The sequence below is a fragment of the Dicentrarchus labrax genome, unplaced genomic scaffold (genome assembly GCF_905237075.1).
Source record: "Dicentrarchus labrax unplaced genomic scaffold, dlabrax2021, whole genome shotgun sequence".
In the NCBI taxonomy this organism is placed as follows: Eukaryota; Metazoa; Chordata; class Actinopteri; family Moronidae; genus Dicentrarchus; species Dicentrarchus labrax.
Window position 1 is genome coordinate 10,058,055 of NW_026136720.1, and position 509,955 is coordinate 10,568,009.

The following is a 509,955-nucleotide window of genomic DNA, read 5'->3' on the forward strand; positions in this document are numbered from 1 at the left end:
CAGTTCAAAGTGCTTCACAGATGACCGACAAGCCAATAATAAGACAGAATGGAATAAAAACTAAATAAGATACATTTAAAAATAAAATAGAGATAAAAATTACAATAAACTACTTTTAACAAGTACAACAATAATGTTAAACATTGCTTTGCATGTAAAATCTTAATCTGCAGAGCCGCCATAGCTGTCAAATAAATACAAAGCAGAATACTTGTATATGAATTGTTGTAGTGCAGAAGTATAAAGTTGCTTAAAATGGAAATACAAGTACCTCAACTATGTACTTGACTACAAACTTTCCACCACTGCTGAAGGTGCTATAAAGGATTAATCTCTCCGAACCGCCTCTTGTTATTGGAACCAAAAATAACCTTTATTTTATTATCCTGCAAACTGTGTCTTCTTCCCTATGGCAACCGTTTAAGTGTCAGTGCTGAGTGTAGCATTCACCCAATGAACAATTTGGGTCAAAAGAAATAAACAAATCTCATTTTAGAGTAAGCCAATGTCAGCGCTGATGAACAATGTGTACACTACCTTTCCAATCTTCCTGGCAGATTAAGGCTCCTTCTTTTAGTGGCTGCAGATACAGACGAGAGGAGCATATAAAATGGATGTGGACTGGAGGGGAAAGGAACCATTTGACACAACAGCTAAGAGAAATTCAACATTTCCACATCTCTGCAGGATTTGTTTCTGTTTTCTGTCATAACAAATTGATATTTTTCATACAATATTAGTATGTTATGAAAGAAAGCATTTAGGCATTGGGTTGAAATTTTAATCACATAATGTTGACAATAAATTAATAATAGTACTAAGATCTTGGATGCAATAAAAGTAGTGACTAACCAAGTGTTGTGCAATAGAGATATAAGCACACCTCCAAACATTTGCAATTGTGCTGGTTTTTTCCAGAAGATACAGCTGTGAGGGTCAGTGGTTGTGATGGGGGAAAAATAAAATAAAAAGTCCCTCAATGTATTTTAATAACCATACTGCCACCTAGTGACATTTTAAAGAAATATCTCAGAAGACAAACTAATTCTGTACATTTGAATTAATAAACTGAAGACTTTAAAAGGTCCAGTGTGTATAATATTCATAGGTATGTTTTCATCAGTGTTTAATCACCTGAAAGTAAGAATTGTGTTTTTGTAACCTTAGAATATTTCTACAGTAGCCCAGAACGAACAAACCGAACACTGGCTCTAGATAGGGCCTTTTGTATTGTTCACCATCATTTCTCCTAGAGATCTCCGCTAGATACCAATCAACCCAACACACCGGCCTTTTAATGTATATGTAGTATATAGTTTTTTTCACACTGTGCAGAAATCTTATTAGTTTTTGATGAAAATAATACACAACAAACACTTTATGCATAATGTACCAGCTATTTCTGGTAAGACGTACCATACAGCTGCAAATTAGATAATAAATAAAAACTTTCCTGGTGCATTTGTTGACATATGAATACACTTATAATAAAATTAGTATCTCGCAATTAAATTGTAAATATATACAATTGATAACTTTCTTTATTGTTTATGGCAGTAAAATGTAACCATTCATTAACCATCACATCATTTTTACACAGTGTAGCAATACCATAAATTATACATATTTTTATTTTATATTTTTGTTGTTGTTCAGATTATTAAGCCCTCTATGGCAAATTCATTTTGTACTATATAGATAAAATGGACTTGACTTGTATCCAAAAACAAATAGCCAGAAACAAAAAATAAAATAAACAATAATTAGGCCACAATTAATTAAATAAGGAATAATACTGAAAATGCTATGTAGTTTCTCACTGTTTAGTCAGTTCTGATTCTTCTGTGGTTAATGTCAATTTCCTAATGATCCTTACTCCCTGAAGACAATGTACAAATATATTTATAAACACAGGGTGTTATTAAAACCTTTTTTGTACTGTAATTTAAGATTTTATGGCCAACACAGAGTACATTAAAAGAAAAGAAGCAATACAGCGTCTGTATCTGATCAGAAAACTGGATTCATATGACATAAACATTTTTTTCTAGAGGCTGATTATTTAAGTCTTATTGAAAGTGTTTTATCTTTTAATGTCAGGGACAAAAACAGACTGTGGAGAATTCACAAACACGACCAATAAGATTGTTAGGAAAGAGCAGAAACAACTGGGATGTGTCTACAAAAGGCAGGTGAGACAAAAAGCCAGACAAATTGTGTCTGATCCTGCTCATCCCCTGGTTTAATGCATTTATAAAACTGCCCTCTGGAAGGCGCTATAGAGCAATTACAGGAAACATACAACATTTATATATATAAAAAGTATTTCATAACAAATAAAATAACTTTGCTCACACGGGAACCTTATTGTCTGTACTGTGCATTATTTATTATTGTTTGTATTGTGATTTATAATAATGTGTTTTAATAAGCCTGTAAAGCCAAAGCCAGATTATTATTATTATTATTATTATTATTATTATTATTATTATTTTACCGGGCCTATTTCTTTAAATAAAACACACATTTGTGGATAAAAGATAAAGTACACCTGCACAGTTGAGTGCTGCTCTCTCGTCCTACAGCCTGTAAACAATCCCTCTCTCCGACGCTCTCCCTCCTCCGTGCGTCGTTACGTAACTCGCTTCAGGCCCCGCCCCCGCCGGCCTGGCTCTCGCGCACCAGTTACGTCTAACCGTAAAAAATAGAAACTTCCAAGATGGCCGAGGCCGTGGACTCCATGCATTTCGCAGCAAACAGCAAAACAAATTCTCCTAAACCCTTGATAGCTAAGCGGCCGCCGGAGAGCCGACCGCAGTCTTCCAGCGACATTTACCCGCCACCTCCTAAGAAGGTCCGGGTGGAGGAGCGGGGCCTGAAGCACAGGAAACTGAACGGAGAGGTGTGCGCAGGGGAAAAACACAACGGGAAGCAGAGTTGTGGGAGCCCAGCGAAATGGAGTTTCGGCCCGGCCAAGGCGAGCCACTCCACCGCCGCCGCGTCGGCGACAACCACCCCGGCTCGGAAAATCTTCAAAATCAGCAACTTCCTCGCCTCGCCGCCCAAAGTGAAGAAGGCGAGAGAGAAGCGACACAAGGAGAAGGAGAAGAGCGGCGAAGCGCAGCAGCAGCGGAGCTCCGCCGTCGGTGTGGAGAGAGTGAGCCCAGCTAGCTGCCATACAAAGACCGAGAACGGCGACATGAAAATGCTACAGAGCGGTAGGAGACACAGGACCCCACACACACACACACACACACACACACACACACACACACTAGGCTGCTATAAAAAAGACAAACAGTTTATACTCTCATTGTGAAGTAGTTAGTGGAGCAATGTTGTCTTTTAAAAATATATTTTTGTTAGATTATTACATAATTTTCTGTCTCTTTACCATAGGCCCCCTGTATTTATTAGGCCCAGATGTGGTGATATTACATACATTTATATATATATATAACACGTGGAGATGTTTGTTTCTCTCTCTCTCTCTCTCTGGTGGACTCACTGTGTGTGTGTGTGTGTGTGTGTGTGTGTCTCCTCTTCTGCTCCCTCTCTCCAGCAGATCACCGTGTGAAGGAGAAAGACAGGGAGAAGAAAAAGGAGAAGAATAAAGAGTGGAAAAATCACAAGTTGCCACCTGTGCATGACATTGCGAGAGAAAACGGGGAGGTGATTTCTCAACAGAAAGGTGGGGATTCACATCTAATGTCAGTCATTTGGGGTGAAAAAGGTGATTTTATTGGGTTAGTTTGGCAAGAAAATTTAATTGTGTTAAATGTGATTTGCATGGATTCAGTGTTAGAGGTGTAACTTTGCTTAAAGTCACTCAGAACTAATTGTATAGTAAGTCAACGTAATTTGATCTTTAATAATATGTCAAAAATTTGAATTAAATGTTCATTTTTAAGAGGATTAAATGCTGTAAATGTATAAAGTTTCTGTATATTACAAACAGTAAGTGTACATTGATTTACAGTCACATTAAAACATGACATAGTTGAACAAATATTCTTACTTTTACAAAGAAAAAAGTTGTCAGAGTTCAGTAGTCTTAAATATATAATGTTGTTTAATGAAATCCTAACTTCAGCTACACACTATAAGGCCTGAAATGATACAAACATAGTACTTAAAAACATCTTATCTTCTGTCACAGAGTCTACGGAGAAGCCCAAAGCTGGTTCAGACGAAGACCTCCTGTTGAAGAAACTCAAGAAAAAGAAGAAAAAGAAGCACAAAGATGGCGAGCGGGTGAAGGAGAGACACAGCCGGCCCAAAATGTATCACCGCTCATGCCAGACGGTGTGTTCGGGAGTGTCTCTGGCTCTGCCCGAGTTCCTCGGTCGAATCAACGGGAACAACAACAACAACAGCATCAACAACAGCAGTCTACTCCACTCCAACACATCACAACAGCACCACCAGGATCCTCTTGTTACTGCCGCTACCTCCACCTCCATCTCCTCCATGGTCAGGGACAGGCTCGGCTACAGCTCACCGCTCCACTGCACCCCGGCGCCGGGCCTGCCCGGTCTGGAGTTCGGGCACCTGATCCACATCGAACAGCAGGCCAACGGAGGGGCGTCTGTGGCGCACGCCTACAGCGAGCAGCTCTCCTCCCTGTCTCCGGCTGAGATGCAGCGCTTCGCCCAGGAGTTCGTCACCCTGTCGTTCAGCGAGGACGAGGCCCAGGCGGCGTGTTTTGTGATGGGAATCATACACGGAGCGGCGTCCTACCTCCCAGACTTCCTGGAGTACTTCTCCTACAAGTTCCCCAACGCGCCAGTGAAGATGGAGGTGCTCGGGAAGAAGGACATAGAGACGACGACCATGGTCAACTTCCACTCTCAGGTAAGATGATTGTTTCTGTTTTTTTTTTTTTGTGTCTCTTAGTGGCAGATGCAGGAAGAAGGCTGAGTGTAAGAGGAAGGCTGAACTGTCCACTTTGATACTGTGAAGTGTCAGTTTGTAGTCTGGAGGTGTGAGCAGCGCAGACTCAACTGCCACGAGCTGAAATAACACGTCACAGGTTGTTTTTGAAGTAATCTGTGTGTCAGTCTGTGTCCAGACTGTTGATGTGTAGAGCTTTTCACGCTCCCTCGAGCCGTCTTTACTCCAGTGTTCAAAGTGTTTCAGCGTCCAGGTGGAGCAGTGAGCCCCTGTGTGTGTGTGTGTGTGTGTGTGTGTGTGTGTGTGTGTGTGTGAGAGTGTGAGAGAGTGACGTTGTTTGTCACTGAACATAATGGTTTCTTGAAAAGCTCGTCTGTTCTTGATAGTGATTATATGGCACCTTCAGTTGGAGTTGTGGTATCGTCGTCAGCCTCTGAAGATACTGTAGAAGACAGTTTAATCGTCTATTGAGTTTAAAGTTATTGTGTGTAACTAGTTCTTTATCGTAGTCTTGGTTTGTGTTGATGATTTTGAGTTTGCTGGGGAGGCAAATCAGCTCAGTAGGCGTCAAAGTTAAAAGCGAATAAAATAAAAAAAACCTTCTTTTTATTAGTATTAATTTGGCGATAGGATAATGTATCATGACACGAGGGTTACAGTTCAACATACTGCGATAAATTGCAATACTGTAAGAATGGAGATATACTGCGATTTGTTTTTTAAAATAGTATAAAATATAGTATAGTCATAGTATAAAGAACACATAACACCATATGCATAAAATCTGTATGAATCCATGCAACCAGAGCGGTGAGATCTGTATTTGTATTTATCAAAGTCCCTGTAAAATCCAAATTCATAACCCTCAGTTTACATTTACAACACTACTACTCAGCTGTTGGCGGGTTTAACCACCAACATCACAAATCAAAATATTACAATACGATATCTTACACCCCCTTTAATTAATGGGTGGTTCATGTTCTTTTTATCTCTTCACTTCTCCACCAGTGCTTGTTAATCATAATCTTGTGGTGCTTTATTGTTTAGGAGTTTCTGATCACTTTGAATAGGTGTGAAATTATACTCTTTGACTTATTCTTTAAAGGATGTAGTGTTCTTTCCTAATGTAAAATCGTGTGATGTGAATTTATGTGACATAAAGATATAAATAGGATTTTGTCATAGATCAGAAAATACATTTTGAACACCAGTGCATGCTGCTCAGTCTAAGATTAATGTTTTCTTTATGAAGAAGTGACACTCTAAACAGTGTTTCCCTCCTGCATGTGTCAGAAATATATTAATGTCAACTCTTTTATAATAAGGTACAAATGTCTGAAGAAGTGCCCAGAATCTTCTCTTCAAATTATTTATTGATGATTAGAAAATATCTGTTTATATCTTCCATAAATTCAAGCATGATTAAGAAACCTGATGCACCTGAGACAGCAGTTTGTTAAATTATAGTTCCTAAATTATAATATGTCAGAAATTATCCTATGTGTCTATCCTAGTGTCATTTAACTTCCACACCTTGATGGAAAATCTGTAATTTTAGAGAACAGTTTTCCAGTCATGGAAACACCTAAAAATTGGTTAAAGTGACCCAATATCCTGGAAATGATCTATTTCGTCCTGTAAAATGTTCGATTTGTATTTTAGCCCCTCACTGAGATCGCCCACATGAACCTATTGGTGTGTGTTTTGTTTGAAACTTGACAATTGGTAGCTGTATGACACTTCAAAGCGGGTTAACCAGACGTAAAGCGGAACGGAAAAAATGTTTCATAAGCGCTCCCTTTTCCTTTTGGTCACGTCAGTCAACCTATCTGTTCACTCCAGGCGTGGAGTGGACTTGCAGCGATGTTTTTCGGTGTCATGATGAGACTTAAGCATGTCATAATTAAACAAAACCAGAGTTAAAGTCAATGCTAGGCCTACAGGTAAATTATTAAGTGCTGTCCTGAATTGTCGAGGAAAAACTCCTGGAAAATTATTTCTAAAAAAGAGTGGGAACGCTGTTTAAACATTTTTAGATATTGAGAGAAGAATCATAAGGTCAAGAAAACCTAAAATTACATGTATTCATGCCAGCGACCCCTCACAGGGAAGACATTTTTTTTCCCACAGGGTCTCTCTGTCTCTCCCTTGATCGCACTGATACTCTGCGTGCTTTGTAATCAGATATTGCTTCAGCTCGTCTGGCATCATGACTTCCTCTGCTACCAACACAGGGCAGATGGTGCATTTCATCCTGTTGCTGTTCTCAATAAAAACTAAACTCGGTAGAACTGTCATCATATTTTCTTATTTTAACTGCTTTGGGTGTTACATGATGGTATGGACTTTGTTTTCCATGCCAATAAACAGTGTTGAGATGGTGAAGCAACAGTTCTCAGGGCCCCTCGAGGTTGGGACTGATTGATTCATGACTGCGTTTGATGTTAGACTGACTTGATTTAAGCTTAAATGCAGGAGTAATGGATACAGGATTACATGTATTTTATTGCATAGCTTGACTCAAGAGGCTTAAAGATACAATATGTAAAGTTTCTGCATTAAAATGTCTATAAAAACTATGTTATATATTTGTTTGAGGTGTGAACTAACAGTAACTGTTTACAATAATGTTCAAACTCAGAGAAATCTGTAATTTTATTCAGGTAACGTTTCACTGGTCGCCTGTCAGTGGCGTCGTATCCTCTCTGCACATGCATTAGTGTTGTGGTTGTCTGCCAGAAGCTGTTAAATAGACTTTTTATCCAGTTCAAGCCCCATTTTTATGATACACTTTTTAGCTCATTTTGTCATTTTGAATTATCAGAGAAACAATCTAAGCTCTGGGACGTCCTTTGTTTGCAAGTCAGTGTTGGAGAAACACAGATTTTTAGAGGAAACTGCTTTATTCTGTGTTTTTCCTGGTTTTAATCACCTGTTTGTTTTGGAGAGGACGAGACCTTCTGCTTCCGGTAAAAAAACAACAACTCCTAAACAATGAACACTGAAGGAAACCGAGAGAAGCTGCCTTCAAATGATGGCATTTGTTATCGTTTTGATGGGAGAGAACCCCCTTTAAGCGGCAGAAATTATTGGATGTTTAAACATGTGCTTTTTAATAATACAGCACAGTTTTCTCAGTGTTTTGTTCCTCCGGGCGTTTGACCCCGGGGGGGTCTTTAGTTCTCACTTTGGGAATCATCCTGGCATCTTGTGCTGCTGCAGCATGTCTAGACTTTGTTTTCCTAAATTTATAAGCAGTTTTTATTGACTCAGTAAACGAGGTCGAGTACATAGAAAAGATTTACTATAAACAAAATTAAACAAAGGTAACAGGCTTTTTAATGAACAACTGTCTTTTCTTTAACACATTGGCAGTCGTTAAATATATATTTACAGGGCAATATCAATTTAGTCAGCTAGTGTCAAAATCTATCATCGTTTAAAAGCCAAAATCTAACTCGTATTCCTGCTTTTCAGACAATATTCTAGATTTATTTGCTTGTACATTATTTTTAACATTAGTCTGTACGTAGCGTAACACAATAACCGGTACCGTGTACTTTACATCGAGGATATTTTACTGTTGTGTTGTGTATGTAGAGGAAGCTTTAATGCCACACAGTCACAATTGCACACATGGCTTATTGATAAGTCAGTAATAATAAATAAAGAAAAGCAATAAACAACAATAGCAGTAAGTACAAAAAAAATACTGCAGTACACAACCTGTCATTGTTGTAATTCTCTAAAATAATCGAGCAGCAGTGAGAAGAGGAAACCAGAAACCCTGTCACATGTACAGCAAGTTACAGGCCAAATTACAGTTTGTTTAAAGAGCCGATAAATTATGGAAAAAACACCCCTTTAGTGGCGCCTCTAGAGAGGTAAATTGAGTAAAAACGCATTGTATAAAGCATGCTGTGAGTTCGGTAAGATGATATGAGCCTTTATGTGAGTATATTCACACACACTCAGTTTATATTTATTTTTTTCATATTGTAACACACCACAAACTAAAACTTCAAAATGATCAGCAGCCTGATTCCGACACATAATAAAGGTTTATGAGCTCTTCTGAGGCAGCAATGTGAACGCTTTTATGTTCAGCTGAGCCTTAGTGTCAATGTGGGACCAGTGTGAGCCTGTGGTCTGTTTTTTTATTTATTTTCTCTTCCCATTTTCTAGATTTGATAGTGTAATCCACAGTCCACTAATTTGTCTGTAGTCTTTTGTTCCTCAGAGTAACAATAGCTTTGCCTTTAATTGGTCCTGTGTTGACATTTTCCTCTCTTGATGACTGTAAAGTGTCTTAAAGCTCAACCTAAATCTTTGTATTTAAGCTCCTGTTAACAACAGAGCAGATGCTTGGTACTTTATTAAAGGCAGGTGCACGGGAAAGGTCACAGCACTTATGTTAAGAGCACACTGACAATGCCAGCCTCAATTGTTAGACAGACAAGTTGTCTATAAAGATGCTTATGATGTTTTTGAAAAGGTCTCAACTGGCAGTAAAGTACATGGCAGGTTTAGATGTGTCAAATTAGGATATTTTGATACTGATCCGTCTTCTCTGTGATCCCCCCCCCCCGCAGGTGAAGCGGACATATTCCCAGGGAACATACCGTGCCGGGGCCATGCGGCAGGTCAGTCTGGTCGGGGCTGTGGACGAAGAGGTTGGAGACTACTTCCCCGAGTTCATCAGCATGTTAGAGGAATCTCCCTTTCTGGAGGTTAGTGTGTTTGTTATGTGTTATGTAAACACCCTTACGGTCCGTAGACGTTTGTCTCACTTTTCTCTGTCTATCGCTACAAGTCATTATGTGACTCCAAGTTTCTCACCCTGTGTTTATGCAGCGGACACTGCCCTGGGGAACGTTCTCCAGTCTGCGTCTGCAGAGCCCCACTGAGAGCGACGACGGCCCCATCATGTGGGTCAGACCTGGAGAACAGATGATCCCCATGGCAGACATGCCAAAATCACCCTTCAAAAGGAAAAGGTGGGTTGACATATTGAGTCTGTAAATGTTTGTCGGAGCACAGGTTGTTATCATCTCACCAGCATCCTCATTAAAAAAATTTAATGAGTTTAAAGTAAAGCTGCAAAACCAGTGAAATGCTTTCAGCTTATCTTTCAACACCACATGCCATGTTACACATGTATTTAATCATGCCTTTAACATATCCTGACTCTTGTGAATAAATGTATTTCAGGTCCACCAATGAGATAAAGAACCTGCAGTATCTACCCAGAGCCAGTGAGCCCAGGGAGATGCTGTTTGAGGACCGGACGAGAGCCCACGCTGACCACATCGGTCAGGGGTTTGAGAGACAAACTACTGCTGCTGTAGGTGTGCTGAAGGCTGTGCGCTGCGGAGAGGAGTGAGTACACAGTGACATCTTCTTACCTTATCACACATAGTACTTATAAACCTTTGCATGAATACAACCTGACAGCTGTGTTGCCCAGATAACTTTTTATCTGCTGCTATAATATAGTTAAAATGGTAAAACAAAAACAATCACAGAAAAACAGAATACATGAAGTAATGAATTGAGTGGAACCATTCAGTCTAAGGGTATGTTATTGTATCGCTGACGACATCCACAGCATGTCACTGTACAGCTGTGATGTGTAAGAAGCACAGTTGGTGTTTATTTGTATTGGGATTATAACTTCGGATCAGTAAACAGGACTTTGCCTATTGCCTTACAGCAGCTACGCTCCTGCCCGGATCACCAAAGATGTTGTGTGTTTCCATGCTGGAGATTTCCCAGATGTTGTCATGAGGCTGCAGCTGGACCTCCACGAACCTCCGCTGTCTCAGGTGGGTCAGATTTATTAATTATGCCTGGTAGTATAAATAGCTATCTTATCTGCTTGTGAGATCATACGTATCCAACATCCTTTAAAGCTGCACTAATCAACATTTTTATACAAACAATAAATCAAATGACTGTGTAATATGAAAGAGGTTGCTTGTAGTGGTGAATCTACAGATCACTATCACCCTGCTCTGTAGTTCTCTCTGTAGTGGTTTTATGGCCAGAGCTTGGTTCACTCTCACCCTTCTTGTCAACCCTGCTTTCCAGCAGCAGGCAGCTGTTTTCAGTAAAAAGAAAAAGGCTATAAAAAACACTGTACGCTACCTTCTCAGTAGAGACTGAGTTAGCTGGTGGACACAGTGGAGCATTAGGCGCCAAAAGAGACAGATCAGACTTCTCAAGAGTGGGTGGAGACCAAAAACAGCGCTGAGAGAGTGAATGTTGGACTCAAAATAAATGACAATGTTGCTCCATGTCTGCTGGATGTGTAAATGAACAACTTTATGAGGTAGTAAAGAATATTGTCAAAGTTGTTTACAGCATTATCTCCAAGAGAGATGCACCAATTGCAATTTTCTTTTTTTTTTAAATTATAATTGACAGTATATAAGCCTATAAACATTTTTGTAACTATCTTTTAATGGAAAAATTCAATTCTCTTCATAATAAAACATTGACTATTAAATAAGTTTTTTTTTTTTTGAACAAACTCAAATTAAAACAGTGCTTCATGTAAGGCTACTGGACAGGGCTTCATAGAAAAAAAAAAAACCACCCCAAAAATCAATAACAGTTCCAGCTCCACATTATTTTAGTTTGGGATGTGCAATATGGATTTCTTTTTCCGGCCGATATGATAACCGATAATTATCTGTTTCTTGTGGCTGATAACAATAAGATAACTGATTATTTCACATTTCTGTATTTCAAAAAGAAGTTCGTAACCTGTAGTTTATGAACTTAACACCTGAGGATAAAACAGTAAATATGTAGTGAAGCAAAGATAAAAAACATTCCTCTTCTGTACTCTTCAAAAGTTGATAAAAAAAACATACTGAAGCTTTCATAGAGCATAAAGCCTAACAGTTGTTTTGCCTAAGATTTCAAAATAAACGTATAATTACAGACTGATAATTTATCAGCAGAAATTTAAATATCAGGATTTCCTATTATTGGCTGCTAATTATTGTGTATGCCTAATTTTAGTTTTTACTCTAGTTTTTACTACTTAAATTTGCTTGCCTTGCTTTTCCTTTCAGTTCTTCTTTTCCCCACAAACACACACACAGTCTCTTACCACACACACACACACACACACACACACACACACACACTTGTTCCGTCCTGCCTCTTTCTGCTTCTATGTCCCTGTGTCTGCTCTTCTGAATTTCCTCGTCAGCGTGTTTGAAAAAGTCGCTGAAAAAACAGAACTCATGTATTGGATTTTTTTGTAGTTGAGCTACGTGTGGAGGAGGCTGAACCATAGTGCAGCACAGCGTGTGTGTAAATTTGACCAGAATCGAATATTATGAGTCACATTATCAGTCACAGGTCATGGCCGATCGAGCTGAAAATTGGCCAATTCGGGTCACCAGCTGATCGATTGGTGCATCTCTACATAAGTCAAGTAATGCGGCTTTAAGTTTAATAAAAAGAGCCAAACACAGAGCCTTTAACATGCAACATTGTCTCTTGCTAATCAATTTAGAGGAGTCTGTGCAATACATGATCAGAATCAGTTCTTTTCTTTCTACCATGCAAGAATTAAAATATCTGCACATTTTCCTCATCATGTGTTCCTGTGACTTCCTCCGCAGTGTGTACAGTGGATCGATGATGCCAAGCTGAACCAGCTAAGGAGGGAGGGGATCCGATACGCCCGAATCCAACTCTACCACGATGACATCTACTTCATTCCCAGAGGAGTTGTCCACCAGTTCAAAACCGTGTCTGCTGTCTGCAGTCTGGCGTGGCATATTCGACTCAAACAGTATCACCAACACGAAGAGAAGGAGGAAGAGGAGGAGGAGGTGAAGGAAGAGGAGACATCTACACCTAGAGAAGTAACACTTCATATCAAAGAAGAAGAAGAAGAGGAGGAGGAAGACGACGAGGAGGTTGAGGGGAAGGAGTGTGACCCTGCTCTACAGATAGCGATGAAGCTGGAGGATGAAGAGGCTGAGGGAAGGGAGGGGCTGCCTTCACAAACTCCGACACAGATTTTCAAGGATGAAGAGCAAGAGAAGAGAGCCGAGATGAAGGAGTTGTCAACGACACAGTCTCTACCTTTTGTCAAGAGGGAGAGAGATGAAGGTGTACTCACTCACACACTAATAGAGCCTAAAGCTGAAGAAAATGAGAAAGAGGAGGGTAAAGCAGGAGGGGGGGAGGAAGATGCAGGCGCATGCCGGACACTGCAGAAGGGCCATGAGGAGGGTGGAGTGGACAGTGCATCCTTAAAGTCACTACAGCAGATTAGGAAGGAGAATGATGTGGAGGAAGAGAGGCAGCAAAAGACAACGGTACCAGGTCAAGGTCTAAAAGAGAAAACTAAAGATAGTATAACGAGCACTTACAACACACCGCAAATCAAAAAGGAGAAAGATAAAGGAAAAAGAGAGAGAGATGAAAAGGAGAGGGTTAAAGAGAAGGAGAAAAAGGACAAGGATAGGAGTAAAGAGAAGGAAAAGGATAAAAAAGAGAAGGGGAAAGACAGAGATAGAGAGAAGGACAGGGTGCGAGAGCAGGAGAAAGTTAAGGCCGAGGGAGGACGAGAGGGGAGTACATCGACGCAGCCGCTGCCACAGATGAGGAAAAAGGAGGACGAGGAGCGGACAAGAGAGGGCAGTAAAGCCTCTCAAACATCCCTTCCTGCACAGAGAGACGAGAAGTGGGCCAAGGAGTGGGACTCAAAGACACATCCCCACCTCAAGAGGGAGAAGGAGCACGATAAAGACAGGGGAGGCACACAAGGAGCGTCTCACTTAAGGCCAGACAGAGAGGAGGCTCGAGACGCCAGTTCTCATAAACACAAGTCTTCACACGGGAAGAAGGAGAAGAGCGGGCATAAGGAGGGCAACGTGGGGAGCACGCAGCAGGGGGTGCAGGCAAAGTCTGGGAGAGAGGACGGGAAGACGGGAATTCCCAAACCTGTGAACATTCAGGTAAAGAAAGAAGGAAAGAAAGATAAAGACATCAGCAGTAAGGAGGAGAGGAAGAAGTCTGCCTCTGCTCCTGCGCCACCAGAACACAAACAACCACGGACGCTCATCACCTTTGACCTCTTTAAGCCGATGGAGGCTCACCAAACTCTGGCCCTTTCCTTCACGGAGAGCAGGCCTAAGACCCACCATCACAGTGACTCTCGAGGCTCTTCCTCTAAGCCTGGATCTGACAGTCGGACAGTTGTGCCCTCTAAAGGACCAAAAGTAAAGGACACGGTGCAGGGAAAACCTGCCACGCCCCTACAGGACACTCGGCCACAGCAGCACTCATTAAAACAGCCCCTAAAAACACACACACCCCAAACACAGAAAGACTTCTTAATATGAATGTCTAGTCTTTTCTTTTTTCTTTTTTTTTTTTTACTGTACAACTTACGCCGAGGCTTTGTTGAAGTATTTGAAAATGCATCCTTCCTTCGGACATCAGCTGGTGTTTTCTAATTTGTAATATATGGGTTGGTTGCGTTCCACAGCCGCAGTAACTCCAGTGGCGTGGTGAAAAGAGGATGCACTCTCCAAGTATTTTATCAGCGCCTAAGAATGTAAGCTAAGTAGCTCACTTCACGTTTGTTAGCGAATGTATGTAGGCTCTATATAAAATGTTATGTGACCCATGTGTCAGTGCCTGTGCACTACTTAGCTTCGCTCTTAAAGCACCTATTTTAGGTACTGGACTAGCCAATCTGAAAACGACCATCCTTACTCCCTGCTATAGGAATTACTACGTTCACTGTTTGGGACACTTCGGCAAGTCACCGAGCTCTCTCGCTGAAACCCTCTTTTGCCATGTTGCTTTAGTCGATGGGGTTTGTTGTTTATAACACTCCAAAATCGGAGCAAGTAGTTTTCAGACTGGACGTTGTTTGACTCACACAGGGCTGTAAATGATACTGTATGTACCAAAACTGTACAGTATAGATGTTATTAGCACCAATGTGAGAAAATGTATACAGAAATTGCATATATTTTTTGTAAGACAAGTTTTATTTTCCATAGAACTTATTTATATCATTTACTGTCTGTTTTTATTTGAAACCAATGTATGTGAACATTTTGTTGTAAATACATTTTATTTCCTAAGATAAGACTTGGTAGTGTGATTTATACTCTGATCAGAACCTCTCAATAAATGGTTCAAAAATATTGACTTACCATTAATGTCTCTCCTGCATTTCATATCATAAAGGTCTCAATTTATTTGCATTTTTTTTAGCTACGTATGCGGCTTGGGTCCACGGATGAAGATGCTGGTCCGACACTGAAAACTATTGGATTGATTGCAATGATGTTTGGTGTCACAATAGTTGACAATGTACACTTGTTAGAATACCTCCCATATCTATCAAAAAGCTCCTGCTACTCTTGAGCTGCACTCACACTGCAAAAGGACATATTTTATAAATCCATATTGTTAGAAGAGGAGGAGACATCCTGGGATCGGTACGGACAGATACGGAAGCTGTGAGGTTTCTAACTACTCTGCAGAAATGCTCAGATAATATAAGTTTCAACAGTGATTTCACAAACACGTATAATATGGCTCAGAGGCACACACAGTGCATGCTAGTGCAGGCTGGATAATTTCAGTGTAACAAGGATCCCGCTTTAGTACAGTACTGCATTTGTGTGTAGACACGTGTGATCTCTCCGTAACACGTGGAAAAGGTGAATTGTAGTGTAGAAGGTTTTGGATGGTTTGTAAAAACCCAGTCTCACCTGGAACTATATCTGAGCTTTTACAAAGTATAAATCTTACTACCCTCTAGCCCCAGTTCACCCTTTCATTAACTCCTGCGGCCTAAAGATGAGCCAGAAGGCAGCAATGTGAATGCCAAAACAATGTGAAGGCTAAAGATGCCAAACTGTGGACTGTAAAATCATCCTTTTAACCTTTGATCCTAAAAAAGGTACCACACAGTTACTGTAGGTCGATGTTCCTTCAGATACACATTAGTGTTCTGATTCTTTCCTTCATATTTAAAAACCATGTAAAACCACACTGTGCAGAACTCACTGGGACCCCAACCCTGTCAATGAATCCACCACCGGCTGTGACTTCAATGTAACATATAGCAGACACAGTGAATTTTACAGTGACAACAAACCGACACCCGATCCAACCTGCATCCCGAGTGAGAGTGTAAAAAAAAGAGTCTTCCTCCCCTATATTACATTTCAAATCCATGTATTGTGGAGTCCTGTGGTTCAGTCCCTCCTGTAGTGGAAGACACTGTGTCCCAGCTCCACCAGCGCCCCACCCAGCAGCACCCACAGGGGGACACACACCACACTGATCAACATGTCGACGAGCCTCTCCAGGCGGGAGCACAGTGTCAGGCAGAAGGCCAGCTTCAGCAGCAGGGCTGTCAGGTACCACAACCTCCTCTTCAGGCTCTGCTCGCCATCTCTGGGGTCAAAGTCCGGCTTGCAGCGTCCTGCCATCTTCACTATCAGCATGAGGATGAGGATTGTGTCGAAGGTCCAGACAGGGAGGAAGATGAGAAACCAGTTCCAGTGGATCTTAGAGTCCAGCTTGAGGACCAGCATGATGAGGAAGATCAGGGCGAAGATCCAGGAGAGGAGCACTCGCTGGGCCAGAGACATCTTCATCTACAGGGGACTGGCACGGAGCCAGTATCCTCCACACCCACAGAGACTGAGCACCACAGCCGAGGAGACACACACACACACACAGAGAGGGATCTGAACACAAAGAAATAAAAACACACTGGGAATAAGAGTCAACTCTGGGTCAACACAAACAAACAAACACTCTTCCATAACCGTGTATCTGCTGGAGGGGCCATCACTTCCACTGGGACCACTCAGACCTGAAGCTCCCTGTAATGTTTGAGCCAACCCGCTCTCAAATAAAAACACAGTTCAAAGACAAAAAAAAGATGTCTTACCAACGCTGACCCGGAGAAGTCCGTCTTTTAGAAACGTTTTAGTTTTACCAGCAGAGCAGAGTCTAGTTAGCTGTTAGCTGTTAGCTGTGAGCTAGTTCAGGCGTCTGTTCCGCCAGCGGTGAGTTCGACGCTTCCGGCCAGTCGTTACAAAACAAAAGCATGTTTTTAACGCAAGTGATGTATCTTATTTTGATAGGTAATTGAAGGCTTCCGGTTTCGTTTTTCTTTTCAAAACAAAAGCATGCGTTTAATGAGCTGATTTATCCGAATCACTTTTACTCGCCATGTATGTGCACTTATACAGGTTTTTATGTTGATCTCGATGTATATACACAGAATAAGAATAAATAAACAAAACAATAAGCTCAACAAAGTATGTATTTTTAAAAATGTATTTATTTGAAAAACATATATTTTATTTTGATAGATTGCTGCTTGGATGTATTTATTGTTAGCATCCATATGATCCATATCCATTGATGATGCCTGTTTGTTACTTGAAGAAGCTTTATAAATAAAAGAAAAAAGATATATAACGTTAATAAAAGGCTTCCTGTACTCATTTTCAATATAAAAGCATGCGTTAATCAGGTGCTGTATTTTATTTTGATGAATAATAACTGCAGGGCTGTAGATTTTACTGAGGACACTGAGTTCACTGGACTTTTTCTTGATATTTGGGTGGTTTAAGAACCTGGTGGGGATTTAACAAAATAAATCTTAACTCAAGGTCCATTTAGCAGATTTATTCCCTATAACAACTGGATAAACTCCCACCTGCTGATAAAAGGACACAATATGTGTCTGAAAGAAATCTAGTAAGTGGACCTTGAGTTAAAGAGTAAATCTTAATCTGAAATATATCCTCATTCTTTATGGTGTCAGGTCAAAATTTCCTGGACTGAGGGAGGGGTGGGAGGTTCATTGGGGGGGGATTTGGACTCATGACCTCAGTATTTATAAAAGCCCTGATTATAGGTGGCTTAATGGAGCTTAACTAAACAGAAAAACTAAATCCAGCTGCGACTGTAGATCCTCCCCTCTCCTTAACGAACAACCAAATTAATGTGTGTGTGGGTATTCATACACAGGACAGATATTCTATTTATAATAAATCAACTGTTTACATAGAAGGAGATAAACCCATGTTTTTAAATACTATTCAAATTTATTTAAATTTTTACTGGGCTAGTATAACAAATTAATACAAAGTACAACTCCGTAGACATCATAGATTGTCAAAAAAAGTAAAGTACAAAACGCTTGAGGTAAAACATCGTTTGAAAAAGATTCAGTTAAAAAGCCCTTATTAAAATTTAAATTCATTTAAAGGTAAAAGCTCACTTTACACTATCTAGCTGTCCTAAAAACCAACAATGCACTTTTATTTACAAGGTAGTGGTGGTGCAAAATACAGTGTGTGAGACGACATTCAGTCAAAATGCTCATGTCTTTGTCAAATGTAAACAATAAACATCGTCATTATTCCTCAAACTCCCGCTGTACAGAGCTAACGCAGAAAGAGCAAATGCTGTCACACTGATGTTTGCTCCAAGAAGAGAATTTTGCATTAGACGTCTATGACAGCCGCTGGCAATAAAAACAATTCAACAGTCCACATTTTTATAAGATGTCATACAAAAGTGAGAGCAGAAGACGCCGTTAACTGTGTTACTCCCAAAAGGCAAGACAACAAAGCGTAAACAGAAAATATAAAACTGCCGTAAGGTTCAAAATACACATATACAAAACAAATCCATGATAAATATGTAAAGTTTCTGTACTTTTTTCGGTGTAAAATGGTGGTTCTCACAACCATTTCCACTGCGTGAAAACCTCATAAACTCCAATTTTGGTTATTTTTGTGATTTTAACTTCAGTTGAAGGTTTACATTCTCCTCTGTGGGTTAAGATATAGTGTTGATTATGTTGTATATTTGTGATATTGTCAACAAATCTCATGAAAAGTCTGAAAGTCATAAAATCTGAATGATATTTTGTATTTGTTGGGTGCTATTTTAAGCTGCGGATTAATACACATTTTCAGGCAGCAGGATGGTGTTTGTGAACTGAGAAGCATGTCAGTGCAGCTGTGTGGCTCACTGATGTTAGTGGCATCAATTCATGCAGATTTTGGTCTTTTTCATGGGATTTGTCGTCAATAAGAAAATATAGAACACCACCAGACTTATCTCTTAAGACCATTATCTGACTTGAGGATAAAAAAGCTTAGATGAAGTCGTAACTACAGCGTCCTGAAGTTGAAAACCTGGTAAAAGTCCTTAAATAACAGTTCCACTGCTGTGTGTTTTTGTTGGATAAAAGGTTTTCACTCACCAGCAGTGGTCTTGGAAAACTCATCGAACTACAGTCAAAAAGGAAGATGGTACCCATTTAATGAAATGTAGATTTCTTTAATCTTTCTCACAGATTTTTACCGTACACGCTGGGGTTGGGGGGTTTTGGGGGTGCTGCGTTCCTAACGGCAACCGCAGCTACACAGTGCTCTGCCTGCTCTCACGACCGTACCCCATAGCCTCTGAGGAGTGAGGTGGGAAATCAATAAATATCCCATCTGAGTCTGAGTCTGCAGACTCTAACACTTGTCCAATTATGGTTTCAGGGCTGGATGATTCGCTGGGCGGCGTGGAGGATGCACCTTTACTGAGATCAGTCATTGTGGTCGTGGCCTCGGTGCCGTGGAGAGCTCCTGAGGAATGAAGGGGAAGGATGGAAGGAGACAAAAGAGGCAAGTCCATGGCACTCGCTCCCGCTTGTACAATCCCTGTGAACGACAGGGTGCTGGATTAATATGGATTATGACTTTAAGATTATTGTTTTTTATGCATAATAACCAACAACCAATCTGTGTCATACCGTTGAACTGAGAGCCCACACACAGTCTGTGGGAGGAGGGGCCAGACAGTTCAGGTCCTGAGGCCAGGTCAGCGTAGGCCAGTCCTTGTTCCTCCAGGCATGATATAATCTCACAGGCCGAGTGGCGCCGGATTCCTCCACTGCCAACGGAGCTGGCATCTGGGTCATACTCAGCCACCGGAGTCAGCAGCAGAGGGATATTGTAGCTTTTCGATCGTACCACAGGGTTTTTAGACGGTTGATCCGCAGACTTGGGCCACGGTAAACACTTCTCTGAAAGACGAGAGGAAAAGTAGGGAAGGTGTGGATTAATTAATGTTCCTCGTCAGACACATGACATTATTGTTCTGTTTTTTTGGGTTCACGCCCCGCACTGTCTCACCCAGGACACAGCAGTGAGCCTCAGCGCCATCTCCAGAGTAAAGTCCGTGTGTGCCCAGGTAAGGCGAGACCACCTTTTGAACCAGAGACTCGAGCCTCAGGTAGTCGTCATTCACACCGCGTGACTCGTGGACCCCCTGAACGAAGAGACGGGCATCAAAGTGTGAATTTAAGCCTCCAAATACACCAAAATATTGTTTTTGTTGGGCTGAACTAAAGCTGCTTGTTGGTATAATAATAATAACAACAATAATAACAATAATAATAATAATAATACTATTTAACTACAATTTTGATAATGAATTCACAAAATAAGTCAGCGTCTCAAATGAGTGTAAATTGAATAACTTTGTTTCTTATGACTGTAGATCAGACACTAAGCAATAATAAATAATAATAACATACAATAAAACAATATTAGGAATAAACAATAACAAAAGGAGAATATTTGACATGTTATAGACAGTAATACTTAAAAAATAACAACAATTGACTGATTGATAGGGATGGGAATTGATATGATGTTATTTGATACCAATACCATTATTGATTCTGATTGTGGGTCCAATTCTTTGCCGATTCCCTTATTGATTCCTGATCAATAATCAGGTCTACACAGGTTTTCAGCCTACAGTGCAGCTGTTTTATTATCTAGTTAGTTGTAGTTTCTTCCTCTCCACTACGACTCTTATTCATACTCATATTTAGCAATGTGCGAGTGTCAGAAAAACATGCTGACATTAATTAAAAGGAATTAAAAAGCTCAGGGGTGATACGATTCTGATGGATCGGACAGTTTGGAACCGGTTCTCGATCCCCATCCCTACAGACTGATAATGAAAACAGAAGATTCAGACCTACTGGTCACTTTATTCTATTAGAAGTTAACCTAGTTTGGAAAAAAAAAAAAAGCTTCTCACAAATCTCAAAGATCAAAAACATGATCTGGAGCTGTTTTCTCTTGTTGGGAACAGAAAGAATAAGCAAACATTGAGTGAGGAAACAAGCTATTAGGTTTGCTTGGTGCCTGCAGGCCTACCTGTAGGATAAGCAGCATCTGTGTAACAGAGGGGGGCACTCGGGCCCGAGGTCGGGAGAGGGCGTCCTCTAACTTTACACTCAGGACTATCGTGTTCCTGAAGTGAAGCAGAGCTAGCTGTCGGACAGAGGGCTCCTTACCCTGCACACATCAAGGACACAGAAAGCGGCAGAACTGAGCACACATGATAAAGGTTGGATATTAAAGTTTGTGGAAAAACCAGCTGACTCTGAAGGTGTTTGTGTACCTGGACTGGATGGAAGATGGCCTGCAGCATCGAGAGAACATCACAGAAGAAGAAGTCCCACGTCTCTGCCAGAGAGTCGAGTAACTTCTGACCTGCATCAAAAATAAAAGACATTAAAGCTTAATTCGCCGGCACAGACTGCTGCAAAATGTATTCAGACCGTATATCATACCTTCGTAGAACCTTATTTTGTCCCGAAGGATGACCATGCCTTTTGTCAGCAACTGGTTCTGTGACATTAAGTGAAAAGATGTCATTAAATTCAAACATCATACCTGTCAACTGTCAACTACTGTAAAACATCTTCTGCTGCCATATATATATATATATATAAATAAATAATATGTCTATTACCTGAAGGTATTCTGTGAAGAAGGACCCCAGCTCAGTCTTCAGCAGATGCCTGAGGAAACATAAGATGGACAGTATTCAACCATTAATAGCTGTGCTCTCATTTCTGTGTGAATAACAACTGTTTACAACCTGGATTTAATTCCACGTGTGTGTAATTACATGAAACAGAACCACAGGATGTAAACAGATCTACTGAGCGCCCTGTTTTCCTGCATTATAAACAAGAGTTTCCTGCGTAGTTGAAGAAATGTGTCAACCTCCTCGTGGCTTTTCTGTAAATGGAAACGTAGGCTATAATGGAGGATGATGTGATAGAAGTGATGGGTCTGGTTCGGCAAGATAATGAGATATCTGGCAAGACCACATGACTCCCCAGGCCAACGTGCAGTACACTACGCACACAAACAAACTCATTCACAAGAAAACAAATGCAGGACAGACTGTAATTATTCTACTTATAGCACAAAATGACACAGACAGTCTAAAATAAGGATGTTTTTCTTTATATTTGTGTGTGTGTAGCTGTTTCTGTGCCTGTTGAAACCTACCGGACACCTTCATTGAGGGTGTAGAGTTCGTTATCTGCCAAACCTTTCTTCTGGAAGACTGCTATGACAGCGTTGTGGATGCTGCAACATAACACACACACACACACACACACACACACACACACACACACACACACACACACACACACACACACACACATTATTATTCAAAATGCATTTTCAGCCACTACCTCTTTTGCACCTTGTCTTTTGTGTACCTGTTCCAGGTGGCGTTTGCTCCTGCTCTCTTCTGCTTCTCCCCTCTGTCCTCTGGTGAACTTTTCTCACTCTTCCCCAGCTCGCTGAGGCTGGGAGAGCTCATCAACTTCAACCGGTGCAGAGTCCTCATGGGGGAGATATGGAGGAAGTGGAGAGAAACAGAGTATGCACTAAGTATCGGACAAGAGAGAAACAAGGTCAGGCTATGAGCCGACATACACAGAGACACAGAGAGGAAACACGAGGAGAGAGCTGGAGGGGAGGAGAGAACATAAGCAGAGTCTGAGAGAGAGATAGAGTACGCAGAGGGAAAAAAAAAAGGCACAATGACAATACAAAGAGCGGCCCGGTGACAGAGGAGGAGAGAAGTAGGACAGAATGATGCATGGTGAGAAAGGCGCAGCACGTTAAGAGCAGGATGGGTGGAGCCAAGCCGAGAGGTGGGCCACCGCACTGCCCCAGGTCTCAGAAGAGGAGAAAACAATAGCACATGCACTGATGGGGGCATACTCTTCCTCCCTCTCTGCCTCTCTTTCAGTACAATACAACCATTGATGCAAACAAATATTTATGCAGAGCACAGATGCCAGAGGAACTGCAGGGTAAGCAAACCGAAGCAATTGGGACTTTGTTGTGCTTGTCACTGTACAGCGAGGAGGAGGTGGAGGAGGAAGTCGTCCGGCTTATTGACAGCAACAACAGGGATAGGAAGCAGTGACACAATGCAGACAATAAAGAAGGTTTTCCTGCTCTCCCGTTTTCAGCACAGCTGGTGCAGGACAACAAAAGTCAAAAGTAGTGCAGTGTGTGAGACCAACAGATAGTTTGAAGCCGATACTGATATTTGAGAGTCTAAACATCCTGTTTTTATAGCCCCCTTAAATAACTTTAAGGTTGCAGAAATCATCTTTTTCTACCCTGTCTGACAGTATGATATATATATTGTGTATCAGCTTGTTTTTACGACTGCATTATTACAACAAAGGGAATTATTCTGGATGTTTTGTGCATCTTTGGACATTTTGGGGATCTCCATTAGAATTTAAAAAGACAATCTTGACCTGCAGGATTCAGGCTTCTGTTTGACTGTTATGTATTCACTTCCTTTGAGGGGTTAGATGAGAGGGTTGATACCACTCTGAACATCTGGGCATTAAATATGAAGCTACAACCAGAAGTTGATCTGCTCAGCTTAACATAAAGACTGTAAACAGGGGGAAACAGTTAGCCTGGCTCTGCTTAAAGGTTAAAAAAAGGGAGCTATGTATCATATCTCCATGAAAACTGCCAGGCAACTAGCAGACAATCCAGGGAGTCACTGCACCCGGCAAAGAAGTGCAGTCTTTGCATGGATTTAAAAAAAATAAAGATACAACATGTTAATGAGTGAGCTTTATATATACCTTTGGACAGAAGCAGGCTAACTGTTTCCCCCTGTTTGCAGTCTTTGTGCTAAGCTAAGCTAACTGGCTGTAGTTTCATATTTAATATTTTAGTCACATTTGATTCCCAGGAACTGACATAAGACCTTTATTTGTCCCAGAGGGGCAATTAGTTCTACCGCAGTAGCAATAAAAAACAACAACTAAACAATAACAACAACACAGGATGAGACATACAAATAAAAAACTCCACACATACACAGATATAGGAGGAAAAGGTCGAGTACACAAGTGCGTTATCAATCTGCTCTTCTAACTCTCGCCAAGAAAGCAAGAAACTATTACTTTAAAAAAAAGTCTGATAACAATATATCAGCCAGTATTGGTTGAGCACAAAATGTACATTTTGCAGTTGAAAAATAAACTTGTCAGCACTCTCTGGTGGACGAACTACGTAACAGAGACTCAAACGTATCTGTACAGACCTTTATATCATATATACTGAGGATATATCTGCTGTTATTATCAATACATTGGCCCCGTCGGTCGATATGAAACAATTTCCCCTCTAAGACACACGATTCTTTTAAATCCTAACTCACTGCAGGACCTTCACAATATTAAATTAATACAGTCCAGAAACTCTCTACTGACAACAGTAAACAACAGACCCCCCACCCCCCCCACACACACACCCACGTTCACACAGACACAGAAAACATCGAAGGCAAGTTTACAAACTGATGAGATGTACACACGAAGGAAGTGACTCAATCAAACATCCCGCCAGGAGATCATTATCATTAGGGTCAACATGTGTTCAGTCGAAGCTCAGCCGCCTAATGAAATCTTCTGGGAGCAGAGACGCTGGGATTTTTATGACTGCTAATTAATATTTCATGCATTTTCCAGGATGCTGTGAAATTTTAATTCCCAGGAAGTGAGCCTCACCTCCTGATTGGATGCTCACTGCTGCTGTCCATGTCTGGGCTCGGGGGAGGGGCCGAGAAGGTGCTGAAGTTGAGTGACAGCGGTCGGGAGGAGGGTCTGGAGGAGGGCCGGGAGGCGTGCCTCCGCCGGAGTCCATCAAGCATCTTCAACAGGAGAGGGGAGATAATGGAGAAATGGTTATTGAAGATATGTATTTATAAATATATACAAATAATTAGTTTGAAACAATGCGTGTGTATAGTTTGATTTCCACATTAAAATCCTTACAAAGGCAGCTACTCTATACCTTCGAGGATTTCACAGGGTTTCAGTGGGATCGTTTCGGCCTAAAATGGCAGATTTTACTGCAGCTTTTCTAAATAATTTTTATGCATGTTGCAGTGTTTTAAGGCATTTTTTGCAATTAAATTGCAGGAGAAAGTGAAAATTGCCAAAAAAAAGGTTGTGTTTTTTTGAGTAATTCAATAAAAATCAAAAGGAAACGCACTGTTAACGTCGCACATGTCTGTGTCTTCACAACTAGAAACAAGTACGTGAGCTTGGTGACGTATGGCTCATCGTTTTATGTAGGAAACTACAATAATTGGTCAAATAAAATTGTAAGGTCGTGCAGAATTCACTGGTTGAATTTTGTGTTAACTGCTGCGATCACAAACATTGCAGCCTCCTGGAGGGACTGACGTTTTCCTGCTGGACACAAGATGTCTCCTACACTCACTGTGAAGTTAGTGTTTGTGCACTGCTGGCTTTCAGTTTCTACATCACATCTGTTTAAGTTTCGTACTGGACCCGGATTGACCTCCAACCTATTTGTGATGTCACAAATCATGCTCGTAAGGCCCCGCCCCATTAAAAATCTGATTTTCGATGAGCTCAGAGAAACTTTCCACTTTCAGCAGACGAATGTAAAAACATCCTTCTAGTGTCAAACTCTGCTCATACATCAGTCTGCACAGTGAAGCTCAAACATCCGACTGTAGGAACAGGAATAAAAAACAAATATTATTGAGCAGAGGGGGACTTTAAGGTTTGACTGAAGGTAAACATGAAGCGAACAGGAGTGATCCAGCAGCTGTGTGAGGCATCAGTGAAACATGTCTGAGGCTCTGAAGGAGTCACAACAGCTCTGCTACCATTTAGAGACAATGAATGAAATGAAGAAACAATGAGACAAAACAAAATTTAAATCAAACTTACGGTCACACGGACGCAGGAGAAAATCAAGCCACACATGTGTGACCTCCTTAAAGGAGTTATAGTGTTAAATTAACTGTGTGCTTTCTGTTTCCTTCTGTTATTTCAACACATTGGAACAATGTTTTGCAATCAGAGCTCACCACCTACGCCCCAACCACACCACAAAAATCAAGAGAAGGGAAGAAAAGCCTGTGTGAGCACGTACAGTATGAGTGATTCCTGGAAAAGGCCACAAATCCGTGCATGAGCCTCTCTCTTGGAGTATGACAATACAGTATTATAAGCTATATTTGGGTGTCTCCCCATAGAAAACATTGCACATAGTAAAGCACCATCCCCTGGTCAAAGGGGGGAACAACAGTCTGGGGCTGTCACTCCTTAGACAAAGACACAACACAAGCCTCTTTTCACTGCCACCCTGCCATGCAAGTGATAAAATGGGTGCCTGGTGTGTCTTCAGAGGAGCTGGCCTGCAGTTTTTTTTATTACAGTAACATCTCAGGCAGAGGCACAGAGGAGGCAGACTGCACACTCCTGTCTGCCCGACGTGCCATGCCACGCCAGTCTGGGCATTTCTGCTTTTGTTCACCCCTCCTCCTTGTCTTTCAGGGGCGACTACAGTCAGATCGATGCCACTTTTAATTTCTATTAGTCTCCATTGCTTGTTTTTTTCCTGGCCTCGTTTCATATAATAATCGACACAAGGCAGCAAATCTATCTATCAATCAATCAATCGGCCCAGACACACAATCAACAGTCCACGTTTGTCCTACAGGGAGGAATGTACAGCCAGTCGTGCGTACGTGGAGGTTTTTCTATTTTTTTTCTACCTGTGTGGAGAGAATGAGGCAAAGTATTACAGTAAACAACGCAGCTGTGTTGTTCACATACACACACACACACACACACACACACACACCAGGGCTGCACCATGAAGTCCACCTATGGATGTAAACTGTATCATAAATGGCCACAAAGTTGCCGTATGTCATGCGCCTCTGCCCGCCCACTGTAAGCCCTGCACTCGCCGTACCTTATCCTGTCGTGTTGTTCCTGGAGGGATGAAACGATCATGTAGTACCGATTGGGATGTGGGTTTTTTACCGCCCGGGGCTCATCGGCGACGGCGGCGAGGCTCCTCTACTGTTCCCCGCCGGTCTGCGCACCCACTCGGGCATCAGGGTGCAGGCGGATGGAGGGTCTGACCTGCGGTGCGGTGGAGGGGGACTCATTCATGAAGCATGCACCGCTCTCTCTCTCTCTCTCTCTCTCTCTCTCTCTGGCTCGCCCCCGCTTTGTTTTGACGAGATGCAAAGAAGAAACCTGGTGCGCGGCCACGAGCAGCACGTGTACGCGCGTTGTGGTTATAGTTGTATGCAAAAGAGAAAGAGAGAGAGAGAGAGAGACAGAGAGAGAGAGGGAGGGAGAGGGAGGGAGAGGTGGTGGTGGTGGGGGCTGGCAGTCAAGAGAAAAACACAAAAGCATGAGTTTCATCATGCCCTGGACATGCCTGGATGTGTTTTTACTTTATCAATCAAGTATTCAAACACAAACTAAGAGACACATGTATCATCTTAACCTCCACCCTCCTCACATAAAGACCTATCGGTGTATTTGCACTGTATACGCAGGTGTGTGTGTGTGTGTGTGTGTGTGTGTGTGTCGGTGTGTGTGTGTGTGCAGACGCTGAGAAAGGCCCTCCTGTGTGCATGCATGTCTACATAAACAGAGTGGGAGGTAGTAAATGCATCATATCCAACACTGACCCCAATCTATGCGGGTGTCTCGCCATCTGTCAAAGCTAAGCAGGAGCTTTTTTTTTTTTTTTTTTGCTTTGTAGATAATCGTCCCACCCTGTTTCCACGCGAGTCTTCATGTAAATAACCGGGTCTCGTGAGAAACTTCACTGGTATATTAAAGAAATAGACGCAAGAAGAACATTTGCATACATGAGTTGCCTCCTGAGTGTGTCAGAATTACATGTTTTATTCGGTGGATAAATACAGATTTGCCAAATTATGACGATTTATTTAAGTAAAATGATAAATAAAGATGTGATCATTTATTTAATCTTATTACACGTGTTATTCAGAGTAAAAAAATATGTGAAAAGACAAAAGGGTGGGCAATAATGGGAGTCAGATAATAAAGTGGAGAAACATCTTTCTACATTTATTAATATAAAATAATATCAGAATTAACAGTGTTCAGTATTATGAGTTTACAATCACTCCCAGTAACAACAGAGGAGATAAATAAAGTCTATGTCAGCAGTGAACATCCTCTTCCTCCTCTTCCTCTTCCTCCTCTTCATCTTCCTCACTGAATTTTAATATCTGTTGATGAACGTAATGTTGACTTCAGGTCCGCCTCGGAAATTCCCAATTCTGGCACCTTCAGAGCGTTTAGGATGAATTTCTACATGAGACACATTTTGTGATTTGTCTCGTTTTAATTTGAGTCATTGGATTAAATTACACAGAAATATTAAAATGGAAAAATAAGAAAAATGTTTATGGAAAATAAACAAACTACTGTTGAACATAATTGTCATTAATATGGGCATTAAAACATCTCTATCAATCATTTATTGATGATCCTCGGTTATAAGCCCCAGTGACTGAATGGAGAGATTTGTTTTATTTTATTTCTTGTAAATATATTCTGTAATATATATTCTGAACACACACTACTTTCTCCTGAACTGGTGACTGCTTGGTGTGTTTGGTGTGAAGTGTTTGATATCTTGAAGAAATTTGGGATAACACACAAAATTGTATCTGATCAACAACTAATTTAACCATGGGAAAATTTCAGTTTCAATTAAATGAGTTTCATTGGTATGTTTATATTACCAAAGCAAAATTATATTAACACTTACAAAAGCAACAACAATAATAATAATAATAATAATAATAATAATAATAATAAGACATGTATAAATGAGTACATATTGTACAATCACAAACTCTTGTAAAAAGAACATTGTAACACAAATATGACATTAACAAAACAACAAAAGTAAATTTAAAAATTAAAAACAAGAAGCAGCATTTTAATTTAAACCTCAGCTTGTGAAGCAAGAGCTCAAATATTTAGCTGTACAGATGAGATCTACAAGCAATTATGTTTTTAACCTAATAGATATTCGTCCTATTATCTGCTTGGGATTCAAATTCTGTATATTTGTGGGGAGTTTTGGCGGAAGAATAACACTCAATAATAATTTCTAGAAACTGTGTCGCAGTGTAGCGTCTGGGTTTGTTAGTTTCCGACGGACCCTGAAGGCAGCACAAACTCCAGCTTCCGGGTTTCCGAGCGGGAAGTTCAGATGTTCTTGTTGTTCTTGTTGTTCTTGTTGTTGTTTGCTAAAAAAATGTAACAACGACTTAAATGCTCCGTTTACCTCGTTCAACACACAGATAAAAAACACCTTTAGAAGAAAGTTTAACTGGTGAGTTTGTATTTATAACCATTAACTAATCGGTGGCTTGCTTGAGACCTTTAACGTTAGCTTCACTTGTTGTTGTTGTTGTTGTTGTTGTTCTGCAGGTTAATAATGAAGTTACCATCATGTGTGTTTTACTTTACTGCCTTTAGAGCTCTGCAACCATGTCCAGTGACGCAGAGGAGAGGAGCAACTCTGCACCCAAAGGTTTCGGACAGGTAGGAGTACAGGAGTGCAGAGCCACGTCATAATAACCAGTGGCACCTGTTGTAGACGAAGTGGGGTTACGCTTTAAGTTGTGGCCCCCAGTTTTTATTTAGTTATTGGTTCAGTAGGGTTGCACAGTTAATTGGAATATTATTGTAACTGGGTGCAATATCCAAATCACAAGAAGCTGCAGTTTGTAGGATTAAAAAGGTAAAATGTGTGACAAACAACAGTTTAATGAAGTATAATGGAGTATAATAAAGTATAATGAAGTATAATGAAGTATAATGGAGTATAATAAAGTATGATGAAGTATAATGAAGTATAATAAAGTATAATGGAGTATAATAAAGTATAATAAAGTATAATAAAGTATAATGGTATAATAAAGTATAATGGAGTATAATGAAGTATAATGGAGTTAATAAAGTATAATAAAGTATAATAGGTATAATGATGTATAATAAAGTATAATGTATAAAGTATAATGAAGTATAATGAAGTTTAATGAAGTATAATGAGTATAATGAAGTATAATGATGTATAATAAAGTATAATGAAGTTCAATGAAGTATAATGAAGTATAATAAAGTATAATAAAGTATAATGGAGTATAATGAAGTATAATGGAGTATAATGAAGTATAATGAAGTATAATGAAGTATAATAAAGTATAATGGAGTATAATAAAGTATAATGGAGTATAATGAAGTATAATAAAGTATAATAAAGTATAATGAGGTATAATAAAGTATAATGGAGTATAATGAAGTATAATAAAGTATAATAAAGTATAATGGAGTATAATAAAGTATAATGAAGTATAATAAAGTATAATAAAGTATAATGGAGTATAATAAAGTATAATAAAGTATAATGATGTATAATGAAGTATAATAAAGTATAATGAAGTATAATGAAGTATAATGAAGTTTAATGAAGTATAATGAAGTATAATAAAGTATAATGGAGTATAATGAAGTATAATGGAGTATAATGAAGTATAATGGAGTATAATGAAGTATAATAAAGTATAATGGAGTATAATAAAGTATAATAAAGTATAATGGAGTATAATGAAGTATAATAAAGTATAATGAAGTATAATAAAGTATAATGGAGTATAATAAAGTATAATGGAGTATAATAAAGTATAATAAAGTATAATAAAGTATAATGAAGTATAATAAAGTATAATAAAGTATAATGATGTATAATAAAGTATAATGGAGTATAATGAAGTATAATGGAGTATAATAAAGTATAATAAAGTATAATGGAGTATAATAAAGTATAATGGAGTATAATAAAGTATAATGGAGTATAATAATAAGATAAGATGTTCCTTTATTGATCTCCAGTAGGAGAGACACATGAGCATAGGGGAATGTCGTGCAAAGAGTTCAATAAAGAATAAAAAAATAAGAATATTAGAAAATACAGGACTATAATGAAAAAAATATATATGCAATAAATCCTGACATTTTATATCACATATTCTTGGAAACTTTTGGATCAACACACAATTTTAAATAATGTTACTGAGGAGATTAAAACTATATATGTTTTATTTTTGAGAGCTTAGTGTAGTAAGAATATGAGGAGACAAAATGGGGGGAAAGTAACTAATAAATTAAACTCAGATCCTTTTTCCTTTCCTATACGTGGTAAAATGAAAGGAATATACACAGCAAGGTGCTCTACAGTGGACACAGTACACAATAGCACAGGGTCTCAGACCTCCTTTATCTTCAATATAAAACCTCAGTCTCTCCAGATGTAATGTGTCTGTGCAGCCACAGATCATATGTAGGTATATATTATCCATCCTTTTACTGTGTTGTGGTAAATGTGTTTGTTTTTGTTTTTATTGTGGTCAGTGTACCTACACAGCCGAGGAGTACCAGGCGGTGCACAACGCTCTGCAGAGGAAGCTGGGACCAGAGTACATCAGTACCAGAGTGGCTGGAGGAGGACAGAGGGCAAGTCTTTGTTTATGTCTCTATTGTTTTCTGTTGTCACGTTGCAAACAAGCGAATTCATGTGTGTCTGTCAGCTGGGTTAAAGTAAATTTATCATCATGATTATGCACAAATGTGTATTTTCTCCAAGTGGAAACAATATGGAAATCAGATAGCATAAGAAGCACTTATTATATATATAACCTTGCTTCTGCCTCTCTCTCTCTCTTTCTCTCTACCGTCCACCTGAACCGACTCTCTCCAGGTGTGCTACATCGAAGGCCATCGTGTAATCAGCTTGGCCAATGAGATGTTTGGATACAACGGGTGGTCTCACTCCATCTCTCAGCAGAACGTCGGTACGACTCACAGCTTCTCGTTGGCGGTAAAGTCGAGCCCGTTGCCACAAAGTCCGACTGACAAAACACTTTGTATCTTTACAGACTTCGTCGACCTCATCAACGGGAAGTTTTATGTTGGAGTCAGTGCGTTTATCAAAGTGCAGCTGAAGGTTTGTTTTACTGTATTGATTGTAACTTATATTTTGTTTCACGACCCTCTGTTGCTCGTGTTGTGGGAATTTATATATAACCAGATGTGGGAATAATCTAAGTATAAATACTGTATTTAAGGTATCCATTCTTTACTTTAGTATTTATTTTTCTGAATACTTTGTACTTATATAAATATCTGTACTTTCTTACCTTTTTTAAAAAAAGGCTTACTTTAGTTTGAATGCATTTGAGGGGAATTGTGGATTTTGATTTTGCCTCATTGCACGCCTTCCCAACATCCAAAGCTGTGCATGTGACGCATGACAGACAAGATGAAACAGACATGAGAGGGAGACTCGGCCATATTTGAAGTTTCAGCTTTGCACAGAAAACATCTGGTAGAAATGTCCTTCAGAGAAACCAACAGAGTACTTTTTAACTTTTATACTTTTTCACTTTTTCTTGAGTAAAGAAGTTGAATCCGTACTTCAACTTTTACCGGAGTGTTTTCTATTTTTGCCACCTCTGTCTGTAACTTGTGCTTTTTCCCTCCAGGACGGGTCGTTCCATGAGGATGTCGGGTACGGAGTCAGTGAAGGACTGAAGTCTAAAGCTCTGTCACTGGAAAAGGCGAGAAAGGAAGCTGTCACTGATGGCATGAAGAGAGCACTGAAGTACTGGGATTAAAATTTTTATGGCTTATCAGTCTGAAATATGAAGGAAAAACTCATTTAGAACATACAGTATTTCTAAAATATGTTTTATTCTAAGAGGTTTGTTTGTTTTGTGTTGTTAAGATGCTTCGGTAATGCCCTTGGAAACTGCATCCTGAATAAAGAATACCTCCTATCCATTAATAAAATCCCAAAACAGGTCAGATTCAGTATTTAAACTTTAAGCTTTTTTTTAATTTAATTTAAAATTTCTCTGGATGCTGAATCTTCTTCTCCCTCTACACAAAGCCTCCTCCTCCTCTAGACCCAGCGAAGACTAAGCGCTCTGAGGGTGAGCCATCAGTGGAGAAGGCCCGGTTCTCCAGTCTGGTCCGGGAGGAAAAGCTTCTATCTGCAGTGGGTCCTAGCAGGATGCCGCTGGAGCCCAGAGTCCTCAACCAGAACCAGAACTGTTCAGAAGTTCACACTCCTAATGTTGGTCCTGCTCCCAACAGGGAGAGTGAGAATGTCGGCTCCAGGTAAACAGCAAGTGGGTCTAGTTTCTGTTTTAATGGCACTCCTTCATCTCTTGTGCATCACCTGCAGTGTATTTCCTCCACTTCTTCCTCTTCTCCTAAGAACCATCGTGGGCTCGGGGGACATTGTTGGGTCTGAGGAGCACACAGACCCCAAACAGCTGAGAAAGCTCCGACAGCAGCAGCTTCAGCAGAAGTTCAGGGAAGAGATGGAGGCCAAGAGGCTGCAGCAGAAACAGGATCAAACAAAGTCTGAGGACACAGAAGTCGCTATTGGACCAGGAAGTAAGTCTTCACTCTGTTTAAAGGTCTGAAATTCAGTTTTTTTGTCAGTGTGGCTGCTGTGGAACGATGCTAGTGCTCCTCCTTTTTAAAGTTTTGGAAAGGTGGTGAGAAAGTTTCAGGCATCCTACTGTAAAGTTCCTCAGTCACCATTGTCTTTTCTAAATGTTAACACGTCTCTGATCTGATCTAAAACTGTTACCGGCCAGCGTTAAATATACATTATGTTATAATGTGTAGAATAATGCTGTTATATTACATCTTTTCTGACATACTGAATCACTCACTTCTGAAATCTACAGCATAAACCGATGTATCTTTCTGTTTCATTAATTAACAAAAGGTCCATCTAAAACAACATGTTACTGGCTACAATAACCAAATATATCAGATTGTAATGTGCGTAGAATAATGGAAATACACATTACTTGCCCTTGTTTTGATGGCAGCATTATATATCAGCCATCGGTCGCCCTGCTCTCTAAATATTGGCAACTGAAAAACCCATATCGGTCGACCACTGGATGGTTTTCCTGCAATAAATTTCTCCCTACTTACAGTAACACTGTGAGATTGTTCACCTGCAGAACAGCAGACAGAAGAGGAGGCTGTCACATTTAATGCCACAAAATAATTAAATGTCCTGTTAGTGTTATGCAACAAGGCACAGCTTGCCAGAGTCTGTTTTCATGCTCTGATTTTGAAGCTTTGCAAGTAAATTAAATGATTACTCTGACATTGTCTCACAGGCTGGGTTTGTCCTCCAGGTTTGAGACTGTTATTCTTAACTTTTAGGAGTATAAATGTGTTTTTTTTTTAATCTCTTCCTGCAGGTAATGAGGGTGTACCTGCGTTCAGTGAGAGCACCTCGGCTGGACACAGGAAGCCCAGCAGCAGGGACGAGTATTTAGCAGGTGCTGTAAGCCACCACCAGAGGGCTCAACATACATCTTTTCACCAGCTTCACTCAGTCTTTCACTGCTCTCTCTTTCTCTGCAGATGATCCTGAGCTCTGGGATTTCACTCTGGATGGGATTGAGGAGCTGAATGTCCCTGCAGGCGGCCCACCCTCCAGAGGGCTCAGGCCCAGCACGCCCAGAAATCACCAGATGCAGACGCGCAGCAAGACCCCTCAAAGAGCCCCGGGAAGGCCTCCAGAGGAGGCACCGTCGTACGGCAGGGGACAGGACTGGGCTCAGTCCAGACCTCAACATCAAAACCAGTATCAGGCGAGACCAGGTGAGGATTCATGAGAATAGTCACTGATCTGTTGGTGGCTGAAATTTGAGTTTTTAATCTACTTTTTCAACCTTACAGGTGAAATGTTGAGTCCGTACAGACAAGGACAGTACATGAAGAAACGCCGACTGGACACTTGAGAGTTAATGTTACTGTTGCACAGCTTCTTTAAATCCTTTAATGTTACGTTTGTTTCATATTTATTTCAATGTGAAGTTCATTTTGTAATGCTGCTATATCTGATATTTGGAGAAATGTTATCAGGTTTTGTAAAAAAAATAAAAACATGACCACAGAAGTCTGTCAGCTGTTTTATTATACATGTGTACATAAGTATGTATGTGTATATGAGACAATACTGTAATACAGGGGCCATGTTCAGCCCTCCGTCCGCCTCTCTGGCCTGCAGCATAATGTCAAAAAGTAATAAAATCTGGCCACAAGAAACGACCCCTTCATATACAATTTAAACAAAAACATTATTCTATTATTATAAAGTATTTAGTATTTAGTAAATAATGGCAAAGGTGCCCACAAATGAGAGCAGGTTTTGGGCTTTTTTTGTTATTTAATTGTGAGAGACAAAGATTATATAAAAAAATTATAGAAACTGCAGTTTGCATTTTCCTTAAGTAGGATGGTAACAATGGAAATATTACATAAAATTGCTCTTGTAGTATTTTAATGTTGAAGTGGCCCCAAGACAATTTGACTTTAAAATCCCTGCTGTAGTGTTTGAGACACAATATAAACATTATACTTTGATTATTAGCCATAAATATTGGATTGAGAGAGATGTATTTAGGATCTGAAACCAAGTTTTCACAGCCTAAAACGTGATGAAAAAACAATTAGTAAAGAAAAAGAGTAAATTAAAATAACAGTCTGGTTGCAATAAAAAAAGATTCAGACAAGCACTTTAATCGATATTATTTTTATTTGTTTTTACATTTTGTACAATGTGAAAAACATACACAAAACAGACACTGAATCACAGGAAGTCAGTAAGGAGGGATCAGAAATAAGAGCTCAACAGATATTACTGCGTGTCAGTAGCCTCAAACAGTACTGTACAGAAGTCTGTGATAATTACTGATAGTAGCATTGTAGCACATGGACCTTAAGCTTCATTGAGAGCTTGTGCTGTACAGTGGCCAGTTGTGAGTTGGTTGTCATTTGTAAGATTAAACATCAGTGAAGCCGGCATGCAGAAACCATATGCTGATAGTCTGATATTGAAGTTGTGCCTGTGATATTGGTGAATGGCAATTTAACAGATCAACACTAAAGTGATGAGTCCCAGAAAGGCAAATAATATAAAAAAAAAAACAACAAAGATCTCTAATATTCCAATATCAAAAACATTGAAGTCTGTAACAACCCTCATCAGCATGCAAATGTTTCCATTACCCCCTCAGTCCCTTTAAAACTTTTAAACATTGCATATTCTGCATTGCAGTAACTTATTTTTTCTCTAGAGAAGTTTTAACTATTCATCCAAATCTACGAGCAGGCGAAAGAGTCACGATGACAGCATGGCACTCGTGTGAGAGGTGGGTGAGACAAAAAGTTGAGCCGGCACGAGGGCGCGACAACTTTTAAACCTTTTATACACCGCTCACTCGCTGCCCTTAAACAAGTGCTTCTATTAAAACGGTTTAATGATAAATCCACAAAGAAATGAAAGAAAGAAATGTCAGCCTTTTTTTTTTATGAATGCATGAGCCAAATATAAATACAGTTGATTACACAACCAACACAAATGTATCTGTAGAGAGAAAAAGAAACGTTTTCCACCTTACTCAGTGTGCTCTTTGTTCTGCAGTCCTCTGTGTTTGTTTTTGTGTGTGTGTGTGTGTGTGTGTGTGTGTGTGTGTGTGTGTGTGTGTGTGTGTGTAGGTGTGTGTGTTTGTGTAGGTCTAGGTGTGTGTGTTATCCAGTTGCATGTTTTTGAGATGGCCGTGTGACGGTTATGGAGCCACGTATTTTTCTGCAGTACAGTCACAACTACAGGACTAGATGAGTCTGGAACTTGTCATTAGTGAGGATGCAAGGCACTAAAGTGTTCCTCATGTTTACAGGTTAGAGTGCATGTGCATGTAGAGTGGGGGTCACCACAAGCATACTCTAGTGACTGAGCATTAGGTGAAAGCATTTACCTCACATTAACATATATACAATTAAATAGAAAAGGGGGGCAGGGCAGTCATACGATAGAAGAGCTTAATAAACCACAGGATTACTCCCGCCTGGTGAGTAGCATACCAATAACAACCACCCTGCAATTGCACTTTTTATATTCCTTAACTACATGTTGTTTAACAACCTTTAATAATAATTACAGTGAAACAACATCAAAATCTGATGGCTGAATACAGGTCCATAAAGAACATTTGTTTTATTAAATATACGCATACAAAAACAGACCACAGAAAGAGAGAACCCCAGACACTTGTGATTTGAGAAGTGACAGCTAATTATGGTTATGTTATTTAATGTGAGATGACTTTACTAACAACCTGTTTTGTCTAAACAACTGGGAGAAGTTGGGAGGATGCGTCCGTTTTACACAAATAACTAATGCAATAAACCAAAACTATTTCATTTTGTATGATAAGTAGATTTTGAACGGTTCATAATCCATTGATAAGCACTAAGTGAAGTGGTTTCATGTGTCAACTTGGGATTCTAAACAAGATTTCATTCTTGCGTTTAAAAAAAAAAAAAAAAAAAAAAAAAACACACAAAACAAAAGTCGAACACCCTTCAAACACCCTCCTACTCAGATTGTGATTTACAGCAGCATCACCTCTTCAAGATCCAAACTCCAAATGGTGGTCAACACCAGGACAATGCTTTTTCTTTTTGTTTTTATATATATGGCAGATCCACTGGCTTACATGAAGAATAAATCAGTATGATAATAAATCTGTATAGACAACTCAAATCACAATGACACCAGACTCTCACAGGGACATAAATATGCTAAACATGGAATCATAACCCAGTGAAGAAGTGTCTATGTACAAAGTCAATGTTTAAATGTGTTTGGAGATTAAGGCCACAGTTACAAGGGACAGTATATCTACTCTTTTCCATTATTGCATTTTTCTTAATAGGTAGCCACTGGGATGTATTCATACTGCAACCCTATCCATTACACTCCAGCCTAACTTACTACGTCTTTCTTCTACCTCCAACAGTCTCACTTTCCCATCCGGGACAAACTGTCCCACTCTTATCTCCCACTTTCAAGTACACTCCCCCCCTCGCTCTCCGAGACAACTTAACCTTCCATCCCAAGTCACTCAACCAGATTAATATTTAGTCAGGTGTGCACACACGCACACACTTGTGTCTATGTGGTGAATTAGTTTTGTATCCCAGTTCGGCTTAAAGTCAGGACCAGTAAGTTTGTGAACCAGAGTGCTTCCTACCTTCTCCTCTTCAAAAGGAATGACAACATTTCAACGTCTGCTCTCAAAAGACTTCTTTGGCTGTTGTTGGTTATGCCTTTGGGTCATTAGATTACCAGACAAAACCAACCGGCTCGTCACAGCTCGATTCCACAGCTAATGGCAGGCGTGTGTGGATGTGTATTGCACTCTCCCTCCAATTGCCAGACAGAGTTCGTTCTGCCTGAGAGGACTTGAACCACACAGGTCAGCTCTTTTACAGAAAAAAAAAAAAAAAAAAAACCAAAAAAAAAAAAAAACACATAATAATAAAAGTTGAAATAAAAAATAAAAAGCACAATATCCAGCTAGCTAACCTGCAATCTGCCAAGAGAGCTATTGGTTCTTGTTCACAACTGTCTGCCCCTGTGTGGCCCTCTGTCTCAGCCTTGACCAGGGCTCTGACTGGGCTACGTAGGCCTTAGGTTGGGCCCTCCGGGGCTGATTGATTTCTGGGGGGCTGGTGCAGCTCCGATGTGAAAGCCTTGGTGCAGGGACACTGAGGCTGTCACCGGCGGCTGGTACTGTGTTAGTGGCTGTGCGGGGTTAAGCATGCTGACCTGGCATGTGCCTGTGGGTCCTGCCCACTGAGGAGCGCTGTACGAGGCCGAGGTGTATCCAAACCCTGGGGCAACTGGGCCCAGAGAGCCTTTACGAGGCCCCTGGGGGATGGAGGGATTGGCTGGGTTGGGGAGGTGAGTGGTGGTGGTGGTGGAGGACGTGGTGTTGGAAGGTGTGGGAAGCGTTGGGCAGAGGTACGCTGGAGCTGAGAATTTACGGCCCATGTTAACCGGAGGGATAATCTGCAACACAGAAATAAATGAGTGTTACTACTGAATCATAAAATGCTCCAATAACTAGGGATGCACCGATGCACATTTTTTCACTTCCGATCTGATCCCGATATCTGAATTTGGATATCTGCCGATACCGATACTATTCCGATACCAGAGCTCTGTTTGCTTTAATATTATTATCATTATTGTTGATTTTATATGAGGCTGAAATAAACTCCTGTCCCAAAAGGCAACTTGAGGTAAGTATAAGGTCAGAAAAGGAAGTCCTGTTAACAGGAAAAATCAGTTGCGTTCGTAGTGTTGTACGACGCGAGGGAGCTTCCGCCTCTCTGAATTACGGCTTTGCAAACATTGCATTTTGCTGTCTTGCTCTGCTGTGTTTCCAGTGGAAAGTATTTCCACACAGCGGACATGTTGGCTAGCCACAACGCTGCTCAATGCTAACCTGCAAGCTGGCTGCAAACTGTGGAATGGATTTCCTGAGCGGAGGCGTGTCTCGTAACTCTGTGTCTCATTGAGCCGCGCCTCCGTACCCGGAAATCCATTCCACAGTTTGCAGCCAGCTAGAAGACTGGCCGGCAGGAATCACTTGTGGAGTCATTTCAGCAGACAACGTTAAAGAGCAGACATGGCTCATGGATCGGAAATCTCTGCAGGTTGGATCGTAAATTTCCGATCCGTGAATTACGCTGGTATCGGTCTTGATACTAATACTGGATCGGATCGGCCCCATTCCTACCAATAACAAGACTTTTTATATTCAAACAAAGTATTGAATGCCTACATCATGTCCCAGTGCTGCCTGTGGGACAGTTTTAGGACCTCTCTTGCACTGGGAGAGGTTGATGGCGTCCCTGGCCCAGTTATCCACCAGTTGGTGCAGGTCATCAGTGAAGGTGCCCTTGCCCTTCTGGGTGTGAGATGCAGGAGTGGGTCCAGTCACCTGGGTCAGTGTAGCAGAGTGGTTCTGGTAGTGGCCTGAACCATTCGTGGAGCTGGTCCCACTTGATCCTGGGAAACAAGAAGGGAAATGAACTTGTGTGTGCTGGTGGGAATGTTGTAGCAAACTAAGGTTTTGGCTTTTTACTCGTTAAGATTTTATTGCACTTAATGAGTGTTGTTATCAAGTCGAGGTTATCTTGAGGTTCTGCTATCTGCTGAATGTATGTTTATGTGTGTGGAGAAGCTCAGCCAAATGTCTAGGACAAACTAGATTATTTCCAGGATATTTGCTCATTTTAATCAATTTCCAGGTGTTTCCATGACGCACAGGAATCTTAAAATAATTCAGTCGATGGAAATACGTCTGGAGACGGAGCTCTTGCACCCATGTGAACTAGAAAATAAATTCACGGAAATCAATTCAAGTAGCTCACTGTGGCACGATTATATGCCAGCACGTACCTGTGGAGCAACTACTGAGGCTAGGCATGGATGGAGAGGATCTGAGCTGCGGTATGGATGACCTGCTCACTGGTTGTGATGCCTCCGTTGCTGAGGGTGAACTTTGCTTTGGAGAGGACTCTGAACCATGAGCAGAGGCTGGGGATCCTAAACATACGAGCAGAATACACAACAAAGTGTAAACATTTACCCAGGAACGTACCATTTCAACAGCTTCAGTGATTAGAAAAGCGTGTACACAAAACACAAATTGTACTGCTGGCATCAGTGTGTACTATTGGGGTTTGTATTACATTTTCAGCCCAAAAAAAACCAGCTGAAAAGCCAGTTCACTGCCCTTACCTGAGTGCAAGGGGCTGGGCTGTCCACTACTGCGAGCAGATTTGTGGCTTTTGCGCCTACGTCGACCTCCAGCCATTGCCACAGCCGGGGAGAAGACAGAGTGGGGAGGAGGTTTTCCCATCCGTGTGAACAGAGACTCTATCTCCTCTTTCTGACGAGTCTGCAATGCCTGGATCTCCATCATATGTCTGGGAAAGGGAGAAGAAAGGAGAGAAAAAAAACCCCATACAAATCATGTTAAAATATTTCTATTAAACTGTGAAGTGAAGTGTGAAGTTGGACATGCAACCTACTTTTCTCTGAGACGGCTTATTTCTTTCTGCAAGGCTTCGTCTTCAGTCTCAGAGTCGTCGTCATTGTCACTACTGTAATGAGTATGTGTGTTAGGAGGATCCGAGGTTGAGGATGAGGGACCATTCTGCATACTGGAGCCATGTGAAGGACTGGAGCCTGCTGCTGGAGCTGGGGTCACTGAGGGAAATCAAACACATCAGGCCATTACTTCTTATTCTGTGCACAGGATGAAGAAAATCTGTGTTTTGTACAAATTTACTGACCAAATCCAACAATTGTTTTCTGTTACGGTTAAAACACAATGGGCTGTCAAGCTCAGTAGATAAGATATGTTTTACTGAACAGCAAATGCCATCAAAGCTTTAATTATTAATTCCCACCGCAGCCTCTGTCAATAGGATCCATTGGCAAAGCTGCCTCCACAGAGTGAACGACTATAAAGACCCCTCAGAGTGCATTATACTGCTTATACCACGGCCACTTATCAAAGGAAAAGTGTGGCTGTGATAAAATGGGCATCCATTTTTAAAAACACTTATAATGATTAATTTAGTCTTTTTAGCTACAGTGTCAGCAGTGAAATAACTGGCAAGATAGTGGGAAGCATCAGTTGTGTATGATACTCTGCATACCGTAGTATGACCCTGTGTGAGGAAAGCTTTATACTAGTTTAGCAAAGCTTGCAACTTTGCTGTGAATGTGCTACGCACCGGTGACAGAAAAACGTCCCACTTTAGAGCCAGTGGTTGGCGCAGATGTGGCATTGGGGCTCGTGGACACTTGGAAGCGCCCAATAGTGGTGGACTGACTGGCAGGATTGGCAGATAGAGACGAAGCTCCATTTACACTGTCAGTTTCACAAACTCCTTTGGCCAGAGAAGATGACCTGTGGAGTGTATTTTCTGGACTTGAGGGGGAGGAGGATGAGGAGGAGGAAGATGAAGAAGAGGAGGAGGATGAGGAGGAGGTAGAGGATGGCGTGAGGGACGAAGAGGAAACGATGCTGAAGGCATCTGGAACGTTGCTGGACACACCATCAGCAGCAACAGACACCTGAGAAAGAAAAGGAGGGAGACATTTTGAATCAACTTTAGCCAGAGGTTTAAGAGAATTAACCGGATACAGTTTAAGTTGTCACTAAAACTTACTTGGAAACGTCCCAGAGTGAAACCTGCTGCTGGGGGCTGGACCCTTTTACCTCCCTGAACAGTCTCTGGGCTCAGAGCCCTCCTCAACTCAGCATCCAAATTACCCAGGGGTTGCTGTGACTGTGGAGTCACACAAACAGGATATAAGGAGCAATCCATACATATATAGACCGACACTATTTCTTATAAACCTACGCACACAAAAACCCCACTTATTTGTGTTTTTTAAGTCTACTTTATTTTAAGTTGTTAATTATTAATATGAATTTTCTTCTTACTAGTCTGCATGTACATACATTTTTTGCTTTGGCAATATAAACATGTGTTTACCAATGAAGCCCTTTTGAATTTAATTGAAATAGTAGAGCACATAGTACACCTCACCTGATTTGGTCCAGGAAATGGAGGTACAAGGTCGGAGGGAGGCGTAGCAGCTTGATCAAAACCAGTAGGTAACGTCTAAAAAGTATAACAAAGAGGAAAGTAAATGTAAAACATTTTTTAAATCGCAGTGAACAGAATTTGGGATTTATTCTTGGTTACTGCGGTTTCCACTAACCTGTGCCCTGGGCTTTGTTGGAGGCGTCTGTGCATGTCCTGCTGGGGTGGTTGTGGAACCCAGGACACCTTGTACCCCTGACGTGAGAGAAAGGTTTGATGGGGGCACGAGGGCGGCTCCAGGTGGAGGGGAAGAAGTCCCAGTGGGAGGAGAGGATGTGCCTGTGTTCTGACTGGGATCCAGTGACGCAGACGAGGCAGAGCTCTGGTCTTTAAAAAGGGACCGTAGCTTCTTATCTAGAGCTTGGATATCATCTCTGCCAGCGGTCTTGGTCTGGAGCTCAGCTCCCTCCGTCTCCACTGGCTGTGGCTGCACCTGGCCCTGACTGGGTAATGAGGTGGGAGGAGCAGGCTGAGCGGAAATGGTGACAGGTTGACACTGGGAGGTTGCGTGCTGTGGTGCATGGATGGCCGAACTCATAGGCTGAGAAGACGTAACAGCACTATTAAAAGGCTGCTGGTCTAAAGCAGGGACTGCGCCAGTACTACTGGGTGTAACACTAGCAACAGAAGAGACAGAACTACTGCTCAGTTGAGGCCCAAGGACTGCTGGGACGGAGGTCTGCACTGATGGAGGAGTAATGGTGGAAGATGAGGGAGGGATGTTGGCAGCTGGTGGATGCTGTGAGGGGGCTGCTTCATGGGAAGACGGTGGGCTGGGATCACTGGTGACAGGAGCTGGAGTTTGGGACACCGTGGATATAGGAGGAGGGGAAACCCTCCCAGTAGAGGCAGGTGGTGAGGATGTTGCAGTAAATGAGAGAGACGCAGCAGGGAAAGTAGCGCTAGTGGTGGAAGTTACAGCTTCTGGAGGAGCCAGTATATTGTTAGAATTTGGGCCGAGTCCAGCTTCACTGGATGTGACAGTGCCTGGTTCTTGCTCAGCGGCATCGGGATCAAGTGTGCTGCTTCTCTCTACACGAGCCTGCCTCATTTTACTGAAAGCGTGCTGGAGAGTCCCAGATGGAGCAGACAGAGACAGGCCCAATGTCATAGAGGGAGCTAGAACAAAGTAAAAAGAGGAAGTCATCATATGAAAAATTTAAAACAGAAATTGACAAAAATATAAAATTTATATTTAGCGCATCAGTAAAAGCTTATGTGAACATTTACAGTTACTACATAGGGTAGAACTTCTGAAGGTTTCATATTTCTTTACACATTTGACTTTTTTTAATAGAAATTATTAATAGTTACTGCTAAATTATTGGGTTACATCTCTGATGATGCATCTCAGCTTCATTTTGTTTTCAGTCAGGTGATCAGGTTATAACACTTACAGGCCTATCAAATGCAGAACTTTAAGAAACCAAACAGTGGGGACAGTTCTACAGAGAATAAAACTAATGTTTCACTCACCTGGGGAAGGTTCATCTCCAAAGGAGGTATTAGCAGAAGGAGCGCCAAAGAACTGTTCTCTGAGACGGGACTCTGGCACTGGGCTGACTATGAACCTTCGTCCTGCTGAATGCACTACCTGGGCTGTAGTGCTGGGGGAAATGCCTGAGAGAAGGTCAAAAGAAAAAGGTCAGATGTGAGCCGGGAGCTGGACTTGATAAAAACCAATATCTTGACATTAAGTACTGTATTTTTGGATAAAGTTTGTTAACCTGGCAACATGGGAACAGACAGCTCAGGCTGTTGTTGGTGATCAATCATCTGCAAAAAGATAAAAATATAGGTGGTTACATCCTCAGGTTTAGCAGGTGAGGGTCAAAACTGTCAATATGTGTGAAGTTTACTGAGGAAATACCTGTGGAAAGCCTTCCTTCATGCCCTCTCCTTTCTCATCAGCCATTTCTATAACTTCACGGACCTGCTCGATGAAGGACTCCCACTCACTCTCCAAGATGAACTCACTCGCAACCTGAATCAGAAATCAAAAGAAATGAATCTACTGAAACTAAAACTACATGTACTGTAAGAGTGTGACTGTCATTGGTTGATGCAGCAGGTATTAATGAACAAAAAGGACAGCAACATTAGTTGTATGTGCCCTTTGGTCTTGTTTTTCAGATGCAATGGATTGTCAGTCAGTTGCCAATTCAACTCTATTAGTATATAGCATGTATAGAGAATATACTTATAACAAACAACCATTAGACAGTTAACATTTCCTAAATGTTTAGTGGAAGAAACTAGAGATCACTACTACCATGATTTCTGCAATCTCTTCCGGATTATCACCATCAAGGTCAAATTTGAAGGTCACCATCTTCCTGTTGTGCGTTTCTAGCTGGCACTCTGCTACTCTGTCCCCCACATTAGAGATCTGCAAAACATTCATTCAGGTTAAAACTGTTGAGTGACAAAGAGCTTGAGACAGCACATGAATGAACTCATCAGTACAAACGCTTACACTGAGAACATTTAGCTTGGCCCTTGCAGTCTTTTCGTGGCGGGAGCGGCTGCGGACGGATCTTCGCTGGTGGCGCTTCAGCGAGCGGCCCTCGTGGCGACCTCCTGATGTAGAACTTCCATCATTGCCGTCACTAAGACCTGAAGCTGTGTCTGACAGGCAGCTGAAAGAGAAATTGACCCATGAGAGAGAGATTGGATACATTGTGCGAATGCTTTTTTTAAAAATAACTTCCTTCTCACCTTTCTACAGATGGAGGCACCAGAGCAGTGGACCCTGCAGGCTGATCCACTGGTGTTGACTGAGGGAGACTCACAGCCTGAAACACAGAAAACGTTCACAATCAAGCAATTCATGTCAAAAGCAAATCTCAAAATGGAAAGTCCTATTGTTCGTGCGCTTTTGGAGTGATTTAGCACAGCAAACCAAAGATTATATATCATTTACTATTTATTTCATTCATTGAATCTTATTTTGGTCTTTTGTGTTGACCAACTATTACCAGAGATTAAGGATTTGAACCAGACCATCCACCAGGAGGAGCTAATTAACCTGATTCAAAGAGCTACGCCATTATTCAGCTCTAAGCCAGAGTGTAAATATTGCTGTGCAACAAAGTTTTTATTTAATTTACTGCAGAATGTGGCATTTTTTTCTCTGGTGTGCTTGTATGGATATAAGTTACATTTAATAGGTTACTGCTGTTCTATCAATTTCTAGTTCTAGTCCTGTGGGTGGTTACTGGTTTTTGTAACTGTATTAAAATATGTTTATTTATTACATGCACAGATTATATCTATTGGGGTACTGTTTTCATGGAGGATTTTAAGCTCCAAGTAAAACCCTTGACCCGTTAGATTTTCTAATTTTAAATGTGTGCCCTGGTATTCTTTCGAAGTATGAATGTACACACACTTTAAGGAACAGAAACCATGTAAGGAGGTGTGAATGAAATGCTTCACACCTGACGCACATAAAACCACACACACACACACACACAACTTGTTTTGTGCTCTGTAGAGTACCTGCAGAACAGAGAGGCATGAGGCCTGATAGAGGAAGTATAGATGTTCTGCGTTGAGTGGAGGAGACATGATAGGAGGACTTGGATCACTGGCCCAAGACTAAGAGTCATGCAGGAATATGCAGCATGCAAAAGGAAAAAGTGGGAAAAAGAAAGGGGGACAGCCATGGTAGTGTGTTCAGAGAAAGGAAAAGAAGATTAAGAAAAACTGCAAACATAAAAACTGAGAGCAAGAAATTGTAGTAGGGTCAAGCAAAACAGTGGGTTTAATGACTTAAATGCCTATATATGTCAGTGTATGTCTAAAAGCAAGATCAAATAATAAAAAATAAAATAAAATAATTAAATTTGATCTTGTTATGTGCGAGCAGGGGAGGTGTGTGTATCACCTGTAGCTGCTGAGCGCCCGTCTGTGTCTGTGGTAGAGTAGAGCTCTGAAGAGTACTGCTGCTCTCCGGCTGTTGCTGCTGTTGGGGGGGAGATGACTGAGAGGATGGGGGTATCATCACTTGCTGGGTGGGAATCTATAAGAACAGAAGGGATAAAGATGGATTAGCAGAAACAAGAATAAAATTAGGAAGGTAAATTGTTGAGGTAAAGACTGACGCACAGTCACAGTGGCATTTAGGCTACTTCCTGAAAACCTGGTTTCTTTCTAATCTAAATCTTTCAGAGATTCACTTTGGCCCTATTCCAAAGACACACGCACTTACCTGTTGGATAACATCACTGCATAAATCAGATAATTTACTCATATGACAGAATGGGCTTTCAAGGTATAGATACAGTACAATACAGTGTATTCTGGAGACATGTACATTGCACGTCAACCCACACTGCACCTGCAATTTTTTTTTCTGGATAACATATTTTCCATTTTTAAAAAGCTACTACAACTAAGTCAAAACTTGAAAATTGGCCACAAAGGCTGCTGTGCAGACCAATATAGACAATATGTTTCTTTAGTTTCCCAGAACATGTTATCCGAAAGTCTGTGGTTGTATTTAAAAGTGATAACAGGAAAATGGGACATTTTATCTACCTGAGGGGGAAGCGATGGTTGGTAGTAAACTCCGTACTATAAGAAACAAAACAGCACAGGGTAAGAGTAGGAAACTTAAACGAAGAGAGAAGAAAAGCAATCTAAGGAAAATTAACAGAAGAGACCTGAAAAACTCAGGATTCGGAACACTCAGCGGTTTTTAACACAACCGCCTGTAGTAAACAATATCGGCTTTAAAGGTTAACTTAACACCCTCTGAAAATCAGATTTTGCTGACCTTGACTGGCTGAAGTTCAGGTTTGCTGCAGTGATATAGACGTGTATTCAGGGTGTGTTCAGTACAACTAACATAACTACAACTGTGTTGCTGCCACAGATTTGAAACTTTGAACCAGAGGTCAGTGAAATAAATTGGTTAAATTGGTGTGAAGTTACTCTTTAAAGACATTAAGACATGCAGTACAACATATACCTGTGAAGGTGCCACTGGAACAGACTGGCTGCTTGGTGCAACAGGAACAACTTCTGGCTGGACACCTTGCATCTTGGGTTGAACCTTATGCACCACAGACAGAAAACAACAACATGGGTTAAAAATGAGACGAAGAAGACTTCTTTTAAATGTTTATTTCATTCTAAGGGGGGGAAACACACCATGGGGAAACCATTTGATTCTCTTCAACACGCAAGATTATGTCCTATTTTCAAACTTGACTCACCACTGACAACTGTTGCTGTTGCATTTGGTCATTTTGTGTCTGCGGGCAGGACACCTGGAGTTGAAGGTGCTGACTGGCAGGAGAACTGTAGGATATTCCAGACTGAGGAGGCTGGGCTTCAGGAAGGATGGAGGAACCAGACAGTCTGTCTCCCATGTGACTGACTGTAAGAGGGGGACAAGAAGGTTAATTTATGAAAAAATTACTCCAATCCATTCAAACCATTTTATTATCATACAGTGGACTGTAGTTCTGTTCGACTATAAATCGATTGTGTATGATACACACCTCCAGTGTGCTGTAGTTGTTTGTGTTGGTCAGTCTCAGGTTCCTCTGACTCTGGCTGGATTGTGGCCACACTCTGACCCTGAACTGAAACTGGGACTTGCCCTGTTGACTGAGGGACATAAGGGACCCCTTGTGCCAGGCTGGTCAGTTGGTTTGACTGAGGAGTGCTGTAGTTAGAGCTCTGAAGGCTCTGCTGAGATGCAGGTTGGGCAGACATCTGTGTGCTGTGTTGGTTTGGTTGTGGAGAGACATAAGAAGCAGGCTGTGGCACTGGCTGGGACTGAGGCACATCTGTGCCTGGCTGTGGACCTGGTTGCGGTACTGGCAGTAGCTGACTCTGCTGTTCTTCTTCTAGCCTTCTCTTCTCCTGATCTTCCCTGACCTACAAGACAGTCAGCAGCAAATCTATTAAAATCCCTCAAGAAAGCATTGATCGACAACATATCACAGCACAGGTGACTTCAGCAAATAGTATGCGTAAATAATGTTAGATACAATATGGTGAGCATGGACACACCTGCTGCCGCTGCGCTCTCTTGCGACTGATTAGAGACACCCTGTCCTTTATGGCCTTTGCAATGGTCTTGTGGTCACCGTCGCACACATAACCAGACTCAACCTACAGCACAAAGAAATGTCAATACAATCCAGCAGTAAAAACCATTAAAACTAACATTATTTATCTTACAGCCTTTAATTGTAACAGTATTGATGAAGTCCTGTATTTTTTTAAAACTGATGAATGCATTAAAAGTTAAATTCACCATTTCCTGAGCCACATCCTCTGGGACGTCTTTGTTGAGGTCAAAAGAAAACTCAATAGCTTCGTTGTCTTTGTACTTCCCCTTGAGTTTCTTTACATCCTCAATTCTCAGCCACAGCTTAATAGCTTCCATCTCTCCGTCGTCCTCTTCTGCCAACTCGACACGCACCCCTGTGTCCTCCTGGAAGAAGGCGTGGTTCAGAAGGTCCTTGATTGAATACCTAAACAGAGGGAGACAAGCAGTGAGCAAATACATTTCCTGGAGAGCTAGACTACCCTAAACCAATTAAATGTCAGTTAAAGTTAGAGACCTCTCGTCCTTGTTCTGGCGAATACATCCTTCGATGATCTCCTTCACTTCAGGAATGGCCACCTTGTCGAAGCTGCCCGGCTTCACCCCCTACAGGAAACACAGAACACTGAATGAGAATGATTCTTCTTCTCATTTGAGCTTTTCTTATTTTGGAGACTACCCCATACCGTGTTGTCTTTTTCAGCTCAGAGTAGAGTACATTAGTACCATGAAAATATTTGATAACTAAGATAATCACAGCCTTTAACTTACTCTTCTAATTCTGTTTTAGAATGAATCTCAAATGTCAAAGTATGAAGTGAAATTGGTTACTTCTAAGAAACTTAACCTCTACAGCAAACCATTCAAAAACTGTTAAACGGCTAGAATGCTTTCTACGTGGTGGCATTTAAAAATTGCAGAATGTCAAGTGATGGGTAAAGGAGGGCACAAGTCAGTAGAGGACGGCTAAAGAGAGGTGATGAATTGAGCGAATAGCAACAGGAAACTGCAATAACACTACAGGAAAATGGAGGACTGGCTGAGAGCTAAATGTCAGAATAGAAAGAACAACAGCACGTCTCCCAAAGGAATAGTAATGTAAAAACGGAGCATGTGACACCACCGAAATGTTCTGCAGTATGAGCTATTTGTGGCTCATAAAAAGAGAGCTTTAAGAACTACTTTAGAATACTTAACAGTGGGTAAATAAAAATCCTCTGTTGAAACATGTGGCAAAGACTTCAGTATTTGAACTTTGCAGTTAATGATAAACTGAGGATACTGGGATAGATTTCAAGACACGTTTTGTAGATAACACTCTAGGAACAAGTTTAACCTCTTTATCTATGACTCTTGTAATTGCACGAGTGTATGAATCATATCACTGCCTATGCATTTCAAAAGTAAGCCAGTATCAACTGTATGAATAAGAATAAAAATATGTGTTTTTTCAAAGACAGTTACTGCCCTTCTGGCGTCATCACAAGACAGAACCATTAAGCAGGACTGTGCTTGTTCAGCCTCTTATCAAATCACCCACGCCTCAGATCTACATGCTTAAGCAACATACACCATAATTCAGAAGGAAAGAGACAGTATGAGGTTAAGCAAAGGGATCTGTTGGTGTGGTCTTGTGGGTTCTTCAAACAAGGCAATAGGAGATCATTGGGGAGATACAGGAATACACTCAAGTTTGGGAGGTGAAATACAATAGTAGAAGATAGAAATGTAATATAAAAAGGTTTTTAAGAGGTGTCAGTGGGAATATAAAATCATTCCAGAATGGGACACTAGCCTTCTTGGTATATAGGAAGAGGTGAAGGCAGGGCAGAGGGGTGACATGGAGAGTTGAAAAGAAGACTTACGCTGGTAACTCTGCGGTAGATCTGTGCAGCATTCTGGCACTCTGAGTAAGGGTACTCTGAGGTGGCCATCTCCAGCATGCACATTCCAAAGGCATACACATCCACTGACTCGTCGTACTTCTCCTCATACATCTCAGGCGCCATGAACTCAGGGGTACCTTAAATCAAAACAACTATTCAGAACTCTCGAACTCCCTTACTGATTGAGTGGGCTTCTCACAACCCATTGCCCCTCCGCTCCTCTAACCCGTGAGGGGTTGAGGAAGAGGAGGATGAGAAGAGTGACCAGCCTGTTGACACCTCCTGGAGTTGAACCTGTGAGGTGAAAGTTGGAAGAGAGAGAGAAAAAAAGAAAAGGGGAAGGAAAGCAAAAAAAGAGACAGAAAACAAAAAAGGAAGGAAAAGCTGGGCTCAGTTAGACTGTAGAGAAGAAAGCACCTGTTTGTCTGTGTAAGACCTTCACATGTTGCGATATAAGAATATGACTGAGGTAGCCAATGTGCAGAACACACTTGTTAGCCAGAATTAATATTAATTTGCAATGTTCCAAAGCTTTAAAAATTAGGCACTTGAGAATAACTCCTAGGCCAGAATACAGTGTTATTTTTTTCTCTCGAAAGGACGCCAATGATCTCAGTAAGAGAAACATGACTAGCTATGGAAATAACTTTTGTCAACACCTTACCTTACAACCACAATAAACAGTCTTTTATAGTACACTCACCTTTCGAAGTCTGACTTACCATCTCTTCTTGACCTGCAGGAGGAAACTGTTACGGTTAAGGCTGAGAGAAGCAGATCCCATAGCTAGTTACTGTGCTCAGCAGTGTGTCTTTGCACATCAACCTTGTTCTATTAATTGAATCATTTTACATTCAATCTCAGGTCTTACACAGAAAAACTCATTTGGTAATTGAATGTAATTTGTTTTTGATATTGATGTGTGTTACAGCACACTGTCAGACTTACCAGGCCCATAAAAGATCATACTTACTCAATGACCAGCAGTACCCTATTCATTCCAAACAGCAGAATGGGGCACAGCTGAGGCTAGAGCCTACATTTTAAAAACATACCCAGGAATGTGAAAGTAAAAAAATAAAATAAAATAAAAATAAAACAAACAAAAAACAAAGGCAAAATGCTGACAGAGAGAAAGTGGGGAGAGCTCCCTGGACACAAAGATGGAGCAAAAAGATTCTGCGGTCCTGCAATATTTTAAAAGACAATAAGAGACAAACACTAGATAAAAAAAAAAAACCTGTTGAGGCAAACCCATAGAAAGAGACGTTAAACATTATTGGTATAACTGGCAAACAGACCACATATTTCCAAACCACAGAACAAAGACCAGTCTATGACAGAAGCAAAGGCCATACCTTTAGCCATGGCCAGGTTAGCCTGCAAGAAGGCATGACAACTATTATCATAATGATATTAATATTTAACAGTATGAGAAACGTTAGGCGCTACTTACATTCAGTAGGTGCCTGGAAAAAAAACCCTCTCTTTTTTTGGAGAAACATAGAACAGAAATATTCTGTACAATGACCAAACTGGATAGAGTTTCTGTGTGAGTGCAAAGAGAGAAAGCCTTGTGGTTATCTGCCTAAGATTACCACGGTATTTGGCCTCCATTTGAGCTGTGGTTTGAGAGACAGCTGAAACGCTGTGGTCTGTTTTTGAACCACACCGTCAGAAAAACCAAGTAAAAGAAAAATACCCTCTTTAAAACACCATCATTTTCAATACAAACATAAAATGACATCAGAACAGGTACTGCCCCACAACAGGACAGGGACCAGTAGGTAGAAATGACTTTGGGGTCATACCTATAACACTCTTGGCAAATGATGCGCGCTTGAGTGTAGCCAGTCCCAAGTCTCCAATCTTGACGGATCCTGTTGGGCCTGTGATGAAAATGTTGTCGCACTTAAGGTCCCTGTGGATAATGGGGGGAGCCCGAGTATGAAGGAAGTGGAGTCCCTTGAGGATTTGTCTACACCAGCTCCGCAGTACTTTAATTTTCATCACTTTGAACCGCTTCAGATATCTACAAGACAACAGATCATAATTTGGACATATTCTCTGAGAAGCACAAAACAAATCATGCAAGCAAATGTTTGTCTTTCCAAGTATATTTCTTAATAAAATCGACAAACGTTTATGGACATTTTTATATGATTTTAACAAATTACATTTACAATTTATACAGGGTTCAACAAATAATTGTTTTCTAAAATATGAATCAAATGTTGGTCAGAATATTTATAATAAACAGTCAGTCCTAGCGTATTTAGAATGTGTGAATTCTGCATCCATGTGTTAGCTCTGCTAAGTTTGAGACTCACGTTTTAAGTGTGCCAGAAGTCATGAGTTCAGTGACCAGTACAATGCACTTCCTGCCTTTGGAGGGTCCCTCCCAGGAGTCATAAAAGCGGACAATGTTGGGATGCTGTAGTCCCTTCAACATCCCCGCTTCCTCCTTAAAGCGCTGCCTCTCTGTCTTTGTCAGCTTACGATCCTGCGAGGGACAAAAAGACAATACTTAGAAGATTTGACACATCACTGAGAAGCATTTATAGATGTACACAGATTCATTTGTAGTAATACAATTTTAGACGATGCATTAACAGTTATAGCAACAGTAATTACAGCAAATATATGCTTGATGAAGATTAGCAACACCAATGCCAAGTTTTATTTCCCCTTGTTGCATCTGAATGTGTCCATCCATAAGAAAGAAACATTTTCTTCCATCGTCTACGGTCATCTTGACATTCCAGATTTTAATAGTGGAGAGCAACCTAATACTTCAACGGCTTACATTTCCTCCTGCACACACAAAATCACTCATATATTCCGAAACAAGTACACATATAGTTGGGGGCATAGGGATGTGGCCCTGTTTTCTCTGGCAAACACTGTGAACCAAATGGAATCTGTCTAGCTTTGTCCTAGATTCCAAGAAACCCAAAACCAGAAAAGAGCCACAATATGACTGAGAATTAGAGAAGATCAGTACAGAGTAGGCTTGTTACACCAAATCAAAATGGTCCCTTTTTACAAATCTTTTCACTATATAAAACTTATAACAATCTCAACAGGCACACAGCACTTTGAAATAGGTTTAAGCAACAGGGGGAAATAAATAATCATCATAACCTGAAGACAATATCAATATACATGTTATGCATTTAGATGTGGTAAACCACCTGTTATAGTGTTAAAACCATTGGTTAACACATTGTAATATGTGCAAATTGGAAAGATTTTGGCTTCATTCTTACTGTTAATTTAAACAAATCTGTGTATCATTATTCCTCAACAATGACAACAATGAATATTAATACTGATATATTTCTCCACTCTTCAGATACTAACTGTATGGTACGATATAAGACGAACATTGTGCTCACCAAAATCTGTATTCTGAACAAAGTTATGGATGATAAGAGTCAACAAATGTCTGGCTGCTGATGGGAATTACAGCAAGATATATGCAGAGCTAATGGCCATGTCTGCACAATGGGATTTAACATTTCATAAACTGACTGATGCATAAGTAAAGACTGGCAATAACCACTTCTGTAGGGTCTGTGTATATTAAAAAAAAATAAATCATCACCCTCCTCAAGTTTCCTGATTAATTCCTGACGTGACCTACATTTACAGCATGCATGACTATAAAGCAGCAAACCCATACTGTTTAGACAAGCCCAGTGAAACCATGCAGCCAAAAGACCTCCCTTGAAACCCCCAGAGACCTGGCCATATGCCAGGCTGTCCAGGAAATTCAGCCCATTGGTGATTGGAGAGTGAGCATTGGCCTTTGTGTGAGATAGAAAACTGTCCGGTGACTGACAATGTTTGAAGAAAAACACAACTGAGATTGCTACAGCTTTTGCTGGAGGTATTTTGGAGGTCTGAAGTCAAATGTTTTCTATGTCTGGGGCAATGAGAAGTTAAAGGGAAACATGTGTAAACTATTTGGAACAAGGGAGGACACTTAATCAGGGAGCAATGTCAGGAAATAGAGGGTGAGGGAAGATGGCAGAGTAATGGGGGCTCTACCATGCACTTGGACCAAGTGACCTACTTACCAGAGTATTTATCTAGTGGGGCAGTGGTTCCCCTTTCTCTTTCTGCACCATGTGAACAGTCATGCAAAACATCCACGACAGCATTCACAGCCTCAGAGCTTCTAGGCTTTGGGTGTGCAGCACCCCAACCCAGACAAATACCAAACTACTGTATCAATGACAGCATTTACAGTGTAGGCACAGAGCTACACAACTTATTTTAACCAGTTGAAAAACTGCCTTCACCTGCTTGTCTGACATCTACTTCTGCAAAGAAAACCCTTCACCAACTGGGCGTGTTAGACACTGCTGGAATTCTACTAAACTACTTACACAGCTCTCTTACCATTTAAAAGCATGCAAGACCCAGGGCCTGTAAAAACCCTCTAGGAATTTATGGTCTTCCAATCATAAGACACACTCCCTTTGATTGTCACTTGAAAGAATTATTTGGTCTGTGCCATGTCCAGCTCTTAGTGTCACTGGGATCAGTGCCTGGTAGTCTTTGGTACATCCACGAACGCTGATCGGAAAGACCAAATACCCCCTATTCACAAAACAATGGAAGTGAAACGAACAGAGCTGCTTTCTCTCATTACTACTAAGGCTACAGTACCTATCAAAGACAGACTATTGGCCTTTAAACAGTTTCTCTATGCCTCAACATTTAACATCACATCTTTATTTTGGAAACAAATTTGACAATTTCTGTTCCACAAGACAGATCCCAAGCTACTGAGATCCAAATATCAAGTATGGGTCTCTTTCTTTGACCAACAGTTTCACGTTCAGATTGCGGCCTCTGTGACCTTTGTTTGAGTTTGGCCACAGACCTTTGTTGCATATTATCTCTCTCTCTTTCTCCCCATGTTGACGGAGGTTGGTCACTATCAGCTTTCCAATAAAGGCAAAAGGTAAAAATAATGTTGGGCAGGTTTTCCTGACTGATAGGTGTCTCGACCTATCAGCTAAGGTTGCTGTGGCTTGTTTAATGCACCTCAGCTCCACTTACACCCCCTCATCCTAAACATAATTTAGATAGTCTGGCTTGAGAAACTCACAAAGATGGTCAGAATTTGTTAAACCCAACACTGAGCCTTAAAGCATGTATTTCAAAACCTACTAAGTGCTTTCACAGATTGTGTAAGATTATTTTTCTACAGTCGTTAGTACAATCACATTCTACATACCATTTTGAAGGAGAGGTTTTAAATGTCTATAAATTAGGAAACCTAACCTGGCAGGCACTTGGGAGGGCAACAGCAGCTGCAGTTGAATCACAGCAGCTCTATGTGACAGAGTGGGTATGAGTCAGCTCACTTAAGAGCTGTGTTGCCACCACTGCCTCTGCAATATCAACTCTCAGCTGTTACAATGCCTTGTGGAGTCTTTGAATTTTGTATGTAATAAAGTGAGAGAAACCCACAAATAGTAATATCTTCCAAGTCAGACAAGTCAACACTTTGTTCTTGACCATCTCTGCAGAGTCAGCACCACGCTTATCTGAAATCATAATACCATTGTTTCCATTTAGTGGCATTCCCCTCAACAAGCTACTGCACGGTTAGGCAGTTGAAGTGAAAGCTCAAGTTAGAAAAGAGGGAAAATTATGTAGTTGCTCAGTCTAAACAGAAATTCCCCAAGATCCACCAAAGAAGAAAAACAATAGACAAGTCAGTTACTATCTCTGGCAGAGCCTCATAGCCATGTATGGTTAGGCATATCTTGATTTTCGCTGTTAACGTTTTACTCATGCAAAAACAAAAACTGGAATTAACTCAACTGGTTGAACTAAGGCTACAACTCAACAACAAACTCAACTTTAAATGGTCCAACAATATAGGACAGGATATTAAGTAGGACCGGGCAGTAGTTCAATATGTTATTGTTTAGTTCAGCTCGAAATTATCCCAAACTTATAACACTTGCTACCATTTTCTCTGGTCTGTCTCTCCTCACTATTTTCCCTTTCCACAGTTGTGTAACTGTGACAATCAGCAAGATTTTTAAATCTACTTTGAGGAAAACTGAACACACCACCATATGCAGTTGGATCTGCATTTGTACTTATCATAGTCCCTGTAACATCCATCATCATAGCATAGTGTTTATAACACAGTGCAATTGTATTGATATCAATTTGAATCATAATATTGATTCCAACCATAATTGCCTAACCTCCCATCTACTGACCATACTAACAGCTTCATGACCTGAGGCGTTTACAGCCGACGTCAGTCACATCTAATACCAGTTAACTACAGTATCACCAAAGCAGCAGCAGAAATATACTGCTTCTAGGCAAAGGCCATCATAAATAACCCAACAACCCTAAAAATAGACAGAGTGAAAAAAGCCTGTGATCATGCCAAGGGCTGGCACTGTCAGGTCCCTGCTTTGAGGCTTGCTCTGAGGTTGACACTGAGGGCTACATGGAGCCCTCTGGGCAACATCGGTTGAGGTCTGGATAAAAGCGGATGGGCCTGAAAGCCAAGAAGCCATGTTTTACAGTTCCACCCTAAATGTTACCTTGCTATTGCATTAAGTGTAGTATGTCAGTGTGGACAGATTTTTCTTTGAGCGACACGTAGCAATGAGGTCAAAAATCACAAGTCAAACCGTCATAAACAGACACGATGACACAGCCAGGCCATTTTACATCTGCCTGTATGACTATTTATCTAAAACCCAATGGGGTAGAAAAGAAAGGTTTCCACTTTAAATACAGTAAAACAGGGGGTCCAAAAAGGCAAAAATCTAAATAAATATAAGTTAGACACTACACTTTCATTCTCAAAGTCTGCGCCAGTGATCTAAGACATTAAAGTTTAAAAGGCCGTAACCTTCCACACAGTTACAGTCAGAAAGAACCAGGACACAGTACAAAGCTAGACTGTTAATGGTGTCACTTTTGCTTTCTGGTCTATTTTGAGTGATGTGATGCACAAAGCTGGCATTCAACCCTGTGTTTTTTTTTCACCAATGTACCCCTCCTTTACTTATTGACATTTAAGTTCTTTCAGTGTGATAAACTGTAAAAGCCAATGAGACAAATGCTTTTAAACTTACAGCAATACAATTGTTGCAGGTCAAAAGCCGTTATTATTACTGCAATATCAGAGCTAGTGTATTAATCATGTTTTACAATATATTGCAGCACTGACTAATTTTCCATACACTAATAAAAGTATGGCTGCTTGAGAGTAACAGGTTAGCTAAGAGACTAAGGGTGGAAAAAAAGTATTGGTCCAACATTTTTACTACCTTGGTCAACACTAACAGACTTAAATGATAAACCAGTGTACGTCATGAGGTCGTCTACCCCATGGTTTCACTGAGGAATGCTTACAATGCGGTTAGGAATTTCACTTTACAATAGGTGACACTGCCTCCCAAATGTGTCACATTGAAATGTAAAAAAAAAAGAAAAAAGAAGCAGCTATTTTAAAACCTTACAGTTAAACTAAGAACTACCAATCACAAAGATTAATTACAGATGAGTCACTACGTTATACTACTTGAATATAGTATTTCATTGCCAACGGATGCCATCCACCAGCTGGACAGGCAACTCCCATAGCTTCTCTTCCTCATCTTTCAATGTTTGGCTTCAGCCAGTACTGGAGAGGAAGTGACTGGAAGATGACATGGTTGAAGATGGATGAGTGAGCAAGAAAGGGGAGGCTCCTAAATTTATTCTTCCCCCCACCCCCCCTTGACTTCCTCTCGGTGGTGACCTACTTATTGTTCAGACATGCCTGCAACATGAGAGCCGAAACAAATGTGTGGGTTCATGGGTGAGGTGAAAAAGGGTGGATGCCTAGAAATTCTTTTGACGATTGTGGACAGATGGCCTTCCAGACTGAATAAGCCAGAGCCATTTTATTCAAACTTTTACACTCAAATTTATTTCTAGCCATGATTGAGGAATTGCTTAAAGGCAAAAGCGTATTGGTTCATTTGTCCAGCGCAAAATATCTACTGAAGAACCAAATTTCCACTTGTCTAACACTTTATGACAAACTGAGAATATCTGAGATCTGAAAATAGCAAACAATTGCTGAAGGTTTTCTGGTATGTAATGAGCATTACAGCGTCACAGGACTACAAGAGCGGCTCTAGAATTTTTGCCATGTTTAAGGAAGATTAAAGGATCTTATGAGGGAAAACCTGTCAGACTTGTTTCATTAGCAAACAGGCATGGGTTCTGCTGTTGTTTCCAGCTGACAACAAATTCCCAGTGAACACAGAAGTGACTAGGCTGATTACTTTCAAATTAACCAGATGAGCACTACTCCTTTCTTGAATAGTTTTAAATTCCTTATGATGGAATTTGTTTGCTTTTTAAATAAAATAATTGCATTTTTCATGAACCAAAGAAGTTAAAAATTAACAATTGAAATGTAGCTGAAAAAGCATATGTACAATAATCTATGTTAACATTATATTCCACTTAATATGCCCTCAGGATATATGGAGAATGTAACACTAGCACTTGAGTGATCATGGGACAGCTTAAACAACCATGTGAGAGGGGATTTCGGCTTCTCATGTGTAGCTGAACAGTTTCTAGCACTGAAACTCTTGAGTTCACAGAGGAACAAAGGGGAATCAGAGTGTCGGGTTACATGTTATTTCAGAACAGACCATGTGCATACAGGCTGGCTCTCATTCAACTGTAAAAATGACTATAAATCACCCCCTTTGCAGTGGATCGGTCTCCAAGTACAAGTGGTAACTGAAAAAGACCCAACTACATCCAACTACACCAAGTGAGCCTCACAAGAGAGGCAGTTACTCCTTGTTCACTCGGGTGGATCATTTTCAATAAACCACGCAAACTAAGACAGGGCACAAGTTTGCATTTTGATTTTGATTTTTCCCTTGCCCTTTTAAACTGGTACTCAGGAAGTCACATGAGACCACAATAATGTGTTTCTGTCTGATAACATACTGATTAGTGCCCCAGTGTTCAGTTGATGAAACGAATGAAATTAAAGTGTATGGAGCTTTCTATAATTTCTGCAATAGCCGTTAAATAATAAATTGCTTTGAGGTCAAAGGAAAAACAGACAATATTGCAGAATAATGTTTAGACAATAATGACTAAAAATCTCCTAACTCATAATATCAACTAATGGAAGTAGGAAGACAGTTATATTTAGTTAGTTTTGCTTGAAAAGGTTTAAAGAAATAATTTAAAAAGGCAGCCTGATAGTTAAAAAGCAAGAAGCAGGCCTTGGCAGGCCGGCCTGCTTCACTTCACACAGGAGATTCCTCTATCAGGAATGTGACCCATTTTACATTCACACAAGCATTCAGAGCAGAAATGCACTGAGCATGCGCTTGATTCATCCTGTGTGAGGGGGGGGGAGGGGCACGTGTCTGTAATCTTCACATTGTTCTGAAACTAGAGTGCATGTGTAGCTATGGTTGTATGCGCTGCCGTGTGAGACCTACGACTCTCATAGCAGCACAGTAAAAGCAAACATTCATGTGGTGAATGAGGTCAAACTTCGCTATGGGCCATGTAGCTGATTTAACTGGATAGACAGCAGAACTCCAATTTTATTCACTAGCATTTCTGAGAAAAATCACTATTGGTCTGAAGCAGATTCAAAGCAAAGTGGATTATTAAATTATTAATTAATATAATTATAATTATATTACAGAAACTGTATTGTGGATATAATAATATTGATATAACACTGAAACTGGTTCAATAATTAACTCAAGTATATTAAGGCTCAAATAAATCATTAAAAAGGCAAGATAAAAGACATAGCCATGTTTTTAAAAAGGTCTAAGTCAACTATTACTACTGTTAACAAATGTAGCTCTGGAAACTGCAAATTATAATCACTCTAATGGTATTTTTACTCTAATGGAGTTTTATATATGGCATTGTAGATATGCTACATCTTCAAAATGTGTTATAACTTAAATAATCTTTCCTTTTGCTGGCAAGAATTTGATCAGTTCTACCTTTTAATTTGTTGTTATGGTAATTATGCAAGTCGGGAAGACCGCTGTCAGAATTTATTTTTAAATGGTATATAATATTTCACACTGGTAGGGTGTATAATATAGGAAATCATTATCAAGACTACATTAAATCTGCACACCACCAGTTCAATGAAAAAAAGTCTAAACTTGAATCTAGTCCAAGTTCATTTCCGGTTTCTAAGTGTATCCTGTAGCAGCTCAAAAAAAGCAAAATGGGGAAATGGTAAGAATTGGTATGCTTTGCTGACAAATGCAATGTGAAACAATCAAAAGGGAAATGCTAGCCATATCTGTGAGAGAGGAAATGACAGCGACTGTAGCTCAGGTAACACTGTGGAAGCAAATTGCTACTTTGTCTGACTCTGATAAAAGCAGCCTAAAGAAAAAGAGATGATGACACTTGCAGGAGAATGCAAAGAACATTAATATTTACATTAATAACTCATAGCAACTAATAGTAATAAAGGAAGTTAAGTAATAAGAACAATGATTATCCCAATTTCATACCTGCAGTTCACACCAAGCCACCTCAACCGTGGTCTCAGTGTCCAGGCCTTTGTAGACAGTCTTGAAGGAGCCACGTCCAATTTCTATATCGAACTTCAGGAAACGCCCATCTGGTGATGTTCCCACTGCTTTGGTCTCTGCCTCTTCGATGTCATCCTGTACTTTTTTCTCAGCTTCTCTCTGCTCTGCCTCTGCTCGTGCCTTGGCGTCCTTTTCCTCTTCCTCCCCCTCTTCTTCTTGATGTACCTTGGCCTCAGTGGTGCTTTCAGGTTCTGTTTGACTAGGCAATTCTGTTCCTAAGCATGGTGCGGAGTGGGCTTCTACCACCACCTCTCCATCACAGATATCTTGTACAATGGCAGGCTCCTGCTCTGAAGGCACTACATCCAACTTGGCTATTTCTATACCTTTTCCTTCTTCTCTTCCTCTTCCACTATCAGCAGAGTCCTCATTTTTAGCTAAACTTGGTTCAGGCCGTGGCAAATGAGCAACAGCAGCAGTCTGTTGCCGTTGGGGGACAGCTTCCCGCGGCGGAACCCGCTGAGGAGCGGGGATGGGGATCTTGCTGGGTAAAGGGAGGGCCAATGCGGTAGCATTGGAATCACTGATGACACTACGGCGCAAGAAACGGTGTTCAGGGTTACATCGGTCGCGCTCCATGGTGTGATGCCGGCGTCTCACTTCTGGCCGGCCTTCACTCACCATCGAATCTGAACCAGAACTGGGGCCATTTCCACTCTTCTGAGGGGGAGCCAGGAACTTCACCATTTTGTTGTCTGGCTTTTCCGACATCCCACCACCCACACTAAGAGTAAGGGGGTACAATAACTGAAAAATTAAAATAAGGACGCTTCCATCTCCGCCATAAAATAAGCTTATATAAAGCAGAATCAATCTGTGCTTTAAAAAGAAAAAAAGATAGAAAGTCTTCTAACTTCTATCTCCAGCTGTCTTTTTTTATTGCTTAAAGACGGTCTTTATATATATAGTGCAGAGATTGGAGGTGTAGGATGGGAGGTGTTCTCTTGTAAATAGTAAAAGAATGAACACCACAGCAGAAAACAGATTGCTGATGTAGATACACAAGTCTCTTTAAGTCCACACCATCCATTCTGTAAGACACAGGGTGCAGCTTCTATCAAGCATAAGGAATCACTGGTGAGGAACAAACATGCACAGCCTAAAACAGGCACCGAACATCCAACTGTAGGCAAAGGCAGGAGGGCCAGACACTCAAAAGCTCCAGTCCAGTTTCACTGCAAGAGAAAAAAAGAAAACAAAATCCACTTGTCATGCAACAGTAACAAACATTATGTCAAATGTCAACAAGATGTTTCAGACGCAGGCCAAAGTGTTCACAAGTAGAATTTACAGTACACATGAAGTTTAATAACACTACTTTCATGAGCAGCACATCTGACAAACACCACACATCTAGTACTTCAGAAATTACCTCTTGAAAGGGTAACTTATATTTCAACCTGGACCTTTTTTCCCCATGTTTTTGTGACTAATAAGGACAACATATTTTTAATTTGGTCTAGTCTAGTTTTGACTGCAAAACAGGCAACAACAAAATCCTTGTGGGCAACTGCACAATGTCAAATATATTAATTAAAAATGCTTGTTTTTTTTTCACTGACTGAATCAGATTTTTTTTATCTGTGTCTGACAACATGAACCTACAGATAAATTAAATGTTTTCTGTACCTTTCACTTGGTTCAGCCTGTGTAAAGTCTCGCACTCTTGTTCTAAAATCTCCTCTGTGGGCATAAAGTCACAGCACATACAGGACCACCACCAGTCTCCCTGCTTCACAGCCTTGCAGCCCCTCCTCTACCAGTACTTCTCTCCTCTCCTCCACTCTTGAATTCACATTTACATACTCTGGCTCAAAAGACTATGGGTGGCCATCCACATTATTGAAATTAGCTAAATATTAAGCTGTGACATCCGACAATGTGACAATTATTTTACATAAGACTAAGCTCCAACACAACAAACTTTCTGGCCAGCACTTCTACTGTACACTCAAATTTCCACTGTGGTGTTTCTGCAGCAAGTCACCCCGAGATTTCAGACCGAGAATTGTTCTTGGGCGAGACTTTGTTAAGACACACAGCGGATCAAGTGAAAGGTACAGAAAATACGTGTTGTCAATACTTACAATAATCTGAGCCGGTCAGTGGCAAAAACAAGAATTTCCTGCAAGGATCATGCTGTAGTCCGTTTTATGGCTGCAGGATATAGTGTACTCAGTCAATACTGGACCAAATTCAAAAGTTGTTGTCTCCATTAGTCAAACACACAAAAACAGAGGAAAATAAGGTCCAGGTTGAAAGAAAACAAAAAACAAAATGACCCTTTGAGTTCACTGCAATGTGCATTTACGTGTAATGTACTCAATCAACTTTACGGCAAAGCATTAAAGTACAAACTGACCAAAGATTTGGACACATCACAAGATCCAATTTGTGATTCACCTTTAATTAAAAAGGAAGGAGAAAATTATCTCTAAGGTTTCCCCACTCTAATAAGATTTGCTCTATTACTTCCCAAGGACATGTGATGTAGAACACATGCTTGCATTCACAATGGCTTAACTGCAGGTCCTAATAGGCTATTTTAATGTATTCTTCAGCTGTTCCCAATCGATATACCATTCACGTAATGTGTTTACCAAGCATTAAATCTCCAGCCATAGTTAATATGTAATACAGATAAGCATTTATAAGTATGTAATGTGACACAAATCCCAAAAGCATTCCACATCCCTTCAGACTGACACACTAACCTTTCAGTGCCTCACATTTGTTCAAGACTAGAAGTAACTAATTGAGCACAAGTGACAGCTGATTGTTCCTGTCTCTAGTATAAACAAGAAACCACACATACCGCTACTCATATTGCTGATGTTAGTGAATATTGTCTGAATAACCAATATTAAGCCTATTGTTGTAAGTTAAAGCTGCACAGAGCAATAAATCTACCAACATTTAAATCGCAGATGCAAAAAAAAAAAAAAAAGCAGAATTCCTATTCGTTTCGCAACGTGACACCTATCACGGTCTCCTAAGCATGCAGGCTTGCAATGACGATGACAATCTTATTGCTTATTAGTAATCTATACTCTGCCATGTTTGCAGCCATTACCAGCGTTAAGCAGCCACAATGTCAGAAGCAAACGGGGTAATGTTAGCAGCAATAACAGCCCCATAAATAAGAGAAACGACTACGCCAACGAACCAAATTAGTATTTTAAATTAAAATAAACATTCTCCTTTACATACCCACTCCTTCGCCGCCTTACAAGTGACACCACAGCCATTTGAAAACGGCGACAGCGAGCATACAAAGCAAAAGGAGGAGCGACGGCTCTTTGTTAGCCTGCTAGCGCGGAGCTAGCCCAGTTAGCTGACGTTAGCTGATCCTTAAACCAGTCAAACGTTAACCGACGGTGAATGATTCACGGCGGCGTCAGCGAGTGAGCTTAACGTGACATGGACTTCACGCAGCTTGCCAGTGTTGTTGCCGTAAACCACCCAATGTATCCGTCAGCATTCAACACCTGGCGTTTTTAACACACCGGATACGGTGCGACGCCGGTTGGGGAAGCTAACCAGGTAGCGACAAACGTTAGCTCGACGTTAGCTCGACGTTAGCTCGACGTGAGCTAGGCGGGTCTTGTTGCTCGGTGGCCTGGAAAGCTGGACCCACCTCCGGGCTGCTGTCCACATTTCAAAATTAACCGTATGTGAATTGTTAGTAACACACTTTATACCCCCTACCTACCACGTACACCGTTTTATATGACGTTTGTTTCGTATGCTAGCTGCTGTTGGTGCCGGGTGGCAGACGCAGCGACCTACCTCGGTATCGTATCCACAACTGGACCGGACCGGACCGCGGCGTTGAAACGGTGAACACGTCTTCGTACTTGAGGGAGGGAATATATATATATATATATGTGCGTTATCCTTAAGGTTTCAGGCAGATGCTGTTACCCGTGGTGGGTATCGGACCTGCGATGTGTGAGCTCACTGACAAAAAAAAAACACAAGCGGCGCAGTTGCTACATATTGACGAAGAAACGGGTTTTTCCGAGAGCGCCTGCGCCAGTGAGCGATGACCTCATAACATAACACATAAACATAATATATAAAAATAAAAATAAATATCACGTTGAAGCACCTTCGTTGTATCAGTGTTTGTTCCTCATTTATTTGGGACTTGTGGTATACTCACAGATATCACTTATTCTAAATGATATGAGTGATGAGGAGACCCAGAAATTAATAAAATAAAAATAATGAATAGGAGTAATTTACAGTTTTACCTTATCAGTTTGGTCAGATTGTGGGTGTGCCTTTTCTACATTGTGAACACACGTTAAAGCTGTTTGTATAATGTGTTTTTAAAATAAAATGATTTTATTGCAAGGTTGTAATTTGAATTTTTCCTGCAAGGCTTTACATATATTATGTATTATCTAAAAGTATTTGTATATATACAATACATGTTGTAATTTTATTTAAAAAAAACTTAACTCAAAACAAATTTGTAATATGCCTTTTGTGTTTTATTATTTAATTGTATTTATTTATGATTTTTGATCCTACCTCCCATTAACACTGTTAAACATGTTATTCTTACAGGTAATACAGGTTATTTTAAAACAGGTTTTGGCAAAACGTATTACTTTGATCACGCTGTTATTAGCTGAAGCCCTGTTACCAAATTATATAAGATATACTATATAAATAAATAAGATATGGTCTCATTAAACATACATCAGGATGAGTTATTCATAAGCCTAGAGATCAGATGCTTTTGTTCCAATTAATTTCTGATTACAAATCACCAGGGAAAAAAAAAATATTTTGTCATAATATACTACCTTGACATTCTGTTATAAATACACAGGACTCAATTTAATTTATTTAATATTGTGAAAAAGAAAATATGATTTTTTTTTTTTTTGGAGCAACCATTTGCAGATACAAATTTTCCTTTAAGTAAACACTGCCCCCTGCTGGTATTTGTTGACTAAACATGCCACATGTATATCTGATTTTATATCATTTCACACAAAATGTAAAGATCAATGCTGAACACAGTATATTCACAAAGTCTAACTAATATTTTATTGTTAATGTCAGACGTAAATATTCTAACTACATTAACCTGCTGTAACCTGTGAAATATTCCATATCAATTAAATGTTTTTTTTTAAAAAGCTGTATAAATTGTACACACAACTCTTATTCTCTTATTCTAGTTTCATTATATATTGTATTTTTCTATTCTTATGTTTACTTAATGTGTATTTTCTTATCTCTTGTGTTGTATCTGGAGTTGCTGTAGCATGCATTTCCCCAGTGTGGGATCAATAAAGTCTATCTTATCTTATCTTATTACTACATCAGTGTCTGCTTACTGAATTGACAGAATCAAAAATACTTTATTGATTATTAAATTTGTTTGTTACAGTTCTTCAAGGTGCGCACACAATGTTAAAGAATAGAAATAATCTGTATATTACAATATCTAACACAATATATATAGAATAGAAATGTATATATAAAGTAGGTATATACATATAAGTTAAAAATTGAAATAGAAATATAATAAGAGCATATGTACCTTACAGTAATAACATATATACAATATATGCTAATATATATATATAAAATATACAAAATTCACTGTATGACCCTGGAAGATGGCAAACATCCCACATGTAGGTCCATAACCCCACTGTGGGGAAATGCACCAGGAAAACTAAAAACCCATAGAGATTATCATCTCAAATAAGAAAATGTTTAAATATATAAAAGTATACAATTGTCCAGATACATGTATTTTTACATTCAAAATCAAACAAAACAGCATTAATTGATAGAAAATAAAAATCAAGAGGACGAGTTAGAAAATGTTAGGACCAACTTGCAGCACCAGGACCAACTCGACATCTAGCATTAAACTAAAGCAGGGTTGTCAAAAAGAAAATAATAAGTCATTTGTAAAAAAGCAAAACAGAAACATGAAGAACTTTCATTTGGTATTCCACAAGTTTTCATTTTAGTACACCTGCCACATTGCCTGTCCCAATGTGTGACTGACAGAAATTAATGTTTTTTTTAAACTTTTTATGTATCTCATCACACTTATTCTGAATGATATGAATGATAAGGATACCCAGAAATTAATTTAAAATAGAATAAGAGTAAAAAAATCTTCTTTTTTACAGTTGTTTACCCTACCAGTTTGGTCAGATTGTAGGTGTCCCTTTTCTACATTGTCAACACACGTTAAAGCTGTTTGTATAATATGTTTTTAAAATAAAATGATTTTATTGCATGGTTGTAATTAGATTTCTTTTTTTTTACATACACAAATATTTTTTTTTTCTGATTCCTGCAAGGCTCTATATATATTATGTATTATCTACAAGTATTTGTATATACACAATACATGTTGTAATTTTATTTTTATTACACAACTTTTTTTTATGAAATTATAACATGTATGTATATATACTAATTTATCATATTATATTATAATACTTTTAGGGAATACATAATATATGTAAAGCCTTGCAGGAATCAGAAAAAAGAGATGTTTGTGAATATAAATAAAAAAATCCTATTACAACCTTGCAATAAAATCATTTTATTTTTAAAAACATATTATACAAACAGCTTTAACGTGTGTTGACAATGTAGAAAAGGGACACCTACAATCTGACCAAACTAGTAAGGTAAAACAACAACTGTAACTGTAACTTATTAATTTCTAGTATCCTTATCCTTCATATAATTTAGAATAAGTGTGATGGGATACGTAAAAAGTTGTTATAATTGTGAACTGACCACAACTTTTTACGTATCCCATCATATTTATTCAAAGCTATGCATATATTATTATTTTTAAATCAAAATGTTGTTAAGTCTAGTCTCTATCATAACCCCCCACCACCACCACCATCTCGTGACCGCGCGTTTAAAATTCAAGCGTGGCGAGAAAGACTGTCGTGAACGCGCACAGGAGGCTTGACGTCACTGAGGCGCCCTGGCTCTCCTGAGCCGCTGGTACTGCTGGCATAAAAAAAAAAAAAAAAGAAAGAAAGAAAGCAAAAGATGGGAAAATCAGACAGACATCTAACCGAATAATTAACATACAATGACGGTTTTTTGCGGCTGATTAACACTTGACGGAGGATCCAGCATTGGCACCGGTTTGAGCTCCAGCAGACACCGAGAAAGGTTAGTTTGTTTGGGGAGAGAGAGAGAGAGAGAGAGGGTTTTTTTTTTTACCACCACCAACTGGCTTATTGTGTTTAGCGAGGAGAGAGAGAAAGAGAGAGAGGTTTGACCACATAAGATTGGATGCACTAGCCTCCATATGTCACGGCGAGGTAACGTTATATGTTGTGTTATACATATATAAGTTATATATATATATATTCCCTTTCACAGTCTCTCCGGATGAAGCTTGAAACGAGAGAGAAAAAGGAGGTGGAGGAAAATGGGTTTGATGTGGGTGTCTCCAAAGGCGAGATCCCTGTACGGTGTCGTTGTGCTTTAATTCAGGCTTAATGTGTTATATTATGACTAAAAACCCAAGCTCGGTGTCTCATGTGGATGTCTAGCTGTGTATTTGATAGTCAACAGTGTGTATTTAATGTTAAATCTTTACGTTTTTCTCTCCTACCATGGACAATCTCCCTCCTCCCTCCCTCCCTCCTCTCTCCCGGTTCCCTCCCTTGCTAGTGTTAATCCATAGCGTCAGCACATTAGAGACACACACAAATATAAGAAATTCAACATTTTTTTTTTTTCTTTTTATCCCGCAGAGTTTAATCTACCAAGCAGTTTTTAAACACACGTCTGAAGCTACAACAGTGAGAGGGGATAAAGCCGTTAACGGCAGTTGGAGGGAGAAATGTCAGCCGTTACTGTTAGCCGGTTAACGGTTAGCTTCCAGCAAGGCCACGCAGACGAGCCCACTTTAGTTAAATGGCTGGTTCAATTCAGTGTGAAGCTTTTAAAGAAAAAAAATACATATAAAACATAGCACGAAGCGGAGTAGTTGCATACATTTCCGTACACAAGTCTACTTTTAAGTCTTTATATATACCTTTATATATATATATATATATATAACAGTTTTAATGTTACAGCTCTTTGTAAAGGATAAAACCTAAAATCAGATCAGATATAATAGGTTTACTATTAGCAGGGACTTTGACCCCATCTGGGATGGATTTTTTTTTTTTGTTCTAAGACATGACTTTATACAGTTACATAACTGTCTTTTACTGCATGAGGAAATCCAGTCAAGACAAGCACATAGTGGACATCCCGACTCATTCCCAGTGTGTTAAATGTTTAAAAGTGGACCTAACATTAAATGTACGGTTCCCTTATGTTGTGGCTTGTTTGATGATGATTCTGTTGGGTTTTGATACTCGTTTGCTGGTTATTATTAATTGTAAACCTATGCTTTATGTATGTTATTTTCTCTCGGGAACGACTGTGTTGTTGTTGTTTTTTTACAGATTGGTGTCATAATTTGTACCACTGGGGAGCTCCTGTTGGAACAGGAAAGTCTGTCAGCAGTGTCTGTCCCTAGAAGTGGAGAGCATCAGACCTCTGTTTTATCATGAACATTGTGCCCACCATCTCCGGTTGAAGCAGGATCACCACCACACATTCACACAATTGGTGACAAGTCACAACCGTAAATTAAGCAGGGAGATATACAGACACTCGAGGTCGTACTTCAGTTTAGCTGTCAGCTGTATTCTTCTATTTAGCAGAAGATGTACGGTAGTGCCCGCTCTGTCGGCAGAGGGGATGCCAATCATAGTGGTGGAAGAGATGGCGGTGGTACTGGCAATCAGGGATCTGGCCGTTCCCCTCGACTTCCCCGATCTCCTCGGATGGGACACCGTCGCACCAACAGCACTGGAGGCAGTGGAGGGGGTCCTGGAGGAGCGGGAGGCAAGACGCTTTCTATGGAGAACATCCAGTCCCTCAACGCCGCGTACGCCACCTCAGGACCAATGTACCTGAGTGACAATGAGGTTGCCATGGCGGGGGACCACCTTCCCAAGAGTGGCGGGTCAGTGACAACCATGGGGAGACAGAGGGTGACGTATGGGTCGAGGGGCAGCAACAGTGGAGTTGTGGCTGCTAGCACCCCCAACATTTCCACCTCAGTGCCTGGGAATGCTGTGTTGCCAGCAGGCATGATGGCAGGTGATGCTCTAGCTTTTGGGGACCACCACATGGCCTCCACTGTGCCCCATTCTCTAAGGCAGGCCAGAGACAACACCATACTTGACCTTCAGGCCCAGCTGAAAGAGGTATTTTTTTCATTTTTCTCCCAATTTGCAGATTTTCTCTATCAAGGATGTAGAATTATTTTTGATAAATCATTTGACTTGCTAGGTTTGACAGGCCACCGATACTGTATTTATGTGCCACTCCTTTATCCTGCTTGCTCAGGTGCTGCGTGAGAATGAGATGCTGCGGCGAGAAGTGGAAGTGAAGGAGAGCAAGCTCAGTTCCTCCATGAATTCAATCAAGACCTTCTGGAGCCCAGAATTAAAAAAAGAGCGAGCTCTCAGGAAAGATGAAGTTTCTAAGATCACTGTCTGGAAGGAACAATACCGTGTGATTCAAGATGAAGCACAGGTGGGTGTTCCCTTTATATTTATTTGAATGGATAGAATTCGTGTTTTTGCCTCACAATTACTGTTTTTGTTGTCATCAGCAGTCTAAATAGACTCATCAATCTGCCTATGGTGAACATGTTTGACTGGATAAATGCGTTTCATCCAGTGTGTCAGCTTTAGTACTAGTGTGCTTCTCTATCGCGCTCTCTCTCTCTCTCTCTCTCTCCTTTCTCTGCATAGGTTAGAGGCAGTTTTTGAACATCTAGTTAATCCTCTTACATGCAGCTATATGCTCATGCTTAATAGATGAAAGAGGCCGTAAGTCTAATGGCAGCATTAGCATTTCTGTATGTTTTAGAAATTGCTGGATGTGGTGAACAGGATAGAAATGTGGAGACGGTGCAAATTTAAAACACTGTATGTACAGCGGAAAATATGAAACCAACTTAATAATGTCGTCACATGTAACATAAAGCACTTCTGATTTTAGTATTTTGGCTATGTGCCTTTTTCAAAATGAAAAGAAGCACTGAGAGCAGACTATAAGAAAATACACATGTCTATGTGTAGTGTTTGTAACTTGGTGTCGACTGCTTTGACTCATTTTATAAATGTTCCTTTCAAGATGTGAAACTTCTAGTATTTAGTCCTCACACCTCCCCCCTCTATTACGCACAGTCCAGTTAGGTGCCGAAACCCAACATTTTCACATGCCTTCCATTCTCCGTTACTGCTTTTGTGTCCATTTTCACTTGTTTTTCTCATCCTTGGCTTCTTGATCTTAAATATAGAGACACTGGCTTTGCAAAATTATAGGGCCAGTTCCTTCAGCACTCTGTGTCAGCCTGCACACATGTATACATACTGTATGTACACATTTAACAAATATAAATTTGATAACAGTAAGTGAATAAATACAAACGCATGGTCTATTTTTAAAACCTACGGTATATTGTGGCGATTGTACAAATTAAGTTTCATTAATGAAGAGAAATAGTCTTTGTTTCACTGTGATTCTTAATGGATGGGCAGATCTGTGTAATTTGCTGTTTTCACTCTGCTGACTCACAAAATCACGCTGTGGACTAATTCCCAGTAATGCCCGACTAGTGCAGGGCTAATCAGTGGGTGCTGTAATTTAAAGATGTCTGCTTTCATATGTCAGCCTCCTCCTCCCACGCTGGCATGCATACAACGGAAAGCATGGAGACACAGACACAGACACACACACACACTCAAAGGCATTTGAGTAATTACGGCTTTAGTTAAACTGCATGCCCTTATTAAATGTAGGCCCAACTGACCGTTAGTAAGTTTGCAATTGAATGTTTATATTTATGTTTATGCATATCATTTTGTTGAGTTTCTATGCTGATATGCGTGACGGCCACAGCCTTTCCAGAATCCTTACTACAAGGCGTATTTGCCTGTCATTCTCCGTGATAAGTGCCAACTATTACCTCGTCTATAGTAGTGTGAAATAGAACATCATCTTCCTTTTCCCATTTAGTAAAAGGTCAGATACTCACTAATAATGATCATTTATCTCCTTGCCACATGGATAAAATATCACCTTTTTATCGTAGGATGTTGCGAAATGCCAGTGATGTTTCATCAACTAATAAACAGTAGTACTGATGTTAGTGGAGCAGATATGAGCATCTTTAACATTTTGACTTTAACACAGTTGTGTCGAGTGCTGTGGATGATCTGAAGCAGAGGTTTGGTTGTAGGTGCACTGTGTTTGGGTCATTTTAGTTTAGACCATCATAGCTCCTATTCTTTATGCTCTCGCAAACACCTGACTGTTATCTCTGCTCGGGCACAGAGAGTGAGAATATGAGGGCTGAGGAAGGGAGAAGGTGTGTGTGTGTGTAGCTGCCTGTGTGTGCGTGGGGAGGGAGGGTGGATCGGTGCAGTCACAGCAGTGAGTCAGCCTTAGTCACGGGGTGGAGAGGGTGATGGAAAGGGAGGGTTAGTGAGAGGAGAGGTGAGAGTATTGGAGGGAAGAGATAGGGCAGGGCAGGCAAGGTAGATGAATAGTGTGTGCTGATGGAGAGAGAAGGAGAGAATGACAAAGGGAGGAAAGGGAGGGGGCTGGAGAAGGAGGAGGAGGAGGACAGAGAGAAACGAAGGCAGACACTGACTTCTCTCTTTGTTCTGTCGTCTGAAAACGCTTGCAGCTGGTTCAGACCAGAGTGTAACACAGCCTTGTGTTACTGTCTCACAGCAGCTCTGCCAAGTGTCCCCGGCGTCAGATGCCACAAACAATGCAATACTATACTGGGCTGATTGTATTTCGCCACTTGTATTTCTCTGTGCATGAAATGTAACACTGTCCACAATGCCTGGCTGTTGGGGGTGCATCTGTCACGGCTTTGCTTAATTTTCAGTCATGATTAGAGGTGGATTTTTAACAGGCTGTAACACAATATTCTTTCAGGACCCATTCCCATAAAGTAGGGTGGGAAACGCCCCAATAGTATTTAGATAATCAATAAATTTCCATCAACCCATATACACCTGTGACAGAAGTCCACAAACAGACAGAAGAAAGAAACAAACAAACGTATGTGTGTCTCTTATTTGTCTCTAGCATCTCCAGATGACTGTTCAGGCTCTTCAGGATGAGCTGAGGATCCAGAGGGATCTGAACCAGCTGCTCCAGCAAGACCCCGCCAGCCAAGGCCGGGACCTGGCCCTGACATCTGAACCTACGGAGGAGAACTACCGGCGGCTACAGGCCGAGCACGAGAGGCAGGCCAAAGAGCTCTTCCTCCTTAGAAAGACCCTGGAGGAGATGGAACTGAGGATTGACACACAGAAGCAAACTCTGGGAGCCAGAGACGAGTCCATCAAGAAACTTCTGGAGATGCTGCAAAGCAAAGGTTTGAGCCTCGGAAGAGTAGTGTTTACGGCTTATTGATCCTTACAAAGTATCAGTGAAGACTTGACTGTTTACAAGTGGCAAACACCTTGGCTGAATGTTGAAGCCAATGCAGAATTGTGCTACAGAGCAGTTCTTTTATTGGCCAATTGATTCTGATTATTTTACAAAATCAAAACAACAACATTAAAGTCAAACCAGCAAACTCTTTGAAATACTTCACAAACATTTCGGGTCTTAAAATGTTTCGGTCTCAGGCAATAACTTAAAGCTACGATGGTTCCCCATCAGCTCCACCCAAGCTCTCTCCCTGGTTGGCCAACTGTGGGTTTCTTTGCTGCATAAACTAACCACAATACATACTTTAAACCCAAGTACTGTATGATTCTGAGGCTAAGAACGTCCAAGGCTTCATGCAAAGACCTTTGCATAGGTGTCTCCCAGAATAATAAGTATTTTGTGTTCTTAAGACCATAACATAAAGAGACATCACACGTGACAAACCAGATGCAGGATACTAAAAAGAAACCTAAAACAGATTTAAACTCCTGAGAATATATTAAATAAATGAAATAATGGCAAATGAATTGAATGGTGTGTGCTTTAGCTGTTTGGTTATTTGCTTTTTTTTTTTCACATTGGCTCTGGAGTTGTGAATCCAGTGCTTTCAGATATCCTTCCCTGCTGAACAGATGAGCTTTTGTAGAGAGAAAGAATAAGTCTTAGCTCCTGTGTTAGCTTCTGCAAGTTAACCATAAGGCTTATGGTGCTCAGCTTGGCTGTTGCAAAGACTTTGAACTACATGACTGTCTTTCTACTGACTTCTTCGACTTGGTAACCGAGTTGTTATGTATTCTTGTCTCAGGGCCATCTGCCAAGGCATCAGAGGAGGACCAAGAGCGGACAAGGAGACTGGCTGATGCAGAGATGCACAGGCATCACCTTGAGAGTTTACTGGACCAGAGAGACAGAGAGATTACCGCACTAAGAGAGGTAATGTCCAGATAATTTCATTGGTCTAGCTATGTTGTGAAAGTGCACATAGATAATTTACACATGCATGCAATGTGTTCTTCATCTGAATCAGCAGGAGCTGCACCGTCGATACGAGGGAACCCCTGAATCCACCAAAACTAAGGCTCTACAGACTGTCATAGATATGAAGGTGAGGATTTAAATAGAGAAGTGTGTTACTATGTTTATGTTAATGTGCTGTGCTACATTCGTGAACTCCTCTTTATCAACTCCAGGATGCAAAAATCAATTCAATGGAGCGGGGCCTGAGAGACATGGAGGAGGAGTTACTAATGATGAAATCCAACGGACTCCTGAGCTGCGAGGAGCGTCAGGAGGAAATGAAGCAGATGGAGGTCTACCGCAGCCACACCAAGTTCATGAAGAACAAGGTCTAACGATACATGAAATGGAGTTCGGTTTGACCGGACTGCTGCATCTTACATTCAGGATGACTCAGACTTCAGTTTGCTAAGTTCATGTCCATCCCTCATCATTTTCTGTCCCCCTTGGTCTCATGTTTTTCAGATGGAACAAGTGAAGCAGGACCTCTCCAGGAAGGACACTGAGATGCTTGGTTTGCAGACCAAACTGGAGACGCTCACCAACCAGTTTTCAGACAGCAAGCAGCACATTGAAGTCCTCAAGGAGTCTCTCACTGCCAAGGAGCAGCGAGCTGCCATCTTACAGACAGAGGTACAGCAGATACATACTGCAGCTATACACCCGGAGGACTTTGGAATAAGTTTATGGCATGGGCGCTTTAAAGGGTACATATGTTGTGCAGTGAGGCGAGAGAATTGTTCTTCCAAAAGCACAGAAGTCACTGTATCTTAGGAAGTTGTCCTGTTGTTTTTGTTTTGAGCACTTTGAGCATGACACAGTTATGGTCAGTAATTGTTGTTGTACCTTTTCTGAACAGGTGGATGCCTTGCGCCTGCGCTTGGAGGAGAAGGAGACAACTCTGAATAAGAAGAGCAAGCAGATTCAAGAAATGTCAGAAGAGAAGGGTACACTCAACGGGGAGATCCACGACCTCAAGGACATGCTGGAGGTTAAGGAGCGCAAAGTTAATGTGCTACAGAAGAAGGTGATTTGGATTAAGACCTGTTTCAAAGCTCTTATGTTGTCTGAAACAACCACAAAGATGCATTCATCAATACTACAGTGTATGTCCTGTGGTTGATGTTAAATTTTGATGGTGCTCTGTAGATTGAGAACCTGCAGGAGCAGCTGAGGGACAAGGAGAAGCAGATGAGCAGCCTGAAGGAGAGAGTGAAGTCTTTGCAGGCAGACACTTCTAACACTGACACTGCTCTCACCACACTTGAGGAGTCTCTTGCAGAAAAGGTGAATTTATGTCTGCACATATCAAGTTACTTCTGACTACAAAATGTAGATTGTATTTATTTGTGCATGTTCATTTTTAGCAACACATGTGTTGGTTGTGTTTGTGAAGGCAGCATGAGTGATAGTTGTCTGTTCCTCCTCCTAGGAGCGCATCATTGAGCGTTTAAAGGAGCAGCGAGACAGAGACGACCGGGAGAAGACGGAGGAGCTCGACTGTAACAAGAAGGAACTGAAAGAGTTGAAGGAGAGAGTGAGTTTACTGCAGGGAGACCTGTCAGACAGAGAGGTGAGAAATGGGAACACAAGCTCACACAGACAAGGGAAACTTTTGTTTACTGTGATTCTATAAATAAAGTGAAACATTACTGTCAGATATGAGCATCAGTTTTTTTTTTTCCATTAGCCTCTTTTTCGATGAGTCATGGATACCGTTATTAGATCTAATGTATTTTCAGTCTTCTCAGTCCCATGCTGTTAGTTTGATAATCTGGAACAGGTTCATCTATGTGGTTCATCTATATTTGTGTGTACGTGGGTGTGTGTGTGTACGTGCAGACGTCGCTGTTGGACCTGAAGGAGCATGCATCATCTCTCGCCTCCTCAGGGCTGAAGAAAGATTCCAAACTCAAGAGTTTGGAGATCGCCTTGGAGCAGAAGAGGGAGGAATGCCTCAAAGTGGAGAACCAGCTTAAGAGAGTGAGATCCTCAAATAATGAAATCGGGCAGCTCGTGTGCCAGTTCAGCATCGACATGATGCTACTAAATGTTTACTTTAAATTGTTTAAGTCTGACGCTTTTCTAACCCCTAACTGCAGAGACTGAAGTGAGTTTAACTGCACTCTTCCTGTCCTTTTGTCAGGCTCAAAATGCAGCCCTGGAGGCTCAGGCCAACACCGAGCTGGCCGAGCGCATCAAGAACCTTGAGCAGGAAGTGGCCCGCCACAAAGAGGATTCTGGGAAGGCCCAGGCTGAGGTGGACCGCCTGCTGGAGATCCTTCGGGAAATGGAGAATGAGAAGAATGACAAGGACAAAAAGATCAATGAGCTGGAGAGGTGGGTGGAAACATGCATGTTGGTGATTTTGTGTTCAAGCTTTGCCCCAAACACTATACAGTAATGAATGAATGTTTATCAGTTTTATCAGTTTCTACTGTGTTAAATGTTGGATTTTAGTTTAAATTTGGCCATCTGCCATTTGGCATCTAAGCAGTATTGCTTTGAAAGCTGATGTGGTGAATGTTAATAGCAGACCTTTTTATAAAGCTGGTAGGTACGGCTGCGGTAATTGGCAATGGCAAGCCATCTTTCATATAATGTTTCTGTTTCGATTCTTGTCTTCTACTTGTACGTGTATGTTGTGAACCATGTGACACTAGAGTCAGAGACACCACATAATCCTAGCGCTTTCTCCTTTTTCTTCATATTGACTCATCTTCCTGGTCTGAGTCTGTTTTTCTCTTTACTGCTTTCTTGTCTTTACACCGGAAACCTCTCACCCCACCAGTTTCGCCTCCAGGTTAGTATTTGCTCTCTTTCTCTCTCCCACCAACATCCTTATTTTCCCTTTGTCCTTTTCTCACGTTTCTCTCCCTTGTTTCTCCGCACCTCTTACCTCTCAATAGTCTGCACTGCCGCAAGCAATTGCCTGGTCCTGACATATTGAACTCTTTGTCTTTCCTCATACTTCTACTCATGCTCATTTTTCCCCTTTCGCCTTCTTATTGTTCGGTCTTTCACCCCGAGTCAAATCTAAGATTCACTCTTTGCAGGGTTGTCTAAAATCTTGCCACAGCCAGTCTGTAAGGCTATGGTATCAACTGTTATGTCATTGTGTTTAAAAAGGATAGCTTTTCATAGGATCACATGTCTTTATGTCGTTGCCTTGGATTTGAAAATGCCTTTTATATAATGCCTGACCGTGTATTTACTTAGCATACATTGATAAGATGGCCACAATCATAACTGACTTATAAACATTTTATATAAATTATCATTGATATAATATGTGAGTCAACAAGCACATATATATGCTATTATTAGTAGATATTCTAAGCAACAAGTGCTTCTACTTGTCAACCAGATCCATATTTATTTAGTGCAGATCTCTTTCCCAGTTAACCATTTCTTTTTAATTGCAATGATAAATTACATTTACCTGTCAGGTGGGACCATAGTAGTCTATTTTTGTAACTTCTCCCATGTATCCCGTGGTGTCCCTGTAGGCAGATGAAGGACCAGTCGAAGAAGGTGGCGTCTCTGAAGCACAAGGAGCAGGTGGAGAAGAGTAGGAATGCTCGACTCGTGGAGGAGGCCAGGAAGAGGGAGGACAACCTGTCGGAGAACTCCCAACAGGTGAAGGTGAGGCATGTGTGCGGTTCACTTGGACTGTATGAACCTTTTGAACTTACTTACTAGGTCAGTGTCTAGCAAACCATAATTTGACCTTTTTCTACTCCTGCTCTGAAGGACAATCTGCGTCAGAAGGCGGAGCGCATTGAGGAGCTGGAGGAGGCCCTGAGAGAGAGCGTTCAGATCACTGCTGAGCGAGAGATGGTACTGGCACAGGAGGAGGCTGCCAGGTCACTCCAGGAGAAACAGGTACACTACCCTCCTAAACACACACACATAGACGACAAAGCAATATCAATCACACAAGGATCACATCTACAGTACATGCATAACACATCTACATACAGATAAAATAAAGACCTTCATATCCTGAGATTCTTTCTCCCTTACCTTTTTCCTACCATTGTGGTGTTTATCATCTTTTTCTTCACTTCCCCCTTCTCCTCTGGCCCTCCGTCTCTTTCTCAGTTCTATCATCCTTGCTTATGGTTTTCTCTTGTTTTCTCTCTGCTACACACTGCCTCTCAGAAGCACTCACTCAAACCAATGCATGAGTCCAACCTCGCCCACTTTAAGTGGTCTAAGGTATGAGCCCAGTACATGTGACCTCGATCGGTGAGCAACAACACTTACAGGGGTGGACAAAATAACAGCAATGCCTCTACAATCCATGCAATTCCACACAACAACCCTGCAATAAATATGTTTGTGAAGATTTTGGGGACTTTGAGGTTGATTTTCTCGATGGATTGCATTATTTTGTAAGGTGATGCTGTTTCCAGCCTGTGTAATTTTCATGTTATTTTGTTTACCTGCTGTTTGCTTATGAAACATTAATTGGCTGACTCATACACCAAGTAGCCGTCAAAACTGAGCCTATGGGGATGAATTACTCACTCTTCCATTCAGTCGATTGTAATTAAAGCATATGTTGATATGAAACAATGGTACTTTTGTGCCCTTTTTAAATAAATATCAGGTAAATGAAATTTAGTGCTGTAGTTTAATGGTATTTGTGTTATAGTTGCCCCCTAGTCCTTCCCAAAAGCCCACATGAATTCTGCTGCCCCTGCCTCTTATTAAAGCAGTTCATACTGGCAAATCTTTGGGGGGGTGGGGAGACCCTGTTTTCACTGATGGATTTAGATGTTCTGCTTTACTCTATTCATGACTGTGTGTGTGTGTGTTCCCAGATGGAGGAGCTGCTGGGGGCCATGGAGAAGGTGAAGCAGGAGCTGGAGTCCATGAGGGCCAAGCTGGCCTCCACCCAGCAGTCTCTGGGTGAGAAAGAGGCACACCTCTCAACCCTCCGAGCTGAGCGCAGGAAACACCTGGAGGAGGTGCTGGAGATGAAGTAAGACACACACACACACACACACACACACTGGCATACAGAGGAGGGTGGAGTAGACTGGAGTATCGATTGCTACCTTCATGTTGTAAAATGTCATCCAATCTTGGCCTTCCCCAGCTGGCAGGATGATTTTGCACAATGAATAATAAATGATAATTGAGCTGTTTACTTCTGTGGTCAAATGCCATGTTGTTTCATCCCCATCTTACAGGCAGGAGGCGCTGTTGGCTGCTATCAGTGAGAAGGATGCGAACATTGCCCTGCTGGAGTTGTCCTCCTCTAAGAAGAAGAAGACCCAGGATGAGGTGGCTCTGCTGAAGCGGGAGAAGGACAGACTGGTGCAACAGCTCAAACAGCAGGTGGGGAGGGGGCTGCTGCTATTCACGGAGGGGAATGCATTATTGAGGCGTTGAATACACACATTTATGTTATTTCCATTAATCTTTCCTACACGCCTCTCACACAGAATATGTTCAGCAGTAGGGAATAGAGCAGTATCACCAGACACCGGGTGTTATTGTGGCTCAGTCACAATAGTTTGTGTTATTTATCACCAGACAGACTGCATAGTTACATGCCAAATAACTTTTTCTACCCACACTATTTAAAGTGCCCCATTATATACACTCTCTCTCTCTCTCGCTCTCTAACCATGAGCCAATCAAAAAGTAAACTAAAACAATGGCTCCATATCAAACAGGCTCCTGACTGGTTCTCTGTGTGCTGGCTCCAAACAAAGGTTTTAAACTTACACAATCGTTTTTTCCTAAATCGTTGCTGGAAAATACATTAAATGTAAAAAAAAAAAAAAAATTCCATACACAAAATAGATTTGAAAACGGGCATAATTCTCTGAAACATATATGTTCAGTGTTTTTGATCAGCATCATTATTTATTTATAGCATTTAATCTCCTTGTTTAGCAGAAGTTAAGTTTTCGAACAATCTGGGGCAGCTTCCTATGCTTAAAACATTGTGATGTTGTGAACTGTAATACAAAAGTGTATTAGGTGTTTTAGGGTCCTGGTATTGTTATGCCTTAGATGCATTACATGCTTTTCTTACAGTGAGTCAAAACATCTACTGTGGAAAAGGCCTATATTCTGTCTCTTGCTGACTCGATTAGGATGTAGACTTGTCCCTCAGTCATTAAGCTATTTAATAAAATGTTGGCAAGGATTTTGTTTTCAATCACATCACTCTTTCTGTGTTGTTTTTATTTTTTATTCTTGATTATTTGATTTCCAGACTCAGAACAGAATGAAACTAATGGCAGACAACTATGAGGATGACCATCTGAAGACTGCCCCTGACCAGACAAATCACAAACCCTCTCCAGATCAGGTAGCTTATCCAACCATCCCTTAGTAATGTTTCCATTTCATCCTGGACAGCTTCTCTAAAATGTCTGCAATTGATTTGTTAACAACGTAAAGAAGGTTGAACTGATGCCTACTGTTTGAAGGGAACTAATATTTTAACTTTGTCTCTATACAAACTAACCAAATGTTCCTTTCTAATGCTGCGACTGGCTCTTGTGGCTAACAGGATGACGAGGAGGGTATTTGGGCGTAGCCAACCTTTTGCCCTCCCCCTCTCTCTCTCTCTTTATTCAGAAGGGTGAGCTCGTGTGTAAAGCCAAACCCGTCACACTTTTCTTCATCGTTATGCTCTATGGCATGTTTTACTCGTCTTCCATTCGTTGTGTTGTTTTTTTTTTTTTTTTGTCAAACTTCATTCCTCTCTTCTTCCCGTTGATGGTCATTGTCATCATTGTTTGGTCTTTTCTGTGAGAGCAGATCTTACCACTCATCCCGTGCTTTAACACTGTTCTATTCATATCTGTTTAGTGGCGTACGGGATAGGGATCAGTGCTGTGTTTGTTTGTGTGTTTGTGTGTTTGCATGCACAAGCTAAGAGGATGAGATGGATTTTGATCCCGGCTCCGGTCTCATCACCTCAGGCTAAATCATCTTAGCTCTGCATGCCGCTGCTCTGACACCGATGAGCTCCTCACATTTTGACCCACATAGACAGGTGTTGCATTGGATAACGGTTTTAACCTTTTAGCTTAATCAGTGGTTGAGTAAGTTGAGTAAGTTGGGTTGTAAGACACATTGTTGAGCTGCACATGCATAAATAATACCAAAAAAAAAAAAATATATATATATATATATATATTGTAATAATGTACTGGAGAGTGTTGGCTCTAATGTGAGATGGTGAGTTCATAAGCATGCATGCAGGTGTTTTTATTTTTTGTTTTCATGCAAGTGGGGTGTTGTGCTTCTTTCATCATGTTCAACCATTTGAAACTGGAGTTAAAATTCTGGTTTGTAGTTTGAATTATTTTTTCCTCCATATTTACATGTATCCCTTACCGCTCTTTTCCTTTGTTCTTCCGCACTCCGACCCTGCAGATGATTCCCCCTCTTCTAGCCTTGTCCCAGAACCGCAGTAAGCTCAAGCTTTACATCGCTCACCTGACAGACCTCTGCCACGACCGGGACCCCAGCATCCTCAGCCAGCTCACGCCACCCTCTCACTACCACCACAGCGACCCCGAAGACTGGGAGGAGGAGCTCCAGAAGATGAGTGTGGAACAGGTAGAGGAGGATCTCTCAGTCGCTCTCTGTTAATCATCTTTACATTACCAATTTGTAATATAAATAACAAGTATATTGGCATAAATAATTACAGAGAATTTAGTTTGCTTCTTGATTGAGGAAGGTTTAGTTATGCAGCACATTTAAAACACAATTAAGAAAATTAAATCAATCCAAGAACAATTTAAATTAAATTAGACACAAACAGAAAATAGTAGACAAGGAAATAAAAATACAGAAGGGAAAATCAATCAAATGTTTTTTTAAATTCTGATTTGAAAGCGGATAAATTTGGCTAAATTCACATTTAAAAAATCTGTTATTTTTGTCCTGTAAATGCGTGATTTTAATTTAATTTAAGTTTTTAACTTCAAACATTTCTAAGCATGCATTTTATTATTTGCAAAATTCATAACTTTGTTTCCGGTTGGATTGAAACTCTGAAATAAAACTAATTCATGCACTTTTCTCCACCCCAGTTGGAGCGGGAGCTGGAGGTGTGTGAGAAGGAGAGCGGAGAGCTGCAGGAGTATGCCAACTCCGTTCTCCAGCAGATAGCAGACTACTGCCCCGATATCCTGGAGCAGGTTGTCAACGCCCTGGAGGAGTCATGCTGACAACTCTGACCTCAGACACAACCCAGCTGACGCCTGGTCTTCACCTGTAGCTGAGCCCCTCCCCCTACCTCCACTCAACGAGGCTCCTGTAAGGATGAGAGAAAGCTGGGGCATTATCTCACCCCACTGAGCATTTCTTCCTCACTCCCCTCGTCCGCCCTGGAACAAACTTTCTTAACTTATAAGTGCTTTCCTGTCTCGTGTCTCTCTAATGTCAGGCCTGCAAAATTGAATTAGGGATGTTCACAAAGTCTGTGGAAGCGTTACCAAATATGGCACTTTGAGTAAATATCCGATTACTCTCTGGCTGTCCTGGTAGATGGCGGTGTCGCAGTGGAAAGAGAAGTTATAAGCTCAACCTTTTAAGCATTTGTGAACTCACCAAATTCAATTTTTGCTCGTAATATACTTTAATAATATAATTGTGCACCTGTACGTCAGGCACAGGTGCTTTGGGAGAGAAAGGATATCGGATGAAAGAAGCCAACTTCCGCACAAAGTCTTGGAGTTTTACTGCCAACCTTTACTCTCCCTAGACGTGTTCATTCACAGCCGGAAGCACAGATACCTCACTCACTTCTATCTCAGATTCCTCTCACAAATCTCTTTTTTAAAGGGAGTACATGTATTCCTCACAGGGGGCAGGAAAGCACTTGGTCTTAGAACTTAACTGGGGAGCTGCTACATCTAGAGGGGAGCAGAGAGGAGTTCAGTGGGTAAATCACGGAGCCATGTTAGACGCTTGTTTTGTATTTTAGTCGGTGTTCCCTAGCTAATAGGATGGAAACCAGTCACTAGTTAGAAATGCAGCGACTGGTGGCCGATCGTCTGAACACTTAGGAAATGCCACTTTTTAACCAAATAAATGCAGCATGTTCTCCAAATGTTTCCTCTCCCGGCTTTGAGCTGTGGATGTGTCGTCGTAGCCAGGACTAAACCGTAGGTACCTTTTTTTTTTTTTTACTGTGTCGTCTGTGGTCATCGACATAAGAGGGGGATCAAGGCCTGACCTTTTGACACAGATCCAAGGTCAGCTTTTAGTTACACAATGTTCTCAAATACGAGTGTCTGAGTAAGAGAGAGAGGAAACAAGAAAAAGCTTTTACTCTTGGTGACGTATTCAGTTTTTAGATGGTTTTGCACACAACGTCCACTTGTTTATGAGGTATGCAATGTTTCTTTTTGAGAACGTTCTAGTGGCCTTGGAGCATGCACAGAGATCAGTACTGGACCTAATGCAGGGATATTTATTTCTCTGTAATATTGGTGCTAAGGCATGATGTAAGAACTTTCGATCTGATCCACTGATCATTCAGTCTCATCCAAAGTTTCTATAGATGTTACTTAAAGCCCACCTGATCTTTAGTTTGTTGACTGAATCACTGAAGAATACAAGCGACACCCCCCACCACCACCACCACCTTTTTTTTCTTGTATTTTTCAGATCACTTACAAATGCAAGTGATGCCTCCTTTTATTGTATTTTTTGAAATCTTCAGGGCTGAGGTTTTTAATTACTAAGTGCATCTACATTTACAGGAAATGAAAGTCACTTTTCAGCAGATTTTGACTTTTTAGATGAGTTTGTAAATAACGTGATATTTAACACGTACAGTGACTGAATAAAGGTAATTAAGTGGAAGGTGTTGTGCATTCTTTAAAAAAAAATAATAATCTGAAAAGTTAAAAGCAGTGCAGTTGTCTTTTGTGTCTAATTTTGTCTTCAGGACAAAATGTGTGTGTGTGACAGTACTGCCATAACTTGCGGAAAGTCATGTTCTATAGAGATATATATAAATATAATACATATATATATATAAAAATGTTTACTGTATGGATATGCATTGAATGTTTGCACAGTATCTTGAAGAGCGAGCTGCTCTGAACAAAAACGGCCGTCGAGTTAGTGTCCTCAGCACAAACTGAGGAGAGAAGTGTCAAAAAAATCTTGTGTCAAAATAATGTGTGAACTACAAACGTTTTCAAAACCGTGACTGTGTGATGGGAGAGTACTTTTCTTGCATTCATTTCTAATTAATTCTTTTTATATATTTTCACCATAAGGTGATGTAAATGTATTATCCTGAGATTCCAGTGTTGTTTTTTTCTTATCTGTTACGTCAGTTGTTTTTTTTTCTTCTTCTTTCTGTTGGTTGATGTCAAAGGCAGACTGTGCCTGATGGATAAAAATGAGTCTCCAACCATCATGGCCCCTCCTGCTGTTATTAAAAAAAAAGAAATGTAACATGGGAGGAAAAAAACCACACACATTGCATCCAGAAGTTTTTCTAACAAACTTTAGATTTACAGATAACTTTAGGTGGGTGGATTTTACTGAAAACAAGACACACCCCCTCAGGTTTGGAGGATGTTAGTTGGATGCTTATTTTTGTACTTCTTGTCTGTCAAACCCTCTTGGAGTGGACTTTTTTTATTTTCTAACCCCCCCTCACTTTTCACCTCCGGGTTCGGAGAAAGAAGAAAGCATTGTTTAAGTGTTTCCCTTACTTTGGCCTGTGTGTCCCTGCCCTTGCCTTAATGTCTCGTCATCTCTTTTTCTCGACTCCTTATTGAGGAACACAGAGCTGATTAAGGGGCTTCTGTCAAAGTTCATGGTATTTGTTTTCCTTCTTTCTTTTGCATTTGTATAAGAAATGTACTGCCTTCTGTCTGTTCGTGTTAATCAAAACTGTGTAAAAAGAAAGCAAAACAGACATGTTTGTGAGTTATTTGGATTTTGTATGTATGTAAATAAATAAATTATAAGCCTTGGTTTCTTGTTTTTTATTCTTTAAACCAGTTTGAGCTCTCCAACTCGTTTCACATTTGCAGCTGCAGGTACTTTTACACTGTAGCCTATTATCCTCATTATTGGGAACCAAATTGTATGACTTTTAAGTGGAGTTAAAGTGTCAAAATAAAGTTTTTAAACCCACGTTTATCCTGTGCAAATATGTGCGCTCCTCCAGGAAGACTCATCAATAGCAGCAGAATTTAAAGTTACATTAATTGGCCACTGATTTGCCCATCGGCTGTGTTAAATTTATTATTTAACAACTCAAATAATGTCTCATCTTGCTTTCCCATTCAGAGGCCAGTGTCAGTCCCCTAGAGTTGATGTCCACACAGGTTTTAAACCTTTACAGACTTGGACATTATCTGTTCAGTGTTCAGAGTGCAAGAAGGTAAAAAAAAAACCTCTCAATCTCACCCCACATGGTCCATTTAGGGGCTCTTTGTGAGCTTTTAATATCACACAATCTTCCTAAACAGGTAGGAGTTGATCCAGTTGTAGTGGTTTGATTTCTGTTTTTTAAGGAGCAGCTCCAGAACAGGACAGCTGCCAAATGGACCTGAAAATGTGCTTTCTGCTGTTTTCCAGGGTCAAAAATACAAAACTTCTTATGGGACAACTAAACACTGTGCTCTCCATCATCATGTATAATCCCCACACATTTCAGAGCAGTGGATTGTGGGTTATTTCCTCAAACAAACTCTGTAGGAGACTGTAGGGTCATACTCAAAGATAGCTAAGCAGGGTAGTGAGCTGTTAAATGGGTCTTTGAGCTCTGCTGTGTATTATTTGAAATTTTCCCTAAAGTACCAACAAGATAACTGAACCACACTTAGTTCTCTGAGTGTAAATCTACAACAGACTCACATTATAATCCAAAGCTTAAATGTCAGATTAAGGCGTAAAAGGTGTGAATGGTATTAACCTGCTGTGAAATTATGATAATCTCTATTTTAATTACATAATTTACTGCAAACTTCATTTAGTGGCTGCCCTACTGAAATAGGAAAAGTAAGATATTAAAAGGCATTCTTCTAATTATCTTATAAATCAAATAGTTGATTAAATAAAACAAATTATAAACTCTAGTAAAACACACAGAACTGAAACATAATTGCCATCTTTATTCATAAATATCACTACTGTATGAATATAAAACAATCTTAAATTACTGCTTTTTTTAAACAAATACTCTATCGTTGGAAGCTCCTCAGGAGAAAAACCACTGATAAACAGTTTTAAAGTATTGCATATAGCCTTGGCAGCGGTTAATTACTACGCCTTACTGTAGTTGTGTTGATGAACCTTTGACAAGAGTAGCATACTGGAACATCTGATACATACTCATTTCCTCAGGAATATGAAAACATAGCCAACTATACATTAGGTAAACAAAAGACAGACAGGAGTGATCCACCCACTTCAATTTGAAGTACAATTTTGTCAACAACAGTCATTCAATACAAAAAAATATTGGTTACATAAGTAAAAACAACCAAAAAAAAAAAACATTCTATCAAAACTTCAATACAAGGTACTCCAGCCTTTCTGTTAAGAGTTAAAATGCCTAACTATTTATTCTGCAATGAGATTTTTTCTTTTATTAAAATATCAAAAATCTCCATTCGGTATACGAGTCACAAAAATATGCAATGTAATCTAGTATTAAGCGATAGTAGGCACTCCTGTGTTTTGATGGGTGAGGTAGCTAGAGAGTAAGAACTGTACACAGGCTGAGATTAAACAATGCACATCGAAAAGAGAGAGAGCGAGAGAGAGAGACACACTGAAACAAACATGTGAGTAAGAGTGGAGTATTGCAGCGGAGGTGAACAATATTCCAGTGATCAATACGGAGTCTCTCTCCTTGTTTTTAGTCACAGTATAGAAGGTAAAATTAAGAATTTGGACACAGGTAGTCCCCCTCTCAGTACAACAACTATACACAATGAAAGACATTTATACTAAACAGGAGAGAGCCTTCACCTCACTCTCTCACTCTCAGTCATCTGCCACAGTCCCAGGTTTAACACTTTAAGGCACGGGAGCTGCGTTATCCTCTCCAGACCCCTCTTGGTGATCTTAGTACAACCGTACAGATCGATCCCTGTCAGCTGGGTCAGGTGGTCCGCGATCAACTCCAACCCTTTGTCTGTGATCCTCACACACTGTCCAATGTTGAGGGTCTTGAGTTCGTGCATCTGGCGCACCATCCTGTTGATGCCATCATCACTGATATGACAGGAGCACAGGGAGAGGGACTTGAGCTGATACAGCCCCTGGGCGATGTACGCCAGGCTCTGGTCTCCAATCTTGTCACAGAAGGAGACATCAAGTCCAGACAGCCGGAGGGAGCCCATGGCCAGATGCATTATCCCCGTGTCACTGATGTTATCACACGACCGCAGGTTGAGGCTGCACAGGTGGGTCATGTGCGACAGGTGGATCATCCCTGCGTCTGATATCCCTCCGCAGAAGCTGAGGTTGAGCACTTTGAGCTTGTTTAGGCCCTTTGAGACGTGTTTGAGAGAAAGGTCGGTCAGCTTCTGGCAGTCCTGCAGAGTTAACTTCTCCAGGGACAGACAGCCCTCTGCGGCGCTGCGGGTCATACCGGACAGGTGACCGATGCCCACATCGGACACATGCCTGCAGCTGCGCAGGTTAAGGCTCTTGAGTCTGTGCAAGCCCCAGGCGATGAGCAACAAGCCCGTGTTTGTGATATTGCTGCACCCCCCGAGTTCAAGCACCTCCAGGTTTTTGAGGTACTGGGCAATCCTACCCAGGCTGGAGTCAGTGATCTGTTTACAAAGGCTGAGGTTCAGCACCCGCAGGGATGGGATGTCCTGCACAAAGGCATGTCCGAGTCCGTTGTCTGTGAGGTTGAAACACCCGCACAGGTTAAGGCTTTCGATGTGCGGCATCCCTTGAATCACGTAGCTCAGACTGCGCCTGAGGCTGAGGATCTGAACTTTCTTGATGCCCCTCGTCTGCAGACTGGGGAACAGAGACGGGTTAGCTCGCCGCAGATGGAGCTTGGCTTCAACCCCCCTCCACACCGACTTGTGGTAGGACGCGTCTCTCCAGGCCGCGCACACTTGGGCTACTCTTCCTTTGTCTTTCACGTCCAGATAACTGAAAATAATGGCCAGGATCTCCGGGAAAAGGCACGATATATGTGTCTCCATTTCAAACATGACTGCAGGCTGACTGCTTGCGGCAGCAGAGGCTGACTGTGAGCGACAATACTGTCGTGGTGAGCTCTCCGAAACTCTCCTGCAGAAGTTGCTGGCAACGTTTAGCTAATGTCAGCTAGCATACGTTACAGTTAGCCAGTTAGCTTCGCGTGTAGCGTAACGAAAAACCCTCCACCCATCTCGTAGGAGCGAGAAACTTGATGTTATATTTCATAAAACGATGGCACAGGTACGACCACCAGCGCCACAGTTCGTGTGTTGACGACGTGGACGCAGATGCGGGGAAAACTCCCGAAAGGCAGCCGTGATATTTACCTAGCCGGCTAGGCTAACGCGATAGCGGCTAACGTTAGCAGATGTCGGCGTTAGCGGTCGAAACTTGTGAGCTTCAAAAGCGGAACGACCTCCGCGTCCAGGCTGACCTCAGCGGCGTAATATTTACTGCAGCTCATCGCAAAGCGTCTCCGACAACTTTTCGACTGTAGAAACTTTCCTCCTTCACCGTCTGAGGCATTTCCAGCAGCGTCGGAGCATCCCGGATCTCCACAAATCAGATTATTAGCTCACAGCGAGTTCATCCTCCGAGCAGCGGCCTCTAGTGGCGGAGACCAGCATCGGCACTATTTTATTTACTGGGATTAATATTAATAATGCTGCGTTATTATTAATAATGCTGAATTAATATTAATAATGCAGCATTAATATTAATAATGCTGTATTATTATTAATAATGCTGAATTAATATTAATAATGCAGCATTAATATTAATAATGCTGTATTATTATTAATATGCTGTATTATTATTAATAATGCAGCATTATTAATAATAATGCTGCATTATTAATAATGCTGCATTATTAATAATGCAGCATTATTAATAATAATACAGCATTATTATTAATAATGCAGCATTATTAATAATGCTGCATTATTATTAATGCTGAATTATTATTAATAATGCTGTATTATTATTAATATGCTGTATTATTAATAATGCTGTTTATTATTAATAATGCTGTATTATTATTAATATGCTGTATTATTATTAATAATGCTGAATTATTATTAATAATGCTGTATTATTATTAATATGCTGTATTATTATTAATAATGCTGTATTATTATTAATAACGCTGAATTAATATTAATAATGCTGTATTATTAGTAATATGCTGTATTATTATTAATTATGCTGCGTTATTAATATTAATGCTGAATTATTATTAATAATAATACAGCATATTAATAATAATACAGCATTATTAATAATAATTCAGCATTATTAATATTAATAATGCTGCGTTATTATTAATATGCTGTATTATTATTAATATGCTGTATTATTATTAATAATGCTGAATTAATATTAATAATGCTGCATTATTAATATTAATTCAGCATTATTATTAATAATGCTGAATTAATATTAATAATGCTGCATTAAAGTCTTTTTATTTGAACCGTATGTTGTTTATTTATATCTACAATGTTTGTTTGTTTGTTTGTTTGTTTGTACTTTATACTCACTCTGAGAGCCAGATGCAGATATATTGTAGGTTTCTAACAACAGCACAAACAACCCAAAGAAAGAGTAAACAACAAAGTTAGACAGATTTTAGGTGCAAATAATGTAAAATAATAACAATGATATATTTTATTCATAGATCAACTTTTCTAGGAACTCAAAGACACTTCACATAAGTTACAAAAGAAAAGAATAAAGGTAATAAAATAACATATATATATAAATATATATACAAAATTAATGTAGACTTTAAATTCTGCTGCTATTGATGAGTCTTCCTGGAGGAGCGCAGGTATTTGCACAGGATAAACGTGGGTTTAAAAACTTTATTTTGACACTTTAACTCCACTTAAAAGTCACACAATTTGGTTCCCAATAATGAGGATAATAGGCTACAGTGTAAAAGTACCTGCAGCTGCAAATGTGAAACAAGTTGGAGAGCTCAAACTGGTTTTAAATTTGGTTAAAGAATGTATGTGTGTGTGTGTGTGTGTGTGTATATATATATATATATATATATATATATATACACAACACTCAACACTGAATCAAACATTAAGTTCTGAAAAAGTGGGATATATATTGCACAACAATGTTTGGAGAAACATATTTTAATTTAATTTCATAAAACATGTATTGTTAGAAAATGTCTTAATTAACATATATTCTGTCTTTAAGGTGCCACAATGTTCTCGGACCACATTATCAACATTTTTAAAATATTCTTATCCATTGTGCTTGAAATCAACACATTTGTCATCCTGTTGATCATAATTATTTTACCACATTAATCCCTCAATTTATCTTTTTTTTTTTTTTAAACAATGTTTTTGGAAATTATGAAAAACAACCAACAGCAACAAAACAAAGTTGCTTTGTGTATTTTACTGGTAATAAATGAATACATTTGGGGTGAAAATCCCGAAGGACTTCCTTTTCCACACTCCTAGATTGTGACAAATATATAAGTGTTGAGAATATTAACACATAATGTTACATTGACGTGGTTAAAATATATGATTTTGTTCAACAGTTGATACTTTATTGATTACCGTATATTTCTGTGCCCCTGATTCAGCCCAGTGTTGTTGTTTTTCTAGAATAATGTTGTGTAATGGAAGAGATGAGCAACATTAATATTTTAGTGCCGTCCATCTCTGGAGAAAACTCCTCCTCAATGTTTTGTCCAGTGGAGAAGACTGAAAACAGGACTCGTGTAACCATATTTTACTGTTATGGAAGCTTTTCAAGGACCAGTAGCAACCAGAGAGATGGCCTCATCCTCCAGATGCTGCTGGAAACAGTGTATATAAATCCTTACGCTACAGTATAACCTGTCACATTAGCCCCACATTCAGCTTCAACCCAAAGACAGATGCATTTTGTCCAGAGGACTCTGCGGTGTCACCTGCCTCCCTCCTGAGTGTTACATGGTGTAAATGTATTTGACCTGGCAGGAAGCCCAGAGTTACTGCAGCGAGGCGTTCACTGACCTGGTCACCTCTGGCAGCTGGGAGGACACACAGCGAGTGCTTTACAATGATTGTTAGTGGTTCAGTGCGTAAAGGACAAGAGAGGCTGGATGTATCGGAGGCGAACAGGGAAAGAAGAAGCATTTGACTTGTTTACACATTAACGGCCACATTAATATTTGATTTGACTCTTTTTGATGTGTACGAAAATCACATGTAAACCTGTAAAAGGTAAAATCAACTATAGCTCGAAATATAAAAGGAAATATGTGTTGTTTTGTTTATATCCTACCTCAGAAATAAAAAAAAATCTATAATTTGTGATTTGTAATTTGTTAATTTGATAAAGAAAACATGAGAACACATATTTTGTAGATTTTTGTCTGAGAAACATAGTCAAAAAGGCCTTTCTTTATATCTTCAAAGCAATATTTTGTCTTTTGAATCAACTTATTTTAATGATTTTCTTCATCTTTTATTGTTTAGTACACAGTTACATAATGTGTATGTACACTCATACATATTTTTTTTACATAAAGCCACTTTTTATTTCTTATCTGTGACAAAATTCTCCTTTTGTGAGTGTATTTTGTTTTTAATCTGCCATTCTCTCTTATCCTTAGTAACTCTTATGTCCTGTTTGTGTTGTATACTTGAATGTGTAAACTTTCATACTACGTGTCTGTCTAGCAGAACCCGAATTGAGTTACTGTAGTTCAAGTGAATCTGACCGTAGAATCACCTTTGACCTTCAGGGGCACTGCGAGAATCCTGCCCCCCCCGACAACAGCTCACTCGGGGCCATGAAACAATAAATATCTAAAATTCCCGGCATGTTTCAAGGCTCCTGTCTGGCTCTGGGCCCCTGAATCATTCAGGGTCTCTCCGCATTTGGTTCGAATAACCTTCACCAGACATCTCTAAAGCGTTTTATTTCAGAGAGTTCGAAAGGAGTCAAACAGACAAAAACTGCTCAAAACAAAGGTTATCAGAAATTACCAATTTTTTATAGAAGTTATTTAAAATATCTGAATTAATAATTTTGTATGAATGCAGAATGTTCAAGTGTATTGAAAGGAAGAAGAAGAAGGGGATAAAACAGAGCTTTATATAATATATATCAATGCTGTGAATTTATATGTTGTCCTTCAATTGCCAAACATATAGTATGGAAAACCTGTTGTCTTGGATTTATTTTGTTTAATGTGTTGAAAATGCACAATGATGTTGTGTCAGGCCTAAGTTACTTGATGCAAATGAGTGTGATTATAACTGCCTGCTGTGGGCAGAGGCCAAGCACTGATCTTAAATCTGATTGGACACCCTGTTATCCTTACCTCTTCCACTCGTCTTTCAGAGGCTGCAGAGTGAAGACGCTGATATCATATGAAACTAGATGATCTGACCTCAAGATATCTGAATGAAAAACAAGGTTGTTTTTTTTTTTGTTGTTGTATGTGGTATAAATGTGTTATTTTCATAGTGTATCTGAATGTTTCTGCATACTGAGGTCCATAAACAGTGTTGGAACTGCATAAATTAGGACTCGAAAGCTGAGACACATACTGCATAACTCAGTGCCCCCCGTCTGTGGCAAACACTAAATATCTGTCTTCTAATTTTAAAAATGATTCTGCCCCGTCCACTTAAATATTCTCAGTGCAACAGCTCTGACTGATACAGATACTCTACACACAGTGCATAGGAGACCGATCAGTCAAACCCAGTGTGGGTGGTCCGGGGCCTCAAAACTCAATCGTCTGTCTTTCCCCCGTGAACATGCAGAGACTTAATGGTCTGAGTTGAGAATTCAAAATGTAATTTTACAGGAAAGTACAACAGCGAATAGTCAACAGACCTCAAATCTATTTTCTTTTATTGTTACGTCAACATGAATGAGTGTGCGTGGATGAAGAAGTTGGTCTTTATATTTGATCTGTAAAGTCTGCAGAGACTCATCGGGTTTATGGATTATTGTTTTATGACAGTTAATAGTGGAGGTATTCAAGAATGGGTAAAGTATACAGAAAACAGTTTCTTCTGTTCTTTGTATGTGTGTTTTGTTTTTGTCTCCTTAAATAAATAAGAAGATATTTGTTATTTGTGGATACTATATTTGTTCCTAAATCTCCAATAAAATTACTTCTGAGAGAAAAAAAAGACTTAATTTTACAATTACATTCAGTAAAAATTTAAATTATTAGCAGGTTTACACTCATTTTTGGTGCTAGGTTAGGCTAACCCAACTTTATTTTCTAGGGTTACATTGTTCTGCTGTCTTATAGAATACATACAATATATCACATATAACATACATAAAAGTCATGTTATTAATATTTATTATTATTATTATTATTATTAATTTGAAAGTAATGGAAAATAATCAGGTTATGTTACTTTAAAATGATAAGTTACTGACTACATTTTCTAACATGTAATTGTAAATTGTATCGCATGACTTATTTAAAGCAGCCTAAGTTAGAAAACGAAGTTAGATATTTAATGGAAGGTCTACATTATCTGCAATCAGAATCAGTATCAGAATCAGAACTGGGTTTATTGCCAAGTAAGTTGTTACAGGTTCAAGGAATTTGTCTTGGTGCATTGGCGTATAAAAATCACACAAAAATAAAGTACTTTTTAAAATATAAATAAATAAAGATAAGCATAAAGATTGAAAGATCCAAAACAATTGTGATAATCATGATAAAGTAACATTATATTTATGCATATGCAGTGTTGTCTCATCAACTTAAAAAGCACAATTAATCTCTCTTTAGCAGAAGAAAATTAATCAGATATTTAACAAAAAGCAGACACTCTGAACAGGAAAGCAACTGGTCTCCTTTTGTAATCTCTGCTCAGTGCTGTGAGCTCAGGACCACATCTGGCCAGCAGAGGGCAGTGCTGATCTGACAAAAGATTTAAAAAAAAGAAAGAAAAGCTCTCTCCCTGATCACTCTATACCCAGTTAGATCATCACCACTTCAAACAGTCGTCTGCACAGGATCAGCATGTCAAACAAAGAATGGAAAAAAATGTTTTCACACATCTTGTGCTTTGAAAAGGGAAGAAATCTAGACAACAGGATCTGAGAAAATGTGACAGGAATGGGAACATCAAACAGACACGAAGACAGAGATGGAGATAAGGGAGGGTTTTGGTAGACAGGAAGGAAAAAGGAAACTAAAGACGGAGGGAGAGAAAGTGAGGGATGATGGTGATTCCCCTCTCGGCCTCCCCCGTGGCTGGACTTGTCTCTGCTAATGACCCTGTCTGCTGGCTCACACAGACAGATGGTGAATTAACTCCAATTAGCCCACTCTCACCAGATCTCCTGTGACAGCTCACCACACACACACAAACACACACACAGGCACACACACACACACACACCATGAGAAGTAATTTGGAAACCCTTCAGCTGATGACTTTTGTTTGTCTTATTCCAAATATATTTAACTTTTAAAACTGAACTGAATCTAAACTCACTTTTCATGTGATACATGTGTAATTTAAACATTACTGATTAGAAATATCTTGTTTTTATGTCTTTATAAGTAAAATCTTTGGGTTAAGAACAATAGAAACTGTTGAGTCACATATTGTGACATTGTGGTCAACATATGCACTGTTTCACACACTTTTTCAAGCACACACATATTGGAGACAGTGTGTGTGTGTGTGTGTGTGTGTGTGTGTGTGTGTGTGTGTGTGTGTGTGTGTGTGTGTGTGTGTGTGTGTGTGTGTGTGACCTCCTGCCTCTGTGTTCAGAGTTAGTGAAGTGTGACCGGTCATCATTCATACAATGCACATTCTCTGAGTGGCTGAACTCACATGACATGTCAAACAGAGCATAGTGTGTGTGTGTGTGTGTGTGTGTGTGTGTGTGTGTGTGTGTGTGCGTCACTTTAATTGTCACTCACGAGACACGTATGCTTTTCAATTTAGGAGAATATGTCTCTTACAGGACTGTGATGCTACACAGTCATGGTGTGTGTGTGTTTAACAGGTGTTGTCCCCGCTGCTAAAAGAGCTCCATCTGGGTAATGTGACAAGGAGGTCCCCGGTGACCTCTGACCTCTTCTGCACACGGGGTCAGCAGGTGCTGTGCGCAGGGCAAAGGTCAGGAGGTCAGCTACTTCATGGCCGGACACAATGACATTATCGGACACCGCTGCAAAATAAACTGCCATAATGCATGAACACGACAGTCAGCAAGCCTCTCTGTCTTTATGAAGTGTGCACATACACCAATGTGTGTTGTGTGTGTGTGTGTGTGTGTGTGTGTGTGTGTGTGTCTGTGTTTGCAGAGTGGGGTAATCCCTTTAAATCTCTTTAGCTGTTCTGATCCATACTTCAGAGCATTGGGACAGTATGGACAGCAGCTGTCTATGAAGGATGTGTGACCCTGGCTGCACAGAGGGCACAGAGGGAGTCGTAACACCTCTGCTGACCTCTGACCTCAGCTTAGAGGATGTCACACACACTGTTTACTAAAGAGCTAAAGTAGACCTCCTTTTTACTGTGTACAGACTCCAACTCTCTCTTGTGTTAGTGTTAGTGTGTGTGTGTGTTGTGTGTGTGTGTGTGTGTGTGTGTGTACTCCTCCTGTCAGTGTGACACTGAAGTGAAAAGACAAGTGTCACTGAATCATTATGTCAAGAGACAGCGAGCCAGAGAGGGAGAAAGAGAGAGGGAGGGAGATAGTTGTGAGAGAGACAAACGAGATAAGGAGTGATGAGCGAGATGTGGGTCGGGGTGTTGATGTGTGTGTGTGTGTGTGTGTAAGTTACAGAGCTAAAATAAAAAAAGGAGGGGGGGAGGTAGGGAAGATGAAGATGGAGGCACAATAGATTGAAGGATGGATTGGAGGGGTTGAATTAAAGAGTTATGCTGAAAGAAAGGAGACATCCTGAACTCTAAGGTCATCATTTCTGCGGGTGGTCACAACATTATACTCTCAAAGGGGTTCCCGGGATCAAGGCAGTAGGGTAAGACTGCCACAACAGCGTCTGATGGGGCACGAACAGCAGCAATTAGATCATTAGACAGGTTGTAAACAAGCCAAAAGGTTATTTAGATTACTTGAACCACTGCAGACCATTTACATGGTCAATATTTCACTCATAGCCTTTTAGCTGTAAAATATTATAATTATTATACACTGATCTAACAAACCATTAATGCAGGTGCTGGACTAATAAAAGACAGCTGTGAAAACATGAAAAATGGGTCTGCAGCACATTTTTACTCCCTTAAGTGCTGTTTCAAGCTAATGCTCTTCTTCAGACTTAGTTGTACATACAGAGACGCCATCTTTAATGCTCTGGTGACCTGATAGTCACATGATGACACAAGAGAAACATCAAACCAACATAAGAAAACAACCCACATATATACATATAATACATAAACATATATATCATCATATTAATCAAATCAATTAATCATATCAAAGTAATATGGAGCCCAGATAACCACAGCACTTCACCATAATGATCTGATCGAGTCACTTGTGTTAATTCCACATCACAAGGACGCTCTGTTATATTATATTAAAATCCTCATTCAGACCTCCTGCTGTGAAACTGCCCAGTGGGTATATGCTAAATTATTCTCTCCTCAGGAGCAGAGACTCCTCCTCCTCTAAGAGGACATTAAGTAGCCTCGATGCCGATGTTTGTGACAATGGCCATGTTGTATAAAGTGGACGGCTACTGGATTTAATATATCGTGAACGTGAGTGGCACTCCTGTGTTCAGGGAGAGCTTTCAGGGTCTAGATGATCAGATGGTCTTCTACAATTAATGAAGGATCTGTACCCAAGATGTACCAAATAGACTACTTATTGTTGCTGTGATTGATTCCACTAACAAGGAAATTACATCTTATTTTATATACAGAGGCACTTCTATCTGGATGTAACCATATGGAAGATATGAAGGCTACTGGTCACTCTTCTGTGCTATAGAAGGACCTTGTATACATTCTTATGTGGGTTTCTGGATCTATATCAGATGACAGATGTACATCTCTCTGTACTACTAAGTCTGAAGATTTAAATCACTTTATTTGAAATTAAAGCTGAAAACACCTGAACTGTTTTAATCTGTGAGCAAATCTACAGACTGCTTATGTTTCTTGTCCTGTCTGACTTCGTGTATCAAGAGCTCGACAATTAACTTGATAATTTACCCTTAAAATGGACAATATGTATTTTCTGCTGCTAGGGGGTCTCTCACATCAAAACAATAACGAAAAATGTTGCTGTCATTGCAATCAGATTCTTCCGGTTTAGGATTCTTTTAAGTGTTTGCTGTTCAGGAGGTTTCTACCAGGAATTATCCACAGAGGTCTCCTACTCTCCAAAACAAACCAACCAGTTTAACCCCATTAAAACCAGTAAAAACACTGAAAAAAGCAATTACACCTTAAAAATCTGTGTTTCGGGTCGGCCCTGATAGCTCACCTGGTAGAGCTGGCACCCCATGTACTTGCTGCAGTGGCCATTGGTTCACCTCCATTGGTTTGAAACTTCCCTGTGGCCCTTTACTGCATGTGTATCTTCAGCTGTCCTATCTAATAATGGGAGAAAGCCCCCCAATAAAATGCGTTATTGTTTGTTTGTATGTTTCCCTGATGCCATTTGGTGTACAAAGGACATTATGGAGCCGAGCTGCTGCTGTTTATTTCTCTTTATTATTAGTTTATTTTAACTTATTTTTCTGATAACTTAAGATTCAGACATCCGATGAATAAAATCCTTCCACTGGTTAAAACATCTAGATAAAAATGACCATGATTAAACAGGATAAAAAGTTAATTTATGAGAACTTCTGGCGACGACTGACGCATGCTCAAAGGGAATATGACGCCATAGAAATCTGTATTTAAAATATAGAATACAATATATAAAATACAGATTTCTCTGAGTTTAAACATTGTTGGAAACATTTGAGATAATGTAAGTACAAATCAACAAAATATATAACACAAGTCTAGTGTTTATTGACATTTTAATGCAGAAACGTTACATATTATATCTTTAAAACGCAAGCGCCTGTGTGTATTTGCGTATGTTTTTCGTAGATCAACACCTACAACTGGGGTCAGTGTTTCCCAGCATGCTGTGCATCAATGTGCACCGGTGGGACGGAGCGCTTCATTAAGTGCTTTTTTCATTTTGTGTTCTGCAGCTCAGTAATGTGCTGCTGTCATACCAACATACAGGAGAAAAAAAAAAAACGGGCCTGAAGACGTGCAGTGACACATATGCAAATACACAAACACACACTCCCAGTCATCATGTCTCCTTTTCTCTCCTCCCTCAGCGTGTTGCTCAGTGTGTGAACTCTCAGTTACAACACTGAGCCTTGTTTTTATGCTGCATAAATTGATGCGTTCTTGTCATTTTATTTTCAAATACTGTTCCACTTGTGTGTATTCTACCACTGCTGCACTGTTGTAGTTGTGTGCCTTATAAGTGCTAAGCTTTCCCCCCTCACCCCCACCCACCCACCCCTCTCCCTCCTCTTCATTTGCTTCCCTCCAGGGCTGATGTGATTTAAGGCTGTGCTTGAAGACTGAAGACTGGGCTGTTATCTGCCTGTTATTGATGCGCGCTGTAACTCTCACTGTCCACACTCTACAGGCAGACGGAAAGAGAGACAGAGGACCGATGCTCTAGAGGGATGGAAGAAAGGAAACAGTGGGGAGATAATGCCAGCAGATTGATGGCTTTCCCTGTAATGTGCAGACTTCAGGCTGTGTGTCATAGATTCATGCAAAAACAACAGTGTTCATGTTATAAAAATGTAGAGATTTGAGTTCTCTCAGTGTTTCCTCCAGCCTGCAGCTCTCCCCTCTCTCTTTTTCTCTCAACCCTCCATCCTTTTTCCTTCCTATTTCCTCTGTTTTCAACCCCCCAACACCCTCCTCTCTCTCTCTCTCTCTCTCTCTCTCTCTCTCCACTCCCCCCTCTCTCTCCATCTGTACATAATGTAGATGTCAATAATTTAGCACAAGATTCAAGAATTCAGTGCTTAACAACAGGTTACGATCTTTGCTATAAAAGCCATAAAATATGCGTTTGTGAATAAAATATGATTCTGTCTCTTTCAAAGCAGCTGAAACCTGTCAAGATTGCCATTTGTTTTCTGACAGTATCGCGTTGAAGTGACAGTTCAAAAGCGGGGGTTTGTCTTTATCTTGGCAGGTTTTCAATCTTTGCTCTATTTCTGCACACCGCAGAGCATTATTTTGTATCCATTGTTTTGTAGAACCGTCTTTCATCTCCAGGGCTTTGTTGTTTTTCTCACTCTCTCGCCGTCTCTTGCTCTCTCTCTCTCTCTCTCTCTCTCTCTCTCTCTCTCTCTCTCTCCCCCTCTTACATCGTGACTTCTTTTTTTCTCCTCCTTCTCTTTTACAGTTTCATCTTGTATTGTACAGTAACAGTAACACTAGGCTTGAAGCACATAAACAGCTAACACATCCCACTCTTACTGCCCCTTCCAACCTCTAATCACCTGCCTCATACAAACCCAGCTAAATGCACTGACACTCCTTTTTTTTCCTTCTCCTATTCCTCCTGCCATCCTTCCTCCCTTTTGCTTATTCTTCCCCTTTCCTCCCTCCTTCTCCTAAAACCCCTCTCCTCCCGCTCCCCCCTTTACCCCACAGGCCTGGAGATCGTTCCTTTGTTCCTGACATCTGTTTTGTTGGGTGATTAATTGAGATGAGCATGTGGGGTGAAGGCCTGTAGAGGGGGAGCTCAGACCCCCCAGGTAATGTGGCTGTGCGTGTGTGTGAAGGTGTGTGTGTGTGTTAGCAGTGGAGCTAGAATAATCCTTGATCTGAGTAGTTAGTGCAAACTGCCAGGGTGTCCCCAAGAGCTGTGGAATATATGTCACATCTGAATATCTGTTATCTTGATAAAATGTTTTAAAAAACTATAAAAAAAAAAAAGTTTTTTTTTTTCCTTCTCAGTCATTCCTCTGTGTTTTAGCAGTGTGAGATATTAAGTGACTGCTGACTGTGACAGCACCGGTTGCACACACCAGCACACCAGATATCCCAAAAGGCAGAGCTATAATTTGTAGATAATCATGATAAACTATAAGCACCACAATGCATCAGTCTAACACATCTGTCTAAAATTTACAGTAAATTAGTTACATGTTGATAAGAAGAGGGACATTCAAAGTGAATTCTCAGGAAGAGATGAATGTATATGTGTATATATATATACATATGTATAAATATATATATGGATGTAGTATGTATAATGATGACACACATTTTGGCACACGTAACACACCACCTGGCTGGTTACATACTGTGTTTACTTCTCTTTTCTTTATATTATAATAGTAACAGGAGTAGATATTTTCAACCACAGTGGTGATAAACCATTATTTAAAGCCATTATGAACAATTAAAAACACTGAGCAGTAACTCTCAGCTATCACATTGTAGGTGTGAACATGAATTTGAAGTCAGATGGGAGTTTACAATCTACCCTTTACACTTGTGTTCACTTTGTTTGCAACTAATGATTGTTGATTAATGTCATTGTTGATTAATATGATGATTATTTTCTCAATTAATCAATTAATTGTGAAATATTTTGTTGCAAACATGTTTTATTTGTGCAGCCCAAAATCCAATAATATTAAATTTATTATCATATAGGATAATAAAGAAAAACAACAAATCATCACATTTGAGGAACTGGTCTGTCTAACTTATTGATCAATAAACTCATCGCTGCAACCCTACATGACCGAAGTTCTTTTATTCAGAGAAGAAGGCCTTAGCATACAGTCAAAAGCTCTGGAAAAAAGCTTGTGAGTGAACCTTAACCCTTAAGGGTAGAATATTTTCAGCCAATATACAATGCTACAGTATTTGAATCACCTTTACCCTGATGGTTAAGTCTGATGTGACTTCAAAAATACCAAACATTAAATTCATCAAAAGCAAATGCTGCATATTTTGTAACAAGACAATGTGACTCCTTCCTAGATTGACATCAGTGTCATCTATTCTCCTCTCCCTCATATGTTACTGTGTGCCCCCAGTGAGTGTGAGATGTATTACAGTAAGTAAGTGCAAAATACCCTTTTCACAGCAGCCATTTTGACATGAGATAGTGTGTCAAATTAGGGTAAACACAGGTGTTACCAATGATACTAATTAAGGCTGTGCTCCAGTCAGGTCAAACAGAGTCAGGGTGCTGCTGTTGTGCATGTTGGCTCACTATAAAAGCTCAGCTACACTACATGGAACAGAACCTTAATTATTCTAATTGGTAACTGTGTTTACCCTACTACTTCATGTCTAAATGGCTACTGTGAAAAAGGTCTCTTGTAAAAACTGTTTCATGGGACATCACCACTCTACTGTAAGTCTGTAAAAATGTAGTAACTCACCTAAAACACCCTTCAAAACCTCATATTTGTGTCAGTAAATTGGCCAATGCCACCAAAATGAAAGGCTGTTTTGTGACTGTGAGAGCTTAATGGAACGGAGCCTTAATCAGTATCATTGGTAACACCCGTGTTTACCCTACTGTTTCATGTCAAACTGTGAAAAGGTCTATGTTGACTAACTCATTTAGAAAATACGAATGAAACAACAACAAACTGTTCTGGTGAAAATGTGTTGTGTTGTGTTGCTTACTGTACACAAATGTAGTGTTTGGCTGAATGCTATTGTGTGTTGCAATGAGCTTTTAGTTTCAGCTTTTAACAGTAGATTAAAAGTTTACTTTGAAAAGTCAATAGTGTACAAGGCTGTAGTACACAGAAAAATGATACATACAGTACATCTATATTTGTAGCAATGTGTTACATGTACTGTAAACAGAAAAATAACCTTTGACTATTTCATGTAACAATAAAAAAACCTGCAGTAGTTGTGTAAAAAACAACACATTGTACCTAGTCACATGCTGATTGTGGTTCCTAGTTCATTACGGTTACATAGCGGGTCATTTTCCAATTAAGCCAACATCCCAAACATCCAATGTCATAGATATTTATGGCACATGCATGTATACTGACAGATTTTGATCATTGAATGGATCATTTTGCATGTGATGGTTCAAACGGAGAACGAATGTTTAGACGTGAAGAGTATAACAATTTCACAGAGAAATAACTCTTTCAGCAAGCGATGTGAATTTTACTTTCTCTCTTGCACACATGTGACAAAACATGTACAATGAGCTTGAATGAATGAGGAATTCCAAATCTGATGCAACCAACAAACTCAAGAATATTTTTGAGTCAAAGTGAAGGAAAAAAAACTGAAATGAAATTTAATTTTGAAAGAGATTCTGATTAAATTTCATAACTTGGGTACATGAGATCTGAGCGAAAGGCCTGAGGCTCAGTCTGTGTCTGCCATGGTGATTTATGATCCTTTGAGGTCAGAAAACATTAGAAGGGACAGAAGCAGGTCTAGAGGTCACAGAGCCAGGTCAGAGGTCACCTCCGCTGTCAGGCCGGGGCAAGGAAATGCGATGAGAGAAGTTCAAAACTCTCCTGTCTCAGCTCTGGCTGTGGGAGGCGTGTGTTCCCCCGTGGATGGTGGCAAGGCGAAGGTGGGACCTGCTTGACCCGCAAGGGCTGCAAGATGGAAGGAGGATACGTACAGAGATAATCACTAGATATCACCATCTGGGTAGACAGAGCGGGGCCAAACAAAGGCACGCACCACAACACACACTCTCTCGCTCTCTCTCTCTCTCTCTCTCTCTCTCTCTCTCTCTCTCTCTCACACACACACACACACACACACACACACACACACACACACACACACACACACACTGAAGACCAATGTCACAGCAGCAGGCTAATTTCTCACTCAGTGTGTGTGTGTCTGTTATACTTGCAAATGGACAGATGGACAAGACAGATAGATAGATAGATAGATAGATAGATAGATAGATAGATAGATAGATAGATAGATAGATAGATAGATAGATAGATAGATAGATAGATAGGATCATTAGAATTTCAAAAACAACCTAATTAAAACTCAGTTCAGAAAAAAATACTCTTCATATAATTTAAAGCATTCAGTTGTACAAACCAGAGGACGTATTATGTAAATATTATGCAGCTCTACACTGATTATCGGCTATATGTGTATGTACACATATGCTGACATACATATGCAGCACTCCTTAATGTATATGCACATAAACACTAACAGAAACACTCACAAGACCGAATGTCACAGCAGCAGGCTAATTTCCCACTCAGTATGTGTGTCACTGTGCTCTGCTCATACTTGCAAACGGACAGATGGACACAGAGAGAGACAGAGAGAGAGAGAAAGGAGGGAGAGAGAGAGAAAGGGGGGAGCGAGAGAGAGGGAGAGAGAGAGAGAAAGTTTGAAGGGGTGGAGTGGTACAGTGAAGCCCTGTGGCTCAGGCCCATTAACAGTCTTGATTTATGCTGCTCTGCATGCTGTGGTGGGACAACGTCAGCCGAGTCTACTGTATGTGTGTGTGTGTGTGTGTGTGTGTGTGTGTGTGTGTGTGTGTGTGTGTGTGCTGATTCAGGGCTTCAGCAGGCCACACTCTGATAATACATATCTATGAGACCACGCATGAATGGCGTGTTTGAGATAGTTTCGTGGCCAGACAGGCACCAGACAGCCTGAGTCCAGAGTTTAGCTTGGGGGCTGAAATTAGTTTTTTTCTAGGGGGGGGAGGAGAGGGGGAGCGACCGGGGGGAAACACGGCATACTTCCCTGTGACTGACACCGTCACACAAATACAGTTATGCACCACGCAGACAAAGACACACAGACGAAAACCAATCTAAATCCACCGTAGCAATCCAAACCTCAGTAAGACTGCAGTTTAGGGTGTTATTACTGAGCGTCTGAGGCTGTGTCATAAGTTTGGAGGAGACAGTCCTGTGATTGCGCTGCCATTTTGGACCATTTGTAAGTGCTTCTTATAACAGACTAATGCTGATGGTGGTGGTGTGGTTTCGGTTTCATGTCCCAGCAATTTTTAACTTTTTTTTTCCCTCTCTCTCTCTCGAGGTCGCAGTGAACCCATCAGCATCCAATTAAATCCCTGATGGTAGGGAAGACACCGAGAGGCTGATGAAGAGAAGACGAGAAATGATGAGAAGGATTGGTTGAAAGAGGCGTCCTCGGATTTCTCTATACAATATGTGCATAATGACTTCCGTTGACAATTATCTTTGATCCAGCGCGAGCCACCCCCTACCCCTCCACCCTCAGCCATCACCTCATCTCCCCCATCACTTCCTCCTCCATCCTCAATTCACCATCCTTTAATCTTTTCTGTGGCTCTGCGATGACGCTCAGTTCTCTGTCGTCTGTTTAAACGTCTTTTCTGAAACTGCCAGAGAGTGACTTCAGGAATGACAAATATATTTACTGTTCATGTACACAGACACACACACAGACACAGACACACCCCCCACCACCCCACCACCTCTATGTGAGTGGATACAGAGTGACTGGGTAATGAGGCTCACTCACTCAGGGTCGGTGACCTCAGATGAGGAGGAGGGGAGGAGGAGGAGGTGTTTGGAGAGGGGGGGGCGTGTGTACTGAAAACAAGAGAGGGGAAGGGAAAGCAGGACTAATAGCAAGATGGAGGAGGGCTTTCTCTCTTTTTTTTCCCCTCATCATTTCTCTCCCTTTATTTGTCATCTTCTCTGTGTTCCTTGTCAGCAGTTAGAGTGCTGCATGGACGCAGGGGAGAGACGGGAGGTGGGGGTGGGGAGGGAGTAGCAAAGAGAGAGAAAATGTTTAAGTGCTGATGGCAGCCCCTTGTTGCTGCTGGGACCGGGGTGTCAGCTCTTATTCCACCACAGCATGCGTCTGACAGGCAAAGGATAGAGAAAGGGAGCGAGGGAGGAGAAGAGATGAGAAGGGGGGAGGGATAAGGAAAAGGAAGGGCTGTGTGATGGGTGAGGCTGGTGTTTTATTGACCCCCCCCACACACACACACAGTTCTCATCCTTTTCTTTTTTCCTGTGTTCGGTGATAGATTGAGTTATACTGCTCCCTCGGTGACAGGCATTCCCTCACGTTTCCACGGCGATGAGGTCAGAGGTGGACGCTCGTTATTGGCTGTTGTCTGTAATCATCACCGATCGTGCTGTGTGTTTGTTGGCCCTCCTCCTCCTCCTCCTCCTCTCTTGACCCCGACGACCCTGCTCCGTGCAGTGGAGCGCGACCTCCGGGGGCCACCGGGTCTCGACTGTCTCGACCCGGAGGTCAGGGGTGTTTACAGAGTGTTGGCGTTTGTGTGTGTGTGTGTGTGTGTGTGTATAAACTGCTTCGGCTGATCATACAGAAAAGAAGACAAATAATATGATCTGATTGAGAAGCAAAAATAGACAATGAAAACATATTTCTGACACCCTTCACCCCCACCCCCCCCACCCCACTCCCACCACCACCTCTCCATCCTCTTTGCTGTTTCCTACTATACTTTATCGCGTGTCTCCATTCTGCCCGCACTGTCAGTTTGTGGTTAGCTGATGTTTCACAACTTCTCCCACAGCTGTTGATCTGTCTGTGTGTCGAGTGTGCATGTATGTGCTTTACACCAGTGTGTGTATGTACTGTATCCAGCGTGTCCCGCAGCAGTCTCTCTTCATCGATTCAGCGGTGACAGACGGGGTTATAGATAGCTCTTTGAGACCCTCACGATCAATCTTATCACAGGCACACTTCCTCCTCACAGCTCACAGAGAGCAGGGAGAGAGGTAAAAGGGGAAGAAAAACATTAAGAAGAGGAGGGAATGGAGAAAATAAAGAGGAAATGGGAAGAGAAGGGTGAAGTAACTGAGAGTTCAATCTGAAAAACATGCCTGTGTCCATCGACATTCTTGAAAGTGTGTGTTAATGAAACAGACACTGTGAAGAGGCTATGTGGCTGCATGCACCGTGTGTGTGTGTGTGTGTGTGTGTGTGTGTGTGTGTGTGTGTGTGTGTGTGTGTGTGTGTGTGTATGTGTGTCTGTGTGTGTCTGTGTGTGAGGGAGGAAGTGACAGAGAGAAATGAGGGCTACTGTGAGGAAATGGAGGCAGTGATGGAGCGGCCAGGTTCCTCCGGGGCTGCCACAGACACACAGACAGAAACCACGAGCGCCAAAAAGACGCTCCAAAATGGCACCGTTGACTTCATACCACCAACGAGCAGAACACCACAGAACCACCTCAAATAATTGCCCCTAATGGCATATCATTCCCCCTGTGATGCAGCTTGGTTTGATGCTTTGTGTGTATATATGTGTGTGTGTGTGTGTGTGGGCAGTGGTTTCTGGCTCCAGCTCTAACATGGCTGTGATAGAATTGGGTCTCAGTGACAGTAGATGGGATGTCAGCTCGCCAAGAGTGGACAGTAATTGATGGAAAGCCCGGCTAACGTGATGTGTCAGACATATGAGGCCTGTCTAATCAATGGGAGCATGTGACCGGTTTTTGGGGGCTATGTGTATGTATGTGTGCGTCTGTGTGGATGATACAGTTATGCTGGGCACATCACAGTATGCACCAGCGTGTCTGCGATCCAAATCAGGCACGCGAGACTGTTGATTTTCAGGACTGGAGGCTGAAAAAGAGGAGAAGAAGAAAAGAGAGGAGGAGATCTGAATGAAGCAGATGCTTAAGGGCAGGTTTTAACCCCCCCTCCCTGTTACACACACACATTTCTTCCTCCCCTTCACTCTCCCTTCCTCTCTCTCTCCCATGATGAATCAGCTGTCACTCAGGCACCAGTCCAATCTACTGATAATGAGAACTGCATCAACACCCTCTCGCCTCTCTTCCTCCCTCTTTCTCTTTCTCTCAGTCTCTTTTTACTCACACACACGCACGCACCAACTAAATCATCCTTCCTCCTCTCTTCATATTTCACACACACACACAGACACACAGACACACACACACACACACACACACACACACACACACACACACACACACACACAGATACGTCTGCACGCCACACTCACATAAACTCATTCATCTCTCCCTCACTCATCCGTCTTATGATTCTCCTCCCCTCTTTTTTCCTTCCTCCCTCCCTCCTCCTTCCCTCCCCTTCCTCCTTCCCTCCCCCTCCTCCTCCTCCTCCTCCTCCTCCTCCTCCTCGGTGCTCGCTGAGCTGAGCAGTCAGTGGTGGGACTGAGGCAAAGGAGGGAGGATAAAGCAAGAATAGAGACAGAAAGGAGAACAGAGGCACAGAAAAACAGATCATTATACAGCAAACGAGCAAGAGGCCGCTGAATGAATAACAAGGAAGGGATTACAAAGCGCAGGACTAAAAAAAGGAGAGAATGCCGGCTGAAGACTCTCTCTCCCTCTACTCTCTCTTTCTCTGACTCCCTCCCTCCCCCTCCTCCTATCCTTCCTGTCACCCTCCCAACTCTCTCAGAGGCTCTCCCTCTCAGGCGATCTCCTCAGTAAAAGATGGCATGAGCCCACTGTCACCCATCCTCAGCTTGTGGAGCGTTTCGTTCGCCTCATTTTCTCTCTCTTTCTGTCACTTTCTGTCTGTCTCTTTCTCCTCTGATCCCTCCACCTCTTTGCTCCACACGGGTTCAGTGCAGAGGGTGAAGAGGAGGTAGACAGAAGCTGACCTCTCCCCTCTCCCCTCCCTCCTCGCACCCTCAAGGCCCAGAGAGAGAGAAAGAGAGAGAGCCGGAGCAGGGAGCTGTCTGATGACTTACTCCAACAACGAGCTCCTTAACCCGGCCAACCACAGCCCCGATACCCACCTGCCCACCACCCTCCCATCCTCCCATAACCCAGACTCTTCTACCCATGATCCAGGACCATGTTTGGATTAAAGACTCCACACTTCTACCTCCCAGGTAAGACCATTTTTATTCAGTAGTATTTAACTTTTCTGTGGAGTCTGTGCTGGTATTCCTTGTGCTTTCAGACTGTATCAAACATGGTCACATGGCTGCAGAGAGTGAATTTCCCTCTCATTCAATCATTCCTTTCAAGGCATAATTAAGAGCTTAAGTGATGTCACATTGATTTACTGTCTTCTGCAGGTAAGAAGAGATACCACATACTCACAGATAATGCAGCCACCGTGCTGAATACTGTTTTTGTTATTATATTGTTCATTTTTAAGTGGCAAGATTTCTCAACATTTGCTCACAGTGTTGGTTCGAAGACATATTGTATGCCTTTAGTTGTGTATTTTCTGTTTTCATGCTGTTGTGGAAGTTATATCTACAATTTGAATTTTTTCCATAACGTATAACGAGTATCTGTGTACATCTTTTATTATTCATTTCACAAGTTGTTGCTGTGTTGTTGATATGGATTTTTGTTGTTAATTTTAAGCTTGATTGAATGAATGTGTAGCTGATGCAGCGGACAAAAAAAACAACTTAAAATAAAATGAAACATTGCTGAAATGAATAGTCAGTCTATGTAAATTAACTGGCAACTACTTTGATTATCGAGTGTAATTCGTAATTTTTTTATTGTTTGGTTCCTCAAATGTAAATATTTGCTGGTTTTCTTAGTCTTCTATGATATTACTGTAAGCTGAATATCTTCAGACTTGTTGGTCCAACAAAACAATTGATACGAATACGTCATCCAGAGCTTTGGGAAAATGTTTTCTGAATAATCGACTATTTAATCAAAACAGTTCAGTTTAAAACAACCGGAGCTGATTAAAGTGGAATAGCGCAATAAGGAAATATCAAATATGTGCACAAATATTTGATGTTAATTAAGTTAGGTACAGCTCTTATCAGTTGCCATGATAAAGGTTGGTCTGTTTATTATCTCTCCTTTGCTCTGGAGCTTTTTCCTGTTTTTGCCAAGCAGCCTGGACATTCAGTGTGATAAACAAGAGCAGCCAGTGTCTGTGAGGAGACAGGTATGAGGTTACCTGAGAAAGGTGCTTAAACATGCCCGGTGGCAGGATGACAGAGAGACACTGAAAAGAGAAAGGAGTGGGGAGGAGTGGGGAGTGAAAAGGCAGTGTGAAGGAGAGGATTGAAAGGGCAAGGTGAGGAGGAAAGAAAAAGGTGTGTAAACTTGGATTTTGTTCATTTAAGCAGTTAAAGGAAATTATATGAATGATAACGTTGTTGAAAGAGAACACTTCTCGCAGACGTTCCCGACGTGTCTTTCACCTGACCCCTAACCCTGACCCCTGACCTTTTAGTTGTATGGGCCAGACTGTGGTCAATGATTAAAAACCCTGCTGTGGTAAAAGGTTAAAAGAGAGGGAGGGAGGGAGGGGTGATTCGAGAGAAGGAGAAGCAGCGAGGGAGGGATTGATGGGGGGTATTAAAGGGCGGAGGGCAGATTAAACAATGTTCTTTGCCTTGTGAATCTTTCATGCTGGTTTTTGAATTATACATCTGCTTTCATAAATGATTGAATTGAAGTGATTATGTGGTGCTTTGTCATTGTTTTCATATTTGTGTGTGTGCGTGTGTGTCCTATTTGCGCGTGCATGCGAGCAAGAGAGGAGGAAGAAGAAAAATCTCTCTTGGAAGCAACAACCCCCCCTCCACCACCAACAACCCCCTCCCTCCAATCTCGCTTTCATCCTCTTTTTTCAGTTTCCTAGGTCTCGTTTAATGTCTGTGTAGTGTGTATGTGTGTGTACGCTTGAACGTCTATGTGCATGCGTGTGTGTTCGTGTGTGTGTGTGTGTGTGTGTGTGTGAACTTGATGGTGTTTTTGTGTGTAAATGGGTTTTTGTCATAGCTGGCACCTTAATACGTGTGTGTGGTGTGTGTGTGTGCGTGTGTGGTTGTGGTTGTGGTTGTGTGCACCTGTCTGTTCTGTTTGTGTTTATGTAGGTGTGTGTGTGTATGTGTGTGTGTGTGTGTGTGTGTGTGTGTGTGTGTTCTCATCATTCACACACTGGAAGATGCCCCAGCCCCCCTCCTGGTCCTAACTGCCGTTGCTGTGGAGACAGTGTCAGCCACACGCTCTCTCCTCAATGATCATTTGACAATGTAGGGGGTGAGGGGTAAAGGATTTGTGTGTGTGTGTGTGTGTGTGTGTGTGTGTGTGTGTGTGTGTGTGTGTGTGTGTGTGTGTGTGTGTGTGTGTGCAATGTGGAGCGATTACTGTGTGATTAGTCAGGGTAGAAGGAGTAGAGCAGAGTAAGGATGAGACAGGAATGGAGATTAGAGGCAACAATAGAAAATCAGGTTAATGATACATATTATCTACATGAAAATCTTTTCAATAAAACCATCAACAGGAAAAAGAAAAGTGTGAGATAGGAGACATGACAGAAAGAGAGAGAGAGTGTGTGTGTGTGTGTGTGTGTGCGTGTTACATTCACGCGTTGTTACCCAGAGCACACCATGACCTTAACATGGTATCATAAGGAAAAGAAAGTGGCATTTTGCTATCTCCCACTCTCTGGACCCCCTGGTGATATGCACCACACACACACACACACACACACACACACACACACACACACACACACACACACACACACACACACACACACACACACACACACACACATAGCAGCAGTCTACTGTTTTGCCTCAGTGGTTTGTTGGTTGATGGCAATTCAAATATCTTTTCAAGAATTGGGTTTTCAGAAATCAGAATGTATTCCCAGGAGAAGGTGCATCCAGGCTGCTGGGAGTTTTTGCACATCATGAAATAAACAAAACCATCTTTTACTATGTTTAAAGGATAAGGCTGGAAATATTCTATATTTTTCTTGTTGGCAACGAGTCCCATGAAAAGACCAAAACCAACACTGCGGTAGTCTTAGTACTTTTCAACTCCCCTATCCTGTCTGTGGCCCTCTGATTTATGATGACTAATGAAGAGGTAAAATCTTTAAAAAATGGGTCACAATATGCTTCCTCATATTTCACTAACAGCTGGCCGCTGTAGTTAAAGGACCAGCGTCCTTCCTGAACACTACTCGCATCAGTATTTGATCACCTGAGAATGAAAACAGGCTGTGAAATGTGTGGAAGTAACAGCAAAACAAAAAAAAAAAAAATTGTGAAAACAGAGCCAGTGTTTGGTTTGTCTATTCTAGGTTACTGTAGAAACATCGCGGTTCAACATGGAAGACGTCTGTAGATAAAAACTGCTTATTCTAATTAACAAAAACACCACTTATTCCCATATTCATGTGATTATACACTAATGAAAATATACCTATAAATATTATATTAAATTTCTGCCAATAGAGCCTCCTGAATGTTACACACTGGAGATGCAGCTGCAGATGAGCTACTATAGTGAGTATTTACAGAAGCAGCTTGGTGTGTGTAGGATTCTTCATAATGAAGGTACACGTCACCCAGTGTACTGATGTTTAGTTTACAGGGGAGCTCATTGCATGAAGGAATAAGCTGTATCAGCCTGTAAAGGTCCAGTGTGTAACATTTAGGAGCATCTATTGGCAAAAATGAAATATAATATTCACAGTTATGTTTTTATTAGTTTATAATCACCTGAATATAAGAATTGTGTTTTTGTTACCTTAGCAGTTTTATATACAGAGGGAGCGGGTTGTGCCACTAAATCCTACACACTGGTCCTTTAACTACAGACAGTAATTGTTAGTGGGATGAATTCATTATTAGTTTCGGTCTTTGAAAGGGATTTGTTGACATCGCCAGCTTTATCCTTTCAAATTGTTTGATGCCCAGCAGACTGAGATAATTCATCTCCAGTTCTCACAATGTCACCAGGTCAAACACGCCTCAAATGTCTGCATGAAGAATGGACACCTACTCAGTGACATTTGTGTTTCTGTCCATGTATGCATTCACTCACGTGCGCACACACATTATCCGCGGCGAGTCAATAGGGCGAGAAAGTCGGGTTGTTGACGTGTGTATTAGCCTGCCATATTTATTGGCTGCTGTGGTATTTTCGGGGGTTGGGTAGCTCTGTTCGACTTGACCTCTGCATTGATTTCCATGATATGTGTTAGAGCTACAAGGACACTGTGGCTTGTGATTTATGGCAGATGTCACATGAAAACACACACACACACACCCAGAACAACACAGACACACACTTCTCACTCAGCCTCAGGCTGCGGTATCATGAGCTCTGCATTTGATAACTTCACTCTAAATATTTTCCCTGCATTGCACAGCAGCAGCAGTTCTACATACACAAATACATACTTATTTCTCAGGCAGCAGAAGAGTAATAACTTTAAGACTTGTGAACGTTGTGGTGATGAGAAAGACTGTCCTTCTGTCCAGGTATCATTAAGGGAGGAAAACAAAATAGAGTTCAGAATCGGATGAAATTGTTCATTAAAAACAAATAAAACAACTAAAGCTCAAGTTTGAGGCAAGCTTAAATGTCATTTTGTGCTGCAGACAGACTAAAACTAGTCCTGAGGGCCTGTAATGATAGATTGATAATGCCTTAGAATTTATTGGAGTAGTATACTCGGTGTGACTCTCTTGTTTCTCAATTTCTTTATTTCTCTGCTTTCCTCATTTCATTTTCTTCCCTCTTTGTTTTTCATTTTACGTTGGTTAAGATGCCAGGTGGGCTCTGCCACGTACGTGCTGTAGTGGAGCCAGAATTTAATCTATGAATTTAGTCTTTATTTTATGTAGAACACGAGGTATTGTGCATATATGTTTTTAGTGGGTGGAGAAGCCACTGGCACGCACACACGTTTGTGTGTGTGTTTGGCCATATTTCTATTCTGTATCTATGTGGAGAGAGTCTTTGTGTATTCATGCAGGAGGCTGAGATGGGTGCTGCCTCAAAGGAAGCTGCTGTCAGGCTCTCTTGTGCTGCTAATTGTGTGTGTATGTGTGTGTGTTTGCATCTTTGTGTGCAAGTGTATGCATGTTTGTGCTCACTAGTGTGTGCTGATGAAAACAGGGTCGCGATGCTCCACCTCAAGGGCGCTGTTATTAATGAGATGAATAAAAGACCATGACAACAGCTTGATAACACAGATGAGATAAAAAAAAAAACCCACACACACACACACACACACACACACACACACACACACACACACACACACACACACACACACACACACACACAAACATCATGTGGGAACTGGGCGACTTTCTCTTGCCAAAAAAAAAAAAAGAATAAAAGTGCAAAACAACCATAATCTATTTTTTATGTTTTCTTCCCTCCAGAGACGGTGAAAATAAACCCGGAGAAGGGGTGTAAAAGAAAAGGAATGAATAAAACAACGTGTTTTGGTAATGTCTCAACCAGAAAACAAACAAGTGAGCAAGTAAGCAAGCCACTCTAATTGGTCAAAGAGCTGGTGTCTGTGTCACTAATGAGCTCTTAATTAACAGAGGATTCACTTAAAGCACATGTACACCCAGCAACAGCAACACACACACACACACACACACGGGCAAACATGCCTGCTCTGTGATGTTTACATTCATTTAGAACAAGCCAAAAGCTTTGATGTGAGATCTCACATGCAAGCACACACACACACACACACACACACACACACACACACACACACACACACACACACACACACACACACACACACACACACACACACATAGATGCATACATGCAGTCTGCCTGCTCACTGAACTGGGGAGATTGGGATAAATGCCAGCAGATTTTGACCCGAGGTGATAACGACAACTCCTGGAAGCTCTCTCTCACACACACACACACACACACACACACACACACACACACACACACACACACACACACACACACACACACACACACACACACACACACACACACACACACCACATGCACATGCACATGCTCAAACTACACACATACACTAACATGCAGAGTAAAACTGTAATAAGCAGCACGGTGTATGATAACGAGCAGATGGCAGGAGGATTAGCCAAATGAAAATACAGCAGCTAAAATTTGCCAGCATTAATATCTTTTACAGGGAGGTGGATTACTCAACACACACACACACACACACGCACACACAGGCAAACATCTACAGGGTTGAGTTAAACAGGGAGAGAGAGAAAGAGAGACACTCAGTCCTCTGCCCCCGCTGGTCCTGCACCATCTGTATGTTCATGAACCATGTCAAAACATAATTGATTGAATGTGTCATTGTGCAGTATGTGTGTATGCAGGGAGTTTGTGTGTGTGTGTGTGTATGCAGGGAGTTTGTGTGTGTGTGTGTGTGTGTGTGTGTGTGTGTGTGTGTGTGTGTGTGTGTGTGTGTGTTTGTCATGTGTTTAGGGAGAGGCCTCTACAGAGAGCAGGTTAACAGCAGTTAGATGGCAGCTACCGTCAAACAGGGCAATGTGTGGTTCATAATGCAGATGTGTGTTTGCACATGCCTTCTTTGTGAGGAGCCACAGCGTTGTAGCCAGAAGGGATGTGGTTTTCTTACACACACACACACACACACACACACACACACACACACACACACACACACACACACACAATCAATAATGTCGCTTCACTGAAGAGCCTGTTGATTATGGGCATTGGCTCAGTCTGCCACCTGGTCGCACCGTGTTAGCAGGTTCTCAGTGAACCTGCTCCTGTGACTACACACACAAACATAGACAACATGCAGGGTTACTTCTCTAATTCTGTCTCAATATTTGGCCTGTGGGCAAAAATTGTAGTCTAACGTTAAAGGGTTAAAGGGTTAAAGGGTTAAAGGATTAAAGTTCACCTAAATCTCAAAAAGGTAACTTTTTATATTTACTGAGTTTTTGAGATATCCTTTCCTGAGAGTTTAGCTGTCCCTGTAATACAATGGAGGCAGAATTTGTAAACAACAACACTGAAAAATGATATTTGTAAAGCTCAACTACTTAATCCACAGATGTCACTTTTGAATATGCTAATACATTTAATTACAAAAATGGCTAATGTAACATCATGTAGGGGAAAGCTTGATGTGAATACTTTTCTTTGTTATAGCATACATGTGAACACGGGTCCTCTTTGAACTAACAAGGTGACTGTAAGAAAAGTGTTTATCAAAACTTGATCTGATGTGAGACAGATTGATCAATATCAATACTCAGACTTAGTGTTCAACCAGTTTTCCTGAAAGGGATAGACAGTTTTAATTAACTTTAATATCTTATTAGTATCTACAGTAACCATGACATAGTTTCCAATAATAATTTAATAATTTAACAACCATAAACAAGATTCCATTCACTTTGTATTAAGGTTGCAGGGGTTCATAAAACCAAAACTATACACAAATCCGGTGATAGGTTTGTCTGTTCCGCCATCAATTTGTGCCACCATTACTGCGCTGAGTGACAGCAGCGTGGGTAGTTTGATTGACGTCAGGATGTGGCCCCCAATTACTGATGAAGGTGCCTCATAGTGTTTACATATTAGTTAGACATTTGTTATGACATTAGCCAGAAATAGAGAAAAAACTGATCCCTTGACCATTAATAAATACACATTCCTGTTTCTTTATACTTCTTTAATCACCTGGCATGTGAACATGTTGGTCCTCTGCACACCTAGGGAATCTATATAAAGTGTATGTATAAAGGCTTGTGTGTTCAGTTTTTTACAAAGTCGAAGTTTGCCAGTACTGTTGGAGCAGCTGATAACGGTTCCTCCCAATTTCCTTGACATCCCTGTAAAAAGTCATGTTACATAGAACGTGAAGGGAAAAGTAGAAAAATGTACAGTAGAAAAAAAAAGAGGGGGGGACGTAAAGACCAAAAATGCATATGCATTAAAATGTGCACATATTGTTGGGAGACGCCACCACAGTAATGGCGACTTGTTTACTTCCGGTACTTCCCCGCATTCGTGTATAACATTCCTTTAATTCAGGCAAAATTCTGTCTTAGAATCAGTCAACCCTGATCCTATTAAGCACATGACAGCATACAGCTTATAAAAGTACATCTGCAGACCAGCTGGTGTCTGACATTCAGACATTTTATGGACAGCAAGTGGCATAAAGAAAAAAAAACATGCAATTAACAAATCAGGAAGCGGTCAAATATGTTCCCACATTCTGTTGCACACATATGTACCCTCTGACACACACACACACACACACACACACATACAGTTACAGGGCACGTGTTTGCTCATGTGCGATCTCTCGCCACCTTGTTCCACTTCTGACTGTATTTGCATAATCTGCATAATGATGCCGGCTTTAATTGCCCACGCCCAGGTAAGGGATCATGTGGTTAAGTGGGAGATCATAATTATGTAAATAATTGGCCTGACCACAGCAAGCTGCTACTCTCTGCCACCCATCTGGAGAGAGAGAGGAGAGATAGAGAGAGAGAAAAAGGAGGAAGAGGAACATTATGAGAGAGAGAGGATGTAAATGGAGAAGAAAGAGGTGTGAAAAGAGAGGGGAAAGAGAAGGATAAGAGGAGGAGTGAGAATAAAAGGAGGGATGAACGAATGAGGACAGGAGAGAACATCTGGGAGGAGTGATTGCTGACAGGGAAAAGTAAGAGGAGGAGATTTAGAAAAAAAAGAGGGGGGGACGTAAAGACGAAAAAAGGATAAAAGAAGAAATGCATGAATGTCTGTATTTTTTATCTGTTGAAGAGTTTACCCACAAGTTCCTGATCTCTTTTGTTTTAATGTAATGCTCGATTTAGTATCCTCTTTTGTAGCGTGTTCCCATGAGAACATTGCCTCTGCAGCTCTAGAAAACCACAAACCTTGCAAACATACGTACACACAGCAATTTAAAATATGAAGACGATTGTTTCTGCACCATAAGACACACAACTAAACTCATATTCTATGTTTCTCTTATGTCGAAACATAAAAAAACAACAAAAACAGCTTTCTGTCATAAATAAAGGTAGAAACTAATCCATTGTAGTATTTGTTCGAACTGTTCCATGAAAGTGGAAGTTGCACGCTTCATCATGATTACGTCTCATTGAGGAAAAGAAAATATGGAGGCTACAATATAGACAACAAATATATGTATAATCTACACTAGACCTTAAGGAAAATGACATTAAGTGAGAACGAGATAGAAAAGATTTATATTACATTCCAACAATTCTTCATACTTTTAAAAAAACTTTAAAATTTCATAAAGAGAAAAAACTCCACCTGCTGATGAAGATAATCAAAAGCTCCAGTATACAGTAGCTACTAAACGGATGTGAGATTCTTCTGTCACCAGCTGTTTCCAAGGTCAAGAAGAAAACATTTAAACATGAACAAACTCCAACATAACATACTATTTACGAAACTATAAATGTGAGGATTTCCAAACTCTTAAACATCACCTATAACCTTAAATCTTGCCCCTCAGTCTTAATGTCCCCGTAAAAGACATCAGATCCTGTGAAATGTCTTTATTTCTGAAGATTATACATCTATAGAAACACACGCAAGCACAAGCACAAGCACAAGCACAAGCACAAGCACAAGCACACACACACACGCGCCAGCCACTGTATCCGCTGCACAGATGGTAAAGGCAGCAGCCCCTTCACACAGACAAAGGGAAGGTAATTCTCTCTGCAGGACGTGAACAGAGCTGGAGCTGGAAAAGAGCAGCACACATCAACACTCCCCTCCCTGTTTCCTCGTCTCAGCCCCAGGCCAACAAACATCACAGTAAACTGACAATGTGTGAGCGTGTGTGTTTGTGTGTGTGTGTGCGTGTGTGTGTGTGTGTGTGTGTGTGTGTGTGTGTGTGTGTGTGTGTGTGTGTGTGTGTGTGTGTGTGTGTGTGTGTACGCTGCTGAAATAGGCTTGAGGAGGAGAGACAGAGAAAATAAGAAAAGAGGGGAGTGAGGGAGAAAATGAGAGAGAGATAAAATGAAAAAGAGAGGGAGAGTGTAGAGAGGGAGGAGGTAATAAACAGGATTAGTGCTTATCTTTACAGCACTCTGTGTGTGTGTGTGTGTGTGTGTGTGTGTGTGTGTGTGTGTGTGTGTGTGTCTGTTTTGCCTGAGGACAGAGTGACTGACTCCAGCATTACCTTTGCCAATGTGTCTCCATCCCCAGGTATCTCTACTCTCTGGACTCCCTCTGCTTTGTGTGTGCTGGTACACAGTGTACTTTATATATGTTGCGTGTGTGTCTATATTAAAACCCCAATTACTCCGGCTATAGTTTGTGTACTCTGAGGGTGTGAGTTTATGTGTGTGTGTGCAGAGGCGAAGGTAAACACATGTACTGTAGTGTTTGGTGATACAGTAGTGATTCTGTTCTGTGCTGTGTGTGCCTGAGGATAAAGAGTGTACTCACCTTCTTGTTGCCTTTGCAGGTTGCCTTCACTGTCTGAATTGCCAATGAATCTGGCAGTAGAGTGCGTGTATGCACGTGTGTGCGTGTGTAAATGCTTATAAGGAGGGTTTAGTTGCCATTATAACGCTTGTCCGGCCACGTAGCGCCATTGTATGTGACAGTGTTTCTGTTTGTAATCTCCTACCTGACCAGAGCTAACAGGCTGCTACAGCATCTCACTTTCACTGGATGGGGAAGGAGGAATACATTTAAATAATCAGCGGTTGGGTTCATGGCTGATATTATGCCTGGCTGCTTTTGTAAATGAGCATCTGTGTGCGTGCGTCTTCATGTGAGAGCAAGTGCATCTGTTTTTTAAAGACATCTGTGGATGTCTTGGTGGATTTTTCCGTGTAGCACTACACTCTTCTTCGCCAGAGATGAATAGACAGAGAACAAGAAAGCAGGAGACAAACTGTGCATGTGCTTGTGTGTGTTTGTGTGTGGCTGCATCTGCATATAAATGTGTGTATGCTTGCGTGTGTGATGGATAGAGGGCTTTATGAGAGAGGAATAGGCTAATGACCAGGTCTCCAGAGGCAATAAGATTCCTGGAGCTATTACTGCTGGAGTTCATAATGGCCTCTGTGCTTGGCCTCTTTTACACGCTGCTTAATGGGGGATCCTACAGTCCACCGCCAAGTATAACCCACCCGGAGAATACACACCGCTGTGCGCTTTGACCCCTTGCAACACTACACACAAACACACACAAACACACACACACACACACACACACAAAAATACACGCCGCAGCACATGTTCCATCAGGTTTATCTTCTCTTTCATCCACCTGCAGTAGTACACACACAAGCTCATGTGCACATTTTACAGTTTATCTTCCTTTCACATACACACACACACACACACACACACACACACACACACACACACACACACCCACACACACGCGCACACACACACACACACACACACACACACACACACACACACACACACACACACACACACACACACTATACAACCTGTATAGGTCACAAAGGATGGAGGTGAGACACCCACCTCAGAGAAAACTGAGAGTGTCTGCCTGCAGTGCACAGCCAAACCATAAATCATGTCAGGCTACACTAGTCTCTGCAGACACACACACACACACACACACACACACACACACACACACACACACAATACTCGCTCACTCCCCCTTCTTTTCTCTTGTGTAGGTTTGAGTACAAGAGAGAGGGATTTGGGGATTATAGGGGAGCCTCACTTTTTTCTTTTCTTTTTCGTTGCTTCCTCCCGTACTTGTTGTAAAGTAGGGAAGTAGGGGGCCGCTAATCTGCGTGCATGTGTGTATGTGTGTACAAATGTGTGTGTCTGTTAGGGTGCATGCATGCCAGCTTGTGTTTATGCATGCTTGTGTGTGTGTGTGTGTGTGTGTGTGTGTGTGTGTGTGTGTGTGTGTGTGTGCGACTTTCATCAGTGAATGGATCTCAGGGAAAGACTTGAAGGAGACAGTCTATTCATTGAGGAAAACATCAAGGCTGTTTGGTGTTACTGTGTGTCTGGCATCTTAGAAATGCATGAGGAAGAGAGGAAGAGAGGAGGAGAGGAGGAGAGGAGGAGAGGGAAGGGGATGGGGGGGTAAAAAGTGAGAGGGAGAAGGAGGATGGACAAGGTAGAAATCTGCACTCGGAAGCGCAAATCGATGCAAAACAGCTGTTAAATAGCTGCAAAGTGGAGCAGCTGCTCGGGAGACAAGGAGCGAGGGATGGGGGAGATGAAGGGATGAACGATCAGGACAGAAGAGAGAGAGAGAGAGAGAGAGAGAGAGAGAGAGAGACAGACAGACAGACAGAGAGGCCCAGGGGACATGTTGAAATATTAGACTAAATGAAGCAGGCTGAGTGAATTTATATCATATGATGGCAGATGAATGTTAATGAACGCTTATAACGTGATCCTTCATACAGTATGTTTAGTAAACATCATCAATTCATTAAAAAACATCAGCAAAATCATTACGACTATTTTCTCCTTATTACATAGTACATTTATTCATTCATTCATCATCCTGTGAGGTTATTTGAGACATTTTATTGTTATAAACGGAAGTTAAATAAGAAGAAATCACCAAAATACTTTATTTTCTTGTTAAATTAACTACAATTAAATTAAATTAAATTAAATACAGTTCCCTCAAGCTCCACTCACTGTGTTGGTTTTACAGTCGGCACCTTTGGTCTCACCGCTCTCATCAGTTTCGTTTCCAGCCGCAGCAGGGAGCTATTTTAAGTGAAAAAAAGCTCTGATAAATCCACCATACTCCACCTGCCCTGCACCAAACAGCAGACAGACGAGGTGAACAGAGAGGAAGCACATTTAACAGCCAACCAGACTTTTTGTTTGGTAAATACTGGATTTACATACCTCCGGTCGACAAAAACACAGCTCAAAATGACTTCTAATGTTGCTCAATTACACTCTTAATTACATTTTTTGCGAACAAGTTCACCATCACAACCTCATGAGGTGATAATATGTCAGCAGCAGCAGCAGCAGAAGAAGAAGAAGATAAATGGTATTATTATGATCAGTTAAAGAGCCAGTGTGTAGGATTTAGTGGCATCTAGCAGTGAAGTCTCAGATTGCAACTAACTGAACACTGCTCGCGTTTGTATTTGTATTTGATGACCTGGGAATGAGAACTAGAAACTAAAGTGGCCGTGAAAACATGGAAGGCTCCATGGAAAGAGACCCTGTAGATAAAAAAACCCCCCAGCTCATTTTAATTAACAAAAACACAACATATTCCCATATTCAGGTGATTATACACAAATAAAAACACACCTGTGAATATTATATCCCACTTCTGCTAATAGCTCCTCCTAAATGCTCCACACTGGAAGCTTTAAACTGAGCAGTAGCTCCTCCTTTGTACTGTGTGTACAGCGGAGCAGCAGGAGGAGCTGACTTGAACAGATCTGATTGTCTCCAGTGGACAGTAAACATGTCCAGGCTGTGAGGTATCAGCAGTCTGGGGCCACATCTTCCTTCTCTCCATCCCTCCATCTCTCCAGGGAGTATCAGTGGAGCAGGTGCTCGCCCTCCTCCTCCTCCTCCTCCTCCTCTTCCTCCCCTTCCCTCTCCTCTCATACCCCGCCCCCTCTCTCTCTCTCTCTCTCTCTCTCTCTCGCTCTCTCCCTGAGGACAGTTAACGTGTTGTCCTTCTTCTTACATCGGTGTGTGTTGTGGTGGTATCACACGGTATATCGCTGCACACAGAGCCTGTAGTTTATCCACTAAGGATGCGCAAAAACCGTGGATTCTCTTTTCTTTGGTGAGGCGGTGAGTTTGCTTTTCTGTTTTTTTTTTATCTTGTTTTTTTTTTCTTTTGGGGTACAAAAACGTCTGTTTGCTTATGTTGTGGTCTCTAAGGGGATAATAAGGTATTTAATTCATGCGCATTTTTAAAGTTAACATGGAGTTGAATTGTGGATTTATCCCTGGGTGTCGGTTGGATATCGTCTGTGAGTGAGTGGTGACTTTAATGACCTTATGGATGATCAAACATTTAAGGGGGAAAATGAGAATATTTTATTCCCACGGACTTTATTTTTTAGTGGTCAGACTCTTATCTACTTTATTCTGTTTTATTTTTTTTCTGTGTTATGGCAGCAGTTTCGCTTTTGGTAGCTTTGTGGGCAGTTGGATCCTCACTTTGAAATCATTTAGTCTTTTTTTTTTACTTCAGTGGAGGAAGTGAAATCCAGTTTTCAGTCGAGGCTATTTTTAGAAGATCTGCGGTGGACTATAACACTCAAAGTGTTCTGTGTATGTGTGATTTAATCAATCGCCAATATGTAATCAGACTGGTTCAGCTGGACGGACAGTGTGAGGACAGCAGGAGAGAAACTGCTTCTGGTTACCACTTTCAAAATAAAGCGTCATTAGCGTGCGTCAAAATGACCCAACGTGACCAAAGATAGCACACATATCGCGAGGATAAATGCACAAGCGAGACAGCACATTGTCCTTTTTTTAACACCCGCATTAGAATATCTCCATTTAAGAAAATCTTGCGTGCTCTTATTTTGAAGTTAGAATCCAGCGCTTCCTGTTTCGTGTTGTCAAAGTGCGTGTGTCTTGACGCAGCCGCAGAACGACGCTCGTCAAAGGTGTTTGCGGCTCTTTGTCATGTTATATCTTTCTTGTAAAACTTGTTGGTGATCAAACACCGCCCCTGTTTGCTCCTGATAAACTTAAGGGACAGGAAAGACAGCGTGTTTGTGTGTGTGTGTGTGTGTGTGTGTGTGTGTGTGTGTGTGTGTGTGTGTGTGAGATGGGTTGTCACACAGCCTCGATTGGGGGGGTGAGAGGAGTCGCTCTTTAATCCGGGACCTTTAACAGTGACTGTATTGTTTGGCTGAGATAGATGCCGCCGGGCGCATTAGCAGCAGTCAAGCGGATCACGTCGCTTTTTGTGTGTGTGTGTGTGTGTGTATACAGCCCGCAGGTGGAGTTCAACACACACACACACACACACACACACACACGGTCCATGCGCCATGTGCTGCTCCTGACCTGCCGTAGACCAGCTGCTCAGCAGGGGTTACTGAGTAAACCCTCAATCTCTTTAATTACCTCCCTCTCATATAGATACTGTAAACTCATACACTCCATTGTTTGGCTTCAGTTTTTTTTTACCTCCTAAAGTTTTTCTTTTTATTTCTTTAAATTAGAGCCTGGAAATTAAGGTAATTAAAGGCCTGTTATATTTATTGGCAAATTAATTGTTAAAAGTTTAAAAATTAATCAGCATAGAGTTTGTTTTTTGGTAGGTTGCTCAGTTGTGTTTATCTAATTACCTGATCCATGTTTTTATTTATCTTGGTTTTAATATCAGAGCTTTTGTACAGTCAGTTAATCAATTGTCATTAATAATAATAATAATAATAATTATTATAATAATTATAATAATGATAATAAGAAAACTTTTGTCAAGAAAAAGCTTTTTCTTGTTCCAGCTTGCTTTTCTTATATCATAAAATAAATATCATAAATGTAAATTAATATATTTTTAATGTATTTGTATTTTAGTTTAGTAGACCAAAGAGGATATTTAGTACCAGTTCTGGATCTGGAGCTTTACATCACAAAAGGCATATTGGTCCATTAGAAAATAATCATTAGCTACACCTTTAACTACAGTATTGTAATATTCTGGCCTAGATAGTATAGATAGAACCAAACTATTCTTCTTTTGTTGTGATATTTCCAATGTGATGTACTAAAACACATTCCTGGATGCTATAAATGTGTATACTGTAGTACAGAATGAATCAATACTGAACAGTCTTCATCTTCCGTAGACTGAAGAAAGAAATAAGACGGATGAGGTGGATGAGCAGTTCAGGCTCATGTTTCAGTCCCAAGAACTAACATGAAACAGCCAAAAGTCATGTGTACAAGGCTGCTTTTTCTCATGGCTCCTAATCTACACAGCGATAATACACAAGGAAATAATCCATCAGATCTGTACACTTAATCTCCTCAGAGACAACAGTATCACCCTCTCTCTGATTTGCTGACCAGCTCCTCAGCTGGAATGCACTTCAACACTAACATCATTGTTTACTACAGCGATAGTTGTTCTGCAGGTCTTCTTTCACTGCACACACCTCAGTTACGCCCTGCAGTTAACACACATCCAACAGCAGCCCATCAGGCCAGTCTAAGTGCATCTGTTAGTCTGTTTTGTCTTCGTACACCTTTGTGCAACAAGAGTGTGTGTCTGTGTGTGTTTACCCCCCACAACCTCGTGTTTGTTCAGATGGTTGCGGTGTAGCCACCGTGGTGTCGGCACCTGGTAAGCAGAGTCGGCCTCAGGCCAGAGGAGGAGGGGGAGGAGGGGGAGGAGGAGGAGGAGGAACTGTGGCTGTCAACTGTCTGCCACAACTGTCTTTATACGCTCCCACCACCGATGCTGAACACACACAAAAATCCTGTGGGCAAAAGAGTCAGACGCAGCCAGGCGCCCCGAAAACAAACTGAGACAGAGTAAGATTGGTTAAGCCTCAGATTGTTTTATCTTTTTGCATCATCTCCGTATCAGAGCGGCGAGACTGAGCCGCACGTGGCAGAAGAGATCGATGACACAGAGGGTAAAAACAACTGTAGCCGGGGCCGTGATGGGAGAGGCTGTCAAGTGAGTGGTAGGAGGCTGGAGAAGAGGTAGCGAGGAAGGAAATGACAAGGCAAAAGAAAACGATAACGCGGACAGATAAGAGAAAAGGCTCCCAATACGGCTGCTATTTATATCTTCTTTCTGTATCTGACAGACAGCGACAAGATGCTCGTAGACAAGTACACTGATTAGAGAAACGGAGAAGGGGGTCACTGAAAGAGGGAAAGCGCCCTGCAGCCAGGAGGCCCCAGGGTTCAATGGAGGAGAGAGGAGGAAGCTCCCCCCCCACACACACTTTGCTGACAGTCCACATTTCTGCTCTAAGCTGTGGCGGGGATAATTTATAGACCTTTCACTAACATCTCGACTCTGTTATGATTGCACAGTAAACATGGCTCCGCTCCGGCGGACACACTGTTTAATATGAAACAGAGTAATGACTGCTACACTTCCTATACTTTTCTCAGTTGTTTCTTTTCCTGCTGCGTGCTGCTAATTCTCTGCTCCAGCATCGTGTGTTTTTGGATGTTGCTTCCTGTTTGTTTAGTTTGGGTTTTTAGTTTTTTTTTTTTGCTGGAGGTGTTGGTTATTACAGTATGTGATTTTTCTGCTCCATTTATCCCAGAACCATAAATGCGTGCTGGCTGTTTCGTCCCTAGGGGGCCACATGCATACGTTTTGTGACGCACAATGTCTGATTCTTGAGTCAGCTAATTGTGTATGTGCCTTTGCATGTATTTACAAAGCCGGCTTGCATGTGTGTGTTTTTGCCTGATGTCATTGTTCTGTCTCGTGTCGTTTTTCCTGACGTTTATGTTTTTTTATGCGTGCCTATTTCTGTGTGTTCGTTCTCGTGAGTGAGATGCTGGAGTGGGAGAGCGTGTTCGTTGTTTATGGATTGTAAGGAAGTGTTAAGTGTTTCTGTGCGAGCTGCAGAGTGACTGGAGCTAGTAAAGCCATTTAGCAGCCCCTGGAGTAACCCTGGAGACTGCTGTGTTGACGCCACTCTGACTGCTATTACAGACAAGTTTAAGAGGCTGTAAAACATTTGGCTATCTCCTTTCCCTCTCTCTCTCTCTCTCTCTCTCTCTCTCTCTCTGCCTCTGTGTGTGTGCTTGTCAGAGGAATTTTAGGAAAGTCTGCCAGCTATTGTAACAACAACAGTAGCAATTACTATCAGCTGTAGGAGCCCAAATAATAATGTCTTAAAACTTAAATAGAGCATATTTTGTGTTAAGAGAACACAAGTGTGTGTGTGTGTGTGTGTGTGTGTGTGTGTGTGTGTGTGTGTGTGTGTTATTGGTCTAATGTTAGGTAACTGTTCGTAAACACAAATGAGTCAATTTAATGTCTAAGTGTTAACATAGTAGCCGCCACAAGAACACACACACACACACACACACACACACACACACACACACACACACACACACACACACACACACACACACTCAGACATGCCATGGGATGAGGGTTAATGAGTAGGTAGTGTGTTACAACCTCTTCCATCCTAATGACCCATCCCTGCTTACACACACACACACACACACACACACACACACACACACACAGACATTGTGCTTCTTTAATGAGCTGACGGGGCAGAGCAGGTCCCCCCCTGCTGTCCTCACAGTCCCCCTGTGTAGTGTGTAGTTTTGTGTGTGTGTGTGTGTGTGTGTGTGTGTGTGTGTGCGTGTGTGTGTGTGTTAGAGAAAGAGAGTGAAAGTGAAAGAGAGCGAGAGAGCAGAGACACAAAGAAAAAGGTGTCAGAGATACAGGCCTCAACATGTCCTATATCACACACATCATACTGATCAGAGTGCGATTGTGTGTGTGGGTGAGTGGAGTCACACCTGGGCGTAATTTCCATTTTTGGTAAAGCCGGGGGGACTTGTGTTATTTGTTTGTGGTGTATGTTAGAATATTTTTAACCACAGCCGGTTGGTGGCTTTAGGATGTCAGTAGGTTGAGGCACCAGTGGTCTAACACTTACATACCAAAAACTGGATGAAGTTCAAGCAAAACATGATCTGTTTCTTGAGGATGAATTCTGATATCTTTGGTGATCCCCTAACTTTTCATTTAGTGCCACCAGCAGGTGGGATTTTACACTTCCAGTTCCAACACGTTATCCCTGACAGGACACCTTAAAATTAATTAGCTTGTTAGTTGATCTTAAATTTCTCCTACGGGGGATCAATAAAGGTTAAAGCTTATCTTGTTTTTTGAGATTAACGCTAATATGCTGAAACTTAGTATGTGTGCAGCTGTGTTGCTTGTTAGCTTGTTTGTAACTTACCACATGCAGACGTGCTTGCGTTAGATGTTTAAATGTTGGTATCCTAACTGGATGTACATTAGCATGATGTTTGTCTACAGTCAGCTCAAAGCAAAGCTGAGGCTGTCAGTGGTGAGAGTTCGGATTTTTATGTGAAACTAGAAGTTTCACTTTCACAGTGGTTTTGCAGTCATGTTTATTTATCCCAAACAGGCAATGTACCAGCTCAGCTGTAGCTGTTAGTACAAATCCATTGTAGGTGTAACTTGAAAACAAAAAAACCTCCAAGTGTAACGTAACGGTAATTCAAGTTGGAATTCCAAGTTGAATACTTTGGGAAAGATCTGTCTAGCCCGAGTTTGCAGTGAACAGAAGCAGAAAGACCTTTGCCTGTTTGTGTTGCGAGCATGTGGTACTAGCCTACTTCTCTCGTCTCTTTTAAAGTGTGTTAATCTGTTGAATCGACTGTTCTAGTGGGTCTCTGCTTGTGCTACGTGACCCGCCATCGAACGTGATTGCCCACGCCTACTCTAGGTGTATAGTAACAGAAAATGTTGTAAAATCAAGTTACAGTGTTCACAGACAGAAACATGAATCTGTGGTAATAGATATACAGTAAATGCCTTTGCAGGTGAGAGACTTTCTAGACAAACATCAGTTTGCTGCAGGCGTCTATGTTTTCCAGAACTGATGCCCTGGGGTGAATTAAAATCAGAAGTTGGAACTATAGATCCCGACTGATACTGATTACCAAAATGAAAATATGAATGAATGTGAATTTTAGAGCTGGAATGAAAAAATTACTATGCAAAGGTTTTTTTTTCTGCCTTACATACCGAAAAAACATTAATTGACATATACGCAGATTCGATACCGATATGTCTGCAATAGGCCGATATATCGGTCAGGTTGGAACTATCGTCGTCCGACTTGCAAAGGGGAGCAGTGTTACACCCTGACCTTGTGTGAGCGAACTGAGGCTGTTTGTTCGACAGTGGATCAACAACAGTTCTTTCTGTTACTTTTCTTCAGACCGCTCTTGTTTTTCTTCTTGCCTTTGTTAGTTCATGAAGTCATTCAACCTCTACATAAACCAATTTGTTAGGACTTAGGAGTGTTAACCACAAACTCAAAAATACATATTTTTCCTCTGACCTGTATATGCATCTAGATTGTTTTGGGGTGAATTGCTGCGTAGCACTGCTGCAGGTAGAGAGTTCCTACATGAAACTGCCACCGATAATGTCTGTGGATTATCTTGGGTACCTGAGTCATGATTTATAGACTTTCCTACTTATGAAAGGTCTTTAGACATTTCATAAGTACGATAGATGTTTATATTTGTTATATCTTTTCTAAGATTGTATAAAGTTGGACTTTTTTTTCAGCCTGTGCTGAATGAGTCTAATCAATGGAGGGTTTTTAAGATAATGTGAGTCTGTTCAGTTTGATGAATACGCACCTGACGTGGATATGTTACTACTAATAAAGCTTTTTGCTCTATCCTGTGTGCTCCAGTATACTTTGGACTGTATTTGTTTGCCGCTTTGAGCACCACAAGAGTGCAATCTAGTTCCATTATATTTGAGAAAAGGCAGACATCTCTACGGCCGATATCTGCAAACCAAAACAACCCAGACAGATAAATAGCACTATAGTTTTGGTGTGAACTGTTCCTTTAACTTGTGCTTCACATCTGTCCATTTCACTTGTGTCTGTCTATTGAGTTTGTATTCTTCCTCTAAAACTTGCTTCATTCGATCTGAACACCTTTAGCTGTTGTTTGAGATGAATGCTAACTGTTGTCATTTTTGTAGCAACGTTATAACATATTTGTATGTAATAGTGTCAGTATTTTAGCTTGTTTGTAACATGATCATCATCTAACTAATGTGTGCTATGCAAACACTAGCAGTGAAGTCAGATATGCTATTTTTTGCCCCAATATTGACATGAATAACAAAGTTGTGTCTCCACTTTTAATCCCTCCAACTATTTTCTGTTGTGCAATGAGCATGGCAGCCTCGTGGGGCTGCTAGCATCGCCTTTTTTTCTGTGTTTATTCATTCAGTCATCACTTTTAAAAAAGATTCCTAAAGGGAGTTAAATGTCTTAATTTGTATTTAGGGCTGTTGAGTGCCTCACCCTGCAATCCCCTGCTGTCCAGGGCAGCAGAGGTCAGAGGTGAAGGGTGAAAGGTTACTGTCAGAAACCTTCGCTCCCCCACCTCACCACTGTCCCCAAAGCAGACAGAGCTGACTAGCAGAGAGACAGAGTGATGGATGGAGGGTTAAACACACACACACACACACACACACACACACACACACACACACACACACACAGCTCCAACCACACACCCAGCCTCCCCGTCATTGCCATTAACCCTCCTCCTCCTCCTCTTTCTACTCCCCCCCCTCCACTCCCCCCCAGCTCCCACCCCCCACCCTCTGTGGAGTGTGAGCCAAGAAGGAGGAGGGATGAAGAATGAAGAGAGAAAAGAAAACGACAGAGAGCACAGTTTGAGAGAGAGAGAAGGGACAGCTAAGGAGAGAAAATGGAAAGATAAAAAGAGTGACAGAGAAGGGAGAGGAGAGGAGGAGAAGGAGGAGGTAAGATGGAGAGGGTGATAGATGAAGAGGGAGGGGAAGGAGGGGGAGGGGGGAGGCGGTGGATGGAGAGGGGAAGAGGAGGGGGGAGTGGATAGAAAAGAGGTCACGTGACCACGTAGCAGCTGCAAGGCTGAGAGGGAGAGAGAGAAAGAGTCTCACAGAGGAGCAGAAAGACGACGAGCAGGGAGCGGGAGGGTGAGTGTGTCTGTTTGCATGTTTGAATTATGTGCACATGCATATGTTAGTATGTGTTTGTGTGTGTGAATGACATGGATAAATATCAGAGGAAATAGCCTGTGAGGAAAGATTGTAGGAAATAAAAGGAAGAAAGAAAGCAAGGAACAGAGAAGAGATTATGTGTGTTGGCTTTTGTTAAATAAGCTCCAGTATGCTGAGATAAACGAGAGACAGAGAGGGGAAGGAAAGAGTGAGTGAGTACTGAGGAGGGAGGAAGAGAAATAGTCGATAGAAACTGTCTTATCATCTCTCCCTTGACTGCTGGGCTCAGAGATATAGATCACACACACACACACACACACACACACACACACATTCACACACACATAGCCTGTCAGTATCAGAGCTTTTACTCCTCTTCATCTCTCGTTCCCTTTCTGCTTGTTTCAATTTCAATTTGCTTCATCGGCATGACATGTAAATACATTAAGTGTAGCCAAAGACATAAAGGAAAATAGTGGAAATGAAAGAAATTAGAAGTAATACTGGAAACGTGAACATTAAAGAAAAGCATACATCTTACGTGCCTCATTGTACGTGTCTGAAGCTGCGTGCGTGTTAATTGTATAGATTACATTCGACCTGTCAGAGCAGTTAGATGTAGGTTGATAGGTTATGTGTTATCTATCTGTTTCTTTGTGGGAGCTTGTGATAAACTGAGGGAAAAAGAGGCTTTTCATCAACTTGCAGGGGCACAAAAACCTGGAATAGCTTTTACAAAACTTTGTAGTGTTTAACTCTGATGGTAAATTTTCAAAACACGCAGAAGGAAAACGTCCTGGTTGTCTGACAGCCTACATGATTTCATATAGCAGCCTCCGTCAATCTCCACTTTCGTGTTCACTTACTTTGTAAGAGATTTGGCTCGTGTTCAGTGTCTCTCCCTCGCTCTCTCTTCCCCTTCATATATCTTCTTCTCTCACTGTTCATCGCTCTACAGCTTCCTGCTGCCTGTTTTTACTCACATGTGTGAAAGCTGGCAGGCAGAAGGCAGACATCTAATCTGACATCTGTGAATACGAGATTTACGTTACTTTCAGTGAACAAACTCCAGATCCGATCGCCCCCTTTATTCTTTCTTCACAATCATTTGCGCGTTGGTGCGTTGCACAGATAAATTTTTTATGAGTGTGTTTACTGCTCTGGTTGTTTGTTTGCTCTTCCTGTGGCATATGTGTGTGTGTGTGTGTTTGAAAGTGTGTGTTGTGGTGGTAATGAGGTCATTGCTGTAGCAGGCAGGGGGGGCTGTTGGCTAATTCCAGCTGTAATTAACATTAGTGGGTCAGTAAGAGGGTAGAGGGTGAAGACAAGGTTACTCTAACCATGTTTGCTCCACGTATGTCCACTGTTCAGCGGATCGATGGGTCTGCTCCTTATCTACGTGTGTGGCTGTGTGTGTGTGTGTGTTTATTGGTGTGTGTACGTGCTTGCATCTGTGTGCTGGAGTAAAACTGCAGTGATACTTAATAATGTTTGCGTGTAGACACTCCCGGCTTTCTTTAAGATGTGTTGGCTGGCTCCCTTGAGGAAATGGACATGTGTGCGCTCATGTGTGTGATTTGCTATTAGGGTCACCGCTCTATTTGACACAGCTCTACTCCCTCCACTCTGTCTCTAGTGGAGTTGACCCACGCGAATACACTCACTATGATGTCCAGACACAAAGGCAGACACACAAACACACACACACACACACACACACACACACACACACACACACACACAAACAGACACTTGTCTGTTTCCTTTGAGTAAATGTGTATGATGAGTCTCATTCAAGATAAATGAGTTTACCAGCTGTGTTCAAAAACCGATGCATTATCTTACAAAATGATTCAAAGCTATATGTTTTGTCTCCTCAGTTGACAAAAGAATCGCATACTTTTTCTAACTGGATTGTCTGTGTTTTATTTAGCATATGGCTGCAACTACTCTCTACTCTACTCTATTTTCATTATTGATGAGTCACAGTTGATCAAATCGATTAGTTGAATGTGAGGAATAATGTTGATTACTGTTTCCAGAAAGCCCAAGCTGATGTTCTCAAATGTCTTGTTTTGTCCACAACCCAAAGATATATTCAGTTTGCTGTCAAAAGAAACCAAAAAATATTCACATTTCACATTTGAGAAGCTAAAATCAGAGAATTTTGACCTTTTTTCTGACTCAAAATGATAAATCGATCATCAAAATACTTGGAAATTAATTTAATAGTCGACAACTAATCAATTAATCCTTGCAGCTCGAATTTAAAGATGGAATTTTTTTCCATATATAAAAGCTCCTCACACAATTCTTCCAACTCTTCTCCTCAGGTATGAACCATGACTCCAATAAATCACCATCATTAGGAATGATCTCCACGGCAACTCGCACCACGGCTACTGTCAGTCCCCTCAGCCCACTAACCAATGGGAACGCAGTTGCCCAATCTGCAAACTCCGGATTCGCTGCTGCTCTGCGTAAACTGGCCAAACAGGCCGAGGATCCCAGAGGTGAGCGGTGATCTAACTTCTTTTTAACACACACAGCTCCAGTGGCTCCGGGCCCCCCCGGGGATCTAACATGGTCCTGAACACACACACACACACACACACACGTACAGCAGACTCTTCTTTGTTGGTCACACCCAAAAACAACCTCCTCTACTGCGGCTGTCAGGTTTATTCAACATCCCTTACTGCATCTGCACAGTTTCATTGTCACCTCTGAACCATGACGCTGAGACGTGAAGGAGAAGGTCAGAATGAAAGGCTTATTTCCATTTCATATGGAGGAAAGGGAATAAACTGTAATTTTTCACTTGATTAAACAAACGAGTTATACCATGTTAATCAGTGAGATTGAGAGGTGTGGCCACGCTAGCTGTTTCCAGCCTTTATCCTAAGCTAACCAGCTGCCGGTAATAGCTACATATTTACAGCACCGACATGAGATCCAAAAACAAAATAAGCATATTTTTCCCCCAAACTATACATTTTTTAAAGATGTGACCAACGTATTTATAGAGAGTGTATTGCAACACGGCACCAGTGACTGTTGTAAAGTGTCGTTTCACAGACCAAGGTTGTGTTTTGTGGATTTATGAGAAACGTTTTGCTGCCTAGTATCTCTTTAGTTGTGTGTGTGTGTGTGTGTGTGTGTGTGTGTGTGTGTGTGTGTGTGTGTGTGTGTGTGTGTGTGTGTGTGTGTGTGTGTGTGTGTCCTCACTCATTGGCTCATTGGTGTCCTAATGAAGGTGTTGAATAAGAGCTGACCTATTCTGACCTCTCCCTCTCTGCCTCTTCCTTCATCCGTTTCCATTCATCTCCTAATAATGAGAATCTAATCACAGTCAATTATAACAAGCTCTCTCTCTCTCTCTCTCTCTCTTCCACTCTCTATCACCATCTCATTTTTCTCTCTCTCTCTCTCTCTCTCAGGCTTTCTCCCTGTAGCTCTTTCTCTACCTTAAGGCTCTTCATCTCATTATTATTTCCTCCTTCTTAGCGTCTCTGAATGTGTTTGTGTTTCCGTGTGTCTACTGATTAGAGAGTGTTAGAGTAATAGAGTGATGGTAGAGTTAATGTTACACACCATACACACATACTCTCTCTCTCTTTATTACATTTAACACCACCCCCTTCCCTCTGTCGCACCCCAGCCTCTTTTTCACACCTTCATTTATGACATCCTTCTTTCGTTCTCTGTATAACTGATTTTTGTCTTTTTTTGTCAGCGTCACACACAAACACACACACACATTTTCATCTTGTACCATTTTCCCATTTCTTCTACCTTATGTATCTTTTTTACAATTTCCTTTATTTCTGTCACATTTTGCCAGAATGCTTTTCATCAAAATGATTGAATCGCTGTTTACCTCGTTGCAGGCCAGCACACTGACAAAGAAAATTTAGTTTTCCTTTTTTCGTGTACCATCTGTATTATGTCACGGGGGGGACTGTTTGATCCTGAAATCTTTTTAATCTGATGAGCCGTCTGATAGTTGCAGTTTATTCCCCCCTCCCCCGCTGTCATTAACCCCGTCTCTCCCCTCCTCAGGTTCTGCCATCAGTGGTGAATCGTCTCCAGTCTCTTCCCCGGCCACCAGCCACAGTTCGCCGGTCACCACACCTAAGCGGGGCTCATTAGGGCCCCTCCTGGGCCAGACCAGGGGTCACGGTGTCCCCGGCACCCCTCCGGTAGTCACCATTGCCCCCACCAAGACCAGCAACGGCCTGTGGAGGGCCGACGGACGACAGGTAAGATGCGTCGTTTATCAAACCGCTGTACCTGCTGGCGTTCCAGACAAGTTTGAGAGAAGACATCTGCTGTTCTCGCTCTGTGCATCTGTACTTTCTGTTCCTCTGTCTTTCTTCTTTCTCTCTCTCTCTTGTTCTCTCTCTCAGCACAGATGAGTCGTCTACCTACTTTCTGTCTCTGTCCTGGTGAAGCTCCCTCCATTAAAGAAATAGTCCCAGTGCTTGTCACCATCAAACTATCAAAACCAGCCATCCCTCCATTTTTTTTCTTTTTCCCCCCTCACTCTGTTTTGTCTCATTCTTTCATTTTCATTCTTTCACCCCTTCGCCTCACCCCCTTCTGCCTCTCGCTAATCAGTCCATGTCTTTTTCAGCAACACATGAAGGGTTTGTAAAGAAACACTGGAGGCTGCAGAGACTGGCACCTATTGTGTTCAGCTTCCTGCAGTGTTTGTGTGTGTGTGTGTGCGCATATGTGTGTGTGTACTTGACCCTTCACCACAAAAGGCTTAGGATGTGAAGAGGGACCCTGTGTGTATGTATATGTGTGTGTGTGTGTGTGTGTGTGTGTGTGTGTGTGTGTGTGTGTGTGTGTGTGTGTGTGTGTGTGTGTGTGTGTGTGTGTGTGTTTGCTTGTGGGTGTGTGACTGAATTTAAGGTGGGGTGAGGAACCAGGCCCCTCACACAATGCAGGGGTTAGCCCCCACAGTAGCCACTTCCCCCTGGATCAGAGCTGCCTTTCTCCCCCTTCACAAAGACCACTCTGTGGCTCTGCCTGCCCGGGGCTCCCATTCAGACATTCAGAGAGAAAGAAGGGGAGGGAGGGAGGCAGGAAAATAGGATGTTAAGAAATGAGGGGAGGGAGCGTAAGAATGAGCAGGAGAGCAACAGAGAGAGGGAGAGAGAGAGAGAGAGAGAGAGCTCTAAAGCTTAATGTAGATTCAGTATTTGTCCTTACTGTGTGCAGCTTGTCCTAGAACAGAGAAAGACAGAGGAAAGGATGATTAAGGCAAAAGCAACAGACAGAGCATGTTTATTGCTGTTTATTGCTGCATCTGTACAGGCCATTGGCTGTCTGCGGGGTCAGAAGTCGAAGAATGTGATGGCTGCTCTCCAGACCCTCTGTGTATTCTTCATTTTGAAACACTGGAGATTGCTGAATGACACTGTATATGTACAATATATCTGTAATTCACCCCCAGCTCTGTGTGTATTTGTATATATACATATATATATATACAGAGAGAGAGAGAGAGAGAGAGAGAGAGAGAGAGAGAGAGAGAGGATTCATCTCTGGTTTGAATCTGCTTTCCATGAGTGCCACATTCAAAACTATTCAAACGCATTCAAAGCACAGATATTTTACTGCAGGTTAAGTGTTGTACCAAACTAAGGTAGCAGATCGGGTGTTGCTGGGAGAGGTCATTTGGTTGTGGTTTGTTTGTGGTCTGTTTGACCTCTGTTGCTGTAGCAACACGATTTGACATATTATAATGGAAATAGTATGTCTTCTTCTCATTAACACACTCCAGTCAAATATTTCCTGGTAGATATTTCTTCTTTATTGAGGGTCAACAAAGACTTTTCCCCTTATGTTATGTACAATATAATGCAATGTTGACTCGATGGTGGTCGATCCACCACTTCCTGACTAAAAAAACACAACTTTTGGATGAATTGTCATTAAATTTGTTATTCAAGATGCCCAGAGGAGGAATCGTAATGACTTTGGTGATCCCCTGACTTTTCATCTAACCCCACCATCAAGTCAAAATGTTATTTGGTCCCAAACTTTGGTTTATGACCAAATGCCTGCAAAACTACACACGGACACTATATGACATTCCCCTCAGTCTCAGCTCAGGTGTTCGCAGTGCTAAATAACAAATGTCAGCATGCTAACAAGCTAAACTAAGATGTTGAACATGATAAACATTACAATTGCTCAACACCAGCATGTTATTATTGTCACTGGCAGGTGTTAGCATTCTGATGTTATCATGTAGCTCAAAGCGCAGCCTAAGTAGCCTCACAGAGCTAATATGGCTGTTTGAAGATGATCTTTTTGCATTTAGATGAAATGTTTGGAGAGAGAGTGGAATAATGACACCCAACATGTTAAGCTCCAGAACACAGACACATGATATTCGTCCTCGACCAACTGTGTCACTATTTTACTGTAAATTCGTATCTAAGTTTGGGATCTTTTGTCATTTGTTTTTCCCCCCATAACTGCTTTTGTTACAGTGGTGATTTGAGGGTTAGAATTTTACTATAATTAATCAAGGATCAAATGCATCCTTGTGGCAAAAAAAATAATAAAAAATCCTCCGAGTGGAGAAGCTCTTGAGTGAGTGATGAAGGAGAGAGCAGTTGGCCAGATATTAGGATCATATTTCCACTTTGATCTTGACTTGTTATGACATATCAGACCCACTTCTCCACTCCGCTGAGCCTCTGGGTGCAGCTCAGGGGGGGTTTTACACAGTCGCATTTCCCTCTCCTCTTTTCTTGAACTTTTTTTTCTTGCTCAGTTTCAATCTAGCACACACTCAGACCCCATGGATATACATAGTGATGTCTGCTCTCACACTGCCTGGCTGTCTGTCTGTCTGTCTCCCTGTCAGGTAGAGCCGAGTGTTCAGGGACTCGGTAGGGAGCGGGTGGGTGCTGAGAACGCCCAGTCACAGCAGGATAAGAGGACCCCTCCCACCCATTCACCTCACCACCTGGCTCACCACTTTGGCCTCACCCCCAGCTCCGTCATGCAAGACCCCAGATTACAGAGCCTTAGGTAAGTGCAACACAAGACTCATAGCTGGTGAGCCAGTGTTTGTATAAGAGTAAACCTTTTGATTATAACCCCTAAAAATGGGCACAAATGTTCACTTGGACTTGAGGATTAATTTATTAGATTTTTGGTGGTCAGAGGTCACCGTGACCTCAAAATGACCTTGACAAACGCATTTTTTGTCATAACTCAAGGACTGATGCGGTAATTATGAGAAAATTTCACACAGATGTTTAATGGGCTACAACAATGACAGTTTTTACCCAAAAGGTCAAAGGTCCACAGCGTCATAATGTCCTTGAAAAACACATTTTTGGCCATTATTCAACACCATAACTCGGGAACAGAAGGGGAGGTTTTGACCTCGAAAACAGTTTTTAGCCACATTTTAAGAATGAATTGGGTGATTCATAGTTCGAGCTCTCATTTTTCCATCACATCCATTCTGCCTTTCACTTCCTGTCTCAATTTGAGTGTCATTGGAATCACGTGATAGCAAACAGCGTACTGGAGCACGCCTAGCTAATCATGATCCTGTGACTGAGTGAGTGACTTTGACCTTTGGCTCATAGGAAGGTTTCTAAAAATGCCTGAAGAAAACACTCTATAAGAATCCATCTTTACATAGTAATCAAGTACAAGTGTGTCTGTGTAGCCAATGCATCTATAATAATCATTATAGTTAATGTATCAATTAAGTTATAATAAATCAGGTCAAAAATTTATATTCCCTAAAATCAGGGTTAGAGATACATGGGAGCCAGTGGGAGCTAATGCATTTTTCAATGTAATGAGTATTACTTCTGGTAGTTAACTACTACTCCATTAGACTCTGTATTGACTGCTTGCTTGGATTTGGCTTGTAAAACGATGCACCCTCCCATTAGTGGGGCACTACATAGTGCACGTACTTTCATATGATACCAAAAAGGGCAGAATTGTGTTCTGCCTTTGAGTAATTACAATCTACTTGTTGTTGCAAGTAGTGGGCTGTTGTTGTAAAGGTTTTGGACGATGTAATAAGCAGTGAAGTCACCTGAAAGTCTTCACTACAGACAGTCTAGTATTTATTAAATGTCTGGACCGACATGGATGTATCACTGCAACTTGAACTGCAAGGCGGTAATTCCAGTTAGATTAATGTTGTGTGCACTCGTTTTGCAGTTTGCCTGGGCAGATGCACCCTGTTGTTCAGTCGGGCGCCGTCCCAGAGGAGTACCTGAGAGCGCTCCGGCCCTTCGCCACCTCAGATGACCTCCGACTGGCCTCTCTGCCCCTGAGTCTCGACCCTGCTGCCGCTGCCCACGCTGCAGCTGCTGCTGCTTACTATCATCCTGCCTACCTGCACCACCCGCTGTCCTTACCAAGGTAACATTACCATCTTAAACTCTTAATTCTTAACCTCAATTCAGATGTTATCTAGTCATCCACAGAATATCAATTTGAATTCTAATCAAGACCAGACATGAAGAGGTTTACATTTGATTGAATCTGATTAAGGGGACAACTAAGGGGTACTTTGGGAACATTGGGGTAAAGTTATAAACGTCTTTATACCTGATCTACACTTGGCCTGTGAAGATATAGTCTGACTGGTTTGTTTCTGTCTGTCTGTCACAGGATGGAGGAGTCTCTGTGTCTTTCTGCACTACGGTCGCAGTTCTATTCTGTGCCTGCAGGGGGCGCCTTCTCTCCTCTCCACCCCTCTGCCCTCCACTTGCACCTGCCTGGAGGTCGCTACCCTGGGGAACTAAACCACACAGCGTTGGCTGAGAGGTAACACACACACACACACACACACACACACACACACACACACAAACACACACACACACACACAAATGCATGCTTTTCTTTCTTTCTTTCTTTCTTTCTTTTTTCTTTCTTTCTTTCTTTCTCTCTCTTCCTTTCTCTCTCTCTCTCTCTCTCTCTCTCTCTCTCTTCTCTCTCTCTCTCTCCTCTGTCTGCAGCACTGTGTAATCTCTCTCTGCAGGGTAGGCACAGGTTGCTGAGTGTGTGATATTTTTAGCACACACCCCACCGTGCCTCCTATACACTCATCACACACACTGCCCTTCACACACACACACACACATGCATATGCAAGTCAGTTCACACACAAAATCTCACACACATGCACATTAGGAAGTCTTTCTTCACCCCCCCCTTTCTTTCACTGCATTTTCTTTCAGTACTTTGAGCTCCTTTCTCAGTTTCACAATACGCATTGTTTCCCTGTGGCATAATGCTCAGGGGAAATGTTTGTGTTTGAAATGGATGGTATTTATCGTCTAGTTCTGTAATGGCTTCTGCGTATCCTGTATGTTTGTTTGTGTGCTATTGATTGCTGGTGAATGCGTTGTGTGTGTGTGTGTGTGTGTGTGTGTGTGTGTGTGTGTGTGTGTGTGTGTGTTTGTGTGTGTGCGTCCTTTTCCTGTGGATACCTATTAAGTGTTCATCTGCTCTTGCTCAGTCATGCTGTGTATGGATTATTTTCCTCATGGTAAGTGGAGAGTGTGTGTGCATATTTGTGTGTGTTTCTGCGAGTGTGTGTATGTTTGAGCAGAAATGTTTGTGTGAGGTTCACCAGTGTGTGGTTAATATCTGCCTCATGTTGGGTGTTGCATCTCTCACCTTCTCCCCCTGTGGTGTGTGTGTGTGTGTGTGTGTGTGTGTGTGTGTGCATACTTGTCAACCTCCCCCACAGGCTACAGATGGAGAATGAGCTCCGCCAGCGAGAGAGACAGCAAGAGCGTGAACGAGAGAAAGAAAGGGAGCGCGAGGCAGGGCTGGAACGGGAGCGCGAGCGCGAGAGGGAGAGAGAGAGGGAGGAGGAGAGGGGGAGAGAGCGGGAGAGAGAGCTGGACAGACAGAAGGAGAGGCAGAGGGAGAGGCAGCAGCAGATGGTCAGAGCGGCAGAGAGCCACTACCTGGCTGAGCTGCAGGCTCGGAGGGCACCACCCGAGGACAGGGGCAGGCCAGGAGAGAGGCTGACCCCGAACAGACTGGGTACCTACACACGAACACACACCATGCATGTGCACTTGCGTATTATAGAACAGTTGAAGTAGTAATTCTTGGTTTTCCAAACTCTGTTTCTCCAGATAAAACCAAGGAATCAGAGCATCCAGGTTTCCAGGCACCCAAACCTCTCTCCCTGCAGCCTGGCCTTCACTCCTCCAGGGGGTCTATCCCACACGCAGTGCCCAGCCTGGTACCTTCTCACCTGGGGAAGCATTCTGCTGCTGCTGCTGGGGGGATCCATGGAGCTCTGGCGGCTGCCATGATGACACAGAGGGTGAACGAGGCAGCATGGTTGAGCCGGCAACGAGGGCAAGGGCAAGAGAGGGAGGGTCCGCTGGAGATGGGACTCAGGTCACCTGGGAAAGGGGTGGAGTCGAGGAGAGACATCCACAGGTGAAAATGCCAAAAGAGTTTTAAAAAAAAAAGATTTATACGTCTGCAGTGTCACTCAGTGTGGTAATATTTGATTTTTTCTTTCATTTTTCTTAAATAGAACCAATTCAGTCCATCACAACACAGGCAGCAAAGATGTACCTCCCTGCCTTGGGGCTCCACCTCCCCTTATCTCCCCTAAAGGACCCCATCATCCCCCTGCCCCTCCGACTACACTGTGGAACCCAGCCTCCCTTGTCGACACCCCTGTAGACTCCCGCAGGAAACTCAACCCTCCTACACCTCCAAGTCGGCCGCCTCCGGGACTGACCAGAGCCGACAGACCCCCCCTGAGCTGGGGGGAGAAGCTGGAAGATGGGGGCAGGAGGAGGGCAGAAGGCATAGAGAGGTACACCTCACTTAGGGGAGCTAGTTTACAAGAAGCAGGTTCGTGGAACAAGGCAGAACAGGACAGAGCCATCCAGAGCCTCTATCAGCGGCATCACATCAATAACCTCCACCAGAGATCTTGTGTGCCTCCGTCTACTCCCGGTGCCTGCACTGACCTCGAGGGGCAACGCCAGGCAGCCTCTCCGTCTCCAGTGAGGGAGCGACAGAGTCAGCCGCCCGACAGCATGTTGGTGTATGACGAGGTTCTCCAGCAGCACCGCCGGCTGCTCAGCAAACTCGATCTGGAGGAGAAGAGAAGGAAGGAGGCCAGAGAGGGAGGTTAGTCCAGAGCGAATTTATGAGCAGGAAAGGGAAGTGATAGCACGAAGAGATGACTACAGTGCAAATGGTTGCTTGTGCCATCAAGACTAACCCTTGCAATTTCTTGCCCTCCTCTTACCAGGTTATTACTATGACCTGGACGAGTCATATGATGAGAGCGACGAAGAGGAGGTGAAAGCCCATTTGAGGAGAGTGACAGAACAGCCCCCGCTCAAACTGGAAGCATCCTCCGAGGTACATGAACATAGACAGACTTTATATAAAAATAAAAGGTTTTTAAAAATGTTTTATGAGCGTGATGTTTACCTGCCCAAATTTCTCCCTCCAAAGAAAGTGGATTTTCTGCGTGTGTGTGGTCTGACCACACTGGCCCATCGTGATGGGCTTCTGGCACGGAAGAGGAGGAAGAGGAGGAGGATGATGAGAGAGCGCAGCCTCTCTCCTCCAGCCGTGCGGGGCAAGAGGAAGGCCTCTTCACCTTCAACACCTACAACTCCCTTAACTACCCCATACTCTGCCGAACAGATGGACAGCACCCCTGAGCTGGGGGAGAAAAAGGACTTCCTCCTTATGTTCAACCTTTCTCATGTCAGCCCACAGCAGAGGAGAGGTAACAACCTGTTTAGTATCTATACACACATCCTACGTGCTACTCTGCTCTCTTCGCAGTTGTTCTGGTGATTCCCAGTGGAAAAATACAACATGCAGTTGCTCTCTCTGTTTTATTATTTACCAAGGGTGTAGGAGGGGTGAGAAGAAAATAAAGTTGGGTGCATCTGGAGAGGAGGTTGTGGCAAGATTTTTTACTTTTTCCAGGAAGGGTAGATTTTAATCCACAGCTTGTCAAACTATAGTGTCAATTTAAAATGTATGAATTTCTTATAAAAAAGTTATTGAACTAATGTATTTCTAATATAAAACAGTAGATATTTAGATACATTTTGGAAGACATATGCATTTATACCTTATATACTGTTGGATAAACATAAAACATAAAATCTGGGAATTTGGCTGTATTTGTTTTGTTTATTTCATTCATTAAGAAACATGAAAATCTGATAAAAAAAGGTAACTCAAAAACAAGATTTTGTATTACCCTTTAACTAATAATTATACTACTATACTATATACTACTATACTACTAACTATACTATAAATATTATCTATAAATCAGAGCCACCCATCATAAGTGAATAGATACATATCATACATTAATTATATTTCACGGAAAGGCTGTCATTTTCCCACAAAGTCCAAAAATAATTATTATTTCTGGACTTGGACCAAGTGGAATGAGTACATTAAACCTAATGTGATTTATTTTTATAACATCTAACAGCTTGCTCTTTATTTATTTTTACTTTTCTTTTTTTTCTAAATTGAAAGCTTCCCGTGTTCAACTGTAAATAATTAAAGCTAATGTTCTGTGAGGGGATCTCTGGAAGAGCTAGGCTGTAAATTGGTTTTGTGCACAGTGTTATGTGAATCTACCTGCAAGTGGTACTGTGTACATTGATGAATGCTTTTCCAAGAAAAACAACAAACAAAATCAGCAGCTCATTCCCTTTCAGTTTTGTTAGTGGAAGGATTTTCTGATCAGCATCGCAAGAGGACCTAGTTTACTGTAAACCGTGGTAATCAGCTTTTGAATAAATAGGGACATCAGATCTGGATGAAAATCTGAATAAACCAATCTCTGATCTCTTGGTGAAATAACTGAAAATGAGCCTTTATTAAACTTCCGTTTTTGTGGCCACAATCTGTGATGGTGTTTTTCTGGACATTAACCTCAAGTCACACATTTCCTTGCCCCGGTCAGTATTTGAAATCCTCAAACATGAATGACAGGTGTTCTCATTCTGTCTTTTCCTCTGTAGATAAGGAGAGGACAGAGGAGCTGCTGAGGGCCATTCAGAGGAAGACCGTGACGTTAGACACACTCAGATATAATCCTTTACCTCCATGTAGCAGTCCTTCTGCTCCCTCAGCTGGTGAGACACACACAGACACTTGAGCAAATACATCCACACAGATATTTATATGCTGCTAAAACTGTAAAATTTTATTTTTAGGTGACTCCTCGTCAGCTCCTCTGCCGTGTCAATCAAACGGACATCTGTACCCAGACTCTCCAAGCCCCTCCCCGCCGTATGTACACAAACCTAAACATCTCCTCCATAATGACACATTCAAACCCTCCATGGACAGCCATGTGGCCCGCGTCCCTCCACCCTTGGCCGTTCATCATGAAAAGGCTGAATTCACGGAGCCAAACAGGAAGCACCAGGGCCTCCAGAATGGCGTTGTTGCTTCTCCCCAGAAAAAGGAGCCCAGTCCTGTGCAGAATGGATGGAATCGGCCCTTGGAGAGGTTCACGCCTGAGTCCTTTGCTCAGCACTTCCACCAGGCTGTGCTGCAGTCCACACACAACACGCTGCAGAACAAAGGTTAGCCACTCGCTCTCAAAGGTGCATGACCATTAGGCATGATTGAGACTTTTAAAATTACAAAGTTCTGCCACCTAGTGGTGTTAAAATGCAGTATCCTAGCAGTTAAAACATCTATTAGTAATCATATTGGCTGCTTATGAAGTGTTGTGCTAAAAATAGCTGCAGAGACTGACATTGCATTTTTGTCTCACTCTCTTCTTCTCAGGAGTCTCCAATTGCATCCCCGAGGCTGGCACGAAGGCCGACCGCTCGTTGTTTCACAGCATCTCTCAACAGAAGAGTTCAAACGTTAATCATGTCCCTCAGCAGGCACACATCAACGGCCATCACTTCCACCATTTCCCTGTAGGCAGCAGGGACACTCCAGGACCACGGGAAAACCTGTCTGATGAGGACGAGGAGGAGTCTGGACAGGAGGAGGAAGATGAGGAGGAGGAGGAGGAGGAGATGGAAGAAGCTCCAAAGAAGTGGCAGGGTATTGAAGCTATTTTTGAGGCCTACCAGGAGTATGCGGATGGTGAGTCAATGTTAAGTTTGTTTTATGCACGTAAACCAAAATTGCTTGTTTGTAAATTATTTGTTTTTATTTATTTTGAATTGTTTGAATTGTCATGTGTTTCTAACTGTACATATGACAATAAACCTCTTGAATCTTTTCTTTATTTTGATTGTACAATCAAAGTTCAGACATCCTCAAAGAGAAAATACTAGAAAAACCTGAGCTGAAAATACCTCATTAAAGTGTTATTATAGAAACAAAAAATGAGGCCTGACTGATATCGGATTGTTGAGGTTGATTCAATATTGATATTTAACAGTTAAAAGTAACAATATATAGGCCAGTATTTATTTTTTAACATAAATGCATACCAGAAATATCCCCTAAATGTGGTGAGCAATGAGTTGTGATGAAGATATCAACACAATTTAAAGTAGAAAAATACATCTGCAACTGGTCAATGGAAGGAAAACTACATAATGTAGTCACTGTTTCTAAATTACCTTCCTGTTACACTAGGGGTCGGCAATTAGGTTCAACTGTGGGCCCATTTTTTAAAGAATTGTTCACTGGGGGGTCCTTCTTAATTTTACGGCCGCTGTGGAGACAGACAATCCTGCATATTTGTTTCAAACAATTTTGTTTGTTAGAGTATTTATTTTTTTTAAGAATAACAAGACGTAGAGTTTATTTGGATTTTCTATTAAGTTAATACTCATTTGGCTAAAAAAAATATACTCATATACAGTAATCTATGTTCTGTGTCGCACTACAAGACTCAAAATGCAATTGCTTGGTTACGCACACTTGGTCGTTTTGAAACCGGGAGCGTTTACCCCCAGAGATCAATTTACTCCTCTTGGTTTGTTTGTAGGAAGCCAGTGTAAACAGGAACCACCTTCATTTATGGTTGAAATCCTGTTGTTGTTACCTTCTCCTCAATGCATCACTTGTGTAAAACTGTCACCTTTTTTTTGGGGGGGGGGACACAAATCATTCATAATTATAATGCAGCTTGTATTATATTGCTATCGACAGTAGATTTATAAAAAATCATGCACAGTAGAGGCTTTGATCGATAAAAGGGAAAACTTTTGTCAGAGGTCCAAATATTTTTGATGGAGGGCCAGATTTGGTCCACGGGCCACTATTGAGGTCATTTGTGTAAAAGAGGTATTGGAATAATCTTCCCTCATTTGTGGTTTCTGTGTGTTTCTATCTGTGCAGCGTGGAGTATAGAGCGGCAGGTTCTTCACAGTCAGTGTAAAAGACTTGAAGCACAAAATTACAACCTGACCAGAACTGCAGAGCAGCTTTCTCTCACTATGGGGGTAAGTACCTGAGACCATATCTGCATGCAGATTTGTGTGTTTTCATCTTTCAATGTCACTGTTCCCCTTTGCTGGTAGTACTCCTCTGTGTAAGCGATGTAGCATAATACAGAAAAGTCTTGGTTCTGTAATGAGAGTCGTATCCCTCTTTCATTTCCTCAGGACCTGGTGAGTCAGAGGCAGAAAGTGAGAGAGGAGAGGGAGAGACTGCAGGCCCAGCTCGAGCACTTCAGGAGGTGTTTGACACTACCTAACATTCACTGGGGCAGGAGGCAAGTCAACGGGCACACACCGAGGTGACCTCTGACACTGACTCTCTGGCAGATAATGCCTCTGACAGCGGAGGAACAGTAACAAGAACAAGACAGACTGGAGCCAGACCACTCTCTGCACTTGAAGCACTTGAAGGAGCCAGTCCTTGTCTTGTTACCCTTCTGGCCAGTCAGTTATGTTACCTGACTGGTTCCAGATTCAACTGATCACCTGCCATGTTCGCCGCGGTAACTGTACACCGCGGTGACCGTATAGTCTGGGCAAATTCCCACTCTCTGTCACTCTGCCCATGGATAATAACACTGTGTGGGTGAAACAGCGTCTTTGTCAGAGTAACACTAACCATTCCCACTAGTCCCTGAGATGGCTTTAAGGACTTTCCACCATTTAGCTCATATCATATGAATTTCTGCATAAACTGTATTTATCCAAGCTTGGTACAAATCCGTAGTCTCTGGACAGCGGTAAGAAGATACTTAAAGCGCGCAGTGGTCACTTGGTTAAAACTCAGAGAATGAAAATTGAGTCAAGGAATCAAAGCACACCTCAGGCCTTAAACTTGATAGGATGCACTTGAAATGGAATTGGGAGGAAATACTTGACTATCCTCTGTGTGGTATAATGTTGTAGCGTCTACTGGGCACCGTGTCTGACGGATGACACAGTTTGTGTGCTGGTGAAGAGGATAGGAAACATCTAAAAGATAGTATCTATATAATGGTATCAATGAAGTTTTTTGAGGTTTAATACACTTTTCCATTGGTGAAATCACTCGCGGTAGACGAAGAATTTTGTATGTTTTATCGTTTTAACCATTTGCTTGTGGGAAGCCATATGTTCTTGTTTTGAATTGCTGCTGGTCAGAATAAAAATGTTTAGAAAATTAAGGGTGTTAGGACAGTTGTATTTGAGGAAAATGTTATGTGATGTCAAAAATGTTTGAGGGGTTGGACCACTGGCGATGGATGACAATATGGCGAAACATCAGGTTTTTGTCTCGCAGCATTATCAAGTTGTCATGATTAGTTCAGAGGTTTATCCCCCAGAGTCGGTGCTCTAAGCCCTCCACACGCCTATAAATATATACAAAACTTGAATAGAAAAAAAAAAAAACTATCTACACATGTTCTTAAATAATTGGCATCATTTGAGTGACATGACTGAACTTTTAGGCATACTGTCCAACCTTACCACACCTTTCTGAAGGTGGTTTATTGTGGCGTTGTTTCGAAAAATTAAGTTTAACTGATTTTGTTGAGAAAACTAATAAGCCAAATTATTATACGGTTAAGTTTCAGGACTGTGTCAAGACTAATAAATTATTTCTTTAATTGTTGATGGGTGACATAAACATCAGAATTACACTATCCTTCTGCGAATAACAATACAACCACACCTTCTCTGGTCTTTTGATGAGATTTATTTCCATCCAGCCAGACAAAAATATATCACAAATTCATAATTTCTGCCTCCTTCCCCTTTTGAATGTTAAAATCCCAGGAGTCTGTTCGTACAAGCACAACGGTAGCAATGTCCCAAAATCATCTGACCTTCCTGTGTCACCTGTTCAGTCTCCTCTACCAACCTTCTGTGAAATCCTGCATATTTGTTTCAATCAGTTGTTATGTAATGTATTATTTGGGACGTATAATTGTGATGAATTATTTATTAACATATATTGCTGTAAAGTCTGATGGAAATTTACAATAAAATATTTGTAAAATGTCTTTTGTCTGTCATTGTCATGTGTCTGTTTCACTTCTGATAAGTCTCACAGCAGTCTTCACCTGACCAACAGTGTATTCAACACGTAGATGTATAATTAATTTAATGGTCTATGGTCATTTATTGTCAGCAGTAAAGAGCCAACAATATAATCCAAATGTTTATGTTTGATTTTAGATATTTGTAGACAGTTTACCTGCCATACGACGTAATAACCGGTTTGACCTGATATAAAACTAAGTTGTTTCCTTAATTAACTGATATTCTGAGTTTTTGACAAAAAGAAACAATGTCTGTCTTTGTTTGATTATAAAAGGAGCTATATGAAGAATACGTCATTTTATTGCATACATTACTGATAGAAATAACACCATATACAATAAGTGATTAAAGGAAATACCATCTTAATTCTATCGTAGACTGTCTAAACTCCTTCCAGAAAGTATTCCCCTCATTTGGTGACTTAATGATGGCAGCTGATGGTGCCGGCTGAGACTCTATGGGTATTTAATCGGGTTGAGATCAAGTGCCTGTGAAGGCCACACATACGATTAACACCATTTTCATACTCATCAAACCACTCTGTGACCTCTTGTGTCATCTGGATGGGGGAGGAAAGAGTCAAAGAGCCACTCTCACTAAGACAAGAAAAGTTTCATTGGATAAAAGCAGAGGTAGGAAGTAATCAAGTACATTTACTCAAGTACTGTACTTGAGTGCAATTTTGAGGTTTCCATACCTCATCTACTTTATACTTCACTACATTTAGAAGAGGAAAGAGAGGGAAACATTGCCTTTACAGTGAGCCAACAGGTGCAATAGCTGCAACCCTGACTCTGTTTGACCTGCATGGAACAGACGCTTAATTAGTATCATCGGTAACACCTGAGGTTACTCTGTTATTTCATGTCAAAATGGTCCATTCATTTGCAAATGAAAGGCTCTGCATACTCACACAGGTGTTTTCAATTAGCCTGGCTGATTAGATGTCTTGTGAGGCGTAAGTTGGGTGGAGTTGACCTGATTTCAACAATCTCTATACACTTGCAAGAAAAAGAAGAAGACAGGATATGCTACTTAATAAAGAGACCAGTAAGCTACAGAAATGCTTTAACATCCATTTTGTAGTAGACTCACAGGGGACAGAATAGAGTGAAACAAGGGGGAGCACAGAACTAATTACACATAAGTGAACACACTTGTGTACAGGGACCATGTTATAGATTAATACGACTTTATTTTCTGTTTATTAACAAACAGCAGTTAAAAACAGACAGACAGAAAATGGGTAAATACATGGAAGGTTTGGACATATTGCTTGATTTATCTTTTTTAAAATATTAAATAAAGATGGTTTATGATTGGAAAATTTATATTTATCAATACATGATTTAGCAAGCAGTAGGACTGATGATATAGTATTCTTTTGGTAGAAGAGCATGAAAAAAAAAAAAGCCAAACAATACATTATCATATGAAAGGGTAACTAAATTCTGAATCAATATATTGGGAAATAAAAGCACAAATATCTTTCCAAACAGAACAAGACCAAAATTAATGAAATAAATCTTCTGGAGCCAGTTGATAAAATTAGTGTGGAACATCAATGTCCTATTTATAGCTTTGTCAAAATAACATGGAGGGATAAAAACAATGAATTACTTTTACTTTAAAATCAAATATTTAGAAGGTAGACGTGATATTTTCTTCCAGTAGGAAACTACATTCAGAACAGAGACCATTTCTTTTAGAAATAAGGCACAAATATCACAGTTACTATTCTTTTTAGAGGAGAAACAGACAGTAGTAAAAAGTCAGTTCACATAATACTGAGTTTCATACTACAGAGCGACATAATGAGGGATGTGTGCAGTGCTTGGAGCAACATAACACAGTGGAAAAACATTCAACCACCATGTGACAAACCAAAGGTTGACTGTGTCCAGCAGCTATTCACGTAGCTTCTGGATGACTATCAGCAGATAGCCGTTCTCTAAAGAAAGAAGAGAAGACGGGGGAATAGAAATATAATAAAAACGGTAGAGTGATTCCTCTTCTGAGTTACAGCTGTTGACTTTAAATGTTTGTCATGATCAGTGTTTAAGGCATTACTAGTAATAACATTACTTTCCCCAGTAAACAGTAGTGTAACTAAATGGAGGAAACTAGCTTTAAAGTTGAAAACGCTTATATTCAGTGAAATATTCCCATTACTTTGATTTTAACAAACAAAACTGGATTTTATTTGTAATAAGTCTGAATTTTTGAGAGGAAGCTGCATAATTACCAATTTTGTGGAGAGTAGCAGAAAAGTAATATAACTACTAGTGTAAATAATACTTTCTGTAATACTGCAATCTTTAAAACTCACTATTACTCATTTCATTTCTGTCAGTCACATACTGTAGCATACATTTACAAGTCTATATTGTCATATTTAATATATATATATTTGTACTTATATATATACCTATATTTTCATTTTCTATATATTTTGTCTTAGATATTATAATATAATTAGTATTTCTATTCTTTAACATCGTGTAAGCACCTTAAATAACAAACAAAATTTGTCCCTAGGGATCAATGATAATTATTGTTGGCAGGGAGTAAAAAGTAAAGACTAATACATTTAATTGAGAAACTAGCCCAACACTGGTCATGATTAAGTTGCTGGGCGATATACCCGGATATATATATTGGATATAAACCGGATGAACCAGTATATATATATTTGTTTTTTTTACACTATTTTGCAGTTTGCACAATAATAATTATTTACATTATCAACTGTTTAATGCAGTCTGATTCATTCATAATATACTTTATTGTTTTGTGGAGCCAAAAAAAGCCCCATGAGTAATCACAGCCTACAGTATATAAGTTATGTGATGAAAATAAAATTACTTTTTTTGTACTCCTGACAGTAGAATAAGCCACTATACACCCATATACACCTGTGATACCAATAATCACATAACATGAAATACAACAATACCAATCTTACTCACCTGGTGTAACCATGATCTCATCTTTCTTGGTACGGATGCGGAGGAAGGTGAGGTCATTCTGAGGATCAATATCCCTCACTGTGCTCCTGGCCTGCATCGTGAGGTGATGAAGAAGTCCTGCGTACTGAGCCGCCGTGCAGTTATCTAAAGTGGTTCTGATGGGAATACCTGCAAAAATCAGACTGTATTGTAAACATGTTGTATCAGCGGGGGGGGAAAACAACAACCTGTTATTTACTGGATATTTTTTTGCATGTTGTCTTACCTTTTGCATTAACAACTATTGTTCCAATCACACCTTTATGGGCTTCGATCCTCTTCAGTGTTTCCTCAACTTCAGCCTGCAGGAGAGAATGAAATTAAAGGACATTAAATTCAACAAAAAAAAAGACGCATTTTATTAAACATAAACACGAATAACTTCATCTTAAGTAACAATAAGAAAATACAGAAAACACTTTCGACACAAATACGCAGTTAATCGATCCTCTCCCACCATTTCTTCGCCTGCTCGCGACAACTCTCCTCTCTGCGTCTCCCTGTTGCCAAGAGAAACGGAAGCGACGTCAGACGCAGGCGGAAGTGTAGCGTCGCCGTCATTGTGTGGAGGTGGGTTGCCGAGCTGCTCTTCTTTACTGCGAAAATGCCGGAGTTAGCGGTGGAAAACGTGGTCGTTCACCCCCTGGTGCTGCTCAGCGTGGTGGATCACTTTAACAGGTCGGTGGGTTTAGTACTTGCGTTCGCTGCTCGCAGGCGGAATGTCAGTAAAGCGTTACGTTGCTGCTGAGCTAAGCTAATGGTAGCCCTGCTGAGTCAGAGCGCCGTTAAGAATGAATGCAGACGGGCTAGTTAGCTCCGGGAGGGGGGGCTAGTGTTAGCGAGCAATAACGTGTTAAATAGTGTTATCTGGATGAGGGAGGCGGTAGGGTTGGTTAGTAGTTGAGCTCATTTATGTGTTCACTCTTGTGCTATGGTCTTGTCATTCGTTTATGTAGCAGTGGACGATATAAAGGGTTTATTAGACTGTGTTAGCTTAGCTTACAGTAGCGCCCTGGCTAAGTGACTCACTCAGTGCGTGTGAGTCGTATCGATCGATTCTCACTAAACTATAAACTAATAAGAGCATTTTGTTCTGTTTATTTGACTGTTTAATCCACAGGATAGGAAAGGTTGGCAATCAGAAGCGAGTGGTTGGTGTCCTTCTGGGGTCGTGGCATAAAAAAGTTCTCGATGTCTCGAACAGTTTTGCAGGTGAGTCTCATGTTGACAACATTTAGGCTTCCTGAGAGAAACAGACTCAGTGAAGAACAGTGGTAAGTATAAGTGGCTGAGATATAACGTACTAAGCTTTTATTCCTAGTATGATACAAGCTCTTTAAAAGACTTCCTATCATGATGCTATCTTTCATTTATTGCAGAATCCTACATTAAAAGTGAAAACAGGTTTTCTGTTGTAAAGTTTTAGACTTTGTAGACTCACACCTGTTTTTACAGACTGAGTAGTTAGCTGATCTATCTATCACTATCACTGGAGGGTCCTTTTTTTAAGATTAAATATGCATTAGATGACATTCATTGGGCACTCAATATGAAGCGAAAGTATTCTGAATGTCAGTGAATATTTTAAGACTGCCGCAGAGAGGTCACTTTCTTAATCCACTGTCAATGTTCCTTCCCAGTGCCGTTTGATGAGGATGACCGGGATGACTCAGTGTGGTTCCTGGATCATGACTACTTGGAGAACATGTACGGCATGTTCAAGAAAGTTAATGGTACGGCACTGCCCACATCTATATAATTCAGTTGTGTTTTACGTTGACTGTGTTGCCCTGATTTTATACTTGTGAATAACTGTCTTTCCTGGTTTTCAGCCAGAGAAAGAATAGTCGGATGGTACCACACAGGACCCAAGTTACATAAGAATGACATTGCCATCAATGAACTCGTCAAGCAGTACTGTACTAATTCGGTATGTACCTATTTTTCTCCACAGTTTCACCTTGTTTTACTCATATTCATTCCGGTATTGAACAACTCACTCATATATTTCTCTTTTATCCTACCAGGTGTTAGTCATTATAGATGTGAAGCCCAAGGATCTTGGTCTTCCCACAGAAGCATACATCTCTGTGGAGGAAATACACGATGTAAGAGAATCATAGATTGCATTGAAGCTCATAGAATACCAGATTTTTATTGAATTATGAATTGCATTATAAATACATTACTATTTTGTGGCCAGTCCAGCACAGACCAGAGTAACCTAACTGCCTCAAAAACCCCAATTACTAAAGTACTTTCTTGTGAATACAAACTTTGATTTAGAGTAGAGTTAGAATTATTTTCATTGAAAATCATTGTTTGTTTGATTTACTATTTTTAGGATGGCACTCCAACATCCAAGACATTTGAACACGTCACCAGTGAGATTGGAGCTGAGGAAGCAGAGGAAGTGGGTGTGGAGCATCTGCTCAGGTACAAAACAAACCTTTAATTTACACACTTTGCCACACTGTAAATAACCACAGTGAATAATTACGATACTACTTTACTGTAATCAACAAACGTGCAAAGAAATACTGAGTTATCAACTCAAATGTTTATATATTTATATAATGTCCATTAACTTCTCATCTGCTATTAACCTACAGAGATATCAAGGATACCACAGTCGGCACTCTGTCGCAACGCATCACAAATCAGGTTCATGGCCTGAAGGGACTCAACTCAAAGCTGCTGGAAATCCGCTCTTACCTGGAGAGAGTGACAGCCGGAAAACTTCCCATCAACCACCAGATCATCTACCAGCTGCAGGATGTCTTCAACTTGCTGCCAGATGTAAATCTACTGGTAAGTTGTTTGTGTTTGAGGTGTATTTAATTTGTATTTATTTACAATAATCATTGTAAGAAGGTTTGTTAAATTGTAGTGCAGCTAAATTTACTTGATTTTTGAGTGACACAAACATTTTTCTAGTTTAATTTTACTATCCTGCAGTGCCCTGGTAGCTCACCTGGTAGAGCTGGCCCATGTACCAAGGCTAAATCCTTGCTGCCCCCCCCATTACCCAAGGAGATAGATAATTATTATCATTTTGCATCGACCCAAAGAAACGTTAATTATTTTTTACGCATTTCGCTTTACTTATATTGTAACAGTGGAGATAGACAGTGCCCAGGGCTGGATTCGAACCTGCGCCACTGCAGTATAGATATGTGGTATGCGCTCTACCTTGTGAGCTTCTGTAACAGTAAAACAAAATCTACCCTTTTTTAGCTTCCATGTTTAACTGAACTTCTCATTTTCTCCACTGGAGGGCACACTGAGTCGGGTTTAGTGAGACACACAGCTCCATCACATTTGTGTTGATCAGTATGAACTGTAGTTCCTAACCAAGGAATGTGTCAATATTTATACTTGGGTTTAGACTTGGGTTTAGGTTTACTGTAATGATATTTTCCAAATAAAATTTTGTGATGAACTTATTAATTCCATAATTCTTAATAAATGTAATTCAGTTATCTAGAGTTGGTAATTTGTTTACAACCACCAAAATAATGTAAGATTAACCAGCATAGTGGTGGCATAAGCAAGACCTTAGAGACAAATACCTTCTTGTGTCATATCTTAATAAAGATCCCGCTCTGTTTGATCTGTGGCTCATCTTTTATTGTTTTGAATTCCCTTTCCACATTTTGGTCAAATAATTCATTCACATCATTCCATACGATATGAATTTGATGTGTGTTTTGTTTTAGGCACGGTTTTGGGATGCTGAATATCATGTATTTGTCTTTGCAGGAGTTCACAAAAGCCTTCTACCTTAAGACCAACGACCAGATGCTGGTGGTCTACCTGGCCTCGCTCATTCGCTCCGTGGTGGCTCTGCACAACCTCATCAACAACAAGATTTCCAACCGAGACGCAGAAAAGAAGGAAGGACAGGAAAAGGAGGAAGGCAAGAAAGAGAAGAAGGATGACAAGGAGAAAAAAGATGACAAAGACAAAGAGAAGGAGAAGGAGAAAGCAGATGGTGCCAAGAAAGATGAGAAGAAGAAGAAATAAGCGTACTTCTTTTAGGGTCTTCTTGTAAATCACACCATCTTCATCTGGATACTGATCTACTTTCTGCCCACAGTCACAGCTCTATGTGGGTCTCAGGCTAAAAGTAGGTGTCTATATGGGGAATAGTGTCATTTGAGATTTGGCCTCACCATCACAAGTGGCACTCATAAAGACTGTTATTATCGTACAGAGATGATGTTTGCGTCTTTGGTCTTCTGAACTATGAGAACACGCTCCTGGTGTGGTAAAACACCTGGTATTGCTTTTTTTGTAATATGGAAAAAAATGTTTTGTTTCTGTTTAACTCATTAAATCTGAATCATATTAAAAATGTGTGTTTTTTTTGCAGTTTTCACTGTTCCTATTTTATCTTTCTAACAGTCTCAGTAAAATGTTGCATAATGCCTGTAGGCAGATTGCCAAATTATACACTGAAATTAAAATGAGGATGAGTTATGTTGCTAAGAACCTGCTGTCAAAACCACCATACTACTATAAACTGTGGCGATATAACTTCATAACAGGTAAGAACAAGTTCAAATCTAACTCAGGTTTATAGTTGCTTTATTGGCGTGATGGTACAGGATTGTCAAAGCATGTTGTGCTTTGGAGTAACAAGGAGGTTCTAAGGAGTTCAATAACAAGTTGTCAAGCGTCTGCTGATCATGTGTTATGATTGAAAACTCCTGAACAATTACTAAATTGGGGCTAGATTCTATCAAACAAACTTCACAAGAGCCACTTTGAAATTAAATAGGGAAAACACAGGTGTTACCAATAATACTAATTAAGGCTCTCTTCCATTCTTGTCGAACAGAGCCTTAATTATTTTAATTGTAATTAAAATCATGGAAAACACCTGTGTTTAGGCTATTTTCTCATGTCAAAATTGCTCCTGTGTAAAAGGTCTATGTCGACAACTTCTATCAACACAATGTAGAAAATAAGAACAACAAATGGCCACTACATAGTATACCATGATGGAAGTAAATGAAAACATTTAATAAAGAAGAGATGAGCTGTAGTTTCACTGAATGCAGTCTAATAGTGAGGAGGTATCTCTGGGTATTTGTGCCACATGTGTCTATGAAGTTCATGTACAAGTACAGTTATAAACTCTACAGAGCACAGATTATAGCATTATAACCACACACGGGAGGAGGAGAGGTGTTAACTTTTTTTCCTTTATTGCTCATAATAAAGACAGGTTACAGTTTACAGTTTATATAAAAGAAAGGAGGAATACATAAAAAAGAAAAAGGCAAATAAAAATATAATGCTGGCAGGAAGAATTTATATAAACTTATATTCTATGTAATGGCCAGCAGGGGGAGCTCCATTCGCCATTACCATACACTCTAATAGAGAAATGATCCGACTTCTCATTTGATTTATTAGCTCAATAAACAGTTTCCTTATGAGTTTATGGTCTCAACTACTAGTTTCAAGTCTTCTTTCATACATTATGATGTTAATTTAGTAAATTATGGTCCAATTTAGGGTAAAACAGACAGATAAAGAGAGGTATGCTTTTTGGCGTGGCTACCTCAGGATTGACAGCTCATTCTCAGTGAGTCCGTCCAACGCACAGAAACTCAGATCAGTTACTGCGATGCCTATTTCTCACCTAAAATATAACACATTTTAGTGTAGATTAGCTGTAATACCACATTGTATGTATTGTATGTGTATTTATATCTGATTGATTGTTTCCGTCCAGGCCCGGTGGATCCATAGCGCTAAGAGGAGCCAGAGGAATCAGATTATCTGTCTCATCTACTGTCAGGATATAACGTTAGTGACAAATATCAGCAATAATGACAAAAAAAATATTTCTTATAAAACTTACCCACTGCAGCTTTAATCATGTTTTTTCTTCTGTACACCAAACAACACAATCTTCCAACTAATATGTTCAAGAATAAAATCACAGTTCATTCTTCACATAGTGGGAGGCACTGCCAAAATAAAAGCACGGCAGTTAGTGGACATCGGTCAGAGGCGTTAACTGCCAGCCGTTATATTTTTTTAAAACTGCGTCATCGAGCAGCTTCTTCTCTCCCAAACGCTCGCGCTACATCGCGTTGCCACAGTCACCAAAAACACTGCAGATTAGAAGTAGCAACGTTACTGGTAGCAGGTCACCGCCGCCGGTGCAGCGCATTTTGAGCTCAGGTTTGTTTTCGGGGCAAATCAGATTACCGGGAAGGTAAAACTGGATTCTGACGTAGGCGGGTTTTAAACCCCGGGGGCAGAGAGAAGCATCACTCGCTCGTGCTGCTCGCGCGCGCGCACCAGTGTCAGCGAGGAGGAGGAAAGCAGGCTCGTGCAGTCAACAAACCCTCCTCTCTCTCTCTCCCTGTCTGTCTCTCTGTCTGTCTCTCTCTCTCCCTCTCCCTCTCTCTCTCTCTCTCTCTTCTCTCTCTCTCTCTCTCTCTCAGGACCTGAGTATGACTCCTCAGACGTTTCACTGCGACTGAACAAGACGGACGACCGTTGGTAACATGGCTTCGTATTTGCAGGTGAGGCTGTCAACTGCTGTCTGTGTGTGTGTGTGTGTGTGTGTGTGTGTACCGTAGGCCTTTCCTACCACCAGTAGTCACAGTGTTTGTCCGTTTACCTTCCCGTGTGTGTGTGTGTGTGTGTGTGTGTGTGTGTGTGTGTGTGTGTGTGTGTGTGTGTGTGAGGAATAAACAGGTGGTTGAGAGGTATGGTGTTGCCAGGAGGGTTTATAATGGCTGTCACTGTTGTTATCTGTCAGTGCCAACCGTTGAAGAGATCTCCTTCTTCTTCTTTCAGATCGCTGACGATGAGAAGGGCCATGAGCTGGACCTTTTCTGTGTCCCCAGACATTATGAGAACGATTTGGACAAGGTGATCATCCCGCATGGACTCATCATGGACAGGTAAACCCAGCCAGCACCAGTACCTGGAAATTACCAGCTCATGTCACCTGACACACTCACTCTCTGGATCTTTCTATTTCACACACACACACACACACACACACACACATTCACACTGCTTTATGCTAGGATTACAGCAGTATAGTGTATTTGTTTGACAAATGGCTGCAGTCCACATTGGGAAGTGCATTTGAATGTGGCTTTGAGAGGTAGGGGTTTGAATGTCCAGTGCAGTGCTGTTTGCACTGTAAGCAATTATGTTTAAGTGCAATGTCATGTTCCCCTGCCCAGATTCATCAATACACTTTCCTTTTCCCCCCTTCCTCCCCTGTCTTTTGTGTGTGCCACCTCTCTCTTCTGGTCCAGGACGGAGCGTCTGGCCCGGGACATAATCCAAGACATGGGGGGACACCACATAGTAGCCCTGTGTGTGCTAAAAGGGGGCTACAAGTTCTTCGCAGACCTCCTGGACTACATCAAAGTGCTGAATCAGAACAGCGATAAATCAGTGCCGCTGACGGTGGATTTCATTAGGGTGAAGAGCTACTGTGTAAGCTGCCTTTTCTCGTTTCATTTCCAGGAAACCGCTTGTGCTGATGTGAGGTGTGTGTGTGTGATTTGGCGAAATACAAATGAGGTCATATTCAGTTAGAAATGGGCCACTGCAGTTGTTCAAAATGTGGAGACTGTGGGTGCAATGTATAGACACTTTTAAGAACTTTTAACTGTGGTTTGTGGTAATTTTTCTCTTGATTCTAGCAAAACTAATTGGACAAGGTTAATCCAAACTGTAAGCGCACTGAGACAGCTCATGTCGTCTCCTCTTTGTGTCCCCTAGAATGATAAGTCAACAAACAGTGTCAAAGTCATTGGAGGGGATGAGCTGTCCAATCTCTCAGGCAAGGTTCGTCTAGTGTTTGTCAGGCAGAAATACCGAAGTTACACAGTCATGTATAGCTGTATACTTCATCAGCTGTTCTTTCTTTTCTTTTCTGCAGAATGTTTTGATTGTAGAGGTAAGACTTTTATTTTATTCTGTATTGTGGTTAATATGGTCATCAATAATCATGCTGTTGTACATTTTCTGGAAATTCAATTGAGAAACTGTTTATAGATAACTGGTTTTGATAAATTCAGCTAATTAAACACCTGGCAAATCAAGTCAAATCCTCATTTCAGCCCAATCCAATATGACCATAGATCAATCCTGCTCACTGATTTGCAGTATTGATCACAATGATATAAATATTTTGGTATAAATAAAAATTCTCTGCACCAGTATTCATTCAGTTAGTTCATCTTTTTGAAATATCAGTCATCATTTGTACTACAAAACTAACTTAATATAATTTATTAGTTGTATAAATGTCATATTTTGAAGTAATATTTCTTTGTTTTGTTTCTGCTTTCACTTTAATGTGACCACTTCATGTTACCTGCCTTATAAAAAGGATATTGTGGAGACTGGAAGGACGATGCAGACGCTACTTTCTCTGCTGAGTGAATGTAATCCCAAGATGGTTAAAGTTGTAAGGTAGGCAGCACCAGACACCGTTTACAGTACAGGAAACTTAGTTATGGACCGCCACTATAACTGGCTGGTATGTCACCAGAGACGTTGCTTATTTACAGTGCTCTTAGCTAATGGATGCTCTCCTTTAGGAGTGTATTAGAGATGTAATGTGATGGAGGGAGGGAGCAGCTTAAGAGTTAATCTGCTGTTCTATTAACTGCCCTGTGGAGGCCTTTCCTCTGAAGTATTCCTGAAAGCTGTTTGAAACAGGAAATGTGTTGAAGCAGTAGTCGTCAGCAAGGTCTGAGATTATTCTGAGTATTGGTTATGGAAAGTGATATGTCTGTTGAGTTGTTTTGTATGTCCAGAAACAATACAATCCATCCATTAGACATAATCACTTATCCTTTAGAGCACTGGTTCTCAAATTATAGTACAACTGGTGGTATGCGAGCTGCCACTAGTGGTACACAGATAGCGGTACTATATAATACTATAAAAATACTTATGAGATTGCTGAAATGTGATTTGAATGTTTTGCATTTCCTGTAATATTGAGTTTCAATATCAGCCTGCTACGTAGTCACGTTCATGCATGGATCCATGATTAGTTATGAGCTAAAATGCGATGGCAAGATAATAAAGTAGAGGTAAAATAAATGGTTTAAAAACTCTGCAATCGTGGCTCCAAACAGGAAGTATTGGGAAGAGAAATGTGGACCAGGAGTAACCCTTTTCCACCAATCTGACTCTGGTCAACAACAAATACTGTTCTTATTGGGAATAAACCAGCCTCCTGCATGAACTGTCTGTAGCTGAATAGGCTCATAATGGTAGTATACTTGGAGAGTGTAATATTTTTTAAGGTGGTACTCAGTATAAAAAGTTTGAGTAACATTGCTGTAGAGGGTCGTACAGCTGAAATTGGTCAAGAGACCTTTCACAGTCACACCTACTGGCAATTTAGAGTCGCCAATTAACCTAACCTGCATGTCTGTGAAAAAAACTGGAGCCGAGTCGGGGGGAGGGTGACAACAGGCACCAGCTGGCTGACAGGTTCAAACTCAGAACCACCTTCTTACTGCATCACCAGAAACAATATGTTCCAATTATACAGATTAACCTCAGATCTTGCTAAACTTGTTTTCTTTGGTGAATTGAGCTTTCAGACAGGGAACCTCTACTCATTGGGAACACCTCTTCTAATATTGTGTCAATGCATTAACAATAAGATCCAAACAAAGAGGTTGATCTGGGGTTAAGGCACCAAGACACAATCAGTGCCATCAGTCAGAATGAAAAGTGAAAAGGTTGTGGTTATAGCAGTTCTTCTCTGAGGCATGTTAATGTCTCTCTTGTTTTATATATCCTGTATTTTCCTCCTTTGTCATTGCAGCCTTCTGGTGAAGAGGACCCCGAGGAGTTCAGGGTACAGACCAGACTGTAAGCACCTCTTTACTCACTTTACACTGAGACATGTTATCTATGTACGTTATATTAATGTATGGTAGTGCTCATTTATTGCCAATCCCTCATACATGTGTCCGGTTCTTTGAAGGGCTGGTGAGCTTTCATTTAATAAATCTGTCCTTTCCCGTGCAGGATTAACATTCATTTCAGGAATATCTACTCCAAATGTAGCCAAGCCTGGCACTTAGGGACTAACGCGTGCCTGCTAACCCCCCCGCTCACACTGTCTGTGATTATGTAATGCTTTTAGGTTTGAGTTGGATAATCTCTTTAAGATTGTCCCTCAGGCTGTTACTGTAAGCGTTTTGACTTTCCACTATATCGTACTTACATTTTAGTACAACCTAACACTGCAAAAGAGCAACATCTATTATTTCACTACAGCAAATGTTCCTGGATCTGCCCACAAGTCTTAAAAGTACTGTTTGCTTTTGCTTTTTATACAACTCACATTGTCGGTGTCTATATATTTATTTCAGACATTGGCTTTGAGGTGCCTGATGCCTTTCTGGTGGGTTACGCTTTGGACTACAACGAGTACTTCAGAGATCTCAGTGTAAGTATGAAAAGAATGAGGACAAACATGAAACAATAGCTGCGTTTTAATTGTGTACAGTGTATACAGTACTGACTGTCATATATATATATATATATATATATATATATATATATATATATATATATATATTACTGTTAGAATATCAATGTACTTTACTGCTTTGTACAAAAAGGAAATTATGAAATTCATGCATTAGGTACACCAATCAGTCATAATATTATGAGCACTGACAGGTGAAGGGAATAAACACTGATTATCTCGTTATCATGGCACCTGTCAGTGGGGGGGGGATATGTTAGGAGGCTGTGATGGCTAGACGGCTGGGTCAGAGCAGCTCCAAAACTGCAGCTCTTGTGGGGTGTTCCCGGTCTGCAGTGGTCAGTACCATCAAAAGTGGTCCAAGGAAGGAAAAGCAGTGAACCAGAGACAGGGTCATGGGTGGCCAAGGCTCACTGATGCGCTTGGGGAGTGAAGGCTGGCCCGTGTAGTCCGATCCAACACACGAGCTACTGTAGCTCAAACTGCTGATAAAGTTAATGCTGGTTCTGATAGAAAGGTGTCAGAACACACAGTGCATCACAGTTTGTTGTGTATGGGGCTGCTCAAACTATGAGCTTGAAACTGTCTGTTACACAAAAAGAAAGTAAAATGTTTTTCCAAATATTAAATTCTTTGTTTTCTAAAACCTTCCTCAATCAGTTTCACCACCATCTGCAGTTAGTTTTAATATTTTTCAGCTGTGACTAGTTTCCCTTTTTCCTTTTTGCATTGTGAAAGAATAATGTACAGTGAATACATTTTATATGCAAAAACCTGCTTACAATCTGTGTATAGTATAGAACTGGGACACGGCTCGGGTTTTGAAGCATTTACATTTGACAGGAAATTGATCTGGGATGATCTGTAGCTTACAAATAGGTATTAAATTACAGTCTGGGGAATGTTTGTGTTATTATACTCTTTTTTTTTTTTTTTTTTTTTTTTCTTCTGATTTTATTTATTCAATATTATATTTATGATAAATCATTTCTCCCTGTAAGATTATCTGAATGCTGGTTCAAAGCCTTCTCCACACCCGCATGATTATAATAGGCCTTTTTCACAGAAGACATTTTGACATGTGATAAGAAGGAAAAGCCCGGGTGAAAATAATGAAATTAATGATGGTTGAATTCAAAGCTGCTTTGGCTTCAGGGTCTTGATAGTTTGCATGCTGGTTCACCGTAAGACTGTCATGACTTATTGGAATAGAACAGAGTCATTGTTAATTTTATCAGTAACATTTGTGTTTTTACTGAGATCAGAGGACTGCTAAATCCTTCTTACTTTATTTAAAACCAATTACAGTTTTCCTAATTTAAACACTGAGTCAAAAGATTTGTCTCAAAATCCACCATTTGTGTGTAATTTCTATAATGTAAAGACCTCCTTAGGTTGTTAAACTGTCACATCTCCAGAAAACAATACGCACTAGAAAGAGCACGTCTTAGCTGCACAATACAGAGTTTCCTCCCAGTAATGGATCGTGGTGGATGATGAAAGAAGACTCGGTGATGTAGTTTAATCAAATTTACTCTTGTCCCCTGGGGGCTGGTATATCTTGTGTGCAACAGCGCAACATCTAGGGCGTGTATCTCTTCTGCTTATCACCGGAACCGGCATGTCTCACTATATTACACACTTAAGAAATTTTAATTCCTCAACAACAGAACTGATTAAACATGAGCCCTGTTTGTCTTCCACAGCACATCTGCATACTTAATGATCAAGCCAAGGAGAAGTACAAAGTGTGAGCAGAGGCGATGACTGAATCAATGAAGACTAGGACCACTGTGACGACCCTCCTTAGCTTTGCTGTGTTTGGAATCTTATTTATTTTTCTACATATGAATCCACAACATGTGACTTGTGGGTTGTAAATAACTTCAAGAACATTTCATTTCCCTCCCCCTTATTGAATACGTGGGATCAATTATTTATTTAATGAATATTTGGGTTGTTCAATTTTAATTTATTTATTCACTCATTGTGTATAGACTTTTCTTGTAAATTGCAGTTTTATCTTGAAGATATTTGTTTTGGCTCATCCAATCACATGTCTCAGGCTACTGCTTTATGTTCAGTGAGCTGTCAGTCACATTTAAGTAGCCTTTTGTACATGTTTCTGCATCGACTTAAAATACTGCATATATCCTCTCATTATGCCATAACATGACTGACTTGGAATGTACTGTATGTTTTATTTCATATCTTGTGTTTTCATCAAGGACCTGTTTACAGCAATACAAATCCCGTTGAAACCTTGAATTCTGTTTTTATTTTCTGATCCACTTTGTGTAGCTTCTTTGGCATATTTATAGAAAAATAGAAGAGAAGCAAACGCACAGTTGATAGAAGAGACTGCGGCCAAAACTTAAAGACATTTATCTCAACATATCAAGCTATAGACTAATGTGAGATTCAGAAATGAGACGATGAAAATAATGTTTTTAAATTATAATAAGCCGAGTTAAATGCACGTTTGATGACCCACCTTACTCTGCCTTTGATTGGCTCCTTGGTTAGGTTTAGGCGTGAGGAGTGGCGAGTTAGGGTTGGAAAAAGGCCCAAATCAGAAGCTAAGTAGGGGAGGGTCTTCTAATGATGTGAAGTTCGCTAAATGTATTGATTCACATTGAAAAATGTATAAAAACTACATTTTTATGTTCATAGATAACAAAGTAATATCAACATTTATGAAAAATTATGTTTTTAGCAGTGAGGGCAACACAATTCATAGTGTATCCTCCTTATTTATACTTAATAATTGCTAAAACACATTTAAATATTTATTTTTTCTAATTATTTAGTTTTCCTGTCATCTTTTGTTTGCACCCATTAAATTAATGATTAAAATGCATAGACGAGGTTATCTTTATGTCTTTGCTGCTTAGGTTTATGGTCTTCCTCAGCCACCATAGGTTGTGTCATGACGGGGGGGGGGCGTGGTTTACAGCAGCTATAACCGACGTCATCCCTGCAAAACAGTCGCCAAGCCGTCATGTAAACAGGAAGAACTCGTCAACATTAGAGTTAGAGGGACCTTAAAATACGGTTTTCTACTGTATACGACTATTTTTTCCACTTGTTGGCTTCCAGTTTAATTACTTTAAATGCTCGTGCAGTGCTCTGCTTTAATATTTACGATCAGCGGTGCAACCATGCACATTAAAGAGGAGACGATGGACATTTTAAAGCAGTTCGACATTGGAAACAAGTTCTCATTCGTCCCGGTGCTGCCCAAAGCCTCTGTGCTGATCCCACTGTTTGTGAAGAAAGGAGAGCTGCACACCTTGATGACCCTGCGCTCCAAACAGGTATCCGGTGAAATGTATATCAACTGGATGGAGGATGTAATAATGTTGTCTTTTGTTGAAGTTAACTTTTGAGTGACTGGTGTGTGACCGTAGCTGAGGTCCAGTGCTGGTGAGGTGTGTTTCCCCGGCGGGAAGAGGGACCCCAGTGACAGAGATGATGTGGACACAGCACTGAGAGAGGCACAGGAGGAGATAGGTCTACCACCAGAGGAGGTTCAGGTGGTCTGTAGACTCTTCCCCATCATCAGTAAGGTAGGACAGTAAACATATTCTTCCATCTCAAGGCACCATCTCTTCCTCATACTTCCAATCTTTATCTCTTTCAACAGGGTGGTTTGTTGGTGACCCCGGTTGTTGGATTCATAGAGGAGTCCTTCTGTCCCCATCCGAACCCAGCTGAGGTCAGCGCCGTGTTCCAAGTCCCTCTGGAGTTCTTCACCAGCGAGAAGGACCATTGTACTGCCCACGGGGCTGCTGGGATGGTGGGGCCGATGCACTCTTTTCACTTTGTGGACCCCGGTTCAGGAACCCAGTATCACATATGGGGACTGACTGCCATGTTGGCCATACTGGTTGCTGCCCTCGCTCTCAGGAAAAAGCCTGAGTTTGATGTTGGTTTTGACTCTGAGGATCCGTCGTCTTTCTTCCAACAGATTCTACATAGAAGAATTAGTAAACTATGACCAGTATTTACAATGTTAGTGACACATTTGTGCCAATACAAGACAGATTTGTTATATAATCAAATAGTATTGATTTACTGTATTAATTGTGGGGATTAAAGTGCAATGTGAAACCTTACTAATAACTTTTTTTTATAACTCCTGCATCTAAAAAATAAGCAGATCTAGACACTCAGGTTTTTATTAATTCATTTAATGTAGCAGCAGGATTACAGATATAAACAGAAGAGTATACAAATGTCCAGACCAAGGCAAATTACATGTTAATAATAGTTCAGATGTATGATAACACACTGGGGTTGACCTTTATCCCGACTGCAGGGTTTTAAGGCTAGATACTAAAGCTCAAGCTACACAGAACGGATACAACAGAACTGTTGGAGAATGTGAAATAGAAAGCGAACTAGGAAAAGTGAGCAAACTGATTACACACAAGATACAGCTCACACTATTGGCAATTTAACAGTTAATTTATCATGGTTGCTCCTTTTGATCAAGCATTTCACAGCAACAATAGTAATGTTGACAAGCACATCAACACAAGAAAGCTCTCCATAAAACAATCTCCACTGTCTCGTCCCTTTTACCTCACATGTACAAATCTCATGAGGCATGAAAAAAACAAAAAAAAAACATTTTCAACAGAAAATAACAATTTGACAATTCACTGGTGAAGCTGCACAATATTATGTTGTAGAGTACTTACTCTGATATCTTGTAATGGATTTCCAAGAGAAAAGGTTTATAAAATACATCAGTGTGGGCTATGGTTATGCTTGTGTTTATAAAATAAAAATTCAAATCATGAAAACTGTCCTGATGTTAAACAGTGAATAAAAAGGACATGGAGCCAAATAGCAGTGACACAAAAGGGACACCAGTAAACACAGCAGAGTAACAGTTAAGTTATCAAGGCACACAAAGTTCTGTTGAAAGCATCACAATTGAAATTCAAGATACCCCCTGCAGTATATTTCACATTTAAATATACATGGATATTCATTTACATGACTGAAGGACAAAACCGATATTGAGTAAAGATTTGTGTGCTATCTTCACCACCAATAAATTCATGTTTCACATGTTTTTTGTTTGTTTTTTTGTTTTTTTTAAGGTGGATGTGGCTATTTCACGAGTCAGACTGAGCATCCTGGATTGCTCAAAATAAAAAAAAAACGACTGGACGCGAGGACATGAAATTACACCACAGTCCAAGACAAAACAATATGACAAATGTATAGTGATACAAATGACATCTGGTGCCACCCCACCCATTCCCCTCTGCCTCAAAATATATGTTCTCTAAAACTGTAATTGGTCCGATGTTAGATGTAGAGCAAGCTCTATGTCCACACCATGAGGTAAAACTTACATTCATGAAACTGAAGTCACAGGTTGGCTTTCTGTGTTGGTATGGCTTTAAGAGGCATTACTGTTCCGCAACTTCTTCCACAAAACATCATGTGCTCTTAAACTCCCCTAACCCAGGAGGAATGGAATGCTTGGAAACATCACTACTGCGCTCTAACCTGACCTACAGTTAATGGATGAGTCAAAGTGCCATTTGAGATGCATGACATATATATATATATATATATATATATATATATATATGTGTGTATGTATATATATGTTAAAAAAAAAAGGAAGAACAAAAACACACAAGAAACCTAGCCCATGCATTACGTTATACAAGTTGGATAAACTCAATTTTAAAACGGTTGAATTACTTTCTAACATTATTTGCTTGATGTCCACTTAATTACATTTCTAAAGTTCAGTCATACACTTCACAATAAACCTGTGCCACGTGTCAGGAAAACATACCAGCAATGATATTCTGTGCTATGAGCATAAAACAAAACAAAACAAAAAAAAGTTTAGTTTTACAAAAATACTCTACATTTTGATACATGGATACAAAATTCTAAAAAAGATAAGTTACTTTAAAATGGATCACTAACAGCCGCAGGACAAAATAGTATGACTATGAAAATGTAAACAAATGCATATGAGCAATGCTATTCTAACATTTGAACTCTAAAAATTGGCTTTTTTGATAATGCCAAATTGGCTACTGTTGTAGATATGGAAAGTACAGCAGTGTTATTTTGCATCAAAAAATAGAGTAATTTTAATGAGAAATGTAAATATCAAATTGGTGGAAATGTTAATGAGAGTTTAACTGATCCATGAAACAAAGTACCTCTACATATCTTTTATAAATCTTGTACTTGAACAAAACATGCTGAATTGCTATCCATGTGAGAGCTGCATAATTTAAATGAGTAAACGTTATGAGGACATTTGCGAGGACAAACGTGAGACAAGGTGACGACGATTCACAACAGGAGCTTTGGTATGCCTGGGTGCACACTCCAGTCTGACCCCACAACAACAGCCAGCTCTCTAGACTCATCTCCGCTCCAAAACTAACAAATACCGTCAGTGCTGTTGATATTAAGTATAAACTGTTATGTTCTAACATCACATCAGAAGTGCCCATCACTCCAGTACGTAGCACCATCGATAGAATCAAAATGGTGCCCTCTATGTAACAGAGATTTCATTTACCAGTGAGCCCCTGTTCACAACACAAGGGACGGGTAACTGGATGCCAACTTCACATGGCGCCAGCCTGCACATGGTACCAACACTGAGACAAAAAAATTAAATATTTAAAACAACAGAAGGTAAAACAAGTGACAGATTGAACGGTAAATAGTACAAATAGCAACACGATGAAAATTCTTCATTTCAATGCACAAAACTAAATGAAATCAGTATTTTTAGTTTGTTTTGCCAGTGTGTAAAACACAAAGGCCCACTTACCACTCCAACACTGAAAAATGACAATGCTTTAGTGGGAATGGCTGTTGACAGACTTGACTGGACCACTGAGACTGAATACAAAGAGGAATTCAACAGTGAGCAGACGTTCTATACAAATTTGTCCTAGACCTAAAAAATATTCAGACATGACAAAATGTAAAAATGCTTGGTTAAGATGTATTTACCTTTACAAAGAAACTGCTTTATGTTTTTTTTTTTGTGTGTTTTTAACTGGACGTTTCTGAGTACAAATTCAGCTGGGTCAGTAGAGAGCTGTGGACGGATATAAGGATTAGCTAGAGGTTATAAAGTGCTTGAGATAAAATGTTTATAAAACCCACACGACACTCCTTTTTTCACGAGTGGAAAGTTTTTTCTCTATCCACGTTAAATTGGTAAGCGTTACCAACTTCTTCAAAACGAAACAAAACAAAAACAAAAGATACACACACTACATAGTCCAATGCTTCGTAAAATTTCACCAAGAATGCTTCTGCAAACCCGGCGATGAGGCCTGAACGTATGAAAACACTGGGGAGGTCCCAAGTCACATTATTCATCAGGTTGAATCTCATTTGCGAGTGTTTAAAAGTCCCTCAGTCCCTCCTCTTTCTGCACATGGGGGAATTCCCTACAATACCATAATGTATTGATATCCATTTTGGTGAGTGTTTATTTCATTTTTGGTGGAGTTGATATCTCCTCCGTCTGATAGTCTGCTCAGTTGCAGAGTCCAGCCATGCCAGCAAACATGATGAAGGCAAAACATTCTATCAAAGTACTTAATTAAATAGTTTACTCTTAGAGTAGATTTTAGTCAAATTGTTGACATATGAAACACAAGGTTTAATTAATTGCAAAAAATAAAAAAAAAGATCATATCATCCATTGTAAAAAGACGTTTAAATTGAGTGGTTGTGTCATTATTTCATCCCTGTTTCTATGCTAGATAAACCCCCTACCCTCTTCTGTTGCTTCACATGATGAACAGACGAAGACACATCTCATAGACGCTCTGAAGTGAAGGCTTGAAGTTTACACATACACACACACACACACAAACAAAGTGAGACCCAACCTATATCTGACACTTATGTGCAATCTGTTATTCACTCCATGGCTGGCTGTTTCGTCTACTCTGCCTGCTCTTACAGTCGCATCTCCATCACATTACTATTTCCCCTGTTGCTGACATTCTTTATCTCTTTCCAGTTTTTTTCCACCAAACCTGGTAGGCTTTTATCATCTCTTAGGCTCACATTTTTTAAAACAAACAAAACACTGCATTTCTGAGACTGATGGATAAAGCAGTTATTACAGGCCTCTCTGATCCTGCAAGAGGGGTAATAACAAAGGCGGATTCATCAATTCAAGGACAATGGATGTATGATGGCTATAATTGATTATAAATATTCCATAAAACAAGGAGTTACATGAGCTCATAATTTGTGTTTTAGGTAAAAGGGGCATTTAATTCTTAAATATTTAAATTTTTCTTAGTTTTGTGGAATTGGCACAAAACACCACGCACTGCCATTCTGTCTGTTGGTGTAAGGATGTATAACTTTCAGCTACATATTACTCACTCTCCTTAGTGCCCACATGGTCCAAACATTCATCACTGCTTCTGTAGACTTTCCAGCAGGTCCTCAATTTTATCCATGTTGGAGGATGAAGATATTGACGCCTGCAATTGATTCTGTAAGCTGCTCTGTATCTGTGTCTGTAGATTGGTCTGCATTGGAGTTGGCAGGCTTGTTTCTATGGTTGCCTGTAAACTGGATTGCAGAGGCGGTTGTGTGTTTGTCTGCATTGCGTTCTGTAGGCCGGTCTGCATGGCGTTCTCTAAACTCGACTGCATTTGTGCCTGAAGGGTGTTCTGTAAGCTGTTGTGCATGGTGGTCTGCATCGCAGGGGCAGCTTGGGCCATGGGCTGGTCCAACAGAGGCTGCATGTGACTGGAGTTCTGGTGTTGGCCCTGAGCTGGCAGGGTGGGTCCGGAGGAACTGAGCAGCTGGGGCGAATCTAGGAGGAAGAGAAAAATTTAAATAATCACTACAATCAAACAGTAGATAAAGGCAGTGGCGGTGGCACTGGAGTTATTCAGGAAGCATTTGGACATGAACAACTGAAGAAGACAGACCAAAATCATCTTACCATTTTGGATGCCAAACACAAACAGGTTGGCCTGTCCTTGTGGCGCCACATTCCCGCCCACAGTTGTCTGGAAAAGCTGCTCTGGGGGCTGCTGGCCAGGGTTGGCTACCACACCCACTCCACCCTGTACCACAAAGATGGTTGTGCCAGGGGCTGGAGCCTGGTTGTTCAGCTCCTGTGAGCCAATAGCACTCTGCAGGCTTGACAGAGATGTCTGTGGCAAAAAAAGCTCCACGGGTTGACTGCTTGGGATATTGCTGGAACTTGGGCCCACTTGCATTGGCTGCTGTTCCTGGAACAGGCTCTGCTGTTGGTTCTCAGTGGTTGTCGAGTTGCTGCCTGATAAGCTCTGGTCTTGGAAGGACATGGGCTCTGCTGGGTCTGGCTGGGAGATTCCAACGCTAATGCTCCCCATAGGGGAAGGGCCTTGGGTCTGGGTGCTGAAGAGAATAGTTGGGGGAATAGCCTGTGGGTTTAGATCCGTGGTGCAGAGGAGCAGACCTGTCTGCTGGGGTTGGGAAAGCTGGCTCTGAGTGACAGGGTTAGCTGGTGAGTGGTTTGGGATACTTTGGAACAAGGAGCCCTGCTGACCCATTGGAAGCTGTGGTGGCTGTTGTTGGTTCTGCTGTGGAGACTGCTGCTGTTCCATGGGGGTGCTCTGTTGCTGCATTTGGGAGAGCTGAGCTTGGGGTTGGTTCTGAAACATTGCAACAGACTGGGGCTGGTTGGATGTCTCCATGGAGGAGATGAATGCCAGCTGCGGCTGTTGCTGTTGTTGCGACTGAGGGTTTGGGGACAAGTATAGGGTTGACCCCGTTGACTGCCGCTCTGAGTTGAGACTGCCACTAGCCAGAACAGTCAGTGTATTCTGGAGCAGGGCAGCCTGGACCTGCTGTTGGGAGCCCTGGGTCTCAGCCAGGGGCCTGGGCGATTGGAAGAGTTGCTGTGGGGGAGATGTGTGGGATGGAGGCTGTGTTGGGAAGTTGGTCTGAATGGTGAGCAGTTCTCCAGCCTGTTGAAGGAGGGACACTGGCTGCTGTACTTGGGGGGAGGAGTGGATCTGGGGCTGAAGCAACTCAGCCTGGAGTTGCTGCTGTAAATTCTCCAACACCTGCTGCTCCTGCAGTTGTTGTTGCTGTTGTAAGTTGCTCAACGCTTGATTTTGCTGCTGTTGCTGCTGCTGTTGTAGCTGATGTTGTTGTAAATTGGTAAGTATTTGACTTTGTTGTTGCTGATCCTGAAGTTGGATGTTGTTAAGGACTTGCTGTTGCTGATTTTGTTGCAACTGTTGTTGCTGCTGTTGAATATTCTCCATGATTTGCTGCTGCTGCTGCAATTGCTGTTGGTCGTGGGGCTGTAATATAAGTTGCTGTTGGATCTGCATGTTGCCCAGAACTTGCTGCTGTTGCTGCTGTAAGTGTTGCTGTTGTTGATGCTGAAGGTTACCAAGGATTTGCTGCTGTTGATGCAGTTGTTGATGCTGTTGAAACTGTTGTATTTGTTGTTGTTGTTGTTGTTGCTGCTGCTGCTGCTGCTGCTGCTGTTGTATCTGCTGCTGCTGCTGCTGTTGTATCTGCTGCTGCTGTTGTATCTGCTGCTGTTGTTGTATCTGCTGCTGCTGCTGCTGCTGTTGTATCTGCTGTTGCTGTTGTATCTGTAGCTGTTGCTGTGTCGATAGAGAATTATCTGCAGTTCCTAATCTAAGGCTATTCATGTTCTCCTGGACGTGCTGCTGAAGGGAGTCTGCAGAAGGTGTGGGGCTGTACAGCACAGAGTTAAGCTGCTGTTGGGCTACAGCCGCCTCCAAAACCTGCTGGAGCGTGGTGTTACCTCCAGCTTGTAGCTCTCTTACTGCCCTCTCCAGCTGTGCCACCCCTTCCTGCGGGAACAGGGGAACCGGTGGCTGTTGTGTCTGGGGCTGAGAGGGAGTTGCTATCTGGGGCATGGCCACAACTACAACCCCACCACTATTATTAGAACTCTCAGGAGCCAAGCTATCCTGAGGGTCTCTGAGGAATTGCTGAGGGACTTCGGGTGTCACAGGAGGGATTGTAGTATCTCCCGACACTGGGAAGGAGGTTGTGGGGGCTATGTCTTGCTTCTGTATGGTGCTTAGAGACTCCAGGCTAGGGAAGACAGGGGGCGCCTGTGGAAGCTCCACGTCTTCAGGTTGTAGCGGCATTGGGCTCTGAAAGGACTCTCCACCTGGATGAGGACTAGAGCTGAGCTCCAGGGTCTGCTGCACTGAGACGAGAGGGTCAGGGGTGGGCTAGGAAAAGATAAGAAACAAAAATGTTACCAACTGCAATTCTGAAATAATTCTGATTCCTTTTTCTTCAGAATGAATGGTATCTTACCTTAAAGACGTCAGTGGGCGGTGGATTGCTCGACACTTCCATTGGTGTGTCCTCTTGTCGTTTGGAAGGCTGACTAGCACAGTCAGTTCTCTCAGAAGATAAAGATTTGATCTGGCCGTCAAATATACATGTCTTGACCAGGGAGGGTCCCTCTGTTTTTACTGTCCGGATATTTGAGTTATCAGCTGAGGGTAAAATTGGAAACACAGGATAAATGTTATAAGACTTAATGTTAAGTCTATACCTTGAGTGTATTGTGATTTAAGTTTATGTGATAAGTCATTAACGAATTCTGGATTATAGAAACATTGAAACCTTTCATTTAAATGCATCTGCTCTAACTGAAAACAGTGGATTTATACATTTGTTATAAATTGGCGCTATACAAATAATAATTTAATTAATTTTCATATAACATGGTCACAGTATGTTAAAATTGTGATTATAAGATTAGCCATAATCATAAAGCCCTAAATACACCTTTTACCGAATGAGAGCATCCTCTTGTGGGCTCAAAATTCTGAACTAGGTACCTGAGTCTGGAGTGTAGGTGAAGCTCTGGGTGTCATGTGATCTACCAGCATTGGTCATCACAAAGATTCCCACAGAAACGGGAGAAGTGATTGACTGGTTGTGGAACGGAGGGACTGTCACTATCAAATGGTTCTGTAAAACAGATTCACAACGGCAATCACATTGTTAGAAAAATCTCACGAAGAGATGCTCAATCAATGATTAATGACAGCAGGGAAGTTTGACACAGTAGCTTATATTATTAAAGGAGAAACAGAAGATTATAAACAACAGTTCAGTTGCATTTACCTGATGGAAAAGGTCCATGTCAATCTTTGCCTCAGCTTGCCAGGAATTATCATCTACAAATAAAACAACAAATATTTTGTTATTCTACTATCCATCAGAGGTTTACATACAGAAACCCATATCTGCACAAATTAGATACAAGGACAACACTGACACCACTGACAACATCAAGCTGGCTAAAGCACCTGCAATGTTCTCTTGAAAAATAACTTTGGTTCCTTTGAGGAAGTTCTTTCCAATTATGAAAACTTCATCTCCTCCTCTCACTGAGCAGCTGTGAAGACTCTTCTTCAGGATCTCTGGCACTCCTGCTGGCTGGGCTGGAGAATGACAGAAGTCAAAGAATCAAAACTCACATGACATCCGGGCTAGTGTTTACCAGAGGGCATGTGGAAGACTGAAACAAAAAGAGAGAAATTGCTATGGTCTGATGAAACTAAATCATCTATTGCCATCATACTAAATGCTTTATTTAACAAAAGCCAGGCACCACAAATCACTGGAAACACTATTCCCCAGCATTAAGCTTCATGATGCCTCGTGGTGCCTGTAGCTTAAAGGCTTAAATATACTCCCAAACGGATGCATAGACGGACAGCTGCGACACCAAGGCCATGCAGTAGTTCTGTTTATACTACTCTCTGCTTGGAGGTTATGTTCCACACAGGGCACAAGGATGTCTGCACAGAGCATACACGTACACCTTGGACAATATTGATCCTCGTGGACACATAAATCCTGCTTTAGATGTGAAATGTGACTGTTCTTCTTTCAGTTCAGGTTGTGCCTGAACTACTCACTGCAGAGGATGGGTGATGAAGGGACCTGTAGAGTAAGTACAGATCCATCAGGTTGGGGAATGCCGACTCTGAAGGCCAGTCTGGCGCGAGTGCTCTTCTTCTTGGACCCTGCCACACCTATACGGGCCTCCACATCTGCATTACGCAGCTTCAAAATTCCTACACAGTCCACCCTGTGTAAACAACACAGGATGGAGAATACATGACAAGCACAGTTAGTACTTCTTAAACATCACAGTGTGTAAAAATGTAACTGATCCCAAGTCATCCACAAAACGCCATAACCCCTTACGCAAGTGTCATGTCATTGCTGGGCTCCAGGGGGATCTCAATAACAGTGGTGCCCTCTATGTCCACTTCCTTGCAGGCAGTAGTGTTGCGTCCCGTCACTCTGCACGCCTGGTAGAAACCGTGAGGTTTGACTCTGCCTGCATCGTTCGCTACAAACACCTGTAGCACAACTGGTTCACTCACACCCTCCAACTGGGGACAAAAGAAGGAAAAAACTAAGATATTGTGTACAAATAACTTGACCTTTACTAAAAAATAGAAAACATAACACTATAAAGAATATTGTTGTTTTATGCCCAAAGCATACCAGTCATGGAGTAATTAAGAAATGCATAAAAAGTAAAGCTGCCACAAAAAAGAGCCTTATTACTGAATTAATGGCAGGTGCTATTTCCTCACTTCCCTGCCCAGAAGTATCAATAACAGGTAAGGATCCTTTATCTGTTTGCCCTGTTAAACTTGTAAAATAAAAAATAAAAGTTTGAAGCAGCTCATGTGCTCATGGGTATTAATGAGTGAATGCGTCAGATGCGTCTGAAATGGTATGAGTATTCGTATGTGGCACACAGTACTTAGAGCTTCTTTTTGCCTTATGCAGTCAATTTGAATTTAGGTGTATTTCCTGTGTCAAGAAGCAGTCAGTGGCTTTCTTTGTCCAACCTTGACAGTGGGGAATCCCTGCTGTGTGCGGTCTTTGACAGACCCTCTGCTGCCTTCTGTCAGATAGCGGGCTCTGTGCTGGGTCTCTGGCTGCACCAGGATCTTTAGCTCCTTCCCATCACTCCTCTGGGGGAACTGAGTAGACAGTGACCCACCTTTCACTGCAGTCCCTGACTCAAGAGAGCTGCTGGGCAACAAAAATCACATGATGACATTAATATGACTTCAAGAAATTCTATTACCCCAAAAACTAAATTAAAAGGCCTTTTCTGTATTCCTGGACAGATATTCTGTGAAACAGGATCACCCCACCTGGCTATGGGACTGGTCTTGTCTGTGCCCAGCTGGGATAGGACAAAGTGAGGGGCCTTGGCACTGTCAGCATCAAACACATCCATGCTGTCCTCCAGAGGAGCAGGCTTGGGGCCAGGCCGCTGACGAGGGGTGCGTTTTCTAGACTTGCGCGGCACCTCTGTGTTGTCGTTGTAGGAGATGGAGCTGATCAAGCTGAAGTTGGAGACGGAGTCATCAGCCCACATGCTGCTGCTATGCTCAGAGTCTGGACCTGGTGGACCAGCTACAGTAGGCTCCTCTTGGCAAGACATCTGGCTGTCATCAAATAGATCCTCAGGTGGCGGGGATATGCTCAACACAGGCCTCCGTTTTGATGGGGTGTTCTGAAGCTGCTGGACTCCCAGCCCTGACAACACTCCTGACCCTATGTCTCCTGTTGCAGTGTTTGCTCCACTGTTGCCTCTGCTGGGGGCAGATACAGCACCCTCCATACTTTGCATCTCTGAAGCTCCAGCTCCATCCCCTCCGGTGGAGTGGAGATGCTGGGGAACCTTGAGATGGTCTGAGGATGAGGTAGAGGAGCCAGTGGATGGGACTCCCATGGCCAGGGAGGAAGAGGCAGAGGGGCTGGAGGTGGAGGATGTGGCATCTGTAGTAGTATATACAGATAAATAAGTAAGTACAGATGTTCAGCACAGAGCAGGCTAGCAGTCCCATTCAAGCAGCTGAATTTGTGCATGATTTGTATTGATTTCCCCTCTTCCCAACTCTAATTTCAACAGACTATTGTGGGTTATGTGCTCTCACTGTGCATGCGAGAGCTGTCAAGCATTGATCAAATATTCTGAAGTTAAAGTTGAGAAGGGTACTATAGGTCCCACAATGTTTTGATTCCTACAAAACCTTTCTCAATTAAAATCAATGTGACAAAACTGACATGCTTTGTTTACAAAAACAAAAGCAAGCTACAAATTGTTACATACACATTGCCAGAAAGAAACATAACAAAATCTGGTCAAACTTTCTTGTACAGCCAAATTTGCAAGCTGGTAATGTGGCGCCAAATTAAATTTGCCAGGGTTACAGTACAGTTTGTGCAATGTGCATTCAGTAGTAAACAGTAGTTTGCGCATGCCAATTGGAAGATTTGGTTGGGACTGAGCGTAGCCATGGAGACAGAATAAACAAGCCTCTGACCTATGGAGCAGTGAACTGCAGACCATTTTATATGCAGACACTCCCTGCCTCAGAGGGAACTTCCTGCAATAAAAACGAGACAGCCAATGAGCAACAAGAGAGCTGATCATTCAAGATTCAACTTCTGTCAATCAGTAAATTGGATGAGTTAATACACTGAAGGAAGGAGTAACTTTTGAAGTTGATCATTTCTAGACACTTTGAAGCATGTGTATTTGGTTAATGATGATCTGAAGGACATTACAGTAGTCATGCTTTTGATCAGCACTGCTTAAGGCCAGCTGGGTCAGACAGGATAGTTAAAAGGTAGCATTAACAAAAGCGCTCTCTTCCAACATGACTGTTGATCAGTTAGTTTGCTGTCTAGATGAAACTCAAGACTAGAATCCTTCACAGTTTATTGGCTGCCCTGAACCATGATCCAAGATCAGACTATATTCCTTTGGTTTGCAAAATGATATTTAAAAAAAGACAGTCCAACCATTGTTAGGGGCAACTTCACTGTTTCATGAAGAGACAAAACCTTCCAAATTTCTGAGAATGTCGCTTTGAAAGTTGCTTTGAAACATGGGAGTAGATTAATCGTGTAGCCTACTGTTGTATGAGTATGTAAAAGAGTATGTTTCAGTGACAAATGTGCATAGGCTGTTTCTGCTTTAGGCACTTGTTAAGGCATTTAAAACGAAACGAAACGAAAGAAAGTAAGTGTTAACACACAGACACTGGAATGCCATATAATGTCATAACATGAGGGATGTCTGAGATGATTAGTTAAGCCAAAGGACAATAGTGGATCAGCAGCACTGGTTATGATGCATGGGTTTTTGCTGCATCTCTAAAGCTGGACCACTTAAATATATTTCTAACTGCCTAAAAAGCAGAGTGAAAAAAAAACACATTAAAGCACAAGCAGGGTAAAGTGCTGCTGAAAACAAAAATGAATGAAATGAGAAAGAACAAGCTATGTTAGCATGCTGTTAATGCAAACTCAACATTACTTTGAGCTGTTAGTCAGAGCTTTCCAGGAAAAGAGGACTGTGTATGACCTTTATTACATAGGCACTATTTCTGCCACTTGCATTGTATAGATTAGTTAGATATTAACTGAATTAGAAGCTGGTCTAAAACTACATTTTAAATACATCTGTTTTCAATCAATTAGTTGTATTAAGTGAAGAGCTGCAGGCACTTATTGCAGCTGCTGTGAATATCAAAAAGGCCCAACACACAAAGCCAAGGTAAGCAATGCCTCTTCCCATGCTGCTAGGATTATAAGAGAAGATGTTTGTCCCACAAACATCTAAAGTATTGAACAGGGAAAACTTACTGACACAATGACACATCAGGTATCCACTAATGGTGGTTACTTTAATACAGCACAATAATGGGAAATTTGAAAAACCATCCATTTGAGTCCATCTGTTAAAATCTGTTTTAACACTCCGCCCCCTACCCTCAGTTGGCACTACCATAGCCTTGTGGAACCAGCAAAGTCCCTGATATACCCGAGTGAAATCTAACATGACTGTGCCTCGTCTTGCCTGCAGTATTAAAATACCTTAGGAATCTCAAATATTAATTGTCTCATAAATTGGTGAAAGGGTGAAGTTGCCCCCAGACACTGATACAAGGCCATGTTAGTTTCTTCTCCCCTACTGTTTTGGGTAACAGTTTGGGCAAGGGGAAACTGATCCCAGATCATGGTTTTCATGGACTGAGCAGGTAGCTCACCTGAGGCCAAGGCTGCAGAGGGGGGAGGTCCCGCCTCTCCCCCACTCTTCTGGCTCATGGTGGCTGGGTCTGTCTGGGTGGACGACGGCTGGAGCTGGAGCTCTTTGGGGAGGAGGTCATATACCGACTCTGTCATAAAGGATGAGCAGGAGAAGATAAATTAGGTTCGGAAAAACATAAATCAAATGTATTGTTTGTTACAGCACCAAGTAACTAGAAAAAGGCTGTCCTCTTTTCACAAGTGGAAAGGTTCGAGTTCAGCAGTTCTGCCTTAAATCTGTTGGTGGAGCCAACTGAAATAAAAAAAACCTTTATGGTAAAATGACTCACCATAAAAGAGGTTAAAACAATATCTGCTTTTGCTGTCAGTTAACTTAAGATGGTTAACAAGTTGAACATCAAGCATACATTAATACGTACTCAAGGGTTCCATATCAGACAGACTGAAGCACAAGATTTGGTACCACTAATAACAGCAAGATGCTGGTTTAAAAAAAATATTCTAACTGTCCTGAACTAAATTCATTAAGACCCAACTTATCTTTTGAAATAGTCAATGTATTTTCATCACAAAAACTGTCAATAGTTGATTTCACTTGTTTTGAGGAAATCCTGTTGGTAATAGCAAAACTACTCCCCTCACCCACATATGTAAAAAGAAAAGAGACTGCCGTCAACACTGACACGACACAGGCTATCTTATGATAAACTAAATTAGCTTTCCATGGAGTTTAATGTAATAAGACCCACTGAGACATTCCTGTATATTTGGTGGTAAGAGGTTTCCTAGAAGACTATAAACCAACCACAGCAGCTACAGTGGAGTACATTTGATGGCAGATAAACACATTATTAGGTAGTCTGGTTGCTAAGAAACAGCGATCCATCAACACCCTGACATGGATATTTCAGCTGTGCATCGGCAGCTCCCAGCATGTGTAGTAGTCATCTGATACTCAGCTATGACTTGGCACCAGCAGAATGGTCAAACTGACAGGACACATGATCTCGCAGTTCTGTGACGTGAACAACGCTGTTGGGGGAGTGACAACACAAAGTCACCAGAGTTCACACAAAGATCTACACAGTGCTCTGGTACACAGACAGGCAAACATTAAAGCATTGAGATGGAGGCTATCTATTGCTTATCCAGAGTGAATCTCTCTTTATAGGATAGTTCCCTCAAAAATACAATAAAACTTGTTTATCCATCTAAAGGGCTTGAAGATGTAGCCTGCAGCAAATCCCATTACAGCAGAGCTGAGTGGCATTAGGTTTGTGGTGGCAAAGTAACAAAACATTACATTTGTCATGAGCAGCTTTCTTTCCAAATAGAGTTGTGATAATTCACAGATCTTGTTGTGAACAGTGTCCTGTGCAGACAGAAAAGTAAAAAGTGTCTCTCAGTGAAACAGTTCGCAGTGAGATCTGTAGACTATTGTCAGTAACAATGTCATTCTGAGAGAACTTTCACTTTAACAGTGTTTACACAACTTTGAAATAGGATACCAAACAAGAGATCTATATAAACCCAGATGAAAACAGCCCATATAATGACCTTTAATGTGCTCTTGAAGCAAACAGCAAAGTGTGCATAATCCTCACTAGAGCCCTCCATCTGTGTCTGTTGTGCTTTGTTCATGGTGTGAAAATAGAGTCTTTGTGCATGGCTGTATTACAGATTGACTGGCAACCCAACATGACCTCAGTCTTGACTATTGGCCCTTTCACAAAAGGAGATGTGTATATGATGCAAGTCTACTGAATGTGTGTTCAACCCCACTGGAACCCATTCATATGCAATGAACAGCATTCACATATGAACGAATGTCATCACCTTTCACACACTAACACGACATGTAGTGCAGTAGTGGGTCACTGCATACATATTTCTGATAGAAAATTGAAATATGTTACATAATGAAGACAACTGGGCATCTTCACAAGCCGGAGGGGAGGGGGGTGTCACAAAGCCAGGTTGGAAGACATGCATCATAATGCATGTCTGAATAGGATATAAGTTACTCACTCTCCCCGGTTACTTGCAGGTCACAGAGCAAAGCAGCACAAACAGAAATATACAGTTGAATTTTATTTTCAATACAATTCTGTAACACATTTTAACAGTCTGTAGTTTCTGCTTACACATATTTCCCTATGCTCTTAACAGGACCATTTTGTAAGAATTCACAGCTGAGCAGATTAATCTGAATTTTGCACCATATGAAAATATAACATTGACAAGGACAAGTCATACAGAAACAGGATATGCTCTCAAGTGGTGTAAAGCTCCATCGATCTGAATTGATGTATGGATTCAATGATCAATCTATAGATCATGTTAAAGAAAACATTACACCTTTACTTTCGAATTCCCTTGGCACGTCTCTGTCGCTGTGTCCATCCAAGCGCACCTCATTCCTAAACATTCAAACAGTAACTGTACAGCATGCTGCCATTGGTTATCACTGTTTTCATTTCATTTTTTATGAAGGATGTAACAACGCTTCCGGAGGTTTAACTCGTCGTCAGCTGAGTTTCCAACATGAGATTTTATCTCTGGTCTGGTTCCTGGTCCCACTGACTTGAACCAAATGAATGAACTGAATGAACCAAGAGGAGTAAACATGAAGTTACAGTTTTGATGATTGTCATCCTGCCTCATTAGCACCCATGTAGGAAAACTAAATTGTAATCACTAACAGAAGTTTATGTACCACTTTAAATGTTTTTTGGTGTCACAAAGATTATTTCATTATTAGTATGCAAATCAACTGCATGTTATGAAGAATGACGTACAGACAGGACTAAAAGTAGGCATAATTATTCAGGAATTATTACTGTGGGGTCGATCACACCAACCCAAACGAACTGCACTAATAAGGAAAATACACCAGGGTCCGTTTTAACCAAACAGGTTGTGTGTGAAAGAATCCTAAAAGAGTGCCTGTGACTAAAAGTGAGTATTCCTGACAGTAAAAAAAGACAGTTGTATACATGCTTACATCACTGTATTGTAGGCCTTAGTTAACTCTTAACTAGTCGCTCATAAGTCAAGAGTTTCTGGTATAAGTTATAACTTATGGTAGGGCTGTGCTGCTGCTAGGAGCGACCAAAAGTTAATCTTGGCCACAACAATACTCTGTTGTTAAGATATCCCAGCAGGTATTAACTGTGAGTCAGAAAAGGCATAATAACTTTATTGTTTGCCTTGTCTGAAGGGAGGTTGTGATCAACCAGGCAGTAAGGGTGAGAGATTTTTCTGTTTCACATAGACAACCCTGTTGGACTGCTGGGAACTGTCTGTTTTAACTCTTCTCTCCCCAACTATTGCCATTCAAACCGGTTACTGACTGCTCATATTTGTGACTTTCAAGACAGCAGTTACACTCAGCTGTCCCGGTTGTCATGTAACTGGTTATGTTAAATGGGCATACAATATCTACCATGTATTGTAGGCTTCTGAATTGAATTTGTATAGTGAGGTAAGCTAATAATCCAAAAAAGGATATTGTTTTAACATACTGACAGGACACATGCGCTAATTTATAAAGCCCTTCACGGGTAGCAAGGTTGCTTTTCAGTCTAGTAGTGTAGGAGGTTCTCCAACCTGAAAATCAGGGAAGTAACACTGAAAGCGTAACACTCCTAAAATGTACTACTTCATAGTTTTAGCTTGTTTAAAATATTCTCAGCAATCCCACTAATAGGAAACCTACCCAAATGGATCAATGTTACCAGATGAGGGGCATTTTATAGCGTCAGTATGGGGAGGAGGACCATTAAAGTCAATGACAGATTACTTTGATTGTCTGCCATCTGTCAGTGTGTTTGTTTACATGTGCACTGATAAGTTTAGTGTAGTCACATATTACATTTAGTCTAAATCTATTATACACATAAGGTTGATAATCAGTGCAAGCACAAATTGATTACCATGCATTGTTGCTCAATCATTCTGGGTTATTTGTGTATGTAAATGCATAGTCTGCATTTCACTCTGTGTTTTGAATTTACTTGCGCCAGACTCCCCAAGTACTGACAGGATGCAAAACCATATTTGTATACACAAACTGTGGCGTGGCTTGTGTGTGTGTGTGTGGGGGGGGAATTAAAGAAGATCAAATCAATACTTCTGGTAACACACCCTCCTGAGTATAAACAAATGTATGTTTTATTGTATTAATTGTTGTAAAACAGCTGTATACAGAATGGACAACAATCACAATAATACGCAGGACGAATCAGACGGGTTGGTGCTCACTTTTGGTACTTGATGGTTATTGATATTTCATTCTACCGTCACATTACGTTTGGGACTCAAACATTGTTGAGCTTTGATACAAAGCTCTATTCACCAACACTTAACACTATAAAAGTCCTTTTTCCCCCCCTTCTCTTATTTTATGGACAGAATATGGTGCTTTCTCTAGGGTACCACACGTCCTCGTAGTACACAACAGACTAAACACATTATATCATTTGTTTTAAGAGAAATAGAGAAATGGGCTTTCTGGGAACTGGTTTGATTGTCGGGGAAAAGATTCAGAAAGTTAGTTTACAAGAGAAAATAAAAGGTTAGTCTTGACTCAGGTAAATCTCGTTTGAAGTGTGTATCTTCCCACTGCCCCCAACAAGCACACTGGACACTGATAATGTTCAGGGAATGGCTTTTGATGTTGGGCTCCATTAGCTTTTATAGAAGTCAGATGACATCTGTACAAGTTTATGTGCACAGCTCTGCAAGCTTGTCGGAGCAGAGTATGCCCAAAAAAGTAGGCTGCAAAACTCTAGCCAGCCAGGGGGCGGACTGACTTTAACCTACACTTAGAACAATTAAATTACCTCATCTCATAGTTATGCATGGCTCACATTACACATGCCTCAAAAGGTTTTGCCAAATGGCAAGGCCACTAGTCCATTTTTATTCTTTGCAGCTGGCTTGGGGCTAAGATGGGGGATGACAGATGAATAGACAATTCACGAGGGCGATGTTTTTGTTGCAAATGAAAAAATATGCAGACCAAGAATGTATCTCAGTGCCCAATAATGGCTGCTTTAATTACACTCTTGAACACATAACGATATGCTCAAGCCAGTGTACAGACAAAGGAGCTACTCACTGCACTCAAACCACAAAGAATGCCATTTTTGGCTATTTATACCATCTCTGTTTACCTTGAAACTGAATTATACTGGCAAGAAATGGCTGGATACTCTATTTGAGTCTCCATGTGCCTGCTTATGTAGCCCGAGATGAATAAACCAGATGAGTGGTTTCAACATAAGATATAACCCAGTTACAACCATGTACTTTACATTTCCCCCAAGAGATACAGTTATTCATGACATATGTATTTTGACCTTTCTCACACAAGCTTTGTACAAGTCATCCTTGCCTAAATTAACCACTGGCTAGGTGCAGTGAATACACAATCACAAACATCCAGATGTGGATGTGTCAATAAAAATAAAAATTACGAGGCAGCTTTTAAAGCATCATTACCAAGGCGGACTTTCAATCCTTCTCATATGTCTCAGGTGACTGCAAACAGAGCCTAATGGATGCATGCAACTCCGTTCAAGCGCAATGAAATAGAACAGAACAAAAACAAATTCAGATTTCATGTTCACGATGATGAATTTGCAGGGTGGTTCTCATATTGTACAAACATTTATGACACACAACAAAAGGCTTGTTCTGGAGCTGAGAAAACAAGCCCTGGTTTCTCCTCATACAACGATTCACAAATATTTTCTTACATACCGCAAGAGGTATCTACCCAATGCGGATGGTGGCGGATGTAAGACGTTTTTCCTCTGCTGACTGAGACTTAACTTTTTGGATTATTTATCTATCTAAATGAAAACACTTTAAAGAGAGAGCAGGATAAGATAATCACATTACATTTAGGAAAGTAAAATATTAATGTTGTCCAACAGAAACCCTTACAGGTCCCGTATGAAACATTTAGGAGAATCTATTGGCAGAATGGGAATATACTATTCATAGGTATGTTTGCATTCATTTATAAACACCTGAAAATAAGATTTGTTGTGTTTTTATTACCTTAGAATGGGACGTGTTTCTACAGTAGCCCAGAATGGACAAACCAAACACTGGCAATAGATAGGATCTTTCATGTTTTTCATGGCCACTGTAGTTTCTCCTACACACAAGGTATTACAATCAAAACATGGGATGCAGTAGGAATATTTATGTAATAAAATCTGACACAATTAAATAATTTGCAACTGAGTCATGAGGTTCCCAGCCATAACGTCTTGTAGCCAGACTGAGTAGGTGTTTATAATTTCCTTTCAATGTATATTTTAAACACAATGCCATAAAAAGATCTGTCATGTGTGGCCATTCTGTAACTAATTACGTGGTGTGAACATTTCTTTTGTAATATATATGGCTGACGGTATTGCATTCAGACCCTTATTTACATTGACACATAGAAACATAGCATCAAATCATTAGTTTCAGTTACAGTGTTGGAAGATATACAAATCCTAGAGATGCTTTCTCATGCATCTGCTAAAAGATTAATAATTATAATAATTATTTATATTAATATTTATTTTCCACTTTAAAGAGAGTCCAATAGGTCACTACTGAGGGTTCACGTTTGGCTCATTTTGAGCCAAAAAAAACCATGACCAGCCAAACCCAACATGGCCAGCTGACCCCTCACTGACTTACAGTCTGATATACTGTAGGTGAGGTCAGCCACTATATCTTTGATGGGCATGTCTGCTAACTTGACCCCAATGTGAGCACACACACCAGAGATATAAATAAACAGTCACCATGTGATACAGTGACCATATGGCAGGCTCAACTGACAATTTCAGGGTCACAGAGCAACACTTTCTGCTAACTCATGAGCACCCTATACATATCAGCCAGTATGGGTGGCCAATCTGGACAAAAAAATAATAGCATTAACTATTTAAAGGCCCAGTGTGTAACTTTTATGAGGATCTAATGGAAGAATATGGAATATAATCTGAATAGGTTTTCATTCGCCAGTCTTACAGTAAAATGAAAATAAGAATTGTGTTTTCATTAATTTCGAATGAGCCGTTTTTAATCTACAAAGAGAGCGGGTCCTCTTCCATGTTGAACCGCCATGTTTCTATAGTTGATCCTTTAGTTGCAGTCACACTCTAAAATCCACGTTGCAATCTGTTTTCTCAACTTTGAAGCCACATGAATTAATTTGTTCAATGAGCACTGCCATCTAGTTGGCTGCATCGGATCCACTAGTCAATGAGGTTAAGTGACGTTTAGAAAAAACAGGTAAGAGGACATTAAAAACAGCAATCTCTGGGATTCGCCTGAAAAGCCAAATGTAGACACCTTAAATCAAATCAATCTAAAACCTTCAGATTGCCCACCCCAACGACAGATTGTATTGGGTATATGTGCTACCTATTAACCACTAAAGATCAAAAATATGGACTACATCTAAGAACAGGGGGTAAACTAACACAGGAAGCCCTGCTATCCATCAGTGCCCCAGCAAAATGCACAAACCCATGCATCTCAAATTACCCCTTTAAGAGCAGCACAAAACATACAGGACTTATGAATAAGCAATAGTCTGATAGCTGCTGCCAGTGTTGTGTGGCAGATTCACAGACATGTGAAGTTAATACAGTTGTTAACAGGGAGGAAATTAACCTGCAAAGTGCTGCACATTATGCACTAACGCAGCTGACCACAACTAAAGTTAAAAGCACAAACAACACCCCCCCCCTCAAATAATAACAACATAACAGCTGACTGACGTGTGTACAAAGCTTATTACAGACAGAATACATGATGGCACCAGTGGCCCTGGCCCCTGTGAAGCCTACAGGGAGTATGACATGACCAGAAGCTTGGAAGTGTCTGTAACTACAATCTTTATGTGTAATCGGATAATGTGAGGAGGACAACTCTGGCTCACATCCACCCATAGACCAAAACAACGCTCCAACACGGGGCTACTACACCAAAGTAAACCACAAAGAGGGTAAACAAAAACAACATGCGTGTACATTTTAGACTTCCTCTCGGGATATAAGCTAACACACACACACACACCCTCTCTCTCTCTCTCTCTCTGCAGAAAGACTTTTAAGTACGATAATCCACGGAACAATGTGGTGGCCGAAAAGCGACCTCACGATACTAGCCATCAGCCCGCTACATATAAACACACAAGGACAAATCCAATCACATCGATCCGATCAGACAAGCCACCTAACCTTATCGTGGTCGTCTACGCATGTGACATGGACAAGCTAACCAGCCAGGTAGTCGCCAATGCACAAGCCCAAACGCAGCTAACTTGAAGCTAGCAAGGCTGGCTAGCAGCAGAAAAGAAGCTAGCTGCTGCGAGCTAGCGGCTTAACGTGAGGCATTAAGACACTCGTGACAGATAGAAAACGGGTTAGTGTCGCCACAGGAGCTTTTATTTAGTAAAATCTTACCTTTTGAGTATAGAGATTTGGGGGAATTGAGGTCGAGATCCGAGCTAAGGAGGGATATAAAATCAGAGGGCATCGCAGCGCTTCATCGAGGGGAGGGGAAGCGGACACTCTTTGGAAGAAACGAAGTCGCTTTTTTGGGCCAATGAATATTTTTTTTTTTTTTTTTTAACAAGCGGAATGTTTTAATACACAGAGTATAACATCGAAACAGACTCAAGGCGACGAAAACAAAACTTCCAAATGCCAACAAAAAAAAAACCGTTAACTGGCACGTCTCACGTTAAGTGTGTGTGTGTCTTTGCTGAAGAGGGAGACACATTTCGTGGTGCTAAGTTGAGACGAACACACAACTACACACTTGCCTGTTAGTGGGCCCACCTCCTGGCCCCTCCCCTTTTTTATGTATGGGCATGCGCAGTGGGCCGCTGGAGCTCCAATGGTGTTGTCTGTGTTATTCACTTTATGGTTGTTTGTGTTTATATATATTTTTTTATTTTATATGTTATTTAGCCCCTTCAGACCCTGTGTCCTAGTGATGGGAATTCCGGCTCTTTTTAGAGAACCGGCTCCTTTGGCTCGGCTCACTAAAAAGAGTCGGCTCTTTCGGCTCCCAAGTGGCTCCTCATATTTTTTTTTTTACTTAAATTAATTTATTACCAAATTATGTGTAAAATGAATATCTAATGTAAATACATGCTTTATATCAAATGTTTAGTATTTATATGGATTTATTAATACACTCAACATGGAACAGTGCTACAATAATAAATTATAAAACACAAAAACAAAGACCCATCTTAATTAGACAAAAAGCCGCTTGATATGAAATGTTTAACTTTGCACAGTCTACACTCTGCCTTCGAACTATCACATTAAAATGTGTCCAAACTTTACTACGTTTCCTGTCACTCATTTTCCTCGCCCTTTCCAGTGTGTAGTCTCTGTCTATGTAGAGCCAAGGTCTCTCGCTCTCAGGTCTCCCTCCCACCTGTTCACGTGCTCCCTGTGCCGTGTGTGTCTGTAACCCCTCCCTCCCCCTCCTGCTCAGTGTAGATACACAGATGCCGCCACACATCTTGACCAATCACTCGGCTTTAACAGGAAAAAACGGGAAAATCTGGGAAAAAAATCCGGATCTGGCTCCCAATCAGGAGCCGGCTCTTAGAGCCGGATCGTTTGCGACCGACCCGTCACTACTGGGTCCATTACAATGGACGTCACTTGACAAGGGCTTCTTTTTTAGTTTTTGCAACATTTAACAGACAAAAAATAGGTATGATGTTGTCATATGATGTTGGTGTTTTAAGAATTGTTTGGACCCGATGTCCATTGAAATGGACATGAAAAATAACAATTAAAGGGTTTTGATTAAAAAAAAATGTTTTATTGATTCTCATTTCTGGTTGCATTAAGGATGGGAAAAAGTCATTATTATATTTTTCACAACCTTGGAACATAAGGCGGGTCTGAAGGGGCTAAGATAGACGCTCATCCTGTAGGAGTCTTTAGGGTTGTCTTGCCCTTTTATGGTTATATTCTGGTAAGGTAGACAGGTAGTATAGGCTATATATATATATCTCCTCATAGAAGGTTTCTGTGTTTTAGCCTTTATAAAAAAAACTGTACTGTACATTTGCTAAATCTACTCCAAGCCAAATACTGTATGTAAGTATTGACAGCATATAGGCCACTGGTGGAACAACTATTCACATATTTAACTTAAGTAAAAGCAGCAATTTAAAAATAAAAATATGCATTGAATATCTTACTTTGGTATAAATACAACAAGGTGACAAAGTAAAACTAGGCTACTGATTATGCAGCAGAATGGGCGATGTTACATTGCATAATGTTTTATTTTTTGATTATTACTGATTCTAATGTTATTACAGGTATGTGGAGCTAATATAAATTACACGTTTGTTTAAACTGTTTGTATTTGTATTTGTTTAAAATCTTTATCAGCAAAGTAACTCGTAAACATAGCTGTCAGATAAATGTAGTGGTGTAAAAAGTAAAACATTCCCTTCTGAAATGTTGTTGGAGTGCAAGTATAAAGTAACATAAAGCAACATAAAAGGGAAATACTGACTGTGTACAAGTACAAGTGCATCATACAGTACTTTACAGCTTTATGTTAACATTACAGAACATCTCCCATTGAGTGTGAGTGAGTCAATTCATGACCCTGAAAATGGTATTTAGTAAAAAATCAACAGTGCAAACTCCACTGGTGCAGCCGGACAATGTTGTAGTTTTCCTTTCACACATGTAGCCTAACGCTAAACCTTAGACACATGGGCGCTGTGGAAAAGCTCACTGATGGACACACCATAACAGCTGAATGTCACAACTCATAGTCAACGAGCGGCTGCAATGAGAACGAGCAAGAGCATAACAGTCAGAGCCATCATTGGCCTTCCCCTCTGTGTCCCAGATTGCCTCAGCAATGGTTGTCTGCTTGAGTGAGCAGTTTCTCTTATTTCTGTGAAGGACAGGGAGAGCGGTCTCTACTGTTTATATTTCACAGCTTCCAAGAAAACTTGAAATATGAGTCACTTGCATGCTTCTTCTATATGCTGACACTTGTTCAACAGGGCAACTGGTTTAGTAATCGACTGTGAAGACGCTTACTTTCATTTTGGTTATTGCAAACAGACTCTTCCTCCGGCTCCAGTTTCCCTGTCAGTGTGCAATGATGAGCATCTCGTAGCTACTCACTTCCTCCCCAAAACTGTGGAGCAGCGGTCAAGTGCTAATGCACTAAAACATTGGGAATCTTCTGTTATGTAAATCATCATCATGGCACTGTCACAAGAATGTAGGATGTTTCAGACGGTGCAAATTGTGCAGAGCTTAAAGCAGTGGTTGAATTACTACACAAGGAAAGAGGAGTGGCAGAAGTGGAACTCAAGAAAGTAGCCCAGAGTGCAGAGCAGCTACTCTCGGATTACGTAACAATGCTGCCACTCATTTGTGAGGATTTTTATTTATTTATTTATTTTTTATTTATTTATTTTGCACAGATTAGAATTACATTAAAACGACAAAGATAACAAATAATGTAAAATGCAGGGAGAGGCAGAAAACCCAGATGGGCTTATTTAAAGCCTCTACCTAAAATTTCATAATTATAAGTAACAGAAAATTGACATACAGAGAATATTATAACTACATAAAGTAAAAGGATGAGCGAGTAGAGACTGGATAAAGCTTCTTTGTATATGGTTATGTGGCCCTCACTGCTACAACTTTCTATTTTAAACTTATTTCTAAACTCCAAATCGAGATCAGATTTTCATGCCATTTGTAAGATATTGTGGGTATACATTTCTTTGGTTAGGGGTCATTAGTAGCAGGTAACATCAGAGGTTTATCAGGCTGATTAATAATGAAGTTCAATTTAATATAAAATACTTTATTCTTCCTTCTAGGAGTAATTTAAGGAACGCTGATTTGCAAATACATAAAGACACAAACAAACAAATGACAAACAAAAATAAAAAAAGTTGTGTCCAGAGGCAGCATCTGTTTATTTAGTTATCTTGGTGGTGTGTTAGTACCTGGTTCAGAGTGCCTTATGTCCTATACTATAGATTTAAAATATTAAAGTTTCTAAAGCAGTGGTTCACAACCTCTGTGTCGGTAGCTCCATTAGGGGTCGCCAAAGCATCATAGAGGGGTCGTGAGGCCTTCTTGATTTTAAGGGGTCAGCATATCTCAGCGTTTCATCTAATGCTGTGAAGAAAACTAGATTATTATTTTTTTTGCTGCTTAGATATGATTGTTAAAAAATAGAAAATATATTCAGAGAATTGTATAAAAAAAACCTCAAATCTGATGTGATATTTACAGGAAATAATCTGGTGGTTAATCCAAACCCTCAGTTATTGTGTTCACTATTGTACAGTTAATATATAATTATATTATAAGTACAGTTAATATATAATTATATTATAAGTACAATTAATATATAATAATATTATAAGTACAGTTAATATATAATAATATTATAAGTACAGTTAATATATAATTATATTATAAGTACAGTTAATATATAATAATATTATAAGTACAGTTAATATATAATAATATTATAAGTACAGTTATATATATTTTATTATAAGTACAGTTAATATATAATTATATTATAAGAGAATATATAATTTTATTATAAGTACAGTTAATATATAATTATATTATAAGTACAGTTAATATATAATAATATTATAAGTACAGTTAATATATAATTATATTATAAGTACAGTTAATATCCATAAAAACATGTCAGGGGTCGTCAGTTTACTCAATGATAGAAAAGGGTTTGTAAACAACTCCTATGAGGTATATATTTATTTTATTTAAACTTGTTTGACATTGATAATGCGTTTAAAATAACAACTGACACGGACGTTGCTATCGCAACCCGCCGAACGGTCCTTCAGACTCAATTTCCCAGAAGGCAGTTCGGCCCTCGTCACCATGTTGTCGCGGAAGTGCCGGGGAGCACTGTTGGTAATTCTTTACTCTGACAGCTGCATTCATCCTTCAGAGCAGATATTGTGTTTGTAGCGGCCACAGTTTACGTGAGAGAAACAACAACAACAACAACAACAACAACAACAACAACAACACACGAGTTATGGCAGCACTGAAATACGCAGGTATGGACGATACAGACAGTGACGATGAGTTACCTCCAGGATGGGAAGAGAGATCTACGAGAGACGGTTGGGTCTACTATGCAAAGTGAGTGAAAGCCCTTTAGTTAACAGTGGACACCAATATGTCTGTGTTCAGGAGTTTAGCTTGGGCCCCTTTCACATGTCTCGATGAGACTGTGACTGTGGTACAGTAACGTTGGCTGCAGTAGTATGCAGTGATGTTAGCTGCGGTGCTGTAGCTCAGAGGTTGTGAAATGAGAGTCTTCACTTCACTTTACTTTGAATATAAAATGTATGGAAATGTAAAAGTTTGGTTTGTTAGTGGAGAAACAGCAGTGCCAACATGGTGTGTGCTTATTTCATCTTGATCTTCACACCAATGTGTTTCATTGATATGTTAGAGGAGTAGACATAGAAGAGCTGGTTTGCATGCCTTAGCCCTATGTGATGGTTGTGTGTCTGCTTGTTTCCTTGTATAAATGTGTTTCTGGGTCCTAAGTGTGTGAACATTTTTATAGTCCTTTGAAATGATTGTGTGTGTGCCTTTTCTACAACAGCTTTTTATCAGGTTGTGTTTGAATTGTTCTGTATACTGTATGTCATTTAATTTCACTTTTAATGTGACATAAATCAACCAAGAAACTGCAGATGAAAACAAGCTTTTATGCTCTCTCTCTCTCTCTCTCTCTCTCTCTCTCTATATATATATATATATACATATACACATATATATACACACATATATATATATATATATATATATATATTATATATATATATATATATATATATATATATATATATATATGGAATAAGGCTGTGTGAATATTTCCAATCTTCTTTTGTCTCTGTGTACCAACAGCCATGATGAGATGAAGACACAGTGGGAACATCCCAAGACAGGAAAGAAAAAACGTTGTGCTGGAGGTTTGCTTTATTCACTTGTATTTGTATCCTTTCTATCTGCTTGAGGGTCACTCAAACTGGTTTTGCGTGATCTCTAATGTTGTTGTAACTTTAGCTTTACAACCATCACATTTCACAGTTTCCTTGCCTCACCTCTTGTTTTCAGGAGCTTTGTCTGTGAAAGTGCTAAATAAATTATGTTTAATTATTGTGGCTGTTAAAGGAAAATGATGCCTGTCTTTTCCCACAGATCTACCGTATGGTTGGGAGCAAGAAACTGATGAAAAAGGACAGATCGTTTATGTTGAGTAAGTAGAGTTGACCTCTGTTTGCTTAACAAATGAAACAAATGAGCTTATTTTGGCCTCGCAGGATACCGTATTCTGGACTGCACTAACGTCTCCATTATCCTATTTCCTCTGTTAATTTCAGTCACATTAACAAGCGGACTACGTATTTTGACCCGCGGCAGGCATTTACAGTAGAGGATGTGGTGGTGAAGCCGAAGCGGTACGATGGAAATACTGCTGCTCTAGAGATCCTGCAGGGTCGTGACCTCTCTGACAAGGTTGTCCTCATTACTGGAGGCAACTCTGGCATCGGTGAGTTTCATAAAAGCTTCATATTTTCTCCATTTCAATAATGGTTAAAGCTATGTTAGAAATCATCAGTACACTGTTAAGTGTGTTTCCATAACGATGCCACTAGGTGGTGATGTGGTATTACACTGAAGTGGAGGAGTGACAAGAGTGTCTCTGCTCCCCATCTCTCCACAGCCATGCATTCATCAACATTAGCCTCCAAAATGATACACTTAGACTCAACAAATCACTCCTTAATACCGAACATGATTGTATTGAAGTTCATTAGCTGGGCTGAATTGGATGTCATTGTTAACTGTAATGAATGGTGTCCATTTGTACCCAGCAAATGCATGGCTCACTATATAATGGTCTGGAAACAAATGTATTTCCTCTTTCCTTTAGTTTAAATTAGCACAAGTAGTGGCCATTTGTTCAGACTTGCTGCTTTGTTCGGGATAGATAATGACAGCATGAGGGAAATCAAATAAACATAAAATCGTTAATTGTCTTTATATTCAAATCCTTTGTCCCAAGGAAAGTCACAGCAGTGTAATTGCTGTGTGTGTATTACGAGATGCTGCACTGTAGTACATAAATTTACAGCAGCCTGGGGACATTCACTGAACAAAGAAGCTCGTGAACTTAAATGGCTTCCTGACCTTGATTCAATTTCATCTATCTGTCTCTTTATCGTTTTAAACGTATTCAAGGATAAATCATATAGAAACTAAACAAATCAGAATGTCATTGTCCTCGAAAAATTCTTCACATTATTCCACAAAACGGTCCATTAATATTATTAATGTTAACATCAGGATACAAACGCTAATATACAGTTTGTTCCTTGTTAACTTCTCAGCTGAACTAAAGATGATGGGGTTTTTTTTGGAGTGTAGAAATAGACAAATGAGACACGATCAGATCTATTTATTAGTTATCACTGTTATTGTTGTGATCATTCTGCGTGGGTATGAGGGGGACTGTGTGGGTATCAGTGGGAGTGGGTGGGTATGAGGGGGTGTATGAGTTATGGGTCAGAGGTATATGTGATTTGATGTGGATGGTTCCTGTGTGTTGTGTGTAAATGTATTTTTATGTGGACCCCAGGAAGAATAGTTGCTACCTTGGTAGCAGCTAATAGGCATCCAAATAAACAAATAAACAATCACAGCACAGCACAATCATGTAACATTTGTAAAGATTTACATTCATGTGTTGTTTTGACTAAGGATACATAAAATGACATTTCCAAAAGACAGTGTTTAAAACAGAAAGTGATAGAGTTACAAACAACCAAAATAAAAACGTAGCACTGGCCACGTGCAAAAATATCATTGCCACGTTAGATGGGAAGAAAGTCTTACAGATGAATCAATCTTGAACCTTGTGGTTGCACATGGAGAGTGTGTGTAGAGATGGCTGCATGAAAGGTTTAAAGTGCATAACCCCTACATCAGTTTGACTACCGCCATTCCTTCTGGCTTGAAGTTGTGTAAAAGAGAATAATGACCCAAAACATGCATCAAATCTCAGCAAGGCCTGTTTGAATTTTAAAATAAAAAGTGTGCTGACTTAAACGTCTTCTCTACCAGTCACCAGAACTCCATTATTTTCCTAAATAACTTTTGAGAAGGGAAAAGGTTAAAGGACAGTGTCAATATAACAAGACACTCTCTGAGGTGCTCTGAAAGATTGCTGGAATACTGTGAAATAAAACAAAATTATATGGCCTTTTGATTCAATGTGGTGAGCAATAATTATATAGGGAGAATGGAGAACACTGGAAATAGTTTTTACCACAAGAGGGCACAGGAGGTCCATGATGTTGTTGCTGTTGAGGTTTTTAAACGTTATGTTAACTGCTCCACATGTGCCTGTTTTTGCCTTAGTTAAAAAACTACATTCTGAAAAAGACAATCCACATTTAAGATTTGTTGCAAAGTATTAAGTAAATGAAAATGTGTTAATCTGAATTCTGCTCTTTGCAAAAAGAACGCATCAAATAGCTACAAGACACAGACATTTATTTGAGGCGTAATATGTGAATGCTTAATAAACCCACATTAACATAACCTTTGTTTTACTTTACCACATATTAAATATGCAGCACCCATAATTAACTATATTCTAATAGTAATTGCTACTACTCGTGTGCTCCTTTGACATTCCACTAGTGAAATGTGGTTATGCCAATTGGTTGGACCCACTTAGCATTTTAATGGCATCAATAGTGTTTTAATCCAAGTGTCAAGGCTATTTCCATTTTCTTCAGTGCTTATTTCCTCCACAGGAAATGTGACATTTTATTAGTAATGGTTGGATATTATTTAATTAGCAAATTTACATTTCAGCTCTTTGATTTAGTCCTTAATGCACATGAACATGAAAAGCACCTATATAAGTTTATTTATGCGTGAAATGTCATAGTATCTGGTTTTGTGACCAGCCTTAAAGCTCCATTGCAATAATGCCGGGAGGAGAGACAGTAATGCAGTTTGTCTTGCCGATGTGATCACTGCGCTTGGTTCAGAACATTAGTCTTCCTCTCTCTGCTTTCTTTTGTAAATTAAAAACCAGTACCAACCTGAATGGTGTTTTTAATTGTGATAATGGAAATGAATGATTGCAGTTTGTTTTCCCCCTATTTCTACTTCTCTCCCTCTCTTTCTCTCCCCTTTCTCTTTAAAGGTTTTCTTACTCTTATAGACCTGTGGTTGTACACCTGTACCTCTGCATTGATTCCTAAGCGGCTTTGACCCAGGCCTGAGCCTCCTATCCATCCCCATTACATACTCCTGCTCTGGCTCTAATTCCCCTCCTATCAACTAACTCTCAGGTTATTTACTGGCCAGGGGTCCATGGAACAGTTGTCCTTAAAGGGCCATTGTCGTTATATCTCTGGCACCCACTGGCTTCAGAGAAAAATACTTTCTTCCTTCATATAAAATAAGTGTTTTTAAAAATTAAAATGTCAGATTTTTATTGTTTTTCTTTCCACAGTAATCTTTCCTTAAAATATTTTTTATGTTGAGGCAGGACTATATTTGTCTTGTGCTCTCCTAGCACATGCAGTCCTCTCTGCCCTGTGACATCTCTTTTGGGACCTGTGTGTAACTACCCTTACCTGGAGAGCAGCGTCAGTCTCACAGGCTCTTACAGCAGGTGCCATGTTGTCAGCAGAATGTATGTTGAGTTGCGGTCAGAAATAACATATTGACCCTCTGTCTTACTTAAATGAAACAGTTAGGCACATCTGTCTTCCATGTGCTATTTTAATCACAGTATAGTAGAAATCCTATATTTAGGGGTGATTTCACCTATAATAATAATAACTGTTCTTCTATATCTAGACAAAACACTGCAACATGCAACATCTGAATTGCCAACTTTTTAAAGTTTATGTTCTTACAACTTATAGCATTCTACATTTGCAGAGTTTAATCCTTTTATGCCAACATGTTTAGAATTTTTACCTGAACTTCTGTACAGTGGCTTGTTGTGGAGCAATAACCGCAGTGGTAAAGCTCTACTCAATCTAAATGCATGCACTAAATTCCACATGGTATTGTTGTGTAGGTGCAGGGTCAATGCTGGAATAAGAAGCAGAAAAGACTCAGGCTGGCCAGACAGGGAATAGCAAGGATTTGGAAAAGGAGCGCCTCATAATGTTTTAGTATCTCTATGCATCGTCTCTGCAGTGTTTTAGGACTTTGAATGTTATTCTTATTCATGAAAGACTAACATTGTTCTATGTTTGTGTTGATCCCAGTGTTGTGTTGGGAGGATTAAGTGTCAGGCCGGTGCTCCCCTCTCTCTGGATGGAGAGATCCCTAAGCATATTCAGTGAGTCGCAGAGCTGGGGGAGCCTCTGTGTGCAGATTAAACCCATAGCCTAGCTTTGTGGCTGATCATTAGATTGAGGCAGATTTGTTAAGCATAACTGCCATTAAATTGGCTGCAAAGCTCTGGTATTTACTGCACTGCTGTTTATGAATAAGGACCCCCTTAAAGACCCGTGCAGCGATGCGTTAAACCCAAGCCTCGGTAAGGAGGGAGATGCATTATTCATAGTGGGAGGAATTAGATGGATAAAAAGATGTTCCTGGTGAGGGTGGCATGCGGTGCCTGTGTCTCAGTCTGTGTGTCTCTGAGCATCCCTGAGTGGCTGTGTGAGGTTTAGATGACATCCAGAGTGCATCTGTGTTTATATTCAGGAGTCTGATAGTATTTTGTGTGGTGTCCGCTGGGGGAGCGGCCGGCCCTTGTCCTGCTATGTCTCCTCTGTGTCAGCTTGTGAACTGAACCACTGAGGAAGTCGAAGGAGAGCTTTATTTTTTTTTTTCCAACAGGCATTTCATGTCCTCTATGATGAATGTGTTTATTGGCGACGTAATGAGAACCAGTTATGCTTGGTTAGTCAAATTATTTAACTTTATTAACCTTGGATGAAATTTGCTATGCAGACTCAAACTGGTGTATCATGCAAAGAGTATTATGCAGGAGGCCAGAAGGGTTCAATAATGATTACAGCTCTAATATAATACAGTAGAACTGAAGTGGTTAGAGAGAGAGGATGTAATACATATATGTGCTTAAAGGCTGTAGGTAAAATAAAATGAAAGGGTACTGGGTTATTGTGTGTAGTCAAGTAGTTTATAGACCTATCGAGTTTACAGTCTGCAGATGATGAGGGGATGAAAGTTACATGACGGGGGGGTATTTTGATGACAGTGATGAAAATAGCCCCAATGCTCAAGAGATATGTGTGCTTGAGCAGGTGTCTGGGGTCTGTGTTTATCCTTGTGCATGTGTGTGATTTGGTGTGTGTTTATCAAGTTTATTGGCCCGTGTGTGTGTGTGTGTGTGTGTGTGTGTGTGTGTGGGTGTGTGTGTGTGTGTGTGTGTGTGTGTGTGTGTGTGTGTGTGTGTGTGTGGTAGCCAGGTAAGGCTGGCTGCAGGAGGAGCAGGGGTGACCAGTGCAACGTGAGGCCATGATGAGAGATTGTGTAGGGAGTTGGAGGTTGACACAGAGGGTCAGAGGAAGAAAAGAGGGGGTTGGTGGGTGGGTACTAGATAGGGCTGCCTGGATGGTGAGACAGCAGTTCGGGGGGGTGAAAGGGACAGGGAGGGGTAATAGAACCACTCCAGTGCTCTCGCCTGGAACAGCTCAACCTTGGGCTGTAATTACTAACCATACATCCCACTTTTGGGGTGACATCTCCCTCCTCTTGGACTAATGGAGGGGAATTAGAGGGGATCTTAAAAGTCAGAAAGAGTGGGGGGGTTGTGCCGTTCCTCACTTCTTGGGACAAGAAATACACAGCAGCAGCAGCAGGAACAGGTGAACTCATCACTGAGCCAGTCAGGAGTTGCTCTGTTTGACCGTGTTCACTCATTTACTATTTTCTATATAACAGACACTCTAGTTTACTGTAGTGAGCTGTAAATATTTTAGACACTTATGAATCATCATCATTTTCCGTCATTACTGACAGGTGTCTATAAAATGTGGAAATGTTAGAAAGTAGAAGTAATACAAAGAAAAAAGAAGGGGAGCCGTCAAATGTATATTTATTACACTAATGCACAAATACAGGCACTGTGTGGCATGAATACCAAAAAAAAGTCTTGGATGTCATTATGTTAGATGTTCACACGCTCAATATTCTTTATCAGTAGTGTCATTCTTGTTTTGTATTCACAATACAAATTCATCACATCACTTCCTGCTTTTTATTTATATTTCTAGAGACACATCACGATTGACCTCTTGGTGCCTGAGACAGAGCGTAAAGCTTGAAACGTGTTGCGTTACAGAGTAGCTCCAGATCCAAGCCTTTTTCTTTTCTCTCATTTTCTCACTTTACTAATTTTTTACCCCTTGTACTATCACTGGCCCATTTAAGAAGCCACAGTTTATTGTGGATTCTGGGTTATAGCAAAAAAGTATAGTATGCATTCCACAGACACTACTTAATGAGGTGCATGCATTTCACACTCAGAATTACAGCAAATATAGTGCATTATATAGTAAATGGGGAGTTGGAATATAGGATAAGATATGATGTTGGGGTAAAAGGGTGGGCTTTAGGGAGTGACAGTGCAGTGGCATCATTGGACCAGATGCAGGGGGACTGCAGCTTGCGCATGATCCACACCACCCTCAATAAATCTGCACATTTATAAACACCAAAATAACCAGCGAATTTCGACACATAAATCAGGTTGACTGCACAAATTAAACCAGTCAGAGATACAGACATAAACAGTCTAATTAAAAGTCACATATTTATCATATTTATTCATTGCTTCAGAAATATAACACACAACATATTTTTATGTTGTTGGTTACAGTTAAAAAAGCCATATAACTCATTGGGGTGGGCTGATAGCTATGTAGTCTGTTCATGATCTGTGTTGCTCTTGTGTTTCTGCTCCGTCAAAAGGGGATTGTGGGAACTCGACATGTTTACCCACAGGTCTTGTAATGATCTGAATTGACTTCTGTTTGCCCAATTGTACTATGGAGCTTATTTTAGTTAAATGCCTCTTTGGATGCAGATCAAGAGAAGGAGCAGGCAGCTCCGTTTGCCAAATAAACACGTTTACTGACGAGGCTGGTAATGATCTCATTACATTGAGCCAATACACCTGTGTACGAGGGGGATCCAGAGAGGGGCGGCGGGCCAGGGAGGACAAACAAAGCGTGAAATCACTAAATCACACTCATTATTGGGGGATATCAGTAGGGCCAGGATCCTAATGTACCATGAAGAGCATTCACTGCTTAATGGACATTTTACACAATTTTCTATGCATTTTATACATTACAGTAAAACAAATTTTCAACAATAGCTGAGCCATTTACTGTATTTTTTGTTAAGTTGTGAAACCTCAGATTGAACAAGCACACAATCAGAGAATCGGCTTTAACTGGACTGATTTGTTATGTCTTCATCTCCTTCTTCTTCTGACCACGCACAGACTCTTCTTCATTTACATCTGTTTTTACCACGTTGTTGTCCGATTAGACAAAAGAACCTGAAAGATCATTACAGCCCAGCGTAATAGTCATGCCTCGTGTGTGTTGTAAAACAGCTTATGGCGTCTGTCGATCCACCAGAGCAAAAGAAACCCCTGTCTGACCTCTTGTCATGTTCCACCATCAGTGTACGATGCTGAAACAGGCTCTCTTTGTTGTACACCTGACCAGGAACTCATTTCAGTGCAGCCCTTTCTACTGGCAACATGGGTGAGAGGGCGGGGAGTCTCTGTTACAGCAACGCCACTCTCGTTATTTCACAATTAATGTCAAGCCCTTGTTATTTGTCATTGGAAATACATGGCTTCGGTGCTGCTGCTGTTGTTGCTGCCATATTCTAATTTGTTCTCCATTATGGAAAACACTGGTGTCGATTAATTTCACTTTCATGGTTTGTACACACAACAAGTGAGTGTGAGGTGTTGTTGTTTACCAGCAGTCAGTACTCTTGTCCAATTTATAAAGGCTGGAGAAAAAAAAAAAAGTCTTTTAACTTATGGCATGTTTGGATTCCCTTTTTTATCATTTGCAAATTTAGGTTGATCTGTTACTGCTTGTGGATTGTTATACAAATTATTAATATGCTGTAACCACAAGACAAGACACATCTTTATCATTTTAACGCTTGGTTTTTCGATGAAATTATAGCAAAAATTTAGACATTTTGTAGGATGTTGAGATTGACAAGACATTTATTTCCTAAAACCTGCCGCTCCAGCTGGAAATTCAAAGCGCATATTTACTCTGGGAGTCGAGCTGCTCGTTCTTTTCTGTCATATTGTTTTTATTTTCATTTCCATTTCCTGTGAGCGAAATGATCTCCGCTCACAGCCACAGTCCCCTCCATTACACCTAATAAGGTGTCATATAATTTAATTCCATGCTTCACTTGTCAGAGAGGGCTTCCAATCCAAGTCCAATTTTGAGTTTTAATAGATATTAGTCCTTAACACTCTCCTCACAATTAGGCCTCCCAGTTTTGCTCTTAATGAAAATCAGATTAAGACATATAATCTAATTACAGTTCATATTAATCCACCCTCTGATACACTCTGCCTCTCTTTGCCACAATCAATTATTGTGCCCGTCAGTTTGTCAATCACTGTACGGGATTTGTGTGTATCTGACTGTGGTTTGTATTTACTGTAGAGGTGGGACTGAAAGATGTGACGCTGCTCTGTGATGTTGAAATTTTCCATGGCACTTTGAAGGATAGTAAATGTCAAAGGAAATAAAAATACGATGAAGGGGAAAAAAAATATGAATCTCATAAATTAATTCAACCTATGGGTTGAAATGACCCATTTAGACTTGTAATTTAGAAATGAACTTCTCTCTCTATCTTCAGTTTTTGTCAGTTTTATCGTGACTACATGATTTGGATGGAGCCATGAAGTAGTCTTGGACTGATAAATTCTGTGTGTATCTGCGGACCTCGTTTCTTCGGAGCAACGTCCTTATCAGAGGCCCTTTGATGTGCTGCAATATCACACCGAGGTTCAGTTTCAATGTCATGTCGGTTCGATTGTTCATTGGGCTCCCTCTGTTATGAGCCATGTTTTTCATAATTACTGGCATCGCTGTATAATTACTAACATAATTAACAACCGACCTCCCTTCCTCTGACCCAGTGTGAGATGCGATACCTTCTTGAGAGCCTGCGGTCAGATCCAAAACCTTATCTAAGACGAGAGGAAGAAGTCTTGAACCACAATAATTCAATCAGTTTCATCACTTTAGAGAGAAATTATTAACTCCCTCTACTAGACCACTGGGTTACTCAATGAAAGAAATTATATGGAAAATTGATAGGGATTTTAACTTGCACCCTCTCCATCACCACCCCCACCACCCCATTAGATTCAACCCCTCAGAATCAAAGTTATCTCCATAAAATAACTAATCTTTGAAGCATTACTCACATTCATTCTTTTTCCTTTTCGTGTCTTTGTCTGTCTGTCGGTCTGTCTCTCTGTCTCTCTGATCATGTCTCAGGCTTTGAGACAGCCAGGTCTTTTGCTCTGCATGGTGCCCATGTGATCCTGGCGTGTCGAAACCTCTCCCGGGCTATCAAGGCAGTTAACGTCATACAGCAAGAGTGGGTAAGTGACCATGTTCAAGAAACCCTAAATTTACCTTCAAACTCTTTAAAAGTATAAGCCTGGTGATGTCAGCAAGTTCCACGAGGAGAACTTATAATGCTCTGATCCTACCTAACAAGTATTGTCTGTGTGGCCAAACCTGATATACAGTAGCTTATGTCTCTTTCCTTAAGTATACTCTGTATATACAAGTGTGTCTATATAGTTTGTGTCTCTCCATCCTGGAAGAAGGATCCTTCCTCTTTCTTTAGACCTTTAATTCTGTTTTTCTTTAACCTGATCAAATATATAAAAATAAAGAGGGTGTTCAGATAGCAAAGTTCTCTGAGACAAATTTGTGATTTTGGGCTTTAGAAATAAAAATTCACTTGTGGATGTGTAACATAATTTATTGATTAGTTCACATGTCATTGATATGAAATATGTTTTATATGATCCAAATATTCAGGTCTCCCTTGTTAAAGAGAAACATTTTACTAAATGAGAAAAACAGTTTACGTGTTAAGGTTCTCACAAACTGCCTGCATGCTGCCAAAGAAAGGTAAAGAAACTTCTGTGTAAAGCTACAGAGAGAGAGAGAGAGAGAGAGAGAGAGAGCGAGAGCGAGAGCGAGAGAGAGAGAGAAAGAGGGGGAAAGTGAGAGAGGGCATCTGATAATTACCTGAGATTATTGCTCTAATATCGCTGCGCTTGTGACGCATCCCCAGATTTACGAGTGTGGGAAAATAAACAAGTGAAATGTGGGTGCTGGAGCAGAAAGAATAAGCCATTAGCACTGGGTTGATTACAGAGAGCAGGACTTGAAGAAGAAGGAGAGTGAGTGCTCAGCGCAGATACGGAGAGAGTGGCTGAGAGGGAGGAAAAGAGAGCGAGGGAGACAAACGCCTTTGAGCGAGAGTAGATCTGCAGTGTTTAAACTCGCCCAAGTCTCTAATTGAAGTATGCCCCTGGGGCTGTCAGTGCTGCTCCACAGTAGTGTGAAATCCAGTGTACAGATCTATTAATGTAGCTGCTCTGTCTAAATGAGTGAGGAAAAGCTCTGATCCAAGTACCAGATTTTGCAGTCAAATTGATTTTCAAGCTTCACACCTGCCACAGAATCATCCGCGATGTTGTTAAATGTTTGCGAATTCAGAAACGGAGGCTGCTTGGAGTTGCTTCAAAAGATCAAATGATCGCTGACCTCTGCAGTGTAAATCATAATCTTCCCTCTTTGTGGCACATTGGCATGTGGCGAGTGCAGTTTGCCGGCAAAGAAAATGATCGAGTTAATAGAGTTCTGTATAGTTCAAACAGAGCCTGAGTAGTGAATTTAGCATTCCCTAAGCTCAGTCCATATTTCCTTCTCAAGGAATCCCCCTGTTATAGGCTAATGAATAAAAGTCACAATATCAGAATAAATCTTTGCAGCAAATTCTCCCCTCCGGCGACATTATTAATAGATTCAGGAGAAGAATAGAGAGGAGGATTAATCTTTAAGATGATGGATGGACTCCGCTCGCCTTCCCATGCTCCTGCGTTAAGGTCATTTTGATAAGAGGGTATATTTTGGGGTCCTCTGTACAAAAGGTCATCATATCTACTTCCAGGTCCCTCTCAGAGTTCCGCTCTGGCTGCCAGGAGTGGAACTGCTGTCCCGATTGCACAGGACCTCTGACCTCTAACTACCTGCTTACTATTACTCTGAACTCTCTCTTTCTCTAACTCTCTCTGTGTGTCTCTGGCTGTGTGGGCCGGCGTTGCTGTTGAGAGGTGAGAGTGATGGCTCATCCGCAGTGCAGGGCGGCGCCGTACAGCGTAGCACCGTGTACTGACAGTGGGTATAATAGTGGGGTCACAGATGGATAATGGGCAGGTCAGAACAGCCACTGGCTGGTTAGGAAGAGCAGGGTCAGAGGGCTCATCCTTCCCAGCCAATCGCACTGTGCTCTGCCAGGAACAGTATAAACAGATTTACGGAAGATTCCTAGAAAAAGAAAATCTCTTCTTAATCTTTAACCAACATGAAAGTATAGGTACAAGGTAGGTTTATTAATTCTTTTATGATGAGATTAATTTGTAGTTTTTAATGCTTCTTACAAAGCAAAACATTTTATACAAAAATTATTATTATATATCAATTCTTGTAAATTGGGGAAACAACAATAACTCATATGTCATTACATTAATCCTTGACATTATAGAGGATGTTTGGTTGTTGATGTTTTTGCTGACTTTCTATCATGAAATTAGTTTCTTGCTGTGTTTATGCTACATACTGTTTTCATGATGGGACTTTAGCTGCATCCCCACCGCAGGCCTAATCTGTGCAGAACGAGTTGTTTTCTCCGCCTCTATTCGAGCTGTGAGGTGAAACCCCTCCAGCAGGCTCATTAGGGGAGTTTAGAGTGGCGGAGAGGGGATAAACATTTACCTTATGATTGTGTTTTACAATAAGCCTGATGCTGGTTGCCTTTATGGGGTTCAAAGGGGGCTGTTTTTACAGGCTGTGATGAAGCCACAGTAAAACCAGGAGAGGATTAAGCAGCAGATGGGTGCTGGGAGAGATGGGAAGACAGATAGAGAAAATACTGAGAGTGAAGCACGATAACGGATTGGTACCAAGAAAAGACAAGGCAGATAGATTTGGAGAGCCAAAATCTTTGATTCATGTACAGATTTATATTTGGTATTTTACTATTGTCGTAGAGTTTGTGACGTAACTGTGTGTACATCTTTCAGCTCTGCAGCTCTTGGCCTCTGCCTTAACTGTGACTTAACTTAGCTATTTTCCCACAGCCCCTTACCAATCCATCTCCTATTCCGCTCACAGTACATGCAGGTTAAGTTGCTGGTTAACCAACAAAGTGTTGCCTGCGTGCTAGAGATTTATTTTTCCTGATTGCCTTTAAAATTCTGCTTATCTTTGAGTCCAATGTCTTCCTCAGAGAGCTGTAATGGACTCCCCTGAGATACAGCCCACTGTTCGGTGGGCCAACCAAGGCCCTTGGCCCCTGAGTAGAATACAATACGTACACATACACACATACACACACACACACACGGCCATACATGGTCTTATTTTGTAATTTCCTTCATTTTAAAAAAAAAAAATCCAAAATGCTTATTTCCCCCACTGCCCCTTTCTACAACACATGCTAATGAGATGCTTTGTAAGGGCGTTAATTAGCGAGCTAGTCACTGATTGCTGTGCTTGTTTTTGTTGTGTGTGTGTGTGTGTGTGGCAGGGGGGTATTAATATGGCTGTGTGCTGCTGAGGAGAGTTCTGTCAGGGTCTGCTCTGGAACCAATTAGGCTAAAGCTCAGTGTCCACTGAGGCTGCTGGGAGAAAAAAGCCTGCTGCTTGCAATGTCAAACAGCAACATTAACACAAGCCAGAGAGGCACAGCGAGACAGGCAGACTGAGAGCCGATAAGCAGCGGTCACTCATACAGACAGGCAGACAGAACCGCCCGGTAGAGAGACTGTTCTTCTGCTAGATATGAAAATCAGACAAAGAATACACCCGTACCCTCCGCCACAAACCTCTACCTTCACCATTTTTTATCACATGTCAGAAAGCTTTAGATCTGTAGAAATGTGTGTGTATATATATATATATATATATATATATATATATATATATATATATATATATATATACACCCATGTACTCTAGATATGCTTGTTCTCAATAAGGCACAATGTTCCTCTCCAAGCGTCTGCTATTTCAGGTAAAATGACTGCATTGTTCCAAAGCAGAGGTGGAAAAGGTCTCAAAAGACAGACAGAAATAAGGCTAAGTCTCTTCTTGGGGATGCCGGTACAGAAACTTCTGTTCCCATGTCTTCCAGTGTGAATCTTACCTTTCCCCTGCACATAGCCAATGATTTATGAATGTTAAAGTCACATGTGTACGTGTCATGGCCCACATACAGCAGTATATGGTGGCAAAGTTCTGGACGAGTCCCACATTTCTTATAGAAAACTGCATTCTTGCATGACGGTGTTCATTAGGACCCCTTTCTGTGTCACCGTTGCTCTACATTTAACCCGAATCACACTTGTTTGCATAGAAAAAGTGGTGTAATGTGTGTGTGTGTGTGTGTGTGTGTCTCTGTGTGGATGCATGCGTGCCTGCATTTGCCCGGTGCATAACCTCCTGTGTCAGTCTGACAGGCCCTGTGCCCCGCTGGCCACCATGCCACGCCATGCTCCTCCCGCTGAGGCCAACAGGAAGTGACACATGTGAAATGCTGACCTGGTCGGTTGCAGCCCCCTCCAGGGCCTCAGGATGCTGCTCTTTTAGTCACACTCCCCCTCTCTCTTCCCTCGCTGGTTGGCTCTGTTTTTTTTTCTTTCCAAAAGGCCTCAAAAGACTTTTGTCCCCTTTCATTCACCCTTCGATTCCATACCACTTTTTTCTTCTTCTTTTCTCTCCCAAAATGATTAAGGAAATTGCAGCCCATTTCCCAGGTCAGTGAGCAGGTCTGTAGCACTGTTCTCTGCTGCCAGAGAGCCAAGTAGATTGTAGTTCATCATTTTAGGTCTTATATCTTGCAGGACCTTTTTTTTCTAATAACTCTTTTATTCTGATTTGATTTAACAACTGCATATAATGTTTCAACATCACATCATAGCAAGCTTACCACTAATAAACTAAAAAACTTAAATTAATTGAAATATACATACCTTTTTCTCACACGCCGCACTTTCTTTCATTAAAGAGCAACGGTGATTTTTTTGCATATGGTTTGCTGACACACCACTGTTAAAGCTCAGATAAATCCAGTGGAGATTGTTGTTGGTGATGTCGAAGCTTGTACTTAAGCAGCCCTAGAGCCCCCTTTCAGATTGTCCCCAGACAACACCAACATTATACCTGCACTTCCCCCTTTCCCTGCTCTCCCAGCTCTCCCAATCCTCTCCTCTAATCTCAGGTGCATCCACTGAATCATTGAGGGAAGTGGCGGCTCTCCCTTATTTCTAGGATGAGGTGTTGTGAAAATCAGTCGGTTTCCTCATGTATTAGTAGCATGTGTCCGCCTCTCCAGGGAGAAGTTCTCATCTCTCTTTATTTTCTTATTTATTTGTTTGTTTCCTCTCTGCATTCCGTCTGTAGACTGGGAATAAAAAGGTTCCATGTCCCCAACTACGGTCTACATCAGCTTGGCTCTGAAGAGAGCAGAAAGGATGGATGGAATGAGGGTGGAATTGCGATATGTAAATTTGATGAGGAAACCCCCTTTCTCCTTAAATTTATCCAACTCTGATTGTTCCAACAAGCGACCGCACAAAGCTTGGCAACTACAATAGGTTTTACTGTAATATACCACTGAGGATTTCTTTACATTACACAGGTGACGGTTACAATGCAGCTTGTGGGAATACTAAAAGAGGCTTTGTGTAGTATAGACTGTTTAACGTGTAAGAGTACGTAAGAGTAATACCTTGAGGTTTTACAGTAGTAAGCATTTTGTGTGTGTGTGTGTGTGTGTGTGTATGTATGATTGTGCATCTATGTAATAGACTCCACAAGTACAGTATGCGTGCACACGTACATGCATGCACATTGCCCATTCACATGGTGTGTATTTAAATGCTTGATTATGCATTTTGCATAGCTTTGGGACATGCATCACTCTTCCCAGACTGCTAATAAAGTGACCAGGGAGATGGGGGAACCTAAATGAATCCTAAAGTGCCTGGCTTGCATTCCTCACTCCCTCACTCTCCCTCACTGCTCTGCTTAGTTATTCCAGCCCGTTGTGAAAAGCTGTGCGCCGCTCGGCTCTCCTCCTCCTTATGTCTGTCTGCTATAGCCAGGTGCTCTGTCTCCTGGAGAGGTGTGGCCTGCTCCTAATTGCCTGGACCACAGTGAACTATGGGCAAATGCTCTGTGTGAAGGAGCACCGTGGAGGAATAATTTTGAATAAATCACATTGTTAGCCGGGTGGTATTTTCTGCTAAATAAGCAGTTCAGCAGTCGTCTCACATGGAGGTGTGAGCGTTAGAATGACGGGTCACTTGCCATAGGTCATGTTGGGGAGGATTTAAATGATTTAAATGATGTCACTGCCACTGAAGGGGACAGGTTGAGGAAGGATGTGTAAGGCAGCACCTCTTTGTTGTTTGAACCTGACAGACTCTCATCCTTCACTCTTCCACTCGCCCCTCTGAAGGAGGGCTCATAGCCCTGGGACGAGGGCTTCTTATGATGAGAGAGGTGAGAGGTTGCTTGGATCTCTTTCACTCTTTCTCTCGCTCTTTCTCTCTCTGCCAACTGAGAATGTTTTTATTGAAGTCTGAGAAGTGCTGACCACAAAGAGACAAGTCCAGCACACAGTGTAATGTTTTAAATCGGAAGATGAGCCACTTGTAATAAGCTATAGCCAAATAGGCTAGTTGATGTCTGCCAAACAAGCAAACAGTAATGTTAAATGCAGAAAACCATCTGGCAACTGGCTATAACATTTATCTGATATTACTCCGAGCTCTTTTAGCATATTTAGCACAATTTGAAACTAGCACAGGCTCTCATATCCCATGATAAAGTTCATATGAGATGCAATAGGCTAATTAGATGTAATTCTGTGTTTGATGTCTCTGTGAGATTTAAATTGTCTGATGCTGTCACTCATCATCTTTCATAACCCACCAAGAGTTTATTCAGACATGAGATGGCAACTTAATGAGTATGTGTGCATGTGGTGCCCTACATATCCATGTCTGATTGCGTTTCACATGTGAGAAAGGGGAAAGTGTGCACGCATTACCCTCTTGTCAGTTTGTGCTTGTTGTGAAGGACAGAGGGATTGTCCACTAATGAACAGACAAGTGCGTCACAACAAGTCAACAGCTGCCACGTCTGACCATTCTGACACTGTAAATCACATATCTCAATGTCAGACATAAGAAAAACAGTTGCAAAGCTCAATAGTCAGGTGCTCTCTCTTAAAGAAATGTGTGGTATTATGACGATGCTGCTGTGTACGTGATAAAAATGGGCTGTTTACCACCAAACAAAGATTGAGATGTGCTTTTTTAAACCAAGATGTGAACTTTAAAAATCAAAAACAAAACAAAAAGCAAGTGGAAATCTAATCTTTTCATTTATTTACTTGAATTTGTATTAATTTGATCTCAATTTCAATATATACCATTTTGGGCAAATCATCCTTCATTCTGTAACTCTGTGGCTTTTGCTGATATGGCTGTCTCTGAGCCTTGTCTTGTGTTTATAGGATATCCTCTGCAGTCAGGTCTCATGGAATTGATATCAGTGAACCGCTCCAGGCATCCAAACAATCCTGCCCCAGGCACTGCTATCATTATTTTCTGGGAAGTTGTGTGCCTGTTTGTGTGTGTAGGTGTGTGTGCACATGTAAGTATGTATATGTGTGTGTTTGTATGTACTTTGACACAGAGTTAACACTGGTTTACAGCTTAATCAGTCTGTGTAACTGAATGCATATTTATCAGAGAGAAAATTCATGCTCAAAGAATCAGACCTCAGCCCATACATCATTATCAAACACACACACACACACACACACACACACACACACACACACACACACACACACACACACACACACACACACACACCTACCTAAACACACACACACACACACACACACACACACACCTACCTAAACACACACACACACACACACACACACACACACACACACACACACACACACACATACTCAGATCCACATTTCATTAGAGGGGCAGATTCAGGCAGCAGTAGATTAAAAACAACGTGTGTTTTTACAGGTCCATAAATCAAGCATGGGACGAGGGGGATTCATTTAGAGAACACCAGAGTTGTGGCGTAGTTGCCCTCACGTGACTAATGCTTAACTGCGATACTTTGATACACTGCCTTTTTATTAGTTTCATTCTCTCCTGCCCCATATCAATGATTATCTCTCAGCTCACATTTGACTTGCAGAGTAGGCTAGATGTTGTGTTCATTTTAGTTGAACATTTAGATGATGAAGCGGCCTCCCCATCTAATCATTGATTAAGCCTACACATTGGGAAATGATTAGGCCTACAGAATAGTATTAGCAGCATAATGTATCCTAATCTTACACAACTTTGTTACATGATATTGATCTTGTGTATAAGATGTGAATAAATCACTGTTTTACTTTATTTTCACACCCTACATGCTGGGTTTGGGTGGTAAAAGCAGGTCATAGTCTTCCATTGAGCCGACTCACATGTGGAAATGGAGGATGGAGAGCAGGGCTGTTAATCTGTTATTGCCATTTGGGCTGCGCATACTTTCAAAACGGTACCAGTGTTTTAATGGTGTGTGAAGCACTCCTATAAAATGTTTTGTTGATCAGTGATGTCGAGATATAAATGCAACATCACACGTGCACTCCCACACATGCACTCCCTCTGTCTGACTGTTTGAATTTAGAGTTCCTCTTAGGATTACCTGTGTGTTCATGTGTTTGTGTTTGTGAGTGTGTAATCCCCAGTGTCAGTGGTCTCAGGCTAGAGAGCAGGTGTAATTTCCCCTGCACTAAAACCCCAACAAGTGGCACCAAGGGAAAGGGGAGCATATTACAGGTTCAAGCGACTCTGATCCCCCCGGACCACAGAGAGCTACAGACTCTCCTGACCTGTGACCAGGCACAGCACCTGTGTGTGTGTATGTGTTTGTGTGTATGTTGAGGGAGGCTCAGAGGTGTCGGAGCTGCCTCACGGTGTTTCTTTCATAGTGTAAAGTCTTTATTAGGGTACGGACCTGTTTGGGGGGCCGCAGGGCAATATTATTTCACATGTTCCAGTTGAGTGTGTTTGTGTGTGTGTGTGTGTGGGCGTGTGTTTACTGTACAACTTTTAGATAACCAGCTCTATATGGAGGCAGGTTAGAAGGTGAACAGGTTGGGTAAATATATCAAATCAAACTGTAATAACACCTGCTGTAAACCAGTGAACACAGTTTGACCTTTTAACCTATAACTCCCTCAGTCACAGCATCATATGTAGACCATGGGGGCCCAGCTGATGATTTCTGCCAAGAGCTGGATGATATTATGTCTCGAACTTTGGTGAGCCTTTTGTTCCACCAGTGTGTCATAATGAATTTGGTTATTTTTTCTGTGTGGACAGTTAACTTTTAAGCACTATTTTGATAATTGACTGTTCGCAAAAGTGCTCCCTTGAACAGCAGGTGTCCAATCACAGCTTAGCAACTGTAGCTCCAAGCTTTGGAGATCTCCACAAGTGGTGCACATGGGTCTGTAGTAGGAGGGTTACAAAAAGTTTTGGAGGGTGAGGGTGGTGTCTAAATATATGAGTAAGGAACAGAAAGTGTGTCTGTCCTAAAAACTGCAAATGTTATCATGTCCAGCCAACTATCTTACCACAACCACAGTAGTGAGCAAGGGTTGAAGAAGACCAAGGATCACCATTTAATTCTATTTGGCGTATTACATTCCAGCAAACCTGGCCAAAGTCGTGATTTGTAAATAATTGTGTTTGCTTAACACATTGCTTTGTCCTTTCTTCCTGTTTTCACATCAAAGGTGAAACATACTGTTAGATTTGACACATAAATCTAATACTTATAGTACTAGGATTAACTAGCTCTATATTGCAATACAAGAACAATGTTGTTTCTTTACTTCCATGTCTTCTAAATGGATCGTGAACTAGAGAGAACGCTGCCTGGGACATGTCGCTTTGGCCTCAGTCTTCTAGCATGATTAATAAGCAATTCTCCATTTTAAACAAGTCAGCTGGAAACTCTGCAGAGTTTTCAACTAACCAATGCAGCAGGCATCTAGTGGTGAAGTAGCAGATTGCAACCATTTCAATACAGCTCAGCCCTCCAAGAGTGTAGGAGAAACTACGGTGGTTGCGAAGTAACAAAAGCGCTTAAAGCCCTTTCCAGTTGTTGGTTTGTCCATTCAGGCTGTATGGCGAACCCTGTAAAACAGGACCTGCACCCTATTAGATCTCATTGAGCTTCACTTGATCACGCACTGAGCTTCCTCTCCCTCGTCATTTACAGCAATGTTCTGTAACACACAGAGAGCTGCTACAGGACAGAGTAATTTGACAGACCTTTGTCATTCCTACAGGTCCGTCTGTGGCAGTGAACAGTGAACAGAGTTAATTGGTGCCTCTCATCTCTCCTCTGAAGGGCACTGCTGCCTATTAATACAGTGTCATGATGAATTAGCCCAAATAAAACCCTACACACAGAAATGAATGATGAGCTTATGTCTGCCTGAGTGTATGTTGGTGCATTTGGATATTTCCTTGAGTGCCTCATTAATTTTTGGTAACCAAATCTCCATTAGGTTTAAATAAATGACCAAGACGAGCCAACTAGGGCAAGGAAGAGGGCTGGACTGATGGGCAGAGGGGAGCAAAAATCAAGAGAGATGAAGGGAGGAGTGCAGAGTATGGGTGAGGAGAGGAGAGTGAAGAGAGGTGGGGGTGGGGGGCAAGGATGCTCATCCATTACATCCCACAGCGGCCCAGGGGTCGGCTTCAGAAAGACTGATTCAGAGCGATCAGGTTTGGACTCCATCTCCCATAAATCCTGGCATGTGACGCTGATGGATGTGGGCCATAAAGCCTCCCGCTCTGACATGCGGCGAGCAACATGGAGAACCATGGGAAAATGTGAGTGCTCCAGGTTAATGTCAACGAGGCCTGGGAGTGAAGAGGAGATGATGGAGAGAAGAAAAGACGGGGACATCGGGAGATCAGAGGTGTGGAGAGGGGGATTGAGAAGAATGACTGGGCTGAGAGCAGAATGTGAAAAAGCAGAGAGTTTGTGGAGGACACTGTAACAGAATTTACTGTGACATTGCAATGATTCAGCTGTCATCATGTGGGCATTGTATAGTCCAACCCCCGTTTGTGAGAGATGACAGAAGACATCTAAATATCTTCCCTGACATTCATTTTGTCATTTATTTCCTCACATTCTCCAAAGGTTAGCATTACGCTACCTGGTTATACCACAGTGTTTGGCTAGAGTGTTTTTGTGATGCAATTAATTCTGTGTGTCTTTTCAGTTATGCTGTTTTTGTATGTCTGCATGGTGTTTGATGCATGACCAAGATGAATATACCTCATTAAAAAAAGCCTTGTGGTTATAATAGGGCCAAATACAGGAACTGCCGACCTGGCTAGACAGGAAATGGAGACATGTGTACTTCCTCATTAACGGAGCCCCGTTTGGGCCATAAAGCACCATCCCAATGAGCACAAAGAAAATACCCTGATTAGGGGGGTGGAGGGGCATTGCTGCCCTAATGAAAGGCTTCCCCCACAGTCATTTATGATATTGGTATGGGTGGTATGGTGACTAGACCTATGGGATGAGCTGACTTATGGAGATATGGACATGAGATAGTAGATGCAGTATATTTGTATGGATGGGAGAGATGAGCGGGCCGGGGGAATGCACATCCACAACTCATTTGCAGGAGTCAGTTTTACTAGGTTGCGGCTAATGGAGATGAGCTTGTGTTAAGAGCCAAGGGAGACGCTAATTTTACATAAAACCAAAAGAGGTTTTAGAGCCACGAGGGTGTGTGTGTGTGGGTGTGGGCGTGGGTGTGGGTGTGTGTGTGTGTGTGGTCAGGTTGTGCTCACTTTATTCTGCCGGCTCACCAAGTGAATTCTCGAACGCTGATCATCTTTTCCCATAAAATCCTTCTCTATCCAGCTGAAGAAAGAAATGACTGAGAGTGATGACACTTATCATTATCTTGTTTGCTCTTTTAATTTACATTTTAATGAATTGATATCTTATAAAAACACTGTATTTGGTTTAATCTTGCACAGAAACTTCTGCCCAGATTTTTACTGAGATTGTGTTATGAGGGTGATCTGCATTTTTTTTTTGTGTGCCTCAGTTGCTAACAATGCAAACTAATTAACTAATTCCTACTCTCTGACAAATTCATGGTAATAACAAAGTTTTTCTGCCACCTTTCAAAAAGGATTTTATGGGCACTACTGTGATTTTTAGGAGAGTTGGAAAGTGTTAATATACACTCTGTGATTTGCGCAGCCGAGCGTAGAAATAGCTATTATGTCCGCCATATAATGGTATTTACATTGAATTTATGAAGCTCTATTTTGTGATATTGTGGTATAAGTGGTATTGTGTGTGCCTTACACTCAATTGGGTAGTTCATTAATGGCATTACATTCTGACTTTGTCATTTTAGTAATGTTGTTGGGACACTTCCCTCTATAAACTTTTACTAAATGCAATCCTTAATATCTTATTAATAATGTGAGCTGATATAAGCAAAGATCTGATATTGAACTAAGCTGTGCACTGAATTTGTCTTGGTGGGGAAAAATAAACAAATACACACATAAATATGGATTTTAAGGACTTGCAAATGCCTTTGCCAGTTCTTAGAATAAACTAATCCCCTCCACACCGCTGCCTCCTCCTCCCTCAGCTTCCTAATTTCTCCACTTTTTCTTGTCCCACCCTCCATCACTCCCCCCACCATCGCCACAGCAGCTACCTGAGGCCCTTGTGTCCACCTCATTCATCACCTGGCTTTGATTCCTTCGCTTTGAGAGAGAGAGAAAGGAAAAAAGAGTTGAGGAGGAAGAGTAAAGAGTCATAACAAACCCTCCTCTGTTCTCTCTCCTTCTTCTCTACCTCCCTTCCTTTAGTTTGTGAGGGAAGAGATGAATGCAGCCAGTGGAATTAATTGCACCCCGTTACTGAAGATCAGCAAGTTTGCACTGTTGGCGTGCTGATCTGCCATATGGCTGCCCACTAGGTGAACACTTTGATTAATGTTACCCACTCCCCAGTTTTTTTCCCCTCACTAATATTTGATTCTGATAACTGAAACTCAGCCCTCCATCTTCAAACCTCACTCTCCTCCTGTTTCCCTTTTTGTTTAGTCTTCTGCTCACCTGAGCCATCTGTATTTGCAGCTCAAGTTTGGTTTCCACTCTTGCCTTCTCTTTTATTGTTGTTTTTCTACACGCTTTGCTTACAGAGTCTTTGTGCGATGGGTCATCGGTGTAGGCGGTGTGGAGTTTAGAGTATCAGTGAGATTAGAGGGAGAACGAAAGGCCAGAGTGCGTTTGTGTTGGAGAGAGATTTGGAGCTATGGGTACACGTCTTTCGCAGTTGATTAGGCCCCTGGTGTGTCGAGTGTTTCTCTATTAGCCTCCTCAGCCTCTCGCCTTCTACTGTGCACAGTGACTACTCACTACCCTAGAGGTCTGGGATACACACACACACACACACACACACACACACACACACACACACACACACACACACACACACACACACACACACACGCACGCCATGCACACAGGCAGATCGGATGCTGTGCTGGGGTCCAGGCAGTAACAAGGAGGTGAACAGATGCTTGAGTCACAATATCAATAGGGCTGAGTGTAGGTAATAATACCTTAGCAGGGTTCAGCCATGAGACAGCGCTAACTAGAGAGGCAACTCTCAAGTGGAGCTATTCACTATCTGCAAATCACACCATGTAGCTGTGTGTGCGTGTGTGCATGTTTGTGTTTGTGGGTGCGCAACCTCCCATTACACGTTAGAGAGAGCCTGTTTTTGCTGCAGGGGAGCAGTGGGATGGTGTCAGTGCCATCATCAACTCTGAGATAAAATGTTCTCACCTAAGGTCACAAGTTCAAGTTTGTTTTATTTTTTCTCCTGTTATAATGAGGCAGCAATACAGAACACTATGCAGACATCTATGCTGGAACATCTATTACAATCACTCGGGTGCTTTGTTTTCCCTCTGTTTTATGGCCTGTTCCTGCTGCTCGTCTATTTTGGTCTTCCTCAGTCTTGTTAAGTGCTGCCATTCTCCTGTGTTTGGATGTGGCCCAGAGGGCCCTTAGCGAGACCAGGGGCTGGGAATGAGCTGCGAGCCCCAGCCAGGGGGTGCCCACGGAAGGCTGCCAGTCCCACTAAATCTCCCTGATTACCCGGGGTGGCTGTGGTGTGATGGGGGTGTTACCAAGGTGGTGGGCTCTCCAAAGAGGCTGATTGAGATGCAAATGGAGGCCATAACTCAGAGGTAATGCAGACCTGAGCACCCTTTGCCTTGTCCGTTCAGCTCATCGCTCCCCATTTACTCCAGCATTGGAGGAGGTACTGTTATTGTCCCAGGATAAAGTTAGATATTTATCATAGTGTAAGACAGGAATAGAGAAATAAGGGTGTGGGACAAGGAGAATAAAAAAGCACAAGCCTGTAAATTGATTGTCGTTTTGATTAAGATACTGCCATATAGAAAATAACCAGATAGTACCAGATACTTGTGCATACTCCTGTGGTAGGTCACATACACACAAATACAGACAGACCTGAAGATATCAAACTCTGCCTTTTTTTAGAAAGAACAGATGGACACAATAAAGTGCGAGGGACTTGGCTTGCAATAGAAAGGTGGAATGAACAGGGGAAGAGGAGGGGGAGGAGTAATTGCACAGTCCTTTGCTGAATTGTTCTGTGGATGCAAATTTAAATCCCTCCTATTATTTTAATAATCTGCCTTTTACTGCTTGTGCTCGGATCATTTGTTTGCAAACCAGGTTATTTGGAGAGGGAGGCTCGGGGGTAATTTCATGCTTTGGAGCATTTATATCTATAACTTAATGAGGAGAGGGCCTGTTGTTTCCTGGTAATACACTGCTAGAGGGGAGCAAACTTTTTATTCTCCGTTTAGGGTACTGTTAGAGGGCAATAATGTGGGATTACTCGGATGGAATTAAGAAGCAAACTGAGGAGAGACCTAATGCAGCTTTGGGTGATAGACCCAACTTAATACTGATGTTTCATTCAGGGTTTTTTTTTTTTTGGTTCATGGGATGTACCATAGGAGATGGGCTTTCCCTTTTGCCCATTACAATAAGCTTACACAAATTTCTTTAAAGATTTCCTCAGATTTAAGCATCCTCAATCCCCAGCTACAGCCTAATTGGGCTCAGTCAGTCTTTACCCCTATGCACATTTTCTTTACTTTCTCAATTATCCAAACTTCTTAAAATGTTTATTCAACAGACAAACCGTAGTCTGTGTATCAGTTTATGAAATTCAGACCTGTCTCCTGCTTATTGTCACTCAGTTCGTGCCAGGGCAGGGAGTCAGCCTACTGGCCCGGCCCAACTCAATTTAACACAACCTTATTACATTTAGCTGAGAGACAAAAGGAAGACTCGCTGTCTACAGAAAGCACAGTCTTGTGAGATGATCGGGATTGTTAATATAGTTACTCTCCTCCAGTGGAGCCAAAGATGTCGCGGGATGGAGGGATGGAGGGATGGAGGGAGAAGGTGCATGTCCATGTCCCGTCGTCCACCTCTTCTCCTCCTTTGTCCATGTCCCGTCGTCCACCTCTTCTCCTCCTTTTCTTCTTTCCTTCCTCCACGCTGTCATTCCTTCGCTCCTCTGTTCCCTTGTGAAGGACTCTTCTCTCTGTAAATTTAATCAGACTGCATGAATTAAAGCAATAATTCAATTTGTTTACGAGGCATCATTTATTCTCTGTCAGGCCGGCACTCCGCTGGCAATCGGTGGCTCGCTGACCCCCGACCTTTGCTGAGGTCACATGATGCATTTATTACATTGTTCAACGAGCGTCTTTCAGGCTATTATCAGGCGACAAGGGGCTAAAGATGCATGATGAGAATCCTATTATTCAAATCTGTTTAACACTGTAACAGAATGCAAAACCACATGACCTTATCAACAGACAGGGTAGATCATGTAAATGGTGCTTTAACAACTACAGTGTGTTGGTAATGAAGGTGTTTATGAATATGAAAATTACCATTATATCTAATAATAATAATAATTATTGTTTCATATCTGATAGTGCCACTGTTTTTCCCTTTATTTCCCCTTCTAAAACATTTTATACCAGGTCGCTCTTTTATTCATTCATTTGTTCCCTTCAACTCAGTATCACTACTGTGGGATTTCATACCAGAGAAAACAAGAGACTTTATCCTGAGAGGAGGAAAAAAAAGGCACAATCTTTTGTATTTCCAGGACAAACTATTGTGACAGTGGAAAATGGTAAGCAGTTACAATATTGCCAAACAAAAGAGCTTTTAATCAAAGTGCATACCAGACCCTGCGGAGTGTAAAACACTCCTTCATCAAAAGGCCTATTATACACTTACTCACATCAAAGGCCTCCGTGTTTCTTAATTGCCAGATTCCTTTCTTATTCAATTATGTTATGCTTATGTTTTTTTATAAAGCTGATACAAAAAGAGCTCGGGTAACCAAATCAAATGGGCTTAATTTATCATCTCTGTACAGCGATGTGTGTTCACTACAACAGTATACACATGTGTAAATGTGCGCATTTCTGCGAGTGTGTTTGGTACCTTACCAGCCCTCCGGATACCGAGATGATACAAGGCACGTGTGTTTGAGGAGAAATTAAACAGTGTAAAACTAGCAGGTTTAGATAAAACAATCACATTACTGCCACACTTGAAAAGAACACATTATTTTGTACTTGTGAGTGTTGAGCTTTATTGCTGACACCCCCAAATAGAAAGTTGTGTATAGAGTATAAGTGCACAGGGTCTAGGAGTTTTTCTCTGACTTTATTGTCATCTTACCACAACATAATCAGCATCTAAGTCTGCGTGTGCCGTTCAGCCATACACTAAAGTCCCTGTGCAGAATTGCAAAATAAGCTGGGTGTAAATATGTAATTGCCAGTGCTTATTCTGAGATCTGAAATATTAGGGAGCAATATGGATCGCATTAAAATCCTGGTTGTTAGGGGTATCGGTTACACTGAAGACATGCAGGAAAATGTGCACTGTCTGCGAATCTGGCGGAGATGGAGTGGGTGAGATGAGGGGGGAGATAGGAGCAGGAGAGGGTGAGGAAATGGAGAGGAAGAGACAGAGAGGAAGAGGAGAGTAAGATGAAAATCTCTTAATGTCTTTCTGAGAACATAGACACATTATTTAAATCTCCATCACTTTTTAATGTAAATCTGAGCAGGCTCTGTGCTGGACGAAAGGAGCGGAGAAGTGGAGTAGAGGCAGAAACTGAGACACACACACGCACGCACACACACACACACACACACTCACACACACTTATAGACACAGAAAGACTTGTTAGGATTGAAAGCTGGATATTACCGTCTCAATTCACACTTTATTCGTTATATAACACAAATGCACACATAACACTTCTGAAATGATATCAGTTGTCCTTTGCCTTAATGAAAACACACTTACATGTTCTGACCGTGGAATCTCTCTCTTGTGTGTGTGTGTGTGTGTGTGTGTGTGTGTGTTGTATATATGGATGCACATGGATGCACGTGTAAGTTTGTATGTGCGTGTGTATGTGTGTGTTTGTGTGGAATCTGATATCTGCCTCAGGCCCCATGGCCCTGGTCTGTCTGCATCCGAAAAGCAAACTCTGCAATTATGATGACCGCCCTGTCCTTTTCATTTCCCATCTCTGTCTCTCTCTCTGTCTCTGTGTCTCGGGCTCTCACACTCTCTCTCCTGCTCTTTCCACCTCTCTGTCTTTATTTTTCTCTCTCTCTCTGACCTGTCTGTCTCTCTCCTATGGAAGGTAAAGAAATTCTCAATATCAGGACAGTAACAGGCTTGATTACGTCTTCTTGCACTTTCTGTGTAATCCATCGAACGGACTCACGTATCACCTATCCCTGAAACAGTCTGCTTTAGAAAAATTATTTTTATAAATTTATTCACACATAGAGTATTGTGTATTTGTGATGATTTAAGTTGAAATGTAACAACAAGAATTGATATTATAATGCAAAAATATTTCTGTTTTTATTTCATATAGATTTTATATTTCTTATGTGATTTTTCCAATTTACACTGATCTAAAATATATATGTTATGTAGTGGTGGAAATTGCTTGATTGTTGTACTCATTTTAAGTATTTCCATTTGTTGCTGTTGTATGCTACTCCACTACATTACAGGGTAATAGTTTTTATTTTACTAAATCTATTTGACAGGTAAAGTTAATAGTTACATTGCAGATTAAGAAATCCTATGATGAACATGTAAAATATAATACGTCACTATAAAGTAAATTAAATTACACAGCAGTATAGGAAGTACTTAAAATCACCTCGTCTCAGTATATTAATAATTCTATAATATAAAATGTAATTATCTCACACTGCCGTTGTGTATGCATGAGTACTTTTAGTTTATATTGCTCTTAATACTTACTAATACATTTGCTTGTCCATTTTTTAATAGAAGGAGGATTATAGCTACTTTTACTCAATTAAAAGAAATGAATACTTCTTCTACTGCAGGTTATCTGTAGTTATTTCCCCTTTTTCTCTCCTTTGTGTTTTTCTCAGCATGCTCAGTATTTCTCTGCAGCCTCTACAGGATTCCTCGTCAGGTTTGACTGAGTGATTAACCGATTGAAGTGCTTACTAATTCATGTGTTTCATTAATTACTGTCATTAATGCTGCATTTACTAACACGGCCTGCAGTAGCCTTGGTAGGTCACTGAACACAAATGCCAGAAAGTGCTTAACCGAGGCCTGGCCTTTACTCCGTGTGTGTGCGAGTGTGTGTGTGCGAGGTGCCCCTGATGTCCGTGTTAAGAGTATCAGCACGTATGTGCCTCATTCTCCATGTTTCTCATCTGGAAAATCATCCCATGTCCTTCCTTCACCTTTCCCATATCTGCCCCTGCAATTGCTTGATTTGTAACTTGATTTCAGGAAAGGGAAAACCTGTAGATTATCCCGCTTTCATTAGGGGGGAAAAACCCAGTCCGTGTCAGAGAAAGAAGAAATCAATTTAATACAGACTTAACTGGAGGAAATTGCATATTCTGCCTGTATGTGCTGAACAGGCACTTTCTCTTCCTCACCAGAGACCTGCCTCCCTATTAATTGCAGTGTGTGTGCATGTCAGTGAGTGAGTGGATGTGTATGTGCGCGTGCATTTGTTTGTTTGTGTGTGTGTTTGTGTTTGTAATGTGTAGAGTGTGTGCATTAATTTGTGTGTTAGGTGCTCGAATGCATGTTTGAGTGTGTATTTCGTCTCTTTGTCTGTGTGTGGAGGTCAGTTCTCAGACCTGTGGTAGGGCGCCCAGCCAGATGTGTCTGTTTCTTTATTTGTGGTGTGCATGTGCGTTCACCGCACGTGGTGTGTGTCCATATTTCTTTGTTGGTGTATGGCGCGTGCATAAGCACAAGCACAAGCACATGTGACTTAGCCAGGTGGAGAGGAAATTGGTTGGTATTTATGAACAAACGTCATAATTGTGACAGGATGATATACGACCAGCACATTCCACAACCCCCCCCCGTTCTTTTTCTCTTTTTCTTTTTGCTAAAAATATATATCTATGATAAAATACAGTCTTAAAAGCTGATGACCAATTTAGTGTGGCGTGTTGCGGACAAGGTCATAGAGATCTGGGTTCCTCTGTTCCTCCCTCCGAGGCCTGTTCTAATCTACAGAGCAAGAAGAGGGGCTCAAAGTCATTTCTCTAATTGCTTTTATAAGGTGCCCTTTTCACATGGTGTCTTCCCTGCTCATTCACTTTCACCGCCATTACAACACCTTACCTCCGCACCTGCTGGTTAAAATACGCTCGTGTAATATTGCTGCTGCTTTATATTGATAGCCGGTAGGGAGCAATGGAAACCACAACAAACTACAGAAATAGTACACTTTTTGTCTTCCCCTACTCCGGCTTTTACCATCCTTCTCCACCGCCTGGGATGTTAACCGGGGTCTGCAGGCTAAGTGTTTTGTATATATGGGGGTACTTTTGATTTCTTAAGTGTTGTCCCTGCATTGGTGATCTATAAGGGGAGCTGAGGTGGTGAGGGGGCAGCACGAGGTGAGGGAAGATGGAAACAGGGGTTAAAGTGTGAGAGGGAAGGCTGAGAAGGATAAGGGGAGAGGGGATGAGATTGAGCCTAGTGCATTAAGACAGTGTATTATTTGGCGGTTCCACTTGCTTGCCTCCATTAAGGGTGGCTGCTATGCTATTAAAGGGGTCAGCGAAGTGTGTGTACCTGTGTGTGCGTGTGTGAGTATGCCTACATGTGTGTGTTTTAAGAGTTAGGAGAGTGGTCCAGTGTCTTATTGAACAGGATGGGGCTCCCCTGCCCTAATACCTCTTCATTTTATTGGATTGGATTGCCCCAGTTATAATTGTATTAGAACTCTTCCCCCTCCATCCCCCATCCTGTCTTCATCTTTCCCCACAGCAGTGACCACATGTCACTCCCCAGCACACGTGGAAAACACCAGGAGAGACGAGGAGAACCTCTGCAGAGGCCAACTTCCTTCTCTCCCCACGTTTTCTCTCCATCCTTGCTCTCGGTTCCCTCCTTCCCTGTTCTCCTTCCTCCTGGTGAAAGGTTGTTCTTGGAGGTGTGGGCAAAAGGTTAGACATGGTGGCAGGAGTTAGAGGGCTGAGAGATCTGACGCCCATGTTATCATAATGGTGACCTTGCTGCTTTCTGCCCCAATCGTGGCTTTCTCTGGCTCCTTTGCAGATGCACATAATGTCTTGAAGATGGACATTTGCCACAGTTTTCTAGTTTTCAAGTCGTAAGAAACTTATTTACACGTGTGTTTCATTCATAATTTGCCTTTTGCATTTAGATGGAGCGGTAGGTTGTGTGTAGCTGGGGGCGGTAAGCTCTGTCACCCCGAGCCGAGCTCTGTGGTGTTGCACACTCAGCGATTACTCCAGAGTTAACCAGAGAGGCTTCGCTGCCTCTCACTTTTCCTTTGCCCTTGAAGAGACCAGGAGTTGTCAGGGTCCTCATAAAAACCCTGAACGATTGCGTCTGTGCGTTCTTCCTCTCTTTTTCTACCCTTTTTTTCCCCTCTTCTCCTTCCAAAACCTGGCCATCTGTCTAATTGTTCACCTCCATCGCTTTAATGCTTTTTACATGCTTTTTCCCCCCTCTTTCCAGGCAATAAACTTTATTTTCTTCGCAAGACTTCAATCTGCAGGGGGAGGGTAGGCGGGCAGGCTGCTCACCTTCTCCCTGCTGGATTTGCTCCAGTGGCCCCCCTTCAGCCCCCCTCTATCCTCCCTTTGGTCTCCCATTACTCCAGCTCTCCTTCCCTTTCCCCCCCTGTCTCTAGAGAAGGGGATATGTGTTCGTCAAGCTGACACCTGCTCTCATCTTCTCTGCTGGTCATACACACATGGAGGGGCTACCCTGTTGAGGAGGCCTTATACTGACCCGTTAATTATCACACTGCTGCCTTCTCTGACCTTGTTTCCAAGTAATGTCTCATTTTTCTCAGTGTAAAATTAAGTTCTCCTTTTCATAAGAACAACTGAAGGCTTGCCGTGAAGTTTTCTCACATCACTCATCTTCGTCTTACACTTGTATGAATACCTGGTGACCTGTAGTATTTCTTTTACAGCTATCCCCTTTTTGCTTTACCTGCATTTCTGTGTATGTACACCGTGTAAAAGTGGCCAAGAGTGTGAATCCTGCACATACAAGTCATTAAATTAGACAGTTGTCTCCTCTCACCTGTGATTACTGCTGTGTGCAGATCATATAAGCAGGTACCCTATAATCATATCTATAATAGCCATAATCAGCCCTTTAATGCTTTGTAATAGCATCCATATAATGTATAGAGTAGCATCAAGAGAATAATTCAGGCATAGATAATGGTGTGATAGCGTGATTTTACCCTTGAGTCACAACATTGAATTTGTTGTGTGCTTGTGTGTGTGGGGGTGTGCGTGTGCCCGTGTATGCATGTATAAATATGCAGTTAAGGTGTCTGTAAAATGCCTGAAGAATCACATTTCCATCAGAAGGCGCTCTTAACCCTTTCTTGTTTTCTTTGTGCTCACTGCTCCATGGAGCGTCCTTGCTGTGGGTGTCATATACACTTGGCTCTGCAGAGACAGACACGCAGAGGGAAAGACATTCCCATATGACGTCCACAGACCGGAGATCAGATCAGTGGAAAAAGGCTGACAGGGGAGCGGTAGTAGTGGTGGTGGCGGCAGACGGGGAGCGGAATGCTGAACGCTCTTCCGGGGTGTAATGTGAGCTGACAGCGTTCCTCAGGGATAGCGGGCAGGACGAAGGGGAACGGTAGCATCAAGAATACCTGGTGCCACTGAACCCAGAGCCCAGCTGGGAGTCCTGGGAGCAATATCTCACTCCTTTTCTCTCTACAGCATGAGGGATGAGTCTAATGGGCCGTTAGTCTGAACGGAACACGCTGCACCTCGGTTCACGCTGCACGCACTCGTACACCGAGGTCCCACGTGAGCTCATATGTTGTAGGGAGATTGAACCCGGGTTGTCTGTTGAGAGGGCCTCTACTGATGAAGATGCAGAGAAAGGATTGGTGGGGGGTGGGGGGTGGGGGGGGCACAGACAGGAAGGCTAAGTTGACACGCTTTATCACAGACAAAAAAAAAAACATGGTTGTACGCTGTTATTAAAGAGATATGCTCCTTTAGGCCTGTCTGCGTCTCTGCTGAGGCCTTTGCCCTGCAGCAGAATGCTACAGTGGGATGGAGAGGATGATGAATATTTAGCCTGTCCTCCTCAGTGTGTAAATGCAGCTATGCATTCACTTCTTTAGTCATTTATCTTTCTCTTCTCCTCTCCTATCCTCACCCTGTCTCCCAACATATGGTGTAAGATGAGCCACACATACACACGCGCGATGAGAACATGCAGTCAAAAGCTTTGGAGTTCTTCAGACAGGACTGTGACCACATATCAGCTCTCTTTTCACATATTTTCTACCAGCCTGAATGAAAATAATAGTTAATTTTTATGTTTATATCCTCAAAATCAAAAATGAGAAACTTAAATGGTCCATCTATACAGTATACAACATCCTTCATCCTCCACAAAAAAACCTTTAACTATAAATAAAAACTCAAGAAGAGCAATAGAGAAGCAATCCTTGACCATTCAATCTTATTTTTATTGGGGAGACCTGTTTAATTGCATTTTGAAATATGGAAATAGCACAGCTTTTTGGTAATTTGAACCTGGACATTTTATTTTATTTATTTTTTGCTGAAGGTGACCATCAAACATTACTAATGGTGGTGACCCTGTTGCTTTACTGTTGCTGCTGGTTATTACAATCGTACTTTTGTGTTTCTTGTCTCTACAGCACAAAGCAAGAGTAGAAGCCATGATGTGCGACCTCGCCTCTCTCCGCAGTGTCAGAGAGTTTGCAGAGTCTTTCAAGGCCAGGAAACTGTGAGTATAAACAAAAATATTCATTTTTCTACGCAGGATTTCCTAATGTCTCTGATATTATCTGCCATTCTTTAGATCATTTACCAAAAGGTTTGTAATTAGTAAGAGTAGACTTAAAACATTGAGAAATGTACGTTTTCTACATTCTCTACTGGCAGCCACTAACAAATATTGAAGCTCACAGGTTTAAAAAATAACCTTTTTGGATCAATTTGAATCTAAAAGACAATCAAAAGACAAGGGAGTTGTGAAAAAATGGGCACGGAGCTGGTCCTAAAAATGATTTGTGAATTCAATGTGCATCAGCACGCCCAACTAACAAATCATACCACAGTCTCTCAGTTGGTAGCCCTCAGTCCCATTTCAACTGTAAAGATTTTTTCTTTCCACTTACTCAGAAAGAGAGAAAGAAAAGGAAACATGGGAATTAAGAAACAGGTTAGAGGACTAAACAGTGTCTTTCATTTAGGCCCATCACTGTATTCATCACTGTTACTTCCAGCATACACCATACTGACTGAAGGACATTAAACCATTACTGATGGACGCCATATGGACAAGGCCCCAGGAATAAGTGTGTGTATTTGTGTCGATTTGCTTGACATTGGTCGAACAGAGTACCAGACTTTATGGCACTTATTTTGTGGTGGTCAGCGTTTACAGCATGTGTTTTGCGTCCCCTGGTCGGTCGCGCAGTTGCTATTTTGGGGTCATGTATTCTGTCATCCATATTGCTCATCCAACAGCAGGCCTCTAGGCAGAGGAGTGTGTGAGTGTGTGTGTGTGTTTGCCTGTGTGGGGGTGTCAGGGGAGCCCCTTGGGGAGAGGCAGGGCAGTCATTGCCCGTAGCAGCCCTGGGGCAGGGTATGGCCATCCAGGACACGTGTCTTGGGTCACAGCCAAAACCTTACGGTGGCTTCCCTCACTCTGTGTCCTATAGTTCCCACCCATCTCTTACATGCACCTTCCTATCTGCACACTGAAGTACACTGACCTCCCTTTAACCCTACTGTCCCCAGAATTCCTCTCCTGGTTTTGTTTTTTGCATATCCCTTTTTTGCAATTTGTTCATCTCTCTCTCTCTCTCTCTCTCTCTCTCTCTCATGTTGTCTCTCAGTCTTTCTCTGTCTGTGTCGCTCTCTCTCTACCTCAGTATTTTGGCAAGGTTGTATTTCTTCATTAGCTGTGCTGTTGGGGGGGAGTGGGGGAGTCCCAGGGGACGTCAGAGTACATTAATTCTCATCAGAAGGCGAACAGAGCAGAGTGGAGGCTGGGAGCTCTGAGCTGTGAATGGCACTGGGCAGCTGTCTGAGTCTACCACCACTCTATTACTGCACGTATGTCTTCAGGCATAACACACACAGGAGCGCGCACACACACAACGCGCACGCATATGTGCATACATGCACCAACTGCACACAGACGATTCTGTGTGCAGTCGCGTACACACGCAGTTTTGTAAACACATGGAGACAAACAGACACACACACACACACACACACACACACACACACACACACACACACACACACACACACACACAATAATGCTCCTGCAGCGTGTCATTGACAGGTGAAATGTAATCAGAGTCTTTTTCTTTTCCTTCTCTCGTTTCTCACTCCCTTGCTTTTAAGTGCTTTAGTCAGTGGCTTTCACGCTGCTTTGTGTTCCATTGACCCCGATTCTGCTTTAATTGCCTGTCCTTTGAAATGAAATTACCTGGATATTGATATTGTTGAATGCAGTGCAATTTCATCGGGATGTAATTGATGGAGGACAGCGCTGACAGAATGCCCCTAATACAATTTCTACTGAACGGTCCGTAATTAACACATGCAATTTGTTTTCACCTGTGATTTTTTTCCCTGCATTTATCCTGTTGTAATTTGAAACATATTATGTGTAATAGGTGGTCTGTGTAGATAAATGCAAGGCAGATTACATTAGTTTTCCATTCTTCCATTCCTTTGCATTATGGTGACCATAACACTGTCATATTGTGGGGTCTTTGCACCCTTAAAGGTATGCAGTTCAGGTGTGTGAGTTTGGATATGGATTAGGATAAGTGGTGCACACATATCTATATGTGTGTTGCCAGTGCCAGTTGCCAATAAAATGCAGTGTTAATGACCAGTAGTCTGAGTCCAGTTCACACAGGCAATCTCTTCCTGCTGGCCCCCATTATCATAGAGGTCAGGGGTCATACCCAAGGGGGTTATTTAAAGTAAATATATAAACTGATGTCTCCCTGTTTGGTACTTAACACCCTCGTTTGACCAGCGCTGAGATTGCACAGTGCACACAGTGTTGTGTGAGGTCTTAATGTGGAAAGAGGGACTGTGGTATGCGGCAATAGGCCTATTAAAGACATTCATTAGACCTGCGCTTATGAGAGAGGGACTAACTGGTGGGCAGTTGAATTAACAGGCCTTTTACATTACAAGCAGACTCACCAGAGGCACATCTGAGCTGCGTGGGGGAAATCGCTCTACTGGCCAAAAGTTGCTTATTGCAGTTTTTGATCACAAATTTGTGATATACTTTGAGTGACATAATGAGGTTTGTCTTTATAGTAAAGTCAGAAAATAGGACACAAACTAAATTTAGATTTTAGGAGGTGTAACTGATAAAAGGATTAGTTTAAAACAACAGCTTACAGTGAAAAGTTTAAAAGTTAGGTCGAGAGTTCATGCCTGTGGTGTTATTGTGCAGCCCCTAGTCAGTACATTGATGACAGACCCAAGAGTTTTGTGTTGTATAACACAATGTTACTGTACTTCACACTCTATTAGACAGGGGAACACTGGGCCAAAAACAACAAAACGTGTTTTGTCTGCTTTTAAGGTGAGAGCAATTTCAGAGCAGAACTTGACATCACAGCGACTGCAGTGTTTTACCACTCTATCTTGTTTTATCAGGTTTAAGTGAAGGTCCAGAAGGTCATTTATTTACAGATGGGTGTTTTTTTCTACCAAGCCATTAAATCAGGCTTTCGTAACTTTTTTGTGTCTTGGGTGAAAATTTGAATATCTCGCTGCTAGTGTGTGCTCTGTTTATAATGTGCTGAGGTCTGCATTCTTTAAGTTGACTTGTGACTAGGTTTGTGCTCTTTAATGAACCTTGTGTGTTCGTAGGCCTGAAGGTGATCGTACAGTACACTCCTATGTAATAGCATGGGATGGCTCATTATAGAAAGGCATAACAATTCACACATTAATTTTCCAGCATCCAGTTTTTAATTAATCCAGTAGGCAGTCTTAAACACAGGGTACACAAATTGCCTTCGGCCTCATAATTAATTCTAATGGAAGAAATTAAAAATTGGTGGGGTGTGTTTGGATTGTTCGGCTGTGTTACTGTGGTTTCGAGCTCGCTGGAGCGACGCTGTCACCGACAAGGATCTCTCGCTGCTCTGACCAATCCAGCAATCTCCATTCACTGGCACGCGAGCAGGGATTGTTAAACACTCACCCGCACAAAGTCTACAAGCTTTATTTCTTACTGGCCCCCTGAATAAAGTCATTGTTGTTTATATCGTGACTTGTGTATGTATTTTCTTTTGATCTGCACTCTTCTGCTCAGCCTTTCTGAGTCGATGTGTTGGTGGGTTTGGTTACTCAGAGTAGTTACACAGTATCAACACCCATTACTTCCACCACCCTTGTGTGTTGAAACGGTTTGAGATTGCTTTTCAATGTGTTGTTGCTCCTGGATTCCCGCCAGCTGTATTCGGTATCTACAGTACCTGTCGAGCCATGGGGAGTTGCACTGGAAACCTCTGTATCATATCAGCATTACTGATGCTCTGTCTCTGTAGACCTCTAAAGTCTTCCACTCACTGGAATAAGACACCCTGTTTCCTTTCTCTGCCTTCGCTTCTCACTATTCCCTCATCTTTTTTTTATTCCTGCTCCCTGTCTCTCCTTACCTCTTCTTCAGCCTAATATGGTATGAAAATCCAGTTTTTATGCAGCTGTGTCTTCTTTGTTTTCACTTGTAATCAATAACCAATCAAACATGTTTTATTTTCTGCCTTCCTCTCCCCCCATAGGCCCTTGCACGTTCTGGTATGCAATGCAGCAGTGTGCACTCAGCCCTGGAGCTTTACGGAGGATGGCCTGGAGTCCACCTTCCAGATCTGCCATCTAGGTCACTTCCTGCTTGTCCAGTGCCTACAGGACGTGCTGCGTTGCTCAGCCCCCGCCCGTGTTGTGGTGGTATCCTCTGAGTCCCACAGGTAAAATATAAGCTAGGCATGTAAAAACAGTTTTTTCCCCTAGTTGTCTAGTCTGTTATTACATGGTCTCAAGAGAAGGCTATTAAAATGAAGCATATACGGTAAGATTTAATGTTTTTTTTGTCTGTTTCCATAAATAATAACCACGACCTGTGCGTTCTTGGAGACAGAATGCATATTGTCATAATTAATTCTTAATAATGTTGAATGTGCAAAAAAAAAAATTGGGGCCAATTTTGTACATTAATACATTTTAGTAAATGTAAAGGTACCCTGTGGACTCACTGTCTGTATCCTTGAGGTCTAACAAACATGTTGAATGCATTTCCTTCCTCAAAAAATATTAGCAAAGTGGTGAAAATAAACAGCTTATAGCGCTACTAGAGGTAAAAAAAAACAACAACCAAAAACTTCTCAGGGTACCTTTAACTCACGCAGAACTAGTTTTATGCAACATGTATAAAAAACATGCCTGATACTTGTGCCACATTGCCTGTGGTTACCTTAAATTACCTTTTATTTTCAGTTTTGAGTTAATCTTCCTTTACCTTGTCAGAGCAGATCATGTTGTATGCCTTTCTTATGTCTCTGGGTTTGGAGGGATTAGGATAAGGATGTTTTACTGATAATGATTTATGGTTGACAAAACACATGTTCAAAAAATTGTCAAATTAGTTCCCTATATTTGAGATAAGCTGCAGTGGGAAACCATAGACAGACATGAACTGAGCAATGTCAGGATGAAATCTTGAACAATGACATCCCGCGGTAATTTGTGATCATTGCTAATCTTAGTGATATAAACCATTAACCTAGTTAACCCTCCAGTAAACTGACCTGGTTGTAAAGTAAACACTGTTGTTTTTACAGTTTAGCTACAGCACAGTCCTCTTCTGGCATCTTCAGCTTGGGTTTCCAAACCTTTTAATGTCAAGGACCCCCACAATGGCTACCACCAACACCCAATATCAGAGGATTTGTCTCAAGGAATCCCTCCAGAGTCATTTTTTAAATTTTTACATTTGATGATTATACAATCTTCATAGTCAATCAATGATCAGTTGAAACAGCCAACTCTATTTTTTTCCTCATTCTTCCATTGTCCCAAAAATAGGATAAAAGTTCTCCTGGGGGACCCCTTACAACCCACTGAAGGACCCTTGTTGGTACCCAGACCCCAGTCTGAAAACCACTGTTCGATAACGTATTCTTTCATAATAGCACGGCTTTACTTGACAGTGAAAAGGTGATGTGATCACAGGTTAACATTTTGATGTCAACTTGTTCTGACCTTCCACACTGTTGTTTGCCCTGTGTTCCAAACATTCACAGTTAAGCCATATTTAAGTCGCACTGATAGATGTTAAGTAGTAATATCTCAAAACTACCCTGTATAGTCCAACAACTCTTCGACTCCAGTCATGCAGTTATAGCCGCTACATTGGCTAGTTTTCACTACAAACTGATATATCAGACTTAATGCATATTGTCAAACATGACAGCCTCACTCACTGGAAACTCATTTCCCTCCACACGCTGTCACTATGAATTAAACGTATCATCAACATGATGGATGGACTTCTCAGCTAAAATTTACTTTGATCAAGTATCTGTTCCTTTCTGTCTGACCCCCTGACTCAGCCCCTTTCTGTCTTCTTTTCCCTCCTTCTGCCATTGTTTTTCAAGTCTATCCTTTTGTCAAGCAACTCCACTCCATACGCGTCTGTTTTTCCTGTCATACAGTAGACAAGCATGATGTCTTGCAGTGATCTGTGAGCCCAAGCCCTGAGCCATGTGTTTCAGAGTCAGTGTGTGTGTGCGACATTGATCCTGGCTTCAGTCAGTCAGACGGCCAAGCATAGTGATTGATTGGAGCTCGGCAGAGTGACCTGAGACAAGGAGAACATACGCAGAGTTATTCTAGCAGATCAAACAGCAGCACTATTACAGGGGCCCTCATATGAGTTATGTTATACAGACTACCATGCATGACAGGACAGGAGCAGCAAAGGGGATGGTTTGACACTCAAATTCGCTTGGGGTCACACTGCTATTACATGCTGCAGGACAAGTAAGAGGAAGAGAGAACAGGAAAAAGCTTATTGAAAAAAAGCATGTCACGAAGGGAGTATTGACAGCATTTGATTGATGCAAGACTTGCCTGCACAGTAACAACAGTGAATTCACACAAGTTTCAGTGGCGTAAAAAACACAGGCTGCTATTGGAAACGGCAAAATGTGTGCGATTTATATTCCAAGGACAAGAATGGTCAGGTATTCTCTCTGCTCTTTGCCCTACAGCTCCCTCTCTCCTTTTCCTGCCTCCCCAACACGTACACTCACCTTTCCTTCTCTCCTCTACAAGCAGCAGTGGCTTTAACCCCTTCAAAGAGGGCTTAGGCAGGACCAGAGAGAGTCAGTTACACACTGACACAGACTAGAGGGAGGGAAAGAAGGAGTGGAAATAGACAATATCTCATATTACATCTTCCATTCTGTCCACCTCATTCCAGACCTATATTACATCTATTGAAGTCGCTCCCTTTTTTGTTTGTGTTATTTTCAGTTTCCGCTGATTTCCCCATTTATTCACTTAGCCTCCCCTCACAAGCAGTGTGTGACCCCTGACCTGCTAGCATATTGTATTCCCTAAGCCCCTTGTCCTCTGGTAAAGCATTGACCTATAAGGGACAAGGGTGGGAGAGATGGACACACGGGTAATGGCTGGACACTTTATCAGTTTCCACCACAGGGGCTTACTGTGGAATTGGCCCAATACAGGTTTATTTTGCCCTAGTACTGCATCAGATCTGGTCAAACAAGGGTAGATAATATCCTTAATGAAATTACCCCTGATAGATCTAAGCTGCAGCTCTGGCTTATACATACCTTTATGTACAGAATCTCTATATTTTATTATGTACGTTTCTGTGAATCCGGCAGGGTAATTCATTTATTGCAGTACCACTGTAAAACCGCATTCAGTTGTAACTAGGCACAACTTCAGTGTAATGTGTAACACACATTTTGAAAAAAATAAAAATAAAAAATTACATTTGGTGCTCAGGCAATTGATTTATCAACCTCTACTTGCTAAAGTAGTTATGAAGTTGCGGCACATGAAATGAAAAGCCTGCAGATGTTGTAATTTAGCCAAGCAAGGATGTTGCGGAAGGCGACAGTAAACAAGAGGCAGCAAGCTTGTAAAATCACAACAAGGAAACCAGGTGACATTTTGATTGGTTGTTTTCTAATGACTGGATTAATATGTAGGATGTGTTCCACCAGTTTGGAGCCTATCTCTCTCTCTCTCTCTCTCTCTCACTCACACACACACACACACACACACACACAGGACACACAGGGAGTGTAGTTTTCATGCCGTGTATTGTGATGTTATTGTGTGACTGCATAATAACACAACGAGTAGTGTAATGTTTAAGGGGCCTTGTCAAACATCTGGAGTTTAACAGCTCTGTCGGAGGCAATTAAAGAACATCATGTCACGTCTTTGATTTGTATGCAGCCAGCACCTCACATCTGGCAGTTGAAAGCAGACACACACAGACACACACTCACACTCTTAACTATTCTTGATCTGGACTGTGTTTCAGGTTCACAGACCTGTTAGACTCATGTGGCAAGGTGGACTTGGCCCTGCTGTCTCCCTCAAAGAAGGAGTACTGGTCCATGCTGGCTTACAATCGGGCCAAACTCTGTAACATCCTCTTCAGCAACGAGCTCCACCGCCGCCTCTCACCTCATGGAGTCACGTCCAACGCAGTGCATCCTGGGAACATGATGTACACCTCTATTCACCAGAGCTGGTGGCTGATGACCTTTCTCTTCACGCTGGCCAGACCTTTCACCAAGTCCATGGTAAGGGAGAAAACAAGTTTGAAAAAGTGTTATATAACCTTGTGACTGCACAAACTGTAGAACCAAATGGCTACCAGAATGGATTGGTTGACTTTTGACAACTCTTATGTGTCCCTTACTCAGCCTATATATTTGTCTTGGCACGTTCCTGTGAGAGTGGAGAGGAAAAGGATGGAGAGGGGTTGATCTGCTGAGTGCTGAGGGCTCAGGGAGAGAGTCTGGGTTTCACAGATAGAGAGATATTCTGTGGTTTGTTTTCCTCTTCCTCCTGTCACTGTTTATTTAACTCTGAGAGGCGGTTCCCCTATCCTCTCACAAGGGTAGGCGATATTCCAGATCCTGTGTACTGTGACTATTAGGTTACAGTAAATGCACTGCACAAACTCAAGTCTCTACTGGTATGCAGTCATGTACTCTGAGTACTAAGATAATAAGCTCTCTGTCAAATGTGTTTTTACCATGTATCCCATTCCCATCAGGACAACCTATTGCCAGCTATTTTCAGATGCATTATCTTAAGCTCTGAGTCATATTAGCAGTCTGACTAAAGACCTGTCTGAGAGCGGAGATACAGTAAAGACATTGTGTCTTCACAGTCTGTCTTTGAGAGATACAAAGAGAGGAAGCCAGGTGCTGTGCCAGAGGGACCTGTGGTTTTTAATCTGTTTACCAGTTACATTTTAAAACGACAATAAAACCAGTTCCCCTCAGAGAATTGACTGGGAGTTATCATGCCCTTGTGACCCTGGAAGCTGTGTTTTGGGCTCTTTGCTCTTGGTAGGGTCTCAGACCTTGGAACATGGAATATCATTCTCTGGTGGGGAAGGAGTCGAAGGTGGTGCAGAAAATACAGCTGTATCCATTATGTGCTGTCCCTGCACACAGAACTGTACCTTCCTCTTGTAAGGAGGTACCCAGAGAGACAGGAGCTGGTCAAATTGATAGATACCCCCGCGTGAACAGTATTGGTTTGTAGTTTTCTTCTGATTTCTGTGTGTATCTATGAACTGAATAGTAATTGTTTTTAGTATAACGTAGTTCGTTAGTGTAGCTGGTACTAGAAGAAAGATTGATGATCAACTTCATCAACAGTAGTTGTATTATCTGATCACAGCAGAATGTCTTGTCCAAGCTGCTCTCAGCAGTGGAGGAGAACTGCTAACCATAACTCGGGATATTGTCAGATGGTGGAAGGAGCACTTTGAGGAACTCAAACCCTACGAAGGAAGGTTTTTCATACCGCCGCTTATTGGAAAACATATATGCCAATACCGATACGTATGTCTATGATGGGCCACTACCATCCGATATAACTGTAACTTTTTTTGTCAGTGGCACCCAGTTCGATCATAATATATCAGTCAACTTCCTGCTAAAGTTTCCGCTCAAGGCAGTAACATCTAGTACAGCTCAGAGTGGCAACTGTTGTGAGAGTGTCAGGGGTGAGTGGGGGTGTGCAATAAATCACTCCATGAGAGTATTCGTGGCACATGTGTGTGCCTATAAGGTGATGTTAGGTGCCTGAGGTTAATTTCCTCACACACTTTGGGTATGAACGATAAAATCCAACACTGTGATTTATTTTAGGCTAAGTTGTGTCCTTTGCTCTTTAAGACTTTTCAATTGATAGCAGCACTCTACCCTTTAGGCTCCATAGTCTCCTAATATATGCTTTAGTTTGACTATTACATCTTTCCATTAGCTGCTCTTCATACTTTATCAATTTAGTGTTTGCACTGAAGGGAAAATGTGATGTGTTGAAAGGCAGCGTGTTGGAGTTTTAGTGAAGCGTCATTCTGATCCATCATGTTTGACAGACACAAGGCCTCGGGCCGTCATTTGTCTCTCTTCCTTCTGACATTGGATGAGAGATGAGAGGAACCGCTCCTCAGCACCTTTCACAAAATGCCAAGCTGAACATTTCCTCAATTTGACTATTTCTGTCACAAAACACTCTTTCTCCCCCCTCCCTCCTTACCTTCTGTAACATTTTTCTTAGCTCCTTTTCATCACTTGCTGTCTTGTTTCAATCTCCAAATGTGGTCTGTGTCAATTTTAGCTGGACCAAAATTTGTTAAACATGTTTTTTAAACAGATGATTTAGAAGTGTACCCTGGCGTGGGTGGCACGTCTGTGTTCTTGGTGTGTCTAAGGGAAGGGTGTTGATGTTTTTGGATGTGAGCACACAGATGCAATTAGCAGAGTGGTTTCTCCTCCACAATCGGGCTATGGCTTTTCTACATGTGGTTAATTAAACGTAGTGTAGATGTTAGTAAATATTAAAGGACAAAGGTAGAGCTAGTAATTAAATTCTGGTGTGCTGACACAGCGATTAGCCAAAACTCATGTCTGATAAAGGCCACACACACACACACACACACACACACACACACACACACACACATACACAGACACACAGATACAGAGGCACACCCTTAAGCTGAGCATTTGCTCTTATTTAAATCTGGGGTTGATAAGGCCCCTGAAAGTGTATCCTCTTTAAAATCCCTCTCCTCACTCCTTCTGCCCCCACATTAAGGGCTTAATAAAACAGTGATATTATTTCAGTTATTGGTTGCAGGGATATGAAGATGGTATCGCTTTAATTGCTTGCGTACGCTTGCGGGATCCGTGGAGATTGTTCTGGGATGCAAACACAAGCAGAATGTCGACTCCAAAAAACAATCACAAAGCCCCGTGTGTGTTCTTGCGCAAATAACCAGCCTCTCATTTAAAACACAGGTTTGATTTATAGCAGCACAGGTGGAGTGATATACAGTTGTGCTACACGAGGAGACGCACGCACATGGACGAGCACACACATGAATTCACAATATGGAGACTGCTGAAACACCTGGAGCTACATGTGGTCCTAAATCTTTAATTTGATTGTTGTAGTAAAGGCGAGGAAATGTCACGTCAGGCCATAAGCTCCATACTTGGTCATCCAATCAAGTTTGTGCTTTCCTCCCTCATTAATTGTGTTTCATGCTCTCTTATTTTTATCAGCTCTTCACTTTTACCCTTCACTTTTATCTTTTTGCTACTGTATTTCTCTTGCGTATTACCAAAATATATTTTGACTCAGTTTTGAATTCTTTGTGTTGTGGATTCTACTTAAGGGAAAGAAACTATTTTATTAGCAGGAAGCACAGCCCACTCTGCTATTGATGTACAGAGCTGATTCCATTTTGCTGAGTTGAGAAAGGCATCTATAAAGAGCCATGACATTTTAATCAGCCAAACTATCTCTCACTAACATCATGTTCCCCTCCCCGTGCCTTGATCTACTTATCAGAGATTGTGCGACCAGGCCTGTAACTCCTGTTTCTTTAATTCAGCGTGTTTAGAGTGGGAGTTTTCCCTGTGTCCTTTGGTGTGATTATCAGCATTGAATGATCTGGCCTGCAGTGGTGTGTACTGTTTGTGTATGTGCCTGGATGTATAGTATATGTGTGTGTGTGTGTGTGTGTGTTAGAGAGTGAGACTAAGGGAGAGCGAGAGAGGCAGTCGTTATCACGGTTCTGTTTAACGCTCAGAATTTGATTGACACAGATTTTGGTTGATTAATTTGATCTAGGATAGTATTTTAGGATAGGATTTCGGGCCTTTGACAATGTACGTAGGCTTGTTGAACAGTAATACTTTGAATCAAAACTCAGGCTGGACTCACATTTAAACAGCACAGAATGAATTTCAGTGACTGTTGCAGTTATTAGTTGGGCTGTAACCTTTGTGAAGTTGTCACCGTCCTGTCACGCTGTAACGCTGACCCTGTGACATTTTGTTGACTGACTGATTGCTCCCTCAAGATCAGTGTACCCTCAGGCTCTGAGCAGCTGTGCTCAGCCTATACTCATCTAATCTATACCTTAACTATAGGCGCAGACAGTGCTGAGCTGAATGGAGATCAGTGTGGGCAGTAGCTCCAGTACCTCATCATCCACTATAATGGATAGAAAGAATGGAGGGAGGTGTTGTGGGCACAGGCCTAAGAGGCTCCACTGGTCCAATCAGACACCTCACTTCCCCCAGGGGCTGGTTTCATCAGCGCTCTCGCCTAGTCCCATGCTTCTTAGCGTTTTAGCGTGATTATTTTACCCAGGATCCTGCCTCGGGCACCAGGCCACCTTTTTACATATGCACAGGCTGAACTTTTGACCAGGCACCAGCAGTCAGGGTTGTATTAGAGAAACCGTTGTTCAGTCAGGAGTAGTGGGACTGCTACTGCCTCCTCTGCTGAGCCTTGCCTACTGTGACCAGGAGCTCTCTCCTGCGTCTCGGGGGTTAACCCGAGAGACAGGTCCTGCGACGTAGACATTACCATATAACAGACGTACAGTGAGGTCGGTTGGTTGGTGCTGTATGTGAGCACAGCAGCCACTTTTACTTCAGTGTTCTTTATCAGTTTCTCTCCTGTAGACAGACATAAGGTCAGGTGCTCTATCTGCTATCTGGTGTAGCACATAGACGCAGTGGCTCTGCTGCACACCCGGGCAACCTGTCTCTGTGTGTGTGTGTGTGTGTGTGTGTGTGTGTGTGTGTGTGTGTGTGTGTGTGTGTGTGTGTGTGGTGCTCAACCATGTGGAAAGAAAGAAGAGCAGAGGTCCCAATCTACCCGCCAGCCCCCCTTCTCCTCTGTGGGGTTAGATGAGCTGCCAGGCCCTTGTAATAGAGTCTTCTTGGATGATTAGGAGCTACACAGGAGGGGGTCAGCCCCAGCCTGACTGGAGACACTGTGTAGGTTTCTCTCAGTGGTGTGGACAGAATATTACACATTATGCTAACTGGTATGAGGTCCACATAGAGAAGACTCTGATGATACACCGATTTCCTTTTGAGGCTGTGTTTTAGATCATTTTTGAAGAACTAGATAAAATGAATGTGATATTCCTGCCAGACATTCCCTACTGTGCTGCTGCACTATGTATGGGAGAGAGAGACAGATGGAGAGAGAGACATAAAAGGAGAGAGAGAGAGAGAGAGAGAGAGAGAGAGAGAGAGAGAGAGAGAGAGACAGAGCAAGAGAGAGGGAGACATGAGGGGAGAAAGATGTGTTGGTGTGGGGATGGATAAAAGCATACAATCCCATTTGGCTGTATTGACATGTGTGTTCCTGCCCAATCCTGTTACTGGGATTATTGTCCACGGAGATACCATTTCATTAAAGAAAACACACACACACACACACACACACACACTCAGACACACACTCAGACACACACACACACAGTGGGTGAACAGAGATGGCCTGAGGCCTGGTTATGTGGTCCATTGCACAGGGAAACTGTGTAAATGGTTTATTGTGGATGAGTTGATGTGATGGAGAGCGTGTCTGGATCAATAAAGAACCAATCAAACGCTGACAGTCTGCTACTGTATGCAGTCAGTCATTCACCCCTCTTGCCTGCGTACAGTTATACAACATGAGTGTGAAGGAGGCATGAACAATATCCATGTTCAAAGGAGAGGAAGTTGAAGAAGGTAATTTTTTTAACAAACTTTGAGTGGAAAAAAAGGTGGAATTTTTTGTTGGTGTTATCTTGTTGACAACGTTGCTTTATTAATACATTTTTGCACAGTGCACGTTAGTTTTGACTTCACCTCTTTGCAAAATGTCTTGTTTGTGAGTTTTGTTTTTTGAAGAATCGTTACTTAAAACCTCAACCACATCCTCTCTCCTCCTCGAGCTCCAGACACCTCAGGGAGGCCATTAGGACGTCTCCCCAGCCTGGGTTGTCTGTCTGGGCTGAGTCTGAGTTGGGTCTGGGCTAAATTACCCCAGAGCCACAGGTCAGAGCCAGCTAGACCCTCATTGCCAAGGGACTCTCTCTCTAATAGAAAGGATCAGAACAGGCCAAAGAGGCACAAACTGACCTGGCCAGAGAGACATCCTTTACTCACTTACCCTCTACTCTTCCACATTGCCTCCTTTACCCTCCATCCCTCTTACCTTTAGAGCTTCAGAGCTTTTCTCCTGTGACCCTCAGAGAGGAGAAAGATGTGACCTATCAGCCTCTTCCTCAACCATTCACTCATACTGCTTTCCTGCCACTGAGCCCCCCAAATCAACGTACAAAAACACACACAAACACACAAACACACACACACTGCTTTCCCTCTTTGTTGTGACATGGAGCTGATGGACTATTTTTCAAATTGATTTCAAAAATGTACATAAGCAGCCGATCCCCTAGCCCAGATTACCTATTGATTTTTAATATGAAAAGCTCATTATATAAGCAGGAACTGCAACACAAAAAGCTAGCCAACCTTTGCATAAATCCTTTAATTGAATTTCCAGAGCCCGTGGTTCTACATTTTTTAATTAAATCCATTTCTTTTTTTAAGGGTTGCTGTGTAATTTGCATGCTGTGAAGTGGGTGCTGTCCCAGATAAAGTGCCATTGATCCTTATTAAGGCTCACCTCTGGGCTCCCTGAAAACCAACCGCAGAAATTAAATGTGCTCATGGTGCATACACTTATTGCCCGCATGATAGGATTAGAGAGAGAGAGAGAGAGAGAATGAGAGAGAAAGAGAGAGGGAGGGAGATAGAGATGGAGAGAGAAGGAGTGATGGGGTAAGAGGTGGGGAGAGAAAGAGGGGGGTTATTATTAATAGTTGTTCATATTAATGTAATATTTCACCTTTCCTCCTCTAGGGTGAGATTGTGAAGAGCTTGTTTATAAATATATCTTCGTGTGGGTATTATTTGGGTTTCTCATCAAACACGCTGTTGTCTGGTGTGTTGGCCTTTGTCGCTGTGATTCCACAGTTCGAAGTTAGCATGTAAATCTGTCACAGCACTGACAGATACGGCTGCATGTTCATGTGTTTCCCATGTTAAAACCCATTTTTGAAAAAGGGAATGAAGGCCAATGCCATATCTCTCATTGATCTCTAGGAGGTCATCGTCTGCAATCTGTTAAAGTAGAAGCTGTTTAACTATATATTTAGATTAAATGATACTTGATTTTCTTGTCCTTACCCTACTTAACATCAGGTAACCAGAGTGTGCACTTACGTGTATGGTGTGTGTGTGTGAGCAGCGATTTCTATCCTGCATTTGTGTTCTGTGATTGCTGGTAAGGCAGGCCTCTCCTTCCTTGTCTTCCTGTGTGGCTGTATGCAGACGGTGGAGTAAATCAATAGGGATTAACCTGTGACCCCAGCCACATACTTATAGTCCAGTCCTTGCTGCTCACACATCTCTCATCAGTTTCACTTAAACACTGGACCTCACTCAATAAGGCACCACACGCTAATTCATTTCAAAGGAGAGGTCCCTATCACAGACACACACGGACACACTGTGTGCTCTCACATGCTCATAGACACAAAGATGAAATAGTTACACATTCACTTAATAAATAAAGATGAGATGAATTGCAGGGCCACGGACTCATATTAAAACAATAGTAACCACATTTTTAATGTATATGAATATACGCGCATAGCAAGGCGATGAGATTAGGACTTTGACTAATTGTTATCTTCATTAATGACTAATCTTTCAATTATGGGCTTGATTAATCAATTAATTGTTTGGTCTATAAAATAAAGTGTAAAAGAAAAAATCTCTGTCACAAGTCCCCCATTGATAAAGGGGGATGTCTTCCAGATATTCACGTTTAAATGATTGATTGATTATCAAAATTGTTGCTGATTCATTTTCTGTCTGTCGATTAATTGATTAGTAACTAATTGTTACTATATGCGATGAAAAAAATCCAAACTGTTAAACTGAAGGTTTTGAGAAATCTCTCTGTGAAATGTCTGCCACCTCCTGAATATGAGGAGATTAATTGATTGTGTTGCTCAGAGCCAGCATTGAAAAATCTGATTTAAACTTGTTTTTTCCCCAGAAACTGAATCCCTGTTACCATGGATCATTCACAGATTTTCACAAAGGATTTTTTGGTGGAACCACAACAACATATCTAGTCAAATAAAACCAAAACAAGGAAATTATTATTTTTTGTAATCTCAGTGAACTGACCCTTTAAGTGCTGAGATCTTTATGTTTTCAGTGGAGTGTTCCTTGTCAGAATTGTCAGAAGGGTGAAATATTATTATTATTTTTGTTGTAGTTAATATTATTTTCCTTTAAGAGGACCGGCAACACAAAAACCTTATTCAGTTGTTTGGCTTTTGCTCTTATTCACAAACACACATACTTGCATTCTCAACTTTTCTCTGTCTTCCTCTTGAAATATTGACAGCTGACTGATTGGCCTGATGTCTTTCTATCTTTCGTGTGTGTGTGTGTGTGTGTGTGTGTGTGTGTGTGTGTGTGTGTGTGTGTGTGTGTGTGTGTGTGTGTGTGTGTGTGTGTGTGTGTGTGTGTGTGTGTGTGTGTGTGTGTTGAGCGGTGCAGTGTCAGCAGCATGTGCTGCCAGTATTGACCCAGGCCTGTCCTCTGCTCTGACTGGCTCTTGTCCCTAACTTGTCATCTCTCTCTCTCCCTCTCTCTCTCTCTCTCTCTCTCTCTCTCTCTCTCTCTCTCTCTCTCTCTTCGTGGTTGATCTCCTTGCGGGTTGATCAATGTTATGCCACCTTTTTATAGTTATTGTAAATTTTCAACAACTTAAAAAAAATCTTTAATTCTGGTAGCTTTGTTCTTTATTTAACAAATGTCAGTGTCTGATTTATGTTTCTTTAGTCATAGAATTTTTCTCCATTACATACTCTGCATTAAAACACATTCACCTGATAGGGGTTAGAGATGTGAATGACCTCAGTAATGTACAGACTAGTACCTGGGGGCTCAGCAATGCTTTTAACCCACAAACAAGTTCACATAATGCTCATTACTGAGTGATGCTGGAAGGTCAAATCACACACAGAGGAGGGCGCCTTTTCTCTTGGGACAAACCTAAATACGAAAAATCACACCTCTCCTTCCCCTGATTGTATAAACAGATGATTCATTTCCTGTATTTTGCATTTTTTAATGCACCCAATCACCTAAACCACTTTCTCTTTCACTCTTTTTTTTATTTTAGTCCATCTCCGTTAGGTGGGTAGAAACACACAGTAGCTACTCACCGGGGTGAAACAAAAGGCTTTGATTTCCCTCATTTCATTTCATAATCCAATCAATCAGACTAAAACAGCTTGGTTCCTTTTCTGTCCTCCCCTAACCAACCAACCATACATATTTACACACACAAAGCATACGGAGCGCCTCCTAAATGCACGTGAAGCAGGTCGTTCCAGTAGTGGGGACCCCCCCTGGGGTTAGACCACTCTATGTGTTATTGATTGCATTGCTGTTGCATGTTGTGCTCAATCATGTGTTCCATGCGTCTAGCGTTGTCCTCTCCCACCTGGCCCATTAGATTAGACTAATGCATTCAACCATTGATTAGTCATTACACTCAGACCTGATCAGCCAATCGCCTGCCTGGTTTGACTCTACTTGACCTGTGAACCCGTGGCTCTCGTGTCATCTCGCCAGCTCTAACATGTTAAACGCAGACACGCGGCTCACAGCTCCATCTGATACATATCATGTCGGGGGTTATAGTAGCTGCGGGTTCAGCTGGGTTCACTACCTGTATGATATTCAATACTGATAGCATTTCCAAGCATTTCCTAATCACATGCAACAGAGAGCTATAGATTTTATCATCGAGCATGGAACTGTTGCACCTGGCATTGATCTTGAAATTTGCCATGAATGAGCTTGTTGGTTGGAGTGCATGAGAGCCTCCTTACAGAAGTCAAAGGGAAACCATGATGTATGAAATATTTTATTATTGAGAGTTTTTTCTTTCTTTCTTTCTCAACCCCCATTCGCTCATGTTCCTTCTTGCATAAACCTGTCCCCTGCAGTAATGGAATGTACATTTACTATTACTGGACTGGTGCTGTACTTAAATACAGTTTTGAGGGATTGAGTGTTTCTGTTTTCTACTACACAATACTACATTTCAGAGGGAAATATTGTATTTTTTATTCCACTACCTTTATCTGGCAGTTCCTAGTTACTTTGCAGATGAAGATTTTAAATACAAAACCTGTGACCGACAATGTTTAGACAGTTTAAAATCCTACGCATCCTTCTTCCTTGTCAAAACCTGGCAACTTGTCTCAGTGCAACTAGACAAACCAGCAATTTGGTCAGAGATTCTTGTAACATGCGAGTGGCGACTAATCTAGCCTCAAGGCACCAGCCTCCAGTAGAGATGAGGGGCGGGTGGGTTGCTGTGGATCAGGAGGTAGGGTGGGTCGTCCACTAATCAGAAGGTTGGCGGTTTGCCTCCCGCTGCATGTCGAGGAAGATACTGAACCCCAAATTGGTCCCAATGAATGCCATCAGTGTATGAATGTGTGTGAATGGGTGAATGTGACATGTATTGTTAAGTGCTTTGAGTGGTCAGAAGACTAGAAAGATGCTATAAATAAGAGCAGTCCCTTTACCGTCATATCATTTAGGCTCAATTGAGCTTATTTCTTTTTTCTCCAGATTTTTCAAAATTATAGTCAAGTTTGTTGTGTAAAATTGGTGCACTTCCCGTTTTAAAGTCAGAATCAATAAGTCAACATAATCAGCTACATTACAATGCTGCTTTCATATTAATCGTATCAGTAATATATATATATATATATATATATATATATATATATATATATATATATATATATATATAATGTTTAATATGATCTGTTCTGCTCCATAATGAGTGTTTTTATGTTTGATACTTCAAGTTCACTTTGCCGTTACCTAATGTTACTTGTAAATGAGTGTTTTTTTTTTACTGCTACTTGTACTTGAATAACGAGCATACCTCCTCCACCACTGGTTCCACACTCCTGTATGACCAAACCAGACTTCCCAAATGTATACACAGTAAACCAGAGCTAGGAATTGTGTCTCTGTCGGCTCTGCCTGACCGTCCAATGTCAAGACTCTCACCTTGACAGTTGTGCTTAAGAAATAATACGCCCCCCTCTCGTACCACTCCCATCCTCCTTATTTGCTCTTTTTCTTCTTTCCCCCTCTCTACAGTATTGAGTCAGTCTGTGAGGAATTGCTGTTTTAGGGACAGTCCCATTGATATCTGTGTGTGTGTGTGTGTGTGTGTGTGTGTGTGTGTGTGTGTGTGTGTGTGTGTGTGTGTTTTTTTGTGGGTTCACAGTGTGAAGCGCAGAGCTGAGTGATTGGGGATAGATGTCCTCATTGGATATGAGCTGGCTACTCCGTGGCTCTGCATTAAATTTGTATTGAATAGGAAATTAATGATTGGATAATTTTATTGATGTTTCTGGTATTGAACATATAAACAAAATGTTCTTTTGAAGCATTGTGTGAGTGTTGAACCTGGGGGGGAGGGAGCAGTCCCAGTTGTGCTTAAGAAAGAATAAGTCCATGTTAAGTCCATAGTGTATTGGAAAAGAGAGCGAATGGATCGATGGGGACTTGGTGCTTGAGACACACTTTAATTGTATTATTTTCTTTCAGATTCCTGCCCTCCCATATCCATCTCAACACAGCAGTGACAGATTTGATATGTATTGCCGACATTGTCATGAAGACAGATTTGAATTTATTGAACACTTTCAAAAAGGAATTTGTTCTGCTTTTATCAGTAGACCCACATGGACCATAAGGGGTTGTAGTTATAGTGTAGTGCTTGACAAAGGAATTCTCTTTTTATGTTTTCAGTAATTTTTTTTCTGTAAGCTCTGATGCCTTTTTGTGTACGTTAAATCAATGCAGTACCACTGCTGCTTCGAAGTCTGAAGAATCAAACACTTACAACTTTCTCAAAGTGGAGATGGACTGTTTCTTTTTCTGTGAGTTAGTTGGGATCAGATCAAAGAGATGAGAGACGGCGAGACTGTGAGTGGAGGAAACTTGTTTAATTAAAATGAAGCGATGAAGTGGGGATAGAGGGATGTTCTTTGATGCGTGTTCCGGATGCACTGTATACGTTATGCCGTTATTACACACGATTTTTGTTTAAGAGATTCCAGCAGAGGGTGGGACAGTAGGAGGTGTTGCAGACGCAGGGAAGGAGAGAAGGAAGGAGTGAGCTTGATGAAGTTTCTGATTATCCCACCTCCTCTGGCACAGGGAAGAATTACTGAATGCCATTTGGGTCAGTGCTCTTTATGGAACTACATTTATGAAATACATCTCTCCCCCTCTTTCTTTCTCTCTTTCTGTCTCTCCCTCTCTGTATCTCTCCCTTCCTCCCTCCCTCTCCTCTAATTGGAGATGCAATAAAGGTGTGTGGGGTCAGTGGTTCTTCAAGGTGAGGCCGCATGTGTGTCTCACTGTTAACGTTCTCCTCTAGACACACGTGCAAACCGACGGAGTATTACCTGCTGACACTTTCTGCCTTGCTCACAAAAACCACAGGCCTAAAACCGTTGTCTGCACCTCAAATAACTTAACTCATACCGCTCACCTATTCTGCGCTAACTTTCTCTCAGTAATATATAGCTCTATCAGTCTGTAGCTCCATGCTTCCTGCCCTCCTCTCTCAACTCTGCTCCGTGTCCTTGTGCCAGCCTGTTAAGCCAGAGGGCACGCTGTGGGTGAATCAGAGACAGAGCTCTGCCAACAGGCCCAGCGGGAGAGACCCTGCCAAGGGTGCCAAGGCCTCCAGAGAGAGGGAAAAAAGGAGGATGTGAGGAGAAGAATTTGGGGTCTGAAGATGGAAGTGAATCAAAGCAGATGAATCAAGAAACTCAACACAACAAAAAGAAACTGGACTGACAGTTTTGGCATGGAAGAGAAAATACAGTTTATGTTAGAAGAAGGAAAAGCAAATGACATTTGGGTAATTTCTCCTTATGGTTGTGTTTCAGATCCAGAGATGTTGCAAAGCCACAAGTTCATAAGGAAGCTCTTTGTCTGAGGAGTGCACTAACCCAGTACCATTTTAGGCCAGTAGGGGTCATTGTAGTTCAACTCACTGAGCAGAGAGATGCGATCGGTGAGTGCTGAAGCTGCGGGACAGACAGCTGCGGTTCATTTGCTCTTGAGTCACAACTCTGTTAGGCTTTTCTGAATGCATGGGATTAAAATGTGGCATTTATTTAAACAGGCACATTTCCCCCCACATATTTTCAAATCTTTTTTCATTCTGTTAAACTTGATAATAGTAGAATACATTTCCTAGCTGGTGACATATGCACTAGGCCTTTTTAGGTAGATGCACAGTGAACCACTCACTGAAGTAAGATTCTTAATGGCACTGAGGTTAGTGGTGCTCTTCATTGAACTCCTTGTGATTCCTAGTTATGCTTTAACACAAAGTCCCAAAAGTGAGAGGAGAGTAAGATCAGGTTTACACTTGTGAATGAACAACACAAACCACCCTCTGCTTCACCTGCCGGTTTAGCCTAATTGATTTAGCACTTGGGCTGGTTATTTAATGTCCAGGATGAAGAGGGCTTTGCAAAGTCTTTGCCTCCAGGTATTGTTTGAGACACCATTGTTAAGGAAATAATTGCAGAGTCGGTTCTCTTTCAAAGGCTGCCTTTTTCAACAGGGCTGGAGTGCTGAGGAGAGGCAAACACACACACTCTCTCTCCCTCTCTCTCTCTCTCTCTCTCTCTCTCTCTCTCTCTCTCTGTCTCTCTCTCCCTTTCTTCCTCTTTCCATGTCTCTTCATGTGGTTTTTTCTTCATACAACTCACATCTATGTCTGTAGACATTTTTCAAAATGTGTTACAATGAATTTAGTCTTTTATTTTAGTGAATGCTTGAAGACAAACTTAGTGTTTTGTTGAACATTTTGTAAAAAGGGCAGCAAAAGTCACCAGGACCTGAGGTGTAATAAATGTATAAAATCTATATTTGTTGAAGCTCAACTCTTTGCTCATTTAAAAGTCTTATTCTCCACCCTTAATTTGTGTATACAAATTAAGCATGCCACCACTGCCATTGACCTCCAGTAGATGAATATTAGATGAAGCAGCAGCCAATATGTGAATAGCTGAGTTCAGGACAGCAACGATTTTAATGGCAGCGAGCAGCCATTAACAGTATATCTGAAAATAGACAGAGGATTTTCCATAGATCATTAATGACGGAAAATCTATCCCTCTTTCCCTTCCTCCACCCCTCAATATATATCTCTTTTCTCCTCTCTTTCTATTTTTCTACCTTTACTGTATTTCACCCATGTCATTTTTTATTTGTGAACGGTATATTCACAGCTTCATTTCACTGCCGGTGCCCACACAGAGTCTTTCTTCACAACCAGAGGCCTTTCAGGGCTCGCTATTAAAATGCACCAGATATTTGAATAGAGCCCACTAATGTCTGTTTAGTATATAATCCACGTCCCCTCCTCCCATATTCCTTGTTATTCTAGTTTAGTGCTGTAATCAAGCAGGGCTTGCCAATAAAGTTTATTGTACGGAGCTAAGTGTCAATATCACACACACACCCAGGGCAGAGAGGTCCCTTTAATTAGAATAGGAGAGAGGAGGCTGTGTGTGTGTGTGTGTGTGTGTGTGTGTGTGTGTGTGTGTGTGTGTGTGTGTGTGTGTGTGTGTGTGTGTGTGTGTGCAAACCTATGTGTGTGTTTATATGTCTGTTTGTTTTTTTTTTTGTTGATTTTAACAATCCGAGACTGTAAATGCCATTCAGCGTTAACCGCAGGCCTGTTCTTTGTAAAAGTGACAATGTGCGTATGAATAAAAAATGTGATACCGAAAAAAAAAATCATAAATGTGACACCAGCATCAAAGATTTCACTGCTTTTATGAACAAATCAATTCTAGCTTTACATGACTATTGAGGCTAGATGTTTTGAATCTATGTTGAGTCTGAACAAACAATAATCCCTGCTATATGAAGTATTGATTAGACCTACTCCCTCTCTGTGTGGCTTTATTAAAGGTACAATTGTAAAGGTCTTTATGATGATGGTATAACCTGACGGGAGAAAACTTTCACAAGTGGTGAAAACAGGCACTCTCTCTGAACAGATGAGCCACAGTCAACCTTTTTCTGCTCGAGAGTATTGCAGTGAAAAATGTTTTTCAGCAGCTGTTTAATTCAGTGTAATTTTTTAAGATATTGTGAGTGGAAGCCAGTTTTCATTTTTCTCTCTGGCTCTATCTTTCTCTCTCCACTCTTTGCTATTTTCCTATTAGGCCACTCACAAACAGCCTGGTTAATATGTAGAATCATATTACTGATATGAATTCTTTGATAAAAGACAATTTGAGCAAGGGCAAAATTGAAAACACCTCCCACTCCTAAACACCCTGAGTCCCACGGTGGTGAGGGGCGGGCTCGCAGCTTCAATCAAATAGTAAAACACAAAACCATTTCCCATTACAATGCAAAGAGATTAAAGACAGATTAAACGTACTGTATGGGAGCCGGGGCCCATGCCAACCACAGATAGCTGTGTAGTCTGACGGGGGGAGAGGAGAGGAGAAGACGAAAGAAGATGATGACAGAGGAGAGGAAAGGGGAAGAGAGGAGAGGAAAGAAGGGAGGAGAGGGGTAAATGCACGATGCGGTGAGGGAGAGCAGATGGAGGAGTAATTTGCGTGGGATGTGGTAGATGGGGGAAACATGGCTGTGTGTCAGTGCTGAGCGATGCCTCCCGTTCTATAAGAAATCAATTTAGGGCGGGACGGGGACGCCGTGCATACAATAATTGAATATTACTGCTTACTATCTCCTTCACATGCAGCTACTCTGCTCTGCACCGTGAACTGTATGGAGAAGTGAATCAGGCGGTGGAGCGGGAGATAGGGGTTAGGGCAAAAATATTGAAGAGGTTCAAGTGCTGTAAGTTGATACTCCAAGTAATCTCTTCAGGTTAGTACATGATTGGGAAGAAGAACTGTATCTGTGTGTGTGTGTGTGATTGTGTGTGTGTCTATCAGATTCTCTGCCAGCCCACTCTTCTCTTCTCTTTTCTGTCCCTGTCCTGTCTGTCTTTCTGTCCTGTCTGTCTGCGTGAATCTGGACCCTGACCTATCAGATCCGTCAATCCTGTCTGGGGCCACATGGCATGATCAATAATCACAACTGTTAATCAATGAGCTTTTAAATAAGCATCGACCCTGCCTACAAGGTTAGCCTCGTTTATTGGTTTACATTAGGCTAAGTAACACAATCAGCCAGTCATAAGAGCGGATATGTTTTCAAATGAGCAGAAGAAAAGTTGTTTTAGCATGTTGTTTAGCATTTAGCATGGCATTTTTGCCATCTCTGGATAGAAACCCTCATGCGAGCTCATTCCGTACATATTTGCATATATATCTAACACTACAAACAGTTTTTCTGCATTATAGTCACTATCTGTTAAAGAGCACTGTGTTTGATATAGTGATTTTGTAAAAAGCTCTACAGAAAGTCTGCAGCGAATATGTTTTTTCAGGATGAATATTTTCACTTTTTGGACTTCTGTAAGTTTTTATTGCTTTTAAATAAACTGAACAGAACATACATCTCCACCTGTGATTAAATGGCAACACGTTTTCTATTACTGTTGCTCACAATTAGTCCAGAATTGATTAAATCAAAGTTAATTCAATCTTTAATTTGTGCCTTATTTCCACATGGTTCCTCTATACAAACGCTCATTAATTCTTTGAAATGATATCAGACTGCTCTGTTATTCTATCATTTAATCATCTCCGAACATAATAATCATCCGTGTATCATAACGGATGATCAGGAAACATTTAATTAGGATAATTACTCATTAATCCACCGAAGGAGCTTTTTCGGAAGGTACCTCACAGATTGTTTGCGCCTTTATGTGCGTGGATGAGGGTGTGCACGTGTCTTTTGTCTATGTGTGTGTACATATGCATGCAGTGTGGTCCCAGTAATATTCGTCACTGTCTGATTTACTGTAGTGAGGTTGCCATAGCAGGCTGGGATCCACTGCATTTTTCTTCATTTCTTAATGGTATTTCAACAGCTTCTACACCAACGGCCATTTCTCATTTTAATGACTGGAGAAATGAGTGTGTCTGTGCGTGTATGTATAAGTGTTTATGCACATGTATGTTTTTTTTGTGCCTTCAGTAGGATACAAAGATAGAGCTTGGCTACCTGGGCTGCTGTTTGTAAAGACAAAACAATATTTCTTTGGTTGAGTGGGAGTTCTGATTGATGTGGTAGCGACTGGTGGCTATTGAAGTGACTACTGTTACACTGGTTGACGTGATTGAAATTGGGTTTCTCTTCCACCGTGCTCACACAGATGACCCCCCCCCCTTCCTTCTCACACACATACACACACTCAAACACAGAGATGGTTCCTACAAGATCTGACAATTACAAGAGGGGCTTTTAATCAATCTGGAATGCAGCTCAGAGGGGCGAGTGATGGCAAGGGAGGGGGAAAAGGAGTGATTACTCCTTCTCAATCTTTCTCTCCCTTCTTCCTTCTGTCTCTCTCTCTTCCTCACCCTTGCTTTTTTTATGTGGTCCATCCCCTGTGATTTTAGCCACTATTTAAACAAACCCCGCTCCTCGCTTCCCGCTCTTTCTTCTCCTGTTTTTTTCCCTCCCTCCTAGCGCTTCATGTTTGACTATTAGCTGACATGCACACAGGGAGCATCGCTCATCTCCCCAATTTCTCCTCCTCTTGCCTCGCTCCCACCCCTCTCCTCTCCTCCTCCTTCTCACTTCTTTCTCCTGCTCCATGTATAACTATTAGCAGACAAGCTCTCGGGGAGTCTGATGAATATTTTAGCAGCCGCAGGGAGGGGCTCCAATCCTCCTCTTCAGCTTCCAACACAACTAATGGACCAGCGTCAGTGTTTTCCTTCGCACAACTTTACATCGCGCTCTAGGTTTCTTCACTGCACTTGAGCACAAACTGTGACATTAGACCCTGCTCTGTCTGGGTTGTCCAGGTTGTATTAGTCTAGGCTGTAGCAGTGATGGGCTGGACTGGGAACACTGGAATTGATTGGACTGTAGATAGGCTCTTTTGTGCATGTTGGGGTGTAAGATGAAACATTTTCACAACCCTTTTAACAAACTTTTAAAGATTAAATAGAAAGCTCATCACATAATTCTTTTTTCAATGATTTCCCTACTTAGTACTTCAACCTCACTCCAGGTTTTGGCAGTATCATAAGGGAAAACAAGGGTAGACTTTGCCTGTGGCTTTCTGTATAAGGTGATACAATGTGGGAACAAGGAACAAGTTCTGGAACAGAGAAATAATGCGCTTTCCACAGCACTTTTTCTCTATTATACATAAACCATACCTGTTTACAGGTGTTTTTGAAACTTTATTTTATTACTAATATTACTACTATTACTGTTTCCTTAAGAAACTAGTTGTCAGATCAATTGATAATTAGAATTATCACCAGTTGCAGTCCTAGCCTTCAACCTGTTTTCACTGCTTTGACAGCTATATTCTAACTCGTGTGAGAGGCCAGTGTTGTAGATACTGCTGTCTTTGTAACACATCTCTTACCACAGCAACATACACCTGCACTCTCTGAACTCCCTGAACTCTCTGCCATGTCCAGCTGATGGTGCACACAATTAGCCACATGACAAGGAAATACAGACTCCCAGAGCGTGTGGTGTTGTGTGACTATGCTGGACATATCTGTCTCCTCATTTGTCTCCAGTAAGTCCTGGACTGTTAGTGAGTTTAGTTTTTGAAAAGCACATTTCTACCAGTGAATATTCAGTATAACCAACTCAACACAGTCCTACAGTATCTCCTTTCGCCCCCATTATCCTTTCACTTGTCTTTCTCACTGCTTCACTTCCCTTTCTTCCCTTCACACCATCCGTGTCTTGTCTCTCTGTGTGGTACAGTACACACTGTGTGTGTTTGGGTGCCTTTACAGTGTGTGTGCGTGCGTGCACGCTAATCTTTAGATGAGGGGCTGGTGGTTAAATCATGATGCATAGTCCAGGGCTGCTCTGGCCACTGTCATTAATCAGTACAGGGGCGGGGGACGTATCTGCTTTTTATCCATCTCTTAAATCAGTCACTGCAGCTATCGGCAGCCCTCCCTCCTCTCCCCCCCTTCTTCCCTCCATCTCCTCCCTCTCCCCCGGCCCCCCCTCCCCCCACAGGCCGCTGATTGAAGTGGCATTGTTTGGGAGACAAGCGGCGCTCAATCAATAGGCAGTCTCACTAAATTACCGTTTGCATGAAAAATGAAGGGCCGCCCAACCTGACTCCATTCAGCTAGGGATGTGCTGTGTTCTGTGTGTGTGTGTGTGTGTGTGTGTGTGTGTGTGTGTGTGTGTGTGTGTGTTGTGTGCAGATTGGTGCGAGAGATAGAAATGTGTGCATAGGACGCACTGTAGGGAAGAGAAAGCGTGTGTGTGTGTGTTTGTCAGGGGACAGAGAAGACAAAGTGGGCAGGTAATAGAAGCAGGGTGTGCGTCTCTCTCTGCTACAGTGTAAAATCTTTGGGAGACCACCTACAGCTGCATAGGGATGCAGGAGAAACAGGAGCTCAGGGTTTCCTGGTCATGTATTGATCAGGGCTTGTTAAGGACTTCTGCTCTGGGCCCGACATCGTGACCCTCACCCTTCCCCTTCACCCTTCAACTTTACCTTTCACCCTCACCTCTGACTGACCTGCTCAGTCTACCTCTTCGTTTATCTCCTGACCTTTCCTCTGCTGTGCTGCGAGGTATTCGAGACAGAGAGATCTTTTTGGATTTCTGTGTGTGAGTGTGAACACATGTAGCGATCTGCTGTCGAAAAAATGGACTTTATGGTGTGCCGTGTACGTGTGTGTTTGTGTGTAGATTTGGATGGTCGAGGTAGGCTGGAGTGAGGTCTCAGCCTCTCTGCCTGTTTGTGACCTCTAGCTATTAATCATCTCTAGATCTGTGTTTACCCTCAGTTCAGCTCTCCAGCACACAGGCACCTAGAGGGGCAATTAGAGAGGAACCACCGCCCCAGCCCAGAGGATTGCCCCCCTCTTCTAGTCACACGCAGAAACACACACATGCACACACACACACACACACACACACACACACACACACACACACACACACACACACACACACACAGAAACACACACATACACAGAGCGAGTCTCTGTGAAGCAGGACCTGGCCTCACCCAGAGAGCCAGCAATAATGTTTTTATTTACTTTAAAAGCATCCTGCTGTTAATACAAGTGGCATATCACAGTGCTGCCATTATATTTGTATGGGAGAGAGTTTGCGCATCTCTTTGTTCAAGCGTGTTTGTGTGTGTGTGTGTGTGTGTGTGTGTGTGTGTGTGTGTGTGTGTGTGTGTGTGTGTGTGTGTGTGTGTGTGTGTGTGTGTGTGTGTGTGTGTGTGAGAGAGAGAGTACATGTGCGCGTATGTCTCCCACCCCCACAGGGCATACCAAACATGCATTAGTATAAGTTGCGCAGGCTGAGTCTCATCCAGTGTACATATGGTAATGGATGGTGTGTGTGGAACATGTCAGCCACCTCATCATGTAAAAGCCTCCGTGTACAGGAGGGAGCATAGAGGGCTGGCAGGTAGGCATTAGGCAATATAATGGCCTCTATTTTTACACTGTGGAACACAGTTGAAGAGGCGACGCTTATGAAGCTTTCAAAAAAGCAGACACGTGGGGGGGGGGGTGTTATAAGTGGGTAAGTGAGAGAATAAAACTGCTTTTCAAATCGCCTGACTATTGGACCTGTTTGTCTGTGCCAGTGTGTCTGAGTGCACACGTGTATTTTTGTTTGTGTGCACATTTTTGTGTCTTCACGGTTTGTTTTGGTTTTTATCAACGAAGCCAATAATGAGCAGTCCAGTGGTGATGTGTAATCCATGTTGTTTTTATTGCTCAGATTGATCAGAGGAGTGGAGAGAGAGGTTTTTTAATGACCTGCTCTGATCTCTCACCATCTGGATTGTGTTGCTTCTAACTGAAATACTGCCTTGTCTACTTGAGAGCAAAATCAGCCTCCGTATTTGCGAGCCGACCAAGTATTAAGAATAATCTGTGAGAACGTTTCCTTGAACTTTTGCAATCGGTTTCAGTGCCTACATACGTTCTTGCTCACTCACATACCTTCACCCATGTCTGCAGTTGGAGGGAGTGTGCCAGGGTCTTGTGCTGAGTGGATGTAGGCCTGCCCTGGGCCCAGGAGGTAGTTAATCTCTGTGTGTATGACATGTGTGAGCTCAGGGTATTGTACTGTATGTTTCCCTCTCACTCAGCTGTACTTAATGTAGCCCATAAAGGCTACACAACAATAAGCTACGCCTGGCACTCAGGCCACCATTCCGCACTACACTAGCCCGCTGAGCAGGATAAATGACTCCTATAAACCTGTCACACACATACATACACACACACTGGAGCGTGCACAGACTATAGAAAGTCATCTCCCTGGCTGTGGAGGATCTGCTGCGGGTTCTCAGTGCGGTTGTGTGAAGTTTGTTTCACTCTGTGCGGCGTACGGTAATAACTGGAGCGCTGCTCGTAAAAAATCTGAGGTAAGAAATATGGATGGAAAAGACTTCTTGTTATTTGGAATCCTCACACTCAAAGGATATTAATGGAAGCATAGCATTCATGTGATGGTTCCATTATGCATTTGTGCATCAGTCCCAATTGATGCGACCCCTTTCTATTCCTTCATCTCGGCCCAGTGTTCAATCAGTGGCTGAAGACAGATCCAACTTCCCTAATGTCCTGGACCTCCCTCTGCATCTCACCCAAGAAGACCGATCTAGATTAAGAGGGGATAAAATAGCCCCTCCATGTGATGGCTAGCCACAGTGTTCGTAAATGAATGCCATTTAAAATCCATAAAACTGTTATTCTGCATAATACCTTATGAATATATGTGTGTATGAGAAGTAGTTAAGTGTCAGTGGGTGTTGTGTGGCCAGCGATAGATGGCCCTGGGATATGTTTAGGTGTCTGTGTGCTCTGTTTGTGTATGTATGTTTGCATCTCACACTGTGTCTGATGTTACACACCACTATTATGATCCTCTGAGATTGAGAGGATTTTATCTATCATTTTTACAAAAACACCCACTAACCGTCCTGACTGAGTGCATTGTAGTGGGAGCAGTGAAAGAGCTATTAGTCTATTTATGGATCCAGTGTGGTGTTTATCAGTCACAGACTGACTGTGGCACAGACAGCATCATCTGGCCCCTCATGTTGCTTTTAATGATTTTCCTGTTAAAGATGTCAGTGTCATGTTGCTCTTGTTATTTCCACAGTCGTCCTGGCAACCACAGATGAAAATGGTGCATATAGGTTTAGTGGCACCCAACTTGATTTTGATAAAAATGTAAATGTGATGTAAATCCTAATATTTATTCTTTCACTTAAAAAGAAGAAAATGAAAAAGGCTAAACACATTATCTCTGTATTTTTATGTCTTGCCTATTTTGGCACCAGCCGTGGTATTCATAAATAAACCACATAGATAATAGTCGTCGACGAGAAATCCATTTTGATTCTTGATATTTATTCAAGCAGTTCTCTCCCATGTTTATACAATCCAGAGTATTAAAAGATTGATTCAATTTTATGTTTTGGAATAAAATGCAAACAAAAACAGATGCTTGTGTCTTTCTTCCCCCCTCCAAGCTGAGACGGTATTGTGGTTTATGTAAACCATAGAGCTCTGAGCTCTATTCTCGGCCTGGAGCTTCCCAGAAAGACAGAAAGAGAAGGCAGAGATGGTGAAGGTAGACTGCTGTGCTATACAGCAGGAATACTGTGTGGGTGAGAGCAGAAGGCTTAAAGATGTTGTCTGTCTGAGGCTTGGTACAGCTGGTATAATATGACCTGATTTTAGTTACTATAATGGGTTTGTGTACCAACCTACAGCCCAACCTACAGGATAGACTATAAATTGCCAGTCAGGTTCTGAAAAATTATAGAAACATTCATTTTATCATTATTTAGTTGTCTAATCACCTTAAAACATGTTATGCTGTTGAATCCAGGTGTTCAGCTTCTCTAAATTTCAGAAAAACATCAACTTTTATTCAGTCATTTGCGCTATATATATATACACACACATCTTTTTGTTCATAGGAGTCATTGGGTAACTCATATGATACTATTAGAGTTGTTAAATTGGATAAATATTAGGGACAGTGTTTATAGAGGTTATTTGTCCTATCAGTCTGAAATAATCTAGGACATTTGATTTACAAGAAAAGGTTACAGGACCTCAGTAATTAGTTTTTTTTTTTCCAATAACCAGCACCTTGACTATATTTTTTGTCTTTACAAAATAATGGCCTTAATGAGGGATAGTAAATCTATACATTTGATAAAAACACAGAAACTTGGTGCAACTGTAATGATAAGATATAATATAATTGTTGCTGTGGCCACTGCTGGATACGACACGCTATTAAGTTACCAGTAACCAGTCTCACTTGTCCAATCAGAGTGTCCATTTTGCTTTCTGGCTGCATACAGTGTCACAAATTCTGTTATTCGAGGCAGCTTGCCACTATGCCCCTTGTTTTTGTTGTTGTAATTGTCTAGACAGAGTTTAACGCACTCTGTCTAGACAACTGGGGGCTAGAACAGGTTCAGCTTCCTTCTTTCACCCTTATGTACTGCTTTGCATAACACAAAGACTAATCTCTGTCTAATACAGGTGGAAAAAAGGGTTGTATGTTTTTTTGTAAAATCAGTATTGTTGTTCGGTAAAAAACTTCCGTTTGCATTTTTACGTACCTTTCCGATGAGCTTACGTCTTGGAACACGATATATTGCCTTATTAAGTTCTTGTTCCACTTCATAGTGCTTACACAATGACGCACCCATTACTGAACACTAATTAAAGGCATATTCTCTGTGTCCTGTATTGCTTTATGCTCATGTGTGGGATGGACATGAGTGCGTCCTCACTGAGTGTTGGGGGAGGGGAGGTACAGAAGGTGGGATGGGTCGATTTTACATGGGTGCAGATATGCATGGGAGGAGTGGCAGCCAGACAAGGGTGTAGTCAGAGCACCCTTCATGTAATTTAAATGCAATTATACATTCCCCCCACCCTGTTTCTCTATGGCTTACGGTGCTGGGGTGAATAACATGGGCGTACCTTCATGTAGTCCAACCCAGGGAACTCGTGTTTCTGTCTGGGCCAGCCTGGCTCTTGCCTCGGCTCTCAAGTCACCTGCTCCTCTTATTATTGGACATTATTCCCCCGGCAGAGCAGAAAGGAAGAGAGGAGGGGAACTTTAATAGCACACCTGAATAGAGGGTGTCATATAATCAATGCATACAGGCCTGCATTACAGGCTGTCACTGAGACTCCATCACACACCAGCAGAGGGGAGGAGGGAGAATGGGATATTAACTCTTGTGAAAGGAGGGATGGGTATCAGCGGCCTGAAATTAAATGGCTTGCTCTAAAGGAGATGAGGCCAGAAATGAGGCACCCGTTTGAGTTTGGCGTACGTGTTTTGCACAATATTTGCCTCTCCACCCCACATCTGCACCGTCTGATCAGCTTGTTGTCTCACTCTCTCTTTCTGTTACCTATCACTTGTTTTGCACGTGCTCTCAGTGATGCATTGATATAATCACAGAAATAGGTTGCCACGCATCTGACATCTAGTTAGAACTTCCTCAAACAGAACTTCTCTTAAGAAGTTTTCTGTGTTTTTTTTATGCGTGTGTGTATTCAACTGCTGTCGTCAGCAGACTGTAATCCCTCTGAGCCTTCCCTGTGTGCGTGCGTGTGTGCATGTTTGTGTTAGTCCATTTTTTCCCGTTTGGAAAATGCCGGACTGCATGTTTATGTGTGTGTGTGTGTGTGTGTGTGTGTGTGTGTGTGTGTGTGTGTGTATGAGAGATGTTCAGCGGAATACCCTTTGATACAGAGAGAGTTTTAGAAATGCAATTTCCTCCCTTTCTGTATATGGGTGTATTCATGTTGGGTTTATTAGAATATGAAAGTGTTGCACCGCAGTGCCAGGGTTAGCCTCTCCCTCTGTCCGCCCCGCTCCCTCGCTCTCCCTTTCGCTCGTTCTTTGGCCTCTGTGGTCTCTCTGGCTGGCTCATGCATTAGAGATGAGGGGCTGGAGAGAAGAGGGAGACCAACGCCAGGGGAGACCAACAGCTTACACCAGGAAACTCGCCATTATAAACAGGATCAACACGCCTCGCATATCAGACACTTTCAAGTCTGTATGTGTGTGTATGTGTGTGTGTGTGTGTGTGTGTGTGAGAGTGTGAGTGGGAGGGGTTGTAGTAGTTAGGAATAGATGAGTCTGTGTTTTGAAGTTTTTATGTGCTCTCTTTATAATGTCTTACTTTTTACTTCTGGGTTTCATCCTGGATTAAGAGGACAGTCTTCCTTCTCAGCACTACACTGCGGTGCTCACAGAATCACACAAAATGCAGTCATCGTCATCATCACTGTCATCATGATCATCAACACCTCGCAGTGAAAATGAGATTACAGAATGACAGAATGAAACGCAATGAGTGTAGAGTTGTTGTTGTGTAGAGAGAAGAGGCTTTTCAGTTCAGTAAAGTACTTGTTGATTACTAGTCATCTCTCTCCAAACTATACTGCCAAGTCCCATGTATGTGTGGGCTTGTGTATGTACACTAATACAAATGAGAGTTTTCTCTTCTGGCTCTTTTCCCTCTGCCAGTCTCTCTCTTTGCTCACTCACTCTCTGTAACTTTTGTGTGTGCCCCCTGTTCATTGAGCGGGTAGATAATGCCAGGGGAAGAGTTGAGTCTCTGTTCTTGGAAGGTGCTCCAGACAGAGGGGCTGCTTGTTCAGGGTCTTCCCCAGGAGAGGAGAGGTGGAGCGTATAGGCACAAAAAGGCAGGCTCACCCCTGGGGCCGGTCTCTGTCCTCCCATCAGCAGGATGGGATGAGGTCAGCTCTGGAGTGATCTGCATGATGGCGCAGTCTGGATCTGTAAGAGCCAAAACCACATCTTCCCTGTCATCATAAGTGGACTTTTACAATTCGTTCCTTCCAGTTTGTGATGTTTATGACCAGTAAAGCATGCTGCATTTTTGGTCCTTTGTTCATTATAAACCATCCATATCCACATATGCAAAAACATTCCATCATGCTCCTTTAAAACACTGAAAGCATGGAGAAGCACAAATAAATACCAGCTATCAGTTTAAATAAAATATTCACACTGAAAGTGTGAGTCAGTGAGTGATATGAGCACAGCAACTTTGGGTAAAAAATAATTGCTTTGCTAGAGTATCTAACTTTCTTTAGCAATATTTCTGAGGTGAATCACAGATCTAAAATATGTTTGAACTTCTGAATGTTGTTTGTGTTTCGTATGAAGAGAAGCATCAAAGGTTCCACACTGAAACTCCCCTATGTCCATATTAAAGGCACTTCAAAGTAAGAACTTAACTAAGAACAGTACATCTTGTGGACCCTCATGGATGCAGAAAGTATACATTTTATCTGCTACTGTTTTCATAAAGAAATTGGTTGATTGATTAATTGAACCAAAATGATCTATTTTTCGTATACAGTATATATTTCTTTTTTTACTGCATTGCCTTCATGCGAGACTGCATCCTGTTTACGTTGGTTATCTTTACTGTATTCCTCTTTTGGAATTTGGTCTCTATTCTTTTGAATCTGCAGATGGTTAAACTCAGTTTTTCAATTTGTTTATAGTGACTCCTGCATTTAGATCCTCAGAAATCACTTTTCTTGTTCTAATCACTGACCTCTCACAGTATGGGGTGGTCTCTCCACCGCCCCCCACCCCACTGGCCAGGGGCTAATGTTCACGAGGCCCCCATCCAGACAGGGGCACTCCTCTAGCCTCTGACCCCAGCCTCCCCCTCCCTCACCTGGGTCAGCCTGCAGAGGACAGGGCCTGGCAGAAGATTAATGGAACTCACTGCTGGAGCAGGTGTGTGTGTGTGTGCAAGTGTATGTTTGTGTGTGTGTGTGTGTGCGTGCAAGAGAGAGGAAATGCACCAGGCCAGTGTGTGTGACAGAGAGAATATATACTGGAAATGGGAACAAAAGTAATTTACTTATAGACAATAATGAGACATATCGAAATGAAAGAGGCTTACATTTCATTTTTACCTTCACAGAGCTTTGAGCGGTGATTTTGTGGATTGCTAATTGAATTTTTAAGCAAGTTTGTTTATGTAATTTCTGTCTTCCTTAGGTAGCAAGTATAACCATTATTTAGCAGGTGATTATGCAGCCCCACGTGGCAACCCCCCGTCTCTCTCTCTCTCTCTCTCTCTCTCTCTCTCTCTCTCTCTCTCTCTCTCTCTCTCTCTCTCTTCCTGTGTGTGAAGAGTGCTGTTTCAGCAAGGTCTTCTGTTCATTCTCAAGGTGTCCTCCGTGCCGGCTCTTTTCTGAAGGCCCTTTTAATGGATTGGCCTGATATACCTTCCAAATGGAGCACTTTGAGCGTTAATTCGCTTTCTGATAAAGATCCCCCCTTTTTACCTTCCCTTTCTATAAGTCTTCTCCCCGATATGAAGTACACAAGGAAGGGCAGATGAGCACAAAATCCTCTCTCTGTGTCAGGCCGGGTGGGAAAATGGACTGGGGTGAAAAAGAATCAATTGGATCCCCATTCATGTGTTAGTGGGGTGGAATGAGGAGAGTGTATTGTGGAGAATGGCTGGAGGTTGTCTCTCAACCACCCCGCCCCTCCCCTCCGCTTCTGCCTCCACAGACTGGCCCAGTGTCTGGTGTGGGGGGGGGGAATTGGAGCCTTTCTGTCGGCTTTGTGGCGACAGCAGGGGTTATCGCCGGGATCTGGCCATTGGCAGGTATAGCTGTCAAAGCTGTCACTACCTCTGAACTCAGGAGCATACCTGCACACATACAGTATGTGCACACACAGACAGAAAACACACACATGTACACACAGGCAGGAGCGTACTTAGCCCCTGCCAATACACATGAGGTACACATACACAAACAAACGAAAACATGCACACACAGACATGCAAACAGCATCTAAATTATGGAAGTATGCTATATAAGATAAGCAGTACATTTTTGGACAACCTATTACCGCTCCAAAGCTCATTCAATCTGTTAACCCCCAGCGTGCCGGAGTCCCACGCTGCATTTTGGCTCTTCCTGAAGGAGTACAATGGAGGTGGTTTGACCTGTTTGCCCACTCAAGTGTGACATTATTGTGCCGTATTTGCAGCCGGACTTGAAAACTTCTTTTGCTCAAACTACAAATTAAACATCATGTCTCTACACAAGTGCTTACATGGTCAGATTCTTATGAATAACTTCCCACCCGCCTTCATTACCCGTCTCTGCAGGAAAGTACTCTATGTCTACTGGCCCTCTGATGCAATGTGGTGAGCTAGAAGCCTCTGACTCTTCAAACACTTTCTCTTGCGCTCAATTATTTATTTATTTTTTCTGTCACTGACTGAGCGGGAGCAGCGCTCTGAGCAGTCTGTGTTTCTTTGTTCATCACTGGAAATAGAGGGTCGGAGTAAAGCCCCTTTTCTTGTCGTCTTGGTTGGTAGTTTATTTGTTTGATCAGTTTGCTGTATTGTGTTTTCAGCTTGTGTGTGTGTGTGTTTGTGTGTGTGAGGGAGAGAGTGAGTGAGCCGAGTGCAGCTCTCCCACCCAGAGAGAAAGAGGGAAAGAGTAAACTCATGTTTACAGTGTTGTCCCAGTGGATGAGGGCTCCCTGTGGTTCAGCCCAATTATGAGCGGAGAAATTAAAGCAGCCCAAAACATATGCACATCTTGGCTCTGGAGAGGAAGAGAAAGAGAGAGCAGGAAGAGTGGATGAAGAGGGCGAAAAGTGCAGAGCAAAGGACCCAGTGGGCTCTCACTTGGACCATTTGGCAAACACACTAATTAATACGCCTTCACACACACACACACACACACACACACACACACACACACACACACACACACACACACAGAGGCGCTTTGTCGCATCTATCAGCGGGTTGACTTAATTCAAATAATTCCTTTTCCATTTGTTTCATTATTAAGTGCACTTTGACTTCTTCATTATCATATCTGTTCTCTGTCAAATGCACCAGCGTTAGTCTCATTTGTGAAAGAGTTGATTCTGTCTCCTCTCCCCTCCTCCCCCTCTGCACGGCCCCGTCCTCCCCTCTCTGCCCTCAGCGAGACAGTGAAAGACAGAGACAGAGAGCTAATCCAACAGCATGTTTGATGCATTTTTAAACAGCTATGGACTTTTTCAAGTTTCCAGCCAACAGAAGATCTCATCTGCTATAATTTAATCAGCGGGTGGAATCACACTGCATATTTAAGCAACATTAAATATCTCCCGTTCTCCCTCTCCGGCCACTTAACTGAGAACAGGAAAAAAAAAGGATTTTATTTTATTTCCTGCGTATTTCCCCCCATTTACACTCTTTCATCTGGCACTTAAAAGAGGCAGTGATTTGTCAAGTAATTACCATCTCTTTTTTGTAAAGAGAGAATGTTCAAGTGCTGTTAGGAGAGTCGTGGTTGTTCTGGCACATGGGGTGGGAAGCTGTAGAAGGACTTTAAAAGCACCGTGTGTTCTCAGAGGTCAGAAAGCTGCTTTTACACTCTATATCCAATCTATTTAAAGTATAACAGTTAAATCATAATGTAAATCTAGTGTTATTTATTCTCCATTAAATGATCCATGTGTGGATTCAAGGTAGTTATCTGATTATTTCTAAACTGAGAGTCTATCTTTTAGTGTGTTCTCATGTTTGTGTGTGCATGCGTGTGTGTTTGCAGGAGGCTTTTGTTGGGGATGTTCTCCTATTTTGCCCATCACAGCTTTTTTCTGTAACATAAATATAAAAAAATGAATATTTATCAGCAGTCCAGGGCTGTGGGCTGTGTGCTGTGGGATAGGGATAGCAGAGAGTAGGCTGTCTGTGTGGATGAGGGGAGGACCAGGGGAATTGATTTTTGACCAAATGTGTTTTGGATTTAATTCAGCTGCTGCATTTTTCTCCGCTGCTCTATTTGCATAGAAATCATTTGAGGTGAGTGAATTTTAGAGGACAGCCAAGTTGTGAGCAGCTACAGTTCTCCTTTGTGCGTCGGATATTGAGTGTGTATGTGTTTGTGTGGATCTGTCTACAACACATACATGTGTCTTAAGTTTGTGTTTGCACATGTGCCTCTTTTTTTTTCGCGCAGGCTCTAACTTGTGCTGTTACATGTGCTGCCCATGTGAAGGCAGCACGCTGTGTCGACAAGCATTCTGACTCCCACACACACACACACACACACACACACACACACACACAGATCAGATCCTCACAATTCCCTTTCACACTTGTCTCTGAAGGGGAGCATTCTGATGACAGTCAATAGCCCAGACAACAGCGCTCTGTCAATATTTAGACAGTACTATAGTGTTGTAAAATGAACCAATACACAACGGATGAGGCTCCTCGCTGGATTAATGATGCCTGACTGACTGGCTGCTGCAGACGCGAGTGGAGATGAAGATGTTATTTACCCCTTTCTCTCTCTCTCTTTCTTTCCCTGCGTCTCTCTGTCTTGCTCCCCTCACTCTCTCTCTCTCTGACACCCTCCTTCATTTGGAAGCTGCTCTTGTGTAGTTTCACAGTGATCGATAAGTCTATGTTCAGTTAAAGAGGAATCTGATTCCAATAGAATAACGCTGGGCTTTGTTCACTTTGCATTTGTGCCTCTCGACACTGTGTCAGACACTCAGGGTTGTAGTTTTGCTAGTTTGGATCGGGGGTGTGTGTGTGTGTATGTGAGAGGAAATGCTGATAATGATCTCAAAATGTCTAACCCAAATCATTAAGGATTATTAATGTTAGTTAATGGCTAAAAGTAGTGCTGGGCAGTATAACCCATAGAGATAGATAGATAGGCCAACAACTTTAACATTGCTTCTTTTTTTTAAAAAAGTACAATAATTTTTAGTATAAACAGATAAAATACAAAGTATTTAAATATTCAAAGCGATATTTCTCAAATGTTCTATTGTGAGAAGTAGTAAGAAACAAATTAGTTCCAGCAGTTGTTTCAGCTATGATGGTAGACAGACCTACCTTAAACACTCAAATAATAATTTCGATTTTTTTCTTGCCAAGCCTTCGTCACCTCAAAGTCACTCTTTGGTTTGTGTCCCCCTTTTGCTCTGGTGACGCAACATCGGCCCTTGTGTGACTTCTTTCAAATGGGCATTAGAATCACCACGCTGCCATTGACTGTAATGGAATGTGACGATTAGCGCTCTTGTCGCTAGGCTAATGGGCCAGACTCCTCTGTTGGGGCCTGTGGGAGGTGCATTGCGGGATAGCCTAAATGATAGCTGGCGCAGAGCGGATGGGTGTGAAGATGGGGCTAAGCGCCTCTCTTCTCCTTTTAGCGTCTCCTGTCTTTTTCTTCATTTCTCATGGAGGAGCACAGACTGTTATAGAACAAAAAAACCCTGTGTTTCTAAATGTCAACTCCTTCTGGTGTGGGATTATGCTCTAACTGGTGTCTTAGAGAGGCGGATGGGAGTAAAATATAGCCCCGAGGGGGACTTGTAAGCACAGCTCCTTACAGAAAAAAAAAATGTCCAGCACTGATAGAAACAGTTCAGTCTCTGTCTATACGCAGATACATCAGAAGGGGGAAAAGGTTATAAGGAACAGGAGTGAGACTGTGTCAAATGTCATGTTATAGAAAAAGCCTAATGCCTGCACTTTGGATGCTGTTGTGACTGGAAGCTCTTTAATTCCTCTTTCTGTCTTCACACTCACCTTTTTTCCCAACCTGTCTACTTCAAACACAAGTGAACTGAGAACAACTGTAACATAACTGGTTTGTGCACTTCTTGCTGTCTCCCCAAAGTCATGCAGTTCTTTGATTGCCACTTTGGTTGGCTGCAGCGCCTCCTGACAGTGGTTGTTAGGCCCCTGCCCCGCCACTATCTCCCAGCTCCATACACCAGCTTCACTGGAACAGATTAAATGAACACAATGATTCTTTAATCAGATAACCCACGCTCCGAATAGATTAACCTTCCTAACGCAGGTCCTCTTCCCTCTCTCTTCGTCTCCACTCCTCCTTTCTCCTCAACCACAGAGAGAATGGAAGTCCACAAACTTTAATCTTCATTACCTGCTTTGATTTCTCTGCTAAAGGAAGAAATGCATAATTTACATCCTTTGAAGTAGCTCCACTATTACTGACAACATGTTACCTTTAATCTTAAGAGCCCCGGAACATTAAATATTTAGTCATTTACCGAACAAAGGAGGACCGAGGCGATGCCTTCCTACCTCTTTGACTTTCACTGTCATGTGCACTCAATGTCCCCAGTAAGAAGCAATTAATTTTGGGGGGAGAAACAGCTTTTACTGAAGTGCAGGTAACTTTAAGTTGTTTTCACACTTTTACCTTGTTATTTTATCCTGCTGAAAAGAGAGAGCTTTAAAGTAAAGTGCTACCGTTAGCAGAACTGGGTATGGGTGACCGGAAGGCTAACAAGTTAGTGTCTGTCTGTCTGTCTGTATGTCTATATGTATGTGTGCATGTCTGATTCGTCACTTTTAGGCCCATCCTGTTTATTCCTGTCTATCCTTTCAGGGATAGTGGATTTAGTAGTAATACCTCTGATCCGTGATAATAATTTGTTTTTCCTGTTGATGTCCCATAGCTATGAAATCCACAGTGACTGTGCCACTGTTGTCTATGAGTGATTGTGTGCTTACATCTGTATGACATCTGGTGTGTGCATGCATTCACATCTGTATTTCTGTGCAAATGTGATGCTGATGTGTACACAACACACACACACACACACACACACACACATACATTCACGTGTGCTGTAGGCGTGTGTGTGCCCTACTTGGGTATCTTCCAGGGATTGTATTCATCTCTCGACGAGCTTCACCTGAGAGAGTTAGCTGAAGGTTTTTTTTGCTTAGCTTTTCTGAAACAATTGTCCACACATCTCCCTCGGGTATTAGGTTCAGCAGATAACACTGAAGAATAGCAGAACATCTAATTCTTTTGCTTTTTTGTCGTGGGTTGTTTTTGTAATTGGGTGAGTTTAAACATCCAGTCATTAGCAAGAAAATGGAAAACAGCAACTTTTCAACATCTTTACTGGTATTTTTATACTTCCAGGGAATGGTGGCTGCTTTGATAGCCTTCCACTGCACTAGCAGTTTGTTTTCTATTCCTCGTTGGGCTCTCTGAAGGAAAATTAGACAATTACCCAGACTCATAATGTTGTTCCACCCTCCAACTCCCCTCCTCCCTCTTTCCTCATCTCCTCCCCCTCTCCGCCTTTTATGATTAATTACTCTGTGAACATCATATGCCGGTTGAACAGAAACATAAGTGTGGGACTACGTAATTGTGTGTCTCTGTTAATGAGCGTTGATACACGCTTATAGTAGTTGCTCAATCCCTCTGTGTTGTCTTTCTCCCTCCGTGTTACACATGTATACACAACACCTGTGTATTCTCAAGTATACATACACACACACACACACACACACACACACACACAGGCCTGGGGTATAGATTACCATAGTAATAGCCGCTGAGTAGCTTAGGGCTGGTGACTGATGGTCTTATGGAGCACCCCTGTCTGCCACTTGGTCAGGGAAATTAATATCCACTCCAGTCTAAGCCGAGCTCCGAGTCCTGAAGTTGCTGGTAGGAATTGTGAGATGTAGCCCAAGGCTAAGATCTACCTAACTTCCCCTCTGAGCTCCTAGCTCCAGCAGGCGCTGGAGACACCGCTGAGACTATAGTCATTAAGATATGGGCCCACCTCTTTCTCTCACTGTCTTTCTGTCTTTACTTCCCTCCCTTGCTCGCTCCTTCAAACATCTCCATGAGGGCCTGCAGGAATAGAAATGCTCTATTGATCAGAATAAACAGTGGAATAATCTTTAGTAATCAGCTCGGGCCCCGGCTTTATTAACAATTGATGTGGTCGGAGTGAAGATCAAGAGAAGTGTGGCTAAAATGGACCGCTGTGTATGTTTATATGTGTACGTTAGTGTGAACAAGATGGAGTATTTTTTGTCTTTGTGTGTGTGTTTTTTTTTCTTTTGTGTGTGTACATATGTGTATGTCTTGACAATTCAGTCACCTGGTCCATCTCCATCTATAGGGCCCTGTCTCTGGACCCCATAAATTATTAAACACCCGCTCTCATGGAGTCTGCCCTGTTCTCCGTACATTTTGAAATACAGAAGACGCACAAATTCTCATATGAAAACATATAGTCTGAGGTGTACTCTCACACCTACTCACACAAAATCAACCTTAAGAAACATGTAAACAAAAAAAAAACGGAGAAATAACACTTGTGGGTGTATCTGAAAGCCCCGGCAGCCTGTTCTTGCCTTTCTCTCTCATTAGCATTGTACTTGAACTTGACATATCACCAACTCATTTTTCAGTATCAAGCCTTTTGTCTTTTTTGCTCATAGCACATCGCACTTTGTCTCATTGTTAAGTGTGTGTGTTTGTGTGCAGGCCCGTGTGCAACCACCCCTGGGCAGGGCATTTTTCTCCTTTCAATACAACATTGATTTCCTGTATGACTTCATCAGACTAATACCCGCTTTGCCTCCTTCTACACTCACCCTCTCTCTCCCTCTCGCTCTCTCTCACACACACTCACACACACACATAGATACCCATAATGCCAGCGTTTCCTCCCAGCAATCAGTCAAGGCAGCTTGTCTTTGGATCAATGGCCTCTATGAGCAGGCTTCAACGCTGGAAATAGAAAATGGACCATTCAGAAAAGCTGAACATATAACATAATGAGCAGTTAGGCTGTCACTCCAGAGAGAGTACCGTGAAGAAAACTTGACGCCTCTGGATTTTCTGTTGGCATTATATTCTCATGAGACATTATTTGTGTTGTCTGCATGCTATCAAAAAAGCCCACATAATCTCTGTAGATATTTCACTGCAAAGTCCGATCCCGCCCCAAATAACGCATGACTACACAGAGCTATAAAGAATTGAAAAAAAAAAAAAATCAAATGAACTCACCATAAACCTTTGTTGTTAAAGTCAATACCAAAGGAAACTGGTGACCATCAACGCTTTTTTGGGTTGTTTAAAAAAGCAAAATAGTCTGTTTATTAACCCTGCAAAACACATATCCATATGGCATGCGCTCACCCGTGCACAGACAGCCAGTAATACTTCCCACTTTGATAGCACAGCCCAACCTCTCTGTGATAATACACTCAGTGATCCCTATCAGCAGTACATGAAGTGTCAGACAGAAAAGAAAAAGGAGGGAGAGTGGACAGAGAGAAAGCTAGTTATCCTTATGCTAACATGTAGATTAGAGCCCTGCTGGGTTCAGTACATGTAATTGAAGTGAGGCGCTTATCTCTGGAGTCAATGGACAATATAACTTCCCCAACATTGCAGGATGTTTGAATAGAACGAATATCTTTAAAATGCTGCTGAGACTCGCTGCAACGCACACGCTGGTACATGCAGGGATATGCGTGCAGAGAACATGTTCGAGCATTTACAGTATATGTGTGTCTGTGTGTGTTTGAGTGCGCATTACCTGACAGTAATGTAAGGATGAATATAAGCTGGGAGAACTCTGGAGGAGACCAAGCAGTGTCAGGTGTCAGGAGTTATGAAAGAGAGGGATACTTGGTATTTTTGGCTCCCTCGGGCTCACAGTGACAGGATACAGTGTTGTGGTGTTATCACAATGTTTGCTTCAAGCCTTCACATTATTACAGCGGGCGTGGAGGGAACACTTGTAGGATCAGACCCAAAAGCCCCTTCAGGAATAACCCTCATTTCTCTGCCTCTGTGATCCCTGTTTGTACACAGTTCTTAGATGTGTTTTCTCCCTAAGTTACTACGCCCTCTCCCTTTTCAGACACTTTTTCTCCCTCTTTTTGTCTGCGTTTCTTTTCCACTCAGACTGCCTCTTTGTCAGCAGTCCTCCATCCTCTGTCTCTTCCATGCCTCTCCACAAGCTAGGCCATATTGTTGAGTATCTCCTCTTTTAAGTTTCCACTACTCTCCTGACCTCACCTCACCTTACCGGCTAAGAGCCAATGCGGATGGAAAGAGATACAAAAGAAAGAAAAAAGAAAAACGACTAAAATGCTACTAAATGCTACCAGTGATTTAAAGGGAAATTCTGTTATTTGTCAACTTATATTTTTCTCATATTTTTGTCCATCATGACTGTTTTTCCTCACCACCTCTGTTTTGGAGATTTGGGAAACAAGAGACCAACACTAATTGGGGCAATGAACTATATCGTCCTACAGTTTTTTAAAAACCTTAAAAGTTTTAGTTTAAACACTTTATTTTTATTTTCAGAAATCAGCTCTTTTGAGTTTAACTGATTGAAAAAAAAATTTAAATAGTCTCCTGGAAATTCCTTAAAGTCCAAAAGCTCTACAACCAAAGTTTTAAAGGTGTACTGTGGAGTTTTCTTGTAACCAAAACACATTAAGTGCATGTTTGGGACCTAAAAAAAGGTGCTGAATGCTTTACATAAAAACTTTAGCAGATTTTTGGAATATTTCAAATCCCACATCGTGTACATTCATGTTTACAGCCTGTGAGAGTGCCTTGCAACGCGCCTTTGCATGTTACCACAGCAAACTGTCAAGCAGCAGCAGGACTGTGCATAGCATCACCCATGTGCTTATGTTTATTATGTGTGTCCTTGTGCTGTGCACGATACAAACAAAATGGGGCACCACTTTTACAAAGATTGCTCCAGAGCACTATTTATGGTAAAAAAAAACTCCACAAGGAACCTTTAACTTTTCAATTAGGAAAATAGGTTTATTTGAAACTGCCTTGGTGCACACACACACACTATCATTTTATTTCTAGTTTTTTTGAGTGTTTCTTCAGATAAATCAGACCCATTTCTTACTGTGTCTCCACAGATATTCCAGAGTTACTGTAGACTTTTTGACCTGGCGGTGCAGTGTGTACAGAGTGTATATCGGCCCTTTATGACGCTGCCTGTGTGTCTGGCTATAAGTTCAGGTTGTAAAAGTTTATCCCCTTTATGTACTTTAACAGCCTTTAATATCAGCTCATAAACTAGCACCAAACAGGCCATGGAGGCCCTCTCCCCATCAGATAGATAACACACTGATGAATGCTCTGCCAATTAAGGGTTCCACATCTCCAACACTTGACTGCCTCAACTGGGAGGCGTGTTGGGGGGAAGATGTGTGAGTGTGGGTTTGTAAACACGTGAACGCGCTTGAGAGTGAGCATTGGCAACAAATACACAGAAACACATAAGGACTCTTCCTCTGAGGTAAAATAACTGTGTGTGTATGTGTGTGTGCAAGTGAAGACAGTGTGTATGTGTGTGTCCCAGCGGAGTGTGTAATCTCTGCTGTCTCTGTCTCCTGCCTGGTTGTGACGCAGAGGGAGGATGTGATGGAAATCTCCCTCTATTTAAATCCACCGCTGGCACATCAAAGCCTGCTGCTGCTGGAATAACAGAAATAATTAGACACAAACGCCTCATTTACATAAAAATGTTAATTAATCTCTTCTCTCTTAGCCCAGTCAAGCTGAGATGGCCGTGTGTACTGTATATATCTGTCTGTGTGATCTGTGTGTGTGGAGACAGAAGTGCATTTCTTTGGTCAGTTATGAATGAGGAGTCAGAGGCTTTAACTGAGGGTTTCACTCTCTCTTCTGTGTCTCTTTGTCTTTGTATGTGTCAGTTAACACTTGAGCCAACCCTCATAACAGCTGTCCCATACAGGGCCATGTGTGTGAACACTGTTGGACCGTCTACATGTTTGATCTGACTAATGGGACTTTTTCTATTTGTCCCCATCCAAGATGTTTAATCAGATTCCATCCTTCTGTCTGAGCAAGCGTTTTACAACAACACTCGCTTTGTTTATTTCAAACTAATTCTGCCATTTGTGTGTGTGTCTGTGTCTTGCTTTAGTGAGGTGCTTTCAATGCATGCACACTACTGATGTTGTGCTATAGTCTCTACTCTCTACCTCTTTATTTATTACTTTTTTATTTTGTCTATATTTTATATTTTTGTGTTTCATTGTGAGGCTCTTTGTGACCTCTCTAACCTGGCTGCTGCGTGAATAAGCTTTACTCACTTAAATCTCTATATGTAACATGCATAAATTAAACTATAACACTAAATAGTCCTCTAAATTCTAAAATAAAAAATTCTCAATTACTCTTTAGCTACAGTAACCAAGAAGTTACCAATTCTTCATTGTTTCCACTGAAAAGTCAAATCTGTCTATAATCCCTGTCTCTTCAGTGTTTAATAGATTACAGTGTGTCTGTAGAGGTGACCTCCTCCTCCTCCTTTCATCTCTGTCTGCTTAACCTGAGACAACACTCTCTATCTGGAAAGTACAGACACACCAAGTTGAGCCTGATTATAACAAGCACTTAAATCTGCTTCTGCACACCCCCTAAGACCAGGGTTTTATTAGAACAAGCATTTACATCAGCCTCCACGCTGGCTTTATTAGATCTAAGACCTCTTACATCATTCAAGATACACGCTCATGCACAAGTCTTCTCCCGCTCGTCTTTACTTACCAGGTCAGGGTTTATCCGTGTCTGTCGTTTTGTTTGAAGAATCAGTTCCAGAGAAGACCGTGGATAATGAGTGGATGAGAAACATTTAATAATAATATGCGAGGATAAAATGAGTAAGATAGGGTATATACAAATGTAAATCCATGAATAGAGAGGTAAAATAATTACAATTGTATCATTTTTTTCCCCAACTGATGTGAGCTTATGTTGGTCTTCCTGAATTCTCAAATGTCAAACAGCTAAAGCTACAAAAGCTACAGAAGATGTTCTCTGACTCCTCACTCTTGTCTATATGTTGGCTTTAAAGGGCAGGTGTTTCTTCAACGCTTTAGCTCTTCATTGCCACTTCCCTCTTGCTCTGTTTTCTATTTTATCATTAACTGTGTTTTTATTGTAGCCTCAGTGATTATTTTTTTTCTCCAGATAAAGTTTGCTGGGATGATAAAATCAGATTTCATTACAAAGAATGTCCCACACTTATAAGCTGTATTTCTAGGAAAACTGCTAAAGTGATGCTGTTACTGTTGCCATTACTTTCTTTTTTTTTTTTTAAACTGCTCTATCTGTACTGCTCGTCAGTTACCAATATAGACATTTTGTTTTGTGAAACAGCCCTCTCCTGTTCCTAAAGCTGTGAGACTCTAAGCAGTTCAGTATGACTCTCCAGTAGCTCTATCGACTGGCTCTCTGCTCCTCCGGTCCAGTCTCGGCTGCTCCTTTCATTTACACAGCCAGCGCACAGCGGCCGTGCTCCGGGGAGAGCCGCTGAAACAAGACTTCATCAATTCCAGATGAAACACCAACATTTCCTCCCATTACACCAAAGCACTGCTCCCGCTCGCTCTCCGCGATCTCTCACTGCTCTGCTCTCGGTGTGTGTAATGAGGAATGGGACTGTGTGTGTGCGCATGTGTGAGTGTGTGAGTGTGTGTGCGTTTATGTGTTTTGTGTGTGCTTGTGTGTAATGAGGAATGGGAGTGTGCAAGTCTATGGTTGGGGCAGTGCTGAGGGGATTGGTCCAGGGAGCAGGTGTGTTTGTTTGATGTCTTCCTGCAAAGAGAGCGAGAGAGAGAGAGATTTTCAGCAAAGACTTTCTTCCCTCAAACCCCATCTCTCTCTCTCTCTCTCTCCCTCTCTCTCCCTCTCTCGCCTCCAACACACCAATACATTAAGAGAGAACTCCTTTTCTCTCTCTTTTGCTCTCAAGGTATTGAAGAATTCAAACTTGTACTCAGAGCCTCTCAAATTTAAATTCAGATTTGCTTCACTGCCATAACCGAGTCTACAATGTGAGTTTAGGGGTTTCCTGCAGTGAAATAAAACATTAACCTCCATAGACAATTAGAAGAGACACTTAAATATTATCAGTTATTATTTGGACTGTCATCTACAAACAACATTTATCGAGATGTGTCAAGATCTGGGTGGATTACTACCTCGGTTTAAATGGTTTCTAGAGGAAAACTCTGAAATATGATCATTTTGGATGTAAGAAAAACAAAGTAACAATTTGTTATCATGTTATTTGCAGCACTTTATATGACGGTGGCTGAGAGAGTTCAGCACACTGCCACTTAAGAAAACAAACAAATGGACAAAGCGCTAAATGAAGAAGAGAGCTTAACTCATAGCATTTAGAAAAAATAATGCTGCAAATAAATAAAGCACAAGCTGAACATATTCACCTTTTTGTGTATGAGTCAAACCTACAGAAACAACAAGTCCAACACAACGGAAATTTCAAAAAGATGCATAAATATGTTAGTTTTAAAATTCTGATATCTATTCAGATATTATTAGAGATATTGGCTGCATGCGTAGCAGAAGCCTTTTACTCATTTAGTAACATTTTCAGCAGGCTTTACTGTCCCCTGCACACTTCTTTTTTTAGTTTTCTTGTTATTTACAAATTGTAACAATTGTTTCTGTATTTGTGTCACATTTTTAGGGGGTTTATGTACGTATGTTCTTATACGCACATAAACCCCCTAAAAATGTGTTGTCATACTGCTGAATGTTTCATACTTTCCTTGGGTTTTCTGTATTTGCAGCCTTTTTTTCTAAACGAGACGCAGGTGTTGTCTAAATGGTTCGAATGTTTTCTTCTTTTACTTGTGTTTCATCTGTTTGCATGTTTCCTTAACAAACATTAGCAAACTCTTTATTATTTAACTTTATTGGTACTATACTACATACTGTATTACATACTGTGTATACTATAAAGAAAAGAAGAAAACTAACAGTGCATGTAATGGTAATGGTGAGAACCAAGAAAAGAGATATAAATTAAAGCTCAGTACAGTTTCATGTGTTCTTTTGGTTTCCACTTATGCTGTAACATGCATTGACCCTTTTTGCTGTATCTATGTCAAAGTAGGTTTTTTCCCCTAATACGAGTTGTGTTTTGAATTCTTGGTATTTGAGGGTTTTTTTCTTTTATTAAAAGACTTAATTGTTCTTAAGTCAGGTTGCTGTAGCAGGAAGTGATTCTCTGCCTCTACCTCTTGTCATTGACAGAACTGTCTGTTGTTTTCAGTTTGCCAATATCAGCCAGTCTCCTTGTCCCATGCTGTGGTCACTCAGTCTGTACTTAGTTAATATCTTTCTTACTTTCTGGTCACTCATGGTGTCCAGATAAGTGCTAAATTGAATTGAAGATAGCGCTTTCCTGCGCTGTCTCTCTTTCACCCTCTCTGTCCTTTCTGAAGGTAGCACAGTCATAGCTGTTGTACTGTTGATAATGCCTTTGACATGTTTTCTTATTGTTCTGATCTGGAGCCACTCAACCCTGCAAAGCAGAGGGGGGAGGGAGCTTCATTTCAGATCAACGCACTCACCTCTCTCCCTGTGTGTTAGCCCACCTAACTGGCTTATTATATGACTGACTGCTCAGGACTGGCACCTCTCTGGAGCAAAAAAAATAAGTCAGACCTACTGTCTGTGTGTGAGTGTAGTGGAAAAGGGAAGCAACAAGCCTGGCTCGGCCACAAGAAGGGGAGGATGGGATGTTGGAGGGAACAGGCTGATACTGGGGGAGAAACAGGCAGCGGGGGGAAGGGGAGAGTTGGACTTCTTGTTTGTTTAATATCTTTATCTTAATCTCTGCCCTCGGGACACAAAGGCGAATTCATCCGGAAAACTGGATTATCTCACTTAGATGAGTCAAACACACATAGGGCTGCACTCTGTGTGGGTGTGTGTGAGTGGTAGTGGGAGAGAGAAAGAGATGTATGAGGGTGAACGCTTCTTTATTTCGAGGTTACATGTATCCTGTTTTCTTTAAGTTGTCATATTTTCACACTTGAGGTTATTAACTACTAATAAAGCTTTTGCAGCAGCGGCATATTTGTCTGTGAATTGTTTTTTTACCAGTCCAAGACTTCAACAATTATTCAGTTAAATTTGTTGCTGTGGTTCAGTTCATGTATTGGATTGGGATGTTTAGAAGTTTAATTTATAACTCACCACAATTTGTCTTTTGTTTAAAGGAAAATTCCACTGTTTTTCCAGGAGAAGTCATCACAGCGAATACTACGGTACCAAGCCTGTAAAAGAGAGTTGTTTAATGTTGCCTGTGGCTCTGGATGGAGGTTTCTATAGTCAGAGAAAATAATCCTGATGAAATCATCAGGTGGCCAGCTTGGAGGGAGAGGGAGTCTAATGAAAGATGCTGTTGGAGAGGATCCAGTGTTTTTTAGCTTGACTCATACTAGAGATTAAGAGCCAAGACATCTTGGCCTTGGCTGCTGATATGTTGACCATTGGTTTTTTTTTTTACTTTATCTCTCTTGTGAGTCCCACAACTTTATGGAAGTGCAATACTAAATTGGCTGAGTACTCCTTTAGGCCTTCTGAAAACCTTCAGAATTTTATGGACAATTGAGCGCTTACTGCCTCCACTAACCAGTTTCCTGGGGGAAGCCCTGCTCACCTCTAGTGGAAAATATTTGACTTTTTGTTTCTACAGACAGTTATGTTTTTCTTGTTGAAGTTTCCAGCGGCCATTAGATGAGCTGCATCTTAACGCTTTTGCACTGAATTCGACAACTCAACTGTGGTGGCTGCATCTTATTCAGACCCTTAAGTTTAGGCAATTGGATATCCAGCTCACTGGCTAAAACTTCAAGTATTATCATTTGAGCTTGAACTGAGAGTTTCCTCTCTTTTCAACTCAACCCAAGAAAAATGATTGTGAAATTCCTATAAGTCAAACAGCAGTGAATATGTGGCATGATGGCTGCAGAGTTGAAAGTGTTCATGGGGGCAGGCTGAGAGGTCTTTTCATGTAGACTTCTAACTCATCCTTTAGTTACTCCTGTAGGATTACACTAAGCTTGACATTACATTCAATAGATGTGTGCTTTACATGGATATGTGTGTGTCCCCATGTGTGTTTAAGCATTAAATCATTCATATTTCCCCTTGCTTTCATTTTAATTGGCCCTCTTTCCACATTTGCCAGGATGCCACCCCCTAGTGCTCGTCCTTCCTCTCTGCTGCCTCCCATTTTCCTCCTCCCCCCCCCTCACCACGCGGCTCTGCTCTCAACTTGACCCTAATTGATTGTAATGAGCACAAGCTCTTATACCCTCCTCCCAGTATCCCATCTTCTCTATCTTCTTCCTGTTTCGTTTATTGTGTGTGTAGCCGGGTGGGAGACAAGTTCCTTCTGTGTCCATATGAGTATTGAGTAGCTGTAGAAATCTGTATTAGTCAGGACATGCCCACTAGCCTATGAAAGGCTCAAGTGTTGTACGATTAATACTGTGCCACTTTTGGCAAACCTCTTAAAAATGAAAGACTCATGCCCAATTCTCTTCTGCAAGGTCATTTGGTCATTTTTTGACCAGTTAGTCTTGTTAGGATCCGATTTTATCATTAGGCCTGTGGTATGCTCGAAGAGAAGGAACTCGTACGGTTTGTCTTCCCACCACGTTGGAAGGCAAGACTTTATAGCCATTCCGAGTGCGGTTTTGATTGTCATAGAGAGGGGTGAGACAAGCATTTAAATATGTGTATAATAAGGTACATGTCTCTTTTGTAAGGCAGTCATTGTGTCTGTTGTACACATGAAAAGTGCCACAAATTGTTGTGTAAAGAATAAAAAAAAGAGAGCTTAAGTCGGATGCAGTGACCCCGGATTGTGTTGTTTAAAAGGTGCAGAGGGAAGCAGGGGCGGAGTTGGAGAAATATTCCAGGCGTGGCATAAATTCTTTATTTCCACATCTTCAGACATTTTTTCCAAATACATGTCTCTATTCATTTAACTTAAGCTTATCACATCACAGTCTAAAATGTGGCCATAACAGATAATTAAAAATGTGTTAATTTAATTACTTTAGCTGCCACCCCATGCCAACCTTCAAGATCCGCCCCTGGAGGGAGAGAGAGTTTCAGACACTGTTCAAACGTCAGACAAGAAGTATACTGGCTCTCTAGCCATTTTGTTTTTTTGCTTATTGTTAATACTGAGTGGGTTTATGAATAAGCAGTTGGATTTGACTTTCAGAACAGTAGCTTGGGATGAAGATGTCCTTACTACCTGTGTTTCACGATGTCAACCTGTCAGACGGCAGAAGGCTCTGCTCCTACAATATGACAGGTCTCATGTGACGGGATTCTACAACCCAGTTGGGTCTTGAGTTTTTGTTTTGTGGTTGTTCACGTGTTGCCTTTAACTTCCTGTCTCCTTCTCACTTTCTTTTCACTGTGTTTCATCACACTGGGTCAAACGGTAGACCCCTTTTAGCCCTTCTTATTATTTAAATGCAATCCACCCAATTCCTCAGTCTTGTACCTCTTCTCAGTTTCTGAACCACTGCTAATGAATGACCCCTACATTATGTCACTGTGCTAATTCATAACAACTGCCATTTTCCTTTGCTTTGGAATGCCAATATGATTAAACACCGTGTCGAGGCCAACTATCAATCTACACCTTCATAATCAGCACTAAAGGGATTGAGCACTATATACTATATAAACACGCACACATACAGTATACATGCAGAGCACACACATGCATGCACACTGACGTACATATTAGTGTGATGTAGGATTAGCATTGGGTGGTAGAGTTATGGGGGTGTTTTAACAGTGTAACGTATGAGCTTTGACACCCCACAGATGACAAAGTGCAGGATCGTTTACAGTAGAAGGCCTTCGCACTCTGTTAATGCCACACCATTTACATGCATGACAATGTACCCACATTTACTGACTTTCTCAATATCCTCAAGATCAATAGCCTCACAGAATGACGAGCATATAGCTCTGATATGCAGTACGAGACCCAGCAGCCACCAAAAGACAGGTCAAAATAATAATCTTTCAAATTTAAGTGAGGACACTGCTTCATCTGCAGCAGAAGATTCCTCCTCCTTAAAGTACGTGGATAGATACTATATATATGTAAATTGTTAGTTTGACTGATGTTAAGGTGGTATTTACATGAAAGTCCAGTGATCATCAGGGTTTCAGATGACAGGTCGATACAGCTGAGAGCTTTCAGCCTCAGTTGCAGCCCAACATTGATCCATTGACTTATGGATTCATGGGAACACCGGTGATAGCCCACAGAGAATGTGGTAGTGACAAACAGTACAAATACACACATATACATACTCACACAGTCGTACACACGATCCGAGGCAGGCAGGTTTAGGTGACCTCTAAGCTTCTAAAGTGAGCCCATCCGGTCAGAGAGGACATCAGGGGTGAGATGTTGTGTTGTGAGACAGTCTGACATCGACCTGTCTGTCAGAAGTCTTATCTACACCTATTATGTGGCAGCTAATGTTGAAAATTGACAGGGAGTTTTTTTTTCTTTTCTTTTTTTCACACGTGGATTACATTGTTGTGTGTCACAGTTACTCAACACTGTCAGGTTTTATTCATGTCTTCACTTATTGAAGTTAATTTATCACTAAGTTAATTTATTATAGCTTTATTGGTGGACTAACATGTTTCTAATTATCACTTGTCAAATTTAAATACCTGCAAAATCACATCACTTTGTAACCTTGCACAATTTTCTGTACACACACACATTCCCATGAACACGTTTTAACAGTTTTGCCATATGCAGCTAAAGATTACAGCTACACGCAGAACATAATCAGAGGTTTTGCAGGATTTCCCATACGTCCTGAAAAACCTGAACATTTAGAGACTAGTTTTCCAGTCATGGAAACACCTGAAAATTGATTAAAATGACCAGATATGCTGGAAATAATCTATGTTGTCCTGGCAATAATTGTAATTGTATGTTCTCCTTGTGGCCAAATGAATGTTATGGTTAGAGGAAAACTGAAAAATCGACTGTGATTAGAACAGCCAAGTGCACCACGAAAGCGGGCTAACACGGAGTGTCCCTTAAACAATTACCACCGTTTGTGAGCAATAGCTGTCCTGTATTGTCAAGAAAAACTCCTGGAATATTTCCTGGAAAGGTCCTGGAAAAGAGTCGGAAGAGTTGGAATATGATTGTCATTTACTTATTGGACTTTGCTCTTGTTTGTCAGTGCACATAATATTGTATGGTACATATCTAGTGAACAAACAAAACACATATTTAACTGGAAAAATAAAGGTCTATGCTCAGAATAGAACCAGTGTTCAATATACAGCCGGAGTTGGGGGTGATGGCAGGTTGATGTCAGGGTCCTGCACTCAACACCTATCTGCACAGCAACACACACACACACACACACACACACACACACACACACACACACACACACTCTATGCCTATACATATATATATGATAGCGTGGTCCTGGTGAGAGGTGGGTAAGATCGATAAATATGAACGAGATGTACGCGCTTGTACCCCTATTACAAACACACACACACACACATTGACACACACACAGTCCGTCACCCACCCTTCCCCCTGTCTTCACCTGTCTGTAGAGGTAAACACATGCATTTAAATCAGTTGTGGGGTGCCGTGGTAACAAAGACAAATGATGTTGTATGTAATATTTTTCTATTAACATAAAGTAATATAAAGTGAAGGGCAGTGGTGTATGGAGGGAGTTAGGGGCTAATGTCCCGTATCAGATGTGGACAATGTCAGGGCTGCATACTGAGCAGTCCGTGTCCTTCTCTCCTGCTGTGTGTGTGTGTGTGTGTGTGTGTGTGTGTGTGTGTGTGTGTGTGTGTGTGTGTGTGTGTGTGTGTGTGTGTGTCCTGCTCTTTCAGGGGGCTAGAAGGCAGTGACACACTGAGCTGCCAACTCTCGTATTATTCTCACTGCCTTATTAACCCCTCTGCCCTCACCCTATCTCCCCACTCTCTTTTCTGCACTCTCAGATGAACTAAATGTATATCTAAACTAACCTGAGCTCTTCTTCACACACCTCTTGTTTTCCTGTCACACCCAACAACACATACTTAACATCTGTCAAGGAATAAGACGTCAAAGTTCCACCCGTGCTCTTACTCTTTCTGATTTGCTTTCTTGCAAGTCTTGCCCCCCCTATGTATACTTATTAAGTGTAATACGTGTCAGAACATAAACTTTATGCAGGTGGTTCTTTTCAATATTAGGGTGGTGATACACAAGGCAGTGCAGGTAAGGAAACACTGGGCAACAGGCAAGTTAGACAAAGTAAAAAAGATACGAACAAAATCAAAAGTTCAGATTAGTTACCAATGATTATTATGACCTTCAATCAACAAACAATCCTTTGCGTTATAAAGAAAGACCAATGCCCATCATACATTACCAGAAACAAATATACAAATACATTAAAAAAATAATAATTATAATTAAAGAAAGTCATACAAATCTGTGAAGCTGTAATCAGCAAACGTTTAATAGTTGAAACCTGATAAATTGATGAAGTGAGGAATCAAATTTATGGACATTTAACTCCATGTACAACAACAACAATAGTAAAACAGTTGCTCTTTGTATTGATGCCACTAGTGAACAGCTCTTCTTCCGAATATGTCATTCATATCCTTGCAGTGTGAGGAAGAGGGGGGTGTGGCGTCTTTATGTGTGTGTGATGAAGGATTCCGCCCCTCTATCAGCATGTGAGCCCATGATGAATACAGTGCACATTTAGACTGACAGCCACAACACTGATAACTGATATGATATTCATCTCTCTGTATGCAGTAACTGGCACTGTATTACTCCATCTCTAGTTGTTGGTGAGTTCATTTTTGAGGGGTGTGTGTGTGTGTGTGTGTGTGTGTGTGTGTGTGTGTGTGTGTGTGTGTGTGTGTGTCTGTGTCTGTGTCTGTGTGTGTGTTTTCCTCCATTATTATCCTCCTTATGCTGTGGGATAGACAGGAATAGTGAGCTGGTCTAGTTGAGCCTGGTGGGCGTATGGATTGGATCCACTGTAATCTACTGTAAGACACTGCTATCTCTGAGAGGCTCACAGAACGCCAACTCAGCCCTTATTCACACACACACACACACACACACACACACACACACACACACACACACACACACACACACACACACATTCCACTAACGCAGGGGGATTTTCAGGGGAAGTGAGTGAATAGTTTCAGGTCACCAGCTAGATTCCAGTAGCAGGATGCTGCGTCAGCGGGAACAGCAGTGAGGATGTGATCAGAGCAGCCTTCACTGTCCTTAACTCCACCGTCTGTCCCAGATTCACAGATTCATTCACATAAACACACGTACATACAGAGGGGATACATAAAAACATATAGAGCAAATCAAAATGTGTTGTCCTTTTGTATATCGATGATGCATCACCTTATCCACCATCTGAGACATTGTCCCAGACACACAGCAGTGATAGGATAAATATTAAGCCTGATCTCCACCAAAGAGTAGAAGAGGCTCTCTGAGTGGTGTTGCTACATCAGAAGTAGAGCGATATGTGTTTTAGGGCTTTCCCTGCCTTTGTTAAGCAGCAGTGTCTGGATCAAACATGAATATTCATCCAGCAGACTGAGGAGATGTTAGCACAAGGAAGGAAAAATGTCTAGAGGGCTCATTCTTTATCGTTTCTCTTTCTCTATCACAGACTCCCTCTCTCTTGCTTCTTTCCTCACATCTAATACTTCAAGGACGGCAGTTAATTTAAGATCTATTATAAATGATTAATTCAATATTTATGAATATTTTAAACTTCCTATTAAATTACTTTGTATCTGTTTAGCATTACATCTTTCCGGATTTTTTATGTATATTCTCTCAAAGAGACAAAACTGTTACTGTTACTATATTCTTTCATCCTCTGAGATGCCTCATGCAAGATGTGTTTTTCCTTTGATGTGTTTCACAATTAAACCAATGTTATTTCTGCCATCATCCTGCAGCAGATATACAGTTTGTGTATGTGTGTGTGTGTGTGTGTGTGTGCATACATAAGGAGGCCTCTGACTGTGTGCGAGAGTTTGCTCCACTGAGTGTTGGTGTTAAGAGATAAGAGTGGAGGAAAGTCTTCTTTCTTCCTCTTTCAGGACCATTACCTTTCATTCCAATCACAGAGGAGAACCCAGGGGAGGAGGAGCGGGGGAGGTGTATATGACTTTGTCGTGCATGATGCATATGAGAGGAGCGGGGGAGTAATATACTGTAGGTAACTGGTACTACCATGTTGTAGTGAGCAGTGTACCAATCTGTTTTGTTTTTTTTAAAGGGGACATTAATGACTCTTTATTCAATGGTTTTCTTTTGTTTCCATTTATTAATGTTTAATATAAATCACAGTACACAAACACTTTAGACTGCATGTAGCTTTAATTTGATGAGCCATGCACGCCTTATTGAATATGAGTTGATACTGGTTTTAGTGCTGTTGTTTGTGTGGTTAATCTTACACATATTCATGCATGTGTACATACATGCTAACTTCTAAACCTTAATAATAATAATTATTATTATAGTCTTTGTTGTCCTGGGGAGGGGGGAGCATTTGTTGTTGCTCATGTTCTTATGGCACATGAGAAACATACAAATCCACGCAATAGTTTATAACAAGGTCAGAAGGTGCGTAAAGAGGCATATCAAAACGTAAACATACAAAGGATAGCAGCAACACATAAGAAGTAAAAAAAGAGACAGGGGGAGAAGAATTACACTAAAATTACAATAGAACAAATTCAGTTTATCAGATAAAACACTTTAATGCAGGACAATAAAAAAAAATGCTGTAAATAAAAGGTTTTGGAAAAATGTTCAGTATCTACAAATTAATCTAAAAGATGTTACTGAACTTGCAGGTCTTAAATTCTCAGGCCCTGACGGTAAAAGCCAGGTCACCTCTACGGCTCTTCCTTTGTGCAGGTGCACTGAGGCCTGAGCCTGCTTGTGCTCTCTCTACAGTACAACATAGCTTCTAATCAGAGTCGCTCACAGTACGAACATCGTAACTGAATGGACATTATGCCACAGAAAACACCCACATGGATGGAAGCAGTGTTGTATGCACGTACAATATTCTTAATTGATTAAATTCGTAATGGTAACAAGTTCCGGTAATGTGCAGAAAAGAGAGACATAAATTTGGGCCGGGCCTTATTACTCCTTCCTCACCTCTGGTTATAGACAGCAGTACCGTCGCACAGGAAGTGTGGTTGATCTCAGAGAGGCTGATCAGAGTGAGAAATCGATCAGAAAGCAATAGATCTTGTGAGAGGGTTGTATTGATCCCTCTACCTTCTCCCATCATTGTGATTATCTGCAGCATGGATAGATTACTGATGTCTGAGGAGCACTTATAGAGATAATGGTATCTCTGAAATACCTCAGATATTTAAAAGTTTAGAGCACATTTTAGTCCCTTTGTTAGTGATATAAAACGTGATATTCCATTAGGGCTTTTTAAAGAAAAACACAGTATTACGCATTTTTCTGTTGCATTGTTTTAAATTATTGTTATTGAGTTAGTTTTCATTTTGGGAGAACATATTGCTTTTACTGTTTTCTGTAAAAGATTCTATTGGAAAAGTAGATTGAAGTAGTGATTGATAACTTGAATACATCTTAAAGCTTTAAACAACCCTCCTGTTTGTTTTATTTGCTCCGGATTTATTTGCTTTTAAGATGCGTTGCGTAATATGATAGATTAGGAGATAAGTTGATTAATTTTATTCAGTTGTTTTGTATATATTTTTTTTTAATTTGACGGTCTGGGAATTGTGTGTGGGAGAAGCTATGGCGGCCGCGAAACTCATAAAAGGCAATCTGTACAGCAAGTGGTTTGTCCGTTCTAGGCTGCCGTAGAAACATGGCGGACTCCACGGAAGGCGACACACAGTATTTATAGATAAAAACAGCTTATTTTAAGGTAATGAAAACACAAGGATTCCTATATTCAGGTGATTATCCACTAATGAAAACGTATCTATGAATATTATATTCCATTTCTGCCCAAAGAGTCTCCTTAATGTTACACACTGGACCTTTAACAGGTTTTAAAATCTATTTCCACTTTAATAAAAAAAAACCAACAACCTTTTTAGAGATGAAATATAAAAGTGTTCCTTTGCACAGTTTCTGGGTTTTCACAGTGATACTGGCAGGAATATTCTGAGTACAGTAGATCATCCAGCTGGTGTTTTTATTCATGGCTTATGCTGCTGAATACACCTTCTGTTAAGGTTAAGTGGAAGGCAGGAGGACATTTTTCAGAGTGAAACATTACTGGAGAAATATTTCATGATTATCAGTTGTACACCTGAAGACCAGCTTTCATTCATTGTGGTCACTTCGGTTCGTTTGCTCTCCTTGTCATTGGCATAAGTAAGGGAAACTATATGATCTGAATCTGTGTGTGTGTGTGTGTGTGTGTGTGTGTGGGGGGGGGGGTTGACATCATGTAAGGGTGACACCAGTGATGTGTGACCATGGGTCGGCCAGGTGACAACAGTGAAGGCTGATTTACTAAAAGGACAGGAGCATCAGAGTAGAACCTGACCACACATCCTTCACTCTGTCAGACAGATAAAACCCCCTCTCTCCCTCTCTGAGAGAGAGAGAGAGAGGGGGGCCTCATCTGCCCATTTTTAGGACAAGGCTTAGCTCTCTTCCTCTGTCTTTATCTCCATGTCAACATGTCCTTTCCATGTCACAGTTTTCAGCCACCTTTATGCCAGATTCTACTTATTTCAGAGTGTGTACATGAGTGTGTGTTCACTCACACGGAAACCTCAGACGTGTGTCCGATTTGGATTCCTTCTTTTGTCTCATCCTTCTCCTGGGCTCATCTGGAATGTAAGGCTGTGTGCATGTATGTGTCATCAATATGCCCTTGTGCTGTAAGTATCTTAATCAATAGCCATATGATTATCCATGTAGGGAAGGTATAAATGATTTAAAACAGGGCCAGGGTGACAGATGTTTGCTTTTCACATTGAAGTTACTGTCAATAATTAATGCATGTGATTAATCTGTCAACAACTTCACATGTGGGAAAGGATGAGAAGGGCGTGAGTGAGTGTGTGTGTGTGTGTGTGTGTGTGTGTGTGTGTGTGTGTGTGTGTGTGTGTGTGTGTGTGTGTGTGTGTGTGTGTGTGTGTGTGAGCGAGTGTGTGAGCGAGTGTGTGTGTGGCCCTTGACCCCCTTGATTCTCTACAAGAGAACACAGCTCTGGGACTTTATGACAGTCATACCTGTTTGTGGTGATGGCACTCTTATTATATATCTGATTTGAGGTTTTACATTTAAGTCATTCATCAATAGTCAGAAAGATGGACACATACTCCACATACCAAGTTGATTAGACAGTCAATAAACTGTAAATAAATTACAAACACAGCCACATGCAGGGCTGGGTATCAAACTTTAATACTTTTTTTGGTACCGACCAGATGGACCGCTGTATACGTGCATTTGTTATGATTACATTACTTATGATCAAAAACTGGCAATTCGACAACTTTTCTAACACAGCCAAACATCCAGTTAGTGCAACAACAAAAGACTAACCAAGCCAGCTAATATTATTAACTAGTTCAACTGCAACGGGGCCAGCTCACCGACTTTATGAAGCTCTCGCAAACAACAAAAAGCCAGTTCCACTTTTACTCTTGTCCGGCGGCCCCAGGCCCGGGTGTCCAGGCCAGCTAACTTGCTTAAGAGCAGCTACAATTCTCCCTTTATCCTTAGATCAGATACTGTAGTTATTTTGGCAATTTTATTTCATTTCTACATAGTTCTTATTTAGACACTTGTGTTTAGATAACAGTTCACATTTTAGAACTTTGATAGATAGATAGATACTTTATTTATCCCGAGGGAAATTCTTTGGCTTCTATTGTTACATTTAAAAAAAATTGTTTTGTAGAAAAAGGTATTTATATTATATTTGTTTTTATAGAGTAAGGTATTGGAATATTCAAAATAATTATTGGTATGTTATCAGTACCAGACATTGTATCAGAACTAGTGCACAAAATTTTAAACAATACGCAGCCTTTGTCTCCTGTGTGTAATCCACTTAAGTACACAACTTTCTTCAGTATCTTCTTACCTTCTCTTACTTACCAAAGTCAAAGAGTAAAATGGGAGAAAGGTTTAGCGATTCAAGGATCCTATGCCCCCCATGTTTCTATATCCTCCTTACACACTCTCTCTCTCCATCTGTGTGTGTGTGTGTGTACATGGAGGAGAAGCCTATCTTGCCTGCTATCATTTCCTGAATGACCTCTGCTTTCAGCCTATGATGGATTGTATTGCGCTCATAGACATTAATTTTCCTGAACCAGGCAAAAAAAGCTTTACTCACAGGAAGAGCATGTTGGTACAAGGGTAATTCCATAAAACAACAACTAAGATACAGCAGAGAGTTGGCGGTATCAACAACAAGCCTGGGAGATTTTACACACCACCCTCCTTCCTCTCTCTTTCGCTCTCTCCTTCACTTTGAGTCTGTCTCTCTCTGAGGTATAATCAAGCGCATTTGCTCGTCTCAGTAGTTAGTAGCAGGTATTTACATGCGTTCTCCTGTGAGTGTGCAAAGTGTGTGTGTGTGTGTGTGTGTGTGTGTGTGTGTTCAGCGTTCAGGTAAGTTGCAGCTGTTGTCTCAGTGGTGCTGTCTTCTCATTAAGGCAGGTAATGAGCTCAGTCACATCCACCTCTGCAGGTCACCCCATGAGAGAGAGGGAGAGAGGATTAGAGACAACACAGGGAGTGTAACAGGAAAGAGGGAGAGGTACTCTGTGTGTGCTTGAGGGAGAAGGGGGATGTCTTAATCATGTCACCTGCCTGCCGTTCCACCTGACTGCAGCACCTTTGGGTAACTCCCTGTTTACACTACCATCCTCTCTGCTCTGTGTGTTGCAAAAAAGGACTGGGAAAGGGATGATGGGAAAGCAGAAGAGGAGTTGAGATGAATCAGGATACAGCAGAGACAGTTCTGAAGGTGGAGGAGGGACAGAGACAGAATGAGGTTGTTGAAAGGAGGGGAGAAAAGGGTTAAAAACAAGCAGGAGACTAGAGGGAGAGGGAAGTGTTAAAGAAGAAGGCAAAGGAGTGGAGGAGTGAGGAATAGAGGGAGTGTGTCTTCCCAAGAGTGAGCAGGCTGTCTTGTCGAGTAGTTCATCATTGTGTCCCCGGTGACTGTGTCTGTGGCCTGGCCCCGCTGTAGCTATAATAAGACATAAATAAGGAACAAGACTGCCTTATCTACACTGTGGCCCCCATCTCTTTCTTTCTCTCTCTCTCCCTTTTTTCCTGTTTCTTCTTCTCACACACTTGCGCTGCAGCAGATGTAGAGTTGTCCTTTTAAGAAGTGTTTTCCTACCATTTTCTCACCATTGCCATTATTTGATGACCCACAGTCATGATGAACCTGGAGCTTACACACACACACACACACACACACACACACACACTCACACACACACACACACACACACACACACACACAACTTAAGTACTGCAAACAATGTGTCCATCACTCTTTGCAACAGTTTTAAACAACACAGTAAAATCCAAACTAACTGCGTGGTTACAAACCACCTCTAGGTCCCCAGACCACAGGGTGCCCCTAAGACATTGGTTATCATGTAATTATACTGTGGATAATTTAAACTACATATCAATATGTTTTGGAGTTCTTTGTAATAATTACAGTTTTTGCTGATAATGCATATATGTTAGTCTCTATCTATCTTGTGTATTTAGTAGATTTTCCATAATATGCTAGATTTATAAAGAGCCGAAGTGAAACATGAACTTCCATGTTCTGTTCCAGAAGTAAGTAATAATTAATGGTTAACTCCATACTTATGTCTAGATAAGGACAGTATTTTTTATAAAACAATATCGTTGTCTGTTTAATATTTATTTTTTAGCAACATTTAACACTATTTTCCAGAAGTCCACGACAATCACAGGTTAAACATCACTAGCTCAACAAAAGCAACTATTATAGACAAACTGCCTTTCAGGTAAAATTTCATGAGAGTGATAGTTTTATTATTGTATGTTAAATTTCATTTATTGCTGTTATATTCGTTAAAATTAAGGTTTCAACATAAAAGTAAGCCTCCGCTGAATGAGAGGTTGCATTGAGTGGAACAGAGGTTAGCCTGGACGTGACACCAAGACTCTCTACTGTGTATATGATGATAGATCATCCGTCCGAATATGAGCAGCATCTACATCAAGCATTCTTTGACCTTTTATTTGTTTGTTTCCATCAACAGAATAACATGTACATACGTTAAAAAAAAGATATTATGTCTCAGTGTTTGGATGTTTATTATTCCCAATATATGTATATAACACTTCTACTGTTTTCCTAAGTCCGTGCTATTTTCCCTTGTGTGTGTGTGTGTGTGTGTGTGTGTGTGTGTGTGTGTGTGTGTGTGTGTGTGTGTGTTGATGAAGGTGCTATATCAAGGGTTATTAATGTGTGTGTTTATTAGTTGGATGTGCAGCTTCATTGGGGAGTTGGATCTCAGTTGATGTCTCACTTTTGTTTACACAACTTAACGCTGCTTGACTCTGTGTCAGGCATGCCCATGTGAGTGTGTGTCTGTGTGTGACAGAGTGTGAGTTTGAGTGGGGGGAACAGGGAGAGAGTAGAGTCAGAGCCAGAAAAAGACAGAGACCCCAGGAGAATGGGGTTTTTGCAGGGCTTTGGTTGTTCCTGCATCATTACCCCGGCTGCAGACAAAGCCTACTTATGTCTCTCTTTCCCCTCCCCATCCATATACTCACTCACTCATACACACACGCAGAGTATACTGTGTATATGTCAACAGAGGCTGAGGGAGTCCTGCACAGGGGAGAAAAAGGGAAATAAGAGAGAGGAGGGGATGCAGAGAAATGAGAATGGAGAATAGATTTATGAAATGAAGCATTCCAAACAGGACTATCTGCCTGCTGTGAGAAACACCTTTCATAAATCACCACACAGCAGCAGAAAATAGAGCATTTGGTTGGGTTCTTGTCTGTGTGTGTGTGTGTGTGTGTGTGTGTGTGTGTGTCTGTTTGTGATTGTGTATGTTTGTGCATACGTGGGAGTGTGTGAGAGAAAGAAGGAGTGAGTGGGAGAATGTTTTATTCCCATCACTAGTCTCATTGAAAACTATAGTGGAAGGTAGTGTTGCAAGTGATGCATATACGTGTCCATGCGTATGTGTGTGCGGGCGTGTGCACACGCAGGCACGTCAGTGTCGGTGTGAGCATGTACAAACGGTGTGTGCGGTTGTGTTTGTTAGATACTGCCCTCCCACAGGGTATCTTTACAGAGAGCATGATATAAAAAGAGACAGATAGGGTTAGAGAACGAAAACCAAAAAAGAAAGGGGAGCGGGAGAGCTGAGTACAGTAGCTCAGGGGGATCTATGTCTGGGTCAGAGACAGAGGAGGCAGAGAGAGAGAGAGAGAGAAGAGCGAAGAGCGAAGGAGTAGAGAGGCAGACAGAGAAAAGGGCGACGTGCTGAGAGGAGAGTTTTTCCTCAGGTGAGTTGTTCTGTAAGTGAACGCTGATCTGCCCCGATCCTGTCACTGGGAAGAACGCCGGGTCGACTGCTCTGAGAATACAAACAGCACCATACTGAACACACACACACACACACACACACACACACACACACACACACACACACACACACAAAAGCACACTCGTGAGCGCACACTCTGTGCAGCATCTTTCAGAGCTATTCAGATTCAACAGTAGAGCCAGTGAACTATTCACCTAGCTGTTGAACACATTGAGAGCTTATTAAGCGTCTTTGCCAACCTTAGAAAGGCCAAGGATGTAATTTGCCAGTCACACACTGGTTTCACAGTCTGTCTCTTTAACACATCTAGCGCCCATCTAGCATCCTTAAGTCCTCAGAATGAGACAATTAGCGCTCAGAGACAAGGCCAGTGCAGTCAATGGACGAGGAATGGCAATGTGCAGGGAGACAATTTAGCAGAGGGATATATTGTGACGGAAGAAGAAAGAGAGAAATAAATGAAGGAGAGACAGACAGATAATTGGGGAATGGTCTTTTTAGATTGTCGAAGAAGCTAGAGGAGATACAGGAAGAGCAGAGAGACAGACTTTTATGAGTCTGACAATGAAAGGCAATCAGATGGGAGTGAAGTGAAAAAAGAAAGCTGGAGCATGTGTTCAACAGCAGACTAATTTCATGAACCTCTTTCACTGATTTCTAGAAGGGTTGGAGAAAAGGAGTAAGGGATATTGAAGGAGCAGGGGAGGACAAGTAATTCATGCATGTAGGAGAAACATCAGCAATGATTTTGTCATTTAACCCTGCCTGGTCTCTGGCCTGCAGAAAAAACTTTTTTATCCAATCGCTCTACAATCAAATATAGCAATCAATCAACAGCAGTCTATTTAGTTTCAACTTGAGAGGAAAATAAGACTTTAAAACTCAAAACGACATGTTAATATCGATATTTTTTGCAGTGTAACTAACTCCGCTGTACTTTGTTCTGTGACTTCACCCAGTCCTGTAACTGGTCTACAGGGCTTTGGACAGAGGGCGGTAATGTAGCATGCAGCTGAATTAAAGGGGTTGGTATTTAATTGCGGCCCACAGATGGCCTCATACATCTTTGGATCATTTAAAGGGGCGGTGGGCTGAGTAATGTGTGTGTGACACGGCGCTGTGTTTTATAAGAGAGCCCCTATTACACAGACTGCTCTATAAAGAGACACAGTCAGCGGGGGAGAGGTGTGGTTAAAGGACCAGTTTGTAATTGTAGTGTGACACCCTCCTTTTAAACTCTGTCACCTCATCACTGGCTTTGTTTACATGGAGATTTATTAAGGAGACCAAAGTAGTTTTTTCACTCTGGAATAGACCTCAGCAAAAACTGAGCAGGATTTTAAAAGAAACTATGTCAATAAAGCCACAATTTCAGTAAAAAAAAAATCATCTTTTAACACGTTTTCCTTCACTGGCTTTCCATTCTCCGTTATCAGTTTGAGACAAAGAAGGAGTTTTTAAACATGAGCAAATTGGAAAAAAGAGAAAACAAATGCATACAAAGAGAAGAAAACAACAAGATGAGTGGAGAACCTATGAATAGGCTGCAAGTAAAGGAGGAGTTTGAGCAGGGGAATCAAAATTAAATGAATGAGAAGTGGAACTGGAGGAAAAGATGAGGCCAGGGATGGAGGGATATGGAGATGGCTAAGGAGAAATGAAGTGAGGGTTATGTTAAGGAGTGTGTGTTTGCGGTGGAGTCCCAGCTGTTATCTCCCTGGGGGTTCCAACAGCTGTCACGCACTGTAATAACACACACATACACACAATTGCTTTGTTCTCTTTCCCCATATCTATACACCTCCTTTTATCCTCAGTTTCCCTCTTTTTATTAGCTGATATTTTTTTCTTTTAACCCCATCTTGGGTTCAGCCTCCTCTGTACATGTTCATTTTTTTCTGTCCACATTTCTCTCCTCCCTTTTTCTACACTGCCTCCCTTTCTTAGAGAGATAGGGAAGAGAGAGTGGGAATGATGGTAAGGAAGGGTGAAGGAAAGAGAAAAGAGGCATGGGAAGCAGGAGGACAGCCCTTTCATGTGTCCGTATCCTCCGGTCTGCATAGTCCAGATTACATTCCCTCTCCTTAGCGAGACAGCTTTTCCAATTTCTCCCAACCGAGGGAAGACAGGTTGAGAAGAAGCAGTTGGTTAACTGCATTAACTCATTTTGGCCTCCTCAAAACGTCTGGTACCCTAATCCCTCTCTGTTGACATGGCAGGACGAGGGAGTATGGCGCTGGTTGATAGGGAGGTCCTCCTGCCACTCTGGAAGACACTTGCCCTCCCATCTCCCTCTCATCATGTAGCTCTCTTCTCTTTCTTCAGCATTAAACAGCTCCAGCTCAGAAAATTCAAACGGACAAATTGGAAATTTGTCTTTAGCTGCAGCTTTGGCACTTTAGCTCAAGCACAACACAGTCAGACAAGGAGAGAAATTGGATTGGAGTTTTACGAAGAAGTGAGGGAAAGGAGGCTCCTGGCTAGACACACTCAGACAGAGAGGAGTCTGTATAGAGGACAAGGTGGATGGAGTGGGTGCAGCTTGGATAGAGGCAGGTACGGTTGGAATGGCATGTACATGCACCACTATATAGACTTTGGTGTTGGGGGATGGAGAGCATTGTTGTAGGGGAGGATACAGGGGAGATCTAGAGGGATAGAGGGGGATCAGCGGAGGAAAAGGAGGAGGGGTAAGAGAAGAGTGATTATGGTGGGTCTGGGCTGCCAGGCCTGATAAATGACTAATCAGGAGAACAGGGCCTTAGGTCCCTCACAGGACCACTACTACTACAGGCTTATCACATGCACGGGCTACACACACATATACACACCGCACACATGCAGCCTTACACACTTGGACACAAAAGGAGAGACTAAGAGAAAAGAGAGGGATAGGTTGAATCCATAGCTGCCTCTCTTGGACCGGCGCTCTGCTTGGAGAGCTGTTATAGATCCACCTCTGCCTCCTCCTCACGCCTGTCTCACCTCTCTGACTCCTTGCTCCAGGTCTAATAGTCCGCCAAGGCTGGGACAAAGAGCAGGTCACACAACCGACAAACTGTGGTTCTGCTACAAGATGATATATCCGCTATTTTAAAAGGACATAATAGTTAACAACCATTTCAGGAAGTTTTTGTTTAAACGTGTATGTAGTAATATGCCGAACTGCTACAAAGAAGAGCACGGGATATATTGTAAAAAATACAGTTAGTCTGGCTAGTTAAATCCTATCTGGCTGCATTCCAAGCTAATGATCAGGAAGGGATGGGAAAAGGCGGGAGACAGAATTATTGAGAGGAGGGAGTAGGAGGAAGCAGTGGTGATGGGGGTATATGGACGTCTTTGTGTGCCACGCTCCATTGACTCGGCCTCCATACCTCAGCAGCCATGTGATCCCAGTGTGATGCTGCTAATAGTGACACCAGCAGGGTCGAGAGCAAGTGCGAGGGCGAGACAATCGCGGAGGGGGTGGGTTGTTGGGGGGGCTGGGGAGGAGGGATGGCAGAGGGCAGATTGCAAGAGGTAGAGGGAGGACAGGAAGAAGGAGCAGGAGACCTGGCGGAGGAGGAGAATAGCGGGAGCAGAAATGGAGAAGGAGAGACGGATGGGACTGTGGTCTCTGTGGGATTGTGTGCAAGGACGGCCAAGTTGGTTATTCCGTCCCCTTGTACCTTTACGTCCCCCCATGTCCCTTTATGTCCAGCCATGTCCCTGGACACAAAGTCACTCGCACAGCCAGATCACCTCTGTAGCTTATATACCTGAATGAGCAAACTGTGTTTTTACTCCTGTGGCTGCTGCTGTACTGGCAATATGGCTTTGTGTATGTATGTATGTGTGTGTGTGTGTGTGTGTGTGTGTGTGTGTGTGTGTGTATGTGTGTGTGTGTGTGTGTGTGTGTGTGTGTGTGTGTGTGTGTGTGTGTGTGTGTGTGTGTGTGTGTGTGTGTGCTGAAAGTTAGACATTAACCTACACAAGGTTTGTCTGCCTCCCTCTGGGGCTGAAGGACATATACATCAGTTCTTATACCCATTCATTTATTTTATACTGTGCCTTTTGTGTGTGTTTTCAACATGTTTTTTTTGTTTTTTAATGATTCATCTTAACTTTCTTTCTCATTATTCAGTTTAAAAGTTTGATTGTTTTGTGACCTGAAATGCACTTGGGATCAAAAAACGTATGTCCAAAAAACATTTATTTGGGCATTTACTTTTCCTATTAAGTCTCAGTATCTATGTACTCTTCATACTCCACGCGTTCCCCTCGGTCTGTGCTCAACAGTAGATAAAGATGAAATTCTACCGGTCTAATTCATATTTCACACCCAATATGTATCCGTGCCGCTCCTGGGGCAGCCGTCATAACATGGGAAGTGTTGGTTAAGCCTTCCTTGCTCTCTGACTGTCACTCCTGGCTAACTCTGAGCCGTGTTGAAGCCTTGTGATGCATACTTTCCTCTGACTCTCTGTCTCCACCAATCACAACCAGCAGCCCCATGATGCCCTGTGATGTGGTTCCCACAGATGCCGGTGTCCGTGGCGATAAGGCCTCACAGATGAGCAATCTGATTGGATTAGCAGGCTCTTTGAACAAGCCCTGACTGGCTGTTTGCCGGCGGGATGCAAATGAGCTCCTTAAGAGTAAGGCAGAGACTTGACCTTTATTGGGCCTGGCAGTACGGACGGTGGCACGGAGGGAGGAAGGAGGGGTAGAGTGTAACATCTGAAAGTAGAATTGTGGGAAGTGAGGAGGTAAAAGTATATCACTGGCAGACAATACTTGTTCTGTCTCTCTCTTTTTCTCTTTCTCTCTCAGTCTTGCTTAGTGTCTTCATGGTGCCACTGTCCTGCCTGGCTGGTCAGCCTTCTGGCTGGCTGGCTATGCTCATTTGTGTCTGTGTGTCAGAGCCATTTGCCGCTGTGTTTCACCCTTTCTGACAGCCACTTAACCTCTAGGCCTGGCAGCATCCACAGTTAGGATTCTTGACCCAGTAGACTGAAGCTCAGCATAGTTTAAACCAGTGTTGTAGCCAAGACATGATCAGTTTGGACCAATACAAGAGAAGTGAGTTTTAATGCTAATGCTTCATACAGGCAGTATCACTGTGTGACAAAATGTAGTCCCTTCATTTATTTCAATCAGACAACTGAATTGGCACAGCTTGGGTGCCAACACAAAACCCTGCAAGGTTGTCGGTAATAAAGTTGAACCTGACTCAACTTTTCCACATTCAGTGTCATCCGGGAAGGTTTTGTTGCTTTAACCAGTGAAACTTATGCTAATGCATATTTTTAGTAGACTGATTTGTAACATAAACACTATATTAGTACTGTTTACCTGGAGATTGTTACAATTAAAGATAAATTGATTGCTTCTGTTCCAAGAACTGTAAAATCTGGTCCAATAGTATTATGAACCACTGTGCAGTGTTTTGTTATCTGACAAGTCTCTAAAACCATGGATAGATTTATCATACAAACAGGCCATCCTGCATCATATGTCATCTCCTCCCCGGTACCTGAAACAACATGTCGACACCAACGCAGCCCCTTGCATTGTGGGAACACAATTCTATTTTTGGTCTTAAGCCTGGTTAGACAGGACAGTAAAAAAGCAACATACTAAGATTGAGACCACTTATATTTGGAGAGTAGATGTACTGGTGTTCAATGTAAAGATATGGGACTTTGTTTCCCCTCAATACAATAGTAATGAAGTCTTTTGGCAGTACTTTGTAGCAGTAATCATTGGAGATTGCCAGTTTTTTTTCTGATTCAGTCAGTGATTGTTTGGGGTTTTTACTTGGTAAATGATGGACAATCATGTTATAGTCATTGGGGAAAAAACTTATTTTAACATTTGAGGTCAAGACAAAATGGGTTGGATACCAAAGGAAAGACAATGTCAGGGCCCACTGGTCTGATGACCGGTCTGGAAAACAACTTGATTTCATGTTAACTGTGCTCTGGTGTCCCCTAGGTATAGTACTGTGTGTATTAAATGTTGGAGAGTTACTACAGTAGGGGCTTGGAGGAATCTTTTTACTATTTTATGTGAACACACACACACTCACTCATGTGCACTCACACATGCTGTATGACCTCATACTGCCAGCAGAGGAAGAAAGTCAGGTTGGGGCTGTAAGTCATGCTAGATAAATCCTGCTTTTGTTCCAGAGAGACAAGGTTGTTTTGGGTGTGGAGGGACGGAGGACTAAATGGATGGAGTGGTGCCTATACAGTTTTAAGAGCAGGTCCCACTGTTAAAGGCTTTAGGCAGCATGGCCCTTCTCTCACCCCCCTCCTCTCCCCTGGGGGGTTTTATCTGCCCATTTCCTCCTCTCGTGCCGGGCCCTCGGGACGCCTTAATGGCGCCATGTTCCCTGTCAGTCAGATATTTAAATGGAAACCGACCATGAAAGTATGGCTGCTCAGGGCTGGCTTGCTGTGCCACGTCCTTGCTCTCAGCAGCCAGAGTCAAATGCAGAGGCCCAGACCCCAGCCTCAAGCTCCAGACAAGCCTGGGGAGGGGGAGTCGGGCTCAATCTGCAAGTTTAATATCCCCCATCAGGTTTTAAACCTGTTTACCTTGCAGATTTGATCAAGGATACTGATGCAAATGGAGGCAAAGGCTCCTTGCACTGGAAACCTTCTGTCCAGAGGTTCATTGATTCATGCTAAATGGGTTCAAGCATCATTCTTAATCACTCACTTGACTCAATTGATATTGTCCTAAACACAAAAGAATATTGGTTTCTCTTCAAAGCCTGCATATGTAACAATGCACTTGTTGTGTGTTTGTGTAGCTGGTTTTGCATCGCTGTTGTCTTTTGCCGCAGTTATAATAATCACTGTGACAATTGACAGCTGCAGGTGGCCTTAGCAACCCTCACCAGACAACCTAATTTAACCCAGTAATAAATCTCTGTGCCCAGTTGGCCATTTTAGCTGTTTGGCACAGGGCACTGTAAATTCACCCTAATTAGATCCTCCCTCTACTCCTCCCACTCTCTTCCCCCATCTTCCTTCTCTCCTCTGACTCCCTCCCTCTCCCCCGTTTCCTCCCCTGCTCATTGGTACATATGCTCATACACCTGGCCTGCATCGTTACCTGTTTACAAATGACCAGGCTGGTTCTGCTGGCTTCAGCATCCACTCCGCCACACAGCACTGAATCTCTCTCTCTCGCTCTCTAACCTCCCCTGTGTCATAATTAGACCTCAGAGCTCATGTTTGCTTAATATTATAATCCAGTACACCTGCATTTCTCTCTCTATAGTGCTTAGGTGTACCAGCTGCCCCACCTAAAACTCCCCCACCCTTGACCTCATGCAGATAGAGTTTTGGAATTGATGTTACCAGAAACTGTTAGCAAGTGTATGTATTTTGTTTTCACATTTTCTTCGCACTAAAAGGCCCACAGCACACCCCTCCTTTTTGCACTTCCTTTTAAAGGTATGAGTATTGAGCATGGGTGTGTGTGTGCGTGTATGTGTGTGTCAGGGGTGTCAGTGTCAGGGCTAATGGTCTCTAGCAGGGGCGCCAGCCTGAAGATTTATGCCACAAATTAGTCAAATGTGATCAAACAGCAACCCAGTTAATCATGCAGGACCCACGTTTGTCCCTGCTTTATCTACAGGCATAATTATAGACACCCATTCCTGTGACAGGCCAGCGGCAGGCCCCTGCGGAGTGATATTGGGGGACCGCCACGCAGTGTTGTCACGGTGATGAATGTCTTAGGGGTGCAGGGAGTGTTTTAAACACGTATATACTTAACACCCCCTTGTGAATGCTGTGAGTGAAGGCATGGCCCCTGCAGAACTGGTCTAACTGTTAGATGAGGACCGGCTTCCTAAATGAATATTAGTGTGAATGAGTCGGGTCCCCCTTCCCTCCCCAGCCTCACAATTTGAAGTACTTCAGCCATTAAGAACAGGCGTTGCCATAAATTCAATTCATCATATGACTACCAATTCATTATGTGTTAAGTGTTGACTGGTTAAAGCGAGCTCTATCACTCATCCCCTCCCATTTCAACTGCCTCCTCTGCAGCCTCGCACAACTTGGAATGTGGGAATGGGAATCATCCGGCAGTATTCTGTTATTCCAGGCCATTACCATGTGCCAAGCTGGGAAAGAGATCCAGTGATGTGTGCTGCAGTTTGTGATTGGAGTGGATCCTCTCTCTCTCCCCCTCTGACAGCCATTTTAAACACTCGTTTATGCAGCGCTTTTAATATCAATAAGAGAAGCAGGCAGGCAGGCGGACAGGCAGCAGTTTCTTATACACACACACACACACACACACACACACACACACACCTACACACACACACACACACACACACACACACACACACACATACACACACACACACACACACAGAGTGACACACACGGCCTGGCTGGAAATCAGCAGCCTCCATCTCCCTGGTATGACAGGGTGTGGTAATTATGTCTCTGTGAGAGTGTGTGCTGTTTGCTGGGTGAAAAATGATAATGGGGTGATTTTTAAGTGCCATATCTCCCGCACGGGTAATGAAAAGTACTTTTAATCCAGTTCGGAGGAACGGAGGGGTGGAGGAGAGGAGTGGCTGGGGAGAGGAAGCAGAAGGGTCTGTTGTGATGGGAGGAGAGGAGGAGGAGTGGAGGAATAAGAGGGTGCTCTGAGGGTGGAGGGATGCTGATAGAGGGAGCTGAGGAAAAGAGGGAGATGGGGGAGTTCTGTATGGAGATGAGGGGAGAGGACGAGACGAGGAGCGAGGAGAGGTTTCAAGGCAATGCAGTGGCTGAATTGTGTGTGTGTGTGTGTGTGAGAGAGAGAGAGAGAGAGAGAGATGGGGGCTTGTGTTGTTGTGCCAGGGGAATGCCTAAGCCTTGGCATGAAGCTTGAGCTCAGCAATTAGAATAATTAAGAGGGACTGACAAGCTTTTAGAGTCTCTCCCTTCCCCTCTCCTTCTCCTCCCATCTCTCTCTTCCTCTCTCTCTCTCTCTTTCACTCTCATTCCTCTGCCAGCTGTAAATGTGGAGTATGTCAGACAACATTTTGTCAGTTTTGTCAGGTTAATACACACGTGCATTTGTTAGAAGTATGGGATTGTCAGGTGCAAGGGGAGACCCAGCAACTTTAATGCATGTACATGATAAAGCTTGCATTAACAGCAGTCATATATGATACAATCATGCTGTGGAAATATACCATTCTGTTAAACAATTCAGTAATATTACTGTGGAGTCGGGATTGCCTAAAGGGCTTAACACAATCACACCTTCCAAGTAAAAACTGAAAGAATAGGTGTGTTGTTATGCACACACAAGGCTGTGTGTGCGTGTATATGTGTGAGAGAGAGAGAGTTCACTAATGACTTCACACCCCATTAGCGCCTTTGCTTGATATGTCACACTTCATTATGTACTTAGATCAGTGGTGCATAAACTTGGAAAAGAGTGTAAGCACGTATGAAGTATGTTTGCACTGGGGAGTGTGTGGCTGTACCAACTTTTGGCCACAACTCCCTTCTTACATAGCAGGCCAGTAGTGGGTGTTATTGTTTTGTTTTGGGACCTATTTTTACGTTTTATATAATTTGTATGACCCAAAATATTTGATTCTGGACTACATTGTTGGATAAGAAAATAATTTCCCACATTGCTGTACCTACAATGAATAATAAGTTGTCTAAAATACTACGGTGTGTTAGGTAACTTACCTAAATCTATTTGATGTTTTTTTATGTAAGAGGCTGCAGGAACTTATGCTCTTATAACCTATAATAGACAGTAACTTTACATAGCATAAATTTTGTTCAGTGAAGTCTCTTTTCACCTGCATTTACTCCCGAATAATTTTGGAACCAGTTTCATTCTTCCTCTGACCCAAGCTTGGCTCTGGACCCAGAATAAGATTGTCTCTGGGTTAGTCCGTATAATCTGTATGCAGGACACATAAGAGCAAAAAAATAAATGTCCTTGTCTAAGCATATACATTTCTATCTGTTTAAATCTGCTTAACATTTTATAATAGGGGTCTGATATATGGAGAGTTTATTTGTCTTCATAATTTACAAGATCTCTTGTGTGTGATTCATAGATCAATTACTCAAAGAGCCACCACTGTCCAAACATTTATTCCACTGTTTAAGCATGCCTTTGTATATAAATCCATCATAAAATCCTAAGTGTAAACTATGTGTGTGTGTGTGTGTGTGTGTGTGTGTGTGTGTGTGTGTGTGTGTACGCACCTATGCAGGTATCAGTGTTTGTGTGCACGTGTGTGTGCTTGTATGTGCATGCAGCATATGTGATATGTTTTAATTCGTTGTAAACAGACAGCGGTGCGGCCAGGCAGGTTAGTTTTATCAGAGTGTGTTTATCTTAATTCCCCTCAGTCTCTTTTAGTCCTACCATCCATTACCTGTCTGAGGAGGCAGTGTGCTCTCCTGGGCCCCACAGGCAAACATACACTGTTACCTTGGCGCTTAAAATATGATGATATGAGAGTATGTATGTATTGTTCACTGCGTGTGACTAACTGCCTGTGTCTGTGTCAGTTTTGTATGCATTGTTGCCTTGGCTTATGGGAAAGATGATGTTTTCAGAGGGGGCCGTTGTGACCTTGGCTGTGTAAACGGGTTTGTAATGTAATCAGAGTGAAGGAGAGGAGCTTCTCTGACAAGGAACCATAAACAGTCTAATAGATGCATGCCATGCTAACATGACACATCTCACACATCACATCACATCGTATGCCACACACACACACACACACACACACACACACGCGCACACGTTGAGGTCAGGTGCGAGTATATGCAAAAGAGAGAGGGCATCAACATGTAAATACGAGAGATCCACTTTTCATACACACACTATATGTATGCTCACACTACATTACCCCCTGTGTGGAGAATGACAGGCTCTTTCGTGGGTACGACCCACTCCCCATGCTGTTTGTTTTTAGGGTCACATCCTGCCCTCTATCTCCTGACCCCTGACCCTTGACCTTAGTCCGTCAGCCAGCAGACACCAGCACTGTGCTGACAGCTCCCAAACCCACTGACCCCAAAAGCAGAGAGACACAGAGAGAGAGAGAGAGAGAGAGAGAGAGAGAGAGAGACAGAGAGACAAAGCTTTGACCGTCGACCTCTCTGGGAGGGGGAGCAGTGTACACTCAGCAAGAGTGACAGTTTACCTGTTCAAAGAGGTCAAGAAGTGAGAAAGAAACACAGATCTCATTTATGAAATATGAAAAGCAAAGTTAGAAGAAATGAGAAAAGAAAGGGATGTGAGGATTGAAGAGAAGGAGGAGAGGACTGAGGTGGACAGGTGAGGAATGGGATGGGAGGACAAACATGGGTGAACCTGGCTGGTGGAGGTCACACTCTGCCTGAGGAGACAGGTGCCTCAAGATTAGCCTCCACATTAACAGCCTTTACTTACTCTCTCTCTCTCTCACACACGCACACACGCGCACACACACACACACACACACACACACACACACACACGCACAAACACACACATACGTATGCACACTGCAAGCCAGTCCTAGAGAACTCCTATACCACAGGGACGTGGAACTAGTGAGAACACAGCTCTGACTCTCATATCCTATTTATACATCCTTTCCTGTACATTACAATCCTATTTAGCTCGCCCTGCTTCCTACACAATCCTATTTATGGACTCACCCCCACCACACAACCCCCCTCTTCCACTCTCGAATCCTATTTGTGTGCCCCCTCCTCCTGTATGCAGGTGCCATCTATCCAAAAGGCTGCCTACTGGGTGTGTAAGCCGTGATTCAGATTGTGTGTGTGTGTGTGTGTGTGTGTGTGTGTGTGTGTGTGTGTGTGTGTGTGTGTGTGTGTGTGTGTTCACCAGTGATTTGTGTGTTAATGTAACACTGAAATTGGAGTGTTCCACCTAGGAATAAAAGAAACAGTGTTCTTGGACTCTTGGGTTTGCAAACATCAGTCAGGTGTTCTGTGGCTAACTACGAAGCATTTTTTTGTTCTCCAAAGGCATAAAAGCTTGAAAATTTAGTTTTGCCTCACATCATTATGCACTGAGAGGAAATGGTGTCAGTGTATCTCTTAAAGGTGAAAGAGATTGGTGGTTCTTGCACTCTGCAGTGTCCTCTGCCATCTGATGTAATACATTGCACATCCCCATCTTTGCATTCACAAATCGTCCATAAGTAAAAAATGAGTGTCTGTGTCTTCTGTCCCATCCCATCTCCACCTGTCCCTGTGACACGCCTCTTTATCCTCCATTAGTGTATTTAAACAGGACAAAGTGCCTGTCCATATCTCCACCTGACTCCCCTACCTGTCACTCACCCAGTGTTATGAAAGCATCCTCATTCTGTTTGAAGGTGGGACATGAAAGGGGAACGGCAGTCAGGGACCTGGTTGGCCTGACAGACCGGATTAGAGTAGCCGATCCTGGAGAAAGAGCTGCAAGGGAGTAGAGAGAAGGGTGAGGATGTTTCCTGCCTAACTGGATTAGGGGAGGGGAGTGGAGGAAAAAGGTATACGTAGAGCAAGGGTCGTCACTGTCTTTATTAGCGAAATCAAGGTGCAGCGAAGGAGGCGTGGAGACTCGTGTGCCTGTTCGTATTAGAAAGACAGGTGTTGGTTGGCTCTCCAGTTGCACTGTCCCGCAGACGGAGGTAATGATGAGCCAGCAGCAAAAAAAACTTCACATGCTGAAACACAATCTTCTCCTGATGAAACAGAGAGGAAGACAGACGGGCACAAGGTTAAACAACTCACTGTGCTGCTGCTGTACATGTATCTCGCCTTCTTTGTATACACAGCTGGACTAGTTCAAGTTATATTGATGCTTGGTACAAGTCTTAGGGAAAAGGTTTCTAACAAGTGATATATGACGCCTCCCGTTTGGCAGACATTTTTATCCAAAGCCAACATCAGAGTGAAATAGTGTGACTGAACTGAATTTATTAATCATTCAATTAACTAAATGTTCCTTCTTGGTATGGTTCAGATGAATGGACTGTCAGTCTTTAATGCAATCTAATTCTCAGCACACCTCAGGAGAGATGCTGAGAACTTAACTGCTCTGCAACTCTTTAATTTCTCTCACCCTCACACTGCCTTTCACCTGCATTACTCATTCCTCTGGGCGCTTTTGTCACACTCATTTTTGCTTTATTATTTCTCTGCGTCTTATAGTCGAAATCCAGATTCTTCTCTCCTGTAGTAACAGTTTAAGTCGCCCCGCCGCCTGCTATCTTCATCTCTACCTCTCTGTGTTTTTCTTACCTTCCCTCCGCAGATAGAGTCTTCCTCTGTGTCTTTGGGGCCGGCTGGTAAAGACAGTTGGGGCAGTCGATCGTATCAGACTATCAGGCCAGTTCAACCATAAATTACCTGCAGCTAACAAAGCGTGCGGCTGTAACTATTACACAGGCAGTCAAAGTCACCCCGGCCCCACACGGCTGGGCTAAACACTCACACACAGTGAAAGAAAGTAGACCAAAGGGAGCGCAGGGAGAGTGTTTGTGTGAATCTGGTCAGTCACAAACTTCAAAGACAGGCAGTAAAGGTGATGATACAGCCCAGTCAGTGAGGCAGATGATGACTTAATAACAGCAGGATAGCTCAGTAAAAAACAGCAAAATCTTCATATGTTTTTGATATTAATGTTAAAGCCACGTAGAGATATGCCATTTCTTCACTTTACTAGCATGATTGCATCAGAAATTATGGGTTAATGTGTCAATTTAATAATAGTGCACTTCATTCAACGTACCTTTTAACTCTGCTAATCACACTATCACGTTAAAGTTAAAATATTATATTATTTCTAAAATAAATAAAGTAGTTATCCAAAAAGAATCTAAAATATGCAGAGAAAAAAATGAAACCATTATCTAAATTGATTGCAAAAATTCATGCATACAGCTTAAGAGGCTTGGTATTTGTCAATTTAAATTTGTCGTTTAATAAAAAAAACATCCAGCAGGGTACTTTTACACCACAATTTCTCTTTGAAACCTGTCTGCTTATGAAACGTAGATATGCCGAATTACTTCGGTTGTTCCATTTATATTTTTTCATGCAAACATTTTAGAAAATGGCCTATCTGTCTCAATCACTGGTGTATCTGAAAGTACATAACCTCTGCTGTTATTAAGCAAAAACCCATAACACTAAAACATCCAGTAATCTTATAGTATTTGATAATAATTAGAAACGTAACCAGAGTTAATATATATAGGATTTCTTCATCCAGGTGGTAGTGTGGCAGTGTCCACTGTGCCTTTATGTTTAACTATTTGTTGTGTAGAGACAGAGCAGTGCTTTTTTCTCTCCCAGCTGTGTGCGCAGGTCTGTGTTATTGGCTAATTGAGAGCGTGTTCTGTGCTGCAGCTCTGCCCCGGAGGTTAGTGTTAGCACACACACACTGTAGCAGGACAAATGAGAATACACTACGCCATCTGCCCAAGAGAGACACTCCCTCGCCCTCTCCTTGTCCCTCTACCCTTGTCCGCCCCTCTCTTTTTACTCTTTTAGTCTCATTTTTATTCTTCATGCTCCCACCTCTCTCTTTTCACCCCCCCCTTCCCCACATTTTCTATTCTACCTTCCCATTTTAAATGCTTTGATCCACCTCTCTCTCTTTGTACCACCTCTTCATTTCTACCACTTTTGTTTCCTCCCTCCTCCTTTCTGCCACCTGCCTCTCTCCATCCTCAGTAAGTCAGTGGGAGGTGTGTGTGTGTGTGTGTGTGTGTGAGATGTGGGGGGTTCAGGCTGTCGTGTTAAGGTGTTACCGTACTCCGACCACAGACTTTCAGAATGTTCCGTGGGCGCGATCCATAGGCGCTGACACCGAAGGTGACCCCTGGTTGGTAACCTTGGAGACCAACTTTATTAAAATGAATTTGAGTAGAGGGGCCGTCCTGACAGCAGCATAATTACATCGCAGAGCATCAGCACTAATTTATGCAGCCCGCATTCAACCGGTCAGGAGTGCCGAGATGGGGTCAGTGTGGACACACACACCCATACATGCACTCACACACATACTCACAAACACAACACACACACACACACACACACACACACACACACACACACACACACACACACACACACACACAAACACATGGATCAGCATACCAATAAAAATAGGTAAATGCATTCAGTTTCTTCTCACACTGCACAATGCGCTGGCACATCCTTCTCTAGTGTTTTTACTGCTTTGAGGGTCAACGTGTGTTTGAATGTAGGTAGGCATACATATGTGACCTGTGTGTGTGTTTTGTTTGTGTGCTAGAGAGACGTGTGTGTGTGTGTGTGTGTGTGTGTGTGTGTGTATTTAGCAGTGTTATAGAGACACTGGACAGATCGTATTTGAGTCACAGCCTGATGAGTGCAGCACACTGACCTCTGAAGAATCACATCAAATACAGACAACAACAAAATCACAGATAAAATACTGCGTGTTTATTAATGTGACCCTCTAAAGTTTTAGGTGTTTAATCAATAAGCACACTGAGAAAGAAAATCTCTCCCCATTGAAGCTGTCACCAAGGAAATTCTCTCAGGCAGGGTGGCACCTAATATAAAATAATTTAAATGTAAAGTGACCTCCTTTGACTATTTTTTGAAAGGAACAACAACAGTCTACATTAATTATAACAAGTAATGGTAGTTCTCAGAGGCTCGCTCTGCAGTCCTTTGGGAGTAACATTTTTTTAATGCAAAGTTTATTTAATTTCCGCACCCTTTTCCTCTAAACCTCTCTCTAGCCATTTCCTTCTCACTCACACATGAACACATACACAAACCTATACATACATTCACCCATTCAAATGTCAACATCAAGATGGCAACATAGAGACAAGACCAAACCTGAATTTCTAGATGTGAACACCAATTTAAAATGGATAATAACTTACAATCTATTAAAATGAAAAAATACTAACAATGAAATGATTTTTTGCTATCTTGTTGATTGTGACAGATTTTCACTCAGCACACAACTAACACTTTGTGATCCCCATCACTTTTATTCATGTATTGATTAGAAAGGTCCTCTGTGCTCATTAGGCTCCATTAACAAAGATCCATAATGAAGAAAAAAACAACCCAATTCTGATAATGTATCACTGCTCTGCATTCAGGCTGCAACACACAGTTCTATCATCTTTACCCTGAGTTCGGTTTCTGTTCTGATGAAGTTTCCAACGCCCAGTCATAAACCTGGTCTGCTCAGCAGAGGACAAAGCAATAGGCGAAAAAAAATATGAAGTTGTAGAAGATCAGAAGGGAGAGAGGAAGAAGGGGTCAGATGAAGAGAAAGCAGGAGAAATTGCTATAGAGGAGAGTAAAAGGAGGTGAAGAGGTGGGACTTGGATATAAGTCACAACTCCAGTCACTCCATTGTAGCCGTTGTGACCAAGGGCACACTAATCTATCCCATTAGCAGATCTCTTCAACTCTCTCATAATGTTACCGCTAGCTGCTCTCCTGTGACATGTTCCTGGTTTGTGTGTGTGTGTGAGGAAGGGAGTGAGAGAGAGAGAGAGAGAGGAGAGAGAGAGAGAGAGAGAGAGAGAGAGAGAGAGAGAGAGAGAGAGAGAGAGAGGGGATGCATTTGTGTGAGAGTGTGTAGAAGAGACAGTGTGAATGCTTCGCCTGTGTAAGTGTGTGTGTGTGTGTGTGTGTGTGTGTGTGTGTGTGTGTAAGTGTGTGCGTAATGACAGTTCAGCTAGTTGCTCTCTTGTGAAAATGACACGTTCCTGCCAAATTAATATCATTACTATCAGAGTTTAATGGGCCAGTGCTGCCTTCTTATTTAAAACAGAACATCCCTCTCTCGACCTCCACCACGCGGGATGGGGAGGGGGAGAATGGGTTAGAGGGAATGGATAAATGAGCAGGATAGACAATGTGAGCAGACTTTTCTCTTCCCTACTCCAGCCACAGAGGAAGATGAACTTAAGATAGGGTTAAGATGAGCTTTAAAGAAACAAACAGAATATTGAGTATTAAAAAAAATAAAGAAAAGGACTTTCATTTGAACTGAAGCATTCAGTGGGACTAGACTACTTATGATTCACAGTTTTCTTTCCAACGATGTCAGACATTTGCCTAAAAATACATTGCTGTTTGTATGATAGCTTTAAAATGTATCTCTGCTCTGTTGAACAATGGGGCTTCCTTCCCAGTTGTAATGTTAAATATTGTATTCTCAGTAATTGTTACCGCTGGGTACAGGTCTGCTGTTGGAGTGATGGCTGATATCATCACCAGTATTTAACATAACAAAAGACAGATCATTTTTTGCTTTGTATTTTGTGTGTTTTTTTTGGTGGAGAAATAACGCTTAAAGATGTTTGGCTTTTGGGTAGATTTTCTTTCATAGCATGTGTTTTACAGTATGCCTTTCTGGTCATTGGTTTTTATTTTATTTTACAGTACTTTATAGTAGGTGTGTGTACAGTATGAGCAGTCTGTTAGGGTGTCATTCTTCACTTGGAGTCAGCACTGTGATAATGAGTTCATTTGGAAACACACTGCGGGCTGCCTGTGCATGTGGGCGCATGCATGCTTGTGTTTGCACATGTGCTTATTTGCACACTCTATATACATGTGGATATAACTATTTTACATCGTATGTGTGCGTGTGTCTTTTTTTTGGTATATGCACACCTGAAAATGTGTGTGTGTGTGAGAAATTGTGAGTGTGTGAATATGTCAGGTTGCCGCAGGAGACCAATTAGCTGGTGCATCAGTGAGGAGGTGAGCATACACACACCTGTGTGTGGCCCTATTACACCAGCTCATCACACACTCACATACCGACACACAGACAGCATTGCTCTGCTCATAATAGAAACATACTGACACTTATTGTACAATGACCATATGGAATAATGACTTCACTGTGTCAAACTGTCAGACGTGAGTCACCAGCATGCGTTATTTCAACCCGGTGTTACTAACTTAACCAACTTTTGTGAATTATGGGTTATCTTACTGCTGCTGAATGGTTGTCGTTACCAGTATGTACTTTACATTTGAGCGATTCTTTCGCTCAAAACTGCGCACCTTGTAGCGTTCATACACAGTACATGAGATTCAAGAGTGACTCGGTCCAAACTTTGAGGTATTGTGCACTGACGCAATCAGGTGAGAGTGAAAAAGCAGATCACAGCCAATAAAGCAGCCAGGCCTCTTCATGTATAATTCAGATCTTTTATGGTGGGCTATGCACCCATATGGGCGTGCTAAAGGAAGACTAAGGCCATTTCCAGCCAGAGAAAAGCCCTTTTAAAAGCTAATCCCTGTGCCAGAGTCCTGCTCCTTTTACTGCTCCTCTTTAATGAATAGGTGTCCAATAAGGCCTTTTATTGTCTTAGCATATGTTGCTTTTATTAGGGGAAAATAATTAGGTTGTGCGGATCACTTCGGAAGTCCTCTCGCAAGATAAAAATGAGATAGTTTCACAGTGGTTGCGCAAGTCCTTCTAACTCCTCGTCGTTTTCCCCTTGGATGCCTTGTGTCCTAGCTCCCTCATCTCCTCCTCTCCTTTGTTTCCTTCTCCGCTCTCCTTGTCCCCCCTCTCATCTTTATGCCTCCCCTCCTCCTTTCCCTCTTGTCCTTTGCATTCCCTCCACCTCGTTCCTCACTTCCTCTTCTATTGTTCCCTCGAACATGCGGGCATTAAATGTATGCAGCAATGTCGCATTGGACTGCGCATTTACACACACACACACACACACACACACACACACACACACACACACACACGACAGATGAACAATCACAGTGTGACAGGAGGCTGTTGATGACTGACACTCAGTTGATCTTATCTGGTGCAAAAGGGGTAAAGAGAGGGCCACAGAGAAAAAGAGAGAGAAATAGTGCAGGAGGGGGTCTCCGCTGCTGTGTTGTGTTCCTGTCACTCCTACATAGTTTATTCCTCTGCTCCTTTCTTTCTCTGCCTTCTCATCTTCTACTACATCACTCTGCTCGCCTATATAGAAAGAAAGAATGTCAGCACGGCTCATCTGTGATCTGGGACTCCAGGGAAAGAGATCCATTTACCTCCAAGAGGTCCTACTATGACCGTTTACCCATGAGACCTCAGCTACAGTAGCACTGTATACCCGGTCCTTCATGTTATGAGGCCGGAGGGGGATGGGGCTGGCAGGGGAATAGGGATCTGCAGAGGGTTGATGGAAAAGAAAGGGCTGAGGAAGGAGCAGGGGGCAAGGCTGACAGACTGTGAGAGATTGAGCGGGCATGGTGAAGGAACGGAAAGAAAAGGAGGGAGGGAGGAGCCTGGTCCTTCCATCCTGTCCTTAATGCCCCTCTGGGGAGCACACTGCCCGTAGGTGAGTATTAGCCATCAGCCTGTGGGCTAATGGAGGGTATGAAATAGAGTTTAGTACATACAGATGACCAGTGGTAGACTAATCACTGGGGACACCCATGATAAGTAGAGCTGGTGGTAAACAAGCTCTCACAAGTCAGATTATGGACGTGGGTCCCACTCAAAGAAAGGCTTTAGCCTATATTCAATGCTGTTGGATGTGTAGAAGTGAATAAATTGTGCATATGGATTATTTTATTGTGCTAGAACTGAGAAAAGGCACAGCAGCTTCACTCGCTTACATCTAATATGACCTTTGGCCTACCTCAGTCAGGGTGACAGAGGTCACCACAGAGTCAGGGGGGTGAGTGTCAGGGTGTTTTCTGAAGTGTGCGCTGAGGTGTTTGAGGTGCTAATCTCCTCTCCTCCTGGTTGAGTGGTCAAGCTGAATGGAGGTACAGCTTGTTTATCTGAGGGGGCCGCGTTACCCAGGATTCCCTCTACAGCTGGGCCAGGCACGCTCAGCTGAGCTGTCAGCTCGCAGAGGTTACCGTGGCTGAGGGCAAAGATAGCTCAGCACGCACGCACGCACGCACGCACGCACGCACGCACGCGCACACACACACACAAACACACACACACACACATAAACTTCACATATACACAGAGGAAGTTCTTGATTTCAATGATTATTTATTAAATGTAAAATATCTTTAGCACAGATTAAAAATCAGACACCTCCATCTATTTTAAACATCACAGACTGAAAAAAAAAACATTCCTGAAACAGAATCACAATCCCTTTGGAATCCCACTTTCAGGATAGCTAGTCCACTAGGCTGGGCAGAGGGCTGAGGCAAAAACTGCACTCCTCTTGATCCCTATACTGGAGCTACAAGCCAGGAAATACTTTCCAAATGCATGCTGTAGCCTTGTCACATTGGATTGTAGAAAATAATTTTCATCCATCAAGTACCTTTAAGAATTCAGGTATTTACCAGGTATAGATGAGAAAAAAAATTGTAGTTCAACATGTCTGTTATCCTAAAATGTGACTAAAATAGTATTTGCAAGAAATTATCAGCACTTGTTTATTACAGCGTGGGTATTTCAAGTCACAAGGTGCCGCTTTGTCTGTGATTGACAGCTTAACAAACTTCAAGCAGGCTGTAAAAAAAAAAAACTTTTTTGGTTCCAACCCGAAACAGTTTTCTTGACCTGCTGCATATCCAGAGGGCCTCCACATAACAAGCATGGATATGCTGTAATGATCTGTGGTTCATGCCAGGAACTGAACTTCTAAAATTATGTCCCAGGCATAAGGGGCTTTGCCAACATTTAGCACTGCTGCTGAATTGGAGTGCCATCACAGAGGTCAGCTGATGAATGCTCCCCCTCTCTTTTCTGCTCTGCCTCAACCCTCGCTGCTGTACAAATGCCAACTGACAACAACTGACACAGATGGTGAGCAGAAACACAGAAGGACAGGCAAAGGAAGAGAACCACCCACAGGAGTAAGAAAACAGGAAGACTCTACACACACTGTCCAAGAGAGGATATTGCCTGACAATATTATCAACTCATTTATTTTTAATCTTTTCTTTTTTCTACTTTTTTAAATTATTATTTTTTTTTTTTTCAGCACATGCCATATGAGAATTTGGGGATTATAAAAGTACCTGAAAGAATTGCTAGGTTTTCAGCATGCATAGCTGTTTGTATTTACATGTTTATATGTACAGGAATGGGCCAAAAACATACTGCTCTACAGTACTGGGTTTATTTACATCCAGGTCAGAGGGAGAGGTCAGTGTCATAACTACAGATGTGGGGGTGAAGGGTCACATGCATAGGGTCAGAGAAAGCTCATACGGCTGAGTACAACTTGGATGATGAAGACACAGAACAGAACACAGCAAAGTAACATTACTGGTAATTCAACAACATCACATCTCCCCACATAAACCTTTTTGCTTTTGAATACGCTCAATAAGGAGTTTTCAGCAACTGATTATTGCGTAACACTATACAAGGACATTTCTATTGCAAGTCCATGAGGTCCTTGGGTATTGAGTCGATACTTAGATTGGAAGACTTGGATCTGATCCCAGAGCAGTTCCAGAGCCATAGTAGTGGATCCCAGGCTAAGTGCAGGCTCATTCCTGCTTATCTACAGTCAGCTTATTGCAGGGTGTTTCGCGAGTATTCTCTCAGCATTTGGGTGTGTATTTATTACCCACAGAATCAGATATACAGAAGTAATTAAAATCTGCTGTCACTTGGTTCTGTCCTGCTCCTTTGGTTTGTCATATTGCTGTGGTGCTGTGATCTCTATGTTTTAGTTTTAGAATAGAGGTTCAGTTTCGATTTAGGGTTGTTTTGGTGCTCTTCTGTCCCATCTTCTCCCCTCCCTCCCTAAATCAGTGTGGTAGTAGCAGAGCTGGTTTTCTTTTGGGGAATGTCCAAGCAAAGTCTGAAGTCCTGGTCGAGTCTCAAGTCTTCATTGCCTCTGAATGCTGACTGTGCTCATTAATGACACTAGTGAACACCTTTTTAAATGTTTTTTTTACATAGCTTAAACCAGGTCTCCTCAATGCACTTCATTGAATCCTTTAAGAAATACTAGGAAACAGTTTCAAATTTGAGAAAGATGACTTGGAGAGCCCATAATAAAATATTTGAAGTACATCCATGTGACTGGCTTTCTGAATTGCACAGCATTATGCAGGGCAACCAGACAATCATAACAAATCACAATGATTAAGTGAATGCACTTTATTTATCACAGCTACAAAACCTTTGCAATAACCTGCAACACGGCAAATTGCGGGATATTATTTTTATATTATCAGTGAGAATGTATCCAGTCAGAACTGTTTTCAAGTCTCATGTCAAGTCAAGCTGTCAGGCAAGTCCAAGTCTACAGCTCTGCGTAGTAGAGAACAACGCACAGATGTTTGTCGGAAAACTACTGTACACATGGTAAGGATTTACATTTAGTTGTAGAAGATAGAAAGACACACAGCAAAATCCATCAGTTTGTAGACAGCTAAGTTTACAGGCATAATCTACAGTTTCACATGGGTTAGAAATGGCTGTTATGCCAGAGATGTATATGATGCACACTGGTTCAGTGACATTACCTTTCATGTAGATTGTTCTGAGTGTTTATTTGCGTATCCGTTCGTGCTCGTGTGCAGGCACATGCTCGTGTTCTGACATGCACATATGAATACTGTATGTGTAACTGTGTATCAAGGTTGATGCACACCCCCCTCTTGTTCTCTTTCTCAGTACCCAACACACCTCTTGTCTGCAAACACACACACACACACACACACACACACACACACACACACACACACACACACACATACACACAATGATAGATGGCTGTGGTGGGTGGTTGAGCATGTTAATGCCTAATCTCATCAGCCTTATCTTCTACAGAGGTCACAAGGTCAAGTGGTGAGGGGGATGAGCTAAACACCAATAAGATAGCACACTGCTGGATGCACAGCACAGTCCGTGTACTGATCCATGCACTGCTAACTGGACTGTCGTAGGTCATAGAGAAACAGTTGTACAGACTTGCTTTTCTAGGAAAATAATTTAAAGAATGAAGTCAGCCACATAAATCTGGATTATGAACATGAAAGTTTTTTTTTTATCAATATTTCAACTTACAGCGGGACCAGTGTTTGGTAACTGGACACAAACAAACTGCTTTGAAAGTCAGCCAAGTTCAAGGGGGCATCAGCGAGTCAGAGCCTGCAGCACTGAAATCTTCAGTGGAGTTTAAAAGGCATTTAGCTTTCAGACGAGCTAAATCAGATGCCCTAAGCAAGGGAGATGAGTTAAACTGAGCGTGTGTGAACCTGCAACTCAGAGACACTGCTTGGCATTTGTCTGTCTTTGATATGGCAACATGTGATGTGGATGAAGTTATCGCCCTGCTGGCAGGTGAGACAGACAGCGGCGCACAGAGAGATGCTGCCTTTTCATCTGCTGTTTACCAGCTCTCTCATCACACTGCGCTTCAAACACACTCAATCTGCTGCTGCGACGTTACCAACCAGGGCTCCTCCTGGCGGAAGTTTACTTAGAGCTTAGAGGGGGTTGTGTGTAAGTGTGGTTGTGTGTGTGTGTGTGTGTGTGTGTGTGTCTGTGTGTGTGTGTGTGGGTGGGTGGGTTTGTGTGTGTTAATGAGAAAAATATTTCTTGGAATCTGGTTCGTGTGTGTATTTCATTCATTGCATTTGCATTTATGGGCATATTTTTGTACTTGTATGTGAAAGTATGATCTTTCCTACTTCATGTGTGTTGGTTTCACAGCTGCTTTAAGAAGCTGTTCAAACAGTTGGCATGTAATATGGCTCCATAATGCATGTGTTTGTATGTTTGTGTCTTGCCCATGTTTGACTGCTGCGTATGGGGTTGTCTCACTGTGTGCCAGTGCTCTGTGCTAAACATTAGTCCTTAGTCTTCACATCAGTGTTCTCTCTCACTCCCCTTTCCTCCCCCCATCTCACTCTCGCTGCCTCTCATTGGGAGATAAAGAGGCGAGCCATTTCATGTGGCCATATAGAAGTCGTCTCCAGCCCCGGAGTTTGCAGGGAAGCTGTCACAGCAGCTTTTAGCTGGAGCTGCAACATGAAAGATCCCTCTTTGAGCAGTTGGGTTATGTGTGTAATTCTCTCTGACGTGTTTATTCTGCTGCAGTTTCAACTTTCATTTTCAAATGTCACAGAAATCTCCCTCCTCCAAGAATATCCCTACTAATTACTGACTGATGGCACAGGGTATATTAGTAGAACTTAGCAGGTTCCATCCAAATACTGCAATGTTACTTTCACAATGCGTTCAAGTTTGAGATGACATGAAACAGAGTCAAATTCTGGGGTTGAGACTTGAGTGATTTTCAGATTTAAACTTGCCTAAAAAAGGATTTATTGAGAAAGAGCCAGAGGGAAAGCCTTGTGGTGTGTGTGTGTGTGTGTGTGTGTGTGTGTGTGTGTGTGTGTGTGTGTGTGTGTGTGTGTGTGTGTGTGTGTGTGTGTGTGTGTGTGTGTGTGTGGGTGTGTGTGGGTGGGTATTTGTGTATTGTATGTGAAAATATCACTTCTGATTTTAAACACTTAGGTACAGAATTGTACTTGCATCATTTCCAATACTCAACTTTGAAAGCCTGGCTGAACCCATATACGCATCATGTGAAAATATACATATTCATAACCATGGCATTAAAACCTGCACTTTTACAATATACATAAAAGCTGTGGTTTCCCTGGTGATTCCCATCCAGACAGGAGCTGGTGTCAATTTTCTTGTCATAGTTCTGACCTTCTCCACTGTGAGTCTATACATCTGTAGCATTCACATGGTCCCATATAGCCAGAGGTCCTGTACACACCGGGTAGAGAAATAAATAAATAAATAAATATATGTATATAAATATATGTACAGTATGGGGTTATGCTGTTCCCATGGTAATATGACCCAGTCATCATGGGCTGCAGGGAGAGGGGAGAGACAGCGTGTGGAGTCTTTTTTTTTTTCCTGTTGACACTCTGTCCTGCTGTCTCGTTTTTGTCTGTGTGTGCATGTGTCTGTATGTGTATGTGTAGATATGTGTGTCTCACAGAGGACATAGCGATGTGGTCGGTGTCCGTTGTTTGTCCTCTCTGTTTCTCTGGACAGGACACGTCCTAATGTCTGTGCATCAGTAAATGAGTTCTCTGTATTCTGTCTCCTCCTGCAGGCTGACTCCGTCTCGTTGCCTCAGTCTCATGATTCGCCCACTGAACTCGTATCTCTTTCTGTGTGTTTCTCTGTCCACAGCAACAAGGGGCGGCCACCACGGTGTACTGTGCCATGGCTCCGGAGCTGGAGGGGTTAGGTGGCATGTACTTCAACAACTGCTTCCGCTGCCTGCCGTCCATCCAGGCCCAGGACCAGAGCAGCGCTGTCAGCCTGTGGGAGCTCAGCGAGCGCCTGGTTGCAGACAGGTCTGCAGGCATACAGGCCCTCTGATGGACAGAGGAGGAGGATGACGGGGACTAGCCAAACAGGAATCAAAGAGGAAGGATGGCAGGTCACGGTGATGTCCAGTTAGGTGTGAACTGAATAAAAGGTAACTGTACTCTATACAAGAGAGCTGCCAAACCACGGAAGTCAATCTGGATATGTTACGTCACTACAGGGGCTTAAACACTACATATACGGTACAGGAAGGGGTTTCATATACACTCTATTGAATAAATTAAAGTCTGAGTTGTGTTCAGCTCTGCTGTGGTAGTTTACAATGGGAGGTGGGGACGGGAGAAGATTTGGGACCAATTCAGGGATCTCTTAAAGTTTGTTTTCTGTTTATCACCCTCTCAAGTCTTCTCCATTTCACGACTGTCTATTTAAAAGAGCGAAGTTCAAAGAAGCTAATGACCTGTCTTGATAACAATACAGGGTTTCCTAATAAGCATACACCATGTGGCATATGCATCTGTTTCCAGCAATAGTGCACTATGTGGCACATATTGTGTCTTCCCAGTTAATGTCTGTATATTCAGTATCCTCTTGTCTAGTTCTACGTAGATGTTGATGTTTCCTATTGAGATACAGAGAGCGTTGGTTAATCTTTGTGCTAAATCTTTTTGGGCATAGAAGAAATAAGGAGTAATGGGCATGTGACACTCATGGATATATAAACACACTAGAGTGGTATGATCTTATGGCTATTTACATTATTCTGCAATAACTGTATTTCTCATCAGTGTCCCTATTCCTTTTCTGTACATATATTTACAATATCCTGATTTCTGGGCATGTGCTAAAGGGCTGTGGACATCATATTTGTTCTGTTTGCTATTTGACTCAACCTACGTATTAATAATCTAAACTCTGATAAGTCTAAATTACAATTTGGAGGTATTTCTGGGATGATCTTTGTCCATATGAATAGCAAATACAGATGGCGGAGAATCTTATTTCCAGAGTCCGGGATCTTTAATTTCTGTGTTTCTTCCCTTGTTGTTGGAGCAGAAGAATATGAGTGATTTCAGTCTCCTGTTTTTATTTTATCGTCATTGTTTTAATAATGAACTCTGGCTTTGGGTTGGCTGTTGGGTTGCCCGTGAGCCACTGTTAGGACGCTTTTGAGACATTGTGCTTTATGGCAGTCTGGGTGCCGTAGGTTGCTCTTGAAACATCAGCATTCCAGTGTCATGATATCTGTAAAAAAAAAAATGAGAAAGAACATTTAATAAAAATCTGTTTTACAGTAACATTTGTGTGACATCTTTTTAGACACAGAAAGTGGAAATCCATTTATTTGGAGCCCATTAGGGGGGATATTTGCGTAGGTAGCTGACAAGTGAGTCAGCACACTGAAACACTGAAATCTGACAACGTAGAAGAGAGAAGAAAAATGCATTCAATGTGTACTAATAATCATCAGCATTACAGAGTGTGTTTGATAATACATTTATTAAAATGCTTTATTCATTTGCTTTATGTCAGATCAGACCAGCCGATCCCACAGATGACCTGCACTCTCACACCCATGTGTGATGCAGAAAAAGCAGCAGAATAACTGTTCTGTTTGGCCCACACACAAACGCATATAAAGCCTCTGAGTTACACCACAATTCATGATGTTTTTCCAAGTCATTTAATCCATATGCTGTTTTTCTCCTTCTATGCAGGCCTACTCACAGAACACACATTCACACATTCAGTCAGAAACATGCCGTTCCTTCACACAGACGTGACCTGTGCAGAAACTGATACCGGTGTCCTGCTCTGCTATAATCTGTACTGCAGCCTGAGTACAGGTGTCTTATCACTGTCCTTTCACAGCACAGGACATACCTGGAACAGAGATACAGCACAAACACACACTCCCAGCAAGGAATCGAGTGAGAAAACAAGCAGAGAATTTTTTTAATAAAACTGTCCAGTGTGTTTCTTTTCTCTAAATCAACACATCTGTGTTTAGATGCTGTATGGTGCTGTGAACCTGAGGACAGTTACTTTTATCTATTACATACAAAGTGATTATGTTATATCCAAACTTAAATGGGACTTAACAGCAACACCACAGCTACAATGTAAAAAAACATTAATGATAACAAAGGATTGCATCGGCTGCTGTCCGTGGTGCTGATCCGGCTCTGGCTCAGGCCACTTTGTTTCTATCCTTGGTAAAGTATCCATGGAATTATTTGGCATGCATGAGCATTTGCCTGCTTGTTAATCAATTATAGAACATATTTTCTCCATGTGTGTTCAGTCTTCTAGCTGCTGGGCCTTGACATGAGCCTCTGTGAGAGACAAACGCCGCTCCCTTCTCTTGTGTCTGCCTGGTTCAGCTTTGAATGGTTGTATTTCCCAGCCAGTGAGCGTGTCGGCTGTTTAGTTTCCCTCTGTCTGTTGTTAGACCTCAGCAAGTTATTTAGTTAGTCTGCCCTCTGTGTTTGTAGTTTCCACTTGACTTCCTGTTGGGCTGTGCCACCACTGGATATACTAAAAGACAATTTCTGCCTCTCCTGGTCTCTCAAGTTGTGTCTGACTCTCGCATTGTGTCACACTCCACTGCTATTGAAATATCATTTTATTCAAAGGAATTCTATATGAAATAACTTCTTAAGATGGTTATTTTATTGCAGAGTCTCATAACCTGCTTCAGTGATGATCCTGAAGAGAGTAATTCCACACCTGAGACTTCTGTAATGTTTTTCCTCTCTCCTCCACCTCCCTGCTAAAGGTGGAAGTCTCAATCTGGGAATAAAATAACCACAAGAATAATGTCAACTGTTTGTGACTGTATAATAGGAAACTAATGCTGATGATGAAGGCTACATGCTGGAAACACATCAATAAATCTTTCTCAGTTTCTCAATACAGCTGCAAGTTCTTTGTCTAAAGTGTTACCTGCCTATTCCACACATTTAAACCGGTGCACTTCCACTCGCAAGCACACTGACGTACATTTTTGAGCGAGACATCACCACGCTCAGCTCCGTTTGCAAGTTTAGCTTATCAATGATAACTCTAAAAGTGGAACTAAAGAAAACAGCCGGAGCGCTTGAGGAAACCTTCGATTAGAGGGGCAGACTCAAGACACAAAGGAGAATCTTCAGGAGGAAAAACAAACAACCAGACATCTGTGCAGCTGTGCACTGCAGTGGCCGATCCTTTGGTGTGTGCCTGAGTGAGGAGGGAGGGTCCTGCCTGGCTTTCATACAAAGTCCTATCGATCAGGCCCTATCGGAATCATCTGATAGCTAATCAATAAGCTACACTTCCTCTCAGCGAGCAGGGAGGAGAGAGAAGCACGACTCTCACAAGAGTAGGACCTTGATCCTTTGACCCTGCAGCCTATATACACACACACACACACACACACACACACACACACACACACACACACACACACACACACACACACACACACACACACACTTTCTCTTTCTGTCTCTCTTGATTTCTCTGTCTCTTTATCTCTCTCTTATAATAACAGTACAAGACAATACAAAAAACAAAAGCCAGTGTAAACCCAAATAACCAATATACATTAGAATGTTATTTTAATTACTTGAATTTACAGTTGATTTTTCTCCCTTCACTGAGTTTATTTCAATTTGGGCAGTAATTGTTTACGACTGACCATTTCATTTTCCATTATTGTTTTTATTTCTTCTTGTGATTAATTTCACCTCTCAAAGAATAATTATGAGGGGATTGATTTGATTATGCCTTTGTTCTACTCCTATTGGCTCCATTGACTGAGGGAATGCCATGTTGCCATTTCGAGCGGATATATTTAATGATCACAATCAATGTTAAAGCTCTCTCTAGACTCAACTAACTCAATAAATATCTGCCAGGAGGAAATTTACCATCTAACTACAGCAGGCAATAAAGTCCTGTTCTCTGTTATCCTCCCTCCCCCCCTGCTCTCTTTCCATCTCTATCTTTTGAGGATGACATTGTGATTAAAACTGTTGATCAATTTTCATAAAGTACCACTGTAGAGTCGATGAAAATATTATTTCTTTTCAATATCTGCACATATGCTTTGCTTGCAGGTTGCTTTTTTGGACAGAGCCTGAGATTATATGCTTTTTAATAAGAAGAGAAATTAGCTGATCTTTCCCCCAGACTCCTTTGTAATTAATGTATTTTAATAAAAAGAGCATGTCAAAATAAAATCTCTTTATTTTAGGAGTCTTGTTTTGCTTTGTTTTGATTTTTTTAAAAATATATTTTTAATTCACTTATGGGGTGACAAAACCACTTCAGCTTTTGTGTGTGTGTGTGCATGAGGCTGTAGAGGTAAACGGTGCACTGCCTGTCTTGCTGTGCCGGATACATTTCTGTCAGAGATGTAACAAACCAGTATCACTAAAATAGACATCTCTTACTGTTTGGCATGCTATTAAAACAACACACTGCTCAGGAACACACTACAAATAAGATGTGAATGTTTCATATGACAGAAAGTATAGCATTTTAAGTAGTTTTCTCTTTGCAAATGATGAAAGTTGTGTAATATGAACATGTTGCAGTTGCTGGCACATGCGACAAAGTAGACAGTTTCTTTCCACTCCAGTCTTTCATGTGGCCCTTTTATAAAGAATCTTAGAAGCAGTATTGATAACATTTGGATCCAGATAGCTGTGATTCAGTGAGCCTCTTCACTATCAAATGCACTTATTTCCCCCTGTAGATCTGCTTGTGCAATCTATAACTTTCTCTGTTTTTATTGAAGTCTCAACACGGCACCTTTGAGGAAATCCTTCCAGCCCCAAATCCCCAGCGTGTCCTCACCGCTAGACAGCATGACCTTGTAAACCCTGAGTTATTTTACTCACCCATTGTGTGAGGATAGAAAGAAAAGAGAGAGAGAGAGACAGAGAGAGAGAGAGAGAGAAAGAGGAGGGACGGGGGGGTAGAGAAAAAAGAGCTCCTGCCTGTCACAGCTTTCAAACACAAAGAAAAATGAGCACTTGGGCTGAAGTACAATTATTAGCCCCTGTCTACAGATTCATCACACTATAGAGAGGGGGTAGAGATAGAGAGAGGAGTGGAGCAAGAGGTGGAGTCGAGGAAGGTAGAAAAAAGAGCTGTATAGGTATGGGCAGAGCAGTATGGAGGATGGAAAGACAATGAGGAAAAAAAAAAACTGAGGAAATAGAAAATAGGGCTGTAGAGCTGTTACACTGAGAGCGAGCCACACTGGGTACAAGGTGAAGCATGCAAAGCTACCGCAGAGTCGGGAGAAAAGAGGGGAGGGAGGTTTTAGGGAAATAAAAGAGTGAGGAAAAGAGAAAGAGCAAGGCAGAGGTAAAGGAAGGTAAAATGAAATAAGAGGATTTGTCAGGCCAGTGGTTGGTGGCAGTAATAAAGCCTGCTAATCTGGGGGAGAACGCTTGGCTGCTCTCGCACTGACTCTCTTGACGCCCCACTTTACCACCGGGCCAAGCCAAGGTCACACACACACATGTGATCATGCCAGTCCAAACACACACGTTTTCGGGGCGTTTGTGTGTGTGTGTGTGTGTGTGTGTGTGTGTGTGTGTGTCCAATCTAAGCTTCTTCCTCTGAATGTTTTGCCGTCACTGCTGACCTCTCTCCTCTCCACATGCGTCTTTTCTCTCTCACACCTTTTCTCTCTGCGTCACTCGTCTTCTTGTTAGGCATCATGTCCACCACACACCCCCCTCAGCCATGTTGATTTTGAAATCTCATTTTTCTTCTTTTCTTAACTGGCTCCGCCGCGTGAATCAATACCTATCAAAACCATTACATAAATACATCTGTCACAAGCAGATTGTAGAGTGGGGATGTAATGTGTCTGGTTAAGGCCACCATAGGGTGAAAGGAGATATGTTGTGTGTGTGTGTGTTCTCAGAGGACAGCAAGTGTCATTTTGTGTGACCAGGTGTGTCGGACAGAAAAAAAAGGTTGTTATTGAGCTGCGGTAAATGACGCATAACCTGGTGCACCGCTTTCTTAGCCCCGGACCCGTTCTCTGTGTCTTTTTTTGTCAGTTGTTGTTGTGTTGTATGTGTTGTGATTGTGTAGTCATAGGCATGTCTGTATGATTTCTTGAAGTGCACAGTGAAGAGTGAAATGCACAAGAGAGGTACCTGGCTGCATGAAGCTGTTTTTAAGTTGTGTTTGCATGGCTGAGAGCTAGTTAATAGTCCTTAAATCTATGGGGCTTGAAAGTAAAAATACTTATACTAATGGGTTACCTGAGTGTCAATATCAACGTGATGATACCTTACTTAAAGGACCATTGTGTCAGTGTTTGGTTTGTCTGTTCTGGGCTACTATAGAAACATGACTCCATCTGTAGATAAAAAGGCTCATTCTAAGGTAACATTTCTTATTCTTATATATTATATTATACACTAATGAAACATAGCTCTAAATATTATATTGCATTTCTGCCAATAGACCCTCTTAAATGTTACACACTGGACCTTAAAGAAGATGCCTTTCTCCTAAACCCCTTTTTCAGTGTTTTACAACACAAGAAGCCAAAACTTCTCAAATGTTAATTGATTACATTCAAATAATCTAAAACTGCTAAATTTTTATATAAATCAGGATGAAATCTATATGATCAAAGAATAAATAAACAATCCAGCTTTCAATAATTTAACATTTTCAATACTCAATGCCACAGAAAATAATTAAGGTTCCCTATTGACACCTAGTTACAACACACTGATAACTCCATGCAGCTCAAACACATGTAGTGCATTAACATACTCTGTGTATTTTGAGATAGGGAGATAGAGAAGAACTTGGATAAAAGGAATAATTAATGGAGGGAAAGAAGAAGTGTCTCATGTCCTGTAACTAGGGCCATCTGCAGCTATTCAGATTATATTTTCTTTAAAAAACTTACCATCTTTCAGTTTCTTCCACTCAAACTATTCCTTTTCCCTCATAATCCTTTAGTGTTATCATTTTCACACCTCACCTCTCAGACAGCGCAGACTGTGATTGACGGTGTGATGCAGATTTACTTGTCATGCGGAAATAGCACAATAACCTGCGCGCAGATAATCACCTCATTGAGAAACGCTCCGGCCTCTCTCCACTCACAATTACTATTGTGTATTTGATCATATAACCACTCTCCAACAATGCACTTAATGGGCTTATTGGCAGCGGACCAGAACTTGCTTGTAAATAAGCCTGATGGTGTTTGATTCTAATAAATTAGGCTCATATATGCAAACACAGTAAAATCATAACAATATCCAAATGTGTGTAGGCAGAGGTGGGGTGGTGACAGGTGGAGATTTATGCTGCTACCAATTGGCTGGCCTCATCACTCACTCAGCTATCTTCAAGTTTTTTATTTGTTTAATTTCCAAATGTGATTGCTCTACCACTCCCGCTCATGCTGATAAATGCAAAGGATCATGGGTAGAGGAGGCCAAGATTAATATGCGTAATTTTTCAACTCGACCAATTCAAAAAAGGAAGAGAAAAAAAAGAAAGGAATGTGCTAAGAGCTCTGAGGAGGAATAAAAGCCTTTTCCGCCAGGGCATGATGTAACCGAGTAGTATAAGGTAAATAAATGTAAGATCACTCTGTTTTTTTTTCTCTCTGTCTCTCTCCCTAATTGGAGTTTTTTTGGGTGAAAAGCCTTTTAGCCAAATAAAAAAAAAAAAAAAAAGAAATACACAGCGCTGGAAAGGCTCGATGACCTCATATCTTCAATCCTGTCATTTATTTACCTGCATAATGTGAGTTCCCACTGTTTTACTGTCTATTCTGTGAGATACAACTCCCCTGTGGGTACTGAAGGTTACAGACACACACACACACACACACACACACACACACACACATACACACACACTGTTTCTTTTAAAGTCTTGAAAATATATTAATTTACATTAATCTTTCATTCAACATTTATTTACTGTAAAGTTCTTTACTTTCTTTTGCACGGGCACCCTCTACACACAGGAGTCACAAGGCAGAGGAGCTACATAATATAAAAGACAACAGTAAATCATAGAAAATTGCACCTCAAGTAAAAGATAAAGCTCAATAAATAAAGTTACAATAAATAGCAATCAATTTAATGAGCAATAAATACATTTAAGTACAAGAATAAGTGGTAAAAGTCGAGTTAAGCAGACAATACTAACAATAATAACAGTTGTCTGGTTAAGAAGAAGAGCTGTATTTTTGTGAAGCGTCATTGAGAAAGACCGGTTTGTAACTCTGGAAGAATATAAATGTGTGTGTTCATTTGAAGAGCAATTGTGTGTGTGTGTGTGTGTGTGTGTGTGTGTGTGTGTGTGTGTGTGTGTGTGTGTGTGTGTGTGTGTGTGTGTGTGTGTGTGTGTGTGTGTATTATAAATCGAAGGGAGAAGAGTCACCTCTCAAAAACACACTCACATACCTACGAGATTAATTACGAGTACCGTGAATCACTGTGCAATTAATTAACTCATCCTTAGTAATGAGTTTGTGTGTGTGAGTGTGTGTGAACTGTGCGTGCTGTGTGTCACACAGACAGCCCCTCCATCTCTCCACCTCTCGCCCTGTCCCCTCTCTAATTGCTTCCCTCTCTATTAAAATGCAGTCTGCTGTGACATCACTCAACCCTCTGTTAGAGCAGGCCAGGGCACTGGGCAAACCACACACACACACACACACACACAGAGAGATTTGATTTTATAGAGCATGGTTTGTGTGGCTTTCAGGGAAAAATATGAGACGGAAGATTTTTGTAAAATTTTGCCATAAATTAAAAGTGAATGAATGTGGATGAATTAAAGCGTGTTAAAAAGGTAGACAATAATATCAAATTCCAAACCTGGCTAATTTTAGGCATATAAGACAATACCTAACAACAGAGGCAGCCAACCTCTCTATACAAGCTGGGATCTTCTCCCATAGAGCTTATTGTTTCACAAGCCAGTCACAAGCCAGTACGACAACTTTGAAACCAACTGACCAAAAGGCCAATAACTATCACAGTGTCCATATATTACAAAAGTACAATTGGTTTAATTGCCTCATCTTTAAGGTCTTACAGGTTCTTGCCCCTCCCCCACTGAGCCAGTTCATGAAGCAGAAGGATAGTAGTGGCAGGGCAACAAGGGCAGCCACCAGAGCGGACTGTGATGTACAATACTGACGCAGGTTTGGGCAAACAGTGTTTTCAGTCAAAGCCACCCACTACTGGAATAATCTACCTATTGAATTAAGAGAGAGCACTAATTAACTAAACTTTTAACATACATTTAAGACATAGCTTAAGACAAACCAAACTTGTAATCATGATTGATCTCACCACATCGTCTCTGGCACTACATTTACAGAATCTTATTGTTTTTATATATATCTGTTACTTTAAAGTATTTATGTGTTATATTGTATTGTATTGTTTTGTAGTGTTTGCTGAAGCATTGTGTTGATGACATTTGGAACTAATTTGTTATAACCAGCCCTGGTACTACGGATGAAAATCTTATTAGCTGAGTGTAAACTGCAATGTTGATTAATGTGCATTGTCCTTGGTAAATAAATAAATAAAATGAAAATAAATAAAATAAATTACACATATGATGTTTGTCAATTGTAAAAAAATATTTCTAGTTTTTCATAAAACTGTTGTTTGAGTGTAAGACTGGAAATACACAGTTAGAAAGACATGCACCCCAAAAGATGCATAAGTGGCATCCAGACTCTCTCTCTCTCTCCTTAAGCTACTCAGAGTCGCTGAAGCTACAATGTCTGCATACCGGGTTTTAGTCTCATGAGCAACTGTTGTATTGTGGTGATAAAATCATCTTTTTACTAAATTCTACTTCCAATTAAAATACTATTTCTAATGAAATAACCCGAACAAAATGAGTGACTGAAGTTTGGTGTTTTACATTTGGAGAGTTTTTTCAGACATGATGCATCTGGTAACAGTGGGACACAGTTCTTAATTAGATTATTTTATTTACAGCATTATTTTTTACATATAACTCTTTGCACATGTTATCGTTCCTTCTATTTTAATCTTTCCTTTTACCATCTTCTTTATATAAAATATCAGAAAAACACCTGTCCATCACAAGTTGATGGAAATGTTTCATCTTGAGAAACGTACCTCAGTAAGAAACAGAACGTAAAAAAAATAATATTTGTCTAATTTCAATAAAAAAGTTTATCTTTCAAACATTTTTTAAATGAAATGAAGGGAAATAAGGTGAATGTACCTTCACTGTATCCAGATATATATCAGAAAAATATAATGTGAAGATATTCATATTGATATTTCTATATATCAGCCATAAAGTGTTATATTGTAACCTATGTGAATATTCCCTTCAAGGCACATTACTGTGTTCATCTGTATCGAGTGAATCGTACTACACTAACACATAATAGTGCATGTACTGGGTCAAGCACAAAACTGCATCAATTGAAATTAATTTTATTTATCTTTCGATTTTGATTCAACCAAATACAAGATGAAAAACACGACAATAAACCAGCAAGTAATGTCTGACGTCCCCTCCCCACTCTCTTTCTCTCATTCTCTCTCTCTTAGAGCTAATCTGATTGGTGCATAAATCATGCTGACATCAGCACGGGTGGAAGTTGGCCTACTCTTACACACACACACACACACACACACACACACACACACACACACACACACACACACACACACACACAGTGACTGAGGCTCTTCGGTGAGGTGAGAGCAGCGGCGTGCTCCACGGTGATCATGAGGACAGTGGATAACAGATCTCTCTTTTATCATTCCCTGACTTTCCCTGACATTTAAAAAGCCATTAACACCACTGAGATTCACCCTCGTGTACATTTCATATGGAAGCATCCCCCCAACACACACACACACACACACACACACACACACTTGCTTGCCACTCACTCACAGGGTTTCTCCACATCTGTGTGTGTGTGTGTGTGTGTGTGTGTGTGTGGGAATGATCTCAGTGATAACACAAAGCCCAAATGACACAGACAGAGCAGTGAATTATACCTTAATAAGCTTTTCACACCTGCCCTCCTTTTCTGTAAGATTAAAGAAAAGAGATCCAGCCCACTGCTGGTGTATTTTAATAGTGGTGAGACACAGCTAGTGATACACTTATTGATCTCTTGTTGAAATCAATGAGGATTTGGGGCATTGATATCCTTGATCAAAATGCAGAACTTTCCCCTCTGTACCCCCCTGACATGGTGACAAATGGACAGTAAGTGGCTGTTGTCTTGGAGTGACTGCCTTTGTGAATGGTAATTATCCACCAATTCAGCCATATATACATGGGTATACTGTAAACACTTAACAGCATAATAGTATTTGCTGCTGAGCACTGTATTAATTTATGGCCCATTATTGTAAAGCCCATCGTTACAATGCGAGGGAGCGTTTATTGTAATCAGAGGACTGATAGAGAATGGAAGCACTGCTAATGTATGTAATGTACTCACAAGCAGTCTGCCTGACAAAACTGTACAGTAGCTAATGCAGTGAATGACATACGGCCTCACTCTTTGTTGTTAGCATTTATTAGCCGCGAATGGAGGCCTGAGTGCGTAACAGCTATCGACTAATTATATTCCATTGTGTCTGCATGGAAAACAAGAAGCAAACATGCTCCGCAGTGATACCTTGGTCACCCCAGCACTTAATCTGCAGAATATTACCATGAAACTGAAACTAAGCGCACAACTGTGCTGGGCCTGCAGTATGAGTCATGACTAGCAGTGATATACAGCAGATACAGATATGGAGCTCAGTCATTTAAATGCATGTTATTGTAATTCTGCAGATTGCAAAAGCACTTTTGGTGATTATGGATTGGACCTTTTTAAACTTCTCTGCAAATTACTTTAAATCTTATGGCCCCCAGGGGTGTACAGAGACGTCTGGAAGAAGAGGAGACATGTTTTCATTTGGAAAATCATGAGAGGAAGAAAAGAGAGGAGAGACAAAGTCAAAGAGGCCTTTAGGGAAAGGTTGACTCTCGGTTTGAGGCAGTAGGGGGGTCACAGGTTTGAAATAACGGGCATATTCAAAGATAAAAGGGTGAAAAATAACACGAGGGAAGAGACAGGTCTTAGAAAAATTCAGACAGATCTAATGTAAAGAGCAGAGGCAAACACACAGGACGTTTGAAGGCGGAGTAATGCACTGTTCGATGTCTGTAAAACAAACTCCTCAAGCAGTTTTGGTATTTTTTATTCTGTGTATGTGTGTCTGCTTCTGAGAAGGTATTGCAGAATGTTTTTTTTTTTTTACTTGAGGGCAGCTAAGGCTTGGAGTGTGTGGTCAAAACAACAGCTAGATTCTGGGTAAATACTTTACTGAGTGAAAGAGAAGAGGTGGAGGAGGAAAGGATCTACACAAAGACAGTCCCATTCTCTCTATCATCTCCTACGAAGGCCTGCTCAGCTGAAGATATGGCACTGACAGAGTTTGACTCGTTCTTAGCTGCACTTTTAATACTGCGGGCCAAACAGCCTGTGACTCTAGATAGTAGGTGTACTTATTCACATCTGTTTTCATCATGTGTGAGAAAGTTTGGCATTAATTCAAATCTCCGTTATTAGAGTTTCCACTCACGCTGATATGCGGCTGCGTTTATCTTCGCTCATGAACATAATGAGCTCCAAGACTGAAGATGCTCCCCAAGAGTGATGCGTTGTTTATCATTCCCTCTCCACTTGAGTTATATTTTGTCTATCATCCGCCTCTGTGCATCATCTTGTATTCAGTGCAGTGTTATACAGTAGTGTCTGGTCTCTGTTGTGCTGTGTTGCAGAGGAGTGTAATGCACTGGGTCTCACCCGTGTCCATCACTCTGCCTGCTGTAAGTCAGGCAGGCAGCCAGACAACCTCCCACCAGAGAGAAAGAGATGAATGGTGGGATATGGATGCACAACAAGAAGGGGGGGGGGCATCAATGCTCTGGTACAGTATGACTCAGAGCATTGATGCTACGTCAAAAGTGGATTTGAAAATTGTTTAGAGAAAGACCGACAGACAGAAGGTGAAAGAGACAAGGGGAGGGGTGAAGAAAGGAAGAGCGTTACAAAGATATAATCATGAATAGCTATGAGAGAGAAGTGAGTGAGCAGGGAGGGACTCAGTGAGTTATGGGATAGGTAGAGTGAGTGAGATGGTGGATAGAGAGAGGGAAAGAGGGAAGCGAGACAGACAGGATGAGTTATAGACCCAGAGAGGGAGAGAGAGCTTTCACACATGCAGACAACCTGGTGATTTAGGGCTAAAGGACACTGAGACAAGCTCTGCTGCGAAAGGTGATAGACCTAAAGACTAGTAACAGATCCACTGCACCACTACAGTGTCGACCGTGTCGGCACTGGAGCATCTGTGCCTCCTCTCTTATCTTATCTACGCAAGCATTCATGCGCCACATGTTATGAAGACTAAAGCATCACAAGAGCAATTCACTATTCCAAGAGAGACACTTTCAAATGAGAGCAGTAAGCACATGTTTATCTTGTGTATCAGGATAAAATGATAATGTTCACATACAGAACATAAAACACAATAAGCCATATGAGCATTTTCTGGTCTGATCTCTTAATGGGAGAACAATGTTTGTCAGGGCTTTCTAAAACACATATAACCACAAAGTTAAAGGGTTAAGGTTGGGGAGTGATCATGGTCATGATTAAAAGGGGGTTGGTTAAAGCTCCAAAGTTTAGAGATTTGCAAGAGACAGAATTAGATCAAATCTGAAGCAGCAGAGGCTGAAATATCCAGAATTTTAGCACAGAGAAACACTGGATTCAACAATTTTTATAATACAATTGTTTATTTTTGTAGATCCTCTCTGCTGGTAAACACCCCCATCTTTTAAACTAAAGTTCGTAATTAGGTTTGTGTTGAAAGTTCAATACGAGATAGCCTGGTGACATCATCAGGGTTATTTTTAAAACTCCTCAAGCAGAACATTATAAAGCTGTTTCTACAGGCTGGGTACAACTACTCATGACAACTAAACTGATGTGTATAAAATTGGTAGAGTTAAGGTTTGGGGAAGTTTGTGGTTATGGTTAAAAGAAACCAATGTTGACTAGAAAATGGAACTGCAACCCTTCCTACGAGGTTTTTGTTGCCAATATTTATGTTGTTCTGGTGAGTCCCAAAAATACAGTTTGACAATTTGCCAGAGCACATGTAACCTCCCTGGCCTGGCACTATGGTAACACTGTTTATCTCTAAACACCATTACAGTTGAGTGAACCAGTCATATTTATATTAGCGTGTGCGTGGGTGTGTGTTAGTACTGAGCTGCAGGTATTTGTATGGCAGCACGGTCGTGTCCATATTTGGGCGGTGTGAGGCGGTCACTAATCCATCTGACCTTCTGGCTCATTTGCATGTGCCGTCCCCCCCTGACTGAGAGATGCCATGACCTTTATTAGCTAATTAAGAAACATAACAGAAATAAACCTGACAGAATGAGAATGGACATGCATGCACACACACACACACACACACACACACACACACACACACACACACACACACACACACACACACACACACACACACACACTCAGTGTAGTTGAACAGAATGAGGATGGGAGAAAAGGGAGCAGACAGGAGTCAGATCGGAAAAAAAAGACATGAGTGGAGAGAAATTTGGCATTCATCAAATGGAAACAACCACAGCTATATTTGCACAACTGTGTACACATTCCCAGTAATATTCTCTGTAACAGCGAGTCCTTTTAGAGAAAGTGTTACCACACACACACTCACACACTTAATCGTTACAGTTGCCAGCAGACATTCAAGCATTATAGTATTATAGAAGTAGTTTCTCTTAATCACATACTGAGCTCCTTTAAATCTCTGTGTGCTGGAATAAGAGAAGCAAATCTCTCTGTCTCTGCTGTCTGCTGCCACTTAAGTATAGTCAGCCTCTTGTTCTCTCCTCCCTCTGCCACTAAGGACTCATAATAAGCTGTTAGACCCCCCAGGCTATAGAAGGAGGTGTGTGTGTGTGTGTGTGTGTGTGTGTGTGTGTGTGTGTGTGTGTGTGTGTGTGTGTGTGTGTGTGTGTGTGTGTGTGTGTGTTCCCTCACACCACAGACAGAGAAACAAGTGTATGTGAATACAAATACACACACACACACACACACACATCAACTACAGTATGCACACAAAACATACAAATCACTGCACACATTTGACACAAACATTTTAGCACATATACAAAGGCACATATGTACACACAGTTGAATACACACAGATGCACAAATTGGGGGTGTTATCTCCCACACCTTTGCCAGTGTTCATTGTGTGTTAATCTGAACGGTAATCTGCAGAGTGGGCAGATTATCATCTGACAAGCACCATTCTGAGGTTTGTAGGATTACGCAATCAACTCCCCTCCCACTTAATGCAGACACTACTTAAACTGTTAGGGGATGACACACTTCACTTTATGTGCAGTTTCTTTAGGACTCTTCTGTCTTTTGTACTATGTTTTAACGATTTTTTATTATTATTAATTTCAAAACTCCCACAGTGTGTTTCCATGACACCTTCAGAGAAAAGATGTAAGACACAAGGTGAGAGAATATAGGTTGAATGAGAGAAACTGAGAAACATGAATGAATGGATGGAAAAAAGGACTTGTAGATTGAAGGCTGCGACCTCTCAGTGCTACAGTGTGTCAGTCTGTCTATGTCACCATGACAGGTCTGCAACAGTGGGGAACCCTGAGCAGCTCAGTCCACACTGCTGCACACAGGGGCTTCACACACTGACAGACAGAGCCAAGGGCTGTCCTGTCCGCAGCATATCACAGTCTGCAGCGAAGCCCTACAGTCTGACTGCCTATCTAACTCTAAAACAGTCCACCCTCCTGTTTTCATCACCTACACATACACAGAAAACATTTCGATACAGAATAAGTGTTAATATGACAGCAAGCCTTTCTGAAAAATCTGAAAATGAAAGCTGAAATGCTTGTACTTCTTTTGAGAAATCAGAAGCTGAGCTGTTCAAATTAGATTCCTGACTGCCGAGCGGGACACCAGAGAATTCTGTATGTCTGTAACTGACTGATTCCTCATTTTTGAAACATGAATGCGCCAGAGGTGTGCAGTGAAATCATTGCAAGAAAGCGCAACAAATTGTCCTGTTACAGTTTGTTGTCCAATATCACAGTGAGAGGAGGGGCAAACACACCTCTACTCCAGCTTTCCCTCTGGACGTTTGTAAGGGGCCATGTTATTTTTGAAGCCAGCCAAAGATATTGTCACTGAGTTACACTGAGTTACCATTTTATTAGGCACATCTGTCCAATCTAATAAAATCCAATATAGCAGTTCTGCAGCAAATTCTATAATGTTCAGTTTGTTGACACTGTGTCAGAGTTATTGATTTAACTTTATCATTATTTTTCAGCATTGTTGTTTTAGAATTTTATAAATTTTAAGCTTCAGAAATGTAGGATTGCATTCGATTTTAATAAATCTACTAAACTGGTTAAAGTGTAAATTCTCTGTTTCTTTTGTAGTGCTTCTAAAAAAGCCTCACAGTTACAGTAAATGATTGTCTCCTCACTCTGACTCAAACAGTTTGGCTTCACTATGTGTTGCAACACAGCACACTCTGTGTCTTCTAGAGTCTGATCCTGAGAACTGTGGCAGCACATGCTGAAGACAAACATTGCTGACCTGGTTTTCATTAATAATTTTTCCCTTTTTCAAATGTAGACAAAGGCAAAGAGGAGGGAGGAAAGAGGGAGGAAAGGCAGGAGATTACAAAAGGTGAGCTATCTTTTGTAAACAAAATGTTTTTGTCAGAAATATAATGTCTCTTTTAGACTGTGGCTGCACTGTCCTTTCTCAGAGCAACATGACTTGTCAAACGCAGTTTTAACTATTAACATCACTAATTGCTGCTTTGCATCGTAATAACTGCTCAAACAGAACCTCGTTAGAGTTATTAGTTGCACCTGTGATTTTCCCACCATGACAAGTCGGAATGTGTGCTGGGAGAAAAAGTCTGTGAATCTAATTCATTTGGGAATGATTAAGAAACAAGAGTGCTCACATGCTATGCTAGCAAGGCTGTTAAGATTCAGGTTAGAAAGATTTATTCACAAACTAAAATGTTTTCTGGTTTGCAAAGCTGCATGACAGAAAAAATAGGAACCACTGGTTTAAATAAAGATGCACAAAATGTATTGATCTCAGAGAGGAAACTGGCTCATTGTAAATGTATGGTTTTAACAACTTCATTTGTTTATGCATTACCTCTGTTTATGAGACTATAGGTCTGCCTCTTAATGCTGTATGTTCTTCTGTGTCTCTCCCTCTGTGTCCCTATTTGTCTGTCTGTGTGGGCTTCGTCTGCTTTTCTTTTTGTTTGTATTTGCCACTCTGCCTCTGTAGTGTAATGGCTGAGGCTGTGATTTTTATCCTCCCAACATTCCAGTAAATACTCAGACAAAACGCAGCGCACTCCGAGGAGCCTCAGGCCAGGGCAATCAATCAGGGAGAAAACAACACAGAGATCAGGCTGTTTCTGCTCCATAAAACAGCCTTCAGAACAACAGCAGCCATTCAGTGTCTGGGATGTAGAATTAATACTCTCTCGCTTTCTCTTTCTGTATTTTTCTGCCATCCTCCCTCTCAATCACTATATCAAAAACTGCCGCAAATCCTGCGATGAGAGCTGTAAACATTATATGTGACTGTGCGTCTTCTGTACCAAATAATTTACCCAGCGGGTTGTTGGCACAACCAGTTGAGTTTCTCCTAGAAAACCTGGTTGTCAATGAGAGGCAGTGAATCTGTAACAACTCCAAACCAAAAACCAGAGCTTGAATCCTGAACCTTTGTAATGCAATGAAAGTCAGCAGAGTGTTTTCTTTACTTACAGGCTATAGGATCAGGGATAATGTTGTATAAATATTTGATGGTTTCCTAGCAGGGTCTTATATGGCTGAGAGAGTGCAGCATTAAGCTTGATGATCAAGGAGAACTTCAAGGCATGCTTTCACACATGCAATCACAAAGACACATGCACACACACACTCACACACACACACACACACACACACACACACACACACACACACACCGAACAGCATGCATGCAATCAGGTATGGCCAACATGCACATTAACGACAATGCACACACAAATATCCACATACACACACATATACAGCACAGACTGCTCTGTCTGTCTGTCTCTCTCTGCACTGCATTGGGTTTCACTTTCTCTGTGTGCTTGGTTTACAGATGTTGATCATGTCTCGCTGAGCTTGCACAGAAAAGACAGATTCTTTACATCTTTGAGACCACTGCTACTCTCACCCAGCAACTTCTTATACTTTGATAAAAAACTGTAGAAGAGCTTTGGGTACTGTATCTGCAGAAGCTGCTAACATTAGACGTTTTGCTTGGAAGACAGGAGAATCATTTTGTTTTAGCTCTGCCAAAATTGGTTATTAGAAACATTGTTAACAAAAGTCTCAAATATCATAATGTATTTCCTCTGTAATAGAGAGAGATTAGCACTGACACAGAGACTGTGTTAAATTGCTGAGCTGTTATGGCTGCCCCCTCTACACCTCTAAAAGAAAGTGTCCAAATTTTTCTCCATCTAGCAAGTGTGAAATGTCAGCCGGTGTATAATCTTACAGCAATCAACCCTACTGAGAGCAGAGAGACAAAGAGTGTTTTTCTCCTTCAGAGACGTATGCAGATGGCAGCTGATGTATGATATTAACCTTTGCTATCCTAACTCCTGTCTATACTACCCCCCCCCCCTCTCTCTCTCTCTCACACACACACACACACACACACACACACACACACACACATACACACACACATGCATAGCATACTAATTATATTGATCCACCTTTAGAGACAGCCCTGTCGTTTTTCTCCCTCCTGGTCAAAATCTGTGTGTGAGCAGTTAGGAAATGATGCAAGATCATCCCCTATTTTATTTCGTAAGTCAAGATATATCTTAAGCATGTAATAACTTTTCCTTAGCATCCCAAAGTAAGTAAACCTGCCATATGTGCAGCATATTTTACACAAATTAATTTGATAAATGTGTCAGTCCTCGAGTACTTTCCTCGGTTTGGATTGCTTGTCAGTGGCAACATTTTTTAGACAAATGGGCTCCTCGGTTTTAGTGTCGCTCCTCTCTTTGTCTACTGAATCGTCAGTTTTAGCGAGGAAGAAAAAAAGAGCAGAGGGAGGATGAGAGAGGAGGCAAAGTATAAAAACAAATTGGCGCAGAGGGATGAGAGTGAGATATCAAAAGACTGGATGGTGAGGGATGAATGAAATAGGGTATCAGACGTGCTGTGGTCTCTGAGGTCAAGGTCTATATCACTCTCTGCTTTTGAAACAACAACCACCACAACGAGCACCAGGGAGCCAGCCAATCTGGGCTACTGCATTGTTCACTATCTGCTGAAGAAAACAGCTTGGTCTCTCTCTTCCTCTCTCTCTCTCTCTCTTCCTCTCTCTCTCTCTCTCTCTCTCTCTCTCTCTCTCTCTCTCTCTGTCTCTTTCTTTCACACACACACACACACACACACACACACACACACACACACACACACACACACACACACACACTCACTCCTCACTTCATATCTGGAAAGAGAGAATAGAGCGTGTTCCTTATTGTCCCCTTAGTGGTGATGTGGGGGTGTGTGTTAGGGCTTGATTGTTACTGGTTTACATAAGGGTATTAAACTCTCGCATAGCCCTATCTATCTGAGCCAGGCAGATATATTTGTGTTGTGGCTCCTTTATGCATTTGTTATTTCCAAAGAGGATTGGGATGCACCAGTGGAAGAGAGGATAGATAGCCTGCTGATATTACCCTCTTCCTCTCTCCCTCGCTTCCTCCTTTTTCCTCTAAAAACCAAACTCTTGTGCGTTTGTGAGTGTGTACATGTGTATGATTATCTGTGTATGTGTGTGTTTCTGTGTTGCCTCCAGAAACAAAAGCGGGTAATTAATTAAAGAGAAGTGCACTTTGGCGCCATTGTCCTGTTCAACAACTATAACAGCATTCAGCAAAACAGCATTCAGTGATATTACTCGTAATAATAGCTGTTGTTTCAATCTGAAATGGTCTGAAATTAGGAATGTATTAGCTAAACATTGTGTATGCATTTAGCCAAACCAACAGAATGTGCAGAGAAAGGTTTACTGTCTATTTACAAGTCAGAAAAGAACATACTGTACAATGGTGTAAGTGGTGAAATGCATTTACACAAGTACTGTAGTACGTAACATTCTTCTCTTTACTCCAGTTTTACCATTTCTGTTAAATTTTTACTTTCTACTAACTTTTAACCCCTACTACCCCTTACTAAATAGTAACTAGTTACTTCAAAGGAGGGATTGAGATTTTGCATACAAAACAAATCAGCCTAAAAAGTATCATTCATTGTTGCATATTAAACCACACAGCAGTGTAGACAGTTGTTGAAATGAGCTAAATCTTGATCGGCTACAAGATTAGAAGTGTGTATACATCATACTGCATCAGTAATTATTCGCTAGTAATCAGCATCAATAACATATTACTTAGTGATGGTTACTTGTCCACTAATCAGTAGTTCCATCCCTGACTCCCACCACAAAGTGTCCTTGACCAAGATACTGAACCCCAAAATTGGTGTTTGAGTGTGTGAATGAGAATTAGTTACTGTTTCTGATGAGCAGCTGACACCTTGCGTGGTAGCTTCTGCCGTGTGTGTATGAATCTGTGTGTGAATGGATGAATGTTTTGTGTTGTAAAGTGCGTTAGAAGAAGAAATGGTTAGAAGACATTACATTATAGATACTAATCTCAGTAACACTTTGTTACTTTCACATTATGGGGGTCGGCTTGTTTGCTGCTAATCAGAAATTTGATTGAGGTTGACAGTTGCGTTTCTGTGGGTTCAATGAACAGACTCGTCCCGGGAGTGTTACTTTGCCACACATGTTAGCCACAGTTAATTCATTCATAAATTATTTGTTTTTTGTTCAGAGTTTGAGGGTGTGTGAACCTTGTGGCTGTGAGGATGGGACTTTATGAGTATTGCATGCAGTCACCAGAGCTATGCTGCTTATGGTCAGCAAATACCTCCAAACGTAACTTAGGCTGGTTGCCTGTTAAAACACAATCTTGTTTTTTGTCTACACGCGTTAATACAGAAAATCCAACGTGCAAGTGTGGAGGCCTTAGAATTGTTTAACAGCACATTTGATGGAGCTGTGCTTAGTATAAGGAAACCAATGTAACAAATAATTTAAATTGCTGTTGACTAATTAGGAAATTAGTGTAATTACTTTAAGGAGTAATTCATTATTTTTTTTATTAATTTGCCCAACACTGCCAGTAATATAAAATATAATAAAATAGCACCCTGAAAGTCCTCCTCACATATAAACGTTTTCTGATCTGATGCGAATATCAACAGCACGACATTGCTGTTTCAAGTATAAAACTGTTTTCTGATCTTACAGCATTTAGGTTTAGGTTTAGAAAAAGGGTTTGGGTTAAATTGTCATCATAGTTACAATAATAAACACATTGAACTCTGCAGGACCCTTTGTAATTGAGTATTTCTACATTGTGGTATTGCTACTTTCACTCAAGTAAAGGATGTTGATACTACATCCCCCACAGATGTATACACATGTATAAGAAATTACAAGCCTGAAATAAATTCTTAAATGCATCTTTAACATGCACATCCCCGAGATGGCAGCTGTTATTTTGAGAATTCCCCAATCTGCATGTGTCTGTGCACTTCGGAGGATCAGGCAGGAGAGGTTAAATCAAAGTGGAGTCAATAACTTCATCCCTCCCTCCTGGTCTGCTCGGCTGTGCTGCTGGGAACGCCTGCTGCTCGCTCTCTGGCTCGTGAAAGAGGAGGACAGGATGGGGTTCAACACTTTCACAAACACTAAGGGGGGAAGAGTCGTGCTGCTAATACAGAGGATGATCTAAGACACTGGCACACATATATAGAGTCACACATTTATCCAAACACACACACACACACACACACACACACACACACACACACACACACACACACACGGCAAGAGAAAGGCTTCCTCACTGTGTCTGAGAATGATAATGAGCTAAATTCTCTTTTCTCCCAACCTGAGAGCCTGAGTCCAGTCATGGCCACAGCCCCGGCTAAATCAATATCATCATCCATAATCTTTATTGTGGGATGAAACACAGCATAAATCAGCACAAAGCCCTTCACACATCCCTCTCTTTAGCAGCCTCCAATTGCATGCAGCACTCTCCTGGGCCGAGAACACTTTCTTTTCATTACAGAAGGGTCGTCTCCCTGTGTCTCCAGTCTCTGCAGGACCTGCTCATGCATCATATCAGATATTTGTTTAGAGGTTTTGATAGTGCTCTGTCTGCAGCAGGTGTGAAAGGTGAGCTGTTTATGAGGAATGCATTGTCCCTCTACCTGCAGGGGATTGGTGGAGTGGGATGATGTTTAAGTTAAATGTTCTTTGGAAAAATCAGAGTTTAAGCACGACACAAAAGTATGTGTGCATGTGTGTGTGTGTGTGTGTGTGTGTGTGTGTGTGTGTGTGTGTGTGTGTGTGTGTGTGTGTGTGTGTGTATTCCAACCCTACTCTCTTTGAGTGTGAGTGTGTGAGTAATGAGGTTTGGAAAAGAAAGCTTAGCCAAATCCTCTCATCACTCTTCACTCCTTCAATACCCAATCAGCAGGCTAATTCAATACCCAATCACAGGGCTAATAGCATCCAGCCGAGAGGAGAACCAATGAAAACTCAGCTAATGGACCTTGGGGAATAACTAGTTGGACAAAAAGTTAGTGCAAAAAGAAGGCATAATTTCTTTTTCTGTAAAGAAAATGTTCTGTCTAACGATCACAGTTGCCCCATCGCCTGCCACTATAGCTGTGAAGCAGAGGAAAAATCTCTCATTAAACTGTTTCAGACATTTGTGTCTACTCAAGCATGTCAAAGGGATCAGTGTGATACTACATTCAAAGCAGCTAAAATTAAACAAAGAGAGAGACTTTTGTCAATTCTCCCAGTATCTGAATTTAGTACTTGTATTATAAAATTACAGCCTTGTCTCAGTGTTATACTGTGCACAGCTCTATGACATTTAACATGCAAACAGATTCACATTTCCCTCACTCATTTCTCGTTCCGGAGCCGTGTATGGTGGGTGCATAAGTGCATGAGTCTGCAGGAGTGTCCCAGCCATTGTAGTGTCACAAATCCCCGCTTCCTGACATGCACTGAATAAACTGTCACAGGCATTATATAGTGTCTCCATAAAGCCTACCATCAAACAGTTACTACCTCCATCGCTTCAGTCCACTGCACCAACAACACAAACAAATCACACTGCGGTGCATCCCGGGGTTTTCAGGTGAGTGTGTGTTTGTGTGTGTGATACACTGTAAAGTGGGATTCATACATGACTGTGTTTTCTGATATGATCATACACCATATAACCTTCTATATCTTGCTTGGTTGCAATCCATATTGACCTCTCTTTCTCAAAATCCCTAAAGCTAAAAGCATTTCAGTGTGTATCATGGCAAATATACAGTTTCCTTCCTTTCCTTCTGTTTTCCATCCCTGCACAGTTTTGTGCTTGGTAACTAAAAGGGTGCATCAGCATCCACCACATTTATTTTCATGGTGTGATTCCAATGCTGATAATATAAGCACTATAGCGTCTATCTTAAAGAAAGAAAAATGGGAAATTTACTTTAAACACTGTCGAACAAAAGAGAAAATGTACACATTTCTGGGCCTTTTTTTGTTGGTGCTGATGTATTTATCATTACCCTTTAAAAGCATGGCTATGACTACAGGTCAGAACAGCTTACATGGAGTTAAATAATACAAAAAACTTTATCATACATATCAGATTAAAATTCTTAATGTCAAAGTTTAAGTGTGAACTCCTCACCATTTTCATTCCCATACAACAGCCAGAGAAATCCAGACGTCTCCTCCTTAAGTATCCTCAAAAGACCTGAGTGCAATGCAGCGACAAGAGATTTGACTTCTGATTTGACTTCAAATGCAGCATGTTGTGGCAGGAATATTATAGCAACATCCTGAGATATGTAGGAAAGCAGTGGACAAAGGCGAGTGTGTACACCATGAAAACAAATTTCAAAAAACAACCATAACAGCCTTAAAGGCATTGAACATCACACACTAATGATATACTGTAACAGTGAGAGAGTATGTGAGGAGGAAATTTCCCTTTAATCTTCTTCATGGCTACATCATCTTTTATTGGTGGACAAAGTGGATCTCAGCCTCCAGCCTTGGGTCCGTAGAAATGACAATTGATTTGCAGGTTATTTCCTGCTTCCTGTGAGCTAATTGAAATAAAGTGGGACGGTAGACTCAGGCTCTGCAGCATCTATCAATACTGCAGTTGTACAGTAGAGAGAGTCTCGTGCCTACTGCTGTGCCTTAACCAGTCCCACAGAATGTTTGTTTCATTGTTTGGCTCATCACCATGCCTATATTTCATGTGTGTTTGGGCTACCTGGTGTGTAAGCCACCTTTTAATGACTGTAGGTAAGCAAAGTAAGGCACAATGTATGGCTTGTGAGTGTATAGCTCTGTATGTGTGCTTGTGCTGGTTGTGTCATGTAGAGTCTGTAGTCACACACACACACACACACACACACACACACACACACACACACACACACACACACACACACACACACACACACGCTCATGCACACTGATTAGTGCATAGTGCCTTTTCTCATCAATTTAATTATGGTAAACATACTATAGATAAATATACAGTATCCAGCAGTGCACATCTGTCCAGACGTATGTACAGCAGGAGAGAGGGAAGGAGACAACTCGTTGCTCATGTATGGAAGCCAACAGAAGAATAAGTGTTGACGTGTGTGCATGCGTGTATGTGCAAGCTCAGGAGCTGCGTTTTTTATAATGTCCCAGCTGTCGTGAGCAGCTGGATTTTACACAGATTAAACTGGTGAGTGTATGGAGTCACATGTACAGTACAGTGCCCTCGCTTTCAGATCATTCACTGGAGGAATTTATCCCATACAAAATCTTTACCTACACTGCTGCAAGACCTGACAATTCACATGATCCAGGCTGCAGAAAGACTTTCTGCAAACACTGCATTCAGTTTGCAGATGCTTTTGTCCAACGAGACTTACAGTAATTTGATTTCAACTGCATCATGGCATCATCTGTAATAAAACACTGAGACCTTTTTTTGTTTTATGCACCATATTTTAGGAGAAAGCAAAGATTTCTCTAAATTGAATTTAAAATTACATTTTGAGAAAACAATAATTTAGAAAACCTTAATTTTATTTACCTTTAATTCCCTTAAACACAGCTCTTCCTTCCAAAGCTTTTCTCTCAAACCACAGTAATGGTTTCAGCCAGTGTCTTCCAATGGTCTAATCAAACTCTCGTTAGACTGCAAGATACACTGAATCATCATTAAATCTATCTGCATATTACCTGTGCTGCTACAATTAGCTATGAATCTCATTTGAATCTCATTTAAATTCCTCCTATGAATCTCAATTAAACATAGAGATTCAAATAAACAGGCATTCCATTGGCAATGTGAATGTGGATGTGTACACACTCACACACACACATACACACTCACACACACACACACACACACACACACACACACACACACACACACGCACACACACACACACACACACACAAACACACACACATTGCACCTGCTGTTATCATTGCTGTTGTTTTAAATGTGTTCAGTTTAATTAATTTGTTTTGATACTCAAGACAAATCCTTTACAAATCCTCATGTGGTAATTAACAATTATCGTACATTTAATAAGCACACTGAGATAATGAAACAATTAGAGAGAAACAAGCTGTTTAAAGATTGAAGCAGTGCTTTGAACTAGTGTATATGCTTTAATTGTCTTTCAGTGCCTTCCGACTTCAATGAGCTAGCAGATCATAATAAATGTCCTCACAGCTTACAAATCAAACACCCTTCAAAGCAGAATTACAAACCAATAAATTATTACTTGTAGAAAATATGAGCTTTCAATGGTGCTGTAATAACGAAACACAAACACACACACACACACACACACACACACACACACACACACACATACACACACACACACACACACATTGCCTCTCTCTCGTGTGTTATCACAGGGGCCAATTAGCGGGCCCCGGCTTTCTGCTCAGTTATGTGTCAGGGGACCTATAGGGAGCCCGCGAGGCTGCGAGAGGCCTCAGGGTAGCAGGAGAATTATCACTCTTTTCATCTCTCCGTCTCTTTTGCATCCTTGCAAACACATATCCACTATCCGCTCGCAGCAAGAGCCCTCTCTTTCTCTCCTTCCCTCTCTTGTTTTCTTGCAACTCAGGCCTCGAGAACAGCGAACAAAGGACGGTCCTGAACGTTGCAGTATGCAAATACTTCAAGCTAATTTACTCAGGTAAGGCGGCCAACGAGGTTCAATAAACATATGCATAACCTCCACGTGCAGATGAATCAGTCGATGGAGTTTACTCCTAAACTTTGATCCCCCTGAACTGTAAAAGCAGGACAACTTTGTGTGTGTGTGTGCACTTTTAGGTAACAGAAAGGCGAAGTCATCACAATACATGCTGATCAAAATCTGCGTCTATGTTGCACTCTGTAACGTGACTATTAGTGATGGAGTGTTCAGGGAGACCTAGCAGATTGCTGGAGCATGTGCTGGGCTGAGCTGTGTGTGTGTGTGTGTGTGTACTTGGTTACTGTGTGTTTGTTCTTGTTCAGAGTTTTATCCCAATCACTCTCCTTCCCACCCCCTCATCCCTCTTTCTTCCCTCTCATCCCTCTGTGGCCCCCTGCTGAGTGCCTGGTAGGTGGCTTACACACACACTCAAACACGTGCACACACACAGATAAACACACACACAGAAAGACAAAAACACACAGTAAGCCCTCCGCTGGCTGCAGATAGCTGTAGATCCTCTCTCTCTCCTCCACACCACAGGGAGGAGAAAAAAAGGGGATGACAGGAGAGGAAGACGAGAAAGAGGAGGAAGAGCGGGGTGGGGGGGTGGCAGAACAGAATAAGTGGACAGCTGTCCTCTGTCAAGCCTCCGTCAGCCTGTCTGTCTGCTACACTGTGGGCTGATATGTCTTTCTTTCTGGCAGGTGGCTGAAGACTTTGAGTCAGTACAACAAGCTGAAATGTTGTTCAACGATACCTAATCTTCCATCTGAGAGGAAGAATTAAGCCACAGGCAATAGAAAATCAAATCAAAAGGTTTTGGTTATGGGTTAGGAAAGTAATTATGACTGTAATAATGGTTACGTATAATGTGTCTATCCATTTGTTGCAGTTAGAATTCCATAAGTTGTTGGGGTTTTTTTTCTTTGTGTGTGTATTTGTGTGTGTGTGTGACGTCGACAGGGACAGAGACAGCAGAGTGGAGGCAGTAGATAAGATAAGTGCTCTTTATTTCTGACAGAGTCATTTAGCTGTGGATGAAGAGAAGAGAGGAGGAGAGGACAGGGAGGAGAGAGTTATAGTTATGGAGCTGTCGGAGGTTTGGGAGTGTTGAATGAAATGAGGTCCGGAGGAGCAGAGGGAAACAAAGGTGGAGAGGGAGGCGTCTACGTGACCTTGTAGTCACAGAAACAGACAGATGAGGGAGGAAAACCTGTTTCCTCTAAATCATGTGATGTGCTGTTCTTTTCCTCTCACTGTAACTCAGTTAACATGTCAGCCCACAGCCCACTTGCTATATCTCCCCTCTCTTCAGTCCACATCTCGAGATCACTGCCTTCCTCACTTCCTGTACCTGTGTTTTAGCACTAAGCTGTACCACACACTCACAGTATCTGTCTCTCTAACACACACACACAGTTTTGGAAGATGTTTCTTCGTGATATATTTGCTTGTATTGAGGCATCAAACTGCCAGAGACCTCCTGTCACACTGCCATTTTCTTCTCTCCTTTTCTGTTCCTTGTATGAAGAAAAGTATTTATTTTCATTTATCAAAGCCTTACACCCCTGAGAGAAGAAAAAATTGCAGTGTCTGCAATACTCAGTGTGTGTGTGTGTGTGTGTGTGTGTGTGTGTGTGTGTGTGTGTGTGTGTGTGTGTGTGTGTGTGTGTGTGTGTGTGTGTGTCGGGGGATCTGGAGCAATGCTGGGGGTTATTATGAAGAGACTCAGATGCGACAGGAGATTCCTCTGATTGGGAATAAAACACCATCTTATCTATTTAAATAAACCCCAGTGCAACTTCAACACACATACACACACACACTAAAAATAAGAAGGCCTATACAGAACGACACAAGAAAGTAAACACATTCACAGAATCACACAAAAAACTGCAGAGGCCGGCAAATCTATGCATGTAAACAAACACAGGAGCAAATTCACAAAGGGATTTGTAGTAATTAAATTGCAATGATCGCCCTATTTTAGCTTTCACTTTGAAGATGAAAACATAGCATTCGAGCAGAGACATAAGGAAAAACAGTCCTAATAGAACATGAAAAGAACATCTAATTATTCGAAGCAGAGTAGTTACTGTAGGAAGGAAAAATAATATAAACAAATAAAAAAGGTTTTATGCAAACCTCGGCAGAATAATGCAGAGGAATCAACCAAAGCTCCACAAATCTCCTGAAACTTTGATTTTGGATCACCGGTGGACTACTAGTGAGCTGCACTGTGATCAACCTGACCTCCGACACTAACCTACTGATCTCTGATCTCTGGCTGACCAGAAGGGCAGAACCTGTACTTGACCTGTGACCTTGTGGCATCTTTAATAACCAACCCTCCCCCCTGCAGGAACGCACAACAACTGCGCACATGTCAATAAGACAAGAGACATGCAAAAGATGGATGCAGCAGAGCCATATGTGTGTGTTTGTGTGTGTTTGTGTGTGTGTGTGTGTGTGTGTGTGTGTGTGTGTGTGTGTGTGTGTCTATGTGACAGTAAATAGTGAGAGGAGAAACAGTGATGTATGTAGGGTCTGCAGTCTGAGGCTGCAGATGTTCACCCCAGGTGGTCTGACGCTAATAACATTCCACATTTTACAGGCCCTTTAATTCACTCGAGATAAAGCCACATAAAATATACAGTACAGAACACTGTGATGCACCTATCAGCGCCACAAAGAAATCTGACTTTTAAATGTACTTTCTCTTAATTGAAATGTTGCTGTATTCTATTTAAAACGTCTTCAGATAAATCATTCTTGATTTAAGCAATATTATCAATATGTAGCAAACGCACAGATTATTTGCTGTTTTTACACTAAAGAACTGACAGTAAGGTATAATTATAGATCGCAACCCATCGTGGACATTATGTGATCAATATATGATATGTAATATTGTATAATATGTATTTTAAAATGTCCAAATTTACCACCATGCACTGGAATGTAATTTATTTAGGAGTGAACAACGCACTTCACCTGCAGCTTCCTCAGGTTCAGGTTATATAATATGATATTAAACATGGATTATACAAGAACCTTTGAGTGTGATTAACTTTTGATTTATTACTCTGAGCAAAAAAAGGGCACATTGCATTTTGCGACAATTATCTACATGTATTGTTACAGTCTGAAGTAGAAATAAATATTTCTTTTGACAATTCACTTCCACTTTTTTAAAAAAAGCGTATGTGTGTTTGAAGGTGATAAAATGACCAACAGAGAAGTCAACGTGGCAACTTTGTATAGGCCAGACGTTATGTTCACACATGCCAAAAGTGAGCATGCTGGTGCTTCTCCTTTCCCCGTGTCTCCTCCCTCTCTCCCCCCTTTTCTGTCCCCATACTTGTACCAACCTTGAACCGAAGCAGATGAGAAAGAGGGAGATGAGGGCGTCGCAGCGCCCTTCCTAAGTCACATGTTTATAGTGAAAAAAAAAATAAAAAAAACAGATGGCGCTAACTTGTTCAGGGAGTAAATCAAATTTCATTTTTTCATTCAGATTCACTGCACAAGCTCTCAGGTGCAATTACTACCATCTGTTTCTTTTTATCAATAGAAATAATCAATAAACAAAATCCAATCTTGAATAAAAATGTGTTTTACTATTGTTATATGTGACCTTATAGACCATAAAGTAACAAGATAGAAATAAGTACGAAAAATGAATTTGTGTAATGTTTCACAAGAATTAAAAGATAATACCCACTAACATAAAAAAACATGTTATGGAGCTTTTACATTACTGTTAAACTAACTAGAAAGCAAAGAGACAATGTACAGACTCACAGTTTCGGTCCTCTCCTCTGGAAAAATTCAATATTTTCCCAAGCTAGACAGTCTTTGGCAATACTTCACATACCACACAAACACACACTAACAGTCACAGTGTTGACTTTGTATTCTAGTGCAGTTAATGTGTACACAGTATATTTCTCTCCCCAGAATAGCTGCTCCAGTCACAGGCTGCAGACACAGACAGCAGGGTCCTGCCTCTGTTGAACACACCATTAATATACACACGCACACACACACACACACACACACACACACACACACACACACACACACACACACACACACACACACACACACACACATTGCCATAAGATGTCTTTTGGCACAGTTGAAGTAAGCCATTCATTTAAAATATAATAAACATCAAACACCCCCTCAAACATGTACAGAGTGAGAGCTGATTCCTGATATTTTGTTATATCTCTGCAGCAGGAAACCTGACTGACTCTAACTTCTCTCTGTGGTCTCATTGTAAAGACACCTTTAGTCAGTTAGTGACCGCTGTCTTTAGCGAATGAGAGTTCAGACTGTAGGAAAAAAAAACATAAACCACAGCTTGTCTCCTTCCCACTCCTCTCGTCTTCCTCTGACTTCGTCTTCTTACAGCCCATTAGAAGTGGGCTGTTTTTTTTTTTTCTTTTTCCCCCAGTTTTTGTCATGAATCTTTAATCAGCCCTTTCAAGTGAGTGGGCAGGCTGAGACTCTGCAGAGCGCTGACCTGAGCTGCTGAAACACACATTCCGATGTAACTTATACAGATGCTGCACAGGTTAGACACCATTCACTCTCTAAGACTTGTGTCGGCAGCTAAGTCTCACAGATGTGTGCTTTGTCTCATTTTCTATTCCAGCAGGTCAAAAGGACAAGAATAAACAAACCCTGTCCATCTACACACTATTACTGTTATAAAATTCCAGCATTGTTTGCTATCTGGAATAGCTGCATGCAGAGCCTTCGGTGAGTTTGCTCTCCTGTTTAGACTGAGAGGAAATCCATCGGCAGGAACCCGAGAGTGAGGGAGAGAAAGAGAGAGAGAGAGAGAGAAAGAAAGAGAGAAGTGACGGTTGGGTATGTAGAGTCTCTGCATCTCTTTCTCTGTCATGACACAAATGCATTTGCTTGTGCAGGCGTGCACTCAGCTGCACACTCACAATCACACTCACACAGACACACACACCTCCAACAGTAAATAAAGCAGTGCAGTCAGGTCACAATCACAGTAAACCACACAAACAACTACCATCTGTCTCTTTGTCTCTGCCTGTAGGAGTCAATGAGCCTCACTGGCAACAGTTCATACTACACTGCCCAAACACAATAACATTCAACATCATGTTTTTTAAAAAAAAAAAGAAAGTATAAAATAACTGTGAAGGGGTACGGGCTATTCATTATTCCTCTCCCTCTCTCTTATCACTCTCTCGTTTCCTCTTTGCCCGACTCCGTCCCTCCTCCTCTTCCTGTAAATGAGTGATTTATCAGCCTTAATTGCTGGCAGTGGTTCATGTGGTCATGTGACCGCAACATGACAGCATGTGATAAATACACCCTGAAAATTAAACCCTGCTTTGCAAACAGAAACACGCATTGCTTGCATCGCATCTGCAGAGCGAGAGTGTATTCGGATACTGACAAAAATAGAAACGGTCTAATAAAAGCATTGCTTTAAAAACAAAATCTCAGCTCACGATGTGCTTTAAAGGCAAAATGTTATCGTAATAAAAGACATTTATCAAAGTGAGGCAAAGGGCAAAGGGGGGAAAATGTACAATCAATAATGATAGACCAAGTAAATCTATTGTTATAAGGTGTTTCACAAAGGTGCCACATAAACACCAAATGGGGGCATATACACACACAGCCTACAGTAGAATCTATCACTCTAGCTCACATGTGTTTCCTCCTCACAGCGTTCAGCAGCAGGATGCTGACTGAAGGGCCTGCAGTGCTCAATTCATGCATCTTATTGTTACATGGAGCCAGTTCTCAACCAGTGACCTTTTTATTCACTGCACTATACATTGTTAAAATAATGTATGAGGTGTCTCAGCCAAAGCCACTTCATTGTACACAACATACACAACAGAGGTATGTGTGTGTGTGTGTGTGTGTGTGTGTGTGTGTGTGTGTGTGTGTGTGTGGTTTACATGGATTTTGTGTAAAAGAGACTGAATGTGAATGCAGAGAAGCAATGTACAAGTTTGATGTTAAGAAAACCAACAAAAGCATTAAAAAAAGCACAACATGTGTGTGTACGCAAGTGTGTGTGTGTGTGTGTGTGTGTGTGTATCTAGTGACATGGAACTGATAGTCACACATTTAAGTAGAATTTTGCGTGTTGTGATAAAAGTAGATTCACATTATCAGTAGTGCAGTGTATGTCCTGTCGACATGCTTGTGCTCTTTGTATAGACCGGCAGTAAAACACATTTATTGCCGTGCTTTTTCTGCTGTCATGTGACGAATGCTTTTTCTACATGTGGAGTCATCTGGAGTTATGTGTGCTTAAAATTGTAAAACAGGAAAAGGAATGTTAAATTAAGTTGAACAAAGAAACAAGAAAAGGACAGCAATAAAAATATATAGACATATAGATGAAAATACAAAGCAAAATATGACAAAAGTTGATAGTTCTGGAAATTCTACTTTAATCTTGTATTCAAATCTATTTTTTTCTATTCTGTTTTGCTCCTCAGTTGCTTTTTGATTATAAAGATGTAAAATCGAACAGCCGATGAAGCTTAGAATCAGATTTTGACCACACAAGTCTTTTCTAAATTATTATGAAAAACATGCGTGAGGTGAACTTTATTGTTGTCTGTTTTTTGCAAGAAAACATTAATATCTAAATTGCAATCCACAAATTAGCTGTTTAGATTCAAATCTGATAACTTATGTAAATAAATTTTATCCCTGTTATAACTGTGAGCCACCGCCATATTACTGCCACACTAATCTCTTTTCCTGATGAAACACAAAATTCAGGAAGATAGATTGAGAGGGTAAGAGGGTACGAGTTCATCTGGATAATATATACAACAAGCTAACTTTACCACGTGGTCCAGCAGACCTCTGTCAGACCAGCATAACGTCTGATAAAAGTCAACTTTAACCCGGCCCGGTTCAATGTGTAAAACCAACAGCACAGAGAAACAAACTCAACAACACACAGTTTGGGAATTTCATGTGAACTTGTGGAAGCCATTGTTACGTGTGTGTGTAGGATCAGAGTGTGTGTGGGATCAGAGCCGCTGACCTCGGGTCCAGAAGAGGAGTTGCTATTAGTATGCAGATATATAAATTCCACCATCCGTGCCCACTATCCTTCAAACCCCTCCTCTCCAAAACAGTGACAGAAAGCTGAAACTGAAAACCAATGACACTGAAAAAACCCTGACTGTGTAAAAGAAAATCTGTCCTTGAAAAAATTTCATGAAATCATAAGATTGTCACTGCAAAACACATCAGAAAACAAAAAAATATATTTTTAATATCTGTTTAATTTTTCAGTGGAACTTTTTTTCAGTGTCAGTACAACTTTTTCCAAGTATTTAAATTCCAATGTTCCTTATAATATCACTGTTTACCTGCAACAACATTTGACCTCTGCAGGAGTTGCACTAATAATGAGACAAGATGATTTCACAGTTTGGACAATAACAGAAGCATGCATTGAGAAAGTGTATTGTATATTTTTGCAGGTTTGCATATTGCATATATGAATGCTTGTGTATTAAAAAAGGTAACTGGGGGGGGTGGGGGGGGGGACAGCAGAGTGACTCCAGCACCTCTGCACCTTCCCTACCTCCTCCTTATTTATTTGTCTGTATTAGTTAGCTCCTTCTCAGCACTTAAAATTAATGTCATCCAGCAGAAAATAGTGGCTGAAAGCTAAAATTCAGCACTTTCCCAGCAGCCTGGTTATTTATCAAGCTAACAAGGAGAAGATGCATCCCGTTTCAGCCGGGCCCAGGAAATATGTGCCATTAAAGCCCAGAGCTAGTGTTTGAGAGCCAGGGAATAAAAGTGAGGGTGTCAGGGAGAGGGGATGGACGGCATCGGCAGCAATATGGATGCAGAGAGGCCAGCAGACACATTTATTTAAGGAACAATAGATACACTTGAGTAGAAGCATGAGAAGTGAGAGGAAACCCACATTCTGTCTACCAACGGCATAGCCACAATGCATATTCTGCATGTGCTGCATGTGTGCATATGAAGTGCTGATTCGCTCATGGCTATAAAAGACAGTCCTTTAGGGGATACAGAAGACATAGTTTGGAGCTTTGAATAAATCATGTGCTGCCAGAGTGAGCTTAGCACTAATTTTCTCTTTAGGAGCAGAGTGTTGAAACACGTCCTGAGGACTGTTAGTATTGTGCCGTGTTAACATCTCTGTAGCATCAGGAGCTAACGCCGGAGTGTTGGAATTCAATTAGACACTGGGTGCAACGTTGAGCATCTAGCATTGGGCAGTCACCGCAGGGAAGGGTGAGGAGGGGATGGCGACACGAGGGGACGGGGAAGTGTGTGTGTGTGTGTGTGTGCTCGTTTGTGTGTGTGTGTGTGTGTGTAAGGAGAAGGAGGCTGCGGGCAAGAGGAAGGCCCTGGGCTGCTGGCTGCGGTGATTCAGGGGAATACATTATATCACACTAACCTCCGGCTGATCACAAGTTCCTCTCTCAATCATGCTGTGAACACACAGTCGCAACCTGAGGACAACAGTGGCTCTGAGGCTCACACACACACACACACACACACACACACACACACACACACAGACACACACAGACACAGTGGTAACAGCTTTACAACTAATTATGTTTGAATAAAACAACACAATCCAGGCTTAAACAACTGAAACATCGGAGAGAAAATTGTATATTAACATAAGATGAAAACAGGAGCGGGTTGATGTTTAGAGGTTTTGCTCGAGGGTGCAGTTTTCTCCTCAAGTATCATTTATTCTGTAGTTTAGAATAAAGTAAGAACACATAACAAGTTTTTAAAAACAATCCAAATTTGTACACAGTGTTCAGTTTGTGTATCTTTACAACTGCAGAGAGAGAACAGTTTTTTCTCTTTTTGTTATTTTTAATCCACACCCAATCCTATACCCGTCCTCTCTTTTTAGAGCAGGCCTAGTAATGAGCACACATCCTGTTCATATCCTCCCTGTCATTTGGATTTTCTGGAGTGAGGGATGACGTCTGTGTCACTATCAAGACTGTAACAGAGTAACGAGTCTCAAACTGAGCAGCTAGTAGTTATATATATATATCCCAGGCAGTAAATGGATAGTGAAGTGTGCCAAACTGGGGATGGAGCAAATCCTTGTCGCTGCAGAATACAAAAGACCCTAATGCAGCTGCAGTGTGTTATAAGTGACAAATCAATGTTTGAATTAAGTGTGTGATACAGCAATATTTATTGCTCATCATTTGAAATCATATTGTGGAATTTTGCTTCAATATCAAAAATTGTAATATACAGTTTTGTTGACTACACTGATGCTGTTAAGTTAGATAACCTCAACCCCCTGGAGTATTTTCTGGGAAGTTCAAAATGCTCCAGTTTGATTACCATTAGCATGAAGTCCAGTGTGATACAAAATTAACTAAACAGATATCATGATATACATCAATATCGATCTTCTGCCTAGTCTATATTTATATATATATATATATATTTTTTTTTATGTACAGCCGATAAGTCCATGCTAGCGCTTAATTATATGTTCTCTTTCTTCCTCTTTCTTACACTCTCATACACCTTGATGTGTCTGCGTGCATGTGCGCATGTGTCCTTCCTCCTCTGCCGTGTCTACAAAACCTGACCTGCCCGCTGTCAGCCACAGAGGCACCTTGCTCTCCTCCCTCCCCGAATGGCCAACTCACCCCGTCACCATGAGGGGAAGACAAGTAGGAGGAGGAGGTGGATGGAGGGATGTTGGGGGATAACGGTGGAAGAAGGAAAAGTGGGGGTTGAGGTGTAGGGGGGAAGGATCGTGGAGGCGTGGTGGGTGGGTGGGGGCTCTGAAGCTTCCTCTAATGTGCCCTCTCCACTCCCCTGCATGTGACCTCAGAGCTCCTGACAGCCAGAAAGTGCTGAAGCATGCAGGTGTCCTAACGCTGCAGCCACACACATGCAAGCGCACGAGCACGTGTTCCACTCTCACACACAAACGCAGGTGTCCTACCTTAGCAGCCTGCATTCTGTCATATTTTTTTTAACTCTTTCATCCCCTCCATCCTCGCTGTGTCAGTACCATCCCGAATAAAATTGTGCGTTATGCTGTCAACTGTATTACTGTCTATCTCTTACTGGTCAACAAATAAAAATGGACATCGGTGGAGTGCATATCAAAGGCAAAACAAGCATGTGCTTCACAATGCTGAGCACATGAGGAAAGTAGAGTATACTGTCTGCTGCACAGTAAAATTAGCCGATGCTGATGCTGTAGTTTCTTCTGTCCAGCCTCTCGACTGTACAGTGTAAAACCTGAGGTGTCCAGAGAGTGTCCTGTCCTGTCTGTGTGTGTGTGTGTGTGTGTGTGTGTGTGTGTGTGGGGGGGGGGGGGGGGGGTTAGGGTTAGAGAGTTGTATTACAGTGGTGATGAGTCGCCTGGCTGCAAGGCTGATACCTCAGCAGCACCCAGCATTGACCAGGCCTTTAAATAAAGCCTTCGATCCTCCAGCAGCAGAGAAGGTCACCGCCTTCCTCTGGTTACCCTGCCTGTCTGTCTGCATCCACGGACAGGAGCCCTCCTACCATCCCTTCCTCCCACCCTTTCTTCGCCTCCTCACCTCCTTCGGTTCTCTCACCCTCGTGTGCGTGTCTGCATTCAAATCCAGGTGACTTCCTTTCGTCAATCCCTCAACTCCTTCCCTAACTTTGCCTCTATCCCTTCCATTCATCCTTCCTGTTGTCAGTGCACAAAAAAACTAGCCCTCGCTTTGCCTTGCTCACTCCATCATCCCCCGCCATCCACTGCAATCCTACCATCCGTCCATCTGCATGTCAGCCAGAAATAAAAAATAATGTACAGCGTTTATCTCCGCAGAGAGAGCTGAGAGAGTGAAGTTAGGTCAAAGGGTCAGGACAAAGGTTTTGGCCTCATCCCATGAGCACTGCACATGTCACCCTCCTGTCAATCAAGCAGCACTGTCAAAGCAAAGCCTCAAAACAGAGAGCTGTATAACATCGCACAACAAATGTTGAGAGAGCGTTTGATGGTCACAGAGCTAAATATGAAGCGAGGAAAAAAAAAATCACCTAATAATGAAACCTCCCCTTGTGTCTGCTGTCCCAAATGAGTGCTTCCTTATTAAATGAAACCAATATAAACAAGTGGTTTGGGGTTTTGATTTCACACAGAAGAAAGATACAACAATCTTACTTCATGTCTGAGGCACTATAAAAAAACTTTTGCCTGATTCATACAAAAAGTGAAAATATCAAGATGTTGTACGGCTACAGATGTAAGGCTCCTGTTTGAATAGTTTGACCGTGTAGACAGATTTTATACAAATTGTCTGAATTAAGAAAAGCAGGAAAGAGAAAATGTGAATTTTGTAGTTACTATTCATGACAGCTGAACAAAAAAATAGTTCAGTATTAGTTCAGTAATAGTAATAGTATTTTTAAATATTAAAATTTATGCAGCAATGACAGTATTTACAGTATAAGCTGTATATGTTGTAGTATATCTCAAAAGTTTTGCTTGGATGCAACCCTTCTTTTTTATAATATAAAGTGGGCCGTGGGGCTGCAAACTTGAATCAAATTTTATGTCCAAAATTTTGAAAATGTAAATGAAATAAATGATATAAAATACTGAAATTAATTCTGACAACATCATTGTAATGGATCAATTACTGAACACAGTTTTACAAACAGCTCATTGTAATATTATGTGCTGTATTTTAATGCAGCAGACATGAAATTTCAATCGTCAGACTTCTGCAACACTAAACTATTTGATGCAGTTTATGTTCTGTTTTATTTTGACATTAGTGGTAAATATTTTAACGGAGGTAAATGAATTTGTGTAGTCAGGTAAATGAGTGTTGAAATTTAAAGACTGAACGGGGTGAGTTACCTCAGACTCCAGGGTGATAGGACGGAGAGGTCACAGCTCTCGATCACAGATGGAGGAATTTTCTTGATGTCCTGCAAAGACAGGAAACAGAACTGTATTATAAAAACCCACAACACAGGAAACTGTAGACAAGACATACTTTGAACGTTGAGTAATCACAAAATGGAGCATGAATTTAAAGAAAAGTGACTCGATGGAGAGAGCAAAGATAATAATTAAGTCCTGAATCACTGGGGATAGAGTGTAATATTAGTCCTTTTAAAAAAACAATACAACTTATTTAATAATACATTTGTGGCAGTTGTATTTTGTCTAAAATTGAGCTGCAAGTTGAATTCATAAAATGTTATCAAGGAATTTGGAATTCTAGTCCTAAATACTTAAATTCAAGGCAAATAATCTATATAAAGAGTTCAATGATTCAGAATAACAATTGCAGAGCTGTAGATTAAGATACAGGCAGCAACAAACACAAACAAACAACACAAAAACAAAACTTCAGTCAAATAAAATCAATGGAACATTTCAATCAATCATATATCAGATATTAGATTTAACTGGAAGGTTTGGATTTGTTTTGTAATTTGGCTGATACATTTTATGTGCCTCATTTTCCAACACATGGATACAGATGCACATTCTCACACACACACACACACACACACACACACACACACACACACACACGGATTGCAGTGTATTTCAAAAGCAAAATCAATACACCTAAAAAGTATATTATATAATATAATATATATAAAATTTTCTGGTTATAACATTAAGTTTGATAATACACCATTGTTTTTATAACTACCCCATCCTTCATTAAAACAAACTTCAAAATGTAGGTGCATTATTTAAAATAATATTAAATGTATTAGTTCATAAGTAACTGAAATTAAACATCCGATCGGTCATTTCATGTTATCACATTCATTTCGGGTGTATGCATGTCTGACAGCAGCATATTCACACATTCAAGCGTGTGAACACAGCATATGCACACAAGTCAGCATTATATGAACACACATCAGGGACGACCGCGGATAAAGAAAATCTGGTAAATATATAAAGAGACGAATCATCCTGAAAAACTTTCCGCTGGGCTTTGGTGAGAAATGAGGCAAAGGAGTGACCAAGTATATTAATGCCCCTCAATCCATCTTTAAGCAACAATGAGAACCATTCATTTCCGTGTAATCCGATTCACACTGTGGTCAAATGGACTTTGACCCATTCAGCTACATAGGAGCTCCCAGTGACAGACCTACAGCAGAGAGAAGTCTGCCGTCACCTGGAAAATACTCTCAAACATCCACATGGGCAGACCGGCCTCTCAGATGTATCTAAACTCTGTTGAGAATTGACAGTTTCAGCTTCATTGAAATGAATCTGCACATAATTACACATACCTATAGGTGAACACGAACAAAGAGCTTGATAAACACACACACAAACAGGGGCCAGAACAGAGGAACATTTACACACACGTAGGCATGTACTCCCACACACTCACTGTGCACACATACTTACACATGTGTCTGTGCTCTGTGTGCTAATTCAAACAAGCACACGCACACACCCCCACACACACACTGGTCTTGATACAGGGGAAGTGAGGTCCACGTGCAGAGGGCTGCTACATGGCAGCAGTGTGTGGGGTCAAGGCCTTTCCCAGGTACAAATGAAAGGGAGAGGGGAGACTTTGGAAGAGTTGAACAACACTGTGGGTCACCTTGCCTGGCAAAGAGATCAATGTCTGTTTGACTGGCTGAGAGACAGAGAGAGAGAGAGAGAGAGAGAGAGAGAGAGAGAGAGAGAGAGAGAGAGAGAGAGAGAATGACTGCAGTAGAAGGGTAAATCACCTCACTCGCTTCATTGAGATGCAGGTAAAACACACAGGGGTCGGGCTCGGCTCCAGCTCCACCCTGCATAACACAAACTCGTGCACGCACTTAAACGCGTGTGCACACACACACACACACACACACACACACACACACACACACACACACACACAGAGTCGCATAATGCACTCAGTTTTCAAACACCCCCCCACCACGTCCGCTGCGGTCCAAAACACACCACTCCACTGACTCTGTGCCCTGCAACTCAACTCACGGTTGAAAACATCAACACAGCCTCAGCTATGTTTATCTGTGAGTCAGAATATTGTGATCACATATAATTAAATCATAATTAGCTTTCATCTATTGCCCTTTAGTGATGCATTCTGAGGAGAGCTCCTTATACAAGCAAATGCAAATCTAGTGTTTGAATTCTACTGCGACATGCACAAAACATTACATGTGCCCATATGCACAGTCTTTCACTAACAGCTGAGCATTTACAGTAATCTCAATTCAACACAAGACTATAGGATTGGATGCAGACAATCACATTACCTCCAGTCTGCCCATGCTTCTATTTGCTGGAGAAAATCACCATGTAAAGCCAATACAGACAGATATACACACAGAGGCAGCAGCACAACCCTTCTTTACAGCTGCTGCATTCTTACCACATGCACAGCCGCGACAGGATGGGACAAGTTAAATTATTAGGGTTTCAAATAAATGACACATAACTCAGGACACTGCAAGACAGGGAGGGAGAGAGGGGCAGAGAGAGAGAAGCTCTGGCTCTGCAGGTCTAGATGATGGACGGACCACAGAGGAACATAAATGCAGCTGATTTAAATCACTTTAAATGTAAATGTTTATCGCGTGGAGTGATGCAGATGCGAATTGAGTGGAAGAGATTGAAATTGTTTCCTCTTTTGAATGCAAATATGTTTTAACCCATTGGGGGGTTTTGTCATGGGTAAGGTTGCGCTCAAAAGGAAGAAAAGAAAATGAACGTACACAAAAAGAAAACTGTCGTGTTACGAAATGAGATCTATGACTTCGATTGTTACAAAACCACTTTCACTAAAACAACACAAATTATTATTTATTTAAACAAAACTAGACAACTTTTCATAAAATGATAACACAGTGGATTGTATATATTTTGAGATATTGATACCTCAATGTAAGGAGCTTTTTCAGGTAGTGTTTTAAGAAATCTTTGCTTTCTGCTCAGCTGATTAGAAAACAACAAACACTGCCAGTTATAACAGTTATAAATGCAACCAGATCGACCTAAACCTTGGTTCAGCTGTTTGTAAATTGATTATTACAATAACTGTATTACAATAAAGAAAATAAATGCAGCCGGAATTTTTTTGCACCATTGGGCTTTGAGTTTTCTGTTAGATTCTATTAACATTATTTGTTCAACTTACTTTTATTTAGATTTCCTGTTGATTGACATAAAAAGCTACAAGCATCACGGATGTCACCAAAAAATGACTCATTCCTATAGATTTAATGCACTCAGTTAAAGCATACTGCATATACACCCTTCCACCACAAGGTCAAATAAAAGACAATGCTGGCTGGTTATTGAGCACTCACACAAATAGACACTAAAAAGTGCGCACATCCTTTGTCCTATTAATTCTGGGGCATTAAAGCGAAGTACATGATGATGATTCAAATGTCAATACTGCTAAATTTCAAAGTGATTTCCCATAGTTGACCTGAAAGAGAGAGTCCAATATTGTGACAGTAGACAACTACATTATCTTTAATAACCTAATCATTGGACAGACTGCAAATGATCACAGTGCAGAAGTCAATATACTGGGCCAGAGAATAGAATTACAGTTAATACTGATAAGATTAATAATGTGGTGTTTCTGTGTGTATCTGTATACTATATGTGCACACTTCTTCATACTGCAAAATGAAAGAGAGGAAGCAAAAGACAGAGAAAGAAACAGCGAATCTAGAGTGCTGAGAAATGAGCAGGAAGCGTTGAAATATTGTTTCCTGTGCCTTCTGTCCTCCTTTAACACAGGAAGTGAATCAGTGCTACTGAATTCTCCTGTTCCTTGGTGTGTCTAGAAGTCAAAACGCACACACACACACACACACACACACACACACACACACACACACACACACACACACACAGAAAGCATCCCACACAGTTTCCACACCCCTACAATGATCAGCAGTTTTCCACTTTATCATTCTTACACAACGGAGCACAAAAACTGGAAACCTATGAACCATTACACAAAGCAGACCTCCTGTCACATCGTTGTTGATGCACAAGCAGGTTCCAGGTAAGACTGTCCCGGGCCTGAGAATCCCATGTGCCTCACAGAAGAAAGAGGTGCCATGAAAGAAGAATAGCATCTCTAGTTCTAGGTTATAACACAAATGTAATTAAATAGCACACTATATTGACCTAATCAGATAGCAGGACCATAAATTAGTGGACACATGCTCACTAAAAGGCCCTCTCCTCTCAGCTAGGACGCATCTCTGATCGTTTATCATCTGAAAGGAGCAGGAAGGCAGCCAGCATCTATCTCTCTCTCTCTCTCTCTCTCTCTCTCTCTCTCTCTCTCTCTCTCTCTCTCTCTCTCTCTCTATTGCTCTCTCTCCCTCTTGCTCTATCTCTGTCTCTCACTCACTTTTAATCACAGAGAAAATCATTCCTCCAGGCAGGAGAGGATCATGCTCTCCCATCTTGTCCCTCACTCTGGACTTTCATGGTAGCTAATATAAGCCAGGTGACTGTGTGTGTGTGTGTGTGTGTGTGTGTGTGTGTGTGTGTGTGTGTGTCTGTGAGACACTGTTGTACAGGTGAGACACAGACCTAAGAGAGTCTGTACAGTCTTTAACTCTGCATTCAAACACATCACCGCTGTGGGGCATTTGAAAGTTTCCATGAGCAACACACACATTTGAAAGAAAAAAAATCCTTACTCACAACACATGCAAGCACTCAGACTGTCAAAGGTCCAGCAGTGGGAAAAGATAATATCCCTCCCACACACACACACACACACACACACACACACACACACACACACACAGATTTCTAGCAGCATGTATTGTGGTGGCAGTGACCTTGTATGGCAGCCCAACCTAGACTCTGTGCAGCTTTTATCTCAGCCATACTGCTCTTTAGGATGCACTAAGTTCATCAGGCTGCTTTCAGGAAGAGAAACACTCTGCAGGCCAGATTCAGTCCAGAGAGCAGAGGCAGGTTATATCCTACTGGAGCTGTCAGTCGCTACAAAAAACAAATTGCTGCGATTGTCTTCTGTGGCTTTTCTCATACACTTAACTTTTTTTTTTTTTTTTTTTTATGTCAGAAGTCAAACAAAGGATCTTTACACTGAAGTGAAAGTTGTGGATCGCCAAAATACCTCGAGTATCATAACCACAGCGATTTTTTTCAGGCTTAATATGGCTGTAAGATTTATTCAGACGATGAATTAGTCTATTTTAATCATATCGCCTCAGTATTATTGTAACGGTTTTTTTTTTTTCATACGGAATTGTTTGCATGAAATCAAAAATCACATTTTCAAAATTAAACATATTTGTGCATAATCTTATGTTTGCCTCATCTTTTTAAGTATCTTATCTAACTTGTCATCTAGAACTTTGACTTCGGCTGATTTAAAATGAAACTTTCCACAGGCAATATTCAACAAGTGGACAGCTACCGAGTAAAAAGTGCAAGTTTACTCTAAAATCAATCATTAACTGAGTATTTTCTAGGACACCGGCAGCACAATTATTAGGGCCTGAGGCAAATGTTAAATCATACTGTAAATACTGAGCATGTGTGATGTGATGTTCTGCACGTTTTTAAAAGAGGAATTAAAGAGTTTCTGTCTTTAATTACGCAACAGGTGAAGATCGTCCCTTTTATTTCTTGAGAAGCAAAAGTCATCAAAAGAAAATACTTGAAAAGAATCCACGCGTGTATTTTTCAGAGAAAGAAAAGAATGAAAAGCGCATGTTGAGTCAAAATATAAAATCACTTCAATATATAAATTAGAGTTGTTATAATTACGCGCCTTGTGCGCAACATCTGCACCGCGCTTTAATGCAAACCAGATGTTTATGAACAGATGTTCATGTTATCTCAGTGACATTTGTAATTGGCATTTTCTCCTTCTGTTTACATTTCAGTTAAGATCGAGAGAAGATTAAGGCTGAGAGTGTGTGGTGTCGCCTCAAAGACACAGTGACAAACAACAAAGCAAAGCTAAAGAAGAACAAAAATAATCAACATTTTCAGGAGAAAATATGTTTCCATTCATGAAGGTTTATTGATGAATGGTTTATTTATAAAATTCAATTTTTAAGAGTGAACACGATGTCTGCCAGTCAACTGTACTGTCCAGACAATACATTTTACTGTATAGAAATCCAGGGCATCACAATAGATGTATATGGCTGCATGATGCTTTGCTTAATTATTCTACAACACCGGGAGAACATTAAATTTCCATTTCCAAACAGTTCACAGTTTATTTACCGAATAACACCCATAGGGTTCTGGACAAACTTAATTAAGTTCCTTGAATGAAAGGAAAGCATATTAATAACGAACTGCAGAAAGAATAGATCATTTGATGCAACAATTTAGCGTGACAAAGTTGCCTATTTCTCATTAATTTCAGGACATGCATCATAATCTGCTTCTGTTCTGTTCAAAGCATTTTATCTTCAGCCCACTTGTTGATCACAATAATCTATTTAGTCTGTGCCTTTGTCAGGACAAATGATAATTGTTTCTGCTGAATATGCTGATGCTGCTCACCTTTGATAGTTGTCTGTCAGTATAAACCAGTATTAAGTACAAAGTTGTTTTATTCCACAATGTCCTTTTTTTCCTCACCGGGCTCCAAAAGAAGCCTATAAAATGCTGAAGGGTCCATGTTCGCGGGGGAACTTTTATGAAAGCAGAGTGACGGATGAATGCACTTGCTCACACGTTTTCTTTCTGTCTTTTTTTTTTTTTTTTTTTTTTTTTACAAATAAATCCCAAAAAGGTGATGAGGCTGAACAATGCAGGCATGGTATAATACAATCATTATACACAAAATTACAAAAATAAGGAAAAAGAAAAAAGTAAAAACACAATCCGTACATGACCAGCATGCATGGCTTCACATAACTTACAGTCTGACATCAATTTCCCCAAACCTCTGCTGTAACTGAGTTTGGATGTTTTTGTTTTTCACAAGACAAATATGGATGATATGAAAATGAGATCGTTCATATCAAAATAAATTGACTTTAAACAAAACAAAACAAAAATAAATCAAAAGTAAATTCACACCAAAATAAAGCTGCTGTTTCCTGAGGATTGTTTAATTTCACAAAACAATTTTGGGGGTAAAGGGAACAGGATGGACGAGGCGCAGGCTATAAGGTCGGACCTATTCAGCAAAGTGTTAAGTAATTTTATGCAGTGTGTCTAAAGTCAAACATCACGAATTGGACACAAATCCTTTGAGATATTTGTGGAAACCGAATTCTCATTCAAGAGTCATTTAAACAGGCCTACCTGTGTATCCTTTAAAAGTGATAAAACATAAACCAAACAAGATCCTCACCCTGAAACAAAATACTTGTGAAATACAGAAAAGAGGAAAACTTTTTGTCTTTAACTAACGCAGCTTTGACAAAACAACTTCAACACAAGCTCGTACAACCTATTTTTAGCTGCGCGCAAATTAAAAGTTTTTTTTCTGTTTTTTTTCTTTTTTTGTGAGGTTCGGTTATTAAAACTTTTCAGCGCCGAGACTCACATGAAAAACTCCGGGGATGAGGGGTTGTTGTCGCTGCTGGATCCTCCGTTTTCTCTGAAGCCGGTGCTGATCAGCTTCTCGTATTTCTCCTTGTAGGCGTCCCTCTCCCTGGCCAGCCGGGAGATCTCCTGCTTGAGGTGGTCCACCTGCTGTATGAGTTGCGTCTTCTCTCCCTCCAGGACGTGCCGCTGCTGGACCCGCTTGTACCGGCAGGACTGGGCATAGCCTCTGTTCTTTAGCGTCCTCCTCTTCTGTTTCAGACGGATTACCTCTTCCTTGCTGACCCCCCGGAGCTGCCGGTTCAATTCCCGCACCGACATGGTCACCAGCTGCTCGTCCGAGAACCGATCTTCCAAACGCAAGTGCTGGTGGTTTCCCCCCGCGCCACCGCCGGACTGAGACCCGGAGGAGGGGTGGTGTGCTCCTGGGTGGTGGTGGTGGTGATGGTGGTGGTGGTGGTGGGGAGTCCCGTTCTGAGCTGCGGCTGCAGCAATAACCGCGGACACCACGGCGGCCGCTGATCCCATCTCCTCCCCGGCCATGGCGCCTCCTGCCCCGGCTGCGCCGCCGTACTGTTGCCCTCTGGTATAGCCATCGAAGGTCTGGAGCTGGTGACTGCTGCTGATCAGCGCCTCTACGGCGTCCTCCGGGCTAAAGCCCAGAGCCTCGGGGTTCAACTGCTGTTGGTACCCGGTCATCCAGTAGAAATCCTCCAAGTGAGCCTTCTGTTCGCTCCCTGATCCCGGACTGGGCGCCGAGAAGCTTGGAGAGGGGGGAACCGAGCTGCAAGGCGTGCTCATCGGGGTGGAAGATAGGGATCCCCCGGCGACCAGGCGGCTGCACTGGCTGATGCTGCGATCGGGCTCCACCGGCTCCTTTTTCACTTCAAACTTCATCAGATCGAAGTCATTAACATATTCCATGGCCAGGGGACTGGTGGGCAGGTCGGAGTTGCTCATTGCCAGCTCTGATGCCATCCTCTTGCTGTTGACAGTCCTCCAAAGGGGGTGAGGAGCACCTGTCAAAGTGGGCTGCTGAGACACGCACTGAGCCAGCTTGATTTCTTTATTTATTTTCTTCAAAAACGAAGGAAAAAGTGGATTTTCTCGCACTAATTGCGCAGCGCAGGTTTTGGTTTTGTGAGTCGATAAGTTTTTTTTTTCTTCAGTCCGTGTTGCACAGACGCATTGGAGGAGCGCTGTTTCCTCCCTCTCTCCCAGCGTGCGGGTGTCTGAGCGCCGCTCTCTCTGTTTCTACCATTTAACACTTCATGGCTCCTTTTAGGATTAGTGCGCCAAATTGAGGAGGTTCACGTACGTGTCCCGGGCAAATAGTTGCTTTGTGGAGAATGAAAAAAAAAAACTCCACCCAAGGATTGATAGATTTTTTTTTTCTAAGGGATCAGTCAGCCGACGAGTTAAAAAGCATTGCTTAGTTTTATAGGCGCCCTGACGTCAGGACTGAAATATGAAATTGACTGAGACTCAGCCAATGAGGAGCCCAGCCCGGGGACGTAATTAGCATAATAGTATAGAAACCAAAGTTTTCTGAACTGTCCAAGCTCATCAAAAGATTGACACATGAAACTTAATATTCATTCTTTTGTCACTTTGCATGGGAAGGAGCGAAAGCAAATAAAAGAAAACAGATTCTGAAGGATTAACAGAAGATAGATGGTAAACATGCATCTGTCTTTTTTAAGTCGTTATGTCTGTAACACATATTTAAGTAGTTTTATATCATTATAATAATTATTTATATTGAATTTTCGATTCATATTTGTCAACAATATTGTTTGTTTCTGCATTATGTGTCCATTAGTCCGGTTTTCTTAGTCCTGCTCTCATTTAGTGCGTTGATATAGAAAGACTTTTCACAGGTGTATTTAATTAATTATGCAGCTTTCTAATTAATGAGTCACAACCGTTTTTGTCTCTCTGCCCAAACATCTTAAAATTAAATGTATCCAAATCCATTTTAATGGATCCGAGCGACAGATAAACGGTCTGTATAAAACAAACAGTCGCAGAAATGGATTACTACAAATATAAAGCAGATCGGTTGTGTGAGGAAGGTGAAAGTGTTTGAAAAGAGCACGGCATGGGTCTGGTTGAATGACAGTGTTTGGAAACCCAACGTCGCCACCTTTCGGTATAAAAGGATACTTCATGTGGGTCTGTATGTGTCCAACACAGTCGCGGTGTGTATTTCTTCTTTAAATTTACTTTTTTTTTCTTTTAAAATACCTTTACTTTTGTAGAGTCTGCTTGCTGTTAGTCTTACTGCTGGATCTGACAATTATTTAACAGGACAAGCATTTACTTCCACTACACCTCATAATAAAAAGAACATTTGTGTTTTTTCAAAACAAAAGACATAACTAAATTAAAACCAAAAAAGAAAACAAAAATATACACTTAAACTATATCCATTTTTCACAAGTCCATGTGAAAATTAAATCCTTTTTTATAATGGAATACTCTGTAGTGACAACACCTCCCATCTGTGTCCTTCTGGAGTCTGTAGTCTCAATCCCATGTAATGATCACACCATCAGTGTTCCCCTCTTTCTCTGTCTCTGTGTCTCTGTGTCTCTGTTTCTCTATGTCTCTCTCTCTCTCTCTCCTGGAGCACAGTCCTCAGGAGTGGTGGCACATAAGAACAAACAATAAGGAGGGCTATACACAGAGGACTGGAGAGTAAATAAGAGCACTCTCCCTGGAACATGTCACACGGGGAAGCTTCAGAAAACTACAAAGCCGCCAGCAGATAATCCAACTCCCCTGTGTCCCAACGCAAGTAAATATTCTCTTGGTCCCTGTGACTGTTCATGGGGACTTAACGTTAAACAGGAAGGATAAACATCGTGTTTTATTCATTAGAACACACAACAGAGGCCCCTCAGATGCTTTTGAATAAATATTAAACAGATGAGGTGTCCCATCTGATGCTACTATGTTGTTGCTGTTGTGTAAATTCCGACTGGTAGTTAGATATACAGGAAAAGAACTTCAGAGTAACAGCAGTGCACATTTGATCATATATACTGTAAGATGATAATGCTTTATACACAGTCATTTGGTTTGTCTTTCAACAACCAGGGGGTCATCATGACATAATGTTTAGTGACAGGAAAAGTATGTCATAACAGAGGGAGGTGAATAAACAAAAAGAAGTCCTGTAATAGTCCTATAAAACAGGCAAAGTAACAAAAAATATAGTATTCTGTTAAACAGTTTGACACATAAATCACCCGCAGACACAGAGAGCAGTTTAAGTTGTCCACACACACAGTCCATGTTTGCAGCAGTGGACACTAGCTGCTCTGTGAGCTCCGGGTTTGCCAGATCTCTTAAACCAGGATTTATCGGCCCAGGAGTCTCAAGGGTTAACAAGTAGAGTCCAGAGCCAATGCATCAGCTGTGTTACTGGGGGCTAATAGTCCTGTATGCACCTCATTCTGTCTCCCTTTGGAGTTGCATGTAGGCAGCTCACTGCCATGAAGTTCACTACTATCTTTATTTTATCGGGGATGTTTTGTTTCCTACACTATACAGGGGGTTGCACTTGCATATATCATAAAATAAGCTTATACAGCAGGAGGTGGACCTCTTATACAGTGTTAGTATAGAGGAAAGTTAAGAGCTCACCAGTGTTATATGATCATGACATATCTAAATATATTAAAATAAATACTGCACACCTGTATGGAGAACAACCAGATCAGCTCTCAGCTCGCTTTATTTGGAGAGATTTTTCTCTAAATAAATTACATTTGGATTAAACAATAATGCCAAATGGATTGAACAATTTCTTTTTAACAAATAATAATAATGACATGCCTAAACCAATATTCAATAACATTAAATACTAATATTTCTATCGTTTGTGACCCCGGAGCTGTACAGTCAAATGATTTATGAATGGAAAAATCAAACTCTTTGAGGCTGGGTGACTCTTTTGTAACACTGCTAATGCCCCAGCCTTATGTGTACAAACCAGCTTTGTGTTAATACTCTGGCACCTACATGTGGAGCCCAGCTACAGTACGTGTTAATGAGACAATGTCTGACCTTTCAGAGTTCACCCCAGGAGAACACTGATGCATCCTGGGTAAAGGATAACCAGTGCTCCCACACTTCCTTGTGATTTACTGGTACAGTGACTTTACTAATTGTTACATCTATTAAAAACATTCTCATTACAGTATGACTTATGCGCCACGTTGCAATAGACCTCACTTTTATTTTCAGCATGCTAACCTTTTGTTTGCCTCTGGGGTTCCCTGAAGTTGTGCACTTACGGAGGATGTGCGTGTTGTTTGCTTTGTTACCCACCTTTACAGTAGAAATGTTCTGTTTACAAGTTTGTTCTGCTGTATCTATTTGTAGAAGCAGGAGCAGTGATGTCTGTAAAAATAAATAACATGCAGAGATACAGTGTATTTAAGACAAATATAATAACTCTCACACTGTGATATGATTGTTTACAAAATATTATTACAATGTTTTGGCAAAGAAACAAAATGGAGGATTGAGAACATTGAGAAAAAAAAACTAATTAAAGTTCATTTTATGCATCTGCAAGATATGCATTTTATAACCCCACACACACTATTCAAAATCTTAAGTGTGCTAAAAATAGCCATACATTACCATATTTAACAGACAGTAACTTAAATAAAAGGACAGAACTAAACTAAAGGATTTCTGCATTACCAAGATTATGCCTTATAATCATTCATTACATTCCCAATGGGAGGTAGGCTTCATATTCATTCTCAATCCCTGTTTAATGCCATATATTAAACTCTGGTGGCACTCCAAATGGGGGAACAACCAGACGAGTGGGCTCAGTGGGCTCATCTGAGACACATTTAATTAGCAGGACAGAAAATGAAATGTTTCGTGGGGTCTTATTTAACTGTTGTATCTTTTGTAATAGAATGAGGAGCTGTGAGAAGCTATTACAAGAAGGAGCATGAAGAACGGTACCACACACTCCTCTGCCAGTGTTTTATAGGGGGAATAAAAGAATGCATATTAAGATAATAAGCTTCCACATCACGGAAACAAAGTGCCATATTTGCAAAGTGCTACGTTTGAGAGAACAGGCTTAGTCGCTCTCCCTGTGTCACTATCTCACTGTCCTGTTCTCCAATCCTGCATTAATCAGACTTTTACAACCTTTTTTCGATTCATTTACCTGCTCAGGAAGCAGGTAGCAGCTCTGAGTTCGAACTGTCTGTTTATGTGTGAACTTGACAAGCTGAAAAACGTCTGCATGGTTAATGGGGGAGAAACAGGATTTCAACAAGTGAGGTTGATCATTACCTTGCAGTGTAACTGTGCACACACACACACACACACACACACACACACACACACACACACACACACACACACACACACACACACACACACACACAGAGGGAGATTGTGGAACAGTGTACCCAGAGAAAGACAGGACATGGGCTTACCAGTAATATGTTGATATAAAGGATCCCCATATAGGATCTGTTGTTTTTGCTGAGATCTAGTTCTGCTTTTTAAACTGCAGTGGCAGAAATGTCCAAGTCACCACAGTTATTCACATCCTTAAAGCCTGAAAATGGAAATATTATTTGCAGAGTAAAACACCAGAGCTGTGTAAGATTCAGATTCAAATGATTGCAGGCTCTTGATTAGAAAAACCAGGCTGTGACACTCTCTCTCTCTCTGGCTCTGTGCCTGCCAGAAGGATGCTTCAACCTGGTAATTGGCCACAATGAGCAGACTTGCATGTGTCAAACTATCCTCTTCACATCTGGTTATTGTCTCTCACAGCAGGTGGACATCACAGGCATCGTCTGAGCAGTCTCATCTGCTCTCTGTCTCTGTATAACACACAGGATGCACTGCTATTATACTTTAAAAACCTGCAAAACTGCATGTGTAGTTTAAAATATGATATCTCTCAGGTGAACGGTTAACATGATGAAGATGTGGGTCATTCAAGTCAGTGCAGTCTGTGAGTTAATGATTTGATGTTTACGAATACATAAATGTGAAATTGGAAGCACTGAGAGAGGAAGTAGCTTATTGAGGATTCGACAGTTCATGAATGTAATCATGTTTACACGTAAACACACTAAAATTAAGTGTGAATCGTATGGAACCTGAACTCATCTTCTCTCATTAGACACACACTGCTACATTATTGGCTTCATTAGCCATCCCCACCGTGCATCACCCAGCATGTGGAGGAGCAGGTAGAAGTCAGCACTCACAAAATAACAAAAATTATACAAGGTACGCCAGCTATTTGCTTTTCCCCAAAGCTATAATGGTTTCTAATAGTCTACCTAACTGAGGGAGAAACATGGATAATTTTAGCCTTTCATGGCTAATGACTGTAATGACTGTGATTTTCTATTTTTAGGTGTATACATGAACACACTGTTTGCATGGGTGACTTCCCGTGCATACGTGATTCATGTTGCAGTTGGAGGTTATGAGTTGTTATTGATGTGACCGGTATATGTACTGTGCTATATGCTCTCTGCAACTGTACACTGTTATTAATGTCCACAGTGTCCACTCTGTGCTGTTATTAATGTGACTCATATACATAAAGAGTTTCCCCATTAGTCAGAGTCGAACTGTGCCGTCATAGAGAGAGGAGGTGCAAGGAGTCCTCTTTATCCTCCTTCACCTCCCTCACATGGTCGTCGCCAACTCCCCCCCCAGATTTTCTTACCAGGACTGAAAGACCCTCTGTGAGTCCAGTGAGTCGGAAGTTCTCTGGTTAAGTGAATTCTCTTTCTCTCAAAACAACAACCTAGTTTAACAGGTAATTAAATTTAAGAAAGTTGATTAAAATGATTTTGAGAAATTTACATCGCATAAATATTTATTTGTTCCAATTTCTCAAGTGAGAGAATTTACTGCATTTCTCTGTTTTGTATCATTATAAATAGAAAATATTTGGGTTGACTGTTGGTTGGATATAGTAAGCAATATAAAGACATAACCTTGGGCTCTTGGAACTTGTGATGGCCATTTCTCATTATAAACTAACTTTTAATTGATGAATCAAAAACAGTTAACTAATAACGAAAATAGTTGTTAGTTTTAACTTAAACTTGAAAACAAAACTTGCTCTTGAATAATTTAAATGTACATAGCCTACTGTTTATTCCTGGTATAGAGTTTTTAGCCTAGTCGGAAAAAAATATGTAAAGTAAGCAAAAAGGCTAAACAAATACAATGAATATAACAAATGCCTATAAACAAACTATATGGTATGATAATTATGGTGTTTATGGTAATTCTAATTGAATAAAATATGAAGCTAAAGGTTTTAGTCAAATAGTTACTGTAAGGCAACTTTTATTGTAGCCCCAAAAAAGAAAGAAAAGAAAAGAAATCCTCAAAAAACACAAAATAATAAAACATAATGAAAATCTATTTGTAGAATGTCATACACATTAACTCTAAAGTTCGATGACTACAGGCGCCTCTGGTTCACTCAGCCTCATCCAGACGCACTCACACTCTGAGTCTTTGTGTGTTTCTAAGGGCCTGAAGAGGCCTCTGGCTCTGTGGAGACCGGCAGACAGCCCTACAAGACAATAGTGAGGTGGTTTCACATTACAGATACAACCCAAGTTGCTTCTCCCACCCCGGTCTTCCCACACATGCTTTCATCCCATTGGAGACACTAAAAGATTCAGCCAAAAGAAAGATGAGAATGCAAACACCCTTTGCATGCAGTGTGATTTAAGATTATTGCAGATGAATGTAAATATTAATTTCAACCTCCCTGTGATAATCCCCTCATCTGTTCCTCAGAAATGGAAGAATCATTTGCCTATAGCTCTTAGTAAGCAGAGGAGTGTTTGAGGGAGCAGGCGAACTAAAGTCACATCTCTCTGCGTTATTCTGCACTCTGTCAGAGAGGAAGATGCAGAGACAATACAGCCCACAGGACACCACAGCCTCATACAACAATCCTTTATATCTCGACTATGCCAGGAGACAAATGCACTTCCACTGGGATATTCACTTCTCTCGGGGAGACGGAGGGAGGAGAATGGAGGGAAAAGAGGTTGATCGTTGATGGACCGAGGGATGAGGGAAGCAGGATGATGAACAGGCTTCATGGAATGAGTGGACTTTTGATTATGGCAATATTGAGTGTGGAAATGAGATGTTTATCAGATGTGGTTTTGAGGGAGAGACGGGAGGAGCGAGGGAGCAGGAGGAGGGCTGGAATAAGCGTTAATCTGGCTGCTAAATGGAGGGTTTGACATGTTGTGTCTGTCTGGAGAACCCAGCGGGACACGTCTCCTCTTCATCTCCTCTCCGCACACTTTGATCAAGCTCACAGACGCTTTGCAATTAACACCTCGTGATGTGGGAGCATCTGGAGAGTAATATGTACATTTCTGACTTTAAAAGAAAGAGATCCTAAAAGTGACACATAATTTTTTTGGGGAAAAGGAGGTTATGACAGTAAGAGGGAGTGAGATGAAGAAGAGAGGAAAGTATCTTTAAGCTTTTCCTAAAAACGCACAAACAGACTTAGTAAGAGTTAGTCATGGTTCTTTGCGCACTCACAGTAGATTTGGATGCTTACACAGGAGCAGAGACACCCTTCCTGTTGCTTATCCGCTTCCTGAGCCTCAATTTGTATTGAAATCCCTCACAGGCAATTATCCATATGCGAATGGTGTACTTACTCTGAGCTTATATAAGTTTCTTTCTCGGTAAGCCGCACCATTTTCATTTTAAAACTCTGATTACAATTTCAGAGTTTCCTATGAGAAAATGGCAAAAATGGGTGCTCATAGTTAACACAGAGCATAAAATCCTGCTGGACCTCTTGCTGGCTGTATAATTTGAAAGATTGAATAATCTTTCCCTGGCATGATGTTGAAAATCCCTTTACAGGCAGAGAGACGTGGGCAGCAGTTGGCATCTATGTGGTCAGGAAGACATTTTGTTGAGTAAAGTGTTGGCAGGCAGGCAGGAGGAACACCCCGCCACCACTCAACCCCGCCTCCTCACCCACCTCTCAGGCTGTCAGGAGTGTCATATATCTGGGGGATATCTGAGGGCGAGGGAGATCGTAGCCCAATTACGGGCTGATAACTAATCAATAGGCCACTTATTCCTACAGCAGGAAGTAAAGGAATGGGCCCCTGGGACACGTAGTTCAGATTACTCTCCCCTCAACATGGGACAGCCACTAATGATGAGACAGAAAAAGAAGTAGAGAGGGGCAGGCGGAGGGGGGAAATTAAATAAAAAGAAGAGGGCGGAGAGAAGCTACAGTATATCAAAAGACAGACACAGAATGAGGAGAGAAAGAGATGGAGACAGAGAGAAAATGGAGCACTCATACGAAAAAGCCCCGTCATGTTCAAAGGACAGTTTGTTGTACTCAGCAGCTGATGTACAGTAAATACAAACTGGATCACTTTAAATTTACTGGCAGGTACTTAAAAGGGTTGGTTCATCAAAATGACCACCACTAACAAAAAGAAAAACACCAACTTAACACTTATCAAGCTGTGCAAAAGTAGTAATAGACAGGAAACAGCCGTCGGGTTGTAAACATAAACTTCGAGAGCTAGCATTGCTAGTGCACTAGCAACAGAAATCCACAAAGTTGTAAATTATACAGTGTTTCATCAAACATTTAACTGTCATTAACCTCTGTCAGTGACATTTCACTACTCTTCTCTGCTGATGCAGTCATAAAACAAGAATATAATCAACCAATATGTCCTGAATGAGAGGTCAGCCCCTCTCTCAAACCAGCTGGACACTGGAGAGCCTCACAAGCCGAAATTTAACTGTGCACAAGTGAAGGAGGTGGGTTAATTTGCAGCCGGAAGTGAATGTGTCTCAGCCTGTTCCATATAGGAATAATTGGGAAGCGTATTTTGGTCTGGCTGCACCTTAAGAAGGAATCTAATTAGGAAAAATAATTGAAACCACTTGTAGAGCCTACATTTGTATTTTCCACATATTAGTCAGCTCTGTCAAATGCCTGTGTGGAAATAACAAATATGTTTCCCCCCCAAAAAACACAAAACAGCTCCTCACAATGATCATTGACAGGACGTCACAGGTCTCCAACCTTTTCTAATTCTTCCCTAAATAGTAGTGATCATCCGCATATTCTGTTGGCCTGTACAGAGACACGGGGTTCACAGTAGTTTGCAGTAGCTGCAGACTTGGTCCTGGTTTCTGCCTCCAAACGAACCGCCCCTTGATGCTTGAAGGGTCCTCTTTCCATGGAACACAGGAACTATTCGTTCTCATTTCTTTTGACAGGCCATTCGTTTTGTCGCTCCTCTGTCACTGTCGCCCTCATGAAGAAATATGGCAGCAGACTCTGCCCCTGTCCCCCACACCTTGTGCCCTTAACTGACAACCTGCCCAGACCCCGGCCATGCCCCTCTACATCTTTGGGCTCCTCATCCAAGGCCCCTGTCCCTCCCATTACTCTTCCACTAATATCAAGTAAATGATCAACAATTGCTGTTTCAGACCCTGCCATTTCAGCACAATCAACCTCAGGCTACGGGGGTAGAATCATCATTTTGCAAGTGTTTATGTGTCATAAAGTTTATGCAGGATCTGTCGGCACAGAGGAAAATTGTGATTTTTTCATCAGGCTATAGAGGAGAAATTAAAAACTATGGGCATGGTTAGTCTGTAGCTCCTGTCTTTATTTTTCAGTAGTGCTGTCTAATCAGTAGAATGGTGTTTTTGGCTGTCAGGCAGAAGGCATCAGTGAAAGACGAAAGCCTAAACCATCACCATTAACACTGATCAGGTTTCTCCCAATCTGCTTGTTTATCCTCCTTTCTCCCCAGATCAGTACAAAGCTACTTTACAGCCTCTTAAACCCGACATGTTTCTCCAAGACAATACAGATGAACCACAAAACAGTCCTTAGTGACTTTAGTGATTAAATGCAAGCAGTAGTTTTGGATGAAATGAGACAGGAGAGAGCAATAGAGACAGAGAGTGGGAGTCACTCCTGAAACTGCATTTGGCATTGGCATATTGGCCATATCCAAAGTTTTCCACTCAGAAGAACAATGCTACGCTCCTTCCAAATCGATTGGTAATACGTCTCATCCCATTGATGCCATCTCTAATCCATTCTGGGCTCCTTTGCAAGATGGAGATGGAGAGGCAGAGGGAGAGGTATGGCAAGACGTGTGGAGAGAGAGAGGGAAAAAGCGTAAATACTGGCTGAGCGGCCATGTATTCTGAGGAATTTGTGTTGTGTCTTTTTTTTTTCTCTCTCTCTCCCTCTACTGCGATGGGGCTGTGTCGTTAAGCTCTTTAGTCCGCGTGGCTAATGAAATAGGGTTGGCAGGATTACACAGGGCTAAAGCACTGTGCCTGGTGAGCCTTGGAGAAACTGCTGTAGCTCCGCCAAGTGAAAGGGAGGGAAAAAATGAAGGAGGGGGTTTGCAGAGCAGACTAGGGCAAGGGAAAGGTTTTTCAGGGAAGGCACATGGTAGGTTAATTGTATAAAGAAAAACATGAAGCAACACATGACCATTGTCACAACCGTCAGATCTAATTCTGGATTGTTTTTTAGACATTTGTTGCAGTGATACAGTACGGTAGTTGGCCTCTGAATCTGTTGAACCCTATGCTCCCTAGTGGCTCTTAATTTTGAGCGTGGCAAACCGCTGGTGGAGAGAGAAAATAGAGTGAAGTAGAAGATAGCTCACACTTGGCTTCTAATAGCCATAAAAGCAGCAGAAGGTTTTTAACTAGTCGTAAAATCAGTGGCAGGAACAGGAGGATATTAATTAGATTAGCGCATTCATGGTCCTGTGATCACCTCTTCTGCTTCCATGATCATTTCTGAGAGATGGAATTAGATTAATTCATCATGTGATATGCTTTATATTGTGAATCACATGAACACACTGACTTACAGTGATACTGACAAAAAAACTAAACATTTTTAAACATATATTAAAGGATAGTTTGAAATATGTCAGTCAATCTTCCTGAAAATTTGTATTTTATAACTTTTGCTGCTATTCCACAATTATGGGAAAACACTTCCAAATGCAGTTTACAAGCCGCTATATAATTCCATTCCACCAATTTACACATGAAGTTCAGTTTACTCAAGCACTACACAGCTTGTGAAAACAATTGTATAATGTCATCTGTAGCTCTGGATGAAGCTTTCCAAAACTTTGAAAAAATAACCCTGGCAATGTCTCTGCGCTCTGTGTCCTGGATGTTTGTATACAACTAATTTGCATCAGCAAATACACTTAAAAAGTTGCATTTATACTTACATTTATCATCAACATAATTAGGAAACGTTTATTCATGTAGAAAGTCACAAAATGTTGCACTCAACGTATTTGCAAATTAAAGTCAGGATATTTTGGCCTCTGCTGCTTCGGTTTTGACCATTCTTTTTTTAAAATATGCCTCTTGATGGGAGTCCAATTATTAATTACTCTCGTACTCGTTTAAAGAATGATTCAGTTTAACCCTCTGTTTATCAGAGGGAGTCATTTCTCTCTCTCCCCTTTCCCTCTCTCTTCTTTCTCTCCCTCCTCTCCCCTCCTCTTGTCACATTGCAGGAATAAATCTGTTTCCAAACATAATGGAGCCCTCCAGGGGGGAGGGGCCTCAGTTTAGTATGCCACTATCTGATTGGCTGCTTGGCTTGATGTCGTATATGATGATAAATCTGGCCCAGGTGTCACCTCCTCGGCAGCAGGTGAGGATTGATGGGATACAGGAGGACTATCCATCATCCTGGGCAGGTGGCACGCTATCGGAATTTGGGAAATCTGTTCCCAATCAGGGTCCCGCAGTGCTCGGCGGGGTTCGCAACGCTGTTTGGGAGGCGTTACTGGAAATCAATGGCAAGCACTCAAGGTCAATGTACTGTTAGAAAACTCCTTAAGCTCTGACGGATAGATCCCTCTACTCTTTCTCTGCCTCTCTCGCTCTCTCTCACTTTCTCCATGGTGAATGCGAGGAGACACTGACATCTTCTATCCTCCACCACCCCGACCCTGTTAAAGGAAAGGTGGTTTTTAGGTGGATGTCATACTGGCTGTCTGGAGTAATTTGCGACGAAGCCCTTCTCTGGGTGGAGCCAGCGAGTGCCAATCTGGGGCCGAGGCTGGGACTGGGGTTGGGGCCGGGGAGTATCGGAGATCTAATAAAAGCCCAGGGCGCCTGCCTGGCTCCTTATTCTTATAGATTACCTGTAAGTCACCTTGTCCCGGCTACTGTAAGGGTTGGGAGTTAAGCTGCATAAAGGCAGACATTCACCCTCACCTCCTTGGCTGGCTGAAAGTCAATTCAAACTGCAGATCAGAGTAGGGGGAAACTTTGTTACAAGTCTGCTGCAAGTCTGGAGTTGGTCCCTGGGCGCTGTACAGTGGCTACCCACAGCTCCTCGTACTTAGGATGGGTTAAATGTAGAGGACAAATTTCCCCATACATTATACTGTGTATGATCATATATGTGACAATAAAGTCCATTCAATTCAATTTGATTCGAAGTCAGTGATTCAGCATGCAGTCAAACTTTGGTTTCAGGTGCAGCCCAAAACAATCATATTCTTTTGCTGCACTTCCTTTGTCTTAAAAAAGTGGATGGATAATGGACAAGTCTAGTGATTCTCCGGAGTTACCTCCCATAGTCCGACAAGTGCACTACTATCAACTCCAGGAAGTGAACTGAACTCCTGTGAGCCAGTGGGGGATGAAGTACAGATATCTTAGAAGAAAATGACACTGGTAGAAGTTTAAGTTGCCTACTATGATATTACTTGAATAAAAGTAAAAGTATCTGATATTTACTGTACTTAAGTATCAAAAGTATTTTTCTGACATTAAATGTGCTGCATGTGCTAACTGCTAATGCGCTGCTGCCACTGGTATAGGGAGGCTGACTATACCTGGACGGCAAGCTCAAAGTACAGAGGGAGGTTTGTTTACACCACAAGCTTTGGACTGCATCTATAAGTATCTGTTAAAGTTTCTATCAATAAGTTGTTTTTCTGAAGTTAGAAGTAACTTATTCTGTGTTTTGAACGAGACTTGTGTGATGTTATACTGTGTTGGAATAAATTAACTAAATGTCTCCTTGCTGGTTGTTCTGACTCAGAATCATCACCACTTTTTCTGCTATTATTTCACAGGTGGCTTAAAATTAAAAGATATATTTAAAGGATTAAACTCATATCATAACAGCTAGTCAACTATTGGGTTTAATCTAACGACTGCTTGTCGACACTTGAACATTTTTCAAGAAAATTAAGTGTGGGGAGATGTGGTGCAAAAAACTCCTACATCCTACATAAAGCAATAGAGAGTAGGCCTACAAGGACATGCAGTCAAAACTAAAGCATTGTGGTTAGTCAAAGTAAGACAGATAGTCGCAGAAAAACAAAAACAACATTAATCAGGTGGACATTGCTATGGTAGTAAAGTGCATGATTGTTTATCTTTTTTTATTGATCACTGAGACAAAACAGGAACTCCCCAATCTAGAGCCGGTATTTTGTTTGTCCTTTATTATTATTTGAGAAATATAGCTCTTAGAAAGTTTTTGCTTGACTTGAAACATTTCCTTGGAACCAGGCAGCATTAAAAAGTGACGTAGAAGTGATGTAGTAACCAGATTTATTCCCTTTGAATCAGACAGTAAGAGTTAGACTGACAAAATCACTGAACCTCTCACTTGTTACAGCAATGCCAACTTTTTTGAATGTCATTTGTTGTTGTTTCATGCATGCAAAGCTTCTTTCTCTAACCTACATCTATTATAGTAGAGTTAAGATAACAGGAGAACAATGTAGGTTTTTATTGTCATTTACATTAATCTCCTCTCATCATATAAAAGAAAAGAATATTGCAGAATTGTATGAAAATCAGGTTCCAGCCTTACACAGATTAAATATATTTTTGAAATTACATTTGTTACAGGTGCTTGAGAACACATGAGACTCTTCCTTAAAGTTTATATAATGTATTAAATAAGAAAGTATTGACCAGGTGTTCATTTACACAAGTACTCCCTCACCCAAGTCCCTCCACACACATAGTAGCTATCTGTCTCTGTACATTGACCTCATTACCTGTCTGGAGGTCAGCCGTAGGAAAGGTCACGGACCTTACCAACATGCTTTCTGTTCCTGCACATATTAAGCTCTGATATTCGTCTCTCACCTTTTACCTTTCATGCTCATTCTTCTTTTATCAACATTCAACTGTACAGTACTGTATTTCATATGTCTGTCTTGTATGTCTAAGTCCATCTTACCTTTACCTCTACAAGTCTTCACATTTACCACCCTTCCCCTCTATCCCAAGGTGACCCTGCCTCCCAATCCCCACTATCGGTCAGGCCGGGGCCCCTATTAATCCTACTTCATTTGTCCTGCCTCTTCCCTCCACTTTGGGTGGAATTTATGACAGTACCTTAAATGCTAATGGAGTCTAATCTGTGGAGAGCTTCGCTCTTTTCTAAAGACTCCTATCACTCTTTGTGCCACATGCATACAATGAATCCACACATACAGGGAAAGAGCCAGACTGGTATTAAGAGAAAGTTCCCTCAGTGAATAGACAGCACGTGTCCATTCAAATGTATTTCCACCCAGGAAATCATGTCCTCTTTGTGGAATAGTGAAAATAATATTTTTTTTGTCAAAATGCCTTAGTCTAGGTTCAAAAGATGAATCCTCTATCAAAGTTCAATGGCTCATGGTAAGAGTCACTACAGCGAACTAGAGAGATTAATTTTGGCCTGGGGTACTTTACTGTGACTGAGAGTGCGTCTGTCCCGTTGTCTGTCTGGCTCCCTCTGTCCGTCCGTCACTGTGACAATTAACATGGAAACTCCTCGAGAATGTTTAGCCTCACTCAAGGATAAAACCTGTCAAAAATAAGTGCTTCCTTTGGAAAATGTGTGTTTATAAAGGGAGAGGATAAAACTGGACAATTTTCTGCCTCACTAGTTTATTCAATGCGGGGGTAAAATAATGCACATTTTAAATGGATGTAATTACTAGTTATCACTGGCAGTTACTCCAAGTCACTTTGTGCAGGAATAGAGTGAAGGGACCAGTGATTTCTCTTCAACACTGGAAGCTATATACCAAACACACAATGGTCCTGTGAGGGAAACAATTGTGACACTTAAGTTCAGCACACAGATCCTCTCCATTGGACCAGAGGGAGAGCCACAGTGAATACACAGTGCCGGATGATATTTGTGAACAACTGAAAAGTACAGAAAAACTGTTAAGATGCTGTGGTGGAGATGGACTGAACGCATATAAACATGCACATACAGTACATACAAAAATGCACACACTTACCATTATAGACCACAAGCTGTGATCTTGATATAATGACACGTTAATTAGTGAAGCATTAGTCTATTCTACATATCTATATAATGTCCTAATCTGTTCTAATCCAAATGGCTTGATAATGAAGTGCTGCCTGCCTGCAAAGACCCCGCTTTTGTCAGGTGATATGTCAGGTAATGGAGAGAGTGCTTTGCATGCACTCACACACACACAAACGCACAAACACACACACACACACACACACACACACACACACACACACACACACACGAATACACACACACACACACACACACACACACACACACACACACACACACACACACACACCTTATAATAATAATAAGGTAAATGCAGTTATTTGCTAAATATGACATTTGTAACCTTAATTGTCTGGTAATTTTTCATGGCGGTAATTCATTCTTCATTGAACTTTCTAGAGTATAGTATGAAAAGACAAAATACACTAATAGTTCTCTCTCAAATTAACTGGGATAGCATTCCCACATAAACAGTTATTAACATATGTTTGCGATTTGTTCTATAATAAATAGTTGGCTTGCATTGAATCTCACATGCTAAACAATTTAGACACTTAGGAGGGATTCCACAGACAAATCGGCCTTAATAATCAACTCAGAATAATTACATCCATAATATCAATGGACAAACATCATATTGGAATGCACTGAGGCGTGTGTGTGGGATTGTGTGTGTGTGAGTGTGTGGATGTGTGTGTGGGTGTGTGTCTGTGTGCACGTCCATGCACATGTTAATTCTGTGCTGGTCACTGGAGTAAGCTACGCTAGAGAAGGCAAAGCTGTGATTGCGTTGAGCGCTGTGCTGCGACCGACAGACTTAATACCAGCCCCAGTGGGCTGAGATCAGCTATTAAGATAAACCAGGCCAACTTAGTTTAATTCCTGGACAGAATTACGCTCAGACCTGGCCTGCATTTGCATTCATGGAAATTTCATTAAAAGACTAATTTTGGCAAAGATTTAGGTTCTCTTGTTATTTCTGAAGGCAGAACATTGTCATTTGCATGAATGCATTATTTATGAGAAGCACTGTGACATAAAGCAGTTTAGGAAAAGACACACCTTTTATTTCAAGCCATTTTTATTTATATGGGAGAGGAAGGAGTAGGTGTATGATCCAGTATCATGTGCAGGCCACATCTATTACAAACCTTGTCAGCTGTGCTCTCTTTGTGGTCGTGACCTCTTCGAAAATGCCTGTGTGTGGTACAATTGTTGGTTCATTTATCTGAATATAAATTGAAGCAGGTCATTGACTGATCCAGCAGTTCAGTGAAGCAACCAGAATAACGATGGCTGGTGAAACTTCAGTGAGGCTTCAATAATCAGACTGTAATAAAGCTGGTCATCCTACGGTTAAAACACAGCCTGACAGTGAGCTATTGTTTCCTGGAACTGTGGCTACCCATAAGGCAGTTCTATTCTCATAATCACCACACATAATGGATGATATGGGTCAACGTGGAGGTGGGGTATTTTTCATGCTCACTTTTAGCCAGCCAGCCTATTCTTTTATAGAACCTCTTCATGAGCGAGTTGGAACATCGCTGAATCTCACACTGCATTTCTTCCTGTTTTAACCTTGGTTTGACTTGTTTACCTCAAAACGTCAGGGGGAGGTCACGCTCCAGGCTCTTTGGAGGAAAAGAAACACTGAAAACAGTGTGTAGTGATGGGGGTAACAAGTTTTACAAGACTGTTTTTCTCACTGCCCCACAGTACAGTGTACTAAATTGATTCTCCAAATTGAGTTTAAAGGAGAAATAAAAGAAATTAATTTTAAAACACATGAACATCACAAATTTCACCAAGCTGTTTTTAAAGATAAAATTCTGCTGAGTGTAATTAAGAACATTGGGGGCACACATGTGAGGCAAAACCCTTGTTATATTTTCATATATGTTTCCATATTAAGCCATGCATTTATAACTGTGTATTGAATGTGAAACACAATAGACCATATGGCGTTTTTATTTGTTTTCTAGTGCAGCTTTACAGCAACAAATAAAAGTAAATGTATAGGAGTTTTATGACAAAGGAAATTACACAAGACTTTTCACTGCACCCTGATGACTGAGGACAGTAAATGTGACATTCAACAGCCGAGAAATGCGGCTTCATAACACGGCCTTTGCACACCACATCTATTAATTTGTATTATAAGACATATGCATATTGTTCGTGCTGGTCACTGGTACCCAACAATTCTTAAATTCCTATATGTGTCATGCTAAGACTTTTTAAACATACATAACAGAATCATGTTCATGCAGAAATAAATGCATTTATCAAATCCACTGTCTTCTGCTGTGTATACTGTATGTCTACACACAGAACAACTGTAGCCTCATGCACTATTGCCTCCCGCTCCCTAAATCCACACTGTAACACTGTCAGGGGCTTTAGTGAACATGTTTACAGTGCTGTACGGCCAGTGATCATGAAGTAGCCTCTTTTCCCCCCAGCTCCATCTCAGCCGCCTTAAACTTTAATAGTGGACAGTTAAATATTAATAACTGATATCAGTGGGGGCTGCTTTACTGTTTTTGGCAGCAGTACAACATTAGCCCGTCTGAGCTCCATAACCACTGCGCTGGTCCTTCTCCAAAGAATGCACACACACACACACACACACACACACACACACACACACACACACACACTGGCCACAAGCTCATACATTGCACACACACATTAACACACTATAGGCAGACATCACCAAAAAATTATGGAAGCATAGAATATTACTACAGTTATTACTGCTGCTAGCACAACTGCTTAAATAATAAAATGAATATTAACATCTATTGGCGGTTGCATGGCACAAATGTATGCAAGGTAAATAAAATTAGCTAGGATAATGAAAACTAGGGCAGAATGCACACACTGCAAACCACTATACATCGGAGGGAGTTTTGTGGTTCTGCATAGGAAAAAATGTGACTCTTTCGCTTTTTTCTGAGCCTAAAATAAAATATAAATATAGTTTTGCTCTTGGGGGAGTTATTGCAGATGTAACACACACAAAAAAGCGTCTTAGTAAAAAAAGATCATTTAATTTACTATATGGCAATAGTGATTACATTTAAAAAGGAAACTGCTCCCTTTGAGTAGTACAGGACAAAATATATGAAATACTTACTTCAGGTTGCATAATGTTTGGCCTTACAAACAAAGTCCCTACAAAGTCCACAGTCCTTTGTGTCTGTGTTTTTACGTGTAAGTCTTTGTCACTAAAAAAGCTTTCAGGTGGTCTGTCATGTCCCATCTTCACCTCTAGCACTCAGGTATACTGGTTTGTCAACACAGATGTCTCAGTGTGTCTCTGTGTATCTTTACCTAAACATGCAAGGTCTTCACAGGTCAGCAGACATCCACACACACACACACACACACACACACACACACACACACACACACACACACACACACACACACTGTCTCCTGGTGCCTGGAGGGTCTCAGGTTTGAGTACAGCCCAACTAGCTCTGCAAAAACAACCTTTTCTGCCTCAAGGCTACACTAAAACAGGCCACTCTTCAATCACAATTACCTTAATTAAGAGAGAAACTAAAGCTCAGCATACGCGCAAGCAACAGACAATGCTGGAGAGTCAACAGAGGTTTAAATCAAAATTTCAGCTATATGCTCAAACTTGTGGTGCATGACTCCATCAGCAATAACAAACTAGTTAAGAAGACCTTGACATGAGTCCTTTGTGGGTACATTCCCTCATAAAGCGTTGAATGTGGCCATCTCACAGAAACTAAATAAGCATGAAATATTCAAATAAAATTTAGTTTGGGATCAAACTGGTCTAGAGTTTCCCTTTATACATTTCAAAGTAAAAGTAAAGGAAAACATAAATAAATGTTTCACAGTTAAACACATATTCCCAATGAGCATTTGCCTATTTATGTTTTATCTAAGGAAACGACTCATCCAGCCGGCTCAGAAGAGCGAGTGTCAGCAGTTTTGGCTGTTCTCTCTGTTCTTGTTTTCTCTGTTTCTCCCCGTCTCTCTCACCCTCTCGCCTTATGTTGTGCTTTGCATTTCCCAGATGAATCAAACGGGTTAAGGAGTGAAGTGAGCATATACACGGTAATCCTTTATTTGCTTGATGAACATATTTGTTTACTCCAGGGTACTCACTCTTAGAGGTAATTACATCCCCATATCTCAACCTCTAATTACAGGTTTTGTAGTACAATCAAGGTCTTCAAAGTCAAGTGAACTGAAATACCTTTCTTTGAGCTTGCTTTATTTAATTTCCTGTTTCTACTGTATTTGTGTAACTGAACATTCTTTAAATATATTATTTGTTTGTAACTTTACAAATTAAATTGAACAAAACTGGAGGTCAGTCCAGACCTCCCAAATGTCCTCTTTTCCACCCTCCCACGTCCTGTGAACGTCTCATATAACTGTTCATCTGGTGAAACTTTGTTGACTAGCAGCTGCTGTGATGAAGCTCAGACTTGCGGCTTGTAAACCCAGTCTCATCCAGAGGTCATTGTGGAGGAGAGCTCAACGGGCCGGCACCGGCCCCTACTGCGCTGCCAAGACGAGAGCAGGAGCGCTGCTAATCTGAGAATTGGGGGGATTAGGCTGCACTGTTATTGTCTGTTTGATGAGGGATTAAATTTGGTTAATCCAGACCTTCATATGGGATTCCTCATTTAAGATAGCGGCACAGTTCCATCATACAGCTTACCCAAGCCTCTCTCACTCAATCTCTCTGTCTCTCACCCTTCTTTCTCATATACCAATCAATATTTATTTTGCTCTCTCTCTCTCCTTCCCCATGTGCCTTTCTGTGTCTGCATCTTTACTCCCCATTTACCTGTGATTGTGATCAATTCTGATAAGGTCTGAGTCTGAACATAATTAGCTGAAAACATTAAACACAATCTGTAACTTGCATCTGTTATATGTGTGAAACTAACTGAAAATTAGTATGTGGTGTTTGTAATAAAGAACATCATAAGAAAAATATTTTACAGATTAATTTTGAATACAGATGTCTGGGGAAAAATCATTAATGATGTTCCTACATTGATCCAGCATCCTTCAGCCAACAAGTTACTTATTCACTATTATTCTAATTTATTTAGACAAGGTCAGAAGGTCCAGTATTTTGAAGTGAGTCACATCAAACCTGCTTAAAAGATGTAAAAAATTATATTAACTCCAAGTATTTTAACTCAATCTTGTGTTTCTTCTTCAAAAAACAAAGGAGTAAACATTAAAAGACACAGCACAGCACACTTGTTTTATTTTTTTTTAAATCAGTTTAAGGAAAATATCCATATTATAAACATGCAGATTCAGCTTCAACAGAAGGTAGAGTTTGTGTCTTTGCATAATTTCTCAGAGATGAAATATTGACATTGTTTCTCCTGTTCATAACCCCGATTGATGCATGTGAATAAATTATTTCTCAACTTCAAATATTCATGATTTGAATGTGATTTTCTATATATTTCTGTAGGTACAGCTACTCTTGGGAGAACACATACACGGACAATAACAATATTCTAAGTGCTATTTTGCTGTATCATCACTGTCCTCGCTGATGTATTCAGTTTTATTGTACTTTTCATTCAGTCAATACAAAAATAAAGTGGTTTTTAGATAGCTCACCACTTGCCAATACAAAGGCAGGACCATAAAAGTATATGATCTAATTGATTCGTTGTGAAAATATATTCCAGAGTTTTATGCATCTGAGTAGACCCTGCACAGGAAACAGATGTAGGTATATTTCTTAATCTCCCAAAATATGCTTACTAGTGACAGGCAAATAAAGCCACATATGTACATTTAAACAGTTAATAAAACAAAGCCTGTTTAACAATCAGAGCGTGTGGGAGGGCAGGAGAGGGAGATGGGTGAAAGTCAGTATATCATCCATTTATATCTGCACAGCAGCTTGTAAAATCCAGCATTGTCTTTGCCACACGTGCTCCGCTTCCCTCGCGCTGACATCTCCCCCCTCTCTCCCCCTTTTTTTCCGTTCTCTCAGCTCCGACACCATTTAGAACAGTTGGCATCATTAATGGGAGGGATTGCCTCTAAATTGGCAACAATGAAAAGACAAATTATGAGTGGCAGAGAGCTGGAAAGAGAGAGAGGGCGGGTGGGAGGAAGAAGGGAAGAATTAGAGTATTTGAATAATTTAGCCCCCTGTGGCTGGGATGACAGGAGTGTTATTCTGAAGGAAGGCCCCGCTGCTAGAGAAATGAGAGGTTGTAATGAAATGTAAGCGTGCGTGTCTGTATGCGAATGTGTGTACGTGGGTGAATGTGTGTGTTGCTCTTCCTCAGCGGCTCAGTACATTTGATTTGGCAAGTATTTTCTCACTTAGCAATCAGGCCGGTAATAGAGAGGGCTGGTGTGACATGAGCCCTGTGTGTTTTTCTTTTTGTCAGAAACAGAGAGGCAGTTTGGCATGTCAGCAGTGAGGTTTTTGTTTTGGAAGCTCTGTACACACTTTTCTCCAAGCCATTACTCTATTTACCCCTGCAACTATACATACGGCAGACCAGAGCTTTCATAACTTTAGTGTAACTTTTCTAAAATAATAATGAAAAAAAAAAGATACTCCACAAACTGTTACCCCCAAAATGTGGTGCAATCCATGGAGCATTTGTACTGGACCAGTCAAACAGTCTCTGTCTTCTAAATGTGTGTGAATGGTGGCCCAGTGACAGCTCCGTCCCTCACCTGTCCCCCATAGCGCTATCTAGGGACCCCCTCCCAGGCCTTCTCTGTAGGGAAGAGGGGAGACACCCCAGACACCTCCCCGCACTCGACTCCACTTCTGCCTTTGAACACTTCCTCCACTTCAATAGCAACTTGTCTAAAAAAGCTCCAGCACTCCGTTCCTCACACAGCCACTTATAAGAAAGAATTCTCTCCCCTCTCACTAGCTCTCCTTCTCCCTGCCTTCTCTCTCTTTCTCTGCTGGCACTTGTAATTATCTTATGCCTGGGAGACAGGTTTTAAGCAGAGGTGTCAGGCCAGGTGCTTCCTGACAGCTGGGGATGATTAGGAGAATTCTGGAGTTCTGTCACTGGTCTCCATGGTGCTCCCCACGGCGACCGGGATGCCTTGTTGTCACAGCAACAATAGCAGCTCTTAATTTGTTGACGGGGAGAAATTCATCAAGGCCTAGGTGGTTCTGCAACCCTAAACAACAGGCCCTCTGGGGGGTAGGAAGGCGCACCCAGGGACCAGGGACTGGGCTACTGACGGAGAGACAAAACTTCTGCAGCTCCTCCTGACTTTGCTCATCAGATATTATATACACTGCTACTTCTCACTTTTTTATTCATTGCCTTCTTTCTCTCCAACTCTCTCCATCTCTCTGCCTCCTGATGCTCTCTCACTGCTTTTTGTAAAAACTATAAAACTATCCGTCCCACAAATTGACCTCCCCACCCATTTATCTTTCCACCTGACATACACAAACACACATGCACAGACAGACAGACAGACAGAGATACTTAACATTCATAGTTCATTAGAGTTCATCATCTCAATGTACATGGTATTTCCCCACCGTCTGTCTGTCTATCTGTCTGTCTGTATCTGTTTGTTTGCTTATGTGCATGTTGTAATGCATGCCTGGTAATGTCCCGTACTAACAGCTGTGTGTGTAACTCCTCCTGTGTTATAACCCGGACTACAAGAGGCCAGAGACTTACACACAGACATACAGGCCTCATAAATGTTGGATTGGAGTCCCTCTGCTGTGGCACACGCACACACTTTCTCAGCCTAACGATTGAACCACAGTGCTGCTGGGATACATTACAGCCCCAAACCACACATGCACAGTCTGGACAGGTAGAGAATGTAGCCTGCAATGTCTTTCAACACAACTGTCTGAATTCAAGCATGTTAATAATGCAAACTCTACAATACCATTCATTCTACATTCTTAGACTTCAAAACAACTGGAAATGATGACATTAAGTTTGAATACATTAGATTATAGAGTTATACAATGGCCACCGAATATTCTCTGATTGGCTAGGAGATGTAGATAAACATCTAGCAACCAGACCATATAACCGAATGCATAAAATAAAGAGATGTGGAGAAGTCACAAAAGTGTGAGAGGGAAAGCCAGACAGCGATAGAAAGATAACTAACAATTTCTGTGACAGAGCATGAATTACCCCTTATTTAGATGATAATTCATCATTCAATGTCATATTTCATAAGTTTTGGCCACCGCTTCTATCAGTTATGAAAACAGTGTACTCACCAAAGTAATTTATTCAATTTATTCACTGCTTGATGCCACTAAATCCTACGCACTGGTCCTTTAAGTCAGACGGGGCAAAAACATAATCAGTCAGATAAACAGCAAAATATTCAGCCAGATAACCTGAGCCACTTTATTTTGGAGTAAAACCAAAAGTGAGCTCAACCTGCAAACTGTGATTGATCTTTACAATGTTTTTAGTAATAGTTATGTTTGTTCTTAGTTTTCAGATTTTAGTTTCTTTCTTATTTCTTCTTAACTGTTACTACTTCCCAGGACTCATCAATTAACTATTAGGGTGATTATTACTGATAGAAATAACCTAAACTGGGATGTCCTGGTGGTTTACCTGAAGTTGCTGGCACCCCATATGCCGGGGCTGGGTCCTCACTGTAGCAGCCTTGGATTCAGGTCTGACCTGTGGCCCTTTGTTACGTGTTGTCCCCTTTCTCTCCCACTTTCCTGGTCATCTCTCAAGTTGTTCTGTCTATTAAATGGAAAGAATTATATACAAAAAAGAAATGGCCTAAACTGCAAAAATAAGACCTAAGTTGTAACTGGAATGGCCCTTTAAATCCAACTGGTCTGCACCGCTGCCCCATGCAACTTCAGCTCTTTATATTTGTCAAACAAACCCTTTAAAGGGCTGCGTATCACTATTCATTGACCACACACTTACATACATACACACACACACACACACACACACACACACACACAGGGAGTAAAAGAAGGAGAGAGAGAGATGGCCTGTCCAATTACATCTAAGTGATCAGTGAGAGAGATTTTCAGTGGAAACACTCCCCAGCTGCCTGTATGATGAACTCAGCAGGGTGAAGGCGAATAGAAACACACACACACACACACACACACACACACACACACACACACACACACACACACGCTTTGTGGAGGCCCAGGGTGGCGAAGCGAGAGGGTCTAATTGAGGGGAGATAATGAGTGAGTTTGGGCCTCCCCGCTGGCACCACCATGGATGCTCTCTCACCTCTCATCACGTCTCCATTCATTGGCAGAGACAAGGTGCTCAACATGCAAAGGAGCTTCTTAATGTTGCTGCTATTGATTTGCCATCATGAAAGGCCTGAAATTAATATTGATTCAAAAACATCCACATGATGAATTTATCATGCGCTTGGTATGTTGGATACATCTTAAAGGCATCAAGAGGGTGAGTGAGACAAGATGGACGTGGAGGAGAGCAGCACAGATGAGCTCTTCTTTGCTGTTCCTTTATGTGGTGACATTTTTAGGGAGAGAGGGTACACTTTGAGAAGTAAAGAGGAAAAAAACACAAGTTAAGAGGGAAAGTTAAGTAAAATGCTGATATCGGCAGAAGAGGCTTCGTTGTGAGCATTGTTCATACGCTTTCTTGCAAATACAGAAAAGAGGAATACTAGAGGGGAATAGGAGCTAATTAAAACTAAGATCAAAGCCTCCCTCTAAGTGTTTTTCCTCGACACATCCGGGAAAACTCAAAACACTGCTTTTATTTTTCTGCAACCTCAGATATTTCATTTTGGGAAAAAAGACAAATACAGTGAACTTTCTTTGAGTACATATTGTTAACTAATTATCCCATTCAGTTTGTTAACATGACCTGCCAACAAAAACAGAGGGTGTCATTTGTAGTTTGTTCGATGTAATAATCAGCGCTCATTTGTGACCTTTCTGCACATGCCTGGAAAACTTTTTGTAACCAAGATCGCCCTGGATCCTGATTTAATTTCTCTTCATAAACGATCTTGTCTTAATCCAGCACCAAGCAATTAAGAATGGAGTCTTTGCCTCTGTTAATATTTCAATTAATTTCCAGTGCAATGAGTGTGTGTGTGTGTGTGTGTGTGTGTGTGTGTGTGTGTGTGTGTGTGTGTGTGTGTGTGTGTGTGTGTGTGTGCGTGTGTCTGCGTGTGTGTGTCTGGAGCCCAGGGTACTGATAGATCCCCTGTAGCTCTGCAAGGATTACACCCCTAATCTACACTGTCACTCTGAATGAGCCCATAGACACACACTGCACTGAGGGGTGTGGGAGCTGTCAGGTCCTGTTATTGCAGATGGTATAGCTCCACACACACACACATGCATGTACACACAGACCCCTCACCCACAATGGATTCTGACGCAGGTTTACATACTGTAAGTATGGCTCCTATAAGGTTTCCTGTCCTCAGAGAGTTTTTACCTCATCAGTAACTCCTGGTTACTGTCCCAGATTTGGGATCTTGGTTATTCGTCTTGCTAACAGTATTAGGTAGGAAAATGAGGCTATGAGTTGAGCCTGTATGTGTTATAAAATTAGATATCAATGTGAATGATGAGGAGTGACACTTTTCATGCTTTGCACTCATACCTTTCAGAAGGTTCTATGAGGGCTCATCCATTTTGTGTTGGCCCAAAGTGCCTTAAAATGCCTTTTTTTGGTCAGATTCAACACAACTAGTCCTGTAAAAAACAGAAAGTGAAAAACTGTCATCATAATTTCAAAGTTAAGTTCTTCTTCTTGGAATCAGATCAAAAGTCCCACATTCCAAGATATATAACTTACAAAGATATAATGAATGCGAAAAGCAATAAACCCTGAAATTTGAGAAGCAGTGGATGTTTGGCAAATTTGTTCCATAGATAACTTTTGAAAGGGGTGCAATTTGATTTTGCACTTTTATAAAGTTGAGCGTGAGAGACAGAAAAAAAATATATCCTGACTTTTCATTGCTAGTGTGAGTCAGGTTACAAAAACACTGGATCCTTTTCCCCCAAAATGCAACAAATAGCATTCTGTCAGACCCCGTCTGGTAAAAGTTCAAAACTCCATGGCCCCTGTTTGTAATACAAACTGTCTGTTAGTTGTCACTCGGCCCAAGCTGAGACATCTTTTAGACTTGACAGAATTTTTACAGTACTCCCCGGGATTATTAAACTAACCTATGTTTAAAATAGGTGGAGCTGGGGCACCCTGGTAGCTCACAGCTGGTGCTCCATGTACTAAGGCTGCGTGTCATACCCTCTCTCTCTCTCTTTCCTATCGCACTCCCAATCTCTCTCTCTAATAAAGGGGGGAAAAGCACCAAATACTGTATATAATCAGCTAAAGGAGAGCTCCACCTATTCTACACACACACACACACACACACACACACACACACACACACACACACACACACACACACACACACACACACACACACACACACATTCATTGTCTGCCAATCAAGAAGAGAACATTTTTAAATTTTTTCAACAATGCAACTAATGGTTAATGGCTATAGTAAAATCTAAACGTATTTCAACCTAAAACTATAATCTAGAATTTCAGATTTGATCATTTTCTTTCTGAAATTATAACCTTCATCTCATACTCAAAAAGCACCTTTGAAAATCACTGCAGACAATCTACTGCTTATACTGGTATGAATGGATTTTGCACAATACACAAAATGGAACATAGTTTCTCCATTTTCTGATTTATGTCAGGTTTTGGGAAAGGAACAGTATTTGTGTGCTCTGTCACTGCTTCTATAATATTTTATTCCTGAACTGCTTACTGGTACAGATTCTGAATAACAAATTCTGGTCTCAGATCCAATAAAGTGAGTACAGAAAAACAAGTAAAGTAAAAATTCCTCAGATCCTTAAGTCCCTCTATGAGTTAAAGCAATGGCCCACGTGGATCCAGGTGGAACCTAACATCACTATCACTCTATAAGTTTGTAGAGGTCACATTCATTTTGTGATGCTTTCTGGTCCAATAGGAAGCGACATTATTACCAGGTCCACTCAGGATTGTAAGTGATTGAGCTGTGCTGTAATGTGACATTGTATTGAGTTAGACCAAGACAGGTCACACCAACCCTTCCCTCTTCATCAGCATCACCAGGCCTTAAAAACGGCCTGCTCACCCCAATCAATGACCCTAATATACATACATTTGCATACTAACCTAATGGATCTTTACCTTGATCAGACCTGACCAGCAGCACATGGACATTTGGCTGTATATCAAGCCCTTACTGTGTCACAGACAGCAGCAGCAGATTTCATGTCATAGCACATCATAAAGTAAGGCTCAGTTTGGTTTGAAAGTCTAATAAAAGCAAGTTCTTCTAGGGTTGTGCAACGATGCGATACAATGCAATCAGATTAACATTTGATGAATGTAGAAATTTATTTTCCATTCTAAATTAAAATAAGCCTATTCTATTCACATGCATATATTTTATAAAATACCAGGGAATCCCAGGTATTTTTTTATTCATTGTATAGGAAGAAAATGGAAGACAAATATATAATTTCAGAATGACATGTCATTGTGTTTATTGATTTTCCAATAGACAGACAAAAAAAAGACATCCTGCCATGATTACCATAGACCTTGCAGAGTTGTAGCTAAGCTGTGACTGGAAAGCGTTTAATATCCATCTTGCGTGTTCTTGCTTGTTGTATTAGCATCCACAGACTCCTCATCACCTGCAGTGTTAAGATTTGACATGCTACCGCTGTACTGCTATCCGACAGATCTTACAGATGTCCAACTTTCCTTCCTTCTTATAGGATCCAAAAGTCTTCCAAACTTTAGATTTGAGATTTGAATTTGCACTGTAAGTCACGTCGGCGTTGTTGGACATGTTTGACCTTTTAACTTTCACAAAAGTGGACACGCTCTTAGCAGCAAAGCTTCAGCTTCAAACCACTTTCTGACTTGTATCAGTAAATCTTTATACTCCTAGTTCCTTCCCTCAGATAGACAGAGAGAAAATGGAAGAGTCCAATTTTGTATGACAATCTCCATCCAGTTAATCTTAATTCAGCACCTGAGGTGTGAGGCCAAGGTAAAGGTCATCTAATGACCAACATAGACAGAGATTCTCTAGGGGGTAAAAAAAAGAATAGTAGACATACATTTCATAGTGCAGCATATCTTTAAAAATGCAAAGGAAGTCTGGGTTTTGTATGATTAACATGCCATGTTTTAGTTCAAAGATGGACCCAAAGGCAAACAGGACACACAGGGATGGTTGTACCAACAAAAGGTAACTTTAATGACTCACTGGAGGTGGTAACAGCAGCAGCAACAGTCTCTCCTGGAAGGAGTTCATAGTGTTGCACTTAGATGTACATATGAAAAGGGACCCTGCTTACTTTCTCACCTCCACACAACTGGCGAATCACAGCATGAACTGCATGTTACAGATATTGTTGGACGCAGCTCCTGGGATTTCCATCCATCAATACATTTTATGTACTCACTTACTTCTTGTAACCCTTTGAAAATTGTCTCTGCTTTCTGGTCCATATATTCGTGTAGGCTTTACTGCTCCTGCAAAAATGTAATGCTTTCTGAGATTGTTTTCACATACAGCAAGGATTTTATCTGTACTTCTCTGCCTGTCTGCCTTTCTCCATATTTCTCAATATCCCTCAGTCTTTCTCTGAACTCACAAAATCACTATCACAAGAGAGAGAAAGAGCAAGAAAGAAGGCCAACTGTGTAAACTCCTGCCAAGTATGCTCCTCAGGGCAGGCTTAAACGGGTCTGTGGCAGTCCATTTATTTATCAGTGGCTAAATTCAATAAAACGGCCCATATATGAAAGAGGGAAATAGCAGTGCTGTCTGACCAGAGGATTTATCGCAGCTGGGAAACACGTTGTTGTTCTTATCTTTCCTACACCTATTCTTTCACAGCTGATGACGTATTGCTCTCCGCACGTCCACACAGTGACAGATTGGAAGATAGCCTGTATAGAAGACAAACCATTGACTGTATATACTGATACCTAAGTGCTGGATTGAAGGTTTGCGACAGTTACATTTTTTTTATCCATTTGTCATACTGCAGTGAAGGTCTACTGAACATGCTTGTTTCACACATTTAAGTTTATTATTAATAGGAAAACATTCTTCAGATGTATCATTCCACGAGTTCTACAACATAGAGGAAAGAAGAACAGAAGAGTAAAGTAACAAAGGTGTGTTGTTCAATAAACAAAATTCTGAAATATATAATGAGGATTTTCTCCATTTTCTCCAATCAGGCTGAACCTTTAAGGTGTAGCTCGACATTTTTGGAAATACGCTTACTTGCTTTCTTGCCAAGAGTTAGATTAGAAGATCAATACCACTATAATAACAGTAGGCTGTAAATATGAAGTCTATAGCCAGTTGGCTTAGCATAGCAAACAAGAGGAAACACCTGGTTCTGCCCAAAACTGTATAGGCTAGCAGTTTCCCTGTGTGTCCAGTCGTTATGCTAAGCTAAGTAAACTTGGCTGCTGGCTTCAGCTGCATGGAAGCAAAAGTGATGTTGTTTTATCTTGTATCAGAATGTTCTGACAATCTTATCTTTATAAATTTCAGCATGATGAAAAATTGTAAGACACTGCTGTGGGGTTGTGTGACGGTAATACTAAACATCTCTAAACAACCCAAATAAATAACTCTAAATAATTCAAATTCGTGTGCCCATTTATATATGAACAGATGCCACACACTGACATGCCATCAGGGTTAAGCTCTCTAACACTCAAAGTTTGAACACAGAGATAACCTCAACTCAGAGCCATTACAACACTGTTTACTTGAGCAGTTACATGCACACACAAACACACACACACACACACAACACACACACACACACACACACACACACACACACACACACACACACACACACACACACACACACACACACACTCTTGACCCAAACTGGAGATGTTTACAGCTAACAATGTGGGAAACCTCATTGGACACTTGGTGATTAAATGAGCAGGTCAGGGCAACAGCGTATTCCCCTGTCACTCAGCTGATGGCAGATTAGTCGTGTGAGTGGCAGCCATCAACTGCCACTTCTGCAGGTGTGTGCAAATACACACACGGGTGCACACACACACACACACACACACACACACACACACACATGCTCACTGGTGTCAGCAGGCCTATCTCTTTTGACAGGTCCAGCCACAGGTCTGGCTGTTCCATTGCCTGTCCAGTCCTGTCTCTCCATCCATCTGTCTTCAGGTCCTATATCAACCACGCCACACACCAAATCCTGAATCCTGGTTGCCTGTATTGCTATTGGTGCCATGTACACACACCATTTCTCCTCTTGCCTCAGACAGACAGACAGATGGACAGACGGAATGACATTTGGACAGATTCAAGTCCCCAAAGGGCAGCTGCAGTCAGTGTGATTAGGCACACTCATAGCCCCATTCAGCCACTTAAACACACATATTTACACTTGCACAGACACAATCCCACACACACGCCTTACAATATGAGTGTGTCTCTCTAACGCACAACACAGCCTAACACCTAACACCCTAAATTGACCTGGCATAATTTTGCCCAGCAACCATGTCACTTGCTATGGGAAAGCTAAAAAATGTCAGACATACAGTGACCTCACAGACAGTTTGTTAAACCAGACTTCGCTATTATCAGACCATTTCTGGTAAAAGGACCATTAGGGCCAAAATGGCTTAAGCCTCGAATAGCCTGGTGCCAGCCATCACGTTATCTGTGTCAAATCACCAGATATTAGTTCAGTGGGAGCTGTTACAGCCATCAAACTGTGCTTTTTTTGTCCTTAAATCTTCCAGTCGGCAGTTCTGTCACCAGCTCTGTGTTGAATGATATGAAGTTGTATGAGGCAGTGGGATGGAGGCAGTCTTGGGTCTGGTGAATGTTTATTGATTGACAGTTAACTCAGGTTAAGGTTACTTCCTGCTCAAATAATTCATGTGATTGGCTTATTACTGAGACAACAGCATGTGTCAGTGAGTTCAAAGGTCCATCTCAGTCAGAGACAACGGCATGTTATTCCACTGATCATCAGCTGGTAACCAAGATGTACTAATATGTTAGATATGTGTATTTTTTAGTTATTTGATAAATGGTTGATAAAAGTATGCATTTATACAATTAGATTCAGATTAGCTGATTGTGACAGACTGATATGTATACAGTATATGTATCCATTATGCCAACAAGTGTCTGTTATGTTATTAATGTGCAGCAACAGGATGATTTAGAACTTGGAATTTCATGTTGCTTTTTGTACAGTTTTATCCATTATTAGTAAATTACAAATTGATTTTCAGAAATGATTTTTAACAAACCGAATATGCCTTTTTTCCTACTTTGCTAAAGACACATTTATACCACAAAGATGGACTATCTATGATTTGGCCGTGGTCAGGGTCTGGGTCAAATACATTTTGGCTGCCCATACATCTTTACAGACTTCTGCATGTTACAGTCGTGCAACAATATTGTCCTGATATTATACATACTAGTTCAAAAATCCTCTGAGCTTCTTTTTAAGTAAAAAGGGGGAAAACACACACACATTGCAAAAGTTCCCCTTTCTCTGTGGTTGCATTCCCATGGTAGTTTGCACAAACCCCTCAGGCAAAGCTTTATCCCAGAGCTAACATGCTGGAAAGCCTCTGAGTACCCCAATGATCAAAGTCGCCCATTTGTTTGAACACACTGAGACAGAGTCATTAGAAATGCATATTACACGACAGCTATTGCATATTAACACAGTCAGGCAGCCAATTAATCATTAGCTCATCAATATCTCATTTGCATGAAATTATTCTCTTTTAAGAGCCTGTGTCTGAGGTGACGGGGTGAGCTCATCGATAATGCTAATGTCCCTGTGGGCCTGGGAGAGGAAGGGGAAGGGGTGAGAGATGGGGGAAAAGTGAGAGGGGGAGACCTTGTTCAAGTGTTCAACTTCCACTTTAAATACCATATGGAGAGAATTAGCATGTACATCGGCTAGAAAAGTTTTATATCAACGAGTGCAAGAGAGTTTCTGCAAATATGCTTAGGCGAAATGAAGGTATGCAGACGAGACATGTTTGACACATAAACACATATACATACATTCACACAGACATGCACACTTATGCTATTGGCAAGGCCAGAGTGAGTGGAGTGTCTCAAGGTCGCCTAAAGCTCAGGGCTCTTATAGATTACAGCAACGGTGTGTATGTGCCCTGGCCACACCTCAGTGTGTGTCAGTGTGTGTGTTGCAGGGCTGGTAGATGGAAATGGCAGCACTGGGAGTGATTCTGTCACCAGTCCCTAAAGAGGAAGGTGAGATGTGCCATGCTTGTTATCCATCAAGACATTGATTCTTTGGATAGAATATAGGAAAAAGGAGAGAGGTGGGAATGCAAGAGAAGACATCAGAATTACTTGTTAATAAATTTGTATAACAGTGAAATGAACATTTATCATATAGTCAACCCTTGCCATAATTAATCTACTTCTTTGCCCACACACACACAAAGGATTAAAGTTACAAATAAGCATAAAAGTTTGTTCTTGTCCTTCAAATTAGTTTGTAAAAAAAAAATCAAGGCCCCCTTATCAGAATTCACTTATTATCCACTGATGAAGACCATGTAATACAGTTCAAAGCTCTGGAAAAAGCTAGTAAGTCAACCTTGCGTTGGGATTATTTATTATTATACTATTAACTATTATTTCCAAGGTCAAAAAGGAACTTTCATACTTAACTGTAAAGGAAACATGGATGTAAAGTCCAGTTGATTAAATCACAATAGCACAACAGTACTGCATTGTTGAAAACTCCAGGACAAGGTAGTTAGTAAACCTCGAGGAGGGATTATCTCCCAATATTCCAAGTTTTAAAAAATATTATAAAATCAAATACATCTGCTTGGTTACAGTTACAGAGGCAAGAACTGGGAAACATGTACATGAACAAAAGTGGTGACTGAATGTTTTTGGGGCAGGTTAATGTAAACATATTTGGAATTAACTTGCATTACATTTTGCTCTGTGACACCTATGATTGCTCTTTAAAGATAAAATGCTTTTTCGTGTGATTCTCACCTCTTGTCCTCTTTTAACAGGCTCCACTCTTATCTCCTTGTTTCACCTTCGCGTCCTCAACTCCTCTCCTGGTCGGGGAGGTGATATAGGTACTCTTAGCTGATTACCAAACATGAAAAGGTTTTCCTAAGTTCAAGACTTTTCATTGAATACCGACCTCCTGCTCCTTCTGCTCACTCTCTGCCTCTCCTCTCCCCCTCATTGTCAATTCTACCACCTCTCCCCACCCTTACCTCTGTCTGTTATCCCTTCCCCTCTTTACCAGAACCAGAACCTGCCCATGACACCCATGTTAAGTGTGGTCAACATAACACAACACTGCCAGTTTGTATAACTGTGCGTGTGTGCGTCTGTGTGTGAGCACGTCTCTGTGTCTGTCTATTCAAGTGTTTGTATTTGAGGATACACTTGAGGCCTAATTAGAAGCATTATAGCTGCAAAGGGAGTGGTATAACGGCACATAATGAAAAATGACAAATTTCCTCTCCAATAAAAGCGAAATTGATTAATGAAAAGCACTTTGAGATAGAAGAGGTAAAGCGTTGTTGGATATAAAAGATGATGTATTAATCCTCTGCCGTTACAGATGGTTCAACCCTCCTGACAACTGCTATTCTGTCGAGACACTGTTAGCATGCATAATTATGCTAATTAAGATCTAATTAAGTGCTAATTCTTTAGAGAGTCTCTTTCTTTCTTTGTAATTTAACACGACTCAGCATTTAACACTTCTTAAAGAATTTCACACCCCCTGTGATTCATTTGTAGTCCTCATTTCATTTGTTATATGTTGTAGACACATAGGCCTGCACACTGGTCAAACAATGATGTAAAAAAAGGCCATGGTTGAGAGAGAAATGGGCCTGGAGCGAAGAGAGAAAAAGAGAGAGAATCCAGTGCATCCGCGTGGACATAGTGATAATGGAAATTGAATTATGATAGGTTGTGTTAGAAACTGAGATATGTTAGATAGGTTGCAGAATTTTGACAGGGCTAATTAGTGAGAGGTTGCATCACCCAGTAAATTTTTCAAAATGGGGTATGACAGGAGATCACTATTAACTGAGAGGTGTTTTCACTCTCCATTAATGATCACAATGTGCAGTGGTTACACACTTTGTTTTGTTTTTTACTGTGTTTGTGTTTTCACTATAGTTCATGTGAGAATTAGTTCTCCAGCAGACCGACAGGACATTGTTATGTTGAGTGACAGACAGATCAGAAGTTGTTACAGTATATTGCATCAGAGAAGAATGAAGATTGTGTGACAGTGATCCAGTATGTGTTCAACAGTGACCCTGCGAATACACGAGCGGTGACTCACTCTGTCAGTAAAACAAAGCCATTACAAAGTTGACATGACATCTGTCATCCCAGCCATCATCACAGGTCAGGACTCTTGACCTCTCCCTGTCATGGTGCATGTAGCGATCAGATGTAACGCAACTCACTGATTGGCTGCGGAGCCCAGGAGCAAAAGCTGTTTCATAATGCTGTCTATTGTATCAGACAGTAAGGATTTTTTTTCAGTTGCTGCAAATTGCCTGGTGTGTTTTTCTTCAAGAGGAAACCTAAAGTCTGACAGTCATGTTTTTAGAGCCCTGGTCGGCAATTGCAGCATGCCTTCTCTTGTTGAAAGTCACAAAAAAATGTCCAAACTACTGGTATTTGGTAACATATGAGACTCAGTTTAGATGGTCAAATAAATCTAGATATAATTCAAGATTGTATCTTTAAATTTAAACTCTCGGAAACCAGATGCTACATAAACCTTAGGAGGAAAAATGTTTCAAGAGAAGAAACAGATGCAATGTAGTGTGGAGATTTTCTACGTTACCTTAAATCAACGATAGGCCAGTAGCATTGGAGCAGCAGTATGTGCAGATAATGAAGTGTGGCACTAAGTAACTGCAGAGTCCCTGCCAAAGCTTAATTAGAGATTCATCCACTGGTATATATCACTGTTAGTGTGTGTCAACAGGGTGCCGTGCATCAGCCACTGGCAGAAAGGGGTTTATGGCTCAAACTGTGTGTGTGTGTGCGTAACAGCCACATCTAGGCCTCTGAAATTAAAGACCAATAATTAATGGGAGGTGGGAAGTTTAGCACCTGTTTCAGTCTATTGTTAATGGAGATCTTGCAGGAAATCCACAGTGTAGGGCCAGTGGGTGACTTCAAGATAAACAAGGGGTCTGAGTGTTAACCTCTGTTTTTTTTTTTATCCGTATAGTGTGGTCTTGCATTGTCCGATGGTTTGCCCTTAAGATGTACTAAATTAACTATTAGAAAGTTTTAAAACATTGAAACAGAGTAATATAATAGAATATAATAACAGAAGTACATAATTGAAGAAATAGGAAATATAATACTGGACATGTAAATTCAAATAATTTCTGTGGCTCAGTTAATCTGAATAAATTCCATTCAAACAACTCAAACAAATACAATTTCACCTCTTTCCACGTCAGGCTTTTTCAAATAAGTATGCAATATTTAGTTCCATTAAATAAAACTTCCAAAAAAGAAGATTATGGATTGATTCTCAAATATAAAAACAGTATTTCCTTATAGTACATTGCACAAACAACTGCAGTCCATTCCACCAAACGTTTTGAGTTTGAGGATGGGCACACATCAATTCAACATTTTAACATTTTCTCTCTACTGTGCAAACATCATTAAAATACAGGCTGTGGAAGCAGGCATTGTTGAGTTAAGTTTTTATTATTATTGCTAGTTTAAGATAATCTTCTAAATAAAGATTTCAAATAGTGGAAATATGTAATGAATTCCATGGGAATGTGTGTAAAATTACATATGAATTTAATGTAGAGAGGCCATAAAAAATGCAACTTAGGTTATTTCAGCAGAATATGCATGATATAGCTCAATTAATAAAGCATAAAACCTGCAGATACAGTACAGTGTCCTCCATGGAAAGAACCAATTCAATACATATATTTTGTTTTACTACCTAAGAGGAAATTTCAGGAGGACGTGGGATTCACAGGTCAAACCCTATCAAATAACCAACAATCCCTTTTATTATTCTACATGGTTTACAGTCTCATTTCAGTTCAAACAGCAGAATATACAGTAACGTAATTTAACTGTGTGGATGAAAGAGGTTGTAAATGTGGTTTAATTAATAGTACAAACACAGCCAGTTAAACTCTGTCAGTATATAGTCATATACACATATATGCAAGTGGATGTTACATGGCACATATCTTATAACATGTTTCATCTGAATTGTGTGTGTGTGTGTGTGTGTGTGTGTGTGTGTGTGTGTGTGTGTGTGTACCGTGGGCTACATAAGGAAAGGGCCCCTGAGGTTTGATTATGAGCCGGTGACCATAGTACCCAGAATATTTGGTGAAGGAGGAAGCACTGATGCGCCGGTCCAGTGACACAGTAACACAGCCCCTGGGACTCGATCTTATACAGGCTCTGTGATGTTGCTGGCTGAGGCTGGAGCGGGACACACACACATACACACACACACACACACACACACACACACACACACACACACACACACACACACACACCTACATGCACACACAGACACACAGACACACTGGATAATGGTCCCACTGCAGACAGCACACTACTCAGACAACACTGAGGAGTTGTAAGGGGCTGACAGCTGAGGGCTACACCACTCCAGGGGCTGTGAACTTTTATTTCATCTGTGACCAAGGAAAATATTTACATTGTAAGTGTATGTGTCTTGCTGTAGTAGGTCAATGAGACGATTCGCCACTGCCACGCTCTCCATTAGCTTCTGTAATATCCTGTTTTCAGTGGCACTCGTCTACTGTCTTGAGCCTAACAACGCACACATTGTCACACACACACACACATACAGCAAAAAAAGCAGAAAGCCTTCTAGACAGTTTACAAAACAGGATGGGAGGTAAGTAGTAAGCCAGAGAGTCAGGGAGAAGATTGAGGGAAAGGAAACAGAAAGCGGACTAGTGGCAGTGAGACAGGGAGACAGAGACAGCAGCCCGTGCAACTTCACCTCTCTGTATTAGCAACATGTTTCTTGGCTGTGTCGTTTAATCTGGCTAATTGAATGCTCCAATAATTCTAAAGAGATTATAGCCCGACAAGGCGTCACACTGGGGTCAGAGGTAATGCAGGCCAATGATCTATTTGTCAAATACATCAAGCTCTCCTCTAATTTCTTTTGATTGAAATTGATCATTTTGTTAATGCACGGTCCAGATGGCTGATAAGATTTATTCCCTTTGTGTTGGTGGAGGTTGAGCTAATATTATGTAAAGGAAGTGCGGATAACTCTGGATTAACTAAAGATCCATGAGAAGAAAGCTGGTTTTAAAGCTCTATCTGCCACAAGCTGGTGATTCCATGTAAAGCTATCATGGTTTTAAGCTTGTTTTTTTTTACATATAAATTACACACAGGGTGTAACCTCTATCTTTGTCTTATCTTATTAGAGACCTATCTTTTTAATAAACCTAACCCTTTCCTAACATGTTGATAAAATTCTCACTATTGGCACATTTGGTATGAGCAGTTAATTGAGATTACATGATGTTTTGGTGTTTGTGGTTTACAACAGCATTTAATTTCTATTGAATATCTGCAACCCTCCTCTGTTGTATTAACCTGCTCGACATAAGATGAATGATTTGTAAACTAGACAGGAGTCAGTGGTATAAATTGTCTTGAATAAATTGTATGAACTTACGGTCTCATTACCTTGGAGATTTTTTTTCCTTCTTCAGTAACACTTAATGGAATTGAACTGATGTATAATCCTGAGAAGCAAATTCTAGAGGGGAGCAGACAATACAGAGAAAATAGGAGCTCGTTAGCGGTCAGCTCACCAAGTACAATAGTTCACCAGCTGCGAGTAGTCCCTACGTCAGTAAGCTTCTAGAAAAGGTGAAGATACATTTCTGACTTTTTCACACCACTGTCTGATGTGACTGGGGCTTTAGGCAAAGAGAACAAATATATCCTTTATTCAGTCAGGAATATTAATGGTTTAAAACACAGACCGACCTCATGATGATGACAATAAAAACAGATGAATTACTCGAAGTAAAATAAATTATTTTCTCACATTCTGAAAAGACCAAAGAAACACATCATGTGTTTCTACTTTCATTATCTCCACGCTGACAAAGACCACGTGAAGCATTTTAAGCCACCGATATGCCCAACTAAACAAAGACTTCCTATCTTGTTATTTCTTCTTGGTCTGCCTAAGATTGCCTTAGGAGTCTGCTTTTAGTTGACCAGGTTCTTCATCCTTTTAGGTGCACCTTACTGTAAGGTTTCCAGGATTTACTGCATATTAAATGGAGCAGTGCTTTATCATTAGTCTTTGATAAACCATCTGAGAGCACAGAGCTCATTCTGGTTAATGTTGCACAAGCCTGCATGCATACAGGAAACACTATGTTGTAGAAAACTGATCCAGTAAGACAGAGATGGAGAGAAAGAGAAAGAGAGATGACATTTTGAACCACAGAAATTTTGTGATTGACCTGTCTTTTCAGATGGTCTGCGATTGGCTCTATAGTGCATCTATGAACTGCTGAAGTGCATTTCTCTTCTGACATTCCACAATATGAGGAGGAGGGTCCAGATTATTCCAAAGTCATTCCAAGTTTACCAAAGCAGGTTGTTTCTCCCCTAAAAAGTCACAGTCTATGTTACTCAACGTGATCCCAGCTCAGCATTTCGGAGAGTTTTCTGTCAGCCTTGCAAAATAAACAGCTCTCTCTAATGCCCCCTTCTTTCGCCCCCTCCCCTCTTCCCTTTCTGTCTCCCTCTGTCTCTCTCTCCCCCTGTCACAGTTGCTCATTCGCAGGATGATGGGAGGCATCAGAAAGGATGAGTAGGAGGCATTTGAGACAAGTGTGTGAGAGACACAGCGTGATATCGGTGGAGAGGGACGTCTCTCTCAGAGCCTGTCTCTGGTCATATCCACAACTGGGATACAACAGATGATGCAGAAGAAAGGATAACCCGGGCAATCACCCAGGGGCAAGATGGCAATGTGGAGAGGTTACCGTAGAGCGAGAGTACACAGGGGATGGAGGGGTCATCAGGCCGAGTGTGAGCTGGCTCTCTCACTCATGTCCTATCACTTAAACTGTGTGTTTGTCTGCCAGATGCCCTCCCCTTCCCTCCTGTCCCTCCATTTGCCATTCTCTTACTCCCCAATCATCCTTTACATGTAGAGCCTCATCAACTAGATCTGCACTGACAGGCCGTAGCTGCATGTGTGCCCTCTGACCGACTGCTCTTTTTGACTTTGTGCTTGTGTTTGTGTGTGCGTACATTTGTGAGCAAGGAGAGGCGGGGGAGTAAGTCTCTTTTCCTGGCGTCTGAAGGGTCTGATTTTTGTGGCAGGGCTGTCAGATCTCCGTTCCCTCCACGCCAGATCAATGCCAGCACCAAGCAAGTGGCAGCGCCTGATGAGAGCCACCAGCCCCTCTGACGGGTGCCCGCAACGACAGGGAATATGTTCTTCCAAATAGCAAGCTGGTAGCAACTGAGTGACGCACACACAGAGTGGCACTACAGAGGGAAATTGGTTCCTTCACTGCACAGGAACGCTTTTTGTTAAAAGTAGTGGAAAACTAAAGACAGCAGGTACAGAGGGCTTGTATGTTTCCACATTAACACAAATACCTTATACACTTGTGGGTTATGTATCTTATATGTACACGGTATGGTTTGGGGATGTAAAAAAAAATAAATTACTGATGATCTTAAATCTGTATTCAGTCAAAATAATGTTCTTTTAATCTTTTTATATCTTTAGCAGGTGATTCTTTCAACAGAATATGAAGCAACATTTTCTATGAACAATTTGTTCAAGTTTCATAAAAGAACGGCCTTTAAACTTATTTTTTAAAGAATGTTTTTCCTCTTTAATAATTTCAACATAATCCAAAAAAATCACGTAAAATGAGGATCAGCTATAGGTAATTAGTGTTTCTGACAAATCACAGCTCTAATTTATTGCTGTACTTCAGTTACAATTTATATATTTCTTCTCAATATGCTAGATTGAAATTATGCAGTGTATTATTTCAAAAATAATTCAGAAAATACAGCTCTGATTCACAGTCAGCAATCAAACACTTTTCACATGTGCCATACTGTGATGAAGAGGAGCCAACTCTAGACGCAAAAGTCTTTTGAATGATGAATTTGATTAATTGCCGTTGCAAAAGGTGACCCATCACTAAAGCCTCATAAAGAGGATTAAAAATCCACAGCAAAACCACAGCAAACATGCACTTTGAACAGCACGCCAGCTGATTTCAGTTTAGTTTTGTATTTCCTCATTGTGGTTAAAATGAGAATATCTTCATGCAAGCAAGATGCTAACAGAATAGTAAAAGTAGTTCTGTCTTAAGTAGTTCAGTCTGGTGGAATGCACTCACATAAATTTCTCCGAACACATTCTTCACCAAAAGCCAGATGCAGAAGACAGGGTAAAGGGACAGCAACAGAGCGAGGCATTTAATGCACGGCACCAAAGCCATAACACTAAGTAGATGCTGCCCACTTAAATCTTTACATTCTTCATTCACTTTAGCTCACCAAACACGACAGTCCCCATAGGCGAGTAATGAATAATCATTAGCAAAAGGTCCACAAATTATTGATGTAAAATAAGCAATGATTCTTTTTTTTGTTTCGCAATTTATTGCCATTAACAAGTAACTTGCAATCCAATAAATGTCAGCATGGCTTTCAGTTAATTAAAGGCAAAGATATTATACAGTAATGCAGGGTGGCGTTTATATCTCGATTTCCACAGACTGCAATTTACTGCTGAGCCTTTATTTGAAGGGACCCACAAATAATGGCTATTAAGCCGTCAGGGGATGGACAGGGGATCACATTAATGAAATTAGATAAGGTGGAATGGTGATCTACACAGCCTGGGCTCCAAAGACACACACAGACACACAAACCCACACAGACATGCATGCATGTTGCACACAAGCACCACACATTAGGACTGGCTGCTGTTTAGTTTCCTCTTTCCACATATTTTTATTTTCCTGACCTGCTTGGCATCTGTTTTCATTTTCTTCTTTCTTGCCTTCACCTCTTCTGCACTTTGTCCGAGCACCAACCGGAGCCATGTTAGGTGTTCAACATGAGGGCCTGTCAGCTCATCAGGGAAAGTTTCCCTGTTTGTCCTGAGCACTGTAGGCAGCCAGTCAGTCCATCAACCCCCGCCATCAACACTGCCAACACACACACACACACACACACACACACACACACACCACACACACACACACACACACACTCACACACACTCACACACACACACACACACACACACACACACTGACACACGTGTCTACATCTCCCCCACTAACAGGGAGGTGTCACTCGAGGAGGCAGCTGCAGTCGCTGGTGTGACTGCTCTCCTCAAATCAGAGACCCTCGTCCCTGTCAACAGCAACCTGGCCCTGAGGCTACCACTGTCACACAGCGTACAGCCCCCTGAACGCACACACACACGCACACACGCACACATGCACACACACACGCACACACACACACACACACACACACACACACACACACACACACACACACACACACACACACACACACACACTAACTCTGGGGAGCAAGAGGAGGAGATGGAGGAGGAGGTGGCTGTGTTCTATCTGCAGAGTTGATTTCCACTGTATTAAGGGAGCAGGGTGATAGAGAAGGGAAGAAGAGAGGGAGAGGGAAAAGGGGGAGAAGGAAGGATAAAGGCAGGGGTGAGGGATGTGTGTTTTAGTTAGAACAGCGGGCCTGATTTCCTTCCTGACAGAGAGGCCCAATTATTAGCTGTGACAGTTTAGGGAAATTGGGCGTGAGTGTGATGGGACAGATAGGAGCCGAACAGATAGGGGAACTGATAATTGTTCGACAGATTCCCAAGTCAGGTAGAAAATCCAGCTGCAGAATTTACTTTACTCTGTTTTATGTATACAATACAAAACATTTCATGATTCACCAATAAGACATTAAGTGAATCATTTTCCCTGGATAACTAACATTTCCTTTTTTTCTGGCTTTGTTCTCATCCTCTCTCTCTTTGTATGTATGTATATGAATGACTTGGCCTGTATTTGTGCTGGCAGCATACATAAGAGGCCCTCTGTGCAATCGGACAAGGTGCCGATATCTCAGTCATGTGACAGTGACTTCCTGTCTGTATGTCAGACAGCAACTGAAGGCTTGTCAATACAAGCTCGTGCTCACATCCTTTCCCATCTCCTCAAACACAAACTCACATGGAGAACTGGGAAAACCACTCTCTTCTTTTTGCTCTTCTTACACTGTATGTCAAGCTACTCCTATGGGAGGGAATGGAAACTTTAGATTTGATTGCTATTTTTACACACAAAAATTATAATTGTTCATCAAATTTGAGGAGCCAAGGTCAGAAGGTGAATTAGTTTATTTTAGATCAAACTAGTTGTATTCAGTGTGACAGATGAACACTCAAAACACTAATATATTTGCTTTTAACAAAATAAAAATTTAATTAACTTATTTTACAGATTTTTAACAGGACACAGCAGATCTTTCCCATCTTCAATCCCTCTAGTTCCTCTTCCAGTTTTGCCTCTTGGCTCCGCAGCCTGCTAAACTCAGGGACATCCTGGAGGCTATGTCAAAGGACAACACTGCCCTCGTATGGCAGCATGATGATATTAAAATAAGATATCCATGCTGGCTTTACTCTTGTTGCAATTTGGCATAATTGAAGTAATCCAAAAAAGGTGTGAAATGCACCTCATGATCAGTGGTATACCAACATGTTCTCAATCCCAACTCATGCATGCAGATATTCTTTATGAAGGTCTTTTAATTAAAGTCCAAAGAAAAGCACGATTTCCATTTAATGACACACACACACACACACACACACACACACACACACACACACACACACACACACACACACACACACACACACATTCACATATACACAGAGGTTGATCTGTAATCCAGCCAAATCTCAGTCTATGCCCGCAGCATGTTGTTTGGACTGATAGATGCCCGTTGCTGTGACTACAACCCATCCAGTCTCTGCTTAACATTTGTCATTGATCGGAGCCAAGCCCCCATTGGCAGGACTAATTCATTTACGAACTTGTCATTCCACATCATTGATTAAGTTGTCCTTCATCCCAGCTTTAATTATATGCAAAGATAAAAGATTTTCTCATTATTGTGTTTAATCTAATGAAAGGCCTTGTGCTACAGCAGGGGCCGGTTCAGAGGTCCAGACTATTGACCTTGGAGGGCACAGCTAGCGGATGAATGTTTTTAATTAGACAGAGCAAACAGCTTTGGGAGGGACAGCCTGTTAGGCTAGAGGGTGGGACAAGTTGGCATGGAGCAGTTTAATATATCTCAGCAGGTCGCTGTCTCTCACCTATCACTGTTCAGCACACTGCAGCAAAAAATATCTGTTTTTAATTCAGCATTCAGTTTTTAAATCTTGATGCTGATCCAGTGATCTGTTTATTCTGCTAATCTTTAGAGTATAACACTTTTTTTCTGTAAAATCCTGTCGTAAATATTATCAGTGGAACTACGTCATTCCATTAGGATTAAATAATTGTTACACAGACATTTGAATATGAGACTAAATATCTTGTTAAGGTGAGTTAATATGGTGTTAAGGTGACACCTTTTTAATGAACCCTTTACTTTGACTACTAGGTTACATGAACGTGCATGTGTGTGTGGTGTTTGTATGTTGCTGCATTATGTACAGTAATAGAAAGACTACACTTAAGAAAATAGACACACAGTTCACTGTACACCTGCTATCTTGCATTCAGTGCAGCTGGTTTATATATATACATATATATATCAAAACTTACCAGAGACCTGAAAATGAATGGTTGTTTAATGAAGATTTTAGTTTTAGGCAAGGAAAGTGGACATATGGCTTTTAATCCATCCTTTAATACTCGGTTTGATTTTATCTTAACAAAAATACATACTAAATAAATAAATAAATGTTCATAAATGTTTTTATTACTGAATTTCAAGGTTTAAAATTGTTAATATAAGTGATTGGGGAAACTTTTTCTGCATGTGATTTTTTTGTGATGTGAGTTCCCTTTTTGAATGGGATGTAACAGTCACCTTGCAAAATACAGTATGCCATAAAATCACAAAATTAGATTTAAAAACATTTACAGTCATTTAGAACTCTCTGTATCTCTGTATTGATTCCAACGGGTAACTAAACCTGTGATGTTTGTTTTATTTGCAAGTCTATATTTAACATTCTTACAAAGTTTCACATAATCGAATGAAAAAGTTCTTAAGTAAACTAAATTTGATGGATGGAGACATTATTTTAAATCTTACTATTGTGTAAGTTCAGGGGTACGTATGCCACCAGTTACAGTATATTGTAGCAAGTTATTTTTAATGGCAGCCTGATATCAATTATTCCCAAATATGCATATTATCATTATTTCTGGGAGATGAAAAATTATAAAATGACCATTATGTAATAAAGTTATAATCTTATGTCCTATAGACATTTTGTGTCCACCTAAGTTATGTTGGAGGGAACAACTACTTTTATATATTAAACACCAGACGAATCATCCCACTGGTAATATCAGTGAGAGGTGTTCGAGAAGATGCAACAGACAGGCTACACCACTAAAGGGCAGTATTGCTTCATCCTTTTCCATTATGGAAACAATGTGCTGTCAATACTGTACTGTCTGCATAGGGTGCAGCTCACAGATATTGATTCATTTTTTCGTATATAGCAACTTGTTACACTTATATTAGTCTAACAATCTTGATAATCCAGAGCAAATAGAAACTGGTGAACATAAAACATATGAGCTTGTTTTTGAGTCATAAATCTGATACATTTGGCTCAATCATAAAAAGTTGTTATCCAGGCAGCTTTGATGCACAATCTATAAACTGTCATAATTTAGACATATTTGTCTTTAGCATCTATTCATATAAATTTAGGTTGCTTTTACTCTTTATTAGATTGCATGTAATCTCAAATTAAACAAATAAAAGGGGTTCATGTAAAGACCATCCATATCACTGTTGCCAAACCATCATCTTTATTGGCACTATCACTGGAGCAGGACATTATTATCAGCATACTCTCCTTCATCTGAAATATAATTCTTTTAGGGATGATAGTGCTCTCAGATTAACACCTGGAGCAAAATATAAAAAGAAAAGAGAATATATGACCCCAGCAAAATGTCTTTGTAATAATACATTTGGCTCATAATATGGTTGTGGTACCTTATACATTTTTTAAGAAATATACCAAAAATCATAACTTACAAGGCAGCACACAAAAACTGGCCACTTTAGCAAATACTTAAGAATGTCATCACCACAATTATCACCACACTGTCAAACAAACACAAAGACTTGGAGCAGCTGCCTCTTCACTTCATCCTTCTGTCTAAATCATGGACAATAACAGTTTTATACATTTATCAGTTCAAGCTTATGATGCTATGACATTTACTCTCATTGATGTGATGTCCAGAGAGCAAGATCGACTAGATTTTGGAAATCAAGTCAAGTTATTCCCCTAATAAAAGTAGAGGGCGACAGTGATGAAAATTGTAATCAGATCACAAATAAACCATTTATATGAACTACTCTCAGTCTCTGAGGGCTAGTTTTCTTCCCCTTAACAGAAATCCAAAGTGCAGTTCATTAGTAGTCAATGTATATTGTTTCATTGCAACTTTAAGAGATGATATTTCTTTCTGCCACAGTTCGCAGTATTAACAGGATTTGCAACCTGAAAATCAGAACAGCTTTGAATGGCTTGTACTAAATGTGGCCTTATTCTCGCTCCATCCATCACGAGTAGATCCACTCACTGTATGTCACAAACACTTATGATCACATGTTTACATCCATTATCCATCTGTTCACAGCTCACGCTCATTCAGCTCCATTCAGTATGTAACCATTAGTGGTCCATTTCAGCAGACTCATGATTCATTGTAAACATTCATTGTAAACACAAAGAATCCACCACCAGTTTCCACTAGGTGGCATTGTGCATTCACCAGGTCATCCTCCTGTTTCATTCATACATTGATTCAACTAGGCCTGTCTGCTTGAAGGTCTCAGCCACCTGTCTGGAGTGTTGCATCTTAGCTGACAGTGCCTCTAGAATGTCATTCTGGTCCACAGCGGTAGCTGTCCTGTAAATGAATGTCCCCATTGACTCCAGACCCAGCATTCCTAGATTTACCCCACAACCTGGAGGATAAAGAGGGGACAACATAAATCACAAACATCAAACATACATCAAATATGATCTATCTCATTAATGCACAACACATGTTTACGATCTGAAGTACTGTTCCTCATTTTGCAGACAAATACAAAGCTAAAGCCTTGAAGTCATAGTTATAAAACAGAACAAGCGAAATATAAACATTGAGCAGCATGGAGACAAAACCAGATAAGCGTCAGCTGAAAGGCCATTGAGTGCAGTAGTGAGTCACACACCCATCAACACACACATACTGCATGCATACAAAATTATTTATCCTTTCCTTGAATTTCTATTACTTTCCCATCTTGCTCTTTTTTATTCTGCCTAATTCATTCAAAGGCCTCTCTGTTCTGCTAACAGGGATCTTTGATGTTATGTCTCGCCTTCAGCAATACTTTGAGGACAGATGTATTATACATATTGGAATCTGGTACTGTGTTTTAGGGCAAATATACCCTCCTATTCTCAGCAATGCAAGAGCTGATGTTTTCAAAGCATGTGTACCTGTGTCGAAGTTAAGGACGCGTGCTGCCTCCCCCTCCACAGTGACTGCCACGTTGTCTCCCTCCATGTACGCAGCGCTGATGCGTCTGTGTGATAACTGAATCTCAAAGAGACGCCGGCTGCACTGCATGTGGTGGAGGGTCACGTCGTTGAGGCGAGGCTCTATGTCGGTCTTATAGGCATTAAAGGACTGATGGAAAATGTTCTTCATGATCTGGGCAGCAAAACAGAGACAGGTATAAATTATATTTAGCATTTTTAGCATCATTAAAGGTCCACTTCGAACATTTTTAACCCAATCTTATTGCAAATTGACTTGACTTATAAACACCATTACATTAACACAGGTATGAAGACTATGTTCACCACCTTACAGTATATCCTACTCTTGATCATGCTGCCACAAGGGAACTATAGCAAGAAGCGACTGACTGTGAGTCTTTAGTTTGAGTTTTTCTTGTAAACTTCTCGGGGGGTTTTCAGTTCTTTGCCAGATGTCTGTCTGTCTGTCTGTCTGTGGACAAAACTCACAAAACTTTACAGGTGTGTAGCTGAGATGAAAATGAAGGAGTACTAATTGGTCGGAACACAGGTGTGATCCCATCGCAAGATGGTGTGTAGTTTTACTATTCGTTGGCATTTAAGTGGCAAAACAATTAAACAAATAATGAAAGAAATAATGATCAATAATAATTGATAATGACAATAAGCATTAGTTGTAGCCCTAATTCAAACAAGGTCTTTTAATATAAAACATACAGTACTGTATTAAAAGACCAAGTCACACTTCTAAAGTAACAGGCTTTGTTGCATCCTTTCTTCAATCTGTATCAAAGAAACTGCACCTTCTCTGAAGTGACTCATAGAAAAACACTATCATTTTATGTTGATGCATGAACGCTGAAGAAGAAATATGTGTCCGCCCTTTGCTGTGTGCCTTCTCATCGATTCTACAGTAATTGCAGGTATTGAGTGACAAGCCTCGTTCTCGCTCTCTCTGCCTCTGTCACTCTTGCTCTCTGCTCAACTCTGCTCTACTTCGACCCATACTTGCACATCATCTGTTACCAAGTAACAGTGCATATGAATGGCCACCCACATAGCAACAAGCAATCCAAGGACAGTCTTGTTACATACCTGTGTGTACTACACTACATGCTGTGGCTACAGCAGGCTATGCATGATCAGAGCAGTGCTGGACATGAAAACATAAAGAGTTTAAATAAAACTGCCCAGTGATTGTGACTGCAGCCACAGCCTCTTGTTGAGCACAGGAAGAAAACAAATCCTGCCCTCCATTTATTCAGTGATGTGTAACAGCAGGGTACAGATGGCCTCTACACACATATACACACACACGCACACATACTGGTGAGGTCTACTCCCCCTCTTTCCCCATTTCTTCATCTCATGCTCTCTTTGGCTCAGACACACTCATACTTAAGTATGTCAACAGAATTAAACACACACATATACACTCACAGACGGGCACTAATGGACCCCCCACAATAGTGCAGTTAAAGGCCATTTGTTGAATGAAAGAGAGGAATAAGTAGGTAGGCAAGGCAACGTTATTATTATCTGTCTTTCCTTTGCATTAACATGGAAGTACAGCTACATATTGTTCACACCTAAAGTCTTTATCAACAGTAACCAGTAAACAAAGCTCTGAAAAAGCTTTTCATCAAAAGGGGAGAAGAGGCTCACAGAGGAGTTGGCAGTGTGCCTGAGGAAGCGAACCATCTTGGTGTCGGAGGCGGGGCAGACGAGGGCCATGTAGCGGTTTCTGAAGGTGCCATAGATCTTCAGGTGGAAGCCAGATTTGGTCGAAGGATTTCGATGCTCTCGGAGGGCCTCTACCCCGTAAGCAGACAGGTCAAAGAAGAGGCTGTGGGCACGGATCTCAGGAGTGGGTACCTGTAGTTAAGAGAGACAGGTAAAGAAATAAGAGACACTGGATCAAATCATTTCAGATATAATAAAATATAGTACTAGGAATGAGATTAGTGTCGTATTTGATATAATCATTTGGACAATATATTTGCTTATTAAGTCTAATTCTTAATAGACATGCGCCCTATGATACCTATACACCCATCCCTGTCTGTGGGGATGTTTTTATTTGAGTGGAGATTGAGAATGGCTTGGTTTTTATTCAGTGGTTCAATCTGGCAATGACTCCCTATTTTCCCTCAAGCCAGAACTGATAAATTTTCTTTTCAACGACATAAGCCAGCCGAGTGAAATCAAAGAGTTAGTGCAGCCAAGGGAGATAGCACGGGAACAGAGCGGCGACTGGGTGGGGATGCAAGGGACGGTAGGGCCGACCAGGTCATATCCTGGGAGGTAAATTCAATCATTACAGGAAACAGCCAGGGAGAAAAGAGCCAATAAAAGACAGCCACACAGCCGCTAAATAGAACGTGATATGAATGGTGGCATAAAATAGCAAGGGAGACTATGCTCATGTTCAGATATTAGTCAGTATTAACCTGGAAGCTTTTTACCTCAACCTGTTTATTTGTTTCACAAAATGAATTCATACTTTTGAGCAAATTGTCACTGCATATAATCATGAGAGCAACTTTTTGTCTACACAAGTTGAATTCTATGAACAATACAATTATCAACAATAGATAATGTCTGGTCATCTGTGCAGGATGAGGAAGACTGCTGCTGTAAATACCATTTGTCTCCACCTCAGTAGACCAGCAGGGACGTGATGTTTGTTTGTAAAGTCTGTCAGACTGTACTTCTTCCTGAATAAGGCTGCTCGGCTGTTTTTCATTTTTCATTTTCTGTCTTTTATAATCTGCACCTGACTATTACACAGACAAAGCAAGTGTTAATTAAATCAATTGTTGGCACATTTGAAGTGATTACTCTATGAAAGTGTTACATATTTATCTATTAAGTCTTTTGTGAGCCGTGGCTGAGTCATCATTCAAGGAACCATCTGCTTATATAACGTCAACTGACCTTTGGCGCACTATGTGAAAAACATTGCAGCTGATGTTCTGATATCTTGAATCATATTCACCTGGCAGGACACAGATTTTGGGGGGGGCATGATGAATCACAAGCTTTATCATCACCATCACCTGCCTCCATCACAACAACAGCTGCTCTTATCAAATTCGATAAGTAAATCAAAACAGGGCCAGTGTTGATGCTGACAAGATCCAACAGTCTGCCAAAATCTGGCTGTTTATATTAGAGTCAGATATTGTGTTTAGCTTCCATTGGCAGGTCCACATGACTGTTTGCTTAAATCAGCTTTATGAGGCCAAATAAAGTCGCCTTCACTGTAATATCCTGCAATATCCTGTTTCTACTGTTTTCAGTCTTTACACAAACAGAAAGCTGTTGGTTATTGCCTCAGTGCGTGCGCATGAGTGAATACATCCATTAGTGTATGTTCAGTATGCGTATACAGATTGTGTGTGTGTGTGTGTGTGTGTGTGTGTGTGTGTGTGTGTGTGTGTGTGTGTGTGTGTGTGTGTGTGTGTGTCCTGACCTGTCTCTGGTCTAGTCTCTCTATAGTTGCATTAGCTCCATAGGCATGGCAGGACTCCACAGTGTAGTCAGAGCTGATGCCCAGCACAGAGCAAGAGTCACCACACGACCCATCAGCCACCACGATCACACGTGGCCAGTTATTGTGTGGGATTCGCCGCAGGTATTCCTCTGTAAACTGAAACAATAAAAGATAAAAAAAAAAAAAACAATTATTGGATAATATGATTTAATTAACATTTCATAGTCTAACCCAACTCATACTCTAAAGAGGCACATTTCCTGTGTATTATATTTTTCGCTTCACTAAAATTGTGGCTGCAGGTATAAATTTAATGTAAATAATGGTTCACTTGCAAAAACATTCCAAATTCTAATAAAATATAGACCTACATTGTAATACATAATATGTTTTTATGTTTATATGTTATTATATATACTTTTTACTGCTAATGCTTATAAAGTTTCTATTAGTTACAACATTTACTTAACCAAATGCTATGATTTTATTCTTATAACACTGCCTATTAAATCTAAGAAACAGGTGGGTTGTATTGTAATAAACCCATACAAGCCATTAAAATGGACTCCAGAGGTTGAGCTTTTCTTGGCAGCAGTGCACCTCTCAGAGAGATTTATTATTATGCCTGTGTATGCATCGCTGCCCCTCAGTAAAACACCAGATACTAGCCTGTGCAGAAGAGGGGACAGAGCAGGACAAAGCAGGTTGGTGAAAGACTGACAGGCTGAAAGGGAGAATAAAAGGGCCTTACAGGAGCTTTAGTGACTCAGAGCCTAAGAGATCTATGTTTAATCCATTTAGACAGCAGAGAACAGGTAATTTAAAACACCCCTTTTGCATTTGCAGACTTCTGAAGCACTGACAGGTGAAGGGGGTAAAAAATAATAATTCATCAAACACAATGTCCTGTCTAATCAAGAGGAAATGGCAAACTTGGCAGTGACTCTAAACGAAACTGAAGTTTGTTGTGATCAAAGACCCTTTTGACCTTGTTTTCCGTCTTCCAAAGGTTGGTGAGTCACTGGATAGCAGCGAGGAGAACAGCTAACAGGAATGACATTGGAGATGAGGAGGACAGACGCTGCTGGCCAGAGCCAGGGAGGAGTACCAACACACAAGTGCACAACTAAGATAGAAATGTTTTCGACTGTCTGTAAAAGCAAAGTCACAACATCCACAGTGAGCAGTAATGAAGTCTTGTCTTTGGCTTCCAGCCATGACACAAATATTCACTGAACATTTAATTATTGTTTGCCCACGTTGAGCACTTCTCTCTGAAAAACCGGTCTGAGGATTTTGTGTTAGTAGGTTATTTCTTTGTGCTAAGCTGCGGTCTGGCTGGGAGTGTTTCCTCATGTTATTGTCCTCTGCTTGTTATGAAGCCCACAGTGAGGGCTGTACAAATATAAGTCAAGTTTTAATAAAACAGGGATTTGTGATTTTATCATGAAGCATCAATCACAGTTTGTCGTATATATGATGTTGTCTTATGTAATTGGGTGCCAGAGCACAGTAAAATGTAATTTTATATACAATCGGCTGGAGGATATCCTTAAAAAAATGCCATGTAGCAATCTGTAAATAAATCCTTTGGAATTAAATAGGATTACATTTCAAAATCCATCTCATTTTGATGGCATAACATGTTTGGATTGGAATTTGTTTACCATAATTCAGTCTTTTTCTTTCCACTGGCCTAAAAAGGACTCTCCTCAGGTTTGAGGTCAGCTTACATAACAGGTTCAACTGATGAGCTCGCTTTCGGTCTGACATTATACAGTGCTGTGTGAGGAGAACCTTTGGGAGGATTGTTGAATTGCAGTATGTCTGGTGTAAAAGTGACCACAGAAAGCCAAATGTAAGGAGGACTGCAGCTGCAGTATGAATTTCACAACTAATGATTAGTGAGAAAAGTATGTTCTGTAGCCTATGTATCAGTCTCTTTAAATGCCAGAAAGTGGGTGAGTTACAATATCAGACAGCTGCCTTGTTCCCTCTAGAGCCTGAGGAGGCTGGAGCTTCTGATTGGAGGAAACGACATCTCTGTCACCATCACTGCTGATAGGATCAGACCCCTGCTGAAGTGGAGGCACACACCAGCCTCTCCTCTGTGACCACTGCCACTTAGGGGGGATCAGGTTTTGACAGACTATGAAGGCACAGTCATTACACGATGATGTAGTGTGAGACTCTCTCTCCTTTTACAAAGTCACATTATTTCCAGTTCAGTGCTGTATTATTCATATATTTGATGAATACCAACCTGTTCATTTTTGAAGATTGGTGAAAATGATTGCGGTGCCACTGTACAGACCCTAATATGATTAAAACTGAAAGTTGAAATCAGTGAGGAGGCTTTACCTTAGTCCCCAACAGCACCTTGACGTCCACCTTCTGTTTCTTCTGCTCCAGGATGCTCAGCAGGTATTCCTGAAACACACCTATTCTGGTGAAGAAATGCTCGTTGTGCCAGCAGCCCTCCATGTTATCAAAGTCCACCCCGAGTCCCAGCAGAAACTTCACGCTGCGGGGATCCAGGGCGATCTGCTGGGGCCGGCAGAGCAGGGCAGTCCGGTACCTCTCATCCAGCACGGTCAGTTTCAGCACCTTACCGGAGCGGACAGCGACCAGCGCGGCCGTCAGCCCCACGGGTCCCGAACCCACGATGAGCACCGAGATCCTGGCCCGCCACTGTCTGATGCCATCCAGGCTCACTTTCACCACCACGTACACGACCACTGCCACCAAAGTGCTCAGAGCAGTGTCATAGGCTAAAGCACGATACCTCTCCTCCGCGTTTTCCCCGATGTCGCCAACTCCTGCATTTTGTGCCTGCAGCCCGTCCATACCTCAAGCGGCAATTACACCGAAATGTGTGCCAGGCGATGTGTTGCCAGCAGCTCTATTATCCTCCCTTGAATGAATCAGCCGAACGTCCCCTCACCATCTATGCATTCACTGAAAGAAAGAAGCAGGCTTTTGCAGCCATGTATACACAAAGCAGCTGCGACTTGCCACATGCGTCCTCTCCGCTCCCTCAGCTGCAAGTTTTAGTTGTTGCAGCACGCTGGACTCTCACTCTCTCTTTCTTTCTCTCTCTCTCTCTCTACCACCCCCCTCTCTCTCCCTCTCTCTCTCTCTTTCCTGGAGTGAGGTGTATGTCTAAGTGCAGTTTAATCAGCAGCCTACGCATAAAGGTTTAAATCTGTCATATTTCTGAAAGTGCCAGAACTTCATAAAGTCAATGGAAACTAAAGCCGTAGGCATGTGATCCCACCTTCCTAAAATCCAATAGATACAGAAAACTGCAGGGGCTGGACAATGTGCTTTGGTTTTACTCTGACAAAGTATTGATTTACTGTTGCTAAAACAAGAGAGGTCGATTCTCTCTCTGGCTATCTGTCTCTTTCTCTCTCAAAAAACACACACACACACACACACACACACACACACACACACACACACACACACACAGTAGCACAGTAAATTTACTGTATAATCCCAAAGGACTGATTACAAAGTGTTGAGGCATCTAGTTATCTTCCAACAATAATGTTCCCATAGGAATTGGAAGACAAATGCTTTAAAAAGCAGAAGCTGGCAAATCTGATGATGAGAGTCAACAGAGTCAGTCTGAAGTTGCTGGTGACAGATTAAGAAAAAAGCCAGAGGAGATGAGATGCTGGTAAATGTTTCTACAAAATCATATCAGTTTACAGGAAGCTTCACATCTCCTCTAATCTTCTCTGTACCCCTGTGAGCCATGCATTTTCATTTCATTTGACTATATCTCTTACAAGACCGTTCTAATGTTGTGTGTGGCTTTCATTTTGACTGTTGTTTCATTTCAATTTCCTTTCCCCTCCTGTCCTCTCTGAACTAAAGGAAGCAGTGGCTATGAACACACTTCACCATGGTGATGGCTCCTCAGAGGACAAGGCCAATTTATTTGAAAAGATGCATTTATGTGGTGCTGCTGCTGAAAATGGATTGTAATGGCACATTGAAAGTAGCAGAATAGAGATGATGAGGCAGTGGCATTGCTCTTTTCTGCACTGTGATGGACATGTGACCTATCCAGACCTCTCTTTTCCAGGGCGGTGTAGCTTCCCATCCCTCCACCCTTATTTTTTAATGCATCTTTGAATGCGCGACAACACTCTTCATTCATCACACTTTACTTGACTTGATACTACTGGCACTTTATTCTCTTTGTACGTGCTTCTTTTATTGTATCTTTTCTTATATTGTGTACACTGGCACTGAAGGAACATAACAAATCATGTACATTGCCCTGTGTACTGTGTATTGCATATGGAGAGGATGACAGGGGCGGCTCCAGAGGGGTGGCATCTGCCTGGCCACCCCAGTTTGGTGTCAAATGCTGTATCATTTAACACATTGATTTGGATTAATTTAAAAAGTAACGCGTTAAAAAACGCAGATTAATTATCTGTTCTGAGTCCAATGAAAAAAGACGTATTTGGAAAATATTTGGAAATAAAAATGTATTAATTGCTAATACAACCTTTAGATATTTCTATTCAATGCTTTAATAATGTATTGTTTTTTGAGTTCAAATATGTCTGTCTACATTTACCCTTGAATGACAATATATCCTACTTTGAACCTTGCTCCTTGAAACGAAATAAAGAAATAACAAATAAAGAAGCTGAATAAATGAATGCATATTCTGTGCCATATTCATCATCATAGTCATATAAATGTCCCAGAATTTTTCTCCTGTCTGCTGCCACCCTTTAATGACCCCAGTGAATCAAATTCATCGCAAGGTTTAGCATTTTAACTAATGCTCTGACCTTTAAGCCCCATTTGAGCCTCGCTAATAAAATGAACACTTTGAAGGTGCTGATGACATCAGTTTACCTAAGTGACTCCTAATATAAGCCAAAGCCTTCACAGGAGACTGACAGAGAAGTTCATATGGAATATTTTGTCTCATCATCTAGGACTATGACAGACAGGTTTGTATCCATAAATTCATTTAAATTGCCAGGGATCCAAAGAGAAAGTGGGGGACGAAAGACAAACACACACACATACAGACAGAAGGAGACATATTGGTGTGATACACCATGCCTCCACCGGTAATTGGTTTCCACCTCTGCAGGTGCCTGGCAACGATGATAATCTCCAGCCAGTCCAGATGAAAAGAGAAATGAAGCTCTAATTACAGTTAAGACCTGCAAGCTGGCAAGCAACCACAGACAACGCATTTCCTTGGAAATGAATGGATAGTGGTCACCTGGATATTCCATAATGGTGTGCTGATCATCACTTTATAGAACTAAACTGATCTGATGCTGAATTAGCTTGGTAAAGATAAAATGTTGTGACTGCATGCATGAAATAATTACCACAAATAATACTTCTACATAATTGTGGATAGATTGGTTCGTTAAATATATGTTAGCTGAATAGTATCTCACCTACCTCAAGTACTTCCTCACATAATGCACTACCATGAAAGAATACACTAGAAAACAATTAAGCTACGCCTTTGCTTTGATTTCAACATTGGCATGCTAATATATGCAGTTACACAGGGGCGATGGAGATAATCCTTCCACGAAGCCTGGGGATTTGAATGTGTTAATGACACTGAGTGGATCCCTCACACATCCCACTCCGACACAATCCTACATCTGAACAAAAGGAGCACAGAGAGCAGGTTTTTATCAGTTTGCCGACATCTTACAGCCAGTAATGGGGCTATGCATACATCTGAGGTCATTAGAGAAAAAACAAATTAGGTCCCCACATAATGAATACAAACCCTCATTGTTGTCAGGGAGTTCAGGCGGTATTAAATCAGCATATCCACAAACACTGCCAGGAGAATGGAACGAGGCCATCTCTCTTAGTTTGCAGTCTATACAAAATCCTATAGTTTAGACATGTTGGAATCAAATGAAGAGAACAATCAAGGGACAGAGACAATCACATTTTGAGTCCTGCACAGAATAATTCACAGTGACCAGAAAGTGTCACAGAGAGACGCCAGCCACTCTGGTGTAAAGTGTATCAATGTTAGGAGCAAGATGTCCAAGATTTAACGTTACGCTGCATAACTGCAAACTCTACATCTGTATGTCTCCCCTATACGGTAGTGCTTGTACACAAAAATGCAGCATATCCAAGATTGCCTTTTAATCGCGTTTCCTTCTCAGGGAGCCATTTCTTCCCTTGATCCCTCTAAACAGGCTTTCATGCAAAAATATCTCCCCCACTGTGCTTGCTCTAAACCAGACATGACGTCCTTACTGCCCACTGTATCAGCGTGTGTTTTGGAATGATGAGTCTCAACAACTGCCTAAGCACCACAATAGGTTTCTCATGCTGTCTCACCGAACACTGTGCCACGATGTGCTGATGGTTTCATTCATTCACACCATTCTTCTTCCAAATTGTTCTACCATGGACTTAATATGAAATTTGTAGTTTTATTATGATTAGAAAGTTAATTTAGCTCCTTTTTAATCTCAGGGATGTCCATTTAAAACAAACTACGTCCTCTCTGGTCTGGGAGATAACAGAACTCACATAAACTTCCAGGTACGATAACAAGCAAGGTCCCTTTTTAATTTACACTGAACTGCAAATACTTTCCACTGGACCATCAATTCAAGGCCTTGGTTAAGCAAACATAGCAGCTGACAGCGACATAACACATTAAACTGGACAAAAGCCAAAATATTTAGCATACTTTATCTCAAGGGCAGGGAGATAAATCGATGCATGGTCAAATGTAATAAATGTAAGATTACTTCATGTTGTTCAGACAGTTCAAATGTTTCTGAACTGTTACTGTTGAATAAAAATAATTGTCCTCTTAGATGAAATTTTTAGAGGAAAACCAAAGCCAGCACTAGTTAACGGTATTTTTACTGCCAACTGTCAACCTGTCCAGCTGAGTCTCAAGTAGTGATGTGTTCAGAGCTGACAGACTGAAACCGTGGTGACGTGGGTTCAGGCAGCCGAGAACACACTATGACCACAAGGAACAGATCAGATCACCATGGTTACCAGTGTAATAAGGTCAGTGCGTGACGCTGGATGTTACCATCTTAGCTACTACTGGAAGGTTTCCACTTGCAGTCAGTTGTAAATCTAGTTTCTTGGACTGCTGTTCAGCAGAGCACATAATAGCACACTGATTCCTTAATTGGCTACTTTAATCTAGTACATTCTTAATGAACTCTTTAAGTCACACAGTGGGCAATCAAAAATTTTACTGAAGCATGTCATGGCACATTTACAGAGAGCCCTTTAGTAAAAAACTGTTTCCCTGCAGACACATTTTCTAATGACAAAACAGAATCTATGGTGGCTAAAAATAGCCCCATTCAGCAGTCCAGCTTTAGAAGACAAGAGAGCAAATCTTGAGAATTACAGAGCAGAAAATTAACTTTCGGTGTTTAAAAAAAAACTAACAATCACAACAACTGATGAACTGATTTAAAAAACACTTTATTTCCATACCAAGATAGTACAGGGACAAATTTATTGGTTTAATTCTTTGCTGAAAACATGACAACTCAAACATACACATTGAACTGAGTCAGCACTGATTTTAGCATGTCAAAGAAATATCTGTAATAGCTCAGGTGTAATAAAACTTACACTACTGGATCTTCCTTGGCAAATGACACTTTGCTTGAAACATCATGAAAATACATAAGCCAATAATAACCCTGCAACAATAACTCCCCAAAGAATCCATAAACATCTTCTCATGAAGGACTGAAGACTTTTAATGGCATGAAAAGGTGCAGTGGTTTTTCCAGTAGTTCACAAGGACAAGTTTAATAAAAGGTTGTTGAGTGTTCTAATTAAATCTGACTGTACAAGTCTTCCCCAGATTCTGTTCATGTGTATTTTCTCACAAAGGCATCCTCTGCAAAAAGCATGAACTTGAAGCCAGTATATACAAGATTTTGAGACATTTTCTGCCTAGACCACAATTCACTCATGCCAGAACCCATAAGCTGCTACATAAGCTAAGCTAAGGTTACAAGTTAAAGAGCATTGTACTCCACACACTTTGATGGGACAGTTGTGAAGTGTTTTTGACAGATCGTCATTAGCCTCTTCAGTCCCTGTAGAAAGAAACACAAACGAGGAAATTAAGTTAGCAAGTAATGTATAAAAATTGGACAAATCCCACCTGGTGAATTTGTTTCTGAAACTGCATAGCAACATATTTAGCCATTTAGACATATTAACATTTTCTGTATATGCCGTGATTACAGTTTCAGGAGATATAGCGATGTACAAATTTACATATACAATCATCTGTTGACTAGTATCTACTGCGCATGACCAGCCAATAATCCTGACCTCCTCTAGAAACATCAGCACTCAGTTTAATGCACCGTTATAAGATACGACAAATGTAATTCATGTAGATGTAGTGACTGTACACTGAAAAGAATAATTCTGCAAAATTTCGAATACCAGTCATTCAGTGTTGTTACTGTATGTGGCTACAGTATATGAATTGTCAATGTGTGTCTTTCTGATTTTAGAAACAGTTCCACATAGCGCACATAAATGTTACATAAATAAATAAAAAAAACCTGTGCACCTCTACTAAGCCTCCTTGAAGTACTCAAAAAAACTATGGGAATAAAAATGAATCTTGAGAATGAAATTTGTCATGCACAGTTCACTATAGTCTGAATATGGTATTTTAATAAATATTATAAATGAATATATTAATATATATAAATCAATGGTAATAAATAATAATATTAATAGAAAAATGCTTTGTCACTGAGCATGGGCTGTAATGTTTTGTAACTCCAATACATTTAACTGTGAAATTTGGCCACATGATGTCCAACTTGACTTTAATCTAGAGGATACACCAAAGATGATAATGATAAATTCCTACTCTACCAGCGTAAAGATCTTGAAATTATTATTAGCTTGTATTTGATCTTGAGGGTCACTGTCACAGAAACTAATCCCAACCTAATAGAGATTTATACTGCCTGTAGGGAACAGTCTGATAGTCTCACCTGGATGTATTTTCTCTGTGTCTCATCGTTGAGAACGTGGGCCACGTGCTTGGAGAAGATCTTCTCTCGCCCAGTACGAGCGTGGATACCCACCATTGTCACACCGATAGGCCAGGGAGCATTACCAATGGCCATCTGCAAATAAGCATCATTTGCCTGGAAAAGAGGTTGAATAAAGTTAATACATTTGTAAATAATGCTAACACGGTAAAACCACCAAAAAACACTGCTTTAAAGATAATATACCTTGACATATTCTCTCTCCAACATGAATTTAATGATGTCTGTGATGGACTCTTTGATGTCAGCTGGTAAACTCTGAAAGTGATAATAGAGAGATTACAACTATTACAAATGAAACTGATATCAAACCATATATATGTATATATATACATATATATATATACACACACACACACACACACACACACACACCATTGTTTGCATCTTATTTTACCATCTCCACAAACGTTACCTTCTTCCTGAGCTTCCTGAAGAGAGGTTTGAGGTAAGACTCAGTCTGCGAGTGGGTTGCACTGGCCAGCTTCCCCTGCACACTTCGCTTCACATGGTCCTCACGACTGTTTAGATCTTTGGCCCAAACACCAAGAAGAAACTAGAATATCAACAGGAAAAAATATGGCTGTTAACAAAGAATTGAAATAGTAACAGACACTAGATAAATCATGATTATTTGTTTTGACTACTACCATCCACCAAAATGACCTATAATATCTCTTCATCTATTTAACATCAATGCATATTAATACTGTAAATTAATTTTAAAAAAACAACATGAATAGCAGCCACAGTAGAGGTATAAACATTTTTTATCCAACAGCTCCCTCTAGATCAAAAGCAAAGCATTATTTTTTTGCCTTACCCTCAAAAACTTGTCGATAACATCCTGGTCTCCATCATCATCTCCCGTGCCCAGGGTTTTACCAAGAGCCTAAAGAAGAGTTTCAGTATCAGGTTATAAGCAAAATCATAACTACATCACTACATACCACCAAAAGAAAAAATCTTGACTTTCTTAACTCTACATTGTACCTCCAGTTCTTCTATAGTGGTGTTTTCTTCATGCACTTTCAGGTCGTGCTGTGTGTCCACTTCTCCTGGCTCTGTTCCTCCAACAATCTCATTCAGATACTGCGCGTCAATCTTGTCCATGGCAGCTTTCAGGTCATTCCTCAAGCCCTAGACCACAGAGGTAACATTAAACAATGTCAATCAGCACACTGTGCTTAAAAATTAGAACAATAACTAGGGCTGTAACGATAAACTTAAAATTCGATATAAGATTTTGGGTTCACAATATGATTTTCTCACAATTGTTTTTACGAAATGAGATTGAAGACAAATTATAACTGACAAAGGTTCATTAATTTCTCAGAAAATAATCAAAATATATTTCCTCTTATATTTTATTTATCAAATTAAAGAATCCTTCATTTCTGAGGAATGGTATAAGCTTCGCAAAACTAAGCATGTTTCCTTTTATAAGTGAAACTGAAAATATACTCCCATCTACGGAAAACTGTCTCATATATCTTTTATCTTCTGACTTGAACCAGAAAGCTGCCACACCGCTGATGTTAAACAGCAGTGTCCTCAAGTCTTCACGTGCGGCCGCCATGTCTTTACGTCAGGGTTCGAACTACAGGGGAGCCAGGTGGTGCTCGGCTCGGCTCTTTAAAACATTGACAATCTCAGCCCCGCCAGAATTTTGCTGGCTTTTTTGGGGATTGTTGCGGCCCTAAAATGTCTGATTTCACCACAGCTTTTCTAGAAAATTGTGATGCATGCTGTGAGGTTTTTAGGCAATGAAATTGCAGGAGAAAGTGAAATAATTATATTAAAAATTGAAGGAAACTTGTTCCAGTGAGAATGAAATCAACTGTAAATGTGAGAAATTTGCGTTGTACAAGATGCAGCTTCAACACTCGGAACGAGGAGAACTCAGGCTACTGTTGATGTATTATTTGTACACGAGGGTGATTCATCATTGATTCACTTTAAAAAAAGATACTGCTGCTCATGCCATCACCATTGAAGTATGGCAGTACAATATCATTCAAAAAATATCAGAAAATATATTCCCCTGCAACAGTAGAAAAAGTGAGCTCCCGGAAAGCCATGGTATAGTTCGCACACTGCTTTGGCTTGCTAAAGCTACGAACAAGCATAGTCAAAAGTAGATAGAGTGCCCTCTGCTGTTTAATTATAGTATTATGATTAATTTTGAATCTTACCAAATCCAATTTGAATCTTCACATATTTGTCTAGGTTGCGGTGTGATATTTTTTCCTAGATAGGATGGACCTGAATGAGCATATCTTTACTGAATGGTATGTCCCACACCAAGATACACTCAGTCCTACCTTGTTCACTTCGGGGGTCAGAATCTCAATCTTCCTCAGTCTCTGGAAGGCATCGTAGTCAGACTCTCCAAACAGTCGGATTGGTTCCCCTCGTTCTCTAAGCCGCCGAATTACCTACACAAACACAGTGATGCAAAAGACACGTTTAACTTGTAGTAAAGAAAGAAAACATACTGTGAGGGAAGTGTTAATATGTTATCTAGACTCACTTCCTGTCGCGAAAGTGTCATTGGCAGCTTCTCTTCTGTTAGTTCCAGTTCTAACACTGGATTAGCTGAGGTGGATGGCTCATCTTCTTCCTTTTTATCAATCTTCAGGGAAATGTGGGGGAAGAAATGTATTGATGTTATTGGAGGGATGTAAAGGTAATATGAAAGTCCAGAATGTAAAGAGCATCTGCAATGACTTCATGAGATGAGACCTCGGGATTAAAGAAGACATGTGTCACTATCATAAACTGGACTGCACACATTCACATCCCTATCTTACCTGCAGCTCTTCAATAAAGACAAATAAAGATAACTATCCAAATAAAGCAAGCATACTGAATATTACATTAATCTCATAACTTTCATTTAGTGGAATTTGAATGGTGGTTCCATCACCTAAAGCCTAATCACAGGCAAAACATTGTCTTTGCAACAAAAGGAATCAGATCATGCTTTTATTGGCACATGCATCTCGGTACTCTTAGATTGTGAGTTAAGGAGCACAATCTAAAAGAACAAACAGAAACTGATTACAAAAAAGCCTTCCAAACAAACAATGGCTCTTGCTCAAATAAACAAAGTATACTGCATGTGTGCAAAGAGCATAGCTCAATAGGTTTTAAATTTTAAGCCTTGCACAAAGTAGAACATAAATGCAGTTTTCTATGGAGCAACTGTTTCAAGGCAATGCAAACTACTGACACAAAACCAAGGAAAACTTATAGTTGGTCTAAATACAAAAAGCTGCTAAAATGAGAAGTGCAGCTTGATAACAGAATAATTTTTTATTTCAGTTCAGTATCCCATGCTGAAATCCACACCATGTCTGTGTCCCACTCTGGCTTTGTGGATTCCTTTCCTTGTTCCCTTTCTTTCTGACAAATAAATTGTTGCTGAGTTTGTAAATAGTTTGTAAACACATAACTGGTCCAGCATTTAGTCCAGTTCTCATAGTGGTTGCTGTACATATACATTATTGTTAAAAGCATAAATATCAACAGTAGTGGAGTACTGGAAGCACAAGGTGGTTCAGTAAATTCCTATAATGCAGGTGATGACAAATAATTTGTAAATTGTAAATGTATGTAATTGGCTAGACACTGACAGCATTTTTTTTTAAAGTATGAAATCAAAGAAAAATCCATATCTTTCCAAATTACGTGGGATAGCACAATAAGTAGAGGAGAGCTGGTGGAAATGGCCAATCTAATATCAAATTAGTATAAGTTCACTGAATTGACTGATGTTGAATGTATCTCATTATCTTGCACCAAAAACACCCAGCCCTCATCGAGTTAACAACCCACACTGGAAAGCAAATATATCTCCACCATGTCGTTTATGCTTTTAGCCTCACTGGCTTCAGAGAGTGAAATTTCAGAAAGGGTGCCAAGGAAGTTGAAGCCTTTGGGACACAGTGTGTTTTGTCCTTTTATCATGCATCCTGTCAGCTACTTTCACTGTGCAATCCCATACCTGGCTCTCAGAAGTCTCTTTCTGAACCTACAGATGCAGGCAGCAGAGGCAGGTTGGGGAAAAACAGCACAGTAAACACAGATACAAACACTAATGTACAGCTGAGCATCAAAGCCTACCTTCATTTTCTTTCCTGGCAAAAAGCTAAATTACAATATTAATGTATTAAACTAAACATGAGATAAAACTGAACTGAAGAAAGGCAGTGATTTAGATGTGTTTGTGTGAGAGAGGGAGAGCAAGAGAGAGTGATCTTGACATCAACCTTATATCCACATCTTCTGAAGTAATCTTCTTGTTCCTTGCGCGCAAGATCAGACCTTTTGAAGTATTTTTTGGTGTCCTGGATCGAAAAATAAATGACATGTTTTACATAATAAATCTAATAGAGCACAATAAAAAGAGTGGCATGACATGGTAACGCTAAATCAACAAAGACACCATAGTTAATATTCCTTATCTTTTACTATGACATTGTAGTGAGTAAATCTTTAATACGTATAGTGAGAAAAAGTATTCAATAGAACTACCTTTCCTCTGACCTTAAGTAACAACATACTGCGCTGCACGTAAGCATCTAGTCAGTCATTTCAATTCTTTTCAACAAAACAGTATCACAAAATTCAGTTTTAAAGTTCAAGTTTTACTGAATATGAGCATGAATTGATCAGGTGTCATAAACTAATAGTGAAACCATTAAAGAAAGACTACAAAGTATATGTTACAGGTATCAATCAAAGGAAGGACATGAGTAAAAGAGAGCTGAATGTTGACATATCTACACTGAATAATGAAACACACACTACCACATGAGGCTGTCGCTGATAGGCATCACCTATCCATCAGCTTATTCCAATCATTACACTAGACATTTTAGTAGTAGTTTACTGACAGGTTGTTCTTCTGTGTGTGGCATATATAGTTTTGGGGATGAATACAAGTGTTTTGGAGGACGAGCACAGCTGATTTAACATTAGCATTAAAGAAAAAGATATAATAATAACACTTATCACAGTCAATTTTTGCACTACTAGTACTGTACAGTGTCACATACATATATCTATATAATTTCCTACGTGCACATTACAAGTATTAGACCTGTAAAGTATATTCATAGCCCTGTCTATAGCCTTTTTTCTCTCACTTATTTGTACTGCTGTATATATATTTTGTCCTGTGCAATTATTTATTTTTACACCATGCCAAAACCTCCTGCTGTTACCTGTGCAATATTCCGTATCTGTATATAATGTACATACAACTCCTATTCTCTTATTCTATTTTCATTTCAATCTTGTATTTTTTAATGTGTATTTTCTTATCTGTTGTGTTGTATGTGGAGCTGCTGTAGCGAGTGCAATTCCCCACTGTGGGATTAATAAAGTTCATCTTTAATTAATAAAGTTTGTCTTGAGTTTAAACAGGATATTATTAAGTGAATATCAGAATTTCAGTCTACATGATGCTAATCTAACCTCGACGCTACGTTACGTATTTTATTGTAATTTACCTATTTTTGTTCACTTTAACATAGGCCTGTTATATATAACCATGTTACTATCAGTCTTGTTATGTCTTGGACACTATCGATACTGTAATTCGAGTTCAATAACGGTATCAACAAATCGATGATTGTGGAAAGACGCTGCAGACTGAAGGGCTAAGTTACCAAGCTAACAAAAACAAGCAACATCATCGTCTACTCACGTCCACAAGCTGCTTTTCTTCGAGAACTTTCCTTTTCCTTGCGATCTCAGCTTTCAGTATATCCATTTCAGTAAAGAAATTGTGATCGTTATTCGTTTATTTCAACAAATAACTACACATACGTAGCACTAGTGGGACAACGCTACCAGCGAGACTCATACACCGGAAGTTAACCTAAGGTTACATATCCGACCACAGACCTCCAGTATAAGAGTCCTCCGTATTGCGAAATTATCGTTGTGTTGGTTGTTTTTCAAAATAAAAATGGGAAAAAAATAATTTGGTTTAACTGACCATTTGTCTTACTTTCTTTTTAGTTTTTAGAGATTAGCATAGATAACAACATCAAAGCTTAAAATGTTAATCAGAATCTGAATCAGAAATACTTTATTGATCCCGAGGGGAAAATGTGTTTGTTAAGTACTCTCCTCTGGGCATAATAAAACAACAAAAATATTGCTTTATGTGTTGGTCTGTGTATATATGTGTATTAGGCTAGGTAGTTATTGGAATGGAATTATATTTTAGGCATCAGTAAATAAAAAGATTGCACAAAGCAGGTTTCAAATTAAACATAAAGGGGTGATGGCAACCATAGGCTTCTCAAAGAAATTCATAAACTCTGACTGCTATAATGTATGGCTATGTGGAGAAAGTTAAAATGCTTGTCCAAAGTCAAATAGCATATTTCTGTGTTGATCTACAATCTCTCTCAGCTCTAGCCTTCAGTGTATGGCCATTTATTCCAAAATGAGACAAAGGGATTTTTCAAGTGATAATTTGAATTTAGTTCTAAATAATAATGATAAAAATGTGTTTAGGAGGCTCAATGCTTTTCTCTGTTAGTGTCACTTTTCAACATTTGGACAAAAAATAAAATCATTTTAAACAGACTAGTTTTATAGAAATCAATATGGCTCAATTGACATATTTAGCTAGTTTTGCCAAATCACTGTTTTAATAGCCGACCTACACACTATACACTTATTTAAAAGTTTGTTCTGTCTGATCGGACCGTTTCATGTTGCTGTATTTTGCTGCATTTTCTAAAATAAAAATGACTAAATGAGATTATAATCAGACAGCTGATGCTTCTTTTAATGCAATAATTAGCTCTGTGCAATCAGGTTTTAAGTGTGACAGGTGACCTCTCACAATGGCACAAAATACCCTGACTGAGGGTCAGTCTATTCTACCAAGAACGGGGATTTAAAATGAAAGAAACGATGGAAAAAGTGTCACCAACTGAATTGACCTGCACTTGTCATAAGCGACTCAATACTACCTCCTATTTTCTGCCAGTGACTCAGAATTTATACAGTTGCCTGAAGCGAGGTCATGACAGGAGGGAGAGAAAATTCATCCTTTGATGCACTACACCAGCCTCAGATAGATATGGATGTCTACGGAGGTATACATACAATCTGAGTCCTGCCTGCCTAAATAATATTTTATTCTAATAAATGTAACATTAAAACTGAACAACCCACTCACCAATGAGTTTCAGTCATCTGCTTCTTGCTCTAGTCAGACATTAGAGATAGTCATTTAAGTTTTTTTTTCTAATCTAGAAAATGAGTCCCTCGGATATTATTGAAATCATTAAAAGCAGTCTTCATATGATTATTATCCATGAGAATCCATGAAAAAAGTTTATGTTTGCAGTCTGGTCTCAAATCCCAGTCCATTGTCTGGACGCTAGTGGCAAATGTCTGACTCGACCTTTTAGATGAGAACATACCATCAGGTGGCGCAAAGGGATATGTGACGAATTTTTAATATTAAAGTCATTAATTTATTTACATGGCGGGAGGGAAGAACCAGCATCATGCTGGGAACGGGGATGCCATACAATAGCATTTATAGCATTTATCAAGTCAATTTAAGCTCTACACGGTGAAAATCTGCCGATGACAGGAATCTGTAGCGCAGTCTGAGGAGAAATTTAACTGATTAATAAGGCGGACGGACAGTGATTCCGCTGAGTGTATCCTAGTCACTGATTTCGTCTTTCTGAGGAGCGATTTTCGACTGCACGACTTACTGTAGACTATATCCCCCCTGAAGATGGAGTTTGGGGAAAGGAAGAGGAGAAGGAAGTCACAGAGCTTTAAACTGGTCACGGATGAAGGTAGGCTGCTGAATGAATGCAAGACCTTACAAGACGCGCGTCTGTGTCTGGGTGTTTGTCTGGCGCTGTGTGCCAGCAGAGACGACTCTGTAAACAAAAGCGATGGCCACGACAATGCCCATAGTCTGTGCCTTGGTTCAACCAACAGCTATTTCTATTGATTCGAGTCTTGCATGTAAAAATCTTCCGGGACATCAGTTTTCAAGATTGATTCAAGAATGAATTAAGTAGATGAATAGTCCAAATTATAAAAAACATGGTGAGCATTCTGAACATACAACATGCTGCTTAAATTGTTCACTTTTTGCTGAAGCTATACGCTCTAGGCCACCTCTCTTGACTACACTACTTCATACTACCTACAGGTGGTGGTTTCTGCATGGGATGGGAGGGGGGCTGGAGGGGGGTCTGCTTAGATTGACATCACAATCCTTATCAGCGTGCATAATCATCATGTTACACGCATACGATTGCAACTATCTATCACACAGGCTGTTGTTGGGGAATTAAGATTTAATTTCAGCTACCGTAACTATTTCATAACGAAACCTTGCTGTTCTTGCAGATTCTGACCCTTCATATATGATAAATTCCAGCTGTAAAGATGCCAACGGAGAGCCTAAGGATGCTGCTGTGCCTGATGGTACGTGCTAGTGTAAGGATACATTTCTATGATATATTATGGCAGATCTCACTAATTATACTGACACCCTTTTCTCCCGCTGTAGTTTGGGTGGGGGATGAGGGCATGGAGATCAAGAGGCAAATCACAGGAATGATGAGGCTTCTGAGTGAGAAGACCGGCAGGGTATATCAGCGTGTGGGAACAGAGCAGGACAGCTTAACAAAGGAGCCCCAGGGTAGGCATCTGACCTGGGTACATCAGCCTGCACCTTTATCTCTTGTATCAGAGGACCACCACAGCAACAGCTGGAACTCTGCAGGGGACCCAGGACCTTCACCTTCATCCATATCCACCCCCATCCCCAACGGTCCAGGCTGTGGCCAGTACAGCACCCGCTCCAAAGCCATGAGGATCCTCAACAATACCAAGGATCTGATCAAAGTGAATGATGATGACGGTAGGGTACCAAAGTGGAGAAATGCAACAGACACAACTTTAATTTCCTAAAGAAGAATGATGATGATAGAATGAGAGAAGACAAGCATTTTGTTGTCAAGGGGGAAACACTATACAGAGGTATTTGTGTGTAAGAAAGACACTAGGCATTGGCAAGTTTATCCATACAAGACAGTCAAACACTCATGCACATGTATACCCACTTGGTTGTCAGACACATGGCAATAAAGGACATTGCACCCATGTGAGTATGCCGGTTTGAGTAGATAATCACTAACCAACGCACCTTTCCAGCAGATGTAGTCCCTCCTGATGTGCCAGAACCCCCCTGCTGTATGTGTAACTGTAAGGGCACCTTGCAGGCTATTTTGCAGGAAATGCGCGCCATGAGGAGGCTGATGCAGACTCAAAAAGGTCAGTGGATGAACACAAACACAGTCGCAGTATGAGAAAGTGAGAAAGAGAGAGAGAGAGAAAATATAATGTGTTACTGTCTTTTTCTAGCATCCTTAGAAAGACAGGAACAGGCAGCATCACCATGCCAACCTCGTCTTGGTCCAGGCCCCGCTCCTCGCTGTAGGCCCCGCAAGAGGAGGCCAATCTATAAAGTGGCACCACTCACTGTGTCTAGTAATAGAAGAGCTGCTCTTGCCCCTCTGGAGGCATCACCACTTATAGCTGCACCTGCCGAATCTGAAAAGAGAGAAGAATGTGAGAAAGAGCAAGACTCGTCTACACCAAACACTCACCCCGTCTCCTCTGGGGTTTCTGTGCTGCCACCTCAGAGCAATCCAGTAACTGCCAACAACACACACAATCCACTCCTGAACCAACTAAGAAAACCCCACTTGCTAGAGGTAATGTACGAACACTGGTGTGTGTTTTCTGTGCTTAATTTATAGCTCTGGCTACAAGCTGTAGCTTCTCTGTATATTTATTGATGAATTAATTCCGAATAGGTTTTAAATATGTGTATTTACTGTCTTTATTGAAAATAAACTCTATAACGTCCCTCGGAAAAATCATAGAACTTGCAAGTGCAAGTTGAAATAACCCAACTAAATAATTCTGCCTTAATTTTCTTCCAGATTTTTTTGATGAATATACAGAACAAAGAAAAATGTTTTGATTGCTGTTATACAAAATGTTCTAGCTTTAGGCACCTCTACTTTACCATGTTTGATGTGCATATATTAAAAGCTGTTGCCAAGTGACGTGCTTTGTTGCTCAGCATGACCCCGAACTCTTGGGATCTCAAATAATGATTTAGAGAAAGTATGAGATATTAAGTTTTGCACAACCATCCTCATGCTTTTTTTTATAATGTCTACAACATCATGAGATAAGGCTCAACTCATAACGATAACTTATGTTCACAAGTTTCTGTTCTCTTTTTCCTTTTTCCTTCTAAAAACTAAAATCCCGTAAAACTTAACAGTCACACTGTGTTTTTGACTCTTTTTCAGTCTGATGTGCGTCTTGCAGAGGATTATGACGTGTTTATCTCAAAGGCTCAGCTAGACTCCATTCTGGTCAACTATACACGCTCTGGCAGCCTGCTGTTCAGGAAACTGGTGCGCATATATATGTTTTTCAAGAGCTGGTTCACATGTTTAACATGTAATAATTTACCTTAATAGTAAGCTACATTCACTAAGGGCTCAGCTTTAACACGAAGCTGCTATATGTTTAGGTGTGTGCCTTCTTTGACGATGCTACCCTGGCTAACTCCTTACCAAATGGAAAAAGGAAGAGGGGCCTGAATGATAACCGTAAGGGCTTGGACCAAAACATCGTGGGTGCCATTAAAGGTACAGGAGGGAAAGTTTTAACCGGTCTCTTTCTGCCAGGGTAGAACAATAATGACACACAGGCAAACATTAATATATGTTTGAACTGTGTCCAGTGTTTACAGAGAAATACTGCACTGAACACAGAATAGAGAAGTTGCCCGGGCCACGAGATTGGGTTCAGATCCTTCAAGATCAGATCAAACTTGCCAGGAGGAGGCTGAAAAGAGGTACTGATATAGACCAAGTTATTACCCCATTTCCCTTATCTTATTGAAGTTGTTTATACTACTATACTACTACTGTATACTTATGTTTGATCTAATATCCTCCTGTTTTTATTATGCAAATGGTTTGTATCAATGGTCAAAGGACATTAATTTATTATGCAGTAGTAAGTTTACTATTATAAGTCAATTACAAAGTTTAGACCTTCTGATATAAACCTTCTTCCTTTGGCTCCTCAGATGCTGCAGAAGCAGAAGAAGTCTTAAATGGACCTTCCACAAGTACGATCCTCATATAAATCTTCACACATTTTGGCAGCTAACAACACACACACACACACACACACACACATTATCATTTATTCAGATGTATAGTTTTATCTTTATGTGTCTGTACCTTTCCCTTTATATCAGTACATCTTTCCATCAGCCCCCCTCTGAGCCAACAGTGTCTTTACCTCTCACCACTTCACTGTCACAACACACACACACAAACTGGTGTTGCTGGCTCGCTCATTGGCTCATATGTCTTTGTCATGCTGTCGCTGTGACATTTGACATTCACACGCAGCTTCCCAAAATGTCAGCTAATTATCTTCACACCATGCGCCATACCCCCTTTCACCTCTCTGTTTCATTCTCACTGTCTCAAAAGCATTTCTCTTTCTGCTGTGTCAGTTTTTGGTGTTCAAGGTAGGCCATGAGACCCATAAAAATCCACCAAATGTGTGAATGCAGTTGTGTTTTTGGCTTTTTTATTAATGATATTTTAAATTTTAACATTTCTTTTGTCTTTTTTTTTTTTTTTTAGGTTGTGACTATAACAAACCTGCAAGTGTGAAGGGGACAGGGGCTAATATGACTGGCTGATTCAAGGGCTGCCACAATGGCCTTACTACATATTTGTTGACTGTCTTCATTCCTCTAACTTGATGCATTTTGCCACTTTAGTTATGGGTGTAAAGGGAAAAAAACAATAGGACCAAATGAAGGAGAAGCTTAGTCACTCTCTCTCTCTCTCTCTCTCTCTCTCTCTCTCTCTCTCACACACACACACACACACACACACACAGACACAGACACACATACACTCCACCTTTTGTGGTGCTTAAGACTTTTCACTGGACACATACTGGGATCTGGGATTTTGTGCCAATAGATATTACTATACACTTTAAAAAAAATGTCATTTCCATGTTTAGGGGCGACTTACTGTTTACATGACAGGCTACAATTTTACTTGCCTAGTTCTCATATATCATTACTAGGAGACGTTTAAAATGAGACAAAGTAATGTAATGGTATAACATTCATATATTTTTCACAAATTACTTTTCAAGAGAAGTTGTCCATCGTGGATTGTGCCTTTTAAGTGACCAATACTTCAGTGGGTGTAATGTGCAGCGCAGCATCCACCTCAATTAAAAAAACATTACATCCAAAAGTAAATGTATTTTTGGCCAATTTTGCTTATTAAGAAATAGGTTGTTAGTCTACATCTGGCTGAAAATATTATAAATTTACAGTATTCTATGAATAGTTGTTTCCTTTAATTATTAGAATCTCTGGGCTATGCATATCAGTGCTATTGTTGTTAATATTGTGATGGAATTACAGGCATTTTCCTTTAATTTTGGCTAACTGTGCATATGGAATTAATAGTTGTCTTCACCATTAAATGAGGTTTCTTGACTATTTTTGTTTTTGTGTTGTTCTTTATATACTAGTTTTTTTTTTTTGTTTTTTTTTAAATGAAGGAGAAACTAAAAGAGATGAGCTTCTTATCCCCTGATTTCTTCCTGGCATAAATAGTATTAAACATACTATTGCTCCAATGTAACAAAATATTTACTGCAACATTAAACATAATTCTATCAAAAGTTCACAAATGTAACTTTATAAAGCCCAGCCTTTGTAAAGCACCGCACCTACACTTGCAGCCAGGCCATGTTATGTTGTTGTAGGTGCAATTGGAGGGAAAACAGTAAATTAAAGGTACACTCCATTGTAGAGTATTTGTTGCCAGACTTCACAGCTCATTAAAGGGGATGTTAAAGCCGCCACTGTGCAGGCAGAGGACCCTTTGAGATCTCGTGAGTTTCCTCTTTGTATTGCAAACCATATATTGATTCACGAAGATGAGTCGTGGTTGGATACATATACACATTAAAATATGTTTAATTATACCGGGTAGCGTTATTTTTTTGCCCCCACATTCCGAGTTAGGAGACAAACGTGTCTCACTTTTCGTCAGGCTTTCTCGGAGGACGCCCGATTCTGGCCCCAATGCATTCTGGTGCCGTCCCCGCTCTTCTGTCGGGATCCACCGCTAACGTGAAGCTGGTAAGGATAAACTGGTCAGAGCAATTAAAGGGGAAATGTTGCAAGAATATAACTCCGCTTTGGTCCTAAAATCGCATCTAGGGCAATTGTAAACACTTGTATTGCACCATATCATTATAAACTTCACACAAGTGGCATGCTCGGTGCTCTTCTGTTCATACGAACTCTGATGTTGCACACATCGCATGGCGTGGGACAGGAAAGGGTTAATTTTTTCCGCCGCCGACATTTTTGTTCGGCGCTCCTACGGCAACTTTTCAACTTACATGTGCAACGAGCTGGCGCTATGTTGAACAAAAGGTGCATCCCACGTAGGCTGCAGCCTGCACAGGGTGTGTTTGTACTGTTATTAGAAGCTCTCAGACTCGGGGACAACCTGCGCTCTTTGTTGCACGGAGCTGCTTATGCTTCATCAACCCCATTGCACGGAGCAGCGTTCGCAAGCCAGAGCTAGCAGTGAAAACGAAAACTGCATTTACAGCGAATTAAACATGACTGTGAAACGATGTAGCCGTCACTGTCCACGCATATGTCTCAAAGTTTGAGCGGCCGGTAGTTTATTTCTATAATATGTGGCTTACATTACACCTGAAGAGACAGTTTACCTCTGCTCGGTGCTAATATTGTTAGCCAGTGCCTAAGGGTTGAATGAACTTAGCAGCATTTTGTGTCTTGAACACTCCCACGGAGCGCTAACCGAGGCACCTTCAGCAACTTGCAGGTAGTTTAAACAACAAACCAACAACTGGACTCAGTTCTGTAACAGGTGGCCAAGGTGTTTACAATGGTCCATGTTATCGTGGCTCATTCATTGGTTATTGTAAGAATCGATGAGCACAGAGAAGTTATTAGTGTTCATTTCAGACTCTAGTAACCCATATTCACATGAATCCCTTTTTTACTAAACTGACAGCATTTAATAAATCTTGTGCATGAAAATCAAAATACACCTGGATTGATTGTTTTGTTCTTAATTTATAAATATATCTGGATAATCTAATGCAGTCCAATACCTGTCTAATTCATTCATTTGTGACTATTTCCTTAATTGATTAGTAGTTTAAATCAATTCTTGTTACCAGCTTCTCAGTTGTGATGATTTGCTGCTTTCCTCCATTTTATATCATTGTAAACTGATGAACATTTTAGGTTTTTGATTACTGATGAGAGGAAAATATGAAACACTTAGCGAGCATTACCAAGAGCGTTTTTGTAATTTTCCCTATTTATTTATAGACTACTGAATTTAGTCTTAAAAAACGTAATATAAGCTGCACAAAGACATTTTAAAGGTTTTCAATCTCATGTGTACTTGCAGTGATGCATAATAAGGAGCACATTTGTGAATAATCTGAGACTGCATTGGAGTCTGGTGAATGAACTAAGGTGTTTTAAGTTTATACCATTAACAAGATTGTCTTCTTGCCCCTTGTGACACCCAAACAGTGTTTCTAATCACCAGCTTCATTGTTTCTGGTCACTGATGTGCTTCTAGTGGTGAAGGCCCAGACTTTCTTCAGACATGTCCGTGAGGGAGTCCTTTAACCCCGAAAGCTATGAGCTGGACAAGAACTTCAGGCTCACACGCTTTGCTGAGCTCAAGGGCACAGGCTGCAAGGTGGGCTCTCCTTATCAAAATCAAAATCTCCCTTGGATGCATCATTGTCTTTGTATAAATAAAGTGTAAGAAAAGAAATATATCATGTGTGAAAATGGTGGTTGTTGTCTTCGGTCACAGGTGCCTCAAGATGTATTACAGAAGCTGCTAGAAACCCTACAGGAGAACCACTATCAAGAGGATGAACAGTTCTTGGGGGCAGTTATGCCCCGATTAGGTAATGGTGATCTTCACGTAGCACTATAATAACAAATAAGTATACAGTAATAAGACTTAATAAATAGCTCTAACTACAACTCTTTTTTTTTAGTTAAGATTTTGTGTCTATGATACCATATCACAAATATTCAGCTTCAAAATATCACATACAGAGCTCTTTCATTTTTTTTGTTAAAGGCATAGGCATGGACACCTGTGTGATCCCCCTTAGACATGGAGGCCTTTCTCTGGTCCAGACGACAGACTACATCTACCCTATTGTAGATGACCCCTACATGATGGTATGGATCTCCCCCTTCCTTCCTTCCTTTTTGCCCCAGTGTGTTCCTGTTAATTATACATTGTGACAAATGGGAAGGGTGTCACTCTTATAATTCTTTGTTCAGCTGTATTATTGCTTTACACACCAACCAATTACGTGCTTAATTTTCAGTATTTGTATTTTATAGGGAAGAATTGCTTGTGCCAATGTTCTAAGTGACCTGTATGCAATGGGAGTGACAGAGTGTGACAACATGTTGATGCTTCTGGGAGTCAGCAACAAAATGTCAGAGAAGGTAAGAGGCATGTCTGCTGATGGATCTTTGTGTCTGGGAAATAACTGCGCAGCACCAATTGTGTTAATGGTAGAAGAAACTAAATACCACTCATTGAGAATCACAATTTAAAAACATGTTATTCAACAGTTATGGAAATGAATAATGTTAAGAAAGATGATGATTTTTTTTATTATTATTATTATTATTATTATTATTAATATGTTGTGCTCTCTCTCCCTGCTATGAATTTCCTGGGTCTTTACAGGAGAGAGACAAAGTCATGCCACTGATCATCCAGGGATTCAAGGATGCATCAGAGGAGGCAGGCACATCTGTAACAGGAGGACAGACTGTGCTCAACCCCTGGGTGGTGATGGGAGGAGTTGCAACAACAGTCTGCCAGCCCAACGAATTTATCATGTGGGAATGACTTGCTACTACATATTTCTTTACTTGTGCTGTTTGTGCTACACACATCTTCCTCAAAAATGTATCGTTTGGCTCTAATGCAAAAAATCCCAATGATGCCATGTTTGACATTTCCCAGGCCAGATAATGCAGTGCCAGGAGACGTGTTGGTGTTGACCAAGCCACTTGGAACACAAGTGGCCGTCGCAGTACACCAGTGGCTAGATATTGTAAGTCCACCTACTCACTCATGAATAATTTTGTGTGGACTTGTTTCTGAGGATACACACTAATGCTATCAACGGTATATGTTTGTTTTATCTCCCAGCCTGAGAAGTGGAACAAGATAAAGCTGGTGGTAACCCAGGAAGATGTAGAGCTGGCCTACCATGAAGCCATGATGAACATGGCTCGACTCAACAGAACAGGTAAAACCACTGTGAATCATAACTGCCTTACACCTGTTTGAAAATTATTATTATAAATTATTATTATTGTCATTTATTTTTTAAATAAATAAGGATGTTAACTTGAGCATGACTACATAAGCTGTTGGGCAGAGAAACATTGAGGATGGGAGACATTTTTTAAACTACAGCACCCTCTGCAGCAGCAAGGCTGTATTGTACCATCTGTGGCAAGCTTCTGCTAATAATGTGACATTTAAATACTAAAAGATAATGTTCCATGTGAGACATAAGTTACATACTATAGCTTTATACAACACAATAAATTGTCATCACAAATAACTGGCACACATACACAGAAGTACGTGTTCTGTGTGACTCCCTGTGTCCGCGTGTGATTGAAGTGTTTTAGTTGCCTTTTCTTGTATGAGATTGTTCTGTTGATTCAGCTATGAAGAACTTCATGCTTGAATTACAATATCTGTCATTATAGTATTTATTTATTGGCTTTCAAGATGTCACACAATGTTTGGGTCACAATGACTTACTTTGTGAATCAATATTTGTTCATACCACTGACTAATCTTCATGACAACAGAATTGTGTGCATCCGTAATGAACCAATTAATCATTCAGATACCCTTCTAATTCTGTTTCTCTCTCTATCTCTCTCTCTCTGTGTGTCTATTCCTTTGTAGCGGCTGGTCTCATGCACACCTTCAATGCTCATGCAGCCACCGACATCACAGGGTTCGGCATCCTTGGCCACGCTCAGACGTTGGCACGGCAACAACGGAGCGAGGTGTCATTTGTCATCCACAACCTCCCAGTGCTCGCCAAGATGGCCGCCGTGTCTAAGGCCTGTGGGAACATGTTTGGACTCATGCACGGCACCTGCCCTGAAACATCAGGTGTGTGTCTGTGTGTGTCTGTGTGTGTCTGTGTGTGTCTGTGTGTGTGTGTCTGTGTCTGTGTGTGTGTGTACACCGTACATTGCTCAGTGTTTTTTCCCTAACCACTGTATGTTTTGTATGAACATTTATTTACAGTAAATGCCACCGTTTGTAGGGTAAAATGTAGACCATAACAAAACATTAATGTAAGGCTTCTCCATTGTCTGTCGACCACAACAAGAGTTAGTCAGCCTTGGTCTTGGTTTTACAAAAGAGACTTGCTGGTTCTCCAATGATAACTATGCATGAACTGAGACTCTAATTTGGACCAGATGAGTGTGAATAACATGGCAAGATTTGTACCATTGACTCTATAATAATGCAGATAATTAGGACTTGTTTTGGGGTTTTTTTTCTGGGCCACCAAATCCTTAAAAAACATTTTGTAAGACAGCCAACTTGTGTAATTGGTTTGGTTTAAGGGAATGGCACAACTGAGTATCGTATGTGTTACAATGCTGAGAGAGAAAAAATACTAATATGTCCAAGTGGAAACAAATGAAAGGAGGAAATGCTTGATGTTATTAAGTCTCTAGGGATGAGACTGAAGCACCATCTAATGCCACCTGGGCCCAACAATAATGTGATCAGCATCAGAATGAAAAGCAGCACTTAAATCTGTGCTGGTTAGATCAGCAGTAAGAGAACTGAGCTCTCAGCAGCATCACTACACATTAAAAAAAACATTTGAGACCCTTGTGACTGACCAAATCTCATTTTCTTAATAGGAGGCCTTCTTATCTGTCTGCCGCGGGAGCAGGCCGCCCGCTTCTGTGCCGAAATCAAATCCCCAAAATACGGCGAGGGCCACCAAGCGTGGATCATCGGGATTGTAGAGAAAGGAAACCGCACTGCTCGCATCATTGACAAACCGCGGATCATAGAGGTGGCACCACAAGCAGCCACGCAGAATGTCAACCCAACTCCTGGTGCAACTTCTTAATCCTCCTTTGCTGCATCATAGACCGGAAACCCCAAAGCTCTGCTGAGTGATTTTAAACACATAAACTACAAAACCATCCTAGAGTGTTGAAATATATACACAAAATAGTATGTACACAGAAAAGACTGGGTTGGCGTGTATCTACATGAAAAACAGCCCCACACAGTGGCCCAAGGGGCATGTCATCACCCAGTGGACTCAACCTGCAGTATCCCCATGATAAAAATGGTTAAGAAATAGAGCATACTTAAAACCCATTTGCCTTTCGTGTCTGTTGTATTCTGTTCTGGGTTCTATGTTAAATGTGTGTGATTGGCAGGCAGCTTCTGATAAGAGAGTGATGATGACAATAATCTGATACTGTTGATTCATTTTGAATCTTAGGAAGTCTGGTTTTGTTGCCTCTTTGGGTCTTTTAAAATTGCTCTCATCAAGCAAGTGGACTGTGTGATGGTGTTTTTGTTTGTCCATTCACTTTGTACAGTTATAAAGCCTAGTTTTAGTTCATTGCTGTAACTGATGCCTTGAAAGAAAGAAGTGTGACCAGAAAGGTTTGTTTTTTATTACTTTGACTTTTTGTATTGTCCCCACCTAAACTAATAAATATTCAAATAGAAGTTTGTTTTGCCCGCTATCTGGGAACTGCACTCATGTGAATAAACTAAATCAAATGTGACGTTATCTACTTGCCATCATAAAACTGCAGATTGATCTGCAGATTTATACGTTGTTAATTGATGCTACTCCATTGTGCATTAACCTGAAGTCATAGATGAGGAGAAATCTGCATACCCCTCGGGAGATGAACCTTCTACTGTCTGCATTCCCAATATGTTATCATGTTTAGGGTGATATGATGTATGGGGTTTGCATTACATGGTCACTAAATTGTGCAACTATAAAAAGCAGTCTGGGTTGTTAAACATTGTAATAGCAGGCAGTCAGCCTGTTGCCTTTGTTCGAGATATGGTGCATTTAGTTTTGCCATAAGATGTGCTGAGACTGATGTACTGTTACAAAGCTTCCATCTAATTTCAGATCATTTTTGTTTACCAATAGCCTGGATGGATCTGGAAGGCCTCTGTAAATGTTCATTTGAATATCAGGAACAAGACCTCCACCACACCTCTTAAAATAAACTTCTCTTATAATAAGATTGTTTTTCTGTGTCTGTTTTTAGATGTATTAAAGGTGTTACTGCAAAATGTGTAAAAGATGGAAAATAATTGTTAGCAAATTTGCCAGTATGATGAATTAATTTAATGATTCTGTCTACATTTGATTAATTTCACAAAAGCTACTGATGGTGAGCTGTAGGTAATCAGTCTAAAATGATATTTAATGGAAATAAATGGACAAAAAAATAATAAATAATAGCAAGTAACAAAGGTTTTATATTTTCAAACAGTTCTGAATTATTTAAGCAGATATATTTACAACTTCCATATGCACAGACCATAGACCATATATAAAGATTATATTTTGATTTATTACATTACATTAGATTTATATAAAGTCTATGGCATAAACTGACTTTCAATAATGGAGTAACAACCAAAACTTCCCAATAAAGATAATTCTCTCAGCACCAAAACAACTGAAAAGAATGATATAAATAGAAATAATTTAGAGGAGTAACAACTATTCTTTTGTCTGACAGAGTGGAATGACCAGCTCCTATAATGTGACCCACCAGAAAAGCAAAAAGATTATAGGTGCAACCTATCACCAGAACGTTCTTTTGACACAGAGCCAAATGCAGCCTACCACCCCAAAGCATCTCCTATATGTGCTTTTTCCCATTTTCCAGGTGTACATGCTTTGAATGCTCAACTGTCTTCTTGTCATTCTCTGGTTTGAAAAGTGCTTGGATATCAACCATGGCCTTCCAGATGTGCTGACCAAACCGGTATGAGTCCTGCAGGTGACGTGAAAAAGACAATAACAGAAAGAACAGAGAGAGAGAGAGAGAGGGAGAGAAACTGTGAGTGTTGAGTGTTGAGTTTTGAATGCTAGCACTGAAATGATGTAAAGATGAATCTATATGCACTCATGTTGTGCTCTTACTGTGTCAGGGCTGGAGAACTTGCTTGAGATGTGGAATGTGATGAGATTTTCCCCAACAATTATATAAGACACACCATAACCATCATCAGCAACCTGGGGGTAGACAAGACATACTCATATATTATTGTTCAAAACTGTCCCAGATCAGGACAGGATGAAATGTTAAGACTGCGTCACTCTAACTCACTGGGCCAAATCCACCACCAGCACCCACATATTGAGGGAACTTGTTGATGTCAACTAAATTAAGCTGCTGCTGTGGAGTCTGGCTGGTGGACAACTTCCAGGGCTCTGAAAGCACCTAGAAGCAAACACATTGAATGTATAAGAAAGGTTTTAATAGATAATTAGATAGAAAATTGTGAATCAGACACCAATAAAATGAAAGAGAGATAATAAATCATGATAGTTCTGACCTTCGTAAGAAATGGCGAGTCAACACCAAGGTATTTGGACACAATGTAGAGACAGAAGAGGTGACGGTCGATACCAGAACCAGTCATGGCTAGACGATACATGTTTTGATGCTTATCTGCTGCCTTCCGAAATATGGCAAGTCTCTGGGCATTCTGATCACATAAGGACAACAAATTGCATTCAGGCACATACAAATGACATTAACAACATATCAAAATGACCCTGAGTGTCAGTTTAAACTGTCAGAACATCAGGCAGTTCAGAGTCCAGGGCGCTGACATGCAGAAACCCATTGCCTCTAGGTCTTGGTGACCAAGTCCTAGCCAGCACATTGTGACCTATTACAGTGTGCCCTCTCAAAATGTGACCTTTTGTACCATGACACTTATAACACACACATTTGACATCTGCAAAATATTAGATTTTTTTATTCCAGTGAAGTGTTTAATGTCTTTAACCCTGCTGGACATGCCAGTGAATTTAGTACTACAAATGCATATTTACTGTTGTTCAAACCCACAGAACCTAATTTGAAAGACCTCTGTGGTTTCACGTTATGGTTTCCTGATTTATTTGAAGTGTTTCTGTGTTGTGTTCTTCTTACTGTTGCACTTGGATCCTCCATGGCTCTGACGAATGCAACAGCCTCAGAAGTGCAGGAGCGTACTGTCTCTGTCCGACCATCTCTGAACATACGAGTCATCGATGACTCGTATGTCAGACAGAACGCTCCCTGGTCCTATAAAGCAGACGAACTTAAGTCATTTAGTGTTGGTGCATGGTACAATTAAACACTGAAAAGACAACAGTGAGCTATAATGTCAGTAATGTCATTCCAGAGACAGGATGGCGGATGATGGCAGCCCTACCCTGAACTGTGCCAGCTGCAGGGCCAGCTGAATAAAGGCATCTGGGCTTGTCCTGCACTTCTTGATCAGTCCTTTCCCAAACTCAGAAAACAGACAGCCATGGAAGTCCACATCATCAGCTATCTGCTTGGCTGATAGGTATGAAGTACCAATGACATCTTGGCACTAAAAAAAGGGGGGGGGAGAAAGAACATTATCTTGATTCATTTTGTGATGGAAACGCAGCTAAAATACCATTAGGTCAATAGCAGTAAATGATGTAAGGCTTTCCCTTACCTCCTTGGGAATCTGCCACTGCAGTCGAGTGGGATAAGGCAGGCCTTTGTTCACATCCCCTTTACAGTGTCCCTCCTCTGTATAGCCAAGATGGAAGCAGTCTGTTGCAAGGACATACTACACAGGCAGAAAAAGGTAGATTAAAATATCCACAAACACTGACTCAATGTTTTGAAATACAATATCAGTACACATTTTATACCTCCCACATGTGTCCTACAATTGGTGCATCAGCCCAAGAATGTTCAGCATTTACACCCATTTTCCCATTTGGATAAGAGATCAAAGTGAAAGACTTGTCAAACCACCTATGAAAAAAGAAAAAAAAGTTATTTTTTAGTTAAACAAACCACTAAAAGTCCAATCAGTGCTGCAGCCAATAGCAGAGACCTTTCCTTGACTTTTCTGCCTACCTGTCGTAACATTTTCCATGAAGTAGGGACTTGGCGTAACTGTCAAGTGAACGGGTAATTGCAGGGTCATAACCCTGTGGCTCGTCATCTAGGGTCAAGAAAAAGGCAGCTGACTCAATGGAATCCAGGGACACTTTGTTGGATCCCTGGCTGAAATATTTAATCCGAGCCCGAGCCCATGGAACTCTAGATGAGGGGAATGTCAGAATAAGACAATTTTCCATCTTCTTTTTCATGTGTATGCATACAGTATGTGTCCTGTGCGTGTGAGGGTGGTTGCATACCTTTTTCCTGCAGTCAGGGCAGCTAATTTGAGTTCTCCTGGCTGGGGTTCTGATGTATCATTGAGGATCCTTTGAAACTGTGTCTCAAGTTCACTGGGCAAGAGGTGACGCCCTCCAGTGTACAGCCACACTTGGAAGAAGCGGCCCTTGTGGTATACAACCAGGTGCTTACGGTCGGTCAGGTGCTGCACAATGTCTGCAGGGAAGGCCCAACAAGAGAAGGAAGACAAAGGGTGAAATAAAAGGTAAGGTACAGATAGTTAATCTTAAAGATCAAATGAAGCATATTATTATAAGTATGATCACTTAGGAACCAGCAGAACCCCTTTCTTTAAACGGATGGATGAATGCTCCCCCCTTGGCCCACATACCTAATCCTGAGCACCTGCAGTACAGTTGTTAGAGGGTAAACTAAAAGTCATTTGCAACTCTTGGCATACCTCAGTTAGTGACATCAAAGCACGTATTTACCATTTAATTAATTAAGGATAAGAAATAATTATCAAAAAATGTTATCTATGTTATATATGTGCCGTGAAATCAAGTTTCAACCGAGGAGCTGTCTGCCCCATGCATTTGAGTGTTGATTGATTCTAAAATGTACAAGCTGTTTCCTACCTGTCTCAATTCCAGGTATGCGGGTGGTGTTGAACATCCTCTCCATCTGAGTGGAACACATAGGAACTGTCCCCAAAGCCCTCAACTAAATAGAAAAAAACAAAATTAAATCATCATTAAGTTTTACCTTGTTGGGGAGGAAAGTGAATAGATTTAAAGAAGCGGAAAGGTTACATTTTATACTGGGGCTAGAGAGAAGATAGAGGGTAGCAGTTGACTGGGTGATTAGGGTTTTAGAAGAGTGGTAGTAAAGAGATGTTAAGTACTACCGGAGCATGTTCACCACGTTCCAGTTTGCGTCTGTACTGCAGCATCGCATGGACCACATTCCCTGCCCGTGCAGCCTGTCGGTGTGTGGGGGTCATGTACAAGAGGTCCTTTACATTCACCACACAGACAGAGCAGACATATCAAGTCAACACAAATAGAGAGAGAGAAGAGCATACTGGCATTTAAAAAGGTGAAGCTGATCTAGTGACAGTATATCTTACCATTATATAGAAGTTACTGTTCACCATGATAGGACCCCTGCCCCTGAGGTAGATGTACTCTTCCCACCAGTCACTTACCTAGAGAATATAACACATTATTATTGTATAACACTGTGATTCAGTTCAGTTTGAATTCCAATGTTGTATCACTTGTAAATAATACTCACATAATTTGTTGCCCACCAGGATTTTAGGATTAGGTATCTCTGCAGGTGGGCTGCTTTGGACTCTTTAAAGTCATTGGACAAAATCTCCATTTGCTTGTACTGTTCACTGTCCAGCAGAGGATGGACTGACTCAAGGTACTGTGGGAAAAAACATGTTGTGTGTTGTCAGGAAAACAGAGCAGATACAGAAACATAAAACCTGGAAGTCATACTGCACATGTGCAGCTAACAGGACATGACACACTATTATCTTTCACAGAGTGTAGGAAGACAACTAGAACAGTAGGTGGTAGTACAGTCAAACTGTGTCTGTATGGTCTAACATGCTACCATACATACATCAAATTGTTAGAAAAGGCTTTATTGAGTAGGTTTAGTCAATGTAATACATGGGTTTAAATACAGATGTAAAAATGAGAAATAAGAGTTAGAAATTTGGTATTAATTTAAAATTACCATGATGTTGCAACATTTTAATATAGTTTTGGTGTATAATTGTGGTCGTAAACAAACATAGCTTCAATATTTAAACAATGTTTTGACTACTATGTACCAGTAGGTATTTCCCTGGTCCAGTCACAGCTAAGATTTGAAAGATATTCCTAAATACAGTTAAAATAATGCATTTAGTTATTCATTTCAATAACCTACTGGTTCACATTCACTTGTGTATTTTGGTCATGGAAGGTAAATTCTGTGTAATTACACACCCTCTGGATTGTATCATCCACATTGGGCACAGGGAGCCGGGGTAAGGAAGCTTGGAAACTATAGAGCAGCGGCCTGCGCCCAGAGAACATCTTCACCAGGCTCTGGTAACAAACAAACAACACCCAGAACATCATACACATACAGTATATAACACTATAACAAACCATACTATAACCATAATCATAACCAGACATAGTGAGGCACGTTAAATAGATTAAATAGACGATATACTGGCAGCTAGACAATTTAAAAGCAGATGTTAAAGAGTGAGTGACAGACAAAAGGACAAACGTACCAGCCACACTTTTGTTGACGTGCTCATTTTTCCATGGGATTCAAAAATCCATCCATGGTATGAGAGAAGAGCTTTGAGGGTGTATCTCAAGAGGTAGATGAGGAACAGCCAGAGTGCAGTGGCAAACAGGATGGCACTCAGCACCGCCCGGGTCTGCACTGACATATAGTCTCTGCTCAGAAAAGGCACAAAACTGTGTTCATCAACAATAGGGTAAACATTTAGAACAACTTTTTCTTTTAGATAGCTGACATAGTAGGGTAAAGGGTGTTACCTATGATACTAATTAAGGTTATGGTCAAACAGGTCTGTAGGGACCAGTGGCTGCAGAAGATTTCTGACCTGTGCGGAAGGTTTTCCTTGATAGCGTCAATCATTCCTAAAGAGGGGTCTATGCGGATATACAAGGAACTCATCATGGCAATCACAACTATCAGCCAACTGGACGGACTGGCAGGATAAACTCCAGCCAATACGCCATTCTGTGAATGAAAAGCAACAAGATTCAATTTTACCTCAAGATTAATCTTCAATGTTCTGTTCAGACAATGTGAAATAAAATGCACAGCTACTGAAAATACCTTTATTGATCTTAAATGCTCAGTTTGAAAGCTTGTTTGTAATTTTATTGACTGACTCCAAATTTTTGGACACTGATAACCAAAGCTGGATCTGAAGATCAAGCTATTGTACCTTGAATTGAATGGCTCGTTTCTTCCATGCTGTCACTCCTGACAGGTAGATGTTTTTGATGACTTCTTGACTTAGTTTAAGGTCCACACCATCTGGGCGCACAGTGAACTGGAAGCCCACCGCCTGATGCGCCTCAGCCATCTATGAATGGTACAAACATGTAAATAAAAGGGATCAGGTTTCTGGCTGGAATTAATGACTATAACAATAATGTAAAAAAAAAAAAAAAAAAAAAAAGATTCAGTGGAAGATGTGGGTCCTGATAAAAATATATTAAAATTTGAATATAAACAACTGTTTTCCCTTCTCCATAAAGGTTTTATTATCATTAAGTGTTTCATAATTTAAAGCAATTTAAACTCGTAGGATCTCCTGTGCTTTTAACGTTATAATTTAATAATAATATATTGTTCTATTTTCTTTCTTTCTTTTTATTTTAGTACAAAAAAACTGGTAGATTTTCACGCATTGGACTCACTGTTGGGTCACTGTTTGAAGGAAAGTCGTACTGTTTGCCTGTAGTGTTTGCTCATAATGTGATAGGAAGGGCCCTGATATGAGATTAACAGATGTCAGCATTAAATATACATATTTTCCTTTTTTCCATTCAGTCATTGTTTTTAAATGAAATTTACATTTGTAAAATTCTATTCACCAACCACTCATGTAATGGGCAGGATAACAGGTCTAGGATTTCTTTTTCCATGTCATATGACTGAACAGTCACCAAGTGGGACAAAGTTCAATGGCCAGATATAGCGCTGCACCGGCTGAGCATGTGCGTAGACCTCAGATGGGTATGAAAATATAAACACAGAGTACAACCAAGACATGAATGCCAAACCCTACAGAACACTAAGAATTGGTTGAAGTTGAAGGTCAGAATTAATTTACTGATCACTTTAACAAATAGCCAAAATGTATTAGTACTTGACAGAGTCATTGAACTTCCCTATCATGATTTTAACCTGTTTTTTCTCATACATGGCTTAACAATGAAAAGAACACACAAAAGGATATCATTCATTTAGCATTTTACCCAAACCTGTTACTGTATACTCTTGTGTAACTAAAACATGGAGTTTACACTACAACTATTAACCTCTGCAGCTAACACAACTATATACAGAACTGAATAAGAATTACAAATACAAGACAGACTCATACTTTACCTTTTGTCAGACCAGAATCAGTATAATCTACTCAGGCAGGCAGTGAGGCAGAGAAATTCTTCTGTACTCAGGCTTGTATGTGTGACTCCAATGCCCTTGATGTGGCTTTCCTCAGGTAGTGAGATCAGAGCTGTTGTCTACTGTGCTTTCTACCCTCCCTCTCTCCCCCTTCCCCAACACCACTCTCTCTCTCCCTCTCTCTCACCTCCCTTCCTCTATCACCCATGACAAGCTTCTTTTTGTAACAAGACACCAAACATAGACAGAGCCTAACCTCATGTGGCTTCAGGACGCTCCTATGTAACTGAATCTGCTGCAGTGCTGTGTAGTATAACTGAGAGCAATGTGACATTTTCTTTTCAGTGACTGAGAATGCAAGCATTAATGTAAGCAGTATTTACCTGTGTGTGATAAGAATAACAGCATGCAATTATCTGATTATTATCAACAGATTCAAGTGCCGTGACTTTGCCTCGATTACAGGGTTAGAAAATAGGACCTAATGGTGTTTATCAAGAGAAGCTAGAGAACAAAATATGTTGTTTTAATTCAGGTCATCAAATAAACTTTTTTCCTTAAAAACTGTTGTTGAAGGGTTTTTTTTACGTAATAAATACAGTTTCGTAATTTTAGTAACTTGCCCCACTTAATTGATTCAATCAAGTCCACCATGGTTAGTTGTTCTCTGCACTTATATCTAAATAAAAAACTCATCACTCAGGTTTGGCGACAGTCAGTGTTCATTATTCTTTTATTCATTGGTTGAGTTACAGTTTTGTTAATTTCTAACTGTTGGATCAATAAATGCATCACTGCAAACTACGGTGCAAATGCAAACTTGTTTTTGATTGGTAATGAATAATAATCACAATTCCCAACTGATTCAACTCATCATTTCAAGTCAAAACACTAGAAGAAATTTAATTAACTTGAAATAAATAAAACTTTATACTATAGACTATACTAAACTATATTTAAGTTAAGTTAATGAGAAAAGATGAGTTGATTCCACTAAATTAATGTATGGATTTTTACAGAGCTTTAGGTTTAAGTCTAATTGTAGTCTGGTCTTAGAGACAAACTTTAAACTAAAGGACTGAGGATTTTAAATACAAGAGATAGAGATAATCCACCATTGCTAATCCACCTAGGGAGTTTATCGTCTTATGCTTGAGAAAGACTGAAGCACTATTACGTTCAGGCACAAAATGTATACAGTATAGCAAAGAAGCTAACTACAACATTAAAAGTGAAGATAAAAGATAGCTTCATAGCGAGTGAAGATGGGTAGAGGTGGGAGAGTTCTGAGGGAGAGAGTTTGAAGATCCATTATTGCAACAGTGTTGTGCTCTATGCTTGGCATCAGGAACTGGCCACTTGCAATTGTCCCCTGTCCTGCAAATGCCACTTTCTCAGCCCTGTGCGCCTAAAAAAGAAACAAAAAAGATCAAACAGATTCTGAATATATTAGGCACGAATATGAAGAGGTCTTTGTGCTCCAGATGCACATAACTCAGCTATTTCTTAATGTGAAGAATTTGTGTTATCAAATGTTGGATTCGAACCTGTCCCCATCTCTGGGACTGCAAGCAGAATGATGTCACCACATTCTCTGAGTTATTCCCACCAATCACAAGAAGCCTGTCAGAGGCACCCAGGAAGTAAAGAGCAGGGAGGTCTGCATCTGCTCTGGTAAGAGTGGGAAGCAATTCAGACCAGGAATCTAATGGACAGAGAGAATACAGTACCACTGTTAGTGTTAGGAAATGGTCTTAACAGTAAGTATGACTTGATTTTATGAGTTGATTTCTAGGCTGTAAAAAACATATTCAAACAGGCCTGAAGTGTTCTATCTTACCTTGCTTTGTGTTGTACTGCAGCAGGAGTTTCTCTCCAGTCCTCTGGATGCTCCCCAACACATAGAGACAGTGTCCAAGGCTAGTGGCAAGAGGCACATCATGGCCCAAAGACATGGTGAACTGGAAGTCAGTGAGTGGCAGTGAGGAGACAAACCTAAAGCAGAGATTATATTCAGTCACTAATACCCCAACAAATAGTTGATGGGGAAATATATCATTAGAACAGACTAGCGCACTTTCACAGTTCTACCAGCTGTAAGACAGTGACAAAGAGGAAATGCAAACCTCCATGTGTCATCCCATGGATCATAGCGCTCTACAGCTGTATAGAGAGCTGTGCTGGAGTCAGGAGTCACCAGTGAGTCCAAATACCAGCCCCCCACAGCATAAATACAGCCTTCACAGGCCACTGCACTGAAGTGCCTTCTGTGCTGTGGACGCAGCAGATGGTGACAATTTTCATTAGCATTATATAATTGACTGAGGGAGACAAGAGAAGTTTTATTTTCAGTCAGACAGACTGGTCCTCAGCTTGAGTCAAAGACTAGAAGACTGTCTCACCTTAATCAGAGGAGCTGTGGTGACCCAGATATGTGTAAAAGGATTATACCTGAAGGAAGCCATCTTAAACTCCCAGCCTCTTTTCACACGCTGCCGGTAGCCTCCTATTATGTACAGGTAGTTATACAGGACCACTGTAGTGAAACACCACTTATCAGCCCTAAAAGGAAGCTCTGTAACCGGATACCAATCTCCGCTGTCCTCTGACCCTTTCAGGGTAAAAATATTTCGTGCGCGTTCTGTTTCTGGGTCGTTCCATGAAGTCAGGTTTTCTTTTCTAAGGCTGCAGAGACATTGGTCTCCTTGTAGCCTCAGGTGGACAACTTCATCCTTCTCTTCATCGTCCAGGCACCTGGTATGAATCAGTTTTAGGGACAAGAGAGAAACATAGCAAACTCCTTGTAGAAAATCCTGTCCAAAAGACAGTCCAAACATTTCAAGTCATCTAATTATACAGTATTGCATACTTGATGAGGTGAGGCATCTCCAACAGGTTTCTACTCAGGTAGGTGAACACTGTCACCTTCAGCTCCACACAGCAGATATCCTGAGCCAGACTCAGGTAGGACAAACAGTTACCTGGGCTGAGTTCATCTTCCAGGACTGCGAGGCACTTTGAGAGGAAGGCCTCAGCCAGGAGATAACTGCTGACCTCCAGAGTGAGAAAGGGAGGAAGCAAGAGGTGGTAGGTTGGTTTGGGGGTGAATCACACAACTGGATTTGCAAAGGAGAGTATGAGATGTGCAATAGGGACAGGCATAAATAGACATGGTTATATGGAGTCTGCATACCTGGATGTGTGTGTCCAACTCCTCCCGAGGGACTTTAAACTTATTATTGAAGGAGAACTCAAGGAGATTGTATAAGATGGAGGAGGACACATGGTCCAGCTGGATGAGGCTCTCTGAGGTCTCTCTCATCCGTGACTGGGACAAGGCTCTGAAGTACTCGCTGCACTCTGAGAGTCTCCCGAGGTCCACCTTAAAAATAAATTATTAAACCAAAGTTTCTTTAGCCTCAAGTTTTTGATTAACCAGTGGGGTTGGGTTTTTTGTTTTTTACTTACATGGAATGCATGTGTGCTGGTTTGGACTGTAACCATGGTTTCATCTCCATCTCCAAGGTGATATGTGCGGAGTGCCTCATTGGTCGTCCACTCCTCTGAGTCTGCTTTGCATGATTCTCTATCTGTGATACCTTGGGGTGCTATCCAGTTGTTGACTATTGGAAGAGCTCCCCAAACTCTTGTAAGACCACATTTCAGCCAAAAGCTTATCCACTCAAAGAGTATCATAAAACATTGCCTGAAAGGATTCATCTCACTGACAGAGTTGTTTGGATCTAAGTTTAGCCCATTATAACACTTTTAAAACTTTCGGTGCCATATGTTTTGGATTGTTAAAACTCTAAAAGGTCTAAAGATGATATGCACCTCTCACACAAACACTGCTTCAATCACATATGCAGAATTGCATTGTAAATCCTCCAAATAAAGGAAGACAAGCCCCCCCCACCAAGAATTCCAAACAGCTACCGTAATGGAAAAATAGAGTACAGAACAGTCAGTCTGGTCCATGTACCACCAGCTCGTCTTCTTTTAACTGCTCCGGTTCTCCCAGTCGCGTGCCCTTTGACAGCATTAACAGCAAAACAGCTGGGAGCAAAGATTTATGACCACATGCCAGCAAAAACAGCATGGTACAGAAAACAGTGCAGTGCACCGCAAGGCTGCATCTTCAGCTTCTGAATCCCTGTTTGTTCTGCAAAAGATTCAGTAGATTAAAAAGTTTCCTTCAATCTGTGAGCAGTGAACTTCTTTCTAGCGGATCTATTCTTGGAACATGGAGGTGGGACAACAGTCAACCCTCTGCGATGAAACATGGTCTCCTTCACTCTACTCTGGACGTCATCATGAGGTACTCAAGTTACTTAGCAGTTATGTGACAGCATGAGAGTAACTTTGTTTCACAAAATGTATTAAATACATTTGTCAAAATATCCTTTAAGACAAATACATAATTGATGAAAAGAAAAACAAGTTAATTGCACATAGGTTTATTAGTTTTTTAATATTTCTTAGTGCAAAGAGAACCAACATGATACAGAGAATTAAACCGTGCTGGGACAATGATGCTTTTAAAAAAACAGCTATAAGCAGTTAATGAGGCACAGTTAAGCTTCTAGTTTCTTCACATGAGTAAACTAGTGCTGTAATGTGTAAAACAAAGACAGCATGATGTTAACTGATGGCAGTGCATTCAAAATGAGTCAAATACAGGAGAAGGTCTAAATAAATAAAAGAATGATAAAGGAATTGAAACAAAGGAAATAAAAAGAAAAACTTCACATTCAAACAGGATAATGGAAAGTCAGAAATGAATCTAATTTAGGTTGATGTGGTTGCATACAAGTGCCAGATGGACATTTTAATTAACCTAATATAATAGGTAAGGACAGATGTTAAAATATTCTTGAAGAAGAAACTGACAGACAATATAATCAGCAAAGAATGATACATAGTTAACAAAAGGTAATACAAGCTGACTTAAATAAAGGCAGACAGTTAAAAGGTACAGCAGAAATGTACAGTTAATAGCGGATATCAAAAGTGGTGACAGAATCCAACATTACCGACATACATGCCTTACACTTTGCAACTGTTCTAATGGTCAAATTAACAGTATTTTTGACTACAGTAATACTGTATAAAATAGCCCTCGTAGTAACTTTACTGGACGTTTAAAGAACAATTGGAGGGGAATATTTTCAAATGCAGCTTCAATCAGCCCTTATCGAAACTATAAACCCTAATGCAGAATGGAAATCAGAAGAAAGATGTGAGGTAGAATGACTAAAAACACAAAAGCAAAGAGAGATTTACAAAAGCATTCCACGCTGAACATAATAGTATTTGTTTAGTATAGCAAAATGACTATTACAGTTAAGATTCACTGTCTGAAAGTAAAAGACAGTAATTCTTTGTACTATACTAGTACTGTAGAGCTACACCCGCTCTAACAAGATTCCTGACTATGAGGATAGGTGCTTCAGTAAAATTCTGCAGGCTCAGATTGTGCTTGTGCACTGTGTTCAGACCTAAATGTATACTTTTCACGCGACATGGCATGTCATAAGCACAGCTGCATAGGACTGGAGATGAGCTTGAAAAATTATGAGGACAGGTAAACATTCTGAATGATGAATCAGGAGAAGAGCTTTTTTTGCTTGTAGTAGGCATCAAAACGACACTGGGCATAGTCCTGCAAAACAATATGGTTTATTACAATTTAAATATTAAATACATTAAATAAATGTAGTACTTAGCAGATGTCTGCTTCAAACTGTAAAAGAAACAAAAGTTCTTCTTACCATGTATCCAAACTCAATCTTGGAGATCTTTGCTTGAATAATGGACCACAGGCCCCAGAGGAAGTGTGATGCTAATGCATACCTACAAATAAAAACCATAATAATGAATAAGGTCTGTTGTGATTTTGTGCAAGCTTTTAAAATTTTACATTACATACATTTACTGATGTGAATCAAACACCACGTGTTACCTGTTAGCTTCAATAATCATGTCCTCTTCAATCTGTGTCTGGTCCATGGCAAAGTCAGAGTATCTTCTTTGTTCTGCCAAATAACCTCTGATAAAATGAAGCTGAAATAAAAAGCAAATTGATTAGTGACATATTTAATAAATGTAGTAAAACAGTTGTTGTTGTGTTGTTACACAAAAGTTTAGTTTGTTGTATTGAAAACTGAGGCCATTACCTCCAAAAGTACTTGACAATGAGATTGATTTTATTTTCAACATGTGCAACAGCATTTGATATAGCCTTCTCTTAAATTCAACATTGCATTTAAAGGTTTTACCACTAGATGGCACCGTGTAACCAGAACACTTATTTTCTCTAAAGAGATTAGGGTTAGAATTTAGGCTTAAACCAAACACCAGCAATGTAGTTTATACTATTTGTCTGAGCATCACAGGGAGAAGTGAGTAGACAAATACTGAATCAGCTCTATATCCAAACAGTATTTATCAGAAGGATGGTAGAATTGGGAATATCTGAATTATGTTTTCATGGCTAAAATCATTGAGACTGCATTATTGTGAGGGAAAAAGCCCCAACATAATCTTTGTCCAATGCATTTAATGCCTGTAATTAAAGTAAAGGTTTAATCTACATTATTTGACCTTTTCTCCAGAAGTTTCTCATAAGTTTTGACTTTTTAAATATTGAGTTTCAGGTTTCCAGTTCCTTGTACTCTTACGTATATGAATTATAATTCAATTTTACTATAACAATGCAGAGTAGCAATTTCATTCCAAGTAAAAAAGAAAATAATAGTGTTTTTAAGCTATTATGCTTACATTTCATTCTTGTGGGATTGGGTAAAAAAAAAGGTAGACAGTCTTTATTTAGGTCTAAGGGCTTAAGACTCACCTGCTGCTCTCTGGTGGGGTAGTTCTCAGGTGTGGCTTTGTAGAAGGGCCACTGGTTATAGGTGTAATCATACATCCATTCACAGAAATGGTTCCCAAAGTCAAACCCTCTGCACAAAAGAAAATATAATATTATTCATATTAATACACAAGGTATGAATCTACCCAACAACACTCATTCATAAACAATGAGTCATATAATTTTTAACCAAATCTATAAATTGACATTTTACCTGTAATTGTAGCTGCTGTACTCAAAGTCTATCAGCATGAGTCTGTCTGTTGAAGTTTGGTCCCGGTCTTCCAGCATCAGAATGTTACCTGCAACGCCAAAACAAGAAATGAGAAAATGATCATTGTCCACACTGACGAGTCACACTCTGATTTACTTAAGCTACTGTCAGGTTTAGACCAGAGGGTAGTTTTACTTTACAAAATGGAAAAGTGTTTCTTGTTTATAGTGATGAGTATCTGTACTATACAGCGGTTTGGTGAGTCGTCTGTGTGAATGCACGTGTAAATAATTGATAGTGTCCATTGTTCTGGCGCTATAGTTACAGCATATATGACATAGTGTGCTTCCAACTTTGTGGCAGCAGTCTGATGAAGACCCTTTTCCATTTCAGCCATGACCTCAGGGAATGCTAGCTGTGAGCGAGGCATTATCACCCAATGTTAGTGCCAAACATTGCTAATGCTCTTGTGGCTGAGGCTAGCAAGACACTGAAACCAGGTTCCAAAATCTTGTGGAGAGCTTCCCAGAAGAGCGGAAACTGTGTCAGCAGCATAATAATGCACATGATTGTGGCTTGAGGTGTGTCATACGTCTCAATATAATACAGGTATAATTTTCACGTGCAGGTTCATTTTAGATGAAAGCCTGTTGTCGGTGAGACAGTCCCATTCATTAGAAACCTAAATCTAAATGTGAACTGTCCCTATTAATAACTACAGCCAGCCTTCCTTTGACTTATGCAACATACTGCTCTCCTAGGCAATGTGACAGCGAAGAGTGTTGATAAATCATCCCAAATTAGAGGTGTGAGGATAACAGAGCAATCAGAGGAGAGGAAATTTTTTTTTTTTTTTTTACCTTCCTGGACGTCATTATGGCAGAACACCACTGGCGATGGAGTTGCTGCTAGCAACGCGCTGTTGTGGAGACAATAGCCAGAGGAACAGAGTAGGGAATGAAAGAAAAAGAGGAGAGGAGGGAATGAGCAATTAGTGTGATTATTTCTTAGGTATTTATGGAGGTGTTGTTGGTATATTAAGCGATTCAAAGTGTCTGAACACAGTCAGAACACTCAATATGTTCTTAGTGTGTGTCATTGAGAAAGCTCAAGTACTGCTCATTGAACAAGTGGCAAAAGATGCGTTAAACTCTCGAGAGAGCTTGGGAGTATATAATGGAAATCCTGAACATTCTGGGGGGGGTCATTCCTGAAAATGGAACGAAAAAAAACTAAATGTCACTCTGACTGAGTGAATGACCTAGAACAAGCTGAGAAAATAGTACCTCGAAGTCTTCTATCTGTGTAAGCAAAAGAGATATTATCAGCTCAGATAAATTTAAGGACTTGAGATGACTGCAGCAGAAGGCCAGGGTATTTTCCAAGCAGTGGCTGTTACTGGATGTCTGCTTCAGTGCGAGACTGGTACATATCTATAAGATAACAAATTTCTTCATAGATAAACACAGATAATAACCACCGGGCTGAAGAGGACTCAGCTGTGAAGTTGTGGAGGCACTGGGACAAAGGTCGGTCATTAGACTGTAAACAAAAATACAGCTGTCACCAAGATTCAATTCTTGTGCGTAACGTCCAACTATAATCCTTATAGCCTTATTTATGTAACATGCAATCTATCAATAAGTATTAATCTAATTTTACTGCTACTGTTGCATGATTTTTAATACCTGAATACAGTTCAGTGGTCTTATCTTGTCATGGTCTTATCTCATCTGGTGGTGAGGACATAATGTATTTGTACTTGTTCTACCTTTCGTCACCAGTTAGGACCTTGCTGTTGCAAACCCAGTTGCACCATTAATCTAACTTGACAACAAAAACTATTTAATAATAGAAATAACACTGTTTTATTCCCAGTAGGTAAATTTTATGCTGTAAGGTGACATTGTGTCAGCAAAAGTAATTTATATGCAGACCAAACACGTCTGCAGGATTACTTTGTAGCCTCATCGGCAAACAAGAGGGTCTGCATACACCCATTTAATTGTTTAATTAGATTACATTAGATTTACCCATGGTAACGGACATGCTGCTCAGTTGGGAAGCCGTGGCAGTCGTGGTGCCAAAAGTGTCAAATACATGGAATTCCTGGAATTTAAGCCTACGCTGTGCTGAAACATTTTTCAGCATACTGCTGGTGTTTCCACCTTTATTTCAAATGATAATTTTACAGACAATACAACTAGCACTGTTGTCTGTCTTTGTGAAATGAAGCCACGTTTTGGAACATTTCTTCTTCTACGCCATGACTCCTTCTTGTTGCAAGTTTCCAGCAGCATAGAAGCAAGTCTGACATCATTGTTTTGCAATGTGCAACTGTCGGAAAAAAAATGTGCTGGCATCAATAAAAGGAATTTATAAGCTCCGACAAATACGATTCTGATAGATGAGACAATTTTTAATTGCCTCACGATCCACCTCCCCATAGCAAGTGGTACATACAAATGTGCAAAGATATATACAGTATTAACAGTGTGATGTGAATATGCTAAGATATATACACAGTGTATCAGTGCTCTCCTGTCTTCTTCTCATCATCTGGGACATGATGATAAGTCAAACATTCTTGAGGTTTTTGGTGGTGTCCCTCAAATGTGAGTGGTTGTACAGGCTAGCCAGCCACTCTGTCTGAAGTCTAAATGGAAGTTACAGTAGGTAATATGAGATTGCTCTGACTAAACAGCATCTAGAGGGCACTTGGCCTATGCAATAGTGATTGCATCACCGTTCCCTTCAAAGTCATTTTAAAACAGACCGGAAAACTCTCGACACTGGTGGGTGGAGAGGAGAGGGAATGCTAGAGGTTTAACTGTACAGACATTACATAACCCTACCTGCTACAACTTTTAGTATTTATGAATAACATATATATAAAGTCACTCCATACACTATATAATATTTGGCCATTTGAGGCCTGTGTCCCAACTCACCGGAGGCTCTCCAGCTCAGCAGGCAGGTCCAACTTCATCAGCTTCTTGTACTTTTTCACATGTGCTTCACGTACAAAATGAAGCTTCATCACTTGATCCATGTATCTAAAAGGAAAAAAACAGACAGTATATTTCATAATTAAAAAACAGACAGTCCTACTAGAAGAAAGAGAGTGATATAAAGGTGTCCTTACTTGTCAATGGTCCCAAACAGCCACTTAGGCTCTTTGTTAAAGGGCATAAGCATTTCATGAAAACGTGCCAACTTTGTGGCAATTTCAGCTGAGATGGATGGATCTGAAAGTTGTTCTGTGTGCATGCGGGTATTCTGGGAAAACAAAGACACAAAGAAATGACTTATTCTACAAATGCTTCCTCTACTTTAGGAACTAGGCTCACCTGGACCTTTAAATCACACAGAAATGATGCCAGTACATAGACAACCAAAGCACAAAGAAGGATTTCAGTAGAAGCTACACATTATAGTTTGACCCTGAATGTTGTATGCTTAACACAATGACCTCCAGGAGAGACACACAGTGTGTCTATGTGTGTGCATTATACCGGAAGGTACTGTTCTAAGCGTCCATCAGGGAAGATGCCATAAAGTTTTGGCCCAAGCATTCGCTCTGCCAGGATGGCAAACATCACGCTCTCCAACACCAGGGAGTCCACTCCCTGCATCACAGAAAGAGAGACAGTCACAGTTTGATTATGTTTTTGGTTTTGGTTCAAACTTCCATGTGAAGGACAGTGATATTGCTTTAGTAGATTGGGTGCAGTAATGGATAATAATCGTTTCCTCTTGCAGCCACACACATTCATGAACAAATAACTGCAAGACAGACCAACCTGTAAGATGGCACCATAGATTCTGAGGAGTACCTGGCGGGGTTCCTCTCCCACACAGTGCACATGGTCAGGCAAACTGCACAGATACAGCAGGTTACTCAATCCACCACTGTAACACAAGAACACCAGTGTTATCACATCTGAGCAAAGTTAACATGACCCCACAGAATGTAGTCATAAATATAGATAGATAGATAGTGAATGACTTTATTGATCCCCAGGGGGTTAATTAAGGATAAATAATAAATATTAGTCAGAAAATACCAGTAGATTTAGCTTAAAATGATCTGTATGTTTAACCTTGTCTCAACTTCAAACAGTACCATGTTTAGTATCAACACACACACACACACACACACACACACACACAAAACTATTTTGCCACCCTGTTTTATCTGTTGTGATGGTTAAAGGGTTCCTTACAGAAATAAATGGTCATCCTACAGTGTTAAAGGGATCCAATATGGATATTACAACAAATATGACAGAACAAGTCAATGACAGCAACAATAACACAGGACATGGAGGTATTATTGAAGACACAATAGTCGCCCCTACACATCAGCTATAGTGTGTATACAAAGTGATTCTGCTATGGACATGCGTTTATCCTCAAACGGTGTTAATTCACATTATTTATTTTTTTTACCTGACGATGCTGATTTGAAAATCGTCCTCTTTGATGGTTTTCCACGACCCGGACAGAAAGTCTCTGCACCACGCAAACGCCCTGCCCCTGGTGTCCCGGTCCACCTCCTCGGTTCTCCCATCCCGGAAAGACTCAGCCTCCGAGTCGTCATCACAGTTGGCCCCGGACAGGGGACTCGGGGTCCTCAACTTCCGCTCGTTAACGACAAGCGTGTGTCCCAGTCGTTTCTTCTCCGCCGGAGGACCCGTGTCTGCTGTGGTAGTAACAGCAGGAATGCTGCTGAGAAGCCCCGGCCCCGCTTTATCCGCTCCGCCCAAGCCCTCTTCATCGCAACTGCTGCTGGTTACATTTCGACTCGACTGCATCGTGAGTTTCCGGGCGAAGAGTAAAAGGAGACCGGAGTTAAATGTCGGTCTAAGAGGGCAGGCGGGACTCGCTGTCAAACGCAGTTCGCCGGTGAGGCTGCTCAACCGGAAGAGCCATCCATAGCTGGATGGTCTGAATCGCATTAGGGGGGAGTGGTTGATAGTGACCGTTAAAGTATCTTACATTCAGATGACTTCCTCGCAAGCGCAGTGACTGGTGATTTGGACTAAGGCAAACTGGCGTATTCAACAGCCAATCACAATTTATTTCCCCGTTCACATGCCGAGCTCATTGGTCGTTGCTATGCGACTGCTACTCACGTCAGTTTCCCGTACGCAGAACAAAGCTTTCTGGGAAATGAAGTGTACGTTGGATGTATTGAACACTGTACATTACAGTCTCTGCCCTACCGTAAAGAGTTTTATTTTGTATACACTATATACTGTCTCCTGAGATGGTGTGGTTTTTGGTTAATCCTCTGAATGGGTTTTCAATAAACTCATTTTTTGGGGACTAAAAGTGGTCCGGCTCCATAGCTTGGGATACCACCGGCCTATTTATTTTGTAGTTTTATTTCATACTACAGCCTTACATTTTTACTTAGCCTACCTTATTTGAATTTACAACTATAATAGACAAAGTGATACATGCAGTTTGGCCCTCGGAGTGGGCCTTTTAAAACATTGTGTTCATTCTGATGGATTGTTGAGAAAATTTCAAGGTTGATTTTTACACTCTTTTAGTGTGTATTAGTATATAACCTGTTCTTTATGTTTGGTATGTTTGAGAGCAACAGGATATATAGCCTGAGGGGTGATTATGAGTGAAGAGAGGACATTAAAGAACACTAGCACTGACCTTTAAATACTTTGAAAAGTAGGAAAGAAATGCAAATTCAAAATAAAAGACACCCAATTCCGCTGGATAGCCTATAACATAAAAACTAATAAAAACATATATAATGGTATTTAAAACAATCACAGACTGGTCGAATTGTTAGCTTAATGAAGTATACATAACCAATAATTTATATATTCAGTGGTTTAAATTTATTCTGAAATGTAAAATGACAATACCACAATGTATTAAGACGTCATTATCATATATGTATATATATGTATATATATGTATTCTCTGCAGTATTAATATTCGTTAGACTGCTTCTGGTCACAGTATAAATAATGTATCTGAATGATATTTCATGAGATCAGACAACACATTTTGCAACTTGGAGATTTATTTAAAGCTGAACAATTTTTCAGTAAGGTTTGAGAACAGAGATTTCATGATAGCCAGGTAGGCTGCCTGGATGTTGTTACTGAGTATTCCAGCTTGGATCCATAATGATGATCTCCTGACTGCTGACCACACTGGTCTCAGATCTTGTGCTCTCCCCGGCAGAAGCAGCAATTGACCTCCCTGTGAAAAATACATGACAATGATCAGTTGCGGTCAGACACAAGATGATGTCCTTTACTGTTTAGATATGTCCAGAATTTCGGATTTTCATACCAAAAACTATGCTGTTCCTGTAAAACACACTATTTAGCTTATTGTATTCATCTTTATCAAAAACAAGGGAAACAGACATCAAACAAACACCCCATTGGTCGTGTTTATATCATCAAAGTGAATACTGTACTACTCACTCTTTCTGAAGCACCTAGGCTGACAGTTATTTCCAAGAGAGGGCTGGCACACAGCTACGTCGCAGTGGATATATATCTAGTAAAAAACAGGTATTACTTGCAGATATGTAGATAAGGTGATATTAAAAATAATGTAAAAACAAAACAAAACCTTTCTTTCTGAGATGGTTGGATCCTTTACCTTTTCCTGGAGAGGAGTAAAAACATCTGGATCTGCAGCTCCTCCTTTGCCGGGATTGGCAGCTCCAGTAGCTACAAATGTGAACATCTTGACAATAAAACGGCTGTGGTGGGATGGGTACAAGAGATCTGGTGAGGCACCCACAGGGACCAACGTGGTCAGGTAACGATCATCACGGTTGGGGCAGCTATGACACGAGGAAAGAGTGAGGAAAAGGGACTGAGTATAGCATCACAAAATGTATTAGAAATGCTTATCTCCAAGTCAAACCAACACTTACACTTACCCATCAATCAACAAGTCCCACTGAGGAAGACTGTGAGGGTAGGAGCTAGTTGTTGCCCAGCATCTTCCAAGGGTCAAGACAAGGTTGGGATCAGTCCTCTCCAGCATTCGGATATCAACGTACACGGGATCCCTGAGTACCTTTGTGACGGGGTAGTCGGCATCCGTGTAAAATGAGCTGTAGGCCACCTCCTCTGCTCAAGCAGAAAGATTAGTTGGTGACATAGTTACTGCCAAATGAGACTAATGGCACAAAATATCTCCTTCACACTAACCTTCCACACAACCCTTGGAAATACACTGTCCGTTGCCCAGTCTGAGGTCCACACGCAGCGGTCCTGGAGCTGCAACTGGGGGTGGTGGAGGAACCAGGCCAACCTCAATGACTAGAGCCTCAACTGTGGTACCAATATATCTACACTGAACAAGTAGCCTGAGAGAAGAAATAAGGTCTATGTCAGTCAGTCATAAAACCATTTGAGTGGAATTTGGCTTGTAAAATATTACAATTATCTAATCCTAACTCACTGTAGATAATTTAAGGTTAGTAAATATTTTTGATACCACTGAATTGTCTGAATACTTTAAGCAAACAAAAAACACATACTCATAGCTGCTGTCCCTGGTAATGGCTCCAAAGGCTCCAATAGCGACTTCATAAAAGGAGGACATCCTGTTCTCATAGATTATAACACCAGGTTCCTCCTACAGTAAGTTGGCAGTATTTCGATCTTTGTTACTACCTGACAAAAATAAATACAAATCAAATCGAACAGCCAAATGAGTCGCAACGCTTACCGTCATGACAGTGCCGCAGGCAGTGACAGGGAACTGGTAGATGGCAAAGGCTGATGTAGAGCCAACAGGACTGCAATTTTGATCATTTCCAAGGAAAGAAATTGTCTGCAAGTCAATGTTGGGTAGGGTGGCATCTTTGGCTACCACCACGATAAACTGGGCGTCCTTGGTGCACTGAAGAGTCACTGAGAACAACAAATTATAAAGGACCTTAAGAGTCAGAGTAGGATATCAATGTATTTCTGTGAGGAACTGAGAAATACGTACCGGATTTGCCATAATAGCACGTGCGTCCATCAAAGCAGCAATTTATAGCTTCACAATCTGAAGCAGAGATGCCAGGAGCCCCACACGTTATCTTGTACTGCTCAGCTACTTCACAAGTGTGAAATACTTCTGTAGGTTGCTGAGGCTGCTTGGTTTTCTGAGGCTGCTGAGTATATTGGTCCATTTGCTTTTTGTTGGAAACATTTGGCCTCTGAGGAGCTGGTGGTGTGTATTTCGGAGTCTGAGGCTGAGGCCTCTGGGGCTTCTGGGGCCACTGGGGTGGCTGAGGCGGCTGGGGCTTCTGGGGCCACTGGGGCGGCTGAGGCGGCTGAGGCGGCTGGGGCTTCTGGGGCCACTGGGGCGGCTGAGGCGGCTGTGGTGGCTGTGGTGGCTGTGGTGGCTGGGGCTTATAATATTGAGCATCAGTCAGACAGCCAAGCAGCACACCTGCTAGAAGACAACCACAAAACAACTTCATTGTCATGGTTTCACAACACAGGGTGATTCACAAAGAACACCAGATGCTGTGAAAAATATGGTGAAAATATGCTGACTTTTATAGGTAGGTATTGATCAGGCTGACTTGTTGATCTCACATCCTATTTGCTGCCCATAACTGCCAATCAAATGCTCTATTTACTGTTTGTCTTGTGGTGCTGCACGGAGGTGGTTTGAGATAATGCCAAAAAAATAAACTCAGAACAAATTACAGCAATTTCACAGAGGTATTGCATCAGGAGATACTAAATGATTGTAAACATACTTTTGTGTATAAATTCATATCTATTCATACATGCTTGCCACAGAGAGGCTGCTGATTGTTGTTGAATGAAATTCCTGCTTATTTGAATAATTTCCAAACAAAAACCTTCACTAGGTCTGTATGACCTACAAAGTGCAGGCCATGCTGTATTTATGCAGCAGGACTGGACAAAACCAATACCTCTTCTTATCTTAAGTATATTTGCAATTGCTAGACATTTAGAACATGATAAAACCTAACCTCTTTCTCATCTCAGTTGGAACCAGGAAGCAGAGCTGCTGTCTTAGACACTTCTCTGCGCCTCCATTAGAACAGTCACCCACCCAAAACCCACCACCTAAATCATGCACTTGTGGACATGCAACAGGGAGAGAGATGGTGGGGTGATGGGGCTGCCACGTTAGCAGCGCCCCATGAGCAGTTTCTTGGGGTTAGGTTGCCTTGCTCAAGGGCACCTCGGAAGTGCACAGGAGGTGAAACTGGCACCTCTCCAGCTACCAGTCCACACTCCATATTGTGGTCTGTGGGACTTGAACCAGCGACCCTATGGTTCCCAAGCCATGTCCCTACACACTGAGCACCTGAATATGTCTTAAATGTAGTTGTCATGATATATTAAGTATGCTTTTGGATATTTAAAGTGAGAAGTCATGACTATATGTAAGACAAAGATAGAGATATTTCAATTTTACTTTGAAAAAATCTACAAAGACGATATGAATATCTGGAGTGTTCTGGAAACACGTGCATCAGATTATATAGATTAGTAATATTTAGATAATGACTATTGGTAATTATATTCTATATCTAGCAAAGCATTGTGATTAAGAAAATATAGAGTGACAGAATAATAATTCAAGATATTTCACAAAATGGTTTTACTTGTTCAAATTAATTTTAAGATATCTAGAATTAAATAATTAAATCACAGAATTTCAGTAAAATACTTGGGGGGGGGGACCTTTGCTGGGAAACCATTGTAAAGATTGCACACATTAGAAACACATTTAGACAATTTATTTTAATTTGTTTTAATCACAGTAAGACAGTGAATATCACTGTGGAATCACCGTTTGACTGATCTGAACGCTGTTCAAAAAATGTGAAATAGTTTCCAAAGAATGTCTTGGTAGCATTTGAATAAAGACTTAGAAAAATATAGAGTAAAGGAGTTCTAAATTGTCTACAGGTTTCAGTGAGGCAAAACAATTCAGTGGATGTGCTGTAAATAATACAGCTCTGTACAATCGATGGGTGATTTATTCAGATTTTTTTAATTTTGGAATATTACATTTAGATTGGTTGTATTAAGCCAAGTCCACTTTAATCAGTCTTTACCAAATTTCATGCATTGACTGAGTCATGATTGATTTTTGGATTTTAATTTGATGGGCTAGTAAAATGGAAAATGTAGATATTTTTTTAATATCCTAAGATAAGCAAAGTCCGTAGATGATCTAGAGTTTTAGGACGATGTCAAAACTAGAATTTAGAGAAAATTGATTGATTGGAGAACAGAAGGAGAAGTAGGAGAACAAGACAGCCACAAGCAAAAGGGTTCCAGCAGTGCTGCTCATTGCATGGAGATACACTGTAAAACCAGATGAGTCCATTTAATAAAAAAAAAATGTTAAACTGATACATAAAAATTTTGTAGTAAAAAAACAAGTAAGTTAAAAAACTAAACATTCTTGATCAAGTAGCTTTAGTCATTTTAAGTGATAAGGACTTAATTTTGTAAAAACAAAAATTGTACTGTGAAAACAACCCAGTACAAAGTTATTACAAAATTCAGTTAGTGCCACCTAAAATTACAAGTTAAAGCAGCTTAATCAAGAATCTTCTTTAACCAAAACAATGTAGTCTGTGATACTTCCTGATGTAATCAGTTTCAACATTTTTGTTTGTTAAATTAATTTATCTGGTTTTACAGTTAGACTAATATAACACACGATCTTTAAATGATGCAGAGTAGGGATTAATTCTTAAAACCTGAATCAAACCTTTGGTCATGTCACTGCATTGCAGTATTGTGTACTATTAAAATCAAATCAAATTTCAGCCAGGTGGTGAATGTGAAAAACAATGTCTTTTAGGAACTCTTAGAGCACAAAACGTACATTAATGACCTTCCTTTAGTCGGGCATTTATGTTTAAAAACACTTATTGTTTCACATAAAATCAAACTGACCTGACACACAGCAATTTGTCAAACAAGATTAAGATTTTAGATTTTTTATATATATTTTCTTGTTTTCTTTTCTGCATCCACTTGTTTTATCTTCAAGAACACCTTAAGGTTTTGGACTTATTGCAAAACAAACTGTCTGAACATTTGGGCACAATTTATTTTTGTATTTAGTGGTTAATCTCAGATGATACTGGTTGGGGCCATATTGATTTACAGCCCTTCACAAAATGCACTTTGGACAAATATTGTGTTTGACATGTCATGTTGAGGGCAGGAAGACCTAACCAAGGGTCAGCATAACTTTTGTGGGCACTAGTTTCTGAGGATGTTTTCCAACTAATTATATATATTCACACTTTAATAACTTTGAAATTACCCCTATAATGCTACTGTTCACTTCATTTGATACTTTACCCTCATACTGTTTTGAGTCAATACATGTATGGTCGCATGTAAGTATTAAAATAATGAATAATCAAAAGCCAGCTGAAGATGCCTCATGAGACTTCACATCCCTTTTAGCCTACAGCTCCAATGATTTCACTGGCTAATGTTTGCACTCATCAGGTCTGATGAGGAATGGCCAACAGAAGGGGCGTGGATATAATGAAAGTAAACATGCTCAGTGTATTATAAAAGCTGGTCCACATTTCAACCTTTCCTTACAGCATCTAGGGAACTGTGCAGCTCACTTGTTGTTGTGAAGCAATGGTGATGAAGTGTACTGCAGTGTGCCTTGTGGCACTGACTTTGCTTGGCAGCCTCTGTGATGCTCAATGGGCTGGTAACAAGCCCTCAAAACCTCAATACCCGAAGCCATTACCACCAGTGAGGCAGGAGCCCAAACAGCCGCCTCAAGTGCCTCAACAGTCAAAGCAGTCATTTGAGACACCACTCGTCTGGACATACCCTCTAGATCCTGTGCCTGAGCCCCAACCCGAAGTGCCTTTCGAGCTGAGACATCCAGTTCCTGCTGCAACTGTTGCCGTCGAGTGCAGAGAGAAGATTGCTCATGTGGAAGTCAAGAAGGACTTGTTTGGGATTGGCCAATTGATCAATACTGCTGACCTTACGCTGGGAACCTGTGGTGCTGTCGCAGAGGACGCCAATGCTCAAGTGCTGATTTTTGAAGCTGAACTGCATGCTTGTGAGAGCAGTCTAGTGGTGAGCATAATGAAGATGGCAGTCACTGAGAAATAAATAATAAATTGTAATGAATATTAATTAACAAAACTTTGGTAAAATATGTTCATGTATGATGCTATTTGTTTGCACTAATATTCATTTATTTGCTAGTTGACAGAAGATTCCCTCATCTACACCTTCGTTCTGAACTATGATCCCCAACCTCGGGGCGGTGCTCCTGTGGTGAGGACCAGCAAAGCTGCCATATATGTTGAATGCTACTACCCAAGGTATGTAGATTAGTAAGATAAATAACAGACAAACAATCATATAAATAAATAACACAATTTGACATCAAAAGCAAATCCAGCAACCATGGATTTACAATTTTGCTTTGCCTATTCCAATGCACATTCATCTTTAAACAAATCTTTAATCATTTAGGAAGCACAATGTGAGCAGTCTTCCTCTTCTGCCTCTATGGATCCCATTTTCTGCCGTTAAGGTGGCAGAGGAATTCTTATACTTCACCCTGAAACTCATGACTGGTGAGTCAAAGTTTTGTATATTTTAACTTTTGCAGATCTGTTAATGATTAATGTTATTATCTAATTGCAGATGACTGGCAATATGAGAGGCCAAGTTACCAGTACTTACTGGGAGACATCATTCATTTTGAGGCTACTGTCAAGCAGTACTTTCACGTGCCCCTCCGTGTTTATGTGGACAGATGTGTAGCTACTCTTTCACCGGACGTGTCCTCCAACCCCAGATATGCCTTCATTGAGAACAATGGGTAAGTTAGTTTAATAAGTCAATTGAAGTTGTTCTGTACAGTGAGAATAGTTTATCACAAATACAAAAACATTTTTGTCCATATCCAATGTTATTTTGTATGTTTTTCTGCATACAGGTGTTTGGTTGATGCTATAATCACAGGCTCTGACTCTAAGTTCATGCCTCGCACTGCAGAGAACAAGCTTCAGTTCCAATTGGAGGCCTTCAGGTTCAAGGGTGCTGACAGTGGATTGGTGAGCGTCTGCTTATATTTTCTACTATACCTCAAATGCAGCAAAATTATATCTAATAATAACCCAAACCCTCTATTATTCCAACAGCTCTACATTACCTGCCACTTAAGAGCAACATCGACTGCCTTTGCCATCGATAGTGAACATAGGGCTTGTTCCTACACCGCTGGGTGAGTCTGTGTGTGTGCATGTGTGTTAATGAAAAAGTGTGATTGGGGGTATGCCTACTGTATTTAACTGCTTTCATCTTCCTTTCTTCCTAGGTGGAGGGAGGCCAGTGGAGCTGACGCAGTTTGTGGCTCCTGTGGATCTGGAACTGGAAGTGGGTCTGGCGGCAAAACCGATCTGTTGACTCCTGGAAGAAAGATCCGTGATTTGTCCCAGACTGAAGGTATGTTGATGAAAATGAATTGTCTAAAGTATTTGATACTTGAAGGAAAACTGGACAGTCAACATACAACAGAGTTGATAATATGTTACCACTATCGTGATGAGTTAACGTATTACCTTATGCTTTCCTGTGTCCAAAGATGACCACACTGGTGCTTACCGTAACACCTCTTCTGTCTTTCTTCCTTAGTTTTCGAATGGGAAGGTGATGTCACCCTGGGTCCAATCCCCATTGGAGAGAGGGTGGCCACTTAAATCAATTTCCAGCCATTACTATGACCATCAAAATAAATACTTCATTGGTTCATAACTCTCTGTATGTTAATCACTTGCTTCTTGTTAATAGCTAAGTTTAAACAAGGAAAGAAAAGCTCCAGTAAAAAATATTAAAAGTGGCCCTAAGATGAAAGTGTAACTCGTTTTACATTGCCCCTCTGTGTAATGATAAATGTTACCAATGGATCTGCTCACTTCATAGACTAGTCATTCCATTTGATGGAAATAAAAATGCAATTGTGTGGAAGGCCTTTGTCATTCACTGGACTAGACCATTACAGAAAACCAACTCATTATTAATATTACTTTTCTTAAGCTGTACACTGAACATACAGTAAAGAAAATGACAGTGATTTCCTATTAGTAAACATAAAGTCAACAACCAAATAAATTTAAAAAAGCATTTGGTAAAAATTGAATGTAATGTTGAAAGGGGCTTTACCGTCCATCATCATCACTTTGTGTTTGTTAGATATCTTAGTGAATCATGTTATTTAGTGAATTAATTAAGGCCTAACGTCTTAGGCCAATACAAATGCACTAGTTCTGTAAAGGGCTAATCAGGTTTTCACCCAGAGAGTAAACATTTGCCGCCTTCGTGTGGCACAAAAGGCGAACTGCAACTCAGCAATATACGCTTCAGCACCACAGGCAGTAAACAGCTCCGCACTGCGCATGCTCAGTGCAGCCTCCTTAAGTCTGATGTGATACAGGGGTAAATAGAAAGGAAGGAAAACTGCAACCTTCAGCCTTTGATCATCTTAAAGCTATGCCAATCTCAATACAAGATATTTGTATGCATTTCTTTCTGAAAGACTGTTTTCTGGAGATAAAAGGTATAAAGTATGTTTTCTAAGGCGTATTATGGTGATTCTACTTACACTTGCCTTTGACATGCATGTCAGTTTAAATAGGCTGTTAAATTGTATGCCCAAAATGAAAATATGGATAACCAGATTTTATGTGGTTTTCCACCTTCCATCATATCCTATACACTCCAGTTTGAAATTGATTAGACTACATCTATTATTATTTCCATGATAAGTTGCAGTTTATACACTGTACACTAGCACAGTGAAACTAAAACTCTCTCTATATGTAACATCCAATTCATTTTGCATCTTACCTTGTAGATTTTCTTACTGCACTTATTTCATCAGTTCTTCGTTTAAATCTTTGCTACTGTTGCCATTCTGCCTGCCTTTGCGCTTTAATATTGATCTGTGCTCTGGATCGTTTCCTGATCTATCGTTTTCCTTTCGGTGCCTGCTCTGATATCTTTGCGTTTATGGACACCGGGAGATGACACAAGAAGCGGAATATGGGGTCAAAATAAACACAAGCCAAACAATAAACAAGAGCTGACCCATACTTAAAATCCTGTAAAATCCAGTTACTTGAATCATACTGAAACGCAAGTCTTTTCCGGGGAACCCCTGGATCACCCCCCCTCCAAGGACCTCCGGTGGTCCCCGAACCTAAGTTTGGAGATCACATTAGCTCTGGCTGCAAATTTCCCTTAATGTCATTAAACACTTGACGGACATCGTCACTGTTCCTGCTGTTTTGCTGTTTGTCGAGGCTGCAGGCTCTAAGCTCTGCCTGCATCCGCTCAGGGCAGCCTGCTCGTACGGTAACTGCACTGACGTTATATCGTCTCTGCTCCACACCCCCCTCCTCCTCCTCCTCTGTCTCTGCCTGTCTCCGCACTGCTGGCCTGTATCCGCTGTGTGACACAGGCAGCATCGCGGCAGCAGACATTTGGCGAGGACAAACACGGACTGCGGTCGTGTACTGCGCGCTTATGCTTCGCGCGGACGCATCGGGGGGACAACAGGATTGAATTTGAAATCTTCGGTGTTTTGTGCACTGTCTCCGACGATAATTTCGTGCCTTGACAACCCCCCTCCGTACTCCGCTAGTGTGGATGCTTGACTCAGATTTGATGGTGCTGAGCAGGCTCGTCTGATTTCAGGCTTGCGGCCAGGGGGCATCTGTGGGGCCGCAGAGAGAGAAACCTCCGTCCACGGGTGCGACTGTCCTCTGCCCTGTGACTGTGAATGGACTGCGCTCCATCCGTGATTTTCTGCAGTCGCTCTGAGTCATTTGTGGAAGAAGATGGCGGACAGGGCTGAGATGTTTTCCCTATCCACTTTCCATTCCCTGTCTCCCCCCGGCTGCAGGTAAGAGCTTACATGTAGAGCGACAGTGGAGGGATGGTGAGGGACGATGCGCACGGTTGATGAGTGGACAGGACGCCAAAGATGATAAACATGTGTATCAGTTTGGTTTTCATGACTGCAATAAAACGCACATTCCCTACCATGGGTAGCAATAGATACTTTGATTAACCTGACAGGCCTGCAACTGCCTCCCTGCGCGCCAATAGGTGCTGCAGCTGAACAGCCGGTTGTTTGTGTTTTGGAGCTGATACGTTCCCTAAAGACAGCTATTTTATTAAGGCAACTCATTTTTATTCTGAGACATTTGAGACATTGAAGAAGGGTAGATGGCAAAATAGATGGCAGATGATTGATCTGTAGCTGTCGCGACAAGCACCCGCCTTGCGCATTCTCTCTGTGTGAGGCCCACGCCCTGTTGAGTCGTCCAGCCCAGGCAAGGGCATGATGCTGAACAATGATTTACGGAAGTCCCACTGATATTAATGTTGGTTCAAACGCCTCTAATGTGACCTCTGCGACAAATCCGCTTGAAAAACCTAAATGCTATTGTGAGTGGCTGTTACCAGAAATCAATTACTTGTGCGGAATTTGTGACACAGCTACAGTAATTCTCTTGAAAGTTGTCCATGTTATAAGGCACGACATGGGTTTCTTTAGTGTAATTGTTTATTTTGGATTTAGGCCTGGTAAAATGTTGCAACACTTTGGTGCGATTTGGATGAAATAGTGTGGAGGCTGCTGCAATATTCAGATCTGCTTTTGCCTGGAGGCTTATAGGAACATGGTGTAGAAATGTGATAGATTTAATTGTATTTCTAATTTGATTATGATTTCCATGTATAATAAGCTCATGCCTACTGCTGCTGCTGCCAGGCCTTCCTCTCTGTTACTGAATACAGACCAAATCAATCCTATAAACCAAAAAATAAAACAGTTATTTGTAACTCTCTTGCCATACCCCAATAGAAAAACAAGTAAAAGAATATGGGAAAATAATAGTAAAAGTATGTTTGATGTTGCTATGAGCAGCATAAAGCTCACAGGATAGTAGAGATTCTCTATGTATAATGCCAACATTTCATTGTCCCTGCCTCCACACGTCCCATCCTTACAGAATGCAATCACATTAACAAGCCAGGTCCCAGTGGATTTTATATCCACAACATGCACTCATGTGGGATTTAGTTACATACTGTAGCTTCATCTCATGGAGGGATCATATCAGATCAATTGACCTGATTTTTTGCATGACTACCAATGACCTCAGTCCACAGCACAGAGCCAATGATTTGGCCATTACATCAATATTTAAAATTTACAGCGCTGGCAAACAGCTTGAGCATGATCATCTTTTCTTTATGCAGTCTTTTGACCTGCTTTGAATACATTGTGTCGCGACTCCAAATCTACTTTAAGTCTTTTCAGACTCTTAGAAAATAAAGCCAGTGTTAAAAGAAAAATGAAGATGTGGAGAGCAGCTGCTTGCATCACTCTATTAATTGAATGGGGGTGGAGACTGATCAGTTCCACTCTACTGTTTTTTCAATTTTGTGTGCATTCAAGAGTACACAAATTGTGTTTATTTTGAGTCTGGTATGGATCATAGATTTCAGACTGAAGAACCAATAAATCACTGCGATGAAAAGTATTTGGAGCATATGCCTATGAGATGGCTGTATTTGTAGATGTATTTTCTATAAAAGTGCATACATTTGTTCGTTTAGTAATTCATGTCCATGTGTGAGTGTGTTTTCTTGTGTTGTGTCTCTTTCTCTGTGTTTTTGTGTCTGACTGATTCATGGTTGAAACCACTGCTGGTGTGATGGTGTGGTATACAGTAATCTGCCTTACATAACCCTAACACTGTTTAATCCGTGAGAGAGCCCGTCTTTCTCTCCTGAGCAACAGAAATTTATGACAGACTATAATTTCTCCTGTACTGAGGGAGCACTCTCCTCACCTTAAAATATGCACATTAATCTGTGGAGATAAAATATGGTGCACTTTTCATTTCATTTAACATTTCATTTCTATTGGTAAGATAATATGCAAGTATATTTCAAAACTAAGAGAAATGGTTCCATAAAAAGATGGTGAAATAAATCAATGTGAATAGAAGTTTATGGTGGCTCTATTTTACTTTCCACCAATGCCATGGTTTTGAGAATAAATAACCTGCTGTGTTTTTTCTGGACCCTAAAACAAAAATGCTGACATATTAAAATGTGGGCCTCATAGTGAACCAACCATCCATACCTTAGAATTCATTGATTACATTTTGTGAAAGGATTGTTTGTATGCTCTCTGGTATTTTTGCTGAGGCATCAGTATTATTGATGCCTGGTAGGAAGTTGTCCGGCTGTGAGTAGGGAGGGTTGCGTTCGGATAAATGGTAAAATGTGTTTAACCCAGAGTTCAACAAACCGCGACTATTCGTCTCTTTTACTTTAAATGTACAAAACATCCATCTTGTGATTTAGCTAAATAACATATAGTCTATAATATGTCACCTATGTGGCAAAATTGGAGCTTTTGTTCTTTGAAGATTTATTTCTTTACATAAATCTTGATGCTTAAAATGGATGAAACTTAAATGGATTCAAAGGTGAGATGATTATTGAATTAATCAATTAGCTGATCAACAAAAAATAAATCAGCAATTTTTATATAATGTTAAGATAAAATATTTAAATAATTAATCTTTATTATCATGTCATTTTTTTTAGCATAGATGGCATAAATAATCACTGTTTCCAGCTTCTATGTAAATAAACTGGATGTATTTTGATCTCGCCTTGGGTTCTGGGAAACTGTGATTGACATGTTTAGTTGTTTTTAAGAACAAGTAATGAATCAAGAAATAATGAAAATAATCTTTAGTTTCAGCCCTAGACTCAACCGTGGATCTGATAGCAGATTCAGATTTGATATAATTCTGTCAAACCCCAGCTGTATTACATCCATATTTTACTACTACTACAAATATCCAGTAAGCATCCTTCCCCCCATCCCTCTCCCTGTGAATCTCATATGTTTAGCAGTCGATGTTCCACTTTTGCCTTCCAACTCTTTGAAGGTTGAGAAGGCAAAGGGAGGGAAGTGAGTGGTGGTGGGTATGGTAACCATGGGGTAAGAGGCTTAAATCAAATACAGATTCATTTTAGCTTAAGTATGTCCATCTCTGCCTCCCCCCTGCTGTCTTTCTGTCTCTCTCTTTGTATTTTTGTATTTCATCTATCTCTCCCTCTCTCTCACACACTGTGTACAATCAACACTTGCCATGTTTTTGCATGTCAGTCTTGGCAGCAGCTGTCGCTATAGCTTTGTTTTTCCATTTAACAATAATTAAACGAGTCATATTTACACGGTCCGTCAGGTTTTTTTTTCCTTAAATATGATGCCAGTGAATATTTCCCATCTATCAGCATTCACTTTACATCTGATGACTTCATTAATCCAAATCCAGCCAAATCAACGTGAAATCATCTGCTCTGAGCAAACCGATGCATCATCTCTGCCTCTGGTTCAAAAATGGCGTGATCTTCAGGTTTGGATCTGACACAGACAAAAGAGGGTGCTTCATTAGGATAAATGTATGACTCATATGTGTGCCTGTGTGTGTTTGCGTGTGGGTGTGTGTATGTGTGTGTCTCTACATTACTGGAGAGTGACGGTGGGTGATAAGCCTGGGAAATTGATCTTGTTAATGAGTCAGTAGCAACCACATCAAATGTCCTTGGCTTTTAAAGATGATGATGTCACTGTGAAGCAGGTGCTCCTGGTTAAAAGGCAGCAGAGACCCAACTGCCCATCCCCCCTGTATTTGTATCTATTTTAATATTGTTATTAGAGTCCTTTTCAAGTCTTCTCAGGTCCTTATTTTTAGGGATAAATAATAAATATTTTTTTCCTATTTTAACTTTACTTAATATGACTTTGTTGTGCGGTCTAAAATGTGAGTTTGAGTTCATGGCAGTTTTTCTGAAAAATTGCAATCCATGTTCACATGTGTTTATGCATTTGGGAGAAAGTGAAAAATGCATAGTTGCAATTACTTATTTATTTGTATAATTCATTAAATATCAAAGGCAACTTGTTCCAGTGAGAATAAAAAATCTCTGTATAGGGTAAATGTGAGATGTTTGCTTTGCACATGTCTGTGTGGTCTGCATCTTCACAATTGGAAAGTGAATTTTGTGACGTATGGCTCAACGTTTTGTGCAGGAAGCTATGATTGGTCAAATCCTTTGAAAAGTTGCGGTGATTGCACAAAATTTGCGCAGAGTTGACAGGGATTGGTTGAATTTGCATTCATTGTTGTGACCGAACATTGCAGCTTCCTGGAGGATTAGGGGTTGAAAGAATGAATATTTTTATTACAGATTAATCTAATAATTATTTTCTTGAATGCTCCATAAAACATGAGAAAACTAAAAAAAGTAGTAAGTATTAGACAAGCAAAAATGACAATGTGCTGGTTTGACAATTTCTGTGTGTCGATATGACAGTATGAAAGATGACAGAGATTAACTGTTAGGACAAATGTGGGCTGGAGAGATTGTTCAAGTCTGAAAATCCTTTTCAGACTTGAAGAAGTAGCAAGACCTGAATAGACACAGAGATGGTAGCAAAACCTTAGCAGTGGCAGTAAATTTGGGTGTGCCATTGCAGTAACATGACCGCCATCAGTGAATGGTAATTTTATGCTGACTTGTTTTCTTGTGGTAGGTTTCTCATTTTTTTCAGTATGTCACAATTCAGAATAGGTAGAGACTGACATGATGCAGGACCTTTATGATTATGGAGGGTGGTATAGGGATGATTCCTCAGCTTCAAATCCTAATTATCAAGAATCATCACAAGCAGAAGTGGACTGAATGCAGGGGCCATCACAATGCGGTGTCAGATAAGCAGCGAGTGGTACACAACATGGTGTGACAGGGACTGCACGCTCACTTGGATGCTGTCTAAACACAGAGCAGGAACATGGACATGTAATGTCACACTGCAGTGGTGGCTGCATCTCGTTATATGATATAGATTCTGAAATCAGAATGATACCTCATTTCAGAAAGGGACATAGAACATCGAAGAGAAAAGAGGAAAGGAGAAGAATAGGGAACTGATGTTGATCTTAATTACAAGATGAAGAAATGTATGTGCATGTATAGGAGGTGTTCCTGTATCTTAGTATAACTGCGTGTGGCTGGAGTCAGTCGGTGTTTTCCCTCTTCAAGGAGAAGACAGAGGCCTTTGGCCTGGGCATATTTCTGTGTCTGCAGATTTTCAATGACACACATTTCTTAGGTTTTGCAGTTTAGGGGAAATGGGGCCACACTGTGTTGTGACGCGCATTGCAGAGCTACAAGAAAACTCCAACACTAAGCAGATGAGGACACAAACAAAATGGAGTCTGGAAATACAGCAGAATAAGGAGCAATGGAAGAGAACAAAGGGATAAGAGACAAGGATATGAAAAACAGATCAAGCAGTAACAAAGGGCCAGTTTATTCAACTTACGGAAAAACCTTTCTCAAATAACTTTAGTGGTATGTAGCCATGAAGATTGTATTCCAGGTTAAGGGAACAGAATGCAATTTGCTAAAACCTGGTGCAATGCATCTCTACCTGTTATGTACAGGGTTAATGTTTTATTGTGCACTGTCCCTGTTCAAATAAAAGACATAATAATAATCATAATGGGATTTTGGTTTTGGACTTTTTCCAGAAATCCCATTATTCTGAAAGTTTGAAATACAGTACTTTATACTGTTCTTTCTACAATTGTGAGTATGTTCTGTGGATTTTTCAGAGTAATAGACATTATCTGTGAAAAAAGAGGCTGCTGTTGATTTTTTTTTATTGTAAACGTTCAGTGTTGTGAGCACTATAAAATAGATGGGATTTAAGAAGAGAGATAAAACCTGATCAAATAAAATCAAAACTATCTTAAAAGTTAAGTGAGAAAATATGTCTGTAAGTAATTAGGGTGAACTGACCCTTTAAATGTGCTACTGCATGTGTAAATAAATCATTACCATTGCCCTGTACTCTGCCTTTTACCAGGAGAAGCAGTTTCTGCATTTCATGAGAAATCAGTTGCGTTGCTTCTTGTCACCATGAAAAATTGCTTTGTGCCATGAAGCAAACAAAAATTTTTATTTCTCAAGTGCACTTCCACTTGCCTAGCTACATGATTCTCATCTTCCTGCCTCCTTGTCCACTTCAATTTCTCTGAATAGATCCCTGTCTTCTGTATTGCTTTCTCCATCACTCTCCAACCTTTTATCCAGGAACAAAAAATGGGACTTTGTTCCACTTGTGTGGTGGTGTCAGCTGCCTTGGATACAGCTGCAGTGATGTGGTGTTTTTCCATTGTGAACCACACACCCACATACACTTACAAGCACAGCTTCCCTGAAGAATTGGTTTGGCAAGGAGCTCATTGGTGACCTTATTTCTCAAGGTTTGGTTAGGACACTATTTCCTATTATTTCTTATTTTGACTGATAGAAAATTAGTTTGGGTGTCTCCTCTGTCTATGTGTGCATTCATGTGGAGTGGCCTTCATGCTCTAGTTGAATATAAATAAATAATATGTTGTCTAACAATGTCTGGCACCAGTGGTCACGTTGCAATTGTAATCAGTCACCATAGGTTCACTATTGTCTGCTGTACTGTAGTTTGCTAAAATGACAACAATCTGTCTATCTCATAAATAACATAATTTAGCTTGATTTAATATTTTCACTATTTCTGCATGTACGGTGTACGTCCACAGCATTTTCCTATTCACAAGACTAAATTATTTCACACTAAATATATGCTCAGTAGCAAAGAGCATGCATATGTACATTTGTTGGATTCTCTAGACGTTTAAACAAAGTTTTAATTACATGTCATTATGTGTCCCAGGATTGTAGGACATTTAAAAAGCCCACTAGTTGTGGCAATTAATTTGACACACACTCAAGGTAAATTATAAAGTGGAGAAAATCCCTTTGATGTCCCTCGGCCCAGGATCTGTCTCGTCACGCTAACGAGTGCTCATTTAGAAAGATAAAATGTCAAAACACTTGCATTTTTACCTTTATTCTGCTTGAGACACATTTTTTCTGTTTTGAATATACATATACAACTAGATCTCTACATACCAAATTGAAGATGTTAAAGACATGTTAATATGTTCTGTAATTTATAGTGATGAATACGTTTATTAAAATTAAACCCATATTGTCCAAATTGATCATTTAGAATAATCCCAGAGCAGTTGTTTGGGATTCAGGCTCTTAACAGTGTTTGAGCAGACATCATTATTATTTGATCAGGTTGGTGGTCAGATTACACTGATGACACTTAGGCAGCTGTAGCAAAGCCAACACGGTTGTTGGTGCGGTCGTAGATGGAGTAGTACTCTCTGAGGAAGACGTCTCCAAAGATCCACAGGGGCTGGCCATTTCGAGAGGGCAGGTAGGTGGGGTAGATGTCCACTAAGCAATACTGGTATCCATTCTGGTATTGCTGGAGGTACAGACAGGAGATTGGATTTGTCAATCACTGTACACAGGCTCACAAATAAAAAACATGGCATGTACATGAAGGGGCACACACAAATACATTCATATGCAATGCATGCATGTAGTAACGTACCTGTTTAATGTAGGCAGAAGGAGGCAGAGGGAGGGCAACACCGCTGATAACAAAGCTGAGAGTTGGCAAGTTGTTAACCTGGCTGCAGTCCACCATATACTGGAGATCAAGACAATAAAGAGACACTGCCTTAGAGGGACAGAAACTCAAAACAAACTGGTCCAGTTTGTACATCGTTCCATTACATTCCTGCTTTTGATATACAGGTACATGTTTTGTGACCTTGCTCATAATGACTATTAAATGATGCAGCCTATGGACAGAGTTGGATCTTTATGAGGAATAACAATGGTGGCCTACTTCCATACTGCTGAGCAGCAGATCTGTGTGTGAGAGATTGTCTGTCTGTCTGTCTGTTTGTCTGTCTGTCTGTCTTACCGCTCCATACTGGCTCTGTTGGGCTCCAATGGCTTGCATGATGGTACCCAGAATCTGTTGTGGGGCGGTCAGTGAGGAGGTTCCAGTATCAACAACGGACTGGCAGCCCTGAGAGCACAAGCCGGTGTCTTGACCATTGATCTGGAATCTGAAAGCAACCACACATGCCAAAAGTTAGTTTTGCTTGATGCAATATTAGGACACAAAATAATCGCTAATGTAGGCTGCAATACTCAATAGTAATCATTTGACATTTCATGTTGATAAAAAGCGCACACCCTTCAACGCCAATCTGCCAGTAGGTCTCAGAGGTGACAGGCGTCCAGTAGATCTGCCCCTGGTACAAGCTGTTGTCCACTTCTCCAAAAGTCAGCACACTGCCCTGCTGTCCATTCCTAAACAAGCCAACAAACCAAAACTTAGCTGCAAGCTCCCCACGTTAGAAAATATGTTTAGAGTCAGTAGTGTGGATATACAGTAACATCTGATGCAGTATGTCCTAAATTTATGTTTTACAGTACTAAATAGAAGTCTTATGTCAGTTATACCTGGAAAGATAGAAAGCGAAGATGTTGGCACTTAGAAGGTTTTGAGATATCATGCTGTCCATGACGGGAGTCTCTCCTCCAGCTGAGATGCTTGGGTAGGACAGGCCTAGGATGCCGTCAAACTTGGCCACAACAAAGTTCTGACCAGGCTCGTTTGTGCTCAGACCAATCTCTTGGTTAGGGATCACAATGCCGGCAACCTATGAGTCCAAAACCAACCAATATGATGAGTAAGTGATGCCAGCAATGTCAGTAAATGAATGCTGTAGACCTCTTCTGCTGATTCTATCACAGTTTCAAAAAATTTAAATTATACTAACTCTAAATTATTGTAACATTGGACATATCTTTTGTATAAAAAAATGTTTCCTTTTATCTTCACAAATTCAACACCTCATACACATAAAACAGGGATGTTTTTACTGAGACATCACTTGTTGAGGTCATACGGAAAATGTACTCTGTCTCAGTACCTATGACTCAGTTCAGACTCGAACACTAGTATTTTATTTAGCTGATATATTTGGGTTATTTGGTGTATCTGACTCACAGTGACAGTGTCATATCCAAAGGTTCCATAGAGGCTTCCAGCTCCGTAGGGCAGGTAGAAGGTCTGTCCTTTGGCACTGAAGGTGGAGGACTGCTGGGGATTGAACTTTTTGTGTGTGTCTGCAAATAGCATAGATTGGGATTATCTCTGGAGCCATTTCTATAAACATGTCTTTATTCCTTGCAGAGCCATTTGACATGCTGATAATTCACCTGATTATAGAAATCATGAGCTGAATTTTAATTGACCCACTAGCTGATGTATCCCGAAGACTCAAAATGCCTAGTGGCAAGCCTGTAATTACACTAGAAATTTAAATCCCATGTATGTACAATATATAATCTCTTGGAAACAAGATGACAAACTGCTAGCTCTGCATGCTTAGCTTACATTAGGTTTAAGTCTGAAGAAAGCAACAGATGAGGGATTTTGTAGTGTAAAGCCTGTTGGTTTGTACTCACTGCAGGCCTGAGTGTTACAGTAGACGGAGTCCACCCACAGGTTGGCAGAGCCGGTGTCAAACAGCACCTGGAAGGACTGGGGGGGTGTTCCAATGCTGATGGGTCCATAGTAGGTGGTCTGGGAAACATTGGTTGGAGGTAAAGAAAAAGAGGAAAATAATAAAGAAAGTACAAACCCATCAATTAATGCTTACATGCTGTTGTGTATAGCAGTAAGAGTAGTGTTAATATAGGATTTCTTACATCAGCATAGTTATTGATGTACATGCCGGCAGTGGTGGCGAACTCATTGGGGTAGTATTTCAGAGCTGGATCCTGGTAAGGCAGCTCAATCCCCTTCTCTCTCAGGGCCTCACGCATAGACTTGTGCTTCGTCAGAGGGACCCTGAGGAAGGAGGAAGAAAAAGAACAATGAATTTTTTACTTCCCATGGCTTTGAAAGTGTAGTTGTAAAGCCAAAAGTACAAATTTGCTATCGTATAAAAAGAACTGAGAGTTACAAAGAGGTAGTTTTCTTACTTGAATCCCTCTGCGAGCACCACACAGACCAAAACAGCAACAAGACACTTCATGATCCCTCCTGTACACACAGCCCTCCTGGATGGATACAACTCAGCTTGCATCTGAACAGGCTTTATATACACATGTTTAGGCTCATATCAGCCAGACTGTTATCAAAAATACAGTCATATCACTTCAGACAGGGTGACCCTTAGAGTGTTGTTCTTAGAAGGTACATACTTAATTTGCACATCTATCATTAATTCAATATACACCACGTGTAATAGCCACAGTCTGCAAACATAGTCAAAAACCTCATAACATATTATGAAACAATGATATAATAGGAAGTTATACAGTTGGGTATATCCGATGGATATATCTGGTGACACTGAATAACTCATCTAGGTTGTTAAATTTGGCACTTTACTTGAAGACTTAGTCCTTTTTAATTGAACATGACCATAAACACAGATACATATTGCTTCTTCTACATGAAAAATATATTTTTTCCTTATGTTTTAAGAAATTGATGCAGACTACAGAGCTATGGCTTTGAGTATGGATTATGAATTGTATTTAGGTTTTCTGTTGTTTTTCCCCAAAACTGTCTGCATTTTGTTGGAAATCCTCAAGATGCAGCTTTAGTAAATTTTTATCCGATTAGATATACATATCAACAGCAAGGTCAAGATTAATAGTTGGTCTCCAACTGTAATTTTCCGCAAATGGAAAATGGATGTGTTATATCTAGGCTTCAGTATCAGTAGCACCTTAACTACACAATTTTATCAAAACCTTCAATGCGGCTCAGCTTATCATAACTTTTAATATTGTTTACATTTTTTCCACTGATAAAATTGGATTAATGGTTGGAAGTTTTGAGTCCTTGTTTTTTAAACCATCATACAGTTTTACACATTTTATAGTGTACAGACATACAGTTAAAATCCAAATTTATTTATGCCCATTAAATTATTATATTCTTTGTGCATTGAACTATATAGAGCAATGGCTACTGTAACAGGCAACAATCATTTTAAATAAATCTTAGCCATAGCCTCAATTTACTCTGTAACATCAAAGCCATGATTAGCTTTCAGTTTTCCCAGTATTCTATCAGTAGCACTGGTTGTACATTGACACTCATTAAAATGACTTTTTCATGAACCCTTTTTGTTTTACTTTTAGATGCATCAGCATGTCCTTATTTGCTCCATGGGACCAATGACATTGTGTAGACAGGACCCTATATGACTGTGTTATGTAAGCTCGCATCCATACGTAATATGTGGAGTGTCCTTTTCTTAGTATGAAAACTGCAATGCAGTATTTCCACATTGCAAGCCAACTGCTATACAAGTGAGAGCCTGCTGAAACTAATGGGGCAAAGATGAGATAGAGCCTAATCAAGAGAACTTGTAATGCCACGGCTCATTGCAGACATATACGCTCCCCTGCTGTAGTGTGCTGTTGATGTAAATAGAAGTTCAGAAACTTTGGTGTAACAGGCAACTGCCAATAACTCACCCCTGACTCTGCTTATAACATCCAAAGCTCATGAATAAAATATATTTGAAATGTTGGCATTTTATCTCAGTTCTTTATGTGTTGCTGTTGTTATTCCATACCACTGAAATGTGTCACACCTTGTTAGTGTGGACTGTTATAAGGGAAGAGAAGACAGAGGATGTGGGTGTTTGTGTCTGCATGTGTCCAGTATATACAGTAAGACTGAGATCCAGATAGACCGTGACAGGCCATGAGTTAGAGCAGGTTTCCCCAAGAACAGGCCTCAGTGTGTTGGCATAAATCAATGAGAAAGTCCCCCCTTGACTGTCACTGATGATGAAACAGGCATATTTCAGAGATGAGTGCTCTTCCTAACAACATCCATCTCTCATGTTTTTCCAGGCCAGCCCACGACATCAGCCTGGAGGAGTTCGATGATGAAGACCTCTCTGAAATCACAGATGACTGTGGGATTGGACTCAACTATGACTCTGATCCATATGAGAAGGTGAGGCCATCCTTTGTTTTTATGTTGCTTCTTTTAGTGAAATTTGACATTTCCTTGCATCTTTTGTGCTTTGTGTCTCGAATATGTGAAAATACATACAACAGCGACATGCAAACTTTGACTATTGTATAACTTTTGGAATTATGTATATTTTTCTTCTATATATTATCTATATTTTTATAATCTATCCATCTAATCTAATTTTCTAATAATTTCATAGACAAAGCAGCTGTCTGTTGTTGTTCCTCTATGGTCGCTTTGGCTTACAGCTTATTGTAGTTCATAAATGACAATCTGCAGGTAAAATAGCAAACTGAGTGACAAGAGAGAACCATCTCACTTCAAGCAAGCTATAGTAAGAAATTAGTTGAAACAACTGAAGTATTTAAGGTATTAAGACAGAGACTGACCTGGTTCGTATAGCGATTTAGTCTTGAAATCTGCTTATTTGCATATGGCTATCTTATGTAAGCATCTCTGCAGCTCTGGGTTTTTATCTACAGGCTACCTAGCTTATCAGCATTGCAGTCATTACAGTAATAACCACAAGCCTCAGATGTCCATATTATAATACCAGGGACAAAATGAGAAATAGGCAACGCTTTGGTGAACAGAGTGAAGCATTATTAATGATCCTCCTGATCATCATACAGATGACCATCATTCATACTGGATTTGAGCAAACAGCAGACATTCATTGAACTCTTCGACATGTAATAGAAATTCTAAGTAGCTCTTCCACTAAGCATCCTATTCAAGTTACTCTGTTGTGAAGTATATGCAAATAATTGAGTCATTAGCTGTATCATCCCACATGTCCGACCAGCTTAGACCTTAATTATACAGTTTCTAAGAACCAATATCTCACATCCTTTCTGTCTCTCTTCCTGGGTTTCTCTCTCTCGCCATCCTGTGGGATGTAAATGTTTTATGCTGGTGGCGTGGAGCCACGGCTGCAGCAGAGGGTGGGTGACCCAGTGCAGTTTGCTGCTATGCAGAGACAACCTTCTTCCCTCCCTCCCTCCCTCCCTCCCATGTGTCTTCCCTTCCCTCCCTGCTATGCAGAGCGTTGCTCAGAGACGGAGCTCGGGTTTCCTCCTCCCTTGTTCTCTGATACCTCTCTGCTCCTGTTCCCCCATTAAAGCTTTCCTTCCTTCACTTTCTCCCTCTCTCTCTCTTCTCTGCCGAGATGACTGGGAATGGGGATTTAGCTCTGGGATGGTTGGTTCTGAGGGTTAAGCTCTCGGCATAAATCTGTGCTAGATATTTTGATTCCTCCACTTTAATCCACCAACAAAACACATTATGGATAGCTAGCAAAGCCTTTCTGTTACAAGGCTGTTTTGGCGTAGCATGTGAGGAGACCATAGAGAGTGGATGTTTTTTTTTCTTGTGCCAGAGAGGTCATACAGAATTAAACCGTGCATCAGTGCCCCTTTTCTCCTCTCTCCCTCCCACATGTGTTCACAAACAACAGCAAAGGGGCCTGACTGCTCACTTCACAAACAAGAAAGCACAGTGCAGGGATAGTGTCGGCCCTTGTTACGTTACATCATTGCCCAGAGGAAGTAATCTTGCTGACATGGGATGGATAGGACACACACCCAATTGCCCTCTGAGAGTGTGCGTGTATATTTAAATGACAGAGATAGAGAGGTGCGACGGAGAATTTCATAGACAGTGTATTTCACATTGTATTTGATTTTTGCTTGCATCAGTAGGGTTGGGGACGTTATGTCAGCATCATCATCATCATCATCATCATCATCATCAGCAGTCCCTCCCGCGTGCACCACACTCTGCTGATGAAGAGAGAAGCTTTTGGTTTATCTGTCAGTATGATTCTGTCATATTGGGCAGCATGTCTTTGATGTTTAGGAAGAACAGCCAATCTAAACAGTGAGATTATCCTCCGGCCCCAATCCCCAGCTCTGATTAATTCCAATTCGTTATGGGGTTCAGGTCTTAATCTCCATAACCCTTCAGATCAGTACTTAGCCTTTGTGACAGGGGCACACACATACATCTGAACAAAAACAAATAGACACACACATGCTTTAAAATTGCTTATTCTGTCACCCGGAGCTGGAGGCAGGCAATTAAAGATGGCTCACATTGGTTTGTTACTACCACTGTCTGATCTGTCTCTGAGGAAATGTAATGGCTGGCCAAATGCTCAGGCTGTCCTTCCCCACTATCTGCAAATGTCACTGGGGGTTAGGTTTGACAATGTGTTTTCAACCATGTGATTTGTTTGTTTTCCATGACCTTTAATTTTTTTTAACCCAGCATATCAACATAACAAGCAGAGACCACAACAGAGGGAGCCCCCTCCTTTTTTTGTCTCTGAATCTTTCTTTTAAGTCCCACACACACACACACACACACACACACACACACACACACACACACACACACACACACACACACACACACACACACACACACACACACAACCTGCTGCTTTCTGCCTCGTCTCATCCCTGATTCTTCACTTCCTGTCTCTCTAACACCCATCTCTGTCTCTCCAGAGCCCTGATTGAACACCATGAGCACATGCATAATTCAGTATGTGACAGAGCAATGGTGTGTGTGTCTCAGCTGTGGTGCTACCCTGAGTTTAAAATGTTGAAATACACTGATAGATGGAGGCCATTACTCACTAGGTGGGCTCCATTAATGCTAGGCTAATCGACATCTGTCGTATATTCCAGCATAAAATCTACCCAGATTATGAGCTATATTTGGTAAATGGGCTTTATGTGGGCAGTGGGCACACATGCACCTGCTCACAGACGCAATTTATAATATCACTGTACAAGCAAAAGAACTGTAAGGGTTACATTTGCCATGGTGGCAATTATGTAGGACATTTTGCCTTTATTCAACAGGACACCTAAAGATAGACAGGAAAGTAGGAGAAAGAGAGGGGATGACACACAGCAAAGGGCCACAGGCCAGAGTCAAACCCATGGCTGCTGCAGCAAGGTACCAGGTGAGCTACCATGGTGCCCCGGCAACTGTGCATTCATGGTCAGTCAACAGCTGTGTATTAGTCTCTGCAGGGATGTTTGGCTCCTCCACTAGACCCCTCCAGTTTTCTGTTCTGACCTGCTGCCTGTTAGATCTTAAAAGGCCACTTAATTCTCAGCCTCCACTTCTCTTTTCTGAGATTTACAAGTCCCTGGCGTCAGCTTCATATGCAAAGCCACACAGTCAGTGTTCACTTGAGGAACATGTCCTCAGTCCTCTTCTGTCTAGGGCTTTTTCAGAAAGCAAGACGGCCCTGCAGTTCAACCTGAAGCCTCTTCTGTGCTGTGTAGGGGAGCTGCCATCTCACTATCTTCTGATGTGCAGCAGCAGAGTCAGTAGGTATAGAATTAGCCATGCTGAACAAGCCTGTGGTTTGCTAATTAGAGATCAAAAAGGTGCTCTGCCTTCATCTTTTTCTTTAAGTTACAGTGATATCTCTTTGCCAACTGATCAGAGTCTGGAGACTCTATTGAGCTGCTGTTGAAGAGCAGAAACGACTGTATAAATGTTAGTCGTAAGCAGAGCTATATAAAGAACATATCAATATTACATAAGTTTGTGTTTATGGCTGAGGGCCAGTATAGTTTATATGCAGTTGGGTGTGTCTGTGTGTCATACGAGGAATACCATTTTGACTAAATTAATTTCCATTGACTGCAGTTGTGCTCTCCAGTGCTTGTGTGTGTGCAAAAGGGCTAATCTCATTAACAACGCTTCCCCTGCAAGCAGGAGAGCATGCTGGGTGACAGTCGCAGGGCTACATGGGATGTCCTTGGGAACTGGAGACCATGGGGATCGATTCTCACCGACACACAACTCTTATTTATAGTTCTCTCTCTTTCTTTAAGCCTGCCTGACTGTCTGTCAAGTGGCCTCGCTAAAAGGATGTGTCCTGACAGTGCAGATTATTCTCCCATTTTCACAACCCACATCTCTGGATTTTTACACTATCATGTAGTTATAGGTCACAGATCCCCTGTGATGGATCATAATGGGTCAGTGTGTGGAAACAGCATTGTGAATCTTAACAGACTGTGAACTGAGAATGCATTAAATGATCAATTGCAAGGTTTCTCATCACACACCAAAACATTTCATCACATCTTAACTTATTACCAAAAAAACAAAGTAAATTAGAAATAACTGCATATTCATGTGTACTCTCCGGGTAATAGACTGAATGTTGATTTCTGTTGCTGTTGCATAAAGTGGAGGCACCAGGCATCAGCAGAATCGTGTGGTGGATGGGCAAGAGGAGAGTTTGATTCCCCCATTAAAAAGACTGCTGCACTGAGAGGGAGAGAAACTGCTGCGCTGTTCAAACTGCAAACCAGATAAATCCACCCTTGTGTTCGCATTGTGAAATTAGTAAAGTAGGGAAGGGATGATCAGAACAAAAATCAATTAGAACTAAGTGTTTGTGATAGTGGCTGTGCACTCTGTCCATGAAAATTATGATGTAGCAGCTTTTATTGATATAGCATGAGCAAATCTTTTCACTTTCATATTATAACACATATAAACAACTGGTTTCTAAATTACATTAAAATAAAGTGTAGTTAAATTATACAATTCCACAGATCATGAAATCAATTTTCCCTTGTCACAGTCTTCCATATTTAGCAGTTCCTTACATTGGTTCTGGCAAACATAAAGAGTACATGACAACATACACACGCTCATGGAGGTGTGGTCTATTAACTCTCATTTAGTGCACCTCTTTCCGGTAAACCAGTTGAAACCTGAGAGATGTCTGATTGATCCACTCTCATTTCATTGCCCCTCCTATGTTTTTCTTTCGTCTTTGTCTTTCACACACATTCTACCTCTCCCTCCTTTCTCCTCTCTACAGTTCATCGTCAAGACTACTCCATTATTCCGCCCTCTGCTTTGTTTCTGCAGGGTGACTCTGTATTCAGTGACTTCATTCTTTTCACCTTTTCACCTTCATCTTTTCACGGCTTCCTGATGCTGTGGGCTGCACTTAGCTTCTATGTACACAAACACACATGAATGTCTATATGGGTGCACGCACGCACGCACGCACGCACGCACACACACACACACACACACACACACACACACACACACACACACACACACACACACACACAGAAGACCCAAGGCTACCAAAAGAACATATCAGCAAAATACACTGTGAATGTTTATGTGAACAGAGTTGCCCACCACAGTGCCTTGATATGTGTGTCTGTGTTTTACAAATGCCCTCTGTGTAATCAAAGAACATTGTGTTGCATGCTGTCCATCTGTGCTCTCCTAGTTCTTTCCATCTTTCAGAGCAAAGCTTTTAAATGAAAAAGGAAGTAGCGTACAGTAGATAGAAGGTAGCAGCTTTTTCCTTTGTGTTTGCTCACTATATAGTATCCCCTCTGCTGTCAGAACAGAAGATTATTTAAGTCATGTGGCTATCATCTTAACTGTGCAGAAAGTGTGAAAACATGGAGCTTCCTTTATTTTGTCCTCTGTACCACATTACACATATCTCTCTCCCTCTCTCTTCTGGCCATAGGATTCCCTCATTCTGGAGAAGAATGACATGCACCACCCAGTCTGCTCCTTCCAGGATGACTTCCAAGAGTTTGAGATGATTGACGATGAAGATGAGGACGATGAGGAGGAAGAAGAAGAAGACGATGAAGAGGTTGACCCTGATGCACCCCCATCCCCCTCTGCCTCTCCTCCTCCCTCCCCTACTCTTGGCACTCTAAAGAGCAGACCCACCACATTGAACCTCACCACTGCTGTGTCACAGGTAAGCAGCCTGAAGCTCTAGACTTAAAACATGCACTAAACACAGATTATGTACAGTTCTTGGTCTTTATAATAATTTGTTAATTGACTTTGTTTCGCATCTGCTTCTCTATCTTCTCATTAGGATTCACTGAATAACAACAGCAGTCTGTCCCCAAAGAAAGGAAGCTGGCAGGACTCGTTACGCAACCCAACCTCACAGGGTAAGTGCATGATTAATTAGCTTTAATAAAATTGGATATGCACTATGGATATGTTTTCATGGTATTCATTTGTTGGTCTACCACACTTGAAACCTCACAAAAGATGCTGCTTATAGTGACAGAAAAGGTTTGGATAACGTTTTGGAGACATTATGAGAGAGAATCACTGTAGTTTTTAATTATGGAATTAACATGTTGCAGTAATTATAGTTCTACAGCATTTGTTTTTATTTATTTATTGAATCAGGATTTCAGTCCTGGTTGATTTGGCAACACCTGTAGTTACTGATGGTAACAGCAAATGTGGTTTAATGCTACGGGTTACAGAATAAGAGGAGCAGCAAAATAAACTGTTGTTGTTTTAATAAAGAAGAAGCAATAATTGGCCTTTTACCATCATTCTGTGAGTAACCCTGATCGGCCAGCGCAAATCTCACAGACAAACACGTTGCATTTCCTGTGACTATATAATAAAAGTCAACTTGTGTTTTGCCAGTTAAATGCTTTTAATGCTCCAACATGTTAGGTCTCCATTAGTTGTAACATAATAAAGCATTTTTCCAAGAAAGTTGCCACAGAGACCCAGTTAGTAATGCTGCAAATATATAAATATTGTAATACTTACTCAATCACCATTGTGTTGCCTCATTCAGCGATAGATATTGACTTAGCAGATGTTCTATGAGATTGCCACTTTAAATGAAGATCAGCTATAATACATTATCATTTACAAAGTGCAGGAATTACACACAGTTAATAAATATCTACTTAATTTCCAGGCCGTCTGTCTCCAACCCACTCATGTCTGGAGGATGGTAGCCATGTGACAGGCCAGTGCCCAGCCTCTCCAGTTTCCCAGGCACCAGGGTCTCAGAGCAAAGGTACTCCACCAAAACAGACAGGGGAGGGCGGGAACCCCCAGTCCCCTCACAGGCCCCTCCTTTGCGACATGGAGGGCAACAGGCGGGAGAGGCCAGAATACGGTAACAAAAAGGCCAACCCAGCAAGATTAGACCTCATTACATTAACATAAGTGTTGTGTAGTGCTGTGATGTGAAATGAAGTGATGTGATGTGAATTTGTCTCAGTTTAGTGATGTATATGTTCAGCAAAACACATGTTAATTCTTACAAACCAGTTTGCACTAGTCTATTCTAGAGAATAAAATTAGTGTCAGCATTTGGTGAACTCATCCCTCATCCTTTTATCGTTAATTATCAAAAAAAAAATGTAAAGCTGCAGTAGATAACTTTTATAAAGATAGTTGATTGTCTCAAAGCATTGATATTTGACAACCTGGAAATGAGACAATCAATCTATCATCTATCTTTCTTCGCTCTAATTGGTTGTTTTAATTCAGCTGCAGTGGATACTTGCAACACAAAAAGGGGACAAAGGAATCAGTTTTTTTCCAGATTATCTGTCCTATGTACTACTGACAGGATATAGTAAAAGTTAAAGCAAATATGACAAAAACTTATTTTTTATAAAGGTTTCCTACTGCAGCTTTAATTGTTATTGTTCAAATTACTCGCCTTGCCTCCAAACTCATTTAATCTATCTCACTTATCTTTTTTGGTTCTTTGTGTCATCAACTTTACAATCCTCTATGTCATCCTGTATTTTAATTCTCACATGGAATTTCTTGTTTCTCCACACCTTTTTTTCTTCACAGGCTCATTTGGTCAACACAAGTCCCACCCTTGCTCTGGCAATGTAACTGACCCAAAGGCAGACCCTTCAATCCAGACAGCAAGGGTACCTTCTGTAGACGACCACTCCCAGTGTTCAGACACAGAGGTGGACCATGACCTCAACAGCGACCACAACCACAAACACTCAAACCGGCTTGCTACCGACACCTACACAATCACCAGCGAGTCAGGTATGGAGCCAGAGAACGACCTAGACCCAGATGGAACCAGTCGTTGCTTGTCATCCACTGCACCCATGGGAGCCAACGATGGTGCTGATACTCCCTTGTCTGATGAGGAGCTGGAGAAAGACTTTGAAGTGGAGTTCATGTGTAAGGAGACCTATGATATGGTGTGTAAGGAGAATCAGTCATCATACGTGGAATTCCCCTGCATTGAACCCTCTGAGCTTGCCTCCTTCTCCAGCTATGTGTCCTCCAGCCGCTCAGATGCTCTTGACCGGTCAAGTAGTTCAAATGCTCCAGCTTCTGCCATGGAGGCAGCAGCAAATGACTCCACCTCTCCGTCCTCAGACCCAGGGATAGCAGATATGAACCAGCAGGGTTACTTGACTTCAGACCAGGATAAGGACCTCAGCTCTCCAGGCTCTGACTCTGACATTGAAGGGGAGCTGGAGGCAGCGTTTGCCTGTGGAGGTCCCGTTGTCTCCAACATGATCTCCTCTATCTCAGAGACAGAGCTGGACCTGACCAGTGATGATAGTAGCAGTGGACGATCGTCTCACCTCACTAACTCAATTGAGGAGGCCAGCTCGCCTACGTCAGACCAGGAACTGGACCCAGATACAGAGTTAGAGCAGGACAGTGGCATCGTGGGACTGAAAGCATCTCTACTTCTGGGCCAGCCTGACCCAATCAAAGAAAGGTCCCCTCTACCCTCTCCTTCCCCTCTACCCTCACCTACTATAGCTACACCATCCCCTGTTGACTCACCTATCTTACCTCCTGAGGCCTATGATGATGGTCAAGCTCTGATGGGGCTGCAGAATGTGGATGATGAGCTGGCCTGTGAGCACCAGGCTGACCCAGATGAGACTCTGCCTCCAGCCCAACGCTGTGAAGACAGCCTTTCCAGACAGATGGTGCTGCAGATAGAACCAGACCACAGTCTAGAGAGCTTCAAACGATCCTTCTACCTGCCAGTGGGACCCAGGCTAATGCCCAGTGCAGACGAGTATGATGGAACCAGTGAGGGGGACTCAGAATCAGAAAGTGAAGATGAACTGAGCGAGAACTCAGACTCACCCTGGCTGCTCAGCAACCTGGTCAATAGGATGATCTCAGAAGGTTCGTACCCAATCAGTTGTCCTGAGGAGTGCTTCAAGAGAAAGGCATCTGTGTCAGACACCATCTCACCATCCTCAGACATCGGAGACGGAGATGGTTTCAATGATGAGGATCAAGAGAAGAAAGCAGAGATGGAGGGATCAGAGGAAGAAGAGAAAGAAAGTGAAGGGTACATGGAGTCAGGACAGAGGAGGAAGAGTGTGGAGCCTGCAAAACAAGGAGCAGTGATAAGTCCATGTCTGTATATGAACAACTCTACCGGTGACACCATAACCCCTCTTAATTTGGAGCGCTGTGCAAACAACGGGAGGGGAACAACAGATTACAACTCCTTGTATGACACTAAAGACTCTCAGAAGAACTACCCAGATAAACCATCTAAGAATGACAGGAGAAAGGAGGAAGATGAAGAGCCAAATAATGATTTGATGATGCTAGAGGGCAGGAAGGATCTAGACACACCAAGCCTCAGTGAGAGTGTGGTCAGCGACAAGGACGAAGGACGAGAGACTGAGCCCAGGCCTACTAGCCGTTCCTCAGCCTCCCTTGAGCGTATCACAGAGGTTAAGCACAGCCTGACATTGGACATACCCACTGCCCAGACTAACCGCTGCTTCAGCCTCACCTACTCCACAGATAATGATGAAGAGGAAGACGACGGGGATTCGTACCCATTCCTGCGTGGCTTGAGGAAGCAGTCCTACAGGGGTAGTGATTTAGAGCTTGACAGTTCACCACCAATTGATTCCAGTGTTCAAGACCATCCCATATCTGACCATGACCTCCCACTGTGTGAGAAAGATCTGGCTCTGAGGCAACCGAATGAAGATGATGGACTGGCCTATGACTCCATGAAGTACACGCTAGTGGTTGATGAGAATACTACGCTGGAACTAGTCAGTCTCAGAAGGTATGCTCTGACAATAATACAGTATGTGCAAAAGCAAAGAATAAAATGGAATATGTATCTGTTTAAATTGAGTAGAATGAATGGTATATTATTTGCATTATTCTCCTATTAGAAATAATTTTGCATAGCAGTTATTAAAATTTGTTTATGTAGGGTATGTGTTCTACTGATAAATGAAGCAGTCTTCCAGTACTCATGGGTGTCTAGTCCTAAACTAAGAAACTGGAAAATCTCGTCCTGTCAGGTGCACCTCCGTTCTGAGTGATGACAGTGAGCTCTCAACGCTATGTGACGAAGAGCCTTTGGGAACGGGAGAGGTGTGCTATGGTCGTGATGAGGAGGAGGTGAGGCCAGAACTTCTCAGTTCTTCTGAAGACTCCTCCCCTGAGGCTGACCTCCCATTCTCCAAGAAGTTCCTCAATGTGTTTGTCAACAGCACCTCCCGCTCATCCAGTAAGTCACACACAAGGCTATTCAGAAGCTGCACCTTTCTGGAAAACTCTTATATACTTGCAATCAAATATGTAATTTTGACAGATCAAAGCAATAGTAGACATACTGTAGAAAACGTATATTTTTTCTTCCCTCAGGTTAGATGAGAGAAAGAATAACTCTTATATCTGTTAATTCAATAAACCAATTAAATATGAAACTACAATCAGGAGATTGTTCACTTAGCTTAGGCTAGCTGTTTCCCCTGTTTCCACTCTTTATGCTAAGCTTACCAAATTTAACCCTAACCATCTGCAAGAAAGTGAATAAACATATTTCTTTAAATGTCAAACCATTCCTTTAATTAAGCCAATGTAATTAACCTTATGTTATGGCTTAGCAGCATTATTGCTAAATTTGTCCACTCAGGGTGCCCATTAGGGTTTAACTCATCACTGTCAGCATGATACATTAACATGTGATCTAAATTTGGCAAGGAGCCCGAGCAAGACCTATGGGAGGGCTCTGCTTCCTAGTACATCCATCATCAATCAGTGCTTTCGCTTCAAGATTCCTATCCCTAATGAAGGGTGATTTGCATAATGAATGGCTCATTACAAAGGCTTTCGTTGCCATTTCTTTCTCGACAAATCCAATTAGCTTCCATTTATACTTCCTCACATAAAATTTACATGAGAAATGTTCCCCCAATAAACAACAGTGTTTAGCTTTCAGTTTTATTGAAATATGGTTTTTAGGGCATTGAAACTGTCTAAGTGGTGTCTGTTTGCCCGTAGGCACAGAATCCTTTGGACTTTTCTCCTGTACCATCAATGGAGAGGAGAGGGACCAGACACACAGGGCAGTCTACAGGTAAGACAACTGATGTTACACTATTTTTTGACATCACTGGAAGTAATGTGAATGACAGCAACAAGCAGATTATTATAAAAAAGTTGCAAAACATAATGTTATTATGTTATTGTTGTTGTAGAAACAGAATAGTGGAATGAATTGTGAACCCCAGCTCCATTTCTCAAATGACCATTGTGTCTGGGGGTAAATGTCCTTGTGTAGATAAACAAAACAATATTTCTTCGAGGTTTCATGGTTTCCAGTGTGCTATAGGGGTCATGTAGCAATAGTGAATCGGTAATTATGTTAGGGAGGAGGGCAGATGTCCAAGCTACAGCTGGGCTCGAGAGCTGCAGGGTGGCCAGAAATAATCACATCAGCCACCACCTGTGTCTGCGCTTGTGTGTGTTTGTGCAAGAGAGAGAGAGAAAGCTACATCCTCTTCCCTTGTGTACACAGACATGTTGTGCATGTATAATTGTTTATTTGCTTTATGACTCCTCTTAAATTATGTCCCCACATTTAGAGCTATTTGTCTCCCTCCACCCACCCCACCATCTTTCTGTGTCAGCCCTTTCATCACTCCTCTTCCTCCGGAACCCCTATGGGAGTCACCCATGTAAGGACACAATGTTTAACAGAGATGCTTTTCTTTCTTTTGGCCTCCCCTTCTCTGCTGCTCTCTGCAGGTTCATTCCCAGACATGCAGATGAGTTGGAGCTAGATGTGGATGACCCTTTATTTGTGGAGGAAGAAGAGGATGACTACTGGTACCGGGGCTATAACATGCGGACAGGGGAGAGGGGCATCTTTCCTGCCTTCTATGCCCATGAGGTCATAGGCCAGTCTAAGGAGCTGTTGGGTGAGTTGAGAGAGTTCATCCACTGTCTTTTCTTCTCTCTCATTGTAAATTTCAGAAAAATCACATGTTCTTTATGTATGTGTCCACATTACACCCCCCAGGCATGAAAAGAAATCCAGCTTGGATTGAGACTTTTAGCGTTCAGTTTTTGGGGTCTGTTGAGGTACCTTATCACCAAGGCAACGGCATTCTCTGCGCTGCCATGCAGAAGGTAAGCTAAGTAGAAAACAGAAAATGTGCAATCGCACAGAACAGACACAAGCATGTATACTTTACTATATGCACTGTAAAAGCGTGTTGATTTTTCTGTTAGATTGCGATATCGAGGAAACGGACGGTACATGTGCGACCTCCTTCTCTGTGCGAGTTGGAGATTAGCTTGCAAGGAGTGAAACTGATCATGAGCCTGGAGGATGAATATGACACCCTTGATGAGGTATTGACTGATAACGAAATAAATCACTAATTTACTATGACAATTAATTCAAGTCAATTCTCCCTTTAATTTGGAATAATATGGAATTGATGCTTGCTGGATGATTTAAGTCAACTTTTTGCCTTTCTTCTTGTCTGTCTCTGCATCTCTCTCATTTTTAGTATGACAGATGTAGTCACTTCTTCCAGATGAAGAACATCTCGTTCTGTGGATGCCATCCGAGAAACAACTGGTAAACAAACGTACTGGTTTTCTGCACTAGTGTTACCGGTGTACAGTGTAACATCATATTTATCATATTGTTTTCTGCTCTCTGCAGCTATTTTGGCTTCATCACTAAGCACCCGATGCTGAACAGATTTGCTTGCCACGTGTTTGTATCCCAGGAGTCCATGCGACCTGTAGCAGAGTGTGTTGGGTGAGTCCTAATCACATTAATATATCAATTACTTACTTATAATAGTTTGTTATATTATTAGTCATGTCTGATTTGACATATTCAGTCTACTTAACCTGTAAATGTAATTGTTTAGATGTTGAAAATATGAATATCCCTTAAATAAAATAAACTTTGTAGCTGTACATCATATTTAAAGGTCTCTCTGATGGTTTTCTAAACCTTGGATTATAGTGCATCTTCACTACCATGATCCAGGTTTATTTTACACTATAGCCTTTTATGTGTATGCATGTGTGTAAAGTTAAATAATGGTTGCAGTCTGACTCAGCCGTATTAGGTTTGCATAATTAAAGATACAGATGGATGGAGCACAGGCAGGCAGCAGAGCATGTGATGAGCAGACCTGTTTTTATCTATCAGCTCCTCATCCTGCTCCGTCTGTGGAATAGACCTTACAACGAGGGCATAATTTGTGAAAAACAATTACCCTCCTTTGATTCAGCAAGAGTGGTTTTGTAGTTGCACTAGAATTATTTTAATTAAACAGTCTTTGTGTTTGCACCAACCAAACATGGCAGATTGATCATTATTCATGCTCTTATCTGTCTGTCTTTTCAGACGAGCCTTCCAGGAGTACTACCAGGAACATCTGGAGTACGCCTGTCCCACTGAGGACATCTACTTGGAGTAACAAGCGTTGCCATGACGACCTTCTTTCTCCACAGCTTGTGTATGTTCATCGAGTTTGCCACCAGAGGGCGCTGTCAGTGGGGTCTTCCCTCCATTGTAAAATACTCTTCTGTGTCCCTCTAAAATGGGGATCTTCATTTCTACAGTATGCTTGGCATTTGACTGATTTCATTCATCTCTCTCTTTGTTTATTTCCATCATCTCGATGGATTGATTGCCTGTTTATTTTATCTTTTTCTATGATATAAAACTAAGAGCTGAGCTGAGCACCTGTTTATTTAAAGGTTCCTCTTTTGAAATGAAAACAATATACCTACTACTGCTGTTTCACTTTTCAATGCATGGCTAGTAGGGTTACTGCACACAGACACACCAATAAATACACATATCCAAGTGAATGGCAAGCAGCTCAACAATCAGTAAGATAATGGTGTAGAATCACGAGGTTGGCATTTAATTAACTGTAAATATGTATTTGTTCAATATTGGCAAACTGCTAATTTGATTTCTACTGATAGTGACATTGGAGCAAAGTAGAGAGAGTACAGTGAACTGTCCTTGGTCTGAGCTTACCCCTGTGTCGCGTACAAGACGTAGTGTGTGTTGTAAATAAATGTATAGAAAGTAGACATACAGGCGCCTCATGCAGACTAATTAAGAAACACTCACAGCTGAGACTGATGGAGGGGGTTTTGTTTTGTTGTGAGTATTGTTAACTCACTCTGACAGGAGTGATTGCAGGTGTAAGAGATTTTAGAGTTGTAATGACCTGGAATGAACTTTGAATGTCATTAGCCCTGCAGATATTTCATTCAACTTGGATAAGGTGAAGTAACTGTCAGCACATTTGGATGAAATAACAGAACTGTTATACCTTTGTCCAGTCCTCAAAATTGCACTGCTTGCTTCACCATGGGAAGCTTTCATAGGAAATCATTCAGCTGTTAAAATTGAAAATCATAGATCACTGTAAGCTTTGCTATGATTGATGTGACTTTCAGATCAAAGAAAGCAAAGACCCTCTGAAAAGCCATATTCCCACACCTCTGACTGTTGAATCCGGGGTTTTAGCGACGCCCTAGTCTCCTTTTTCTTTTGACTCGGCAGTTTCAACAAGGGAAAAGGAATGACTAGATGGACCGGGAGCCTCGTGTCAGTAATGTTGTATTGCAGTGTGCCTACCGCACAGTGAGAGCGTCCTGCTAATACTTGGTCCTGGTATCACAATGTAATCAAACCTTTAATAAAGCATTAAAAGGGAGGTTTTATAGTTATGTAAATGGTTAGACTTTGATCTTGTTTTTTAATTATGATGGATAAAAGAAATGACCACATCCCCACATTTATTTATTGCTTTTAGTCTGGTCAAAGGCTAAAGCAATCAATTTCACATTACACAATAACCTACTTTAGGGTTGTTGTAGGATTCCATAGCTTATAGTCTAGCACCTTATCTAAGGAAAGGGGTTATATTTAAAAAATGACGTGGTCACTACAGCCATCCGAAATTTCAGGCTTTGATGTTTACCACCCCCAATCATCCCCGTTGTTCTTTCAGACGCTGTTTAGCTTCTTGTTCTGCTGCTTTCAGTCAGTCCACCAGAACAAACACCTCAGATCTGCAGGATTTCACTGGGTGTTCAATGCAAGTTGATGTGGCAGGAAGGAGGTAGGGTGTTATCTACATATGTATCGCTGTCAGTTAGATCATGTATATACAATAGCGAATCTAAGATAGTGCTGTGTCCTTTATGTTGAGTATGTTATGAAATGAATATGTACATTAATTAAAAAGAAGTTTTAAAAAAAAAGAGATCACAACCTGACAAAAACCCCTGAAAGAAAAGAAAAACACACGTAAATATCTGTGATCTGCAATAATTTTATTTCAGTGTCTTATGTTTCTACACAAGATATTAACTCAATATGTCACACAGGTGGCATTTGGGTTCCTGCCAACTCAATAACTCACTACAGACAGGCTTCAGCAGCACATTTAGGGCACATTTGTAAGATGTGACATCATAAGTGTACAACACACCCACCAGACTACTGACCAATCTGCTGTTAGAGCTGAATAGTGACTGAGTCAGCTGCCACTGGAAAACTATTATTGTGTCTTGCCGATTATAGTAATCGCCTTTGAACTCCAACAGTGTGACCCATCTACGATCTGTATCTATTTGCTTCTGATTATGTTTTTCTATCTTGTTACAGCCTAGTTAAAATCCTTCTTTCCACACAGCTACACAAAAACAACCTCTGAGGATAATCTAGTCCCATATAGCCGCTGAGACATACATTAACAGTTAAACCAAACTTTTGACTTTATTACATTAACAAGATTCTTCACTGTATACCTAGAGCAAAACAGTATGTGACAGAACAAACATATCCTATCTTGTATCTTTAAAAACAAGGACTTGTAAAATTCCAGGGAAAAACAGAAAAAATGACAAAAAAATCACTCTGCCTTGTCATGGGTTTGGTCTTATGAATAAAATATATGCTTGATGTCCGAAACCTTTATTGTTGTCTTTATTGTTCAGATTTTCTTGTGGAAAGCATTTTAACATAAAAATCCATACAGTATTATTCCAAATGTTATGATTTTAAGGAATGTTGAGGTGGAAATGTAAGTCCAATAATAAAACAAGTAGTTTAATAGGCTAGAACAAGTCAGGAAATACACAGTACATTGTTATACATTAGTTATAAATGTAGTCACTATTAAGAAAATCACCTCCTCATTGAGGAAACAGATTGTTTGCAATATTACTTTTCAGTATGAACAGTAATTAAAGTGTAGCTCTCCACAAGCACGTAGCTATGCATCATCATTTAATTAAATCTTTGTGCTTTCTTGAGGAAAAATCCATGCAGTACCTCCAGCATTCCCCACATTGTCATCATTAGTAGCTGCCCCATTAACAGTGGCAGCATCTGGGCTTGGGGCTACATTCAGGATTGCAGCAAGGTTCCAAGTTCGGGTCTGTTCCTTTCAATATCTGGCTCTCTCCAAACACCATGGAGGCTTCAAACTGCTCCTTGACTTTCATGATCCTCTCCAGCACGGCTTGGAGGTCAGGTCTTCCCACCAGGGGGAGAGGGTAGTGCTCTGAGGGGTCAGCCTCCAGGTTGAAAATAAGAGGGGGGTTGTGGGCCTTGAGGACTGCAAATACTGGGCAGTCTTGGTCTGGAGTAGTACCGCTGTGTGTAGCACCTGGTGCACAAACATGGAGAAGCAGAGGAGTATAAACATCTTAGTTCTGACTGTGTGATTATGCTTGATCTTGATGTCAACAAATTGTGAAGCCAACTGTACCTCGTGTGTAGAAGTGGGCCTTGTACTTCCCTAATCTGAGTGCAAACAGGCCATACATCTCATTTGGATCTGTGGGGTAGAACATCATGGTCTCCCTTTTACTCTGCAAAAAAAGGGGTTAAAGATAAAAAAATGAATACACCAGCTGGGTTTTCACATTATTTCAATCTATACAAGAGTGTGAGGGACGATGCCACTACCTTTCCTTGGTTGACAAGGATTTCTGTCATATCGACTCCATCCAGCATCACCTGGGGAAGTTTGGCTCCTGCCAGACTTGCGATGGTGGGAAGGATATCCAGAATGCTTCCGATCTCATGAGTCACACCTAAAGAGATCAGCAGAAGGTGTTAAATGTGTAAATGGGGTTTGAATTCATTTTATTAAGTTGTTTATTTTCATACCAAAATAACCAGTTGATGCTTGAAATGTATGAAATCAGTATAATCTATATCTAACTCTAGTTTAGTGCAACAGAATAGTTTTTTTTATCTTTGGAAGCATCACCCAGTCTAAACTTTTTATGTAGATGATTAAGGTGTCCTGACCTGGCCTGATGGTCCCTGGCCAGAAGGCAATGGCTGGCTCTCTCATGCCTCCCTCATATGTGGTACCTTTTCCACATTTCAGAGGGCCAGCGCTTCCTCCACGGGACATTCTCATCAGTTCAGGCCTAGGCACAGATACAGGAATGACCATTTAATAAAATACAATACATGCAATATCATGAGAAAGTGAATACACACATATATATATATATCAAATATAATAGGGCAAAGATATAATGCATCTTTGAACAGAGGAAAAACACACTACTGTACCACGGCTATTGTGGAGGGAAATTAAAATATCTGCATAAGAAAGTATAAAAGTGACAAGAAATACATACAGGCCATAGCTTCATTTGCATATATAAACTAACCAGAGGCAAAAACCAACCCATTGTCTGATGTGAAGAAGACCAGTGTGTTGTTGATCACTCCTGTCTTCTCCAGGGTTGTCAGTAGATTTCCTATTGTGTTGTCAAACTCCAACAAAGCATCTCCAAACGGGCCCCTTAAAGACCGCCCAGCTGCCCCTGGACCTGCATACTGCGGGTAGTGGGTGTGCTGTTGAAGGAAGGACACCAAAAATGCAATTATTGTTGTATCTTACTGCACTAAGTTACCATAATCTACAACATCTGCACTACGAATTGTGAAAACCTGCGCTTATTGGGTTGTTCTTTACTATCACAGGCCGCTTTTGCTGCTTACATGTGAGGGATAGTAGAGGAAGAAAGGTTGTTTTTTCTTGGCTGATGTGGTAATGAAGGTGGTTGCAAAGTCACTGTAAGCCCTTTCCAGATCGAGAAAGTTGACTGGCTGCTGCTTGATGACCTCATTGTGCATTAGTGGAACAGTTACAGTGCCAACATCGCACAATCCAAAACACTTAACATCTGGAGGGAAACACGTCAGGTTCCGACAGGGGCCCTAGGAAAGAAACAGGGAGACAGATGAGGTACGACAGAAAACAAGCAACTTTTATTAAATCACATCACAGATTACATTTAAAAACTTTCTAATTCAATCACACTGACCATGTCATGGGAGTAGGGGATCCCCAGGTAATGGTCAAACCCCTGCTTGGTTGGAAGAAACATCCCTTTGGCCCCAAATCCTAAGTGCCACTTCCCTACGGCAGCAGTAGCATAGCCCAGAGGTTTCAATACTTCAGCAATAGTGGTCTCATTCAGAGGAAGACCGCCTATAGAGCCTGGGTACAACACTCCTGGGTAGATACCTGAACGGGTCTGGTAGCGCCCCGTCAACAAAGACGCCCTGGAAAGCCATCAAAACAATTTTATATTACTACTTAATGTATGGACCAGGAATTTGGGGGTTTCATGCTGTGCAAAATAGGAACTGGAGAGTTATTGAGATGTAGCTAAAATAATCTAAATCATCTATTAAATCAACATGGAGAAAGTCTTCCTTATTAACTACGGCTGCACAAAAATGTGTGACAAAAACATTTTAATGAAGTACTGTAGAGCGGCAGAGGTGCCCTGGTCTACAAATCTCGTTCTCCAGATTTAAGAAAACAATGTTTGTTTTCACATCATCATGATTTGAGTAGTTTTTTTGTTGTTTTTGTTGTGAAAATTCAATTTGTGATGCAAAAATGATAATTCCCACACAACTGTGAATCACAATATCTGTCAAAATAATCGCAATATGATGTTTATACCATATCTTGCAGCCTTATTATGGACCAGCTGTTGTTAATATGTTTCTGGATATGTGGACGGAGGATGAAAACAATGGTTGTAATGGTGTAGCTTCATGCTGTATCATATTGTGTTGTTCAGTATTAGACCCTTGATCCCTTCCTCGTTCACTGTGTTTAAAATGTGTTGATCAATGCGGTGCTGAGGTTCATGAAGTGGTCACCACATCAAGTCGTGTTTGTGTCATAAACGCTAAGAACAGGTTGTTAGTCATGTCGCTTCGTTCCTCACTCAGACAACGTGATCTGTTTTCAGTTCCTCCCTCAAAGTGTTGTTCTGTTCTGTGGAAAGGTACAACGTTGTAATAAACTGGAGCTCTCAATGTAAGACACATTTTCAGACACTGTGTGTTATTGCAGGGTTGGTATCGAATTGTGACACCATCCAAAATTAAATTACACCTCTAAACACACACACACACACACACACACACACACACACACACACACACACACACACACACACTGACCTAGACTGAAGTTTTAGTGTGTCTGCTAATCAGCAGTGAGTTAATATTAACCACTTTTTATTAATGAGGCTCACAGTTTTGCTGATATAGTTTCATCCTCTCATCCAAACCTCTGGAAAGATGCATATTAAAGTGTGTGTGTCTGTACCTGTGTGTGTGTGTGTGTGTGTGTGTGTGTGTGTGTGTGTGTGCATGTTTGAAATATGAGGCCAAAGATGAAGTAAAAGCAAGTAATATACAGGAAGTTACTTTCACTCCTGTCTCCAGTCTGCCCTTCAGCCGATGCTGAAGGGCAGTGAGAGAGGGGCTTAGCGGTCACATACGTGGACAGCACCTTTTAGCTCTTATGTCCACAATTGTGTTCACTGCTGAATTGGGGGTGTTATGGTACGTATATGGGGTACTTACACTACCATATGGTGGTGTCAGAAATTTCTAACACACTACGGTGCCACTACGGTGCCAATTCAAAATGGCGGGAAAATTCAAGTGGTCGCTCCATACACAAACGTCGACCAGGTAAGAAGTTCTGACATATTTCATGGCTTATTCTGATTTAGATATTTATAAAAGCCTTGTACATTTGTCATGACATGCAAATTTGAAAAAAAAAGTGTAAAAATAGCAACTTTGTAGGTCGCTAAACATGATGTACACATAAGTGTACTTACGGACTGATGCTCCTCAAAACTAACATGCTAGCACACATGTAAAATAAGAAAAAAGCTAACTCTGGTGCAGCTAAAAAGCTGTACATGGTCCCAATGAAATAAATAACAATTAAATCACTAAATACATACATACATACATACTTAAATTAGTTGGTTTGAAAATGTTAGTAAAAATGTGCACATGTAAATTAGCTTACAGCTAACTCTGGTGTAGCTAAAAAGCTGCATATTGTCCCATTGGAATAAATAACAAATAAATAATGCAAACCTACATACATAAATTAATTTATATTTGATTTTGTCATGTTTTTATTTACGGAGCGTTTTTCTGTGCAAAGAGCATTGGAGCTACCCCCTTTTGGTCGTAATATCAGCCGTCCCACTCGGGGCTCCTCACAGTACACCGAGCTAAACGAGGGTGAACGTACGACTCGCAAAACAAAGGTGGCAGCGTCCGTATTGACTACGTTGGTCGTTTTAATGTCGATTTTAAATGCTCCTACACACTGTTTACATTGCTGCTTTAGTCCGGTCACCAGTTTATGCATTGCATCTGTAAGCAGGCCTGGTCCTTCAGTCCTCAGTGATCGCAGCCTTTAACATGTTCCCTTTTTTACATTACCAATTAGAGGTGGGCGATATATATCGTTTGCGATAATATCATCATCGTTGTTTTGATGATGTGCAAATTACGTCCATTATTGAGTATTTAAATTACTTCGCCAAAAATATTTAAACGCACGCGGAAACTCCTCACATCCACTTAATACACGGTGCAGCAACGCTCTCTACAGCATGGCAGGATTCAGTCACACGACTAGTGATCAGGTGACCTCTCGCTAGCATCCTCCTTGCAACAGTTTAGCAGCGCGTTGTGATGGTAGAGAGAAAATGCAAGCACCTCCAGTCCCTGAAGCTACCGGTACTTCAGATGATTTAGTGCCGAGACATGGGTCTACCTCTCTGGCATGGAAATGGTTTGGTTTCGAAAAGACTGATTAGGGTCTGTGTCCACCAAACACGTTTTTAGTGCTAGCAGCGCCTATTTTGAATACAAATCCTATGGGCTTCAGCGTTCAGAGCGCTAAGCTCAGTGGTAAAAAGATGTCAGCGGAGACGTTTTTTAGCGCAGCGTTCAGAGCGCTTCAAGTTGAAATCTGTACAACTTTTAACGCTGCTGGGTGCTCGGAAAATGATTTTTTGAGTGCTCCCAGTGCTAAAAACGCATTTGGTGGACACAAGCCCTAACTTAGACAATTCCAATCACACTTTAAAGGATATCGACTGTTTATCGTTATCACCAAAATCCCCAAAAATAACGAGATATTATTTTTTGCCCATATCGCCCACCCCTATTACCAATGCAAAATTTCACATGAGCTATTCACCATGTTGAGTATGTTATGAAATGAATATGTACATTAATTAAAAAGAAGTTTTAAAAAAAAAGAGATCACAACCTGACAAAAACCCCTGAAAGAAAAGAAAAACACACGTAAATATCTGTGATCTGCAATAATTTTATTTCAGTGTCTTATGTTTCTACACAAGATATTAACTCAATATGTCACACAGGTGGCATTTGGGTTCCTGCCAACTCAATAACTCACTACAGACAGGCTTCAGCAGCACATTTAGGGCACATTTGTAAGATGTGACATCATAAGTGTACAACACACCCACCAGACTACTGACCAATCTGCTGTTAGAGCTGAATAGTGACTGAGTCAGCTGCCACTGGAAAACTATTATTGTGTCTTGCCGATTATAGTAATCGCCTTTGAACTCCAACAGTGTGACCCATCTACGATCTGTATCTATTTGCTTCTGATTATGTTTTTCTATCTTGTTACAGCCTAGTTAAAATCCTTCTTTCCACACAGCTACACAAAAACAACCTCTGAGGATAATCTAGTCCCATATAGCCGCTGAGACATACATTAACAGTTAAACCAAACTTTTGACTTTATTACATTAACAAGATTCTTCACTGTATACCTAGAGCAAAACAGTATGTGACAGAACAAACATATCCTATCTTGTATCTTTAAAAACAAGGACTTGTAAAATTCCAGGGAAAAACAGAAAAAATGACAAAAAAATCACTCTGCCTTGTCATGGGTTTGGTCTTATGAATAAAATATATGCTTGATGTCCGAAACCTTTATTGTTGTCTTTATTGTTCAGATTTTCTTGTGGAAAGCATTTTAACATAAAAATCCATACAGTATTATTCCAAATGTTATGATTTTAAGGAATGTTGAGGTGGAAATGTAAGTCCAATAATAAAACAAGTAGTTTAATAGGCTAGAACAAGTCAGGAAATACACAGTACATTGTTATACATTAGTTATAAATGTAGTCACTATTAAGAAAATCACCTCCTCATTGAGGAAACAGATTGTTTGCAATATTACTTTTCAGTATGAACAGTAATTAAAGTGTAGCTCTCCACAAGCACGTAGCTATGCATCATCATTTAATTAAATCTTTGTGCTTTCTTGAGGAAAAATCCATGCAGTACCTCCAGCATTCCCCACATTGTCATCATTAGTAGCTGCCCCATTAACAGTGGCAGCATCTGGGCTTGGGGCTACATTCAGGATTGCAGCAAGGTTCCAAGTTCGGGTCTGTTCCTTTCAATATCTGGCTCTCTCCAAACACCATGGAGGCTTCAAACTGCTCCTTGACTTTCATGATCCTCTCCAGCACGGCTTGGAGGTCAGGTCTTCCCACCAGGGGGAGAGGGTAGTGCTCTGAGGGGTCAGCCTCCAGGTTGAAAATAAGAGGGGGTTGTGGGCCTTGAGGACTGCAAATACTGGGCAGTCTTGGTCTGGAGTAGTACCGCTGTGTGTAGCACCTGGTGCACAAACATGGAGAAGCAGAGGAGTATAAACATCTTAGTTCTGACTGTGTGATTATGCTTGATCTTGATGTCAACAAATTGTGAAGCCAACTGTACCTCGTGTGTAGAAGTGGGCCTTGTACTTCCCTAATCTGAGTGCAAACAGGCCATACATCTCATTTGGATCTGTGGGGTAGAACATCATGGTCTCCCTTTTACTCTGCAAAAAAAGGGGTTAAAGATAAAAAAATGAATACACCAGCTGGGTTTTCACATTATTTCAATCTATACAAGAGTGTGAGGGACGATGCCACTACCTTTCCTTGGTTGACAAGGATTTCTGTCATATCGACCCCATCCAGCATCACCTGGGGAAGTTTGGCTCCTGCCAGACTTGCGATGGTGGGAAGGATATCCAGAATGCTTCCGATCTCATGAGTCACACCTAAAGAGATCAGCAGAAGGTGTTAAATGTGTAAATGGGGTTTGAATTCATTTTATTAAGTTGTTTATTTTCATACCAAAATAACCAGTTGATGCTTGAAATGTATGAAATCAGTATAATCTATATCTAACTCTAGTTTAGTGCAACAGAATAGTTTTTTTTATCTTTGGAAGCATCACCCAGTCTAAACTTTTTATGTAGATGATTAAGGTGTCCTGACCTGGCCTGATGGTCCCTGGCCAGAAGGCAATGGCTGGCTCTCTCATGCCTCCCTCATATGTGGTACCTTTTCCACATTTCAGAGGGCCAGCGCTTCCTCCACGGGACATTCTCATCAGTTCAGGCCTAGGCACAGATACAGGAATGACCATTTAATAAAATACAATACATGCAATATCATGAGAAAGTGAATACACACATATATATATATATCAAATATAATAGGGCAAAGATATAATGCATCTTTGAACAGAGGAAAAACACACTACTGTACCACGGCTATTGTGGAGGGAAATTAAAATATCTGCATAAGAAAGTATAAAAGTGACAAGAAATACATACAGGCCATAGCTTAATTTGCATATATAAACTAACCAGAGGCAAAAACCAACCCATTGTCTGATGTGAAGAAGACCAGTGTGTTGTTGATCACTCCTGTCTTCTCCAGGGTTGTCAGTAGATTTCCTATTGTGTTGTCAAACTCCAACAAAGCATCTCCAAACGGGCCCCTTAAAGACCGCCCAGCTGCCCCTGGACCTGCATACTGCGGGTAGTGGGTGTGCTGTTGAAGGAAGGACACCAAAAATGCAATTATTGTTGTATCTTACTGCACTAAGTTACCATAATCTACAACATCTGCACTACGAATTGTGAAAACCTGCGCTTATTGGGTTGTTCTTTACTATCACAGGCCGCTTTTGCTGCTTACATGTGAGGGATAGTAGAGGAAGAAAGGTTGTTTTTTCTTGGCTGATGTGGTAATGAAGGTGGTTGCAAAGTCACTGTAAGCCCTTTCCAGATCGAGAAAGTTGACTGGCTGCTGCTTGATGACCTCATTGTGCATTAGTGGAACAGTTACAGTGCCAACATCGCACAATCCAAAACACTTAACATCTGGAGGGAAACACGTCAGGTTCCGACAGGGGCCCTAGGAAAGAAACAGGGAGACAGATGAGGTACGACAGAAAACAAGCAACTTTTATTAAATCACATCACAGATTACATTTAAAAACTTTCTAATTCAATCACACTGACCATGTCATGGGAGTAGGGGATCCCCAGGTAATGGTC

At 41.1% G+C, this 509,955-nt stretch overlaps 27 protein-coding genes and 1 long non-coding RNA gene across 55 annotated transcripts in view; 12 read left to right on the forward strand and 16 right to left on the reverse strand.

The window, feature by feature from the left end:
- The first annotated feature begins 2,667 nt into the window (after positions 1 to 2,667).
- On the forward strand, positions 2,668 to 15,086 carry LOC127353611 (lysine-specific demethylase RSBN1L). 2 transcript variants are annotated; one of them, XM_051382952.1, is made up of 8 exons: positions 2,668 to 3,218; positions 3,563 to 3,691; positions 4,160 to 4,854; positions 9,489 to 9,626; positions 9,751 to 9,893; positions 10,108 to 10,275; positions 10,610 to 10,721; positions 12,537 to 15,086. In XM_051382952.1, the coding sequence occupies exons 1-8, from the start codon at positions 2,720 to 2,722 to the stop codon at positions 14,268 to 14,270; spliced, it is 3,618 nt and encodes a 1,205-aa protein (XP_051238912.1). In that variant the 5' UTR covers positions 2,668 to 2,719; the 3' UTR covers positions 14,271 to 15,086. The 2 variants fall into 2 exon arrangements, with proteins under 2 accessions (XP_051238912.1, XP_051238913.1); XM_051382953.1 differs by having other exon boundaries at positions 3,566 to 3,691.
- On the reverse strand, positions 14,907 to 17,009 carry tmem60 (transmembrane protein 60). 2 transcript variants are annotated; one of them, XM_051382965.1, is made up of 2 exons: positions 16,853 to 17,009; positions 14,907 to 16,646 (listed from the first exon to the last, which is right to left on the reverse strand). In XM_051382965.1, exon 2 carries the CDS (start codon positions 16,551 to 16,553, stop codon positions 16,149 to 16,151), a length of 405 nt encoding a protein of 134 aa, XP_051238925.1. In that variant the 5' UTR covers positions 16,554 to 16,646; positions 16,853 to 17,009; the 3' UTR covers positions 14,907 to 16,148. The 2 variants fall into 2 exon arrangements, with proteins under 2 accessions (XP_051238925.1, XP_051238927.1); XM_051382967.1 differs by having other exon boundaries at positions 14,907 to 16,599; positions 16,853 to 17,004.
- A 991-nt stretch (positions 17,010 to 18,000) lies between these two features.
- Positions 18,001 to 26,146, reverse strand: prr5a (proline rich 5a (renal)). 2 transcript variants are annotated; one of them, XM_051382960.1, is made up of 11 exons: positions 26,048 to 26,146; positions 24,851 to 24,993; positions 22,517 to 22,642; positions 22,299 to 22,379; positions 21,751 to 21,799; positions 21,569 to 21,626; positions 21,397 to 21,488; positions 21,150 to 21,290; positions 20,112 to 20,247; positions 19,730 to 20,002; positions 18,001 to 19,637 (listed from the first exon to the last, which is right to left on the reverse strand). In XM_051382960.1, exons 1-11 carry the CDS (start codon positions 26,081 to 26,083, stop codon positions 19,348 to 19,350), a joined length of 1,425 nt encoding a protein of 474 aa, XP_051238920.1. In that variant the 5' UTR covers positions 26,084 to 26,146; the 3' UTR covers positions 18,001 to 19,347. The 2 variants fall into 2 exon arrangements, with proteins under 2 accessions (XP_051238920.1, XP_051238919.1); XM_051382959.1 differs by lacking the exons at positions 24,851 to 24,993; positions 26,048 to 26,146 and having other exon boundaries at positions 22,517 to 23,051.
- A 3,188-nt stretch (positions 26,147 to 29,334) lies between these two features.
- rad52 (RAD52 homolog, DNA repair protein) lies at positions 29,335 to 35,165 on the forward strand. Its single transcript, XM_051382962.1, has 12 exons — positions 29,335 to 29,501; positions 29,648 to 29,713; positions 31,583 to 31,684; positions 31,929 to 32,022; positions 32,107 to 32,174; positions 32,713 to 32,831; positions 32,955 to 33,030; positions 33,120 to 33,349; positions 33,450 to 33,631; positions 34,462 to 34,542; positions 34,628 to 34,867; positions 34,946 to 35,165. Exons 2-12 carry the CDS (start codon positions 29,660 to 29,662, stop codon positions 35,005 to 35,007), a joined length of 1,308 nt encoding a protein of 435 aa, XP_051238922.1. The 5' UTR covers positions 29,335 to 29,501; positions 29,648 to 29,659; the 3' UTR covers positions 35,008 to 35,165.
- Positions 35,166 to 35,785: 620 nt separating this feature from the next.
- LOC127352811 (serine/threonine-protein kinase WNK1) lies at positions 35,786 to 65,367 on the reverse strand. 5 transcript variants are annotated; one of them, XM_051381505.1, is made up of 29 exons: positions 65,146 to 65,367; positions 61,276 to 62,531; positions 53,032 to 53,204; positions 52,513 to 52,733; positions 50,681 to 50,838; positions 49,333 to 49,421; positions 49,023 to 49,242; positions 48,776 to 48,877; positions 48,259 to 48,640; positions 47,971 to 48,134; positions 47,724 to 47,807; positions 47,291 to 47,326; positions 46,638 to 46,772; positions 46,250 to 46,348; positions 45,467 to 45,543; positions 45,225 to 45,387; positions 45,021 to 45,137; positions 44,619 to 44,732; positions 44,476 to 44,524; positions 44,225 to 44,368; positions 42,867 to 43,867; positions 42,692 to 42,766; positions 42,308 to 42,427; positions 41,870 to 42,212; positions 41,159 to 41,336; positions 40,866 to 41,053; positions 40,524 to 40,670; positions 39,904 to 40,130; positions 35,786 to 39,125 (listed from the first exon to the last, which is right to left on the reverse strand). In XM_051381505.1, exons 2-29 carry the CDS (start codon positions 62,065 to 62,067, stop codon positions 38,733 to 38,735), a joined length of 5,991 nt encoding a protein of 1,996 aa, XP_051237465.1. In that variant the 5' UTR covers positions 62,068 to 62,531; positions 65,146 to 65,367; the 3' UTR covers positions 35,786 to 38,732. The 5 variants fall into 5 exon arrangements, with proteins under 5 accessions (XP_051237465.1, XP_051237466.1, XP_051237467.1 ...); XM_051381506.1 differs by lacking the exon at positions 65,146 to 65,367 and adding an exon at positions 64,567 to 64,907; XM_051381507.1 differs by lacking the exon at positions 65,146 to 65,367 and adding an exon at positions 63,444 to 63,566.
- A 2,953-nt stretch (positions 65,368 to 68,320) lies between these two features.
- LOC127352902 (ELKS/Rab6-interacting/CAST family member 1) lies at positions 68,321 to 85,907 on the forward strand. 5 transcript variants are annotated; one of them, XM_051381731.1, is made up of 22 exons: positions 68,321 to 68,541; positions 69,837 to 70,646; positions 70,789 to 70,977; positions 73,555 to 73,846; positions 74,711 to 74,838; positions 74,933 to 75,010; positions 75,096 to 75,251; positions 75,388 to 75,555; positions 75,782 to 75,949; positions 76,072 to 76,209; positions 76,355 to 76,495; positions 76,765 to 76,905; positions 77,069 to 77,262; positions 77,714 to 77,725; positions 78,432 to 78,567; positions 78,676 to 78,807; positions 79,087 to 79,143; positions 79,752 to 79,912; positions 80,124 to 80,271; positions 81,161 to 81,256; positions 82,333 to 82,518; positions 82,998 to 85,907. In XM_051381731.1, exons 2-22 carry the CDS (start codon positions 70,101 to 70,103, stop codon positions 83,133 to 83,135), a joined length of 3,405 nt encoding a protein of 1,134 aa, XP_051237691.1. In that variant the 5' UTR covers positions 68,321 to 68,541; positions 69,837 to 70,100; the 3' UTR covers positions 83,136 to 85,907. The 5 variants fall into 5 exon arrangements, with proteins under 5 accessions (XP_051237691.1, XP_051237692.1, XP_051237693.1 ...); XM_051381732.1 differs by having other exon boundaries at positions 74,936 to 75,010; XM_051381733.1 differs by lacking the exon at positions 79,087 to 79,143 and having other exon boundaries at positions 74,936 to 75,010.
- Positions 85,908 to 87,033: 1,126 nt separating this feature from the next.
- On the reverse strand, positions 87,034 to 89,704 carry LOC127352903 (F-box/LRR-repeat protein 14). The gene has a single exon (XM_051381736.1). The coding sequence runs from the start codon at positions 89,121 to 89,123 to the stop codon at positions 87,912 to 87,914; it is 1,212 nt and encodes a 403-aa protein (XP_051237696.1). The 5' UTR covers positions 89,124 to 89,704; the 3' UTR covers positions 87,034 to 87,911.
- Positions 89,705 to 108,326: 18,622 nt separating this feature from the next.
- LOC127353844 (genetic suppressor element 1) lies at positions 108,327 to 148,113 on the forward strand. 4 transcript variants are annotated; one of them, XM_051383409.1, is made up of 16 exons: positions 108,327 to 109,005; positions 132,986 to 133,165; positions 134,715 to 134,914; positions 137,542 to 137,708; positions 138,870 to 139,073; positions 139,326 to 139,481; positions 140,413 to 140,714; positions 140,810 to 141,122; positions 141,223 to 141,830; positions 141,955 to 142,067; positions 142,164 to 142,443; positions 143,711 to 143,824; positions 143,906 to 144,280; positions 144,489 to 144,800; positions 146,010 to 146,113; positions 146,276 to 148,113. In XM_051383409.1, the coding sequence occupies exons 1-16, from the start codon at positions 108,969 to 108,971 to the stop codon at positions 146,411 to 146,413; spliced, it is 3,603 nt and encodes a 1,200-aa protein (XP_051239369.1). In that variant the 5' UTR covers positions 108,327 to 108,968; the 3' UTR covers positions 146,414 to 148,113. The 4 variants fall into 4 exon arrangements, with proteins under 4 accessions (XP_051239369.1, XP_051239371.1, XP_051239370.1 ...); XM_051383411.1 differs by lacking the exon at positions 108,327 to 109,005 and adding an exon at positions 122,546 to 122,696; XM_051383410.1 differs by lacking the exon at positions 108,327 to 109,005 and adding an exon at positions 122,549 to 122,704.
- A 1,215-nt stretch (positions 148,114 to 149,328) lies between these two features.
- LOC127353848 (dynein light chain roadblock-type 2-like) lies at positions 149,329 to 151,738 on the reverse strand. The gene is made up of 4 exons (XM_051383416.1): positions 151,619 to 151,738; positions 151,388 to 151,463; positions 151,123 to 151,290; positions 149,329 to 150,104 (listed from the first exon to the last, which is right to left on the reverse strand). The coding sequence occupies exons 1-4, from the start codon at positions 151,619 to 151,621 to the stop codon at positions 150,061 to 150,063; spliced, it is 291 nt and encodes a 96-aa protein (XP_051239376.1). The 5' UTR covers positions 151,622 to 151,738; the 3' UTR covers positions 149,329 to 150,060.
- On the forward strand, positions 151,705 to 155,518 carry psmd7 (proteasome 26S subunit, non-ATPase 7). Its single transcript, XM_051383413.1, has 8 exons — positions 151,705 to 151,839; positions 152,282 to 152,373; positions 152,802 to 152,894; positions 152,994 to 153,091; positions 153,189 to 153,269; positions 153,506 to 153,597; positions 153,774 to 153,972; positions 154,924 to 155,518. The coding sequence occupies exons 1-8, from the start codon at positions 151,766 to 151,768 to the stop codon at positions 155,185 to 155,187; spliced, it is 993 nt and encodes a 330-aa protein (XP_051239373.1). The 5' UTR covers positions 151,705 to 151,765; the 3' UTR covers positions 155,188 to 155,518.
- An 839-nt stretch (positions 155,519 to 156,357) lies between these two features.
- LOC127353849 (uncharacterized) lies at positions 156,358 to 157,206 on the reverse strand. The gene is made up of 2 exons (XR_007881376.1): positions 157,037 to 157,206; positions 156,358 to 156,926 (listed from the first exon to the last, which is right to left on the reverse strand). It is a non-coding gene; the product is annotated as an uncharacterized LOC127353849 (long non-coding RNA).
- Positions 157,207 to 157,232: 26 nt separating this feature from the next.
- Positions 157,233 to 163,942, forward strand: hprt1l (hypoxanthine phosphoribosyltransferase 1, like). The gene is made up of 10 exons (XM_051383415.1): positions 157,233 to 157,362; positions 157,629 to 157,709; positions 157,987 to 158,093; positions 158,460 to 158,643; positions 158,932 to 158,997; positions 159,092 to 159,109; positions 159,545 to 159,627; positions 161,003 to 161,049; positions 161,556 to 161,632; positions 163,381 to 163,942. Exons 2-10 carry the CDS (start codon positions 157,692 to 157,694, stop codon positions 163,426 to 163,428), a joined length of 648 nt encoding a protein of 215 aa, XP_051239375.1. The 5' UTR covers positions 157,233 to 157,362; positions 157,629 to 157,691; the 3' UTR covers positions 163,429 to 163,942.
- Positions 163,943 to 164,638: 696 nt separating this feature from the next.
- Positions 164,639 to 166,756, forward strand: nudt7 (nudix (nucleoside diphosphate linked moiety X)-type motif 7). The gene is made up of 3 exons (XM_051383414.1): positions 164,639 to 164,991; positions 165,085 to 165,243; positions 165,321 to 166,756. The coding sequence occupies exons 1-3, from the start codon at positions 164,788 to 164,790 to the stop codon at positions 165,672 to 165,674; spliced, it is 717 nt and encodes a 238-aa protein (XP_051239374.1). The 5' UTR covers positions 164,639 to 164,787; the 3' UTR covers positions 165,675 to 166,756.
- Positions 165,852 to 187,654, reverse strand: nfat5a (nuclear factor of activated T cells 5a). 4 transcript variants are annotated; one of them, XM_051383406.1, is made up of 12 exons: positions 187,303 to 187,654; positions 178,816 to 178,944; positions 175,906 to 176,536; positions 175,594 to 175,777; positions 174,935 to 175,125; positions 174,643 to 174,815; positions 174,028 to 174,162; positions 173,843 to 173,895; positions 173,554 to 173,686; positions 173,021 to 173,205; positions 170,664 to 172,932; positions 165,852 to 170,531 (listed from the first exon to the last, which is right to left on the reverse strand). In XM_051383406.1, the coding sequence occupies exons 1-12, from the start codon at positions 187,373 to 187,375 to the stop codon at positions 170,125 to 170,127; spliced, it is 4,563 nt and encodes a 1,520-aa protein (XP_051239366.1). In that variant the 5' UTR covers positions 187,376 to 187,654; the 3' UTR covers positions 165,852 to 170,124. The 4 variants fall into 4 exon arrangements, with proteins under 4 accessions (XP_051239366.1, XP_051239365.1, XP_051239368.1 ...); XM_051383405.1 differs by having other exon boundaries at positions 175,594 to 175,780; XM_051383408.1 differs by lacking the exon at positions 187,303 to 187,654 and adding an exon at positions 177,085 to 177,147 and having other exon boundaries at positions 175,594 to 175,780; positions 178,816 to 178,912.
- Positions 187,655 to 191,783: 4,129 nt separating this feature from the next.
- Positions 191,784 to 317,091, forward strand: wwox (WW domain containing oxidoreductase). The gene is made up of 9 exons (XM_051382061.1): positions 191,784 to 192,051; positions 192,829 to 192,893; positions 193,123 to 193,180; positions 193,305 to 193,474; positions 202,494 to 202,600; positions 225,774 to 225,862; positions 229,914 to 230,099; positions 233,714 to 233,978; positions 315,653 to 317,091. The coding sequence occupies exons 1-9, from the start codon at positions 191,945 to 191,947 to the stop codon at positions 315,842 to 315,844; spliced, it is 1,239 nt and encodes a 412-aa protein (XP_051238021.1). The 5' UTR covers positions 191,784 to 191,944; the 3' UTR covers positions 315,845 to 317,091.
- On the reverse strand, positions 310,481 to 363,443 carry LOC127353081 (transcription factor Maf-like). Its single transcript, XM_051382062.1, has 3 exons — positions 361,963 to 363,443; positions 354,294 to 354,364; positions 310,481 to 317,038 (listed from the first exon to the last, which is right to left on the reverse strand). Exons 1-2 carry the CDS (start codon positions 362,937 to 362,939, stop codon positions 354,337 to 354,339), a joined length of 1,005 nt encoding a protein of 334 aa, XP_051238022.1. The 5' UTR covers positions 362,940 to 363,443; the 3' UTR covers positions 310,481 to 317,038; positions 354,294 to 354,336.
- Positions 363,444 to 408,666: 45,223 nt separating this feature from the next.
- On the reverse strand, positions 408,667 to 417,004 carry si:dkey-234i14.6 (uncharacterized). The gene is made up of 5 exons (XM_051382857.1): positions 416,286 to 417,004; positions 413,904 to 414,080; positions 412,094 to 412,303; positions 410,387 to 410,600; positions 408,667 to 409,863 (listed from the first exon to the last, which is right to left on the reverse strand). The coding sequence occupies exons 1-5, from the start codon at positions 416,769 to 416,771 to the stop codon at positions 409,685 to 409,687; spliced, it is 1,266 nt and encodes a 421-aa protein (XP_051238817.1). The 5' UTR covers positions 416,772 to 417,004; the 3' UTR covers positions 408,667 to 409,684.
- Positions 417,005 to 421,396: 4,392 nt separating this feature from the next.
- On the reverse strand, positions 421,397 to 428,927 carry prpf18 (PRP18 pre-mRNA processing factor 18 homolog (yeast)). 2 transcript variants are annotated; one of them, XM_051382359.1, is made up of 11 exons: positions 428,745 to 428,927; positions 427,303 to 427,380; positions 427,038 to 427,064; positions 425,562 to 425,663; positions 425,353 to 425,466; positions 424,022 to 424,168; positions 423,852 to 423,920; positions 423,444 to 423,584; positions 423,215 to 423,286; positions 422,969 to 423,124; positions 421,397 to 422,044 (listed from the first exon to the last, which is right to left on the reverse strand). In XM_051382359.1, exons 1-11 carry the CDS (start codon positions 428,808 to 428,810, stop codon positions 421,964 to 421,966), a joined length of 1,053 nt encoding a protein of 350 aa, XP_051238319.1. In that variant the 5' UTR covers positions 428,811 to 428,927; the 3' UTR covers positions 421,397 to 421,963. The 2 variants fall into 2 exon arrangements, with proteins under 2 accessions (XP_051238319.1, XP_051238320.1); XM_051382360.1 differs by lacking the exon at positions 427,038 to 427,064.
- Positions 428,928 to 430,113: 1,186 nt separating this feature from the next.
- Positions 430,114 to 435,653, forward strand: bend7 (BEN domain containing 7). Of its 2 annotated transcripts, none has more exons than XM_051381879.1 (10): positions 430,114 to 430,875; positions 431,441 to 431,518; positions 431,604 to 431,957; positions 432,251 to 432,370; positions 432,461 to 432,813; positions 433,423 to 433,530; positions 433,650 to 433,767; positions 433,863 to 433,976; positions 434,214 to 434,255; positions 434,785 to 435,653. In XM_051381879.1, the coding sequence occupies exons 1-10, from the start codon at positions 430,812 to 430,814 to the stop codon at positions 434,841 to 434,843; spliced, it is 1,410 nt and encodes a 469-aa protein (XP_051237839.1). In that variant the 5' UTR covers positions 430,114 to 430,811; the 3' UTR covers positions 434,844 to 435,653. The 2 variants fall into 2 exon arrangements, with proteins under 2 accessions (XP_051237839.1, XP_051237840.1); XM_051381880.1 differs by having other exon boundaries at positions 430,116 to 430,875; positions 432,254 to 432,370.
- A 557-nt stretch (positions 435,654 to 436,210) lies between these two features.
- On the forward strand, positions 436,211 to 442,557 carry sephs1 (selenophosphate synthetase 1). 5 transcript variants are annotated; one of them, XM_051382298.1, is made up of 10 exons: positions 436,211 to 436,316; positions 437,812 to 437,934; positions 438,055 to 438,151; positions 438,331 to 438,434; positions 438,603 to 438,710; positions 438,958 to 439,112; positions 439,240 to 439,330; positions 439,429 to 439,528; positions 440,206 to 440,418; positions 441,189 to 442,557. In XM_051382298.1, exons 2-10 carry the CDS (start codon positions 437,839 to 437,841, stop codon positions 441,401 to 441,403), a joined length of 1,179 nt encoding a protein of 392 aa, XP_051238258.1. In that variant the 5' UTR covers positions 436,211 to 436,316; positions 437,812 to 437,838; the 3' UTR covers positions 441,404 to 442,557. The 5 variants fall into 5 exon arrangements, with proteins under 5 accessions (XP_051238258.1, XP_051238260.1, XP_051238259.1 ...); XM_051382300.1 differs by lacking the exon at positions 436,211 to 436,316 and adding an exon at positions 436,465 to 436,616; XM_051382299.1 differs by lacking the exon at positions 436,211 to 436,316 and adding an exon at positions 436,622 to 436,648.
- A 217-nt stretch (positions 442,558 to 442,774) lies between these two features.
- cpt1b (carnitine palmitoyltransferase 1B (muscle)) lies at positions 442,775 to 450,023 on the reverse strand. The gene is made up of 19 exons (XM_051382296.1): positions 449,877 to 450,023; positions 448,705 to 448,845; positions 448,354 to 448,493; positions 448,012 to 448,183; positions 447,716 to 447,817; positions 447,006 to 447,143; positions 446,839 to 446,916; positions 446,617 to 446,724; positions 446,348 to 446,432; positions 445,730 to 445,925; positions 445,446 to 445,631; positions 445,235 to 445,340; positions 445,033 to 445,149; positions 444,757 to 444,921; positions 444,492 to 444,626; positions 443,887 to 444,039; positions 443,658 to 443,771; positions 443,471 to 443,563; positions 442,775 to 443,321 (listed from the first exon to the last, which is right to left on the reverse strand). The coding sequence occupies exons 2-19, from the start codon at positions 448,843 to 448,845 to the stop codon at positions 443,187 to 443,189; spliced, it is 2,364 nt and encodes a 787-aa protein (XP_051238256.1). The 5' UTR covers positions 449,877 to 450,023; the 3' UTR covers positions 442,775 to 443,186.
- A 586-nt stretch (positions 450,024 to 450,609) lies between these two features.
- LOC127353565 (kelch domain-containing protein 7A) lies at positions 450,610 to 454,112 on the reverse strand. 2 transcript variants are annotated; one of them, XM_051382885.1, is made up of 8 exons: positions 453,363 to 454,112; positions 453,088 to 453,276; positions 452,764 to 452,943; positions 452,297 to 452,648; positions 452,021 to 452,166; positions 451,735 to 451,889; positions 451,442 to 451,599; positions 450,610 to 451,302 (listed from the first exon to the last, which is right to left on the reverse strand). In XM_051382885.1, exons 2-8 carry the CDS (start codon positions 453,177 to 453,179, stop codon positions 451,120 to 451,122), a joined length of 1,266 nt encoding a protein of 421 aa, XP_051238845.1. In that variant the 5' UTR covers positions 453,180 to 453,276; positions 453,363 to 454,112; the 3' UTR covers positions 450,610 to 451,119. The 2 variants fall into 2 exon arrangements, with proteins under 2 accessions (XP_051238845.1, XP_051238844.1); XM_051382884.1 differs by having other exon boundaries at positions 452,764 to 452,948.
- Positions 454,113 to 454,346: 234 nt separating this feature from the next.
- On the reverse strand, positions 454,347 to 462,029 carry chkb (choline kinase beta). The gene is made up of 11 exons (XM_051381182.1): positions 461,432 to 462,029; positions 460,783 to 460,891; positions 460,495 to 460,608; positions 460,125 to 460,258; positions 459,931 to 460,035; positions 457,840 to 457,898; positions 456,980 to 457,067; positions 456,748 to 456,856; positions 455,857 to 455,957; positions 455,666 to 455,747; positions 454,347 to 455,556 (listed from the first exon to the last, which is right to left on the reverse strand). Exons 1-11 carry the CDS (start codon positions 461,938 to 461,940, stop codon positions 455,500 to 455,502), a joined length of 1,467 nt encoding a protein of 488 aa, XP_051237142.1. The 5' UTR covers positions 461,941 to 462,029; the 3' UTR covers positions 454,347 to 455,499.
- Positions 462,030 to 463,014: 985 nt separating this feature from the next.
- Positions 463,015 to 470,399, reverse strand: LOC127352632 (zona pellucida sperm-binding protein 4). 3 transcript variants are annotated; one of them, XM_051381181.1, is made up of 9 exons: positions 470,316 to 470,399; positions 464,978 to 465,424; positions 464,711 to 464,895; positions 464,520 to 464,617; positions 464,188 to 464,345; positions 463,914 to 464,106; positions 463,628 to 463,814; positions 463,447 to 463,522; positions 463,015 to 463,216 (listed from the first exon to the last, which is right to left on the reverse strand). In XM_051381181.1, exons 1-9 carry the CDS (start codon positions 470,332 to 470,334, stop codon positions 463,113 to 463,115), a joined length of 1,467 nt encoding a protein of 488 aa, XP_051237141.1. In that variant the 5' UTR covers positions 470,335 to 470,399; the 3' UTR covers positions 463,015 to 463,112. The 3 variants fall into 3 exon arrangements, with proteins under 3 accessions (XP_051237141.1, XP_051237140.1, XP_051237139.1); XM_051381180.1 differs by having other exon boundaries at positions 464,978 to 465,427; positions 470,316 to 470,394; XM_051381179.1 differs by lacking the exon at positions 470,316 to 470,399 and having other exon boundaries at positions 464,978 to 465,740.
- LOC127352634 (zona pellucida sperm-binding protein 3) lies at positions 467,487 to 470,787 on the forward strand. Its single transcript, XM_051381183.1, has 8 exons — positions 467,487 to 469,095; positions 469,228 to 469,346; positions 469,501 to 469,604; positions 469,675 to 469,852; positions 469,970 to 470,087; positions 470,175 to 470,257; positions 470,351 to 470,478; positions 470,668 to 470,787. The coding sequence occupies exons 1-8, from the start codon at positions 468,640 to 468,642 to the stop codon at positions 470,730 to 470,732; spliced, it is 1,251 nt and encodes a 416-aa protein (XP_051237143.1). The 5' UTR covers positions 467,487 to 468,639; the 3' UTR covers positions 470,733 to 470,787.
- Positions 470,788 to 472,324: 1,537 nt separating this feature from the next.
- Positions 472,325 to 501,161, forward strand: mapk8ip2 (mitogen-activated protein kinase 8 interacting protein 2). Of its 2 annotated transcripts, none has more exons than XM_051381177.1 (14): positions 472,325 to 472,936; positions 484,939 to 485,044; positions 490,608 to 490,850; positions 490,974 to 491,052; positions 491,832 to 492,035; positions 492,728 to 494,963; positions 495,208 to 495,416; positions 496,193 to 496,268; positions 496,940 to 497,112; positions 497,214 to 497,323; positions 497,426 to 497,548; positions 497,710 to 497,780; positions 497,868 to 497,966; positions 498,567 to 501,161. In XM_051381177.1, the coding sequence occupies exons 1-14, from the start codon at positions 472,872 to 472,874 to the stop codon at positions 498,637 to 498,639; spliced, it is 3,867 nt and encodes a 1,288-aa protein (XP_051237137.1). In that variant the 5' UTR covers positions 472,325 to 472,871; the 3' UTR covers positions 498,640 to 501,161. The 2 variants fall into 2 exon arrangements, with proteins under 2 accessions (XP_051237137.1, XP_051237138.1); XM_051381178.1 differs by having other exon boundaries at positions 491,832 to 491,933.
- Positions 480,010 to 483,141, reverse strand: LOC127352635 (gastricsin). Its single transcript, XM_051381184.1, has 9 exons — positions 483,043 to 483,141; positions 482,767 to 482,908; positions 482,524 to 482,641; positions 482,063 to 482,181; positions 481,513 to 481,712; positions 481,243 to 481,359; positions 480,965 to 481,112; positions 480,587 to 480,685; positions 480,010 to 480,457 (listed from the first exon to the last, which is right to left on the reverse strand). Exons 1-9 carry the CDS (start codon positions 483,093 to 483,095, stop codon positions 480,293 to 480,295), a joined length of 1,161 nt encoding a protein of 386 aa, XP_051237144.1. The 5' UTR covers positions 483,096 to 483,141; the 3' UTR covers positions 480,010 to 480,292.
- The window catches only part of arsa (arylsulfatase A), an 11,324-nt gene continuing 2,517 nt past the window's right edge, over positions 501,149 to 509,955 (reverse strand). Inside the window, exons 2-8 of the mRNA XM_051381185.1 lie at positions 503,546 to 503,786; positions 503,220 to 503,438; positions 502,903 to 503,072; positions 502,512 to 502,636; positions 502,164 to 502,291; positions 501,964 to 502,066; positions 501,149 to 501,861 (exon numbers count right to left, since the gene is read on the reverse strand). Coding sequence (XP_051237145.1) covers positions 501,566 to 501,861; positions 501,964 to 502,066; positions 502,164 to 502,291; positions 502,512 to 502,636; positions 502,903 to 503,072; positions 503,220 to 503,438; positions 503,546 to 503,786 — 1,282 coding nt within the window. The 3' untranslated portion in view covers positions 501,149 to 501,565. The remainder of the gene's footprint in view (positions 501,862 to 501,963; positions 502,067 to 502,163; positions 502,292 to 502,511; positions 502,637 to 502,902; positions 503,073 to 503,219; positions 503,439 to 503,545; positions 503,787 to 509,955) is intronic.

Bases quoted from the DNA above. Each gene is read 5' to 3' on its own strand.
- LOC127353611 (XM_051382952.1), top strand. From the start codon at position 2,720: ATGGCCGAGGCCGTGGACTCCATGCATTTCGCAGCAAACAGCAAAACA. The intron at 10,276-10,609 runs GTGAGTACACAG...ATTGCCTTACAG, and splicing joins GCTGTGCGCTGCGGAGAGGA to CAGCTACGCTCCTGCCCGGA. The intron at 10,722-12,536 runs GTGGGTCAGATT...CTTCCTCCGCAG, and splicing joins ACGAACCTCCGCTGTCTCAG to TGTGTACAGTGGATCGATGA.
- tmem60 (XM_051382965.1), bottom strand. From the start codon at position 16,553: ATGAAGATGTCTCTGGCCCAGCGAGTGCTCCTCTCCTGGATCTTCGCC.
- prr5a (XM_051382959.1), bottom strand. From the start codon at position 23,025: ATGCCCCCATCAGTGCATGTGCTATTGTTTTCTCCTCTTCTGAGACCT. The intron at 21,489-21,568 runs GTATGATATACG...TTTTTGATGCAG, and splicing joins CAAAATAAGGTTCTACGAAG to GTCAGAAGTTACTCGACTCT. The intron at 20,003-20,111 runs GTGAGACAGTGC...CTCGTCTTTCAG, and splicing joins GGCTCACTGCTGTGTCCTGG to AGAAGTGTTTACCGTGGCCC.
- rad52 (XM_051382962.1), top strand. From the start codon at position 29,660: ATGTCCAGTGACGCAGAGGAGAGGAGCAACTCTGCACCCAAAGGTTTC. The intron at 32,023-32,106 runs GTACGACTCACA...GTATCTTTACAG, and splicing joins CATCTCTCAGCAGAACGTCG to ACTTCGTCGACCTCATCAAC. The intron at 32,175-32,712 runs GTTTGTTTTACT...TTTTCCCTCCAG, and splicing joins TTATCAAAGTGCAGCTGAAG to GACGGGTCGTTCCATGAGGA.
- LOC127352811 (XM_051381505.1), bottom strand. From the start codon at position 62,067: ATGTCGGAAAAGCCAGACAACAAAATGGTGAAGTTCCTGGCTCCCCCT. The intron at 48,135-48,258 runs GTGTGTATCATA...CCCCTCTTACAG, and splicing joins ACAACTACAGCACACTGGAG to TCAGTCACATGGGAGACAGA. The intron at 47,327-47,723 runs GTATATGTTGTA...TGTTTCTTATAG, and splicing joins TTCCAGTGGCACCTTCACAG to TACGGAGTTTACTACCAACC.
- LOC127352902 (XM_051381731.1), top strand. From the start codon at position 70,101: ATGTACGGTAGTGCCCGCTCTGTCGGCAGAGGGGATGCCAATCATAGT. The intron at 75,011-75,095 runs GTGAGGATTTAA...TATCAACTCCAG, and splicing joins AGACTGTCATAGATATGAAG to GATGCAAAAATCAATTCAAT. The intron at 81,257-82,332 runs GTAGCTTATCCA...CCGACCCTGCAG, and splicing joins ACAAACCCTCTCCAGATCAG to ATGATTCCCCCTCTTCTAGC.
- LOC127352903 (XM_051381736.1), bottom strand. From the start codon at position 89,123: ATGTTTGAAATGGAGACACATATATCGTGCCTTTTCCCGGAGATCCTG.
- LOC127353844 (XM_051383409.1), top strand. From the start codon at position 108,969: ATGTTTGGATTAAAGACTCCACACTTCTACCTCCCAG. The intron at 133,166-134,714 runs GTGAGCGGTGAT...TCCCCTCCTCAG, and splicing joins ACAGGCCGAGGATCCCAGAG to GTTCTGCCATCAGTGGTGAA. The intron at 144,801-146,009 runs GTGAGTCAATGT...CTATCTGTGCAG, and splicing joins CTACCAGGAGTATGCGGATG to CGTGGAGTATAGAGCGGCAG.
- LOC127353848 (XM_051383416.1), bottom strand. The intron at 151,291-151,387 runs GTAAGACAACAT...TGATTTTTGCAG, and splicing joins AATAGTTGTTAATGCAAAAG to GTATTCCCATCAGAACCACT. The intron at 150,105-151,122 runs GTGAGTAAGATT...TTCTTTCTTTAG, and splicing joins TGAGATCATGGTTACACCAG to AGAACGGCTATCTGCTGATA.
- psmd7 (XM_051383413.1), top strand. From the start codon at position 151,766: ATGCCGGAGTTAGCGGTGGAAAACGTGGTCGTTCACCCCCTGGTGCTG. The intron at 152,374-152,801 runs GTGAGTCTCATG...GTTCCTTCCCAG, and splicing joins TGTCTCGAACAGTTTTGCAG to TGCCGTTTGATGAGGATGAC. The intron at 153,598-153,773 runs GTACAAAACAAA...ATTAACCTACAG, and splicing joins GGTGTGGAGCATCTGCTCAG to AGATATCAAGGATACCACAG.
- hprt1l (XM_051383415.1), top strand. The intron at 158,644-158,931 runs GTAAGCTGCCTT...TGTGTCCCCTAG, and splicing joins TTAGGGTGAAGAGCTACTGT to AATGATAAGTCAACAAACAG. The intron at 159,628-161,002 runs GTAGGCAGCACC...TTGTCATTGCAG, and splicing joins AAGATGGTTAAAGTTGTAAG to CCTTCTGGTGAAGAGGACCC.
- nudt7 (XM_051383414.1), top strand. From the start codon at position 164,788: ATGCTCGTGCAGTGCTCTGCTTTAATATTTACGATCAGCGGTGCAACC. The intron at 164,992-165,084 runs GTATCCGGTGAA...GTGTGACCGTAG, and splicing joins TGACCCTGCGCTCCAAACAG to CTGAGGTCCAGTGCTGGTGA. The intron at 165,244-165,320 runs GTAGGACAGTAA...CTCTTTCAACAG, and splicing joins TCTTCCCCATCATCAGTAAG to GGTGGTTTGTTGGTGACCCC.
- nfat5a (XM_051383405.1), bottom strand. From the start codon at position 187,375: ATGCCCTCTGATTTTATATCCCTCCTTAGCTCGGATCTCGACCTCAAT. The intron at 178,945-187,302 runs GTAAGATTTTAC...CCTTTATGACAG, and splicing joins CAAATCTCTATACTCAAAAG to AGTCGGTATATGACCTCCTC. The intron at 173,896-174,027 runs GTGCTTTAGCCA...TTTTATTTGTAG, and splicing joins TTTTCAAGAGAACATTGCAG to ATGATAATTCCTGGCAAGCT.
- wwox (XM_051382061.1), top strand. From the start codon at position 191,945: ATGGCAGCACTGAAATACGCAGGTATGGACGATACAGACAGTGACGAT. The intron at 225,863-229,913 runs GTGAGTATAAAC...CTCCCCCCATAG, and splicing joins TCTTTCAAGGCCAGGAAACT to GCCCTTGCACGTTCTGGTAT. The intron at 230,100-233,713 runs GTAAAATATAAG...ACTGTGTTTCAG, and splicing joins GTATCCTCTGAGTCCCACAG to GTTCACAGACCTGTTAGACT.
- LOC127353081 (XM_051382062.1), bottom strand. From the start codon at position 362,939: ATGGCATCAGAGCTGGCAATGAGCAACTCCGACCTGCCCACCAGTCCC. The intron at 354,365-361,962 runs GTGAGTCTCGGC...CTGTCTTTGCAG, and splicing joins TCATCCCCGGAGTTTTTCAT to GACATCAAGAAAATTCCTCC.
- si:dkey-234i14.6 (XM_051382857.1), bottom strand. From the start codon at position 416,771: ATGGACGGGCTGCAGGCACAAAATGCAGGAGTTGGCGACATCGGGGAA. The intron at 414,081-416,285 runs GTAAAGCCTCCT...TTATTGTTTCAG, and splicing joins AGGTGCTGTTGGGGACTAAG to TTTACAGAGGAATACCTGCG. The intron at 412,304-413,903 runs GTCAGGACACAC...TCTTAACTACAG, and splicing joins AGAGACTAGACCAGAGACAG to GTACCCACTCCTGAGATCCG.
- prpf18 (XM_051382359.1), bottom strand. From the start codon at position 428,810: ATGGATATACTGAAAGCTGAGATCGCAAGGAAAAGGAAAGTTCTCGAA. The intron at 424,169-425,352 runs GTAGGACTGAGT...TCTGTGGTCTAG, and splicing joins TGACCCCCGAAGTGAACAAG to GGCTTGAGGAATGACCTGAA. The intron at 422,045-422,968 runs GTGAGACTATCA...TTCTTTCTACAG, and splicing joins CACAGAGAAAATACATCCAG to GGACTGAAGAGGCTAATGAC.
- bend7 (XM_051381879.1), top strand. From the start codon at position 430,812: ATGGAGTTTGGGGAAAGGAAGAGGAGAAGGAAGTCACAGAGCTTTAAA. The intron at 431,958-432,250 runs GTAGGGTACCAA...GCACCTTTCCAG, and splicing joins CAAAGTGAATGATGATGACG to CAGATGTAGTCCCTCCTGAT. The intron at 432,371-432,460 runs GTCAGTGGATGA...GTCTTTTTCTAG, and splicing joins GCTGATGCAGACTCAAAAAG to CATCCTTAGAAAGACAGGAA.
- sephs1 (XM_051382298.1), top strand. From the start codon at position 437,839: ATGTCCGTGAGGGAGTCCTTTAACCCCGAAAGCTATGAGCTGGACAAG. The intron at 438,435-438,602 runs GTATGGATCTCC...TGTATTTTATAG, and splicing joins TAGATGACCCCTACATGATG to GGAAGAATTGCTTGTGCCAA. The intron at 439,331-439,428 runs GTAAGTCCACCT...TTTATCTCCCAG, and splicing joins TACACCAGTGGCTAGATATT to CCTGAGAAGTGGAACAAGAT.
- cpt1b (XM_051382296.1), bottom strand. From the start codon at position 448,845: ATGGCTGAGGCGCATCAGGCGGTGGGCTTCCAGTTCACTGTGCGCCCA. The intron at 448,494-448,704 runs GTACAATAGCTT...TTTCATTCACAG, and splicing joins AACGAGCCATTCAATTCAAG to AATGGCGTATTGGCTGGAGT. The intron at 443,772-443,886 runs GTCAGAACTATC...GTTTGCTTCTAG, and splicing joins ACTCGCCATTTCTTACGAAG to GTGCTTTCAGAGCCCTGGAA.
- LOC127353565 (XM_051382884.1), bottom strand. From the start codon at position 453,614: ATGAATCCTTTCAGGCAATGTTTTATGATACTCTTTGAGTGGATAAGC. The intron at 453,277-453,362 runs GTAAGTAAAAAA...TTTATTTTTAAG, and splicing joins CCAGCACACATGCATTCCAT to GTGGACCTCGGGAGACTCTC. The intron at 451,890-452,020 runs GTTTGCATTTCC...TCTCTGCTTTAG, and splicing joins CCATGGGATGACACATGGAG to GTTTGTCTCCTCACTGCCAC.
- chkb (XM_051381182.1), bottom strand. From the start codon at position 461,940: ATGCGATTCAGACCATCCAGCTATGGATGGCTCTTCCGGTTGAGCAGC. The intron at 457,068-457,839 runs GTAAAAAAAAAA...TTGGCGTTGCAG, and splicing joins CCATAATGACGTCCAGGAAG to GTAACATTCTGATGCTGGAA. The intron at 456,857-456,979 runs GTAAAATGTCAA...TCTTTTGTGCAG, and splicing joins TACAGCAGCTACAATTACAG to AGGGTTTGACTTTGGGAACC.
- LOC127352632 (XM_051381179.1), bottom strand. From the start codon at position 465,461: ATGACAATGAAGTTGTTTTGTGGTTGTCTTCTAGCAGGTGTGCTGCTT. The intron at 464,618-464,710 runs GTAAGCGTTGCG...AACTTACTGTAG, and splicing joins CCTGCGGCACTGTCATGACG to GAGGAACCTGGTGTTATAAT. The intron at 464,346-464,519 runs GTATGTGTTTTT...TTCTTCTCTCAG, and splicing joins ACCAGGGACAGCAGCTATGA to GCTACTTGTTCAGTGTAGAT.
- LOC127352634 (XM_051381183.1), top strand. From the start codon at position 468,640: ATGGTGATGAAGTGTACTGCAGTGTGCCTTGTGGCACTGACTTTGCTT. The intron at 469,347-469,500 runs GTATGTAGATTA...TTAATCATTTAG, and splicing joins GTTGAATGCTACTACCCAAG to GAAGCACAATGTGAGCAGTC. The intron at 470,258-470,350 runs GTGAGTCTGTGT...CTTTCTTCCTAG, and splicing joins GCTTGTTCCTACACCGCTGG to GTGGAGGGAGGCCAGTGGAG.
- mapk8ip2 (XM_051381177.1), top strand. From the start codon at position 472,872: ATGGCGGACAGGGCTGAGATGTTTTCCCTATCCACTTTCCATTCCCTG. The intron at 494,964-495,207 runs GTATGCTCTGAC...TCGTCCTGTCAG, and splicing joins GAACTAGTCAGTCTCAGAAG to GTGCACCTCCGTTCTGAGTG. The intron at 497,324-497,425 runs GTAAGCTAAGTA...TTTTTCTGTTAG, and splicing joins TCTGCGCTGCCATGCAGAAG to ATTGCGATATCGAGGAAACG.
- LOC127352635 (XM_051381184.1), bottom strand. From the start codon at position 483,095: ATGAAGTGTCTTGTTGCTGTTTTGGTCTGTGTGGTGCTCGCAGAGGGA. The intron at 481,360-481,512 runs GTATAACTGACA...TGGCTTGTTTAG, and splicing joins TTCGCTTTCTATCTTTCCAG to GAATGGACAGCAGGGCAGTG. The intron at 480,686-480,964 runs GTAAGACAGACA...CTTGATCTCCAG, and splicing joins AACAGAGCCAGTATGGAGCG to TATATGGTGGACTGCAGCCA.